This window comes from Podarcis tiliguerta, assembly GCF_965153285.1.
Source record: "Podarcis tiliguerta genome assembly, chromosome: 1".
Lineage (NCBI taxonomy): Eukaryota > Metazoa > Chordata > Lepidosauria > Squamata > Lacertidae > Podarcis > Podarcis tiliguerta.
The window spans coordinates 5,640,450-6,217,165 of NC_139534.1; the positions used below are offsets into that span (position 1 = coordinate 5,640,450).

Consider the following 576,716-nt stretch of genomic DNA (forward strand, 5'->3'; position numbering starts at 1 on the left):
TTATTCTATTAAAGATTTTGAAATAAACCATTAGAAAGAAGGTCATGTAAAGCATTCACATGTAATGCAGCAAAATTAACCGGGGGAAATTGTCTTAACTCTTCAAAAGCAAACATTCCTAAAGGAACTTAAATATAAAATGCACATGTAAAACAACATAGTTAGCAAAAAACTAAATCTTAATCTTGGAACATATCTGCCACTGTTGCTGCCAGCCCTGCCAATGGTCTTCAAGGGCGAGGCAGCTCAGGCGATGGTCAGCAGCCTCGCTTTTGCAGCTGGAGTCAGTCAGGGCACTTGCCCTGCCAGGCCAAAGTGGCACCTTTTGGGACCCAGGCAAAGCTGCAGGTCAGAACTCAAAACTAGTACGAGAGAGACTGAAATCGGCCACAGAATGTTCAACTAGATTTGGAGCACACATGTGCAGAAGGTGCCCTGAGGAGTCCCGCGCATGCCGCCCCCTCCCGCACAGAAGTGGATGCTGTTGCTGTGGAGAAAACAGCAAGAAGCCCTGGGCAGCGCTGCCTTGCCCCTTGGGTGTCCGGGCTCCCTGTCTTTCATTTATACAGCCAGGCTCGATTCAGAGAACACGGCCATTAGCTGAAGGTTTTATAGGGATTGTAAGGTTTTATGGGTTTATCATGGGCGATTTAGCCGAGCAAAGAGTGTGGAAATCAGGCCAGTAGCCAGACATTGTGTTCTTAGGGCTCCTCTTGGTGAAAGGTAGACGCAGAACAGCTGGAACCTAAGCCCAGATAGTCCAGGATGCTGGAAGAAATAGATTAAATAGGAATAAAATATTATCGGGATTGATTCAGATGTGCCTCGGGCTTGCCGATTATCCCAGCGCCTTTGTACACACGTGTGTGTGTGCACGTGTGTGTGTCGCAGAACACTGGGAGGCCGGCAAGGAGCAGCAGGCGATGCGGGGGTTGGGGGGATGCTGCCTCCACCCTCTTCGTTTTCTTTTTTACACACACACACACACACACACACACACACAGAGAGAGAGAGAGAGAGAGAGAGAGAGAGAGAGAGAGAGAGAGAGAGAGAGAGACTTCATTTGCTCCTAGACGGCGCCACTGGCGGGTTGGGCTGGGCTGGGCGTCCCTCGCGCCTTGGGGCTCCGTCGTCCTCGCCTGCAGAGCTGAGCTGCTCCCCGGGAAAGGAGGCGCGCCAGAGCCGCGCGCGCTTGGTTTCGGGGCAGCGGCGCGTCGCTACGGCCTGGAGGTGGCGCCACTTTCACGAGAATCGCTCCCCTCGGCCCGGCGCAGGAAGGCGGCTTCCCCTTGCGCGGAAGTTTCAGAGGCGCGCCCCCGACGGCGCCCGTCCTTTCCCCTGGCACTTGGCACGGCCGCGGACGTCGCGCGCCACCGGGGCTCTTGCTCCGACCGACGGGGGGAACCGCCGCGGGGGCCGCCTGCTCCTTGCGCGCCTTCAAGCGACGCTCCGCGCCCGTCGGCGGAGACGCTGCTGGGAGGCCGAGCTGCCGGGGTGCCTCGCCTGGGCCGGGGCTCGCCTTCAGCATCGCAGTTCAGAGAGACCCGATTCCTGTGTAATGCAATTTGAGACCAATAAGGGTGACTGAACTGCGCCCGTCGGGGCGTTGCTCGAAGAAGGCCGCCCCCGCCCCGCGCTCGGGCTCCGGGCCTCGCTCTGCGCCTGGGAGAAGGTGCCCGTCGGGGAGGGGGGTCCCCGCTGAAATATGCCATTCTCTCGCCGTTTGCTTAGGATCCCGGAGCCTGGTCGTAGCGCAGCTATTTCAGAGCAGGGGCTCGGCTTCCGCCCTCCTGCGCCGCAGCAAAAGTCAAATTAATGCGATCACGATGCCTGCGAAGGAAGGAGCCCAAGAGCGGGCTGCTAGTTAACGCGATGAGATTTCCAGAAAGCCGGGCATAATCTCCCCCCCAAAAGGACACATTTTTCGCGTCGCGTCCCAATTAAATGAGCGAGGCAGCTAAGGCGCAGCCAGCAGCAGGCCGGAGAGGGGCGAGAAGGGGAGGCGAGCGCGAAAGGCGGAGAGGAGCCCCTCGGAAGGGCGCAGAAAGGCCCCGAAGGGGCGGAGAGGGAGAGCCGGAGGTTAGGGGCGGTGGGAAAGGTCACCCCGGGTTTCCTCCCGGAGGCGGCACGTCGGAAAAACCTCGGTGGCTCCCGGAGAATGGGGCTGCGGCGGCGCCTTGGGGGAAGCGGGGGGCGATCCTCCTCCTGCCGAGAAAGGCGCTGCAGGCGGAGGAGACGAGGGAAGGCCTTGGCAAAGAAGCCGCATTGACTCTTGGAAGGCGCGCGCGCTTGAACCGGCGCTCCCGGGGCCCATCCATAAAGCAATCCGAATCAAAAAAGGAGGTGCATCTTTCCGGGGGGGGAGGGAGTCCTAATGAACCTGATTGCATGAACATTTATACCCCCCCCCCCGCCCGGTTTAAAGTGAAATCCAATGCTAATGAGGGGCTTGGGCGCCGCGCGAGGGGCGGGCTTCCCGGCCGGGTGGGGTGTCGCGGGCGGCGGGCAGGATTGGCCAGGCTGCGGCTGCTTCTCTTGATGTCTCAAATGATGGATAATGTGAGAATGGCAAATATACTATTTGTCTAATGGCTCTGCAATTAAATTCCCCCGTAAATGACCCATGCCTCATTTCATCCTAATCTATGGAATTTTGATTGAATTCGTCAGCTCTAATTGAAAAATACTGCACTTTAATGTCTGCCTTGCAGATTCCGAACAAGAGTGGTTTTAATGAGACTGTGGCCCTCTGACCTACGAAGATTTGGAGGCTTTTAGGCAGGATTTTTTAAAGGGGCCGGTTTCTCACCTAGGCGCCCTGCCCTTTCTCCTGCGGGAAGAGCGCGGCCGCCTCGGAAAACTCTCCAGCGGACACCCGGCTCCCTTTAACGCTAAAAAAAAATCGCTTTGCTCAGTTTTACTTCGAATACCATCCGAATTATGGGCCCCCGCCCCGCAGGGCCCGGTTGATTTGCAAGAGTTTGGTTTCCGCCTTTTGTGACCTGCGGGAATCTTTTCCACAGCGGTTTACAAATACAATACGTTGATACCCGAGAGCTGGAACAGATTGCGCCGATCCCCTTTACTGTGGGAAGTGAACCGCGCTTCGCTCCCGAGTCATCATCGGTGGGTAGAAAATCCCAGACCGGGGGTTGCTGCTCATTTTTTCTTCTACTCCTTTCCCCGCATTCTGCCTCACTGCGTCCAGCACTCCAGGGCTGTTGTTCTCGCGCTTCCCCTCCACCCCATATGGCAAAAGGCAAAAATTAAGAAATAAAACCCACCCTTTCACCACAAACGCGAAGAAGGCTGCGCAGGATTTTGCTCTGCAGTCGACAGGGCAGAAACTATTTCCAGCTTTGGGGGAAATAAATGCGCGTCCCACTGCGTGCGATCCACCACTCCAATCTAGCTTGGTTCCGTGCTCTTCAAAAGGCAGCCGGCGAGGAAACCCTCCCTGCTGTTTGGGCTGCACACCTTGCGGACCTTTGCCTGGGCCGTCTGAGCAGAGGGCGCCCCCCCCCCCCCGTTTGCCTGCTCGGCTCCTGATCCACTGGCCTTCGGCTTTATATGCCGCGCTGGCTGCCAAAAGCGGCGCACGGGGAGCTTCTGCGCCCTCAAACCAGCAGCGAGCAAAAAGCATAAGGAGCTCAAGTAGAACGAACAGGGCTTTTTACTTTTTCAATGCCTCCAGATTTCCTTTCTGTATTATATGCGTTTGCTGCTTTTCGACTTTGCAGATCCCAAAGCAGCGCACAAGTCTCAAAATGACCCTGAGATCCGTTAATGCAAACGGATTAACGGAGAAAACCAGCAGGAGCAGGAGCAGTCAAAAGCTAATGTATTTCGCAAGCCAGCAGCAACCGGAATCAGCTGAGAGACTTCTGCGCGGCACCATCGCCAGCATTTCTACCTTGGAAGCCCCCTCCCCTTTCCAGCTTCGCTGTCAGGCTCGGAGGGTCCGAGAAGCCGTCGACTCTGTCATGCGCGAGGTGCCAGCCGACCCGAAGGCGCGGAGCAGAGGCCAAAAAGGCACGGGAGATGTGCAAGAACAACTCCTCTCTTGTATTCAGGAAGGTTATTGAGTTCTGGCTCCTAAAAACAATGCCTAGGCTTTTAGATACAGAGGAAGTAGAGACCAGGGATGGGGGGGAAGGGAGCTTTTTCTTCCGAGCTGTCAAAGTGTCATTTTCTCCCTCAGTGCATCTCAGTGAGGAGGAAAGATTCATGAGCTGAGTTGCCCCTGTCGCTAAACTGTGAAAGACGCAGGAGCCCTGATAAAAGAAAAAGGTTGGCAACCCAAATCCCACATCAGTTAAACAGTTACATGCCCTCTTCACTGGCCAACATTTTATTTTGGGGTGAATTTGAAATCCGTTTGTTTATGCTATTTGTATCTTGCCCATCAACCCAGTCCTCTGGGCTATTTACAGAAGTTATCAATATATAGAATACAATCAAGCAACAGCAATAAGTAAATTTAAATACAAAAATAAATTCAATAAAACCAGCATTAAAGCTCACATTAAAACAATACCAAAGCTGGCTAAACCCAAGGTGGGTGAGAAGGGGCTGATAAAGAGCAGTGCCGAAAGATATGAAATGTTCTAGAAATATAACTAAAATGTTTGGGGAAATAAATAGGTGTCAGGTGAACCTAATTGGCCCCTCCCCACACACCTCTGGTGTCAGGTGAACCTAATTGGCCCCAGTGACCACACACCTCTGTTCACTCAGGGCAGAGAACCTGAAGAAGGGCACCTCACATGGAGATATTAAGCACCAGACGAGCATATACAGGAAGAAGACTGCCATGCAACATATCCTATGTCCCACTGGAGATCAAACTCACTGTGCACACAGGATTGGAGGTTCAGATACTCGTTCATATTTGGCAGATTTGGCATTTTTAAGTGTTTAAGTTGACCTTAAATGAGTGTTGTTGAGATCTGTGCCCATTTGGCAGACACTTCCCTTAGCAGGTATTTGGACTGCCTAATGATACCAAATAAGTGTCCTGGGGATCTTGGGTAAGTGATTGGGTGCAAATGCATGTTCCAACCAATGGATCAGTACTGCATAGGAAATCCCACTTCCGAAGTCAAAAGATTGGCCTCTGGAAGAGATGCCAACCCCTGCATGGGGCTCAGATTGAGTACCGATGCCTCAGCAATCCAATTTCCATTGTCTCAATGGTGGAGACCCTGTATGTTCCTCATGGAAGAGCTATACCATTCTGCAACGAGAACACACACATTTGTCTTTGTTTCTCTCATACAGGACCATAAGATTTCCGCCCAAATGAATCCGTACAATGGGCACCTCTTTTATATCCTGCTATGAATCAGGCAAATCTGTGCCAGCACACCTTGTTTAAATAGGGCAGAGCAAAAACTAGCTCATTAAATAACCCCCTCAAGTCATTCCAAATGGATAATGTTGTCTAGGTATTTCCTCAAATCACTGCCATACTCTAGTGTCACAAATGCCTCCTTAGCAACATCCACCATATTAAAATGGGCAGCTGGCAGCATAGTCCCATTTTCATATCAAGAGCTCAATAAACATCCTCACAGTAAGTCACAAAGCAGATACTGTTTCTTGCTAGATGGCTGGCATGTAAAACCACTGTCTGAAATAGAAAAGGCTCCAGTCATTCTTCTCACACATAAATGAGCAAAGCAGATGGCATTCTCAAGGGACATAGTACCAGACCTCCAAAGCATGCAGGGAAGGACCATATCTCAGTGGGTGCATAGAGCAGAAGAAGGTCCCATATCCAACCCATGGTAACCCCAGTTAAAAGGAACTGATAACTCGTGGTGATAACTCGTGGCCGATTAGGATTGTCTTCCATCAACACCGCCTTAATGGTGTGTCCATAAATGGCTGTGGAGGCCAATTCTGGATCCACATGTCCTTCCACAGGGGGGACATTGAGGTTTGGGGGGGGCAGTTGATCACAGTGAGGATTTGCCAAGTGTGCCTTCCTCTTAGCTCGTTTTTCCCTTTCAGGAATAAATGACCAATGGTTTTACGTCAGCTTCCTGTGCCCTGAGCCCTTCCAGCCAGAGAGAACCATCACTGAATGCATTCTGAAAATCAAGAGTCCTCTGTGTATGAGGTGGGGCTTCATGGGGAGTTATGAGCTTCTTTTTCCTCCATCCTCTCCCTTGCGCGCTTTTGAGCTCAAAGAAGCTCATGAGGACATTAGTGCTATTCAACACCCAGAAAGTGACCTATCAATCATTTAAAATAAGTGATGTGAAGTGTCATTATTGTGTTGTGAAATCAATTTACTTGGTGGTTTTTGCCACTGGTATTGGCAAAACACTAAATCCACTTTTACCACTGTCAGTGAAAGCTGCTTAACTGCCAAGCCCTTTTATGAAGAAAGGCACGGCCTCTGTTCATTTCTCTGGGACAACAAGCATCCAGCAAATGCCATTTTGCCCAGTGCAAAATATGTTGACAATCAAGAATAACAGGAGTCTTACTTGGTGGGCGACATGTTGATGTCAATAACAGATCTATTGTACAGAACAGCCCTTTTGATGGGAACCATTAAAAATTCATTGTCCTTTGTTTTGCCCTTTGGCTACTCATAATCCCATTTCTTACACAATTAAGTAGGGATTACATTTCATTATACTTTTCCTGGTTGCACAATGAGATGTATAAAAATTATGCTGTAAACGTGCATATCTTCAACCTACAAATTCCCTGTCTCAAACATAAAAGAGCCATTCAGAAAGATACTGTACTGTTTATTTTATTTAGAATATTTTAAGGCTACCCACTAGAGCCAAGCCCTCACAAGGCAGCTTTTATTATATAAATATATATATAAATATGAAAACACACTAAGAACAAAACTACCTGAAAGCATCAGAAAACAGTATAAAAGCAGCATAGCAGAACCACAACAGAATAATAGCAAAAACAGAAATAGCAATGAACAATATCTGACTCAGCACAATTTCATTTGAAATTAATAAAATAATTCAGTACCAGATCAAACAATAGTCAGCCAGTGCTAATTAACAAGTATGCTTTTCACTTATATTCCTAAAATTAGCTTCAAAATAGAGCTCCAGCCAAAGAGAACAGAAGCCTGGGGGCTGGTGTTTAAACGTTCACAGAACAGCCCAAGGCCCAGGTATCAATTAGGAGCCGCAGCTGGAACTCCTAGGGCTAGTTTATCTACCCATCTCAGTTTCTGGGATTAGCAGGACAGACATGAATGGTGACAGAAGGATTTCCATTCTTATGGCTGTGAAATATCAAATGGAAACAAAAGTAAGCCAGCTTCTGCAGATTCATCCAGCCAGGACAAGGTATATGAGCTGTGTAGATGCTTCACGATTTTTATTTCTTTAATCTCATTAACAGAAGCCAAAAAGGAACTCAGTGTCTTACGGTACACAACATGGGGGCTTCACATTCCATGGCAATCCCGCACTTTGAGCACTCTGGCAAGTTGGGTTACCTCTCTTGGAAGGGACAGAGCTGGAGAGAGGGGCAGGCAGTTTAGGCTGGCAGGGAAGTCATCCTTGTACGGTCATGTATATGCCATACAGTCAATTTATTGTACCTTCACACACAGTTACTTCTAATTTCTTGCACTTTCTTCTCACATATTCCTTTCTGTTGTCTTCTCAGAAGTCAAGGTGCTATATTTTGTGCCCGGGAAGATGTGCTTCTGTTTTATTGCTATCCAGCATCCACAAAGTTTTAAGTAACTTGACTGTAATAGCTCTGAAAATAGTCATAATGCTGTGAAATTAGTTGACTGGACTGGAGTTAGCAAAACACTAAATGCACTTTTATCACTCTTCAGGCTAACCAGAGTCGTGGAGGCCTCCTGGAAATGGATGGTGACATGATTCATGATGTATGACACATATTCTTCCCTATTCTAGCATCATTTTGTGAACATTGATTTATTGGTTGTGATCGTTGTCCTTAATTATTCTTATGACTAGGAGGCCATGTAGTTGCCTACTGCATGCCTCCAACAGCAACCCTCTAGCGTCTAGCCCTTTTCTGAAATTGTCTCATCTCCGCATCGACCTTCTCCTCACTCTCACACAGCAGAGCAACAATACCCTACCAGTTAAGGTACAATTTGCAAACAATTGTGCTTGTTAAAAAGTATTTGGGGGCTTTTTACTCTCCCATCTCCTCCTCTGTTGGAGCATACATTTAGCCTTAAAAAAAGAAGGTGGAACAGGGAACAGCCAACACACACACACACACACACAGAGAGAGAGAGAGAGAGAGAGAGAGAGAGAGTGTTCCTGTTGCCCTCCCTTGTAGTACTTCAGCCATATTTTCAACTCTGTCTAACGTATGTGTCAAACACACCAAAATGCTCCTCTAAATTACTTGTGCATATTCACCTAGATCAGACTGTGGCCTGCCCTGAAATCTATGGATAAAGGGCAGTATACAAATATAAATAATCCAGATGCTGCTGGACTACAGCTCCCCTCATTGCCATTGGTCATCCTGGCTGGGGCTGGTGGGAGTTGGAGATACTGTTGAATACTGTATCTGGAAAACCACAGATTCCCAACCACCGATTAAGGCAATTCACTCTGATGGCTTTTCGTTCATTCTGGGGTTTGGGACTGTCCTGCCTAACTGATAAAAGCAGCACTAGTTTGCCACGATAAATCTTGTCAGTCTTTAACGTGCCTCAAGGATCTCTTGCTCTTGATGCAACTGGTTAGCACGGCTACCTCTCTGGAATTTCTCAGGAAAGTCCTGTAATTCTTGCAGTATTTGTAAAAGTAGAATGTCACATGACTAAGATTCTATAGCTTTTCCTCCAGTAGCTCGTAGGTCTCCTCCAGGTTATAACCTAGGGCTAAAATGTTTTCTCTTTGAAATACTAATCTTCCATGTTATGAGAGTTTTTTTTCAATATTAGGGGAATCTTTCAGTGATGCAGTCCACAGTGATGTGTGCACATTGTAAAGTGGCATTCCCAGGAGAACTATACTGCCACCATTTGATTTTGCTGAATGAGCTTGCTTTTTTGGGCTTGCTGCCTGTACTCTCGCATCTGGCCTCTGGTTTTCTTAAGCACCTCTGAAGGGAGGCTTTATGACCACCCCCACTAACCTTTGGCCACGCTCCTCTCCCTCCCCCCCCCCCAAATCCACCTCCCCAATGGATCATCCTGTTTGCCTCCCAGCAGGTGTCCCAAGAAATAGATCAAAATCAAAAATAGCATGGACTGGCTGGGCTGGAAGCACAATGGAGAGCCTTGAGCGGCTGTTTTCCAGGGAGAGCAGTTGGACAGACTGTTGCATTAAACATGCATGTGCAGTTGTGCACACAGATATATCTATGTGCACAGTCTGCTCAGTTGTTACTATCTAGTTGATAGGGGCTAAGAATAGGGTTGAGACAGTGCCTGCAGCCTGCTTCACTGAGGTCAAGGCAAACCTATCTATGAACTCCAAAAGAGCAAGAGATTTACATACTGCAAGCAAATATTTCCCTAAGGAATAATTTGAAACATCTAATGTCCCACGCAGCTTTAAAGGCAGTGAATGCAGTGCTCATGCATTTGCTAGAGGAAAAAGCCCTGTCCACAGGGAACATCTAGGCATCCATGTATTGAATCCAGCTTTGTTTCAGATTTGCTAAAATTTTAACTCATCACTAGGTAATGTTGTTCAGAAATCCGCACAGTTGGTGCGAACTTAACATTAAAAAAATAGATGGAGAACACCTGGAGCAAAGCACCTCTTTTTCCTTTTGTATAAAGGAGCATTATTAAAGTATGTTAGCATGTTTTTAAGCTCAGCTAACATAAAATATTAGAATGAAAGTAAATATAACAAAACAAAGCATGTATCAAAATATAAAACCAATCAAATTTAAATTCATTTCAAAACAGTTTCAAACGTAATCTATGAAATCCAGTGAGTAATTGTGAATCCTTCTTGATTTCTTTTGGCAGAAATGCTGAGACCTTTAGACTCCATCTGCATTTGACCTTGTTGCATATGTGTTGGTTCAGTCACACTAACCTCTGTTTTATCTTCCAAAAAATAAGAACCTACAGCCTTTATTCTGAGTAATCAATTAGTAAAAGAGAAAAGTCAGGCAGAAGGGCAGTAATCAAGACTTAAGAAAATCATTAAGTTGCTCTTGTTGGTGGGGAAATTTTCATATAAAAAATCTCAGCATGCTGGCATACATAGTCACATAAGACAGATATGAAGGTCTAAATATATAATGTCCTGGTTTTTATTAATTTATACTGTAGTGCTTTAACTGGAGAGAGCTGTTTTATGTTTCATGCTCAAGCGAATAAGGCTGTTGCCTAAGAGTGAGCAGCATTTATTAAACGAAAAAGGCATTGTAACAGACAGGCAGTAATGCCATTATCTTAGTCAAATATTGCAGAAAATACATCATATGAAGAACACAGGACTTGGGACACAATTACCACTCATAAGAGCTTTAAAAAAAAAGCTCTGCAGGGTCAGATCAAGGGTCCCCAGGGGGCAACCAGGTGCCTATATATCCAACAGTACCCCAGTAAGCAATAATCAGAGGCTTGCTTATTTGTTTATTTATTTATTTGGTTTGATTTATAACCCACACTTTGCCTACCAACACACCAAGCGCATATTGTTTCTGAACCCAGAGGTTGTAGACCTACCCTTTCAAAGTCATAGAACCCCTTGGCCAAGCTTTCCCCCCCAAGTCAGACATATTTCCAGCCTCGGAGAGGAGTTCAGGAGAGAGGTTTAGGCAGGAGAATGCTTTCCATTCATTTACCCAGAGCAGATGTGAACCTAACTGGCTGTAATTTCTTGTATCACCTTTTAAAAACTGTGATCACATTGACCATCTGTTAATGTCCAAACTAGCCCACTAATTCACCCCACCTTTAAACTCAGGTCTAACTTTTAAACTCCCATAATCAAAAATAAAACAGCATCCTTAGCAGTACAATAAATTTTAATAATTATTTTAAACCACTTAGAGACTTAAATAAATGAAAGTCAAAATGAAATAGGACAGTTCTCAGTCAAAGAACACCATTCCTTTAACCACAGAGCATGTTGTAAGTGAAGAGGCAGCTGAAGCCCTCATTTCCAAATTTCCTTTGAGCAATTGTGGCACTATTGAAAGAACACTCAGTTCCCAACTTGTTTGCTTTTTTTGTTTTGTTTTAAAGTTATCTTCTTGGCCTATTGCTGCTACCTCTGATGGCAAAGGTCTCTTATAATGCCAGAGTCTTAGTGGAAATGGTGAGTTTAGCAGGATAGCAGTGCAGAAGGTGAAGTAATTATATTTCAAACTTACCTTGTCATCCTTTCAGTGAGTGTGTGCTAGTTCTTGTCACAGATGAAGCAATAAGCCACCTGTTCTTCTTGGCTTTTCTGCTAATCCAAAGAGAGATAACCTGCATCCCCCCACCACAGACAATTGACCATCATCCTTGACCATTGGTCATGCTGGCTAGAATTGATAGAAGTTAAACTCAACAACATCTGTAGGGCCACAGGTTCCTCATCCCAGTACTGAAGCAGGTTGTCGTCAACAAAAGCTTATGCCACAACATACTTGCTAGTCTTTAAAGTGCCACAGGACTGCTTTGCTGTATTTGCTGTAACATACTAACACAGTTACCCCTCTGGAAATTCTTAAATTATATACTTATTTCTTCACTGTCTCCTGTCTTCAGGGTTGAAAGTGATTGATTGATTGATTGATTGATTGATTGACTGACTGATTGATAATCTGCATTGTGTTGCCTGCAGCAAGAGTTTTGTGGTCAACACATTGAAGACTAACAGATTTGCTGTGGCATAAGCACTCATGGGTTGATGAAGCCCACTTCATCAATACTCAAAGTGTTATCCACAACTGGCAGATATTTATTTATTTATTCAGTGCATGAAAGCGGACAGGGGATCTGTCGAGGTCAAATGGTAATGCCCACGGAAGTCGGTATATAAATGTTATTATATTGTATACAAGATAAGATTGTGCAGCTGCTGAAAGGGATTCTAATCCATGGACCCTAAAATTAATCTCTCTCTGCTTTTAAGGTAGCCCAGGTCTCTTGTTTTTGCTGCAAAGAACTAACACAGCCACCTTCTGGAGTTTGCATTGCTCTTTAAAAATATCCCACAACCATCTCTGTCATGTATTTTCTGTCATTAATGTCATTAGTGATCAGAACTGTGAACAGTTTTCAAAATGTGATGTGAACATACCAGATAGAACATTGTGAAATGTTTTCTTGTACAGACTTGTTTGTTTGGCGCATGGTGTTGGGACATACGGTACTTGAAGGGTGGGATATATATATATATATATATATATATATATATGTATCTTTATCTATCCTTTACATTTTGCTTCAGTGCCAGCACAGGAAGCTTATTATTTCTAGGGCATGGCAAGGAATGATTTGTTAATTCTTACTCAACATCATGTAGAACTCATTGTCTCCTGATATGCTTCATCTTGCATTTGCTGCCAACCTAGAATTTCATGTGCCATTTTATCATCAAACTTTCTCATGCTACGAGGCAGCATAAATAGTTAGGTATAACTCGGGCTAGCTGGATGAGGTCCTTTTCTGCTGTGATTCTTGATAAGTATCAGATTTATCATCATTTCAACATGTTATCTGTTCAAGGCGTTCTGTCTCTCTAATAATATAGTTTCACATAATAATTCTATTAAACAGTTATTACTGCAGTCAGTGCACAGAACCTCTGGGAGGAATAGCAGCCTGGGCTGGACCGAACTTTCTGCATCTCCTTTGAATCACAGCACAGAAGAAACAGCTAAGGGGCTTTCAAAACAGCCACACAAAAGCTCTTTGGAGTTGCACAGACAGGGCTGCAAGCTGGTACCGAGCTAAAACGTAACAAAACCACCCTGGACCAGGCTGTAGAAGCCAAAAGGCCTCATCACTCCCAGTGATATGGAAAGTTCTTCCCAGTCTGATGCTCACGAATTGTCTATCTGAGGGACTTATCCCACAACTCTCAAAGGATGGCTACCACAGATTTCCAAAGCAGCTAAATTCTGCTAAATTTCACAGCCCAGCAAACATGCTGCCCTAGGCAATTCTGAAAAAAGGAGGCATAAACAGTGGGAGAGCTACATTTATGTACTTATTTTGCAAACCTGTCCATTCCTTTGCCTAAATAGGAGTGAAGCAGAGAGGACATGAACCTCTAATCTAGAGGCTCTGGAAAGCTATATGAACCCCTCTCTCATCCAGAGGATCTAGTAAGCTATGCAGATGTTCTTGGGTCATAGATCACAGATGTTGACCCTAGCGGCATTTTCATCCCAGATATATGTGGCCAGTTTTTATCTTAAGGGTTGGAAACCACAACACTTAAGAGAACAAGTGGGTTTGTTGCAATTTCTGTTTCAGTTCAGTTCACATGCAGCTCCAATAGCTTTCATCGATTTGCTAACTCCCTGCTTCAACAATTAATATTTATGGTACCATATTTATGGTATGGTAAATGTGCTGAAGAAGTTAAATATCAGAGAAGACACTATAGCTAATTTTTAGCTTGGCTGCAGTTTTAATCCATCATAGTGGTCTTAATCCAAAATTCTCCCACACTGCAGCATCAACAGGTAGAAATGGGTGAGAGGAGTTGAGAATTTGCTATGGCAGTTAATCAAAAAGGGGTGAAGAAAGAACGGGTGCCATCAAAGATTTGCCACAGGTTGATAAATATGTGGTGGCCATGCAGTCCCCTGGAGGAAATACCTAAGAAGAACAGCTGCGGGTACCGATTGAATAGATTTTAAAAAAAACAACAACCAAACACTGCAGATGTTGTGTAAGTAAACTGCAGAGCACTGAAGGAGGGGGATCACGACACGTGGAGATGTGCGATAAAAAGGCAGCTTCTTTCTGCAACACGCTCCCTTCGCGCAGCGCCTGAAGTTCCAGACCCAAAGCAGAAACCTCACCGACAAGGGCTGCCCCCCTAAACACACGTCCTTTAGTTTCATTGCATTGAGTCTCCTGCGCGCTACTTAGAAACGACTGGAAACTAAGCCGTGTATAAATTGTCGAAATGAAATAATAAAAGTAATTCTCTTTGCACTCTTCAGCGGGTAAACATGTAAACGTGTTCAGGATCTGGGGATTTCTCTCCTTTAAATATGTACAAAATTTAAAGTGCTACTATTTGCTGAAGGATCTTCTGTGGTTTACAAGGACGACAGGCAAAGCCTAGGCGGAAGCAGGCCTCTTCACGTTTCCTTCTTAAGGTTAAGGGAGAAATGCGCGCTCGTTGCTGGGAGTTGGGTTTGGGCGGCTGCAGGTTTGCTCTTCAGTTGGGGAAGGTGAGTACAGTAGTATTTCAATGGCTGTTCTCCATTCTACGCTGGGAAGACCAGGCAGAGGGAGGAGACGACATGCCTCGCGTGGATCAGGGCCAGCCCGCTTGCAGGCGCCTTTCCATGGAATGAGGTTTCCTCCTCACTCGGGATTTAGGCCGGGTCTATCGCGAACTCAGCGGGAACCCCACCCAAGCGGAGCCCGGGCGGCGGCAGCTCCTGCCCGCCTCGCCTCCTGCGGCTCTTCTGGCCCGGGGCGCTCCTCCGCGGGCCAAGGAGAGGGGCTCCGTGCCAGGCGAGCTACAGGCTCTGACCCGCTCGGAGGCCCCGGGAGCGCCGGCGAGAGGAACCTTCGGCCCTCCGCCAGTTGCTGAGCTACAACTCCTACCCGCAGGCCCAGCAAGCGAGAGGGGCTGGGAGTTGTAGTTCATAGCATCCTAGAGCCGTGGAGGTGGAAGGAACCCCGAGGGTCGCCTCGGCCAACCCCCTGAAGCATCTGGCGTGCCAAAGGCTCCTTCCCGCCGGATCTAGTCGGCGGCCCCGTCTCCAGCAGAAGCCCAAGAGCAGCGAGGCAGGAGCCGCGGCTCCTGGGATCCGGGGCCGCCTCGGCCTCTCTGCAGGCCTTCCTCGGCCTGCCCTCCTTCGCGCGGCCGCCCAGCAAGCCCCGCCCCGCGGCGGGGAGAGAGGGCGAGAGGGGCTCCGGCTGCTCCGCCCGCGCGCTTCCTAGGCGGCCTTGGGAGAGGAGACGCTGCTCTTTCCTCCCGGTCTTTCCCTCTCCAGACGCTTCTTCCCGGGAAGCCGGGCAGTCGGCGCTCCTCGGGGCTGGCGGGCTTTGCTGGGCGCGGGGCTGCCGGGAGAGCAGCGCTTCGACGGAGCCCGGCTTCTTCTCTCCCCATTTTCCTCCCCCCACCCCGAAAGGCTCCGTCCCGAGCATTTCTGATCAGCTGCCTGCCCAGCCGAGCTTCCAGAGCCCCGCGCCCGGCTGCGGGAGGCGACTAAAATAAGGCCGGGCGGCATAAGCCCCGTCCCGCCCGCCCCCTCGGAATGGCAGCGCCCATCCACTTGGCGGGGAGCTCGACCTGGCCAGGGAGGCCGCCTCGCGGGCCCGTCTCCTGCAGCGGAGCCCCCGAGCGGGCCAAGGGTCGCGTGGGCCTCCCGGCTCCGAGTCGCGGGCCTCGTGGAGACCGGGTTGCGTGGTTCCCTCGTCGGGGACTCGGCTCTGCGGGCGCCGGCGCGGCCCTCCAGCCTTCCTCGGGCACAGAGGAGGCCGGCGCCCCGGTCCCTGATCAGAAGAAGAAGAAGAAGAGTTTGGATTTGATATCCCGCCTTTCACTCCCTTTAAGGAGTCTCAAAGCGGCTAACATTCTCCTTTCCCTTCCTCCCCCACAACAAACACTCTGTGAGGTGAGTGGGGCTGAGAGACTGTGACTGGCCCAAGGTCACCCAGCAGCTGCATGTGGAGGAGCGGAGACGCGAACCCGGTTACCCAGATTACGTGACTACCGCTCTTAACCACTACACCACACTGGCTCTCAGCGCGGAAGCGCGGAAGGCGGGCGCAGCTGGCGACTCGGCGGGGCGCTCCCGAAGGGAGCCCCGATGGCACCTTTTCCTCCGCCCGCCCGCCCAGTTTTCCTCTTTCCGCAGCGTCGTCCCCAAGAAAGGACTTTTCTCCCGATCCCGATCCCTCCTGCCTTGCCACTCGCCCGCCGGCTCCGAGAAGTTGCACCCGCCGTTGGGTTGGTGTTTTTTGGCGTGGCGGAGGGGGCTCCCGGCGACCGTGAGAGAAGGGGAGATTTTCTTCCGGGCACGTTGCTCTCGATTAAAGCGCAAACTGCTCCTCCCCCTCCTATGGATTCGTTACACATCGGGGAGGGAAACCCCCAGTTTTATATCCTCGGTCCTGTAAATGTGGGTGCAAGAGCCAGGCTATCTTCAAACGAAAACGTATATACACATAATAGATTTTCCCCACCCTTTTAAAATTTTTGGATGGCTTTATAAATTAATTTCTAAAAATATTAGAATTGGAAGTCATGTTTAAGGCAATAAAGAGGGGAAAAGCCGGTGGGACATGGGACGAATCAGGCAGAGTGATCCATTACTCCACTCGAAATGGTCACTCCCTAATCTGTTATCCGACAACTCCACCCCAGCCATTAGTGAAACGCCAAGAGAAAATCCAGACTCAAATTTAAGAGAGGGGGGTTGTTGTCAAGGAGTCAAAGGCAAAGCCTGCGCATAATCTGAATCCCAAATGAGCAAATATAAATGACGAAGGGGGAGGGGAGACCGAGTTTTAAAACATCCCCGCACTTAAAGAGCCAGTGTTCTCTCTCCCTCCTTTTGAAAAAAGCGTGACCCGGAGGTCTTAAAATTCTTATTTTATAACGTCAAATGTTCAAAAAGCAGATATGGAACTCAGAACATTTATGTTAAAGCACCTTAAAAGAGATCTTCCTGAATTGCCAAGTGCCCGATTCCAACTTGCAAACAAGAAAGGAAAGGGAAAAGAGCCATTCCAACAACAGAGAGGCACTTCTATTCAGCTCGGAAAAGAAAAAGAATCGGTGAAAAAGTTTATTTTCCTTGCTCATTCCGCCCCCCTCTTCCTCCGCCCCCGGGTCTTTAGGAAAAGCCACTGGCTGTCCACATTTTTTTTAAAAAGGCAAAGTGTTCCAAGCTAGAAGAATGCGAGTCAGTTCCCCTTTCTTATTTTTTATTATTCGCTTTAATAAACCACTTGATCTTTGCTTGAGAATCTCCATTAATTGAATGGGTTTGCCTTTTTGCCAGGTTCCTTTATCATTATTTATGGGCTCTAAATTGTTTAAAAGTTCCCTTGACGTTCAATTTACAAGTTTGGAGCCTTTTTTTTCCTCCGCCCTGTCCTGCCTTTTGTCCTCAAGAAAGACATCGTGTTGGAAGGGCTTTGAAAAGCCAAACATGAGAGGCCCGCCCGTGAAAAGGGAGCAGGCTCCGTCCCTTTTAATTCCGCCCGGCGAGTGAATAACTCGCGAACATAATTGCAGGAGCCGCTTTCAAAGGAGGGGCTGCCTTCACTTTAAGGCCCACATGGAGTCTATTTGGGGCATTTCGGAATTTTCTTTCTTTCTGCACCCCCCTCCATCCTCCATTTATAAAAGCGTGAATAAAATAGTTGCCTTTTTAGAAAAAAAAAGAAAAGAAGAAGGTTCAGTGCCTTTTGCTCCTTGCAAATTGGTGTATCTGATGGTGGGGGGAGGTTTTTTTAAAAAATAAAAACAAAAAACCCCACAAGAACCCCTTTGTGACACCCACCCTGGTCACTTTCAGACAAACTTGGATGGGGGAAGGCGGCTTTTCTCGCCCAGGTTTTCCTCAAAGGAAAGTTTGCCGGGACCACTGAGATAGCAGCCAAAAGCTGCCTGGGTGATGGAAGGAGCCGTCCATTCGAAAGAGCCAGAAAATTACGGCTAATTAATAATACCAGAGGAGCCCCCCCTCCCTCTTCTCCTCAGGGAAGGGCCCCATTCAGTCTCGACTGGGCGGGGGGACCATCTACTCCCCCATCCCCGCCCCGCGGAGCCGCGCCCGGCCGCCCCGTCGCAGGAGCGGAGATCGCCCGCTGCACCTGCCGGGGGCCGAGGAGGGGCCCGCGGGGTCCAGGGCCGGGGGAAAAGTTTGCCCTCCGGGAGCCAAAAGGCGGCTGCTGCTTGTGGCAGGCTCCACATTGCGAGCGCAAAGCCGGCGAGCCCGTCGTCTCAAGAGCCAGGAAAGAGCCGCCGACTCGCCCGCGCTGCTGCTGCTGCTGCCAGACGGTCCGTCCTGCCCGGGCCACCCGCCTCCCGTCGCGGCTGCTTGGGAGGCTGCAGGGCGCTTTTATGAGCTGCAGTCGTCCGACGTTAAACGCACTGCAGAGAGTTCTTAAGGAGCCGGGGATCGATTTTGGTTAATCGCGGCTAACCGCGTCTGGGACCCTGTTTTACAAGCAGCTCGCAGCTCCGCTCGTTTTCTAAGCAGTTAAACATCGGATGACAGAAGCCCCAGCCCGACTCTCCCCATCTCTCTAGATGTCTGTCTTGCAGTCCCGCCGCCCGCCCAGAAAAGGAGCGAGGACGCCCCGTCCGAGGCAGGGAGGGGGGCAAGACCCCCGCCTATCTCGAGGCGCCTCTCGCCAAATGCATTTCTCGTTTCCCCGGCGCGCTGAACCTCCGGGTGGAAAGAGGTTTTCACCCCACTGCGAAAGCGGGAGGAGGGGGCTTGGGAGGGGTCCCACTCGTGCTCTAAGGCAGGCATCCTCAAACTCGGCCCTCCAGCTGTTTTGGGACTACAACTCCCATCATCCCTGACCACTGCTCCTGTTAGCTAGGGATGATGGGAGTTGTAGTCCCAAAACAGCTGGAGGGACGAGTTTGGGGATGCCTGCTCCAAGGGGAAGCGGGCGGCCCCCCTCCCTGCGCCCCCCAGCTACTCCTCTTTCTTGTCCTCCTTCCGCGCCCGGTTAGGCCCCAAGGTGACCGGCTGGAGAAAAGAGGCGTATTTGGGGTGGGGCTGCTGGGGTGTGGGGCGCGGGTGCGCAGCGCCTCCGGAGGGCCACTTGCGAGCCGTCGCCCAGCTTGGTCTCGCGGGCCAACTGAGTTTGCCAAGGGCCTGAGTTGGGAGAAGGCATTTACTCCCCAGCGATGTTGTGGAGTCAAGAGACTGAAGGGGAAAGGGGGAGGGGGATAAAGAAAGGGTTGGATCTACAAAGGGTTCGATCGATACATTCATAAATATCGATCGGTCTTTATTTTCCAATTAACTACGCATGTAAAGAAATTCCTATTACCCGCCTAACGGGCCCCATTTCTCCCTGATCGTTATCTTGTTAGCGCCTCCAAAAGAGATTTCTGCCCATTTGCCGTCGTTAAATCTCCACTGCAAAAGCACGATCTGCTTCGATGGCTCGTCTCTGCTTCAAGGTCCCTCTCCCTCCGTCGTGGGGGCCGCTCGCGGTTGCTTAGCTCCTTGACGCGCCGCCCGACTTCTTCGCTCCCTAAAGGTCATTCACACGACTCATTTTACACGCGCGGATCCTTCACCTCTTCTACCTACCCCCCCCCCAAAGGTTGAAAGGGAGCAAGAGGGCCAAGGAAGATCAGTTGCGGTTCCTAAGCTGGAGAGGCGAAAACAGCCGGCCAGCCTGTTCCCACAAGGTGTGTATCAAGGCGTGACTGCGTGGTTTCAAAACGTGACGAGAGTTTTTGAGGACACGACCAGCAGCTAACTTCGAGGGGTCATCCCCGCCATCACTCAAGGGGATAAACGGGAAAGAAACCCCAAAAGAGCACCCGAACCCTCAAACCCCACCGTTGCTGCAGAGCTCCGTCCTGGCCAAGTGACCCGGAAGGTGCCGGGATCGTGGGCAGCCCCGCAGACGCGCGCGGAGTCCCCTTGTCCTGGTGCCCCAGCCCCCTGGCCGCGCGCCTCTGGCTGGCAGGGAGCTTCCCACCGAGGTAGCCTCCGCGCCCCGATTCCGGGACCGTCGCGCTCCTGGCGGCTCCCTTCTGGCGGACGGGAGGAGGAGGAGGAGGGGGCGCGGAGGGGCGGGGCCACCAGCAGCCCGTCTCTCGCTGCTTCTCCCCACACTGCGCCACACACACACACACACACACACGCACACACGCACGCCGCGCGCGCTTTCCCCCTTGCATCTCCGCGGCCAATGGCGAGAGGCGCAGGCGTCCACGTGGGGCCGGGAAGGGTCCAAGGCTGGCAAAATGTGAATGAGAAAGAAGAGCGCGATTCAAAGGTTCTGCCGGCGCCCGGGAGGGAGCGACGGAGCGCGCGAGACGGAGATCGGCGCACGGGGCTCGCCCAGGAACCCAGGCGGGGGAGCCAGTCCCGCAGCCCGGCAGCCGCACCGAGCCAAGTGCAGCCAGGGAGCGCCGCCCGGCCCCCGGATCCCCAGCAGCGCGCCGGACTGGAGCAGGGCCCCGCGCCCCGATGCCGCCCGGCCCCGGCCAGGCACAGTCCGCGTTGAGCCTCCTGCGCCGCCGCCGCCGCCGCGGCTCCGCTCGCCCGCCCTCGCCGGCATCCCCGCAGGCGCCCCGCCGCCCCGTCCAGCTTCCCGCCTGACGCGCCCGCCGGCCCCGCAGCGCCTCTATGAGTGCAGCCTTTCCGCCGTCGCTCATGATGATGCCGCGCCCTCTGGGAAGCAGCACTGCCTTCAGCATAGACTCGCTCATCGGCAGTCCGCCGCAGCCCAGCCCGGGCCACTTCGTCTACACGGGCTACCCCATGTTCATGCCCTACCGGCCCGTGGTGCTGCCGCCGCCCCCGCCGCCGCCCCCGGCCGCGCTGCCCCAGCCGGCGCTGCCGCCCTCGCACGGGCACCACCACGCGCAGATGCCCAGCCTGCCCGCCAGCTTCTGCTCCAGCCTGGCGCAGGGCATGGCGCTCACGTCCACGCTCATGGCCACGCTGCCGGGCACCTTTTCCGCCTCGGCGCAGCACCAGGAGGCGGCCAGGAAGTTCGCCCCGCCGGCGCTCCAGGGCACCTTCGACAAGGCGGACGGCCTGCAGGCCGAGGCCGAAGACGGCAAGGCGTTCCTGGCCAAGGAGGGCTCGCTGTTGGCCTTCTCGGCCTCCGAAGCGGTGCAGGCGTCCCTCGGTAAGTCAAACGGGCGGCGGCGCGGGGAGGGGGTTCCGTGGCGCGACCCCCACTCCCCACGCGCGGATCCTGGGCTTGGGTTTGTTGCAACGGCCACACCAGGTGGTTGTCGTCCAAAGGTTAGCTGGTGATCTCGCCTTCCCCCGGTCAAATTTAATCCACATTTATCCTTTCTGGGGCGGGAATCGGATCAATTAAACAACACCCTGTTGCCGAGGTTCCGTTTCGGAGCGTCGCTTTTTGGAAGCTTCCTGAAGTTGAAAGGACACCCTGGGCAGAGTTAGGCCGTCTGGGTGGGGAGCAGCCCGGGCGCAGAGGAGGGCCGGGTCTTCTTCCAAGGAGACTCGGAGAATTCAGTCGCCGAGTCACACACTGGAAATTGAAGTGGCCCCATTTGTACGGATTGGTTAAAATGTTTCAGCCTTTCCGTCCCGTTTCTCCAGCCCAGGAACGGCTAGTGCAGGCCCCGAAATGCTCCCTTCTCGGGCTGCTTCTCTGCTGCTGCTCCAGCTCTTGGTGGCGTTTTTGCTGCTCCTTTTAAATCACTTCGGAAGCGACCAGGAAGGGGTCTGAGCGGGGTAATGCCGCAGCCTTGTCAAAGGAAAAGCCAAACGTGGAGGCCCAGTAAAGCAAGCACTTGACTGGCCTGAGTGACTGTTTTCCCAGGAGTTGGAGGGAGAGAGGCGAGAAGGGCGGGGAGGAAGCGCCCCTCCCCGGGGACAACCTTGCCGAGCCGTCGAAGGGCCTTGAGGGAGGGAGGGAGGGACCGCCGGCTTGGAGATGCTTCAAGTTATTTCCGGCGGCGCTGCCCGCTTCAAAACTAAGCCGCCCTTCTTGGGCTGGGAAAGAGCGGCGTCTCGGCCCGGCAGGCCTCGACTCTGCTTCGCCAAGGGGCCATTTGCAGAGAGCGCCGTCGGGCGATGGTTGCCCGGCGGCGTTCACCCCGACACGGCTTATCTCGGCGAACCCCGCGGCCATTTCTCGGTGGAGAGAGTCCGCTTGGCGGCTGGGGTGCAGCGGCCTGCGCCTCCCCGGAGCTGAGGCCGCGGCAGATTCGGGGACCCAAGGGAAGGAAAGTTTCTTCCGGAGGCAGGCCGGGGCTCTCTCTCGCCGCCCCCGCTCCCCGCTGCCGCCCTGCTTGTTTCCAACATCCCCGGGCGAGGGAAGGGGCGGCGGGCGGGGAGAGGGAGAGGCGCAAGGAGTAACGCGCGGTGCTCTTTCTGGCTTCCCCGCAGGGCCCGTCCGAGGCGCGTCGGGGAAGGAGGACGCCAAGGCGGCGGAGGAGGAGGCCAAGGGCAAGGAAGAGAGCTTCTCCATGGACAGCGACCTCGACTACAGCTCCGACGACAACCTGCCCGGCCCGGCGGCGCACAAGGAGGACGACTCGGGCCACGGGCTGGAGGAGGGCGGCCCCAGCTCGGCCAGCGCCAACAGCACCACGTCGACGGGCAAGAACCGGCGGCGGCGGACGGCCTTCACCAGCGAGCAGCTGCTGGAGCTGGAGAAGGAGTTTCACTGCAAGAAGTACCTCTCGCTGACGGAGCGCTCGCAGATCGCGCACGCGCTCAAGCTCAGCGAGGTGCAGGTCAAGATCTGGTTCCAGAACCGGCGCGCCAAGTGGAAACGGGTGAAAGCCGGCAACGCCAACTCCAAGACCGGGGAGCCCTCGCGGAACCCCAAGATCGTCGTGCCCATCCCCGTCCACGTCAGCAGGTTCGCCATCAGGAGTCAACACCAGCAGCTGGAGCAGGCCCGGCCCTGAGCGAGGGGGAGGGGAAAGAGAGAGACCGAGAGAGGGAGGGAAAGGCCACCTTCTTCCTCGGCCCCCTCCCCGCTAAAGGTCGGAGGAAAACAAACCAGCAAGCAAACAGACGCGCGCCTCCCCTGCAACTCCGGGGAGAGCCCTCCCTCCGGCTCTCTTTCTCTCGGTCCCTCCACCGCCAAACTGAAGACGAACTTTCCGGCGAGGCGCAGGCTGTGCCTTGGCGCGGTCGGGTTCCGGAGCGGGAGTCTCGCAAGCCAGGAAAAGACGATGTACCTATTTATTAGACTGCCCGAACTTTGTATATAAAGCGCTGGATCTCGGCTGCGGGATTTTGACTGAGACAGGACCAAAGGGGCGGCGGCGTCGAGTCTTACATTCCAGAACTGCGGACTTTTGGGCGGGGAAGGGAGATGTTCCCCCGCCCCGTTTCTTTCGGGAGAGAAAATAAGACGAAAAGGACCGGTTTAATTTTTGCTGCTGCTGCTTTTTTTCTCCCTCCCTCCCTCCCCTTCTTTTTTTCTTTTTGGTTGCGGCGGAAGGCTGAGCGAATGAGGCATTCTTCAGGTGGATCCCCCCCCCCCCATTGATTCCCCCATTTTATTTAAAGTTCTGGCCTTCTCTCGACTTGGTTGCCTTGCCTAGGCCATGTTCCTTTCCTATTTCAAATGCACGACCTTTTTATTTTTGGTTGTTGTTCTATTGTGTTGCATTAATTTATTTCAAATGTAGTTTACGCTTTTTTCTTAAGTTATGAAAACGAAATGAAACACAGTAATGTTATAAATAAAAACCTGGAAAAAAGAAAAGGAAGAAAAAGGGGGAAATGTTCAGAGTGACCCTGCTGTCCTTCCTTCTGCGCGTCTGGCGAGGCTTCTTGGCGCGCGAGGGCCAGCAAGGCGCTTTCCCCGTAGCGGGGAGGAGAGGGCGCCCCAAAAAGCCGGAGCTGCCGCCGGATCAGACGCCAGCGGGGAGGTCTCAGTGCAGCCAAAATCACAGGCGGGGGGGGGGCCCCTCCAGATTAATAACCCGCCTCACCCCAGGATTCGTTCCCACTGCAGGGGACGGGTTGGAAGAGCCGCGGGTGCCGTGGGCAGGAGGACGCGATATTCCGGCTTCCGTGGAAGGGGGGCACCCACCCTTTCAGTTGTCGGGTGAGGGAGCCCTTCCCGCCCCTCCAAATAAGAACTGCAGGTGCGCCTACCCCAGCTCCGCGCAGCCGTCCGCGGACAGCTCCGCTTTCATTCCGGGCTGCGAGGGGATGGGAAAGGGCTCCGCAGACCCAAATCCATGGGAATGGGCTGGGGCGCGGGGGTGGCTGGCTTGCCGGGAAGAAAGGGAGGTGGGCTGGGTGGGCTTCCGAAGCGGGAGCCAAGCGGGGCGGCCCGCCACCCTCCCTGCTTCGCTCCCACTTGGCCTGCTCGCTCTGTCCACACGAAGGACGCTGCGCTGCTTTCTGCCTCAGCAGATGCGCGGAGAAAGAGGCGCCTCCGTGTTCTGACGAGGCTGCAAAGGGATGCGCCCAAGCTCAGGATCTGCGGCGGGAGGGCAGAGAGGAGCGGGGAAGGCGGGTGTGAGAAGGCGGCTTGGGTGCGGGGAGAAGCCGGAAGAATTGCCCCGACTCGCCTGCGGGAAAGCGCCTTGGAAACGGGACTGAGGCCCCCTGGTCCACCATGCGCCAGTCAAGACGCGTGAAAATGAAAGCTGAATGGGAGAGCGGGCAAAGGAGGCCGAGATGCCAAGCGCCCCTTCCTTCCCGGGACGGAGAGAGCAGCGCAGGGTCCGGCCTGGGCTCGAAGGAGGCCGGTCGCACAGGGACAGAAATCTATCACTTTCACTACCTCGTTTTGTAAGGTGTGGAATTTCGTTTGCACAGCCTGGAAATGCAGCTCTGCAAAGGCGCCTCGTCGCGAGTTCTGCTCCTGTAAGATGCTCTTGGCGTGGAAATTTCATCACCATCCTCAAGTTTCCAACTAAGTAGCCAGATCTGCATGTTTTGCATTAACATTTTTTAAAAAACGAGGCGGTTATGTTCTGGGTTTCTGAAGTGCGATGTCCGAGAGGTCGGGGCTCCCGACTTCCCAGGCGAGCGTCCGCGGCTGAGCTGCACGGGAATTCGCCTTCAGAGGGAAATAATTTGCTTCTGCCGAGCTGAAGTCGGCGTTAGTCTTTCCTTGCCGGCGTCTGGAGCGGCTTTGATGGCGGGCGCCGAGGTGCCGCCCTGGAGCGAAAGAGAGCCAGGATCCCAGGCGGCCGAGTCGACACGTGTGCCGTATCCGCACAAGCCCAGCTCTCCATGGATGCGAACTCTGGTTACCCAGAAGCAGGCAACTCTGTATGGATGCTGCCTCTTTCTGCATAATCAGAGGAATCATGTACACACATATATGCATATACATGCTACACACACCAAAATAACTTTTAAGTTGGAGGAACGGGCTGTCAAAGCTTTAAAGGCGCATATGGGAAAGGGCAGGGGTCAACTTTTACATTCTAGCCCAAGCACCTGCGTTTTGTGGGGAAAGGAAAGGAAAAGCTATATTCCGGCACACAGACGGATCTTTTCGCCTCTTTTTGCAGCTCTTTGGCGCTGAAGCAGCCGCCACCCAAAGACCCGTTTGCCCCGCTGCGAAAGAGCTGCTCGCTCCCCCGCAACACAACGGCGAGGAAATGGGAAGACCAGGGGGTGGTGGGAGAGCGAGCAAGAGGAAGGCGCAGGAGCCGGAGCAGGCGGCAGAGGACCGCCGACTTCTCGCCCCCCCTCAGACAATAATCTGAAGCGACCGGGCAGAGGCGGGGGGGGGGGCGCGTGTTGTGCTGCATCCAGGCAGGGTCAGGAAAAGCCCCGGAGTGGGAGCCACCAAGGCAGAGGCAGAAGCCAAGAAGATAAACAAGCGAGGGGGGTTGATAGCTGTCATCATCACCATCCTGGCTTTCATTTGGCTGCCTAATGAGTCAGATCACAGGCAGAGAGAAAAATTGTCAATCGCCCAGGCTCTAATGAATTTTTTTGCAAATTGTAATCAAGCCAGGCCGTCTCAGCTCGCTGATTAATGAGACCCAAGAGGCTTGGCCGGCACCTCAGCTTTTTATTCCATCCCATCCTCCCCGCACTAAATTAACAGCAACTTGTCTGCGCTTCAAATTAACTCTCAATGATTAATTCTGATGGGGGGGCCTGAAGAATAGCTCGCGCTAATAGACACTGGCCTCTGATGCTGTTTGAAATTAATACACTCCCCCCCACCTTGGGCTGCCTGCTTTAATCCAGAGCTGGGCTTTGACATCCCTATATTTGTTGTTACAATAAATTTCACTTACATCTGCACATCAAATCATTACAAAGCCCTCGCGGCCCCGTCCCAGCAAGAGCCCCGAGGGCCAAGCTGGAAAAGAGCCGGGACCGCCCCGCTCTCAGCCAGCAAACCCAACACGAGAGCCGCTTCTTTTAACATTTGATTAGAAATACTCGGGTTCGGGTCTCCTTTCTCGCTTTAAAAATAACAAGCAAGCCAGCAACCAACAACCGTCTTTTTACTCTACAGCTAATTGTTGTGCCATTTAACGCAGCTCTGCGGCAGGAGAACGAATTCGTTTTTAAACCACAAAGAGCAGGATTCAGAATGTTCTGTTTCGGGAAAGGGAAAAGGAACGAAATCTCCCTTTTGGGAAAATAAACAAACAAATAAATAAATCTTATTCAGGTTTTTAGGATGCGCCGAGAACTGCGGCCCCGGAAGAGAAACTGGATGGCGCTGGGCAAAGGTGCCTCTGGACAAGGGAAGGCGGAGGGCGAGCAAGGACACCATTTCCCCGACCCTGGCAGAAAGTAAAGGAAAGTTTGGTCTTCCCAGAAAGAGAGGGCAAAACCAGCCGCCAGCCTGATTCTCTCTCGCAGCAGCCGGCGCCGGGATGAAGGGTTTGGAGGGGAGTCCGACTCTGCTGCCCTTCGACTCGAGGGCCAGCTGGGGTCTCCTCGAAAGGACCGAGGGAAAGAGGGCTTCCCCCCTCCGCGCCAACCCCGCTCCGGCTCCGGGGCTCTTCTCCCAGCTCCCGGGATCAGGCCTCCCCGCTGCGCATCTCTGGGGCTTCCTGGCTGGGGATGCGCACCAGGCTGCGCTCCGACTCCTGCTATCCGCAGAACAGCCAGGCCTGTCTCTCTCTCTCCTCCTTCCCACCCCGCGGCCCCCCAAGGATCAGAGCTGGACTCTTCCCTCTTGATACTGTTTGTATTGACTTAATTGGTTTAATTATTTCGGCTGGGATTGGCGAGCCGCAGACAGCGCCGCATCCTTGGAAGCGCCCCTTCGGTGCCCCGGGGACCCGCGCCGGGATCTCCAGGAGGAAAGGCGGCAGGTCGCTCAGTGAGGGTCTCAAGGGGGTGGGGGCGGGGAGGCGGTTTTCCTTTCCTTTCCCTCTTGCAGGCACCAAACATTAAAAACCATTTAAAAAACGAAATGGCGTTTTCAGCTGAAGGCCAGCCTGTAAACTGGGCCACCGAAGGATGCATTGCATCCGGCGAACCCTCCCAAGCCGGGCGCTGGGAAGTAGGCAAGCTTCCCGGCTCCACAGAGCTCTGGTCCCGCGCAGACCTGAAGCCGGAGTCAGCTGCGACGTTTTCACGCGCACCCTCTTTCCCATGGGTAGGCAAGCTAAGGCCCGGGGGCGGATCCGGCCCAATCGCCTTCTCAATCTGGCCCGCGGACGGTCCAGGAATCAGCATGTTTTTACACGAGTAGAATGTGTCCTTTTATTTAAAATGCATCTCTGGGTTATTTGTGGGGCATAGGAATTCGTTCATTTCTCCCCCCCCCCTCAATATATAGTCCAGCCCCCCACAAAGTCTGAGGGACCGTGGACCGGCCCCCTGCTGAAAAAGTTTGCTGACCCCTGCCTTTTCTTAGACAAGAAGAGGGAAGCAACTGCTTCTTCAATGCGAAGAACTGGGGAGGCAACAGTGGCGTAGCGTGGTGGGGGTGCAGGGGGGGGGGCCGGCCGCACCGGGCGCAACATCTGGGGGTTAGGGTTAGGGGGCGCAAATCCACGGGTTGGGGGGCGCAAATTACTTGCCTTGCCCCGGGTCTGACAACCCACGCTACGCCACTGGGAGGCAAGCATCCTCCTCTTGGCCAGGGGAAGGTCCAAGGAGTCCAAGGACGAGGACAAGACCCTCCCCCAGCCAGGACGGAGAGCAGGACCGAGCAGACGCCTGGAAGACGAGGGAGGGGACGTGTGTCTGTGGGGGCGGGCGGGTTAGAGATCCGGGCCAACCGACAGCGAGGAGGAGACTTAGATCGAACCCGAATGTTTGCGTCCGCACTGAAGTCCTTTAAACGGCAGTTTGGAAATCGGGCGAGTGGAAGCCGCGAAAGCCTTTGCTTCCTACGCCCCTGTTGCACAAAACACGGAGGAGGCAGCGCAATCCTAAAGGCATTCGCATCCCCGCGGCTGGAAATCCGCTGCCTCCAGCGCTTTTGCAACCAGCCAGCTTGTTTGCGCCGATCTCTGCTGGTTTTTAATGCCCGGTTCCAGACTAGAAAATCCAAAAAGGAATAAAAGGTAACCAGTTCAGTGTGTGGAACACAAGCTATATCCGAGCATCATCACCTGTTTTCGAAAGGTGTGTGAGAAAGGATAGCTAGAAATGCAGGTGTTTAATTTCCAATGCGGTAGCCCTGGGAGCCTCTTCCAGCAAAAAAGTGGTATAAGCTTTCCTGGACTACACAGCAGAAACGGAGTAGAGTCCACTAAAAATGCCATAATAAACGGGCTACTTTTTGTGGTTGCACAAGACTCTTCGGATGCTTTTTTTTTTTTTTTTTGCAGATATACTGTATAATAAACTTCCTGGTTCTCATTATCTAGCAAACTCCATTGAACACCTGAGTAAGAACTTCCCGCTTGCTTGCAACTTCTGTGAGCTGCTTCGCACGGTAGTCGGGCCTATGGAGAGAGAAGCTCCCATTTTCTGAAACCTAGCAGTGAAAACCAGCTATTAGAGGCATCTCCTGTACCAGCAGCCAGCTATGTAGGTAGCCTAAAATGTGGAGCAACTTTCCTATGTGTGCCTTAACAGCAAGCAAGAGCCCTAGCCAGATCAAAAACCCCGCCAGATCAATCTTCATATGCAGCCCTTATGGTGTAAACATGAGAAATATGAGCGGGGTAACTGAACATGAATGCAAATCACACTGTCACAGTAATAAACTACCTGAAACATTGACACACAAAAGCAACACCATATGTATGAAGACAACCTGTATGAATTATAAATTACATCATAAAAATTGATTGCCTATTTTAACCATTCAGAAACACACAGACACACACACACCCCAAACTGCTGTTGACTGTCTTCATGCTCCCCTCAGAAGGTCACCTCAGCCTCCCTGCCTGCAGATGATCTCAGGTATTTTGCAAAGCCAATGCACATTTTGGCTTCTGCCATGGGCCCATTTTTCATGCAATTGAGGAATTATGATTCAGATTTAAACAGGTACGGTGAATCAAGAATTCTTAACTATATGAATAATTCTTAAGTATATAATACACACACACACACACACACACACACACACACAGAGCTATCCCCCTGTACTATTTAATTTCATTGGAACCTGTTCATTGGTGTAACCCAGGACAAGCTTTTGAGTGAAACAGATTCCTGTCACTTTTACACATTGAGGACGATTTTATAATGCAATTAATAGCATCACCTAGTCGCTACTGTTTTTTTTTTTGTTTTTTTTTTAAAGTTCAGCAGCCGAGAGTGAGTTTGCTCCTAGCTCAACCAACTGGTGATGGCTGCTTCCTATTCGTGCCACACTTCCAAGGTGCAACGTGCTCATTCTGCTCTTCTTTGATTCCATTTCATGAGTGAGCTTACTAAGGTTTCCACCTCAGCCCAAGGCTGAGCAGGGAGCTTTCCAGACCTGCAAGATCAAGGGTCACTCCACTAGACCATCTTGATAGTCGTGTCGCTTAGGTAGGTTGGAAAAGTTGTCAACCTGTTTGGAGTCTCGTGCTGAAGAATACTGGCTCAGTATGAAAATGGTTGTTGTTTAATTCTTCTGTCCAATGAATTACTAGAGCAGCTCACCGCTGTTTACCCTCCCTCCCTTTGAATCTTCTGTTGTTGAAATTTTAGACGGCAAGCTCCTGCGAGGGGAAGTGAGGCTATGCTTTGCTGCTCACATTATTCTGAAATCTTTGCTGCTTATGTTACTCTGTAAAGTACTATCTACAGCAATAGGGCGATGCTTAAGACTACCAGGTGCCTAAGGTGCCTAAGCACTGGGAAGCAACTTTGCTTTAAATTGTTGTAACCCACTTTGCAACCTGCTGGTGAAGGGCAGCTAATACATTTAATACTGCAATAATAATAACAGCAACAATAAATAAAATAAAAATATAACTTTAACACAAACGTTTTACATTTTAATTTTACAGTAACTGATCTAGTTAAAAATAGAACTTTATGTTTTCTATGTCCAAAAGCTCTTATATTTTACAAATCCCAAAAGACATCAGGCTCGATCCAGAACTGAATTCCAACTGAAATCAAGGGGAAATATGAACATTTTCTCACATTAATTCCAGCTGGGCTGAAGTGCAATGAATGTATTCTGGATTCAACCCATAATTTACTCATCAATTCTAGAAAAAGTGTTGGCTGGAGCTGACAGGAGCTCTGCGGGGCGAGGGGAGGAAAGAGCGATCCTGGAGCGGGGGGGGGGGCGGGGGGGCGGTTGCGTTTCCCTCTCTCGGGTCGAGTCCTGAAGGTGTCACTTCACAAAATAAGGTGTCTTTGTTTTCCAAAGGGAAAGCAAGTACTCATAAGATGCATCCCACCACCACCATTTTTAATTAAAGAAAATAAAGCAAATGCTACACTCAAAACCTGATTAAAACTGAAATGCATGATATTGTCTTCTAATAGTAGTATAGTTATTCAAGGACAGACGAATAACTCGCTTGCTCAAACATTTGTTTCCCTTTTATTCAAAGCAGCCTCCTCTCTGACATGCCCCCAAGATGGGGTTTATATTCCAAAGTTTATCAGGGACAACCGTAGCTCTTCAGTGCCTTCATTTTTGCACCACCTCGTAAGTTCTCTGTAAAGCACTTAGCTTGACGCAGCCTACAACCCTCTGAGCACCTTCAACGAACTATGTCCATGGTTTGTCATGCCAGCAGCTAAGCCATAGGACGTGCCACACAAATCACGCTGCTCCAAAACCAGCTTCCTCGCCCAGCGCCCTTCCACGGAAGAGAGAGAGGTCTTCCTCCCCATCCCGCTTTTTTCCAAAGAAAGGGGACAGTCCCGCTTGATTTTTCCTCTCGGCAGCGTGCAAGAGGGAGGCAGAGCTCTTCTGGCCTCTCCCCACCCCCTCCCGGGAGAATGCTGGCCTTTGAAATGGGGAAATGCTGCAGCCCCATGCAGAAGCCGAGGGGGAGAGAATGGAGCTGCCTGCACCGTGGCTGCTCTTTTTTCCTGCTGCGCGCAGGCCATAGAGAACTCTAATCTATTTATTTCAAGCCACTTCATCCCCTCTCATGCTTTTGTCATGGCTCCAGCCCCCGGCTTTGTGGTATGGCCGCCAATCTTTTAAAAAGCCCCTTCCCCTCTCGTTTGGGGTCTCTGTGGCTGCCTGAATTACAATGGATAAAACAAGATTACACCGGCCTGATCCTATTAAATCCTGCCAACTGATCTGCATTGACCTCTGCTCAGTTCACTCTCCAAACTTTCTGAAAACTTTGCTCCCGTCATTTCTGCATGCAGAGGCAGGAAAATAAACATCACAAAACTGGTCAAAGCCAGCCAAGACAGCAGCTGAGAAATTGATTTTTTTTAATGGTTGTGTAATAATATTAAATTCTGTTCTAATAATTTATCCCCAGCCTTTATTTTTTTCCAATTTTTTAAATTAATTTTCCAAATTTATAACAAATACAAAACATATAAAAAGAAAAACAAACACAAAAAAATTCTTCCCATTCATATACAAATTAATTTCCATTATTAAATGACTTCCTCGGATCCTTCCTAACTGATGTTCATCAAATCTCCTTTTAGCAATTTTCCAATATTCACTTTCCAATACAATTAAATAGTTCAGATTACTACTTCCTTTCTTTTCATCATAATCTCAATCCATAGTATTATACAATTCAACATACTTTAATCCTAAAACAATTTAATACTTGCAAGTATTTCCACTTATGTTATATTATAATATTTAGCTAGATATTCCTTAAATTTCTTCCAATCTTATTGATGTTCCTCCTCTTTCTGATTGTGGATTCTTCCAGTAAGGTTGGCCAGCTCCAAAAAGTCCAGCATCTTCATCTGCCAATCTTCCACTGTTAGTATTTCTTGTGATTTCCAATTTTTGGCTAGTAAAATTCTTGCTGCAGTTGTGGCATACAAAAACAGTCTAATGTCTTTTTTGTGCAATTCCATTCCTATTATCCCAAGTAGAAAGGCTTCTGGTTTCTTAATAAATGTATATTTCAACATTTTTTGCAGTTCATTATATATCTTTTACCAGAAGTCTTTCACCTTTGGACACGTCCACCACATGTGGTAGAAGGTACCTTCTTTTTCTTTACATTTCCAACATAAATTATCACTCATATGATAGATCTTTGCTAATTTTACTAGGGTTAAGTACCATCTATATATCATTTTCATAATATTTTCCTTTAATGCAGTACATGCAGTAAACTTAACCCCTTTCTTCCACAACGTTCCCAGTCTTCCATCATTATATTATGACCAAAATCTCTTGCCCAATCTATCTTCACAGATTTCACTTGTTCATCCTTTGTATGCCACTCCAACAATAAATTATACATCTTAGACAGATTTTTGACATTAGTATCTAACAACTCCGTTTCCAGTTTGGTTTTTTCCTTTGCAAAACCATTTTTCTTATCCAACTTAAATAATTCATTGATCTGGTAATATTGAAGCCAATCCATTTTGTCTTTAATTTGATCAAATGATCTTAATTTAAATCCTTCATCATCCTCTAGCAAAAGATCAGAGTATCTCAACCATTTACTTTCCATGTTCAACTTTTTTGGGGCCTTAGCTTCTATTGGTGAGAGCCATCTGGGAGTTTTCCTTTTTAAGAGATCTTTATATCTTATCCAAACATTATATAATGACTTTCTGATTACATGTTTTTTGAAACCTTTATGGGCCTTTATCTTACCATACCATAAATACCGGTAAGCATGCCAACCAAATACATTGTCAAACCTCTCCAAGTCAAGAACATCAGCATTGTCTAATTGTATCCATTCTTTAACCCAGCAAAGAGCTGCAGCTTCAAAGTATATTTTCAGGTCAGGCAGGGAAAACCCCCCTCTTTCTTTTGAATCTGTAAGTAATTTATATTTAATTCTGGGTCGTCGTCCCCTGCCAGATAAATTTAGACAAAGCTTTCTGCCATTCTTTAAAACATTTCACATTATCAATAATTGGTAGGACTTGAAATAAAAACAACATCTTTGGCAATACATTCATCTTAACCACTGATATTTGGCCTATTAATGACAATTATTATGCAACCTTTATTTGTTTGTTTGTTTCCTCTTTTTTTTCCTGACTAGCTTATTGGACAGGATAGAAAGAAAACAGCAAGCAAGTGTGGCTTGGATAATAAACCCAGTTCTCAGCAGGATTACTCAGAACTGATTCCCTCCATGGAAGTTGTCCTAGCTGCTGCTCTCATGTATGAATCTGCATTTCAAATCTCCCGCTGGGTAGCATAATATGGTTGCTGGCCCAAGTCGCTGGCCCCCCAAAAGCTGGCCCAAGTCAAATTCAAAAGGGTAGTAATGCTTGAATTCAGGTAGGATGTTCAGGTTAAGGAGCTGCGAAAAATGTAATTTTCCCTTCACTATGACTTTCTTTGTCACAGCTCTGCTCTGATGGGAGCAACCAGCTGGTGTTGCTCCGCCTTCTGTGTACTTCAAGAAAACCTGAGTCCCTAGACCCTAGTAACTCCCTTTTTTTGAGGGGGGGGGGAATTCCTCTCTCCACAGCTAAACTTTTCTCATCCCTGTCACTGGAAGTTGCCCTCATAGCCCCCGGGGTCAAGGCCCAAACTGGACTGGATTCTGGATTTTGCTACTGATTACTATGAAATGTCTACATGCCACATCTATTGGACGATAAGGACTCTCCCCTCTGCTTTTTTTTTCTTTAGGAAAACCATATATGTTTACTATAACAACTCAAACTGACATTTCAGAATGTCCACATTTGTTTCCCAGCCCACAGTCAGGCACAGAGGGAACATTTGCAAGGGAAGATTAAATAAAACCATAAAACACTTTTGTTTGGCACCGTCTTGGGGATGCATAAATTGAACTCTGTTACAATTTGCAACTTACAAATCTGAATTGCAAACAAAATGGGCAAGTGCCATTTGAGATGAGGAAAACTTGATTTCATTAAGAAGTGCATCATATGTGCAGTCTCATAAGCAATAGCATGGTATCTTATTTCAGTGTTGCTCAGAAGTTTAATTCAGCCTATGTGACCTAACCTGATAATGTGGTATCACCTAATGTGTTTACCACAACCACACAGGGCAGCCACCACCAACTTGTACTGGGTGGGGCTGATGACACTCAAAACATACGGAGCATACCAGGCTGGTGAAAGATATGGAAGCTGTGGGAATGTTCAGGGACGCAGGAGAGGATATATTGTTTATTAATATCCTTCCTAACTTGTGCTAGCAAGTTCTATAACTTAGCAGAGTTTTAACATTCCCCTTTAAACGCACAGCAGGTAGCTGGTTGCAAGCTTGTTTAAGCTTTTCAATAGATTCCTGGTAATATCCCTTATTTCCCTCTTAAAAGAATAAACACGCCACAATCTTGTTTAAAGTATATAAAAGTAGTTTACTCACATTCTGTTCACAGTTGGATCCCAGAAGGCATATGTACATATGGATCTACCCCATATTGGGGGGGGGGGGGTTAATCCCAGTGGCTGCAGACTGGCAGTCACTGCAGTTCAGACAATGAAAGGAAGATGGAAAAGAAGGGAGGAGGGCTGCATGCCTTGTGCTTTTGTTACCTGCACAGGTAAGGTCACACCCACCTCTAGTCACATGCAAAAGGAAGGATGCTCCAGCCCAGGAGGAAACAGGAAGTTTTTGACTGGCTGAACCAAACATCCCCTTGCATGTCCACTCTAGGAAAACAAGGAATGTTGTACTTGACTGCTACTTATGTATCGCATCCCACAGAAGCCTGTTTTCAAGGCAGCAAAATGTTGGCCTTGAGGGAGTTGATCTTTTCCTGAAACTTAAGCCAGAAAAGAGTCCTGTGGCGAGAACAGGGCACCCAGAGTTCATGGCCTAAGGAGCACATGAGAGCACAGTTCTGCTGGGTCTGCCTGATGCCATCTGGTCCAGCATTCTGTTCTCACAGTGGCTACCCAGGTGCCCATGGGAAGCCTGCAAGCAGGACCTGAGCGCAAGAACACTCTCCCCACTATGGTTTCCATTAACTAATATTCAGAGACCTACTGCCTCAGACAGTGGGGGGGGGGGCAGAGCCATCATTTGTTGTAGCTACTGATGTACGTCTAACCCTCCTTTAAGGTCATGCAAGTTGCTGGTCATCACTATCAACCTGTGGGAATGAGTTCTATAGTTTAACTATACACTGGATGAAGAAATACTTCCATTGATCTGTCCTGAATCTTCTGAAATTCAGTTCCATTAGATGGTCCTGAGGTTCTTGCATCATGAGAAACGGTGAAAATACATTTAGTGCAGAGAGGGGGTAATAATAATAATAATAATAATAATAATAATAATAATAATAATAAACTTCATGGGATACATCCCACCTGCCCAGCCCTAAACAACCCCATGGAGATGATGTTAGAGACTTGGACCAATTTCCTCTCTTGCTCTTGGACCATCCCCCCCCCCCTTCAAATGATGCCCTAATATTCTGTGTCCTTGCTTTCAACCACAGACTAAACTGATCATCAAGATGTGTGAGTCTAACTTCAAGTTTCTTTATATCCTTTATATCCCCATCTCCAGAAATGAGATTCAGCTAAACACCAAGAAATTGTTGGGATTTACTTGTGAGTAGAAGGCAGGCACCTGAGCAGGGATGAAACAACCCTTCCCGCCCCCCCCCCCCATGGCACAGCAGGCATGGAAATCATTTGTTGCTCATAAAGCTTGGAATTCAGACTCTAAAGATAACCTCTAACTGCAGTCGGTGGTCTGGGCCTGGATAGGCCAGCCTCTTTGTGACTGTGAGAGCAACTCTCGAAGCACGATTCCTCTGCCAATACAGGCCCAAAGTGGCCTGGGAAAAGCAATTCAGTCAATAACACCAGGAGATGATGGCCAAGCAGAAAGACATTAGGCTGGGGGGGGGGAATGAAGATGCACCGGGTGGAGGAAGGGTCAATGGCACTCAGTCATACCGACAGACCCTTGTCTGATGAACAGACAACAAATTAGGCAGGGAAGAAATGTACAGTATTCATGTTTGAAGGTAGATTTATGAACTAAAGGATTTCCCACATGATAACCAAAAGCTTGTTTTGTGTGATACCCGTTACTGGGGGACTTTTCAGTGAAAATGATGCAACAGCTTATTCTCATGTAAAAGAATATTTTGTTACTGATAAGTCACTTACAGGACTTGTCAGGAAAGGTAAGAAATAGCCTTGTTACAGATGAGGGAATTGTGCTCCTGACCTGAAGAATTCTGCCTAAATTTGCATTCCCATACAAAGTTGTGCCCTTGGGCATGGGAGAGAGGCCCTGTGGAGCCTCCAGAAAGGGAGTTTGATCAACTTGGAAAACAGAGGGCCAAAAGAAACGCTTCACAAATTGGCATGGCTACATAGAGGGATGTGAAGGCCGAACCCCGTAGACAGCAGTATTTTTAAGTGTAGCCATTGCAACTGAGCATTATGTACTTTTGAACAAACACCGGTTCTTTAAACAAACAAAAAGGTGATGAACTCTCTTTGGTTCCACAAAATTTCTAGCAAGTTTCATGGCTCAACATTTGCAGTGCAGTGATAAGTTACCATGAGAGAAGGATAGCGGCATAGCTCCTGAAGAGAAATTGTTAATCTGAAATTTATAAAGGACTTTCCCTAATGAATAATAGTTGAGATCAATCCATCTTCCTGTCTCATTTTGCAGAGTAACATTTGTAAAGTAAGGTGATCTCAATTAGTCCCTCTAATCACTCTCCCCTTTCAGGAAGAAGACTACAGAGGTTTCCTAGCAGGCTGGCTAAACAACAAGTACGCCTCCAAACATATTTCTTCTTCTTTTTGTGGTGGTGGTGGTAAGAAGTCTGGCCTGCCTAGATTAGTGACTGGTTCGTTCCTCCTGCATTTCAAATGTGTGTTGCCATCCACTACTGAAATCTCCCAACATGCTGCAGTTTGCACCTGCCTCATTAAAATGAGCACATTCCAAAGACTTGTGCATTCTTTGCCTGGAGCACGGAGTTCATTCTGGCTTTTGATGAATTTAGTCACAGAACTGATCCCATGTTGTAGAAATTAGAGAAATAATACAATTAAAAGTTGAAATGAATGTGCAAAGGACTGAGCAAGACAGTGAAGGTTGTGTTGCACTCTTTCCCACCGTAGGACAGGCTGTGAGGCATCCTTTGTATTATTTACACATGGATATGGCTGTCACCACCCACATTATGTATGCAAATTTAGGTCTTGGCATGAATTAAATGGTTAGTAACTGGGTTGCTCTGTGGGATGACCCTTGCCAGTCTGGGTTTTGTCCTAGTTTTGGGATCAAATCTGTCTTCGTTGCTGTGATGAATGAACTTTATTGGGAGAGGAACAGCAGGACTACATCCTTCTTATGCAACTCTGGTGGTGCCGGCCTGGCCATGAGGCAGACTGAAGTAGCCACCTCAGGTGGGGGAATCCCATGGGGCTGAGCCCCCTGTGGGAGCCCTGCCCACTCTTGCTGTCAGTGGGGTCATATGGCAGGGGCTGTGCAACCCCAGTAAGAGATGTTTTGGAGGGAGGGTGGCAATGGCAGGGGCAGCACCCTCCTCAGGCGGCAAAACAGGATGGGCCTGCCCCCCGGACTATGGTGTCTTCCTAGATCGACTGGGGGGTTGGTGGCACTGTTCTTCAGTGGGTCTGCTCCTAACTGCAGGGCCAGTTCCAGACAGTAGCACTATTGGACCCCAATGGCACTATTTTGTCCCCAGTGCTTTTTAGCATATATATGAAGCCACTGAGAGGCCGTTATTAGGCGATTTTCAGTATGACTTCTTCAGTGTGCTGATCACTCACCAATATTTTTTCTGAATCAGTGTAAGTCCTGAGCCTGGATTGGATGCAGTCCTGCCTGGATATAGTGTTGGGCTAGATGGGGGCTGGTAAGCTGAGTCTGAAGCTTGGTAAGTCAGAAGTTCAGTGGGTGGGTGGCTTGCAGGTCGAGGAAACTGACCACTGGCCTGTTCCACCTGGACAGGGTTGCACTCCCTTTGAAGCAGCAGGGTTATAGCCGGGTGGGAACTTATTCATCTTTATCACTGAAGAGACTCAAGTGACTTCATTGGTTAGGACCAGCATCTATGAGCTTTGGTGTCAAGGAGCTGTCAAGTGAACCCAGGTTGTCCACAGGGCAGGAAGGTATGGGAGGCCTGGAATGCATTTAGCTTTTTATTAGCAGAAAAACAACAACACAGCAGTGTTTTCTGGCTCCAGCTGAGACGTTGCTGAAACTGACTACTGGCCTCGTCCTCCCCCCTCTAGCCTCTCACTCTGGATGCCTCCCAAGTAGACAAAGACTGGGTCAAGGACTCCTCCTCTGGCCCTGCCTGGCCCTCTGCTCAGCAATTGCAGGATCTCCTTGACTGGGGTGTCAGAGGGGGAGGAGAGGCAGAAAGGCTGGAACTGTCCTGCTGCTGGGGAGCAAGGGCAACCTCTGACTCCTCTCTCTCTGAGTCTGTGCTCACACTGTGACTCTCAGCCTCTAACCCTGTCCTGAAAGGGCCTCCTTCTCCTGAACCACCTTGATTGCTCAAATGCCACAGCACCTCCCAGCTCATCCCTTCCCCAGACTGCTCCTCAGTGTCGCATCACCAGGACCCAGGATCTAAATTGTCATCTTCTGTGCCCTCCCTGGGGGGGGCTCTTGGGGGGGGGGCTCCCACCATGCTTCCTCATCCAGCCAGTCCCTGACACCTGCCTTGTATGCTGGTGGAGATCTGTCCACAGTGATCTATACATTGGCAATCTCAAGACTTGATCATTGCAAGTTTCGCAGTGGGGCTGCTTTTGAGGTTGGCCTGCAAACTGCAGTTGGTGCAAAATGCTGTTGTGAGGTTTCTGTCTGGAGCTGACCATTGTCAACATGCTTTGTTGAAGCAGCGGCACTGGTTGCTTCCAGGCCAGGTTCGAATCCTTTTTAAACCTTCACCCAGGTGACTGTGCTAATAATCCCAATGGCAACTTGGGCACATCTAAGAAAATATCCATACCTATTTAAGAAACTGTGCATTGAGGAATAAGTTTAAAGTGTTTTATTAAGAGGGTATGAGAAAAACTTGACTGCAAGACTAAGAAACCCAGACTTGGCCTAAAAGGCCACAACGGATGCTTGCTTCTGGTCAATCAACAAGTAGACCATGGCTGGCAGCTGGATTTCCATGTTCTTTTATGCATTGCACCTCCTCAGTGTGAACGGATCATCCTCTTTCCTAACAATGTTGCCACTAGAATATCATATGTTCAGGAATGATTAGTTAAAATATAAAAATAAAACAATCATTTCAGCATTTAGAATGATTCTCAAGGGAATGCTAGGAAACGACCAGAAAGAGAAAGCAGTGAGCGGTGGAAGGAACAGAAGAGGGAGACGTTGGAGGAACACCACATATTCATGAAAGGAGGAACATACCTTCACTGAAACTGGGAATAGTGTGTCAGTGTAACCTCCCACACTGGATTGCCATGAGGATAACATGGAAGGGGAGGGAGGTCTGTGTCTGTGTGTGTCTCTCTGTGTGTGTGTTGGATAAAAATACATTTCTGGCAGAGATCAAAGTACTGATTTTCATAGGTGTAGCCAGGATTTTTGTTAGGATGTAGGTTGCAGTGAGATATCGCGAGAGCCTTGCAGAATCTCACAGGCTCTGCATGAGATCTTACTGCTGCCGCTTCTCCTCACGTCCACCCCCTCATCCCTTCTGCCACAGAAGCCAGGAGAAGTGGTGGAAGCATTGGCTTCCAGGTTCCAACAAGATATGGCTAGAACCCGGAAGCCACCACCCCTTCTTCCATCGCAGCTGCACAACCTTGGTCAGTGAGGTTTCAGTGGGGGACAGCAGTACCTTACTGTTTCGCCTCAGGTGGCAAAATGGGATGGGCTGCCCATGGTTTGGTTCATTCATACTTAACAATCTAGCCAAGGAATTTCTGCTGTGAAATCCTCTTCTTATGCCCCTAGTAAAGAGAATAACTAAAATGTGAATTATTTTGTTTCATTTCAGTTTTGTTTCAAACCCGAAATTATAATCCTGATACAAGTTATCTCAAGTTCTTTTTTAATCACTATCTAGCCTCCAGATCAGGACCGTATTTCTTGTATGGTCAAACTGTTGGCTTACAGACATTTAAACAGATTCACAATAATATTCTATAACACATTATCATCCTGTGTAAAAGTACTGTATCAATCCTATTCAATGCCCTCAACCAGGGGTGGCCAAAGTGGTTCCTTCCAGAGACTACAACTTGCAACATCCCCACCCATTGGGCATGCTGGACACCACAGTATATCAAATAATTGCTCTGGATCTAGGAACCAATCTTGGCTGCACCAACTTAAAAAAGACTGCTCTAAGGGTCACATTCTTATCAGTATCTCTAAATTTAAACTTTACTGGATTGAACTTTGGCCAACTGGTCACTTGGTCAAGGGCCTCAAAAGTTTCTCTCTCAGGGATCTATACAAGGAGGTGGGACTTCTTCAGCAAACCATGCTGTGAGTCATCAGCAGGTAATGTTCTTAGCACCATTTGGTGCATGTTTGCTGGTTGTCAAAAGGCGTGAGGGTGGCTGAGTCAAGAGCTCTGCTTTCACTTCATTCTCTACCTTCACCAGAGGGTCCAGGTCTGTGGTCCACCCTTGCAAACTTTGCCATGACACCCTGGGAACCAGTCTGCTTGTTCCTCTGCCATGCCTTTTCTATTTTTTAAAACAGTGGTTAGACTGTATATTTGGCCTATAAAACACAATGTTTAAATGGCAACACCATGAACTGTGAATCCCTCCTGGGAGAGAACTTCACCTCCAATGTGATTTCCTGGGTCATCGTAACTTTTATTTTGGGCTACAAGAACGCATTGACTGCACTGCTGCTACTGCTCACCCCAGATCCCATTTCGTTTCAGTCTCCTTTGGGTCCCTTCTGACTCTACAATTCTGTGATTCTATATGCTGGCAGTGAGGGATGGATCAATGGTGACAGGACTTTCACAGATAGATGCATTCAGCACAGGGGCTTAAACTTTAGGGGTGCGTTGCACACTTCAAAACTACTAGCTTATACACACACTAAGTAGAAGAATTGAAGCATTGCCACCCTACCCCACCCCACTCACCACCCCCTCCCCTCTTTCCCCTTTCTCTTCCTAACATTGTGTGTTGTTTAGTCGTTTAGTCGTGTCCGACTCTTCGTGACCCCCTGGACCAGAGCACGCCAGGCACTTCTGTCTTCCACTGCCTCCTGCAGTTTGGTCAGACTCATGTTTGTAGCTTCGAGAACACCGTCCAACCATCTCATCTACTGTCGTCCCCTTCTCCTTGTGCCCTCCATCTTTCCCAATATCAGGGTCTTTTCCAGGGAGTCTTCTCTTCTCATGAGGTGGCCAAAGTAACATTGTATACAACACTAATGTCTCACAACAAATTATACTGTAAAAAATGTAACTTGGAAAAAATAGACAATGCATGCATTTTTGTAAATTAAGAAATATTTAATAAAAATATATATTTTAAAAAAACTACTAGCTTATTTTCTCACATTTTACTTCACTAGCTAATTTTCACTTCACCAGCTAGATCTCTGTTATTAGATTATTGAGTATCATATCCAAAGAAAAAAAGGCATTTTCTGGATCCTCGAGTCTAACTTTATTAGTCCAGTATTACTCCCTCCTCCCACCAAAAAACTCCCCCTGGCCTTGAAAATACAATGATGTGGAAATTTGAGGAGAGGGCTGTTTGTTTAAAAACATAATTTAATTCAGTAATATTAACCAGATGTTGCAGTACTAGAACTCCAATAATCCCTGGCCATTGGTCATGCTGGATGGTGATGGTGGGGGATGAAGTTCAACAATGTTTGGGGGGCCACAGGTTCCCCACCCACTATAACAGTCGGGAAGACAGTAATCTTCAGGTGCCACATTGCGGACAACAGCAGAAAGACAGTCAATGAAGCTATAGTGGTACCTCTGGTTACGTACTTAATTCGTTCTGGAGGTCCATTCTTAACCTGAAACTGTTCTTAACCTGAAGCACCACTTTAGCTAATGGGGCCTCCTGCTGCTGCCACACGATTTCTGTTCTCATCCTGAAGCAAAGTTCTTAACCCGAGGTATTATTTCTGGATTAGCAGAGTCTGTAACCTGAAGCGTATGTAACCTGAAGCGTTTGTAACCCGAGGTACCACTGTATTCATAATCTGTGCAGCAAATTGATCAGTGAGTGAAACAAATTGTTTTTCTTTAAACCAATGAGCAAGATTTTATGCTCCTCCTCGAAGCATTAAGGATCAGGCTGTGCAGTGTATTCTGATCCCTTTGCACAGAGCCCCTCCTCCCTTTAATAGGTGTCAGATGAAAAATGACAAAAGGTGAATGGTGAAACCAGATGGGCATAAGTGAAGGGCTCTGAATGGGAGTCAATAGTAGTAGATTCCAGGAAAGACCAGACCTTTGGCCACTCAACTAGGGAAGAGACTTGCCAAGAGCTCCCCTTCAGTCCCCTGCCCTGATTTGCTCTTTTGTGGGTCTGGTCAAAACATAGAGAGGCACCGCACAGCACAGCCAAGAGGTGGGTCTCTAGAAGTAATTGCTATCTCACCCTAAAAACAAGGGGCTCTCCTATTTCCAACAGCAGCACTGCTTCCATTTGTCTTCGTTTCTTTCTTTCTTTTGACTCTGCTGCCTTGTAGCATACATTTTCTTTTCTTCCTGGGGATCTGTGAGTGCCACCAGCTGAGAATGTTTGCAAGGGTATGTGGAGGTGGGATTTGGGGCAGGAGAGAGCTGTTGAAATGAAAGGCATCTCTCAATCTGCTTTGCCAGCCCTCAGTAAACAGCCTTTAGAGAGTTTGCAACAAAGGGAGAGGAGAGTGAGGAAGCACAACCTGTATCTCTCACCCAGATCTGTCACACAGAGATTACAAATCTTTCTACTGCACTGAAATGAGCACTTGATCGGGTCAACTCCAAAGGATATTCCTTCCTTTCCTTTAACTTAGCCAAATCAGGATGATGGAAAATGGGTTTCCGTATGAGGATACGAAAGAGAGAATAACAGTAAGAACAACAATGTATAAAATATATCAACTAGGCAGGGTGTAAGAATAATTAAAAAATGCAGACCCTGCTGTCAGGTTCACAATCTAGTTAAAGAGAGGAATTAAAATGCTTATAACTTCACTTTTCCTGAAACCTGCAGGGGAAGATGTTGGAGGTTAAAATTGCAGGAGAAAGTCTGGGTGCATGAAGCTTAAATTTGTCAGCAAGTGCGTGAGGTGATAATGTGGAATATGTTGACTGCTTACATGGCATGGGCATGTAAATTACCTTACAATTTCTATGATTTTTGACCTAGAGTGAATGTGCAAGCATTTTAGTGACCGTTTTCTGATCTTCCCTATTTTTTAAAAAAGGAAATTGGTCAAATTACATGCTCATTCACCACAGCCCTATAATGTGCAGTGCATTTTAAAGTGATGAAAAATGGACTTCACATATATGATCTCAATAATTTTTAAAGCAGTAACATTCAATTTAATATTAGCTACAATTTGTTGATAATCTTGTCCAAATACTGACTGTGGAGTCAAACTAATAGGTATTACAATATATATGTTAATGAAAAAAAATGCATTCATCAACATTTACAGTAAGTGCTTATATATTTGACAGAAGCTGTACAAGTGTAAAATTCAGCTATCAACATAAATGGAAAGGAGAGGCCACAAACGGGTGACATGCTTTGCACGAACAAGGTTGCAGGCTCAATCCTTGGGATGTCCAGTTGAAAAGCATCTAAGTTGCACTTAGAAAGACACTGACGATAGCCAATACTGGGCTCTATCACTCAATGAATTTTACAAGTATTTATTTATTTAGGGGGGAAACGTTCTGTACCTTTAGTAACGAGAGAAATCTCAGCAGTTGCCTTTGTGGAAAGATGTGAAAGAACAACAACTACAGGCAAACAAGGGTATTTTCTTATATTTATTAGAAAGAGACATATCCAATGTAGCAGTCTCTCTCTCTGCATTACTTTACAACATTTTTAAAATTCAGAATACTGTACAGCTGACACACTAAAAAGGGATGGAGAAAGCGAGAGGGAAACATAATACAAATTGATATTTAATCGAACAAGATCATATGAAACAACAAGCAAAGTGAAATGTATCAATATGTTTAATAATCATACAAACAATATAAATAAAGTTTCATGGAGTCATTGCAAAACAAATTTGCTGAATGAGGTAATAATAAAAAAATCTTTAAAAACCCAACTTTTTAAAATTTCCACACTGCTGTGTCATCATTTATACATTATTTACAGAAAGAAAGAAACTAAAACCAGCCATTGGCTAAGTATTGGCTGCCTCAAGTCGTGAATTCGCCCACTCCCCTTCCTCCCATGCCAGTAGGAATTACATAACTGATGCTACAAAAGGAAACGTAGGTAGTTTGGGAAAATGGGATCAAATAACATTTGATGCACTATGAGAGCTAAATCACCACCACAAATTTTGGGACAATGTATCTTCTATAGAAAAAATCCTGCAACCATGCTCCCCACCCCCATTGTTCAGCCTGGACACTGAGGTCCTAGAGCTATATTGTGGGTCTGATGCTAGAGCAAAGTCTTGAATCTCAAAAGCATGTAAACATGTGCTTTAAGTTCCAGAGAAGCCAATAAGCATTATGTCAATGTCAGGAAAGCATGTTCACACCTTTTGTGAATTTGAAGAAAACATAACAAAAGACGAAGCTCTGGCAAGAAATCTGAATGCTTTATAAAATCACCCGTTCATTCAATATTTCTTATTCTACCTCTCTTACAATAATAAAACAGCTTAGAAACAACAAAGGTGAAAAATCAGCTACATTGTATCAGTGAAGGATATATATATATTTTTAAGGAGACGAGGAACATCCCAAAAACAGTAGCCCAATAATCCCCAGAGGGCAGGACAGAGGCTGGAGATTTGGAACCGGAGACGGCAACCCCCTGGCTCCCCTTCATCACCGTAAACCTGGATCAGAGCAGATAAGGATGGTTCAGGCAGTTACCGACAAGGTGCACAAACCAGGACATGTATTTCTGAAAAGGTGCTTGGCAACCCTCCCCCCTCCCTATAACTCTTAAGACACAGCACATATTCTGAGCCCCCTGCAGCAGCATTGCAGTAAAAACAAAACCCATTAGGAGACATTCTTTAAGTCACATCTAGCCCAGCCTGTGGGTGGCGCTGTGGGTAAAAGCCTCAGCACCTAGGGCTTGCCGATCGAAAGGTTGGCGGTTCGAATCCCCGTGGTGGGGTGCGCTCCCGTTGTTCGGTCCCAGCGCCTGCCAACCTAGCAGTTCGAAAGCACCCCCGGGTGCAAGTAGATAAATAGGGACCACTTACCAGCGGGAAGGTAAACGGCGTTTCCGTGTGCGGCTCTGGCTCGCCAGAGCAGCGATGTCACGCTGGCCACGTGACCCGGAAGTGTCTCTGGACAGCGCTGGCCCCCGGCCTCTTGAGTGAGATGGGCGCACAACCCTAGAGTCTGTCAAGACTGGCCCGTACGGGCAGGGGTACCTTTACCTTGACCTTAGCCCAGCCTGTACAATCCTGCTCCTATGCAGGACTGGCATGTATTAACCATCTCTTTATTTATCCACACAGCACCCATATTTCTGTGGAACTATTTACATTAGACAATTTATACTTGTGAAGACGGAGTGATGCTCTGCAAGTCAGGTTGTTTTTCCTGCAACAGCATTGCTTAAATCCACTCACTGCTCCCCCCCCCCCCCGGTAAAATGTTGTAGACATTGCTTTCACAGCTGCTTCCAGAAGCACAAAGCCCCTCCTCTTCCCCGATGGGAGGTGTTGTGAGCGTGAACCGTTCCCGTGTCAGCAGGGGGGCATGTTTGGCCCCCTGCACCATCTCCCCGGCTGCCACCCCGCCCTGCAGCGGGCCAGCCAATAGGGTTGGCCTGGGGACGGGGTTTAGCTGCATTCAAGCGGCCGCGGCAGCCTCCCAGCCTCATTCTGCTTCCTGGAAGACGTCGGATCACCCGCCTGCCCGCCCTTTAGGCTAGGTTTGTGCTCTTGACCTTGCTATGGACCTTGGTTGGTCGCCCTGTTTGCCCAGGGGGCTGGTAGGAGTTTTTGTCCGTTTGGCTAGATTGGCACCAGCCTCTTGGTTTTCCACCTCCCTCGTAGCAATTCATCACAACTTTTCCGGTTTTGGCGGTTAGGCATTGGAATATGTGTTGGGGGGCAGGGTGTGGCCATCACCTACCCCACCCCATTCTGGGTATTCCATTAAAGGAATCTGGTGGTCATGGATCCTGTCCGATGCCCTGCTGGTGGCTAGGGCCATGGCACAACCCCCAGTGACATCAGGGGAAGCTTCCAGTTGTATTTGCATCAACAAGCTCCTCCCACTGGTTGCTAACCTTCAAATGACCCCCCGCTGCATGGGTGGGGTTGGATATAGGTTGTTTGATCAATGCCTAAGCCAATACCGCTCACATGCTGTAACCAATAAAAGTTGCGGCCTTTTTCAGCCCATTAACCTAAAATACTTGTGTCTGTGTCCATTATTTCTCCACTAAGCGGGTTAGGGTCCTCGACTCACAAACGTCTTTCACTGTATGCTTCCTGAAAATGTTGTGGAGGGTGCTTGGGAGCCAGAAGCAAAGTATGCAAGAATCAGGGTCCGAACATAGCTTCTTGTCCTCCAGAATGGATCTTGTGGAATGGCTGACTTCTGGGAAGGATACTAGATAACAATTACAGGTTCAATGTTTTGGTAGCACTGAATTGTTTTTAGCTTTTGTCTCCTTTGTGGGTTCTGTGGTTTTGAATTGCGAGGCATGAGTAGGAAAAAGGGTATCTTGTAGAGAAGGAATGAATGTTGAAACTGCCTGAGAGAGATACCAATGAAAAATCCTTTACATGCAACAACAAAATATACATTTAGCTGCATTTAACACTCCTGTGGTATTTTATTTCTTTGTGACTGTATTTTCCATTGAAGGGGAAAATAACTGGAGAAAATAAAGCACAGAACTGAATTTGTGCTGAGAAGACCAGAAGAAATACTTTTGTAACGTTGTCTAGTAACCTGAGCCAAGAGAAGCCTCACAGGCACAAACTACAGTCTTTGTGCAACAATGCTTGAGTTGGCCGCCTTATTCCATTGGTTTTCTGTTTCCATGTATTCAGCTCTGTAAGTATTTAAAAGAAATAAAAGAGCCACGGGAATTTCGCAGCATGAGTCCACATTTGTGGCTTTGAAGATGTTCAGGCAGATACTAGTTTTAATGTGACTTCCATAAGACTACTTATTTGACACTAGCAATCGGCTGATGCCTTCCCTTCATCACTGCCATGTTCATCAGAACCTGGGGTTGCAGACTCTCTGGTCTTTTAGGGGAGGCGCTGTGACACCCTCCTTTGTTGGGCAAGGGACAATTTCCCAAGCTTTCTTCCTGACAGTTTACTAAAATAAGGCTTGACAAAATACAATTTAGTGGTACAAAAACTAAGTACTTTCTGTTGACCTCATTTGGGGTACTCTTGGGCATTACCACAATGAAGGGGCTGGTGTGTCATGTGATATTATAGCTCATATCCAATTGTCCAGAGTGTCAGTAGTTCTCATGAACAATTGGATGCCCCGTCCCAGTGGTAGTTTTTTAACACATTTTGAAAATCAGATCCCAGACAATATATTTTTAAATGCTAACCGCTTTAACAGCAATGCACTTTCATTTATCCCCCCCATTAAACTATTTTTAAAGACCTGTTTAAGTGAAAGATCAGCATGGTAGCTCACTGCATTCCACCATGCATATGTGAAATTATACCTGTTTGTTTGTTTTAAGGGAGAATATTTGAAGTGATACCTTTAAGAAGTGCATAGAAAATGTGACAGATTCTACAAGCCCAGAGTGTTAACCTTTCATGTAGCTAAAGCATAGGCGTAATTGTGTTTGGACTAACACAGCTTTCCTTGACCTACTGGCAGTGTCAGCTCTTTAAGAGATTGTGTAGCAATTTGAAGTTCTCTGAATGCATATCTCCTAAGCATCTCTGTTAGGAACCCTCAAGTCTCCATCCCCATCTTAGCCTCCTTTTGGAAAGAAAGGGAAGCTTATATTTATATTTTTGCATCAGTTTCATGGTCTAGGGAACCTTTGATCTAATATTTTTATTAGCATATGTATTTTAATGCTATCCATAACCACTTCTTCTTTTCCCTTCCCCTAGGAGTATACACATTAAGATGTGAACACTCCGTACATTTACATGTGCAGTTTGTTCATAATAGTATAAAAACTGTAAGGCGTAAAAAGGATTTTTTTTGAGCTTTGGTGTAAGCCAAACAGCGGTAGGTGATCTCAGGCCAATGTGACCTCCAGTGATTTCTCTTTTGCTAGCATTTGCACAGGACGGCAAGTATGTTTGCTATAGAGAATAGTCACATTTTGAACCAATGCCGGGATCCTCTGCTCACAGGGGATAAGCAGAACAAGATGCACTGAACTCACAGATATACAAATACTATATATATTAACCCACATATTTTCAAATTCAGAAGGAACATGCAGTAATATACAAGAGGGGGAAGATGAGAAGAAATTGCAACTTTCCTTAACTGACAGTTAAGCACATCAGTACAATTCACCTCTACCAAACTGAGCATTTGGATTTCATTCCCTTTTCTGAAGAGCTTGACGGCATAAATCAGAAGCAAGCACAGAGTTTGTCAGGTCTGAAGCTCCTATGATGGTATGTGTCAAATCAGTTGTAGCTAATCTGTCCAGGGAGAATACTGGCTTCATTACACTTGTATAGTTGAGTTCTTCCAGCATTACTGCTGTTTAATAGAACATGATTAGTCATCACGGAGAAAAAAGCATATTAGCTGAGGAGGTAGTTACATGGCACGCTTCGGTGATTGCTTGGATGTGATTGCAATATTCTTAGAAGCATCATATTATCTCAGACATGTTCTTTCAAGCCCTTGGAGCCCTCCTTTCTAAATTCACTGTCATAATTTAGTATCTGTTTAATTTTTCAGTCCAAAGAGAGGAAATCAGTTGCTGAGTATTATTTGACTGCAGCCTCCTTGGTGTAAAAACAAAATGGAAAAAATAAATAAGAATAGCTATGAGATGCAAAAAGGATTAATGAATACCGCTAAGGAAAAAATATTTCAAGCTCATTTATGAGAATAACTACATAAAGGGCTAATTTTTTTCCATTGTGAGAAATACATTGTGTCACTTTCACCAATATAAATGTGTTGAGTTTCACCCTAAATTATTTAGATTGTGTATTGTGTCTTTGGGGGGGGGGGTTGGGTTACTGCTTTCGGTTTGATTTTGTATGTTGTGCTCTTGTTTGTGAACCGCCCTGAGACCTCCGGGGATAGGGCAGTGTATAAACTGAAATCATCATCATCACACAAGTAATGGCATTGCTGGAGAATTAAAATTCTGTTTAACTTGTCTCTTCTGCTTCTTCATCTCTTTAACTAAAGGCATAGATTTCCATTGAAGATTGCATCATGGAAGAATAAACTTATCATAAAATGGGGGAAGGACTTTAAAAGACTGGATTCCTTATATTATCTAAAATTAATATTCCCTTAAATCCCTTAAAACCGATACTGGACAGCATGATGTAGCAATGAGGTCTGTGGGCCACACTGACCTCCATTTGGAGGGCAAGTTTGCTTTAACCTATTAAAAGTGATTAGGAAAATTAAATGTGGACATAATAAATGTCAAGCACAGATTTTGCTCATGGGAGTTATAACTACTGTTTTGTAAATCCATGTTTATTCATTTTAGCTGTAACTCTTTGAGAGTGCTCATGTAAAGGACCAAAAATGTGATCATTTGTTTTTGTTTTGCTTTTTGTGAAGAAAACAATTACAATTACATTTGCCAAATTTCATCATCAAACCTCTGCCATTTTTCTTTCTTTCAACAGAAAGGGTGTGGGAATGAGGTCATGTGCCCTTTTGCTTCAGTAGTCCAAGATTGTTTTGGTTTATACTACTTTATGATGATTTGTACAGTGATTAGAAGGTTTGTACTATAAATATATTTTGGCACAAACAATTGTGTGAAGTAATTAATTTTTAAACTACAACTCTTATTCTTTTGAATAGCGCTTAACAAATGGTTAATCTTTATAATGATTTGTTCTCCCAAGCACTCTGGCTCCCAAGCACCCTCCACAACATTTTCAGGAAGCATACAGTGAAATACGTTTGTGCTTCTGGAAGACAATGGTCTGCTTTTCCAAACCGTATTTCCCAACACCTTTTCTGTTAACATGTGCCAGCATCTTAGACAGATATGCTTTTCATCAAAGGAAAAAATATTTCTTTGTCTGGAGTGTTTTCAAGATCTGTTACTACAATCTGTGATCCCTTAGATCCTAAATATCTGCACATTATTTCACATCAATTATAGGTTATAAATTAACAGAAGTATTTTTGCCTTACACAAAAAAAAAATCAATGCATACTTATGAACATTTAAAAATTCGAATAGAACCTTTTACATACACATAACCAAAAGACACAATACACAATCTAAATAACTGATAACTGATTTGACACATACCATCATAGGAGCTTCAGACCTGACAAACTTTGTGCTTGATTCTGATTTATGCTGTCAAGCTCTTCAGAAAAGGGAATGAAATCCAAAAGTTCAGTTTGGTAGAGGTGAATTGTATGAATGTTAAACATGTTCACATTAATGAAGCTCCCTCATCTGCTAATTCCTCTGGGTTCTACCTACAGCCACCTGTCCTTTCTGGGGGGGGAAGGATCATAGTATTTCACTGCTCCACCTGGACTACTGTGACGTTAACATATGAGAGTGCTGGAGGTGAAATAGTTAAACAGGTTACCCAATCAGAACCCAGGGGGTGGAGTCAGAGGGACTATAAAACCAGCTCTGGGAGGGGTGAAGAGGAGAGTTCGTTGGGAGGTTGGCTGGAGTGGGAGTGAACTGGGATAGAGTCTGTGGGTAGGTGGAGTTAGTGTAGCGAAATAAGCTGAGTCAGGAACAGTTAGGAGCTAGGAAGACAAGGAAATATCTGAGAGGTGGTTTAGTGAGTTGAGAGCAGGTAGCGGAAGTTATAGGTCTGGATAGGCACCCCATGATTGTAATTGACCGAGACCGTTTATGAAACCACATGCTTGTTAAACTGCAATAAATAAACAGAAGTTTATGTTCCAATTTAACCCTGACTGGACTCAGTATTGTACCAGGTAGGGCCTGGGGGGTGGCAGTGAGAAATAAAGTGGTGGCACAGGGAACAATAGACGGTGAAACGTCCGGGGACCCCGTGTGATCCCCACAACTACTTCTCCATCGAAGACACGGGTATCTCCACACTACTTTCAGAGTATAAGTCTTCCAGAAATCAATGCTGGTGGCATTAAGCAATGTCTACAACATTTCACCTGTTGTTTCCCTCCAGTAACTCTCATGCAGTACTTGCCTTGAGAGCCTTGCCTCGAGACACCCAGTCAATGGTCCCATGTCATGTGCTATTGTCAGGGAACTGCCATCAGAGCTGGAGGCGGAGAGGAGGCTCCAGAGGGATGGCGGAGAGGGTCCCAGTAGGGAGAGAGGTAGCCCATCCGCTGGGGAAGGAAATCAGCGTAACACCAGTGGAGAAGGGGGGCAGATGGGGGAATCGGAGAGGTGGCTCCAGGACTCTTTGCTGGAGACCAGCGGAGAGGGCACGGGTACTCCGCTGCCCACACCCACTTTGCGCAGAAGACTTCCGCACAGGCAGAGTAGGAGGAGACTGGGCGTCAAACAGCTTCTATGCTGGAAGTGGTTCAAGAAACGCCCACTGACGGATTCTGCCAGTGACTGAGGCAGCCACGGAACTTGAGGCTGTCCAGACAAAAGGGTTCAACCAGGCAACCTAGCCAGGAGTAACGGCAACTTACGCACGAGCAACCCCTAGAACCATTACAGCTATCATTAGTGAATCCATGACCTCTCTTTGTCTTCCCCTCCCATCTACAGTTTCATCCTTTGAGTTCTTTTTATTAAAACAAAAGTCCTCTTTTCTCCTTCTTGTCTTTTTACAGTAGCCAGGCAATTCCCGCCCTCTCTGGAGAAACTGAGAACTGAGGAGAAAAGAAGGGCTCTTTTACAGACTCATGGGCTTCAGCTGTGAATGTCTGCAACATTTCACCGGGGAGGGGGAGGGGGGAGCAGTGACTGGATTTAAGCAATGCTGTTGCAGGAAAAACAACCTGACTTGCGGAGCATCACTCCGTTAATGAATTAAACACTTCATTTCATTGTGTGCACCTGCATTTATCGTGTGTCACTTCTTGCACACGCACAACCCCTTGTGGTCTTTCACAAATGCAAAGGATAAACATTGGGCATTCATCACGCTGGAGAAAATGGCTCAGAAAAGTCAGAACAAAGTTTGAATATAATTGGTGGCACCTTTAAGGCACCACAAGACTTTGTTGTTTTTGCACAATTCATCAAATATGGCTTTATATACTGCAAATACCTCTATGCAATTTTACAGCATAAATCAGGTTTCCATAGATAGATGTTCATGTATACAATAATGTACATCTATGTGCCTATTTTATATGCACAAATCTGAAAGTACATGAAGTGGGTCTTCACAAGTATAAATTGTCTAATGTAAATAGTTCCACAGAAAAATGGGTGCTGCGTGGATAACGAAAGAGATGTAGATAGTACTATATATATACGAGTGTCTGGTTAATACAAGCCAGTCCTGACAGGAGCAGGATTGTACAGGGTGAGCTAGATGTGACATAAAGAATGTCTCCTAATGGGTTTTGTTTTTACTGTAATGCTGCTGCAGGGGGCTCAGAATATGATAGAGCTACTGTGGGGAGGGCAGTACTTAACTATTTTCCCATAGGCCATTTTCCCAATCATAATATCTCTCCCCATCTGCTTTTCTCTCTGAGGGGGAAAAAGATACGTGAGCAAAGTATCTAAGCAGCCAAAAGTATTTAGCAGGCAAATGATCAGTGGGGAAAGAGTTAAAACACCCTTTTCCTGTCGCTTCTCTAAATCTGGGGACACACCCCATACCATAGTTACATTAAAGTGAAAATAGAAAGCATTGGGAGACACACCACATCTTTCCCACTGTATCTGGTTTGGCCTAAATAAAACTAGATGCTTTGAGCATCATGGAGAATCCGTGAAAAGGGTGAGTGCATGGTTTTCCTCTTTAAAAATAACTAAATATATCATTATAATCCTGTACTCATAACAAACATGTCACACTTCACTTATGCCGCATGCAAATACGGCATAGCCAGATCTGTTGTCCCTGTGATTTAATATATTTTGATTCAATGCATGGCACTTTTACCCAAGAAGGTGGCAGGGAATGAAACGCAAGAGGAACACTGAGCTTATGAGGCAGGAGTTGTTCTTTCAGTATCAACTGAAGTTCTGATTTTAGCATTGTGACTTTCAGCCAGACAGCGGCATTTGACTCTAGGAATGACAAGCTGCTCTTCTGCAGTCAGGTGTTTTGAATAAATAAATTTGAATTTCAGGTTTTAATTCCACTTGTATAGCATTTGTATACAAGTGGAATTTGTATACAAGTGGAATTTGCTCAGTGTTGCTGAGGAGCACACAGAGCAGGGAGTTTGATGGTTGAGGTAATTGTTCTCTTAAACTTCCCCCTACTCTTCTTTCATGTATTCTAGTTTCTTCAGGTGTGAAAATAACTTTTGTTTGGGTGCGGTTGATACATATTAGGGTGAAGTAGTTATTTAGAGCACTCAATTCATATCTGAAGTTTTTGTGTTGGTAGTTAAATTACCGTATTTTTTGCTCTATAAGACTCACCTTTTCCCTCCTAAAAAGTAAGGGGAAATGTGTGTGCGTCTTATGGAGCGAATGCAGGCTGCGCAGCTATCCTAGAAGCCAGAACAGCAAGAGGGATTGCTGCTTTCACTGCGCTGCGATCCCTCTCGCTGTTCTGGCTTCTGAGATTCAGAATACTTTTTTTCTTGTTTTCCTCCTCCAAAAACTAGGTGCGTCTTGTGGTCTGGTGCGTCTTATAGAGCGAAAAATACGGTACATGCTTTCCTTTTTCTCATCTGGTTAACATTGGGAGAAAGAAAAGGATGCCCACCATCATCTGAAAATACTGGCTCTTGTTTTCTGACATTACCAATATGTTATGAGTACAAGATTATTACGATATATTTAGTTATTAGGAGACGGCAACCCCCTGGCTCCCCTTCAACACCATAAACCTGGATTAGAGCAGATGACGATGGTTCAGGCAGTTACTGACAAAGGGCACAAACCAGGACATACCGTATGTTCCGGCGCATCAGGCGACTGGGTGTATAAGACGACACCCCAACTTTTGCTGTTAAATTATAGAGTTTGGCCGCCCGCCAAGTGCCGCCAGGGGCAGAGCACGCACCCCTGCGCTGCCTCTGCTGTAGCAGCAGCAGCAGCTGAAGGCAGGCAGAATGAAACCGAAACCCGCCACCTGGAGGGAGGGAGGCCCGGCCCAGCTCTCTCCCTCCCTCTGGGAAAAGGCCATGAGCGGCCGTCACAGCCTCCACTGCCCTCACCTGTGGGGATGCCCAGCTCCTTGGAGCCCCGGCCGAAGCCGCGCACCACCTCGCCATGACAGGCTCTTCATGGTGCTCACGAGCCAAGCGAAGCTCCATGCGGCCACAGCGGAGGCCGGATCCAGCTCCCACGACGACAGCAGCAGCAGCAGGCGGGCGAGAGCCGCGCTTGGAAGGACTTTCCGGGGTGAGGCGGCCAACGAACAGGCGCTGTGCCGGTACGGAGGAGGCAGGGCCTCACGCTGCGTCACAGGAGGCTGCGTCCCCTTAGTGTTCTTCCGTGATAAATTGGGAGTAGGCATAATAGGAACAACAGCAGTGCAAGGATGCCCACCATCATCTGAAAATACTGGCTCTTGTTTTCTGAAATTACTAATATGTTATGAGTACAGGATTACTACAATATATTTAGTTATTAGGAGACCCACAGCAACCCCCTGGCTCCCCTTCAACACCATAAACCTGGATTAGAGCAGGTGAGGATGGTTCAGGCAGTTACTGACAAGGGGTACAAACCAGGACATACTGTATGTTCCAGTGCATTAGGCGACTGGGCGTATAAGGCGACCCCCCAACTTTTGCTGTTAAATTATAGAGTTTGGTCGCCTGCCAAGCGCCGCCAGGGGCAGAGCAAGCACCCCTGCGCTGCCTCTGCTGTCGCAGCAGCAGCAGCCCAAGGCAAGGCGTTTGGTGGGCGGAACGAAACCGAAACCCGCCACCTGGAGGGAGGCCCAGCCCGGCTCCCTCTCTCCCTCTGAGAAAAGGCTGCAAGCAGCTGCCTCAGCCTCCACCTACACCACCCTCACCTGTGGGGATGCCCAGCTCCTTGGAGCCCCGGCTGAAGTCGCGCACCACCTCGCCACACAGGCTCTTCATGGCGCCCGCAAGATGAGCGAAGCCCCGCGCGGCCATGGCAGAGGCCGCGCTCGGAAGGACTTTCTGTGGTGAGGTGGCCAACGAACACACACTGTGCCAGTACGGAAGAGGCAGGGCCTCGCACTGCGTCACAGGAGGCTGCGTCCCCTTAGTGTTCTTCCGTGATAAATTGGGATAAAGTGGGGCTTTGCTCGGCTTGCGGGCAAAGTGGGGCTTCACTCGGCTCGCTGGCGCCCCACTTTATCCCAATTTATCACGGAAGAACGCTAAGGGGACGCAGGCTCTAATGCATCTTCCGTACTGGCACAGTATGTGTTCGTTGGCTGCCTCACCATGGAAAGTCCTTCCGAGCGTGGAGCTAACCCGCCCGCCTGCTGCTGCCCTCATGGGAGCTGGATCCGGCCTCTGCCGTGGCCATGCGGTACTTCACTCAGCTCGCCATGAAGAGCCTGCCGTGGCGAGGTGGTGCGTGGCTTCGGCCAGGGCTCCAAAGAGCCCTGGGCATCCCCACAGGTGAGGGTGGTGGAGGCCGAGGCGGCCGCTCGCAGCCTTTTCCCAGAGGCAAAAGCGCCTGGCGGTGCTTGGCAGGCGAACAAACTCTATAATTTAACAGCAAAAGTTGGGGGGGTCATCTTATACGCCCAGTTGCCTAATGCGCCGGAACATACGGTATGTCCTGGTTTGTGCCCCTTGTCAGTAACTGCCTGAACCATCCTCATCTGCTCTAATCGGTTTTGCACTGCTGCTGTTCCTATTATGGCAATCCCCATTTATAATGGGTGAACACTTAGGACAAAGCGCTCATCTGGGCAGCCGTACTGCAGGAGAATCTCAATGCACTCTTGGCTGGTGGCTTGCCTGGCATAGGCCAAAGCACCGTTTCCATGGGCATCGCGGGCCATAACGTCAGCACCGTACTGTGGAAAGAACATGCAGCATTTAGGAGCAGTAGCCGGCAGAAACGCCTGAAATAAATAATTCTCATTACCTAGTTTTAAATCTGAACAGCTTTCTGTTGTGTATCCAGCTACCATAGCCAAAGTCAGCAGGACTCGTTCCTCACTCATGGAGAAGTGAGCGTCATGCACGCTGCCCCTAGATGCGCTCCTCAACTTTCAAGGAAGAGCATTTTTAAATTAAGCAAGCTCTTTTAAACTATATTCACATTTTAAGGGATATACACTGTACACTGATTCTGAGCTGCCGGCATTCATAATACTTTTGCACCAGGTTGGAATATGTACATGTTAGGGGAATGTACCGTATTTTTTGCACCATAAAACTCACTTTTTTCCTCCTAGAAAGTAAGGGGAAATGTCTGTGCGTGTTATGGAGGGAATGCCTACAGGTGGCATGCCTATGGATTTTCCTCCTCTAAAAACTACGTGTGTGCAATGGTCGGGTGCGTGTTATAGAGCGAAAAATACGGTACATATTGTAAATTATGCATAATAACTGCAGAATGTACAAAATTAATATATATACACAATCCCCAAGGCTTGTAGATGGATTCAGAAACGTGCAGTTTCCTCTTCTTCTTCTAAAATTTTTTGATTCTTGCAATAATACAACAAAACAGTGATATAAACAAAACAAAAAAATTAAAATAAACCAACGTTGGCATTTTAACATTACCTTCTATATACATATATTAAAATATTGTTCTTCATTTTCATTTTCACCCTCTTATGGTAATTCCCTGTGACTTCACTCCACCTGTGTTTGGCATCATTAAATTTAATACAGTATCTTAAAATTGAGCAATATATTAATACTATTAATTGCTGCCGTCATTTCTAACTGAATTCTAATTGAAATTTTGATTCTTCTTTTTGGAATCCATTTTTTGTCTGCTTTAAATATATCATTTAATTGATAATATTGTAACCAGCTCGTACAATGGTGAGAAATTTCTTCATAAGATTTCGATTCGAACTGTCCTTGTTCTTCTTTTAATAATTGTTTATATGTTGCCCAATTTGTATCCATATTTTTCTTTTTTATCGAAATTGCCTCTAATGGTGCGGCCCACCATGGAATCTTTGGCTCGAATAAATTTTGATACTTCCTCCAAATTTTAAATAAAGAATTTCTGATTATATAATTTGAAAATCATTGATGTACATTTGTCTTATTATAAACTAAACAGGTGTGCCATCTGTACCTGTTGTTGAATCCCTCTAAGTCCAATATGTCCGTATTTCCCTCTATTTCATCCATTTAATATTGTTTTCTATTTCATAATTTAGTAAAGCTGATAACTGATTTTGCAAAAGTTTAATTTTTTGGCTTGCACTCACATTCTTTGGATGTTTGGCTAATATTTTTTCATTCTCTTCTATTTCATTTCTAATTTGACCCATTTCCCCTTCTCTGCTTCTTCTTTGTATCATATTTTGTTGGATATAAAGTTCTCTTATATAGGCCTTGCTTGAGTCCCGTATCACCCTGATGTCTGTTTAATGTGCCATGTTTATTCGGATAAATTCCTTAAGAAGTTGTGCTTTGTTCAAAAATTTTTCATCATTTAGAATTTTTTCATTCATTCTCCATCTTTTATTATTTGCCTGTTATTTTTTAATTCTAACGTAATTGAATTGTGGTCTGTTATTGATTTGGGTTATATTTCTATTTTTTTTAATCTTCAAAATTAAATTAATTGATGTCCATATTCCATCTATTCTTCCTACTGATTGTCTAGCCTCTGAATAATGTGTGTATTTTTTTTCCTTTGGATGTCTGGGTCCACGCATCTCCACGCATCTTTTAAATTTAGGTTGTCCACCATTTGAAAAAATGTGTGTGGGAGTCTTCCCTCTTTCTCTCTGCTGCCCGATTTCTGTTCTCATCCTGAAGCAAAGTTCTTAACCCGAGGTACTATTTCTGGGTTAACAGAGTCTGTAACCTGAAGCGTATGTAACCTGAGGTACCACTGTAATGTGTTTTATTCCCATTTGGGGCATAAATTCCTATCACAAATATTTTTTCTTTTCCATTCCTTAACTGTATTCCCAATAATCTACCTTCTTCATCCTTAAAGATTTGTTTTGCCTCTATTTTAGGGTTTGTATACATTACAATTCCCCTTTTCTTTTTGTCTGAGAAGGTGAATTCTGTTCCAAGTTTTTAATTGATCAATACTCTTCTATGTTTTCTAGCCACATGAGTCTCCTGCAAGCAGATTACATGCAGAGTTTCCTCTTCATGGGTGGATTATGTGCATATTCTCCATGTGGCCTGGTGAATGTGCAGAATGGCCAGTTGTTTTGCCCATTAACTGTTCCACTTATATTTCCCCTAATGCATATATACCACCACAACACTCCAAACACTTGTATCAAATCAAACACATAAGCTGTACTATATGGCCTGGATAAACCAAAGTGACAATTCAAACATACCCATTAATGCAGGGCTACTCTCTCAAATTCATGTGGCACATACTCACCCAAATTAACAGTTGCACCAGCACTACACTTCCTTTCCGGCATGCTATATGTAAGGCTGAACGCCCATCTCCATCTCCACAGGTTTCATTGACTTCTTCTCGTGTCCCATGAGCAAGAAGCAGGATGACTGTTCGCAAATCTTCCTCCGCAGTTGCTCTTAGCAGGTACTGGCCTAAGGAAAACTCTGAGCACTGCAGTGGAGCAAGGAAGAGCTTCTGCTCATATTTTGCTCGGATCCAGTGCTCTTTTTCTTCCCTAGGGAAGCAAACAAACATATCATTCAATATTAGATCATGCATCTCCTACAGATCCATCCTTGTGTTAAGTTTCTTCTAACACATGCCTAGAAACCAGAGGCCTTTCTTCTTGGAATAACAGGTTTGGAATTGCCCAAGAAAGATGTTAAATTATTTTTGTATGCCACAACTGCTGCTCGTATTTTGTTACCTAAAAAGTGGAAAACCCAAGAATTACCAACAATAGAAGAATGGCAGATGAAGACGATGGATTTTTCGGAGGTAGCTGACCTAACCAGAAGAGTCTGCGACCAGAAGAAGGAGTATCAGGAAGAATGGAATAAATTTAATGATTATTTAGTTAAATTTGTTAAATTAAATTAACTGGAAATAGCTTGCACGTACTTAATGGGCTTAGGATTTTATTTATGTTAAGTGATGAAGTAATATGTTTAATTCTATAAGGTGTAGGATGTTAATGTTTAAGTTAAATTTCATAAAAATTGGGATTTGGAAAACCGTTAAAAGGACATGCAGTGGAAGGGGAAGTGAGGAAGTCACTTAACAAAGTTAATAACTGTAATTTTCAATAAGGCTATGATTTAGGTTTGTTTTGTTTGTTTGTCTTGTGTGTTTGTTTTTTTATAATATTGTGAAAACCAATAAAATTTTTTTTGGGGGGAAATAACACATGCCTAGTTTTGCAGATAATCTGGACAATCTAATAGTTGGGTTGAAATGAGGGCATTTTTAATGTTAGCAGTTTTTTTATTTAAAAAAACCCCAGACACTTGAAATTCTGGTTTTTATTTTCTTTTGGATAAAATTAGCAAGAGAACAGTTGTATACTGTGGAAATAAGCTATTTATTCCACTTTCTAGGATATCTGGGCCACAAGTAAGAAAGACAGAATGGTAAGAATGTAGATTTATGGTTCAAATACACCACAATGCTAATATATGCCATGTAATTCACCAGAGGTCAGGAGAAAATGCCAACTCTACATATAGGAAAGAACAGTAAATACAGATGCATCCTCTGAATTCCACAAATGCTCCCACAAGCCATTCTCCTAGATCAGCCCTCCCCAACCAGGTGCCCTCCAAATGGTGGAATCCAGCTCCCATCATGCACAACGAGTATGGCCATTGGTCGGCGATCATGGGAGTATTACAAAACGTATGGGCAACTCCAGGTTGGAGGAGGCAGTCCTAGATTATACAAACACAATGTGGCAAGTTTAATGCATTTGACTGGGGGCCCTTTCATACCCTATACAGGGGTGTAGCTTGCTGTGGGGAAAGAAAATGGATTTCTTTTGCTGGGCATACACTTGCTGGGAAGCAGCACTTTTGCAGTTGCCAATGATGGCATGTTGGCAGAACAGAGTATCTTTATGTATGATAGTATGCACTGTCTATATGGTCACACACCATTGTACATCCTTGAAGATAAAACACTGATTGAATGGGAGAAAGAAATGGGCACTGTTGGTCGCTCAGACTCCTACAACTTATCACATATATGGATTCCAATATTCAGGGGAGAGTGCCATTGTTTCTGTACACCAGGAGTGTACAAGAGGCAAATGCCATTGAACTTGGGGCGGGCGGGGGGAACCTGGAGGCTTGCAAAACTACAAAAAGTCTTTACAAAGCTATCCTGACAGGGAACCAGGAAATGGGCTCAGTGAAGAATGAGCATACCCAGTGACCACAGAATTCTGGAAAATCAGCAGAGGGGTAACAGAATGGAGTATCTGGTTCCTGCCAACGTTACAGTAGACTTGCAGAAACTGATCCCAAATAAAGTTACTTTTGAAGACATCCTTGTTCATTGTGGTAATCTCTTTAAACAGAAAGCCACTTCAGCCCAAAGTAAGGAAGTGTGGTCATGCCTTGGCTTTAGTTCTTCAAGTACAAAAATAAACAGTCCTTTGAGGTTTTGCAGCTATGCTTACCCTTCTTCTAGTAATGTAGTGTCAGGTTAGCTTTAATCTGTTTTCAAATGCTTATGTAAACAGGTCATTTACAAAGTAAATCTGGATTAGTTTTGCATCACTTCATGGCGAGCAAGGATGACCTTAACATAACCTCTCTGAATACTTTTACGCAAACCTTCCCACATAATGTGCTTCACAAAGGTAAGAGACTTCATATATAAAGGACATTCCCCCACCCTCACATATCTGAAGCAGGATGCTACCAAATAGCTGTGAAAAACTTTTATTTCTTTTTGTGAACATTATTTTTATTGTTTTTTTCCAAACTTTAAAAATAAAAAATAGACTAGGTACCATTTCAGTATATTTTGGAATACTTGCAGTTCAATCTTATGCATGTCTAACGCAGAAGTAAGCCTCTCTCATTTCAACAGAGCTCACTTCCACATAAATGAGTACACAATTGCTGCCTTGGTCTGCAAGCAACAAAATTAATTAACGATGTCTGTGTGTGAGTAGAACAGACTTCTGCTTGTATAACAGGGACTTCATTTTCCTCTCTCTACTCTGAAAATTTGCTCAAGGGGGTTGGGGGACCATTCAGTGCACATTTGGGGGCTGCAGAGGGATGAGACAGGAAGGTGAAGCCCCATGGAATGGGCAGAAGTCCACTTACACAATGCTGGAAAAACCTAGACAGCATCTTAAAAAGCAGAGACATCACCTTGCTGACAAAGGTCCATATAGTTCAAGCTATGGTTTTCCCAGTAGTGATGTATGGAAGTGAGAGCTGGACCATAAAGAAGGCTGATCGCCGAAGAATTGATGCTTTTGAATTATGGTGCTGGGGGAGACTCTTGAGAGTCCCATGGACTGCAAGAAGACCAAACCTATCCATTCTGAAGGAAATCAGCCCTGAGTGCTCACCGGAAGGACAGATCGTGACGCTGAGGCTCCAATACTTTGGCCACCTCATGAGAAGAGAAGACTCCCTGGAAAAGACCCTGATGTTGGGAAAGATGGAGGTCACAAGGAGAAGGGGATGACAGAGGACGAGATGGTTGGACAGTGTTCTCAAAGCTACTAAAGTGAGTTTGACCAAACTGCGGGAGGCAGTGGAAGACAGGAGTGCCTGGCGTGCTCTGGTCCATGGGGTCACGCAGAGTCGGACACGACTAAATGACTAAACAACAACAACAACAACAAGCAAAAAACTCTTGGGGCACTTTTACAAAAAGAAGTTATAACCAGGATGTATAAAAACAGACCTAAGGTATTTGTTAAAACTTTAATAGAACAAAATATGGTTCTGAAAACAATAGTGCAAAGAACCCCCCCAAAAGAATTAAAAATCTAAAAAGTCTAGGAAAATACAAAAGTCTTCATCTAATCCAAAAATACTATAATTTATGTACCAGGTGAGCCTCTCTGGGTGGGGAATCTCACAATTGGAGCACTACAGCTGTAAAGCCCCTTGCAGAGCTCATCTGCATCCCATAAGTACGAGGGTCCTAGGCCGTGAAGGGCTTTAAAGGTCAAAAGCAGCACCTTAAATCTGACCCTGTACTCCACCGGGAGCCAGTGCAGCTTGAAAAGCACTGGGTGAATATGCTCCCATGGCAGAGACCCCGTGAGGAGCCTCATTGCAGCATCCTGTTCCCGCTGGAGTTTCTGGGACAGCTTCAAGGGCAGCCCCGCATAGAGCGAATTACAGTAGTCAAGCCTGGAGGTGACCGTCGCATGGATCACTGTGGCCAGGTCGGGGCGGGAAAGGTAAGGGACCAACTGCTTGATGCGGCGAAGGTACAAAGAAGAGCAGTAGTGTAGGGGTTGCAACTTTTTATGCTGAGGTTCACATTCTCTGGGGGATAATCCATCAAGGGCTGCAGGCCAGTAATGGGCAGAGCTAGAGCTGAAAATTGGTCAACCTAGAGAGAATAATGGTAGTCAATATAGAAAGAATTATTTGGAGTTGGGGTGGGAACTCACAAGGCAAACATTAAGATGACTAAATCAAGACTTGGACAGCACTGGACTATATAGTGGTTTGGAATGGTGGGTGTGTTGTTTACTGTATTCACTTTCTTTCATTGGATGACTTAAGCTGATGCCAGATTCAATGTACCTGGCTAAGACTAGAAATCACTTCAAAGAGCACAAACACTAAACTGTTGGTCTGGTATCACAGACTGTTGCTGGGATCCACAGCTTATTTTGGTTCAGATTTCTTTTTCCCCAAGGAAGGCCAGCCCAAGAGCAGAGTTGTCAGCACTAGATCACTTAACCTCATTCCAATCCCCTTGAGGACCACTGTTCGCATACCCTGTTAGCTAATGAACTAAAAAATGAATTATTAGAGCAGTATGCAATAAGCAGAAAGGAGGCGGCACAGTACTTCATTTTAGCCAGTGCTGACATACCTTTAAATAAATCAGTTGTATGAGAGTGAGGGGAAATGAGAGGAAGAGCAACTAATCAGCAAAGAGATAGTGAACCTCTCCCTGGAAGTGAAAGATACGTGCAACTGAACATCTGCTCTAAATGTTTTTCTTTCTTTTATGCAAAACTTCTCTTTCACTAAAGCATCTTGTTAAAATCACAGTAGCCAACACCTGCCCCCACCTAGCTAGTTGTCAACCTAGTTAGTTGTCTTATTTGATTGCAATTGAAATTTTATAATCTATTTCCCTGGGATCAAAAAACGGGTTAAGACTAACACACTAAAATATTAAGCAGTGCTCTGATACAACCCTGGGAAATCCAAGAACATATCAATTGGTAGGACAAGGACTTTCTTTCAGTAACTTGATTCAAAATACATTTCAAAATACTGGAATAACACTGTTCCAAGTTATCGGTGATTCAAATAAGGAACCATTAACACTAAATATAGAAGTAGAAAAAAGTAGAAATATAGTTAATAAGACCAGACAATACTTAGTAAAAATCAAATCTCTTTTCCTTTCAACCTGTTACTGTTAGAAATTTAAAGCCTTGTTTATAACAAAGCCTTGATATAACTGGATGCAAATAATCACGCTGCCTCCTCCTCTATGCCAGAGAAGTGATGATGCATTAAAGCCTGACGAAACAGCACCATCAATTTCCTGGCTTTAATATGCATCTCTACCATCAATGAACTCTAAGCATCTTTTAATGCAAATAATGGAAGCAGAGCCCTGCTTCCGACTCTGCATATGGGCTACTCAAAAATAGCACAAAAGCCTTTCGTTTATTTAGCTCCTTGAAGATAACATCCAATTACTTAAATTACTCTGCCATTTGCGCCATATCATTGTCATCTGAAAACAAATAAACCAGAAAACTTGGTGGAGATGAAGTGAAGGGGGAAGAAAAATGGAGAGGAGGCAAACAGCAGATACATTTCTGACAACCATTTTGTTTCACAAACTTGACTGTGCTTTGCCATCACAGCATGGCAGAGCATAAATATTCAGTTATGAGTTCATGCCCTGGACATATCAAATCATATTTCCAATGCAATATTACACTTTTTTTTAAAAAAAAGTGAAGATTCTATATTTATTCACTTGACATCTACTCAGGTATGCTGCTTTGAATGTTCACTGTCTCTCTTAACTTTCCCTTATGTCCTTTTCAATTCTTTCCTAACATTGTCCTTGGACAAATTTTATGCAGTGATAGAAATGTAAAATTCAAACCACTTTTACTCTGTATCTGTGTGATACAGCAATACTGGAATTGTCACATAATAAATAAGGAGCTTTGGAGGCTTATTGCAAAAAATTGCCATCCGAGATCTAATGTCCATTAGGACTTAGATTCACGATCTTTCGAGCAGTTGGGTTTTTCACACAACTCTCCATAAAAAGCTTTTTTCAACACATGGTACCTAAATATACATTTCACACACTAGGCAGAAGAAACCACTAAATGTTGGGAGGTAGTGATGATTACAGATTCTTGAGAAGTGCAGCTGCATACATCTTCAATGCATTGCCACTGTACATTTTTAGGGCAGTACTACATGTTATTTTTGACCAAAATGGTTTCCTGGGGTTGCTTTTTCTCCCTGTCCTTTTCTGCAATGTTTAGAAAAACTCCCGTGTTGTTGCATTTCTGTGTTGTAGTTTTCCTTCATCCTGCCAGTGCAAGACGGGGAGCCAAGGCAGGAAACACATGTGATTAAGAATTCCCATGTGTTAGAATGGGAATATGCTCTTGGTGGCATCTCTTTGCCATGTCTCAATGTGCAATTCATGTGTATATTTAACAAAGTACCTAAAAATGTAAAGTGTACCTAAGTGAACACTACGCTTTAATGCTGTGCTAAAAACATCCAGTCACTCCATACATCAATTTATGATGCTGGGTAGGAAGCTTTACAACCAACTTTGCAAAACCACTATAATTAAAAGTTCTTTTCATGCAAATTACACACAGAAATATGAACAAAATATTAAAACATGCAGATTCCTGGATTTCCATTGCTCTGATACAACAGAACAGAAATACTTACGACAAGCTAAGCAGTACCCTAAAAACAAAGGAAAATAATTGGCCTTATTTGCTAGCCACTGATAAATGGACAAAAATATGTCTTGTCCTACCACAAACTCTCAATCTGTCCCCTTTAGTATCCTAAAATGTCTTAATTTAGTAATCTAGGCAGCACGTCAACACAACTTGATGAAATGCCTCATAATCCAGACCCTTATTTTACTGCAATACTTCTGGCTCCTAGAAAAATGTACAGGAGAAATATGCTGGCAGAAAGTTTGTGGGGTTTAGTAGACAGATGGCTTGGAAGAGCAAGTAAGGAAGAGGGCATGTGTGGTTGCACGGTGGTACAGCGGGAAGAGGGGAAGGCAAATTCAGTTTTGTAGTAATGACTGAAATGGACCAGGGTGAGAGAGGAAGAGAGAGAAAAGAGCTAGCTGCAAGGAATTTCCCAAAACTGTCTTCCTGCCTCAAGCAAAGCAGGAACTGGAAGGGACGCATGGAAGAAGGGCTGGGAACAATATGCTGAGTAAACAGAGGGGCTTCCTCTGTCTCTGCAGGAGAAGCCCCAAGCCTTTGGCAAAGTGAGTGCTTAGCAGTTGGCTGCTTCCTTTGCATGCATTCCTTCCCTCTTTGCCTGCGTTGCTAAGGGGAAAGGAGCCCAGGCCCTCAAGGGATACAAGTTCCTTGCAAACCAGAGGGATGCAGACAGCAAACAAAGACCAATGGATGCCGATTCTCTAATTACTGAAAGCTTGTAGGGAAACCCGCCACTAAACAGTGCCTGCTGACAAAATATAAGAATTTATGTGCACTGAGAAGTGGAAGAAAAGGAATAAATTTCTTTGTGCCTCCCGGTCAATACTATATGTGTTTTCAAACCTGCAGGGTGTTTTATGAGACTTAAAAACAAACAATAATCATTAATTAAATAAAACCAACCTATTAAGCTTATTAGGTCTTTCAAGTTACACTTCAGGTGACATGACAGGTAAAATAAATTACATACAAAGCATGCAGAAAGGATGTTGCTAAAAAGCATTAATATTGCAGGACTGTTCCTCTTGGTACAAGTATGGGGAGCAATTATATTTAAGTTTGTTTGCTACAGCTGTGCCTATCTAGAAGATTAGAAATTACACATTTTCAAAAATTGCTTGCTGGAGGTAAGAAGCTTAATAAATTAAGTTTATTTAATTAGCTACACCCAGAAGTCATAGGTCAGATAAAACTGTCTTTATTTTCATCTTACTTTTTGATACATACTGCAAGCTATGCTTTAAGACAGTTTCAGAGTCAATGGATTTCGGGAACATGCCTGAAACTCAAGATATAGAAGAAATCTCAACAAGAAACAGCTTATCTTGTTGCTAATCTTGATGCTAATCTTACTGCAGAACTTGAATGAAAAGTGACACAGTATCCCAGAGCTTTCCAAACTTTTCATGTTGGTGACACACTTTTTAGACACGCATCATTTCGCAACACAGTAATTCAGTTTTACTAGCAAACCGGATGTTAAACCAACCCCTTTCCAGCCCCAGGAGGTGTATAGGGGAGCGTTCGCACGACACACCTACACACTGCAGCCAACACACTAACGTGTCACAACACACAGTTTGGAAAGTTCTGCAGAGTCAAGTTTACATAAATCAGACTTGCAGTTTAATCTCAAAGTCATTTAATCTAACTGCCTGATTTATGGAACAGAAGTCTAAAAGAGTAACTCAAGAAAAGTATCTGTCATTTTATAATAATCTCAATAACAAGTTCCAGGGCCCAAGTGCAGTAGGAGGAAACTCCAGTAAAGCTGAATGGTTAAAGCAAGACTAATGTCTCAAAGTGATACCTGGTTCACACAATACAATTATTTTCTTAAACAGATATAATTCCACACGGGAAAACTGTATGAGCATGATCCCACTGCATTCAATAAGAAAAAAAATGGTATATAATCCTCCCACTGAACTTAAAAGGACACAGAGGAGTTCTACTTTGCATGGATTGTGCTCTACAACAACAAACAACAACAACACTTTATTACGGTCGTAGACCAGCATAAGGAGGGAGGGGTACAATCTTTTAAAGTCACTTAAAAAAACACACTAAAAGAAGTTAGAATAGAAAGATAGATGGATGGATGGATAGATGATAGAGTCAAAGACCTAGAAAAATAATTCTGTTTTCAGCCTATACTGTGTGTGTGTGTCGGGGGGGAGGGAGGAGAGAATGGGCTTCCCCCATAACTTCATACCCTCTATTCAATCTGATCTAATGGTCTCTTGCTTTAAAAAGTCACCCACAGAGGATGGTTCCTACCCTCTAGTTTTACCTTTGTGGCATCTTCAGTCTAATGGAGATTAAGAGCCCAAAGTGGCCAGAGTTGAGGTAGGAAGGGATCCCGCCTTATGCCAAGAAAGATTTGAAAAGAATTTGGGGATTTTAAAGCATGCCTCTCCGTTGAGATAGGCAGGGGAGTGGGCCAGGCAATAATGAGGCAAGTAAGTGGGGACTCAAGGAGTGCCATTCTGCCCTGTCCAGCTGCCCAAATCAATTGTCTCCTTCGGCCTCAAGACTGGCCTGCCCCTGTTGGCATCACTGCTATTTAGCCAGTTGTGGGGAAAGAGATGTTATGGTTAAACACAGAGCACATGATGTTTTCATACTAAGAAATAGAAATATTTTTTTTAACTGAATGACCTTTACTGCACGTCAGAGAAGTTGTTGTGACTCAAAACTGCCAAAAAAGCATACACTACCCAAGAAACATTTCTATGAGAAATCCCATGTTAATAAATATTTTGATTTTAGAGACACTTTCACTCCATTATGTTAAATACAACCCAAATTATGCAAGCTCAACTGTCCCTGGAAAAGGAAAAAAGTGAGCCTAAATAGCATAATTTTAAAAAAGAAAGCTGAAATATCAAAAACATAAGCTACCCATTATCTCTTTCTTATCTGCATAAATATGTACCTAGTAAGCTAAGCAGTAGAAAAACAACTGACACTCGTATATTTAAACACATAAATCTCCATACATCCCTGCTAGGTGAAAGATAGACAGAGAGAGGTAGTCAAGTGAGGTACTCAGGCTCCTTGTAATGTGGCATATCACAGGGATGTACATCAGCAATGTACTTTACAGCAGTTCTTTCTGTGAAGCAGCTATCACACTGCATTAAGAATACCATAACAGTCGCTGATGTGATCTGCTTTGGAACATAGCGTATCATAAACATATGAAAGAAAAGAAATGGAGCCTTTCCTCTTCTCATAATACTATACAGAAGTATCCCAAGTGCAACTGTATCAAAGCCTTTTAAATAACAAGGCTGAAAATCTAGGTTCCACGCAGCTTCCACCTTATGTGAATTATAACTTTTGATATATTTTTTAATGACAGTTGTAGACTAAACTAAAGAGGTTGCATGGGATTAATTAGGACAAACTGGAAAGCAAAGTAAAGGTTCATGTTTCTGGCTAATATTAGTTAGAAGAGGTCTAAGAAAAATTCATGGACGATGTAAAATGAAAACATGTATAGGATTGGAATAAAGGATAGTTTATATGGTTTTTGCTAACCTGAAGAATTAAATTGGTTGTGGTGAAAACTGGTCAAAACAAAATGTTAGTTCTTACTTTTTTAAAAGGGAGATCTGATTTAGTTTTGATGTCTAACTTGAAATACATTAATTGCCAGAGGATAAGTGCTGCCCCCTACACTCAAATAAAGGATTCTGATATTTCTGGCTAAACATACTTATTTGGAAATAAGTCTTACTGTTCTTCATGGAACTTACTTTCGTGTAAATGTACTTTCTGAGATTTGAAAACAGTGTGCTTGGGGAGAGAAAAGAGGATGTTATGGTTTAATTGCCTATAAACTCACTTAGAATTGGTTGATAGAAACTATTCCTAGTGATTCAAACAAAAGGAAAGGCTACAATGATGACATTTTATCAAGTATTTCCAATGAGGACTTTACAGGAATTTAAACTGTGGTGATACTTTTCTACTAGCAAAATCCATGACACTTTTTTTTTTTTTTGTTATTTTCCCTACTGCACAGTCTCTTCAGGGCACCATTTGGAAATCATTTAAAAAGATAAAATACTTCTAATCTGTTACCAATTAGAAGAAACATGTGAATATTATTTTCTAATTTGAGACTCGACTGCGTCTCAAAACCACAGAGAAGTAATTGAAATAATTACATCTCCTTCTGAATATTTCTATTATGCTCTTGAAACAAGAGGGTGTGCACTTATTTGCCTGATGTGCCCGAGGGCTGAATGTATCAATAAGTACATCAAAGCCCTGCCACATGAACTGGCACAAAATCATAATTCCTACAAAGTGCATACATTGGTTTATGGCAGCTGCAGCCTCAGGGCTGCCAAACTGATTAGCTAATTCCTAATGGTCTTTGTGCAAACTTGTGGGACCGAGTTGGATGAATGGGAGAAAGAAGAAGAAAAGTAAAATAGGTAAACATTCAACCTTTTAGTTTGTCCTATGAAAAGGAGTAATTTTCAGGGGCCCATTGCCCCTGAAAATTACAACTCAATGAGCTCTCTAATAGCATTACAGGGTTTTCACTATTTTACCCCCACGGATCCAGTGGTACTGTGACTTAAATAAATCCTGAAAACTGGTAATTTTTTTAGTGGTAGGAAAGAGAAGATACACCATTGGAAGAGTAGAATATGTCAATAAAATTAGAATGCATTATACCTATATCTGTATCTGTTAGGCATCTTTAGTTAATCAAAGACAGCACTGCCAATTAGGTTCTTATTTTAAAAGGCCATATTTCAATTTCATAACTCTGAGCTATCCTTAAGACACTCATTACAACATTTTCATTCTTATCATCCAGAAAGTTCTGCAGAAAAAAATACAGCTGTTGACTTTCACATGCAGTTGCCATTCATCTGCAAGCAATTCAGTCTGCTTGGGTCTGAGCTTGAAATGGCAAATAAATTTGACTAAAATATTAATTTTGTGTGGAACCAGTTTTATTACAGACTTCAAACTCAGACATTTTAAGACATTCACAAAGCACCAGTGCATTGCTTGGTAAAATTACACCATGTAACATCCAAAATTCTATTGATACATTAAATTAATAGTCTCCTTCCAATGCTCTCTTTTTCTACAACTGCAGTTCTAGACACTAATTAGAAGCTTCCTTCAACATGAAGAACTAACTATGGACATGTTACCTGTTTCAAAATTCTGTATATTAGACACTTCTTTTATGTAGATTTGTTCTTATTAATTACATCACATCATATTCTACTCTAGCTTTGTCAGACGGGATCAATTTAATGAGTTAAGATTCCTACTTTGATATTCAAACCAATACTTTGTTTGCTTCAAAGCCATATTTGTAAGGATCCAAAAGGAGCATTTAATTTGAAGAGTTCCCACCTCCAGCTGTCAGGTTCTTCAGCTTGGTGTAGTTAAAGACAGGAGCCCTGGTTTTAAGCAGCATAACTGTGATCATTACGTGGAGTGTGGAATATGGTCTCTAATGCAGAATGAAAAGAAAAAGGTACAAAAGGCAAGCTTTCTGGCCTTTACAGTTATTGTGAAGGCCTGAAAAATGTGCTGGCAGTTTCTGTGCACTGAAAATAAAGTATAGCTGGGAATGTCAGTGGTCAATGATAAAGGGCACACAACAATGGAATTTAGTGGAGACAGTAAAGTTTTGGAAAATTCCTGTGATACAACTGAACACACAGTATCATCCTTTACCCCCGTCCCACAACTAGATTGGTCAAAAAAGGTGTAGGATGCTGATTGTATGGTATAATATCAACATAGTGTGGATTATGGATCACAACAGAAGTGACGTAAGTGCCACCCACAGATTCTATTGGCTCCCTTCAGCATTCCGGTCCATCATCTCACTGGTCTTCATGCAGGCTTGCAAATTAGTCCCAAAGATACTGTGGGATGTGATCCATGGGTAGCAGTCAAGTACAACATTCCTTGTAATGCTAGAGTGGACATGCAAGGGAATGTTTGGTCCAGCCAGTTGAAACTTCCTGTTCCTCCTAGCCTGGAGCATCCTTCCTCTTGCATGTGACCAGAGGTGGGCGTGACCTACCTGTCCAGGTAACAAAAGGACGAGTCACGGAGCACTCCCTCCCTTTTTTCTCTTTCTCCTTTTGCCTGCTTCCAGCTACGACTGCTCTGTTGCCTTTCAGCCAACAGCAGCACAGGGATTATCCCCCAAATGGGGTAAATCCACATGTTGCTATTTGTAACTTTAAGTCTTTAAGCCTGCCTTCAGGATTGATACTGTGTACTGCCTGAATGTGAGTAAACTTACTTTTTGTTGACTATGAATAGGATTGTGCTGTCCTTATTCATTTAAGAGGGATTCAAGGGAACTTACCAGGAACGTACAATTCAACCTGAGGCAGATTGAATTGCATAATAGTACGAGTTTCTTCTGTGCATGAGAAGGAGAATGTAACTCTGCTACATAAGGAACTTGCTAGAGCAAGTTAGGAAGGATATTAATAAACAATATATCCTCTCCTGCCACCCTCAACATTCCCACAGCTACTCTCCTACTTTTTACCCATAAAGGGGGTTGGTGGAAGAAGGATAGAGCATGCCATCCCTCATTTGTTCTGCAGCAGATTTGTGGAGGCACAGGAGGTGTGTAATGGTGAGAAGGGGAAAGTTCCAATGCAGTAGAGGGGATCCTTGTGCTGGCTTCCAATAGCACAACAATGTAGTTGAGTCATAGGACTCCAGACATTCTTATAGCCTGGTGTCCAAACAACTCGCTCTTTGACTTCACTCATTGGCTAAAAACACCGAAAGATGGGAGCAGCCAGGCTGGCTCATCTCATCCCACAAAAGTAACATAAAGTAGATCTGCTCATTTTTCTTCTTAACTTAACTTTCTAGGAGGGCTGGAGAAACTTACTCAACCCCCCCCTCAATGAAAACTCAAGAGTCTGGGCTCCTTGCTGGCTGTTAGCCTGGGGCCTCAGTACCTACTGCACCCATCTCTGGGCCAATTTGGAGCAGGTGACTCTGTCCCTTCACCACCAGCTTGTGTTTGTATGGGAGATATGAAGGGATGAGTGTCATATCCTTCACAGAAATGCAGTGGGCTGGCAGTGATGGATCACTTTGTTCTTCCTCCAACACTTGATTTTTTTGCTGGCCATGGGGGTTCTCCTCCTCCCTGGTTAGAATGGAAGCCAAGTCCCTCCTCTGCTAGCCTGCTTGGATAGAATTTCACACTAGGTGAATAGTTAAGAAAAAGTCTGCCTCAAAGATCTCTTCTACAAATACTTTCTCATTAGTCCCATATTTCTTTCTCCAGGTCCACCATAAAATAAATTGAACACAAAATTCTAAATGTTACTAAAGCCCATTAAGACTGTGCAAATTGTGAAGAATGCTAATTAAGTAGGCTTCTGCAAGAGCTGTCCATTTTTCATAATTTATTCAGCTACAAATTCTGCTTTTGTGGATGCAGAATCTGAGTGTTTTGGTTTAATCAGCAAAACTGTTGATCCCTGCTTAAGATACAACATTATGCATTACAATGTGGTACATCCATAAATGAAGCTCAGGTTTCATGATGGGTTATACACTATGTGACCAGATAAAAAGAAATGACACCCTTTAGTGAAAAGTCATATACCACCTCTCTAGTCTAAGTTGTGAATTCTGTGGGCAAGCCAAGATATATAGTAAAATGTCACCACACAGAGGTAGACTTATTCTGGCAATGGCTCAGAATTACTACACCTGAAACTAGGGAAATTAATGAGCTTTGAAGCAGCATTCACTCTCTAGGATTGTCTCTAACAGTCTTTGTGATCTTACTGACAAAAGTGTCAAGCAGACATGCTGTTAATCTAACTACAAGTGACTCAGGCATATTTCTGTTCAAATTACTTATCATTTGTATGAGAATGTAAGCACGTGTGATCTGATTGAGCTAAATTTTACATGATTTGCTCCAGTCAACTCTACAGCACCATTTTGAGTACTGATATGTTGGTAGAAAGTTTCATCAGCAAGGAAACATAACACAGTCTTCCAGCCCTACATGTTATTGCACCATTGACAATTTCAGTTATACAGAGCCCCTTGAATAGTCACATGGTTAAGATGGTGCACTGATCAGAAATACTGTAATACTTGTATAAAGCATAAATTAGTTAAATATAATGAGGAGCAAATGGAGGAGAAACATAATGAATACAATCTGTAAATAGCTTTGAGATTTTTCTTAAAAATACAAAGCAGCATATAAATCAATCAATCAATCAATCAATCAATCATATAGCATCTAACAAAATGAGCTACTCAACCAAAAAGTCACTGGTTCCAATCTTGCCATTGCAGTCAAACTATTTGGAGCCTTGGGCTTTAGCTTAGGTATTCCTGGTCTGGGTTTAACACTATGTTCACGACAGCACACTGGTTCTCAATGGAAAGTTATTTTAATGTACAAAGGAGGCTGGCGGAATTATTCCCATTAAAAAATTATTTACATGTAAATGTTGATTTATAAAAAAAAGGAATGGAGGTAACTTGCATCTTATATGAGAGTTCAGTTCCGGGGGTCTACGTGTAAATGTAAAGATGCATAAAGCCAGAAGCCTCAGGAATCAGGCCCCCTCAAGGTGGAGGGCTGCTTGCTCGGCTTTGGGAAGGCAGCACGAGGGCTCTGGTAGCATCCTAATGCCCTCCTTCTGCTGAGCAAGTGCTTACTGGGCTTTGAGAAGGTGGAGGCAGGGATCTAGGACCCTGCCAGAGCCCTCATGCCACCCTCCCAAAGCCTAAGATCTCAGTTGTGCATGGATTTTTTTTTTTTTGGGGGGGGAAAATAAATAGTGGGTGTCCTCCACTCTCCATTTATTTATTTATTCCCTCTGCACAAAAATCTGTGATCATGTAAGAGAAACAAGCATAAGATGTGAGATACTTGTACAAGATTGTTAAAGGTTGCAAAGTGGACTTTGCTTTACTGATAGTCGCTAAAAAATTAAGAATTTCTATGTCTGTAACAACTGATAGTGCTACGAAGTCCAAGGAGGACTGAGAGTCATTATAGGAGAATGCAAGGAAACTGTCATTTCTCACAGGCAGTTAGTTAGGAGGCCCAGGATGTCAGCTGCATGGGATTGCTAATCTCTGTCTTTCGTGAACATAAATTTTGCACTTACTTTGGCTGAAATATTAAATCTGAACAAGGCCATAGAATTTTCTAACCTTCTTTTAATATTTTATTTCCCTTGCGACAAACTCGATCCTTCATTCCTGTATCATTTAATTCTGTAGAGTCTTATCTCTGCAAACAAACTCGATCATAAGATGTCTGTAGCCTTAGAGTGCTCACCTACATTTTATTTTTTAACCTCTTAAACAACAGTGGAATGTACTTTGTCCCCTGATGAGCACCGTAATGAGAACCAACTGTCAATCACAGCTCCATTAGTGTGGACAGACTTTCACTTCCTGAAACAATTTATTAGATTCCCAGAAGCAAATAGGACTTCTTCCCTTTCAGCTCTGTTATAGCAGCGTTATTCAGGAGGAGTGGGTGTTTCTTCTGTTCCTGCTGGGTGCCTTTGTCTCTTCAGTTTACTCATGAAAACAGTTTCCTGAGTTTACCCACCTCTTCTGTCTTGGGTCTGCTTAGTATTTGCCAACACTTTTTCTTCCTCTGCTCAGTTCACCGACGCCATACAAAACTTACCAGCTGTTTGCACTTTTGCAAAAAGTGCTGTTACGCATTCTCAAGAAGAATGCAATGTATTCTATGGCAATTCAGTAACAGAGTTACAAAGGCATCTTCTTTTGTATCTAAAAATTGACTTAATAATTTGGGCAGTATTTACTGGAATGTTAACAATTGCATGCAAACCACTATGAGTTTATTTACAAAGAAAGCATAAGCTACATATTTCAAATACATAAAAAGGGATTGTAAACAATTTGCCTGAGAACATTGTATAATACATTTTCACCTTTCAGTCCCTACTTTGCCTTAAGTTTATGTTAAATGGCTTTAGTTAGGGAGAATACCTGGCAAGATAAGGCGTATTTTAAAATGAAAGTAAACTGTCTGTCAGGACTGTAGGCATGTTTTGTTTATAATCATTACATAAAACTACCCTCAGCAAGGTGGACTAAGTATCAGGATCCGGCATTCAAATTTTGTGACTTGAAATGTAACTCTTTAGGAATTATAATCATTTCAAAGATCAGTTATTTGCAATTCACTTTTTATGTATGTCACACCATGACTCATGGTTGAGAAACAGGATGCCCATTTTGTACCAACTGCAGCAACTGAATTAAGCTTCAGTTTGTTCACCCTTATCCATTCCAACACCTCCATCAGACACTGATTTAAAATTCCCACTGCTTCTCTGCCAGGGATCCTCAAAAGGACATGCAGAAAAAGGCAGCCCACCTCTTAAGGGCATCTGCTGAAGCCCTGCTCCATGCTCCTTGCACCCTTGACACACGGTGTTGGAGCACAAAGGACAGAACTGTTTTCCATGATAGTATAATGAAAAAGCTGCACCGCCTCTGCTTTCTGCCCCCAGCTCCTTCCAATGTCCTGATGCCATGCCATTTTGGCCACCCCCCTTCTCCCTCCGAAGTTGGTGCCTCTGGTTGCCACCTTACCTAAGGCACAGCCACCATACAAACATAGGGTGAAAATTATGAAGTGGGTCCCCAAAAGCATGTCTGGGCTAAAGGTGGGTCCCCAATCTGAAAAGGCTGAAGACTATTGGTCTACCTCCGGCAATGTCCTTTATAATCCTGAATAGAGCTAATGAGGGCTTATTTGCCATTTGGAAAACTATTTATAAAGTATTTGATTTTCAGAAAATGCAATTCCTTCTCTAAGGTCTTTAAATGGCCAGTTTCTGCTTCAGAACATCCCACTGAGCAAATTAAAGTCAGATGAAGATTATATAAAACAATATATTTCTTCTAACACTGGTCTTAAAGAATAAAATATACTGCACAACTGCACTTGAGCATTAACAGTATGCCCTTTTAGTATAAATCAGTTTAACTTTTAGCCTGGGAAGAAAAATCGAAACAAGAGGACAGTTAGGGCTAGCCTGATTCTCTAGTCAACAGTAAATTGGAGGACTCGTTAGTGTCAGAGAGATCCAATCAGGATGAAATTATGCAGTCATGTAAGAAATAATATCTATTAGGCTAATTTAATCAACGAATACTTTACAGATGAATTAGAATGCAGAATCCAATTATTTTAAACATTTGGGCTGTCAGCTACTGTGTTTAAGAAGGGGGAAAATACATTGAAGGTGTATAGAAATCTGCAAAACGGGAGATTGTGATAGCAGAAATTTCTATACTTAAGCAACCAGAATGAGTCTACTGTACTTTAAATATTTCTTAGAGTCTGTACATATCTATATTTTAGATAATTACTTATTTCTTTTTCAGTCCAGGTTATATGAAGCTGCGGACTCTCTCAGGCCTATATAATTTATCCTTGGCACCTAGCCATTGGAGGGAAATACTTCTGTTGTTGTTGCTGTTGTTGGTTGATTACTTTAATGGTCAGATGTGTACTTTAAAGGCTACTCACCACAGGGTATCCCAACTGTAGAAATTAGTTTCACCTGATGCCATAATCAAAATGGCTAATAAAACAGTATATGTGAGCTCTATGTATGTGCCACTTCAAGTATCCCAATGAGAAGGTATTCAAGTAACAAAGAAGGCTTATCAACTAATGTCAATACCAGTTTCTCAGAGGATGAATTTTCCGATATCAAATTTCTAAGATGAAGCAACAAAGGGTAGCTTTGGGGTTCTAGTGAGAATTTATGAAAACCCTTTCAAAATATATATGCTAGTCATATATATAGGAGGTGAGGGGTGCTGGTCTGGGACCCTAGGATATAACAATTAGTTGGCTATCCCCAGTCCCCACCCCCGTGGGTAACCAGAAGCAGTGGTGACAGCAACTATTGGATAGCCAGACTTGGCTGGCAGCATTGCAGGGCTGTTCTCTCTCTCGTTCAGAGAGTTCTGCTTCCCCTCTGGGCTTCCTTGGAGATCACAGGCTTAAGTGTGTGAATAGAGCGGGAAGGGATGATAGCAGGCCCGTGAAGAGTGGGGGGAGCAGCTGGGTACAGGGGCCCCTGCCAGGGGCCTCCCGGACTTACGTTGTTATGCCAAGAACACCCTGTGCATCCCAGCTGGTTGGGGACTTAATGAGCCCATGTCAGTCTGTATGCACTGCAAGGCTTCAATAGTAAAATCTGGACCTGTACTAGCATGCAGCGTGAGATCAGATTAAGTATCAGCACTGCAACAAGATTCCTGGCCTGGGCCTCGTGAAAACTCTGCATGGGCCTGGCTGAGAGTTATTCTGGACACCCACCCCCAAGTCATGAGGGTTGCAGGGATATGATGACTTTGGGAGGAGCAAGCACATCTGTACCACCTCCTGAGTGGCTTATGGACATTCTTATTCCTCTTTTGCCCCTTATGAGATCTCCTATGAGGGAACTGTTGGGATACTGCCAGGGAGACAAAGTCCATCATGACTCCATGTCGCCTCCGGATGTCCATCGATCTCCCGTAGACACGCAGTATCATTCAATTAGCGACACGAGGTTCCAGAAATAGCTCGCCACATTCCAGAGCTGGTGCACGCTCTTATCAGCAGAGTTCGCACAACGAAAGATGCACTCAGGAGAGCATATTTACAAATTTATTCAGCGTTGGTCAGAACAAAGAAAACATGACTGCCTGCTTCGGTGTCTCAAGCACAGAGAGAGAAACGAAAGCAATAGACAAAACATAAACTTCCTGTGAACAGGAAATACGCAGACTCTGTGACTCATAACGCCTGCTCCCTTTTTAGGTGGAACGGAAATATCCTAACAGGAACAAGATCTGGTAGCAAAATGCCTTCTCTCCTCCCCTAAACTATGGGCCATGGGTGCATTTCTGATCTCTTGAACCACCTGTGCCTTAATCCATTTCAAGAGTGGAAGCTTAGTTTGGCTCCCCTGTGAGGCTGAGAGAGCAAAGGATGGATTTACTGTCCATGTCTCTTGTCCAACCAGGTCTATCACTCCTGCTCTGGAAGACAGAGCATGGAGATCTTCTAGAGGTTTCTCCCCTGCCAGCGAGAACACTCCTTCCATCCCTGCCCCCGATAGTGCATTCAGGAGAAGGTTAAGGGAGGGAAGGGAGAAGAACCAAGGAAAAAGGCCAGAGAGTAGCAGGAAGGGGACAAGCACTGTTCCCTGACTGGTGGGTGTTGAGTGGGGAGGTTTTTGTCCCCAGGCCTTTGCTATCCATTCTATGTCATGCTGACATGGTGGAGTGGGAGAAGAAGAGGAGACATGCATATGGGCTGGGGAGGGGTTTCCAACACAGTTCGGCGGCCAATCAGAAAAGACGGGTGGGGGTGGAGAGGTAATTGCTGAAACTCAACCCACCCCAAAAAACTAGAATTGTCACCTACATGAATTCCCCAGCCCATCTGAGGGTCACTGGATAAAGGGGGGAAGTACAGGAAAATAATACCCTCCCAAAGAACCTTTCTCAATCCCTGCTTCCTGATCATGAAGCAGAGCTGGTCAGGAGCTGAGGAGCTGAGTTTCAACTTGGCCCTCTCTCTTACTGGTAAGAGGGCAACTCGTGACAGTTCTTCAAAATAGCAGTTTCAAAAGTGATGGTTGCTGCTGATGCATTATTTTGGAATAACCTTTCCTCTTTGAGGAAATGCTGCAATGTATCAAGCAGCCCAACCTTGCCTGAATATTTAGAAAAAGCGATTGCTCCCTTAAAGATCAAGTGGGCAGCAGCCCCTCAACAGGAACTGGTGTATGAGCCACCGCCACATGCCTAATTAATGACCCTGCCGGTCGCAGCTGGAAGAGCTGAGCTGGGGGTGATTAATTAAATTAGCTGGCAGAGGAAATTACAGTGGAAAAGCCAAAGTTTGATTGCTCCATAATTAACCACAGTGCAAATAATATCTGCATCTATAACTTCCAGCAATGAGATCAGAAGCCAATTGAATTTGGCACTGATTGAAGCTGTAAATATCCTGTGGTGAAAAATGATAGGTTTATTCTGAAGGGAAAACTTACAGAAATGGACATCTATGGGATGCAGCAAGTTACAGTCAAGGAGACTTCACAAGGACCAGTCACGTATTTAGTGATCTGCTTTCCCCAGCTATTTAGCTTTCAGACAATTTTTTGCATTTATTTTTATGCTGATTTGCATAGCACAATAAATAAAATCTAAAAGAGGATGTTACTTGAATAATCTGTTCCTAAAATTCCTTTCTAATAGAGCCACTAAACCCAAATGTGCTGTTTCTGGTGTTTCAAATGCAACTGTTTCCCTTGATATGCTGCTTTATAGCATGCCAACCCATTAGATAATTTTCCAAATAAAGAACCTAAAAGTCATAGATCCTACTACAGTTCTACCAACTGACAAATTGTTGATGGCCAAAACCGAGGCAACATTAAACGAGTCTTTGCTTTGGCACTGGTGACTATGGAAAATTTCCCCTGTGAAGCAAACACCAGTTTCAGAAAAGGGAGTAAAAGGTTACATTCCCCCTCCATTGCCTACTACGATCATACCAGCTGATGAAATTTGCATATATATATTTTTAAAAATTGCACCTTAGATGCAAATACATATTTAATGCCACTTCCAGTCTGGACCTGAGCAGGGCATAAGGAGGAGAGGGTGAGGAAGAAAAAAACACTTTTGTGGGTTGGGGGCTAGCCCAGGCTGTAACCCTATTATCATGGGTTTGAGGGGAAATTGTAGATCATGCTTAAGGCTATTTATTAAAACATGTTTCTCTGCAATTATGTACTCACTGCCCAGATCTTGTGATATTTACTGAAGTGAATGAGAAGCAAGCAGCCTCCGGAACAGAGACCCTTCTTGAGGAAGGCCTTCTGGCAAGAGAGGGGCTGCACCTTGCAGCGGCTGGCAATAATGTGCTTGCTAAGTGTCTCAGGAACCTTGTCAGGGGATCTTTAAACTAAATCCTGAGGGGGCGGGAGACAATACTACAGATGGCAGGGGAACACCTGGCACTGGGGACAATACTGTAGTTTCACTGATGCTCAGCAGAAGGAGGAGAAATGCTATTGGGTGGCAGAGAGAAGGCGGAATTGCTCAACACCTACTTTGCTTCTGTCGTCACCCAAAAGGAAAGTGATGCCCAACCTGGTGATAACAGAATAAATGATGCAAAGAGAGAGCTGCAGCCCAAGATAGGAAAAGAGGTGGTAAGGCAGGCTTCCTCAGCCTCGGCCCTCCAGATGTTTTGAGACTACTATTTCCATCATCCCTGACCACTGGTCCTGCTAGCTAGGGATCATGGGAGTTGTAGGCCAAAAACATCTGGAGGGCCAAGGTTGAGGAAGCCTGTAGTAAGGGAACACCTAGCTACTTTAAATGAATTCAGATCTCCAGGGCCTGAGGAGCTTCACCGAAGAGTACTAAAGGAGTTTGAGGAGGTAAACTCAGAGCCTGTCTATAATCTTTGAGAATTCTTGGAGAACAGGTGAGGTCTCTAAAAACTGCAGGTGGGCACACGTTGTCCCCATCTTCAAAAAGGGGGGAAATAAGACCCAGGTAACTACTGACTGGTGAGCCTGACATCAATACCTGGAAAGGTCCCAGAACAGGTAATTTTAAAGTGCTCATAGGATGTCTGTGACCACTTAGAAAAGGATGTGGTGATTACTAAGATCCAACATGGGATTCTCAAAAACAAGTCATACCACACAAATCTCATTTCTTTTTTGATAGAAATACAAGGCTTGGTGGATTGAGGGGTGTTGTGGATGCAGTGTATCTCAGTTTCAGTAAGGCTTTTGAAAGGTCACCCATGATATTCTTGTAGAGAAGCTGGTGAAATGTGGGATGGATGATGTAACTGTTAGATGGTTGACTGAGTGCTCATTATTGGTTCTTCATCATCCTGGAAAAAAGTTACAAGTGGGGTGCTGGAGGGTTCTATCCTGGGCCTGTTGTTTTTCAATACATTTATAAATGACTTGGATGAAGGAACTGAGGGGATGCTCATTCAATTTGCAAATGACACCAAACAGAATTGTGATTCAAGATGACCTTAACAGACTGGAGAACTGGTCCAAAACTAACAAAATGAATTTCAGTAGGGACAAATGTAAGGTTCCACATTTAGGCAGGAAGAACCAGCTGCACAAATATAGGATGAGGAACACCTGTACTGCCAGTAGTACACATGAAAAGATCTAGGAGTCTTAGTACACCACAAGCTGAACACGAGTCAACAGGGTGATGCAACAGCAAAAAAAAAGCTAATGCTATTCTAGGCTGTATCAACAAAAATCAAGTGCCCTTATTAAAACAACTAACTGTACCACTCTATTTTGTCTTGGTTAGACCACACCTGGAATACTGTGCCCAGTTCTGGGCACCAGAATTTAAGAAGGATATTGACAATCTGGAATATGTGCAGAGGAGGGCAACTTCCAGATCAAGGGTCTGGAAACTAAATCTTATTAGTTGTGGTGGAAGGAGCTGGGCATGTTTACTCTGGAAAAGAGGAGACTGAGAGGAGATATGAGAGCCATTTTCAAATATATAAAGGGCTGTCACATGGAAGATGGAGCAAGCTTGTTTTCTCCTGCTCTGGAGGCTAGGACCCAAACCAATGGTTCAAGTTACAAGAAAGGAGATTCTGACTAAACATCAGGAATAACTTTCTGACACTGGAGCTAGATCCACAAATATATTGAAGAGCATTGGAAGTAGTCAATTATCTGAGGTTCTGACCCCACCAGCAGAAGCCTGCCCCCCCCGCAATGTCCTATTTACGAGGTATTTTTACCCATGATTTCCCAAGAAAAACTCAACAACTTTGATTTCCTAAAAGAAGCTCAACAACTAACAAAAATGTTGGCTATGCCCATGCTTTCCTACTCTACAATTCTATGACTCTCTAAAACAGGGGGAGTGTGCTTGTGCAGTTAGAGCAGAACTCATAGAGTTTGAGAGACAGGAGAGATTTGCTCTGTCACCTACTCTCAAAATTTCCTTGTGCACGGAAGGGACGGCTTGTGGGAGAGACAAATCACTGTAAACATTCAGAGGCAACTGTCCCAGAGACAGTGAGAGGCAGTGTTGCTGCTTAGATTTAAGGCCCAAATGGAGTGTGAGTAAATGTCTATATGTCACCCCCTTTTCTTACAAATGTAAATAAACAGAATAGCATCTTTATCAGGACCAACCAAAAAGTTATAAAATTGTCAGGAAACTTTGAAGGATTTTTATTCATGTTCAGAATTATGTTTGGGAGAAAAAACTGTAAAGGGGGAAATATGGTGCCTCTCACAATGTAGGTTATAGTATAATTTCAGAAATGCAATTTCAGAATTTCATTGCCCAGATCAGATGTGAGTATGAATTCAGCCACCTTATTCCACGGAGAGACTGCTGGTTGTTTAAACTTATCTGAATCTGGGTATGTATGCAAGTTTGCACAACTGCACATGCATGGGTTTTCTTGCTGTACACCTGGTGCGCCTGGGGTTTGAATTGCCCATTGTCATAAAACTGAGTATGGTGCACTCTGGCAAAATAGTCACCCCTATTATTATTTTTAGCCTGCAGCTTATTTAGGGCTCTTTAACCTAAGTTATCTGGGAAGGTTTCCAGTAGCTGTTTAAGCCAGGCTGGGGAACCTCTGGCCCTTCAGGCCAGGCCACACCTCTCACTGGCTCTGCTGTGGGCCCTCCTCAGTGCTTTTTCTTGTTCTGAATGGGTCTTTGAACTGCGGTAATGCCTCTTGTTTGCCTAGATGAGGATGCAAAGCTATGTGTGTATGCATAGACACACCTGAGTTTTGTGTACTGTACAATGTTAAGAGGTGCACCTATTGCTCCATATGACCCCCAGTAGGTTTCCAGTGAGGTAATGTGGTCCGTGGCCTGAAACAGGATTTCTACCCCTGCGGGAGGGGCAGTCAGAGGGAAGAGCAGAGGGTCAGAATTCACATGGTGAGCTGATTGGACGCTGCCTGGAATGTTTGAACAGATCATCACTTTGATAAAATATATTTCTTCTTAGGCAGAACACTAAGAAAATGTATTTCATGTCATTGAAATGGTTGCACTGGTGGTAGAGGAGAAGAAGAAAACGAATGGGTGGCTGGGAGACATATAGGAAAAAGTGCAGATTAATGTGAAGTGGAGATGGGAGGGGGGAGAATAATTTGGGGGAAGAGAGAGAAAAAGGAATAAACTGGCAGAAGTAATAACTTGGGGGTGAAGAATGTGACAGAGCAATGGAAAGTGTGTTTGTGTGTGCGAATGAGGGAGGAGCAATGAATTCTATGTGGAACAGAACAAATGACTTTGTAATTTATATGTGAGAGTTGCAATAGCGATTTATAAAATTATTAATGTTTAGAGTGGTAGAGAGAAGTTTTCTATCCTGATCTCATAACACCAGAATGCATTATCATCCTATGAAAGAAAGTACTTCACATGGTACATAATTAGGTTCTGGAACTCACTACAGTGGTACCTCGGGTTACATACGCTTCAGGTTACAGAGGCTCAGGTTACAGACTCCGCTAATCCAGAAATAGTATCTCGGGTTAAGAACTTTGCTTCAGGATGAGAACAGAAATCATGCTCCGGCGGCAGCAGGAGGCCCCATTAGCTTCAGGTGGTGCTTCAGGTTAAGAACAGTTTCAGGTTAAGAACGGACCTCCGGAACGAATTAAGTACTTAACCCGAGGTACCACTGTATTACAAATTGTAGTGATTGTCAGTGGTCCTTTATGTTTTTGAAAACTTATGAAGTACATGAGGAAGTGGGAAAGGTGCATGGATTCAAAATCAAATACTAGCTTGGAACAAACATACCGTATTTTTCGCTCTATTGGACGCACCGGACCATAGGACGCACCGGACTATAGGAGGGGGAGAACAGGGAAAAAATATTTTTTCCTTGTTCTCCCCCTGTAAAACAAGGTGTGTTCAAGGTGCATTCACCGGAGCCTATGGAGCTGTTCCGTCTCGCTGTTCTGCCCTCCGTCTCGCTGTTCTGGCTTGGGGACAGCCTCGCTAGCCTCTGCAGGAGAGCGGGGTGAACGCACCCCGCTTTCCTGGAGAGGCTTTGCGCGCAGCCGTCCCCAAGCCAGAACAGCGAGACGGAGCCCTCCATCTCGCTGTTCTGGCTTGGGGACAGCCTCGCTAGCCTCTGCAGGAGAGCGGGGTGAACGCACCCCGCTTTCCTGGAGAGGCTTTGCGCCCAGCCGCCCCAAGCCAGAACAGCGAGACGGAGCCCTCCGTCTCGCTGTTCTGGCTTGGGGACAGCCTCGCTAGCCTCTGCAGGAGAGCGGGGTGAACGCACCCCGCTTTCCTGGAGAGGCTTTGCGCCCAGCCGCCCCAAGCCAGAACAGCGAGACGGAGCCCTCCGTCTAGCTGTTCTGGCTTGGGGACAGCCTCGCTAGCCTCTGCAGGAGAGCGGGGTGAACGCACCCCGTTTTCCTGGAGAGGCTTTGCGCGCAGCCGCCCCAAGCCAGAACAGCGAGACGGAGCCCTCCGTCTCGCTGTTCTGGCTTGGGGACAGCCTCGCTAGCCTCTGCAGGAGAGCGGGGTGAACGCACCCCTCTTTCCTGGAGAGGCTTTGCGCCCAGCCGCCCCAAGCCAGAACAGTGAGACGGAGCCCTCCGTCTCGCTGTTCTGGCTTGGGGACAGCCTCGCTAGCCTCTGCAGGAGAGCGGGGTGAACGCACCCCGCTTTCCTGGAGAGGCTTTGCGCCCAGCCGCCCCAAGCCAGAACAGCGAGACGGAGCCCTCCGTCTCGCTGTTCTGGCTTGGGGACAGCCTCGCTAGCCTCTGCAGGAGAGCGGGGTGAACGCACCCCGCTTTCCTGGAGAGGCTTTGCGCCCAGCCGCCCCAAGCCAGAACAGCGAGACGGAGCCCTCCGTCTCGCTGTTCTGGCTTGGGGACAGCCTCGCTAGCCTCTGCAGGAGAGCGGGGTGAACGCACCCCGCTTTCCTGGAGAGGCTTTGCGCCCAGCCGCCCCAAGCCAGAACAGCGAGACGGAGCCCTCCGTCTCGCTGTTCTGGCTTGGGGACAGCCTTGCTAGCCTCTGCAGGAGAGCGGGGTGAACGCACCCCGCTTTCCTGGAGAGGCTTTGCGCGCAGCCGCCTCAAGCCAGAACAGCGAGACGGAGCCCTCCGTCTCGCTGTTCTGGCTTGGGGACAGCCTTGCTAGCCTCTGCAGGAGAGCGGGGTGAACGCACCCCGCTTTCCTGGAGAGGCTTTGCGCCCAGCCGCCCCAAGCCAGAACAGCGAGACGGAGCCCTCCGTCTCGCTGTTCTGGCTTGGGGACAGCCTTGCTAGCCTCTGCAGGAGAGCGGGGTGAACGCACCCCGCTTTCCTGGAGAGGCTTTGCGCGCAGCCGCCCCAAGCCAGAACAGCGAGACGGAGCCCTCCGTCTCGCTGTTCTGGCTTGGGGACAGCCTTGCTAGCCTCTGCAGGAGAGCGGGGTGAACACACCCCACTTTCCTGGAGAGGCTTTGCGCCCATCCGTCCGCAAGCTAGAACAGCAAGACGGAGCCCTCCGCAGCGCTCCGTCTCCCTGTTCTGCCTTTCAGCTTAGCGGCGCAGCCTGCATTAGCTCTATAGGACGCACACACATTTCCCCTTAATTTTTGGAGGGGAAAAAGTGCGTCCTATAGAGCGAAAAATACGGTATGTGTGGGATGCCTACAGATCCCATTGCTACCATTATACAATAATTGTTAGGAAACAACTGAGGCTAAGTCACTTTGTGAAAAGGATCCCCTTTGTTGTAAGTTAGAGGGGTGATTCCTGGTGATGTTTCAGCTTTCCGTTATACTATCTGAAAAATATCTCCAACTCAGCAATTTGCCTTTTAGCACAACCCTTTGTTCTCTTCCCCTGTAATTAGCTCCTCAGACACTTTAACAAAAACTGTGCTGGATGTCTCTTTAATATCTCCCTGCAACCTGAAACAAACAATTGGGGCACTGGCCAAAGAGAGTTTAAAATCAGACTAATTTACTGAACCTCCAAAAACCCAAGAAATCATAAACTGGCAAGCCTGACATATACAAAGCTTTATTGCTTCCAGTAGGGGATTTGGAGAGGATATCTGGTGCTTTACTGAATGTGCTTTTGGGTGCTAGCAAGAAATTATGCATCCTAATTAAGAAGCATGTTTTTTCCTGCTCCTGTTCATCTGTTTTAAAATCCTCCACTGACTTTAATTAAACCTGCCGTGGAGGAATGATTTCAATAAAGCCAGAAAATATTCAAAGCATAATGCTTGCTATACTGGTCAGCTAAGTTTACACAGGTCCATTCAAGCCCTGTAGAGGTTTTTCAGCAGAGGTTGGATGGCCACCTGTCATGGATGCTTTAGCCGAGATTCCTGCATGGCGTGGGTGGACTAGAGGACTATGAAGGTCCCTTCCAACTTTACAGATCTATAATTCTATTATGGTTCTGGGGTTTCACACTGCTGTGACCTCGTAAGTGACCAGATCAGAACAGCATGATTGACCAGCACCGGAATTATTTCATTACTTATATTTCATTATGACTGCAGTTATTAGTGGTATATTATATTTGCACAGGACAGAATAAACAGATGGAGGTCCTCAGCCTTCTGACACCACAACAAGCCTAGGAGAAACCTTCTTTGCACTATTGTCAGTACTGAGATGCAACAGATACCTCCCATTCTCCATTCCTCAGGGAAAATGGGAGAAACATGCTCCTGGATCCACCCCCCCCCCCAGGGTCCAGTCCACAGCCCAGACTATTTTATTTAAAATATTTATATTTTATCACTCACTCAAATTCAAAGATCAATAAAATAATACAAGTGAAACCAAGCAGCTAAAAATGGAAACACAATTTTCAACAGCAACAACAACAACAGTAATAAATATTGGCAGCACAATGGAATACAGCACTGGCCAATCAAGAACTCAACTAGCAATTTTCAACAGCAACAAATCTGAAATAAAAGATTACAAAATAAAACTGTTTTTGAAAAACAGCTGGGAGAAAGTTGTGGATTTTTCTTGAAAGGCAGTACTAGAGCATCAGGGCTAAAACCAAGCAAGTCCTACTCCTAATGAGGTTCATCTAGCCTCCACATATCAGAAGATGCTAAGTGCTCAGAGGGGGTGGTCTTGTTCTCAGAGATCATCAGGACCCAAACTGTTCAGGGCTTTAAAGGCTTCAAAGGCAAAACAAGCAGTTAGAATTGGGTCCAGAAATTAACCGGCAACTAGTGCAAAACAGTTGATACGTGAAAACTGTCCCACAACTGGTAATATAATAATAATAAGGGGCACCTTATTCTGCGTTAGTTGGAAGTTTCTGAACTGTCTTCAAAGGCAGGTCTACAAAGAACATGTTATAGTGCTCTAATCTAATCTGGAAGTTATCAAAGAATGATACTGGCCAAGCCTTCAAACAGTGAGTGAATCCTGAGTATCATCCAAAATTTGACAAGATTCTGGGGCCAGAGGCTGGGCGGGAGGTGGGGTTAGCTGGGTTTTTTGCCCTGGTTTAAGCCTCCAGAGGGGCGCCACTGAGGGTCCAAGTCTCTCTCTCTCTCTGTGTGTATGTACACAAAAAGGCATGGGAGGTGCCAAACTAGGTCTTTGACCTGGGTGAAATAAAGGCTAGTTTCAACCCTGTCTGGAGTGTGTCTTCACCATTTTTCCAGCCTAAATCCAGACTGCAGAGAGCTAATCCAAAAACTTCTATTCCTGCAGCTGGTGGGCTCCTTTCCTCCCTGCCGCTGATTTACGGTCATTTGTCCTTATTTCGAACACATTTATTTGTGGATAATGGAGGTTAGGGAAGATTTTGCTCTGTATTTTCAAAGCATAGTGTTTCTCACCCCCTTCCCTCTCAGTTCCTTTCTCTCTCACACACAGTTCGAATTTTGCTAAATACCATATTATATTCCAATTTCTTTCATCCTCACTTGTGCAGATTTTTTTAAAAATAGAACTTGCATTCTGGGTAGGGTTGCAGTATCCAAAAATGTAGAGAAAAACTTTAAATGAGCAAATGGTGGGCTCCCCCCCCATTGTCTCTTTCACCAAATGAAATCCGCTCTCAATCCAAACCTTTTACATCCTTGTAGATGGGTTGTTTTCACAGTTTCTTATCTCATCGTCTCTAGCATCTGTAGTTTACTCCAATTAGAATCTACCGTATTTTTCGCTCTATAAGACGTACCAGACCACAAGATGCACCTAGTTTTTGGAGGAGGAAAACAAGAAAAAAAATATTCTGAATCTTAGAAGCCAGAACAGCAAGAGGGATCGCTGCGCAGTGAAAGCAGCAATCCCTCTTGCTGTTCTGGCTTCTGGGATAGCTGTACAGCCTGCATTCACTCCATAAGACACACACACATTTCCCCTTGCTTTTTAGGAGGGGGAAAAGTGAGTCTTATAGAGCAAAAAATACGGTAATTAGCAGGATGACCTGTCCTTCCAAGAATGGGACTGGGTGAGGGTCAGGGCAGCTGGAGTGCTCCATGCCCCCAGTGCCTTTGCCTGCCCTCGCATTCCATGGGGAATCGAGTGCCAGACCGCCAGGCAAACTGCGGATGGGAGCCTGGTTCCTCTTTCCACCAAAGAGGAATGCACCTAATTCATTATCTGGTTATCTCCATCTGTGTCTTCTGTGGTGATGGGGGAGACTCCATTCCTGGTGCATCGGAAACAGGAAGCCCCCTATATAGGTGTATGGGAAGGCATTCTCTCTTCCCCAATCCCCTGATATATGGGATATGTTTTATGTGTCATTATGCAGGGGACAAATACAATGGTGAAATGCTCAACTCCAAGTCCCTGCTTTGGCTCAGGGACTTGCAATTTATACTCAGTGATTGTAATTTATACCCAAAGTGTAATTATTTCACAGTATTCAGCCAGATGCTTCCAGGAAGCAGGACCTAAGTGCAACAGCTTCTCCTTACTTGTGAATCCCAGCAACTGGCAATCAGAGGAAAACTGTCTCAAACAGTGGAGACAGACAGAACGTTGCCATCATGGCAAGTAGCCACTGATAGCTTTATCCTACTGCTGATGGCCTTATCCTCCAATAATATCGCAATAACGCTGCAGGTCTCTATTTCCCCCCAGGCTTTTCCAAGTCTCAGTCAATAGATGATTGCTACTTTACCCCCTCCTCCACAACATCCTATGCCCAGCTACTGCTTGATAAACTACTCTCTGCTCCTAGAATGCACCCCAAGATTATAACCCCAGTTACTTAAATCTTAGAACCCCAAACAGAGAGAAGGCTTTCTGCAAAATCTGATTTGCCAGATGAATATACTACTCTTCCACAGCATCAACATGTACTTTTTTTTTTTAAAGAGACCAAACTGCACCACAGCTGCAACATTCCTATCACCAAGGTCCATCTGCCACCCACTCAACATCCCAGTCTGTAACACGGGGACTAGAAATACCATTAATTAAGAGCACAATGCCTCTGAGATACCTACTGAGATTCTGCTCTGCACTAAGGGAATTTATGGTGACAGTGCTGATGGCAATGAAGCCTCCCAACTTACCATTTGCTTAGCTTTTCTGAACCCAAAGAGAAGCAAAGCAAAGAAGGACTTAAGGGGGGGGGGAGAATAAGAAATAGACCAGTTGGAGGAGACTGTGATGGAAGAACAACCGGGAGATGTGCTGCTGAGGTGAGGAAAGCTGATGTTTACATACTAATTCGAAGCAGGAACCAAACCTTTGGCCTTTATACTTGCATGGAAATATATTCAGCGAATGTAAATTTGGCTGGTACAGCAGTCAATCTTGTAACAACTACTTTAACAGGTGATGAATGTCTTTCACACGTGGGTCCAAAATATGTGAACATCACATTTTGTGGCATGTAATTCTTGCCTGTGTATGTAGAAGTATATGTGGCAGGCTTTAAAAAAAAAACATTGCTTAATTAAGGTCACCTAAGAATGCTCAGTTTGTTTGACCTAACTGCGGGAGGCAGTGGAAGACAGAGTCGGACACGACTAAACGACTAAACAACAACAACAACAAGAATGCTCAAGAAGGTGCAAAACTTTCATGTGAAAGTACTCCATACTGGGATGCCTGAAATAATTCCTGAAGTGAAATGCAGTATCTAGAAGATTCTGGTTTACTGGAAAGCAATGGATTGGTTATCATAATGGCACTTGCCAATCATATTTGAAGTGAGCTTTTTGCAATTTGCAGATTTACGCATGTAGCTTAATATTTACTAATAAGCAATTAACTGTAATGTACTCAAAGATGAGTTAATGAGGATAGCTCAGTCATGTGCAAGAGTGAATTACAACACTCTGAGAGAATTAAGAAGTCTCCTTAACCAACAGAACTTGCTAAAATATCCTATGTAAAATGTGTGTCCCCTAGCAGCTGTTTGGTCTGTGGAAGCACAGCTGCCTAAACTTTATTGGCACTAAATGTCATTCTTGCACACAAATTGGATGCCTGGAAAACCCGAAGGCAAATCTTGGTCCGTTAGTGCTATCATATACAATCATGTTCCCCAATAAGATGTGAAAACTGAAATGGAAAGCGTCAACAAACCCTGGCCACAGCAAGGACTGGGGCATGCCCACTGACAAGCGTGCCACCATGACAAAAATTTACTCTGAGTTGTAATTAGTGGCACTGTCATTTTCGGTTGCTCCTGCCAATTAATTTAGCCTGTCAAATAGAAAAACAGCAACATTCACATGATAATTTATAAATGGGGAGATGAGTCTAGCAAAGCTGTAGCTGCAGCCAGCAGAATTCCCTCAGAGCACTTAAAAAATAAAATAAAGGGAATGGGGGTGTGCATGGGGGTGGGCGGGAAGAAAGTTAAACTGTCCTTGTTATAATTGTTAACGCTGATCGCTCAAGTAGAAGACGGGCTGATTAAAACTCCAAACGAGCCTCTAGCTCGCTTATATCTCAGAGTCCGGAATGATAGAATCAGAGGAGTTTATTCATACCATTAAACCCCAGAGAACTTAATTGAAAGAAGAGCACAGCCCGGACCTTGACAAGCGGGAGGTCACAGTAATTGCTGCCGGACATATTTAACATTAAGATAATCAGGCCATTAATTACCCTTTGGATCATTAAATCAGCCAGTTGCAAAATGAAATTTCTGCCTCTATTACTCACTTGAGAGACCACAGGGGTGGCTTTTAATTTATCAGTGAGCTTGAGATACAAAGGACCAGGCATGGGGAAGGAGAAAAGGGGGAGAGGACCGGGGGGGGGGGTTGCTTCAGCAGAGGCAGGAATATCAATCCGCCATGCTTGGTGATTGTGGCAAATTAACTAGGTAAGATAACCTCAGCTTCTAAAAGGCAGAAGCTGGGGGTATGTAAATAGATGAGGGCAGACAGGGAGATCAGAAGCTGCACACCACTTAGCAGGATAATAAAGGAAATCATCCTTGATTATCAGTGCTAATTTGGACACTGCCGGTAGCTTGTTATGCGTGTTCTGAGTAGCATTTAATTAATTCAATTGCTTGTTAATGAGGGAAGTGACATGTGGGGAGCAGATGCCACCCAACTGCAGATGGGTTCTGGTCAGCCCATCACAATAAAGTCTTTTTTTAAAGCCCCCCCCCCCCCCCGAAAGGTGTCAAGCATGGAAGCACATTCAAAAGGGGCATAACACTGACCTCACCAGGAAAAGAGATGGTAAGAAATAATAAAGCCTGACAACAGTGAATATACAGGTACTGATGTTCCCAGAGGCTCTATCTGTAATGGTACTTACATCCTTATATCAGAAATTCAACACTGATATGACTACACCATCATTGTATGATCAGATTTAATAAGGCAAAGAAAGGTTGCAATGCAGTTGTTTACATCTGAGCTACAAGCAGTTTTGATAGGCCATCCCTTGGCACGATTCTCAATAGGAGTAGCTATAACTTCCATTCCAGACCAGCCTGGCATTAGTAGCTCAGAATTTTGTGGGGTGGGGCACTGTTGCTCAGCAAAACCCCCAAGTTTCTGTTGGACAGACAGGAGGATGCAGAGCATCCGGCCCCTTGGCTGGCATTGCCACGAACGACAATCAGCATCATATACGGCCTTATTGCGGTGTGGAATCATCTTCCCAACCACCTAGCAAGTATCTGCCTAGCCTGGCTCTTGGAATGGGCAGGGCAACAGTCAGTCTTGCTGTAATGACAGTTGCCTGCCAGTCAGCCCCAGCCTTGTTCAGCATAGTGGTTGTTGTGCTTCAGGTACTCAGAGCAGAATGGAGACAGATGCATTTAATGTTTGCTTCTGTGGTCAACCTGCCAGCTATGGTCTTTCCTTGCCTGAGCCCTGGCTGTCCACTTGGCTATCACAGCCTGAGCCTGGCTGGGAATCAGTACTTTGCTACAGTGGTGCCTCGCAAGACGAAATTAATTCATTCTGCGAGTTTTTTCGTCTTGTGAATTTTTCATCTTGCGAAGCACGGTTTCCCATAGGAAATGCATTGACGGTTTCCCATAGGAATGCATTGACGGTTTTAAGAAAAAGGTGCAAGACGTTTTCGTCTTGCGAAGCAAGCCCATAGGGAAATTTGTCTTGCGAAGCAACTCAAAAAACTCTTTCGTCTTGTGAGTTTTTCGTCTTGCGAGGCATTCGTCTTGCGAGGTACCACTGTACCTATATTTACAGCCCTGCCACTCACATCAGCACAAGAATTCAGCAGCCAGCCAGTGGTATAGTGGCTAATTTTGAAGTGTAGGAGCTCAATGTGATGGCCCCCACAGGCACATCCCATGGACACAGTTGTACTGACCCATATATAAAGAGACATACAGAACCCCCCCCCAAAAAAACCCCCCAAACAGACACACTTAGCATAATACCAATTATTTTCAGAATCAGCTGACACTTGCAGATGTTTGGAGAACCAACTTACCTTGGAGGACACATTAAGCATTAATAAAAGACCTTCAGCTAGCTGCAGTGCAAACTTTAGCTTTCAACTTGAAATGCAAAGTGTTGCAAATAACTGTCAAGTGAATGTTTGGACCAAGGGGTCATCAATATATGGGCGACACCCAGCTCTATCACTTATTTTCATCTGAAAAATTCCAGGGAGACTGTGGAGACAGTTTTGGAGTGGATGGAAGTGCTGTGACTGGGGAAGTCAGCTGACTGAGATGGAGGGGTACAACTGGTTCTAGATGGAAAACAAAGCTGATAGATAGGGGATTCTCCTGGGCTCAGCACTGTCTGTGGAGATGAGGATCCTTCATCAATTTAGGCTGATAGGCCAGTTAGGACTATCACAAGACTATGCCTCAGTAATTCATGCATTAGTCACTCTCAGATTAGGCTCCTTCCATATGCTCTTTGTGGGACTGACTTCGAAAATGATGCCCACCTGCTGCTGAAGTTGGTGAGCATGAGAGACAGGGGCTTCCCATGGTGCTTCACAGACTGTGTCACTTCCTCCCAAACCTGCAGGGAGTCAACCTTGCAGTTTTGACGCTGCAGACTTCAAAGGGGGTTTAAAAAACCCACCTTTCCCAGGACCACTTTCGCTTGAATAAGGATAATTTGCTGAGGACACTAATTCAGGAAACTACAAATGAATGGGTAATTTGTAAGGTGCAATATTAATGTTATTTATCTGACTGACTTTAACTGTGTAAGTTGTTCTTTACTAATGTTTAATGCTGTTGTCTTTTTATAGCTTAAATTGCTGGTTACACTGTGTTTTTATGACAGTATGAGCCATCTTGAGTGCCCAATGCCTGAAAAAGCAAGACAATATAGTTTTATGAATAAATAAAAATAAACAAATATTCTGGGTCCACTGAGCATGTTCAGTCTTTATTGGGCTACATTTGTGTTTTCCCTCTTTTTGCTTTTTGAGGGGTGTGTGGACTGACTTGTGTTCAGGCTCAGCTACATGAAAACCTTGACTTTCTTCATGAATGGATGACAACCACTTCTGTTCATGTGGGGCGGGGGGGGGGGTTGGCTGTTGCTGATGTCAATTTTCTGTATCTTCATTTTGGATCTTACGATTGACGTAGAAATTGTTCGATCTGGTTGCACACATTTTGATGTTTTGTTTATTGTTTGACTACTTTGGTTATGTTTGTAGTTACATATTTTTTAAAATATGCTGTAAGTCACCTTCTGCATGGTTTTAACTGTGGAAAGGCAGCATACAAATAGAAGCTATTTTCAATAAATCAATCAATCAATTTAAGTACGAACTAGGAAGTAACCTACCTGGACACTGAAATTCTTCTTTCTACACACCCACGCCCACCTTTGTCCAGCCACTCTGTTCTGCTTCTACCCCAGCCAGTATTCTGTGGTCACTGAGTCTTTAATGGGCTGATACCAGAGTTCTCATTTCCCTTACCACTCAGTACAAAAATAACTCAGTACAAAACTCCCAAATTGTTGACATACTTATAATAAACCTCTAGTTATAAACTTATCACTAGAGACCACAAAGTTATGTTGCAATTTACAAAAAATGGCAACATATAGAACAAAAAAAGAGGAAAGATAAGACATGGAGCTCTTCAATTTCCTATCACGATATTGACATGATTTGCTACCGGTTCTTTTTTGGGCAACCTCTAGATATGCGTATAAGTCTGCTGAAGCCTGAGTGTTCCACAAGAGGAACCCAACTTAGATCACATTCCTGTACTGCTGTGACTTGTAGGACATCCCGCAATCTGGACAGAGCCCGTGTGTTGGCAGCACATTTGTACACACAAAGCATATCCTATGATGAACACTGAGGAAAAATAACTAATGAGGTAGTTCCAGATCAGCATCAAGATACAGGCAAACATTTTATTAATTCCCGTTTTAAAGATGGACAGTCTTTTTATGTTATTCAAAAGAGATACTTTCTTTTATCAAGCAGAATTCTGTCCCTGTGTGGCTGTTCAGACACCACTGCCATTTCACTGTCACACCAGTCAAAATCAATGCTTTAGGTGCCTGCTTAAATGGTATCAATAGCAACTGGATGGAGGGAAAGTCTTGATTTGAACCCCAATTCATTTAATTATAGCATTGATCAAATCTAATTTGACCCACATTACGAAGGGAGGGTTTAAGGACAGATGCCCCCAAGACATCAAATTTAATATTGAATACACTGGGAAAAAATGTCAGCTGTTGCACAATCCATACCAAAAGATTTCCCCTTTTTCTCCCTTTCCTGGGAGTAATTAAAAGATGCTTTTCTTGACTAATGATCCCCTGTTTAGAAATAGGAAGTCGATATTCCTCCTGCAGCAGTCAGCTTCAATTTGTCACACTGCTCCAGAAGTTTGAGAAGCGGTTCTCAGGGTTGTTTGGTAATTGCTGGAGCCAATTACAAGCTTTTTAAAGCTGACCTAATCAGTGGTCCACTGAAAACAATCAGAAGCCAGCTGGTCTTGTTTCTACAGTAGTTTCAAAAGCTCCCCTCCTGCTCTGCAACTTTATAAACTTTTTTTGTGCTTGGTATAGTCACACAAATCACAGACCACAAATGTTAACTTGCAAGCTGTAGCTGCTCACCAAGATTTTCCTCCGAATCATATGAAACCTCTGCTTAAAGTTCATTGCAGCTTCCACTGCACTCCTGGTTATGAAGAATGATCTGTTTCTAACTGCCAGATTTTAAAGTTAGGTATGATGTTAATGTTGAGATTGCCTGAAATATTTGAATTTTCATAGTAATTTAAAAATTACAAGAGTGGAAGTATTTCCTATACTAAGACTTGAAATTTACCCTATTTGATAGTATTAAATGGTGGAGAATCAAAATACTTTTTTTTCTTATTGGTATTATTTACATAGCACTATCAATGTACATTGCTCTTTATGAAATTCTGCACAAAGACGCTTACAACCCCAAATTCAGTACAGGAGCAAGAGGTACCATATTTTTCGCCCTATAGGACGCACTTTTCCCCCTCCAAAAATGAAGGGGAAATCTGGGTGCGTCCTATGGGGCGAATGCAGGCTTTTGCTGAAGCTTGGAGAGCGAGAGGGGTCGGTGTGCACCAACCCCTCTCGCTCTCCAGGCTTCAGCAAGCTATCAGCAAGCCTGGGGAGCCCGTGGGAGTTCCCGCAGGGCTCCCTAGGCTGCGGATAGCAGCCTGCTGCCCGGGGCACCCTGAAGCAGAGCGCCTCGCCGCCGGGCAGATATCTGCAGCCGAGGGAGCCCCACGGGAGGTCCCGCAGGCCTCTCTAGGCTGCGAATAGCAGCCTGCTTCCTGGAGCGCGGGGTGCGCTGAAAGCAGAGCACCCGGTGCTTCAGGAAGACATCCGCAGCCTAGGCAGTCCTGCGGGAGTTCCCGCAGGGTTCCCTAGGCTGCGGATAGCAGCCTGCTGCGCGGGGCGCGCTGAAGTAGAGCACCCCGCGCTTCGGGCAGCCCCACAAGCTCGGGGGACAGTGGGGAGGCGCAGCGCCGCCATCCTGCTGTTCCCCGACCTGGTTTGGATTCCCTGATCTGGTTTTGGGGGGAAAATAAAGGGAATTTCCCCCCCTTTATTTCCCCCCCCCCAAAAAACCTAGGTGCGTCCTATGGGCCGGTGCGTCCTATGGGACGAAAAATACGGTAAGTGTAAGCAGGGCAAACAAGGTAAGAGGATGAATTTATTTCAGTCATACTTAGGCTTAGGATATGGGCACAATGCTTTAGGTTACAAAGTCTTCTCTACTCTACTGAGGGTACAAAATTTCACTTAATTATATAAGTCTCTGAAGCCGCTCAGATTGAGACCAGGTGCGTGGGCTGGACAGAACCAGAGTGTAACCTTGGGGGGAGGGCTAGCAGTGTGCATGCTGGTGGCAGTCAGAGCATTCCTCTGCTCCTCCCCAAATATCTATGGCCCATGCGTAAAAAAGTGCACTACCATATAACAGAGTTTGGGTGGGTTAGGAGTAATCTATCTGAAAGAGTATCAGTACATGAAAGGCAGTTGCCATGACTACAGTATACAGAAACTGAATGTAACAGATTTGGCCTATTTTTACCTGTACTAATTTTGGCCAAAATTTGGATGTGGGGGGCATGAAATTTAGTGTATTTAGGAATGCAACAAATATATGTTAATTACAGTGTCTTGATGCAAACTTCTCCAATTTACAGCTATGGATGTATTTTGAACAGAACACCTGGTTTCTAAACCGTTATCATGGTCCCATGAACAAAGAAGGCTAGGCAAGAAGAGTGATTTGTGTTGTGTGGTTCAATCAGTGTAAGAATGGGACGAAGGCACAGTAGTTTGCTCATTGGAGATAAGAGTCCGCTCTGAAACTGCAAGCTGGCTAACACTTATTTGGGAGGTGATGAAAACTTAGGGTATCAACCAACATGCAAATCAATATGTGAACCCATTTAGATTTATTTTTTTTTGGCAAAAATTACATATGTAAATGTATGTGATGCCACTTTTCTGCAAGGTGGCTATATGCATGAAATGGTAGGACAGTTCTTCATATGTCCCTGGTGCTTATTAGTATCCTACACATACTAATGCTACTACAAAATCATTTATTTATCACAACCAATCTGCAAGAGTGATGTGGAAGGTTACTGGCTTGGGAGAGCTGTTTGGCTTCCTTAACTCAGCTTCTAGCAATTAAGAAAATTAATCATTTGACATAGAACTCTACCTATGGATTAACTACAGTCTGTAAACTTCAGTTTAGATAGACATAATGCTGGAAATCATTCAACTACTTTTAAAAAAAGTAATAATTTTTGGTACATTAAAAAAGTATGCCCTTTCTGGCTACCAGTGCCCAGAGGCAATCATAAGGATGCAAAACAGGCAAGAAATACTTTATGGTTTTGCTGACACCTTGTGTTTGAAACAACAATATTAAAGCAAACATCATACATTTATGCAACATGGTACTTTTTTTGTTTGAAAAAGGAGAAAACAAGAGGGCAGGTGTATTACAAACTAGTAGAAAACTAAATATTCCTCAAATGGAAAGTTATAATGCACAACCTTTAATTGTCTGTTTTGTATAAGAAGGATGTACATTGTCAGATAACAAAATTACTTCATGAACCTATGCTGCAAATTAGTAGCAAGAAGTATGAAATCCAGATATGATTTGTCTCATTGAAATACCGGCAACTGAGATTTATGAGGACAGGTAAGCATATATAGTTTCAATGGGTTATGGGCAGATCAAACTTTCTCTGGATTTTAGCTTAACTTCAGTATCAACTTTTTTACCATTTTAGCTTAACTTCAGTATAAACTTTTTTTACTATTTATGTCTATACAAATGTCTGCATATATAGTAATGAAATAATGAATCAAAGATGGCACCAGAATTCATTCTTTATATTTACAGATTAATGTAATGGCACTGTTGACATTATGATACAAATAGCTATATTTGTTCTGTAATAGCAAAAGACACACCAGGGTTTTTATTTTTACAAAGTTATGGAGCAGAAACCAAAGAAAGAACATTTAACACCCCCATACTCCTATTTAGGAAGAAAGCACTCAGGTATTTGAAGTTCTCCTACAGTGTTTGTTGCCTGAAAGGTAATGGGCAATAAAAATGAGTCTGAATTCTCTCTTTTCTTTTCTTGTTCCCCTTTGGGTTTGGGTTTTTATTTAGATTTGTTTATTTATCTTTGATAAAAAATATATTGGATATTTAATATTAACCTTTGTGTATTTTCTTTCCAACTTAATATTAACCTTTATATATTTTCTTTCAAACTTTAATAAAATCTAATGGGGTGAAAGAGGCTGAAATACACTTATGAAGACAGCTTTTTTATTACTTAAAGTATTATGTTGTATTATGTTTCCTGAGCCAGTATTCTTCAAATAAAGGCAGTAATTAATGATTCACAGAAACTTAAAACTCTTATATATTCATCTAGAATTGTATTCTATTATTACTATTAGCCACAACAACCAGTGTTATCTTTAAAGGCAGCAATGAAAACAGCCTTCCTTGTTTATTTATTTGCATAAAATCAATGTAATTAATGGAAATATTAGAAAAATATGAAATTGGCTCTTAAACAGTCTGTTCAGATGACACCATCAAAGAGACCTGTACAAATGGTGAATGGGGGGGGGGGTAGTGTTGTACTTACAGGTCGCCTTCCTTATGCTTTGCTGACTATACTTAGGGTATTTGTGAATTACAATGTTTATCTGGAGAAAGAACTCTGATATCGCAACCCCAAATCTGCTTACAAGCACCAGTCTGGGGGTAGGCAAGTATTGCTCCCAACAACAGTGATTCACTTAATGTATACAGTAGTGAATTGCAGTCTGTTCTTTTAAAAATTACAACAATGTACTGTATTTTTTGCTCTATAAGACTCACTTTTCCCTCCTAAAAAGGGGAAATGTGTGTGCGTCTTATGGAGCGAATGCAGGCTGCGCAACTATCCCAGAAGCCAGAACAGCAAACGGGATTGCTGCTTTCACTGCACAGCGATCCCTCTTGCTGTTCTGGCTTCTGAGATTCAGAATATTTTTTTTCTTGTTTTCCTCCTCCAAAAACTAATTGCGTCTTGTGGTCTGGTGCGTCTTATAGAGCGAAAAATACGGTATATAGTAAGCACACACAAACACAGGCAAAGGACGACCTCGCTTGCATCCTTCAGGGTAAACACTAGATAGCTAGAATCTCTCCCTGGCAGGACTAGTTAACTAGTTACACCACTCTGAGCTTCCTGGAGAAGGAACGATCATATACAGATCCAGTGCTCTTTAGGCATTAGCTCCCATTTAAGACTGCAGCCAACGAGAGCAGCGCAGAAGTACTTTTAAAAGATAAACATTGGGTTAGATATCTTTCACATACTTTTTTAACGCCTGCACGCATACTGAAGCAGCTTACCTTGAGGAGTCTGGAGAGGGTTTTGCACGTCCCTGGGTATTTCCTTCCCACACGCTATTGGCTAACTCGTTCCCAATGGAGGACATTACTTTGATGAGTTCAATAGGCCAATCATCCAAGTCCAGTGAGCGCACACGCGACACGTGTGTGCCAAGGTTTCGGTGTATCCCTGAGCATTCAATACACATGAGTGCTCCCAGATTTAAGCTTGCCCAGTCAGGATCTATAGGAAAAGAAAACAAAGCAACACAATGAATATACATTCTAAGAGCTTTTCCCACCTATGGCAAGGTTACCAGTAATCAACTCTTATTTGAAGCTTTAACCGAACCCCTGAGTGATGCTGATGAGTCTGGACCCCATATCTAATTCTTAGCCAATTAAAGGAACTTTTAGCTCATGGTTCTTGGGGAATAAAATCTTGAGAATTATTATAGCAAATGTTTTTCTACCAACACAAGCATGGTACAGGTTAGAAGCAAGTAATTTAAAGATTTTACATGAAGGTACAAGTGCAACCTATTTAGCTATCATGGGGTAAATATGGTGGCAAAATGGAGAAGATGACAGGAAATAAGATGATTATACAACTCAGGACAAAGAGACAGCAATCAAAGAGCAGCTCTAAAAGTCCAAGATAAAAACCAAGCCCGCCTAAAACAGGTGTAGGGAGACTTTGGCCCCTAAGAATCTGAATTACAACTTCCATCAGCCCCTACAAGCATGGCCAGGGCCACTGTGGTCCAGTGACATCTGGCGAACCAAAGGTTCCTCACATCTGTACTACCATGTACTACTAAATGCAGCTACTCTCCTAATAATCACCGTCATCATTTGCAGATTCATTATTTCATATTTAACACATGCTAGTATGATGAGAAAAGATGAACAAGGCATTCCATACAACAGCTAAAAAGCAACCATTCTGATTTATGAAATTTCAAGGAAATATGTGCTGCTTTTGATTTTAGAGAAATCTTGGATTGCATTGAAAATGCAATGCCTACCAACACCAGTTGAGGCATGGGAAAAGCACAATTAGCAGTGCTTATAATTCTGAGTAGTATTTCAGATAGCCAGATGGTCCACATCAAGAAGGGTGATACGGTAGGAAGGTAGACTCTCCTTCCTTGGAGGTTATTAAGCAGATCTGTCATGGATGCTTTAGCTGATATTTCTGCATGGCAGGGGGTTGGACTAGATGATCCTTGGATCCCCTTTGCGAATCTATGATCCTTGAAAATTTGGAATTGACTCATGCTCTTGCTAGTAAACACTCACACCACACTTGGATAGGAGACTTATTTAAATTGAAGCTTGTATCCAAAGTGGACTGTAACAGTCATGTGATAGAATTCTTAACAACTGGCTTCCAAGTTTAAGCTGCAAAGGATGGTACTCTGCTGATCTCATAAACACGAGCAAGGAAGGATAATAACTAAACAATATATCCTCTCCTAGTGTCTAAATCCATTCCTACAAAGCCTGCCCACACTCAAAAGGAAATTAGGGTCAAGCCTTTCCCATAATGACAATGATGTTCAAAGAAGTTAAGGGGACAAACATGACATCTGACCTCTCCCTTGCGTGTCTGGCCTGTTTTACATACTAAAAAAAGACAGGTGTGTCCAATTTTAATGCAGGATGTGCATAGGGGGAGCTGGCCCCCTCACCTCTTCATTCAGGCTGCTCCAGGGGAAACTCTCATGTCCAGGCCATACCTCAGGCTAAAACTTAGATCCCATCACCTTCCACTCAGAAAACTGAGTTATCTGAAGGACCAACTAGGCCTATATCAATTTAGCCGCAAAAGCCCATAGCAAGTGCCAGATGCCGACACATTAGCTTGGGAAGAGTCAAATCAGCTGAGTTAAAAAGCAAGTGGCTGCCCACTGACTCCCAAGCCAGGCTCAAGGTTTTACATATACATATATTTGTGAATCTCATGCTAATATTAAAATAGGCATTGTACGTTTTCTAATATCACATGCTTTTTCCTTTTTGTCTGGAAAGAATGACGTTAAAATCCCCTAAAATTCCTAAGAGCCATTATTTCCCCTCTTATCTAGAGCATAACAGTAGCATGTTAAGTTGAAAAGGAATGAGAAACTGAAGAAAAAAACTCTCTCCTCAAAAGTGTTCCAGGTCAGTACTTACAAAAAAAATTGAGGTCTTAATCTAACCAGCAGCATGTGTTAATTAGGATTTAATAGGAATACACCACACAAATCAAATTCCATAATGAACACTAACTAGTGAAAAGAACACTGAATACAATACCAAGAGGGCAAGAACTAGAACAGGTGTTCATGTAACACTGAAGCAAAGAGACTACAAGCTTTATGAAGCCCAGGATAATGTTCCTTGTGGAAAAAAAGTACTCACTTTGTGCCCCACAGTCCACACAGCGAGAATTGCCTCTGATGTTTCTTATTGACTGAAGGGCCATGGCCTCATTCTGACTTGTCAGTCGGGACTGTGTATATTTAAAGAAACACACATACAGGAAATAAGAACTCAAAGAAAAGACAGAGACAACATTTCTGTCAGCTGGTGAAAAAGAGAGTTCAGAAATGGGTTGAATGAACATGATCATGGAATTTGATGCTTTTGGTTAGCTTCTCAGAAGTTGATCCTTTAGCATCTTTAAGTACTGTAATTCTGTGTCTGGCAAGCACAGCTCACAGTTTTCATCCATGTTTCTGACAGCTCAAGCTTTTATTGAACCACTGGGGCATAGAGCGTACAGGGCATCAGGAATCCAAAGGCAGTTGTCAGTGGTAAAGCAAGCTCAGAACTGAAGTGTGTCATTAACACCACAGATGATCACAGGACAGTCCATTCTTATAAATTCTGTTAAATTAAATTAATTCCTGTACCACTTTTGTTTCATGGTTATTGATTGTTAGGAAGATTTGGGAACAGAAGCAATGGTGAACAGAGCATTCTGCCATCAAAAGATCAGAATTGATCTTATGGCTTGCGTTACGGACTTCTCTCCACAGTGGCCTGCCAGTGACCTCTACTTTGACCCAGAAAGATAATCTCTATAGAAAGTGACTTTCAGTTTCTATACCAGCTGAGTCCTGAGCAAATTCAACTAGCTGTATCATGAACTTCCAGCTATAGATTTCAATGGAAGCCATACAACACTTTACGTAAGCTGGTATCTAGATATGCCATTATCAGGGATGTGTCTTGGTGGTTTCCTCAATCTCTTTCTTTAGAAAGTTTAATTTTGCATAATTGTTCAAGTTAGCTTATTCTACATTATGAATGTAAAACATGTACGAGCCATTATGGAATGAAGGTACTACTGTATTTCCCTTTTCAATTTAATCTACTTGTTGTTTAAAAGCCATAAGACTTAAAAGTTTTATTCATACATTGAACATGTAATCATCCCTAATTACAGAGAAGGAAACCCCCCCACTAAGCTTTCTATGCCAAAGTCAAAAGAACAAAAAATTGTGAACATGTATCTTGAAACGTAAGTCCCAATCCAGCTAAATTTAGTAATGACAAATCCCCATTGAAACGAAGAAATTAGTTGTGACCAACTTGTCCCACAGCTTTCAAGAGGATTAAGTCATGACTTACTTTAGCTAGATCACAGTTGTAGACAAATGTTGAAATGGGACATTGTGCACAATACTATCCTGAAGATACACAATACTATTCCTGCAGTATTAAACATAAAGCGTCATACATTTTCTAGTCCTAGAGAAACACAACAGCTTCCAGGAAAAATTGCAAAGTAACAAAGTAGGAAAAAAACTACTACTTTGCAGTACTGTACTCAAAATACTGAAAGCAAGATTTAGATCAATTTAAAAGCAGCAACTATTCATTCCAAATGAGTTATTTTAATGTGAAATTATATAGAAAACTGAAAAAATAAAACAATAAATAAGTTACTATTAAAAATCTAAATGCAAAGCAAGGCAAAACATTCCAGACAGAATAATGCTGCAGGAATTTCTCCTTTAAAACATTATAGAGGGTTTAAATGTTGATGACAGATATCCTTTTCCTCTGATCAATGTTGTTTATCTTACCTTATTCTTGCTGCTCTCACATGACTGCAGGCTGGCCAGAATTTGACTCTCTATAGCTTGGACCCAAGCATCTCTTTCTTCATATGTTGTAGCTTCAAAGTGCCAAGTCTGACCAGTAAGAGACACAATGATAAATTCAAAGTTATCTTCTTGTTCTGAAAGAGAAAATGGAGGGAGAGAATGATGGGTTAAAACTTATATTTAAAAGAATAAATTAAAACATGATTTTAAGAAAAGAACAGATGCAGCCGACAAAGGGTGCACATAACTCTGTCCCTCATATGGAAAATGAAAAGAGAGGCTGACCACAGCACACCTGGACACACATCACAGTGAAATGCCAGGAAAGCAGGGTAAGAGTTTTCTCTCCCCAAATTTTCTACTTTTCACTTGAAAAAATAGGGAAAGTCCTAAAAAGAATCTGAAAGAAATTTGGGGAGCAGATTTGGGATCAAAAATAAAAGATACAATTCAGCAAGTGTTATACGGCGGAAGTCTCCTATTAAGGTTATATAGGAGGGTAAAGGAGTCAATGATACCTTAGTGGTACTAAGGTGGTTCCCAGTGGAACGCCCGATGGAATTGGCAAAAAGGAACATTGATTTTTGTAATGTGTGCTGGAGAGGATGTTAGAGGGTGGACACTTTTTTCATATGTGGTAGATCTGCCCAGTAGTGCAATATTGTGGGTAAAAATCCTTCAAAAAATCTCTTCTGTTGTCTGTCAAATTCTTCCATTCAACCTGAATTCCACTCAGAGGATATGTACCATGTAAGTCACAAAGCCCTAATATTGTTTGTTGGCTGAAGAATGAAATTGCTCATCACTGAAATCATTGCTCTACCTTTACTTTAGACCAGAGCTTCCCAAACTTTTCAAGTAGGTGACACACTTTTTGGATAGGCATCATTTTGTGACACAGTAATTCAGTTTTACTAGCAAACCACAGGTTAAACTAACCCTTTCCAGCCCCAGGAGGAGCACAGGAAGTGTTTGTGTGACACACCTATACACTACAGCCTACACACTATCGTGTCACAACACACAGCTTGGAAAGCTCTGCTTGAGACAGCTGGAGAAACAAAATTTCAAAATAATCAACTTCCCTTTTGGTCAGACCATCTGCCTAGATATGGAGTTTTGCTTTTGTTGCTGTTTGAATCTTTTTGCATTCTTTTACTCTAGAATCTTCTTCTCAGATGTTCCTTTGTACTTATTAATGCTGGCTATCACAACCAGTTTTACATTCACTTAATCACTCATTTGTATTTACCCCAAGCTTCTAAGTCCTATTTTATCTTCTCTTGCTGTTTATTGGTAGGTTTATATTGAAAATGAACTTTCAACCTAAGTTTAAAAGATGAGGAAAGCAGAAAAAACCCCTGACATGTCTAGTTTGTCAAAGTAACCAAAATTGATCTGTTATAGGATGTTTATTTCTTCTATGATGATGGTTGTAAATGTTTTGAAGCTCAACTTTAGCACATTGTCACCATTACCACACAGTTGTTTTTTAAAGAGTTTTGAACTCATATTGAGTTAGGTAAAGGTAAAGGGACCCCTGACCATTAGGTCCAGTCGTGACCGACTCTGGGCTTGCGGCGCTCATCTCACTTTATTGGCTGAGGGAGCCGGTGTACAGCTTCCGGATCATGTGGCCAGCATGACTAAGCCGCTTCTGGCGAACCAGAGCAGCGCATGGAAACACCATTTACCTTCCCACCAGAGCGGTACCTATTTATCTACTTGCACTTTGACGTGCTTTCGAACTGCTAGGTTGGCAGGAACAGGGACTGAACAATGGGAGCTCACCCTGTCATGGGGATTCGAACCACCAACCTTCTGATCGGCAAGCCCTAGGCTCTGCGGTTTAACCAACAGCGCCACCTGCGTCCCTATATTGAGTTAGTTCAGATAAATGTTAACAATTCAAGCATTCTAATCTCCTGCCCCTTCCCGTATGATACAGTAAAAACAACAAAAGGCTCATTTTCTAACACTGTAATCTTTTCAATATTTCATGGATGAAAATAGTTTGAATGGATGGGATTAGGGGCAGAGTCTGGCAGCCCAGGGACTGGGAAAGTGGTAGGGACAACACAGTCCACACTTAAAACTATGCCGCAACTAGAAAGTGGAAACCAAAAGGGAATACAAGCAGCTGGATCCAGATAACTCCTACTGGTAGTCAGAGAAGCAAGCAAACAAACACCCATATGCACTTTATTGCATTTATACAATTGAGAGGACTTTGGAGACCATGAAGGAGACCATGGTCAATGCTACCAAAAGCTGCTGAGAGGTCAAGGAGAATTAACAGGGACACATTTTCCCTGTCTCTTTGCTGACAGAGGTCATCATACAGGAGGATCAAAGCAGTTACTGTACCAAAACCAGGCCTAAACCCTGATTTAAAAGGCTCTAGAAAATGTTTTCTCAAAAAGTGCCTGGATCTGGGTGACAACCACCTGCTCAAGAACTTTGCCTAAGTAGGGGAGATTAACAAGTGGCCAGTAGCTACTTAGATTTTCTGAATCCAGGGAGGGGTTTTTTCTTCCTTCAAGCAGGCAGGGACCACCCTTCTCACAAGAAGGCATTAATCACCTCCCTGGCCCAACCAGCTGTTCTCTCCCTGCCAGAGACGTAGCGTGGGCAGGGGCACACAAAGTGCTCCTTTCTCAGGTTTAAATTTGACAGCCTGACCTCTTCACCTGCTGCTTGGGATGGAGAGGGGGAGGATGGGTTTCAGGAAGCAGCTTGGGTGCCTGGTGTGGGGGCATGTCCTGCAGCCGGGGGCGGGCCTCTCTGCCCATGGGGTGGGGCGAGCCTCTCCACTGCTTGGAGCCTCTCTGCCGCCTCCCCCTCGGCTGTAGGGCGGCTGAGGCAGAGGCAGACGCAAGTCCCACACTGCCGTTTCAGGCAGCGCGGAACCTGCAGGCGCCTAAGCCACCACGTCACTCCTAAAAAGTTTCGTGAGCCCATTTAAAAAAAAAAACTCATTTAGTCTCACCCCCTCAGTGATGGCACCCGGGGCAGACCACACCCCCCGCACCCCCCTTCGTCCACCACTGAAGCAGTGTAGAAGCGACTCTAGGGGAGGGCGGCCAAAGCACTGGCAGCACACATTCCAATGGCAGGTGGGGGCACCAGAATTTGATGTTGCACAGAGTGCCCCTCTACCAGGGAGACCTTATGGCTGCTGCACCCAGGAAGTGCCTGGTCACTCACCTGCATGGTCCAGTAATGCGCACAATGGCCCTCCCCCCTCCCTTTGGCCTGTGGTGAAGGGCAAGGGCAAGGCAGGCTGTGACTGAAGCCATTAGTGTCCCTCAGCATCACGGATCCTTCTCTGCAAGCCCTCCTCCCTCGGGAGGTTCAGAGGTGGCAGTGCCCTGCGGGGTCCTTCTGTGAGACGGTTGCCCACTTGCCCCTGCACAGGGAGGCTGGCCTTCACCACATCCCTTCAGGTGCAGGAAAACATGGCGCTCTCCTCCTGGGCTCATGAACAGCTCGCCTTTTAAAATGTGTGTGGGAGAGTGGGAGAGATTCTATAAAATGTCTACACCACTTGATTGTTAAAAAAGCTCAAAGCGGTTTACAAAAAAGATCAAAAATATAAATAACGAATGGTTTAGTTCTGTGAATGGCAAGGGATGAGGTCCGGAGCATGTTGTAAAAATATAAGCGGTGCCCCTGAAAGCAAGGTGGCTTTGAGTGGAAATACTGACAGCCACATCAGTCTAGCTTTCCCCTGCTTATTCCTTCCCTTCCTTTGTCTATGGAACAACCACCACTCCCCACAGGAGCATCTCTGCTGAGGAGCGGCACATGCACAGTCAGTCACTTAAGCCAAGCCACGCAGGCAAAGTTCCAGCTGTCCCCCTCCCCCTTTCTTGCCAATACATTATTTTTGTTTGCATGTGCAGGCTGCCTGGCTGTTATTCATAGTTGAGTTCTAGAGACATACAAAGGGTCAACAGCCAAGGTAGGCCAATAATATTATTTCCCAGTTTGGGGTGGGAGTGGTTGGGTGAGTAGAAGAAGAGCTTGGATTTGATATCCCACTTTATCTCTACCCTAAGGAGTCTCAAAGCTGCTAACAATCTCCTTTCCCTTCCTCCCCCACAACAAACACTCTGTGAGGTGAGGCTGAGAGACTTCAGTGTGTCTCTGGCCCAAGGTCACCCAGCAGCTGCATGTGGAGGAACGGGGAAGCGAACCCGGTTCACCAGATTACGAGTCTACCGATCTTAACCACTACACCACACTGGCTCTCAGAGGTTGGATGGCCACCTGTCATGGATGCTTTAGTTGAGAGTCCAGAGGTTGGTCAGGACTTTAACAGGAGCATGAGTCATATCATCTAGAAAATCCTCCAGAGCTATCTGGAAAGCCATTGGATCCATCAGGTTTGGAAGGTGGAGCATCCTAATAGTCTCCCATCTCTACAGAGGGGGAAAGGTGCTGAAAGAGCAATTCTCAACAGGAAGTGATCAGACCATGACAAGGGACTGAGATCAATATCCCCCACTTTCAGATCACCCTCTTCCTACCCAGCTGAGAAAATAAAGTCTAGAGTGCAACCTGCCACATGTGTTGTGCCAGCCATGAAATCCTGAGCCACCTCAGAGCCAGTCACCTAGGCATGGATGTGGAAGTCCCCCAGAAACAGCAGTCTGGGAATCCTCAACACTGCCTCCCAAACCAGCTCTTTCAGCTCAGGCAGGGAGACTGCTGGGCAGTGAGGTGGGCGGTAAACTAGCAGAATCCCTGATCTGTCCCGATTGCCCAATGCCAAGAACACACATTCCAGATCCCCCCTTAGCTGGACAGAAAGCCTGGAAATAAAGAGAGGGAGAATCTCTATAGACCACAAGTCCCCTCCCTGACTTGAAAGTCTGGCCTAATGCTGCACCAAGCACCCAGATGGGCACAGCTGGGTGAGACCAACTCTGCCCTGCTCACCCATCCAGGTCTCAGTGATACATGCCAGATCAGTCTCCTCACCCATAATCAGATCATGGATGAGGGAGGTCTAATTCAGATCCACCTGGCATTCAGCAACAGCAGCTGCAGATCCAAGGACTGGCTGACAGGACAGCTGCAATTCTCCAGGTTGGAGGAGGAGTTGGCACACGTCACAGTCACTGTGCTGTGTGCCCCTTACCCAGCCTGCCCCACCTCTCATGCCACACTTCCCCCTACTCTGAACCACTGCAATTGGCCCCCCCGGCTCTCCCCAGCTCCTCTCCTCCCAGATACACCTCCCTCAATAAAAATCACTACCAACAACAACCCCCACACAAAGTTAAAACAGTTGCCTGTGGTGCAGTCAGGAGATGTTGATTGGCTGCAGGTGCAGAGGCCACAAGACTACTGCTGCTCTCAGCTGCTGGGAAGGAAAGGATCTCTGGATCAGGGCTGTTTGATCATCATCTGTTCACTGAGGGCAACTGCTGATTAGCAGGTGTTCTGCATGGTAGAACACCTGCTTTGCATACAGAAGGGCACAGGCTCAATAGCCTTTTTCTTTAGTTTGGCCCAGTTAGCTGCAGTCCGTCACTGTTGACAGCACTGAGTTAGATGGACCAATGGCATAAGGCAGCTTCCTATGTAGTCACCAGAGATAAGGAGTTAGGTAGCATTTTTGAATATCCATAGCAAGACATTTCTTACAGGGATTTTTGGCTACTACAGACTCTGAATGCAGTTCAGACATATCCTGAGGAAGTTATCTCTGTTCACAAAAGGTCTGATGGAAAGATGGTTATACTCTCAAAAGCTGGTTTCAGAACTAAATGGTTAACTTTTAAACCCAACAGTATTGCAGTTCATGCAGTTTAAATCCCTGTGAGCCCAATCACAACATTTTATTAAACAGTTTCCTAAGTTTAACTGTTATGCATGGAAAGGTCCACTATAATAGTATTTTAGCACCATCAACCTGTCAAAACCAACTTGCCCAATTATCCCAAACTGCATTAACAACAGTGAATATTACTCTAATTGTGTCCAGTTTCTATGCAGACGAAGTCCCACGTGGCTAATTTTGTTATCTTCAGGGACAAGCAACTTGGCCATCAAACTGATTTCAAAAAGAATCCTACTCTTAACACAGATCCAGGTTGTTGCCATGCCATTCTTTACTTTATTTTTCCTCTAAAAGGTTAGTGGGCCAATTAATCATCATCCCTCCCCCCGGGAATTTAGCATACAGAGGGTTAACGGGCAGGAAGCAGGAAGTTTTCTATATTTGAAGGATAGCAAAAAGTAAATAACTACTTTGGGGGTATTTTGATATTAAATGGTGAAGGCACTCAAGAAAGCACTCAGTGGAGTTGTTTGCTCCAGTATAAATAAAAATTTAACAACATTTATCTATCCAACTTATAATAGTAGTTTTATTAACTGATTTCCAAAATGCTAATACCTATTTTTCAGAGGATAATACGCTTTTGAATTATGTATCTACTACGTAGAATTTGAGCACTGGACAACGCAAATGGATTCTCCATGCCCTCACTAGGGCCAAAAGACTGATGTTGCTGCATTGGAAAGATAAATGTACGGCTCCGTTAATTCAATGGATTGAAGACCTGACTACTCTTGCCACCTATGAGCAGATTGCTTATAAAGGTAGACTTTGCATGGACAAGTATAATGAAATTTGGAACTCATTTATACAAAACACAGTATGTTAAAAATTGTAATTGATAACTGCTAACAATATAGTGATATACTATATGATTTTTCTTTTATTTTTCTTCATTTTTTAATAGCACTTTTATGTAAATAATAATAAAAAAACACATTTCTCAAAGTAAAAAAAGAATTCGTAAAATAGCATATATTTGAGCTTTCAGAAGTTGAAATTAGTCATTAGTAACACTTGTGTATCATGGGAACTAGCAGAGAGATAAGAAACAGCTCTAACAGTCAGCTTTCAGAAATGGTAAGATAACTTGTATGAGTTTATTTTTATTTATTCTTTGTTAATAAAAAAAAGATTTGGTCAAGGAATATCCAAGGCCAGGGACATATTACAACTCTATGTGAATGTCTCTGCCCACAGCCTGTCTCAAGAGTCCTCTCCTCTTGTTTCTTCATGTTCCTTGCTCCCTTCCCAAGCAACACCACAACACTCCTTGTCTATAAGCCTTAGGTGGGGTTCTCTCTCTGGCCCCTTCTTTCAGCACAATCTACCTCCTCTGCCTGCATTTCCTTATCATCATCATCATCATCATCATCATCTCTTCCCTGTTTCTCCTCCAATACTAACTCTGAACCACCTATCTCCAACATCTTCTTCTGGGCTATTTTGTCACCATGAAATTGTGTCTTTCCTGGATTCTTAAAGTCAGGGGTGTGGAACTTCAGTCATGGGACCAAGTAATGGGACCAAATGGGCCCCAGTTTCCCTCCTGTATTGTCACGGACAGGCTGGATACAGAGGAGTGGTGGGAGGAACCAGAACCCTCAAGGGAAGAAGGCTCAGAGCCAGGGGATTGGTGGTGGGATGGCAATTAGAGGTCAGAGGGAGAAGAGGGAAGAGACTGGGAAGAGGTGGTGTGTGTTGGAAGCTGAAGAGGCAACAGGGTTTAGTGAGCAGGAAGAGGCTGTAACAGAGAGCAGTCCAGAATCAGAGGCAGAAGCAAAAGCTGAAATAAGGGGGGGGGGGGGAGGGAAGCCAAAAGGCAGAGATTTGTCAGGTTTGTGAAAAAGCACAGGTATCTCCCTTTCCTGCTGTGACAAGCTCCCCTCCCCCCTGGTCTCCCAGAACCCACAGTTGTATGAAGAGGGCAGAACTAAGAGACAAGGCAAAGAAGTCTCAGGTTGCTTGGGAAGGGCCTGGGGGAGGAGGGGACTTAGGGAGCTGTAGAAGGAGACCTGCAGCGCTTGCAATTGCTTCACTGGGGCAAGACCTCTGGGAAGAGTTGCTGTGCTCAGGCCTGAGCTGTTTTGTTTCTCTGATTTTTTAAAAGAGAAACTCACTGACACCTTGTGAGTTATTGAAAACTGAAAGTATGCTATGGAGTGCCACAGGTCACCATTTTCTCCCCATTGCTGTTTAACATCTACATGAAGCAACTGGAAGCAGCAATTAGGAGACTTGGGGCAAAGGCTCTACTTCTCCACAACATCTGAATTGTGGGAGGTCATACAGGCCCTAGATTGGTGCCTGCATGCAGTAGTGGGCTGACTGAGAGAAAACAAACTCATCTTGAATCTTCACAAGATGTAGGCTCTGTGGTTGAGTGGTTATTGTATCTGACTGTATCGGTCAATTGCCTGTTCCGGATGGGAATGCACTCCTGCAAAGGAGCAGGCACACAGTCTAGGGGTGCTCCTGGGTCCAGTTTTGTCAATGGAGGCCCAAGCAGCCTCAGTGATTAGAACCACTGGTATGATAGTTGCAACCATTTCTGGATCCGGATAGTTTGTCCACAGTCGTTCAGACACTGTGGGAAATTCAAGGTTGAATTACGACAATGCACTCTATGTGTGGCTTCTCTTGTGGTTGATTTGGAAACTGCAGTTAAGTTCAGAATGCTGCCGCATTGAGAGTTTGTCAGCTTTTGGTCAAAGTTCTGCAGTGGCTACTGATTGATTAGCAGGCCATGCTCAAGGTGCTGCCATCAGTACATGCAAGTCCTTAATGTCTTGAGACCAGTTCACAAGGGATAGTCTTACCCCATGCACCTATTTGATTACTTTGATCTGCAGAACCTGAACTTTGCAAGTGCTTTTCGTTTGTTCCACATTGAAAGATGTAATTCCTTTAGTGTGGCATTATCTCTGACCTGGAATTCTATGCCCATTGGTGTAAGGAGGTGCCCTCGCTGTATTGTTTGACTGCTGAAAACCTTTGTTTTAGCAAGCTTACCCAATCACGTGTCAGTTATATTTGTTTTGAATGTTTTATTGATTTTTATCTTTGCTTTTAATAATCATTTTATGCACATTTGTTTTTAATTGGTTGGTGGAAATTAGTCACGCTTTATATATAATGGAATTAGCACACTGCTAGGATATATTTTCCAGCAAATATTTTAAACATTTTCTAATTAAATAAATATTTTGGTGGCAAACAAGGTAATATACTTTCACTTCTCAAAATGATAACTAGGAAATAATAATATTATCAAGATGAAATGAAACACTATGTAGACACAACAAATGAAAGAGCAAAATACAGAAATATTCAGTGAAGCACTTTGGGGGTGAAAGCAGTGAACATGTGCAGTTCTGTTTAAACTGCGAAAAACAATCCTTATTTACTATTCCCAGGCAGTGGATATTTATGACTAATTTGGTCCCAGTTTTACTTCTAAAAGCCATTTGAAAGGTAGCAAATATTGTCTCAGAGCTTACAGCTTTGTTATTTTAAAAGGTGACAATTTAATCTTTACAATGGAAAATAAACCAATATTATAGTAAAATTGCTCCCTAACAAGTGGCTGTAAAAAAGCACTTTTGTGTCCCAGATACATTTTATCTGGTGGTAAGTAAGGCAACTGCCTGAGATAGAGTAGTAATTGTGAAAAAAAGAGATTGTGATATAAATCACCAAAGGTTAATGATCAGAATGTGAACACAGGGACTTGTTTACAGAAATAGCATGCAATTTAAAATTTACAAGAGATTTAATGCTGTCTCTTCTCAATCACTAAAACCAACAGCCCAGAAAACAGTGACATTAAGAAAAATATTATAGTTATAATCATTCCAAAATAAGTCAATTAGTGTAAGGGCATGCGCTTGTGATTACTTGACCCATTTGGTTTGCACTTAAGTGAAAAAAAATTCCCCCCATTACAAGAAGATTACTGAATTGTGACCTATTTTGCATTCAGCATCACCGTTTATACGGTCCCTGAGATGGTGGATGAAGATCCCCCCCCCTTTGGTTTCCAAGTAATTTTGACCTTTGACCTTTGTAAAAAAAAAAAGGAAAAAAAGAAGGCAGTTTATAATTGCATTGTTCAAATGAAGGTGAAGGAAAGAAATTCAATCTGCTATTATACAAAAGCCATGATGGCTGCCTTCACTGAAAACAGCAATGTAAGTCAATTTGTGAACTTTGGCACCAGGCGACCTTTAGAAATACAACAATATACAGAATTTACAAGCAAGAGTAGCACATGCAAATGGTTTGGCTCTGTCTCGCTTTTGGATTAGAGCTGCAGAAAGCATTATGGAGAATGCTTTCACAAAACAAATTAAGACTGTTACTTAAATGTCACAGCACACTATTGTATTTGGCTACAGATCATTACACCTGATACCAACACTTTAAAAAACTGTAATAACTTGGGAAATATTACATTGAGTGCCCACATGTATAAAGGGAAAATAAAAAAAAAATGAAGAAAATGGGTTCTTGAAGTAATTTAAACATCACTACTCCACGACTAGAGGGAAAGGTCAAAATTTAAGTAAACTGAAAGGAACATGAATGGCAAAATAAAACACACAAACAGAAAGATGAAAAGACCAAAGGAATGGCTCTGCATACACAACATGAAAGCACACGTGCTTTGGGCAAATTTTATTGCTATCCCAGGATTTGGGGGAAAGGGAGAGGCAATGAAGATACTGCTGGGAGAGGGAGTATTTCCTCTACATGATGGTGCTTTGATTTTGTTACCTTCAGTGTTGGTGCTGCTGCTGCTGTATATATTTCGCAGGCTACCAACACGATTTAGTTTCCACGCTTTGCGTTTGGCTGCATCCAGAGAGCAGAGAGGGGAGAGAGAAAAAAAGAGAAGAGTAAAAGGAAGAACAGAAAAAAATGAAAAAAATGGGAGGGGGAAAAAGGTTGAAGCAGCATATGTAGTAAAATACAAGCAAAAGCCTATGTGGGAAACAGCTGCACACATGTTGCCCAGAGTAAAGCTTTTAAACATCTTGCTTTTCAAGCAGAAAGAAGATTCTTATCAAAACTTCTTAAGAACTTTAAACCAGAATACTTTATCATCAAAATGTAAAAGCTAAATAAATAGAAAAGGTATTCTCCTCTAAGACAAATGGTATAACCACGGGATGGGATCCGTTCTGGAGCCCCGTTCGCATCCTGAAGCGAACGCAACTCGCGTCTGCGTGGGTTGTGTTTCGCCGCTTCCGCGTAAGACGTCATTTTGACCGTCTGCACATGCACGCGCGGCAAAACCCGGAAGTAACATGATCCTTTACTTCCTGGTCGCCGCAGAGCGCAACCCGAAAATACTTAACTTGAAGCACATTTATCCCAAGGTATGACTGTAATTCACAGTAGTCAGTGCCACACTAGAAACTCAACTTTTCCAAAATAACGAATTCGATTGCATAAATCCTGATATTTGGAACCATAAAACCTTTACTCCAGGTGACAGAGCAATACATTTAGATAAGCCAAACGGCCACAGATATGTTTTTATTTGCCTACATGTTATTAACTTAACGATTGTTTTAACTTACACTGATGTTGTCCGTATGCAAATTTTACTCTTTTTCAGACACAAAAAGTATAAATTCTTGTTTGAAGGGCAAGGTTTAAGTGATGCTGTTGATGACTAGTTACTCCTTTTGGTTTCCAAAGGACTTTTAGTATTATTTGGGTTAGTATCATTTATTACTTATTTAATTTCCTTCTTTGAGGGAGTTTAGGCTTCCTACATGTTTATTTAAAAGATTTGTATGCCATGCTTCAGTACTGCCACACTTACAGGGGCTAACAAACCAACACTACATGTTCTGACCACAAGCCCCATTATCTCTACAGCAATATTTTGAGGCAGGCGGGAATGGGAGATAGTGACTTTGCTCAGTCATAAGGCCAGAGCATGGTTCAACATTATGAGAATAAGCCTCAGTGAATGCTGGCCTTGTGGGCTCTTCATTTCCACTGTCATCTCCTGGTGCAGCCTTGAGGATGGGTTTGGAAGCTTTCACTTCTGTTTTAGATTAAGTGCACCTTATTACATCCTCAGAAGCAAACACAATGGATTATGCCTCAGCAGGGTGGGAGGCGGGGCAGAGGGACACATGAGATGTGCATCGATTTCCTTCACTACTGTCATCATTTTAGTTCTCAAAATGTGTGACATCATGTGCTTGTGTGACTGGAACTGGGTGGGAGGAGGAGGTAGGGGGAAGGCACGTGGGGGAAGGTCATGATCCAGAGTTGAGAGATGAAGTACATCAAGGTCCTTGTTTCCTCTACTATGCCCATTTGTAATCAGGATTTGAAGAAGCCAGAAAACTTGCACTCAGATCTGGTGCTGCTGTTGGTGACTTACAGGTCTGTCCAAAAATAAGCCAGTTATCAAAATTGTGGGTGACAGGGGCATGACAGAGACCAGGGTAGGTGAATTAGAAGGTTGACTCAAGTTTTGCTCTCCTGTACTCGGTACAGCACCAGTTCAGATCTGTGGAGCAGAGTTGGGGTAGTCATGTGAATTTGATCCCTCTCACCAGAAGGCCAATCTACTCTGTGACCTGTTTTGAGTATTTGTTCTTGGTGCTGGGCCATCGTGGCAGACTGGAGATGGTGTTTGTGTGCTCCCTGCTGGTTGTACAACACTGCCCTGGCTGAACTGTTGGACATGGTGTTGGAGAACCCCTCCAGTGTTCATTGAGTGACTTCAACATCCAGGCTGAGGTGGCCTCCAGTGTGATACTTTGGGACTTCATTATATCTATGGCAATTATGGGGTTATCCCAGTTGATCAGTGCTCCAAGTAATTTGGCTGAACATACCCTTGACCCGCTCTTTGTAACGGAGTTGGCTGGCTTGATTCCATTAAGTACCAATGAGTACTGAGCTCATTGTCAAGAACAGATCATACCCTGGTGAGGTTTTGTATAGCTGTGGCAGTACCACCCATGGGTGGAGGGATTGGGATGATCCACCCCTGAAAACTAACAGAATCTGGATGCCTTACCCTGGATGATTTTCTGTTGACATGGATGGTGCACCTGTCAAGATTTGGTTTTGCCAGGGCATGGTGAGATGTGTAGGGCCACTTGGTGGAACTATGGCTAGAGTGCAAGAGGAGGAAATCCCGATGTGAATCTGACTGAAGACATGTGATCATGCACTATTATGTCTATAATGTGGTAATGATGGCAGCAAGGAAAGATGTTTTTTTACATTGGAATGAAGGAGGACCATAGCTTAGTGCTGGTGCACAAGTGTTGAATGCAGAAGGCCCCAGGTAAAATTCCTGGAATTTCCAGTAAAAGAATCTGGGAGAGACTACTGCCAGTCAGAGTAGATGATAGTGTGCCAGTAAACATGTTTAAATTGCAATTTTTAAACCAATCACAAGAAAGGAAAAAGGAGAAAACCCCACCCATATATCCCCAAAATGTAGGGGAACAATAGAAGGAGAGGAGAGAGAGGAAAGTGAGTTGTGTTATTTCAAGCACATGAAATGGAAGAAGCAATGTACACTAAATATGCTCTTTATGCTCTTCTGGGAGGAGCACAGAGAGAATAAGTTCTATGGTGCATCTAACAGCGAAACCAAACGTATTGGTCTCTACGGCCACAGCAGGTCCTGGAAGTATACAATGGTTTGCCTTGGACGGCACATTCTTCCACTGTCTCCAGAGACAAGATGGATGCTAACAACAACACATGCTCATGTTAACTTAAACAGTACAAATATCCATCCTATGTGAAAGGTGCTATTTTCTGTCTTAAGCGTCGGAGTACAAGAAGTTTATTAAAATATGCACATCTTTAAAGCACAGTGAGGATTCCAATACTAAACTGTTTCCAAAACATCACCTCAGAATACTTTATAATTGGGGGCCCAACACCATACAGTGGTGCCTCGCAAGACGAAAAGAATCCGTTCCGGGAGTCTTTTCGTCTTGCGGTTTTTTCGTCTTGCGAAGCAAGCCCATTGACGGAGTAGCGCTATTAGCGCTATTGGCTAAAAAAGGGCTAAAAACGGCTTTTTTAGGGGGGGGGATTAGCGGTTTTGCTGCTAAAATGCTTTTAGCAGCTTAGCGATTCAGAATAAGGGGTTTTGGAGCAAAAAAAAAAAAAAAAAATCGATTTTTTTGGTCATTTTTCGTCTTGCGAAGCAAGCCCATAGGGAAATTTGTCTTGCGAAGCGCCTCTGCAGACGGAAAAACCTTTCGTCTTGCGGGTTTTCCGTCTTGCGAGGCATTCGTCTTGCGGGGCAGCACTGTATTAATAATGCTTGCCCCACACTGCTAGCAATTCAAAGAGGGGTATAACACTTTTGATGGAGCCTCTTTGGCAGGGGCTAGACAGACCAAGACTGATTTAGAATAAGACAGCTTTATATATTTGCATGCTGCACCTCTAAGGGACAAGCCACAAATTATGCAGGGGATCTGTAATCACACGTCAACTATGGCAATCCCAAATTGGGTCCAGGATTGGTGGGCAGTGTTGGCCATTGGGACTGGTGGGGCAGAACACTGGTGGAGCCGGAGCCCAAGCGAGGTGGAACTGACTCATTCACCATTATGGATCAGCCTCTACTGGGAAGGGCAAAACACTGATCAAAATCAGTTTTCACTGAGGGAAGAAACCAGGACTTATATTGTGCTCTCTGCCAAAGTATGGCTAAAGCAGCAGACTTGAGGTGGGAGAGTTCAACTGTGGACACAGCAAGAAGAGGAAAGGGTTTAACACCATCACTATCCCACCCCCACCCCCCACAGCAAGGCTGTCGCTCTGATCTAGTTCAGGATTCCTACAGCTCTTTTTAAAAATAACATGGATCAAGATCCTGCAACATGTAAATTTGTACAATATCTTATCTGTCAACCGAAGTACAGCATTATTCATTCAGATTCATAACAGCAAAGTACTGTCTCGTGTCTGAATAAACAGTCCAGTCGGTCTTCCTGTGTCCTGAGGTGGTCTAAAAGTGCAATGTTCATTCTGATAGACCAGGGGTAGGCAACCTAAGGCCCGTGGGCAGGATGCGGCCCAATCGCCTTCTCAATCTGGCGCATGGATGGTCCAGGAATGTACTTTTACTTAAAATGCATCTCTGGGTTATTTATGGGGCATAGAATTTGTTTTGTTTTGCAAAACATGGTCTGAGGGACGGTGGACTGGCCCATGGCTTAAAAAAGGTTGCTGACCCCGTGATAGACTTTTTGAGTACACTTTCCAAAGCCCTGGCAATGAGTTTTGAAACACGGAATCTAGGTCCGGCCATGGAGGAAGAAATCTGGTGATAAAACAACCTAAAATATGTTGCAGTACAATTGAATTTTGTAACTTTAATATGCAAGTATGCATAAATATAAATTAAACTCAAGTTCCACCTGCCTACTGAGATTTTACCACGTATTTCAAGCTTACCTCTGTAGAATGAGGACAGAAATACTGTCAAATACTGTCACCCTTTTCTAAACAAAAACTGGGATTATCAGAATACAGTGGTACCTCAGTTTAAGAACAGCCCTGTTTACGAACTATTCGATTTACGAACTCTGCAAAACCGGAAGTAGTGTCCCGGTTTGTGAACTTTACCTCGGTCTAAGAATGGAAGCTGAACAGTGGAAGGGCACCAGTGGCGAGAGGCCTCATTAGGGAAAGCACGCCTTGGTTTAAGAACGGTTTTGATTTAAGAACGGACTTCCGGAATGGACTAAGTTAGTAAACCAAGGTACCACTGTACTGGAATCTGTACTGAGCAATGCATATTCTGTACTATTTAACACACACACAGGCCCAACTAGATGCAACATCTATGTACATATGCTAATACTGATTTAAATGATAGCTGTGAAAATCCGTTTGTATACTGCTGTTAATATAACCAGCACAAAATGCAACACTGCAGCTGGCTCATTCAAAAGTTATAATAGGAAAATTAGGAAAATTCTAACCCTTATCTGAATACCTTGCATAAAATTCTCCTGAGACAAATGCTGAAGTTTGCTGGACAACCCCTTTCCCTGTAGGTGTTTATCAAAATGAGGACCTGCAATCTGCCCACAATCAATAAAATAGTAATTAACTAGAAAACGAACATCTATACTGTATATCCCATGATATTAAATGTCCTGTGACTGCTTTCCTACCAATAATATGCCATGCTATATTTAATGACAGCAAGGGGGGAAAGTTAAACTGCATACCTGAATTCTGTAGCTGCTTTCCTTGTTTGTTTTTTAAAGAAAGAACTTATGCTGAGAAGGCTTAATAGCAGTTAATCTTGTCTACATATAAAAATTAAGACAGAGATTTTTAAAGTATTACAGCTTTTCTCTTAGAAAAGATTTGGGAAACCTCAGTAGGAATTATGCAGTGTGGGGTCTAAATTCACCTGTTGAAAACTTTTATTCCTGAAAATTTACATATAAATAGGTAACGTCTAGGCACAGCACCCTGCTGCCAAGGAGAAAATCTGCAGTACATAAAACCCCTTTCCCAACTGGCTCCATCTTCTATAGTTTTTCATGTTTCAATCACATATTAAAGGATTGGTATCAATATAAAAGAACTAAATCTTCAGCTTTATTCTCTGTTAGCCTGTTGATGAAATAATCAACTTTGATGTGTCAAGTGTCATTCCTTTTTCTTTTAAAAAATGAATATTTAGCAGACAAAATATGTTTCTGAAATTTGCAACATCAATTACCCTGGCAGTTATCTGCAGTGCTATGCGCTCTTGGCTAGCACCACATGTTCCCACCAGAAAAAGTCAAAGGCAACCTTCAAAAGGTTGAGTTATGGGAGCAACTCAAATGGTCTTTGCTCAGAAAGTCACATGACAATTAGGAGACTGTCTTTATTTTGACATGTTATTTCCAAGTAGCAGTAATCATGAACTCATTAATAATCGCTCATGTTAATGCTATTAGGCATTTGTATGTCTGCATCTGAAACATCAAACCAAAATAAATTTTATGTTTAATAACTGCATAGAATCTAGTTACTGTTTTATAACTAGTTCAATATAGGCTTCCATATGTATGAAAAAATACACTATTACATGCTACAAGTTCAGTTTCCATTTATTTCTAAATTAATTCAATTCTGAACATTGTAGTCCTAATTTTTCAATTAAAAAAAGCTTTCCTAATTTAGACATGTAAAATACATGAATGGTGCTAAAGCATATCCACACTGAACTGCGATAGGAACAATTTAGCAACGTTTTGTCAAAAGAGACTTGTCCAGTAAAGTAAGATTAGCATGTAAGACTCTTGCAGCTAGCTACCTCACTGGTTAGTTGAGACTGATGCGTCTCTTTGCAACATAGTCCTCTTCCCTCCCAGCTCCATGGCCACCAGCTGTTCCCTTTCTGTCCCTGGAGCCACACGGCAAGTTCCCATGCCCAGGCTCTTTGGCTGCTCACGACACTAGGGCCTTCTCCCTTGCAGTATATTTTCAAAGCACATGGCTTTGTCATGCCTGATGCGAAGCCTTGTTCCAATCCTCCATTTGTAGAGCACAGCAAGGAGGAGGACGGGAACAAAACTAAAATGAATCATTTTATGGTTCCCTCATTTCCCCCCAACACAGGATTCTATGGTCTGGTTCTCACAAAAACCAGATAAAATGGTGAACTTCCATTACACCAATTTAGACTGCAGGCTCTTTCAAACAAAAAAGTCCCTGCGCCTTATAAAATAGCATGCCAGGGAGAAGGAAAGCTAGAGGCCTTCCTCTACTATCTGGTTTCCTACATGCAGGCATGACAGGCCCAAGAGGCGAACCACAAAATGGCAACCTCCCCTCTGCCAGGGTGAGTGAAGATCTACATAGGGAAAAGCAGGGTTGGGGTGGAAACAAATCTACCTTACCCAACAGTTGAAGGGGGAATCAAAGGCTGTGGCCGGTGGTGGACAGGGCCCACTCTGAATCATGCTGGATGGGTGGAGATCGCAGAAGGCAGCCCCTGCCTTTTTGTCCCTAGGGGTGTGGAGGTGGCATTGCACAGCAGCCTCTCAGCAAAGAGGAGGCACTGCTGATGGTCTCCCCCACACTCCTAGGGGTGGGAGGAGTCCAGCAGCTCCTCCTATTCACCAAGAGACCACTGTAGAGGCAGCACTGGCAGGCCTGCCAAGGAGGTAGCAGATCTGGCCTCCAATGAGTGTACCACAGCAGTTGCTGCTACTGTGACAGCAGCAATGGGTGAGGCATTCTTTGGAGATCAAATCTGCTGCCCTTGGGGATCCTGCCACCCAAGGTGGTTGCCTCACCTTGCCTCATGGGTGGGCCGGCCCTATGTGCAGGGGTTGGCTGGGGCTTTAAATGAATTATTCAGTTATGCAAAGCAGCAGTACCACCTTCAAGGAAGACAGTCCTGCTACTGCATCTGCTTACAAGACCTATACCTATATCTTACACTTAACTCCACGTTTCTGTTCCTTAGACCACTAAGTCACTCTTATTCTCAGTCTTCTCTCCTCAGCTGTCTTCCCACTCAGCTTCTTAGGTCTCAACCTGAGGACAAAGCTCCTTTCTCTTTCCTGCCAGTAGTACAAAGGATTACATGGGCTGTTGGGTTCTGATTGAAGACTAAAGTTGCAAAACTGCTCCTTTCTTCCTGCACAAGATTTGTAATCGTAACTGCCAAAACACTATCATTATTTCTTAAAAGCTTAATATTGTCAGCCTCACTCTTAACTATTTTAAGTGAATGGGCTCTTTAAAAATGCTACTAACTGTTCACTACAAGAAAATATGCCTGTTCAATATTCTGAACTGGGTTGCCAGTATAGCCGAAACAATTAAAAAGTTAGTTGCACAAGAAAAATTCTTATGTATATTCACTGCTAGTTATATGGAAAATAACTGTGATTTACTTGATGTAAAGAAGGGTAATTTATATTGCATGTTCTTGTAGTTAAAACATTTCATATTGATTGGACAATTCATTTCCTTTACTGTTTGTACCTTTTTATCTGAAGAACAGGACACTCTTCTAATAATCAGTAGTACTAGCAAGAGTGATATGTGGTCCAGAGCAGACTTGCTTACATCACACGTCCTGCTGGATAAGGGGCTGATTGTAGTAAACCAGAGCTGTCAATCAAGCAGCTGCCTATGTCAGCTTTTATAATGTGTTTGTGAGAGGAGGATCTTTGGATTGGTACCTGGAGGTATGATCTTATGAGCCCCAATATATGGACACTAAAGAATGACTTCTGTTTACATTTTCTAAGACTATACCACATGGGATTATTTAAATATAGGATGTGGTATATGTATTTTGGAAAATGAAGCAAGAGCTCTACTGCACTCGTACGGCTCCTGACTGAGGCCAAGGCGAGGACAGGTACTCTGCTCCCCACGGTTCAGTTATTCCTCCTTCCTGAACATGACAGTTTTCAATACTAAATAGGCACAAGGCTTATAGATGGTTTCCATATGTTTCATAACAGGTCCACAACATTGTACAAAACTGTTACAAAATGGATCAAATAAATTGCTTACCTTTTTTTTCATTTAAACCAGGAAACCCTTTACTGAGTTCAGGCCAGCAGAAAATCACAAGTGCCCAACATTTATATAGACAAAATAAATAAATAAAAATTGTCCAGTAGCACCTTAGAGACCTACTAAGTTTGTTCTTGGTATAAGCTTTCGTGTGCATGCACACTTCTTCAGATACACTGAAACAGAAGTCACCAGACCCTTATATATAGTGGGAGGGTGGGGTGGGGTTTTCTCAGAAGGGAAAAACCCCACTCCACCCTCCTACCCTTCTGAGAAAAACTGCACCCCACTATATATAAGGGTCTGGTGACTTCTGTTTCAGTGTATCTGAAGAAGTGTGCATGTACCCAGAACAAACTTAGTTGGTCTCTAAGGTAGTACCGGACAATTTTTTAATTTATTTCGTCTGCGTCAGACTAACACGGCTACCTACCTGAATTTATGTAGACAGTGAGACACTAAATTATGAAGAGCTGAGAGCCTTTTTGGGAAGAAGCTGCTCTATGTAAGAATTAGAAGTTGGTAGGATTTTGCTTGACTATAAAGTATGGTTTTATTTATCTGCTCTATTCTGCAGCATTTAGTGTACTAAATACAATTTTGGGCACTACACTTTTGAGAATGATATTGAAAAAAAGTGAAGCGTGTCCAAAGGAGTGCAACTAGAATGGTGAAGGGACTGGAAACCAAATCCTGCGAAGAACAGCTAAAAGAGCTGGCATGTTTAGCCTGGAGAAGACAATGAAAGGGGAATACAACAGCAGCCTTCACATATCTGAAGATGGAACAGATATGTCCTCTGTTGTTCCAGAAGTCAAAGAGCCAAGCCAACAGTCCAGATTGTCTGAAGGCTGCATTTGCATTTTACAATCAAGGAATATCTCCACAACTTCCTGTTTCAACTTCACCTTTCAGATCAGGATGAAATTCTGTATCTTTGTTAGTAAAAGAAGACTGCAAGATACGATGTCCAGAGGCAGCATATACGGTATTAGACCAGGAGTTGGTTGGGGGAGATCCTGCCATATGGAATCTCCAAACAGACAAAAAATTAATCTGGATTTTTAGTGCTCATTTTTAGATGGGGCAAGTATGATTTGCAGTCTATATTTTAAACCAGAGGTTCTGCCTTAATGGTTTTAAAGGGCAAAGAACATGCAATGCAAAAGAACTAGGTTTGCTTCCACGCTAGGCTTCTTTACCAATATTGAAGCTTTGCTTTCCACCGTTAATGAGAAGTAGAGTTATAAGAGGTTTCACACAAGCACTTAATATAGTGCTATATTTTCAAGCCATGCCATCTCCATGGCCAAGATCCTCCTATAATGTTTACACATTTAGCAAAGATTCCAAGCAATGTTAATTAAAAGTTTTTGGGGAAACCCTAAGGATTTGGGGGGGGGGGACGGACCTTGAAAACAGCCCAAGGGAGATAGAGCATGATCTGTAGCCATGAAATGCTTGACTAACTTGGATACCTCACTTGAAAACAAGGCAAGAGAGAAAATGGAATGAAGTATCCTGAACCGTTGTTTCAGATCTGACTTGCTCATCATTCCCCAAGTCATGAGCAAACAGAGAACATGAAATGAGCAGTGCTTTGTTAAAGATTCAGGCACCTTTAAAAGCTCCAGTAGTGCTTTGTCTACACACAGTAGGTAGGGCTGATGCTGCAATTCTGTTATTACCAAAAATCATATATCAGATCTAAAAAAACAGAGGAAGGTAACATAGAAAACACTACAATGCAATAAGCTGCAACATTATTATCAGGATACTCCAGAACTACAGTTAATAAACAATGGCAGTTCCAGAGCAATGGACTAGTATGGAAGGAACCAAACACTTGCCAAAGATTATATATCAAGGTATTGATTCCCAACAGTCCACCACTTACAAAGGAGACACTCAAAGCAGCTTATAGAAAACACAATAGAAAACAAACTGTAACATTAAGAAATAAAGTCAAGTTCATTAAAAAAACAAAGGTAGTAATGGAAAGCAAATTGGGAAGTTTTTTTAAAAAAATATCATTTGAACAAATCTAAGATCAGTTTACATGAAGCATTGAAAGAAATGTTCTAATTACACCTGAAAGGAATTTACTGCTTCAAAGATACCTCAGAATTTGTGTTCAAACTTTTCATGACATGACTATTCATGTGATTTTTCCATTTAAAATTTAGGATTTTCAGGAATATCAACAATTTTATTATTTTAGCACTCTTCATTAGTACATATGATTCAGAAACCACAATGTCTGGCATATTCTTCTGTATTTAATATTTAATCTATATTTAAAATAACTATTCCTTGCAGTTTGCTAGCAAAACAAAAATATTCTACAATCCCTTATCATTAACAAAACTTGTTAGTGTCATCACTGATCTCAATTTGACGGCGTCCTTTGGTGATTAGATAAATAGTTCTCAGATAGCTGATTAAAAAATGATGTAGCCGTTAGGTTGTGTGTCTAAGCCTTGTCAGCCATGTTGGGTGTTAAAGTGTGCATGAATTACATCCCTGGAGTGTGCTGAACAGAGCTGATTAAAAGAGGAACGCCACAGCCCTCAGCATCAATTATGAGAAATAATAGGATCTTTCACCTAGACTGGATAAAAGGGGCTGTGATCAAGCCAGAATGCCACTCATATCTGGGAAATATCACCACAAAATAAATAACCCAGTTCATTCATACTATTTTCCTTTCTGAAGAAGGTTTCAATGCAGTAAGAAAATCTAAGGTCACACATACACAAGACCACATTTCAATGTTATTGTATTAGGTACATTTCTATAAATAAAGCAAGTTTCACATAAATACGAGGCTGTTCAGAGAGGAATAATTTAAGATCACAGCACTAACAAGGGCAATCATTATTAAAATAATAACCGTGTCCTTTTGTCTTAAGAGTATTCTTACTATGCTTCTATAAATTAGAGAATAATTTCTCAGGAGTTATAGCTATGTAGAGATTCTTTTGTACAATTCAGCAATACATTGTACAAAACAGGTACATCTTCTTATATATAGTATAAGGGCAACAGCAGCGAACCAGTTCACATGTAATGGTAAGCCAAACTATGACTTAGCATGAACACATGAACTCCTGCTGCTACTGCAAACTTTGCGCTTAGCATGTTGGATGGACTAGGGGTAAAACTAGGCTTAAAAAAGACCCCGTTTGGCAGCCTCCCCCCCCCCCCATGTATTTGCTCACATGCACACACAGGCTGCAAGATTCAATGATTCCCCTCTGGAGGCTTCATCCAGGGCAACCCCCCCCCCCCCAGTAGGTACGGCACTGGTCTGGACCCATATTTGTGGTTTGTCTCATTCCAGACAAACCACAAAATGTAAAGTAAGGCTTCCTCTTGATTTGCAGCTCATGGATTGTCTGAAGTGAGACAGACCATGAGCCCAGGTTCAGACTACATGCTAGAACAAACCATGAGTTGGCTACAGGAACTCAGCAGCAGCAGAACAAAGCAGCTGCACTCTCCTCTCTAAGCATGTTCATGCTACAACATGGTTTGGTTTCGCATTATGTGCAAACTGGGACATTGTGTGGGAATGAGTTGTTTAGAAACAGACATATTCAGTGAATCAAATACTGACTACAACAAGCTCCAGGAACTCAATCCCCCCACCCCCAGTAACACACAACAGCTATGGGAATGTCAGAAGTGATTAAATAAATTCAAGAGTTATCCAGGCAGCAATATAGCATGTTTTCTGACTGCTTTTTAAATGTAAAGCTTTTAAACATGCATACCCACTTAAAATACATTACTAAACTCCAAATGCAACTTCATTCTTACATATCCGTGTTTTAAAGAGATGGTATTTTGGCATCTTAGTAAAGAAAACCAAGGGAAAAGGTGGGCAGAGGGGAGCAGAGTGAGTTGGCTTGCCCAAGTCATGGCTGGAGCCCTCCTGACTTACCATATTTACTCAAATGTAATGTGCACTTTTTTGGCCAAATTATGTTGCAAAAATTAGGGTGCACATTAGACTTGATGGCACCAGCAAATACGATTTTGGTTTCAAGGTTTTGAAAATTGAGGTGTGCGCATTAGATTCACGTAAATATATTATTTATTTTTGTGGTGGTGATGGAAGACATTTTGTTGTAAGGACAAATTTTATTTAGATAAAACTCTTCACTTAAATTTGAGTATCATATTGCTGTTTCAATAATTTGGTGCCCAGGTTCCCCATATATGTATACTTAAAATGGGGGGGGGGGGGTAAAAATAATACAGCCTAATTAGGTAAGAAGTTTTTAAGGCATTCTACTTATTCCCACCCCACCCCCATAAATCTCAACTTAATTCAATGTATTAACATTACATATTTCTAGGTTAGTATTAAAACGTCAAAGTGGACATATTAAAACAAGAGAAATATAAAAAGGTGTTTGTTCTGTAATTTGGATTTCTATTTTTTTCCATAAAACTAAATGCTATACTACTAGACTGACAAACCCATCCAATGCAGTTGGATTGTTCATTTCAGGGCTTTCTCTACAGTGGAGCACTGCAGATCCTTTATAAATACAGAAAACTCTTTAGCCATCTAAAATGTCTCTTTATGGTAGCTTTAAATTATACTATCAAATTTCAAAGGCAATGATCAGCTAAGGAAACTAATTAAAGGTATAATTATTTAATGATGAGTAGACATGCCATCTAAAAAGGCCCATAATTACTTGACTGTGATCACTGGACCACCAGTTTCAAAAACTGGAAAATAAGAGCATATTGCATTTGCTCTGTTGCATTTATCCTGTAAGTTTCTAAGGTTAGCTTTTCTAAGTGGACACCCTTGACAAGTTACCTCATCTGTTATGAGCTTACATCATAGGAGAGGAAGTGTAGGATGGGCTCAGATCTGCTGCTATTAGGACAGATCAAAATCCTAAAATGGATTCAGGCTTCTGAAAAACCTAAGCATTTCCAAGCTTGCCTTATTCGGAACAGTTGCTGGTCAAACAGTTGTCCTTCTGCTTAAAGGCATACACAGATACCATCAGCCTTTTGGACCCGTCAACTTATTTTTATATTAACTTAGGAACTGAGAATGCATTTGTGGTGTTGATCTTGTTGAGATTGAAATCTCTCCCTAGGCACTGACAGGGTAAAAATACTCTATTGCATGTGTTAGAACTCCACAAAGCCTAGATATAGTTTACCATTTGAGGCTGGTGACACCATTGCAAGTCCTCCTTAGAAGAAGAAGAAGAAGAAGAGTTTGGATTTGATATCCCGCCTTTCACTCCCTTTAAGGAGTCTCAAAGCGGCTAACATTCTCCTTTCCCTTCCTCCCCCACAACAAACACTCTGTGAGGTGAGTGGGGCTGAGAGACTTCAGAGAAGTGTGACTGGCCCAAGGTCAGCTGCATGTGGAGGAGCGGAGATGCGAACCCGGTTCCCCAGATTACGAGACTACCGCTCTTAACCACTACACCACCCTGGCTCTTAGATTTGTGGAACTGTTCATTCTAGGTAGTAGTCATGGGACAGAGCGAGTTGATATTGCTCACCTGGCTTCTCAACACAGAACTCACTGCCAGTAACCATTACTTTCTCCGTGGGGTTCTGCAGGGCTCCCTTCCCTTCACCTCCTACCATCACTTAACATAGGGCAGGCATAGGCAAACTAGGCCCTCCAGATGTTTTGGGGCTACAACTCCCATCACCCCTAGCTAACAGGACCAGTGATCAGGGATGATGGGAGTTGTAGTCCCAAAACATCTGGAGGGCCGTTTGCCAATGCCTCACGTAGGGCGTAGGGAAAGATGACAAAAGGAAATGAAGGCAGACACCAGTGACAAGAAATAATATCTCCTGATATGATCTAGGGTCACAGGGCTTAGCAGCTGATTGTGTTGGCAAAACTGCATGTAAGTGAGCAAACTAAATCAGGAAAGGACAATTAATGTTAGGCAATAGACTTTGTGACCTAGGGAGGATAATAGCTAATACTCTAGTATTTGCAGGTTTTAGCATTAAATTACATGACCAGATTAAATTGTTGAAAGCATGTAAAGCAACTTAATTCACTGTCAAACACCAAATGTCACAAGCCATAAGCACAGCATCACAGAAAGTTTAGTTTCTTGTGTTAAACACGACAGCATTAAGTAACTGACTAGCAGGTTTACCTGCACTTCATTTGGACAGATAGATATTAAAATCTCCCTTTGTATCAGAATCTAGTGTCAAACCATTTCCTTGCCACCAAAAGCTGCAAGTTGTTAACTAAATGGCTAAATGACAATGGCTGTTACTAATCGCTTATTGAATAATGAAACTGACACAACTGATAAAAGGTTTCAATCCTGGGGGGAAATGATTTATAGTATTTCACTCTACTGGCACTGTTATTTGTATGACGAATGATTGGACAGACGCCAGTTAATCTCCCTGCACCTCCAACTCAGAGGTGGCAGCTTCTCCCAGAGCATCCAAATAATCAAGAACAGCTAACAATACAGCTATGATGTTGTGAGGGGCTGAAGACTGGTATTTTATCAAGGCTGATCCCCAGATCAATTTATGCAATGGATTTTGGGTGGAAGGAGAGAGAGTATGGAAAGAAATAGGAATATCATAAAAACTATAAGCTGCAGTTTGCAGCATGTTAGCTAAAAGGCCATGCTCTTCGTAGCAAAGAAATGAAATCATCAATACTAGTAGCGCATTAATGATTTTAGAAAGCTCAGTATAGTTTATAGATTTCCTTGATGGCAACATCAGAACTGCAGCATCATACTGTCCTGTCAAGGTTGTTTGTTACGTTGTAATGCAATATTACATTCCTTGCCTGTGTGCCACAAATTCCATCTTGCATGTGGAAGAGCAAAAGGATGCAGCTTCCTTTGAAACATGATGAATAAGAAATGGAGTTTTATATTTATAAGGAGCCCATTTACAGCAACCTCTTGGTTGGTTCTATATGCCCCCAAAATGGCTGAAGTCACTCATTCAGATAAAAGAGCAATGTGCTAAAAGGTGCACCAGCATAATTTATAAACCACCTCAACCTTAAATTTTCAAAAACCTATTTCCTCCTAAAGGAAAAAACAAACAAACAGAAAAGTTTTACCAGTGTTTAGAAAACCAGTGTTCTTCCAAGAAAAAGAAAAAAACCGCACCCTAAACCAGAGTTCACCAACCTTTCTTGACAATTTCAAATTTGAGAGCATTCTGGGGTTGTCAGTAACAAAATGAGCCAATGCTAAACCAAACCATAGGTTGCCCTATTAAACACAAAGAAGCTTATTTTTCAGTAGATATGTATACAATTGTACAGTAGGTTAATTATACAATGAATTCTTAAGGAGTGCTCAGACTTCTACTCATGTTCAGCAGGAGACATGCCTAAGCCTCTTTGCAAAGTTTTCATATTTTGCAGTTGCCATTTGGGAAGGGGATTGATTAACACCCACCTAGTATTTGCAGAGTATCTGCTCTCAGACCACTGGAACAGATGCATCCTAGCTGCTAGGGGAAAAGGAAGGGCAAACTATGGAGAGTCCAAGGACTACTAGAAAATCAGACAAGCAGGAAAGGTGCACTAAGGAAGAGTGGGGGGAAGAAGCAGTAGGGTTATTGTTGTTTTAAAAAAGCATTCTTACAGCTCTTACTTCACTCATCAGCTAATAACACTGACAGGTGAGAGCAGCCAGGCTGGCTCATTTCACAGAAACTGCTTAGGAGGCTTCTTGCACATTTTGCTTCATAACTTTCTTCTTAGAAGTAGAGGCTTACAGTGGTACCTCAGGTTAAGTACTTAATTTGTTTCGGAGGTCCGTACTTAACCTGAAACTGTTCTTAATCTGAAGCACCACTTTAGCTAATGGGGCCTCCCGCTGCTGCCGCGCCGCCAGAGCCCGATTTCTGTTCTCATCCTGAAGCAAAGTTCTTAACCTGAAGCACTATTTCTGGGTTAGCGGAGTCTGTAACCTGAAGTGTATGTAACCTGAGGTACCACTGTACTTTTATTTAAATAATAATAATAATAATAATAATAATAATAATAATAGAAACTCAGGGGTGACAAAGAAGACTGTGAACAGGCACCATGGCACCCACAGGCACCAGTTGGTTTAAGAACGGGTTCAATTTAAGAACAGACTTCCATAACGGATTAAGTTCATAAACCAAGGTACCACTGTACTTCAGTTCAACTTGCTACTGGAAAAAACTCTTGGGATATTTACTTGTAAAATGAACATGGAATACTTTTCAAATGTTGTTTACTTTTACTCAAGTCAAAACTAAAATCAAATAAACATTCTAAACCAGGTCTCAAACAATTTAGCACAGTCACTTTTTTCTAGAAACTCATGACATTGAAAAATGGTTACTCAGCATTCCTATAGCACTTGATTGTTCAAAACACTTCACATACATTCACTTTCTACAAGGTAGGGGCTTACCAAAGGCCACTTTAGCAAACTGCTCTGTACGAATTGATGCCTGCTCCAATAGTGTGAAATCAGCCATACTACATGACTTTCACAGCACAGACAGATCTTAAGACATTCTGTGCCCACGTCTCAGAAATTCTCAAAAGCTTCAAGGGTCTGTAAAAGCCCTTTAAAAAGCTTGGGAGAATAAGTCTTCTAGAGAGATGGAGGAGACCTAGAGAAATATAAAATATAAAGTAGGAAAAAAACAGAGCACAAGGGAAAAACATAAAAGTGTATGAAAATAAACACCATTGTGCTCTACTGGTCCTACTTAGGGAACATCTCCCTTCATGGAGTGAAAATAAACAGAGCAAGGCTGTGCCTTTGCTACCTGCGCATCACACCATTTAAGGAAAGATTCATGGAGATCCAAAGAAGCACCACAGATTTCGGAATCAACTGTTGTTTTCAGATGACCTTCAAAATGCAGCCCTGTGTTTTGTCCAGCCATACAGTCATTAATTTGGGAAGGTACTCTGAGAGCTCACTGGAAGGACGTGAAGTTGAGGCTCCAATACTTTGGCCACCTCATGAGAAGAGAAGACTCCCTGGAAAAGACCCTGATGTTGGGAAAGATGGAGGGCACAAGGAGAAGGGGACGACAGAGGACGAGATGGGTAGACAGTGTTGTCGAAGCTACAAACATGAATCTGACCAAACTGCGGGTGGCAGTGGAAGACAGGAGTGCCTGGCGTGCTCTGGTCCATGGGGTCACGAAGAGTCGGACACGACTGAACAACAACAAACGCATGAATGATGACGGCAACTTCCCTGCTCTCCAAGAAGTGTTACAGGGAGAGCTTGAGAAGTCATTGGTAAAAAACAATGGTAGGCACTTAGCTGTTTCTACTATCAAGCTCCACAGGATAACTGGTAGGTTTGGTACCCTTCTCAAGTGGTGTACCTGATCTTTCAGAGAGATAATCACCTCCTTCAGGTTCACCTGGAGCTCCTACTACTAGTGCTTCTTAGATTCAGTTTCAGTGTATTCATCTTCAACCAGTCTATCGTTCTTAGTTAAGGGATCAAAAGGTCAACCATTACAAACTGATCAGATAAGCTGGATATCAACAGCACTGATAACACTATATTCTATGTATAATAAAAGAGCCCTGGATAGTTGCCAAGCTCAGTTGTATCCTCAGCCCTCCCTCAGCATCCAAGTCTGATACTGGCTCAACAGATTCACTGGAAGGTAGTTTTATTTCTTTAAAATATTTGGTGCTAGGCTTCTGTGAGCACTATTACTATATCAAGGAATTTTCATTGATTTTGTTGTGGCCAACATCAAGGGAAACCCAGCCAGATGGGTGGAGTATACATAATAAATTATTATTATTATTATTATCATTATTATTATTATAAGGGCCACAATATATATATATGACCAAAATCTCAAAATATCGGAACGACTCAAAAGCAGTAACATCTGAATCCTATTATTAGAGGATTAGAAAATTAAGAGGTCAGCTCAGCAGATACCAGCAAATCCTTCGTTATATTAAAAATTACAGTTGATTAATTTGTTAAATCTAAAAACTGATGGTCCAAAGTTCAAGTTGTATGTTTGGGAGCAACCGAGAAGAAATATTTTAAATATTACTAAACATTACACCATTAAATATAAATTAGATAGAAACAAGGGAAGGCTAAAAAATTGACTAGGAGTTCAGATACTCTAAATGGCTAATATGTCCATTTTTCACCTGAAGCCCTCTCCAATGCAGTTTTGCTATTAAGCAAAACCTAAAGAAAGGTAATCAATTCTAACTAAAAAGCACTTATCCTGGAATGACTACGCATAAGGCACTTCAAACCGCTGGCTGGCTGCCAAAACCCAGACAACCGCTATCAATGTTTCTGACTATCACAAGAGCACAAGGGGCCATGCATAATTGACTAGAAGATGGGCTAAAACTGTGCCCAATCAGTATGTGATCAAAAACGCGTGGAATATTCAGCGCCACTTGATTACATGGAGGCACGTCCTTTCACTCTCCTCATGAAATCTCTTCAAGGTCCAGAGTACTGTAATAAGATCATTACTGTCAAGCGGTACGAATCGCAGGCAATGAGTCTTGGGATAGGAAGTCATACTTCACAAGCTTCTCTGGTCCCCCTTTTTTTTTTATTTTACTGCGTATTGAGGCAGCAAGGCGATGAGGTGACAGATAATGATCACATCACTGTGTGGCAACTAAAAAGGCACTTTTAAGAAAAAACAGAAATCATCTTAAATCATCTTAAGAGAAACTCAATTTCATTTTGCTTGCTTTCTTAAAAATTAAACAGAATTAAGTTGTGCTCAGTATTTTTATCATCTGATTTTTTGCCATTAAATTAATCATCTGATAAGCTTTGCTATATGAAAACCTATTAACTCACAGGCAAAAGGCCAATTTTCTACTTACAAAGAATCTTTCATTACTTTGGAAAGGGAAGACTAGTAAACTCAAGTTGCCTTTCTACTTAATTCAATTCTTTCATATACGTGCTGAATTTAGCACATAGCTCTTATAAGCAAGCCAGACCTATGGTGGGAAAGGTAGGAGGACTTGCAGTACAGACTAGCTGGCTAGCCAAGGGTCTAAATGCAGGCCAAAAATAGAAGACTATATAGGAAGTATGTGGGCGACTAATTCTGACAACCAGGAATTCAAAGAAAACTTTATTAGAATCTAACAATAGACTTTTTTCTGTCTTTCTTTTTTGCAGAAGACTGAGTGATTGGGAGCTTGAAATAAACATTGGTATGGATTTTCTGAATGTCCCTCTGTACAACAGCACTACTACTTATTTCTCCCTCCACCAAGCTCTTTGCTTAGTAAAGGAAGCTACTATTCCAAGTAGAAGCAGCAAGTACATACAAGCAGTCAGTCTGCTTCAAGATTTTTCCTGGAATTAAGGCACAAGAATATCAGAACTATTTTTAGATACTCAACAAAAATAATGGAACACGCTCCCTTGGAAGGTGGTGGACTTGAAAGCTTTGAAGTTTGCCGTCTGTCATGTGGAGATTCCTGTATTGCGGGGGTTAGGCTAGATGGCCCTTGGGGTCCCTTCCAACACACACATACATTTTCTACAACTCCAGATTATGAACTGCATGCATAAAGATTTGATTAAGCAAGTTACAAACTAAACATGGACCAGATAAGAAATGCGCTATAAAGCCAATTTTCAATAAAAGCAGCACACTGTAACAACAGATTAGAAATTAATAAGCTATATATGCTGTGTGTCACAGTAACTGTTAACTGATGCAAAATGAGTAGCTCTTGAAGCAGCTGTTTCGTTTTAGGTAAATAATAATAACTTTGCACATTTTAAAGGTGTTGCTTGTGAAGGGAGTCTGAATGGATTCTCCTTCACAAAGTAGATCTACAAATTAAAGCTGAAATAGACCTAAAAAAGCATATGAAGTGAATCCAAAGGCAGTCTGTGCACTGTGGGAAGCAGCAGCTCTGACGTGGCAGAAATGGGAGGGTGGGATGCCTTGTGTCTCCAAAGTCAGCCACCAGGCTGAAGGCACTGTAGTGCAGATACCACTCCTGACACCAGACCTGAATTGTGGCATAGATCATCCAGCTCTGTTGATGTAGAAGTGACTTGATGCACTGTGAAGTTTGAATGGGATGGCTGCATGGAGACAGCTACTGAGGCAAGACCACTGGGAATTCTGCCTATGAAGGAAATGGCTTTTATTGTACTGTATGTGTGCCATACATACAGACGCGGGTGGCGCTGTGGGTTAAACCACAGAGCCTAGGACTTGCCAATCAGAAGGTCGGTGGTTCGAATCCCCGCGACGGGGTGAGCTCCCGTTGCTCGGTCCCTGCTCCTGCCAACCTAGCAGTTCGAAAGCACGTCAAAGTGCAAGTAGATAAATAGGTACCGCTCCAGCGGGAAGGTAAACGGCGTTTCCGTGCGCTGCTCTGGTTCGCCAGAAGCGGCTTAGTCATGCTGGCCACATGACCCGGAAGCTGTACGCCGGCTCCTCGGCCAGTAAAGCGAGATGAGCACCGCAACCCCAGAGTCGGCCACGACTGGACCTAATGGTCAGGGGTCCCTTTACCTTTATGTGTGCCAAATGAAACAAATTCCCAGTAATACTTTGTGTACCTAACTGCTTTCAAAACTTAAACTTAAGGGTAGTTTATCTGATGGTAACAAATGATAAATCAAAGGAGCGGGGGTGGGAACCTTGCTACTGCAATACAAATCAGTTTCAGATGCAACACATATCCAGAATTCTACACCCGATAGGTAATAAGCAAACAGATAAAACACCTTGAACAACCACTCAAAAACACCCTGAATGAACCCTCTGCAATATTCTTAACTGCCATATACTAAGAACTAGATGGGGAATCATTACTGCAGTCTTTGAAAACCTGTGGTGCTTTCTTACAGCACCAGTAAACTCCCCCACACTAATGCAATGCCAGCAGGCTACCTGTATCCAACAGAACAGAGAGTTAAGCTTTATTCTATAGTTTCCTGCTTCAGGCTTGCTAGCTATGCAAGTGTGAGCAATATAAATCACTTCATTCCAGTACCGTACTTGCCCTTCCAAGAATCTGCTTTCCTGTTGGCTACCACGATATTCTTCCTTCCTACTGGGAAGGAGGTGCTACTTGCATCCTCTCCTGACCCTGAAGTTAACAAGAATTGAAAGACCAGAAGAAAGCTTTCAACTTGTTTAGTCTGCAATGAAGTGGGTTAAAACAATAGATGAGTTTCTCTTCCCTTGTCTTCCACTCCTCAGCATCAACATAGCGGCCTTTCAACAGCAATCCTTTTATGTCAGATAGGCTGTGACAACCGGCACTGACAGTTTCCCAACTAGTGACCTTTGTGCCTTGCTGAAAGGTGAAACGCTGTGGATTCAATTTTGGTTTTATGAATTTTTGTTTCCAAGGAGTACTATGATAGGCCACTTTTATATCTCCTAAAAGACGGTAAATGAAATGTTCAGTTACAGGGGTTGGTCTGCGGGTCATTCCCACAACTTAAAGAATAACCCTAGGTTTAACATTGTGGTTAAACCCCTGTTTTGGATGTTATGCTAAGCCAAGGATCATGGCTTGGTGTTCCTGATCCTGCTCAGGAAGGAGCAAAGCAGGAGCTATCTGTGCATTGATGCTAAACCATTATAAACACTGCTGTTGTGTGAGTACAAACTCTTTTTGTTGTTCTGTATGCTTGTTGCTTTGTTCCTCTTGAGCAAAAGTATTACTTGCAGCAAATGAATTCTGGACATGGCCCAGGAGGAAGGAGTGGAATCATTGCATAACAGTGCCCCCAGCTCCTCTAGATGGTCCAGAAGGATGTCATGGCCAGTGGTGTTAAAGGCCGCTGAAAGATCCAGCAGAACTAATAAATAGCTTTCACCTTTGTCCCTAGTCTGCCAGAGATCATCGACCAGCGCAACCAAAGCAGTTTCAGTCCCATGATGAGGCCTGAATCCCAACTGGAAGGGATCCAAATGGTCTGCATCCTCCAGGCGTGCCTGGAGTTGTTCAGCAACCACCTGCTCAGTCACCTTGCCTGAGAATGGAAGATTTGAGACTGAGCGATAGTTGGCCGTATTGGCTGGGTCCAAAGATGTTTTTTTAAGAAGTGGTTTAATAACTGCCTCTTTCAGCAGGTCACCACCCCACAGAGCCCATCGCCCAGCCCTTCCTGGCTCACTTTTATAAGCCAGGATGGGCAAAGATCAAGGAGACAGGTGGTCAGTTTCACTTGTCCAAGCAGCCTGTCCACATCCTCGGAGGTAACAGATTAGAACTGATCCCATGCAACTTGACCAGGCAGGACTTGACTCTAGCACTCTCCCACCTCAGCTCTGCTTCCATGGTGGAGTCTATGTCTTTATGAATCTCAGAGAATTTATCTGAAAAAAACTTTGCAAAATCATTGCAAGTGATCTCGGGGCCCCGATGGCAAAGGTGGTTCCATTAAGCTTGCGAATCAGCTGAAAGAGTCTTTTGCTGCTGTTTTTCTGCAGATGCAATAGAGGCAATGAGGAAAGAATGGCTGGCTTATCTGAAGTGTAGATTTCTGAATAAGGGATACTGGGGACAGCGGATTTGGCATTTCCTCAGGCAGGAGCAAAGACTTGTGGGAGACAGGCACATCGTCCTCAGTTTTTCGGATTCACCAGGCAGTAATGTTCACCAAAGCACCCGAAATAAGAATAGCAGCCTGCCTCCTGGCTCATAAATCAATAAAATAGAAGCAACAAAGTCAATAGCACCCCTTTTAAAGGAAAAAAAAATGAGTGCGACTGCAAACCATCATAGGGAGGGTTCCACTGTCCCCAGAGTCCCCAATTCATAAATCTACACTTCAGGTAATCATTCTATTTATTTCATGGGATGCTGGGAACAGTGGATTGGGACATACCACAGCACTTCCCAGTAACTGGGTGGCTCCACACTGCTGACACACCGATTACAAAACTTGGTGAACACTGTATGCCCAAAAGCCATCTCCGTTGAAGACATTAGGTCTAATTTATAACGCCTAGTGAAAATGGAAGGAGACGACCAAGTGGCTGCCCTACAAATCTCTATTAAAGGGGCAGTAGCCATAAAGGCAGCAGAAATGGAGGCTGACCTAGTGGAATGAGTGGAATTATGAGATGGTTGGGGCAATTTCATAGTATCATAAGCTAAGGAAATGCACGCCCTAATCCATCTAGCTACGGTAGCTGAAGTGACCCATTCCTCCTAAGAGGAAGGATGAAAGATACAAGCAAAGAATTCCTCTTTCTAATGACTCGAGTCCAGTGTATATACACTTTTAAGGCTCTGTGGACATCCAAGGAGTGCAAGCCTTTCCCAATGGATGTTTTGGATCAGGACAAGTCAGAAGAAAGTTCCTGTTGAATGTGGAATTTTGTAAGAACTTTTGGTAGAAAGGAGGGGTCTGTACACAAGACCACCTTATCCCTATGGAAGATGCATAAATGCTTGCTACCGACAAGGCTGACAGTTATAAAACCCTTCTCGCTGAAGTTATCGCAACCACAAATAGGACTTTAAAGAAAGGTTATTTAATGAGATTTGGCATAGCGGTTCAAATGGAGGCCATTGCAGCGCCGACAGAACAGAATTGTAAGTTCCTTGGCGAAAACAATGAGCTACCGGAGGATGCTGTAATGCAGTTCCTTCGTGGAAACTTTTGATTAGCAGATTTTGTGACAACGAAGCACAACCAGCAGAAGCTAAAATCAAAGAAATGGTGGAAATGTGATGTTTTAAATCATTTGGTCAAAGGCCATTTATCAGACCATGTTGGAGCCAAGAAACTGGACTCTCAAAGGCAGGATTGGGAATTGGTAGGTTTTGGAGCCATTCCCAATGTAGGGGGAGGCGGGGCACATTGAGGCAAGGGGCACATTGATACACCAACAATATTTCAATATTGAGAAATGTTATTCGTGTTGTGACATCACTAAAACGTGTCTATACATGTGTGAGTACGACAGTTGGAACTGCAGTGCCCGCCAGTTTGCTGTTGGCGTTTGATGAGAGTAGGTGTGTTTTTAGCACAGCCAACTAAAAAATTATGTGAAAAAGTTTTCCAACGCTGTTTTATGTCATTTAGTTAAGATTTAAATGTACCAAAGGTAAGTTATCCCACTCAGTAATCAGGATTACACGTGATTTCTAAATAGGTTCAGTGGTTTTATTAATAATTGTTAGTTTTCTGAAAATGTCTGTTGGGGCACTTTGATATACTAAGACGCGGAGCACACTGATACGTATAAAAGTGCCCCGCTAGTGTACAATAGTGCCCCAATATACAAGTTTGCATGAAATCTCAAAACTGATTTCCTACTCAGGAAATTTGAAAAGAAAAAACTGTTGTTTACTACATGGCCAAAGTCATTTCTAAATATAATACAGTGGTACCTGGGGTTACATATGCTTCAGGTTATATATGCTTCAGGTTACAGACTCCGCTAACCCAGAAATAGTGCTTCAGGTTAAGAACTTTGCTTCAGGATGAGAACAGAAATTGTGCAGTGGCAGTGCGGCGGCAGCAGGAGGCCCCATTAGCTAAAGTGGTGCTTCAGGTTAAGAACAGTTTCAGGTTAAGTATGAACCTCCGGAACGAATTAAGTACTTAACTCGAGGTACCACTGTATGACCGATTATCAAGTGTCACATCTCAGGAAAAAAACAGGATCTTGAATGTTTCTCTTCCCCATTGTAGAAGATAAGGCAAGCGCTGATTTCAAGGATATTGTTTTGCAGTTGCCAAAACCAAATTTCTCAAAGGGCACATCTCGAACACCATCTCTTTATACTTTTTCTTTTGACTTGAGCGGATATGATGGGCAATAGAAGTTAAATGTTAAGTAATCATCTTAATTTTTATTAGCATTTTGTTAAATTACTATTTTTTTGTCTAATGTGAGTTCTTATACTTTTTAAAAGTTTTTCCAAAGTTTGTTTAAATGTATAGGTGTTTGTGGAAAGAGTAATATAAGTTTTTGTGTTTTGTTCAGAAAACCTGCCATAAAGTCTATGATATGTGTGAAACACTGTTAGTTTCAATACGTAATTTAGATTTTAAATAACAAATTGTAAGGCTGATTATGATCTCTCACAATAATTTTTCCCCCATTAATTTTTTGTAAATAATTACCATTCTCATACAATTTATGCTTTGTATCAAAGTGCCCCATCCACTGTATCAAATAAATGAAATTAATGAAATTGTTCTGAACGCAGCCACACAGGGCAAACTGAGTAGCATTCACTTCCAATGCCACAAAAGTGGACTATGGGAAGAGGCACAAAAATACGTCTCTCCAATGCCGTCACAAGCGGACTAGGAGGAAATAGACTGCAAGCCACAGACTAGTAAGTGTAAATAATAAACAATTGAATCACTCCTTAACTAGGAGGTTCAGAAGCAGTCTACCAGTGCCTGCTCACTCCGTCGCCGCGACTGCGAACCAGGAGGAGAATATACTGTTGAGGAATAATAAACCCCAGCTCCTTCTGCCGTACCATGGACCAGGAGAGCAGTCAATATGAAGCCTTATGAAGCCTGAAATGATACAGGAAATAAAGGCTAAAGACCCCAAAATGAGGTGGTGATATGGAGCCAGCGGCTACTGAAAGTGAGCCGCGGTTGTGAAGAGCTTCGGGTAGAATCTCCCTCCATTTATCTTTAAATCTGATCAATAAACTGGCGCATGGCAAAACGAAGCCACAGCGTGAAAAAAAAGAGCACATTTAGCGACTCTGTAAGAGAGCAATATACAGGGACACTCTGCAAGAGAGTAAACTAAATAAACTAAAAACAAGAAGAACTTAGGTTGCTAAGGCAAACAAACGGGTGGACAAAATATTTTTTGGAACACACACACACATTTGTAAGACTCAAAGTACGTTGCTATAACTAAGGAAAACTAGGGAAAATAAAGCAACAATAAAATGAGATCAAAAACTGAAAACTTATCAATCTGCTGAGTGAGGCAGGAGAAAAAACTGAGGAGGATGTGCCTGCCTCCCACAAGCCTTTGCTCCTGCCTGAGGTCATGTGAGAGGAAATACCCAATCCACTGTTGCCAGCATCCCATGAAATAAATGGTCCTCTTTGCCGTCACTCTCGCCACATGGTAGGCTTGACGTTTAGCTCTTACCCGTGTCTGGGCTAATTCAGAATGAGTTTGAGAGAGACGAATGCAGTTATTTTGTTCCTCTTCTGGTTTTGCTGCTTCCATTGTCCTTTGAGCTAAGCCAGGGGTTAGTTCAGTGTTATGTCTGAGCATATTTTACATACAAAACTAGAACAAACTAGTGAAGGATCCCGCTCCACAAACTCGAGGGAGGCCCACCTGACAAAGAGGCCCACAGCGACAAAACATCAAGCTAGTAGAAAAGTCAAGCAGTCTTGACTACTAACTGGTAATACACATTGAAGCATCACTGTAAGACTGATAAAAGCACAATGTGCTAGGAGTTAACCCTATGATAATTTATAGCTCAGGAGTTAAATCCTAGAGATTATAAAATGGTAGAAACCTGGTTTTCGGTTCTCCCTTATCAAGAAAACTTCAAGAAACCTAGAAATCCCAACTTTAGAGAAATGGTAAAAGAAAAGCCTACTAATATATTGTTGTTTAGTTGATTAGCTAGTTAGGGATAATAAAAAGGACAACCTAGATTGTGGATCATGCTCAGTGCATATGCTTTCCTATGTTAAAAATGTTGAGAGGATATTTTAAGTGGAAAAATACTTGGCCAAATGTTAAGCTTTCAGTTCAGTTTAAAATTAATTGAAGACTAGTTCAGTTTATCACAGCTAGAGTTTTAAGTGACAACTTAAAACCTCAGGGTAACTTGCACTTTTAAAAACCTCAATATTTCCCCTCAATTTCTTTATTCCACCAAGGGTTGTAGTTTTTTTTAAAGGTGAAAAATTGACATAGCTGAAAGTTTCAGTATTTGATTTATATACAAATAAGGAATAAGGAAGGAATTTTCACGGGGAGTTATTGCCCAGTTAACTCAACACCCACCGCCTATTCCCAAAGTGCTATACTGATCAAAATCCAGTCACCTTTCAAATTCCAACTCTTTGGAATCTGAGCCAAACTGCCTGATCTCATTGCCTGCATTAGCAGCTAGGGAAAGCTAGCAAGGCATATACATATGGAACTGCACAGCAATGAAGCAGGTGACAAAATATTAAGCTATTAGGCAAGTTAAGCAATTGTGTGAGTTAAGCCCTTTGACCTAGCAAATACCAAGCTCATAAGTACATTAACTCCATAAATTACAAAAAGACACATGCAAAAGTCAGCAAGGGGGTGAGGGCATTCCAGTGCGTTGCACCAATTGTTGCAGGTATGGCCATCTGCCTGCTGAACAGAAACGACATTGTGCAATGAGCTCCTGGTCCTCAGAACATTGTCAAGCTTAGACAAATGGGATGGAATCTACTTAAGTCAAGATGGAAGCAGACTGTTGCCACTTTTAGCATTAAAAGTGGGGCTGAGCAGTTTTAAAACCGATTCCTGAGGGAAAGCTGACAGGAGCTGAGGAGGGTCCAGTTTAAAATCAATCTTCCTCCAAAGATGAAAGAAGGTAAAAAAAATGTATGCTTGTTTAAATGGGAGAAGTAGGTATTGAGAATGCAGGGACACATACTAGCAATTTATAGAGAATCCAAAGCACCGTAGACTAAAAAACAAGTGCCAAAGACATTTGGAGAGCTACACTAATGTTTATATACTATTGCTAGAAGCCCCCAAATCAATTTGGGGAACTGAAGTGCTTGGTCTTGGAGGACCACACAGATATAGTGCATATAATGGAAACCTGCTGGAATGAAGGGAACCAGTGGGACACAGTTGTATCTCTGGATACAAACTCCATAGGAAGGATAGAGAAGGGTTTACTGGAGGTAGTGTTGCTCATAAAGTCCATAAGCCTAATGAATGAAATTAAATGGAAGAAATACCAAAAGGGGCTGACTCCTCCACGGAATTATTGCTGGTGGTGATACCAGGTGCCAAGAGTTATTTAATACTGTGAATCCCCCAGACCAAAATGTTCAGGATGATATTGAGATGGACAATGAAATCCAAGAGGCATCCAAAAGAACAACTGTAGCAATAGGTGACTTCAATTACCCTCACGCAGACAGGTAAGTGTGTGCCCCAAATACCAGAAAGAGGAAACTTTTCTAGATATCCTAAATGACTGTGAGAGAGAGCAGTTGCTCATGGAACTGACCCACACTCTTAAGTTACCCAAGAAAGCTGTTCCCACCAACAAAATCATGACACAAGCAAATTCCTGATTAATTTTTTGGATAAAGTTAGCTTGCAGTAACATGAATAAAACTCACAGGAAAACATAAAAACAAAAATTACTTAACAGGAAAAATATGGCATGACACAAAAGTATTTCCTGGAATAAAATCACGAGATTTCAACATAATCCTGCTCTCAGTTGTTAGGTAAAGTAGGTATAGGGCTGCAGATGAAACTGGTCAACTACATTTACAAGATGGTTAGTCTCTAAAAAATGGTAGGAAAGATTTACTTTTTACTATCATTAAGACATTATAGCAAGCAAGCAGTAAAAACCACCCCTCCAAAAAAACCCCAAACCTAAGTCCAAGCCCACATGAAAACTACTTCAGATGTGTCAAAACTGAGTGTTGAAAATATAAAATAGATACCTTCGGCACTGCCTGAGATACCATCAGCTTTAAAATTGCTTGTGCTTTTCTTCCTGCGATGCTTTTTTCTGTTTGCATGAGGAGAAGGAGGAGGGTCCGGCTTAGTACTTGTGGTGCTAGATATACTTGGACTGGAGCACACAGAATCTCCCAAGCCGGTATCTGTAAATCAGAACAGGGAACAAAAATAAAACAAGAGGTAAGGTACATCTCTTTTTCTCAACAAAAAGCAGAAACCAAGCATTTGTATATTTGATTTTTTTTAAAAAAAACACTGATTACAGCCAGTTTTTAAAAAAATCAAAATTTTCACTCAAAACTTCTTAATGTTCAGAAGATGACACTGAGATAGCTCAGTCAGGAGACCAGGAGACTCTCAGGGTTGTGGGTTTGAGTCCCATGTTGGGCTAAAGATTCCTGCATTACAGGGAGGTTGGACTAGATTATCCTTGTGGTCCTTTACAACTCTACAATTCTATGATGATAGGTATTTCCCCCCATTGTATGGGCAAAATGAATTTCAATATGGACATATGTATGGTTCCACACTAAGGCAGGAATAATCAGCTGCACAAATATACTGGATTGCCAGCAAAACATGTGAAAAAGATACAATACAATAGCCCATAGTGTGCATTAAACCATGTTTTAATTGTGCCTCCTCCCTCTTGCACTGGTCCCTGTGTGGCTTTTCCCCACTGCCTATCCATCCATCCCAATGACTTGAACAAGCCATAGTATGGGCTTGATGTGTCATCCAAATCAAATAACAATAATAAGTTTATTATTTACACCCCGCCCATCTGGTTGGGTTGCCCCAGCCACTCTGCTTGGTTTGTTTCAAACAAATGGTTAGTTTCAGAGAACACAGTAAGCTGTAGTGTGGCTTGTTTGAACTGCACAGATGTTGTAGGTGTGGAAAACACCATGGGGAAACCCTGCATGGCAGGGGGAGAGCCATTTGCTGTGGCTCATTGGGATGTGTGCAAAGTCCACTGGGTCTATCTAGTTCATAGGCACTGGCTTTCCAGGACGCCAGGCAGCCGTCTTTCCCTAGCCCTGTCTAAGCGTGTCAGGCGTTGAAGCCAGGGCCTTCGATATACAAAGCATGTGTTCTACCACTAAATTGTGGCTCTTCCTCAAAGTCACTATTTTTTCTCCTTTTGCTTCTCTGAACATTGGGCATCCTTCTTCCCTTCTCGTGTTTGGATACAGCTACCTATATCAATGCCTTCACTACTTAAAAGCGGATGAAACAGGGGCATGGAAGCTCCCACCTGTCTGGCAAAGACCTGTTAGGCCTGATATTATCCAGAGGAACAATCTGAATCCTGACTGCCTGAGAATTGGCACTTCACCTGCATTTGTTCTAAAAAAACATAATGTGGAACACTATTTCACACCAAATCAATCTCTTAACTGACCAAATAAATACTCTTTTACAAGCCATTTTCTCCTTTCCTCTGCTTGACATTCATAATATTGCTTTGTGTCATATTTTGATATTGCTACATTTTTAATTTATGTATTTATATATCAGGTGCCGAGAGAAGAAAAGTGATATTAAACTCCATTTAAGATATAGTGAACTGAAATGATGCTTCAATTGAACACAGAACCCTTCCTGTTATTAAAACGGAAGAGGTGGGTACTATCTTCTTTTGCTATTCCTGCATTAGCCTCATTTAATTCATCGACAAGCACAGGTTCATGTAGAGGAATCTGTTTAAGCCTGATCACTCCTTATATCCTACAGCAGCAACACAAAACTTCACTAGCGAAGGGCCGACTGAAAAATGAACTTGCTGCTGCAAGTCTTTATGATGTACAATGCTTTTCAGATAATAGTGTGCTGTTCCTGGGTCAAACAGCTCTAAAGTGAAGAGAGCCTGAGGTATTTGCTTCCCTCCTCATCTGGAAAAAGAAATGTGAATCTGGGGTGCAGAACTAGGCTTTCATTGTTTCTCTATTAACACAGAGCATTCTAGTTTCCAGTATTCTAGGTTACTTTGCATTTGTCTGCTTTAAAATATGAGCCACTAAAGTCCACTAGGCTTACATGCACGCTTTTCCCATTTCCGACTACTATGCTTCCTTGACAAGGAATTTATTCTTCAAACTGAAAAGTGACCTCTTGAAAATTGTAAAGGAGTTCTAGCTTCAACTCACTGCATACAATTTTATACCCCTGACTGAATACAAATAACACATTTTATTTGGTATCAATTACTGAATGTGAGAACAGATGACCACGGCTGCTACTATTAAATATAAGAAGCATACCAAATTAAAAAGAAACAAGCGCCTCATTACTCCACAGCCTAACCAGCTTTGACAGAAGCACTAGAACTCATAAAACGCACTGAGCTGAGATGGGCTGTTCTCTAGCCATCCTGTATGTTCAATTTCAGCCATTAGTTCTTCCTAATCGAGCATCAATGTTCAATGCATACCCTCAAAAATATATATAACACTAGTAATAACAATAATAATAACAATCTGTGCAACATTTGAGCTTCAGTACTTGATGTATGAGTCAAAGAAGCAGTTTCACTTTTCACTCGGGAAGCTGGCAAGCATGACTAGAGGGAGAATAAAATAACATTCAGTTCGCATAAATATCAAACAGGCTTCTTGAGACTGATGGGCCAGGAATGTATTCTTAGCCATCATTCTGGCAGACAGGCCCAAGGACACTCATAACTTATTTTACAATCATTTAGTTTCAGCTCAAGTGGAAAACGTGACAACTTATCTCTGCTGACAAGATGCCATATCAAACCTTACAATTAACTTTCATATGATTATCTGCCCAGCCCATCATTAGCTCAGCAGCTACTAATGGCAGCTACAGGCAGCTTTTCTGATGATGGTCATCAGTTTCAGGATTTATAGCTACATTATGCTCACTAGCAATTTTTTAAAAAACAAAAAAATTAGGCTGCCTGGGCTAAGATTTATAAGGGTTCAGGAATATAGACTCCCAAACAAAACAGGAACAAGACAAAAATATACCAAACAATTATTTCTCTGCTGCCCTTCATTTCCAGAGGGTTTTCTGTGACCATTCAGAAATGAAGTATTGCCATCCTTCTCTCATTCTCAGATTTGTAACCAGTCACACGTACTGGTTCCTTCTGTTCGTGAGCAGACACCAGGAGACACGTGAAATTAGAGGAGTGTAAACCTCTGAAGAAACAAAGCAAAATTGGAAATTCATGCAAAAATGTATGATAAAAGCCATTTTTTGAAAATGAGCAGCAGAATACTGACAGAAATAGAGAATGTTGAGCCTTCTAGTTGTGCCTTTGGTTATCAGTATCTCCATACAAGCTTAAAGCCAAAATATGTGTCCTTAATTATGACGTGCAGCGTAAACAGTTTGACTGAGATTACAAACCAACTCTGCTCACAACTGAGGTAGACTGACTCTGACTGAAATCTGAACACAGAGATAAAATGGCTGCTCTTATAGGGAGCTTGAGTCAACAGTTAGCAGTGAAGTCTGAATAACTTTAGTAGGCCCAAATGATTGTACAGTCCCAGCACTTCCCAGCCTGCTTTGCTGCTTCTGCTCTCATGCGTCTTTGTCACATGACAAATTATAATTCCACTATTTGTTGTACAACTAGTAGCAAATAACTTGTGCATCAAACCCCATTAGGGAATCAGATATGATTGTTACTGCTATATTTTAGATAGCAAGGGCAATGGGCATTGCGGCGAGGCTTGTCATACAAAGAGCAGAGGCGTATACTTCATCCTTAGATATCTTAGCATCTTAGCAAGGGTGATGGACATATTACTAGCCAAAATGAGTTAGGACAACCAACTTCTATGGTTAAATGTGAATCTGGCACAGGAAGACTTATCACAAATTCATTGTGCCATGGTTTCTTAAAAGGATATTTTCCCTGCATGTAAGAACCTCTCTAGGGGAGCTACAACACATGTGAGTTTTACAACGTTATACTATTTAATCCAAAATTGTCCCCAAACAATAAAATTTCAACCACCACATTTTTAATTTTTAGAACAGGCGTTATGGGCAGATCTGTACAGCCAACTGGATATACCAAACACAAGTTTATCAGCTCCAGCTGCATCTGTTAAAAAGCAGGCTAAAAACAAGGTCATCATCAATAAAGCATAACAACGTTGTGATCTAAGAAAGTGACAAACTGCAGCTTCCATGTTGGAGCCCACTATGCTATATAGATCAGTGGTCTTGTTCAAATGGCTTTTACATTTTAAGCATATTATCATGTAGATATTTTAAACAGTGGAACAGTTACACAAACATTTTAAAGCAAGGTTCTCGACACTGAATTCACTGAACTCTTACACCCCAATACAGTGGTGCCTCGCAAGATGAAATTAATTCGTTCTGCGAGTTTTTTCGTTCTACGAGTTTTTTTGTCTTGCGAAGCACCAATGTGTATTGACGGTTTCCCATAGGAATGCATTGGCGGTTTTAAAAAAAAAGGCGCAAGACGTTTCGTCTTGCGAAGCAAGCCCATAGGGAAATCCGTCTTGCGAAGCAGCTCAGAAAACGAAAAACTCTTTCGTCTTGCAAGTTTTTCGTCTTCCGAGGTACCACTGTACTGGTTTGTTTTAGGCTTAGAAGATTAAATGGGATCAATTTCCTAAGCCAGAAAACACCACAAACACAGATCTCTGGACCTATTTCCTTGACCGCAACATTTGAGGAAATGCACATGTGCAGCCAGAGACAACCTGCAATTTTTTTAGTGCAACTGATCACCCACCAGAATGGGCAAGGTGATTTCCGATTTAAAGTTGGATGGGTGATTCATTGCAATGGGCTTCACTTTTACAGACAAAACCCTGAGTTGTGGGCAGCAGGAAGGGTGGGGCTAGCAGAGTACACAACAGTAGGGCCAGAACCCGAACCCAAACCCCCAGCTCCACTGTCCCTCCATACCCTCTTAATTTTTTTGAGAGAATTATGCCCTAATAGGGCATTTTTTAATTTGCACATGGAACCCTATATGTCTTGACACTGATCCTTGGAATACAGTACAAGGGCGTGGGTGTGCATATTTCAATAAACTCCTAACAAAACTGCTCTCCTCACTCCCCAACTTGTCTCCAGATATTTACATAGCTACCAAGGCAGCACCTCTTTAAATTCCTCCTGCAGCCTCAAAGTTTGGAAGCTAGTGCCATCTTTCTACAATTCCCTCTAAAGAGCAAATGCATGGCTAATGAATCATCACTGCCAATAGGATACCTGCCCGTGATCCTATTTGATATTTCTATCTTGCTTTTCTTCTACTGAACAGCACAGAAATAAAAATAACCAAGACAAAATCAAAGACCACTATCAGATCCATCATAAAATCATGTGAACCACAAAAAGATGGGGCAATTTAAATTATGAATAGAACTTTAAAAAGCAGGCCTTAATACATGTACTCTTGTGTATCACCCAGGCCTAAATAATGGCTTAATTGTCTCCTTGAACAACTTCTGGTAAAGTGATACTAAAGCTACTTTATCTTCATAACTGGGAATGAGATTTAGCTTCTGTACCATTTTTATAAGTGTCTAATTTGCTAGAGGAAGTAAAGACCAAAACTACTATGGATTTAAACCAAGTAGAACCAAAGATGTTCCTCATCTCAGTTATCTATTCATGCGGAACTTTAGGATTTTGTTTCAGTTCATGTGAGATATAGTGTGGTGGTGGAGTAATCAGTGGTTTGCAGGAAAGACATTTAATATTTTCTGGTTCTCATGCAAGTATTCATAACCTTTACTACACGAACCCTGCTAAGAGATTCACATGCAGTGTGTCGTTTCCTATCTTAGTGCAGGCTGTAGGTAGCAAGCCTATGATTATCAAGTTAAGTATCAATTCCAACCAATTATGGGGTCTGGCCACCACTTGACAAGAGAGATTTTCCTCCATTGGCAGGAAGCCCCCATCTCTCTGCTTCACCTGAGCTTTAATATTCAAAGATCTATTTGGACACAGCATCAGATTTAGTATGCAGGCTTCCTTCTACTTTTTGAAGTGTTGCATTCTGCAAGTTAAGGGATGCATCGTGACCTTGCACCCCGAGCTCTGTGGTCAAAACTAGAAAGACACCAAGTAGGCAAACAATAACTACTAATTCTTAGTAAATAAAAAGAAAGATTCGCTATGGATAAGGAAAACAATTTACTAAATGCATATCTGGAAATGTTTTGTAGCTTGTAAATCCGCCAATTAAACTTTAATAAAGTAACACCACATACATACAACAAAGCTATTTTACCACAGAATCGTAGTTGGAAGGGATGCCAAGGGTCATCTAGTCCAGCATTTCCCAACCTTGGGCCTCCAGCTGTTTTTGGACTACAACTCCCATAATCCTCAGCTAGCAAGACCAGTGGTCAGGGATGATGGGAATTGTAGTTTGAAAACAGCTGGAGGCCCAAGGTTGGGAAACACTGATTAGTCCAACCCCCTGCAATGCAGGAATCTCAGGTGAAGCATACATAAGAGATGGCCATCCAAGCTCTGCTTAACAACCTCCAAGGAAGGAGAGTCCACCACCTCCCAAGGGAGTCTGTTTCACTGTTTAACAGCTCTTAATGTCAGAAAGTCTTTCCATATGTTTAGTTGGAATCTCCTTTCTTGTAACTTGAATCCATTGGATCAAGTCCTAGCCTCCCGAGCAGGAAAAAACAAGCTTACTCCATTTTCTATGTGACACATTTTTGCCCCCAGTTTGAATTTCTGCTAGAGTAAATATTGATTTAATGATTCCTGGTGAGTCTGGTTAAAGATTGGAATTTTTTGGATTGGAACTCACCATCCCTAGCTAACAGGACCAGTGGTCAGAGATGATGGGAATTGCAGTCCCAAACATCTGGAGGGCCAGAGTTTGCTTATGCCTGTGTTAGAGGGCAGTTCCCTAGACCAGATGGCTGGGAGGTGCAGTGGCGTAGCGTGGGTTGTCAGCACCCGGGGCAAGGCAAGTAATTTGCGCCCCCTAATCCGGGGCAAGGCAAGTAATTTGCGCCCCCCCCCCGCTGCACTGTCCCTCCCCCAGATAGTCCCTCGCTCTCTTTCTGCACCGCACCGTACGTCTGGCACCCTCCCCTCCACAGTGGGCGGCGACCCGGCAGCTCGGATCAGTACTGCAGTGAGAGAGAGTGAGTGAGCCAGGTAGGGGCAGAGAGCTGCGAGTGCGAGCGCGCCCCCCCCCCCCAGATGTTGCGCCCGGTGCAGCCGGCCCCCCCTGCACCCCCCACGCTACGCCACTGGGGAGGTGGCCTTTTCTTGATGGGGTTACACTGCTTCCGAAGGAGCATCCACACCTTGCGGGTACTCCTGGATCCTCTGCTGTCGCTCAGGTGGCCTTGGTGGTGTGGAGTGCAACCTCTCCCCATATAAATAATCCCGGATTCTGCATTCATCATTGGAGGTCTTTCTTAATGTGCCTCCTCCACAAGAGGTCCAGAGGATGGCAACACGAGAACTGGCCTTTTCTGTGGTGGCTCCCCATTTGTGGAATGCTCTCCCCAGGGAAGTTTGCCTGGCACCTTCAATAGATATTTTTATGCATCAGGCAAAAACGTTTCTCTTCAACCATGCCTTTGGCTGATTAATATCCTATAGCCTTTGGAATGTGTCTGTGGCAAGGGGGTGGGTATTGTTTTGTTGTTTTGGTTTAATGATTTACTTACATTTTATCTTGTATTTTATTCTATGAACCACTTGAGATCTTTTGAAGAAGGGATATATATATCAATGCAATAAATTAAATTAAATTGAAATCATAGAGCATATGTTGTTGTTGTTTAGTCATTCAGTTGTGTCCGACTCATCGTGACCCCATGGACCAGAGCACGCCAGGCACTCCTGTCTTCCACTGCTAATGCAGGCAGTGAGATCAGGCAGTTTGGCTCAGATTCCAAAGAGTTGGAATTTGAAAGGTGACTGGATTTTGATCAGTATAGCACTTTGGGAATAGGCGGTGGGTGTTGAGTTAACTGGGTAATAACTCCCTGTGAAAATTCCTTCCTTCTTTCTTGTGGAAAATTCTTTTTTATTTTTAAAGAATTATAACTTATTTGTATCTAAATCAAATACTGAAACTTTCAGCTATGTCAATTTTTCACCTTTAAAAAAAACTACAACCCTTGGTGGAATAAAGAAATTGAGGGGAAATATTGAGGTTTTTAAAAGTGCAAGTTACCCTGAGGTTTTAAGTTGTAACTTAAAACTCTAGCTGTGATAAACTGAACTAGTCTTCAATTAATTTTAAACTGAACTGAAAGCTTAACATTTGGCCAAGTATTTTTCCACTTAAAATATCCTCTCAACATTTTTAACATAGGAAAGCATATGCACTGAGCATGATCCAGAATCTGTTGTTGTTTAGTCATTTAGTCGTGTCTGACTCTTCGTGACCCCATGGACCAGAGCACGCCAGGCACTTCTGTCTTCCACTGCCTCCCGCAGTTTGGTCAGACTCATGTTGGTAGCTTCGAGAACACCGTCCAACCATCTCGTCCTCTGCCATCCCCTTCTCCTTGTGCCCTCTATCTTTCCCAACGTCAGGGTCTTTTCCAGGGAGTCTTCTCTTCTCATGAGGTGGCCAAAGTACTGGAGCCTCAGCTTCAGGATCTGTCCTTCCAGTGAGCACTTAGGGCTGATTTCCTTAAGAATGGAGAGGTTTGATCTTCTTGCAGTCCATGGGACTCTCAAGAGTCTCCTCCAGCACCATAATTCAAAAGCGTCAATTCTTCGGCGATCAGCCTTCTTTATGGTCCAGCTCTCACTTCCACACATCACTACTGGGAAAACCATAGCTTTTACTATACGGACCTTTGTTGGCAAGGTGATGTCTCTACTTTTTAAAAGTAGAGCATATACCCTGCAATAAATCTATTATGCATCATAGTGATTTCAGTGTTATTATCATATTCCATCAGCACAAAATAAAGATAGTCTTAACTCCAAAAGGGATTAATTTCAATATTCAAACTCTCCTCCCCATCCCTAATCCCTGTAACCTTCCCCAAAAGACTAACTCCTACACCTAGGGTTGAGAGTGGAATTGTCTGTCTCTTCCTTCGGGAGCCAAATGCTCTTGCACTAAGCTGAAATTGGGAGACGAAAACATTAATACCCTCCCCACAGAAGTAGAAAATGTTTTACAATGTTATATTGCAATCAAAAACAAAACAATAGGCCAATTATTGCCCGTTTTGGTTATAGAGCCTGTAGCTCCCTGTCAAACTTTTATAGTTGGTAGCTGAAGTGGGGCCTCAAGCAGAGAAGAAGCAATCTCTGTGTTGTTTTTGCTGTTGTGGGTTTTGGGTTTTTTTAAAGGTGTCATCTTGTTTTTCCTGTCCTTCTACTCCACGTTTGCTGGCAGTCTCCTTCTTTGAGTTCTGTGTCTTCTTCTCCACTGCCTACTTCTCAGTTGTTTGTCTTCATTTGATTGCAGTCCCAGTTGATTTAATGTATTTTTGATTGCAGTTGTATGGAAGAAACTTTAGGTAGATTATGAGGCATTTGAATGGCTCACCCCATTGGTACCTTATTGGCTGCTACACACGAGTGCTGTGGTGTAAATGTCAAGTTCACGTCTGCATTGCAGCGTTTCTGTGAAGAGATCCTGGTAGACGTTTAAACTGAATTTTCTATTATGATTTTTTCCAATGTTCTAAAATTTTGAAATAAGTAATTTTTAATTATGTAGGAGCTAAGGTGAACAATAATGTTTATTGGAGTAAAAGTTATACAATTCTAGCTTAGGACGCATAATATTAGCCATATGTCAAGAAGACTGTTGTTGTTTAGTCGTTCAGTCGTGTCCGACTCTTTGTGACCCCATGGACCAGAGCACGCCAGGCACTCCTGTCTTCCACTGCCTCCCGCAGTTTGGTCAGACTCATGTTTGTAGCTTCGAGAACACTGTCCAACCATCTCGTCCTCTGTCGTCCCCTTCTCCTTGTGCCCTCCATGTTTCCCAACATCAGGGTCTTTTCCAGGGAGTCTTCTCTTCTCATGAGGTGGCCAAAGTATTGGAGCCTCAGCTTCAGGATCTGTCCTTCCAGTGAGCACTCAGGGCTGATTTCCTTAAGAATGGATCAGTTTGATCTTCTTGCAGTCCATGGGACTCTCAAGAGTCTCCTCCAGCACCATAATTCAAAAGCATCAATTCTTCGGTGATCAGCCTTCTTTATGGTCCAGCTCTCACTTCCATACATCACTACTGGGAAAACCATGGCTTTAACTATACAGACCTTTGTTGGTAAGGTGATGTCTCTGCTTTTTAAGGTGAAAGGCCTATGAAGACCATATTCAGGCCAAAATAAAATACCATCATCCTTAAACAACAACAACAACAGTCATAAAAATCACTCCAGTGAGGACTACTGCACTTCTAAAAGTGGTGTCAACTCAGACAGTGGTCTTTAATTTTTCACAAATGACAATATACAAATTGAAGAATGAAGGTATTTTACCATCTGTCTTATCTGTCAAAATCCAACAGTTTGAGTTATGAAGAACTATCTTGTAGTTAAAGTCAGACAAACAGACAGCTTATAAAAAAATAGCAATGTAATGTTCTCAGATTTCTGGAGATAACAGTGTCAGACTCATCTCACTTTGTAAGTACTAAGTTTGGTGCTGTTTCAACTGCACAGCAACCTTTCATCTGAAAGGCCAGATCTCTCTTGGATGTGTTCATGAAGGCCAGATATAGAGAACATTCACAATCTCAAGGCTTAAGAAGCAATAATCACCTTGGTAAGAATAGTATCTCCTATGTTCAAGGAAGAGAAAGTGTAAGGAGAGCAAAAATGTTTTACTGCTCATATCTTGGTGATTAACCTGGAGCATACAAAATAAAACGACGGTATAGGACCAGTGTCTCTCACCATATTTTTATTCTTCAACATGATTTCATGGAATACACACAAATGCATAAAGCCTGTGGTATCATGTGCTCTAAGCCACCATGTGCATGGTAAAAAAATAAAAAAAATCTATGCACACTGATTTTTTTTTATTTTTACATGCACCCCCTTGCCCAAGTTGAGCAGTCAGCCAGGACCTTCTGAAGTGGTTCAGAGCTCAGCACTGGTGCCAGGACACCAGCAAAAGCTGTGCCAATGGGTTTGCTCTCTGCATCCCCAACAAATAACTTTGGAGTGCTGGGTTCCTGCAGTATTCAACATGGTTGTACACAGGGCCAGCCCATCCATGAGGCAAGGTGAGGCAACTGCTTCAGGCGGCAGGATTCAGTAGGGCAGCAGATCCTAATGAAGATTTTTCCTCCTACCTTGTTCCTGATGTAGATCTTCCCTCGCCCCTTCTTTCCTTGAGGGGCAGGGAGATGCCATTCTGGGATCCTCCTCAGTGGCCAAATGTTTTGGGTCAGCCTTGGATGTATAGCAGGGAAGCAGAAGCAAGCCAGCGTGATTCCTTGTGATGTGTGGCTGCTGACTGGAGAGAAGATGCCCAAGGCATTTAAAAAATATTCATTGCCTTTATTCTCCAGGATTTTGAAGCTGGAAGTGGAGGTGAAGAACAGAGGCATGGGACTGGGCGATACTGCTTAAAGAATACTGCCCATGCAGAGAGCATAGCTGTCAAGTGCCCCTTATTTGAAGGGACAGTCCCTTATTCCAGTGCCATGCTGTCCCTTATTGATGGATGTCCCTTAAATGTCCCTTAAATGATGTCCCTTAAAATTTCAAAGGAAGCAGCTCCTCTCCCTCCCTCCCTGCCGGCCAGGGAGGAGGGAGGCTCCAACTATGTTGCTTGGCTGTGTTGCTCACCCAATAAGAAGTCTAAGGACGACTGGGGGGTGGAGCTTGCATCCTTGTGTGTGGCTAGTTAATGCAAGCTAAGGGGGCTTTGGAATGCTGGACGCCATTTTGTTGCACGTGCTGCTGCAAACTTTGCAGTACAAAGCCAGGCCGGGGAGCCATCTTAAGTTGAGGCTGATTAGGCCTTGTGGTGCATGTGATTCAGATTCTATTCAGTTGAACCTCTGGTTATAAAGTTGGTTGGACAGAGTTCTCGAAGCTACCAGCATGAGTTTGACCAGACTGCAGGAGGACAGGAAGACTGGAGTGCCTGGAACAGGTGAGGCTGCAGGTCCCTTATTTTCAAATCTGTAAGTTGACAGCTATGGCAGAGAGGGATGGCCACACACCACCCAAAACGCTCTTGAATGGTGTAGCAAAGGTGTCACTGGAAAATCAGTGTGAAGCCTCAGCAAGGATGTGGTCAGGTTTAAAACCTGAAGGAATGGAGTTTGTGTCAGTCCAAGTGGTCTGGAAACAGACAAATTGTCAAAACTAAGGATGGATCAAATGGATCTGATGAAGAGAGTGTCCTTATAGAAGAGACAAGCTGCACAGCTCAAGGAGCAATCCTTGAGAGGCCTTTATAGGGTTTTATACGAGCCAGTGTCATATAGTAGTCAGAGGACTGGAAGAAGGCATGAGTAGCATTCTCTACAGGGGAAGAACACACTACAATTTTTTAAGTAGGTCCTACTTGTACTGTACCGGTACATTGACACTTACACTAGGGGCCAAACTTGTGGAAACCTTTTGGGAAATGTGTATTTCTGAGGTTTGATGGCTCATAACACCACTTTTCTTTGGAGTAATAGCATAAAATTATATATCAGTGGAAATATATTTTAATGAAGAATGTAATGCAATGAAGTTTGTTCAGTTATATGTATTCTATCAAAAGTTACAGCCAAATAACCAGAAAAAGGAAGCACAACTTGCTTAGGTTTATATGCAGGAGCTTTCCTTCATTTGAATGTAGCCAATGAGCATGAGTGTTTAGAGAGCGAATCAGGTGTCATCTTGTTTTGGCAATGACCCCGTCAGCTCACAGTAGGATTCAGCTAGATGTTATGTATTGGAGCTGAGAGGAGGACATTAGTTATTGCTATCAAGTTGGTTGGTTTTTTTGTGTTCTTTCAATTAGTGAGCTTGTAAAACGCAATAAAATTAAAGAAATGGTGCAGAGTTGACTGGGCACCCAGAAAGCGATGTAAAATAGTACTATTAAGTGAACAAGGCTACAGTTTTGAAGAAAAATCAGTGGAAACTTAAGCCAAGGTGGCATTTCTAAATTTTTGAAGAGGTATAAGGAGACTCAGTCACTACAAAATCAGACTGGTAAAGGCAGGAAAGGTGCACAACAGCAAGTGACGATAGAAGAATTGAGAAACTGTGCCTACGTGACAGAAGAAAATCATTTGGGTGTATACAGGATAACATGGCGCAATGTACAGTGGTACCTCGGGTTACAGAGACTTCAGCTTACAGACTCGGCTAACCCAGAAATAGTATCTTGGGTTAAGAACTTTGCTTCAGGATGAGAACAGAAATTGCGCGGCGGCAGCAGGACGCCCCATTAGCCAAAGTGGTACCTCAGATTAAGAACAGTTTCAGCTAAGAACAGACCTCCAGAACTAATTAAGTTCTTAACCTGAGGTACCGCTGTAATGTGAAGTTGAGTGCAAGGACTGTTCGGCGCAGACTGCAGAAATATGGTTTAAATGCTACAATTGTTGTAATAAATAATCCTTCATAAAAGTTATTGCATTACATTCTTCATTAAATTATCTTTCCATTGATATATAATTTTATGGCATTGCTCCCCAAAAAAGTCATGTTATGAGCTATCAAACCTCGGAAATAATTTTTCCCCAAAAGGTTTCAATATTTGGCCACTAGTGTATGCATGTATTAGACAGACATGCTTGTAACACTCATGCAGGAAGCGTGACAGAGTTTAGGAATATAATCCGAGTAAATTACGATCATATCCTAGTATATGGTAGAGCCACATTGACCCCTTCTGGTTTCTAAGAATTTGGCATAAACCATCAGTTTAGTACAGTATTCAGTTATTTCTTCAAAACAAAAAAGTTTGAGCATTTATAAACATGAAAACAGTCTTGCTTCTTATCTTTTTTTTCTACTCTAGAGAGGAGCAAAAAATTCCGAACAGGAGTACTCCACCATTTTGCACAAATTGTTGCAAGCAGAATCAACACAGGCAAAACCTACTCCCTGCTTCTTAATTGTGCTCAAACCCAAACCCTCCTCCATGACAATGCCTGCTTGGGGAAAGACAGAGGTGAGCTTTTGGAGGCGAGATGCTCTCAAAAGCTGCGCTGCGTAAAGCTGCTACTGGGGAACAAATGCTCCACAACCAGTTCTTCTAACCTCCCAGACTAGCTTGATTTCTTCATCCACATGGTTGCATACCACACTGTTCTGGTGAAGTTTAAAAAGAAGGAAACCACACATGATGTGGTTATTCTTCATACCAGTGCTGCAAGTTGAGATGATGCCGATAAGGGAAAAAACACATCTTATAACCCTTCTGCCACTGAGATTCCTCATTGCCGGGGCTTCAGTTGAGGTTCCTGCATTGCAGGGGGTTGGACTAGATGACCCTTGGGACCCCTTCCAACTCTATGATTCTACATTGTTTCTGCATTTTATTTATTTCAAGATATCTAGACTGCCCTTCATCCAAACAGATTTCAAGCTGGTGTATAAAGGATATAAATAAGCCAATTCATCAACAAAACATCAACATTCATAATGGAATGTCTAAAATGAGAGACAGCAATAATATTGTAAAACAATCATGCAGACTAAATATGTCTGTTTAAATGCCCTGTCAAATAAAACCCGGCACCAAAAATATTGTATGGTTGGGGCCTAATGCCGTTTGAGGAGGGCATTCCAGAGTCAGGGCACCACCACGTTAACATCATGGAAGCACAGCGCAAGGTGTGACAAGAGACAGGGGAGTAATGCACACAACTTTCCATTTTAAGCCTACTTCCAGAAACAATGTGTGAACTACAATGCAGCACTATATGAACTAAAACACAGCTACCCTTCAAAATTCACGTTTCTCCAAATTTACAATGCAATTTTCTAACTAAATGTGTACAAAATTGAGGAAAGTGCACAAAATGCATGTATTAGCAAAAAAGCCATAAAAATTTGCTTGCTAAAATGTGCAAAAATCTACAATTAGGACACATATGCACTAAAATATTGATGAATTTTTAATGAAAATTTACAAACCGTTGTGGAAATGTGGAGAATGGAACTTAGGAGTGGAAAAACGAGACGCCACAGATTAACTGATTTGTCCATCTCAAGATGTGACCAAGTGGAAATAGCAATCCAGCAGCTCAGATATGAACATGCTGCTACATTCATTTTCATTCTGAATGGTAAATGTAAACATGTGGGGGAGATCAGTTTAAGATTGGCGCTGCTGGGGAGCAGGGCCTAGAAGAAACAATGCCTAGGAAGAGAGGGGTATTCCAAAAGCCAAAGGCATTTGGTTCAAGCAATCACACTGATGCAGGAACAACAATGGTAATCAACGTATTTCCAGAGGCCAAGTGACCCTACTGCTGCACGGGAGTGTGAAGTTAAAGATAAACTTCACAGCAAATGATTAAAACAGAAGTGCATGCCACCAAATCAGATACAACATGACCTATCAGCCAATAGTTATTGCAGAGATAATTGTTCCAAATCAATCAATAACACCAAGTCACTTCATCACCGACTACAGAAACCACTTTCTTGCACGGGGCTTATAAGCCCATGTCCATGGTCTCACTGCCACCATTAGAGTGATAAACAGTTTAAACTGCACCAGGGTCTGATGTGTAGATCAACTGAGGCCCCATAAAGAATCTGCACAAGAGATTCTTCGACAGGGATTTACTACCTCCAGATTTTATTCTCTCGCTGCTAAGATTACTTCTGTCAAACACTGAGAAGAGAGAAGTAAACAGAAAAGGGATTTTTCATGCTGTATTGTTCCGAAAACAGTTTTAGAAAGGAACTCAAAGCTTAATGTGCTATTGGATTAAGCTATGCTAAGGAGCACCTGGCACTGAACTAAAAGGGGACCCAGTTGCATGATTTTCTCACTACGAAGCGCCCAGCAATTTGAATCATGCAACGAAACTGTCTAGATATTCTCTGAGGACAGTCACAGACTTCATGTTACTAGTGCCAAATTATATTAGACATTTAATTTTAAACCTTGGGTACTTAAATGTAAAACCTTACAACTGTAATAGTCATAAAGCAGTGGGGCATTCCATTCCTTAGAATGAATTTTTCTACACCCCCCCTTTAATTTAACCAGCACCTCCTGTTTTGTAGCTCTACTCTCTATAAAGTAATTTATCTAATTAGGGGATGTTCACAGTTGCTCAAAAGACGGAAGCTGCAGGGAACCAAAGATCTTGATAGGAAAACCTTGAAAACTTATCCAGAGCTACCAAAATTCAATTTAATATGAAAAAGTGTAGAGAAATAATGAATCCCAATATGTTTTTTTGCCTAAAATAAAACCATGTGGCAGGCACGCTCTCCAGCATATTGGCATTTGAACTGAAAAAGATACTTAGCTTCTGCAGCTTACACATAAAAACCTTTTATTGAGCATAGGCGAAAAGGCTGAAATTAAAAAGATTCTTTCTTTCGTCAACAAAATGGGCACAACCATGAGATCAATTAAAAAATGACATGGATGGAACTGTTGGTTACCTCCTTATGACCTTCCCACCCAGTCAGACCCTAACACATTCCCATCCTGTGAAACAATCCTAGAAGCTAAAAGTGTCTACAGAAATGTGATCTTAGTACAGTGGTGCCCCGCAAGACGAATGCCTCGCAAGACGGAAAACCCGCAAGATGAAAGGGTTTTCCGTTTTCAGAGGCGCTTCGCAAGACGAATTTCCCTATGGGCTTGCTTCGCAAGACGAAAATTGACGAAATTTTTTGAGGTTTTTTTCCGCCCCAAAGCCCTTTTTCTGAAGCGCTAAGCTGCTAAAAGCATTTTAGCAGCTAAACCGCTAATCCCTTAAGCCTTTAATAGGCGTTAATAGCCCTTAAACTGCCAATAGCGCTAATAGCGCTAATCCGCTAATGGGCTTGCTTCGCAAGACGAAAAAACCGCAAGACGAAAAGACTCACGGAATGGATTCTTTTCGTCTTGCGAGGCACCACTGTATTGCTTTGAATAGTCCAGCCTTCACCAATATGGTGCCCTCCAGTTGGGTTTGTCTATAACTCTCATTAGCCCCAGTCAGCATGGCCAGGGCACTGGGCACCACAGATTCCACTGGCATGTCCCAAAGCAATACGGAGCCTACAATTTACACACTTTGTCACTGATGGGGAGTGCAACCTTGTCCAGAACAGGCTGATCACCAGGGCCCTGGATCTAGAGGCCACTAACCAACTGCATTCCTGCCTGCCTTGTCTGGGCTGAGGTTCTGTCCCCCCCCCCATCCATTTACATCCACGTTGATGGTTTTCAAAGGAAAGCAAAAACCAAAGAAAAATGCATATAGCCCAAGCTCAAAAACCAAATGCTAGAAAAGTGAAATTTATCAAATTTTATAACCACCAAAATTTAAAAACCAATAGACTGGTACATGGAAAATAAAAAAGTGAATGTTTATATATGGTAAACATCAAGGTATAGCATGTTTCAATCAAACATAGGTCTTCTTCGGTGGTATAACAAAGTCAAACACAAGTTACTTCTGCAAATAGGCTGATAATCTTAGAACTCAGTTTCATGTGAGACAATACCTTCTGTAAATTCTGAAAGGGGGCATGTATAAAGCAGAGGGCAGCTGTTGCAACCTAAGACTCTGCAGAGAACACCAGAGAAGATGGTGGTTTCATTAACATATGTTGGTTATGCAAGAAAGATCCAGGATGTAATTCACAAACATTGACATTTGCTCAGAAAGATACCTATATATCAGGGTGACCCCTTGCTTGCATAAAACTGCAAACAGAACCTAAGAGATGTGCTGGTTCCTAGCTCATGCAGGCCTAAGGCATTGCCTTTGGACAGAATATTAGAAGGGGAAGAGATGAACAGTAAGAATGCAATCCTAAACACAATTACAAACAAGAAGACAGTAAATAGTTACTATCAAGTAAACACGTTTGCAGTTGTGTGCGCAAATACATCAAGGACAGGCCCCATTGAACAACAAACATAACAGGACTGAGCAATCATGTTAAATTAAAAATTCTTTCTTTCTTTTTTAACCAAACACCTAGCAACTGTATCCATGTTGGTGTAAGTACAGAAGTTTACACCACAACTCTGTATGCACTTACTTTACATTTTTTAAAAAAGAATAATACTTTATTTAGAATTCAACAATAAGAAAGGAAAAAACTCAGTAATTGCTACATCAATTCATTAAATTAACCAATTTTAATTATATAAATAGTAATTGAAAAATTACACATCACTTTTAACTTACTGAATTTTTCATATTACACTTTTATCTCTTTATCTCTTTCTTAACAGATCAAAGAGAGAAAGACCAAGAAAGGAGGCACAAAAAAGAAAAAGGAAGAGGAAGAAGAAGGGGGGGGGGTAGAGGAAAAGAAAAACAAAACAAAACAAACACATTTGACTTCCGATTAGACTCATTGTGTTATTATTTCTACTATTTTTTCACACACAGTTCCAAATTATTGTATTGCTTTCTTTGTTTTTGTCAGTTATCAAAAGACATTATATTTGTTGTTTTACAAGGATCATTCTATTTCTGCCAGGAGATATTTGTTATTGTAATGTTTTTCCAGATACTCTTTAAAGATTTTCCATTCTTTCTGTACTTTCTGTTTTGGATAACCTCTAATTCTCCCTGTCTTCATGGCCATCTGTAAATATTCTATCATTTGGACCTGCCACTCATTTATTGTAGTTGTTTTGTCACTTTTCCAGTTTCTTGCAATTAAGATCCTGGCTGCTACTGTTGTGTACATAAAAAGTGATCTAATTTCTTTTTTGATTTCTGGTGACATAATTCCCAGGAGGAAGGTTTCAGGTTTTTTTCTTAAATGAAAACTTACATATTTTATTAAATAAAATAATAATAAAAAAATTCATTGTAGATGTTATTCCAAAATTCTTTAATGGCTGTGCATTCCCACCACATGTGCATATATGACCCTATACCATCTTTACACCTCAAGCAAATTGGTGGTCTGTTTTTTATACATCTTTGCGAGTTCTTCTTTATTTTTACTTCTGTGGTATTTGGAATTTCGTGTTGTATTAAATACTGCTCTATCTCATCTATGTTCTGTATCTCTTATATAAATTTTCATAATATTTCACAAAGCTCTGAATTATCATCTGTGGTCTTCTAATACTTCTATCTTCAATCTGTTGATTAATTTTTTGTTCCGCCTTTTTTTCAACTGCCAAGCTAGGAGCTTGCTTGGTTTATTGGCAAATTCAAAATTGCATTGTTTCCAAGTTCTTAAATTCCATTCCATTTCTTGTTCTATCATAGTTGTGTAATCTGATTGTAATAATCTAATTTCTTGTTTTAGATTAGATTAGATTTAGGGACGTGGGTGGCGCTGTGGGCTAAAGCCTCAGCGCCTAGGGCTTGCCGATCGAAAGGTCAGCGGTTCGAATCCCCGCGGTGGGGTGCGCTCCCGTTGTTCGGTCCCAGCGCCTGCCAACCTAGCAGTTTGAAAGCACACTCGGGTGCAAGTAGATAAACAGGGACTGCTTACTAGCGGGAAGGTAAACGGCGTTTCCGTGTGCGGCTCTGACTCGCCAGAGCAGCAATGTCACGCTGGCCACGTGACCCGGAAGTGTCTTCGGACAGCGCTGGCCCCCAGCCTCTTTGAGTGAGATGGGCGCACAACCCTAGAGTCTGTCAAGACTGGCCCGTACGGGCAGGGGTACCTTTACCTTTAATTTCTTGTTTTACCTTTTCATTCTTTGGGTCCTTGTTAAGTTGTTCTTCTTTCTTATTTAATTCTTCTACCTTTTTAATTCTTTTACCTTTTTTCCTTCTCTTTTCTTCCTAGAAATAGAGTTTTGCTGAATAAAGTAGCCCCTGATCACTACCTTACCTGTGTCCCAGACCACAGTTCTGTCTATACCTTTATCCCAATTGAATTCAAAAAATTCCTCTATCTTTTTTTTTTTTTTTGCTCCTTGTATTTTATTTCCATCGTTTAATAAGGATTCATTTAGTCTCCATCTTTTTCTTCCAGTTTTCCCAATTCCTTTTAAACTTAGAAATACTGGTTTGTGGTCCGATATAGTATTTGGTAGAATCTGTGTCTTATCTATTCTCCCAAGTAGCTCTTTAGATAGCCAAACAGCAACTATTCTACTGGCGGATTTGTTTGGTTCTGAAAAATAAGTATAATCCCTTTCTGTTAGATGTTTAAATCTCCATGCGTCTTTTATGTCCATATTTTCTACCAATTAAAAAAAAACCTGCATGGCAGTTTTCCTTCTTTCCCTCCTCTCTTTCCTGGTGTCCACCTCAGGCTTTGTTACCCCATTTAAATCTCCCATGAGGATCATTTTTTCTTCTGTGTATTCCAGCAACCTTTTTTCTAAGTCTTTGAATAATTCTGCTTTCTTTTCATTGGGATATATTCCAACTAGGATAATTACTTCCCCTTGGTTTTTAATTCTAATTATTGTTATTCTTCCATTAGAGTCTTTGCATAACAATTCTAGTTCTAGTTCAAGGCTTGGTTTAACATAAATTACTATTCCTCTTTTTTTAACTTGATCTGAGGAGATAAATGCGGATCATAACTTTGGATTTATCAAGGTTTTTCTATGATTTTTATTTACGTGTTTCTCATAAACATATGATATCAAGTCTTTTTTCATCAATATATGTTCTATCTTATGTCTCTTTTTCTTTTCATTTAATCCATTTACATTCCATGATAGTAATGTTAGATTCATATTTTATTCGTTAAAACAAAGTGATTACAATAAGAATTTTTTTGTGTGCAGCAAGTTTTTTTGAGCTTTTATTCACTTTCAGAGTTTTGCTCTGGAACCACAGATTTGGGGCTGGAGTCACCATCTGTTCTTTGTCTTTCTCCTCCCAACTCCTTCCAATATTTCCTCCAGAAAATATTGGCATCCTCAATTGTTTCTATTTTTCTCCTTTTCCCTTTAACACTGAAGGAAATTCCTTCCGGAAATCCCACTTAAAGAATATAGATTTCGCTTTGAGCGCTTTGGTTAGAAACTGGAATTTATCTCTTTTTTTTAATAGACGGGGCAGGATTTCTTTTAAGATTATAGTTTCATTTCCATCGATTATTTTTTTTTTTTGGCCTCTTATTTGTAGAATTTGATTTTTTAGTTTGCTCGAAGTGAACGTAATTAAACAATCTCCTAGCCATTTATTTACCTTAGCTTTTTTTGAATTTACTCTAAATACATTCTCGGTATTTTTTATTTCCTCTTCTTCCATGTCTAACCAAGTGGCCAGTTCATTAATAATTGTTGTTTGTATGTTTTCCTCTGGGATTTCTGGGACCCCTCATAGGCTGAGAGTTTTTTCTCTAGTTTGCATTTGTAAAATAGCAATTGCATCCCATGTTGCCTCTTTGGTTATTTTGAATTCTTCATTTTCCTTTTTAGTCCTTTCCCATTCTTTCTTATTCTCTCTAAATTCTTTTGAAGTTTGTGCATAGATTTTGTTAGTTCATTATTTTTCCTGTTAGATCATTTACCTGTTTTTTCAATTCTGCAATCGATTTTGTATTTTCCTCAATTTCCCCTCCATCCTGTCTAATTTATCATTGATTCCTTTAACCTTCTCACTCAACTCTGTCCTTAATTCTCCTATGTCATTTTTCAGACTCCAAATTAATTCTTTTAAATCCATCTCAGAATCCAATCCAGAGTTCCTCCTTCTGTGTTGATTGTGCGAAGAAGGTTTTCTTGATGAGGACATATTTACCCTTATTCTTCTGTTTTCAATTTGAATGTTTTATTATTTTGATATTTCTATACTTTTTTTGGGGGGGGAGGGTTGGGGTTAGGGTTAGGATTTAAAAAGAAGAAAAGAGGGGGGCGGGATTGAGTATTTCTTAATTCAAAATTTCCTTTTTGAGTTAGGTCCCTTAATTTCAAAGGTATTCCTCAATTCGTTATTTCCTTATTGCCACCTTCTTAATACCTTTTAACATTCTTAAATTATGGAGGTTTGTATTAAGATATTTCTCTTAATGCGTCTTAATAACTATTTTCCCTTCATCACAGTCCACCCAATCTTTTTTCAAATTATCGGAATTAAAAAATCTAATCAAAATTATTTCAAATTAACAGGATTAATAATTGAGCTAAAAAAATTACACTTATGGACGCTTAATTATAATATAATCAATTCTTTTCCGTCCCCCAGTAAATTATATAATTCACTTTAATATTCCCAAACCCCAATTCCCACACAGATTTGATCTCTTTTACTGGTATTTTATGAATTCATCACTTTTTAAATCTCTTTTTTCTATTGCCCTCTAAATTCCTATCCAAAAATTACATAAATTCATTATATACAATATAAACAGTTGTCACCTTTCTTGTAACAAATTTATCTTATTATTGTTATCCCTTTACGTTATTACCACTTAGTTCATTTAGTTGGTTTTCTTGTTGTCTTCTGTCAAAGGCTATTCACATTTAGTTCCTCTTATTCTTTTGTTACTGCTGCTCAGTCTCATTTAAAGCCTTTGTTTTTCTCTCTCTCTATCCCTCCTTTCTTTTCCTTTTTTGTTTTTTATTGGTTGCAATTATATTTTCCGCCACTTGGTGCCACTATTTTCTCTTTTCCAAAGGCTCTTTTCCTTCTTGTTTCATTTCACCTCTTTTATTCAGTCTCCTTCTGTGGTTTCCGGTTTCTTCATTTAGTCCTTTAAGCAGCCCATCCCTCCTCTGAACCACGCCACGCCATCATTGCCAGAGGAACAGGTCCAAAAGCCAACAAGCAAATGCCCACACAAAGTAATCAAAATAGAACACAAACGAACCGATCGGCAAGTCCTAGGCTCTGTAGTTTAGCCCACAGCGCCACCCATAGTTCAAGAGTAGACAAGTCTAAAAAGCCCAGGATACAAATTTCCACGGTGCTCTAGTGGCTTGATAGGAGGCTTTGTTTGGTCAGAATCAAGTACAGTGGTACCTCGGGTTACATACGCTTCAGGTTACAGACTCCGCTAACCCAGAAATAGTACCTCGGGTTAAGAACTTTGCTTCAGGATGAGAACAGAAATTGTGCGGTGGCGGTGCAGCAGCAGCAGGAGGCCCCATTAGCTAAAGTGGTACCTCAGGTTAAGAACAGTTTCAGGTTAAGAATGGACCTCCAGAACAAATTAAGTTCTTAACCCGAGGTACCACTGTACTGTCATACCTTGGACGTTCAATGGAATCCATTCCGGAAGTCTGTCTGACTTTCAAAATGTTTGAAAACCAAAGCACGGCTTCTGCAGCCAATTGGAAACCCTGTCGGATGTTCGGCTTCCAAAAATAGTTTGCAAAGTGGAACAGTCACATCCTGGTTTGCGATGTTCGGGAGCTAAAACGTTCGAGAACTAAGCTGTTCAACTTCCGAGGTTCGACTGCATTCACTTCCAGCGTTAACATTAAATACATTACTTCTGGTAAATGAGCCCCCATAGCCACTAGAGCCGTGCAAATTTGTGTCCCAGGCTTTTTAGACTTGTCTACCTATGTACTATCTGAACTCAAAGGTTGCCTTGGTTGCCAGATGTGATTCCCCCCCCCCCCCAGCTCTCCTAACCCACTAATGTGCAGAAATAGGCCCTGTGGTACAACTCTCCTGGCAATATGTGCATGGCACCTTTAAAGAAAAATCCCACCCCTCTTCCATAGGGCAGAGAAGTGTGTAAATTGGCTGTGTTTCCGTAGACTAATAGAGTGTAAAGCAGGAGTGGGGAAAAACTTAATCTGGCTACAGGGGCCAGTCATCTGTCAATCACCCTGACATCACACAACATCAGGTGATTAAACTTTGACCCCGTACCATGCAAAGGAAGATTCAAGCGCACCTTTCTTCCTTTGCAGCCCCAGCTATAATTCAAGTTCTGGCTGAAAAGGAAGACTATTTGCAGCTGTGGCTCAGGAAAATTCTTCCTTTGCAGCTGGAGCCACAGGCCGAATTCAAGCTGTGGCTGCAAAGGAAAAATTGGAAGTGTGCTCTAAGTGTGCTCCATTTCCAACAGCAATTCAAAAAGCGCTGAAATCGACCAGCATCCTTGTTGGTTTGGCTTCATGGTTTTACTTTGTCCCATGCCTGTTGTGATAGAAGATGGGTTTGGTTTGGGAATGACAAAGAGACTTGGCAAGTCTAATGAGGCCATGGGCCAAAGCTTGCACTGCTGGTGCAAAGATCCGTGTCATCAAACTCATTTTGAATAAGGTGCTTTACCATGACACTTATCTCTCTGTGGAGAGCATTTTATGAATCTATATAAAACTGTTAAAATAAAAAATTCTCCCACTGTCTTACCACTACTAATGGCTGAGTTTGCAGCAACTGCCACCTCACTCCACTGGTCGGCACTGGAGACTGAATAGGAACGCTGATGCATCCCATCAGGGCGACTGTTGAAGGAAACCAGACTGATGCCGCTTGCCATCTGAGACACAGAAGTACTAGTAGTCACATTTCCTAGAAACAAAAGGATTGAAAGTTACTGAAAGTGAAAAACAAATTTTACATTCAGGATAACAGAGAGTGGGAACAAAGAAACAATAATCTTTGGCATAATGCTGATTGATGTTGTCATTATTAGCTATCTTCCAAAGTCTCCCATACAGAGAGAGTCACACACGGCCCCGCTAGTAAAATCTCTCTGTATATTCCCTTTGTTTTAAATCAAGTTGGGAATTAAAAGTATGAACCTGTATTTGGCTATGATGAAAACTCCAAACCAAACAGAGTTTATGAGAGAAGGCATAATGATAAAACTGGAAGCCTCAAATGTCAGTCTCAAAGTTGTTTTTAAATGCATGCTAAGTGATTGTATAATTCACTTGAAATGTTTGAAATCATTATTTTATTAGATGGAGTTATCCAAGTCATGCTACTGCAGAGAGTTAGAATTAGGCAATTTACTCATCTTTGTCTTCATCAAAGATTGGGTTGTTGTAAGAAATTTTGAAGACAGGAGAACAGCAGTGGTACACCAGTGATTAGTGATAACAGTGAACAACTCTTCTCATTGTGACACTTTTGTGGGTGAGCTGAGAGTTTGTTTGAACCTTGGGTGAGAGGGAATGTCAGAAGGATAATGAATTGATATTGATTTATATATGTGTCATGGACTGGTTGGATGCAGAGGAAACCTTCAAGGGAAGACAATATATTAGTAATTCTGAATTAATATAACATTTTAATATGTAACTGCATTTTTGCTGTCCGTTGTTGTTTTGGTTTCCTGTAAACCGCTTAGAGATATTTTTATAATATTAAGCAGTATAGAAATAAAATAAAATAAACTGAATGGAAGTGGGACATGGCCTGGTTCCCATGTTCCACTAAGTCAAACGATAGCTTAGAATGAACATGGAGGTTTCCAGAGAATGGCTCACAGAGTCTTTGCTCCTCCCCAGCCCTTTTTGCTGCCATGCTGCATAGCTGGGTTGGCTGAACCAACGCTCGCGGTCAAGCTATTTCCATGAGCTACAATCAAGCTACTAGTTCGAGATTAGTCTGGAGAGTTTTTAACCACGAGCCCATATTCAGACAACTGCAAAGCTAAAGCTAAACATGCTTAGCTCAATGAGGCAGCAAAAGGGAACAGAGAGGGGGCTGCTAAGCCAAGTTATGCCTTAGCACGAGATGTGAACCAAGCCTATATAATCTTGCGATTTCTGTATGTTGGTAGAGAAAAAGAAGGGTAAAGCTAAATTAACAGTGGCTATGGCAGCTTGCAAGGGAGCAGATGAAAAAAGAAGGGACTCTATTGAACTCAGACCACTCACCTCTCTCTCTCTCTCTCTCTCTCTCTCTCACACACACACACACACACAGAGTTAACGTCTCACATTAAAATTACAGAATTCCCAATATGGCTTGCCCTGCATAGGACAAACCTTATTCCTGTTACTACTATGTAAAGCTCCCAAATTTATATTTTAAACATTTTGACTCAATCAAAAATACCAGCTATGCTATTATAATCACAGCACTGTAATGTGTTAATGGTAACTGCTGCTTCTATCACATATTCATCACAAAGCTCTTGCAAAGTAGTCCTCCAGGAAGCAAGGTCCCACTCTCAACTTCAATAAGGATTTTTTAACATGACCATATTTAACATATTTATGCAATACTCATGCAAAGACGATACTGAAAAATGTCCAAGAACATAACAGATTGGCCAGCCAGAGCATGAATTCAGTCACTTATTAGGATTCTGCATCTCATGAGAGAGATCTTATTGTGAAGAGGTTCTTGTAAAGCTTTAACGTCAAAATCTTACATGCAAGGGCTAGCAGCACTTCAGCATCTGCCTCACTTTCAGTTTATTAGAATTAACATAAAATACATGGTCAACTACCTGGTTTATTCAGAGTTCTGAAAGACTGCCTCTACAAATGTATCATATACGCATCATCTGGCTGCTTTAGTTGATTAGCAGGGGGCAGTTAAATTACTATGCTAATCCATGTATTCTCAGCACTGGTTCCTTGATATGGATATGTGTATATGCTTACTGAGAAACCTTGATTAGTTCAAGCTTCAGTGTGTCAAAAGCTCCAGATTCTTTCCAAAGAATAATTTTAGCTGTATTCGCATCTGTAAAATGTAGGAGCTGATTTGAAAATGTACTTACCTCTAACATATGCTATTTTTCTTTAACTATTTGCATTTCAAAGTGACTATTGCATTTATATATGAATGACTACCAGTATGTTGCCAAAAATGGGCTCAAATGAGCAAGGATGATGCTGGTTTTCTATTGAAGAACAATGTTTTTCATCTTCTGTAACATTACAAAGGAAAAAACCCTTCAGTTATAGGAACCTTTATTACATTTAAAATACTCAACTGATATTCTAAAATATTTTACTATGGGGAAAAATTATCCAAAACATTATTCTACAATGGTAAGAAACAATGACTGACATCAACATTACAATCCAAGATAACTTAATTCCTGGTATAAAGAGTACAAACACCATATTTTTGACAGCAAATAAATTATCATGTATAAGATACATATTAGGAACAGAATTTATATTTTATTAATTAAGAAAGGGCAAACAACAGATGGTGTAAATTACAGTGGAACCTTGGTTCTCGAATGCCTTGGTACTCGAACATTTCGGCTCCTGAACTCCAAGACTTGGAAGTAAGTGTTCCGGTTTTTGAACGCTTTTTGGAAGCCGAATGTCCAATCTGGTTGTCAGCTATTGTTTCTAGGACGCCTGCCCTGCGCCAATTGGAAGCCATGCCTTGGTTTTTGAACATTTCAGAAGTCAAACAGACTTCCGGAACGGATTAAGTCCAAGAACCAACGTACCACTGTACTTTGTTTATACAACCATTCAGCAATGGTTTTAGGGCAGTTTACAAAACCTACCGTAGTTTTTCTGATCTTTCCTTTGTAGTATGCAGCCCTCACAGCTGAACTACAGATTACACTGGAGCAGCAGAGTCTCATTCTGCTTGCAAATGTATTGAAGCAGGGTGGGGGGGGGGACTGGAGGGGGGCAGATATGCCTTCCCCTGTGGGGAGAGAGAAGAGGGAGATTTTAAGCAGCAAAATGACCTGAGAGGGAATGGCGAAGCAGCCTCTGCCAATAATTAATGCTCCAATCAAGACTGCAGCCTTCCATGGCTGTTTTTCTTTTAAAACAACCACACATAAAAGGACAAGGACACACAACTGTATGCAATGTATAGTTTTGTCCAGAACAGGGTTGCCTAACCTATGGCTGTCTCTACAGTTTGCTGGGTTCTATCTCGCATCTGTCCTTGCAGGGACGATGGAGCTGTAGTCCCACAGTACCTGGAGGGCCAGAAGCTAGTTGCATGACTTAGTTGCGTGACTTAGAGCAAAACAAAATGAGCACAATCTGGCCCAAATTAAGGAAGATTGAGTCTCATTCAAATCAACAGAAGTGCACGTAACTAAATTCCTCCCATTTAAATCAATGGGACCTGCCCCCTCTTAACGTCCTAGTGCATATTTTGGAGGTACATTGCTAGATATATTTTTGGGTCAGTGTTACTACTTATTCAATATATGGGAAGGAATATATGGAAAGTACCGCTCCGGAGGGAAGATAAACAGCGTTTTCATGCACTGCTCTGGTTCGCCAGAAGCGGCTTTGTCATGCTGGCCACATGACCCGTAAGCTGTACGCCGGCTCCCTTGGTCAATAAAGCAAGATGAGCGCCGCAACCCCAGAGTCAGACACGACGAATGGTCAGGGGTCCCTTTACCTTTACTAATATTCAAGACTTGTATCCTATTCAGAAGTTTTTGGTGTTATTTATGTAGGCTAATTCTCCAGTTAACATAGGGATACACCCACCCATAACCACCCTTGCAAGTCCTTTCTAATATGTTTTATTAGCAATTTATTTTTCTGGGTGGTCCTGCCACTTGACAGCTGGCCAATAAGCTTTCATAGATTTGTAGAGCTGGAAGGGATTCCAAGCGTCATCTAGTTCAACCCCCAGCAAAGCAGAATTCTCAACTAACGCATGCATGACAGATGGTCGTCCACCCTCTGCTCCAAGGAAGGAGGGACCGCCACTTCCCAAGGGAGCCCGTTCCACTATCAAACAGATTCACCATCAGGAAGATGTTGAGTCAGAATCTCCTTTCTTGTAGCATGAAGCCATTGGTTTGGATCCTAGCCTCTGGAGCAGGAGACAACAAGCTTGCTCCATCTTCCATGTAACATCCCATTAGATATTTGAAGACGGCTAGCATATCTCCTCTCGGTTTTCTCTTTTCCAGGCTAAATATACCCAGCTCCTTCAATCGTTCCTCATAAGGCTTGGTTTCTAGACCCTTGATCCTCTTGGCTGCCCTCCTCTGCACACACTCCAGTTTGTCAACATCCTCCTTAAATTGTGGTGCCCAGAACTGCACACAGTACTCCAGGTGTGGTGTGGTCTGACCAAGGCAGAATAGAGTGGGACTATGACTTCCCTTGATCTGGACACTATACCTCTGTTGATGCAACCTAGAATAGCATTAACTTTTTTTTGCTGTTGCATCACACTGATGACTCATGTTAAGCTTGTGGTCTGCTAGGACCCCACAATCTTTAAAAATGTACAGACTAGCTCTGGGTTTCAACTCCACAGAGTGAAATTCTAAATTATTATTCTTCAGGAGTTTTTTTCCTTTTCTTTAGAGAGTCTTTAATATTCAATATAGATTCACAATTCCTTTAATAAAGGAAAAACACAGAGTGGCTCCAGATATCTAGGGTGCTCCAGAAGCAATTGCAAATCTTAGCCTCTATAAAGGGGGGGGGGGACTCCTGAAGAGGAAGAATTTGTATATAAAATGAAATATAAAAGTTAAGGAACATAACGGCATAAGATAAAACAGAACATAAAAATCTAAGCAGAAAACACAAATAGAGTATATATCTGAATTTAGGAAGCCAGAGTAATCATTAAGATGGACAAATGATTTTGCATGCAGGACAGCAGGTTCCCATATTTCATTAACTGAAGAAAACATGGTTTGACATTTTAGCAATACAGTGGGTACCTCAGGTTACATACGCTTCAGGTTACAGACTCCACTAATCCAGAAATAGTGCTTCAGGTTAAGAACTTTGCTTCAGGATGAGAACAGAAATCGTGCTCTGGCAGCGCAGCAGCAGCGGGAGGCCCCATTAGCTAAAGTGGTGCTTCAGGTTAAGAACAGTTTCAGGTTACCATATTTTTCGCCCTATAGGACGTGCCGGCCCATAGGACGCACCTAGATTTTTTTGGGGGGGGGAATAAAGGGGAAAAAATTACCCCCCCCCCACCTAGGCGCGGGGCTGGGGCGGGGGAAGCCTGAACTTCCCCCGACCCCAGAACGGGTCCCAGAGCAATGCCGAAGCTGCGCACAGCTTCGGCATCGCTCTGGGAGCTTGCGCAACCTTCGGGAGCTTGGCGTGGCTTCGCGCCGGGCTGCGGAGGGTTGCGCAGAGCCCGGGAGCACAGGCAGCTCTGTGCAACCTTCGGGAGCCCGGCGTGGCTTCGCGCCAGGCTCCCTAGGGCTGCGCAGAGCTTTCTGAAGCCTGGAGAGGGAGAGGGGTCGGTGCGCACCGACCCCTATCGCTCACCAGACTTCAGCAAAAGCCTGTATTCGCCCCATAGGACGCACACACATTTCCCCTTCATTTTTGGAGGGGGGAAAGTGCATCCTATAGGGCGAAAAATACGGTAAGTATGGACCTCTGGAACGAATTAAGTACTTAACCTGAGGTACCACTGTACTGGCCATGTTTGCACAAACAAATCCTGCCTTGACATGCCAGAATATACAGTAGTCCCTTGGGTCCTGCTTTATTCCTTCTTTGGTACAAGCAGGAAAACAAACAGGAAGCTGGTGTTAGCCATAGCTTCTTCCTGTTACGTGCAAACCAGGAATGATTTCAAAACAAGCCAGGACTCAGATGCTGCCTGGAGAACAGTTTGCCTTCTCTTCATCCACACAAGTGAATATGAAGGAAAATTGCAGGAAGCTTGTTCTTAAGTCTTTCTTGTTCCATCAGCCCATCTTTCACCAAGTTTAGCAGCATGATTGTCTTAAAAATAGAGCAAAAGGGTCTACTGAAACAGTTAAAGTAGTTCGAGACAGTGGGTAACCCTATATTGTGCTGATTTAGAGAAAGTTATGCAGTACAAGCAATACATTGGGCGACAACCTAAGCACAAGTGGAGAGAGACTGAATGGATATGGTCCAATCATAGGCTACAGCTCATAGAAGTGTCTACAACAGGCTGGTGACAAAACCAATACTTGAATCTGTGCAGCAATGCTATTCCAAGTATTAGAGAGACTGCTTCCTCTATGCCCCATACAATAATAATGCTGAGTTCTCAGAGTCTGTTGTCTGTCAGGTATCTCAAATATAAGGTAAAGGTAAATGACCCCTGGACAGTTAAGTCCAGTCAAAGGCGACTGTGGGGTGCAGTGCTCATCTCGCTTCAGGCCGAGGGAGCCAGCATTTGTCCACAGACAGTTTTCCGGGTCATGTGGCCAGCATGTGGCGCAACGGGACACTGTGATGAGTGCCAGAATGCATGAAAACGCTATTTAGCTCCCCACCACAGCAGTACCTATTTATCTACTTGCACTGGCATGCTTTCAAGCTGCTAGGTTGGCAGAAGCTGAAACAGAGCAATGGGAGCTCACTCCGTCACACGGATTCAAACCACCGACCTCCAGATCGGCAAGCCCAAGAGGCTCAGTGGTTTAGTTGAGAAACCACATTGGGAGCAAAATTTTAACACGGTGCATTCAGGGGGCAGGGGAGATGGGACAACACATTATATCCTAAAAAATTATTTACTGGTCAGACAATGACACATTTTTTTGTTTTGGCAAGGTGTGCAGATGTGGTTGCACCCATTTCAATTTAGTTTCCAACTCCCATTTAGGAATCACCTGTGCGAGGAGAGGGCAGGGTGAGGGCACACCTCTTTGTTTCCCAGCACCATCAAGAACAGTCTGCTTCTGGATTGTCTAGGATGAGAACTGCGGCCTGCTTTTTTGTCCTATAGCATTTGTACCACAAGGATGTGCAAGGTTCCATCTTAAAGCACGAGGCATAACATACTGTTTAACTCCTGCAAAAGGTTGTTGAGAGAACTAAACCAAAATATCATTGGTATGCTAACACACAGCTCTCTCTCCTTTCCTGCTGCTGATGTGCAAAGTCTGAATAGGAGTAAAGAATTAAAAAGTTTATGTGTCCATAATAGACTGGGGTAAAGGTGTAACATGACCCCACATAAACTAGTTTATAAGGAAATAATGCTGGGCTTCTCTAGGTACACATATTTGTAAATTAAAAGGGGGGAAAGTTTTAAACCCTTATGCGTCTTGACCAGGACTAGTGAGCTTCCAGAATGTACAGCATGCTAAGGTGTTAACAGAGAGATTAAAAAGGCAAGCGGAGGTAGGAAAGAAGAGAAATTTGACCTGCTAAAGCCCGCAACAACTCATAGTAAGTAGCTGGCGCGGGGGTCGGGGGGAGAGATACCTGCTGTGAGATTTGCACAGAGACCTAAGCAGGAGCACTCCTCTTACAGGGTGGTGATACACTGCAACATTTGGTGGCAGGTTTCAGCTGTTATCAAATATTCAGTTCACCTGTGCTCATAATGAAAGATGTGATACAAAATAAAGATGAGAAAATGGATTTAGCAGCTAAATATAAGATGCTCAAGCATTTTCCTTTATCCTAGGCTTTGAGATCTATACACAATTCTCAATTGCTCTTTTTACAAGCCTTCAGAGAAAAAGGAATGTCATTTAGCAATCTTTATTTTCTTTGGGTCTTCTTCAAAACCTCTCAATGTAATGCTGGCATGATAATTCCGTAGCAGATTATGAGTGGCGTCTCCTCAGGAATCATGTGTCATGCTTTCAAGAACGCATCAAAAATGTTTCTAAGGTAACATGAGATACTTGCTACTTTTCCCTCAGCAAAGTATGACCTGTCTTGGAGTTAAGACAGACACTTTACTACATGTGCCTAATTAAAGCCGAATCCAGCAGAACTCACTCAGAGTAAGTTAATGAGACAAATATAGTCTTGCTAAATATTTTTAGCAGCAATAGGGCTAGCTAGCGTTATCTTAAATTTAAGTGACTGACAAAGCCTATTAAATGTAGATAGACTAAATATGGATGTCCTGGCTGATGATGTGCAAGGTAATGCATCTGAGAATACATCACCTTTAAACACTCTGCCCAATGTGTTTCCGCCTCGCACCAAGACTGCCTCACCTCATTGTCATATAACCCAACTAATCAGATCAAAATCAAAGAAAGGAGAATGTCAGAGTTCTGAAATATTTTCACCCAACAGGATAACAGTATCAAACACTACCACCCTGAAAATCTTTCCTTTCGAGGTAAAAATGCCAGCAAGTCTGTAATAAAAATTATTCAAATAAAACCATTTTAACAGAACTTGCTAATTGTACAAAAACAGCAATGCCAAGTACAGCACCATCAAAACATACATGAATAAATTAAGCATCATGGCACTCAATAGGAATCTGGCAATTAAATATAAAAGTGGTATTGACTTCTAAGCTTACTACCAGCATGGTTTCAATGTCACAAATTTGTGGAAAATATTTTGCCCTAATTCTGCAAAAAAAAAATAAAAAATTAAAATAAGTGTATTCACTGTTGAAATAAATGTTAAACTTGGAACAAATCTATAGCTCTTGCATTTTTTCTAACTGCCTTATGAACAAGTCATGAAAATATGAAATATCCATTAATGTTTTAGAATAGAAATCATTAGAGTTCTCAAAAAATGGGCAATTCCCTCCAAAATCCTTTATAAAAGGAATTTTTTGTTTTGTATAGACACTTAAAAAATAAGCAACATGTTACAGAAAATTTATGAGTACTGTATATGAACAATGCCAAGCTATAAAGGGGCAATAACCTACAAATTAGAGCAAACCATTGTCATTAAACTATTGAGTCTCTTTAAAACTGAAAGGAAGAGAAACTTTCAGAAAGAGACACACAAAGATTTTGATCCTATATTATTATTATTATTTATTTATTACTATTATTATTATATTTTAAAGCTATTACATCTAACAGCAGCCTAGTAAATGCATGTCTGCAGTGTGAGCAGTTTTGATAAACAGCCTCTGCGGGCCACACAACGGGGATAATGTATCCTTAAGTACTGCCAATGAGCTGCCATTCTGCACAGCCAATTACTTCTGTGCGTCTGTCACTCAAAGGAAAAATGACTGAACCCATTAGATCAAACCTTTGTCACTGTTCCTAATGCACTCTTAGGCCTCATTAATCTGAGGGAGCAGCAACACAGCCGCCGGTGCCTCATTGCCTCCCCCACAACAGGACCACGTGAAGCCTCTCATCTCTCCCCCAAGTGCACCACGTTAATCAAGCTCTCCTTATTACCCCAGTCCCTGTCACGGCGGAGAGCGCTCTCTCTCTTAAATGCTCTCATTATAGCCCATCTTTAGAGCTGGCTGAGTGGAAAAAAAGAGAGAGAGAGAAACAGAAGAGGAAAAAGCAAGTCCGATCACATTAATATTCATGACAATAATTAGTATTCTAGGTCACTGAATATTCATGCTATTAGTTTGGATTTTTATGGGTTTGCTGGATGTCCTGATTGCTGGAGTGTGGAGGAAAACAGCATGGTGGGGACTTTAGATGTCAATGGCAGTTCAATACTGAGAATAGGTATGCGAATTCTCCCCTCCTTTTGGGGGCTAAATCAGCTCTTTCAACTCTCCTGATGGCTTTAGTATTTGAAAAATCACTAGAGGGAAGGGGGTGTGTGGATGAAAATGCTTGGTTTTCTTGAAAAGGTTTTAACATTCAAACGGTTGCTATTGCAAAATATAACCACCAGAGCCCAACATAATAACTTCAGTGGAACAGGATGAATCACTAATCTTAGCTACAAGGCACACCAAGACATGAGACACACAAACCAGACGATCATGAACAAAAGTGAGCAGGCTAGGGAGGGAGGGTATTACTGGCCCCTACATTTGGCTACCCAAATGATCAGGACACTTCACTGGCGACTGCTCTGGGGGTCATACCATTCAGCCCTAGACACGCAAGTGACTTCAAACACACATAGTACTTACTACACCATTCCAAACCTTAGCACACTTAGGTTATAATTTAATTTCAGCGTTAATGTTTTAACATTTGTGTTTTAAACAGCCCTGACTTTAAAAATGCTGCCTTCTGTGACCGCCTCCCCTTCTCATTCAGTCAAATTATAACCCCATGAATAATAAAAAGAAATCAAGGCATTAACTGCATATTTTTTCTATGGCCTTAAACAGGGACAAGGAAAGTGAAAGCAACACTCAGAGCAGGGACTGTGTTTGCAAGTGTCAGTAGAAGTTTACTACACAAGTAACATACATTTATAGCATTTTTACCCCACTCTTCAGCCAAATGCTTACATAAAATCAGACAGTCCCTGCTTGCAGGTTTACAATCTAATAAATATGACACATAGGGGAAAAGGGGCAGTGCAAAAAGAGGAAAAAAACTCCAGTCTTAAGACTTTGTGTCTGAGAACAGTTGTTCTTCTAATGACCAGCTGGTGCCTGGTGGAGCTGGTCTTTCAGCAGAGCTGGTCTTTCAGCAGAGTCCTGCTTCTCATCTATCCTATTGAGGCAACCTAATGGAAAATATTTCAGTGAAATAATGTTTTAGTGGTAAACTGCAGCTGCATGCCTGCTCCACACTTCTGGGCTTTAGTTGTTGGCTACCTGGAAAACCCAATCTATGCATTCTTGCACTGTGCAAAACACAGCACTAGAAGCATTCAAGAAGCCCTCAAAAACACAGTGACAGTCATTCCCCCTTCCTCTGAAGGAGATGTAGGAAATCTCTTCCAGTAGCCCCCACCCAAAGCATTCAATCCCAGCGCCCTTTCGCTGATCTTTCATGCTGTACAGAATCCTTCAAGATCAAGCCTCCACAAATCCCCTTGCCAGCTTGCTGCAGCAAGGAGGATATCTTTTTAACACAATATGACACAAACTCACTTCCTTCTCCTTGCTCAAAGCTCAGATACACATCCCTGTAGAGGTATCTCTGCAGTGTGGAGGGAGAATCCAGGATAATGTGAAAAGGACTGTTTCGTCAGGTCCCGTAAGAGGAGGAAGGAGGGATTCTGGGAGCAAGAAGCAAAGTAGAATCCGGAGTTGGAGAGGAGGAGGCTGGGGCTGAGTGTCTTCAAATACCTTTCACAATCAAGGAAGTGGTTGCTTTAGCATGGAGGATACTTCCTTATATGAATTCTCCCCTTCCCTAAATTCTCTGGTGGCCTTAGGGCAGGGGAAAGCTCAGGGTTGACCACTAATTAAAGTTGGTTTTCAAGTCAAGCAAAGCACTGTGGATCCACTGTTCAAGACTCACATTTTCCAGGACACAAAGCAGTTGGCAGGAACAGCAGGAGAAACTAATCCAGGGCAGATCTTTTCCCTCTGCCTGTTCCCATTTACAGAAAGTAAAAATTCCACACTTTTAAGAAGGTTAGTCTCACTTAAATTGTTCTTTTTTTAAAAAAAAAGAAATGTCTGAAGGCAGACCATTACAGCTTAATCTGATTCTCAGCACTTTACCATAAAATAAGCCTACTAATGGCCACCGCATAGCTTCCTTGATGATCAAGATTAATAAGATATGAAATTCTCATTTATGAGGCTCAAACTTCATATTTTTGCAACATGTCCAAAGTGTCACACATAGTTAACAGATAATAATGGTTAGAAGTATTAATGATTGCTAATAACAGCTGTACCATTAACACATACAGGATATTCCAGTGGTGTTAAATATAATTAATACATAATAAAATAGAGATTTCTGTAGTGTGCAAATCATAAAACAACCATAATACAGCACAGCATACCATTTTTAAGACATGAAACAACACATGGTCTTTTTAGGGGAAGTGCTCTGAGGTCACGAAGTCGGACACGACTAAACGACTAAACAACAACAACATATCAAAATGATTCTGCAATAAGCTTTCTCTACTTGGCCAGTCAAAAAATTATCAGCTGCATTTGGCTAACTATTGCAATAAGAACTGAAGCCAGAATAGGAAGAACTCTTGTCACTGGATGCAGCCAATTTGTTGGCCTCCATCCAGATTATTAAGAACATAAGATGAGCATCTACTGGATCAGGACAATGGTCCTTCTAGCCCAGCATCTTGTTCACCTAGTGGCCAACCAGACGCCAATGGGAAACTCGTACGCAGGATTCGAGCGCTAGAGTGGCCCTCTCCCCTTGTCCAGTCCTCATTTAAAGTCATCTAGACTGGTGGCTATCACTAAGGGAGTGAGTTGCACAGTTTAATTACGTGCTGCGTGAAGTAATTTATTTGATCTGTCCTGAATCTTCCAACCTTCAGCTTCACTGAATGTCCACAAATTCTAATGTTTTGAGAGGGGGAGAAAATGTCTTTATACACTTTCTCCATACCAGGTATAATTTTATAGACCTCTTACTCACTTTTTTAAAAAAACTTAGAATTTCCAAATGTTGCAACCTTTCTTCACAGAGGAGTTCTTCCATTCCCTTGATAATTTTGGTCACCATTTTCTGAATGTTTCCCAACTCTCTCTCTCTTTTTAGAGGCAACCAGAGCTATACACAGTGTTCCAGATATGGGCACACTATAGATCTGTATAGCAGCACTATGTTGTATTATCAGTTCCTTTCCTAATGATCCCTTACATGTAATTTGACCTTTTCACAGCGCCACACACTGGGTCGACATCAGCATTTAGTTATCTACCATGACCCCAAGGCCTCATTCCTGGTCTGTCATCCCCAGATCACAACCCATGAGCACACCTGTGAAATTAGGAATTTTTTTTGCCCCAACATGCATCACTTCACACTTGCTTACAATGAATTGCATTTGCCATTTTACCACCCATTCGCTCAGTTTAGAAAGGAGCTCTTCACAATCTCCTTTTGTTTTAATGGCCCTGAACAATTTAGTATCATCAGCAAACTAGGCCACCTCACTGCTCACCCCTAACTCTATATTGCTAAAAAGCACAGGTCCGGATACAATCCTTGGGAGACTCCACTTGCCACACCTCTGTCCATTTATTCAGACTCTCTGCTTCTTGCTATTTAACCAATTCCTGGCCCATAAGTTATCTCCTCTTATTCACTGACTGCTAAAGCTTACTTAGGAGTCTTTGGTGAGATACTTTGTCAAAAGCTTTTTGGAAGTCCAAGCATACTATGTGAAATGGATCACCTATGCTTGCTGACACTCTCAAAGAACTCTTAATATGTTCATGAGTCAGGATTCGGCCTTGCAAAAGCCATGTTGGCTCTGCTTCAGTAAGATAACTTCTATATGCTTGGTTACTTTATATTTAACAATACTTTACACTAATTTTCCAAGGACAGATGTTAAACTAGCTGGCTTGTAATTTCCAGGACCTCCCTTGGACCCCTTTTGAAAAGGTATGGAGACTGATGTGATGAACAAGCTACAGTGCAGCTTTTGAACTGTTGGGGGCGGGGAGTCGACAGGAGCTGAGGAGGTTCCAATTCAGATCAGAATGCCCTTTTTAAAACTAAAAGGGCAGGATTTGTGTTATGTATAACATATACTTTTTATATCTACTTTAAAATATGAAGGTTTTAGTTTAATTTCCTGTGGCCCCCAAGCTTCCCTGCTAAGGTAGAGCATTAGTTTTTCTATAAATTTCCTACCTCTAGAAGTTAATTCCTGAGTTGCAAATTCTTACGTCATTTGGATCTTACAGAATTTCGATCCTAGAAGAGTGACCTTACTGTGCCCTTGCCTTGTGCTGTTTTGATTAAATAATTAAATAAATGGGTGTTACTTACCTTCTCCGCCCAAGTCAGCTTAACTCACCTTGGTGCTTTTGTTATCTTGGGCTGAGATGCTTCATCAGCTGAGGTTCCCTCTAGCTTATGGAGCGAGCTTCCCTTGCTAACTGGCTCTAAATTTATATTTCTGGCTGGTTCCTCCTGGCTACTGTAGTAGCCAATGAGGTCAAGAGGTGTGGCTCAAATTCAGTTAGCCCCCGGGAATGGGGAGTGAACAATGAGTGTTGATTGAATGGGAGGTGGATAATGGCTGGTGAGTCAACTGCCTTGGAGTGTGGCCCTTCTTTCCTTCTGTCAAACGTTAATTCATAATATCTATGACCTCCCCAAGCTGTGATGGGAAGGAGAGTTGAGTAGCAGCATTTTAATGATGATACCAAACTCCAAATTTCTAAACAACCCGCCCATGTGGTTGCATATAGATGTAAACAGCATGGAAGATAAAATGCAACACTGTGGGATATCATAAGACAAAGGCCACAGCATTAAGCATGAATCTCCTGGCACTATCTGGCATTCCATTCAACTCCTGCCCATTTAGAGGATCCAGACAGATAACCTGACTGATGATATGTGTACCATTAAGATCCAGCAGAACCCACAGGGACACAATTCCCTTTTCTATCAAAAGGCGGCACAGTAACACAGTGCTGCCTCAAGGTCTGATCTACATGATGGGTTACAGCTGAAACAGAATGAGCTAATTTAAAATTAAAGAAGAAATGATTATTTGGAAAAAAAATAGTTCTTTTTCATATTCATGCTCAATGATCATGGATTCATCAGTAGCTATCAAGCAGGTTGTTGATTCATTGTTTAGACTCAACATATCAATGTTCAAAATTGTAACTTGGATCTTCAATTTTCCCACGAGTAAAATGTTCCAGCTTGGTTGATACTACAGTAATGTCAAATTTTATTTAAAAAAGCATTCTTGTCTGAGAATGATAGTAGACACAAGGTAAACAGCGATCCAATGCTTCTTCCTCATTTGACCCACAACTATTTAGTGTTCTTTCACATAGCAGCTGACCACACAATTCCACAGATTACATTGTCTGAAAGCATGCTGGCCTGAAGGCTCCTTTGAGCTTACAAGGGTCTGGTGAAGCATTTCCACGAAGCAGGCCCTTTTGCAATAATGGAACCTATTGTATTGCTACTGTGCATTTGAACATTTAACATTCAAATCCTATTCCTATCTGCAATTTAGCTGAGTTGACTAGCTCAATTGTGCCACAGAGGCCTCTGAAAAATTATATTGATTTTTATGTTGGCATGCCAATTATCCTTTGCAGAATTTTGAACTATGAGACTTGTTCTTGTCGATACAATTTGGGAACTCTGTCATTCATACAAGCCTATCAGTAGCTGGTATGAACTGTGTGAATTTCTGCTGTGGCAACTAATGAAAATTGCCCTGTCTCAACTCTAATGTGTGAAGCTGGGGTATTAAAAAGTAAATGTAAGATATTATGAAATATCTTTTGGGCTGCCTCTGAAATATGAATTTCTACCAATCCTTATACTTCTAGTCCACAAAGTAGCTGTTTGTTATTGTGTATTTTAATAATATATTGATTTTATAGTTGTAGGATGCTTCGAAGTCATTTTTACATATAAACAGCATATACATATTAATTTATATAAGTAATAATAATAAAATAATAATTTAACATTAGTAATATACTTCCCCCACATATTCTGTTTAGTATCCAAAAAGTCTTAATGCAATAGATTTTACAAACATGGTCTTTGTTTCTTGAATTTAAAATAATAACTGGCTCTATGGATAATAGTTAAATAACTGGCAACTACGTACAGTGGCTATTGTTTATCATCTGCTATATATTCAGTTTTCATGGCAGACCTGCACAGAGCAGTTGTAAAGAAATGAAAATGCAAGGCAAAAAATTAGTTTGTTTCAATTTAAAAAAAACCCATTTGGATCTTACAAAATGACTGGCTCTCTCTTCAAATCTGGGGTTATGTTATAACAGGTTTCACTTGTGGATGAAATGACAGAAGCTATCTTTAAGTATAGAAATCAGATTGATGAGCTGCATTTTCATTTTTCTCTCCTGTCTGGGCTCAGCTACTCTCCCTGCAGTGCAGCTCCAATGTTACACCTTTTCTGGTACATAAGGTATTACTTGAAAATATGTTCAGGGAGAGGGGTGGGGGAACCAGAGAGAGAGAGTTAACAAAACATTTGCTCCCAGTATGTTTCTGAGCACAATTCAAAGTGTTGGCGCTGACCTTCAAAGCCCTAATGGCCTCAGCCCAGTATGCCTGAACGAGCGTTTCCACCCCCATTGTTCTGCCTGGACACTGAGGTCCAGGTCCAAGGGCCTTCTGGCGGTTCCCTCACTGCAAGAAATGAAGCTACAGGGAACCAGGCAGAGGGCCTTCTCAATGGTGGTGCCCTGTGGAACATCCTCCCACCAGATGTCAATGAAATAAACAACCATCTGACTTTTAGAAGACATCTGAAGGCATGGGAAGTTTTCGATGTTTGAACGCTTTTATATTATTATTATTATTATTATTATTATTATTATTATTACCATCACCACCACCACCATCATTAATTGTGTTGGGAGCTACCCAGAGTAGCTGGGGAAATTCAGCCAGATGGGCGGGGTATAAATAAGAATAAGGAGAAGAAACAGATTAGATTTCAATGTCATATAAGCATAGTGGGAGCTAAGTCAAATTTGTTCTTGCTCTAAACTACAAGGACTTGCATCTGGTAAATTTTAGAATGACTTGGATTAAAACATGAGCAACAACTGTAAGATGCTGCTAACTTACATTCACTTTCATTTCTCCCTATATTTTGGTAAACTACTCAAAACAGGTCATCAAACTGCCTTCTTGCAATTCCTACCCCATGCCATATGAAAAAGCAAATCCCCCCCCCCCCTCATTGATAAAGATGGATTCATTACAGTGCCTTTTGAAAACAGGCCAACTGGAGAAACCCCTGAGAAACTTGGAAGCAATTTTCACTAATTCCACCCACAAAATTTGGGTCCACCTTTTCCCTTCATGTGTTCTCGTAGCTCAGAAATGGGGAACCTTCAGAAGTTGCCAGACTTTAACCCCCAACCTTCCTGATCACTGGCCATGCTGGCCGGGGCTCATGACAGTTGGAATCCCAACAAGATATGGAGGGTCACAGGTGTAACCCCTGTATTATGCTAAAAAGTTTTCTGTAAAGACTCTTTTAAGCATTTATTCTTTTTAAGAAAAAAGCGTGTTTTAGAAGTTAATTGATGCAAAGCTGCTTTATATGATGCACTCCATACTAATTCTTGCATCATAGAGCACACATTTCACAGGCAAAATCCAGACCAGCAGGGACCCAATCCTTTCCCATTCTTGCATCACATGTCCATGTCCTTTCAAACTGCAATTTCTGCACGTGGGAACCATTCCCCAAACACACTGTGCCTGCATTTGGTACTCAGAAAAACCAGTCCCTGCCTACAAATTTAAACATATGATGAACTGGCCACCACAGTATTTTGTTTTGAAGCACACTAGTTTTGACGTTAGAAATTATAAGAATCCCCCCCTCCCAGTGAACTATGCGAGTAGAAACAGCAAGATAAACATTTGTTTGGGATTCAAAATATTGTTGGTTTGTGGAAAGTGACTCAAGTGGCAGCTTCAGCCTTCAAGTGGTTGTTTATTATCTGTGGTCCTAATGTTCCTGCTGTATTGTATGGCATTGAGTGATGGTGCTAGGATGTGACGGTGTAGGAAGATAGCAGGTATAGTTGGAGTGGAGGAGCTGACTGTTATCTGGGGTGGAGACCCACATGTTTGGTCACTGTCCTGTTTCAGCACTCCCACTCCTCTGGAAGCTACTGCTACTTTATCATTTGAGCTGTCTAGTTTGAAGGTGCTGTCACTGAATGCCAGGTTAGCCTGTATCAAGATCATGTTTGTCCATGACTTGACTGTGGATGAAAGGCTTGCCTTATTGCGACTTGGATAGGTGAGCTAGGTTAAGGTTACCAGATTTTTTTCAATGAATCTGGGGACACTTTTCAACTTCAATGGATTTTGTATGGGAACGGATTTGTAAATCCGGGGACTGTCTTCGAGAAATGGGGATGTCTGGTAACTTTAATGATAGGTGGCCCTGACCTAACTCCGTTGTGCCCATCTGGGTTCTCGGTTCAGCACCAGACTAGACCAAGGGGCTGAGGGCAGCAAGTGCTATTGTTCATACAAGCGCCACCTCAACAGAAAACCACTTGATCTTGGAATTGATTTAGAAGGTCTGCACCTGGTATTGGGCCAGAGGCAGACTGGGGATGCTGCTGGTCTATCAACCACCCTCATGCCTTCCAGCATCTCTAACCAAGCTAGTTTCTGGCATGGTGTTGGAGGACCCCTGTTGCTGGGCTGGCTTGGCACTTCATGGCCTCCATGAAAACCATTAGGCAGTCTCAAACAGTCTTTAGCCCAACACACTGGGCAGGGGATAAAAGAAGTATATGCTGCTGCCAACGCAAGTAGACTGGTGCAGTCTTAAGATATCAGCTTCCAACACAAAACACTGAAACAGGTATCAGGTGTTCTAAACACGTCCTAGAAGTAAAGACCCATTGACCTTATGGTAAAGGTGAGGGAAACACAACCTGTGTTTTAACACTCACAAGCTCAAATTTTATCTGGTAGCCACTCTTGTCCTGATTATTTGCTCTATCAGTCCCCCGATCATTGCATCATCAAATCAAGACTTAGATAGTTGACATGTTTTTTGTCCCGAGACGGCACTGTTTCCTGCCACTGGCGGATGTGGCCACCCCACACTCTTACACTATACACAACACCTACTCTCACATGCAGGCAGACACACACACACACACACATGCAGAGAGATCCCAGTGCAAAGCCATGGGGAGGTATTTTGTTCCCTCTTGATCATTTCAAAAGGGCACAGGTTTCTTTCCCTGCCACAGACTCCACCTCCTCTAGCAAAATGGGTCTTGGGGGTTGAAAAAGTTGCTTGTAGGGTCAGAAATGTTGCCTGGGGTGCAGACGTTGCTAACTACCAACTCCTTAGTAGTTCTGCATTCTGCACACCAGTTAGAATACCTTGGGAGGTACACTGACACAATGCCTGGAATGTACAACTTCAGGTGGCAGTTGGGGTCACACAACAGAGTGATCCTCCATACAAAAAACCAGCAACACTTAAATCATAGAACTGCAATGGACTGTAGCCGTGTTGCTTTAAAACTTACCTGAATTTGGTGAGATCTGTAAACTGCTTATGTCTTTGGACAAGCCGTTTGTTTTCGGAGTGGAGATGGGTACACATGCTGACGTAGCTCGAGGTGGCCTCTTCCCTGGGACTTTAACTGTGGTCCTCAGAAGATCAATTTCTTTTCCATGAACATTCTGCATATAATCCTGCATGAAAGGAACACGAAGGTATGTATTTTAATGTGGGAGAGAGGATGGATGTGATTTTGAGATGGTAGGATCCAAAGACCTTACATGACTAGTTCCGTATGCCCAATAGGGCTTTGGGTGTTGATTTATTAAAACAGCAGTGCACTGTTCTATATGCAAAACTACTGTTGAACTTCAGAGAACTTCTGAAAGCAGACTATACATAGCATAGGAGACGCTAGGCTGTTAAACAGGAAGGTATATAATTCCCACTGGGGAAAGCTCAAACCCGTGGGTACATGTAAAGCAGCTCTTTGGAGCCTATATATGAAAGACAGCAAACAAGTAATATTTTTGTTATACATGACACACATGGACATGCAAAAGCATAGACAGAGAGTGGGAAACTGTATTAGCTTATTCAACAGAACAGTTTTCAGATGCCTGCCTAAAATGAGTATTTTAAATTATCTACCCCATGGTGTAACAGCCTTGATTGATGATACAGACCTTATTTATTTAAAAAACTTGTATTTTTTAAAGACAAATTAAAGCGACTTATGACAATAAAATGCAGATGAATGTGAAAAAGCTCCATCAATGTAGGAGTCACGCAGAACACAATTAACAGACCTAATTTTTAACAGGCATAAAGGCATAAAAGGCACCAATGAAAGAATTAGCCCAGAATTAGATGCATGGTATGAGGCAAAGCCACTCCAATGGGGTACAAAGTAGGGGAAATCACTCTTATGCATCTATGCTTTTCACTGACAGTACTACTTATATTCCAAAATCTAACTGCAAAGAAAGGAAAAATGGATGAAAAAAAAGCTGGGTAAATAGTGTAGCCGTATGATTGTTTTTAAAGGTTATTACTGAGAGAGAAGAATGAAAGACATTGACAGTTCAGAAGCTAGTCTTGACAAATCGCATACAGTATCATTGCAAAAAGCGTACATTACCTTTTGAAGTCAATACTAGCCCCCACTTTCAAATTTCTATAACATACATGTTAAGTGCCCATGGCTCAACTTGAGACAAGAACAATAATTTAAAATCTTAATTAATCCTTGATTGTATATTCCATGTAAATGAAATAAAATGCTTTCAAAATGTATCCTAAACTTTTAGACCAGGGATAGTGAACTTTATTATTATCTCCCAACATATCATGACATTGTGCTCGATGGAGCGGTTTTAAACCCAGTGTTTTTACCTCCTGCAGATTCTACAAAATCAGTAGGTGCCTGGGCCCCCCATAATAATTGTTTGTGGGGCTGGCTCCAGTAGTTCTCTGTCCGTTTTATCAGTCTCATGTTATGAACCCCTCACCTTTTCCAGGTACAATATAGTATGGCTTCTAGTATATAAGCCACAAATACATTTTAGGCAGTGGCGGCAGAGGGGAGTGTTTCAGGGGGAGATGTCAATACTGTTTTTCAATGAAACTGTGACGCTAACATCACTGTACGAAATGTCATCTTAAACCATTCCTTAATGTTTCAACACTGTGTAATGCAACAGTCCCTTTCACTGTATATAAAGTACATAACAGTAATTGTTTCACAGACTAGGAAACTGGCAAAGTGCTGTTTCCTTCCAGCAAGATCTCAACACTTTTCCATCGCAAATTTTGCTGCCCTGGAGAAATAAAAGGTTACAAAGAAGCATAGCCACTTCAGAATAGTGATTTATTGTATGATCGCATTAGGAAAAGATGAAGATGACCCTGTCATCTGGAATATGCTGTGTTAAAGAGAAGATAGCAAGCCTGATTTTGATATGCAAATATTACAAAGAAAACTCCCCTAGACGTTAGTTGTAGAAAATGCTGATCGCAGAAAAAAAAAAAGATGGGGGGACAGGAGGGGGAAAGAACCTTTAACAAGACGCGAGGGTAATTCAAAGCCAAGTACTTTTAAACAGCACTTAACAAGTCCCCAGAGCCCACTCCATAGTGGCCCACCCCAGAAGTGCTATCTTCTGCCCCTCAACAGCTTGAAAAAGTAGTAATTGCAAATCCATTTACATTTTGCCTCTCAAGTTTTCCACGTTCATAATTCAGCAGCATACAAAAAGCACCAGAGCCAGGAGGGTCTCCTCCCGAAAGGTGTTCATATCAAGGTAACTGAGCGTCTGAATGCCCTGCACCCCATGGCTCTTGCACCTCTGCCATCGCTTGTTTTTTACATTCCACTCCTAATTATGTTGCATCTATTGCCATACACTTAATTAGCTGCATTAATGTGATTTCTTTTCACATAGTCAAGCAATTAAGAGCTATGATTGAGTTTCATTCAATTAGCCTCAACAAACATGCTAATTGATGTCCCAGATGCAAATGAGGTGCAATGAGAGAAACCTGCTAGCAATTGAGTGCCATGTCAGAGACCCACAGCTCTCAGCTTGCTGACAGAAGCACAGCTTAGCACGGGTACCACCTTCTGTGGAGCTGTTTTCAAGGGGATTTGGGCAGTCAGTTTGTGTGGGGAAGGTCGTGGCATATTCCATTAGGACTTCGGTACACCAAACGGATTCCTACAGAAATAATAAGATGCAACAACACATCCAATCTGTTCTGAATATCTGCACAGCAATTGCTGTAAAGCAGCATAGTGCATCCAAAAATACACTTTACTTCTGCTACCTAGATGCAAGCATTTCTGTTAAACTGAGATCTGCACACAATCTCTTGTGCTAGTAAAATACAACATACGTAATTGCCTACAGTTATCATTAACTGGCAACTTCATCTTAGTCAGCTGTGGGCAATGTGGTAGTTGAAGTTAAACTCAAAACACATTAATCAATCAATAAATTCCTACAATACACCCACTATATTGATAGTCATTGCTTTTCTTTCTGAGGAGACCCTTGGCATTTGTGCAAACAGAGCAGTGCTGGTGTGATAATTTGACTACACTAGTGCTCACTGCACATAAGGCTGTACAACATGTTGTAAAGGTGGTGTCTCCCCTTCACATTAACACCCAGGCACAGTCGGCTTGATATTTACATTTTTTATTACATATGTGCAAGAAACAGCTATAGTTCAGGGTTATGCATCTGAATCCGTTGAGTCAGATTCGGGGAGTGGTTTCCTTCGATTCTCCCGCCAACAAAGGAGGCGGGAAAATCGCATGAGACATCTTTGACCCTTATGTTTCATTTCCCTCCTTGTCTGTGCTGATTTGAAAGCCCCCTCCCTCCCAGAGTCTGAGCTCCCTTCCCAAGCCTCTGGGCGGTGAAGGGCTCTGCAACATCCGCCCGCTCTTCCACTTCCTCTGTCTCTGGGCGGCTGAAGGGCACCACAGCATCCCTGAGCCCCTGCTCCGCCTCTTCTGTCACTTCCTCCTCTGAATTCTCCCTGACACATGTGTTGAAATAGACTTTTGCTTATAAATGACTAAGAGGAAGTTAGCAAACATTTTGCAATTTTAAAATAAAAAGTAACTGCACAATCCAAGTTAGGGACTACTGTCAGAGATTACAACTATCTTCAATTTTTGCTGAACTTTCTTTTTATAATAATTAAAATTATCCCATCCCACTTCGAGACATCACCTTGCCAACAAAGGTCCGTATAGTAAAAGCTATGGATTTCCCAGTAGTGATGTATGGAAGTGAGAGCTGGACCATAAAGAAGGCTGATCGCTGAAGAATTGATGCTTTTGAATTATGGTGCTGGAGGAGACTCTTGAGAGTACCATGGACTGCAAGAAGATCAAACCTATCCATTCTGAAGGAAATCAGCCCTGAGTGCTCACTGGAAGGACAGATCCTGAAGCTGAGGCTCCAATACTTTGGCCACCTCATGAGAAGAGAAGACTCCCTGGAAAAGACTCTGATGTTGGGAAAGATGGAGGGCACAAGGAGAAGGGGACGACAGAGGACGAGATGGTGGGACAGTGTTCTCGAAGCTACAAACATGAATCTGACCAAACTGCAGGAGGCAGTGGAAGACAGAAGTGCCTGGCGTGCTCTGGTCCATGGGGCCACGAAGAGTCAGACACGACTGAACGACTAAACAACAACAACAACATACCACTTCTATTGGGGCATTTTGAAGAGGACTGTGGCTTGGAGACCCTTTATTAGCTTCATGAGAAAATAAGAGGAGCCTAGATCAGGCCAGTGGCTTCCTGTTCTCACCAGATGCCCATGGGAAGCCTGAATGCCGGACTCTCCCCACTTGTATTTCCCAGCAACTGAGAGTGGAGCAGCCATTCATAGCCCTTTCCTCCACGAATCTTATTTTGAAGGCATCGAAGTCTGTGGCCATCAACACCTCTTTATGGGCTGTGTGAGGTACTTTTTTGGTCTGCAGTAAAACTTCCAACGTCCAGTTTTATGTCCACAAGTTCTAGCGTTGAGATAGAAAGTAAAGCTTTCTGCATACCATGCAAAAAAGTGACTCCTCTAAATCACCTTTTCTCTTAAAATAAAAAGTCCTAAACTCACGTAGATGAGTTGCACTATCCTCTTACTAGTGAAACTCTACAATTATATGGTTCTATGAGTCCATCATGTATGCTTCCTGAGTCATGTTAGGTGAAATCGGAAACAGATCCATTCTGGGGTAAGATTCCTCTTTATTAGAAAAGAAGGTGTTGTCTCTCTTTATCAGTTGCATGCCATTAACAGACATTTGGAGCTGCAAAGTCTGCAATCCTGGCTTGGTTGTGCTGCTGTTTGCAAGGGAGTGTGTGTCCCCTCCAGGGTGAGTGAGACCCCAGCTGAATCAGCATAACACCATAACCATATAAAAGACCCCCTTCCCTTTGTTTATGGGATTCAAAGGCATAACATGAAGCACTCTGCAGCAATTGGGAAGCTACACTAATTTTAAAGCCATGGACTACACTGAAGCTAGTTGCACCTAAATAAGATCATACATATGTTATTTTCTACTGCATTGTTAGTGTTGTGAGCCATTTTTATCATTGCTTTTGGAAAAGAAGCATGCAGATGCTAAATTAAGATTAGATTAAAAATTAAAACAAATAGATTGTTTCAGAAGGCTGCTTGATTAGAACTAGGGGTGTAGGAATTCCTGAATCTCAACCGCCCCCCCCCCCGGTTGCCCCATTAGGAAAAGGGTATCTGCCTGCAGAATCGTCGTATTTCAAAATAATCCAAATGTTTGACATCTAGAGCTTCTGCTTTAGTTTTTGACATATCAAAAGCAAAATACCCACCACCCACATTACTACACATGATATTGTTTCTCGCTAAACAGCAGTAAATAAGGCGGCTGCCATGCACTTTTATCAGATTATCCACACACTCTCTTGTTAAGCATTATTTATGGGCTGTGTGAAGCCAGGAAATATAGGAAGGGTGACATTGACCAGAGTTAATTTCATGGGCAAAAGAAAGACTGTAGCTCAGTGGCAGAGTATCTGCCTTGCATGTAGAAGGCTCCCGGTTCAGTTCTTGGAATCTCCAGGCAAGAGGAGCCTCCTGGCTGGAATCCTGGAGAGCTGCTGGCAGTCATTCTAGACAGGACTGAGCTAGATGGGTCAATGGTCTAATTCTGTATCAAGGTCTATGGTCCCAATGATCAATGTTTAACCAGAATCGAAAGGGAGAAATACATGACATATGAGGGGCAAAGGAAAGTACCAGTAGAAGTTAATAAATGTGACGTGGAGACAGATTCTACTGTTTCTTTAAAAAAAAAAAATCAAATATCCCTGGTATTCATGCAGTACAAGTTCTTAAAGGTTTTAGAATGCACTCTTTTCTACAAATATAATATTAAACTAAGATTTGAAAAGTACATCTTTGGTTGGGGATCAGTCTGTACTTCATCTCCATGTATGATAGTACATTTATAGTGGTGCAGAGGTGATATAAAATCCGAAATTATTAATGGCAAAGCTTTACTTAGACTTTACTAAGAACACTGCAGAATCAGGGCTTGACTGAGCAGTTCAGAAACCATAGACCATATGCATGAATTGTTATGCTCAAAAGGTCTTATGGGACATGCAGAATAGGTTTTCTGATTTCTAACTAGATCTGGCATGGGACCTATTTACCTTGCACTGTTTCATACTGTGCCCTGCTGGAGAGTTTAGAAATCACACAGGGCCAATGATTTTCTCTACTTTTATTTAGCTTACTTGATGAAAAATCTCATTCTTTTAAAAAAGACTCAATGACAACAATTCTTTATAATATATGTGGGCATAATAGAGTACACTAACTGTAACAACCCTATCCAAAGTCTGCTAACCTAATCATCCCTTATTTTATTTATCACCACTGTTCAATGCCTCCTTATTCCAATCAAAGTAAGCAAAACACATCAATCTTTTACCATTCTGATAATTAGCAATATTAATTTCTGCAGAAATCAAGTGAGTTAAGTTAAATTCTTTGTCTTGAATATGCTCGTCATACTTCTATCCAATTAACTGTGTGAAATGCCTTTGTGCTTTTGTTTCCCTATCAATAACTAATTTAATTCAGTCTTAGTAGACTGAAAATTTATTTAATTCACACAAACCATACTTTACAGGAAAACAACAAATTACAGCAAATTACAAATCTTATTTCAAAACGCTATTTTATAACTGAAAAAGATCATTGAAAACTGGTTAACAACCTGCAAATCTATTTAGATTGCTAAGTATTGTTTGAGAGTATTGTATGTACTGACTGGCAAATGCTGATGACTCTACTTTTTTGTGTACAGAGGGAAGTCAGACATTTTTATTGCAAAATGCCGTCTGGAAAAGATGCAAAATAAAATAGCTAAAATGCAGAGGAAAAATAAAGGGAGGGGAACAAAGACCCCCTTCCCTTTGCTTATGGGGTTCAAAGGCATAACATGTAGCACCCTGCAGCAAATGGGAAGCTACACTAATTTTAAAGCCATAAAATGCTATAAAGTGCCCTGCAGGGCAGGACTACACTGAAGCTAGTTGCACCTAAATAAGATATGGTTCATTTACTTCGAAGCTTAGCCTAATGTAATCATCAGTGGATTTCTAGCCTAGAGTTGTAACAGGCAAGTAGCCGACACTGCAGAGGCGACACTCCCAGCCACTGAGGAGGCTTCAGTTAGATTGCTGTTGATTAGAAAATTTTTCAGTTTTGACAAGCACTTAATGAACATAAATCGCACCTTGATTGGTTTCCACTGGGGCCACAGGCACACCTGGGGGGGAAAGAGATCATCTCCTCCTACGAAAGACCTTAGGAAATCTACAATTGTGTTATAAGCTTAGCCAAAAACACGTATTTATAAAATACTGCTGGATGTAGCCACATCGCTATGCATACTGTTCTTATATGTTCAGTACTACTGGATAACACGCAGTGATACTTTCAGTCTAAATTCAGAAATACAGGGTTACTTCCAAGTGCCGGGAGATGATCTTCTTAAAATGAAATTATGTTTGCCTTTGAAATGTTCCTAGCAAACTTTCTACTCCACTGGGAAAAGACACAGAAAGTTTAATACATTGTCATTTAGTGTGAAAAGAGAATGATTTCTATAAAAATACCAAAATCTGTGCAAATAAAGAAAGCATAAATGGAGGCTTAATATTGCACAGAAAATAAACTATGCATTATGGCTCTCCAATAACACTACTGAAAGCTACATTTATCAACCATTCCCTTTATCAAAGCAAACTCTGAAATGGCACTTATGTATCTTATCAAACGCCCCCCCCCCCATTAATACTCAACTAATCAAAGTATGTTTTTAATTCTAATTTTCACATTGATTAGAACTGCGTTTTCCTTTAAAAAAATAATGGATACTTTGACAGTCAACCTCTATCCACACCCTTCACAATGTTAGAAGATGAGCAATTAGATAGGCCTGAGATGGTATGTTTGATGTTGTTGGGTCCAGTGATGGCGTTGTCTGGGTGTATGTGGCAGCAATGTTGGCATCTTGGTTTATTGCAGGCGCTGGTACCAGTGTCCATGTTAAGTCTGCTTGCTGTATTATTGTGGGTGAGGAGTTGTTTAAGATTGGGTGGCTGTCTGTAGGCAATGAAAGGTTATGGAAACAGTTCAGGATCACAGTACCTCAGTGACCGCCTCTCCCCATATAAACCGTCTCGGACTCTGCATTCATCATCTGAGGCTCTTCTTTGTGTGCCTCCTCCATATGAGTTCCAGAGAATGGGCCTTTTCTGTACTGGCTCCCTGTTTGTGGAATGCTCTCCCTAGTGAGGTTTGCCTGGTGCCTTCATTATATATCTTTAGACACCAGGCAAAAGCCTTCCACTTCCTTCAAAAATTAACTACCGTATTTTTCTCTCTATAAGACACAAGACGCACCTAGTTTTTGGAGGAGGAAAACAAGAAAAAAAAAAAATCTGAATCTCAGAAGCCAGAACAGCAAGAGGGATCGCTACGCAGTGAGAGCAGCAATCCCTCTTGCTGTTTTGGCTTCTGGGATAGCTGCGCAGCCTGCATTCGCTCCATAAGGCACACACACATTTCCCCTTACCTTTTAGGAGGGAAAAAGTTGAGTCTTATAGAGCAAAAAATACAGTAACCTTGAATTAACTAACCACTGTAATTTGTGTGGGTCTGATTCCTGGTTTTGAAACATCATTTGATAACTGTGAAATGCATGCACACTTACATGTAAACTTGGATGATAGGTCAGTACGCCATTATCAGAGAGAGTAACATATTTCTTCTTCCACTCTTTATTTAAAGATCTGCAACTTCGCTTCAGCAGCATGCCCTATTAAGAAGAAAGAGGTAATATGAAACACACTGTTAGACACACACACACAAGTATATATATGTTCATATCCTATAAAGTTTTACAGCATTTGTTATTGCACTAACTACTTTGATATGGCTCCTTCATTCACATACTAGTAAGTACATTCTTTTAAAATAACATTATCAGTATACATTCACCATCATCCATACCCACCCCGCTGGCAGCGTCATATCTTATACATTTTAACCAGTTGGGGATACAAACCAGGAGGAAGACAATAAAGAGTGGTCCCAATATTGATCTTTGGAGGGACCCCACTTCTTATATCCATCCATGGTGAGAACTGTCCATTTATTCCTATTCTCTGCTTCCTGTTCTTTAATGATCAATTCATGGGAACCCTTCTTAACGGTTCTGTGTGGCACCTTTAAGACTAATCAAGTCAAGCTACAATTCTGTACATATCTATTAGGGAACAATCTCTATTGAATTCAGTGAGACTTATTTCTGAATAATATGTGGTTATTGTGCTATGAACCCAAATCAGAAATTGTGACAGACGTAGCCCCTTCTGAACCATGATAACACATAGGTGCTAAATTTATACAACTTCAATGTTTAAGTGCCCACTTTTTCGTTGAAAGGAGGGCAAGGAGAAAACCAGAAGAGCTTAGCCATGCTTAAATGATCAGCTAGCAGTTCCATGAAGTTGAGCACTCACCACTGTGGACATTAGTCTGGAGAGAGTAACCTTCTGGCATGAAGACATCACACTGACCTCCTCTGACTCAAATGACTCTAATAGCAGAAGCCCTAGTGCAACCAAAGTCTTCCCTGCTCTATCTGCTGGAGAAGGCTAGAATCCTATAAATGAAGAGGCATCTCTCTGTGAAAGGAGAGCCAGCCACTGAGAAGCTGCAGCTCATACATAAGGTTCAGACCAAGAGTAACTGCTGCTCAAGTAACATCTGAGCTATTTTCTCATATTCCATTCATGAGTCATAGAATCATAAAATCATAGAACTGTCGAGTTGGAAAGGACTCTAAGGATCATCTAGTCCAACATTTGACCAATATTTGACCTATGAAGTCTTAAATAGATCTGGACCACAATACCTCAAGGACTGCCTCTGCCCTTAGGAACCACCCATAGGAACGCAGTGATCATCATCTGAGGCCCTTCTTTGTGTGCCTCCTCTGTGAAAGGTCCAGTGGGTGGCAGCAGGGAGGCTCACCTGACAGCTTCATTACATAAGTTTAGGCGCCAGGCAAAAATGTTTCTCTTCAACCAGGTGTTCGGCTGTGGGTTATTGGTTTGCTTTTTATTATGTACTTTGTATTCTCAATTTGTATTTTTCTGTTGTGAACTGCCCTGAGATGTTCAAATGGAGGGCAGTATACAAATTTAAACAATAACAATATCCCTTGTCCCAGGTGCTTCCCTGCTTTCAGCTTCACAAGACTTTTAGCAGAGACATTCTTGCCAAACGCTGTGAAGTGCAACATGTATCTTCCCAAAAGTCCTTCCTAAAGACAGCACCATGGTCCAAAAAGCCAAAGCTTTCCTGACGACACCACCTATGCAGCTAGTATTTTCCTCTCTCTTCCTGGGCCACAACCTTCAACAGGAAGGAGCGATGAAAAAACCCACCTATGCCCCAAAGCCCTTCAGCTTCTTGTGCAGAGTCTCATAGTCCCTTGCTATACGTCAAAGGCTGAGGCTGGCACCATTGTTTGTCTGAATCAGAAGGAAGGGGTTGTGGTCAGCGGGCTTTATATGAATCTGCATTCTCAGGCAGGAAGCAGGTCACTGAAATGCCCTTGGTTCTACGTACACCATGAGACAGCACTCCAGGCCCCCCCCCCCACTCAAAGCATCCTAGCAAACACCCCTGTTTACAAGTCCTGGTCACAAGCTCCCAATCAGTTGTCCAGAGTGCCCCAGTCTTGCTTTGCCTTTGTTGAGGTCAGTGCTTACATCAGAACATAGATGAATCTACTTCATCTGATGATATAAATGAAATGTATCATCTTTAATGCTTGGTGATAATATAAAAGAAAAAATAAAGCTTGCAAGATGTCAGTATTTCCACTAGTGTGCTCCTAAGTGATTTAATATACCCTATATTCTCCCCACCATTTCCAGCTGAGGACAATAGTGACTAAGCACTGTTGACAGGACATATTTTATCTAGCTGTGCTTGCAGAAAGGTGACTTATGTGAAGGCCACAAAACTAACCTTTAGAATGCTGTAAATGTTTTAAAGCGAAGTTTTAGTATGAAAAAGCAGTTTATTATCAATTTGTAGAAGTTCTATTTCTCAAATAGTGCTAGTCATCATGCTGATGAGTAAGTGATCACAAACACCCAACACGTTTCTTACTGGGCAGATTAGCCTCCACTGTTACTTTAACTGGCTGATGTGATGACGACAATCAGTGGTCGCACAACAGAAGCCGCATCTGTTCAAATAATGGCTGCTATGACTGTCTTTAAATAATGTAAAACAGGCTTTAAAACAATCACGTGATCCCTAATTTGCAGAAATAGTCATGTTGCAACTCTTTGCTTAAAAGGAGGGGCATTTTAGTTAAGAGAAAAATGATATCATATCATATATCATATCATATCTCATCCCATCCTTCCTCCCAAGGGAGCCCAGGACAGCATTTACTGAATACTAGTGCACCACTCCTAAACCTGTGTAAATTCTATACACATGCAGTCTTTGTATAACATCACTGCATTGTAACATCTTGAGTTGGGAGATGGCTCAAACACAAGTGGAGGAAAAACTAGGCTGAATGCTGGTGAAAACTGGTGAAGGCTCATCATCGAGCCTACCTAGTGGCAGTGAAGGCAGCAAAGAAGGCCTACTTTGCTGCCTCCATTGCATCCTCACTATGGCGTACCTGCTTGCCTTGACCAGGATCTTGACTCCGCTGTTATAGTAGACAAATCTCAAGGGTTGTCCAGAGCACTCTCTATCTAGTCTAGTCGTGTTGGATGAGTTGTAGATAGTAAGACTTGAGGATGTGGACAAGGTGCTTTGATTGGACAGGGCAACCACTTGTGCTCTGGACCCTTGCCCCTCTTGGCTTTTTAAAACTAGCCAGGAGGGAACTATTAATGGCTCCTTGCGAGAGGGGTGGTCCCTGCCTGATTGAAGGAGGCAGTGGTAAAACCCCTCCTCAAGAACCCCTCCCTGGACTTGGAAAATAACTACTGGCCGGTTGCTAATCTCTCCTCCTGCAGTGATGCCCTTTTAAATGTGTGTGTCGGGGGGGGGGATTATTGGTTTGTTGTTGTTCTTATTTCTACTATGTATTTTATTGTTTTTCTACTGTAATTTTATGTTGTGAAACTGCCTGAGTTCTGTGGATGAAGAGCGGTAAGCAAGCAAGCAAATTAACAAACCAAACTTTGAAATGGTACACACGCACATGTGATCCAATACCAACCCAGTAAAATAAAGGCTGTAAGAGTTAACAACCCTTTATGAAATTCTCTAACATGTTTGAAAAGAAACGGGTGTCTTCCACAAGTCACAGAATGGTGAGATTCTTGTAGTATTACTTTTGAGCCTTTTTCTCCCACAGTTGAGATACAGTGATTGCCTCATATTCATAGAAACTGTGGTCTCTAGCACAATTAAAAGGATGCCTGGATGGTTAAGTCCAGTTGAATTCGACTATGGGGTGCAACGCTCATCTTCACTTTCAGGCCAAGTAGCCAGCATTTGTCATGTGGCCGGCATGACTTAACTGCTTCTGGTGCAATGGGACACCGTGATGAGGGCCAGAGCACATGGAAACGCTGTTTACCTTCCTGCCGCAGCGGTACCTATTTATCTACTTGCATTGGTATGCTATCAAACTGCTAGGACCCTCGTACCTACGGGACCGCCTCTCCTGGTATGCCCCACAGAGAAACCTGCGCTCGTCAAATAAAAACATCCTGAAGGTCCCAGGCCTCAGAGAGGTTAGGCTGGCCTCAACTAGAGCCAGGGCTTTCTCGGCTGCGGCTCCAATCTGGTGGAACGCTCTGTCACAAGAGACTAGGGCCCTGCGGGACCTGACATCTTTCCGCAGAGCCTGCAAGACAGAGTTGTTCCACCAGGCCTTTGGTCAGGGCCCAGCCTGACTCCCTCCTCTGGCAACCTGCACAGAATTTTGCTTAACGGTTGCCATTAATTTGACTTTAATTAATTTTTATAATGGAATGTTTTTAGAATGTTTGATTATTTAATTGTTGTTAGCCGCCCTGAGCCCGGCTTCGGCTGGGGAGGGCGGGATATAAATAAAATTTATTATTATTATTATTATTATTATTATTATTATTAGGTTGGCAGGAGTGGGACAAAGTGACATGAGCTCACCCCGTTGTGCAGATTCAAACAGATGACCTTACAATCAGCAAGTTTAAGAGGCTCGATGGTTTAAACCACAGTGCCACCCATGTCCTTTTCCACTATGCATGTCTGCAAATAATGCCAGATTTACAGAAGCTGCCTCAGTTTCTGCTTTGATCCTGCAATGCCCCGCTTTTCCTTAGGACACCCCAATTTCCGTTTGAGAAATGTTGGAAGGTATGCAACATTCCAAGTGTCCTAAATACATCATGTGCAAAGGAGCTTTGGATCTGAGCCTGAGCAGGGGACCCCACTGCAGCAGAAAGAGTGGGAAAGAAAGGTCCACTGTGTGCAAGCAAAATGCCACCCACGGTTCTTGAGATGCAAGCCATTATTTCAGCAACTCCATTATATTCACTAAAATTGTGGACAAACCATGTTGTGAGGAAGAGGACTGCCAAGTTGTGTAATTTATGTGTTTCATCTCATGTAGTTCCACAGTAGATACACATATTTGATTGTTTACTTAAGTCAAGAGTGTGTTGCTATTGTACTCTAAAAAGACAATAACTTTGATCAGCAGGCAAAGATATGCACCAGTTAATCAAAATACCTGCCAACTTAATTTCAGTACTGCTGATCCAAATATGTAAAGTAATATATAATGCCACACTCCCTCTAACAGCAATCTCATACAGTGATACCAACAGGATTAGAGCCACAATGGGGTCAACAGGAAAACAAAGGGAGGTATCAGCATAATCAGGAGAACCTGGAGGCTTGCAGTACAAGTCAACTTTACAAAGCAAGCTACCACCTGAGAGGGGAATAAAATAAAATAAAATCCCAAAACAGCCCAATGTGGATTGAGCATGTTAAGTGCCTAAGGAATGTTAAGTATCTGTTGGAAAAAATGAAAGGAAAAGTGGAAAGGGAGGGGAAGGAATATGGTATCCTGAGGGAAGAGATGACTGGCTACTGGAATCCTGAACAGGATTCTACAGAATTTTGTTGCCGATTGCAGTTCTCCCTACCAAAAATTCAGATTTTTTTAAAGCCAAAGCTTGCTTGTTCAATTGTGTTAGGTTTAGCACATCTCTCACATGACACAGCAAGCTGGCAGTTTAACTCCTTTAGCTTTATTTGGCAATTACAAGCTTACAGCAAGCAGAGCCTCCCACAGCTCATTCGTCACTATCGGAGTCAGTTGACTCGACTGGCCTCCGGCCCCTTCCAAGGCCAGATATGTGCTGAGCCCGCCCCCTGCTTTCCAGCTGGTCTTTCTTTGCTGTAATCACTTGCTCCGCCTCCTACTTCTGGGAAACTCGGGTGCAGCCAATTCCTCCTCCTCTGGAGTTGAATCCAACCCCCTACTACCACCTGCCTCCTGCATCTCGGTGTTGCTTTGAGAAGTGACAGGCAGCCTTTTGTTTTCCTCTGCCTCTTCCTCCCCCTCTGCCATGTCTCTGATAAATTGTGTCTTCCAAATACTAGGTATAGACAGGCCAGAAAATACTTTTATTTCCAAAAAATCTTCAGTTAGCTGTAAGTAAACCCTCGGCTCTTATAAAAACAGACTTTTTATTCAGGGAATTCAGATTATATAGCTAGCTAGCTACTGAAATACATTGTAATTCTACGCGGGAACATATTCATTAGCAATATTAGGGGACAAGTCTTAAAATGTGATTTCTTTACCAGGGTTTAAAAAAATTTCTTACAATAATTGTGAATGCAATTATGTTCACACCATATACCCGTGCACACTGTTGTTTGCTTACTATTTCAGTAACTTTCTCCAGAAAAACTCTGAATCTAACAACAGATGTGTGACTTTCAAGCTCTTTACTTACTGTTTCAACTCATTTCCCAGTTGTTTGAAAGACATGTTTATTGGGCATAAGTAAGAGCAACTTACTTTCTTTTGAACACCTTTCTATGAATACTTATTCTGTGTCTAGTCCCAGGAGGTCATTGTAAGCCAAAAGCAATGTTAAGAATACAATGTTTAAATAACTCACATTAAATAACAACATAATGAATTTAAGTCTTATCTTAAATCTATCACTAAGTGGCTCACTATAGCCCAAAGCTGTGATAATCACCAATCATAAATTTATATTAAAGCTCTATTCAATAGCAATTATTTACCAACAAATATTTATTGATTCATTTGCTGTTAAGGTCTGAGTTCCTAAATGAGCCAATCAACCTCAGATACTGGCCTTCAAGGCACAGAACTATGGTCCAGACCACTGCCATTCTCAGCTTCAAGACTGTTATGGTAACAATGTGCAGTTAACGAGTAGAACCCCACCTGGGATCAATTAAAAGTAGTGGTTGGCCAATCAGGGAAGTGATATACTACACACATGTCCTCTAGTAAGGGTGTGCAATGACTACATGATTTACCTTATCTGTATCTGTAGCATCTGGAAGCAACCCAAATTTTCACTGTGATTCAATTTGTTACTCAGGTCCAAATTTGATCTGTTAAATCCGAAGCTCTATTTTATCTTTGTTGGTGCATCTAAAAACAGCTAAAAACTCCTCTCTTTTTACATAAGTGGATGGAATATGTAGGCAAATGAGCCTTTCCAAAGTGCATTAGGTTAACTGAATTTCAGGCAGATACATTCAGTGGTTTTTGTGCAGGAAATCTGTAAAGTTTTCTTTTATAAAAAAACCACACATTTCTGCTAAAAATTGGATGCAAATTGCAGGCACGGATCACCATTCTGAGGGGATAAAATCTGCCTAGTTTCAGAAAGATTGGTGCAGTGGTTCTTCTGCAAGGGCAGACTTTATCATTTTGGAGTAGGAAAATAGAAACCACATTCCTTCTCCTAAGAGGGCAATCAGCTTGAAAACTGGGTACATAAAAGAGGTTCCCCTGCCAAAGTTCATATAAATAGGTCCAGGAGCTAAAAAAAAAAGGGGGGGGGGGAACCAGTTTTTTCTTGCCCCCTTCCTGGAAGTAGCCTCCGTGAAGGAAAAGACTGCTATGGTTTTCAAATGTTTGTTAGGAGAAATAACAGTTGAGAAAGAAACAGGCGACCCAGATCACAGTAAAAACTCGGAGAAAGGTGACCCATATCAATAACAACTCTGTTTATTTGCTTCAACTTTCCTCCTCCAAATCACTGTGATTAAAAGACAGACCTGTCCGTCAAAAGATTCCCCCACCTCTCCACCCCATCCCGTCTTGAGCTCTGGGCATTTCCCCAGTCAGCTTGGGGGTTTTTCCCCTTTAAAAAGTGAGGAAAGGGGAGAGAGACAGTTGCATGCTTAACATTTTGGAAAAACCAAGGTCCCAGTGTTACTCAGAAGCTAGCAAAGTTCTTGACCTATTCAAATTATGCCACTGAATGTGCTTTATGAAATGGCTGGCTATGCACTTCATATGTGTATGAATTTACATGGATGTACAATATGGGAAGCATATATCCCCACTTATAGATTCAACTTCTAGAGAACTCAAAGGATTTTTTCCCTGGTACCTAGACCCCATTGATTTTGGTGGTAGAATGAAGGAGACACGGTGCTATGGTGGGCAAAGTCCAGTTCATTGATGGAGATGCGAACTGTCCCCTCCTCAGTCATCAGACTGATAATTTGATGACCAGAGAGGAGATGATGGTGACACCTACGACTGGTGCTGGCCTCCAGAGGGTTGGCCAAGGGTGAATATGGCCCTTAGAGAAAAAAAAGGTTAGCTGCAGAGACCAAAGGTTGGGAGTTGAACCCTAAAACATAACTGAAGAAAATTACAGTAATAAGAAAAATATATATGAATGGGGCACCCCAAAAGGAAAAAAGTAGGCACAAAACGAGGGAGTTTTATTTTACTAGGGAGAGAAAACAGGGACTCTTTCTAGAAAATATAGAGTATTCCAATACTACTAGAAGAAGCCACCTGGACCCTGAGATCATCTTCTGAGTCCCTTCTATGTGTGCCTCCTCTATGAGAGGTCTGGAGGATTGCAACACAAGAATAGGCCTTTTCTGCAGTGGCTCCCCATTTGTGGAATGCTCTCCCCAGGGAGGTTCAGCTGGTGCCTTCACTATACACAGGCGCAAGGCAAAAATGTTCCTCTTTAATTAGGCCCTTGGCTGATTGACATACTGTAGAATGCTCTTTTAAAGTGTGTTGGGGAGAGGGGATTATTGGGTTGTTGTTGTTTTTTATGTTTTTAATCTTGTGATTTTATCTTGTGAAATACCCTGAGACCTGTGGAAATAGGGCGGTATACAAATTTAATGAAGAAGAAGGAAAAGGATGAAGAAAGCAGTAGCCAAGTAAATTACTAAACTTTATAATAAGAATGTAAAAGGCTTCTTGGACACTGTGCTGTGGGGGTTGGGAATGGGGAGGCAGTGGGTGAGATCTAGGGTTAAGATAGAAACAGAAGGTTTGGTGTTTGTACCCAAAGGCTTTCCTCAAGCACCAGAAAAACTTGGAATGTATATGGTATTTCCCCTCAAAATTACTTAAGGTGCCCCTCCAGGTGTTTTGTTAGACTATAACAATCCCAGTCTGCATAAAGGTAAAGGTACCCCTGCCCGTCAGGGCCAGTCGTGACCGACTCTAGGGTTGCATCTTGCTCAAGAGGCCCGGAGCCGGCGCTGTCCGAAGACACTTCTGGGTCACATGGCCAGCGTGACGAAGCTGCATCTGGCGAACCAGCACCAGTGCCGCACACGGAAACGCCGTTTACCTTCCCGCTAGAAAGCGGTCCCTATTTATCTACTTGCACTTAGGGGTGCTTTCGAACTGCTAGGTGGGCAGGAGCTGGGACCGAACGATGGGAGCTCACCCCGTCGCGGGGATTCGAACTGCCGACCTTTCGATCAGCAAGTCATAGGCTCTGTGGTTTAACCCACAGCGCCACCCGCGTCCCTTCCAGTCTGCATAGTCAATGACAAAACACATTGGCACACACTATCCTGCTGCTGCATCCTCTCAGTCAAGTTTATAAGGAAAGACAAGCCAGAGCTCCAACTGATGAGGAGGTGGCCTCAAATGGTGCCCTTTTTTCTTGTTGGTCACCTACTCAAGTGGCACACACTGCCCACCTTCCAGGTTTACATGTATTGGTTATGTGGTGCTTTGCCAATTGATGCCAGATTTATTCTTCATTCTTGAGATGAGGCAGTGAATAAATGCACCAGGCCCATGGGGTCATCTGGAGTTTTGGAGTACATTGCCAGCAATATGCTGATGACACACAGCTCTACGTCTCCTGTTTACATCTGCAGGTGAGGCAGTGGAAGTGCTGGACCATGGCAGATGAAACTGATGGACTATATGGAAATGGCGGAAATGACCAGCAGAATCCGAGACCAGGGAGAAGAGTCGATGGAAGAAGATTGGAAAAAATTTAAAGTATATTTACAAAAATACTGTAAAATTAATGAATGTTAGAAGTATATTGGAATGAAGTTACACGGTATTAGCAGAAGGGTTATTAAGAATGATATGAATTTAACGCGTTAAATTGGGAAATTGAAAATTAAATTGTATTATGATAAATTAAAGATTAAATTGAAGAAGAGGGAAAGGATTTGTTCAATTAGATAACTTGAACTAGAATACAAAAAAGGGAGGTGCGAGGAAGTCGAGGAAATAAGCTAATGAAAGATGTGGATATAAAATTTGGATGTGTGTTTTTACTTTTGTTTCTTTTTTATGTTGTATTGCTTTTATTCCAGTTTCTATTGTGGATGTATTGTTTGTTGAATTTATGTATTTTTTTTTCCTTTTGTTTATTTTTTATTGTCTTTCTTGTTATAAGTATAAAATACCCAATAAAAATCTTAGATATAAAAATGGAAGTGCTGGACCAGTGTCTTGCCTCGGTAATGGCCTGCATGAGCGCCAGCAAACTGAAGCTCAATCCAAATAAGACTGAGGTACTGTTAGAGGGCAGTTCCCTAGACCAGGTGGCTGGGAGGTGGCCTGCTCTTGATGGGGTTCCACTCCCTCTGAAGGAGCATCCACACCTTGCAGGTATTCCTGGATCCTTTGCGGTTACTTGAGGCTCAGGTTGCCTCAGTGGCCCAGAGTGCCTTCTATCAGCTTCATCTGGTGGCCCAGCTGCACCCCTGTCTGGACAGGGACAGCCTAACTACTGTTTTGTAGGCTCTGGTAACCTCTAAGTTAGATTAGAGGTATACATGGGGCTGCCTCTAAAAAGGGTTCAGAAACTTCACCTGGTGCAGAATTCAGAGGCCAGGTTTCTTACCGGGGCAATATGGTTTGACCACATAATGCCAATTCTGGCCTGACTGCACTGGCTGCCAATTGGTTTCCAGGCCCAATTCCAAGTGCTGGGTTTAACCTATAACTTTAAACAGCTCAGGACCTCAATACCTGAAGGACCGACCTTCCTCCATATGTACCACCGATGGGAACCCTGTGACCCTCATCTGAGGCCCTTCTTTTTCTGCCTCCTCCGCAAGAGATCCAGCAACATGAGAAGAGGCCTTTTCTATGGTGGCTCCTTCTATGTGGAATGCTCTTCCCATGAAGGCTTGCCTGGTGTCTTCATTACATATCCTTAGGTGCCAGGCAAAAACATTCTGCTTCTCCCAGGCCTTTGGCAAATTAAACAATCTGCAGCCTTTTAAACTGTGGCAGGGGCTATTGCTTTTGTTTGTCATTGTGGTATGTATTTTTGTGTTTTTATTTTGTGAGCCGCCCTATGATCTTAAATGTATTGAAATTATCATACAGCATATGCTCTAAAATACTTCAGCAGTTATACTCAGTTCAGCATCAGGCTAGTCAACATTCTTTGCTTTGCAGCACAGAGTTCCCTTTGCCTTCTGCAGTGTTTCTCCTCCTACCCACAACAAAGACACCGTTCTGCTAATAAGCAGCAGATTTAATAGCCCCTTGGTACAAGTAGTTGTTTATCTCTCAACATCAGAGAAAGTCCAAATTTCCTAAGAAGAAAGTAGTTAACTTTAGCGATGGAGCATTTATTTAGTGCTGAATAAACCCAGCAGTGGAACTGGGATGTCTTTGGGTATAGAAATCAGCAGCTCTTTAGCCCAGTTTAAACAATTTTATGCACCAACACAATTGACTACAATGGATATGAAAACAGCATGGCCTATTATACTACATTCTATAAAATTCAGTAACTGTATAAATCTAATACATTTGATTTATTTTGCAGGGGAGAAAATATGAATATTCTTTCACAAAGGCAAAATATGAGCATATGTTGAATACTTATACTTGTATCCAAAATCTGAGTTAACCAGCTTCAGCCCTCAGTTGTTTCACCTTGCATCATGTTTTCTAGCCAGATATAAAAAAGTGGTATAGATTGGGGGGGGGGGGTGGAGGGAAGAGAGCCCCACAACGCTTTAAAAACAGAAGTAAACTTTCCATTCTCATCGAAACTGTTTCCATAGGAACATCAGGAACAACACTTAATAGAAGCTTCTCTTTTTTAAAAAATCCATGTTTGGTACTGGGCCCCCTCCCCCAGACAAGCTATTTCACAAATGGATGATTTTTGCAGCTCGCTCTGTAGATCCTTCCATGAAGTAGTGAAAAAGAATATAGGATCCTTAACCAGTTCCCTTGTGGCCCCCTCCTTTTTTGTTGGTAATATTTCTGTCATTCTACCAGGGTGTACGGTACAAAGGGTTACACTTTAATTGAGCTGTCAGCATCTCCAACAATCCTATAAAACTTCGATTATGCACGGCAGGGTTAGTGACACACTTGTTATTGTGGATGCCCTATTTGCTAAACCTAACCACCCCACCTCACAGGTCACATAACCCAAGCGACCTTCCTGTCATTAGCTGCGTCTATTCCTACCTCACTGCTGTGAAAATCACACAAGTGAAGGCTTCAAAGCCCTTACCAGGACTGAATTCGACCAGGAGCTAATCACCCACAAATCCAGCTCAAATGGCAATAATTGGCTAAACTGCTCACCTCTCCAGAGCTCAGCAGTAATTTGGGATAATAAAGAAAAGAATTATTCAGCTAACTGCCCTGAAATGTATGTTTTGTGACCGACACACTTCACATTTTAATAATGATGGACACAAAATCCAATTTAATATAACATCTACTGAATAACAAAACCTGGAACACTGAGAGAAAAACGAAAGCTTTTTTTAAAAAAAACCGTGGCCCATATTATTTCACAAAAAGGGTTCACACTTCATGTTGTGGACCAAAAAGGGCTTTGTGAGCAATCCTTAAACCCTGAACTATATGAGTTTTTTGAAATAAGAGAACGTCCCAAGTTAAAAATAATATGTATCTGTTCCTCATACCTGTGCAAGGTGGATTGTGTGTGTGTGTGTGTGTGTGTGTGTGCTTTTAGGCTGTTGAGTACCTTCTTGAATTTTCTAGTTACTCTCTGGTTTACTTTATCTTTCTTTCCTTTCACCTGGCCCTCTCCTGTTAGGGGAGGGGCCACAGATCTATGGCTGAGCACATCCTTTTGCATGCCACAGGTGCCACCTTCAGCAGACCTTTCTCTGTCTAAGACCCTGAATAGCCTCTAATGCAAAGTGCAGACAATACTGGGCTCTATGTAACCAAGATCTGACTCAATATCAAGCAGTGTCATCTGCTTGTATAACACAGACCCCTTATAAGGATGCCCTTAGTTAGTGCTGCTTACTCAGACCCCAAAACATCTCAGCAGAGATGCAAGACTTGACCTCAATGAGGCACAAGTATCACTCTGGAATGGAGAAATGAGATGGGCCATCAACAGGATGATTTCTGAATGCCCTCTCTATTTCTGTGTAGCTCCCTTTACTCCCTGGTGTACCAGGAAATTGTGACTGATAAAATAGCCTGGGTGAAGACTAGAGTGCAAATGGTAGAAATCTTGTGCCGAAGCCGACTGAACACTGAGCTATCTAGCCAACTGAGCTATGGTTTGCCTACCATGAAGAAGGCCTACTTTGCTGCCTCAGTCACATCTTCTGCTAGTGGTTCAGAGGTTATTGGTCCCAGGGGGAGTTTCCCTGGACCCCTTGGAGGCTTGCTGTGATGAGTTTATGAGGGTAAAATTGCTTGGCTTCGTAGTGATCTTGACACCACAGTTGGTGCAGAACCAAACACCATATCTGGTCAGGTTTTATGGCATCAATTTCTTCTGTTGAGGCTTGAAGACACTGACACAGTGCTAGCAGTTATGTGTCCAGCCACATGCTTCCTTGATCCCTGTCCCTCTTGGTTAATAAAATCTAGTCAGTAGGGCGTGTCTGGGTGGGCTCAGGGTGTGGTGAAAGGGCCATTAAGGGATGAGTGGTGCCCATTGCTTTGAAAGAGGTGGTGCTATGTTCACTCCTTTAAAAGCCTAGTCTGGCAATTGAGAGTGGTGTGCCACAGCAGCTGCAGGCTTTCTTGGATGAATTGATTATCTAGACCCATTTCTGAAGGCAACCATGTATCAGGAATTTTTTTATGACTAATGTTTTACCATTTTTTATGTGCTGTAAGACGCCCCGAGTAGCTGGGGAAACCCAGCCAGATTGGGGGGGGGGGAATATTATTATTATTATTATTATTATTATTATTATTATTATTATTATACTCTTGATTCAGACCTGGCTTCAGGAACAAATCAGACTTCATTGCCCTGATGGATGAGGGCAAGGGGAGTGCAATCTTACTTACTTTGCTTGATCTCTCAGCATCTTTTGATGCCATTGGCCATGTTATCCTCCTGAACTTATATGAGATGGGTGTCAGGGCTACTATTTTATGGTGGCTCAGTTCCTGCATGCAGAGTCCAGAAAGTCCTACATGCAGGGTCCAGGATGTTTATCAGCCCCATGGCATTTAGGTTATGGAGTGCCACACAGCACTATATGAAGCCTTGGGATCTGTCATTAGGGAATATGGAGCAAAGTGTCATCCATATGCCAATGACATCCCACTCTATTTCTCCATAACATCTGAAGTAGAAGTGGCCATGAAGGCTCTGGCCAGGGTCTGGCAGCAGTTGTGGGCTGGATGAGGACAGCTAGATTTTGAACTAGGGTGCCCTTGCCAACACCATGTAAGATCTCTGCGGAGGGAGTTGTACTCACTGTCAAAATGCAACCAGGCACAGTTCAAACACCTATTTTAGTATTTAGCACCCTAAACAATTGGGGGCCAGGATTCCCAAGAGACCACCATGCCCACTATATCAGTAACTGTGTCCTCAGATGGGACACTGCTGAGAGAGTACCATATACCCTGGAGGTGCACCTAGTATGTACTAGGAACTGGGCTTTTAGTGTTACAGCTGCAGCTCTCTGCAATAAATTACCATATTTTAAATTTTTTATTATAATTATTTTTTATTAAATTTTCATATATCCAATATTACATCATAACAAATAACATAATTTCCAATTCTCAGAGAAGTGTGACTAGCCCAAGGTCACCCAGCAGCTGCATGTGGAGGAGCGGGGAAGCGAACCTGGTTCACCAGATTACAAGACTACCGCTCTTAACCACTACACCACACTTCATATTTCTTGCATATTTCCTTTTCACTCATTTTTTTATATTTAAACTTATTTGTATAAATTTTGCTGATTACCAGATTTAATCCGACAGGCACCAAGTGTGATGATGCTTAGGTGTCCACTGAATACATTTTTGTTTAGGAAGGCTTTCCCTGGGGTGTAACCCAATCATATATGGAAGATCTTGTATCTAATGAAATTGTCTTGTTGTTTTTACAGTTTATATGGATGGTTTTATTGCTGAGTTTGTTGAACTGATTTTTTTTGTTGTGCTTGTGTTTCAGTGTTTTATTCTGTTTTTACCATGTACACCACTTCAATGGCTTTAAGCTGTGCAGCAGTCCATACATTTGATTATTATTATTATTATTATTATTATTATTATTTGCCTGTGTATGGTAAGTTGTGGCTTATGGCTTACTGTGTGATGCAAACATGAACTCCCCTATGAGGAACATTATGGAATTTGAGAGTTTTTTCAGTTTAAGGAAATATCGGTATATAAAATTATGAACGGGATGGAGAAAGTGGATAGAGGAAGGCTTTTCTCATAGCACTCATGAATATCCAATGAAGATGAATGTTGGAAGATTCAGGGCGGATAAAAGAAAGGACTTCTACAGGCAGCACATAGTGAAAGCATGGAACTTGCTCCCACAGGAGGAAGGGATTGCCACCCACTTGGGTGGCTTTAAAAGACTAGCCAAATTCATGGAGGACAAGGCTACCAATGGCTACTAGCCACGAAGCCTCTCCTCTGCCTCCACTGTTGGAGGCAGTATGGCTCAGAACGACATCTGCTGGAAACTGCCCACAGGAGAGTGCTCTTGGGCTCAGGTCATGCTTTGGGGCTTCTCATGGGCATCTAATGGGCCACTGGGAGAAAAGGAAGCAGGACTAGATGGAACACTGGCTTGATCCAGAAGGACTATTCTTATGTTCTTAAAATAAACATTCAGTGAGTTTTTCCAAAATGGAGCCAGCACAGTGTAGTGATTAGAGTGTTGGACCAAGGCTGGGAAAGCCAAGATTCAAATCCCAACTCAGAGATAAACCTCACCGAGTGACCTTGGGCCAGTCACAAACTCTCCGTTTGGCCTTCTACACAATGCCGTTGTGCAAATAAACTAGTGGGAGACCATGTATCAAGTTCTCTGGAGGAAACGCAACATACAAATATAACAAACAAACAAACATCCATTCTCTTACTTTAGCAAGGATTAAATTTTGGCAAATAGCTGGAATGTTTGATGATTTGGTATGGCAACAGCAGAGTGCTTCAGGAGTATTTAAAATACTATGAAACTAGAACCTAGTTTTTACAGACAGAATATGAGGTGATAAACCTCTGTCTGGACTGTACAATTTCAAGCTAAATGCTATTCTATATAAATTCCATTCTTACTGAAAACTACACATCAAGGAGGTGGGTTCCAGGGTAGCTTAATTTCTGATGTGCAAGGTTTCTATGTGGTGGGTTAAAAAAAATTGTATAGAGGAGCATTCAGTTATGCGGATCCCAAGACACACATTTACCTGTTCATCTTAATTATGCCTATGCTATCTGAAACTATGTGGGAACCCAGCTTATGAACAAACATGGTCTTACAAGTCTGATGTAGGTATAAAAGAAAAATGTAAATGTGTTATCACACACACCAGATAAAGCCATTTTCTCTGTACTGATGCTGAATGAAACCAGATCTTTTCTATATGATTAGAGACATGGGATGCACTAAATGTGCTGATTCTTTGAGTTTATGGCAATGGTTGCACTGCAATTTGTTCTAAAGATTCATCCACGCCTACTTGCCTGACCTACAGCTTTTTGAGTACAGTGGTACCTCGGTTTAAGCCTGTTTACTAACGATTCAGTTTAAGAACTCCGCAAAACCGGAAGTAGTGTCCCAGTTTACGAACTCTACCTTAGTCAAACAACGGAAGCCGAATGATGGAAGGGCACCGGTGGTGGGAGGCTTCATTAGGGAAAGCGCCCCTCGGTTTAAGAACGGTTTCAGTTTAAGAACGGACTTCTGGGATAGATTAAGTTCGTAAACCGAGGTACCACTGTATTTATATGAATTCACAATGCACGTCTGATAAACCTGAGGCTGGCCATTGATTTAAATGACTACTTGCTTAGTATCTACCTAAAAATAACTAGAATGCAAGTTAGGTAATGAAAGCTAACACACAAAAAGAGCTGCCATGGGGGGAAAAATCAGGATTATTAGTTGGGTATACATTTTATCTTCCATATCATGAAATAGTCTGTGGCCTTTGGGCCACTATGAACAAGTGCTAAGGTTGCCACATGGCCAGCATTAAGTTGGCCTGATTGGCTTTTCTTCCTCCTACCTAATTTCTATTTTAAACTCACCCTTGATATTAGGCAATGATGAAATGTTGAATTTGCATACATTTAAATGCATTAACATGCAAATGAATGATGACCTTTTATTCCGCTGAGGAAGTTGCCAACTATGAACTACTGTAATTCCAGGAGGACGACATTCTACTGCACTGGATATGGGTAATCAGGAGAATGTATTCATTTCTCTTGAGTGTAGTCTTGCAAGTGTCAATTCTATCAATGAGTCTATCACACTACTGCTCTAGTATACTTCAGAGTAAACTCTGATTTTTTTAAAAAAATGGTACTGAAAAATGACTATATGCCACCTTCAAGTCTCAAGGATTCATAATAAAAATCTATTTAAATCTGTTGTAAAACTATTTGTTTTTATGATATTAGAGCTATTAGCGCCATTATAGATAGACATTTTTACATTAATTACAAATACAATCATAGATTTTTAATACAGCAGATTGGATTCCAAGATATTAGAAAAACATTTTAATTTTAGTTTTTACAGTTTATCTTAAACAACTGTTTTTCTGACCTAGGTTGGAAACACAAGAGTTAAAAAGAAGACACCTTTTTTCTCATGGTCCAACTATTATAGACTTTGTCCTGTAGAAAGGATGTTATTTTCCCCTCAAGGCAGAGAATCTGCTTTATGGATGAAAATTTCGAAGCCTGCTGAATTATACTGCCAATCCACAAAATCTATCCATTGGTATTCATTTGATTACTAATTTTTTAAAAAGCACATATTTTATATTTCATAGATACTATCCCGAAGTCCAAGACATTTCAGTGGCAACTTGTTCCAGAAATTAATTTCAAGATATCATTTAGCACAGTATTTTTCTGTAAAAGAAGCACAAGACTTGAGAAAGTCTTATCCTGAAGAAAGATCATTACTGGCCGCTGGGAACCTAGTAGGGTTCTAGTTAGTTCTGGTTAGCTAAGCACCACAGCAAGAACCGACAGAAGAGATAGCGACAGAAGAGATAGAAGAAGCAGTGACCTAGAAAATTACTTATGCCATGTAGACAGAGGTAGAGAGGGCAGCCTATCCAATGGCACAGTCAAAGAAATAGGGAAGAAATCTCAGGTTAAGTTGGTTAAATAGAAAGCCAACCGTAAACTACTGTGGATGTAGTCCTGACATCGAAATCTGTGGAATGATAGGCAGTCTGAGGATGCTTGGAGGAAAAGCTATCACCATCTTTCTATATATTATGAACATTGTTCTTTAATGTATAGATTAATATAATATTCTAAATATTAGTCTAATATAATAACTTTAGACATATATCTATAAAATTAAATGATCTGAACACAAGACAATATGCCGTCCAGATTTCAATCTCATTATGCTTGTAGATATTATGCTGTTAATTAAAACACGGGTTTTCAAAACACTATGGTCATACAGATGAGTAATGTAAACATACTGAATCAGAAAATGTAATTTTATATAAACAGCCATGTTATAGTGGCATAAAATTAGTATGCCAGATGGTGGCATCTAAATATTATTTGCTATTTTCTTCAATAACTTCACAAATGTGATATCACATCTGTACCAGAAATAATCAGTTGTACGCTGGATGACATATAGGGGCTCTTAAGACTGTGGGAAATAAATATACCCAATTCCTGGTCCTTCAAGTTCTCTATGCATAACTGGTAATAAGCATTAGAAACAAACACTTAAGTCGTTGAGCTGTAATGCTGATCCAAAATAACACTATAAAATTAGTGGCTGCCATTACCTGATTAATTTGTTCTATCTTACAGCACCCTTCCATAAATTGCTGCTCTACTTATGTTTTGGACCACAACTCTCACTAGTTCCAGCCAGCAAGGTAATCCAAATATCTAGAGAGCACCATCTCATTTGGGGGAGGGAAATGGCACCTAGACATTCTGTTGTGGCAACCATAACCTAGATTTAAGGTGTCATTTGGCGATTAGCTTATACAGTGGTACCTCGGGTAACGTACTTAATTCATTCCGGAGATCCATTCTTAACCTGAAACTGTTCTTAACCTGAAGCACCCCTTTAGCTAAAGGGGCCTCCTGCTGCTGCCACACGATTTCTGTTCTCATCCTAAAGCAAAGTTCTTAACCCGAGGTACTATTTCTGGGTTAGCAGAGTCTGTAACCTGAAGCGCATGTAACCTGAAGCGTATTTAACCCGAGGTACCACAGTATATCTGAGTTTTGAACATTGCCACAAAAGGAAGTTGGTAATTAGAGAAAGGTATTGTCAGCAACAGAAAAATACATTTTTCACCTCCTAGATTTTGAAAATCTATTATCTCCCTTGATATATACAGTGGTGCCTTGCAAGATGAAATTAATTCGTTCCGTGAGTCTCTTCGTCTAGCGGTTTTTTCGTCTTGCGAAGCAACCCTATAAGCGGCTTAGCGGATTAGCGCTATTAGCGGCTATTAGCGGCTTAACGGATTAGCTGCTAAAAGGCTATTAGCGGTTTAGCGGCTTAGAAAAAGGGGGTGGGGAGTGAAAAAAAATCTCAAGACTCGCAAGACATTTTCGTCTTGCGAAGCAAGCCCATAGGGAAATTCGTCCTGCGAAGCGCATCGAAAAACGGAAAACCCTTTCGTCTTGCGGGTTTTCCGTCTTGCGAGGCATTCGCCTTGTGGGGCACCACTGTATTTTGATAATTTTTTAGTTGTACTAGGAATTTGGTTTTAGGTCTCTCTGCTACAATTATTTTTGATATTATCTTATCTTTGTAAGCCACCCAGAGAATTACCGGTATGTTACTGGGCAACCAATATAAAGACTTTAAGTAAATAAATATATTAAACTAGGGACAGATATCCCAGGAGGGCTGTTGGGTAAAATGGTATTTGAGAGGAGGCCCACCTCCCAGGCTATTTGTTTGCCTTCTCCCTCGGGATCCTTTCTACACTGCTGCCAAGAGGGAAAGGGCAAAATGCAAGAAGAGCTTCTTATTTTCCTTTCCCTTGCCCTTGCTCACATGCTCAGAGTGGACAGATGAATGGGCAGAGTAAGGGCTTTGGGAGTTGGCAGAAGGCCCTTTGCTGGGCCTTGGCGGGGCATTACCAAGTTTTAGCTCCTTCTGCTTTCTAATTGCTCTCTACGCTACTACTTCTTACCACTGTATTCTTTTTATATAGCTTTTTAAATAGGTCGACCCTTAATCAGTTTGTAGAGGTCTAATTGTAAAGTTGCAAAGCTTGTAGGTATCAATACAAATGACAACTACTTTCTATTTAAAACAAAAACAAAACAATATTGGTTTCATAGAATCATAGAGTTGGAAGAGACCACAAGGGCCATCGAGTCCAACCCCCTGCCAAGCAGGAAACACCATCAGAGCACTCCTGACATATGGTTGTCAAGCCTCTGCTTAAAGACCTCCAAAGAAGGAGACTCCACCACACTCCTTGGCAGCAAATTCCACTGTCGAACAGCTCTTACTGTCAGGAAGTTCTTCCTAATGTTTAGGTGGAATCTTCTTTACCTAACTCCACCCAAGAACGTAATTAATTAAGAAACATATAAGACACTGTTCTTTACTCGATTGTAATGTTCCACTATCCATTATGAGACTCCACAAACTTCTCAGTTCTCACATCTGACCTCCTGTCAACAGAAGAGCTCAGGTTATGGCATTACATGTTCTGACAGCAGCAAACACTAAATTAAGACCATTTGTAGGCAGCAAGCCCTGTCTTCATAGAAAATTTTACCTGAAAGCAAACTTCCAAAGATATGTAGATAAATAGAATGATGGAGCTGAAAACCTGGATGTACATGCTGTTGGTGGTTACCCTATGCTTTAACTAATTCTATTCCCAAAAACGTCAGATTATATTTTTTGTCATCAGGGTACAAGAGGTGTGCTTTGTCAAATGTACAGCAAAGGCTTCAGCAACCTGTTTATATTTGATTAATAACTGATCACAATTAACAAAAGCAAACCTAATTTCTTGCTCGTCGAAATTCTAAAGTCAGGAGCAGGAAATGAATACATGGCATCATTGCCTCCAATACTTCATTTTTGTCTCATGATCTGGAAGCAGTTTAGTCATGCTGGCCTCATGACCCGGAGAAGCTGTCTGCGGACAAACGCTGGCTCCCTCAAGCCTGAAAGAGGAGATGAGCACTGCACCCAAACTTGAACTCAGTTGGACTTAACCATCCAGGGGTCCTTTACCTTTGTTCATACAAATATAGTATTAAAATATGACACCTTTTATTCACACTATTACCATTTTAGGCACAGTGCATTGAAGCTTTTAAAGTCTGAAGCTAAATTAGGAACAGTCAAAGAGTTGCAAAGGATCTCAAAAGTCAATCCCCCGCCAAAACAGGAAATCCACTGCCACAACATCCCTGACAGGTGACCACCAAGTCTCTGTTTACAAACTCTAAAGGAGAATACACCACCTTCTGAGACAATCCGCCCCACTGTTTAATAGCTCATACCATCAGTTCATACCCCTCAAAAAAACCGTGGGGGTCAATTCAGGGCACCCTCCACACTATGTCCACCATGTCCAACAGGTATCAGATGTTCCTGGTAGATTCTGGTTGATCTCTGGCCCCTCAGCGATCTCCTTACAAAAAAGCAAAAAAGCCCACAACTTTGGCTTCCTAAAAAAAGCTCAAGCTCTACAACTTTGGGTAGATCACTGCCAGTTTTTTTTATACTGTGAGTAGATCACAGATCACAGAGTTGGATGTCCCTGATCTACGTGAGAACCTTCAAATATCTTTAGATGGTTACCATATTGCCTCTTAATAGTATATTTGCCAGGCTAATGAAACTGAACTACTTCAATTTTTCTTCATAGGACTTGATCTCTAGACTTTTCACCATTTTCAGCCCAAGTTCTTCTTCTAAAAATGTGATGTCTAGAACTTACCGTAACTGGACCACAGCAAAATAGAGTCATACCATTACTTCATGTCATCTGGAACCTATACTTTTTTTGGTGCAACCTAAAAATACATTAGGCTTTTTTGATCTACACTGCACTGCTAACTCATGTGTAGCTTTTGGTCTACTAAAATCCCTAGATTATTTACACGTCAAACCAAATGCCAACTGGCCTGTATTTGTGCCACTGATTCTTCCTACCTAAATGCAGAACCTGACATTATTTCTGCTGAAATTAATTTTGTTAGTTTTCCTTCATTTTTCTGTGCTGTCAGGATTGAACAGTAGGCAGAAAAGGACCCAATTTCTTGGCCACTATGAGCTTCTGGCAAAGCAAAAATCATGCCTCACTTAGAAACAAAATGCAAGAAGTTGGTTCCACTGAACGTCCATTTTAGTTTATTGGACATTCTCATACAGTTATGACTAGATAGCAGCTAGACAATCTTTTAATTAGTGAAGTAAGAGCATGTGCTGTCTTCAATTCTAGATACACATGCATGCTACCATGAGTTTGAGCTGGGTCAAGGATTATTATTATTTTGCACTTAATGGGTTCTCCCCATCATATATGTCTTTCTTTGATTTTGTAACATAAGTAGAGAGAGGAGTTACAACCTCAAAGAAGGACAAATATAACTAAAACAAGAACAAGGATAATATAATAAAAGTAAACAATACAGGACACTTAACAGTTTTAATCACCAAAAACAGAAAGATAAAATACTCTTCACATTCAGTCTATAAAGCCTGTACAACATTAATTGCAATTTAGGATGGGACCCAGGCCTTGGGCCACAGCAGTCTAACAACCGATATAATAAAACTGACAGGCATTTCACTGTCTCATATGGGTAAGTAAGAGAAAACAAATACAGGAGAGGGAAGGGGGGAAATCAATGCCGCTCTCAAGAATTAATATGTTGTCGCCTAAAGTCCTCTTGATTCAAAAGTTATTTAAACCTCTCCCACTACATCTGATCAAAGTGACAGCTGTGTTAGTAACCATGTAGCCACAATAACTGTCCTTCAATATTATATTTGTAAGAACAACAGTCCCCAAGATCAGTCACTGTTTCCTGCAAAAGGCAGGCAACACAGGATTAAGGATGTTCATTGTTTCAAAAAATGACAAGAGGCATAATGCAAGAACTCTTCACCTGCTTCATACATTTGTCCTTCAAAAAACGCATGTTGGTAAAACAAGCTTTTTACAAATTGCATGGGTGTGTGTGGCATTTAGTCGACATTTAATATGTTCATACTTAAAAAAATAAGTGGATGACCATGAAAAAGGTCTGCTTTTATCCCACTTCAACTTTTGACATATATTAAAAATGTGCTATTAAAGTTGCATATGTGTGTGTGCACATATTATACACAAACTGTGTATATGAAGTTTAAAAAATCCCCATCCAAGGTACCCAGAGTGTAGCTAATGGGATTTGACGCTGGCTTTAATTTTAATGAAGAAAGTTGCCAGTAGCAACAAAACTGTCAGTAGCAGCCAAGCACCATTAATAAAGGCCCAGACAACATTAGTGGCACGGCAACAGTACAAAAGGTTCCTCCCTGGTTCATGCTGTGCTAAATTGGCTGCCCAATTTTTCTTAAGTGTCCACACTATTTAGAAGACAATTTATTAATTTTTGTCATCCATTGTCAGTTGACAGGTCATCATTTTATATCTAGAACTTTAGACAAAAATTAATTGAAAAGACTGATAGTATTTATGAGGGGTATTATTTGTCAATTATGGCTTCTGTTGTTTGATACCACATTAACTTCAGCTTTCTCTGTGCTTAGGTGTGATCAGAAAATTTTTCATCATTTGAATGTAAGTTCCAGGGGGATAAATAAATCCTTTTCCATATGTAACACTCAAATCTTAATATAACTCCAAAAATGTATGTTAACATTGTAATAGAAGCACAATATGGACAACCTTGAATTTAAGATAGCAATCACCAGCAAGAAACGTGCATATAATGTCTTATCTAGAGAAACATTTTAGTCATCAAAATTTACAGATTTGTTATATGTCAAAACATCTAATTAGTATGTATAATAAGTCACTATGTACATCACTCTTCTACCTTTCCATTTAAATGCATTTAAAAATACTATGTTCTCTAGAGTTAAGTGTTTGCATTCATAAATATTACTTCTAATTTGATGTCAAGTTAGCACTCAGTATGTTGTGACTATCAGATCAAACCATCATACCTTCTTTCCAGACTGAGAAATCACTGAATACCCATTCAATGTAACATAGCATTTTGAAGTTAAGCTTCTGCCTGAAGGTACAGCAAATATGAGTGGAGTCCCTAAGATGGTTGGATGGTGCCTTTTATGTCTCCTTCCAGCAACTCTTGTAGCCAAGCTAGTGCCACATGCATGGCTCTGCTTTCCTTTGGATTACATCAGCGAGGCCAAGAGCGGGGTCTTGTCGTCTGGGCAGCCCAGGACCTCCATCCACCCTGCCCAGGCTTGTGCCCTGGGGAGGTCACCTCAGTGCTGCTAATGCAGTGCTTTGACTTCACCCCCAGAGGCACACTCCATTGTCTCTCAAGACAGACGGATGCCAGCAACCAGAATAATGAGTCCATGGGCAACTTCAAGCACTTTGTACCTTTTCATAGTCTCACTTTTTGAGCTCATACCAAATGCTGCACAGAACAGTCCATATCTAGTTAGGCAGTCCCACAATGAAAGAAACTTGAACTGCAAACACACAGCCACACATAACATATACAACTTTTCTGGGTCTTAAGAGTAAGACATGCCCACATTATTGGGAATACAACAGAAAGGCAACCACCAGACCAGACCTTTCCAGAGTAGCAAATGCAAAGCTTTTGAGAGAACATTCTTCAGTTTGTTGTTTAGTATGACTGCCTACACATATTTACACTAGTGGACTGGAGACCCAAAACAACCGTGGACCGATAAATATAGGACATCCTTATCCCTCAAAGAGTTCCCCCACGAGAAAAATATCTACCAGAGAACTCCCAACATTCGGAATACTGGATGTGCAATAGTATACAGAGACTTTCAGAAAACCATTACAGGCAAACTGCTTTCAAATGCTTTGCTAAGTGTGGTAAAATAGGAAAAAAGCTATCAATTTCAGCTGATGAGACAGATCATGTTTGTAACAACAAGGTTTCAAATCAGACATACAACTGCGAATAAAGGAGCAAGTATTATTAGTTCTACTCACAGGAATGCTACAGTAGCATAGAAATAAATAAAAAATAAACTAGTATAAATTTAAGCACGATGGCACTATGTTTACTCAAATACTCGGATATTTTAAAGAGAAAGCATGTAGGAAGCACACTGGGTCAAATCAGCACTGACGCATGGTGAATTAATCAATAAAAAAGATAAGCCATTTTAATAGTGTGGGTTAAGTTCATAGTCCACATTAAAATCAGATAAAGAAGTCTCAGCTTAGAAAAACAAGCTACACATTTAGAGCAATAGAGGAAAGGGGATAATTGTGTTTTGTTTTCCAATGCATGGTAATGTTATAGAAAATGGCAGTTACCTCTAAAGTTATCCTGCTCTGCAAATGATATTCCATATTCTGTTGTATAGAAAAGTATGGAAGAGACCTCAAGGGTCCTCTAGTCCAACTCCTTGCAAGGCCAGGCAGAAATCACAGCTAAAGGATCCCTGACAGATGGCCATTCAATCTCTGTTTAAAAACCTCCAAGGAAGTCAAGTCCACCATCTTTTTAGAATAGCTCTTATCCGTCAGAAAGTTCTTCCTAATGTTAAGTCTTCATTTCCTTTCTTGAAACTTGAATCCATTGGTTTGAGGTCTACCCTCTGGAGCATCAGAAAACAACCTTGCTCCATCATCCATGTGACAGACCTTCAGATATTTGACAATGGCTACCCTTGTAGCCTTATTAGACTTTCCCAATTGGTGGGCTCTGCATTGCTCCCAAACAGGAGGAAGGAAGTCAAATGACACCGAGGGTTGGTTCAGAGAAAGAGTTATTTATTTCTGCTCTCCGGAACAGCAGAAAGGCACCAGCGTGGTGTGTCCACAGCAAGTCCAAAGAAAAGAGAAATTTCATGCAGTATATATGTCCTCCAGGCACCCTCTCCCTCCTTCCCCAGGAAGCCAACCACGTCAGCCTATACACGCAGGTTGACATCACATATGTTCCTGCTCCGGTATTCTTAACCATAAAAGGGTATTCCTTCCTGTACTTCTGACCATAAAAGGCTATTCCTGTTCCTACTCTTATCTTGGAGCAAGAGGTCACCAACTCCAAGAACACACTCTGGCACTGTTCCCAGACTAGGTCTGTGTGTCAGAGTGTGTCCAGGATGTAAGATAAGACCTAGACGTGTCATCCCTGTTCTACTGGAACAGTCAAGGCCATCCTTGCCGTCATGAACTGATAAAGGAGAGGGCTCTGAGCACTTGTTTATTCAGCCGGGTTTTTGTTTATACATTGACTCAGAGCTCAAGTTAATAGATCTTAGCTAAGGAAAAATAGGGATTTTGGTGCCCGTTTCAAACTGCCTGCATAGTCAGTTTTGGGTTTGGGAAACCCATTCCTTGATTCTATCACCTCTGTATTCTCTTATGCAGGCTAAACAGACCCAACTCCCCCCACTGTTCCCCATAAGGCTTGGTTCCTGGACTCTAGAAGCAAATAATTTTTTAAAACCTGATTGTGAAAGGCTTTGCTCAAAGGGCAAGATCCACTTCATTCCCTGGATCAGGTGGCAAATGCAGAACAGCGCAATTCCTACGGCCTTATTGTTCAGTTCAACACTTTTTCCTTCCTGACTTCCCTTCTTCAGGGTCTGTCTGGATGGGAACTCCTCTCTGCTTGACACTGTTACTCTGTTTATATGCTGCAAGTCACAAGTCACTGTTTCAAGTTGCTATTCTTGAAATCAAGGCGTAACTGGAGAAGCAAGTGCAAATATCAGGGTGCCTGTCTCAGCTATGCAAATGTCATGGAGTGCAACTAGACACTCTCCTTGAGAATTTCCAGCAAGGTAAACAAGAAAAAAACAGCAAAAAGTTTTGTGGCATCTTAAGACTAAGAAATTTATTACAGTGCAATGTTTTGTGGACTAGAATCCGCTTCATCATGGCAGATGAAGGTGATGGATTATATGGAATTGGCGGAAATGACTGGCAGAATCCGAAACCAGGGAGAAGAGTTGGTGGAGGAAGATTATTTACAGAAATATTATAAGATTAATGAATGTTAGAATGATGTTGGATTGAGGTTAAGGGGTTTTTAGTAACAACGGTACGAAGGAATATGCAAAAACGGAATGTTAACAGGTGAAAATTTAAAGGTATAATATATCAAGATAAGGATAAAGTAAAGAGGAAAAGGATTTGCTGAATAAATAAATTGAACTGGAATACAAAGAGGGGAGGTGTGGGGAGGTCCGGGAAACAAGCAAATGCAAGATATGTTATGAAAAATTGAATTGTTTTTAACTGTTTTTCTTTATTATTTTTGTACTTTTCTTTTTTCTTTCTGTAACGTTATGGAAAATTTTAATAAAATATTATATATATAAAAAAATAGAATCCGCTTCATCAGTGTTACGAAGTGTTATCCTTTATTCTGCATGCATTTGAAGAAGCAGACCGTAGTGCAAAAAAGCTTTACAGTCAAACCTCGGTTCCTGAACACCTCCGTTATCGTACATTTTGGCTCCTGAATGCCCAAAACCCAGAAGTAAATGCTCGGGTTTTTGAAAGTTTTTCAGAACCCAAATGTCTGATGCGGCTTCCACTTGAGTGGAAGAAGAACCACTGGTCCTGTTAGCTAGGGATGATGGGAGTTGCAGGCAAAAACATCTGGAGGGCCAAAGGTTGCCTATGCCTGCTCTAGGAGCATACACAAGGTTGCAGAGGAGAAGATGCAAGGAGGTATCAGATCTTATCTTAGTCAGCTCTATCATTCACTGTGTTATTTTTATGCTGCTTGGCATACAATAAAATGGGGATTTTAATTTGTTCAGGGTATCCAAAACAAAACATACTCCTGCTCCCCAAATTGGTCTAATCCTGCTGTAAATAAATGGAACTAAAACATTCCAATACGGTCAATAATAGTACTAATGAGCTCGCCGAGCAAGTGGAGAGAAACTACAGTAGGCAGGCAGTGGTACTGATAATAATAGTTATAAAAAGGATACTGAGTATACATCCATGTTCCTCAGCAGAGACAGAAAGCATGAAAAACTTAGGCTCAAACCCCCTTTTTTACAGCATATCTCTAACCAAATTCTTCTACATTTCTCCTGTCCTAGACAAGAGCTCATTGGGTCTCTTGACAAACAAGGTTCACATCATTTGAACTGAGCCTACTCAGTTGATTATCCTAAAGGCCACAGCTGACCTTAATCAAACTAAATCTGCTGGCCAATTTATCTGGCTCACATCTATCCCCCAAAGGCAGGAAGGAAATTTTTCCCCCAGATCAGAACCAGAGATTCAACTACACGTAATAAAGATGGCTTCTACTTGCTGTTTTATACTTAAGCAAGTATGAAAACACATATGGCACAGGGCCATATAAACAGTTCCATTTCCCTTTACAGTGGCACCTCAGGTTACATACGCTTCAGGTTACATACGCTTCAGGTTACAGACTCCACTAACCCATAAATAGTACCTTGGGTTAAGAACTTTGCTTCAGGATGAGAACAGAAATCGTGCGGCAGCGACACAGCGGCAGCGGGAGGCCCCATTAGCTGAAGTGGTGCTTTAGGTTAAGACCAGTTTCAGGTTAAGAACGGACCTCCGGAACAAATTAAGTTCTTAACCTGAGGTACCACTGTATAATAAAAGGAAGCAGGACACCAATCCTGGATGCCACCACTGTGTAATTTAAGAAGAAAGCGTGTGTGCTCCCCACACCGGGAAGTATTTGTGCATTTTGTACTCCTATGTCTTCACCTAAGTTCAAACTATCAAGTGAAAACCTTCCTGAAGACACTTCAAAACAATATTTTTTACATTTATAATATCCAGCACTATTTTTCTAGAAAAAGAGGTGCTGGATCCCATCATGAATGCCTCCCTCGTTCTATTAGAATGGCAATAGTGCCCATCTGAGAGGTGCCGGAACTGAATTCTGGTGAATTCCCACCAAAATAAAGCCCTCATAATACCATAAAAGTTAGGGAGGAAAAACAAAGCATTGCAAAACATGCTGAAAGAAACAGAAAAATGCCTATTCAAAAGCAAAATGACTGTGATGAACATACATTTAAGAAAATAACAATTGCTCTCACTATAAACAATTCTGCTGCAATAACTTCAACACTATGACACAACCATCAACAATAAGTGACTAGGACCTTTAATGTCTTCTTTTGACACTACAACACAACCATCTACTGTGACACCACAGCACAGTTCAACATCTTACAAGACCAGTTCTCAGGCCTTCTTTCCCAAGTTACTATTCTGAGTACAGGAGAACTGGGCCCAAACAAACAAAATGAAATTCAGTGGAGACAAATGTCAGGTTCTACACTTGGGCAAGAAGAACCAGCTACACAAATAAAAGATGGGGGGAAACCTGGCTTGCCAGTAGTACATGTGAAAATGATCTAAGGGTCTTAACAGACGACAAGCTGAACATGAGTCAGGAGTGATGCAACAGCAAAAAAGCTAATGCTATTCTACTGTCCTGCTCCAGGATAATTATTGGTGCCACTGTCCTGCTCCAGGTTAATTATTGGTGGTTCTACTGTCCTGCTCCAGGATAATTATTGGTGCCACTGCACAGTGGCGCCCGCCCTGTGGAACGCCCTCCCACCAGATGTCAAAGAGAACAACAACTACCAGACTTTTAGAAGACATCTGAAGGCAGCCCTGTTTAGGGAAGCTTTTAATGTTTGATGTATCACAATATTTTAATATTCTTTTGGAAGCCGCCCAGAGTGGCTGGGGAAACCCAGCCAGATGGGCGGGGTATAAATAATAAATTATTATTATTATTATTATTATTATTATTATTATTATTATTCTGCTTAGTCACACTGCACCTGGAGTCCTGTGCCCAGTTCTGGACACCATAAGTTAAGAAGGATATTGATGAATTGGAATGTATGCAGAGGAGGGTAACTAATGTGATCATGGCCTTATGAGGAATGGTTGAAGGAGCTCGGTACATTTAGCTTGTATAAGAAGAGACTGAGAGGAGATATGATAGCCAACTTCAAATATCTCAAGGGATGCTACATGGAAGATGGAGCATGCTTGTTTTCTCCTGCTCTGGAGGGCAGGACTCAAATCAATGGATTCCAGTTACAAGAAAGGAGATTCATGGATGCTTTAGTTGAGATTCCTTCCTTGCGGGGGGTTGGAGTAGATGACCCCTGGGGTGCCTTCCAACTCCACAATTCTATGAAGTGGAGGCAAACTTTGTTAACATAAACATAAGCGCATTAAGAATTTATTTTTTTAAAAAAACCCTTAATATTGCCAACATTTAGAGAACCTTTATGGAGGTGAAACTTAGGCATGCTGAACCAATATCATAACTAAACATCTAGATACTGCAAGATTCGACACACATTCAAACACATGAACACTCCATTTTGATACCGTGAGGAATCAACCTAGCTAGCTTGCCCCAGAATAAAGAGGAGATAAGGACACCCAAAGAAATAGTGGAAAAATCCCATTTATTTTATCTGTATTGTTATAATCAAGCGCATGGCAGAGGAAATTAAGGCTCCTTTGTAAGAACACTAAGTTTCTGGGAAAAGGCAACATTTCTACTACATCTACCTTTTTAACCTCTTTGTTGCAAAGTGTCAGCAGTATATCAGGCCAGGAGAGTGACTAACAGACAGAAGAGGCTCCACAAGCTATCAGTGGACAAATCTGAAATTCACCTCTATGTTAACTCCTACCGCTAATTCATCATCCAAGCATGAGACAGCTAGGTTGATTGTGAGCCACACACTACAATAAGGGCCTCAGCTGACCACCAAAAGCTGCAAAAGGCAGGGAGGGCTTTGATGGGCAAAAGCCCAGAGAAGGCCTAAGATAAGTGCTGGCTGTCAGAACAAGGACAAAGAAGGGCAGGCCCCGAGGAGAGAAGGAGATAAAAAAAAATCTCGACAACTGCTTTATCTGATGAGGGTTATGGCTAATTAATTATAAACTCAATTACCTAACCCTTACTTCAGCAGTCTCTATTCATTAAGAGATAAAAACTTGACTGACTGCTAACTTTTGCATACACACACATACACAGAGAGAGAGAGAGACAGAATGCTTATTTGCTCAATTTAGCACACAATTTCTTAAAAAAGATCTCCAGGCCTGTCAACTTTTTCTTCTCTAGGTAGAACATTTCTCCCCCCACCGCCATCACCCAAAGCACCCTCTGTTGCACAATGGGAGGGCATTGCTTCCATGCTGGGCGCTGGCATTTAAAAGCAAAAACCCAGACATTAAACAATAGACATTAGGTACATCAAAGTTCCTTTTTCCAGCTGTGTTTCCATTTGACAGGGCTTCTGATCTGTTTCACATTTTAAATTGAACTTTTAATTTTGGGTGCCAGAAGTTGTGCTGTTAGTTCTGTGGAACTCAACGAAAGTTAACTGGCCAAATCAGCTGCACGTAAGAAATGAACACAGAAGAGATTAATTAGCTCTACCTTTGTTAATATTGCAATTGTGGTTTTACATACAATGTTGTCATATTGTATTGTATTCCCAAGCAATCATATTGTTGTGGTATCTGGAATACCTTCCTGTATTTTTGCCTATTTGCCTTCTATTTGACAAAAAGTAGCTATTAAAAGTACTGAATGATCAATCTTTTCTGTTCAGAAAAGGATTCTGAATCTTGTTTCAAAGACTGCAAACTAGGGTTGTTTTTTTAACCCATTTGAATAACAGATCATTATCTTATTGTATCATATTGCTTAGAAAGGTGGAGGGGGGAGTATAGAGCAAGTACCCTCTTTGCAATATTGTGATATGGCCTCTTGTTTTTTTACCCTAATTTACTTAATACATCAAAATTTCCCTGGAAAATGTTTCCCATGCATTGAAGACACCCCACGCTACAGTTCACTCTACAGCCATATGTTTACTTGCAATATGATTTTATTTCGGAGGCAGCTTCTGTTGAAACAATCCAGATATACTATCCAGTTTATTAACATTACAGATTGACCAGCCTCATTATTTGAGCAACATTCACTCCTCATTATAAACTGTTTCATATCTTTCTATGATTTTGACACACATGTCCCCATTTAGGCCACATTATCCTGAAGTTTGAAATAGTAGAACTATTGTACCAAAAGGATAAGGCTGACTAGAAACAACCTGATGTAACATAATTAGCTGTTTTGCCTCTTCTCCCACCTCTCGTTTCAGTACCTTCTTCTTTATACTATGTCTTGGAAATATCTCAGGCGTTCAGACCTGTGGCAACATGTCACTATTGGAAAAGTGTGAAGCTTCATGTTTTAAGCTCAGGCTTTCTAGGGATACACACTAATAGAATCAGAATTGCAGAGTTGGAAGGGACCTTGAGGGTCATCTAGGCCAATCTCCTGAGATGCAGGAATCTCAGCTAAACCATACATGACAAATGGCCATCCAACCTCTGCTTGAAAATTCCAAGAAAGGAGAGTCCACCACTCCAGCTGAATTTGTAAAGAAGGAGTACTGGACATGCAATTCTCTTATTTGATTTTTCACTTGAGATCTGCACTAGGTGTGCTATTCCCTGTGCCAAATTAAAATTCCACGTTGAAGCTGCAAGCTAATATTCTTTGCAGTGGATATTTTAAAGAATGTTACTTTTGCTTCACAACCACTTTTATTTTATTACTTGCATTTTACTCAAAACAAGAAACAGTTTTTTGACATCTTAAATACTAACAAATGTATTATGATACAATATTTTGAGGACCACAGTCCCACTTCATCAGATGCATCAAATGTTATCCTCAGTAGGTAAGTACAGGTATAAAGGGAAGGGGGGAGTATAAAACAGGGGAGCCAAATGATACACAAACTAGTTGTTAATCTAGTCCTAAACTATAGGACTCTGAGTGGAAGTTACTCTTGTGGGTTGCCGCCTGATCCATTTAACTAGAGATGCCAGGAGGTAAACTAGGGCTTTTGGTGTACAAAGCAGTGAGCTGTGGCCCCTCCTGCACACTGTCTAGAAGTGTGAGAAATGTCACCTGTGACAATTCAATTACAGCTTAAATATATGCAAAATAAGATCTAGGGACAGTGCTGGCATCTGGGTTTGTTGCAGGGTGTGGTTTGTGTCTGTCAGGTGGTCAGTTCTTGTATGTTATGTAGCTGTGTTGGGTTAGGAGGCCATCTGTAATAAGGGCAAGTAGACTAGCAGAGTGATAGAAGCATCAGAGTGCATGACAGGCTTCAGAATATTGATGGTATGTTGGAGTGGTTTTAGTAGATGTGGAAGGTAACCACATATGGAGTTCTGTCAGTTTCTCAGAAGATTGCTTATGTTAAGTGTGTCTGTTCTCAATTTGCCACCAATGATGACCCAAGGTTTTAGTGTTGCAAGTCTACACATCATGCATCATTTTACAGGCACTGATCACATCCACCTTCCCCGCAAACATAACCTTTCTTTCAGGGACATGATCATTAGGGAGGCCCTTTTTGGCACTACACTGTCTTTTTTGAGATGCAGCAACCAGAACTGTACAAAGTATTCCAAACATGTTCACACCATAGATGTGCATGATGACACTTACACTGAACTGTATTTGCAATTATTCCTGTTGTTTAGTTGGAATCACCTTTCCTGTAACTTGAATCCATTGGTTCGAGTCCTATCATTAATTTATTTATTTAATTTTATTTAATTTCTATACCACCCCCCTACACCCAAAGGTCTCAGGGCGGTTCACATAAAATATCAAATACATAAAATCAAAACAAAAACAACCCAATAAAAAAACTCCCAAAGAGCCAGCATTTTAAAAAGGGTATACTGTAGGATGTAGATCAAGTCAGGCAAAGGCCTGGTTGAAAAGGAATGTTTTTGCCTGGCGCCTCAAGGTATATAGTGAAGGCGCCAGGCAAACTTCCCTGGGGAGAACATTACACAGAAGGGGAGCCACTGCAGAGAAGGCCCATTCTCGTGTTGCCACCCTCCTGACCTCTCAAGGAGGCACACAAAGAAGGGCCTCAGAGGATGATCTTAGGGTCCGGGTAGGTTCATATGGAAAGAGGTGGTCCTTGAGGTATTGCAGTCCTGAGCCATTTAAGGCTTTGTAGGTCAAAACCAGCACTTTGAATTGGGCCTGGAAACTAATTGGTAGCCAGTACAGTTGGACCAAGATCGGTGTAATATGCTCAAACTGTCTTGTGAGCAACCTGGCCACTGAATTCTGCACCAGCTGAAGTCTCTGAACCGTCTTCAAAGGCAGCGCTATATATAACACATTACAGTAATCTAACCTTGAAGTTACCAGAGCATAGACAACAGTTGTTAGGCTATCCCTGTCCAGATAGGGGCATAGCTGGGCCACCAGCCGAAGCTGATGGAAGGCACTCTGGGCCACTGAGGTGACCTGAGCCTCAAGCGACAGCAAAGAATCCAGGAGTACCCCCTACCCTCTAGAGCAGGAGAAAAATGTCTTCCATGTGATTCATGTTAAGCTTGTGGTCTACAAAGACCCCCAGATCCTCTTCACATGTACTACTGGCAAGCCAGGTGTGTCCCCCCCCACACTGTACCTTCCAAAGTCACCTTGGAGTGCCACTAAATACCCCCACAAACACCCCTGTTTATGAGCTACCAGAAGCTGCAGTCAGCGAAGAACTCCACCCACAACATTTCCTCGTTCCATCTGGCTTCCTCTCAGCAGTAGCCCCTCGGCCTCAGACCATGTGCTCCAGCAGAACACACAGCCAAACCCACAAAGAGACTCACAATCAAACAGCATTGGTGCTCTGCTGCTGTAAATGACTACTGGACTTTGAAAAGCTGGTACCACTGGATCAAGTGCATCAGTTGTAAGGATTAATGTTGCTCCTCTCACACCAAGACACAGCAAGCCGACAGTTTTATAGTTTCTTGGATTTATTGGGTAATTGCACAGTAGCTCACTCCTAGCCCCTACGATCAATCATCTCCAGAAGAGTCAGATAGCTCCAGTGTCTGGCTCCTCCCCTTCCAGCAGAGTAACGTCCTACGCTGCCCCCACCTCCTGCGTGGCCGACATTGGTCCTGGAGTCTGCTCATGCGCCGACTGCGAGGAGATTCTGGGAGGGCTTGTTCCTTCCCTTCTCCTTCACCCTCTCGAGCCGACCCCCCCTTCAACTCATCCTGCCTCATGGGAATCCGTGTTATCCATGTCTGGCATTCCTGAGGGGGGAGAGCTACCGTTACTCTCCCTGTGTAAATCCGTCTGCCCCCCTTCTCCCTCTGAGGTTTCGCTGGCACTGGGAGGATCCACTTGGAGAAGGCATGTTCCTGACATCACCCCCCTCTAAGTCCTCCCTCCTCCTCTTTGCCTGCTGTGAAAGGCTCCCTCATTTCCGGTCTCCCCCATCCTGCACTCTTCTTCTTCTTGTTCCTCACTTTGGCTAGCCTCCTCCCTCCACTCTCTAGGTTTGGGCTTGTGTGGGTAATGGCGATGGAACTCTCCGCAATGCAGGGGGATTGACATGCCACTGTTGACTTGAGCCAACAGTGTGACGCGGCAGCTAAAAAAGCCAATGCAATTCTGGGCTGCATCAATAGGAGTACAGCATCTAGATCAAGGGAAGTAATAGTGCCACTCTATTCTGCTCTGGTCAGATCTCACCTGGAGCACTGTGTCCAGTTCTGGGCACCACAGTTCAAGAAGGACACTGACAAACTGGAACGTGTCCAGAGGAGGGCAACCAAAATGGTCAAAGGCCTGGAAACGATGCCTTATGAGGAACGGCTAAGGGAGCTGGGCATGTTTAGCCTGGAGAAGAGGAGGTTAAGGGGTGATATGATAGCCGTGTTCAAATATATAAAAGGATGTCACATAGAGGAGGGAGAAAGGTTGTTTTCTGCTGCTCCAGAGAAGCGGACACGGAGCAATGGATCCAAACTACAAGAAAGAAGATTCCACCTAAACATTAGGAAGAACTTCCTGACAGTAAGAGCTGTTCGACAGTGGAATTTGCTGCCAAGGAGTGTGGTGGAGTCTCCTTCTTTGGAGGTCTTTAAGCAGAGGCTTGACAACCATATGTCAGGAGTGCTCTGATGGTGTTTCCTGCTTGGCAGGAGGTTGGACTCAATGGCCCTTGTGGTCTCTTCCAACTCTATGATTCTATGATTCTTTCTCCCAGGAACTTTCCTCAGGTCCATAACCCTTCCAGGACACCAAATACTGCAACTTTCTCCTGAAAAATCTAGTGTCCATTATCTCCTCCACCTCATATTCCTCTTGATTCTTGACCAGTACGGGAGGAGGGGGTGCTTGCCTAGGCCTCTGATATCGGTGGGCTGGAGTGACTGGTGACAGGAGAGCCCTATGGGACACTGGATGGATCTTCATCGAAGTTGGCAGTCGGAGCCAGAACGACACAGTGTTAATTTGCCCCACTACCTCAAATGGCCCCACCTTCCGTGGAATGATGGAATGCAATTCTGAGGATTGTTTTTCAAACAGTAGATAGTACTGATTGTTAAACTTGAATCCTGCCCCCTGTATGTCAATGTTTTATTTGTTCTTCTTTGCTTTTAATTGACGTTCTTGGATTTAGATTTTTTCTTATAAATAAAATAAACAACCAACTCATTGAAAAATAGCAGTGTACGATAAAAGCATGAAAACGTCATAAAATACAGTACTAAATAAATATGTGGTAACATGGAACAATCTGGACGATATAAGGTAATCTTGTTCTTGGCTGTTTAGGGCTTTATACACCACCAGTAAGACCTTAAACTAGCTTAGTAATGTACTGGCAGCAAGTGCCAAACCTTTCAGCACTAGGGTAATATGCTGATGAGGAACTGTTATGACTAGAAATTCATCTTCAGCATTCTACATTGATGGTTTTATGACAGATTTTCTGTACTATTTGTGTTTTTTAATTGCTGTGCACTGCTTCAGAGATAGTTTATGTACTAAATGGTATGCAAATGGTTTTAAATAAACAAACTAGTTACTAGGTTTTGAGAGCACCTTTGGTTTCCAAACCTTATCATTGGAACCTAGCTGTTTTCATTATGTCTAACACTATAACTTCAGTTCAACCTCACAGATACAGCCGATTGGGGAGCCACCATAGAAAAAGCCTGTTCTCTTGTTGCCACCCTTCAAACTTTTCGGGGGGGGGGGCATAGAGAAGGGCTTCAGAGGACAAGCACAGGTTCCAATTTGAATAGATGAAAGCAATCCTTAAGGTATTAAGGTCCTGAGCCGGGCAAAGCTTTATAGTTCAATACCAGCACTCTGAATTGGGCCTGGAAACTGATTGGGGGCCAGTGCAGCTGTGCCAGAATTGGTGTTATATGCTCAAACTGTCTTGTTCTGGTGAGCAATCTGGCCATTGCATTTCGCACCAGCAAAAGTTTCCGAATAATCTTCAGAAGCAGCTCCGCGAATAATGCAATACAGTAATTCAAACTATTACTTCATAGAGTCCTATTTCTCAGAAAATTGATGTTTCACTTGTAATCTACGGTCAAACCTCGGTTGTCAAACGTAATCTGTTCCCGAAGACCGTTTGACTTCCGAAACGTTTGACAACCAAGGCGAGGCTTCCGATTGGCTGCAAGAGCCAAAAAACCGGAACATTTACTTCCGGGTTTTCAGCGTTTGGGAGCCAAAATATTTGGAAATGGAGTTGTCTGAGAATTGAGGTTTGACTGTATTATGAATCTGGACCCAAAATGTGCTACTACAAAACAAATGAGTTTCAGGTTATAGGAGAGGAAGCTCCATAAAAATTCTCCTAAAATGTGACCTGATCTAAAGTGGTAGGTCATGTGTGTTTGTTTGTTTAAAGACTGGTTTGGGAGAACTAGACCATTAAAGCCTCATCAACTGTTGGAATTTGTCCTTTTCATCCAATGGAAATAGTTGCAACTTTCTTAAGGAAAATGTGGCCTAGAAAAGTGGACCTTGTCCTTTTCTGAGGAAATCTGAAAGCAGTCTTTAGTATTCAGTGGCATAATTAGGACTGCAGTTAATTTCATTAAATTCTCTTGCTGCTAAATGAAGCAGATTATGAGACATCTTTTATTGCAAGGCGTGAAATTACAGCCTGTCAGCTGCCAATGGCAGAGTAAAACTAATGAATTACAGGGTAAATAACACCAGAATTAACCAGCCAATTTAACATAGCACAGAACAAAGTCATTTTTACTTAGAGCTCTGACTAATAGTATTACTATGCTACCTGTTCAGTTAGAGTGAAAAGTAAGAGCTTCAAAAATATTCAGGAATTTTACATGCACAGATGAAAGAATGATTCCAAATAAATAGTAACATATAATGACATACAAAAGTCATCAAGTAAACTTTATGGCTCTTTCAGCCAATAAAAAAACACAACCCGTCCCTGAGATTTCTGGTATACAAGGATGTGTTGTCATAGGCTACGTACCTAATAAAGCCCTATATACTCCGAACTAAGGAAAGGTTCTTCCATGCTGCCCAGAAGATTGTGATCTGCACAGCACTTTCTTTGGGGTCACATTGCAATTACAGAACTCCCTTACTGGGGAAATGGGTTTGTGGCCCCTATGTAATCATCACTTAGACTGAGCCTGAAAGCACTCCTGTTCACTCAGGTGTTTAGCACCTAAGGGTGGGGGGTATGTTCAGCAGCTTGGAAACTGGTCTGTATATGCACAATGAAAATGTATTTTCAATTGTTTTACATCGTTATCGTGTTTTTAATTTTAATTTTGTTGTGCTACAGTGGTGCCTCGCAAGATGAAATTAATTCGTTCCGCGAGTCTCTTCGTCTAGCGGTTTTTTCGTCTTGCGAAGCAACCCTATTAGCGGCTTAGTGGATTAGCGTTATTAGCGGTTTAGCGACTATTAAAGGCTATTAAAGGCTTAGCGGCTTAGCTGCTAAAAGGCTATTAGCAGTTTAGCGGCTTAGAAAAAGGGGGTGGGGAGCAAAAAAAAATCTCAAGACTCGCAAGACATTTTCGTCTTGCGAAGCAAGCCCATAGGGAAATTCGTCCTGCGAAGCACATCGAAAAATGGAAAACCCTTTCGTCTAGCGGGTTTTCCGTCTTGCGAGGCATTCGTCTTGTGGGGCACCACTGTATTTATGTATTGTATGACCACACTGGGCTCCTTTGGATAAAGGGATAAACAATGAATAAATAAAAATCGTATCTTCATTCTTCAGCAGCAATTCATACAGCTTCTCATGGCATAATGCAATAAAAGATTTCACTGACCAACTATTTAACAATGGGTGTGTCTACAAAGAATTCAGGGAGCAAATGTAGTGGAAATGCTGGCAACGTTATTGTTGTTGTCATTAAATAATTGTTTTCAAATTACTTTTATTTGTAGGAAACAGAAATTACTTTCTTTATAAGGAAACTAAAAGATGCCACTGAAAAAGGAGAACAGAGAATTTGTTTTGGCATAATAGATGTAAGTATGTGGTAATCCTACAATTTTAAGAAAGGGTGCCCTCCAGGATTCATCACAATGGAAATGGTTCAAATTTACTTCTAAGATAATTTTGCTTGTTTCCTCGTGTTGCCACACAGGCAGAAATATTTAAGCAAGCTGCTTCAGTTACTGAAGCTGATTGTTGGGTCATTCCACGCCAAATCACCTGATTTTAATACTTGACTGTGCTCTCATGTCTCAGATTTTGTTCAAAAAATTTTTGTGTGTGCACTTACCTATGAGATAAGATTTTTTTGGTCCAAAATTAGGCACAGGAGAATTTTTTTTTTAAATTCAATTTTCGCATGATTTAGGTGAAATGATTTTTCTGCATCAGTTTAGAAAAAATCTTTCCCACTTATTTTTCAACCAATTGGGCTTATTTTATTATCAAAATAAAGCTAATTTTGGTCTCTTTCAAAATAAGGTATAAAAATGGTATTAAGTGCCACAGAAAAGGGTCAACGACCATTCAAAGTGAATTTTAGTCTTTCTCTACCTTGGTAGGTTCGATAAGTAGTGCGCAGACCACAACTAACACATGTACAGTGGTACCTCGGTTTAAGAACAGCCCTGTTTACGAACTATTCGGTTTATGAACTGCGAGAAACCAGAAGTAGTGTCCAGGTTTGCGAACTTTACCTCAGTCTAAGAACGGAAGCCAAATGGTAGAAGGGCACTGAAAGCAGGAGGCCTCATTAGGGAAAGCGAGCCTTGGTTTAAGAACGGTTTCGGTTTAAGAACGGACTTCCGGAACGGATTAAGTTGGTAAACATAGGTACCACTGTATCATACTTTTTGTAGAATGGGCTAACCATGAACTTGTTATGTTTTAAAAATAAGAAGGGTGTTTTGTGGTTATAAATTTTTTTTTTTAAATCAAGTTTTATTATTTACTTAATAAAAACAAAATATGTCTTGGAACCCTCGTTCATTTTATTGTGTAAAACACTTGTGAAATAATATGCTCAAAGCTATTTTGTTTCCCATGCATGTCATATGGTCAATGATGCTGTTTTGGCCACTGTATGCAATATCTGACGCAGAAATTGCATTAGCCTAAATCGTGTGAAAATTGACATTTTTAAAAAATTTCCCTGCGCTCAATTTTGGACCAAAAAACCTTTAAAAAATAATTTGAGGTTATCTCCTAGGTATCTACACATAATTATTTTTTTGAACAAGATCTGAGACGTGAGAGCACATGGCACCAGGTGATTTGGCGTGGAATGACCCTGTTCCTAAACAAGAGATTTGTGCTTTTGAAACACGCTGAACTGTAATAAATCCTCTTAGCTGGCACTTTAGGGAACAGGTTACTCCTTTTTGCATTCTTGTTGCAGAATGTGTCACCTCTACATTCCTGCCATGTAATCTGGTAATTATAGTGATAAGAGATATCATGAAAAAGCAAATTTAGGGAGAATCAAAGAAAACCACCTTATGTGTATTAGAAGTCTGTGTTTTAATGTAGCAACTAAGAGTACAGTTACTGGATTCTTTAAACTACTAAAACTCTCCAATCGGTGTACAAAACAATACCATTTATGCCTCTCCCTGCCCCCCACTCCCAGGTTTCCTTCCTAAAATGGATTATGCAAAATCATCAACAGGGAAGACTTTTAAAACAGGTGGAGATTCTGCAAGGACAACTTTTTGCCAGCCTGATAGAAGAGCAAGAGGCTCTGTGACTTCCTTCCAGTATGCTTCTCCAATGACCCATTTACTGGATGGCTCACAAAAAAAATAAAAATCAAAGATAAAACACAACACAATAAAAACAACATAAAAGTATCAAAGTACTTCATAACATGGATTGCAATAAAACAGAAATCATCAGTTGAGAAACCCTGGTTTTAAAAGCACAACTTTATTAAAAGGCCTGGGGTTGGGGTTTGAGGGAAATCCACCCAGTGCCAAAATACCATAAAGATAACACCAGTCAACCTTGCTGGGGAAGCCAGATGCCACCACCCAGAAGGCCCTATTTCTATTAGCCACCTGCCTCACCTCATAGGAGGGGGCAGGGGGGAGAATCAACAACTTTGTCCATCACAGCTCTTTTTCTTGTTTCTTCAGCCAGTCATGAATCTGTGTAAGCGCCCATGTCTGTTACATACCCCTCGGTTAAAGATACAGTGGTAGCTCGGTCCTCAAACGCCTTGGTTCCCAAACACCAAAACCCAGACATGTTCCGGGTTTTGAACGTTTTCTGGAAGCCCAATGTCCAATGCGGTTGTCGGCTATCGTTTCCGTGGCGCTTGCACCAATCAGAAGCTGCGCCTTAGTTTTTTAACATTTCTGAAGTCAAACGGACTACTTCCGGAACAGATTGTTTGGCGCTTTCGTTTTTGCTATTTATTTTGTGTGGGGTTTTTAAAGGCTTTTTCAGTTAATTTGTTTTGGGGACTCTGAAACCCAGTTCAGCTACTGATTGTGTGACTACAGAAATGGATTAAAGTCCCACATCCAAATAATGATTATCATCAGTGCAGGTAAGAAAAAAATTTAAATATTGTCTCATTTATTTTATAGTGCAGTACATTGATTATTGCTTTCATTTTATGGATCAATGGCCTTGTTAGATTGTAAAATTCATGTTAAATTTTTGTTTTAGGAGTTGTTTTTAAAAGTCTGGAACGGATTAATCCGCTTTGCATTACATTCTATGGGAAAATGCACCTTGGTTTTGGAACGCTTTTGTTTTGGAACTGACTTCCGGAACGGATTAAGTTTGAGAACCAAGGTACCACTGTACTATAATGAATTGTTTGAAACCATTTGTGATAAACTACTGAATTGGTTTAGACCAATTTATCAGCCACATGTATTAGAAAACAGTATAAACATCAGAAGACTGGGAACTGTCCGAAGTATATTATTTGCACATTGTGAGAGAAACTAAAAAAATGCCAAAGTCGGGGACTAGGAAAGAATGTCAAAGTGCCACTGAGTCAATGCAGTATGTATTTGTCTCATTCTATGGTGCTTTTAAATTTTAGCCTCATTTCATTCTTGTCGATGCTTTTGGTCTTCTTACTTAATTTCTCTCCCAATTGACATTTACAGTTCTTCCAAGTGGAATAGAATATGATTTCATCCATTTCTGTTAATCTACTTGCTCTCTTTTCTTGGATCATTACAGTCAAGTTAAATGGCAAATGAACCCTGTACTAATCTTCCTAGTATTCAGCTATCTATTTTCTCAGTCCTTTACCTCTTGTTCATCATAAGGCTCTTAGTAGTTACTACTGGGACTGTGTCCTGCTTGCGGGTTTTCCAACAGGCATCTGATTGGTCATTGTGTTCAAAAGAACTTCCTTCCAGGTAACTATGCATAGGATTGTGGTCTAATATAGTTTTTAGTGAATAAAGCATGTTTTAGCTACCGTATTTTTCGCCCTATAGGATGCACTTTTCCCCCTCCAAAAATGAAGGGGAAATGTGTGTGCGTCCTATGGGGCAAATGCAGGCTTTCGCTGAAGCCTGGAGAGCGAGAGGGGTCAGTGCGCACCGAGCCCTCTCGCTCTCCAGACTTCGCGCAGCTCTCCGCAAGGCACGGGAGCCCGGTGCTGGGCTCCCGTGGCTTGCGGAGAGTTGCCTGTATGCCAAAGGCTGAGCTCAGTAGTCAAGAATTACAGTAGTCAAGCCTGGAGATGACCGTCACATGGATCACTGTGGCCAGGTCGGGGCGGGAAAGGTAAGGGACCAACTGCTTGATGCAGCGAAGGTGGAAAAATGTCGCCTTGGCTGTTGCTGTAACTTGCGCCTCCATGGAAAGGGAGGCGTCAAGGATTACACCCAAACTCTTAGGCAGTGGCACTAATTGGGCCCCCGCAAGAGAAGGGAGTTGGTCCCTCATCCCCATGCCATCCTGACCTAGCCATAGGACCTCTGTCTTTGAAGGATTTAGTTTCAATCGGCTCCCACGAAACCATCCAGCTACAGCTTCCAAGCATCTGGTCAGTGTGTTCGGGGCCAAGTCGGTGTGGCCATCCATCAGCAGATAGAGCTGAGTGTCTTCAGCATATTGGTGACAGCCCAGCCCAAAGCTCCAGATAATCTGGGCAAGGGGGCGCATAAAGATGTTAAAAAGCATCGGGGAGAGAATTGCGCCCTGTGGCACTCCACACACCAAGGAGTGGCGTGACGACATTTCCCTCCCTAGTGCCACCCTCTGTCCCCGACCAGAGATAAAAGAGCACAACCAGTTATGGGCTATGCCCTGTATCCCCACGTCTGTGAGGCGGTGGTCCAGAAGATCATGATCGACCATGTCAAAGGCTGCTGACAAATCTAAAAGGATCAGCAGTCCTGACCCACCTCGATCCAGTTGTCATCTGTTAGGGCAACCAGAGCCGTCTCCGTCCCAAAACCAGGACGAAAACCGGACTGAAATGGATCTAATGCCGATGTGTCCTCCAGAAACCTACCAAGCTGTTCAGCAACCACTCTCTCAATTACCTTACCCAGGTATGGAAGATTTGAAACTGGGCGGTAATTGGATAGGTCTAAGGGATCTGATGAAGTTTTCTTTAAGAGTGGACACACCACTGCTTCCTTCAGTTCCCCTGGGAATGTCCCCATGTCAAGGGACAAATTGATAATTTCAACCAGGGGGGTCCGTGCAACATCTGGACACTCCCTAATCAGCCAAGACGGGCACGGATCAAGGAGGCAGGTATAGAGACATAAAGGCCCTGAGAAAAACTGGGAAAACCAGTTCTCCCTCACTTTAGGGGGAAAAGGGTCCCTTTCCCCTGCCTTGACTTTTCTGTTTTTCTGGGTCTTCCCATCTCTAATTCCAACTCCATAAAAAGGGCAATGGTGACTACCTGAGAGGGGCTGGAACTGAGTTCAGCCTGTTCCAGATGAAAAACGCCCTGCTTATATGCACCATACAAGCTCCTTTTCTCACAATTTTGCTTTGAAAATCATTATTTCAACAAGCAACTGGTACACATTTGTGCAGTTACTTAAACTGCATGGAAATATTTAGACTGTCACAAGTTTACATTGTTGAAGAAGAAGCTAAGGGCCTTTAAATACTTGCTGTTCAGTTTACTCTTTTGATTGCTTTCCTACTATGTAAATCAATTTGTTAATGTTCCCTACAAAATGCATGAGCCGGTTACACTGACAAACACACAAAGCTCATTCGTAATTAGCTGTTAATTAGTAAGAAGGAACAGATGCTGTTAGAGTTTCAGCAGGCGTATAGGTTCTGTAAACAATGCTTATAAATCTAAATGAATTTATTAGCCACAATGCAAGTGTCAACGTGTAGTTGGCAACCATACAAATATGGCAGAATTCCCTTAACATCTCTACAACATATTAATAATCCTTGTGTCAACAAAAGTCTACGAAGCAATCTGACTTGCTAACTGTCATCACTATTCTACTTAATCTCATTTTGCAAATCACTTCATCTCCCTGCTAATTCCCTCCATACACTACGTGATGAAAGAACCCTGGCATCAACATTTTCAGATTGTACACACTGTTTCTTTTTAATGCCCGAAGCAAAGGAATTTGTGAGGAATTCCCAAGTGCATTTGACAAGTACACTGTATTAATTGCCACAGAGCTAACATGCAATAAATGTGTAACACTGATGCAAAAAGGAAGACGCTAAAGAATCCTAAGCGGTTCCCTACAACGCTTCTTTTGGAATCTGCATGTTGCATCAATATACATTAAATAAATTGAATCCTATAGGTTATTGGGCATTATACAAATATTGTAAATAAATACATAAAACCAAAACCATTTCTAAAAGTCTCTCACACATGGCAAACCAGCAACATTTTTTTCCACATCAGAAATGTTATTTTAATCTTGTGTATTTGAAAGTCGACATCTAACGATATTGCAGAGAATTACTTTAATACTGTTGTGCAATGGTAAGATCCAGATCATTCAGTATGTGGGCTGTGTATTCTTGTTGAATAATCAGTGGAAGGAGAACATATAGGACAAAAATTTGGACGACTACTTTCACATGGCTGAGTGTACAACCTTAAATATAGGTAATTTAGAAGAACTGGAAGGGGGGAAAAAATCCCTCATTCTCATCTGCACCAGAGAAGCTGCATTGTCTCCCTATAAATTTCATTATACCAACAACAATTTTTTCAAATTAGATCAAATCTGACCTTAAAGGCGACCTTATATCAGACTCATATCAGAGTGACTGGAGCCACAGGCACTTGGTGACAAGCACATGAAGAAGAAAAAAGAACTAATCTTCAAAGTTTCAAACTTTAAAAAACACGTTTAACTGCACTTATGATTCAGACCACTACTTTTGCGTGCACCACCACAGCTTATGAAATAATGGCTTAACATATTGTTCGTATCAACAAACAGTGGAATTATGGACAGCCTTCATATGCAGATTCAACATTGTATGCAGTTATCCCTGGCGCTAGCCACTCTGATATAAGGGCACATTTGATCTAATTGGAAAAATATTTCAAGAGCTCTGGGAATAGTCACTGTTAACTGAATGCAACAACAAAAAAGGGAAAAGAGCATGCATACCCAAGGGAATTACCAAATCAATTAACAACTAATTCAGGAACTAATTTCTGTATTGCCTCTTAGCATAAAAATGTATCTTTAATTTCTCCTGCAATAAGCATCACCATGATAGTCCTAACACACACTGGCGCTCTAAATGAGTTTACATGTATCTCTTTTTGATTGGCTATATAACATTATTTCTTCACAGTTCAATGCAACTGTAGTCAAGTGCTCAGAAATATTTAATTATACTAGTAGCTTTCCATTAACAATTTAAATAACTATAGTGAAGACAACACTATAATAATCAGCAATCAAATAATTACCACAGTACTCTTGATACTCCAGTTACTTGAAAAAAACCTGTGAAATTATTCAGAAAAAAAACATTTAGCTAAATTATTTTTTGCACTTCAAAAAGCATCCAGAGATATTCTAGTTTGTGCCAAGATAAAAGGCTGACATGTAGAAATAAGAGAAATTACCCCCAATTCCCAAATGCTAATATTGACGCTATGTGTGTTTGGGTATGTACTAGTAATAAAAGAAAGAGGGAGAAACTAATAACTATTCACCTGAACAGCTAATAGGGTTCTCATTTTCAGCCAGCAAAAAAAAAAAAAGCTGGGAAAATGCACATCTTCAGAGACTATGCCCAATATCAAAGGCTTTTAGCCACATGTAAAACTGGAGGCATCTCACCATTCTGTGTTGTCTCCAGCTATCTTAGAAGCAAATGCAGGAAGGATTTTGATTCCGCAATCATCCATTTTTGGGCACTATGCAGGAAAGCACTGTGTACTCTTAGTTCAATATATTCATTAACTAGGGCTCAAAAAGAAAGCACGGGCATCTTAAGACAGATTTTAAGAGCTAAAACATCCTTTTCTTGTATGGATGACTGTAAAGTGGAAACATTGATTTGTTCCACATGGATTAACTTAATTAAATCTGCACACAACTCTTCATAGGTTTTCCCTAACTCCCTAAGATTTAGTGATCTATAATCCTCTTTAAATGGTAGTATAATGCTAGTTAGTTGGTACAAGCATCAACACTCTGATTCTCCTCTTCAGTATTCATTCATTTAACCCCTCTTCAGCCAAAGAACCTGCTTATATAACACAAAACACACACAAGATGGTATAAATACAAGATGGGGAATACCTGGCTTGCCAGTGGTACACGTGAAAAGGATCCAGGGATTAGTCAACAGTGTGATGCAGCAGCAAACAAAGCTAATACTATTCTAGGCTGCATCAACAGAAGGATAGTGTCCAGATCAAGGGAAGTAATCACACCACTCTATTTTGCCTTCGTCAGACCACGCCTGGAATTCTGTGTCCAGCTCTGAGTGCTACAATTTAAAGAGGATATTGACAAACTGGAGTGAGTGCAGAGGAAGGGGACCAAGATGATCAAGGGTCTGGAAACCAAGCCTTGTGAGCAACTGCTGAGGGAGTTTGGTATATTTAGCCTAGAAAAGAGGAGACGGAGAGGAGATATGGTAGTCTTCTTTAAATATCTAAAAGGGTTTCATATGGAGCAGAGAACAAGCTTGTTTTCTCCTGCTCTGGAGGGTAGGACTCAAATCAATGGATTCCAGTTACAAGAAAGGAGATGGCGACTAAACACCAGGAAGAGCGTTCTGACAGTAAGAGCTGTTCATCGTGGAACGGTCTCCCTTGGGAGGTAGTGAACTCTCCTTCCCTGGAGGTTTTTAAGTAGAAGTTTAATGGCCACTCTGTCATGGGTTCTTCAGTTGAGCTTCCTGCTTTGCAGGGTTTTGGTCTAGATGGCCTTCAGGATCCATTTCAACTCTTCAATTCTACGATTCTATGAAATGTAGCCCTGCTCCCCTATGGGAAAATGGCTGCTTCTAGATGTAATGTGCTATTTTAAAATACTCTCTTCCATGCAAGAAGTGAGGTTCCAGGGAACCAGGCAGAGGGCCTTCTCGGTAGTTGTGCCCACCCTTGGAACACCCTCCCATCAGATGTCAAGGAAATAAACAACTATCTGACTTTTAGAAGACATCTGAAGGAAGCCCTGTTTAGGGAAGTTTTCAATGTTTGATGTTTTATCGCGTTATTAATATTCTGTTGGGAGCTGCCCAGAGTGTACCCACAGATGTACCCACACACATGTATCCACAGATGGGTGGGGTATTAATAATAATAATAATAATAATAATAATAATAATAATAATAATAATAATAATATTTTAGAGCAAAAATTGCATTACATCTGGTGTTTCTGCTACTGCTGCTGTAGGAACACTATTTCTGCTTAGCCCTCCCCCTTATGGGATGCCACTCTGGGAGACCACTGACTTTGGGTGAATTAATGTTTTAAAAAGGTTGAAAAGAACATGGTGCACAGTTAGTACCAGACCACAAATTTATCTGAGCCATACACAAAATTTTCACCCACCCTAAAAAAGGCCTCATAAATTATGCAGGGTGGGGAGATAGAGGGTTGATTAGTGTCCTTTCACTTTTTCTGATCCTTTCAAGTCCTTAAAAATGCAAAAGACTTAAAATAATTTAAAGGATGCATATTTGTATTTATAACCTGCTTGCTGGTCTCGCACATGGCACTGTGACAACATGATAATGAACTAGTTGGATCTTCTGCCTGATCCAGCAGGCTCTTCTGTATGGCATGTGTGTATATTATGGCAGAATTGAATTTTTGTGGACTGAGAAAGGCTCTCCACACACTGCTTTCTGTCTGGGATCTACTGACAGTTCTTCTATGCATTCTGGTGACCGAGGCTTAACTCATTGGCCTAAGCCCGGCATGTCCAAGACATAGATCCTGGGACTGATATGGGTCGATTACAAGCTCCTCCTCCTTCTGAAGCCAGCTTGCCTTCGGGGGGGGGGGGTAGAGCTCTGGTGGTGGGGTGAGGGGGACATGGTGGAGGGGGGGAGGCAGGAAACGCCCACTAGTTCAAATGCAACAAAAGGAATGAGAAAGGAGCCCCCCTCCCCAACAGCCAGGAAGGCAAAGAACAAAACACATGGGGGAAAGCCCCCTTAGCGCTTCATGAGTTTGAGTGAGGGAAAGACTTTAACTCAGGCTTCCTCAGCCTTGGCCCTCCAGATGTTTTGAGAAGACAATTCCCATCATCCCTGACCACTCGTCCTGCTAGCTAGGGATCATGGGAGTTGTAGGTCGGAAACATCTGGAGGGCCGAGTTTGAGGAAGTCTGCTTTAACGCAACAGTAGGGGAAAGAGAGGTGGAGTAAGGGCTTGGGGATGCTGACACAAAGTCAGCTACAATTTAAAACAACAGTAGGGGAAAGACGGAAAGGCCCGGCGCACTCTGACTGGCTCCTCAGATCTGTGTAAACTAATATAAAAATATAGTTTGACTTTTCTCACTTGTTTAGTTACTTGTCCATCTAACAAGTATTTGGATCTGTCATCCAAACATAACTACGGTGAAATAAAGATCCATTCATTCATTCATTTAACTTAAATGACTTTTGGAGGGTGGTAGATCACTGCCAGTTTTTGATATTGGATTGTAGATCACACCCTACTCAAAGTTGGACATGCCTGGCCTAAGCCAATGCAATAAGCCAAACCATTGCATTAGCACAAATGAACAAACATACAGGCTCCTGGGACATATGACCTCAATGATGATGGATCTCCCTCAACTTCAGGTTAGCCTCATGCTCAGCTCATTCCATCCAGCTTGGAATTGGTTGAGGTTTCTCCAGTGGTTACACTTGGTATCCAAACCAGCAGTGAGTGCACAGGCAACTCAGACTTTAACTTTTACATGGAAGATGGATTGTTGTTTTTTCATTCAAATAATTATACAAAAGGGCAAGTGTCTCATTTATATTCAACGTGACTAGCCTCATGGTTCCCCTCATTTTCTAGTTTCTGAATGGTGGAGAAAGCAGATTTGGGTGAGGCCTTGGATGAAACTGTTGGCAATAAAATCTGGCACACTAAAGCCATTTTCTCTTTATATTTGAGAGAATTCAATAAAAACAGTTCATGCATGTTGACATCCATGTGTCTTGCTAGACAATGGAAGAGTGTGCCTTCAGGCCATTGGGCACAAATATTCTGGGCACAAAAGCTTAAGAAATTGGAATGGTTATTGGCTGTTCACTGGTCATAGACCAGCTAGACTGATTGTAAAACAGGGACAGAAGGAGGTTTCTGTTATTAGACACCTCTTCTCAGTCTCCACAGTGAGCAATGGATCAATGACTATAACATACGGTAGGTGTGAACAGAATTGTGAAATACTGCTAAACCATTCATTTCAAAAGAAACCTTCTCTTTGGCAATTAAATCTACTTCTATTTGAACTTTTGGGACAATTTTGCATTCATACACTGAACTGGATAGCACTGTGGTCAATGCTCCACATTGTTCAACATCGCTTGTACCTGACACAAAACCTAAACACTATTAATGATTAAATCAAGTTTCATCTCCTCTATTGTTGGTTCCATGATTAACTGTTCTGAGTTGCAACTGTTTGTCTAAAATTTGTTATTTTGTCTTGGCCTATGAAACAGTATATTCACTATATTGTTGTTCACTGTGTTCATAACCGTTGCAATGCTACAATTATATGAAAAGCTTTTTCAGCAGATTAGAACTTTCACTGATTTAGTAAAAATATAGATATAGAAAGGTAGCAAAAGTTAAAGGGGAAAATATTGGTATCATAGGACGTGACCAAACACAGAAGTATGCCACTATGCTTTCCTATTTTTAAACATCACAGTTAACTTATACATGCACTAACTTATACTTATTATTATTAGAATTATTAGAATTTATATATTGCCCTATACTCAGAGGTTTCAGGGCAGTTCACATTATATTTCTACATAGATATTGGAAATCTTATTGAAAAATGGAGTCAGAACCTCATAGTTTATCCTGAGTAATACTATGAGATAATTCTATTTTTTCTCTCTCAGTATTTCATACATTTTACATCACTTTACAGTGGTACCTCACAAGACGAATGCCTCGGAAGACGAAAAACTCGCAAGACGAAATAGTTTTTCGTTTTTTGAGTTGCTTCGCAAGACGAATTTCCCTATGGGCTTGCTTCGCAAGACGAAAACGTCTTGTGCCTTTTTTTTAAAACCGTCAATGCATTCCTATGGGAAACCGTCAATGCACAGTGGTGCTTCGCAAGACGAAAAAATTCACAAGACAAAAAAACTCGCAGAACGAATTAATTTCGTCTTGTGAGGCACTACTGTACTATAACCAGTGGAACTATAACACCATATCCCCAGGCAGATGCACTCCCGTAAGTGTCATTTCAGTGTCCCCACCCCCCAAACTCTATCGTTCTTCCTTCCTTCCTTTTGTGATTACTGAATTGGATATGTTTAGCCTGGAAAAGATGAGACTGAGAGGAGATGAACTAGCAATCTTCAAATATCTAAAGGGCTATCACATGGGAGATGGAGCAAGCTTGTTTCATCCTGCACCAGAGGCCAGGACCGAAACCAATGGATTCAAGTTACAAGAAAGGAGATTCCAATTAAACATCAGGAAGAACTTTCTGACAGTAAGAGCTGTTTGACAGTGGAACAGACTCCCTTGGGAGGTGGTGGATTCTCCTTCGTGGGGGGTTTTGAAGCAGAGGTTGGCCATCTGTGATGAATGCTTTAGTTGAGAATCCTGCACTGCAGGGGGTTGGTCTAGATGACCCTTGGGGTCCCTTCCAACTCAACAATTCTATATGACTCTATGATTCTATATCCAGCCAAACACATATTCTCAGAACAGCTACTTGCCGTGGGGTGGGATATTTTGCTGAATTTTTCGGGCACATTTGACATTATTTTAGTCTACATGCATTGCATAACACCCATGCATTGCAAACCAAGAGTTTGCAGAATGTCTGTACAGTATCCAAATTGTGTGAAGAACCTGTTCCCTGCTCCGGACATTTTAAAGCGCCCCTGGATATTTTTCCACACAAGCTAATGCACCTCTATATAATAAAAGAATAAAATATAAGCTAAGCAACCCACATTTTCAGAATGCGGAACAGAATAGCCTAGTGGGAGCCAAGAGTCAAGGTGGCAGGAAATATATCCAGACTTTGATGTCACAAATCCAAGTAAAGTCAATCTGCTTAAATTACTATCACAATATTCCAACATATTTGCAAGACCTGAGATGTCAAGTGTTTATCTAGGTATCACATGCTGTCAAGCTAAGAATAATAAGTAGAATGCAGTAGTGCATGAATGAGAGCATTTTAGCAGAAGGGTGGAGTGCTAACATTAATTTTTAAAATTATAAATGCAGGAATTAAACTGAAATGTGTAAAGCCAAGCATTCCAGTATCTATTTTAAGCAAGCACAGGAGTAAAATCTGATGGTGATATATAGTATCTTTTACTACTTTAAACCACTTCCATTTCTATTAAGTGACACTCCTCCATCCTCTGAAGCCACATCTACAAGGAGGTTGAGGTTTCCTCTGTCGAAATATTAAGTTAATCCATGAAACCTGCTGTAAAACATGTCTTCTTCACAGTGATCACAGGTTTCAGGTCTGACACTTGCCTGAAGCACTGTGGGATTCTCCTCCATGTGAAGAGGACTAATGAAATCATCCTGACTGCCTGTAGGTAGATGTGGCTCTGCTTTCAAAACCTATTTCAAATATATTTTGACTGAACCTTGTTGAAACATCTTAATAACAGTTGTCTAAAGCCAACAAAACATTTTATTCCCAATGTTAGCAACAATGACGCAATCTGCCTCAAAAAAATTGCAGAATGAACAAATGTTTATTTATCTATTTATTCCTTGCTCTTTGTTAATCTTGTAACTGCCTTACAGTTTCCATTTATGTTCTTTTTTTAAGCTATTACTTTCGCAAAGTGGGTAACACCAACCTAAAACAAAAATTGAAAATAACAAATCGTAACAAAAAATGTATGAAAAACATCATTGGGGGACCATATAAAGGTGTATGATGAAATCCAAATTTTAACTTCTCTTCCAAAAGGCTAAGGAATTTAATGCATCTAATGAAGGGAATTCCACAAAAACAGGAGCCAGCTCTGAGGAGCCTTCATGGCAGCCCTGGTGTTTAGGCCTCCTTGCAAGATCTCAATTACTGTTGGAAGGAAAGAAAACTAATATAACACTTGAATGAAAAGGAGATAGTAAAGGACCCCAATTCTGCCTACTCATAAGTTTACTGTTTCTTCCTAATATTAAAGGGGGAAACATGCAAAAATGCCTGTGCCACTTCTCCTCATTCTGCTTCTTTCTTTTTTATATATAATAATTTTTATTAATTTACAACAAAAACAAATCATACAATAATTTCACATCCAATTTTTCACAAAACCTTTCTTTTCTGGACTTCCTTCAGCTTTTCCGTAAATCTTTCGTAGTCATTATTAATTTACGCATTTCTTAGGTTTGTATTGTCATTATTTGAACCTTTCTTTTTCTATTCCCTTTTAACAATACTTCTCGCGTTTCACAGTGCTTTTTAAAATCCCTCTAGCGTTATTTGACCATCACTTATACTCTCCAGATATTCCACAAATTGTCCCCAGTCTTCTGTGAACATTTGGTCTCTTAAGTATCTAATCTTCCCAGTCATTTTATCCAACTCAGCATAGTCTAGCAGCTTCCTTCTCCATTCTTCCATTGTCGGTATTTCCTGTTGTTTCCATTTCTGAGCCAGTAACACCCTTGCAGCTGTCACTGCATATTGAAAGAACTTACTATCCTTTCTCTTTATCTCTTTTCCCAAAATGCCTAACAGAAAGGCCTCTGGCTTCTTCATAAATGTATATTTTAATATCTTTTTTAATTCATTGTATATCATTTCCCAGAAGCCTTTCACTTTCTTACATTCCCACCACATCATTCTGCTTCTTTTATTAGGTTGCAAGGACTTGATATAATCCATCTACTCTAACCTTGAGGGTACCAGGGTCCAGGAGCTGTCCAGAGGGCGGTCATTTGAGCCAAACCCTCCTCACCAGCAAGCCCCTAGTTGGAAGGGATGCATTCAGCCCTGGCTGCTGTGCCAGCAGCAGCCACCAGCGCACCAATCCAGCTGCCTCCTACTGGACAACCAGAAAGGGTTTGATGGGCAGCAGCACAGTAAGTGTGCTCTTGAATAGCAAGAGGAGGCAAGCTCAGCTGTCCTGCACAGTGGCTGCTTGTGCACCTGCCATCCCATCACCCAACATGTTATTTCAGGAGCAGGGAATCATTCACCACATGACACCAACTGGATCCTCCTCCAGCCCTGTCTCAAAGCAGCAAGGCTTGAATTGGGAAACAAATTTAAACAGCACTGAATACAAGGTGCACTTGCAAAGGAATGACAGAGAGCCATTTAAATTTGGCACTGTTTAAAGTTGGCTATCAATGCAAGCCATGATATTTTCGACAGACTCTGAATCCACTCGCAACCTCCTTTTATTTAATTCATATTAAACATCTGAAACAATAAAATATATGATTATCAAATCAAGAAAATATCGAGACATTTGTCAATCCTATCTTAGCAAGAGATACAGTCCTTATACCCATAATTTAAGTTGACAAACTTGAGCTGAAAGTGAGTCAGTCACTTGCTATTAGATTTTACTATTCTTGTATAAACAACTCTTGCTCAGGCATTGCTGCTCTCTAGCCAGTTACCTTTGGGGAATGCTTGTTAGCTGACACATTTCTGATGGTTTTAGAGAGATTCACTTCTCGTTCTGTTTTGCATTGGAGGTGAACGGCTGCTGCCCTCATTAGATTTGTTGTCTAACAACTGATTATTCAAAGTTTACTGAAAATCTAGAAGGTATTCTGTTGATTAAGTCATATATGTTTATTATTTAAATGGTGTATTTTTTCAGTAATATAGATACTGGAGACATAGAGCCAGAGCATTAAAGGCCAGTTCTTACTATTTATTTATGCCCCAATTTAGAAAGAAAAAAGGGAAATAGCACACAGCTGCCATCCCAAAAACAGACCTCCCATCTGCCACCCACGATTTGCATGTCACCTTCTCCAGGCTCATTTGTACTTCATTAACTGCCATTGACTTAACAAGATTTATGCAAATGACACCATAGGAGATTGCTAACTCCCACTGCAATCAAGCGATTATGTACGTACAATTCTCCACAGCAATGAAAAATTAATACACGACAAGCCCACTCACTGCTGAGCTGTGCCTCTTGCTTTTATGTTTCTTGTTGTGCACTTTTTGCTTTAATATGTCCTACTGACAGAGATTTGGCAGAAAATGGAAAGCAAGCTTACAAACATGATTCTTGGAAGCTGAAAACAGTTTATATAATCTAGTGCGGGTGGACTCATTTTCTATGAGATCCTACACAGCAAAATCATAAACTGTATACAAACATAAAATATGGGACACAATACAGCAGCAGAAGTGATTTAAATCATTATTTAAGTCACCATGAAAAGAAATACTTTGAATATGTATTTAAAACAAGTTTCACATTTCGAATTAATTTTTCCCCAACAAGCGTACATTCAAACAAATTTGCTATAGCAATCAAAACATATCCAAAACTAAACAGACACTTTATATAATTTTGGGATACAATACAATACTGTTGCTCATCCAGCTTTATGTGCACTGCTAAATTATGTCTGCTTATAGTTAAGAAGGACTTGCTTGCATATCTGTACACGTAAAGTTAAAGGGACCCCTGACCGTTAGGTCTAGTCGCAGACGACTCTGGGGCTGCAGCACTCATCTTGCTTTACTGGCAGAGGGAGCCGGCGTTTGTCCGCAGACAGCTTCCGGGTCATGTGGCCAGCAGGACTAAGCCACTTATGGCGAACCAGAGCAGCGCAAGGAAACGCCATTTACCTGTACACACACAAGAATACTAAGCAAGATCCCTAACCCTGAAGGTCAAGGCTGCAATTTTATTATATTTGCAGGTAGTTCCCAACAGACGAAGCGGGATTGAGGATCAGGTTATAAGTATCCAGAATTTTTCACAAGCAAGGGTTTGTATTTACTGGGAAAAACAATGTTTCTCCATGAGATGGGAAGTAAATTATGGTTACCAGATGTCCCCGTTTCCCGGGGAGAGTCCCCGGATTTCATTTAATGTCCCCGGATTTATATTTTAAGTGTTGCAGATTTATTTGTAGGGAATGAATGTCGTGTGATTGGTTCAATGGCACAAGACATATCATATGGGGACTTCCAGCGAGGCAAAATGGCGGGCGCCATGGCAGCAAGCAGCTCCTGAAGCCAGCCAGAGCCAACTGCACTACCAGGCTAGCTCTGAGCTGCTGAGACTGCTGCTGCCACTGCCACTGCCAAGGGGGAACTAGGGACGCCCAGCGCGTCAACTGGGGGAACTGCTGACACCCCCCCCCCGTGACCCAAATCGAGCAGGGAACGAGAGTGCCTGGCCACGCAGCTGACTGCCCAGCGGCGCTCCAGGGCCAGGAAAACCCAGGAGCCAAAGAAGGGAGAAGAAGAAGGAAGAGAGAGAAAGAGGAAGGAGAAAAAAGAGGGGAGCCCTGACCTTGGCGCACCACTGCCGCCGCCTCTGAGGAGGAGAAATAGGAGAGCACCAGGAGGGCAAGGACACGTGGCAGAGCCCAGGCCGAACCTAAGCCTACTCCACGGCAGCTAGCACTCGAAGATAGCAGGCGGGGGCCCAGAGGAAGGCTGCGCGACAGAGGAGACCACAGAAGAGAAGATATTACTTCTTAATTATTATTATTTTAAATATCTTTTTAAAAATAACTTTTTTTCTCTTTTCAAAAAAAAAGTGTCCCCGGATTCTATGAAAAAAATCTGGTAACCTTAAAATAAATGGCACAGCTGTAAATATTCATACCTTGAGAAACTGTACTGCATAGTTCAGGTAGTTGGAGGGCATAAAAATAGAAGTATAAGATTATCCATATGGGTTCTGTGTTTGATCTTGACAGACACTTTTCAAATCTCATTCTGACCTGGCCTTTACATGACAACAAGATTCTCCCCCACCTCCCAAAAGTGAATAAGAATTATGAATAAGAAAAAACGTGTTTAAAGTTTGGACTATAAGAGTATTACCTCCTCCATCAAGCTAAAGCCAACCTGAAGCAGAATTCACCCCTGGAGGGCAAGCATGGGGAGCCTCTGGCCTTTGAGACAAATTAAGCCCTCTAGGAGTCCCCATTTGGCCCATGAAGCCATTTCCCCCAGCCATACAAACCTGTAATTCATCTGATGTGATATGACATCAGATGCATGTCAAGGAAAGCGGCAGCTGCAGAGTAACAATTGTGAGCCCAATTGCGTGCCTTAGAGCGAGCACCTGATTGTTCCTTTGCAAATTGTGGTTTATATTTGGTGCCATTTACAATTGGCACCAAACGCAAGCTGTGCTGCCAGGGTCAGATTCAGCTGGGAGCTCCCAAATGAAGCAGCAGCACAACCTGCTTTTGTTGCCAAATTTAAATGACAATGAAGGTTAGCCACACTTATGAAGGAAAAATTAGGAGCACCGCTTCAAGTGTGGGCTAGATAAACTTGACATCAAATGACCCCACCCACCTTTGAAATGTGGCCTGTGTGGAGATTGGCCACAAGTAGTTCTGAAAAGGGTTCTTCATCCCTGCGCTAGGGTAGACTTGGTCCCTGCAATGCACACAGCAATACACTGGAGGTAGAGCGGACCCTCTACAACAGTGCCTCCCAGGCACTAACAATGCCTACTAAGGCACCATGTGGAAATTAAAATTAGATTAGTTAAACTTAATTAAAAAATAAAGTAGGTATCAAAACATACCTGCAGGAAGGGAATTATTTTAGTGATATAGTTATCTATTTTTACATTTATATCCTACCTTTCCTCTGAGGACACACTTTGCCCCACCCCCATTATATCCTCGCAACAACCCTGTGAGGTTAGGCTGAGACACTGTGGCTGGCCCAACATCACCCAGTGAACTTAATGGCTAAGGGGGAATTTGAACCTGGTCTCTCAGGACCTAGTCCAATACTGTAACCATCACACTTTGACAAGATGAATAAGCAATCAAGTTTCAACCCCAATCCTTCACTAGTTTTCAAGCTACAGATCAGCTAATCTCTAGTCAAAGAGGGCCCATGGTAGAAAGTGCGGTCTTGAATCAACATTGCCAGAACATCATACCTGAACTTTGTGAATGCTTCTCTCATTCCGCCAAACAAGCTCTAATGAACTGCCCCAGAGACAGCATCAAAGCATGGTGGAACCATATCGAAGAGGCAATCTACAACAGAGCTATGTCCTCCTTTGGCAAAAGAGAGCAACAGATCCCCGACTGGTTTGAGGCCTGCATAAAGGGCGTGAAGCCTGTTATCGCTGCAAAGGGTAAGGCTCTTGTGGGTTACGCGTGTGCCCTGCATAAAGATACTTGCTACACTGAGAAAGGCAAGGAGTGATGCCCAAAGGATTGGGCAGTTTTGAGAACAAGGATTCGTGCCCCAACTCTAGCATTGTGACCCTACAAAAACAAAGGTGATCACCATGACTGTAAAAACTACCGTGAGATATCCCTGCTGAGTACTGTGGGGAAAGCTTTTACCTGTGTAGTTCTCAACATATACCAGTCACCTGCTGACAGGGTCTATCCTAGGTCACAGTGCAACTTTAGAGCTCAGAGGCCAACATGAGTTTCTCACCTGACCAGCTTCAGGAGAAATGCAGAGAGCAGAGACCCCCCCTTGTACATCACCTGACAAAGGCCTTTGACCTCATCAGCCAAAATGGACTTTTCACACAGCTCAACAAGATAGGATGCAAACCTAAGCTTCATAAGATGATTGTGTCCTTCAGCAAGAACATATGCGGAACAGTTGAGTATGACAGTTCATCCTTGGGACATCTTCCCTATAAAGTGCAGTGCGAAACAGGGCTGTGTTCACATCCAAACTTTCTTTGGCACATTCTTCTCCCTGTTGCTTTCACGTGCCTTCAGCTCGACCGAAGGTGATGTGTACTGTCATTTGAGGAGCAACAGGGTCTGTTCAATCTGGAATGTCACTGGGCCAAGACAAGCATGGCGGGTCCTTATCCAAGAGGTAGTGTGTGCAGATGACACAGCCTTGCAACACACTTTCTACCCAAGTCTTTCTACCCAAGTCTGCAGAAATTTCGGCCTAACCACCAGACAGCCAAAGATCAACATCCTGAGTCAGGATGATTTCGACAGCACTCCACACATCAGCACTGTTAATCACACATTTGAGGTGGTAGACGATTTTGTCTACCTGGGTTGCACCATAATCAGCAACCTCTTCGTGAACACTAAGCTGCACAATTGTATTGGCAAGACAGCTACATTTTATTGGCTTGGCTCTTGAAAAGGGCATGTGAGAATGTGATGATAACATCCAATACCAATATGAAGGTCTACCAGGCTTGCATATTCAGCATGCTGCTTTATGGAAGTGAGCTGTGGCCAACTTACAACTGCCAAGAACAATGCCTCAAGGCCTTCCACATGCACCGGAAGATTTTGAGTATCGCATTTCAAAATAAGAGTTTCAAACAAAGATGTACTCTCCCAAGCCCACATTTCTAGCATGTGACATCTCAGTGACATCTATGCTGGCGTGGTCATGTCCAAAGAATGGAGGATGGCAGGATCTCCAAGGACATGCTCTGCCTGTTGGCAGACCAACTGTGTTACAAAGATGTCTACAAATGTAACAAGAAGGCTGGCAACATCCTGCCATGTGGGAATCCCAGACAGACGACCCCAGTGCCTGGAGACAGACAGACAGGTTATGCATCTGTAATGACTAGAGGAGGAATGACTGTTGGGAGGAGTGCAGAGAGAAGGAAAATCATGGTGCAGCTGCAGCAGAACAACCAGTTGCCTTCATCTGCCCCAGCTGCAACAAAACATGTCTCTTCTGCATAAAATCACATAAAACCTTCCAACAGTTTGACTTCACTCCCAAAGGCTTACTCCTCCATTGTCTCCCATGACAAGACAGAGGGCAACAACCAAATTTCGGGAGCTTTTATGGAACACTCAATTCTGCCTTGAATATATACCCCAATCAACTTTCAAACTGCATCCAGCCATTGGCTCAAATCAGACAATGTCTCAGATTAGAAAATTACACAAACTGTGACGAGCGCTATTTTGTTTTCAAACCATCAATTGAAATTAAGATTTAGTTTTTATGTACAACACTTGCCTGGATAAAAAGATGGTCACAGCCCTATCACAGTAGACTTTACTGCAACATCCACCTCTCCTGATACTTTTTTAAAAGAGAAAATGCTGTGGCTTTAGACAGGTAACCAGATTGGTTAGTAGCATAAAGTCTTGTCTACTGCCCACTTACACTAAATCTATCTCACTGACATATATGACTATTCTCTGCAGTGTGTGGGTAGACTCCTAGAACCCTGACCCACAAATACTTGTGTGTCTGGAATTTTGAAAAATATGTTTCCAGCCCTGGCTATACAGAACTGTTAACATTCTGGTACTGGGAAGAAGCTGCCGTTTATTTAGTCAAGGTTATGCTATATAACATTACAGTAAGAGTAATTTTGTTCATGAAATTTCATGTACTAGTTGTAACTTACTGAAAAGCATTGGAGCAGTTTTATAGCTGACTTGATGTTAAATTATTTTTTGTGCATCTGCAGCTAGACAGAGGGGTGGAAACAGGGAACACAAAGATTCACAACAATTTCAAACATAGCCCTCTTATTTGGCAGCACTGCTGCAGGAAAGCATATTTTAATGATCGTATTTTGTGAGGAATATGTTTATACGAACACTCCTATATGTACCAGTAATTATATATGTCTTCACAAACGTGAATCACATTTCTTTTCAATTTACATAGTCACATGTAATCATTCTATTCACAGCCCTAGATAAATTAAAACCACATACGTTTTTCTTGGTCAAGTAATTAAAAATGTTGAGATCCGCATATATAACCACGAAGGCAGCAAACTTAAAAATATTTGAAATATATCAACTAACAAAAACCACACATTGTAGAAGATTTAATAGGGACAGGTAGCAAGTAGAAGAGTGTGCAGCATTTGGTGGTGGCTTAGCAGGAAGAATATCTTGGTCTCACGGCAAACAGCTCAATGGCAACTCAGTTCAGCAGCACATCTTTTTCTTTTCAGCATCAGCATATATGATGAACATGCTTTGTGGGAGTCAAATTAATAATGGGGCAGGTTATTAAATGTCCAGAGTTGGCACTACCCAACCTTTATTTGAGAGATATTATGGACCTGCATTATAAACACCTTATTGGACAATTATTGGTAGCAGCAGGACTAATGATAGCCAGATATTGGAAACTGTTGAAGGATGCCATGCTGTCTTCATGGTACAATAAAATCTGACAACTATCGTTAGCAAAGAAGCTAGTCAATAGAACAGAACAGAACAGAATAGTACCAATAAAATAAAATAAAAAATAGTGAAGGGAATGAAAACACAAAACACCTCTTCAATAACTAAGGTAAAGGTACCCCTGCCCGTACGGGCCAGTCTTGACAGACTCTAGGGTTGTGCGCTCATCTCACTCTAGAGGCCGGGGGCCAGCGCTGTCCGCAGACACTTCCGGGTCACGTGGCCAGCGTGACAAGCTGCATCTGGCGAGCCAGCGCAGCACACGGAACGCCGTTTACCTTCCCGCTAATAAGCGGTCCCTATTTATCTACTTGCATCGGGGGTGCTTTCGAACTGCTACGTTGACAGGCGCTGGGAGCAAGTGACGGGAGCGCACCCCGACGCGGGGATTCGAACCGCCAACCTTTCGATCGGCAAGTCCTAGGCGCTGAGGCTTTAACCCACAGCACCACCCGCGTCCCTTTCAATAACTAGTACCCCTTTATTATGTACACAGCAGCAGGGGGTTGACAGGACCCCCGTCACATTATAGATAGAGTGTGTGTGTGTGTGTGTGTGTTTATGTATCTCCACTGTTATTAGATGTTATGAAAACCAAGTATGAGTAAATGCCCAAGGAAAGAAAAGTGTTTCACAACATGAAATTTCTGCAATTTTACTTTGATTTTGTTGAAATATAGTGCTTGCTATGGAAACAAAATACTCCAACAAAATAAAACAGCAACAGAGGATAATGTGGTGTGGCGCTGTGGGTAAAAGCTTCAGCGCCTAGGGCTTGCCGATTGAAAGGTCGGTGGTTCGAATCCCCGCGGTGGGGTGCGCTCCCGTTGCTCGGTCCCAGCGCCTGCCAACCTAGCAGTTCGAAAGCACCCCCGGGTGCAAGTAGATAAATAGGGACCGCTTACTGGCGGGAAGGTAAACGGCGTTTCCGTGTGCTGCGCTGGCTCGCCAGATGCGGCTTTGTCACGCTGGCCACGTGACCCGGAAGTGTCTCCGGACAGCGCTGGCCCTTGGCCTCTTTGAGTGAGATGGGCGCACAACCCTAGAGTCTGGCAAGACTGGCCCGTACGGGCAGGGGTACCTTTACCTTTACCTTATGGGGAAAAAATACTCCAACAAAATAAAACAGCAACAGAGGATAAATAAGATTGTAATAAATAATACAGTTTGGATTGGCAACAAAATGCTGCCCTTGGGAGAGCAAGCTCTTTACTCAGAATCTCAACAACTCCATTCCATTCTCCTCCCAGCAGGTTTCCCTTCCATCTCTAGCACGAAACAGTGACAGTCTTCACTGGGCTGTCTTAGAATTTCTGCCTAAGGAATGTTTGGACTTCTGCAAGCCTTAGTGGAAGGGTGTCCCAAGCACCCTCAGAGCTCACTCTTGGGCAAGGGGGATACAGTTTTGATTGTGTGAGCAACAGCACTCATGGACTGAACATCAGGAGTAGTATGGAAATGATAGTAAAAAAAGATGACAAGGCCAGCAGTACCAAAAAGCACAATTTAGAAAACACATAGCAGACAGAAACATTTGTAGTAACAACTACAATAATCAAATGTCGGTATAGATGTCCTCAAGTTAAGCAGAAGAGGCTCTGCTTTGTCCCAGCCCAGCCATGTGAGATTCAATAAGCAGCTACTGGGAATTATTTGCCCGGAAATTCTTGCCTGCTGAGCTATCTCCTTTCCTTCAGTTAAAACCGCTGAAACTTTCCTACTTTGGAAAGCATTCATTTTTTCTCAGAAACAATTGAGCTCTAGCTAGTGGTGGGCTGGTCTTACTGTGTCTAGATGTAGCCTGGAGTTCCCCGCTGCTGTTTTACAACTGATAGTTTATTATCTGGTTTTCATACTAATTGTTTTGCTATATGAAATTTTAAAATGTGTGAGTTATGAGAGATTACTGGCCCAGAAGCAGACGTTTTAGAAATAAAAACAAGTTTTCACTCCAAACCTTCTTTTTAGAGCAGGGGTCCTCAAACTCTTTAAACAGGGGACCAGCTCACTGTCCCTCAGACACTGTTGGGGGCTGGACAGGGAAGGGAACAGAAGGGAGGTGGGTGGCAGCGAGAGGAATACGGCACGAGAAGGAAGGGCTCTCACCTTCGGCTGTCACGCACCCGCCCGGGCCCCAGCCGTGCACCCAGCAGCGAGGGAAGAGAACCCAAACATGCCATACCCCCGACTGTATCTTCTGCTGCTGCTGCTTCGCCGCCGCCGCTACAGCAGCCCTCGCTTGAGTCCGTGCTGCTTCCTTCACCTCAAACCTAGCCAGCCAGCCAGCCAGAGCCCAGCACAGGCTGGTGTTCCTCCCAGCTCGCCTCTCGCCCCGCCTCCACTCCCTCACCCCTGCCAACCCGCGCCGGGCCTGGGGGGCCCAAGCGCCGCCTACCCACCCAGCGATGTTGTTTCTCGATCTTGCTCTCACTGGAGCCGCTGCTGCAGTGGCTGTTGGCTTCCCCTTGTGCTGCTTGGCGGGCCGAAAAGGTTCCTCTTGCTGCATCTGCAGCAATTGCCAGGTGGGGCGGGTTCAGGACCCTGGCGGGCCGGATCTGGCCCGCGAGCCGTAGTTTGAGGACCCCTGTTTTAGAGGATGATAGCCATGCTGAAGGATTGTTGGGCCAATCTGAGCACAAAGCTCTTGCCAGGGATGAAAAGAACAGTGCTTGACTCCCTAATTTTGGGTTTCCCAATATACTGGGAAAGGGCAATATTCACAACAAAGGCAACCTTGACATAGAAATGTGGCATTTCAGTCACTCTTTATAGGAGACACTGGTACTGATTTTGGCAACAGTGTCAAACAGCTGACCATTGTTCCAGCATTTGGGCTATTAGTTGTTCTCTAAGCTGGACTTGAAAAATCCTGCCATCTCCAAGCCATACTCAGAATTTAAATCACTACTACATATATTGCAAGCCTGGTATTCAATAAACCACATTTTTGCGCCCCTAAGGGGAAAATAGAAATATGGGGATTACTAAGCACTTTCTGGCCTTAGTGTAAACACAAGTAACATAGCAACTTTTATCCAGGTCCAACTTCACAGACCCCAATGAAACTTTAAAATTATCCTCCAACACATGAGTTTAGGGGCAGATGATGGGGGGGGGGTGTGTTTAGCCTTTGATAAATCTTCAACCATTTTCAATATTTTAATTTCTAGCCTTTCCCACATGTGTCCTGAGAAAAATTGAGTCTAAGAAGGCTAATTTGTAAAAATCCCTATAAAAATTATATTCTGAAATATTTTGCTATCACATTATTATTATTATTAAAAATAGTTTTTAGTAACAACATTAGTGGCACACAGAATATTTGCATTTTTCTACTATCAAGATGCAAAGCCAAGGTAGGCAGCCTGTGACCCTCCAGATTTTGCTGGGCTACAACTCCCATCATTCTCAACCACTGACCTCACTGGCTGGGGCTGGTGGAAGCTGTAGTCCCACAACATGTGGAGGGCCACAAGTTATTACAGGTTGAATCACCTAAATTATCAAGGAAACATGGCAAATGTTTATGAGAAGGCACACTACCTAACTTCTTTGCCACGGGAAACTTTCCGAGCAAGTTAATGTGGAGCAAGGACATTGACTTCAACGGTCAAGTTATCAAAGCCAGAAAAACCTCAGAATACCCAAGTATCATAAATATGTTGAAGTGATGTACAGGCCAAAAATTATGAGTCCTAAGTTTAGTAACAGATATGTGCTCTCGCTCTCTCTCTCTCTCTCTCTCTCTCTCTACACACACACACACACACACACACACACAAACAAATTACTCAAGTGAACCTGCACTAGTCAAACAAACCAAAACAAATCCTCAATTTCAAATCCTGTAGTGTAACGAGGAAGTTTAATTAAGGCCACATACTATGACTGTAAATGTTCTCCTATATAACAAGGTCTAAATGAAGTTACAATTCCTTCATTAGCAAATTACAAACAAGAGTGCACAGCTGACACACCAGCTATGATTATCGCAACTAATTGCCTAGTTGTTGCAAACCAGCCTGGAAGAGCGTTCAGATGTCCTTCTGCAATAGCAAATGAGGGCCACATCAGGCTATTTCTGTGATCACAAGGGGCTCTTGTACAGCGATCTGATTTACCCTTGTCGACTGGCAGCAAACGGCCCAATCAAAGCCCTCTCTACAAAGGCAGGCTTTGAAGCCAGCTCAGCCTAGAAGCACGCTCCATATGCAGGCCAGCAGACTGCACTTCATTAGGCCTGTTGTCACATTTTCCCTCTTCTTATTCTAATGATCCTATTTTAATACACATAGGAACCTCTCCTAATTGATGTCAAGTGAGTGACTTCAACATTCATCACCACAGCACATCAAACAAATCTTGGCACACAGGCCCAGCATCATGGTGTTTAAGACCTGAGGTGTGTCTCCAACTACAGGAAAACGTGTGTGTGCGTAGGCCTGTGTGCATACACACACATACGCACACACACAAAAGAATATACCTGTTTAATTGGGATTGCACGACCGCTTCCGATACTATCTGCTCTGCTCTCCAATCCTTTCTTCTCTTTGTCTGGGTCGCTCCCTTTCCGAGACTGCAAGGTAAAAGCAAAGTTAACACTGTTATTAATAACACCAATTCACATATTTTCCCATATTCACATTTGAAATTTAAAAAGTTGTTTTAACACACCAGAAGATAGATCAGAAGACATAATTAAAATATTACCTACATATTAATATTTAAGCTTTTAAATGGCTCAGCAGCAACTCCTGTGAATTCAATGCAGACACAAGAAAAGCTAACAGGAAATTGTCTGCCTTTCTACATAGGCAACTCCTTATACAAGTGTATATACTTAATTATCATCTGATGGGATTTTAAAAGGCTATTAACTACTCAGCAGTGTAATTTTACGGATTACCTTGATTGGAATTAAATTTCATTAAATTTCCTCTTTTACTACTTTCGAATGATAGCATCAAAGTCAAACCAACAATGCTTGGAAAACCAAGCTGCTTTGACAAGCATAAAAGTGGCAAATGCTAATCATTCTTATCTGCATACCTCTCTCACTATAAAGATCAATGGATAAGATACAATAAAGCTTTCCTTTAAAAACAAACGGCTACTTTATCTTAGTTAATTTAAAAACAGAACAAAAACAAAACGTAAGTACTGTGTATTTTAAAGCATTTCACAGGGGTAAGAATCATCTTGCTTGCTTTTACACAGCTGTGGGACAAATACACACAATCTTATTTAAATAGAACTTCCTACCCTCCTCCTTTATTGTGAGATAAGTAAATCTACATGTGACAGATTTATTTTATTATGAGCAAGACCTAAAAGTCATCCCCCTTAATAACTATGCTGACAAGTGACAACTTCACTCCATTACTTTTCAGTGGGAACATTACTCACGCAATATTGAAAATGGGGAAACATTTTCATGCGCTTTTCAAATCATAGATGATATATGAAGTGAACATACTGGTGATGTCCAGGGCCACAACTGAATGCTAATAAAAGCCAAGTGATGTGAAATCATGCTGCTTATCTACAATGCATTACTGAGTTGTCTAAAACGTTTAAATTTGGAATGCAAATTAAAATAAGGAGATCAGTCACAACTACTTTTTGTATCTTAAGGAATGGATGAAGAAAACTAAAATTTCAGACCACAGAATTTCAAAGAATAACCGTCATGGAATTAAGTGCATGAGTGAAAAACAAAATATGTATAAGTTCAGGGAACAGGAGAAGTATACAGTGTTTTGATATAAGTTCATAGTATTTGGGTGGCCTAAAAGGGGGTAGCTTGCATTCTCCCAACCTGACTCACTTGTACGGCTAGCCAGGTAGAGCAGGTAAGGGGAACATGTGGTCCTTCAGGATTGCTGGATTGCAGCTTCCCACATCCATTACTGTGTTGACCATTCTGTCTGTGACAGATCAGAGTTGGAGTCCAACACCATGTGGTGAACCTCATACTCCCTGTTGCTGAGTTATGGCCTCAGTAAAAGCTATTGAGTTTACCACACCCTCAACTACATGCCAAAGTCCCCGCTTCTCTCAAGTTCGAGAGCAGGCTAATTTTTTTCTTCCATATTTGCATGCTTCTCACAGCTTTTCCTCAGTCCTTCTGGATATCCTTCCCTAAATCCATAATAGATGGCTAGGAACAGCTCCTGTTTGTACATTTTTGGCTGAGGAATTTTGCTTGTGAACCACTTTAAACATTTTAACAGAAATATGTTTTATTATTTAAAAAATAAAATTAGTCCTATCAGGCCCCAAAAACCCGCTTTAGCCTGCTCTAGTTTTCTCCAACACCGTATATCTTATTTAGCCCACATTCAAGATCTTTTAGCACTTTTAGAATATCTATCCTACTAATAGATCCTGTAATTTCACATATTTGAGGGCAAGTAGATTCCACTACCCCTGTTTTCAACTACATATGGCTCACATTCAAAACCAGGAAATATGTATGAACACATTCTTAATGGACTACTGCTAATTTTTATTTTTTAAAAAAACTGGGAAAGAACAATTTGTTTATAATAGTTTTATCTAAAGACACAACCATACCATATATAATATATAATATTCTGCATATAATGAGATGCAGAAATCCATTGCTCAGTGAAGCGAAATTTTCATTAAAATGACCTGCGCTTTTGTTTACTAAACAAATAAGCCTTACTTGGAGATGGGTACTCATTTGGCTTACAGTAAATATTATTTATCTTCCAAGGGTAATTAAGATTAGGTGGCTTGGTCAACAATGACCTATATCTGCATACTTTGAACAATAGACCTAAAAAAATACCTGATATCATAAAAAGCTGCACACAAATTAAATTTCTTCAGAGGAATCACACTACTGATTATATAGCCACAATAATATGCGGGATTTCTTATGTATTATAAAACTAATTTCACAAAATATGATAAACCTTGCAGCTGCTCAGACTGAGTTGCTCCTTCAGTCCACAAAAGTGTGTCATGCAACAATCTGAGCATCTGGAAAGGAAGTTTTAGTCTTAGAAAGTTTTATTCATTACAGAAATGGCCACTGCTACCATCCTTTAATTCAAGTGAAAGAGTATGAAATATAGCATCATTTCTGATGAACACTAATGTATCAGCATCCTTGTAGAAACAATATTTTTAAAGATCAATTTGTTGCAAGTTTCTATCTAATTTCTAGCATATTTGTTGTTTTGTTATGGGGCACTTGCAACACAGCATAATCTATCATGGGTTTTCTATGTGGAGAATACCTTCTGTAAATGAAACTAACAACTAGCTAGTTAGTATTATCAGTTTTTACATTATCTGATCAATCATGATGTGTTTCTCTTCTTGGAACTACAAAAATCCCATTTTCAATTTTATAGTTGTATGTAAAAATATTAGAGCATCCAATTCTTTCTGCAGTACTGTACTTAAAATAAACAAGTAAACGAATCTACCTCTGCCAGCCAGTTTTACTTCCAATGGATAGAGGTTTATTAGTAGTGGCTTTATGAATTAAATTTAGAACCAGTGAAGTAAGTTTTTGTTCTTTGTACTGTTTATTCCTCGTGAAAAGCCGTACGAATGGGCTGGATCTAGAAATGTCCCTGCATGAAAAGAGGCTCCCACTAGCAGAAGGAATGGCAAAGCAGAGGCGATAGTCACCGGTTTACCCATCCCCTGGCAACATCTCCCAGCCCTCCTGGGGGCTTTGGTGACAGTGGGGAAATGGGAGACAATGGCCATCCCAGCTTCTTCCAGCAAAGTTTCCCCTGTCTGGAACAGTGCTCTTGGGAAGACTAGATACAACTCTGTGTGCTTAACCCTTCCATTTTAATCCATTGCCTTCAATATTAAAATATGTACATCCTCACATCAGGATCCTAAACAAAATATGAGCAGAAGAAGAAGCTGTAATTTCTGCATACAAATCCAAATGGTCTTTCTAGAGACCATTTCAAGTTCGCCTGTTCTACAGCCTGTTCCTTGGCTGACACTGACATCTAGTGGAGGAAAACATTATCTAACAATCTCACAACACAGCAGAGTCACATCACCATTAAGCTAATGTGTGCACATTCCAGTACATTCCACTTTTTCTAGAAAGCCTAACATTGTAGTATTTATTAATTCATTAAAAATAGTCATCTCCCACCCTATATCCCTTGATCTTGGGTCAGGGCACATATTCTGTAAAACAGCAGTGAATATAACAACATAAAATCACAATCAACATTGAAACCGACTGTTTATCTGTTAGATTTATTTCTAACCCACCTTTTGTCCAGACTGACCACAGGACAGTTTACAGTACCAATCCATGATATACAACAACTCATAAAATTAAACAAAATCTACAACAAGAAATTCTAAAATTAGAATTAAACTAAAATATACAGCAGACTACTAGGCAGATCCCATTCCAAGCTATTATTAGCACAACTCAAACACCACCAGCACATACAATTTGTCACCAAAAATAATACCACCTTGGTGCCTGTAGATATTATGAATCATAGAATCATAGAGTTGGAAGAGACCACAAGGGCCATCGAGTCCCACCCCCTGCCAAGCAGGAAACACCATCAGAGCACTCCTGACATATGGTTGTCAAGCCTCTGCTTAAAGACCTCCAAAGAAGGAGACTCCACCACACTCCTTGGCAGCAAATTCCATTGTCAAACAGCTCTTACTGTCGGGAAGTTCTTCCTAATGTTTAGGTGGAATCTTCTTTCTTGTAGTTTGTATCCATTGCTCCGTGTCCGCTTCTCTGGAGCAGCAGAAAACAACCTTTCTCCCTCCTCTATGTGACATGAGGGGAGGGTGCTATAGCAGAAAAGGCCACCTGCTGCTGGATCCTCACATAATGTATAGTTCCCAAAGGGTAGATGCAGAGAGGAGCCCCCCACCCATAACACCTGCCACTGGGTCAGTCCTGACCATAAGGAGCAAACAAAATAAGTTCATTGCTGAAGTGTTTCAAGATTATTCTGTCTTTATTACTATACTGCTTAAAGGAATAGACACAGCATGAAAAAGGAATTCAAGATAAGCTCAAAACTTATTTTCTTTATTCAAAACTGCATACCAATTTTCAACGGAAGGGCTCAAGGCGTCTTCCAAGCTAAAAAATCCATTAAACCATAATCAACCAACAACAACCAACCTACAAAAAGCAGCAGACAGTTAACCACAAAGGAGTCAACAAACAAATCAATCACAAACAGCAGCGTAGCAAGTAAATCAAAAGCTTATCAAAAAGAAAATGTTTCTGGCAAAGAGAGAAATACTGGCAAATCAGCCAAGCAAACCAACTAGGACAGAGTTCCACATTCTGGGCACCACAGCAGAAAAGACTCTCTAACATACTCCTGCCCACTGTACCTGAAACGTCCATGGAGCACAAGGAGAGCAAGTGCAACTGTGCCTGCATGAACAGTCCTCAGGCGGCAAGCCATGAGTAGGTGCCATGGTGCCATGGAAAAGGTTGCTGGACATGCAGCAGAGGGCCTGTCGGCTCCTGCCTGGGAAAGCAGACGAGTGGAATCAGGAGCAGGACAGCAGTATTGACGCCTTACTTTTGTCATAGTTTGTACTAGAGAAGAAAGAGCATTTTGAGAAACCCTTCACTATCCCAGGGAAGCCTAATGCCCCTGAACCCTATCCATAGCTTACCCATGTCCCTACTTCAAGAGCTAGGTTCTCTATTGTTCTGCTAAAGAATCAAAACAAATGCCTAGTTGGTCAGCATAGATAACACTAGAGAAGTAAATCAAGGAGCAATGATGAATTAACATAGACAAGCATTTTGTCTCCTGGTTCACTTACCGTAAAAAGATTGGACCGGCGCTTGGACTGTTTACGAACAGGAGTTGGAGTATTTGTGGTAGGTGGAACATCAATCCGTAGCTCCTTCTGGCTGGTGCTTGGAGTAGATGGGACAGAGGAGGAATAATCACTTAAACTCCCTCCTCCGTTGCTGGTCTGCAATGATTAAAATCCATTTTACAGGAAGAAAGCCAATTGCTACTTCACAAGTTTAATTTCATCTTTAGCAGGCAGAATAGGTTTTAAAAAATAAAAATAAAAAATTACCACAATCTCTCTTACTCTTGGAACTTAACTGGAAGAGAAATTGGAATACAGTGGTACCTCGGGTTACAGACGCTTCAGGTTACAGATGCTTCAGGTTACAGATGCTTCAAGTTACAGACTCCGCTAACCCAGAAATAGTACCTTGGGTTAAGAACTGTAAAGATAACCTCTCCTTTCTATTAGCTGAATATTGTCCATATTGTTTCTGATGCATAGCACTATACACCGTTTACAAATCAGTCATACTGTCCAAAATTTGTGGTGCTATGTCTATAATGGACTGGAGCTGAGCTCACAGAATCCTAGAACCACTAGCCAGTTTGCACTGGAAATGGAGTGGGGTGGGGATAGAGGATTTCAAGCCAAACTGAGCAATCTCAAGTAACCCCCCCCCCCAAAACACACACACACACACACACACACACACACAATAAAATTTAGCATTTCCAAAGTACATTTTTCTTGATCATTCAGCGTATCACCCATATCTGATTCTTTAGATGAAGGAAAAACAACATTCTAGGTGGCTTCAACTAAGGACCAATCCAAAGATGACCAAAGCTGTTACAAAATTTGTTCTGCTGTCAAGCTGATCTTAATTCACAGGATTTTTCAACAGAATCTATTTCAGAGTTCCATTCATCTAGCAGCAACTATATCCCCAAACTAAATTCAATAACTAGAGTATAGCCTTTTGCTCTTGTCCTCCTTTTATAAAAGGACACACACAAATACTACAGTAACAGCTTTGCTATTCAAAAGCCCCCACAGCCACCTTGTTTGCAAGGCTGAAAAGGCACACAGTCCTTCCAAAGCACTTCTCTTAAGCTGATCAATCTGAATGCAATAAGAACATAAGAACATGAAGAGCCTGCTGGACGGGGCCAATGGCCCATCTAGTCCAGCACCCCCTATTCTCACAGTGGCTAACCAAAACCAAGCAGGATAGAAGCACAAGAGCCCTCTTCCCTTCTGTGGCTTCTAGCAACTGGTATTCAGAAGAACTGCTGCCTCCAATTGCAGAGGCAAAGCCATCCAGGCTAGTAGCTTTCAATAGCCCTCTCCTCCATGAATTGGTTTAATCTTCTTTGAAGCCATCCAAGCTGGCGCTCATCTCTGCCTCGTGTGGGAATGAGCCACCATCACATGCACTTGTGGCATGGAGAAAGTCAACTGTGAAATAAACTTCAGTGCCAGATGGATTAATAGTGGATGCACAATGTAATGGTTCTAGGGGTTGCTCATGCGTAAGCCGGTGCAAACACCTGGCTGGGTTGCCTGAGTGAACCTTTTCTGTCCGGACAGCCACTCACCCGTGGCTGTCTCAATCGCTGGCAGAATCCGTCAGTGGGCGTTTCTTAAACTTGTTCCAGCAAAGAAGCTCTTTGACGCCTAGTCTCCTCCTACTCTCTCTGCACGAAAGCCTTCTGCGCAAGGAGGGCGTAGGCAGCGGAGGACCTCTACTCTCCCCGCTGGTCCCCGGCAAGAAGTCATGGGACCGCCTCGCCGCTTCCCCCATCTGCCCCCCTTCTCAACTGGTGCTACGCTGATTCTCTTCCCCAGAAGATGGGCTGCCTCTCCCAATCCCGGGACGCTCTCCGGAATCCCTCTGGATTTTGCTCTTTCCCTCTGGCACTGATGGCAGTTCCCTGACACACAAGAACAAAGGAAAAGGAGCAGCTGAGTAACTGTCTACCATTCCTGAAGGTTGCATTAAGGTGTACCACCACCCCACCCTGGTCTGCAACCCATGAACTTCCCCACCTTTCGAGAGAATACAGCACTTTATTTCAGTAAATTTGCCCATCCCTGCCTTAACTAAACAGGTAGAACTGCTGAGGTTAAGATGAAATTATTAGTATAAGGGGGGAAATGGAGTATAGCTAGACCTGCGAGCAGAAGACCAAGTAAGCACCTACTTTGATTTGATTAAAACCATTTTGAAATGAGAAGGTAGATTATAAAAACATATTCAGTGTCAACAGAGTGGGAAAGTAGAAAATTTAGCCTTACAGCAAAATCCCATTCTGAGGTTCTGGGATGGGCAGTCTAGTTCAGGGATGGCACCTCCTCTTACGTTATCAGGAAGCATCCTTTTGCCAATGACACCCTGGGGAAGGGATTTCCCACAGCTCTGAATCTGGGAACACCCTTAAACTCAAGCAGAATAGATATAAGGCTAACTAAGAAAATATCAGGGGGCTAGGACAGGGGGATGAGAAAGTAACTCACACAACTATTAGCATTAAAAAGATAAAAGCAATATGGAAAGGAAAGAGGGAAGATAATCCCAGAGGATTCAAATATTTAAGCTTGATATAAAAGAGATGATAGCAAAAATGGACAAAAACTTAAACTTAAACGGCAATGGATAGCAAAAATGAGCAGAATGCTAAATTAATAAAAGAACTTTCTGAACAAATAAAAGATCTAACAATCAAACATAAACACACATATAAATCAGTCCAGGACCTCAAGAGCAGAATCAACAAGCAGGAAGACATTTCTAAGAAATTAGTGAATGAAAATAAAGAGCCGAGGAAAAATCAAGAAACAACTAATGAAGAAATAAAGGATCTAGTGACATTACATGAAACTACTTTGGACCAGATAGCTCTGGTGGAGATGCACCAGAGAGAGATCGTTTTACGCTTCAAAGGTCTCCCAGAGGCACAAGAAGAAAGGATTGACCAAAAGTTGACTCAAGAATTAGCAATCTTGCCGGGCGTACAACAAAATGCGTTGTGGATGGATATAGACAAAGAATTCCGAATAAGATCTGAGAGTACAAAATCGTTTAAAGGTCCAGGAGACTGCCTGGTGTTTTTCAATTCAAGACTTTTAAAAGATAAGGTATTATTAAAGAGAAGACAAGCAAAGTTGTTGATGTTCAGATACAGTAGCCCCAGCTGAGGTCTTGGTCTTGGGAGGGCATATCATAGTAATCAAGAGACATAATGGTTACTGAGTTGACAACGTTAAAAAGTTGTGGGACAGAATGCAGTCTGAGTTGTGAGAAAATGACGTTGTTTAGAAGTGTTGTTGTTATTGCTCCTGCCGCTGAGGCATCTTGTCCATTATCTTATCCTCATCCAAGTACAAGATCACCAAACTATAGGGTCTCATCTCCTTCATGTTGTGCTTCTCAAGCATCGCTTGAGATAAGAAACTAGAAACGAAAATCCAGAAGACATAAGCTAAGCAAATAATATATTGGGAACCCCAGAAACTTCAAACATATCTGTCACATTGGATGAGGTCCCAAACTGGCTTTGCTACCAGCTTAGATCCTGAAGATCTTTGCTAAGATATCTGCTAAGGCTGGCATAACGCAGGACCATCTGAAGGACAGGAGAAAATTAAAGAAGATTTTTGAAGCAATTGAGAAATGTGGGGATGCAGAAGCAGTATTGAAAGAGACAAAGGCAAAAGGCTTATTGAAAAAATCCCTTGGCCATCCTCTGCTTTATTCTGTGGTGCCCACAGAGCTGGGTTCAACTTGCAGCCCAAACAATAAACTAGACTCCCATAGTCTAGGAATGAAGGATGGATTTAAGATGCACTAGCAGTGCCTTCCTCCATATAAAAATCAAGTAAGTTGTCCCATAATGTTGATCTCCCTTCAGTTGTCATATTCCCAGCACTTTGCATCTCTCCTTCCAAAAGGGAATCTCAACACAATTTGATCCAAAATCTGAAGGATGTGCAGTTGAAAAGGTCAGAGAGTGACAATCAATTAACTCATTTCACTGAAGATGTTCTAATGAGTCGGTTCAGAAAAGGGAAACAATTGAAACCAGGGGCTCAGAATCCAACACCTCCCATTGATGAAGAAACAGTTGCTGCTGTTGAGGATGTTGTTCAGAAGTGACACGTGGCAATACACCTTTCAGATACCAAAGAATCTGACTTGGAGAATGATGGTGAATGGGATGATTAGAATAAGAAATTAAACATGTTAACTACTACTTGATCTTTTAATACTTGATTGTATAATACAAATATTTTCTAGGATACGTGGAGAATATGATATACTTTAACCAACAACCTGAAGAGATCTGAAGAGTACAGTCTAATGGGCAAGTACAAGGTGATAAGAGTAAGCTCACCTCCTAAATCTTCTGTTTGACTCTGTAAATGAGTCTGATAAGAGAACAAGTGTATTGCATTTCCCTTGGTCAATTATTATCTAGGGTATTGCCCGCAGGTCTAGAGACATCTGAATGAAGAGAAATATCTGCCCACTCTGTGGTTGTCCAGAGTTACAAATACAGATTTGATGGAAGATCACAGGAACTATTCCTACTGAGACAGCACACTACTGCATTTGTGCCCCTGGGGCAAAGTTTGGCAGGTTTCTTTGGACTTCTGCAATGCATACCTTTGCTGATGAGTTGTCTCCACTCTTTGAACACTCACAGCACCAATCATGGGATTCAAAGCTCCAGTCACTTTGTCTCTGACCATATCCACTGAACCTGTGTGCTTTGGTCATTAGCCCTTCATTCAAGGAGGCTTCATAGTAACTAGGGGACGTGCCTGCGAGGAAAAATCTCTCTTACATGGGGCCTTGGTTCAGTCATTAGTATAATTCCTGGTAGATGGAGCTGCTGAGTTATCCAGGCCTGAGACAGGAAACATAACATCTCTGAAGAGGCTTGTTTGCAGAACCTCATCCACAGAATCACATCCTGGCAGGACATCTGATAGTGGTGCTCCTCATTAGGCTGGTGTGAAAATACATCAGCACTGTGATGATTAGCTACTGAATCTTTTGTTGCCTGTCCAGGAACAGAAGCACTCTCTCCACATGCCATGTTCCCAACTAGATGTTTTCTTTGCAGAATAATAAGCAGAAACACTTTTCTTTGTTGCTAATTAAGTCATGCAACTGAATGCATGAGGAAAAGTACACATTCTTAAGTCCCTGTTGAAAGCTGAGTGAACTAATCAGTAGATCATCCAGATACCATGGAAGAGATTGGTATGAAGAAATTTTCCGTGTGATGGGCAAAACAGTATATAGAGAACTATTTGAGGTCTAGAATCATTCACAAGGTGTATTCCTTCTGGACACTACATAGAATACTGAGTAAGTCCTGAATGGAAGAGTATGAGTTGTAATATTATTTTCTTGAGAACACTGATTTTCAACACATATTAATTATAGGAAAGAATAAGTTTGTTTCTGGTTGGACATTTGACTCTTGGAATAGGCACAAGCCTCTTTTTGGGGACTGTCTTCTACAGCAGATATAAATAAAAACTAGCAAAAAACAAAAAGGTACACATTGGAGGGAAAAATATTCAGTATGTACCCAACAAATTTGCACAGTGAGGATACCACATGGCATTTCACCCTAGCCACTAATTACATGCAGTAGTCTTTAGATACAAAAAAGCCACACAGGCTGACAGAGCAGTGGCAATGTATTTAAAATTCTTACTGTGTTTAATCCTTATGCATCTGATGCAAGGACCTCTAGGCAGCCCATTGATCTTTGATAAGATTAATGGAAGGTCAACGCAAGGCTGCTATTAGGGCATCTATAAAAAATATTTTCCATAACTTCACATGGCCATGTATAATACCTAAGACTAAAACAGACAAAATACTGGAAATCCATGGCAGGAACTATTGCCTCAATATTAATCCGTGCCCTACATGCTACTTTCCTGTAAGTTTTCCCTAACAGGCAAACAGAAATTTGGGGGAAGTTTTAGTTTAGGAAAGGTTCACTGGACGTAAAGGACTAACCCCTTCTTCCAGCACCAGAGTCTCAAGTCAATTTGTGCTGTCCCACCCCAACAGCTGCTTTTGAAAGACAGAAGTTGGACCGGCAACAAAATTCTGTAGTAAGGAGTTTAAGGTTTCAGCCAGCCAGCCTAACCGCTTTCATTCCACTCCCACTCCCAGAGTTTTCCGGTATAACAGCTTTCCAAACTGAGCATGCTCTAAATTTCTCCCACTCCATAGTTTTTTCCCTGCAAATGTTGGGGCATCTCTGAGTCCACTGATACATCCTTCTTATGTGCAAGCAGTGCCATTTTGGATACATAAGGATGCATACTATGAAAATGAGTTTTGTTTTAGTAGAAAAGGTTAAAAGAGGTATACGTTCTGATTATAAATTTCCAATAAATTTCCAATATCTTGGCAAACTTGTCCAAAATCCACATAATACTATGTGTGTCCCATCTTCCTCTGGCAAACATGAGAAACTGCAAAGAAGTATGAGGAAATAGCTATTTCGCATTGTGTTTCAGAAATGCTCTAAGCACATTAAAAAGTGTAATATAAATACTGATAAGCCCCAACTCGTCTCCTCCACTCAGAGTACCTCAGAGGTACAGCACAAGTGCTGGGACAATCCTCCGTATCCTTCCAGAGCTTGAACAATGGCTGAGCTCCATCCTTCTTCCTAAGCTTAAAGGTGCAAAGGGGAAACACCTGCAGTTGTGCTGGGCTTTTGTAGTGTTTGAAGCACCTATCAAGCCAATCCAGCATGGACAAGATCCAGCCAGAGCCCCATTCGCATGCTGAAGCGAACGCAACTTGCATCTGTGGGTCGCAATTTGCCGCTTCCGCGCATGGCGTGATGTCATTTTGACCGTCTGCGCATGTGCAAGCGGCGAAACCCGGAAGTAACGCATTCCATTACTTCCGGGTCGCCGCAGAGCATAACCCGAAAGCGCTCAACCTGAAGCAACCTCAACCCCAGGTATGACTGTACCTCCAAGGCAATCTCTAAACTTGATTGTGAACCACCTCTTAAAGTATCACACATTTGGCCAAGATCAGACAACAAAGACACATGGAAATACATAGTTTAAACTTTACATAGTTTAGAAGCAATTTCCAGGCTCTATTTAAGTGGCCTTTTTTAGAAGGTCATGGAGCATATTTAGGTTGGGGGTTCTTTAGCTCTTTAACTGTGGTTGCACATTATGAACTTTCAAAGCTAAATACAATATAAATTAAGGTAACAGAAGGGCACAGCAACTCAAAGAAAGCTATCCAAAGAACAATTGAAAATACTTTCTGCCTGAGGTTGTCAGAACCCATATTCTATTCCTAGGTGTAACAGTGCTGCCTTGGGATATGAAGAATCGGAGTCAAATGCAAGAACACTGTTTACCAATGCCAATTCACGTTGCCCAGTTTGTATCTACCACTAAAAGGGATGCAAATAATTACATTCTATTTCATACCTGGCTGATATGTACTGCCGAAACCTGGACTGAACATACAGATGAGTGGCTTGGAGAGTTTGGTAGGGATTTGCAAGGGCCTATCGAAAGTTGCTGTTTTTTCCTTGTTGCAACAATCTTCTGTGCAACTGTAAAGACAAAATTAAAAGAATTTGATTACATAGAAACCCTGTGATGAAGCATTTTGCCCCTCTGTTCAGAGTCCTGCTTCCATTAAAGAGCAATTTCATGATCTGACCAACAACATAACCTGGCAGTCCTGCAGCTGATGCACATAGAAACTACAGAGGAGTGGAAGCTGATGGTAAAAGTGCTTATTTGTCTGTTGTTGCTGTTGTTATTCGTAATATATAGGCTATTGGTGTACACCACAAATCTCTTGAAACCAAGATGTGTTTTCAATCACAATAAATATTTTAAAAGTTAAATCAATTTCTTCTGGATTCCACATGAATGCATTTGCAATGAGAACAGTTAAGTGAATCATTTGTTTTCAAGAGGGAAGCTAGAACACCGCAGATAGAATGTCACAGTGTTAGAATTATTCTGAATGAAACACAGCCTCCACCTCCAAGAAAAAGAAAAAGGAGGGGGCAGCTTTTGACGCAGGGTGTATTTGTTTTTGTAACTTCTCCTGGAGTAGATCAGCACAAAGTTTTAAAAAGGAAGGCCAAACTGAGGGATATTTCAGCCTCAGTTTTCACTAAGTAGTCTACTCTCAAGGTCCCAATGCAGGTTATGCTCCCAATGTTTTAGACTACTTCCAACCTGGTCACCATGGCCATACGGAATGGGGCTGATGGAAGTTTCATTTAAAATGTTTGGAGGGGAAGGCTGTCCCAAAGCTTGGATGATGGTAGTATCTTCAAAAAAGCAGAGCTATCACACCAGTGAAGACTGATAAGATGTTACCAAAGTGTTCTACCTCCCAGAGATTTGCCCCACATGCCATTCCACCAAGTGGTAGCTTGGGACCAGCACAACTGAGCAAGCTGGGTGAATCAGGGTATCTGCAGGGTAGGGCTCTACCCCACCCAGGGGCGTAGCGTGGGGGGTGCAGGGGGGGCTGGCCGCACCGGCCGCAACATCGGGGGGGGGGGGGCGCACTCGCAGCTCTCTGCCCCTACCTGGCTCACTCACTCTCTCTCACTGCAGTGCTGGCTGTGCGAATCCGATCCGAGCCGCCGGGTCGCCGCCCACTGTGGAGGGGAGGGTGCCAGGCGTGCAGTGCGGTGCGGAGAGAGAGCAAGGGACTATCTGGGGGAGGGACAGTGCAGCGCCCCCCCCCGCAAATTACTTGCCTTGCCCCGGGTGCTGACAACCCACGCTACGCCACTGACACCACCAAACACCTGATTCGCCCAGGAGCGGGGCAGCAAAAATAACTTACTGACTGGTGAATCAGGGGGTCTGCAGGGTAGCGTGGCAGCAAAAGATGCATCTATCCCACCAAACATGTGATCCGCTCGGCAGTGTGTCTTTTGTTGCTGCACTACCAGACAATTCAGGTGCTTGGTGGATGCAGCAAAGCAGCAACAGTTGTGCACATTGACTGCTGCTGTGTCCAGCTTACCAGCTGACTGCAGCTAGACAGGTGGAGTTGCTAAGCACCAAGGGTGGCGCCTGGACATCTCCACCCAGTCACAAAAGGCCAGTTGTCAGTAGCAAAATGCGACTGGCGCACAGCTAATTTCAAATGCCGTTCACAAGGGGTCTAAACACACATGGATCTAATCCTCAGACCCATCTGCCCATCTGGGTCATGTATTAAGACTAGGTCACATGTCATTTCAAGTTTCACCTCTGATTTTAAACTGGAGATTCAGTTCTTGACTTATATAAAACTCTTGGTGTATTGAAACAAATTTATCTTCATTTATGTTGCAATTATCTCTTAGGGCAGTTAATTTGATGGAAATTAAACTATTGTTTAATTGCTCCTATTAATCGAGAGATTTAAAGAACCACAGTAATAAATAGTTACCTTCAAGACAGAACAAAGTCAAAGCTACTCATGTTGATTCTAAAAGGTAAAATAATTCTAAGCAGAATGAGAACAGAGCAGGCTCAAAATGGTCTTTTCAAAAAAGGAGGGTGCTGCAGAGCAGTATATCAAGTTTTCCAGTGAAATAGCTTTCACTCTATATTTCAGAGATTCAGAAATTTGTAATCAATCTTCCACAACCTGATTAAAATCAGTATTTTGTTTCCTCTGAAGGAAATGCTATTATGGGGACATGAAGCCCCGCACACATCCAATGTGATTTAAGTTGTGCCTAGTGCACTACTGGAATGAGCCCCACAACAATTTTAAATGGAGCAATGCAGCTCTCGGCCTGAAAAAAAAGGTTCCCCATTGTTGTATTAGAGGAAATTATTTCTGTTAATCACAACAGACCGGGACAAAAACAACAACCTATTGTTAGCCTACTAAAGTGAGAAGTAACCTCCTGAATATCTATTACCACATACATATTCCTGAATAATCCACTTCACCTAGTGTGTTTTTTTAAATGCTTTTCGGGTTTTTCAATGAATTATTAGAACTGGCTTCCTTAGGACGCTTCAGGGGCACAGATATAAAGCCACATATTTAGAACTGGCAGGGAGTCCCTGGTGCTGTCTACCAAAGAATATGGTGGTTTTTATGTGGATAGGGTAATCTGTGAGTTTTACAGTATGTGCACGTGTGCAGTATGTGTGCGTATTACACACAGAGTAATATTGTGTTTTATTGTTGTTACCTGCCCTGAGACCTTAGGGTGAAGGGTGGATAACTAATAACACACAAACACACATACACCTCAGAGCTCCTACCTGACCTGGGGAACATTAGCCCTGAATCAGTGATTTGGGGGTGGGGGGTGCTAATGTTTAATTGTGGTTTATCTGGTCCACCTTCTTGATTCAACATGGCAACTGCCATCCAAACATGAATGAAGACCACCTCATCCATCTTGATAACCCTTGTTCAGAGGCATACAAATTAGAACAGGTTAGAATGGTTATGGCCAAAATCAGACAAAATCCCACTTAAGCCACATTCTGGTCTACCATATTGATTCAAAATTGTGGGTAGCATCCCCACATTGACAAAAACTGCTTCCCTCACCTCTGGAAATCTCATGCAGAGTTTGAAATTGGTGCCATTTGGACCCACCACACAAAAAAATGTGTGAAGACAAGCCTAAGTCACATTTTGGACCACCGTTGATTCAAAATGGTGACCAGTAGTCCAACACTGAAGAAAACCACAGACCCCCTCACCCCAGGAACAATCATGCAGAGTTTGAAATCAGTCAAGTTTGTACCCATCACTCCAAAAATCAGGCAGTCACATATCGTACTGCCATCTTGATTCAAAATGGTGGCTGCATTGCCCACATCAACAAAAACTGCCACCCCACCTCAGAAACCCTCATACCAAGTTTGATGATGGTATCAAGAGGTGGCCAGACCTACTGAGAATAAATGGTAAAAAAAGTTTTTTCCAGAATATATAATAGATTTCTTTATTTTCCTAATCTAAAACTCATCCCTGATAGAATTTGGACCAATTTACATATGTACACCAAGACAGAAAGGTACAACAAGATACTTCACAACACTGAAGACCTGTCTATATTAGAGTCACCACATATATGGTGTTTAGAACTCACAGAAGGCCTCAGTCCTTCCATATATGTTCATAATCTTGCCACAGCTGCACATCCTCCTAAGGTACAACTACAGTGCTGAATAGGACAGTATGAGAGGCTGCAAATGAAGCCTGGCTGGAGAGTAAGACATCACCCTGCAGAATCTGAAGCAGTGGTGTACTGGCTTCCTTTAGGCTTTCCGTCCCCACTGAAGGCCCTCTTTGACCTATTAGTCAGAAGAATGGCCTCCTCCATTAAGATTAAGAGATCACTTTCAATTCCTACCTGTGTATCAACACAAAAGGAGCCAATCCAGAGGACTTGTGAGGGACTTCACTGTACTTTATTTGTTGCACTTTGGCCTATGAGACCTTTTATAGGAGGCAAATATTCAGTTGTATCACCATATCAACTGATTTGCAATGACAGGTGTGTTTTCTACCCAGCCCTGCAGAAGCCCAGCTGTACTTATACACAATCGGGCATTTCTTCACCAAATTGAAGAAGCAACTTATCTTTTACAGCTATTGTGTGTTTTAAATTTTTTTTAAATGTAACCAGCAATCCATGATGTTTCAAATATCAACTAAATACGATTTGATCTCCTAAATTATCACAGACAAATTCACAGTACAACACTGTTAGCCATAAAAATCACTGACATTACTTTGTAGTTTCATTTCAGTGTTTAATAACATTAAACTAATGTGTTTTATACTTGGCAAAAAATTGTTAGAGTTATTACAATTAGGGAAGGGTATGGCTTACATTAACCTGGCATAGGACTGCTTCCTTTTGAATAGGCAAAAACTTAGATTTCTGCCAGTTCTCTTTTGCATTCATAGTTTCAAGAAAAACCTAGATTTCATGTCAGAACTTTCTCATATACATTCCCCTTCATTAACGTTTTTTCACATTGGCTCTCACTAGCATGCATCAAACACCATTAATCTTAGGATTTTGAAAAAAAGCTAATAAAACCATGAACAACAGAGTAAGCTTAGTATTATGTAGGCATAATTAGGTCAAATGTGAATTTACAATTTGGATATCACCCTTTGCATGCAAACTATTCCATATCCTGGATCTATTAATCATCCATCGAAATTGCTAAAAATGTGGGCTCAATGAGCCTTCTGTATTTTATGAGAAAATTACTCAACTGATCTACCCTATTAGGAAAGATGGGAGGATGGTAGATACAAGCTGATGTAGAGCTCACAAACAAGGCTATAATATACACCACTACATATACATGTCAGCAATTTTGGCTTTCTGTCTTACCCCATGGTAATCACTGAAACTGTCAAACCTTGAATAAATGAGATGTTGCCTGTTAGGGTTAATATAAACTCCTTAAGATAGGAACATGTGTACTCTGTATCCACGGGGCCTTTTAAAGGACTCACCCTGTATATCACTAGTGTCAAAGTAGAGAAGTGATTGGCCAAAGTATTCAGAAGTGATTGGCCAAGAAAAACAATCTTGACCATGCTGTTTCGTTTTGCATCAGAACTTGGTCTGTGCCACTGAAACCTGCCACCCAACAGTTTCCTTGCCTGAGCTGATGGAGGCTGTCTCAAGAAAGATGTCTGAGACCTCAAGGCTGATGGCCTAGGGCAGTGGTGGCAAACCTATGGCACGTGTGCCAGAGGGGGCACTCAGAGCCCTCTCTGTGGGCACACGCACCGTTGCCCCAGCACAGAGTTCGCCAGAGTTCATTACTAGAAAGCCAGAGGGACACAGGGCCGGGCTGCTCCTCTCCCCCTCTCCACGTGCACCTGAGGACATTTCTCATATCACCCGCCCCTCTGCCCAGCCTAGCTGCTCCCGCTCTGTTCCGGGCCCCTCAACTGAGTCAGGCAGAGCCAGCCGAGCGCAGCACGCAAGCTGCTCCTCACATGCCAAGCAGTGAGGTGGAAGCAGCCGAGCACTGAGGCAGAGATGATAGCGTTGGGTGATAACGCCAAGGCCGGTGCCTCTCCCCCCCAACGCAGCGTCGCCCGGGATTCATCACTCTGGTCTCCCGTCACGCTGATGTGGCCCATATCCAAGGACATGAGCACATGACAAGCAGAGTTGAAACAGAAGCTTAGCCTTGAGGAGTAACATCTAAGCCTAATTTAATGCAAATGAAATCAAATGTAACAGAAGAAAGAAAAACATGGCTTCTCCCTCTGTTTTTCTTCCTCAGAGAAAGAGCTGCAAAAGCAAAAGCTGTAAAAACGGAACAGCGTATCTCTATTTCCGCTCACAAGACTCCAATAATCAGTGCTGGAATGTAAACAGACATGTGACATGTAAGAATCCCACACATCTGCAGCACAGGAGGAATGGAATTTCCAACAGTGAACAGGCTCTTTCTTTTCCCCCACCCCTCTCCTCCCTGCTCTCCATGTGATTCAGCAGCCACTCCCAGTCACCAGTCTAGCTGCCGCATTCTGGTTAAATTGCAGTTTCCGGGTCACCTTCACAGGTAGCCCCTCGTAGAGTGCATTGCCGTAGTCCAAATGGGAGATAACTAGAGCATGCATCACTCTGGTGAGACAGTCTGCAGGCAGATAGGGTCTCAGCCTGCCTACCAGATGGAGTTGGTAGACAGCTGTCCTGGACACAGAATTGACCTGTACCTCCATGGACAGCTGTGAGTCCAAAATGACTCCCAGGCTGCGCACCTGGTCCTTCAGGGGCACAGTTGCCCCATTCAGGACCAGCGAGTCCTCCACATCCACCCACCCCCTGTTCCCCAAGAACAGTACTTCTGTCTTGTCAGGATTCAACCTCAATCTGTTAGCCACCATCTATCCTCCAACTGCCTCCAGGCACTTACACAGGACATTCACCACCATCACTGGTTCTGATTTAAAAGAGAGGTAGAGCTGGGTATCATCTGCATGCTGATGAACAGCCCAAACCCCCTGATGACCTCTCCCCGTGGCTTCATACAGATTATTAAAAAGCATGGGGGAGAGGACAGAACCCTGAGGCACCCCACAAGTGAGAGCCCAGGGGTCTGAACACTGATCCCCCACCATCACTTTCTGGACACGGCCAAGGAGGAAGGAGCAGAAACACTGTATAACAGTGCCCCCAGCTCCCACCTCCTCTAGACGGTCCAGAAGGATGTCATGGTATCAAAGGCCGCTGAGAGATCCAGTGGGAACAAGGAAACAGCTTTCACCTTTGTCCCTAGCCCGCCAGAGATCATCGACCAGCGAGAAGTGTCCATGCACATGAAAGCTCATACCAATAACAAATTTAGTTGGTCTCTAAGGTGCTACTGGAAGGATTTTTTTGTTTTGTTTTGTTTTGTTTTGACTACGGCAGACCAACACGGCTACCTACCTTTAACAGGAAGCCCAAGACAGTTTCAGTCCCATGATGAGGCCTGAATCCCGACTGGAGGGGATCCAAATGGTCTGCATCCTCCAGGCGTGCCTGGAGTTGTTCAGCAACCACTCACTCAATCACCATGCCCGAGACTGGAAGATTTGAGACTTGGCGATAGTTGGCCATATCGGCCGGGTCCAAAGATGGTTTTTTTTAAGAAGCATTTTAATGACTGCCTCTTTCAGCAGGTCTGGGAAGTCTCCCTCACAGAGGGAAGCATTCACCACCCCGCAGAGCCCATCCCAACTTGCTTTACAGGATGGAGACAGGTAGTCGGTTTCACACATCCAAGCAACCTGTTCACATGCTTGGAGGTAACAGATTGGAATTGATCCCACGCAACTTGTTCAAGGTATCTCTCCCAGCCAGCCTGCAGCTAGCCTGCCCAAGATGGATCCCAGTCTTCCTTCTCCTTTTCTCCCCAGCATACCTTGCTCAACACTCCCTTTTCCTGTCACCTCAAACACACAGTTACCCTGGCAACCTTCCAAACCCACAGTCTCTGTTCACACCTCAAGGCAAGGGGGAAGGACTGCTGTCTGGCCTTGTCAATGGCTCTCAATGGCCCTGTATTGTTTCTTAATGGCACCACTCTGGCCAGGTCGTTTTGCATAGGCTTGCTCAGGAATTCCTCTGCAGCTTGTATTTTCCCTTCATATTCCAATTAATGAAAATCCTAGCTTTTATATTAATTTCTAGTGTTGAGGGGGGTCCTCTCCAAATCTATAACTGCATATTGAAAAGCGGTCACATATAGTCACTTCCATTGCTTAAATCAGCTTACTTCATAACTCTGCGCATTAAAGAGTTAACATCTTCAGTCTTAGGTCTGAGTAATGCTGATCCAGCAATTTTGCTTATTTTATTGAGTGTGTCTTACTGCAACTCTAAATGGTCTTAAACCAATGTGTTGGGTTTACTGTGTTTACTGAACACAAAAGCAGGGGCTCAAGCAATGAGTATTTTTTATATATTTTGCTATTGTTGCACTGACCCCTAGTGGCCACTTGCTGAGCCTACAAAGTTCATTCTAAACTGAAACTACTGATAACATTCACAGGTGATGTAGATTGGGTGGTGGTGGTTTTACAAGCAAACTTCAAAGCGAACTCTAGCTTTCTAAATGCATGTTGTGCACATTGAAATGTTAACTTTATAGAGAAAGTTAATCTAAGAAAATCCAATCTCTAAATAGTATCAACTTGAACTGTGATGTATCTGTCTTGCATTTTCCAAAGGCAATACCTTGATTTTCGAGCATCTCAGAAACCGAATGTTTCGGTTTTCAAATGCTGAAAACCTGGAAGTGAACATTGCAGTTTTCTCGGAAGTCGAACGGCTTCCGAGGTGCGTTACTCCATTTTCTCAATGGAATTTGCCGACCACCCATTGTGCCTTGTTTTTCAAACGTTTCGGAAGTCTTCCAGAACGGTTTACGTTCAACAACCAAGGTACCACTGTATAGCTCTTTCCATCACTGCTTAGCAACAGGAAACAAAAAGCCACATTGGTTCAAACCCATTTCTACATAGATGCCCAACCCTGACTCTTAATTATCATTTAATTTATTGCCTGCCCTTCATCCCAAGGGCCCAGGGCAGATTACAATTTAAAATACAACTTTAAAATTCATTTGAAAACTCGCCATTAGGGAAAAAAACCAGTCACAAAAATGGGGTGGGTATAGCCCAGTCGCTCATAATTAACCTCATACTTGTTGCCACAAGAGAATAGCATACACCAATACACAAGAAGATGTCCTATATTCCCAGAACTGCCCCACAGGAAAATTACCCACACCCACTGTTGGGTGCTTTTCATGGATGTTAGAATACAAGAGGCAGCATCCGAGTAAACAGTTCCATTAGCACAAGGACTTTTAACTGTGCAATGGAACTTCCCTGCCTTTTAGCACTGGCATATAACTACTTGTCTACGGTGCCTCTCCCCAAATGCCTTGGAACTTGTGCTTTAGCCTCTCAAAACTGCTGTCTCAATGCCTAGTTCTACCCTGTCCGCATTTGAACCATCATCCATTTTTCACATTCATCCTGGGTGCTCCTGTCAGCTTCCCATTCACCCCCACAATCTGTTCAAAAGGTTGTTCTGCCACCTATTTAATTTTAAACAACTCTTGATACTTAATGTACTGCAAAACACTCCACAGTGGACCTCATCTCACTCCTTTGCATATAAAAGGGCTCCTACCATTTGCAGAAGGGCCACAGATCCTACAGAAGCTCCCATAAGCTAACAGAAGAGGGAAGAAAGGTAAATTTCAACAATTCCCCCCACCTTCCAGGTTATTCAAGGTCTCCCAACGCTGGAGCAGATTTCTGGGGAGCATGCTGGGTGGCAGAGAGGGGTATCCAGTGAAAATTATCTCTCCATCCCCCTCTTCTGCCGGGGAGGGGGCGACTCCCGTGGTCAGAGCTCCACTCAAAATATAACAGATTCGAGTCCCCTGTCATGCCTGGGTTAAGCACAAGACACAACCTCCCTAAGCAAAGCATGAATGGGCTGCATGCAGCCTCTACTTCAGCTGCTGTAGTGACAGGCATGTGTGATAAGGGAAAACCCATTGGGCATGCCCAGCTCTTGTGTGGATTGTTCTGTAAACCTCACAAAACATAATCCTCTGCCCCATAGGGATTGTAACTTGTCAGAAGTGGGAGGGAAGGGGGGGCGATGACTCAATGCTCAATTTTTAATCTGAAGTTCTAAGTACTAAGCATAGCACTGTAAACCACCACAGGGTGAGCAAGCTTTCTTAATCAAGACTGCAACTCTGCTTTTCATTAATACTGCACTGCAAGCATCTAGTATTTAAGCAAGCTGTGTAGTTAAAGATGGACAGTCTATTAATGAGAAATCAGGGCAGCATGTCACTTCAGATTCCTAGCTATGGCCATAAGCATTCTTCTATAAAGGTCACAGCTGCACATTGCTGAAACAAATTATAGGCACCAGGGGAATTACTCCTTGGTATAGCATGACAAGAGTGTGTATTGTAGAGGATTATGCACATCACAATTTGCATCAACACTATATATTTACTGACGTTTGCTTAAGATACAAATGCAAGATTAAATAAAGAAAAATAAATACAAAAAACCACCTCCAAATCAAGGCAATACAATAAACCAAAGAGATTAAGGCTGGACCATGGTATACGAGACACAACCCAAGAGAACAAAACAGCTAAAGTAATTAATCTGAGGAGCAGAAATTATCATGCTGAGAGATAAACATTAGCAAATCACGAAAATAGGAAGGCAACAACATTCTATGGTTTTTGGGAGCATCATATCCTTTTATCAAAAAGGAAGATATCAGATACAACACAAAAAGGTAAAACCAGACTTGTAAACTTCTGGGATGTATCCACCTGAGCGTTAAAGAATTCAAATGTGAAAATGCTTATCTGTGGTGTTAAAAAACCCCAAACATACTTCACATATAGGCTCATGGAGTTTGAATTGGTGGTGGCCGACCAGGAAAGAGATCTATAACCATGGTGATTAATAAAAATGTTCACCCTGTGCTACAGCTGTGAGAAAGGTAAACACCACACTGGGGATAATTAGGAAAATGAGTGAAAATAAAACTGCCAATATCAGAAAGCCATTCTGCAAACCTTTAGTGCAACCACATTTGGAATACTGTGCAAGTTCAAGTTGCCTCACCCACAAAAAGCATATTGGAGAATGGGAAAGTATTTAGAAAAGGGCAACCAAAATGATAATCCTTACGTGGAAAAATTACAATATTTGTGGAGTGTAAAAGGTGACAAGATAGAGGGGTATAAAATTATGTATGGTGTCAAGAAAGAAGACGGATGCCACCCCCATAATACTAGAACCATGGGCCATTGAATATCGGAAGATTCAGGACAAGCAAAACAAGGTGCATCTTCACAAAGAAGTTAAATTATGGATTTCACTCCCACTAGATGTAGTCATTAGAATCACAGAATCGTAGAATTGGAAGTACTGTGACTCCAGTGGTCATCAAGTCCAACCCCCTGCAAAGCAGGAATCTCAGTTAAGGCATTCATGACAGATGAAGATCCAACCTCTGCTGAAAAACCTCCAAGGAGAGTCCACCACCTCCCCAGGGAGATCGTTCCACTGTTGAATAGCATTGCAGGGGGTAGATTAGATTACCCTTGGGGTCCTCGCACCAAGTTGAATTGTTTTAAAGGGTGAGTGCACAAACCCATGGAAGATTACTATTTTTTTTAAAAAATAATATTTATTAGAAGTTTCAACGTTACAGAAAAAGAAAAGGCACAAGAAAAAGAAGAGAGAAGGAAAAAAAAAAAGAAAAATCAATACATAAAAAGAACAAAAAACACAATACATCAAAACACAAAAAAAAAACAATTACAAACACATCCAATATTTATCCTTATCTTTCATTAACTTATTTCCTCGACCTCCTCACACCTCCCTTTTTTGTATTCCAGTTATTAACTATATCAGCAAATCCTTTCCCTCTTTCACTGCTTTCTGTCATTTAATTATCTTAATTTATTTTAACATTATCTTACCATCAAAACCTTAAAGTTTATTTGTACTTAACTCCTTATAATGTTTCTACTAAAGTCATGTAATTTCATTCCAACATTTCCTAACAATCATTAATTTTACAATATTTCTCTGAATAGATTTTTTAATTTTTTTCCAATCTTCTTCCACCGTCTCTTCTCCCTGGTCTCGGATTCTGTCAGTCCTTTCTATCAGTTCTATATAGCCCATCAACCTGGTGATCTTCTATCCGAGGTTCTTAACTCTTTTCCATGTCCCTTCTGCAGAAAACCCATGGAAGACTAAATCTATAAAAAGCTGCTTGCCATGATGGCTGAGTCCTACCTCCCATATTGGAGGTAGAATGCTATACCAACTACTGGAGAGCACAAATGGAGAGAATGATGCGGTGCTTAGGCCCTCCTTGTGGACTTCCCATGGGCATCTGGTTGACACGGTAAGAAAAGGATGTTGGACTAAATGGGGTCTTTAACTAACCTAGCACACTTCTTCTTATGGTCTTAGTTTTGTCCATACTGGTGCTGACCATCACTTCTGATCTCTGCAAGATGGCGAACGGAGCACAGATCTGATCGCTCCGACAGATCTGAGCCCCGCGGAATGTCAGGGGGAAACGCCAAGGTGAGGCGTACCCCCAAAAAAGTCTTCAGAGGGTTCTCAAGACGTTGAGAGGTCCAGCAGATTGCAAAGAGCTCTCCCACAATTCCCAGGCCCCTGCGCTGAAAGGTTCGGGAGAGTGGGGAAAAGAAGCGGGTTTGAGTGCAGTTTGGCAGCAACATGTCTCCACGGGAGCAAAGCCTTAATGCTATGGCCACCAGCAGAGATTTCCTACAACTAACATTCAAGCTGATGGGAAGGTAAGAAGATTACTATTTAAATTAAGATTAATTCGGCACCAGACGAAGGATTAAAAAAGAAGTCCGGTCTTCGTCTTCTGGGTAATTAACGATACAAGGGGGGAAAATTGCAAGTGGAAAACTATTATCTTATTTGATATTTACGGTGTGGGCCTGCTGATGGGAGAATTCAAGGCAATTGAAACCCATTCTTTATTGTTTGACATTGCTACGGGATTTTAAAGCTGGCCACAACTTGGTATTTGTGTATGGAAAAAGGAAGGTTGTGCCATGACTCTGACAACAACTGAGAGCCCTTACGCCTTCCAAAGCTTTTTGTCAGTTGCGGGGAGGAAAGGTTAAGGCAACTGAAATCTACTCTACTTGGCTTGTTACTGATACTGGAGTATAAAAGTGGAAACTGGATTTTGAACTGCAGCCACTGAACTCAGCAGAGGAGATTTGGATTAAGACAAGTACTTATGAACCAGATGGCCCTGTTCTTGCCGCTGCTTGTCCACCAGGTTTCTCTTACATACAGCAACCCAGGTCATGTGGCCAGGCAGGGGGGGTTACAGTGATTTTTAGTAAGTCATTAACTTGAACCAGGCATCCTATTGGGAAGACCCAGTTTTCTGAGTGCATGTTCCAAAGGTTGGGCAATACAGGACTCCTTTTGGTGTACCGACCTCCCCGCTGCACCAAGGATTCCCTGCCTGAGCTGCTTTAGAACATGGTAGATGTTCTCCTGGAGACACCTAGTTTGGTTGTCCTGGGGGATTTTAAGATCCACGTCAACATGACCTTACAAGGGGCAGCTCGGGACTTTGTGGAAAGCATGGCCTCCATGGGGCTGTCCCTGAATAAATTTGGCTCAACTCATAGTCGCGGACACGTCTTAGACTTGGTATTCACCACTATGGATGTGGGTGATCTGACACTAAGTAAAAGCGAAACAAAGGAAGTGCCATGGTCGGATCACTGCCTGGTGCAACGGAACTTCTCTGTGAACCTTCCCATCCACAGGGAGGGGGGACCAATTTGGATGGTCCCCCCCCCCACTTAAAGGAGCCAAATGGTTTCCAGAGTGGTAGGGGGTGTTTTATCCCATGTTGATGGCCTTTCAGCTGATTCCCTGGTGGACCGCTGGAATGTGGCATTAACCAGGGCTATCGACTGTCTGACTCCAAAGCGCCCTCTCCGATTGCACAGGGTCCGGACATGGTTTTCCCCAGAGCTGAGAGCGATGAAACAATCACTGAGACGGCTAGACAGGACATGGATTAGAGCTCAACGTTGAGCCTACCAAGTGGCGATAGCAATCACCGCCTCTATTGCATCTGCAGAAAACAGCAGCAGGAGACTCTTTCAGGTGGTTTGCAATTAAATGGAACCACCTGTGCCATCGGGGCCCGGTAAGGGCCCCAAGATCTCCTGCAATGATTTTTGCAAAGTTTTTTTGCAAATAAAGCGCTCAGATTCGGAAAGAGGTAGATGCCACAGTGGGAGCAGGGCCAGGGCGGGAGAGTGCCAGAGTCTCATCTAGTCAAGTTGTATGGGATCAATTCCAATCTGTTGCCTCCGAGGATGTGGACAGGCTGCTTGGATGAGTGAAACCGACCTCCTGCCTCCTTGATCCTTGCCCATACTGGCTAATAAGCGTGAGCTGGGAAGGGCTGGGTGATGGGCTCTGTGGGGTGGTGAATGCCTCCCTCTTTGAGGGGGCATTCCCAGACCCTTCTGGACTGTCTACAGGGGCTGGGAGCTGGGGGCACTGTTATACAGTGGTTCTGCTCCTTCCTCCTGGGCTGTGTCCAGCAAGTGGGGATGAGTGTTCAGACCCCTGGGCTCTCACTGTGGGGTGCCTTAGGGCTCCGTCCTCTCCTTCATGCTTTTTAACATCTACATGAAGCCACTGGGAGAGATCATCCAGGGGTTTGAGCTGGGTGTTTATCAGTATGTGAATGATACCCAGCTCTATTGAAACCAGTGAGGGTGGTAAAGGTCCTGTGTGAATGTCTGGAGGTGGTTAGAGGATGGATGGTGGCTAACAAATTGAGGTTGTATCCTGACAAGACACAAGTACTGTTTCTGGGGAACAGGGTGTGGGTGGGTGTGGAGGACTCCCTGGTCCTGAATTGGGTAACTGTGCCTCTGAAGGACCAGATGCGCAGCCTGATACAGCCGGCCATGGAGGTGCAGGTCAATTCTGTGTCCAGCTCAGCTGTCTTCCAGCTCCATCTGGTTCACAGGCTGAGACCCTACCTGTCCACGGACTGTCTTGCCAAAGTGGTGCATGCTCTGGTTATCTCCCACTTGGACTACTTCTAAGTGGGGCTACCTTTGAAGGTGACCTGGAAACTGCAATTTAACCAGAATGCGGCAGCTAGACTGGTGACTGGGAGCGGCCGCCGAGACCTTGTAACACTGGTCCTGAATGACTCCCAGTACGTTTCCAGGCACAATTCAAAGTGTTAGTGTTGACCTTTAAAGCCCTAAACTTGGCCCAGTATACCTGAAGGAGTGTCTCCACCCCCATCGTTCAGCCCGGACACTGAGGTCCAGCACTGAAGGCCTTCTGGCGGTACCCTCATTGCAAGAAGTGAAGTTACAGGGAACCAGGCAGAGTGGCACCCGCCCTGTGGAACGCCCTCCCATCAGATGTCAAGGGAATAAACAACTACCAGACTTTTAGAAGACATCTGAAGGCAGCCCTGTTTAGGGAAGCTTTTAATCATTCTATTTTAATATTCTGCTGGAAGCCGCCCAGAGTGGCTGGGGAAACCCAGCTAGATGGGCAAGGAATAAATAAATAATTTTTTTATTATATTATTATTACTCTGTTGCGGGAATATAAGAAAGACTTATCTTGGCTGGAGGGATCTACAGAGCACTAAACTCAGTTTCCTGTATATAAATCGGAATTTTAAGGAGGGGAAAAAACTGGCAAGAGAGGTTGATATACCTATTTATAAGGATCTTCAAGTGCTGCAACTCTTCATTCTACCCTGAGACATTTTAGAAAATTGGATACTGAATTTAGTACTCTTTCTCTCTCCTGGACAATAAGTGGTAATTCTTCTGGATATATTGTTTCTGTCTCTTTTTTAAGGTAGATATTTGTTATATATGAATATCAACTTAAAATTTGGATTTTATGTTAAATTGCATATGTGTATAAAGTTCGTGGGTTGAAAGAACAGGGGTAGTGGGAAAGCACAGAAACTGTTATTGTTTACTGGGAGCTTACATGGAATGGTCTTGAAACTGATAAGGTGGTGGTGAAAACTGGCTGTTTTGAGAACAACGGAAAGATGAAAATATGACAATGATTAAACAGAGTTGAGTCTGGATAGAAGGGCTCAAGTACAGGACCCGGGGGATATATCTCAATGTGAATTGAAATTTATGAAAGAGATGGGGGAAATTGTGGCTAAAATAACAGATGAGTTTATAACACGAAAGAATCAAAGCATTAAAAGAGTGACAGAACCAACTGAAATAATAGTCTTGCACAACAGACAAGACAGTCTGGAAAGGGGCATCCTTTGTCAAATCAGAAATAATAATCTTAAAAATTGATTGTTAATGGGCTAAAGTGGAAAATTTAAAGTTAAACTGTGTTATAGAACAAAAATTGAGAAAGAGGGAAAGGATTTGCTGAACCAGCTAATTTGAACTAGAATACAAAAAAGGGAGGCGTGAGGAAGTCAAGGAAACAAGCATATGAAAGATAAAGAAATGAAATTTGGATGTGTTTTTAAATGTTTTAGTCTTTTTCTTGTTGTTTTGCTGTATTGTTTTTTCTTTCTAGTTTTGATGTATTATTTGTTAAATTTTTTATTGTTTTTTCCTTTCTTTTTTACCCTTTTTCTTCTTTGTAACTATTAAACATTTAATAAATATTATTTAAAAAAAAACAAAAGCAGAAATAATAATCTTGTACAGGGAGAACTGAGGAAAGGATGCTCCTAGGCAAAAGTTGCGAGAGGAAGCCTGAAAACTGGGAAAAGATGACTGATATGAAGAAAGCCCATTTGGAAGTTTTGTGGTGTAGGCAGAAAACACTTGAGGAGGTTGTGGTGGAGAAAACGAGGCAGAAAGTACAAGGAACGGCAAGCTGGATTTGGAACTTGCCTCAACTGACAGAAGTCTGCTGATGAAATTCAAGTACGCCAAAGGAAAAAGAATGGGAAATTGTCTTGGAAACTATTATTGTTTATGTGAAAAATATTGTAGATATTGGTACATTAGCAGGCTTTGATTAAATGCTTACAATTAGCAGAGATGTGTTAGTAAGTTTTGATTAACTATGTGTAATTATTACAAAATTGGGTAAATGGATATGGAAACGTAAGAGAATTTTGTTTATATAAAGAACCAGAAGACGGGATGGAGGAAAGTCTAGAGATTCCTGGAATCTCGAATAAAAGGTTGTGAAAAGATATTGCTATACATGGGGATTGGGGGTAAAAAAAATTATTTTTTATTGATGTTAATGTGGACTTAAATTGTGAAAAACAGTAAAAAATTATTTAACATACTAATGCTGACTATGAATAAATCTCATTAAAATATGAAAACTTAGTTGAGGGGTGGCTTACAGTAGTGAAAATTTGATATTGATGGTATATATTCAACAGGCTTGAATGTCCAAGCAATCTTGTCTACCTTCTTTGGTACAGCTATAAAACCTATTCTCCTTTAAACCTGCTTTTGCTTTTCACAGCACATAATCCAAGTTCAGTTCAGAAGCTTAATTGCTTCACCTCTCATTACTGTGACATGGCTGCAGACATACTGCCCTTAGTCATTTGACTAATTAAATTACATCAAAATATCGCACAAAGAAGCTATGACCTCTTTTTAATACAGCATATTGGCCATGACATAGTAAGGAGGGCAAAACCAAAACCACAAAAGTCCTGAAAATTTACATTATCACAATAGAAGTAATTTGTAGGCAAAACTGTTTGGGAGCAGCCTTCAGTTGGCATACAGTTTGAATTAATTATAAAATACGAATTACCAAATTTATGCACTTGCTTCAAGTTTTCACTATACAAGATTAAAACCTTTGACAGTACAAAATCATGCTGTATAGGTCATACTGTTTTACGTGCGTCCCTTAATGCCCTTATAAAGGTTAGCATACCACACAAGGTCAAGCAAGTAATATAACAATATTCTTTCCCAGCAATGAACATGTTGAAATGAATTATATTGGTCACACGGAACACATGACAACACACAGACAAAAGCAAGAACAATCCTTCTTCATTAATGGCACATCAAACTAATTCTAACAGGCTGAAATCATTAATGAAGTATCCTGAGGCAGAACAAAGTAATTACTACACTGTCCTATCAAAATAATTAGAGATTTTCAGATGTTCCTGATAAAAATTGTCTTTAATAAGATTCAATATTATGTAGTAATATGCACTGAACACATACTTCTGGTCTCTCTGAGCACTGGCATCATTGTATACAATAATCTCTCAACAACTTTGCCCCGTACCCCCCAAAAAAACAAAAAAAGCGGGGCATTACTTATTTCCTAAAAAAAGCTCAACAGCTTTGACCTGAACCCCAAAAATGGGGTAGATTACGGAAAGTTTTTAATTCTGCGAGTAGATCGCAGTCTCTTGGGAGTTGGCCATCCCTGCCCTATACAGTTTAGGATTAGTGGAAGTCAATAACTGCTTGCTCTGAGTTGACCCTGCCAATGCACTAAGTCAGGGGTGTCAAACTCAAATTCATCGGGGGCCGCATCAGCAGTTTGGTCACCCTCAAAGGGCCGGATGACACCCCCTTTATGCACAAGGAGGAAGATGGTAGCTAAAATATAAGTCATTCTCTTTGAAGGCATGCAGGCATAGATGGAAGGGGGTATTAGTTCTCCGCAAAGGTCGAGGACCCCAACATACACTCATGTAAGAAAACTTTTAGGTGCAGCTGCCCCCCATTGAGAGGAACAAGCGTCCTTTCACTATGTACAGCCTCCCTTGATTTCCCACAGCCCCACATAAAGGCAAACCACTCTTTAACATTCAAGTGTGTGTGATTAAAAGAAGCAATTTGCTATCATTCCCCTCCACACACACACTTTGTAAATATGGGGAACAGATAAATGACGTCTAAGGGTTAGGTTTCATCCTTTATTCCCCAAGGAGGAGGGACGTAAATACTTAAAATAGGGAGGCGTCTTTTCTCTCTGTATGTTTTATTTCTTTTCTTTTCCCTTTTTGGCAGGCGATAGAGCAAGTAGGTCTTAGGGAGTAGGTGGGGTCGGGCTTGACTTCCACACCTGCGAAGGCAAACGGAGGGAGATAACGGGGTGAGACGTGGGGGGGGGGGGGAGTGGAGAAGAAGATATGAGATTGGAGGGAAAGAAACCTTGCAGCCCAACAAAAGCAGATAAACGTGCTAAGCCTCCATCTTGCCCACAAAGACGACTCCTCTTCCTCCTCTTGTGTGTGTGTTGCTGCTGCTGTGACACGGCTACTACTTACCCCTCAGAGAATCGGTTGATTAAACGCACATTTCTATGCCACGGAATTCATAAAATCTGTACGGTGGCGGTACCAAAGAATGTAAAAGGAAGGAAAGAGTCTCTCTCTCTCTCCTCCCCCCCCCCCCACTTCCTCTCCTGGGCACGCAGCTGGGCGAGCTCCGGTCCACCTCCCAGGTGGCGTAAAGGTTCATCTGGACCGGGCACCCCCCTGCCATCGCCTGACCTGGGAGCCCCCGAGCCGCCTGCCCCGGGGCCAGAGAGCCTCCTCCGGGGCCGAGAGCGGCCGGCTGAGACAACGAAGGCGCCGCCGCTGCCGGAGGAGGCGCCAGCTGCTGCTGCTGTAGCACCGCCGGCGGCGGCAGAGGCTGCCCTGAAAGGCTCTGTGCAGCCGGGGACGCCGAAGAAGCTGAGGCGCTGGATGCTGGCTGGTGCAGCGAAGGCGTGAGCGAGCCCCGCTGGCCGCCGAGCGCCCCTCTCTCCGCCATAGCTGAGGAGGAGGACGACGAGAGTCTCCCTCAATCCCCGCCAGCGCCTCAGCTGCCGCCTTCTTTCCCCTTCAGCTGCGCAAGAATAAAAGGTGAAGGCCAGCGGCGGCTACACGGGCCACATGACAAGGTCTGGCGGGCCAGATTTGGCCCACGGGCCTTGTGTTTGACACCCGTGCACTAAGTCTTCTGACACTTGTCTAGCACTAATTTTGGTTCTTTGCAGCATGCGTGAAGACCTTTTTTTTATTTGCCCAAACCTTTTAGAAGGCAGCCCTGTTTCTGAAGGCAGTCCTGTTTAGGGAAGTTTGTAGTGACTGACGTTTTAATGTATTTTTAATATTTGGTTGGAAGCCGCCCAGAGTGGCCGTGGAAACCCAGCCAGATGGGCGGGGTATGTATGTATAAATAAATAAAGATCATCATCATCATCATTACATTTTTTAACACAGAGAGTTGCTAGCGCTCTGTTTTATGAAATAATTTGATTAAATGACAGCTTTAAATTTCTTATTTTAATTGTTAGGTGATCTGTGCACCCCTAGTCACTATAGAAAAAAAAGTTATCCTGAACACATGTTTATGTATATCCTGGTCCATCTTGGTAAAGTTATTTGCAAACATACTTGACATACATAAGTAAAAATTATTTCTCCAGTCTGTGTCTAAAAGATCCATGGCTTTTCAACCTCCATCATGAGCTTCATGGACTTCCAAAAATGGAAGTTTTCATAAACTGAAAGAAGCTTCTCGACTCTCATATGTTATCAAGTTGGTGGTGGTGGTTGCTACTGCTACTGATGCTGTTGTAAATAATAATAATAATAATAATAATAATAATAATTATTATTATTATTCAGTTTATTACCTTCCTGTCACCATCAGGTCCCAGAGTGAATTACAACAATTTAACATTCACTATTTAAATTTTTTAAAATTATCGTCAAAGGAATAGGGTGGGTCTTGAAAACATATCTCAGCTATCAAAGACCAGAATAAGAGGTGTATCTTCAGCATATAACAGAAACTGTATAAAAAGGTGTCAAATGCATGATGAGTGCATGTCTGTTTTTCTATCACTTATCTGTTTATTCCACTTGATGCCTAAGAAGCAGAGAAAGTTCTGCTGTCCAAAGGGGGTGTTAAATGTTAATTACAGAACACTTGTAGTTTGAACTAAATCCTGCAACTTCTAGCAGCACTTCTGCAACTTCTAGGACAACCATCATCATTATCTGTAGCAGGATAAATGGATGTAAGAAATATAAAACTATTTTTTTAATCACTCATTCTGAAAGGGTGAATGTGGCAGAAGAATTTCTCTGTTTTCCAAAATGAGTTAATATTTCACAAAATGTTACAAATCAAGATAAACTCAGATAAAGTGGCAGAAAGACGGTGGAAGACCCTGAGTAAGAGGCAGGGAAGTGGAGAATCTCCCAGGGTGAAAGGAAAGCTCCCAGGTGAGGGTTGGGAGGGTCTGTCATTTTCTGAGAAGGAAGTGAGCAGGGATGAATCAAGAGCTTACTCTGAGCAAGGAGAGATAGATGCACTTGCATAGTTCCTGCCCTTCAGATATCCTGCTGCTGACTTTTCCCACTCCTATTTTTTAGGATGCTGTTAGTAGGTATGTATTACCGTATTTTTCGCCCTATAGCATGCACTTTTTCCCCTCCAAAAATGAAGGGGAAATGTGTGTGAGTCCTATGGGGCGAATGCAGGCTTTTGCTGAAGCCTGGAGAGCGAGAGGGGTCGGTGCGCACCGACCCCTCTCGCTCTCCAGGCTTCAGGAAGATATCCGCAAGTCTTGCAAGCCCGGCGGGAGGTCCTGCGGGCTCGCAAGGCTTGTGGGCAGCGGCCTGCAGCCCAAAAGCTCGGGGGACAGCGGGGAGGCGTAGCGCCGCCACCCCGCTATTCCCCGACATGATCTGGAGGCTGGCGGGGGAGAGAAGCAAGCTTGCTTCTCCCCCCCGCCAGCCCCACAAACTCGGGGGACAGCGGGGCAAGCCGCTGCCCCACGGAGGCTAGAGAGGCTGTCCCTGAAGGCAGAAGAGGGAGACGGAGCGCTCTGTCTCCCTCTTCTAAGCTTGGGGATGGCTGCGCAAACCTGGGGGGGGGGGGGAATAAAATTTTGTTCCTTGATTTCCCCCCCCAAAAAACTAGGTGCGTCCTATGGGCCGGTGCGTCCAATAGGGTGAAAAATACGGTATGTTTCACCACTACACCAGTGATTGTAGATTCCACAGTGGTTGTAGAGATGGTTGCTGGGGTGATATTGTGCATATGACATTGCTACTCAGAATTTGTGTATTATGTGTTGTTGTGCATTATAACCATAGAAATATCTTAACTTTTTGTATTGTATGGATTTTATGTTATGACATAAATTGTTTATTATGTCCTACATTGTAAACTGTTTTTTTTTTTACTAAGGACAGTATAGAATTGTTTATTATGTCCTACATTGTAAACTGTTTTTTTTTTTTTTTACTAAGGACAGCATAGAAATTTTAATATAAATTATGTTATCTCTGCTTTGACAAAGTATGACCAATAGCGTTTCAGTGCCTAATTCATGTCCAAAGCCAGAAGAGCTCTGTATGTGGAAGGGGAGGGGGGGGAGAGAGACAGGACAGTGAATATTACGTGTATTGGAGAGGAATTTCCACAAGAGGGAGCCAAAAGTTCCATTTCAATCCTAGAGCATTTTTTAGGAAAGTGTACTGCTTTCAATATAAAAATAATTGCTGACAATTCTGTGAATGTTATTTCATACTGGGAGATGTCTTTCTATCCACTTTTCACTTGTCCAGATTATTTCCCAAGTCCAATGCATGAGGCATGTGTGCAGGACAGGTGCTGCTATAAAACTGCTTTACCAGACAGATCCCATGCTGTACCTATCATCTGTTGACCCAGTCATCTGGAACAGTGGTGGCAGGTAAATGCCAAAGTCTGTGATGCTGCAGTGGGAGTGCACTGTATGTTGTATGTTGCACATACCTGCATTTTTGTGGGTGTGCCTGTGCATGCTTTGGAATATATACTTTGTCCTCTATGCAGTGAATAATCAGCACCACCCCAAGGTCTTTTTCAAGCAGGGAAAAGTACCTCTGAATGTGTGTAGAATGCATTTGCTTCGTCGCATAACCAACTTAGACGCTTCAGGGTTCATAGAATCATAGGATTGTAGAGTTGGAAGGGACTCTGAGGGTCATCTAGTCTAAACTCCTGCATTGAAGGAATCCTGCCCACAGCCATCCCTGGGTGGGCTCTAACCACCAACTTTCTGGTTAACAGCCAGACTTACTGCACCACTAGGGCATCCTAACTATCAAAACGTAAAGAAAAAGAGCCATACTGCTTGGAATTAGTATAGTACAATAACTCACTCTCTCTCTCTTTGCCTTTCTTTAACTAGCCTGATGATAAGTTGGCAAGAGTGGTTGAGTAGTAAATATTTTCAGGGAATACAAAAATCTAGCTTGCAAGATTATGTTTCTGAAGAATATCAAAAACCATACAAAAGTAGTAAAATAATGTGTTATCAGGATGAAAATTCATAATGTGGTATGTGAGCTTTTGGGTTACACAGAGCTCTTCTTCAGGCTGGACGCAAGTAAAAATGAGGAAAACAGCTGTTTCTGGAAGGCAGGAAAGTGTTTAGATTTAAGAGTGGCCATATAAAAGTTTTTTCAGTCTAATTTATTTAACATCTTTCAGTCTGGGGAGCACTTCAAAACAAGCATCATAATAAAATGATGTAAGTAGCAAAATTCACTTTTGAAATAATGTAAGACTTTAGTACACAAAGGCAGGATCCGAGAAGCAAATTATGAGGGTGTTATTGATGCATGTGCTCTGGATTCCCACTTTGGAAATACAGTGGTACCTTGGTTCTTGATCTTAATCTGTTCCGAGAGTCCGTTCAACTCCTAAAACCATTTGAAAACCAAGATGTGGCTTCTGATTGGCTGCAGGAGCTTCCTGCACTCAAGCGGAAGCTGTGACAGACGTACAGCTTCCAAAAAAAGATTTGCAAACTGGAACACTTACTTCTGGGTTTGTGCTGATTTGTTCGGCAACTAAGCCATTCAGGAACCAAGGTTTGTCTGTACAAAAACAGATAATTGGCTTCTCATCAACAAGTATGTTCCCAAAGGGGCTATTATTCAGAGGCACACTGTGTCTGATAGTGGAGGCATTAACAAGCCAGCATGGATGATACCCATTAATAGTCTCATCCTTCATGAATTCATCCAATCCCCTTTTAAAGCCATCCATGTTATGAAAAAGGTAATAAAAACTTTTCACCATGCCCTGCATAAACTTCCATCATGTAACTTCTTACTTGCCTTTTCTCTAAACTGGAAAGTCCCATATGCTGCGACCACTCTTCATACGGGAGTCGCTCCATCCCACTGATCATTTTGGTTGTCCTTTTCTAAACCTACTCTATTTGAGGTGAGATGACCAGGACTGTACACAGCATTCCAAATGCGGTTACATCACAGTTTTATATAACAACATTATGATATTGGCAGTTGTAATAGTAATAATAATTTTACTATTTATACCCCACCCATCTGGCTGGGTTTCCCCAGTCCCTCTAGGTGGCTCCCAGCAGAATAGTAAAAACATGATAAAACATCAAACATTAAAAGCTTCCTGATACAGGGCTGCCTTCAGATGTCTTCTAAAAGTCTGATAGCTGTTTATTTCCTTGACATCTGAAGGGAGGGCGTTCCAGAGGGTGGGCGCCACTACTGAAAATGCCCTCTGCCTGGTTCCCTGTAACCTCACTTCTCACAGTGAGGGAACCAAAAGAAGGCCCTAGGAGCTGGACCACATTGTCCGGGCTGAACAATGGGGTGGAGATGCTCCTTCAGGTATATAGGACCAAGGCTCTTTAGGGCTTTAAAGGCGAGCACCAACACCCTGTACTCAGAAATGTACTGGGAACCAATGCAGGTCTCTCAGGACCGGTGTTATATGGTCCTGGCGGCCACTCCCGGTCACCGGTCTAGCTGCCGCATTCTGGATTAATTGCAGTCAGCTTCAAAGGTAGTCCCACATAGAGCAGTAGTCCAAGCAGGAGATAACCAGAGCATGCACCACTCTGGCGAGACAGTACACAGGCAGGTAGGGTCTCAGCCAGAGTACCAGATGGAGCTGCCCTGGACACAGAATTGACCTGCACCTCCATGGACAGCTGTGAGTCCAAAAGGATTCCCAGGCTGTGCATCTGGTCCTTCACGGGCACAGTTACCCAATTCAGGCCCAGGGAACCCCCACATTCCACCCACGCCATCCCTCCAAAACAGTACTTCTATCTTGTCAGGATTCAACCTCAATCTGTTAGCCACCATCCATCCTCCAACCGCCTCAAGACACTCACAAAGGACATTCACTGCCTTCACTGGTTCTGATTTAAAGGAGAGGTAGAGCTGGGTATCATCCACATACTGATGAATATCCAGCCCAAACCCTCTGATGGTATCTCCCAGAGGCTTCATATAGATGTTGAAAATCACGGAGAAGAGGACGGAGCCCTGAGGCACCCCACAAGTGAGCGCCCAGGGGTCTGAACACTCACTCCCCAACACCACTTTCTGGACACAGCCCAGAAGAAAGGAGCGGAACCACTGTATAACAGTGCCCCCAGCTCCCAACTCCTCTAGACAGTCTAGAAGGATGTCATGGTCAGTGGTGTCCAAGGCCGCTGAGAGATCCAGCAGGACCAAAGCTTTCACCTTTGTCTCTAGCCTGCTGGAGATCATCAACCAACGCAACCAAGGCAGTTTCAGTCCCATAATGAGGCCTGAATCCCGACTGGAAGGGATCCAAATGGTCCGCATCCTCCAGGCATGCCTGGAGTTGTTCAGCTCAATAACCTTGCCCAAGAATGGAAGTTCTATTTCCTATCCATTTCCTAATGATCCCTAGCATGGCATTCATCTTTTTCAAAGCTGCCACATCCTGGACGAACATCTTCAGCAAGCTATCCACGAAACCCACTAGGTATCTTTCCTGGTTACTCACCACCAGTTCGGACCCAATGGAGATATATGCCTTTTGCCTCAATGTACCAAACTTTATTCTTGCTAACCATAAATTGCACAACAGACTTGGCTCCCTCTCTGTTCACCCCTAACTCTAGATTCTTTATGAAGAAGTTGAAAAGCACTACTTCCCATACCAATCCTTGTGAGACTCCACTGTCTACAATCCTCCTTTGGGAAAACTGTCCACTTATTCCTACTCTCTATTTCCTGTTTCTTAACCAGTTACCGATCCACAACAGGACCTCTGATCTTATTTCAGGACTGCTAAGCTTATACAGGAGTGTTTGGTGAGTGGGCAATAGTTTGACCTTAAGTCAATATCCCTGACAGTGTTTTGAGCAGGGGTTGGCAACGTGTGGCCCATGGGCTGGATGCAGCCCATGAAGACTGTTTTACTGGCCCATGAGCTGCCCCTGAACCGAGCCGCCCGCTCAGTGAGTCCCCCATGCACTGCGCTAAACCGGTGCAGCACGGTGCGGAGACTCAAGCGGTACCAAAAATTGCGTCTGTACCCACGCAGATCATGTCTGCGCATGTCCAGATGCCGAAAATTGCTTCTGTGCAGGCACGATTTTGGGCGTCTGGGCATGCACAGAAACAATTTTCAGCGTCGCAGACATGTGCAGACGCGATTTCCGGCATCACACTGCGCCAATCCGGCCCACGGACAATCTCTGTGGGAGTGATCCGGCCCATGGCCAGTAAGCCTTGCCTACCCCTGGTCCAGAGAACTGAGACACATGAGAGTTGGATGGAGTAACACCTGATAAATGATTCTTAAGCACTCAACATATTACATTTCATATATAGTACTCTACAATATAGTTAATGTGCTTGATTTCAAAACTTGTAAAAAGCTATGGGTGGCAACAGGGCTGGACCACCCATGATGTGGGATGAAGCAGCTCCCTTGGGCAGAAGAAGTGGCACTGGAATTGGCACTAGTTTCTGGTAAGAGAAAGATCTCACTGGAAATACCCACTTCATAGGCATCACCATGCATCCGAGGTAAGAGAGGCAGTGGCGGCAGCACGTTCCTGTTTCACCTCAGGTGGCAAAACAGGATGCGCTGCTCCTGGGTTGGACAGCATCTGCATCAATAGTAAGCATTGTCCTGAAAGAAGTGAGCCAGAGGCACCAGTGAAGCATGCAAGCTATACCACTGCAGTCTGTGGGCACATGACTAAGTGCTCTTCCATACAAAATAATCCTCACCACATAGAAAACTAGATGTCAGAGAAAAATGGTCTCCCTTGACCTTCTCTTTGACTTCTAGATGTTGTTTTTACGTGCAGGGAAAATGTTTGCATGGCATATCATTCAACCATGAAAGCCACCACAGTCTGAAGTGGTAGAGCCCAGACACATGTTTATAGATCTACAGCATGACTCAAGATCTATTTTTTACACAACTTGATTCAATTAATAAAAAAAATCCTTCCAGTAGCACCTTAGAGACCAACTAAGTTAGTTATTGGTATGAGCTTTCGTGTGCATGCACACTTCTTCAGATACACTGAAACAGAAGTCACCAGACCCTTATATATAGTGAGAGGGTGAGGAGGGTAAGATAAATTTGAATTAGGTACTTCATGATACTATGTAGGAAAAATTATTTACCATCCTGAAAGACTCTCTCCACATTCAGCCCATAGGTAGCACAGGTTTCATAGTAGGTAGATCTTTTCAAATCATTCGACAGTTTCCGCGCTCTACCATCATCAATGACACGAGGGTTACTGGAACTTATAGCATCTACAAAGAAAACAGTAGGGTGATTTTTTCATCAAATACAAAAACAAGATACAAAATTTTAAACAGACTTTTCTGAGAGTACTCTTTAGACCAGTTTCACGTTTACTTTAAAATTATTTTTGAATTCCTATTCTGAGGTGTAGTAATTATGGAATTAAATGCATAAGCACCTAGCATTTGGACCAGTGTCTTGAGTCATGCACACTAGGATGCTTAAACATTATTTTGTTCGTATTTATCAGAACAACCTTAAACTATTCCCATGTACCATTTTAAAAGAGCTACTGTCTGTGGCCACCACATTCATTTCTTCCTTTCAACCCCATGTGTTTCTCATAATTGGACAGAATTCAATAGAGTTGGTAAATAAACTGGGACTTTTGTGGGCAGAAAAAAAGTCTGCATCCCCATAGAAATGTAGAATAATTTAGAACTGTGACCTTCAAGGACATCATACACCAAAAGTGTGAATATTACAGCTAGATTACAAGTAAGTGGAATACTTGATCTGATTTCAAAAGCTCATCAATCACAATTTGTTTTATTATTACCATGGGGGGAGGGTATAAATACACATATTTCATAAATTAAAGCAAGGGGTTTCAACATTGTTATTAGACAGCAAACAGCCTGCATAGTGCAGGGGGAGAAATACTCTCAAGAGGCGCCTTTGTACATTATCAGCAGAAGCCACAGAGGAGGCTCGAGATCAAAGAGGTATCCCTAGAAGGAAAAATCTATAATTCCCATCCTGCTGGGAGATATCAATGCTCCCCACATGGAGGCAGCTTTGGCATTACTCCAAGAATATCAAGAAGAATTACGGGTCATGTGGGTCTTCTGAGTTTTTGTAGCAATATGCAAAGCTAACCTTGCTGTCTTTTGGGAATCTTGTGTCCAAATCAACTGGATGCTTAAAAGAAGAAAAACATTGTAGAAACTAGGGGTGCTCGTCAGATTTGAACAAATTCCTAGTCAAGGTGCCTAGAGGGATTTTAGGTTTATTCAAACTGAGGTAAAGTGAGATCCGTACAAAGCTGAATCAGTTGAAGCAGAGATGATTCAGATTTTTTTTAAAAAAATCTGCAGATAAGCACGTACTAAAATAAAATGAAATTTAAAATGTTTCCTGGGTATTTTAAAAATAAACACTTAATGAATCCACACAGAAGTCCCTCTACCTATTTGTCTTTAATTTTACAGGAACTATCGCAGGAACTATCCACTCCTAGGAGAGGGCCTACTATTCCTGCAAATTTCACCCATTTCTGCCAAAAGTAAACAATTTATAGCTGTTCTTTGATCACCCAGTAATGAATGGGGGGAGGACCTATGAAGCACAGCAGAGTGAGGTGGACTGCTTCCTGAGGAGCTGATTGGAGGTTTGAACCAAGTCTTGTGGTTGGGGCACATCCATATTAGAAACTCACACTACGGCTTCATGAATTTCCTTGTCAGTGTGCATTTTTTGGAGAGAAAAATTGATCTGATCTGTAGAGATCTTCCCTATTCTAATTGATTCAGGAGGGTTCTGGAAGCTTCTCTGTGTGATACAAGCTAATGCAAACTGGAGGTTTCCAGCCAACAGGCAAGTTTTTATTCTGCCTAAAAACAGGCAGAAGGTTCCTGATGTTTGGGTTATTCCTTTGGAGAATCTGAACAGCTGATTTGGACTGGTTCTGTCATCTCTTTCAGACAAGGTCATGCTGACTATAATAACAGGTCAGAAAGAGCCTGAGTTTTACTTTTCTATCTCTCTTTCCCTTTGATGTGGTGTTCTGTACATAATATGCTTAAGTTTTAAGGTTTTAGTCTTATTATAAGTTACTATAAGTTTAGGTTAAGTCTGCTGCAACTGGATTTCTTATGGACAGTGCCAATCTTGAATGTATGGATTTGTGACCACTATGCTCATTTACCTCCAGTAGCAGTAGTAAACTCTGCTGCATGAAATACAATTGCCTCTTGTCTATTTTTTGGGAATCCTGCAACGTGTTTAAGTTTTTACTCTGCTAACTATACGTTGAAGTTTTGCTCTGGATCAATATTGAGTAGAATTCTTGTCACTCCTCTCTCATGAAGGCTGTGCTTGGGAACTTCACTTTTCAGAACAGACTTATTCATATTTGAAGAAAGGAGACATCAATAGCCTTGCAAAACTCTAGAAATTTCGCTTTTTGCTGGGCAGAACTGGAAGTTGTTGAAGCTCTTATGACAACAAACACAAAGTCATTTCTCATCCTCTGATCCCAGATTCAATTTATTTGCTACCCTCCCTACATGCTAATAAGATCTTGCCTAAACAAAATGCAATTTTTCAAATCCAGTCAAGAGGCTGGCTGAACGTTTTCCCTAAAAAATATTTATGATACTACTATTCAGGATTATGGACTCAACTACATTAGTCAAAAAACAGTGTTTTGAACATGCAACACCAGATGGCGCTAGAGAGTAAATAAAATTTCTATGAGATTTTCCATAGCATTTTCCCCCCTTGTTCGTAGATCCATTGATAGTAAAATGACAGACTGCAGCACGTATTTGTGTGTGTACTTTGAATCCATTCCCAATCTTTACAATGCAGCAAGCTAGAATAATTGATTTTGGTTTCACATAATCCTTTTGCTTTTGAGGCTAAGTGTAGGTCGTTTACGGAATGAAATTATCCAAGATGAAGCATTCCTATATAGGAGCCCCATCTGCTTCTATGTCATAAAGGGTATCAACTGGAAGAGCTCATTTTTCCTCAGATGGTTCCTCTGCGGGGTTTTAGATATAACTCAAACTTATAGCTGAGATGAACCAAGAAGAAATTAGACAAAGGATCCAGTTGCAATTTTAAAAGAATCTATATTTTCATTAACTATCTAGTGAAGATTTTATTAATTCAACTATTTCATCTGAATAGAACCACTGTTATGTAAATATTTGGCACAACCATTTTAATCAACTAAATTGTAATCTACACATTATTAATCTAAACCAGTCATGTCCAAAGTCTGGGGCCCGTGTTCCTGTTTAATATGGCCCCACAGGTAATTTGGCAAAATCTATCTGTTGTGGCCCCCAGTGAAGCCCCGAGTGCCTCTCAGGACCCCTGGGACTGTCATGGGACTGCATGTCCTCAGTCTGTGTTCTCACAATCTCTTGGACGCCACAGGATTTGGTGCGTTCCTTTTCCCTGCGCTGTGTCTTCACCACACACAGCCACAAAAGCAAGCAATTCATCTTTGCTGCAACTGAAGAGAACCTGCACTTTCCATCTCTATTCAGGACGGGGGACAATAGACAATAGTGCAGAAGAGTGCATAAAGCTAAAAGTAAAAAGATCAAAGTTTATTACATGAGGCTACAAGACACTGCCTCCAGAAACTACCCCTCACTTGTGACCCACCAGCATTTAGCACTGTACATTACAGCGTAACTTCATTTGGAAGAGAGCTCTGGCAAATTCTTGTTGGCACTGGAACTGTGCTCACATGATCTCTTCCCCTTCTGGCCAATTTCTAAAATGGCGACTGTAAATAAGAGAAGGAAAGTTGACAGTGAGGGCCGCCGCTTCCAGGACAGGTGGAAAGTGGAATATTTCTTCAATGAAATACGGAATCACTGTGTATGTCTGATATATCAAGAGACTGTGGCTGTTTATAAGGAATTTAATGTCAAGAGAAACTACCAGTGAAGACATAGCACATACGACAAGCTAACAGGGCATGAACACAGTGAAAAGTGTAAGCAACTTGAAGCGGTTTTAATGTCAGAACAGAGATTTTTCACAAGAGCCCGTTAGTCAAATGAAAATGCCACTAGGGCGAGCTATGAGGTGGCAACATTAATTGCTAAAAATTGCAGATCTTTTGCTGAGGGTGAATTTATCAAAGAATGTGTTATGAAAATGGTTGAGAATATCCGTCCTGAGAGGAAGCAAGGGTTTGCCTGGCTCGTAACACTGTAGCACGGAGAACTGAAGATATTTCATCAGATATTAAAGAGACCATTGATGTCCAAAAGAGTGGAGTTTGACTTCTTTTCAATAGCCTGTGATGAAAGCACAGACCTATCTGACACAGCTCAGCTGCTGATTTTTATGAAAGGGGTGGACGATGAAATGAATGTGACTGAAGAGTTGTTACTTGACCTCCAGAGCCTTATGGACCAAACAAGACGAAAATATTTGTTTGTTTCTGTTAGTTCCGCCATAGATGACATGAAAATGCCTTGGAACAAAGTTACTGGGATTATTACTGATGAGGCACCTGCCATGGCTGGTGAACGAAGTGGATTATCATCCCTAATCTGTAACAAGGTGATTGAAGAAGGAGGCAAAGCTATTAAACTCCATTGTATCATTCATCAACAAGTTCTCTATGCTAATAATCTCAGATATGATCATGTTATGAAACCAGTGCTAAAGACTATTAATTTTATTCGCTCTAAAGCCCTGTGCAACCTCCAGCTGAATACGAAGGTGTTTTGTATCACAATCATGTAAGGTGGCTCAGTCGGGGGTCGGGTTTTACTCTCTCAGAAAGGAAATTGGAGAATTCTTGGAAACAAAGGGACAACCGATACAAGAATTATCTAATCCTATTTGGCTGGCTGTTTGGGGTTTTTAGATGACATAACAAATGGATCTCTGTGACCGGGAGTGACGGATGGATAAGTAAATCTTTTGATGAATCACCACTAGGAGAATGTATGGGTGGAACGAAGGGGGGGGGGTGGAGGAAAAAACTCTTTTTTTCTTTGCACGATGTGATATTAATAACCCTCTACCCCAGAAAGAAATAAGATCATCGCGTTTTAATAATCATAAGCAGGATTTTAAGAACTGTGTGGGATGGATTACAATAGGAGGGAAGTTTGGTGAACGGTGAGAAAGAGGAAAATTTTTATGACGCAGTTAAAAAATGGCGTCTCGCCAAGACAGGCTTGCCGGAGAAAGAAGAACAGGGGGAGGAGAATCAGGATCGTTCTAAAGAGAAGGAATGTTGGAATGCAAGTCTGACCTGACAGAGCCCCCTGATTTATTTGATTTATTGGGCTAGCCTGAGAAAAAATAAAGGACAGACCGAAGATTAACTTTGTTTATGGAAGCGTTGAACAGAGGCTGTCCCTAAACGATATGGTCTTTGAAGAGCACAAAACCCACACAGAGATGCCAGTTTTTCAACCTGTTTGTGAAAATCATCAGAGATTGCAAAGAAAGGAATATATGATAACAACAAGAAGAGAAAGAAAGTAATAAAGGACTATCCGGATCGAACCGGATGGAACTGTCTAATTAAAGCAGTAAAATAAATGATGCCTGGAGTTATCCGGAATTTTGGACTCGTGTGGAGCTTGATGTATGGGTACCCTGAACAAAATTTAAAATATGGCTGTATAATTTGGAACTAATGTGATTTGAATAATGTGATTGGCCTGTTAATAAAAATTATTTTAAAAAAATAAATAGATGACATAGCAAAGCATCTGAATGTACTGAACACGAGTCTTCAGGGGAAAGATGCAGCTGTGAATCAGCTTTATTCACACCTCAAGGCCTTTGGAACAAAACTGCAACTTTTCCAAAGGCAATAGTCACAAACACAGCCCAATACCATACATTTTTCAGCGTTGCAGGAAATAATGAACAGTTTTGCACAAGACAGTAGAAGTGCACAAACAATCAGGTATGCAGCAGACATCATATCTCTGGCTGGGGAGTTTAAACAGCGCTTTCAGGATTTTGCTGCTATTGAAAAGGAGACCAGCCTTTTCTCCTTCCTCTCCCTTCTCTGTTGACCCCAATGATGCTCCAGATCAGCTGCAGCTCGAGTTCATTGAGCTGCATTGTGACAGCGAGTTCTACCGCCAACTGGAAAAGAGCTGGTTTCAAGAGATTCGAACATTGGCTAAGAAAATGCTGAGCTTGTTTGGCTCAACATATTTGTGTGAGAAGACATTCTCTGCTATGAACTTTAACAAGAACCGCGTGACGACAAGACTAAGTGACTCTCACCTGCATGACATTTTGCGAATCAAAACCACTGCCTTTGAACCAGACCTAGCCTATTTGCTGCAGTCCAGATCTCAGCTTCACCCTTCACATTAGTACAGGAAAGTTGTTGTTTTTTTCAATTGAGATGAATACATTGTAAAATCTCAGTTAATGTCAGTTGGTTTAATCAGGTATAAATATATTTGGACACAACATGTATACCTGGTGTTATGTTCTTGTTCATATTTTTTGAACTTAAAAGTTGACAGACAACCTTTATTACCAATAATATGTAATGTACTTTATAATGTTCCTGACATATATTTCAGCTTCCTGGATTTTTTTTTTCATCTGGCCTTCAGATATGAAAGGCAGAGTGATTTAACACCTGTTTAGATTTGTCATCCATGTGATGAAATGAAAGGTATGCCATTTGCAATAAACTTTGCATAAAATTGTTAATTTGCATTTAATTTTAATGGTTCAAAGTATGTCAGGCAAAATAGTTGGCCCTCACGCATGTTCACTTCATCAAATCTGGCTCTCTTTGAAAAACGTTTGGACACCCCGATCTAAACTAAGAATGTACTTTTTATGAGCTCATTAAGATTCTAAAGACAACTCTATAAACAAGGAGCTTTCAAAATCTATTGTCTAAATGCAACAAGGTAAAGATTAAAAAGTTGCCTGGTATTGCTCACTCTTGCTTTAGCCTAAAGGTCAAGCAGATCAAAAGAAACTGAAAGAACCAGGTTGCACAATATTTTTGGTATTTCTCAAAGCTGCTCTAAAGCAGCAAAGAGCATGTCAAAATGTAAGATTTTTGTCCCACTGAGCCACTATTCTGGCACTCCATGAACTGACAAGGGTATATTCATTTTCCCCCTGCTGGGCAGCACATTCCCTCACACCAAGTTCAGCCTAAAAATCAACGTAAAAGAATCAAGAATAATCACTACTCAAAACTTAATATTTAGTGTATTGGAGTATCTTTAGATACGCCCTGAAAGAGTGTGGAAAAATCACCTTCATTGTCAAATGCTATAAACAAGAAATGGACACTCGGGTCCTGTTCCACTTGTGAGCTTCCCAATGGTCGGTCACTGTCTGAAACTGAAGGTTCAGTCAAGAACGTACAGTGGTGCCTCACAAGACGAAAAGAATCCGTTCCGCGAGTCTCTTCGTCTTGCATTTTTTTTGTCTTGCGAAGCAAGCCCATTAGCGGATTAGCGCTATTAGCGCTATTAGCGGTTTAGCGGCTATTAAAGGCTTAAGGGATTAGCGGATTAGCTGCTAAAAGGCTATTAGCGGGTATTAAAGGTTTAAGGGATTAGCGGATTAGCTGCTAAAAGGCTATTAGCGGCTTAGATCAGCTGATAAGCAGCTTAGATCAGCTGTTAAGCGGCTTAGCGAACAGCTGTTAAGCGGCTTAGGGGCTTGGGAAAAAGGGGGGGGGACGCCAGGAATCGCAAGACATTTTCGTCTTGCGAAGCAAGCCCATAGCAAATTCGTTTTGCGAAGCACATCCAAAACGGAAAACCCTTTCGTCTAGCGGGTTTTCCGTCTTGCGAGGCATTCATGTTGCGGGGCACCACTGTACTCTGCTTGAACAGAGAGGGGGAGATGCCTATAACCCATTTGAAGTTCCTCTCGCCTCCCCCAAAATCAATTCCAGAGAGACTATGCAGGCTTAGAAGGGGTAACTGCCGTAAAAGTACAAGGAAAAGTACAAGAAAGCACAGTAGGATTTGGGGATCAAAGCCATTAGGATGCACTAAATAGAATCTTGCTCTAATCTGGCACCTGAACTGAAATCTTCAAGGCCTATAGAAATCCAATTTGCCATCAAATTTCAGAATAAAAATAAATGACAAAACAAAATACATCCTGTATATTACACTGGCCAATCTCAAATAGCATTTGCTTTATTGAGGCTTTAAGCAAGGATGCAAATTAAATCACATCCAAGAGAGTTAAGTTAATAATCATGCAACTAATGAGAGTTCTTCTTATATGCTTAAAAATAGTGGCCAAAAGCTTCTATGCAGATTTACTATGGTGACAGGGGGTAAGAAAAATCCAACATACGATGCTATTGTAAACACATAATCGCATAGTACCATAATGCAGAAATGCCAAATGCAAATATAATTATAAATTAGCTTTCTTGTATATATTTTATTCAACTAAATGGTACTGGAAATTTGAACCTCTTGGATTTGCATATATCAAAAAAAACCCTGCTTATCTTGATGTTCCAGACCTGGTAAACATATTGTTTTGCCTAAAGTCCTAAACAGGCAAAGGAAGAATGAGGCTCCTCATGAGGCCAGAGGAACATCGCCCGGCTAATGTTTTATTGATTGATTGATTTAATATGCTGTAAACTGCTTTGAGATTTTTGTTAAAACTATAAAGCGGTATATAAATAAATAAATAAATAAATAAATAAATGAAGAAGAAGAAGAAATGCTCCCAGTCCTCAGAAATTAAACATCACTGACCAGACATAAAACATATTCTAAATAAGTAATAATAATAATAATTTATTATTTGTACCCCGCCCATCTGGATGGGTTTCCCCAGCCACTCTGGGCGGCTTCCAACAAAGATTAAAAATACATTAAAATGTCACACATTAAAAACTTCCCTGAACAGGGCTGCCTTCAGATGTCTTCTGAATGTCAGGTATTTGTTTATCTTTTTGACATCTGATGGGAGGGTGTTCCACAGGGTGGGCGCCACTACCAAGTAGGCCCTCTGCCTGGTTCCCTGTAGCTTTGCTTCTCGGAGTGAGGGAACTGCCAGAAGGCCCTCGGCGCTGGACCTCAGCGTCCGGGCAGAACGATGGGGGTGGAGACGCTCCTTCAGTTATACTGGGCCGAGGCCGTTTAGGACTTTAAAGATCAGCACCAACACTTTGAATTGTGCCTGGAAACGTACTGGGAGTCAATGTAGATCTTTCAGGACTGGTGTTACGTGGTCTCGGTGGCCGCTCCCAGTCACCAGTCTAGCTGCTGCGTTCTGAATTAGTTGTGGTTTCCGGGTCACCTTCAAAGGTGTAGAGCGCATTGCAGTAGTCCAAGTGGGAGATAACCAGAGCATGCACCACTCTGGCACAACAGTCCGTGGACAGGCAGGGTCTCAGCCTGTGAACCAGATGGAGCTGGAAGACAGCTGTCCGGGACACAGAATTGACCTGTGCCTCCATGGACAGCTGTGAGTCCAAAATGACTCCCAGGCTTCACACCTGGTCCTTCAGGGGCACAGCTACCCCATTCAGGACCAGGGAGTCCTCCACACCAGCCCGTCCCCTGTCCCCCAAGGACAGTACTTCTGTCTTGTCAGGATTCAACCTCAATCCATTAGCCGCCATCCATCCTCCAACCGCCTCCAGGCATAAGGGTGTTTATCTTATCTTAGAACACTATTAGAAATCTTCTAGGTACTATTGGTAAACAGATCAACAAAGTTCTCTCAAAAGACTTACTTATAAAAATAAAAGAACAAGGGCCAAACAATTAAATGAAGTATTTTTCAAGGAAAGATATATGGCACATGAGACAACACTTACCCTGAGTACCCACAAGTACCATTGGGATTTCATTAGTGTTGCGATAGTTTGCCATACGGCTATAGTGGTGGTACACGGTTTGGAAGCTAATTTCATCCTCTAGGCTGAAGACAAATATAACAGCATCTACCCACGAGGCAAACTGCAGGAAAAGAACATGGATAAACAATTCTTGTTGATATTTTTAAAAACACCAGACTCTTAACATGAGAGATATTTAGCAGGCAGCACTTCTTTACATCTATATCCCATCTTTCATCCAAGGAGCTCAAGATAGTGCCCATGGTTCTTCTCCCCATTTGTATCATCACAACAACCTGGTGAAGCAGGTCAGGCTTAAATATGGTGTCTAGCCCAAAGTCACCCAATGAGCTGAATGGGATTTGAACCGTTTTCTAGGGTTGCCATATTTCCAAAAGTAAAAAACCAGGACACCCCAAAATTGTTGAGCTTTTTATACGCGATTTTTTTGGTGAAAACTCCTCATGTAACCGTTAGCTAAAAGCCTGTAATTCTGCATGATAATCCCAGTTAGGTTTCTCAGAACAGCGCTTGGGGGTCTTGAGCAGCCAATCCCGTGCCACATACACACGGACCCAGCGCTGCTTATCTTGGCACAGCTGAAGGCGAAGTGCAATGCCTGGTGGGAAGAGAGTAAGCCATAGGAACCCTCAAGGAACAGAGGCCATAGTAACGTGGACACCATTTTCAATCGAAGGGAGTCAGACAGGAAGGGTGACCAGGTGCACCCACTGCCCTGCCATCTGGAAACAAGTGTCGTCTCGTTTTCTGCTCTGACCAAGTTCATCCGTCCTCAGAGATCTCATCTGGTCAGGACTTGCTTCTAATTGCACAAAGGTGAATGAGAACAAAGGTGCAGTTTTTTTGTTTACTTGCTGAAGATCCAGGACAAACCACCACCTTCTGGAAATCCCCCCCCCCCCGATGTCACTTCTGCCTTTGAAATCCTGGTAATGTCTGGGAAAATCCAGGTGTATGGCAGCCCTACCTTTTCCCCCCAGGTCCTAGGTCAACACTCTCACCAATACATCACTGAAACCAAGAGGTGACCAAAATAGTCAATGGGTTATTCCTTACAATCTAACCTGTCATCAGGTTATTATTCCCCAATAAAATGTATATTTTTGTAAACATTTAGTGACAAAACACTTTTATGAATGTTAGCAAAGGATGCATCTCACCTCTGAATTGGGCTCTGAAACTAACTGGCAGCCAGTGCAGTCAGGCTAGAATTGGCATTATATGCTAAAGCCATCTTGCCTCAGTGAGCAAGCTGGCCACTGAATTCTGCACAAGCTAGTTTCTGAACCATCTTCAGAGGCAGCCCCATATATAACGTGTTGAGATAAACTAACCTAGATGTTACCAGAGCATAAATAAAAGAAGTTAGGCTATCTTTGTCCAGATGGGGCTTCAACAGAAATACCAGTCATATCAGCCAGAAAATCCCCCAGACCCATCTGGAAGCCGATTGGATCAATCAGCCTTTGAGGGTGGACCATCCTCATAGGTCCCCCGCCTCTGCAGAGGGAAAACGGTGCTGGAATTTCAACAGGAAGTGATATGACCACAACAAGAGACTAATGTCAAGATCACCCTCTTCCTGCCCAGTTGAGAAAATAAGGTCCAAAGTGCAGCCTGCCACATGCATTGGTGCCAGGGACAAGTTGGGACAGCCCCATGGCAATCAGGGCAGCCATGAAGTCTTGAGCCACCCTAGAGCCAGTTGCCTCGGCATGGATGTGGAAGTCCCCCCAAACCAGCAGTCTAGGAGTCCTCAACTCCACTTCTGTCAATGCAGGCAGGGAGACTACTGGGCACCAAGGTGAGAGGTAAACCAGTAGAATCCCTAATGTGTCCTGACTGCCCAACGCCAGGGGCACATACTCTGATCCCCCCCTCTCAACTGGATAGAGAGCCTGGAGAGATATATGGCATTTCCACAGACCACTGCAACTGCCCTGACCCTCACCTCTGCCCTGATACTGTACCATGTACCCAGGTAGGCATGGCTGGGTGAAAGCAACTGCATCCTGCTTACCCACCCAGGTCTCAGTGATGCAGAACCAACCTGGCATTCAGCAGCAGATGCAGCAGCCACAGACCTAAGGGCTGGCTGATAGGAGAAGCACAGTTCCTTTGGTTGGAGCAGGGGCTGGCACATGGTACAGGCACAATCGCACTTCACCAACTTCCCCACTGCCTCCCCTCCTGGTAAGCTGCAGTGGTGCTGGTGATGGGAGCACAGCTAAGTGCTGCCCTGTCCCGCTGATGTTGGATCTCAGTCCATATGTATGTACAGTAAGAAACAAGGATACCACTTGCAAGGGAGAATACATAGTCTAATAATAATAATAATAATAATAATAATAATAATAATAATAATAATAATTTTTATTTATACCCCGCCTTCCCCAGCCAAGGCCGGGCTCAGAGCGGCTTACAAGCAATAATAAAAACAAATTGAATGATTACAACTTAAAAACAAAATTAAAATACAACATTAAAATATGGAAACATTAAAACATTAAAATGTAGCCTCATCGCAGGAGGAGAAGGAAAGGAAAAAAGAAAGAGAGGGAGGGAGGGAGGGAATCAAATTGGCTCCAAGCCAAAGGCCAGGCGGAACAACTCTGTCTTACAGGCCCTGCAGAAAGAAATCGGATCCTGCAGGGCCCTGGTCTCATGAGGCAGAGTGTTCAATCAGGCTGGAGCCAGAGTTGAAAAGGCCCTGGCTCTGGTTGAAGCCAATCTAACTTCCTTAGGGCCTGGGACCATGAGGGTGTTGTTATTTATGGACCTTGAGGCTCTCCGTGGGGCATACTGGGAGAGGCGGTCCCATAGGTACGAGGGTCCTAGGCCGTGAAGGGCTTTAAAGGTCAAAAGCAGCACCTTAAATCTGACCCTGTACTCCACCGGGAGCCAGTGCAGCTTGAAAAGCACTGGGTGAATATGCTCCCATGGCAGAGACCCCGTGAGGAGCCTCGCTGCAGCATTCTGCACCCTCTGGAGTTTCTGGGTCAGCTTCGAGGGCAGCCCCACGTAGAGTGAATTACAGTAGTCAAGCCTGGAGATAAATCTGAGGAAGGGGATGTTAAAAAGCATCGGGGAGAGAATTGCGCCCTGCGGCACTCCACACACCAAGGAATGGCGCAATGACATTTCTCTCCCTAGTGCCACCCTCTGTCCCCGACCAGAGATAAAAGAGCACAACCAGTTACGGCTATGCCCTGTATCCCCACGTCTGCGAGGCGGTGGTCCAGAAGATCATGATCGACCATGTCAAAGGCTGCTGACAAATCTAAAAGGATCAGCAGTCCTGACCCGCCTCGATCCAGTTGTCTACGGAGATCATGTATGTAATCCTTTCAACTGTATCCACCACCACTAGTCAATCCACAACAGAGGACTATCTAAACACATATACACTTGCAGTCTATGCCACTTTGGGAGCAAAAACAGTGTAGCAGCTTTAACTCTGAATGTGGAAACTCAGATTGAAACCCCCAAGCTCCATCTCTTGGCCTACTCTACCTCACAAGAGCTTCCTTTTGATACAGTGGAGAAGGAAATCTTGTATACAGTCATACCTTGGTTCTCGAACGTAATCCGTTCCAGAAGTCTGTTTGACTTCCAGAAACGTTTGAAAACCAAGGTGTGGCTTCCAATTGGCTGCAGGAGCTTCCTGCACTCAATCGGAAGCCACAGAAGCCACGTCGGACCTTTGGCTTCCAAAAAACATTCGCAAACCAGAACACTTACTGCCGAGTTTGCAGCGTTCAGGAGAACCAAGGTATGACTGTACTTCCTCAGCAAATCAGAAGAGTGAAACAGAAATGTGCTACTAGAATAATGCCAGGACAGCATGTCATGTTATGTTATGCCGAACACACGTGCTCTAGAACCATATGATTGTGAGCATTAACACAAAGGCATGGATCCTAAGTTAACTTAAGAAAATTCAAGGGAGGGAATTTTCCTGTTGCCAATGTCCCTTTGGAGTGGCTTTTTGGTGGCACGGGTACTTGCAGGATGGAAGTGTTCCCTCCCGGTACTTCTAAGCCAACTGGTTTGGTTCTAGCACTACACAACAACCCTTTGTTTTAGAAGAGGAAACAGTGTTACACTTTGATGTTGAACACACTTATATTAAGATGGCAATTGATAGTTCAGTGGTGATCACAATAGTTCCAGATTACAGGATTCAAATGAACCAGAGTAAATTATTACTGTAGGAGGAATAGCGAAGCAAGGCAGCCAGGGTTAAACCCTCATTTTGATAAAACTGAAAGTATCTGCCAAAAAAATGAAGGGGAAGGGGGGTTGTTCCAAAATAAAGGAACAATCAACAAACATGGTATTAATTTTCTGATCAATCCATACCCTAAGGTTCTAGCCATACATGGCCTCCACTTAGGAGGCCCAACATTTCAAGATCAGAATAAAACACTGCTCTACTCGGTAAATGTGTAGAAGACTTTATTAAACATCCTGTTCCTTTCATGCATGTTGCATGCTTTATATGTGCATATTAATCTAGTATGACTGAACGACTTTAGTCAAAAGTTTGTTATATACAGCTACAGTGGTACCTCGGGTTACAAACACTTTGGGCTACAGACTCTGCTAACCCAGAAGTAGTACCTTTGGTTCAGAACTTCGTCCCAGGATGAGAACAGAAATCGTGCTCCGACAGCACAGCAACAGCGGGAAGCTCCACTAGCTGGAACGAATTAAGTTTGTAACCAGAGGTACCACTGTATTCACCGAAACATGCTATACAGTGGTACCTTGGGTCAAGTACTTAATTCATTCTGGAGGTCCATTCTTAACCTGAAACTGTTCTTAACCTGAAGCACCACTTTAGCTAATGGGGCCTCCCGCTGCTGCCGCACCGCCGGAGCACGATTTCTGTTCTCATCTTGAAGCAAAGTTCTTAACCTGAAGCACTATTTCTGGGTTAGCAGAGTCTGTAACCTGAAGCATATGTAACCTGAAGCGTATGTAACCTGAGGTACCACTGTAGTGGTGTTGGAAATAAACTTAAGTCAAAGATAAAATTAAAAGATAAACACTAATTTATTAATTTATTGAGAAATAATAGAATTAGAAAAATATTTCACATTTGGCAAGTAGCGTTATTTTCAGATCAAAGACATTACCATAGAAAGTTATTTTATCCCGAATATTCTCTGTCATTGAAAAAAATTGATATCTTTATGACATAATTACAGTATACAGTGGTACCTCAGGATACATACACTTCAGGTTACATACGCTTCAGGTTACACACTCCGCTAACTCTGAAATAGTGCTTCAGGTTAAGAATTTTGCTTCGGGATGAGAACAGAAATTGTGCTCTGGCGACGCGGCAACAGCCCTATTAGCTAAAGTGGTGCTTCAGGTTAAGAACAGTTTCAGGTTAAGAACAGACCTCTGGAACGAATTAAATGCTTAACCTGAGGTACCACTGTATTTAAGATAGATCAGGAATAGATTCATGTCCCAAGAAATAACACTATCCCATAAATTAACCAATACTATACATTCAAAGTTGAAATTTCCATTAAGTACAGTCATGAATGTATTTCATTTTTAGATATAGAATAATGCATACAGATCACAAATAAATGGTTAGCAGTTACATCAAATCCAGAGGAAGAAATTTCTCTACCATGATAAATTTAGGAATTATGCCAGATCTTTTGATCAAATCCCTGTTAACCCTGTAATATTATTTCACTGGCTTATCTGAGAGCAACCACTGTTGATAGGAAGGTGTTACTGAAGGGGAAAAGGTAAGGAAGAACAAACAACAGCTAGTTTCCACCCTCAACTTTAACCCATTCTCTTTCAAAAATTACTGCTAGGAGCCAGATCCAGTCCTAGCTCTGACCAATACTAGTGATCAGGGGAATCACTGAACCCGATCTCAAAACACCAGAGCTCCTAAGATCTGAAACTGGAGCACTCCCAGGTGCTTTCCACCAGACTCCATGAACTATGCTAGCCTGCCAGTCCAGTGGATCTCCTGTGACTGTTGTACCACCACTCTCTCCACCAGCTTACCCAAGAAGCTTGTATTTGTGACTGGACAATAGCTGCTATAAATCCCAGGGTCCAGGGTAGCTTCTTCAGGAGTAGACATGCTACCAATTGTTTAAAATCAGTAGGCACAGCTTAGTAGGAGCTCTCCATGGTGCTGCAACAGCCCACTGCACTCTTCCACAGGATCAGTACAGAATATTGTTTTTTAAAAAGCAACAACAACCGAACATATGCTGGACTGGGTAATATACCAGATGGTACCAACCCCCTACTGTAAGTATTTGGACTCATGTCAAATAATTCAAGTGACCTTTTAGAATGTACACCATTCTGTTATTAGAAGTGTGATAGCAAATACTGATATGCAGTGGCTGATTTCAGATATCAAGGATTTAGGACAGGGATGGGGGATTTTCCCCAACCCATGCCAAACTATTTATCAATTGGCATCACAGGGTGACCTCAGCTCACGGGTGAAGAGGCAGGTTTCAGTCCTATTGACCCCTGAAGCCAGCAGGACTGTAGACTGTGTTATCAGATGATGTGCTGAGGGTACAGTCTTTAACACAACTCAAACCATAAATACCCAGCTCACACAAAGAACTACTCTTGGTTAATTACATTTCCTAATCACCTTGCTTACAAAGAAACTTCTCAATGCCCCCCCCCCCCAAGTGTTTTGATTTGGTTTTTTTACTGAAGCAACAATAGATATGCACAAATCGATCGTGACACCCATGCCTTGACAAGGCTGGTATCCACCACAGTATAACTAGTTACTTTTAGTATATTTCTGCAGTTGCAGTGAATAATTATAGTCAACATCCAGTAAACTGGATGTTTACTGTGTGAGTGTTTTTATTGCACTGCTATGTAGAATCTCAGTTTTTGTGTATTAAAATGCCATTCTGTTATAAACTGGATTTTTTCACATCCTGTTTCTTGACATATGTGTCTGGCATTTTACAAGCTTAACATATATTTTGGTACGGAATTACAATACTGCTTTTTGTCCTTATTTGTAGGTCCTTGTCATTTATTTATTTAGCCACCCTTTATCTGAAGGTGACATGGCAGTTTAAAATATAAATACAAAAACAAAAAAATACATTAACAACAAACAAAAACAATGACCACTCCCACACACACAGTTTGAAAGGCAACAGGTTGTTTAACCAGTCAAAGGCCTGAGAGAAGAGGAATGATTTTGCCTGGTACTTAAAGATATGTAACAAAGGCATCAGTTGAAGTCCCCTTGAACTAGCAGTCTGGGAATTCTCAACACCACCTCCGAAACCACTTCTCTCAGCTCAGACAGGGAGACTGCTAGGCAGCAAGATAGGCGGTAAACCAACAAAATCTGTAATCTGACCCAATTGCCCAGTGCCAAAAACACATACTCTAGATCCATTCCCTCAACTGGAAAGAGAGAAAGAGAGAGAGAGACGAACTGACCTCTGCTCACTCACCCAGGTCTCAGTGATATACATCAGATCATGGATGAGTCTTATTCAGAGCTGAACAGGCATTCAACAACAGCTGCCTCAGGTTCAAAGGCTGGCTGATAAAACAACTGCAATTCCTCAGATTGGAGGAAGGGCTGGCACAAGGCAGTCACTAACAGCCTGTGTGATGTGCCCTTTACACAGCCTGCCCCACCTCTCAACTCATAGCTCCTCCTAACCCCAAACCACTGTAATCCCCTCACAGCCTACATAGCTCCTTTCCTCCAAGACACATCTCCCTTTCCTCAACAAAAACAAATAGCTACAAAAACCCACACAAATTATGAACAGTTAAAACAGCTAAAACAATGGCCCTATTATGAACTTTCACATATTGTTTGAGATTTAGAGCTTGGTAGATCAGAGGAATGCTGCGGATGCAGTGTATCTTGATTTAAGTATGGCGTTTGACTAAGTCCCCCGTGATCTTATTGTGGAGAAGCTGGTAAATTGTGGACTGGATAGCTGTTAGGTAGATTTGTAGCTGGTTGACTGACCAAACCCAAATAGTGCTCACTAACAGTGCTTCCTCATCCTGGAGTAAAGTGACAAGTGGTTCCTTCCTGGGCCCATTGTTGTTCAACATCCTTATAAACAACTTGGATAAAGGAGTGGAGGGGATGCTCATCAAATTTGCAGATTACACCAAACTGGGAGCGAAGGCCAATGTCACAGAAGGCAGAATCGGGGTTCAATATTACTTTAACAGATTGAAGAGCTGAGCCAAAACTAACAAAATGAAATTCAATAGGAACCAATGCAAGGTTCTACACTTAGGCAGAAAAAAACCATCTGCACAAATATAAAATGGGGGACACCTGGCTTACCAGTAATACATGTGAAAAGGATTTAGGGGTTGTAGACCACAAGCTGCAAATGAGACAACAGTGTGATGCAGCGGCAAAAAAAAAGCTAATGCTATTGTAGGCTGCATCAACAGAAGTATGGCGTTCTGATCAAGTGAAGTAACAGTGCCACTCTATTCCGCCTTGGTCAGGGCACACCTGGAATACTGTGTCCAATTCTGGGCACAATATTGACAAACTGGAATGTATGCAAAGGAGGGCGACCAAGATGATCGAGCGTCTGGAAACCAAGTCTCATGAGGAACCGATGAGGGAGTTGGGTATGTTTAGCCTGGAAAAGAGGAGACTGAGAGGAGATATTATAGCCATCTTCAAATATCTAAAGGGCTATCACATGGAAGATGGAGCAAGCTTGTTTTCTCCTGCTCTAGAGGGTAGGACTTGAACCAATGGATTCAAGTTACAAGGACTGAACATCAGAAATAACTTTCTGACAGGAAGAGCTGTTCATCAGTGGAACGGTCTCCCTTTGGAGGCGGTGGATGTTTTAAAGCAGAGATAGGGTGGCCATCTGTCATAGATTCCTGCATTACAGGAGATTGGATTAGACCCTTGGGGTACCAACTCTACAATTCTATGATATCTTAAGCTGCTTAAATAGGGTCAATGCCAAAATATGGGACATGATGCATACTCATTCTCTCTCATGTTTATTGGGTATTTAATGTGTATGCTATTATGACACGTTTGTGTCTGTGCACACCTGAAAATCCACTTGAAAAGAGCTGAACAACAAAAAGAGAGTGCAGAAGCAGAGCACAAACAGGCCCAGGGGGAAGCATTGTGATGGGTACGAAAATCATATAACATCTGCTCTTCAGATCATTAATCTGCAGAGCAGAAGGTTGAACATATCCAAACCTATAGTATTGCTAGACTGGTTCTGCTGCTGGAGGTTATGCTCCTACTGGCAAATTCAGGGGCTTTTTAGTGGGAAACAGGCTATGAGGGCTGGTTCTGGTGTAGCTTATGAAAGAACTTTTTTTTTATTTTGACAGCACTAAGCAAGCACTGATTCCACCAGTTTACACTCTGGCATAACGGTGTGGCATTTGTCACCAATTTTTCATTCTGTTAATATCACTTAAACACTGTGCTCACCTGTGCCTCAGGAGGACCACCTTCATCTCTAATCAGCAGCAGGTAACTCTGTCCATCAACTACTATCTCCTTCTTGAATCTCCCACCTGTCACACAAAACAACTAGTTACAGAACAGTTACAAACACAGAATAATACAGGCTTTTCTTGAGGAAAACTACTCCTACTTATCTGAAACATGTTGTGGCATTACAGCTATTAATATTTTACTGAATGCTACAGAGAAGATAACAAAGAAAGACATGTTCCAGTGTGCATTTATAGTTCAGTTTGAATAAAACATTCTACCCCATTCAAAATAACTGAGGCATACAATCCAACTTTTAGTTTGGCTCTCTGGTTTCAAAAAAAATGAGTAATAACTAAATTTCAAAAATATGAACAATCCAGCTGTGTGAGCACTCTCTTCATACATCTGCGTTCAGCTGCTTGAGCTTTTAGTTTTCATCAAGAGAAGCCTAGTTCTACAAAGCAAAACACACATTATGAAAATGATATCTCACTATTACAGGAAAAAACTATACTACTACAACATGTGTTAGACAAAAAAAGAAAATTTACTATAACAGTATCTGTTGTTGGTTTCAGTTAGAAAATGACTAAGTATATGAATTTTTAATCTGCACAAAGAATTTATTTTGGAAGGATAGTATTTAGCACATGAACAGAAGGGGGCAGGGGAACCACACACACAGCTGTACCTCAAGCTTAAACATCCAGTGGTAACTCCTCTGAAATCAAATAATATTTTAAGCACCATCCTTTCTCTCACATGACAGAGTGAAGATAATGCGAAAGCATGTTCAGACTTTCTAGTGTAATAGACTAAGAAGGGATTACCCAATTTGGCCCGCTGAAAGTCTCAGTATGGATTTAAACAATGCCTCAGAAAGTGAAGGCACTTGTGCTACACTGGAAACCCATGTGACCTTCATATGTTGAAGGAACAGGGAATTAGTCTGTAAATACATAGTTTGGGCTATGTTGACCAGGGATGAAGAGGGTACCGGTAACCGACAACTCAGAAGTAACTATCATTAACCTTAGTGAGACACACTGCCAGCTAAGGGTTTATAGGATTGTATCCTTAGGTTCATAGCATTTAAATCACTTTTCCATTTAGATATTAAGTATTTTGCGTGTTTCCTTAAATATTCCTTAAATATATATATTTTTTAAGTAGAAAACCATTATTGCCGCAGTATCACATACCAGTTATGTTCCCATCCAATCCATGACTTAGTGTGAACATATATGCTCCCAGGAATAACACCACAGTTGCTTTGCTCTTCTCCAGTTCTTTTAGCTCTCTGCAGTGCAGCAGCTAAGTAAACATTTGGCTTAGGGTCAGCCAAACCTGGGCTCATGATTAAGCTCTCTGCTCCTTAACCATGAGCTATGACCAAGTACAAACTTTCCTAAAGCTCTTGGTTACTGAGGTGAGATCCATGAGACCAGTTTGGAATGACATGCTAAACCAACCCTTGGCTCAGCTGTTGCATCACTTTGGAGGAGCAAAATACTGAAAGCTCTTCTATGGCACATAGCATGTGTCTGCCGTCCTTGGTAAGCCATACTTCAGCATACCATATACAGCCATACCTCGGGTTGAATACACTTCAGGTTGAGCGCTTTCGAGTTATGCTCCGCTGTGACCCGGAAGTAACGGAACACATTACTTCCAGGTTTCGCCACTCGCGCATGCGCAAATGGTCAAAATGGCGTCACACGCATGCGTGGAAGTGGCGAATCGCGACCCGCGCAGACGCTGGTTGCGTTCGCTTCAGGATGTGAACGGGGCTCCGGAACAGATCCCGTTCACATCCTGAGGTACCACTGTAGTAAGTAGCAAGTTAAAAATAATACCTGAATTGTAGAACTGAATTCACTGCAAAAAAATCCAAAAGCAGCTTATTTTACTCTTATAAGAACAGTTCACTTTAAACGAAAAAAATAAACAAAAATAAAAACCAATTAAGCTTATAGTGTCTTCCTAGATTTGTACGTAGCAAGTGGAATTGAAGAGCTTTGATCAAACATGAATGCAGCAATCAATGCTATCTGTAACTCATGTATATATGTATAAATTAGTGTTTGGGTAAAATGTGGTAAAATGTGTTCTCATGGCCATGTTCTTTAGAAGTGAAATAATTTAATGCAATGGGGTGCATCCAATTGTAAACCACTTTGATGCAACAAAGACATATGTGAGTGGTGTGGGGGAGTGATTTTTGCAAATTCTTCCTTTCTCTACAACTCATCATGCCACATCCCACATTATTCCAAAGGGTTACCCAACTTTCTAGGCAGATGTGTAGGTGTGTGCATAGGAGTCTGAAGAGGAAAACTGTGAAAATCATTTCCCCACCCTTTCCACCAATTAATGCCTTCACTGGAACAGTAGGACAGAGGGACACAACTGGACACAACCCAATAAAATTACTTTTCTATAAAAGAAATGAAATGTACTGTGCAAATTCTGTTGTGCTGGGGCACAACATGATTTGCCCTTTGCCTCCTTGCTTGAGCAACTAAAAAGCTCTCTAAACATTAACATGAACTTGGTTCCTTAACTTTCACTCAGGAAGAGCTTCTGTTCATGGGAGGAAGCACAACTCATCTAGTCAAAGAGCAAAAAGTTAGGATCTGTGACTCAAGAGTTGAGAGCTTAATTTGAGATTAATAATCCTTTTTTGCATTCTAACAAACTGTAACTCATGCCTCTAGTGAAGTTCCATCTATTTTATAGAACACTGAAGGTCATACCCAACACTGCATGCACTGTGTTCCATTTGCACAATGTGACTTCACCTTTCTACATGCCCTCAAAATCTGCTCCAAAGTGTTCAACACTCTGGAACAGAATTTGAAGGTGTGCAGGGGGTATAGCAGTGGGGAGGGCAGGTGTGTGTCTTCCTTGCTAGCAGAACAGCAGTGTTGGATACAAATCTGAATGATTTCTACCACCAGGTTATGCCGATATATAGCTCCAAAATCAAATATCTCCTTTTCTTCTTCTTCTTCTTCTTCTTCTTCTCGTTCTTCTTCTTCTTCTTCTTCTACATGGACTCTCGTTACAATATTCAGTCATCGTCCTAAATTGGGTGTTGTAATTTTTTACTATTATTTTGGTGACAAAAGGATAAAAACAATTACTGGAAACAGCTCTCAATGTAAAAGGCAAATCTCATGTGATGACAAACACAAGAGGTGCACTGACTCAGTAAGAAATGGCACATACAGATAGCCAAATCTTGCAAGCACCAAATGGGTTTGTTTATATTATCTTCATTTACTCCATCTCACAAATTTCTATTTTATTTATTTAACATAATTAAGGTAAAGGGACCCCTGACCATTAGGTCCAGTCGTGACCGACTCTGGGGTTGTGGCGCTCATCTCGCTTTATTGGCCAAGGGAGCCGGCGTACAGCATGACTAAGCCGCTTCTGGCGAACCAGAGCAGCGCACAGAAACGCCGTTTACCTTCCCGCTGGAGCGGTACCTATTTATCTACTTGCACTTTGACGTGCTTTCGAACTGCTAGGTGGGCAGGAGCAGGGACCGAGCAACGGGAGCTCACCCCGTTGCGGGGATTCGAACCGCCAACCTTCTGATCAGCAAGTCCTAGCCTCTGTGGTTTAACCCACAGCGCCACCCATGTCCCTATTTAACATAATTATATCCCACTAAATCATAAATAATACCTCTACACCATTTATAAGCGGGTTTTAAAGGCTTCTTGTCAACTTGACACAAAAATAAAAATTCAAAGTAAGACTTTTGTGTTATTATTCAGATATATTAGTTGTAGCTGCACAGGCACACACCCACTCCATGTACAGTAAGTAGTAACAGGTTTTATTATGTGGTTGTCTGCAACTTTATAACACAGGACACACGAGTTTCTTCGACTTGAAGGGCAATATTGTTTCTCTGATATGAAATGCATACCAGTTAGCATAACATAAGCTCTAAAGATATGATCTCTGTATCTAATTACATCAAATGTTTTCCAGTACAAATGAGCTGTTTCCTTTTAAATCAATTCTTGGATGCTGAAGCATTTCACACAAAAGGATTTATAAAGAGGTCATGATGCCCATAGCTGTCAATGTTTCCCTTTTTTTAAGGGAAATCCCCTTATTCCGAATAGGATTCCTCGCAAGAAAAGGGAAAAGTTGACAGCTATTATGATGCCAAAACATGAAAATTAAAACAGGTCTGTACTTTTACACAGGTATTATTGCCAATTAGTTTCCTAATGATTATGTGACTGAAAAAATTGTTTACTACTGTAGTACCTCGGGTTAAGTACTTAATTCGTTCCTGAGGTCCGTTCATAACCTGAAACTGTTCTTAACCTGAAGCACCACTTTAGCTAATGGGGCTTCCTGCTGCTGCTGCGCCGCCGGAGCACGATTTCTGTTCTCATCCTGAAGTTCTTAACCAGAGGTACTATTTCTGGTTTAGTGGAGTCTGTAACCTGAAGCGTATGTAACCCGAGGTACCACTGTATTTATTATTCATTCATTGATACTACTTTTTATAACAACAGTCTCATAAAGTGTTATACAATCACTAAAGTACATCAGTGTCAATCAATTAAAATACAATAGTAAAACTATTAAATCAGATTGCAATAAAACATTTGCAACACTAAGCCAACCCATGACTTTGCACAAACATGCTGGTTTCTGGGGAGGTCACATCCACTTTGTTCCTCCTTGGACCTTTCAGCTTAGCTTGATGTTGCACTGCAGCTAAGCTTACCACTAGTATCATAGTTGAGCTCTCTCCTCATGAACGACAATCTGTTGTCATGATTTGTTATTGGCTATCAACTGTGGTTAAAGAGGAGAGTGTAACCACAATCCTGGGTTCAGTCAACATGCGAAACCAAACATTGACTTAGCTGCCATACTCAGCTGAGCTAAAAGGACCAGGGAGGAGGAGATCAGGTGTGAGTTCATCTCTGGAAGCCAGAGTGGTCATGCCATCCCAATAAGCATAGTTTAGCTTACCATGATATGCAAAACAGGACACAGACTAACATAGGTCAAAACTAGCATTAGATATGTGCCTCAACCATTCTAATCCAACTGCCAACATCACATTTAATCCCCAAAGGCCACTCTAAAACAACTATGTCTTTAGGGCTATTTTTTAAAAAAAGTGAGTGACAGAATTTGATTGCAATTAAATTCCATAAATGGTGGCCACCTCAGAAGGGTGCTGTTCCTTGTGCCCAAAAGTTTTTACCAGCAATCATCTCAACAGGCTTCAGATATAGATATTAGGATATGGGTAGGCTGAAATAGGTGCAAGTGGTCCCTAAAGTAACTTGGTCCGATATTGTTCAGGGATTTAAAAGTTATCACCAGAACTTTGAATTGAGCCAAGAAACACACTGGCAACCAGTATAAGTGGCAAAATATCAGTGTGAGATCTGATCTGATCACCTTGCTCCAGACAAAAGCCAGGGAGCTGCAGAGTGTGGCAGTGCTAGCTTCCAAGGCATCTTCAAAGGCAGCCCTGGGCAGAGCTCTTTGCTGATGTCCAGTGTGTGAGTAACCATGGCAAGGTCCAACATCTCCAGGTAGGGTCACAGCTGGTGTACCACTGAAGTTGGTTGAATACAGCTCTGGGCACTGCAACCACATGAACTTATTGTTGGCCTTTCGCAGTGTAGTAACGCTGCAGAGAGCTTGCTGGGGAGACCATGCATTAGAAAAAGTAAAGGACTCAAAAATAACTTAAACAAGGTTTTAATAAGAAAAACAAAAACTCCTTTTACACTAAAAACATCTACAAACAAACCAGACCCAACCACCAACCCATCCCCAGGGGTGAATGGCAGAGCTAGGTGCTGCTCCTTATATACTGCAGCCTATTCCCAACACAGCTTAATCAATGCAACTCAGCAGCACCTGCTATGCTTCACAGCTGTAAAGCTGGATCTCGTCAGTTTGCTCTGGCCCTTGCTCTGGCCCCTTAAAGGTATACACATCGGGTGAAACAATAATGAACCTTTAAATTTAAAGAAACAGTTCAACACTTATCAGTTAGAGAAGAGTCCAGAAACATACCCAAGCTGTGAGCCTGGTCAGTGTTCAAACTCCCATTGTTCCAGGCACTTTTTGTGACAGGGAATTTCATTAGCACAAGTAGTTTCTGAGCTCTGGGCCTAAGATTTCAGATTAAAACTGCAGAGTAAAAGGAAAGATGGACCTTTTTCTGCCTCCCCACTTCCAGCTACTCTCTGAAGACTGGAGAAGAGACCCTCTTAAGAATATTAAGAGGGTGCGCAGGGGAAGGACTAGAACATGTGAAAATTGAACATAATATTTTAGCTGCAGTTCATTCATTTTCAGCTTTGTTTTCTTGTTATAAAAAAATGCACCTAGACACTCCCTTGTTGCACCCATAAGCTAGGTTTAAGGTGCCATTTAGCTCCTAGTTTTCATATCTCAGTTTCTAACAGATCCTTCAGGGCAAGTGCAACCCATCAAAGATCCCCACCTGAATCTTCTATCTTAATTCTATCTTACATAATTAAACTTCAGCTTCTTTAGTCTCATCCAACCCAGAAAAGCCTCTAGACATCAATTTAGAAGTTCAACACTCCTCCTGGAACTACCAGACGGAAAGGAAGGTAGGGCAAAATATCATCCAAATCATGGTGACACTTTAGCCCAGATCACTTCATGCTGATGTCAAATAGCATGGGGCATAAAATGAAACCTTGAGGCACCCCATGTACCATTAACAATGGAGTAGAACGGGATTATCATAAGAGAAAGAGGAGTATGCAGCCCTGTTTATTTTCTAAGACATCTTGGAAAATTTCAATACCACTGACCATATCTTCCCTCTTGGCAGGCTTTCTACGGAGGAGAGGGGGAATATCATATTGTGGCTGTTCAGTTTTGGCTTGGGTGGGAGATTCCAGAAGATAGTACTGGGGGACTACTACACAGGTGAGACAGTGGAATTACTGAATTAGTGCTTGGGCTTTTTAACAGACTAGATGATAGCCAATAAACCTAGGGATAGGGAACCTGCGGCCCTCCAGATGTTGGACTCCAGATTGGACTCCAACTCCCATCAGACCCAACAAGCATAGTCAATGGTCAGGGAAGATGGGAATTATATTCCAACAACATCTGAAAGGTCACAGGTTCCCCACTCCTACCCTAAAGCTTCACAGTCTAGGGGATTCTCCTGGGGTGTAACTGCATACCTGTGGGTAGTCTCCATGCAACAGAGCAACTTTCATAACTTGCAGCACTATCTGGAGAGATAGCTTAGATTCAGTTATTCATATTCTGGTAATTTCCACATTGGACTCCTATAATGCATTATAAATGAGGATGCTTGTTTAAACTGGCATTTTGTCACCCACCCTCAGTGGTGACACCCGGTACGAACCGCCCCTACCACACACCCCTTCCTCCGCACCTGGCTGAGGATTTTATGCTGCTTATTTAAAGTATTTTACAACTTTTAGGTTTTCTTTCATACGTTTTTTTTTTGTTTGTTTGTTTAGATTTCTTCTATAACCCATCTTTGGAATCATAGGGTTTTTCAAGGATGTAGTAGAAATTAGCATTGGACCTAAGTTGTCTGACCATTTGGGATGGCAGTGAAATCTTTTCATTTGTTGGGAAGGGTGGTGAGCCAATCATTATGAGAGCAGCTATTAAGAAGGTTTCCTCTTTCTTTCCTCTAATGAAAAAATGAACTGGCAATAGAGCTCCCAGTACGTTTCCGAGCACAATTCAAAGTGTTGGTGCTGACCTTCAAAGCCCTAAACGGCCTCAGACCAGTATACCTGAAGGAGCGTCTCCACCCCCACCATTCTGCCCGGGCACTGAGGTCCAGCTCCGAGGGCCTTCTGGCAGTTCCCTCACTGCGAGAAGTGAAGTTACAGGGAACCAGGCAGAGGACCTTCTTGGTAGTGGTGCCCGCCCTGTGGAACGCCCTCCCATCAGATGTCAAGGAAATAAACAACTATCTGACTTTTAGAAGACATGTGAAGGCAGCCCCGTTTAGGGAAGTTTTTAATGTTTGATGTTTTATCACATTTTTAATATTGGCCCAGAGTGTATCACAGAATGGTTCAATGGGAATGATGTGGCATCATGACAGCATGATTCCCAGGAACATGGCTGGTAGACTATGCTCCTGGGAACAATGCTAATTATTTCTTTAAATACTTTACTGGTCCTGTGGTAGCCCTTATATACAATTCCTGCATTCTTAAAATTGCTACTCAGTATTAGAATGATCAGATTAAACAGGCAGATACCAGTCTATAACACTCCCATCACCAAAAGTAAACATACAGCAATTTCCAATAATCAGTAGAGTGGCTATGCTGCTAAATCACTCAAGCCTTGTCATAATCATAACACAAATTCCCTACCCAACTCCCAAGTTAGGTATTTTTTTTCTCACAGAAATATTCAGAAACATCCAAGTATGCAGAAGCAAAAGGTAGTCTACACACGCAAGAACCGATATAGTTTGTTTGTTTAAAGTGCAAGACAGATCTAAGTTACAATTCAGACTTTAGTTGCTTAGAAACTGGGAATAAGATTGCTTCTTTACCCCAGAATGAATGACCATACATTTGTAGCATTGGGGAGGGACCAATTTAACATGCAGTCTTCATCTTAGAACTGAGTCTACAAGCTGGCCTTACCTAGCTTAATCTTTGTATGGGGGAGTGGTATTTTTCCTTGTTCCCCTGCCGCAAGCCCTAATTTGTGCCTTACCTGGTTGGTCCTAGCAAAGGTATGACCAAACTACAGATATTAGATATATGTAAATATACATACTTTCAATTATATTCAGCTACTACAAATCATTCTCATTTTTACAATGCATTGGAGACATCATAAAAAAAAGCTTTATAGGGATCTGAAAGCTAACACAATTACATTTAGGCACCTTCATTTTTCATACACAGAGATCACCTCCATATTGGAAAAATGATGTGCAAGGCATTATCACATTATGAAGTGTTGGCAACAGATAAACCTTTTCTCTGCCTATGTATTTTTGCCAGCCTTCCTCAACCTGGGGCCCTCCCGATGGGTTGGAATATAACTCCGATAGCCAACATGGAAGAGAGTAATCTTTTAGGAGACATATATTGTTTGACAAGTCTATCTATGTTAAGAGACATTAGATAAGCCCTCAGATGCATACAATTGGCTTACAAAACACACTTTCTTTTTATATACTGTCTTCATGACCCAACTATTTTTATTTTTTTATCCTTTTAAGGTTAAAAAGTGAGGACAGATCAGGGAGAATCATAACAGCATTTCAATTTCTCCTAAAGAAATTGAAAAACAATCAACTAACTAGTTGTGGGGAAAGGTGTAGAAATAAGAGTGACATGTTAGCTAATAACTACAGATTCCCGCCTCAATTTCTGCCCTGCTTTAAGACCAGTAAAAAAGCAAACAGATAGCACAACTAAGGAACAACCTATCTTCTGGGGATGAAGGCATTAGTTCAAAACGGATAGCAAAAAAGCTGCATAATGTCTGGCTTATTCTGTGACTCCACCTACTTTGCTCCGTATTATGCATTCATATTTTCTGCTAGCAGTGGGAAGGACTATACCCCATGACATGCACACTTTTACCAGCAAGCTCAACCTATGGTGCTATATGCCATAAACATGTCCCTTAGTACATGATTTTTAAAAATTGTGAGCTTTATCCAGTACCGTGCCACACAGTATTGCAGTCAGCAAGAGTAAATATGTTTTACTCAGTGATTCTCCTGTATCCCATTTCCCAAAAGTTAATCAGAGATCATGAATTGGGGGGAGTTTAGGGGTTCTACATCTAACTCATATGCAATATGTTTTCCTCAGTGGCTTTTGAGCAAATATTTTTGGCACTTTCATTAAGAAAGCAAAAGTGAACAGCAAGTGACACATATAGTGCTCTGACCTTGGAACAATTATCCAGATAAGAATCTCAGTATTGACACAGCATAATCACTCTGCAGTTATCTATATTTAAACAGGCAAAGCTCTCTTTCAATTAAAATGGGGGGCGGGGGGCTTTAAGAGTCTCTCAAAAAAACCCATACTACCACCAGCTCAGATCTGCTATGCAGCTTAACTGAGGGCAGGTACAAAGCGTTCTTCTTGTGGCTTCTTATACAGCGCTACTACTTGCTCTATGGATGCAAAACCACACTGAGGCATCTCTGGCAGACTGTAAACACTGGAGTAGCACTCTCTCATACTTTAGCCTTGACTTGTGAAGTCAGTGAATCAACAATGAATGTAGCATGGACTTAACTGTTCTCCCGCCCTGTCCTATTAACAAAGCAAGATTTGGGAGATTTTGGGGTTAGAAGGCTCTGAGTCAAAATCAAATGCCTTTTGTGGGTTCCCTTTGTAACTATTGTTAGCATACAGAAGTTAAGAGCACCTTAGGAAATGTTAATTCCAAACAGATGTTGTTACAGACACATGACTCTACGTATGACTATTACTAAGACATCTACAGCAAGTGACAGTGGGATGCATTTGTAACTTAAAATCAAAGGGAAACAAAATGGCACACAAAACAGGGGGAAACTCGTACAAAAGCTTTGCTTCCTCTCTTCAAAACAAGTGCTGCTATGAAGAGGACATATAGTTACCTGCATCCATATCTGCAAAGAATGGAACAGCCAGTAAGGAAAAGAAGGAACCAGAAATTCAGTGTCTCAGTTGCATTTTAAAGTTCATAAGGAGAATAAAAATATCAGGATATTAATTTTTGTGAGTGTTACCTTAATTAGATGCTACTATTATTCATACAATTTCAAACCTAAACCCACTTTGTTCAACTGAAATCAACTAATTAGCCATAATCAGAGTTTTAACAACTTTTTTATTTTTATAGCTGTTTCTAAAAATTGAGCGGAACAATAAAGTGAACAAGTGACATGCAAATTATATTCTCAACCTCTTCAGTAAGGCAAAGGACTAAAATATGAGTTGGTACTGATGTCCTCACAAATAGTTTAAGAGGCAAATTATGAAATCAGATTAAGAATATTGCCCACATGAATAATTCACAACTAAAACCAGAGTAGTTGTGATGGGGAATGGGAAGCATTCTGCTAGCATTTAGACTTCTTGCAGTTGGGTACGCTTTGTGAAACAAGGTAAGCTAGCTATTACCAGCTTGCTCCTTTTAAGAGTATGTGGAGGCAAGTATGCAAAATTCCAATTTCATTCATTCATTCATTGAATTTATATACCACCCTATACCTGGAGGTTTTCAATTTCTAACACAATACCCTTGTATGCTAATATCACACAAAATACTGTTGCTAACAGACAGCATAAAGGTTTAATAAAAGCATGCTTCCAATGGTCTATCAGTCATTGTACCTTCTGGTGATTCCTCCTGGACATACGTCCCAGTCAGATATCGATGTACAAGGGCAGATTTACCACTAGCTAAGTTGCCCACAATTCCCTGTGGAGATAAAAGGTGAAAGGTTTTTTTACTTTAACTTCAAATTATTACAAGTGGAGATGTCACTTGACAAATTTGCAAATGGAAATGAATTACTTTTCAAATAACATCCTTTCAAATAACATCAGAAGCAGGAAGCATAATCAGGCAAGGGAAAAGGTACTAAGCTAAACTTATGTTTACTATTCTGAATTAAAGCAGTAAATGTCCTCTGTGCACTAATAGGGAAAACCACTTATCTCACTTCAGAATTAGATGGGCCCTTCTGAGCCTGTGGGGGACTCCTCAGAAAGACCTCTCACCCGACCTCATAGCAATAGTCTGTGGGGCCAGGAAGATTGCAGGGGCCAGGAGGCAACATGCACCTGCCCATAGGTGTGGAGGAAGACAAACAGGGGCAGTCATGGTCTCATGCCGTTTACCTTCCTGGCTCAGCAGTACCTATTTATCTACTTGCACTGGTGTGCTTTCGAACTGCTAGGTTGGCAGGAGCTGGGACAGAGCTCACCCTGTTGCATGGTTTTGAACCATCAACCTTCCGATCAGCAAGCCCAAGAGGCTCAGTGGTTTAGACCATAGTACCACCCGCGTCCCTGCGCTTCCGTGCGCTCTGGCACTCATCATGATGTCCTGTTGCACCAGAAGCGGTTTAGTTATGATCCGGTTTCCACATGACCCAGAAACCTGTCTGTGGATAAATGCCAGCTCCCTTGGCCTGAAGGCAAGATAAGCGCCGCACCCCATAGTGACCTTTGACTGGACTTAATTGTCCAGGGGTCCTTTACCTTTTACCACGGCCTCACAATGCACTGCAGGCTTCCTGGATACCACAATACTTGAGGAAGGAAAAGCCTCACAGTGGTGAGGAGTTCCTGGCCATAACAGGATTTGGAAAACACAAGTATTTCAATGACTGGGATTTCCTCACTAAAATAAGATTTGGACAGGCATGACTTGGGAGAGTCTTGCTTTTATTCACTTATTTAATTTGTATACCGCTGTGACGGACAGCTGAGCCAGACCAGCGTCTGGTGCCTCGGAATTCCACCAAAGGGATGGAGCCCCTCTCTGATTGGCTACCAAGACAGCCAGCCAGAAGGGGGTGGAGCTAGCACTTTGGAAGGGAAAATAAAAGGAGACGTTTCTGAGGCAGAGAGTTGGATAAGGGCTGGATTTGAGATGGGAGAAAAGGACAGGATTTGTCTGATTTGAATTGAGCATCTGCTCTCAGGAGACTATAGCATGAGGAAGGAGCCTCACAACATAGAAAGGAAGACAGGGTGAAAGTCTGGGGAAGATAGACGGAAGTTACTGGGAGGGCTGAGTGAGCCAGGAGAGGCAGAAGCTGTGGGAAAGTGGACTCCCTGGGTCTCATCCATAGCTGGCAACTGTCCCTTATTTGGCGGGACAGTCCCTTATCCCAGCACTGTGTCCCGTTGCTGTCCCTTATTGATGATGTCCCTTAAACTTCCCGGGTTTCAAAGGAAGCATCCCCTCTCCCTCCCTCCCTGCTGGCCAGGGAGGAGGGAGGCTCCAACTGTGTTGCTTGGCTGCCTGGCCCACCCCCCTCTCACCAGCCTCGGCCCCCGGGAGCCCCTCATCGCCAGGACTGAGGAGCCTTGAGAGGAGAGCGAGGGCAACCATAGAGAAAGCAGTTCAGAGAGAGGAGGAGGAGGAGGAGGCACGGGAAGGTGTTCCAAGGGCTAACCATAGAGGGGGAAAGCGGAGGGAGGACCATAGATTTGTAGTGGTAGACTAGCATAGATGGTCTGATTTGTGGGTTTACTGCGGGCGCTATTTTCCCCCCCTTCCTCCCGCCCCGCCTGATGGAACTGAGAGCTGCAGATGGAGCACAAGAGAAAAGATACAGAACTGCAGCAGCATCTTCGTAGCTTGGACTTTGTTTTGTGTGAAAAGTGGTTGCTGCTTGTAGTTATTTAATTGCAGTGTTTCATCGGCTGGTGTCTTGAGCAGCAACCTCTGGAAACAAAGGGCTAAAAACCGGCGCCGCTCTCCCAAATTATCTGGTCCCTTTTAACCAGTATTTCAGCTGGTTGACTAAAATCCATTATTTTGGCTGCTGGTCCCTTATTTTTGAGGCTGCCAGTCCCTTATTTTCAAATCTGTAAATTGAACAGCTATGGCCTCATTCCTGTCAGGAGGGGTGAGGGGATTCCCTGGGTCTGTTATGCTAATTGGAAGACCTCAGGAGGGGGATTGTTAAGAGAGCAGGTAACTGACAGAAAGTGGCCCTTGCTCATGAACCAAAGGAATAAATGGTGAAGGAACCTGTGCTGTTTTAAAAGCATTAACCTGCCATAACTAAGCAAAAGAGAGAAGTAACAGAGACTGAAATGTAACAACTGATTACTGAGTAACTGAAGTTTAAGAAAGCTGTCCATATACTGTGTTTAAGCCTGTGACATTTTTATTTACCGTATTTTTCGCTCTATAAGATGCACCAGATCATAAGACGCACCTAGTTTTTGGAGGAGGAAAACAAGAAAAAAAATATTCTGAATCTCAGAAGCCAGAACAGCAAGAGGGATCTCTGCGCAGTGAAAGCAGCAATCCCTCTTGCTGTTCTGGCTTCTGGGATAGCTGCGCAGCCTGCATTCACACCATAAGACGCACACACATTTCCCCTTACTTTTTAGGAAGGAAAAAGTGAGTCTTATAGAGCAAAAAATATGGTAGTTTAAGTAATAACTTAACTTCTACCTGAAAGAACACACCTCCTGACCCAACTTTGTTTCACCAAACCCCTTTTTGTGTGAATAAAACTTGTTTATCAACTCCTGCCTGAGACTCTCTGAATCAAAGTTTCCCTCTCACAAGTTAGCCTGTGTTAATTGTACAAATTGGTTTAACTGGTGTACTGTGCGGTGGGTCTGCTATATGTAATTGGGTGCAGTTAGCAGGGTGAGTCTGCTACAACCACCCTCCATCCATATGTAGATCTCAGGGCGCTTCACAACATAAAAAATACAAGATTAAAAAATACAAGTACAAAATACATAATCAAAACAAGAACCAAAACAAACCAATAACACCCCCACCCTCTCCCACAACACATTTAAAAGATGTAAGCAGCCAAAGGTCTGATTACAGAGGAAAGTTTTTGCCTGGCGCCTAAAGATATGTGATGAAGGTGCCGGGCGAGCCTCCCTCGGGAGAGCATTCCACAAATGGGGAGCCACTGCAGAAAAGACCCATTCTGTACCAGCTGAATTTCCTGACCAATCTTCAGAAGAAGCTTCCCTTGAACAGTTCCTGGAAAGCTGACAAAGCAAAAAGAGGAAGAAATCCACCTCAACCTGGTATTTCTCCTTTTAGCCTAGGACCCCTGCTAGCTCCAATTAGCTTCCACCTTCAAGTACCACTTCAGAGTAACTTGTTCACCTCCGTGCGTTCCTAACACCCTTAGTGCATTTGCGGAATTCTGCATTTAAGCATTTCTCTTATTCAACACGATGACAAAAGTGTAACATTGTAGACTCACTCTTTGAAATACCTCTATACTTTTTCTACAGCATCTTATTCCCATTTTCCTATTTTTGCAATGCAATATTCTGCACTGAAGAAACTATCATTTTAATGCCATGTTAAATCATGGTTTAGAAGCTCTAGCTTCTGCATTTGTTCATGCTTGGATCCAGAACTGTGGTTAACATCCAGCGTTAGCTGAAACAAAACAAAATAAATGAAACAAAATAAAAAAATTCCTTCCATTAGCACCTTAGAGACCAACTAAGTTAGTTATTGGTATGCACACTTCTTCAGATAACAAGCCAGTTTCAAAAACAGACTGAAGTTGGCTTGTTTTAATTTAGCTATTTAAATTAACCTATTAACTATATAAATTAAACACTCTGCAAAACGGTGGTTGTGCAAGACAGAAAGACTATAGTTTCATTTCCATTAATAGGCTACTAGGTATAATTAACTACAGTTAACGGATGCTGCAATGGTACTTATAATTAGCTCCTTTTTCTATTCTTATACATAATAGCTCAGGGTGTGTCTCAGACATTATAAAAGCAGCTTCCTCAAACAGTTACTTCTGGAACACAGAACAAACCCTTCAATTAGTACTAAGATTAACTGAAGCAATCAAAACCCAACTGCAGTTGAGCCACTAAAAAGAGTAACAATGCAGTTATATTCAGTATGTGTACACAAAAACAGATGGCAAAAATAACTATATTATAATTAAAATTTAAAAACAAATAATACCAAAGTAGAAACAATAATTAGAGAAATAAGCACGCTGTTTGGAGACAATATGCTTTACCTTGTTCTGCTCCCTCAGGCCACACATAAGGAATAAGAATCTTATAGTACTTCAATCTGAAAGGAGCCTTGACTCATCCCAACTAACATATACCAAAACCTTGGTTTTCGAACAGCTTAGTTCTCGAACATTTTGGCTCTCGAACGCCGTAAACCCAAATGAGAAATACCAGGTTGAGGTGGATTTTGGAAGCCGAACATCCGGTGGGGCTTCCACGGCTTCCGATTGGCTGCAGGAGCTTCCTGAAGCCAATCAGAAGCCGTGCTTTGGTTTCCGAACATTTTGGAAGTCAAACAGACTTCCGGAACGGATTCCGTTTGACTTCCAAGGTACGACTGTATATTACACTAAATAGAATACTTCAGAAAATAAGAAAAACATTCTTATTCAACCATGTTTTAATGCTGAGCTAAACCATGGCTTAGCAGTACATGCATGAACTAGAACAAGCTAGAGCAAAGCCTCAGGCTTGTGAACTTCCACCTCCCCTCTCCTGCACATCAGAGAGGACAACTTTGCCAGTACAGTGGTGCCCCGCAAGACGAATGCCTCGCAAGACGGAAAACCCGCTAGACGAAAGGGTTTTCCGTTTTTCGATGCGCTTCGCAGGACGAATTTCCCTATGGGCTTGCTTCGCAAGACGAGAATGTCTTGCGAGTCTTGAGATTTTTTTTCGCTCCCCACCCCCTTTTTCTAAGCTGCTAAACCGCTAATAGCCTTTTAGCAGCTAATCCGCTAATCCCTTAAGCCTTTAATAGCCGCTAATAGCCGCTAATAGCCGCTAAACCGCTAATAGCGCTAATCCGCTAATAGAGTTGCTTCGCAAGACGAAAAAACTGCTAGACGAAGAGACTTGCAGAACGAATTAATTTTGTCAGGCACCACTGTATTTAGTTTCACATTTACTGTTTATTGTGCTGTATGACCAGAATGGGTTTATCAATCATTTTCATTTGTAAAAGGCCTGCTTCATAATCAATGATTTTAAATAAAATTGACTATAGTTTGTAATAACCCACAACCTCCAGCTTTCACAACACAAAAAAGCAAATATTATTTTAAAGAGAAAGCAAAGACTAGCAAGATCTTTCACCTGGCCACAAGGAAGAGAAAAGGCCACTTCCAGCTTTTTGACAAGAGTGCTACACCATCTTCAAAAGGGGGGAGGAGGATAAGACCCAAAAAACAACAGGCTGGTGAGCTTGACGTTGATACCAGCAAAGGTCCCAGTATCAGTGCCAAGTAGTCAACCCAAACATAAACATATTTTTCTCCTGAGTTAGCTTTAGAACCTCCTGAGAAAGCTTTAGAACCTGACATGGTACAGAGCCATTCAGAGTAGGAGTTCAACTAAATGAGTGAAAGAAACAAATCTTTCATCTGCAGTGTCAACATGCATTAAACCAAATAACTTAAGAAACAAACTAAAAGTAGTGTACTGAAATGTTACTTACCACTTTGAGTTCTGGCACAGATCGACTTAGTGTCCACTCCTGGCTATTTACAAAGGCATCTGTAAAATTGAACATTTTTTAATAAAGCATTTTAACCATACATCAGTACTAAATAATTGTTACAGGTGACTTAACTTATTTTCATGTTATTATCTATTGCCTGGGCCCAAAGTGAGAGCAGAGCTCTGCTGCATAATGGGGATTTCCCACCCACCCGCATCCCCACTGGAGCCCCTGCACCTGTCAAAACTGTTTTTGAGATTTGGGGGACTTTCCCTGAAAAGATGAGGCATGAGTGGCCTGCAGCAGAAAGGGGGGGTCAGCAGAATTGGATGGGCAAATTGTACAAGAAAAAAGGCACTTCTACCCATGCAAATAATCTTTGATTCCCATCAAGTTATATTTTAATAAGAAAACCCTTCTATTTCATAGCTCTGTTCAGTGACAGCTCATTTCTGAAAAACAGATAGCTCTGTGATGCATGTCATTTTCTGTGCTAAGCACACTTAACTGTAAGATTATGGTGATAGTCATGTATGCTTTGCCCATTAATTTAGAATCTTAACAGCTTAAGTTTATGCACCTAAGGCTTTGCCATTTATTAATATTATGCAGGCAAAATATAGTAATGTGCATCACTGCAGCTAAAGCAATACCTTTCACTTTCGGTAAAGATATGCCAAGTTGACATGAATGAGGAGGATAGACAGCAGCATTACATGGAAGTAACTGCCGTATCCAGCCCTGTAATCAGCAAGAGTGACTAGTGTACCCTCCTAATTTTATTAGCCTGCTTATCCTCTAGGCCAATAATGAACATATACATGCTTAGAACTGGATGTGCCATTAACCATACAGTGGCAAAGTCAATACACTTTCACAATCAGATGCATCAAGTTGTAGCTAATACAAATTCTCAAGCTTATTCTACCTAGACATCCTTATTCTATTTTTTGCAGTTCTTCTGGAATAGCAACAGAAGTCCAAAATATGTATGGTGTTTAATCCTAAGTACTACTCTCCGTTGCCATTTTGCACCCATTACTTATACCAGAATGAATCATAGGTGATATCTACTCTGAGGTACCTCATACAGGAACATGTTTCCTTATTTTAAAATAAGGAAGGAAATGCCAAAATTAGAAACCACTTAACGGCCAGCATGGCACAGTAACATTATTTGCCCTGTTGTTGTTTAGTCGTGTCCAACTCTTCGTGACCCCCTGGACCAGAGCACGCCAGGCACTCCTGTCTTCCACTGCCTCTCGCAGTTTAGTCAAACTCATGCCCTAACATGCATATAGATATAGGTCTCTAGACACATAAACTATTCCTTTCATGTTAACACCCAATTTAAAAAATAAATAAATTAAATCATGGTTTTTAAGACACAATTTGCTTCCTTAAAATAGTAAGTGCATGGCTATTCAATTAATTAGAAATGTCTGTCTTGTTTTCACATTTCCATATTTCACATATACATTAAGAATGTACACTTCTGTTTCATAACTTTTTTCTTCTTTTTAAAAACAATTCTATGTGCAGCTATTTTGCCACCCAATGGGGACAGCATCTGTTCCATTTTGATTTTTTTGTGGTTTTTTTTGTAAAGTAAAGGCATGTGCTTAGGAAGATTTGGGTTGAAAAGTATTACCAAGTACAGTGGTTCCTCGGTTTAAGAACAGCCCTGTTTATGAACTATTTGGTATACGAACTCCGCAAAACCAGAAGTAGTGTTCCGGTTAGCGAACTTTACCTCGGTCTACGAACGTAATCTGAACAGTGGAAGGGCACCGGCGGCGGGAGGCCTCATTAGGGAAAGCACGCCTCGGTTTAAGAACGGACCTCCGGAACGAAGTAAGTTTGTAAACCGAGGTACCACTGTATATAACTACTACTACTACTACAAGGTAGTCCATTAGCACTACTATTTCCTGCCCCACCTCCCAAAGGAGCCCAAGGGCCCATGTTCAAGTTTTTGGGCAGCCCAAAGTCAAAGCATCAAGAACAAGGCTGAATTATTCAAAAGATCTACATGTTGAAGCATAGATCTTCAACAGAAAAGTGTCTTAAGTGCTTTACGCTAAGGTTTTTAAGATATACGTATCCTGAGATACCCTTCAAGACTCCCAACATCCATTCAAGAAGCACAGGAGATTACCGAGATTAGTTAAGAAGTTTGAGCATCAGTTGCCTTGACCTTCTAGACACTGGCTTCTGGAACACACATTTAATGAACTGGTTTAACCTTGCATGGGCTTGGAAACCTTAGCAATCTGCCTCCCTACCAGTGATGTGAGCTGGAAAATCTTCTACAGTTGTACCTCGGAAGTCAAACAGAATCTGTTCTGGAAGTCCATTCGACTTCCAAAGTGCGGCTTCTGATTGGCTGCAGCTTTTTGCAGCCAATCGGAAGCTGCATTGGACATTCGACTTACAAAAGAATGTTCAAAAACTGGAACACTCCTGGTTTTCAATTCTTCGGGAGCTGAAACCTTTGACTCCCATGGTGTTTGGGAGCTGAGGTACAACTGTATTACCAAAAGGGGATAGTTTGGTAAAATTAATATAAAAAAGGAATAAAACAGTCAATTGCAACTGTGAATCTTTCAAACTTAACTTTTTCAAATTACTCTCCCCTAAGAACTTTGCATGTGTATAAATGCATCCATGCTTAAAGTTAATAAGCCTTAAATAAAATAATAATAATAATAATAATAATAATAATAATAATAATAATAAATTGTCTTTATATACCTCCCTCCCCAGCCAAAGCCGGGCTCACAGCAGCTAACAACAGTAAAATGATACAACATTCTAAAATCATTTCATTATAAAATCAATTCAAATCAGATTAATGGCAACCACTGGGCTAGAGTTCTGTGAGGATTGCCAAAGGAGGGGGTCAGGCTGTGCCCTGGCCAAGGGCCTGGTGGAACAGCTCTGTCTTGCAGGCCCTGCAGAAAGATGTCAAGTCCCGCAGGGCCCTAGTCTCTTGTGACAGAGCGTTCCACCAGATAGTGGTGTGTGTTTTAATTTACACAATGCATGTTATAGCCCTTAGATGTTTTCTGTCTCAGATCATCTTGTAAATGGTGGTCAAAATACCTAAATAAAAAGTTGTGAATGCTAACAAAATACTTTTGTGCCATCACTAAAATTACTAAGGCCACCATCTGGCATACAGTTGAATTATTGCAAGCATTAATCTCTCCCCTATTTAATTCAGACCATGACCTTAATACTAGTTTAGTTCTTAATCATCTGGCTATTTCAGTACATCTGGCATCTTCTTTGCCTCTGACCTGAAACCGTCTAATATTTTTAACCCACTTCCATCAACACATGACAGTATTTAACATAAAAGCGTGCACTGAAGAGAGAAAAATATTATATATGGCTTTAAATAGAAAACTCCTGATAGGAAAGTATAGAAACAAACGAATAGGATTCTAGTAGTGGCATATATGGCTGCTAACTACAAAATACAATGATGCAATTGCTTCCAGACAGCTATTATCTGGAAAAATAAGGAAGAAGTAAATAGTCCTCAGATCACAGCATCATGGAATCTAGTAAGAGTAATGATTCTGAAGTGATCCACATCTGATCTGCATATTATTCCTGGCTCCTCTCCCCATCTTTAAAAGTGCAGGCAGTTTGTTCCTAGCTCTGCAGAAGTCAGGGAAGTGCATTCACTGACCCCCTGCTGTACTTGAAGAAAGTAGCATCTGGCAAGCCTGCATTGCTCTCCTGTCTTCCCAATGCCGCAGGTCACTGCCACTTACCGTATTTTTCGCTCTATAAGACGCACCAGACCACAAGACGCACCTAGTTTTTGGAGGAGGAAAACAAGAAAAAAAATATTCTGAATCGCAGAAGCCAGAACAGCAAGAGGGATCGCTGCACAGTGAAAGCAGCAATCCCTCTTGCTCTTCTGGCTTCTGGGATAGCTGCACAGCCTGCATTCGCTCCATAAGACGCACACACATTTCCCCTTACTTTTTAGGAGGGGAAAAGTGAGTCTTATAGAGCAAAAAATACGGTACCTAGAGATGGGAAGGCTCAGGGCGGGGAACAGAAAATTTAAGGGAGGAAATGGTTTTTCCTTCTTTCCCTGTTTTACCCCCTTCCATGTCTTTTTTGCATTCCCCCCCCCCAAAAAAAATATTGAAATAACTATTTCTTGCAGGCATCTCCACCAAACAGTTTGTGGCAAAGGCCCCTGTCTAGCGGGTAGCATCTGACTAGAACCAGGGAGCCTGAATCCTCATTCAGTTGTGAAACCCATTAAGTGACTGTGGGTCAGTCATATACTCAGTCTAACCTACCTCAGAGAATATTTTGCTCAGGACAGTATATTTATTTTTTACATGGTTTTTATTATGTTGTAAACCATTTTGGTGGGTTTTTATGAATAACAGTATATAAATTGCTCGGTCCCTGCTTCTGCCCACCTAGCAGTTCAAAAGCACATCAAAGTGCAAGTGGATAAATAGGAACTGCTCCGGCGGGAAGGTAAACGGCATTTCCATGCACTGCTCTGGTTCGCCAGAAGCGGCTTAGTCATGCTGGCTACATGACCCGGAAGCTGTCTGCAGACAAACGCCAGCTCCCTCGGCCTATAGAGCGAGATGAGCGTGCAACCCCAGAGTCGATCACGACTGGACCTAATGGTCAGGGGTACCTTTACCTTTTAGTAGTAGTAGTACACTCACAATCAGTAACATTTGCAAAGAACTCTCAGTAAGGATTTATGTATACTTATTTAAGAAATGCGTATGCCAACTTTCAGAGTCAAGCTCTCCCAAGATAGCTTACAAAAAGTAAATACACTAAAACAATCCACTTTCAAATATTTCCATTTTAATCGCATCATGACCTAAAAGTTCTAATTTTGATACAATCCTTTATTCTATAGCATCCATGTCTTGAATGTAATTTACATCAGTGAAGAATTAAGTGTTAACTGCCTCCTGAATGCCTTCTCTTGCATAACTTTGGTATGGTCCAGCAACAACCTTGATTAAAAAAACACTACTTCTGCAAAATCTGGTAGAATTAAACTAGACAGTTTCTTAAAAGCTTCATAATGTATCCAAATACTGTATCAATATGTCCAACTGATACATACCTTAAAACCACCACAAAAGCATGCAAAAGGACCATTGTTCATGAAATGAAGTCATTTTAACTCTGATCTTTGTAGCTACAGTATCTAGGTACAGTGGTACCTCGGGTTAAGAACTTAATTCATTCCGGAGGTCCATTCTTAACCTGAAACTGTTCTTAACCTGAAGCACCACTTTAGCTAATGGGGCCTCCCGCTGCCGCTGCGCCGCCGGAGCGCGATTTCTGTTCTCATCCTGAAGCAAAGTTCTTAACCCAAGGTACTATTTCTGGGTTAGCAGAGTCTGTAACCTGAAGCGTATGTAACCCGAGGTACCACTGTATAGACATTACAAGTTCTACATCATGGTCTAACAGTGAAAGGCACATATACATATACATATACATATACATCATATACATATATATATAGTCCAGTAACACCTTAGAGACCAACTAAGTTTGTTCTTGGTATGAGTTTTTCATGTGCATGCACACTTCTTCACATACAAGGCAACCGTTCTAAGCAACTACAACATGTTATTAACAGGAACATTTAATGCAGTATGATATGGAGATAAAAGGTATTAATGTATTTAAGTCTAGCTGGAACTGCATTAGGCTGATGTCCCTTTGGACTTCATAGTGCAATCTCTTGAACTCCCAAGTGGAGAGGGCACTGACACTCCTAATAGTTCCTTCTCACAATATCGCAAGGTGGTTAAAGAATGAGGCTCAAAAAGGAGAATTATTTAACATGAAATAGAATCCTCTCTTTAAGAATGAGTGTTGTGTTAGATTTCATATCCAATATGAAATTGAAGAGTGAATGAGGGGGTATAGTTTTTCAAAATGCTACCATAGTTAAAGGATTTGATCTGCTAAGTAGAATTGCCTAATTACTTCTCAGCAGAGTGACAGATGTGTAATTAGTATTCAAGATTATCCACTCATTCCCCATCAACTGTGAATGTGACAGTTGGTTATGGCAATGCTTTGAGTAAAATGTACTCAATAAATACATTAAGCAGAGGATAAATAAAGTTGCGATGTGAAAGGTTGAAAAGGTACAAATGTTTACTCAAGGCAGACTAAAAAGCAACACGAACTGTTGACAAGGGAGAAGAAGTTTGGATTTCCTGACCAATCTAAAAACCAAGGAGTAAACAACAGGAGGTATGGCCATGGTTTACAGGAATCGGTGTCACAAGTTCTCTTGTCTTGCTCCCTATATAAAGATCTCAGGGATGAGACCATTACACCGCTCCATCCCGGGCCACTCTTGTGAAGCCAAATTGTTCTCACTTCTAGTCCACCAGAACAGCTCGGCAACAGAGAAGGTTGCCAAATTTATCGAGAGAGCAATGAGACTGAGAGCTGTTATCTGAATGACACCAGTGTCGTCACCCGGATTCCTCGCCTAGGATCTTATGATTATTATCATTATGTTTTATTATTATTATTTTATTACCTCTGCCAAGTTTTAAGTACTGAGATTATTAATTTACCTAGGGTTTTAATAAGTCACAAGATTTTATGGTAACCATATTTGTAATGTATTTTTGTTGGTGTTTGTCCTTTGATGCTATGGCCTGTCGGCTACGCAAATAAAGTCTACTTGACTTGACTTTACAGGAATTCTCTCTCTTTTGTTTTGTTCCATTCCATCAGTCATCTCTCATGAAAAATGGCAAACAGAAGCTAGTCCTAGTATAACGTGGATGGCAAAGATCAAGAAGTATTGCTTCTAAAGCAGGGTGGGGACCTTTTGGCTCCATGAGTTAGTATCTTAGTGGGACCTAGCCTTGCAGACCAAACTGCAGGAGGCAATGATGGCCACAAACCTGGATGGTTTTAAGAGGACTGGACAAATTCATGGAGGAGAAAACCAACAATGACTACTAGCCAAGATGGTTATGTTCTGCCTCCATGGTTAGAGTTACACTTCTGAATACCAACTGCTGGAAGCCACAAAAAAGGGAGAGCTTCTCCTATGCATCTGGCTGGCCACTGTGAGAACAGGATGTGACAGGTGTGCCACTGACCTGATCCAGGAGGCTCTTATGTTCTTAGCCCTCCCCACCTGTCAATCCACCTGTCATCACAATAACATCAGGTGTTGCACACTTCAAAGTCCCAAAGAAGAAACTGGTCATTGAACAACTACAAGCCAATCTGGAGGATGTGGACCATTAGAATCCCTTCCAATCAGGATTCAGGCTTCATCATGGGACTGAAACCTTCTTGATCACACTGGTTGATGATCTGGCGAGCTAGGAACAGAGGTGAAAGCTGTTTCCTAGTTCTGCTGGTTCTCTCAGTGGCTTCTGATATCAATCATGGTATCGTTCTGGACCATCTAGGAGGGTTGTGAGTTCAGAGAACTGTTATACAGTGGTTCTGCTCCTTCCTCCTGGGCCATCGCCAAAAAGTGGTGTTGGGGGGTGAGTGTTCAGACCCCTCGGCACTCACTTATGGGATGCCTCAGGTCTCCATCCTCTCCTCCATGCTTTGCATCATCTACATGAAGTCGCTGGGGGAGATCACCAGGGGTTTGGACTGGGTGTTCAACATTATGCAGATGATATCCAGTTCTACCTCTTGTTTAAATTGGAAGCAGTGAAGGCAGTGAACGTCCTCTGTGAGTGTCTGGAAGCTCCTCCACTTCTTCAGTGGGGTGGCAGTTATAATAATTATAATTAAAATAGTAATTATTTTATTGTTTATACCCCACTCATCTGGCTGGGCTTCCCCAGGCACTCTGGGCGGCTTCCAGCAAAATATATATATATATATATTAAAAAAAAATGTCAGACATGAAAATGGGTTGAGGTTCAAACCTGACAAGTACAGTTTCTGGGGGACAGGCAGGTTGCGGGGGAGCTCCCTAGTCCTCAACCGGGTAACTAAAGAAGCAGGTGTGCAGCCATGGGGTCATTTTGGACTCACAGGTGTCCATGGAAGTGCAGGATATTTCTGTGTCCGGGGCAGCTGTCAACCAGCTCCATCTGGTACGATGGCTGAGAACTGGATGCACTCTGTCTGGTAGTGGTATCCACCTTGTGAAATGCCCTCCCATTGGATGTTAAACAGATAAGCAACTATATGACTTTTAGAAAACATCTGAAGGCAGCCCTGTACAGTTTCTGATGTTGAGGTTTTATTATGCTTTTGAAATTTTGTTGGGAGCTGCCCAGAATGGCTGGAGCAACCCAGTCAGCTGGGTGGCATGTAAATAATAACATTATTATCGTTATGATTCAGGATGCCTTCCCTTCCAAATTGCAATCACAAGTGCACTTTAAGACTCCTGATTGTACACCAGCATCCTCTACCAGGCCACAGCTTTGGGAAACCAACCTTTTGGACCAAATTAGAACTCCATCCCTCTCTAGAGTCTTCCCACATGGCCTATGTGACAGTCAATCAAACATCCCCTGACAAAGCTACTCAATAGCCCATATTCAAATTTGCAGGATGGGATTTCACTTAAACATGTCTTCTTTGCCTCCTTTACCTCCCCAGTGAAGATGCAAGGCTCTCTCTTAACTGTGATGTCAATAATTAAAAGGACCACTTCCCATGGGCTGGCTCTGTTCATCCCTTGTCCCACTGCCAGCCAACTGCACTCCAAGAAGAAAACCATTTGGGGGGTACACAGGGGGACACATATAAAGGAAAGTTCCACTGCATAAGTGGCAGTCCTTGTGCACATGGTACCACTTTGTTGGATACAACCCAACTTGAATTTGTACTCAAGTCTCTCCTATCCAAGTTCTAATTCTTCTACTCCACCATTTATTGGGAAAGTCACTTTTTAATCTACTTGGCATAATTAGTGAAATGAAATGCCACTGTCCATTTCTTGAAGGGAAAGCGTGATGTGCATTACATAAATAAAAGCAATGAATGAAATAATCATACTGGAGTAAATTTAAGTTAAAATGCAGGGAATAATTAATAACATGTTGATAATTTCCCACTGAGTTGCGGCTTTCACATCCCCCAACACTGCTCCCATTTAAAAGAGATATTTAATTCCATAGCCCTTTCCTCTGTTTTCATTATATTTACTGACAGAGCTACTCCCTTTATTACATTTCATCTAAAAAACAGAGCCTAGTTCATTCCAATGTGGAGATTCTAAAGTGCAAATCTATACTCCGTTTCCAGGAAATAAGCCACACTGATGGAACACAGTGGAACTTATAACACAGGCCTATGTCTGTTTATCTAGATGTAAATGAAACATCAATACTGTATCACATGTACTACATACAGTGCCTCCCGTTTTTTCTTCCTATGTCTAGGGCTATGCACCTGCACTGCAATAGGTCACTACTCTCAACAAAGATCGCCACCTTCATCTTTGCCGGCTTAAATATTTGATGAGCTAAAGGTGCTTTGCTGTAGCTTCTAGCGTAATGGGATGCAGAAGAGAGTACCAACCAGTGTTCTCTGTATACTTCACAAACATTCACTGAGCCATTCAGAAGAACTCAGCAGTTTTATGAATGTCACTAATTTAGCATATCACCTGCAACCAGTTCCATTTTGTCCTAATATTGCATTGTGTTACTAGGACCCTACTTGCCTTTGAGAACAAGTGTTCATCCCAATACAATTTATACAACGTATAAAATAGGCTTTTAAAGCACCTTGCACTGTTTGCGCATACGCACTTAGTATTCCTCACACTGGCATAAAATTTAACATTATTCCAACAAGTTAAAAGAACCTACAGTGCCCTTTAGGAGTGTCCTACTGAACTACCACCACCAACAACAACAGCAACATTAACAGCAACAAGGAGAGCAGGATTCTACCAAAAAATGTGTGAGGGTGGGGGAGAGAAAAGAAGAGCATTACTTGACGAAGACAAAGGGTGTGCATGCTACTGTGAGGATTCACTGACCTAGTAACCTATATAAAGAAACCAAGAGGCTCTTCTCCTGCTCTCCAATAGAAAGACCCAAAACTGAGAAGCCAAGCTCAACGACTAGTGCAGATTTATGGAACGGTGCAGGAATACCCAGGCGAGAAAGGGCATCCCTTTCGGGTCAGCCAAACCCAAGGCGCGCCTTTCGCCCGAAGCGCCCCGGGCGAGTGCCGCCCGCCCCCTTGGCCAAGCCCCCGTCCCCGCCCAACCCAGGAGGCACCTCTGCTCAGGGGCTCCGCGAGGCTCTCGGTGCTGGACTGCGCGCGGGCGCCGGCGCTTCTCTGGAGGCTGCTGCTGCTGCCCGCCCGGGCCCGGGGAGACCTGCCCAGGGGGCTCCCGAAGGGCGAAAAGACCCCGCTGAAGAAGCGCAGCAGGCGGCGCTCGGGCGAAGAGGCGACGCTGCCGGCCGAACTCTCCCAGGCCCCCAGCCGCTCCGAAAGCATCTGCAGCTGCTCGCCGGCCGGGCTCTTCGGGCCCCCGCCCGCCTCGGCCCCAGCCCGCGGGGGGCGCCTGCCGGCGCTCAGCGACCTTCCCGCGCCGCCGCCGCCGGCAGGCAGAGAGAGGCAGCCGGAGCTGCTGTGGCGCTTGGTCCGCGCCAAGGCGCGCAGCCGCAGCGCCTCCCCGCCGCTCCAGTGCCGGAAACTGCAGCTCCGGCGCAGCGGAGCCGCCGCCGCCGGCCGCGCGGGGCCCAGGCCGCCGGGGGCCGCTTCCTCGGCGGGCGAGTGTCTCGGGATCTCCGCGGGGCCGGCCTCCTGCTGCTGCTGCGAGCCCCGCAGGGGACGCCGACCACCCCCCTCGGGCGCCGAGTCCTTCTTCCCGCGCGCCTCTGCCGGCGGCCACCTGAAGCCCAGCCCGGCTCGCCTGGTCACCTTCAGGCGGCCCAGCTCCAGCTGCCCGGTGCTGAGGGCCCGCGAGCTGCGGAAAGCGTGCCCGGCGGCAGCCCCGGCGCTCTCCTGCTGCTGCTGCTCCTGGAGGAAGCCATCGCGGGGCACGGCGGCCGAGCCGAGAGGCTCCTTCTTCACCAGGGTCACCGAGATGCGGTAGACCGTTTTCCGCTGGGGGGTCCCCCGCTCCGCGGCGCCGGGGGAGGAAGGGGCGGAGGTCGGGTCGCTGCTGTCCAGGAGGTACATCTCCAGTCCCGCCGCGGGGGGCTAACCGAGGCCAGGTCCTTTGTCCCTGCCTCTCCTCCGGCGGCGATCTCCTCCGCCTGCAGTCACTTCGGGAGGCACGGCAGCTCCGGCTGCCCTTCCCTCCTCCGGCTCGGCTGCTGCCTGGGGAGGTAACGGCATCGCTCCATGTCGACAGCGCCTGCCTATGAAACAGCCGCCCCACGGAGCCTCCCTTTCTCTCCTGCCTCCCGGCCACGCGCGCCCACCATCACCACCCCAAATCCAAGCCGGGGCGGTCGGGAGGGAGCGAGCTTTCCTCCCGCAGATCTCTGGAAGCAGCGCCGGAGAGGATTAGCGAGGGGAGGAGCAGCAGCCGCCCTCCTCGGTTTTATTGTTTACAGAAGATTGCCCGCTCGCATATTGTGCCCTTTTTGCAGAGCAAATCCGATTATATCTCGTCCGCTTAATATACGAAATGAAGCGCCGGCCCTGTATTATCCTTGCAATCTACTGTCGCCCAAAAGGAAGAACGATGCTGAAAATAATAATAATAATTCCCCGTTGCCACCAATCGCTGGATGCCTCAGCGTAATCCGACTCCTAGACAAACACGTTCCTCGCCTGCAATCAGCATACTGTACTACAGTCTCCCAGTATCGGAAAGCAGCAGATATCCTAAAGAGCTTCGTCTCAAGAAACGGGGAGAAAAGGCAAATTCCGGAGTGGAACACAGCTTCTCTGCGGAATGAGTTAGCTTGCAAATACCGGAACATAAAAGTAGCCCAAGAGACTGAGGGCAGGAATTACTTACTGTAAGGGCAAGAATTACAAAGCTCATACCTAGAACAAACTTAGCTGGTCTCTAAGGTGCTACTAGACTTAATTTTTTTAAAATTATTTTGTAAGGGCCGGGTTTGTTTTGTCAGTTCCATACCAGTCAAACAAAACCAGGTTTTGTGAAACCAAAAAGCTAGCAATCTGCTTTTAATCTTAATAATAAAGCTACTGAACTACCACAGCAAATAAAACTCAAATTTCTTCAGAATGTTTCTGAAACTAGCTTAAATAAAAGTGTTACATAAAACAATCCTAAATATATTTACTCAAAAATTCTGAATTTAGTAGTACTTATTCCCTAGTTAAGTGTGCTCAGGTCTGAAGCCTTTGATTGCTGCTGAATTATACTCCTTTACTAACAAAATAAAAAAATTCCTTCCAGTAGCACCTTAATTTTGTTTCGACTACTTGCCTGTAACTAGATCCTTTACTAACAGTCTTGCAGGAAAGGGGTACCAGTTTCTGGATGGCCCTGATCATAGGCATACCCAAGGGGGAGCTGGGAGAGGCAGCTCCCCCATCAATGAAAATAAATAAAAATACATAGCAAACTGGGGTTCTGCCCCCCCGGCCTTCCCCCCAAAAAACCCTGGCTATGCCCATGGCCCTGATAATTTACAGTCCCAACTCAGTGCACAGATTGCATTCTTTGTTCTATTTTGTTCATCTGAAATATTGTGTTAAGAGTCACAAAGAAAGATAGTTAGTTTTTCTGTTTTAAAAAGAGTATTAATAGAAATACAGTGGTACCTCGGGTTACATACGCTTCAGGTTACAGACTCCGCTAATCCAGAAATAGTACCTCAGGTTAAGAACTTTGCTTCAGGATGAGAACAGAAATCGTGCTGCGGTGGCGGCGTAGCGGCAGCAGGAGGCCCCATTAGCTAAAGTGGTGCTTCAGGTTAAGAACAGTTTCAGGTTAAGAACAGACCTCTGGAACCAATTAAGTACTTAACCCGAGGTACCACTGTATCCATGAGGAACTTTAGGAGGATGCCAATTTTAATTAACCACTTTATGCTTTTTTAAAAAGCCACATTCAATGTTTTCACTCAGTATCTCAAACATCAGCCTCCGAAACAAACTTAGTTGGTCTCTAAGGCGCTACTGGACATTATATATATATATAATTTTATATATATATACACACACACACACACACACACACATATATATATATATATATATAAGATAATCAGCCTCCCAATTTCGCAAGGGAAGCCGAGCTATCACAGTAATAGATATTGGGGGGTCCTCAAGAAACTTGATTTTGTGCACACCTGCCTTTTTCAGGTGTTATTAACATTACTTGACTAATTTGAGCCATACACTTGCATATTTAAGCAAGAAATATAAGGCCTATTTATCTACTCCAGCATTTTATTACCAAAGCAGGACATGATCCTCTTCCACTCCTGTTCCTCAGCAACTAGTAATACTGTCCCTGGTACTGGAAGTAATACAAGTTTTGTTTTTTTGTCTTTGGACCCAACAATGATAATTTGAGGCAATGTAATTTTTCATCAGCTTTAGTTATCCAATCAGCAGCATTAAGACTTTCAAGTAAAAATGCAGTGTTCAAAGATTTCAGTCTATTCAGAGGTATGATTCTCTTTCTCTATATGCACACACCCCTTTCAAGAGTTACATACACTAGTGTTTAGAGAGCCAATCAGGTGTCATCTGGTTTTGGCAATGATGGCTCATAAACCCACCTTTTTTGGAGTAATACCATAAAATTATATATCAATGGAAAGATAATTTAATAAAGAATGTAATGCAATAATTTTTATGAAGGATTTTTTTATTACAACAACATTCATAAAGAAAAAACATGGAACACAAAGAAAAAATGAGATATACAAAAATTCTCACCATGTCAGTTAATACTTAGTTGGGTAACCTTTAGCCTTCCCATGGAGTGAACCAAGTTTTTTAGTTCTGCAGCTGTAATAATGTGAAACTAAGATTGAATTATTGCCTCTATTAATTGGGTTTTATTGCTAGGTTGCTTCTGACTAACAAGCTTCTTTAGTCGGCTCCATTTTGACTGGGTTAATGTCTGGGCTATGTATTTTGGGGCATTTATATTCCCACTGACACAATTTCTGCCCACACCTTTTGCTGTCATACAACCCCAGATCATAACTCTAACTGGGTGTTTCATGGTAGGTGCAAGGCAAGTAGAATGTAAATCTTCTCCGATACTCGCCCTCATGTATTACAAGCAAGGAGATTTGGGTCTCATCACTCCAAATAACACTGTCCCATTGTTCCACTGTCCAGTTAGCGTGGGTTTTAGCCCAGTTTAATCTTTTCAACCTTTGTTTGAGTGGTAACAATGGCTTTTCCCTTGGAATTTTAGCATTTAGACCATATTCCTGCAGTCTGAGCCAAACAGTCCTTGCACTCAACTTCACATTACATTGTGCCATGTCATCTTGTATACATCCAGGTGATTTTCTTTTGTCACGTTGGCACAGTTTCTCAATTCTTCTATCTTCACTTGCTGTTGTGCACCTTTCCTGCCTTTACCAGTCTGATTTTGTAGTGACTGAGTCTCCTTATACCTCTTCAAAAATTTAGAAATGCCACCTTTGGTTAAGTTTCCACTGATGTTTCTTCTAATTTCTTCATAACTGTAGCCTTGTTCACTTAAAATTACTATTTTACATCACTTTCTGGGTGACCAGTCAACTCTTTGCACCATTTCTTTAATTTTATTACGTTTTACAAGCTCACTAAATGAAAGAACAAAAAACCCCAACCTACTTGATAGCAATCATATGACACACTGACAAATGTCCTCCTTATTTACGTTGCAATAAATAATCTTTCATAAAAATTATCGCATTACATTCTTCACTAAATTATCTTTCCATTGATATATAATTTTGTAGTATTACTCCAAAAAAAGTGGTGTTATGAGGGGTATTGTCAAAACAAGATGACACCTGATTGGCTCTCAACCCTCCTTTTTCTGGTTATTTGCCTATAACTTCTGATAGAATACAGATAATTGAATAAACCTTGTTGCATTACATTCCTCATTATCTTTCCATTGATATACAGTATCTGCAAGAATACTTAGAATCATAGAATCATGGAGTTGGAATAGACCACAAGGGCCATCGAGTCCAACCCCCTGCCAAGCAGGAAACACCACCAGAGCACTCCTGACATATGGTTGTCAAGCCTCTGCTTAAAGACCTCTAAAGAAGGAGACTCCACCACACTCCTTGGCAGCAAATCCCACTGTCGAACAGCTCTTACTGTCAGGAAGTTCTTGACAGTGGAATCTTCTTTCTTGTAGTTTGGATCCGTTGCTCCGTGTCCGCTTCTCTGGAGCAGCAGAAAACAACCTTTCTCCCTCCTCTATATGACATCCTTTTATATATTTGAACATGGCTATCATATCACCCCTTAACCTCCTCTTCTCCAGGCTAAACATGCCCAGCTCCCTTAGCCGTTCCTCATAAGGCATTGTTTCCAGGCCTTTGACCATTTTGGTTGCCCTCCTCTGGACACGTTCCAGTTTGCCAGTGTCCTTCTTGAACTGTGGTGCCCAGAACTGGACACAGTACTCCAGGTGAGGTCTGACCAGAGCAGAATACAGTGGCACTATTACTTCCCTTGATCTAGATGCTATACTCCTATTGATGCAGCCCAGAATTGCATTGGCTTTTTTAGCTGCCGCGTCACACTGTTGGCTCATGTCAAGTTTGTGGTCAACCAAGACTCCTAGATCCTTTTCACATGTACTGCTCTCAAGCCAGGTGTCACCCATCTTGTATTTGTGCCTCTCATTTTTTTTGCCCAAGTGCAATACTTTACATTTTTCCCTGTTAAAATTCATCTTGTTTGTTTTTGCCCAGTTCTCTAATCCGTCAAGGTCATTTTGAAGTGTGATCCTGTCCTCTGGGGTGTTAGCCACCCCTCCCAGTTTGGTGTCATCTGCAAATTTGATCAGGATGCCCTTGAGTCCATCATCCAAGTCGTTGATAAAGATGCTGAATAAGACCGGGCCCAAGACAGAACCCTGTGGCACCCCACTAGTCACTCTTCTCCAGGATGAAGAGGAACCATTGATGAGCACCCTTTGGGTCCGGTCAGTCAGCCAGTTACAAATCCACTGAGTGGTAGCATAGTCAAGACCGCATTTTACCAGCTTCTTTACAAGAATATCATGGGGCATGATATTTGCCAGACAGTTTGACCTGGATCCTTGTTTACCTTCGAGAATCATAAAGCTGTAGAGTTGGAAGGGACCCTGAGGGTCATCTAGTCCAAGTCCTGCGATGCAGGAACAGCCCTTACTGTCAGAAAGTTCTTCTTGATGTTTAGTCAGATTCTCCTTTCTTGTAACTTGAAGCCATTGGTACAGGTCCTACCCTCCAGAGCAGGAGAAAACAAGCTTGCTCCATCCTCCAAGGATATTGACAAGCTGGAACATGTGCAACCAAGGTGATAAATGGTCTGAAAACCAAGCCTTACAAGGAGCATTTGAAGGAGATGGGTATGTTTAGCCTGGAAAAGAGGAGACTGAGGGGAGATAAGATATAAATATCTTAAGGAGTGTCACTTGGAAGAGGGAACAAGCTTCTTTTCTCCTGCTCCAGAGGTTAGGTCCCAGACCAGTGGATTCAAATTACAAAAAAGGAAATTCCTACTAAATATCAGGAAGAACATTTTGACAGTAAGAGCAGTTTGACATTGGAACAAACTCCCTCAGAAGGTTGTGGACTCTCCTTCATTGGAGGTTTTTAAGCAGAGGTTGAATGGCCATCTGCCACAGATGCTTTAGTGGAGAGACTTGCAGAGGGTTGGACTAGATGATCCTCAAGAGCCTTTCCAACTCTACAACAGTCTCCTCTTCTCCAAGCTAAACATACCAAACTCCCTCAACCATTCTTCATAAAGCTTAGTTTCCAGACCCTTGATCATCTTGGTTGATGTCCTGCACACATTCCAGCTTGTCAATATCTTTCTTAAATTGTGGTGCTCAGAACCGGACACAGCACTCCAGGTGTGGTCTGATCAAGGAAGAATAGAGCCGTACTATTACTTCCCCTTAACTGGAGCCAAGAGTCCATGAGAAAGAGAATAGCACATGAAATTAAGAGAGGAGAAATCATTCGGGGCAACTTTGCATGGAAGCACCAGCCTAGCATCTGTAGATTAGAAATATGTAGATTTCATGTTTGTTCACATGAAATTTCTTCTGTGTAGGTTAGTAACATTTGTGGGCTTGTTTAAAAGGCTGTTTTAGAGGTCACCACTCTATTAATTTACAAGATTGTAAATTAAATTAGCCAGATGCCTACCAATCACAGCAAAAAACGAACAAAAGAAAAACTTCAACACCATTTATCTGTATAACAAATAAATTCTATTCTGTACACAAACGTGCTCAATACGCAGTGTAATTCAGGTATTCTGGCTGATTCAGTTGAAAGGATGATAAGATTCTCTAGATATTTTCCATTTAAAGAAAACACACTGATAGAATCAGATGGTGTTCAAGATAGCCAGAAGCAAGCCAAATGTAGGTCACTTCTTGAAGTCTGAAAGGAATGTGCTGTTTGTGTGTGTGCACTCAGACTTGTATGTATATGCATTATTCTTAGACTTGGCTTGTTTTTATCTTCAGGCTCATACATTTCTAGTTCTTGAAACCATGCACCATTTACTCAACTGAAACAATTGGATCTTGCATCTGGCTTTCATTTTATGCCTAAACTATGTAATCTCTGTAACTAGCTACCAGTGTAACAACCACAACATGTGTACAACCCTCATTTTATACATACACACATGGCATATGATTGCATGAGTGAAAGGTTACTTGTGCAACCAGTATTTTCCCTTTCCATAAACGTATTTTTTTACCCAGAATCAAGCTACCAGCATTTTATCCCAGATAAGTGAGTTGTAGCCTTAAACACACTTTTTTTGTCTGTACTAAATTTTAAACACACTCATTCAAAATTTTAACATATAAAAATACAAGGAAAAACATCAAATACTGATTAGATATACATCAAGATTCAGACTGTCAAAACCATTCACCAAGGTAATTGTTTTATTTTATTTATATCTCATCCTTCACTGAACAGCACAATAATGGTTTATTGTGACATCCAAATGAAACCAGTATGTGAGAGAGATAGAGACTGAAATTTTTAGAGATTATAATGTAGACATTCCAATTCCATAAAAGGTGGGGGGAACAGGCTAAACAAAGTGTTGTGCTGTATCAATGTAAGGTTGAAGAAGGGATGTGTGTGCACACTTTAAGTTAACACTCAGTTAACTCCTGGGCATAATATTCAGAATGACTGAGAAGAACACATATACTATTTTCTATACATCATTAAATGAATATCCCTTGCTTCAAGTCCATGTGTCAGGAAAACCTAGCTATTCATGTATCCCGAAATCAGTATTAAGTGCTCATGTAAAACAAATAATTATAAAAATCTCTAAAATAAAGTGTCTAAGGAGAGGAACATTTGGTCCTTGATCATGAACAGTACTGTATTGTGCTTGGCTAGATTATTTTATACCTGGATCTAAAATTGCTTGTATGCAAGTTGTTTTATATTGCAATGATATAGCTAATCTACAGTAATACATCTGATAACTCTGAATTAGGCCACCTTATTAGCTATCAACTCCTTAAAGTTATTTAGGGAGAACAGATTTCTGCAGCATGTAGAACACAAGTCCAATTCCAGATATAGCAGATGGCCAAGATATACCTCAGAGAAAACAGAGCTACAACATATGTTATTTATAGTTAACTGAGGTATTTTCAGGACTCAAATGTTGTTGGCAGCAGAATATTTGCACAATTAGACAAAAATATTTTTATCTGCATAAAACTTGTCAATCACTAGGTTGTTTTCTGACTAGAAGCTTTGTTCTAGTTGCCTTGGAAGTCTCAGCCAAACAATTGGAAGTAACATCCATTTGAACACAAGGTATCTACAACTGGAACTGTACTAACATTTAATAGACTTTGTCCTGACAAAAATTCAATTTCAGCACATACATCCATCCCCGTTTTGGACAGGGATGAGAGGCACAACAGAATTTCCAAACAGCTTGTCAAGGAACAATGGGGAGTAGGTGTTAATGCTCCAGTTTGGTGTTCTTCACCTGCCCTGTCCCCAACGTCACAAATGGGCATGGTTGAGGAAATAGTCTTGTGAATCAAATTAGGCCTAATTTGGCCCAGTGGCTGGAGGTTCCCAACCCAAAAACCAATGTGTTAAACATACTGGTTCATTAAAATCAGCACATAACAAAATAGTCTTCTGTCAGTTGATCCTGAACACATATTCAACCATTTAAATCCTGTCTCCAGTTATCCAATCTTCTGATTTTTGCCCATAAGATTTGTGTGACAATAAGAAGAAGAGTTTGGATTTGATAACCTGCTTTATCACTACCCGAAGGAGTCTCAAAGCGGCTAACATTCTCCTTTCCCTTCCTCCCGCACAACAAACACTCTGTAAGGTGAGTGGGGCTGAGAGACTTCAAATAAGTGTGACTAGCCCAAGGTCACGCAGCAGCTGCATGTGGAAGAGCGGGGAAGTGAACCCGGTTCACCAGATTATGAGTCCACCACTCTTAACCACTACACAATTAACTTTTAAAAACACAACTAGTTTACAGAAGCAAAAACAGGGCTACTTCTCTGGAATTCCCATGTTTGTACACAGACTAGAGAATCACAAGAGAACCCAACATATATTGACAGCTGAGGCAGCTCAGTCAGTAGAGCATGAGACTCTTTATCTCAGGGTTATTAGTTTGCGCAAAAGAGTCCTGCATTGCAGGGGGTTGGAACAGATTACCCTTGGGGGTCCCTTCCAACTCTATGATTCTAATCAGCTTATTAGCTGTGTTGGAAACCAACAGGTTGATATGTTTGGTGTTTGTTACCTGACCCATCGTGGTGTAGTGGTTAAGAGTGGTGGACTCATAATCTGGTGAATCGGGTTCGCTTCCCCGCTCCTCCACATGCAGCTATTGGGTGCCCTTGGGCCAGTCACACTTCTCTGAAGTCTCTCAGCCTCACTCACCTCACAGAGTGTTTGTTGTGGGGGAGGAAGGGAAAGGAGATTGTGAGCCACTTTGAGACTCCTTAAGGGGAGTGAAAGGTGAGGTATCATGTCCAAACGTTTCTTCTTCTTTCATGAGAGTTGAAAATTTAGAAATTCTATGGACTCTCTCCCATTTCATTCTTAACGGCTAATGAGATTGTGTCAGTTTTACCCAATAGGAAGCATAAAGTATTACATGTATCTGAAAGAAGCTAAGCAATCCAGGTTTGCCCATGAGAACTCATTATAAGCAGCAAGACCCCAACTGACATGAATTATTTACTGTGATCTTACACTTATAATTATGCACATGCATTAAACACAAAAACGTGCATCTGTGCCCCACTTTAAAATCCACATGGAAATCAAACTACTGAAAATAAGTGAAACGGAACAAGCAATGTGTAACACCAGGGACACAAGCTAACTGGTACTCTAAATGCTCCCCCAGCACCCAAATGAACATGTAAAATTTCCATGCCTTTGCACCAGTTAGATTTGGATACCCCCTGTTTGCGCACACACACACAATTTATGAAGGATTTATTGCAGCTCTTAACTGATGCAAGTGATTTTTAAAAACCTCTATTATTAATAATAATATATCATGTTAACAAACAATTGTTTGTCTTGTGGCACCTTAAAGACTAACCAATTTATTATGCCACAAGCTCTCTTGGGCTAGTCCGCTATTTCATCAGCTATATGAACTGTTAACCTCAGTTGGTAGGTTTGCAATTATGTTTACATATGCATACACACACAGGATGGTGTAGAGAAAAATGTGTGAACATCAGGATTAAATGGCAATGCAATGCAAAAGGTAAAGTCTGTAACAACAACAATTCAGTTAACCTTAAATATATGCAAAATAAGCACAGGGACCATTCATAGCAACATCGTCATACTTTACTTGCAACCTTAATCAATACCTTTAGAGAAAAAGAAGCCACAAAGAAATAACAAATAACTGTATCCTTCCTTTCCATCAGATGCCATTGTAGCATTGTTAATTAATTTATTTTTTAATCCCTCTGTACCTAATATCATAAATTTTATCAGAGTGGACAGCAATAGTAAAATGCATTATGACGAGAAACACATAATTAGAAGATACAACTGCTAATCTCTCTCACATCTGCCACTGAAAAGCCCTTACTTCAAATGCCTGGAAGAAGAGGAAAGTCTTCAGCTGGTAACAAAAGATGGAGAGAGTCAGCACCAACCTAACTTTGGCGGGGAGGCTGTTCCAAAGCCAGGGTGCCTTCACTGAGAAGGCACTTTGGGGGGTTGTAACTCCACTGACCGCTGACTCCGCTAAAGATAGATGTATCAGAAGGTTCTTCCCAAGTCACTTGAAGACTAGGCACACTTCTACAAGCAGAAATCCTCTGGATCCCACCCTAATGACATATTTACATCCTTATAGCATCACTCTTTATGTTTATTTTCATGTACTTTTCTCGTAACATGCCCAGGCTACTATTCTTCTGTAGAACATTATATTGAGTGTCATTAAACATCCGATTCATGCTATCAATCCAGCATGTATTCAATACTAATTAACTAGTTGTATCACTTGCAAGATCACTGCAGATGGTGACAGCAGCCACGAAATTAAAAGACGCCTGCTTCTTGGGAGGAAGGCAATGGCAAACCTAGACAGCGTCTTAAAAAGCAGAGACATCACCTTGCCAACAAAGGTCCATATAGTAAAAGGTATGGTTTTCCCAGTAGTGATGTATGGAAGTGAAAGGTAAAGGTAAAGGTAAAGGTACCCCTGCCCGTACGGGCCAGTCTTGACAGACTCTAGGGTTGTGCGCCCATCTCACTCAAAGAGGCCAAGGGCCAGCGCTGTCCGAAGACACTTCCGGGTCACGTGGCCAGCGTGACATTGCTGCTCTGGCGAGCCAGAGCCGCACACGGAAAAGCCGTTTACCTTCCCGCTAGTAAGCGGTCCCTATTTATCTACTTGCACCCGGGGGTGCTTTCGAACTGCTAGGTTGGCAGGCGCTGGGACCGAACAGCGGGAGCGCACCCTGCCGCGGGGATTCGAACCGCCGACCTTTCGATCGGCAAGCCCTAGGCACTGAGGCTTTAACCCACAGCGCCACCCGCGTCCCTATGGAAGTGAAAGCTGGACCATAAAAAGGCTGATCGCCGAAGAATTGATGCTTTTGACTTATGGTGCTGGAGGAGACTCTTGAGAGTCCCATGGACTGTAAGAAGATCAAACCTATCCATTCTGAAGGAAATCAACCCTGAGTGCTCACTGGAAGGACAGATCCTGAAGCTGAGACTCCAATACTTTGGCCACCTCATGAGCAGAGAAGACTCCCTAGAAAAGACCCTGATGTTGGGAAAGATGGAGGGCACAAGGAGAAGGGGACGACAGAGGACGAGATGGTTGGATAGTGTTCTAGAAGCTACCAGCATGAATTTGACTAAACTGCGGGAGGCAGTGGAAGACAGAAGTGCCTGGCGTGCTCTGGTCCATGGGGTCACGAAGAGTCGGACACGACTAAACGACTAAACAACAACATCACTTGCAAGAATCATAGCTAAAGAACCCTTTAGGAGGGAATTCGTATGCTGCAGAAGCCAAATTGCCTTTTTCTGCTCCACTCTCAAACATCTAGGGGAGGGAACTGCACTCTGCCCCTTGGGCCCAAATGGTCCGCCCACTGCCTCCCCCCCAGCTGTAGGGTAGCTGAGTGGGAGGAGGCAGGCAGACTCCAGAGGCCCCACAGTGCACCCCGTCCCTATGAGCGGTTCACTCTGCCCCAAGCGCCGGAGCAGATTCCTTATTTGTTATCTGTGTGTCAGTAATAAAGAACTTGGTATTATGTCACAGTAGCATCAGTGAATAAAAATCTATTTGAAGTTGTAGCAGAGTACAATTGGTTATCTAGAGTTAAAATCTTGGCTTCAGATATGTATTTCTCCTCTTTTTCGCCAGACTATTACAATGTTTGGACAAATGCACAGCATTTCTGTCATCTAGTAGTATAGCAGATACACTGTTTAAAATGCACCTTTTACCTCAAGGTCAAAGAACTAGTCCCCAAACCCTTCACATTTTTTTAAAAAGGCATAACTGAAATACATCTAACCATATGATTCATCAATATCTACTGAGCAGCAAGAACATTTTAAGAATGTGGTAGTCTCATTTCACAGCAACCAAAGAGAAACAAGCCAAGAGTGTGTGATGTGTGTACAGCAATGCAAGGAACAGGGAGGTACTCTGATGTGATGGAAGAATGGGAAAACTTCAAGAGGCTTTGGGGAAGGTTCTTAAAGTGGCTGGAAGAAGTTTCCTGTCCCTCCCCACATGCTTCAGCCGCATTTATGCCTGAAAAGCCTTTCCAGAGTATAAGGGGGCCCTTCCTGAACAATGTGTGGTGGGGCAAAAGGGGATGGGAATTGCACAAAATCACGCAGAGTTTGGGGGTGATTTCCCCCTCCCACAGTAGCCCCTGCAAACCAACCCACTTTGTCAGGAGGACCTCCCAACCCTCAAAAGGCACAGATGACTGCAGCGGGCAGGAAGAAGGGATGGGAAACATTCTTTCCACGAACTTCCTGAAAGTAGATTCTGTAGAATTCTATCAGTTATATTTCATCTGCACAATCTGAATGAATTTCAGGAGCCGAAATGGTTTTATTGTGCAGCCTGAGCAGGAGCAGTGAACACTGCTATAGTTAATTGTTGTCACTTGTGTTCACCCCCCCGCCCCCGCACAGCCCTGCTCACAGTTGTGAGGATGATTCTTACATTATGAATGGTCCGTGTCACCATTAAGACAAAAAGATAAGAATAGGCCAATATATATGTAGACTGTCCCTGGATAAAGTTTACTTTTCTTCTTTCAGTTCTCATAGTTCTTAACCTAGCTCAAGGTTGTCATCTGAACTAGCCAAATGTTTAACTGATAATTCTTGATTTAACACCACAAACATAAATGGGGTCAGCCCCTGAAATAGTGGCCAAAATAGTCATTTGAATAATTAATATTTACAAATACGGGCATTCGTGTGTATGTGTGAGTAAAATATGGTGCTAGAATTTGAACTTAAATGTTTGCGGGAGGAGGCAAAGCGGCACTTGGAAGGCGGCATTCAGCGATCTCACGGGGGGGGGGGCAGGGCCGGACGCAAAGCAGTAAAGGGAAGGGAGCTGCCAGCAATCTCACTTGCGTGCTGGGTGGGGAGGCACCAAGACTTCTCAAAGTGCTCACAATCTACCAATCCCCAATCACAAAATGCACCTGGCATGCATCGGAGTACCTTCCTGTTCATTTACTCCACATTCTCTTGGCTTTTAAAAGTGCTGCCCCTCTCTATATAGGGTCAGAACGACTGGAAGGGGTAGTATTTTATTTGATAAAACAAATTTATTTAAAAAGCTTTCTTCTTGGTTAGATGGCAAGAATTGATTTCTGAGAAGAATTGGTAGACAGGTGGGGGGTGTTTGTGTAATCACACTAAAATCAGAAAGGAATTTTGCGCAATATATGCTGGCACTATCTAAATGGCAAAATAAATACAAAAAATACTACAGTGGTACCTCGGGTTAAGTACTTAATTCGTTCTGGAGGTCTGTTCTTAACCTGAAACTGTTCTTAACCTGAAGCACCACTTTAGTTAATGGGGCCTCCTGCTGCCGATGCGCCACCGCCGTGCAATTTCTGTTCTCAGCAAAGTTCTTAACCCGAGGTACTATTTCTGGGTTAGCGGAGTCTGTAACCTGAAGCGTATGTAACCTGAAGCGTATGTAACCCGAGGTACCACTGTATTCTTGTGGCATCTTAACTGCCAGGCTGCAGTTTATTCATTAGAAACTACATTTTCAATAGTCAACTGAATAAATCCCGAGTTCACCTAGTAATATCTAAAAATACTCACACTTTTTTTTAAAAAAAAAATCTGACTTGGGAACAAGCCTGGCTAGAAGTGCATGTAAGCATTATGTCTTGGTTGACCTTGACAAAAGTGTTTGCTCCACCTGTGCTGAGTTCAGAAACAATGATTGCAGAAATTCTAGCTGCTTGTTTTCCTCCTGGCCTACATGCATTACTGCCTATGTGCAGAAATGATATCCTCCTGGCTTAGAAAATCTTCATGATAAACTTTATGTAGCTTAACATAATGTTGTATAAAAATAAAGCAAATGGTTCGGCTTCATATATTTTGTGTGTCTTGTACAAGTTTAGACTTCCAGCATTCAAGAAGTGAGAAACTATATACTTAGCCCCGCAGATAATTAGTTGTCATGGGGCAATTGCTTGCTCTCTCCTCTGCTGCTGCTGCTACATCTCCTTCTCCTCATGCTGGTTTTCACAGTGGTTTGTGTTGCAGGGTAGGGGGTGTATGTATGACAGACGTTCATCTAGAATATCAAGTGAGTGTACATGATATGGTAGACATTGCTTTGGAATTATTGCAGTATTGATTATTGTAACGGTTAGAGTATTGCAATGGTGATTGCCTTTCTCTCTTTTTTGCAGCCAAGGAAAAATAGTATTTTTTGATATCTGAATCTATTGCCTCACATCAGTACACTCTGGAATAATTTTCTTACACTTAGCACTCAGGTGTGCTGTGAATATTATTTTGCATTCAACGTGAATGTTAACAATGGTAACAACTGTGTTTCATATTTAATACAATTGGCCTTTTAACAATTTGAGATTGGTTATTTCTCTAATACATAACAATTTATTAATAATAATTTATATGCCTCTAATTTACATGCTGTGTATGGAGTATTTTAAACAATGAACTTAATCTGCATTTATTTGTTCTGTTTGTCTATTCTGGAGTAATCTCAAAGGCTTTAGCCACTAGTGAGCTGCTGCAGCAGCTGTTGCAGTTTTCTGTCACAAGGCCTATTAACAGTCAGTGCTGCACTTTAATATACTAATATTTGTGTGCATCAATATATTAAATAGTAAACTCTCTTCGGGGATAGTTCAGTATAATATGTAGAAATTCATAAAGCCTAAAGTTTAAAAATAATAAATACATTCTGGGTGTATTTTAAAGCTGTTGCTTTATTTATTTTATTTTGTATCTGAATTTGCAATCATTTTCAAAGCACATGGTGCTTTCCTTTTCCTGAAATGCTCATCTTGAACTATTCAATGTTGATTCCTATTTTAATAATGTGGTTTTGTTTTACTTTTGAAAAATTACATGCCTGTCAGCAATCTCGGGGATAGCAAAATGGAAACAGCTCCTCTCCAACTCTGTCTAGTCTATAGCACAGGGGCCACATGTACTTTTGACTGTATTTTTGCTGCCCCCAGTGCCTCGTGAATCTGTCCCATTCTTCCATCACATCAGAGCAGTGTTAGAAACTGGGACTGAAAAGCTGTTTGCCACATTGCTTCTGGAACCTACGTTATGGGTGCCACAACAGTGTCTAGTCACATTTTTTTCAATTCAGTGACACTTTCTACTTATATTTTCAAAACACATGAACTAATACACAGTTTACATCAGTGACACATTTTAAATAGCAATTTCTCTCTCTCTCTCTCTCTCTCTATGCCTTTTTCATTTTTCCATTCACACATCATGTTTACTCCACATAGGTTAAGAAGTCTGTACATAAATATTCTATCATTATTATCAAGCTCTTCAGTTAAGGAAAAAAGTGGGAAATGTTAGTGAATTAATAATAAGATCATTTCTCTACTTTTTCACACTTTGCATCTTGTACACCAAAATAATGTAATCAAATTAGGGAGAAGTTTGAAAATAATAATTACCTACAGAGAAGCTGGCACTTGGCATCATTTATCTTCAGAAGTAATGCCTTTACCCTTTCCAAAGTGTGGGCTATCACAGGGCAGCCTTTGCAATTTGTGCTATAACAATATCTATGTGATTCTGGAGTTCACAGTGTGAATTACACACACGAAAAGGCATTCCATTTAATGCAGAAAAACCTTTCCTCACTCAGAAAGCTATTTCTGCTTTATCTTCAGGATGAGATCTTCCACTTTCGAAAACCAGCTCACTAGTTCAAGGATGGAGAACTACAGTATTTGATAAAAGATCAAAGATGCCGTCAATCCAAAGCAAAGGACAGGCCCCCGTAACTGTGGCATCATTTACCCCAAGATAATCTACAAAAATGCCTTTTCCCAAAACTGCCTAATAAAAGTAGATAACGTTTTTTTAAAGTTACCAGGAACATAATAGTTTGAGACACTGGAAAGTAGACTGCAATTCTATACTTGCTTTTGAAGATATTGTGATGTTGAAATGTTTAAGTCAGATACCTGCTATATTCAGGTAGTTTAAATTGTCGCCAGCCAGTAATTTACAGGACAAGATAGCTAGCCTTTATTCTCTACTGTTAACTTCCTGAAGAGTCTGCAACTAGCCACCAATGAACAGTACAGTGGTACCTTGGGTTACATACACTTACATACACTTCAGGTTACAGACGCTTTAGGTTACAGACTCCGCTAACCCAGAAATAACCTCAGGTTAAGAACTTTGCTTCAGGATGAGAACAGAAATCGTGCTCTGGCGGCGAGGCGGCAGCAGGAGGCCCCATTAGCTAAAGTGGTGCTTCAGGTTAAGAACAGTTTCTGGTTAAGAACAGACCTCCGGAATGAATTCAGTTCTTATCCCAAGATACCACTGTATAGTGAGCTAAACTACACTGATAACTGCCAATACAGTACCTAATATTAAAACACTTTCAACAGATAAATTTCAAAGCATTTCCAGACACAAAATATTATGGCCTATTACCGCTATCCAATATCAGTTCAACGTAAATGTTATTTCCTTAATTTACAAATGGATAAACACCCTGACCCCTACAGCTCCCTTCAGTTCAACAGCAATCACTATAACATGCCTCCATATAATTACCACATATTTCTCCCCAAAGAAGCAAAAAACAACCATATACTTTCTTGCAAATTCAGGTTTGAAACACTAAGCAAAGCAAAAAGATGAAGTGCTACATTTTTCACATCAGAAAGATTACAACCTACCATATATTCTTATATCACATGTAGCAAATGTAAAAAAGGCAGACTTAAGAATGTGAAAGCTCAAAGTTGTACATATATGTGTTTGTGACTAGGCACTGTGATAGAAAGATGGTGAAGTGGTTGTATTGCAGCATTCCAAACTGATGCATGAAAATCATATACTAAAACACAAAAACATATGCAGCTAAGCAAAGATTTGAGAAGGAATCCTGATCCAAAGGAACAGGCGGAACATTACAGTCAGCAAGCACTAAATTTACCAACTTCTAAATATAAGTAATCAGGGACGTGGGTGGCGCTGTGGGTAAAACCTCAGCGCCTAGGACTTGCTGATCGCATGGTCGGCGGTTTGAATAACCGCGGCGGGGTGAGCTCCCGTCATTTGGTCCCAGCACCTGCCCACCTAGCAATTCGAAAGCACCCTTAAGTGCAAGTAGATAAATAGGTACTGCTTTATAGCGGGAAGGTAAACGGCGTTTCCGTGTGCTGCTCTGGTGCCGGTTCGCCAGAGCAGCTTCGTCATGCTGGCCACGTGAGCCGGAAGTGTCTGCGGACAGCGCTGGCTCCCGGCCTCTAGAGTGAGATGAGCGCACAACCCTAGAGTCTGTCAAGACTGGCCCGTACGGGCAGGGGTACCTTTACCTTTACCTTTAAATATAAGTAATAATACACACTAGTTGAACTTCAGAGGTGCTTTCTGTTATACCTGAACAGTAAGAATATGCAAATAAACTTTATCCGATAACCCTTAAGAGAGGAAATGGTCAGATAAAAGCAAGAGATCATGTGACGGGACGGGGGGAGTAGTAAAGAGGAAATTAGTTTAGATTAACTAAAATGCATTAAAATTTACAAGAATACTTCAATCCAAGCCACATACCATACAAATCAGGACAAATACCATACAGAATATAAACCACTCCTTAACAATAATGCACTGACATAGCCAGCAAGAGGGAGCTTAATGATTCTAAGAATATTTGGTTTAATTGAACCACTTGCTCATGAGACAGCAAGTAGATATCACCTGCTCAGTCTAAAGGATTAGATTAAGCTTCTGCAATATGGCTATGCAAGTAACTCTTCAAAGCCTCTGCCCTCTTCTCCTTTATAATAGGAGAGAGCAACAAAAACATGTTAGTGTTAGAGGTATCTTGCATTCCTGCTCATTTAAAAAGCAACAACTAAATATTATTTATTTATATTATGCTTATATGCTAAAATGATATACTAGAAATCCAAACAACCAAAAAAGGCATTGGAACAGCCACACTTTCCAATACTCATCAAACTATAAGGCTCTTTTATATAGTCCAATAACTCCTTTCCAGCTGGTCTTTTTGCAACCTGACCAGGACCAAAGACATCCTACAGGCTTTGCAGAGCAATACGAATTCTCTAGGGACTTGCTAACTAGGCTGCACAGTAAGACAGGCAAGCAACAGCCTGCCTCAAGAGGCTGTAGTGTGCAGGCTCATGTCTGATATGCAACATCAAAACACCACATGTGTACTTTGCACTTCCAAGAAGCAGCTGCATTTCTAAAGCAGAACTATTTATTTATTTCCAAGGTGCTCCTTCCTTAAGACCCTCCCCTGAAAACTTTTTAAAAAAATGTTCTGTTAAGTATTTCTTCGCAATATTTTACAGGTCCGTCAAACAAATGTGATAGAACAGTTAGGGAATCAGTCTAGCTTATCAGATCAGCCTTATGCAGACCACACAGCAAGACACTCCATGGCATTCTATTAAAAAGGCAGGGGGAACTCACAGCAAATAAAATAGCTTTTCCAGTCTCTGACTGGAAAGCACCTGACCCCTCACTGCAGTTCTGTGCCTGAGAACTGAGAACTGAAATATGGAAGCCCTGGCACCTCTAATCTTTCTTCACCTTAGGGCCAACCCCTATCTGTCTCAGTACGGTGACGGCACCGACATACAGGTGAAACTCGAAAAATTAGAATATCGTGGAAAAGTTCATTTATTTCAGTAATTCAACTTAAAAGGTGAAACTAATATATGAGATAGACTCATGACATGCAACGGGAGATATGCCAAGCCTTTATTTGTTATAATTGTGATGATTATGGCATACAGCTGATGAAAACCCCAAATTAACCATCTCAGAAAATTAGAATATTATGAAAAGGTGCAGTAGCTATTCAATCCATAACACCTGCAATCGATTCCTGAGCCTTTAAATTGTCTCTTAGTCTCTTTCAGTAGGAAGCACAATCATGCAGAAGGCTGCTGACCTGACAGTCGTGCAGAAAGCCATCATTGAGACCCTCCATAAGGAGGGAAAGCCTCAAAAGGTAACTGCAGAAGTAGTTGGATGTTCCCAAAGTGCTGCATTGAAGCACATGAATGGAAAGTTATGCGGAAAGGAAAAGTGTGGAAGAAAAAGGTGCACAAGCAGCAGGGTTGACTGCATCCCGGAGAGGATTGTCAGGAAAAGGCCATTCAAAAGTGTTGGGGACTTTCAAAATGAGGCTGGAGCCACCACACACAGACGGATCCTGGAGATGGGCTTCAAATGTCATATTCCTGTTGTCAAGCCACTCCTGAACAAGAAACAACGTCAGAAGCATGTTACCTGGGCTAAAGAAAAAAAGAACTGATCTGTTGCTCAGTGGTCCCAAGTCCTCTTTTCTGATGAGAGCAACCTTTGCATCTCATTTGGAAACCAAGGACCCAGAGTCTGGAGGAAGAATGGGGAGGCACACAATGCCAGATGCTTGAAGTCCAGTGTGAAGTTTCCACAGTCTGTGTTGATTTGGGGAGCCATGTCATCAGCTGGTGTTGGTCCACTGTGCTTCATTAAGTCCAGGGTCAATGCAGCCGTCTACCGGGAGATTTTGGAGCACTTCATGCTTCCGCAGACGAGCTTTATGGGGATGCTGACTTCATTTTCCAGCAGGACTTGGCACCTGTCCACACTGCCAAAAGTACCAAAACCTGGTTCAACGCCCATGGGATTACTGTGCTTGATTGGCCAGCAAACTTGCCTGACCTGAACCCCATAGAGAATCTATGGGGCACTGCCAAGAGAAAGATGAGAGACATGAGACCGAGCAATGCAGAAGAGCTGAAGGCTGCTATTCAAGCATCCTGGTCTTCCATAACCCCTCAGCAGTGCCACAGGCTGATAGCATCCATGCCAGGCCACACTGAGGCAGTAATTGATACAAAAGGGGCCCAAACCAAGTACGGAGTACATATGCATGCTTCTACTTCTCAGAGGTCCAATATTCCTCTATTTGCAATCTTTGTTTTGCTGATTTCATTTAATATTCTAATTTTTTGAGATTGTTAATTTGGGGTTTTCATCAGCTGTACGCCATGATCATCGCAATTATAACAAATAAAAGCTTGACATATCTCCCTTTGCATGTCATGAGTCTCTCTCATATATTAGTTTCACCTAGTTGAATTACTGAAATAAATGCACTTTCCCACGATATTCTAATTTTTCGAGTTTCACCTGCACCTTACACAGTTATTGCAAGAACCACGACAACTTGAATGCTTTTGCACACACTAAGAGTGCTATACATTTTTGTTGTCCTTGTATTGCCATAAAAGCAAGGGAGAGGCCAGTGGGCAGTGGCGTAGCGTGGGGGTGCAGGGGGGGCCGGCCGCACCGGGCGCAACATCTGGGGGTTAGGGTTAGGGGGCACAAATCCACGGGTTAGGGGGCGCAAATTACTTGCCTTGCCCCGGGTGCTGACAACCCACGCTACGCCACTGCCAGTGGGCCATCTCGCGACTCATCGCTCAGAAACAAGTTTCGCTACACTCAACGGGGCTTGCTCCGCAAGGAACTACCAGGGTGCGCAGGATTGCAATCGTCACAGGCGGAGGGAGAGGCTAACACTCCGGTGAGCGCAGAAGGGCTCGCTTCCGAATCAGGGCAGAAGGGGGGGGGGGAGAGAGAGAGAGAGATAAACACCACCAGCAGCAGCTGCAACTCCAGCCGCGTCACCCACCTTCGATGGCGATGACGTGCTCCCGGAGCTGGCCCTGCAGCGCCGGCTCCTCCACCCGTTCCAGAAGGTCGTAGATGGAGTAGATGTTGGGGTGCACCGACTCGAAGCGCTGGATCTCCGCCCGGATGGCCGCCGAGTTGGCCAGTTGCTGTTGCTGCTGGAGGTGCTGGTAGTTCATGGCGGGGGGGCGGCGGAGCGGCGACGGAGCGTCCCCGCCGCAGAGCGACCACCCTCAAGGCAGGCGGGCAGGCGCCCGCCCGCCCGCCCCTCACTCGCCGAGCCGCGCTCTTGTCAGCTCGCCTTCTGTCAGGAAAGGGCCGGGCGCGGAGGCCCCCGGAACACACGCAGGAACAAGGAACGCCTCACACACACACACGCCGGAAAGAGAAGCGCACAAGAAACGCACGAAAGGCGGCGGCGGCGGCGACGCCGGGCCTCAGGCAACCGCCGCTCGCAAAACCCCGACGCCCGGACTGCCTCCGAACGCGCCGCCCACCGCCGCCGAACCGGCCAACGTCCGCGCCAGCCCCGCCCCCCGCGCCGACGCTCCCCAACCGTCGCTCTCCTCGCCGCCGCCGCTCTCCTCCCCTCAGAGACGCGTCAACACTCCCTCACATCTATAGATCCCGCATATATAGTTCTAGGCCCAAGCCCCGTCCCGGGGGGGGGGGCGGGGGGAGAAGAATCAGGAAAGGGCCCGTTGCTTCCTGGGAAGCGTAGTTTTCAGGGGATCTTCCAGGGTTAAAAAAGAAAACCCTCTCCTCTTTTCGGTTTTGACATCGCGCCAACTTCAGTCAAATAATAGTAAATGCCGCGGTATTCCGCCCCGACACGCAACGCGCATACACACGCGCACATTCCCCGCCTTCTCCCGCGGCCGCCTGAGAGGAGAGCTCTTCCCCTCAGGTCGCGGGTCACGGGGGGTTGGCGAAGGAGCGCTTCCCTGCGGTGCCCACCCGGCCTCGGTGCCCTTTCCCTGGCAAGGAGAAACAAACGAAACCCGAGGAAATAGAGCGATTGGTGGCGCTTTCGCGGCGCTTTAAACCCCAGCAGCCTGTCTTCAAAGTCATAATAATTGTCTTATTTATCTGCCGCCCATCTGACCGGGTTAGCCCAGCCCCTCTGGGCAGCTTCCAACAAATTAAAACACAATACAATATCCAGCGTTAAAATTCTTCCGTGCCTTCAGATGAAATATTTGTGCCCAACTTATTATTTGTGTGCTCCTTTATTAAATTTCTAGACTACCCTTCATCACAATATAAAAACACAAAAATACATACCGTAATAACCAAACACAAACAATTACCTCCACCAGCACCCACAGTTTAAAAGACCATATTATTCAAAAGTTCATTTTCATTTTCATATTCATTATTCATATTCATTATTCAAAAGTGGAATGTTTTTCCTGGAGCCTAAGATGTGTAATGAAGGCGCCAGGCGAGCCTGAGGAGAGCAGCATTCCACAAGGGGGGAGCCGCTGCAAAAAAGGCCTTTCTCATGTTGCCCCCCTCTGGCCCTCTCATGAAGAAAGGCCTCCAATGAGGATATCAGGATCCAGGTCAGTTCATATGGGGAGAGGTGGTCCTTGAGGTACTGTGGTGCTCTTTCTTGGGGGTGGGGGGCGGGGGGGACTCCCTGAGCCTAAATGGGGTAACTGTGCCCCTAAAGAACCAGGTGTGCAGCCTGGGGGTCATTTGGAACTCACAGATGTCCATAGAGGCACAGGTCAATTCTGTGTCCAGGGCAGCTGTCTACCAGCTCTATCTGGTACACTGGCTGAGACCCTACCTGCCTGCGCACTGTCTCACCAGAGTGGTACATATTCTGGTTATCTCTCGCTTGGACTACTGCCATGCGCTCTACGTGGGGCTATCTTTTAAGGTTACTTGGAAACTACAATTAATCCAGAATGCAGCTGCCAGACTGGTGACTGGGAGCAGCCGCTGGGACCATATAACACCAGTCCTAAAGGATCTACATTAGCTTCCAGTTTGTTTCCAAACACAATTCAAAGTGTTGATCTTTAAAGCCCTAAATGGATTTGGACCTGCATACCTAAAGGAGTGTCTCCATTCCCATCACTCAGCAAGACACTGAGATCCAGCTCCAAGGGCCCTCTAGAAGTTCCCTCACTGTGAGAAGTGAGGTTACAGGCAAGCAGGCAGAGGGTCTTCTCGGTAGTGGCTCCCGCCCTGTGGAATTCCCATCAGATGTCAAGGAGATAAACAACTATCTGACTTTTAGAAGACATCTGAAGGCAACCCTGTATAGGGAAGGCTTTTAATGTTTGATGTCTTATTGTGTTTTAATGTTTGGAAACCATGCAGAGTGGCTAGGGCAACCCAGTCAGATGGGTGGCATATAAATAAATCATCATCAGATTATTATTTTTTACTACCTCATATGTTGGTGAATCCTCTCCAAAAACTCTTTATTTGTCAGGCTTCCTTAGGGGGAAAGGCTCACAGGTAATCTGTAGATGTGTGAGAGAAAGAGATACTTGGCCATAGCTTGCACTCAAGTGGCAAACCTGTCTGGCCTGTATCAGTTCAGTCTGCAGATGATGGGCTCACAACATGAGGGAAGGGAATTGTTCCATATATAGAAACTAGCAAGGATTCTGTCCTGATTAAAAATAGCAAGTGAATATGATCCAATGACCATAGGGCTGCATGGTCCTTCTACCTTACAGCATTTCCCCCACTTATGTTCCCCAGTAATTGGTATTCAGAGGCAAAACCTCTCCTATTCTGGAGATAAGACACAACTAGCAGGACTAGTGTCCACTGATAGCTTTATCATGCATGAATTGGTCTAAAATCCTTTTAACACTTTCCAATGTGGTGGCTATTACTGCATATTGTGTGAGCAGATTCCATCATTTTACTACACACTGTATGAAGGAGTACTTGCTTTTGTCTGAATTTTCCAACATTCAACTTCATTGGATAAGCTAAAGTTCTAGTACTAGAACAGAGGAAAATACACTTTCTCCCTTCTATATCTCCCAATATATTTTTGTGTCACCTCAACTGACTGCCGTCCATCATTATTTTAAAACAGATAGTTGATTGGTTGGTATGCCCCAGAAACACAATTTTATTTCTAGGATTGCTTATTTGTGTAGCTTTAAAAATCAATAAAATCTCCTTTTAAAAAAATCTATGGGGAGATAAGAATGCTTGGGATACTGTTTATGTCCTGTCTTTTCCTGGAACAGGATCAATGAAGCCTTCATTATTTCTTCTATGCTGGTATTTACTTCCTGTGGAACCTTTGGCAGGCAGCCTTTTCTGACAGTTGAACAATTGCTGCCTGTGAAATGATAATGGCCTGGCAAGAGCAGGAGTATGATGCACAAGAGGAAAATATTTTTGCTACTGAGAAAGATTTGTTAATGTATTCATGGGTATTTTTAGCTTAGACGGCCCTCTTGCCAATTCCCCAATTCCCCCCCCCCCACACCAGAATTAGATATCTAATTCTGCAGTTTGCCATAACCATCTTTGTAACTTGCAACAAAAATCCTAGTAAGTCTGTGCAAAGCAGAGCAGCCCAAATCCCATGGGAGGTTACAGTAAAATAGGTCACTGAGAACACATTAGAACTGGAACTGTTGGATTCAGTTGAAGTAAAGGGGATTAACAGGCAAATGGGAGTTCTGAAAAAACATCAAAACAATGGTATGCATATTTCCCCAAAGATGCATGCATATTTCTTAAACACTCCCCGCCCCCCATTTTGATGTATCACCTCATCTCTAAAGGATGGAAGGGGGGGGGGGCACTTGAATGAAAGCTGTAAACTTTCTCTTTACTCATTAGACTAGGAAAGGCTGTTCAATATTGCTTTAGTGGTATGAAATATACGTCTGTTCAAAAGTCTGCTCATTCTATGCACATGAGTGCTTTTGCATACAATCCCATTCGTATTCTGATAGCAAAACACACACCCTGGTACTGGAGACTGCCCTCTTTTATATGATTAATTGATCCTTAGAGAAGAAATCCGGGATTTTTCTTCATATATCGTTTTTCTTCAGAATTCCAGCATGATATTGAAGAGTAATTGACAAAAAGCTAATTTTAAGTTGTCTCCAAAATGTGGGATAAAATATAGATATGACAATTTCTATCATGGACTCTAGCAACTTGGATAAAATATGGATAATGTTGACATGAGATATGTTACATTTATATCCCATGTTTCCTTCAAGGACCTCAAGGTGGTGTACAAGGTTCCCCCACTCCCCATTCTATCTTCACAAGAATCCTATAAGGTAGTTTCGGCCAAGAGCCATGAGTTGTTAGGTTCAAAAAGCCACTTCCTTATGTTGATAGTACCTGGAGCATGCCTTAGTGAGAAGCTATAGAAGCTGCATTTCCTCTTCTATAAATAAATAAAATAATAATAGAATAATAATTATTATTATTCTACTGTTATGATTGACTTGTTGCTTTAGAAAAGCATTCTGAAGCATGAATTGCTTTCCAAGCTCTTTGTTGGACTGATGCATAAAATACCATCGGAGGCAGGGATGGTCATCATGTCTTGAATAATCCAATGCAAAATTTAGGAGCATTGTTAAGAAATGTCTCAGAGAAATATGGGAGATATAAAATCAAGTATAGGAGAAAAAAATTACCGAACTAACATGCTAGCTGTTACACTGTCTTACCATAGATGCAAATGGCTGGAGAACACATTGCTGCCAAAACTTGCCAATAGCCTAGCAATTTAAATCAAAATTCAAGGAACTAATAAGCCACCATTTAAATTAGTTCAGCAATGAATTTGACAAAGGCTATTTAATGTTAGCTCATAGCTGAGCTTTACAGCCTAATTCCAAATTCCTTTCCTCACCTTCAAACCCAGGAGTCTCTCTGTCTTAACTTCCTGAAGAAAACCTGGATTTGTAAGCAGGAGATAATATTTTAGACAAAATATTGCATCAGCACAGTACCATGAAATAGTTGTGTGATAGGTGTCAATATTTGTACTTCACATTTAATGTTAGACTAAGCGTTTACCCATAGTGTTACAGATTTGGAGGGCGGCTAAACTCTAGAAATTAATAAATGGTAGGATTTTGAGTATTTGGGATGTAAAGGGAAAATACAAGCTGCAGAGGAATTCCTGAGCTAGCCTATGAAAAACGACTTGGCCAAGCTAGGGCCATTAAGAAACAATACAGGGCCACTGACAAGGCAAGAGAGCCGTCCTTGCTCCTTGCCCTGAGGTGTGAACAGAGACTGGGGGTTTGGAAGGTTTCCAGGGAAACTGTGTTTGAGGTGACAGGAAAAGAGAGTTTTTGGAGCAAGGTGTTATGGGAAGAAGAAGGGAGAGGAAAAGACTGGGATCCATCTTGGGCAGGATGGCTGTAGGCTGTGCACTGCTGTGGGCGACAAGTCCCTCTTGAAATGACCATGCTGTAAGATCTGTAGTCCCTCTATGTAGACTAAAGGTGTAAATAGGTGAACAAACTATATTTCTTTTTTAAAAAAATTTTTAAATAAAGTTTTTTATTGATACAACAAGAAAAAAGAAAAAATACCAAATTACACACAAGAATAACCATAGACACATAATTTTCTTAGCAAACAATAAAACATCTATTGGTCTGAACACTAAAGACCCAACCTCCCATCTATTCCATATTTCAAATTCATATTACTTGTTGCCAATACACACTTTTATCATAATTAAACTTATTCTTAATAAATCTAATTTCTTATATCTACGTTGCAACTATTACTGAAGTTCCTCGAATGCTGCAACAGAATTTAAACTACTATATTTATTTTTCAGATATTCTTTGAAAACCTCCCATTTTGAAACAAATTCCTGTTTCGATTTATTCTTTATTTTTTCTGATAAACCATCTAATTCGGTATATTCTGTCAGCTTTTGGATCCAATCTTGTATAGAGGGGATTTCATTACTCTTCCATTTTGCTGTGATCAAAACTCTTGCTACCACCGTCGCATATAAAAAGATACCCTTCCTCTTTTGTGGAATATCCAAATTTGTTATTCCCAGGAGGTAGGCCTCTGGTTTTTTATTGAAAGAGATCTTTAGCATTTTTTGCAGTTCTGCATGGATACTCTCCCAGAATACCTGTATTTTCCTACATATCCACCACATATGGTAGAATGTTCCTGAGTTCCCACATCTCCAACAATTACTTGACACATTTTTATACATTTTTGAAAATTTCCATGGTGTTAGATACCATCGATGTTGCATTTTTTGAAAGTTCTCTCTAATCGTGTAACAATTTGTGAATTTCCAATTGATCTTCCATAAATTTTCCCATTGGGCCATGGCTATTGAATGGCCAAAATCCTGGGACCACCAGTGAACAAATTATATTTCTTAAGGCTACGACAGTCTCTGCTGTGTCTCAATTCTCCAAAGGAACACAGACCCTGGGTGAGTGCCTAGAACCCCCAGAAATCTTGCAGGAAGTGGGGTGGCACACGCCTTTTGTAACACCAGTTACCTTTTGTCTCACTCTTTTCAGGCAAGGGCCCACGCTTAAAAGCTCTGCACTCATTCCATGCAAAACCCCACTCTTTAGCGCTCAATTGGAGCAAACATCTATTCGGGTTTTCTGAGGAGTGCTGTTTGCTCCATTTTTGCTTTGAAGAGTGGGTCTCACAGTGAAAGCTCCAGAGCAAAAAAAAAAAAAAAGGGGGGGGGTTGCTTGGACACAGAGCTTCAAAGCATGAACCATGCCTGGAAAGAACAGAGCAAAAATAAGTGTGGATAAACCCTAAACTTACTTCTCTAAACTTTGCCTCATTTAAACCTTACAATATTTATATTTGGTGACAGGGAAGAAAGCTCATCACCTCATATATCTCCATTAAGGCCTAGATTTTTCTGTGTATAAATTTGTTATGCTCTCAATAAAGATATGGCTGCGCGGGTGAGTTGTAGACTTTGAAATAAAAAATAATCCTAAAGGAACAAGATATCAAAGAGCATTTGGAACAAAATGGCTGAGGGGTGGGGAATGAAACACTTGTGGTTTGACTAGAAATTCAAGGAATGCTTAGTAGTCTTTATTCATCCAAGATTGCTTGTTCTAAGGGAGGGTGTAAATAGAAGTAAGGACTATAAATGCAGGAACTAAGTATTTCAAGTGGTACATCAACATGGTATGATTTGGGTATGTCAACATTGTTCCCTAGAGGATCCCAATACCTTCTCGGAAAAGTGTTCATTTCTCAAGTAACAAGCAACTCTTGGACACTTCACTGACAAGTGAGGTCAAATGTACCCTGACAATATGGCGTGGGGGGGGGGACCTCATAAAAAATTTGTGTTGCTAATCTACCACTTCATGTTCCAGGTAGTTATTAACAACAACGAGGTGTTGTGCCATGTGGTGTTTCAGGGCCTCTCTCTTTAATTAAGTGAAAAAATTGCCCATAGTAGAACTTCATCCACGTACGGTTCAATTCTGAGGCAACTGGGAAGAATTATTAAACATTCATGCTTCAATAATCTTCAGAGGTCTTGTACACCTTGATTTAAAAAAAAATGGAAAAGGTTGCACAATAGTGTACAGTAACTTTAGACAACCCTACTGAGTAATGCTCCAGTTTGGGCAAGTCTTTTCAACTGCTTAGTCCTGATAAGACTGAAGTTTGTTATCTCAGCTCGCTGCTGGGACTTGGTTAAAGTTTTTGTTTATTTGTTTGTTTACACTGCCTTTCATAAAAAGTATCAAGACAGTTAATAACAATAGGCTGTATTCAAATACATTTTACACAGCATAGATCTACAGTGGTACCTCGGGTTACAAACACTTCCGGTTATAAACTCCGCTAACCCGGAAGTAGTACCTCGGGTTACAAACATTGCCTCAGGATGAGAACAGAAATCGCGCGGCAGCGGGAGGCCCCATTAGCTAAAGTGATACCTCAGGTTAAGAACAGTTTCAGGTTAAGAACGGACCTCTGGAACGAATTAAGTTCGTAACCCGAGGTACCACTGTATTGAAATTAATTTCAGTAGGTTTACTCTGAGTAAAACATAGCTGAATACCCCCACCCCACCACAAATCATAAAAAATACAATAAAACAATAAGTACAGTAGTGTATTCAGAGCCAGGGCAAATACAGCAATCTGGCATAAATAGTCTGGGAAAACAAGTAGACTGTTCATATTCTAGAGGCCAATGTGTGAGAGAGATGATAAATGCTGTTCTGTGTATCCTTATCTAATGGCATTTAAAGATTAAATGAAATACTGATGGCACCTCTGAGTTTAAGTGCTAGTGTGAAAAGTAGCTAGTCATTTCCTGCAGTTGTCCTGAACTGTAGTTGTTGATTTACCATCCTCAAATGTCCATCTCATATTGAGAAAGAAGTTTCATCAAGCATAGCTTGCAGTAATCAGTCATACAAGAGGTCAGTAAAAGATTTGTGATCAGCTGTATAGAGTAAGAAATGTTAAACAGAATTGAAGAATAATAGAATCGTAGAGCTGGAAGGGGTCGCAAGGGTCATCTAGTCCAGCCCCCTGCAATGCAGGAATTTCAACTAGATCATACATGGCCGTCCAACCTCTGTTTAAAAACCTCCAAGGAAGGAGAGTCCACCAACTCACGTGGGAGTCTGTTCCACTGTCAAACAGATCTTACAATCAGAAAGTTCTTCCAGATGTTTAGTTGGAATCCCCTTTCTTGTAACTTGAAGCCATTAATTCACATTCTACCCTCCAGAGCAGGAGAAAACAAGCTTGCTCCACCCAAAGCCTTCATAAGCAGTGGCATAGTGTGGGGGGTGCAGGGGGGGCCGGCCGCACCGGGCGCAACATCTGGGGGGGGGCGCTCGCACTCGCAGCTCTCTGCCCCTACCTGGCTCACTCACTCTCTCTCACTGCAGTGCTGGCTGTGCGAATCCGATCCGAGCTGCCGGGTCGCCGCCCACTGTGGAGGGAAGGGTGCCAGGCGTGCGGTGCAGTGCGGGGAGAGAGCGAGGGACTATCTGGGGGAGGGACAGTGCAGGCGGGGGGGGGGTGCAAATTACCTGCCTTGCCCCGGGTTAGGGGGCGCAAATTACTTGCCTTGCCCTGGGTGCTGACAACCCACGCTACCCCACTGTTCATAAGGAGGCCCAAAGCGTTCATAAGGAGGACAGTACATATCCCGAGGTTCCACTGTAGAATGTTTTATCTTTAAAGTGTACTTTAGAAGATGCTGTCACATTGTAAACTGAGCCTTAACGCTTCAAAGCTGCTGTTGTATTAAAGAAGGATTGTTAAATAAAAGAACCCTGCACTACCAACCTCCTCCTGCCGCGTTTTTCTGCCCTCCCAGCTGTGTACCAGCCAAGTAAGAATTTCATGCTGAACTGTGTCTAAACAGGGGACAAGGGGAAAAACAAAGAGGAGTGCTGGGCAAAAAGCCTCAGTGGGCATGCAGCGTGCAGCAGGTGAGGCAATGATGAATCTGAATCCAGCACATGTGCAATACCTGATCGTAGTTGCTCAGTTAAACAGAAGAATGAAATTAGTGCAATGGAAGTTGGGAAAAAAGGTGGTGAAAATACAAGGCAAAAATAGAACAGAATTTTAAGTTTCATATATACCGTATTTTTTGCTCTATAAGACTCACTTTTTCCCTCCTAAAAAGTAAGAGGAAATGTGTGTGCGTCTTATGGAGCGAATACAGGCTGCGCAGCTATCCCAGAAGCCAGAACAGCAAGAGGGATTGCTGCTTTCACTGCGCAGTGATCCCTCTTGCTGTTCTGGCTTCTGAGATTCATAATATTTTTTTTCTTGTTTTCCTCCTCCAAAAACTAGGTGCGTCTTGTGGTCTGGTGCGTCTTATAGAGCGAAAAATACGGTATATAGTATCAGTTTATCAGTTCACCTGAGAAGTGCCTTCTAACCATTTCTATGTCATAGAATCGTAGAGTTGGAAGGGACCCAAGGGCCATCTAGTCCAACCCCCTACAATGCAGGAATCTCAGCTATAGCACCCATGACAGAAGGCCATCCAACCTCTGCTTAAAAACCTCCAAGGAAGAAAAGACCACAACTTCCCAATGGAGACAGTTCCACTGATGAACAGCTCTCAGTTCTTCCATGTGTTTAGTTGAAATCTCCCTTCTTGTAACTTGAAGCCATTGGTTCATGTCCTATCCCCCAGAGCAGGAGAAAAGAAGCTTGTTCCCTCTTCCATGTGACAGCCCTTCAGATATTTGTAAAAGTCAATGGCTATCATATATCCTCTCAGTCTCCTGTTTTCCAGGCTAAACATACCCAGCTCTTTCAAATGCACCTCGTAAGGCTTAGTTTCCATATTCTTGATCATCTTAGTCATACTGGATTTTTTCAAACAGGGTGTAGTAATAAACAGTTGGGCATTTTTAATTTCATGAGAGTTGTACACTGGAGCTTTGACCTCTGTAGATGTGTTTAGGATTACAGCCTTGATACATGTATTTAAAAACAAAACTATTTCCTGTCATGTTTGGGTGCAATGATACCTTCTGCCAAGGGATAATGGGTGCAACAATGGAGATCCATTATCAGACCTTCTCTTTTTTTCCTCTTCAAAGTGTCTCAATGCAATTTTCAATCAATCAATCAATCAATCAATCAATCAATATGCTGTCTCCCATGCAAGGGGGTGTGCAGAAACAAAAATACAATGCAGTAACAGAATTCAGACTATAACTGCAATCTTTAGGTCAACGGCCTACTGGTGTTAATGGCCAGAAAATAGCATTTTGATTGGAGCAGTGATGTTGATGGGGGAGGCCCATATAATTGTTATTAGACCCACTGGGGAAAAATACAGACATTCAAGTAATGGGGAAACATTATGTTATATTGGTATTTATTTATATGCTGCTTTGGGGGCAAAGGTCTTTGGGCATTTCCTGTGAAACATTGTATTTAAAGCAGCTGAGTTATTAAATCTGCATTCACAGCACTTTGTTCTCAATTAATACATGTAATTAAATTCAAATGAGATAGGAGCAGCAGAAAGCCATCAGATGGAGGGTTTAGTTATGTTTCTGATAACCTCACCACCCTTTATACCATTACACTGACTTTATTAAGCGCTCTCATTTAAAAAATCAATATTTTATGCCCCTGTTCAATTTTGCTGAGTTCTACTCCACCAGTCGATTTCATGGCTGGTTTTTATTACTGCAGCACTGGAAGTGTGTGTTTCTGTTTGTGTACACAGTAAATGGTCAGCCCAAGACATTTTAGCACCTGCGGCAAAGCACAAAATGGCACTCTAAATCAGGAACAAGGGGGTGGACTAAAGATCTACATCAGGATCTGCTGCCCCTGTGGATCCTGCTGCCTGAGGCAGTAGCCTCAGCTTGCCTCATGGGTGGGCCAGTCCTGACAGTATGAGGACAAACTGGTATAAGTGACATGGAATTTCCGCACAACCATTGCCATTTGGACATCAACGTGGAATCCGGCACCGTTCCAGTGTTTCTCCAAGGCAGTGAACAATATTGAATCACTTCACCTGATACACACCAAACCCTTTTGTCCGGTGGAAGTGCTCACAAACTGTAGTGTGAGAACTGAAGTAAATGGAAATGGAACTCTGCTATGATGTTGTTCCCTTGTCACATAATTGCCATTTCTTGGCCTCCTACACAAGGCAAAAATGAACTAACCCTTTTAATAGTGTCACAAGCTTTGCAAATGAGGCTTTGATACAATGGATGAATATGAAGATGCAAGACAATTGCTTTTCTGTTTCCATGCAAAGTGAGCTTTTAAGGACGTATCTCTCCCACAACATGCAATACTCTGTTCGCTACTATTAGTTTAAAGCCATACTGAAATAACTTGGAATGTTTCGGTCGCTCACTTCTCACAGCGGCTTCCTTGCTTTTCCTTCAACAAGCATTCATCTTGTTTGTACAATGTGATGTCTGGGAGCAATCATGGAAACAATGCAACTAGCATTACCATTTCAGGAATTTTTTATTCCTCTTTCTGCTAGCTTCTTTCCTCAAATAAATTTGATTGCTTCCTCAGTAAAGAAATAACTTAACTTGAGCCAAGAGAGGGCAACTTGTTAGCCACAAAGGGCTGATATGAAGAATGATGAAACTAGGAGCTATGAGATTCCCAAATGTTGGTTCAGAGCAGTGTATAGCTCTGTCCCTTATTCACAACCTGACTGGGGACTTTTGCCGTGTTATCTGGCTTGCCATGACTGGTGAAAGAGCTTTGATCCAGTATGACAATTCCTACCACCTTCTTCTACTTGCTATATTATTATAACATTTTTTTTGTGGGGGGGATCAACATGGATTGCTATTTTATGACAAATGAAAAAATTAAATTTGTTCTATATTTCTTCCTCTTATATATTGAATGTCTGTATTGCTTTTGCACAGCACTAGTTATTGTGTTTTAATCCTTTTGTTTTAAATGTGATGCATTGTAATCTATTTGAGGCTGTTTCCACCACTGTTGTGAGTAAATAATTACTTAATATTATATAGATAGTTATGGCTGAGAACTAGGGTGGTGGACAAGTTTTCTGGACCACTGATGACTGATGCTGTGCTTTTGCTTGATGAGTTTGGAATTATTCCATGTCAGGACTTTACCTGCGACCAATATCCAGTATAAATTGAGCCTCCAAATTGTCAAGTGAAGTGAGAGATGAGACAGCTTGAACATGTGACTTGCAGTCTGACTCTGTGTACATAGCATATATTTGAAGCACATTCGAAGCACCATCTTTTCCTCAAAGAATTCTGGATACTATAGTCTACCTTTCACAGAGATACAATTCCTAGCAACCCTTCAGAAACTACAGTGTCCAGAATTCCTTGAGGGAAAGAATGTGCTTTGAATGTGCCTTAAAAGTACAGTGCATACTGAGTCTCAAATTTCTGTAACAGCAGAAGATTAGAAAGAAACATTGATTATCCTTTTGGTTTGTTTTTAAGTTGGTCTTCTGTAGTGGAGAAGTGATTGCTGCCTCACAGGAAACAATTCAAATCTCCAGAATATAAGTGAAGCTGTGAGTGTCAGCCCAGAAACAAAAGACATGAGAACATGACCTTTTTAGCTCAGGTCTTATTTCTTACTATATAACATTTTTGTAATGCTACAGTTTGCCTGTAGGTGGCCCTGCAAACTGCAGCATAACAGCAAGTGGAGCAAGCGAGCAAAGCAGTGGCCCAGGCAGGCCTTCCTATATTCCCACCCCACCCGCTCCCCTGTTCACTTGCAGGCAGGCACAAGCGGGCAAGGGAAGCCCGGGGCTGAGTTAATGTGAGGTACTTGGCTGTGAGTCTTGTTTCCTGCCTAGCAACCCTTTCCTGCCTGGCCAGGGTGGGGGTGGGGTCGTGACTGACTCCAGCTACAAAAACTGAGTTTGCTGAACAGACTCTTGGTGTTGTTGTGGGTGTGGGGTTGTTGCTGTTGGGGTTTTGTATATTTGTTTTAGATTTTGTTGTGATTTATGTGGAAATTATTCCGTTTGGTTGTGGATTTTTTAAATGTTTAATTTATTGTAAAAGTAGCAATACATTGGTACCTCGGGTTAAGTACTTAATTCGTACCAGAGGTCCGTTCTTAACCTGAAACTGTTCTTAACCTGAAGCACCACTTTAGCTAATGGGGCCGCCGCGCCATTGGAGCCCGATTTCTGTACTTATCCTGAAGCAAAGTTCTTAACCTGAAGCACTATTTCTGGGTTAGCGGAGTGTGTAACCCGAAGCGTATGTAACCCAAGGTACCACTGTAGTTATGTTGTAGTTATGTATTATTTTTCATATTGTAAGCTGCCTTGAGCGTCATTTGATCTGTGAAAAGGTGGCATACAAATAAAATTGTGTGTGAGAGTGTGAATGGGCAGGTCCTCCAGCCCTGGCAAGCCTTTGCATTCTTGATTTGTTGTTTCAAAATGCACACTTCCTTCTGCCAGCAGTGGTGGTGTGAGGTGAAGGGGAGAAAGGCTCCTCTCCAGCCTGCTTTACTCTGGGACTGGCAGCAGCAGTTGACAGAGAGGTTGTAGAAGGGGGGTAAACTGTTGAGGGAGAGGGGAGTCTGTGGCAAACTGCGAGGGCCTGCAGGGTGTGTGTGTGTGTTGAAGGTGCTGTGAGGAAATGAGGGCTTGGTAGAGCTGTGTGACTATCAGGTGTAATAGTAACAACAACAACAACATTATTTACACCCCGCCCAACTGGCTGGGTTTCCCCAGCCACTCTGGGCAGCTTAAAGGTAAAGGGACCCCTGACCATTAGGTCCAGTCATGACTGATTCTGGGGTTGCGGCGCTCATCTCGCTTTATTGGCTGAGGGAGCCGGCATACAGCTTCCGGGTCATGTGGCCAGCATGACTAAGCCGCTTCTGGCGAACCAGAGCAGCGCACGGAAACACCATTAACCTTCCTGCCAGAGCAGTACCTATTTATCTACTTGACGTGCTTTTGAACTGCTAGGTGGGCAACTTACAGCACATATAAAACATAGTAGAACGTTTAAAACCTCCTGATACAGGGCTGCCTTCAGGTGTCTTCTAAAAGTTATGTACAGTGGTACCTCGCAAGACGAATGCCTCGCAAGACGAATGCCTCGCAAGACGAAAGAGTTTTTTGTTTTTTTGAGTTGCTTCGCAAGACGAATTTCCCTATGGGCTTGCTTCGCAAGACGAAAATGTCTTGCGTCTTTTTCTTAAAACCGTCAATGCATTCCTATGGGAAACCGTCAATACATTTCCTATGGGAAACGGTGCTTCGCAAGACGAAAAATTCACAAGACGAAAAAACTCGCAGAACGAATTAATTTTGTCTTGCGAGGCACCACTGTAGTTCTTTATCTCCTTGGCAACTGTGTTCCACAAGGAAGGTGCCACTACCAAGAAGGCCCTCTGCCTGGTTCCCTGTAACTTCGCTTCTCGCAGTGAGAGAATCAGCAGAAGACCCTCGGAGGAGGACCTCAGTGTGGAGGTGGAAACACTCCTTCATGTATACACTGAGGCTGTGTTGGCAAAAACCAAATTGCAACCTTGGAGGTAGGGCAAGGCTGCAACAGCTGCCGTCTGAGAACCTGAGGATTTGCTGGCTGCTACAGGAGTGCCTTTTTGCATCTAGCCTGCTGAGCTTGCATATTTGTAACAGAACTGATATTAGCAAAGGTGCCATAAGTTGATAGGGTTCTCTAAGCCAAATGAAAATGAAATTAGAAGTTCTGTGGGTAATGCCGAAAAGTATTACACCAATAAAATCACAGCACACTTCCTTCTTAAAATGCCTTTTATGGTGTACTATTTCATCTTTAACTGGCCATCTCTTCTGCAGTTCCCAAAGATGCTATTGTAAATGGATAATGATAATTAGATTTGTATCATGTTTCACATGTAATGGGAGGGATTTAAAAGGCTGGTGAATTGAAAAGGTGATATTACTAACAGAAGCTGACTGCTTCAAGTCCATTGTCCCACATGAGATGTAAAATAATGTTAACTAATACATTGTTGTCGGCTTTATTAAACAAGGAAGATATGAAACCACCCACCAGTTCATTGTAGTAATTTTAAATTTCACTTTATATAAATAAGATTGTGGACCATGTCAAGCCAATCTAAACATAAAATAATGTCTTTGTTATATTCCCAGTACAGCATCTGAATCCCAGAGGATTAATTTTAATAGGGAAGGAGGCTTTTTCATACAGTTGTTGCTATAGAGACAAACCCCTTGCTTAGCAATCATGTAAATAGTACACTCAAACCATCTTAATTAGTCAAGGACTTTAGTGGCAATATGTGAAAAGTACAAAAGCATTATTTAAAACCGAAGATACATTGGTTTATATAACTTGTATTAATTAAGTTGTCTTCAGTAACCCTTATAACAGGCATGGCTGCATGGGTATTTTTTTAAAAAAGTGGCCCTGGGGAGGTTGGAAAATACGTCAAGCAAAGAGGCAAGCTGACCTCAGGCTCCAAGTCCTCAACTAGCACAACAGAGCAGAAAATCTTCCTACTGTGTACCGTATTTTTTGCTCTATAACACGCACCAGACCATAACACGCAAGTAGTTTCTAGAGGAGGAAAACAAGAAAAAAACTATTCTAAACGAAATAGTGGATATATGATTTTTGTGGTTCATGCTGTGGCCACAGACATGTGCTCCGACAGTGAGTTTGGAGTAGCCCAATGCAAAAATCCTGAGGATCCATGTGGATCCATGCTTTGTAACCACGGAGGAGGGAAGGAAGGGGAACCATGGATCCTCTGCTCACGACTACAGCAGATCCCCCCCACCACCACCCGCAGGCATTCGCTCCATAACACGCACAGACATTTCCCCTTACTTTCTAGGAGGAAAAAAGTGAGTGTTATGGTGCAAAAAATACGGTAATTGGAACTGGAGCAGCACAGTCAGAATGATAGGCTAGGGACACTAGGATGCTCTCTCATCCCCCTGTCTGCACTGTGGAGATGATCAGAGCTTTTTTGTGTGACAGTACTCACCAGAACAGAGTACTGGCACAGCTTTTCCATCAGCCCATTTTGTGCTGACACGAACAGTACTTTTATCAAGATATGAGTAACAGCATCTCATTTTTTAACCCAAGAAAGGTACTAGAGATGATAAAACTGACCCATCCCGCAGGGTTGCTTGTTTATTAATTCATTGGTATTTGTTTGTTTATTTATATTTGCATCCACCCTTCATCTAAGACTTTCAGCTCAATTTTGGGCAGAAATACTACTACTGCTACTACAGTACCTCGGGTTACAGACACTTCAGGTTACAGACGCTTCAGGTTACAGACTCTGTTAACCCAGAAATAGTACCTCGTGTTAAGAACTTTGCTTCAGGATGAGAACAGAAATCGTGCTCCGGTGGTGCGGCGGCAGCAGGAGGCCTCATTAGCTAAAGTGGTGTCTCAGGTTAAGAACAGTTTCAGGTTAAGAATAGACCTCCGGAACGAATTAAGTTCATAACCCGAGGTACCACTGTATTACTAATTTATTATTTATACCCCGCCCATCTGGCTGGGTTTCCCCAGTCACTCTGGGCGGCTTCCAACAAAATATTAAAAATACAATACAACATCAGACATTAAAAACTTCCCTAAACAGGGCTGCCTTCAGATGTCTTCTAAAAGTCAGATAGTTGTTTATTATTATTATTATTTTGCAAAAAAATTATTAGTTTTTACAATATCAATGACAAACAGAAACATAAAACAAACAAATCATAAATCATAACCTTATTGAAAATAACAGTTATTTACTTTGTAAAATGACTCCTCGTTTCCCCTTAGTTGAATTTCATTGCATATCCTTATAACGGTTTTCCAAATCCCAATTTTAATACCCTTTAAATTAAACATTAATATCTTTAAATCTTCTCCTTCTTGTATTAAACATATTCTTTTATCAATTAACATAGATACAATCCTAAGCCCTTTAAGTATCTGGACTCTATTTCCAGTTATTTTAGCTTAACAAATTTAACTAAATAATCATTAAATTTCTTCCATTCTTCGTGGTGTTCCTCCTTCTGGTCACGGACTCTTCCGGTTAGATCAGCTAGCTCTGAAAAATCCATCATCTTCATCTGCCATTCTTCTACTGTTGGTAGTTCTTGGGTTTTCCACTTTTTAGCTAACAAAATACGAGCAGCAGTTGTGGCATACAAAAATAGATTAACATCTTTCTTGGGCAATTCCGAACCTGTTATTCCAAGAAGAAAGGCCTCTGGTTTCTTTATAAATGTATATTTCAACATTTTTTCCAATTCATTATAAATCTTTTCCCAGAAGTTTTTCACCTTGGAGCAGGTCCACCACATATGAAAAAAATGTTCCTTCCTTTTCTTTACATTTCCAACATGTATTATCACAATTATGATACATCTTTGCTAATTTTACAGGGGTCAAATACCATCTATACATCATTTTCATAATATTTTCCTTTAACAAAGTACATGCGGTGAACTTCACCCCTTTCTTCCACAATCTTTCCCAGTCCTCAAACATTATGTTATGTCCTAAATCTCTTGCCCAATCTATCATCACCGATTTGGTGCCCCATGATATTCTTGTAAAGAAGCTGGTAAAATGCGGTCTTGACTATGCTACCACTCAGTGGATTTGTAACTGGCTGACTGACCGAACCCAAAGGGTGCTCATCAATGGTTCCTCTTCATCCTGGAGAAGAGTGACTAGTGGGGTGCCACAGGGTTCTGTCTTGGGCCCGGTCTTATTCAACATCTTTATCAACAACTTGGATGATGGACTCAAGGGCATCCTGATCAAATTTGCAGATGACACCAAACTGGAAGGGGTGGCTAACACCCCAGAGGACAGGATCACACTTCAAAACGACCTTGACAGATTAGAGAACTGGGCAAAAACAAACAAGATGAATTTTAACAGGGAGAAATGTAAAGTATTGCACTTGGGCAAAAAAAATGAGAGGCACAAATACAAGATGGGTGACACCTGGCTTGAGAGCAGTACATGTGAAAAGGATCTAGGAGTCTTGGTTGACCACAAACTTGACATGAGCCAACAGTGTGACGCGGCAGCTAAAAAAGCCAATGCAATTCTGGGCTGCATCAATAGGAGTATAGCATCTAGATCAAGGGAAGTAATAGTGCCACTGTATTCTGCTCTGGTCAGACCTCACCTGGAGTACTGTGTTCAGTTCTGGGCACCACAGTTCAAGAAGGACACTGAGAAACTGGAATGTGTCCAGAGGAGGGCAACCAAAATGGTCAAAGGCCTGGAAACGATTCCTTATGACGAACGGCTAAGGGAGCTGGGCATGTTTAGCCTGGAGAAGAGGAGATTAAGGGGTGGTATGATAGCCATGTTCAAATATATAAAAGGATGTCACATAGAGGAGAGAGAAAGGTTGTTTTCTGCTGCTCCAGAGAAGCGGACACGGAGCAATGGATCCAAACTACAAGAAAGAAGATTCCGTCTAAACATTAGGAAGAACTTCCTGACAGTAAGAGCTGTTCGATAGTGGAATTTGCTGCCAAAGAGTGTGGTGGAGTCTCCTTCTTTAGAGGTCTTTAAGCAGAGGCTTGACAACCATATGTCAGGAGTGCTCTGATGGTGTTTCCTGCTTGGCAGGGGGTTGGTCTCGATGGCCCTTGTGGTCTATTCCAACTCTATGATTCTATGATTCTATGATTTAACTTGTTCATCTTTCGTATGCCAGTCCAGCAAAAGCTTGTACATTTTAGATAAGTTTTTACCTTCAGTATCTAACAACCCCATCTCCAACTTAGATTTTTCCAAGGCAAAACCATTTTTCTTATCCAGTTTATACAATTCGTTAATCTGGTGGTAACGTAGCCAATTTAGCTTATCCTTAATTGAGATAGTTGTTTATTATTACTACAGGTGCAGTTAAGGACTGATCCCAAATGGCAGCTGCATTCTGCACCAACACTATGGAAGAGGCCACTGCGCCTCTCATGGCCCAGGCATCTGTTTTCAGGGCCCAGTACAAACTTGCAACATGGTTCTTCTCCCACCTACACACTGCAACCCCCTCCCATAGGTTGGAAAGAAAAGGTTGCATTTAAAGTCTAAAATTACCTTTCTGATATTTCTGAAATTATGCCACAGCCCATGCTGGGGCATCTTTCTCTTAGGTAAAGGTAAAGGTACCCCTGCCCGTACGGGCCAGTCTTGACAGACTCTAGGGTTGTGCGCCCATCTCACTCAAAGAGGCCAGGGGCCAGCGCTGTCCAGAGACACTTCCGGGTCACGTGGCCAGCGTGACATCGCTGCTCTGGCGAGCCAGAGCCGCACACGGAAACGCCGTTTACCTTCCCGCTAGTAAGCGGTCCCTATTTATCTACTTGCACCCGGGAGTGCTTTCAAACTGCTAGGTTGGCAGGCGCTGGGACCGAACGACGGGAGCGCACCCTGCCACGGGGATTCGAACCGCCGACCTTTCGATCGGCAAGCCCTAGGCGCTGAGGCTTTTACCCACAGCGCCACCCGCGTCCCATCTTTCTCTTAGCATGCCTCCAAATGCCTCACCATTTATTTTTTCCTGAAGAAGCATTCCACAAACCTTGCAAATGATTTTGTAACTTTCAGGTAGGTCGCACTGAATGTATTCATATTCTCGAACATTTCCCAAGAAGAAATCGGGACATTTATTGCCAGGTCCCCCCCCTCCACATGCATAATAACAACAACGCTGCTTCGCTCTTGCCCCCCCTACAGAAGCCCTGCACACTTACTTGGAAGTAAGCCTCATTGCTGAGTAGGATGGCGTTCCCTCCTAAGCCTGTGGAGTCCATAGAGATAAAAAAGTTTTCACAGAGACAGTAAAGTGTAGAGTGAAATGCAGTGGCGTAGCGTGGGTTGTCAGCACCCGGGGCAAGGCAAGTAATTTGCGCACCCTAACCCGTGGATTTGCGCCCCCTAACCCGTGGATTTGCGCCCCCTAACCCGTGGATTTGCGCCCCCTAACCCTAACCCCCAGATGTTGCGCCCGGTGCGGCCGGCCCCCCCTGCACCCCCCACACTACGCCACTGGTGAAATGCAATTCGGGACATTGGGGAAAAGGTACAAATCCGTGACAGCTCATGATTTTCTGTGATTGTCCCAGCCAAATTGTAGCACTTGGAGGGTATGTGTATTACCCTGTCAATGTTTAATAGTGGATCAATGTGATGGCATCCAGAATTTTGGGTAGGGATGTAATTTATATGTGGATGACATCCATCTCTATCTCTCTGTTATCTGACTCTGGAGAGATAATTACAATTCAGATCAGGTGCCTGGAAGACATTTAAATGAATGAGGCTGAACAAACTTGGATAAAATCCTATGTACACTTACATTGAAGTAAGCCCCCCTGAGCATAGTGGGATTTATTTATAGTAAATCTTCTCAGGATTGTGCTGTAAGAATGTAAACATCTCTGAAATGCTTCCTTCTTTCTTTCCCCCTACCAGAGCTCAAGCTACCAGTGTGAATTTACTGAAACACAGTAAAAAATATTCTGGGTTTGGAGTTTTTAATCATAGGAGAAAGCAATAATATTTTAAGGATTTTTTTGGTATTGAAATGTTAAATCTTTTCACAGTCATTTTCTGTAAATGTAAAGGTAAAAGGTAAAAGGTAAGCTTTTTTCTGTGTAGAATATCACCCCCCCCCCAACACACCTACACTCAAAAGAATGGTGGTCTGTTGCTTCCTAATGGCTGTTCGGCATCACCTCAGTTCCACATGAGAAGATTATAATTCCCAAGTTGTTTTCTGAGTTTGCCTGAATTTTTCATTTTCTGCAGTTCAGGCTTTTCAACATTGTTTTTATTTAAATATTTTGCAAGACCAGGCTGGTAATGAGAATGTACAGCACAATAGACTGATTGTTTTTGTAACAACAGCACATTGTATTCATTCCATTCCATGTGCAATAACAAAAGTACAGTAATCGCCTATCAGGCAATAAGATGGAAAAGCACAGTAAGAGAATAGCAAAATAAATGAGATTGCTGCTTTAACCATGTCTACTCAGATGTAAGCTTTATTGAACTAAGTGGGGCTTGCTCCCAGTTCTGTGAGGTTAAGCTAGCAACCTGTTAACTGTAAAGGTAACAATAAAACTTAGACTCACTACACCATTTTTGAAACTCACGTGGCTCAGCAGTATAAATAGATGCATTTGCACTTGGTCAGTCTATGCCTGTCAACCAGGCCTCAGGAACATTAACAATGCAATTCTATTCAATTGTACTCAAATGCCAACTCCCAGGTAAACAAGTCTAGGATTACAGTTTAAAAGCATTTTCCTGGCTGACTGAACTTCATAATGGAAATGTCCCACACCCTCCTAGGAACATCACAGGAGTTTGCCTTCCACAGAGTCAGATCATTGGTTCATCAAACACAGCATTGTGCTCACTGAGTAGCAGGATCTCTTCTGGGTTTCAGACGGGGGCATTCCTGGCTCTATCTGGAGATGCTGGCTGGGGACCCAGGTATCAGGGTCGCTGGGACGCAGTCATGATGGCTGACTACTGTTGGACTCTGAAGAGAGACCTCCCTGCTCCTGAGCATCCCAGGAGTTCCAAGAAATGGAAGTTCAAGCCCTGAAGTTTGAAAAATGGTAAGTAACATGCAATTTACGTGTACCGTATTTTTCGCCCTATAGGACACACTTTTTCCCCTCCAAAAATGAAGGGGAAATGTGTGTGCGTCCTATGGGGCGAATGCAGGCTTTCGCTGAAGCTTAGAGAGTGAGAGGGGCCGGTGCGCACCGACCCCTCTTGCTCTCCAGGCTTCAGGAAGCTATCAGCAAGCCTGGGGAGCCCGCGGGAGTTCCCCGGAGTGCGGGGGGCGCTGAAGCAGAATGCCCCGCACTTCGGGCAGATATCCGCAGCCTAGGGAGCCCTGCGGGAGTTCCCGCAAGGCTCCCTAGGCTGCGGATAGCAGCCTGCCGCCCGGAGCACTGGGTGCTCTGAAGCAGAGCGCCCCACACTTCGAGAAGATATCTGCAGCCTAGGGAGCCCTGTGGGAGTTCCCGCAGGGCTCCCTAGGCTGCGGATAGCAGTCTGGCGCCCAGAGCGCGGGGCGCGCTGAAGCAGAGCGCCCCGCGCTTTGGGCAGATATCCTTTTCTCCTCTAAAAACTACGGTAGGTGCATTTTTAAAAGCTCGGGCTTCCCCCACGGCTGGGGGGGGATAATTTTTTTTTATTCCCCCCCCAAAAAAAATTAGGTGCGTCCTATGGGCCGGTGCATCCTATAGGGCAAAAAATACGGTACTTACCTTTATCAATGCCCACCATTCAGTTTACAGTAATCAATGTTTCTATCAGGTAATCAATATATGTTGTTGGAAAAACATTTTTTTCTCTTAAAAACATATTTAGGATGATATGTGTTGACAAAAATCAGCTGATAATGCCACAAAAATGTAAACAATTTTTTCACAAGATCTGATTTTTTTCAAATCAACATAGCACAAAAACCTGACCTGATGGAGAGAAACGGATGCCATTTCCTGACTCAGCAGTGCAAAAATACCCTAAATCAATTGTAGAAATCTAGACAACATTTGAAAAGTAAAAAAATTGTTGCCCAGTGATATGACTCCTGTTTAAACACCTGAAAAAGATAAGCCATTTTGCTTTCCCCCATGTTTGAATGTTTAAGAACTCCCATCATAGAAGTAATATGCCAGGGTTCAGCAGGGTGTTCCACTTGAACCATTTCACCAGCTCCTCACTTCCTTGACCATGTGCTAGGTTACTAAATACTACCTCTAGTAGTAGTAGTAGTAGTAGTAGTAGTAGTAATAATAATTTATTTATACCCCGCCCATCTGGCTGGGCCTCCCCAGCCACCCTGGGCAGCTTCCAACAGAATATTAATAATAATATTAAAAGCGATAAAACATCAAAATTAAAAACTTCCCTAAACAGGGCTGCCTTCAGATGTCTTCTAAAAGTCATTCCCTTGGCGCTGGACCTCGGTGTCCGGGCAGAACGATGGGGGTGGAGACGCTCCTTCAGGTATACTGGGCTGAGGCTGTCTAGGACTTTAAAGGTCAGCACCAACACTTTGAATTGTGCTTGGAAACGTACTGGGAGGCAATGTAGACCAGTGTTATGTGGTCTCGGCAGCCGCTCCCAGTCACCAGTCTGGCAGCTGCATTCTGGATTAGTTGTAGTTTCCGGGTCACCTTCAAAGGTAGCCCCACATACAGCGCATTTCAGTAGTCCAAGTGGGAATTAACCAGAGCATGCTCCACTTTGGCCAGACAGTTTGCGGGCAGGTAGGGTCTCAGCTTACGTACCAGGTGGAGCTGGTAGACAGCTGCCCTGAACATAAAATTGACCTGCATCTGCATGGACAGCTGTGAGTCCAAAATGATTCACAGGCCTTGCACCTGGGGTACAGGGGTACAGTCACCCCATTCAGGACCAGCGAGTCCCCCATACCCACCTGCCCCCTGCCCCCCAAAAGCAGTACTTCTGTCTTGTCAGGATTCAACCTCAATCTGTTAGCTGCCATCCATCCTCCAACTGCCTCCAGGCACTCACACAGGACATTCATCACCTTCACTGGTTCTGATTTAAAAGAGAGGTAGAGCTGGGTATCATCCGCATACTGATGAACACCCAGCCGAAACCCTCTGATGATCTCTCCCAGCGGCTTCATATAGATTTCAAAAAGCATGGGGGAGAGGACGGAGCACTGAGGCACCCCACAAGTGAGAGCCCAGGGGTCTGAACTCTCACCCCCCAACACCACTTTCTGGACACAGCCCAGAAGGAAGGAGCGGAACCACTGTATAACAGTGCCCCCAGCTCCCAGCTCCTCTAGATGGTCCAGAAGGATGTCATGGTTGATGGTATCAAAGATAGTAGACTATCTTTATGATTCCATACAGCCATATAGCACAGTTCAGTGCTGAGTTCAAGTACAAGTTTACTTACCTGCAATGTCTTCAGTGAAAAATGCTGCAACCAATTTCCATTGTCTTTGGAAGGATGGATGAATTGATGGATGGTCACTTGTTTTCTAATTCAAAAGCACATGTTGCAAAGTGGTCATTTGAAAGTGACTTGGACATTTAAACAAATACTTCCCAATGCAAGGTTTGTTTGTGCTGGCCGTCTGGGTACATGGGCCCTCATGATTTCAGTACAGTTTTTAAGTTGCAACATCTGTGTTTGTATATCATCTGGTTGTTCCAGGTAAAGATGAAAAGTTGGTTACTGATATCCATCTGACCAGTTGGTGGCAGTATTTCCTTGCACTTGGATGGTGACTCCTTTTAGCAGCATTCTGGATGACAGAAGGTGGGCTGTTGCATCCTTATATTCTCCATGATAGTTTAAGTTGTTCGCTCATTTGCTGGAGATTAAATCTTCAGCTTTTGACACAGATGCTGAATACCCAAGGAATTTTTATGAAATATTTGTCATCCTTTTGCACACTTCTCTGATTTGGGTAATACTGGAGAGGATTGGCCATCACAGAGGTTGATGTCCACTAGGTCTTGTTTTGCACAAATGGAGGACTCCTTTGCACTGGACTCCTTCAGTGCAAGAAGCAGCCCAAAGTGATATCTAGGTCAGTCCTAAACCTGCCACTTTCGTGCCCACATTATGAAAGCTTAATTGAGGGGCGTAATTGCAAATGCAGCAATATAGCTTTTAGGGATGTTGAAATAAATTGAATAGGGCCACTTGGAAAAGTGAGCACCCCTCTCAGGCAGAGCCTACTTGGCTTGAAAGTTGTGCCTGCCTTTGCTTATTACACCGCCCCACCCCAGGGGCCCTGAAATTTACCTGATGTGCTGCCTTGCAGGGGATTGGACTCAGTGGCCCTCACGATCCCTTCTAACTCTACAATTCTATGAAAAAGGAAGACCACTGAAGCAGGATTCAACCTCAATCTCTTAGCCTCCATGCATCCTCCAAGTGCTTCCAGGCACTCACACAAGACCTTCACCACCTTCACTGGTTCTGATTTGAAAGAGAGGAAGAGCTGGGTATCATCCACATACTGATGAACACCCAGTCCAAACCCCTGGTGATCTCTCCCCGTGGCTTCATATAGATGATAAAAAGCATGGGGGAGAGGATGAAACCCTGAGGCACCCCACAAGTGAGAGCCCAGGGGTCTGAACACTCACGCCCCAACACCACTTTCTGGACACGGCCCAGAAATACCTCAAAGGTCCTTGTAAAGGTCAACACAAGCAAATTTAGTTGCCAGGTGTAATCTATTCAAATTCCTGAATGAGGGGCATGCAGAGAACGGTCAGACAGAGGGCAGAAAATTCAGTCACAGCCCACTAGGATGACTTTCTTTAAAATGGGCAGAAACTCTGGGAGAAAGACAGGAATTGCTCATCTCAAGCTCCTGCCCCCTTCCCTACTAGAAGTACTATTAAAACCTCAGATATTTGTTTTTTGTTTTTAAATTCTTTTTATTAAGTTCTTTTTTAAGACAAAACCATACAAAATAAAAAAAACAAGAACACACAAACAAACAATAAATACAAAGAGAAAAAAGAGAAAGTGAGAAGAAAGAGAAAACAACATATCACAAATAAACCACGATCAATTCATAGCCACACATTGATTGACTTCCCTTCATCTCAGTTTGGGCTATATAACCACACTATCTTTCTGCGGTATCGTATTTCACCCTCTATCTATACATCGCAAGTTTTATGTTACACCTACTGTGATTTTGATATTTCCTAAATTTGTTTGTATAATCATTAATAAATTTTTCACTTTTTTGATGCCTGATTTTTTGTGTCATCTTTGCTAATTCAATATACTCGAATAATTTGATTTGCCATTCTCTAACCGTTGGGATGTTAGAGGTTTTCCAGTTTTGCGCTAGCAATATCCTGGCTGCTACTGTTGAGTATTGGAACATTATTTGGTCTTTTTGGAACATTATTTGGCCCTGAACTCCCAGACCCCGGGGGTGCCGACTGTGAACAAGGGAGCCCGGGCCAGAAGGCCTGCTGAACCATGGCATCCATACTCCTAGGACGACCCCTAGGGATAGCTGGCACTGGGATCCTGGAAGGCTAAAACTGGGAGAGCAAGGCCCCAGAAGGATCATAAGCCTAGCTTCACTCACATCTGAAGGACCATGGGCCTCAAAAACAGTGGAAGACGTGGAGGGGCCAGGCTGAGAATCAGGCTGCCTCCCAAACTGCTGAGCCAATGACTCAAGCTCCATATTAAACCTTGTCATGGCAACAGGGTCTGAACCAATATCAGCCATGATTTCACCCAAGCGATCCAGCGTAAGCTGAGGAACTGCAGGCGCAGTGACTGAGATGGGCCTCTAATCACCTTTTTTGAAGGGAGATCAGGACTAGGATTCCTCTTAATAGGCATCTCGATCCCTTCTTTACTGCGCAGGGGGAGTACTAAACAAAGACACAATAATAAAGAGCACTCAGGCAATCAAAATGGCGCTCCCGCCAAAACAAAATGGTGCTCCTGCCAAACTAGCTGGGGCTAAAATGGCGACTGGGCCAAGGGGGGCGGGGTTTTGCAGCCCTGGGGAAATTCCCCACCAGCCTTTATGCAAAACGGGCAATGAAACTCACCGATCCAACAGAGAGGGAATTCTCAAACAATACAAAAGCGATCGGCTGTACAGAACAATCCACCAATGAAACTCATAAATCGCCCCAACACTGCATAAATTCAAAGTGCTAGAAGCTGCAGCTGCAGCTGGATCCGAGACTAAAAGTCGCTACACAAGAAATCATCAAGACAATCCGTCGAAGCTAATTCACTCTCTCTTGGCTACACAGAGGACACGCTGCTAGCTTGTTCCGAATCCACGCACCGAAAGAGGAAGCTCTGGGTCACGTGCATGGGTATATATAGGTCCCTCGATCCGTTTGGACTGCGCCCCATTGGCCAGATTGAACCCAACATCGAGGGACATACCAATCGGGTGTTGTGGCTGACCAATCCTACCCACCCACAACAGAGGAGATCAGTCTCTAGGTCTCACTGCAACATGTGCCCTCTTTTAGGGAGGACATGATTTGATAGACCTTTAAAATATACCATTCTAAATTCTTTCCTGATCAAACCCAAAGAGCGCTCAATAACAGTTCCTCATCACCCTGGAAAAAAGTGACAAGTGGGGTGCCAGGGGCTTCTGTCCTGGACCCGCTGATGTTCAACATCTTTATAAACAACATGAATGAAGGAATTGAAGGAATGCTAATCAAATTTTCAGGTGACAACAAGGGGGGGCAGGCAGACGCCAATGCTGCAGAAGACAGAATATGGATTCAAAATGACCTTAGCAGATTGGAGAACTGGGTCCAAAATAACAAAATGAATTTCAATAGGGACAATAGGAACAGGTTCTACACTTAGGCAGGAAGAACCAAATGAACAAATATAAGATGGGGGAACACCTGGCGTGCAAGTGAAAAGGATCTGGGGGTCTTAGCAGACCACAAGCTTAACATGAGTCAGCAGTGTGATGTAGCAGTAAAAAAAAAACAAAAAAAAAAAACTTACACAATTTTAGGCTGCAACAACAGAAATATAGTGCCCAAATCAAGGGAAGGAATCACACCACTCTATTTTGCCTTGGTCAGACCACACCTGGAATACTGTGTCCAGTTCTGGGAGCCAATTTTTTAGAATGATATTGACAAGCAGAATGTGTGCAGAGGAGGGCAACCAAGATGATCAAGGGTCTTATCTTTGAGGGAGCTGAGTATGTTTAACCTGGAGAAGAGGAGTATGAGAGGAGATAGGATAGCCATCCTTTAATTTCTAAAGGGCTGTGCCATGGAGGATGGACCAAAGCTTGTTTTCTCCTGCTCTGGAGAGGAGGACCAGAACCAATGGCTTCAAGGAGATTCCAACTAAACATTAGCAAGAATTTTCTGACAGTAATAACTGTTCAACGGTGGAACAGACTTCCTTGGAACATGGTGGATTCTCCTTCCTTGGAGGTTTTTAAGCAGAGGTTAGATGGCCATCTGTCAGGAATGTTTTAGCTGAGATTTCTGCATTGCTGGGGGTTGGACTAGATGACCCTTAGGGTCCCTTCCGGCTCTACATTTCTATGATTCTATAAAGAACTGAGAAAATTATTGATGGCTTGGGAGAATGGTGCTACGTGATTAAAGTAGCAAAGTAAGGCAGACAGCAGGGTGGAGAAAGGCTTATTGAATATTTTACAGTCATTTGTATTTGACCTCAAAGGTCCAAAACTTATTTTTAGGTTTCTAATCACCTTTCAAGTGATGGAAAATTGCTGGCCTTATGTTTCTGCATTGCTGTGTTGTAGCACAAGCACTTTTCCAAAGGTGATTGGACTCATTTTTAATGTGTGATAATGGAGAGCCAATTTAGAAAATCAATATGAAATGGCATGCTAAAAAAAGAGGGTTGGTAGGCAATGTGGTAATATTTGTTTACCATAAATCCACATTGAAAGTTGAGAAACATTCTTCTCAAATCGTGTCTCATCAATGTTGTGACCCAGTGGAACATGTACACACACGTACCACTTCCTGATCTGAGACAAAATATCTTGTACCTGAAGCATTCCTGAGACACACCACCTTGCTAAACTTCCAAACTTGTCTTGAAAATTCCCAAGGAAGGACATTCAGTAGTTTCGTATAATAGTCAACTCGTTTTGGTGGTGAATTTCTGCTTCTACTGTTAGAAAGTTCTTCCTTATTTTTGATGTCAGTGAATTTTTTCTTGGTTCCAACCCCTCCCCCCGAGAAATCCCAGTATATGAAATGAATAAATGACACCATTTGGAATATTTTAATATAGTCAACTTTCTTAACCCTTAATCTAGGCTTTTCTCACTGAGTTTCCCTTTAAAACCTTTTGCTTCCGTTTTGAACTGAGATGTTCACCACTGTATCCAGAGAAGGTTGTTGAAGAAGAAGAAGAAGAAGAAGAATTCATTATTTATATCCCGCCCATCTGGCTGGGTTTCCCCAGCCACTCTGGGCGGCTTCCAACAAAAGATTAAAAGTACATTAAAACACCAGTCATTAAAACTTCCCTAAACAGGGCTGCCTTCAGATGTCTTCTAAACATCATATAGTTGTTTACCTCCTTGACATCTGATGGGAGAACATTCCACAGGGCGGGCGCCACCACTGAGAAGGCCCTCTGCCTGGTTCCCTGTAACTTCGCTTCTTGCCGTGAGGGAACCACCAGAAGGCCCTCAGCGCTGGATCTCAGTGTCCGGGCTGAACGATGGGGGTGGAGACGCTCCTTCAGGTATACTGGGCTGAGGCCATTTAGGGCTTTCAAGGTCCACACCAACACTGCTGAGGTACTACGTCTCTGATCTCAGAAACAAGATTACTACAATTCAGAATTGTGTTGTGTCTTTCCCCACACTCAATATCACAGCTGAGGGCATTCTTCATACTAAAAACCTGCAGCAGGGCCATGACATGCATGTTATATTTTTGTGTGTTTTTATATTGTAAACTGCCCTGTGATCCTCAGGTGAAGGGTGGTATATAAATTTAATAATTTAAATAAATAAATAAGAGGTGAGTCGAGGCAGCTGCCTCCGGCAGTGGAAGCCCACCAGCGGAAAATCAGAGCCAACAGTGGTGGAGGTTTCTGGCAAGATCTTGTGCACTCTGTGAGTTCTTGTCGTCGCTGCCATTGTGGCTGCCACTTTGTGGGTGCGGCCACACAACTCAAGTAAGGGAAGCTTGGGGTGGGGGACAGTATTTTTCCTATTTTACGTTAGGCGGTGAAACTGGATGTGCAGCGCCGTAGCCTGCAGAAACATCAGTCTTCAATAACCCAAGCTTCACCAGGAAATTATCTGTCCATGAGAAATGAGTCAAGGCATATTCCTCACCCACAATTCTCTTTCTTTATGCACCATAGAGAACACCAAGCCTACTGTATGAACAGCAGCATGTTGTGATATGTATTTGGAACAGGCGCACAATGGTTATGGCAATTAGGAGCTCCTGAGCTGCACCTGATAAGGCAGCCTCACCAGGGTTGTTGAAGTCCATTGAAGGCAACATCATGAATGTCTACTGTCAGGGAACTGCCATCGGAGCGGGAGGCTCCCGGACAATGGTGGAGAGGGTCCTAGTAGGAGGAGGGATAGCCCATCCGCTGGGGAAGGTAATCAGCGTAACACCAGTGGAGAAGGGCAGGAGATGGGGGAATCGGAGAGGTGGCTCCAGGACTCTTCGCAGGAGACCAGCGGAGAGGGTACGAGCGCTCCGTTGCTCACACCCACCTTGCGCAGAAAACTTTCGCGCAGGCAACGGGGGAGGAGACTGGGTGTCAAACAGCTTCTATGCTGGAAGTGGTTTAAGAAACGTCCACTGACAGATTCTGCCAGCGACTGAGGCAGCCACGGAACTTGAGGCTGTCCTGACAGAAAGGGTTCAACCATGCAACCTAGCCAGGAGTAAAGGCAACTTACGCACGAGCAACCCCTAGAACCATTACATCTACTAATAATGAATGATGAGTACATAGATGTTCCAGGTTCAGAGGCAATATGCTACTGAGGAGAAGTTGCTGAGCAGCAGCAAGGACAACCTGAGATGTTATGACTGCCCTCCTGTCTTGCTCATGGGCTTCCTGTAGGCATTGGTGGGTCAATGTGGGAAACAGGATGTGAACTAGGTGGACCATTAGTCTGAGCCATGGCCACTTTTTATATTTAACAACGACAACAAATAAACTACATTGTTTTCTTCACATTACGTAACAGAAAAAAACTAAGTAAAAATTAAATCTAATGAGAAGAGCTCTATTGGCTTGGACCAAAAGCCTAACCACAGACCCTACGAGTACCCCCATTTTCCAGGGACAGTCCTAGGTCTACAGAAGCCATCCTGGCTTCTGATTTCATGCTTTTCCTTAGGACATTCCTATTTTCATCAGAGAAATAATAGACTCATAGAATCAGATGTTGGAGGGTATGGGGTTATCCAACCCCCAAGCTGGCTGAAGGGAAGTTTTTTATACATGTGGAAGCCGCTCAGAGTGGTTGGGGCAACCCAGTCAGATGGGTGGGGTATAAATAGTAAAATAATAATAATAATAATAATAATAATAATAATAATAATAATAATAATAATAATGCCATCCCTATTTCATCAGAGAAATGTTGGAGGGCATGTAACCAGTCTCACATCCTATTTCCCTGGTGGACAGCCAGATGACCATTGGAAGTTCATGAGCAGCACATGAAGACATTTATCTAATCCCATTTGAAGGCTGCCTAAATTGGTTACCATCAGCACATGAGGTACGGTAATTCCACAGTTTAACTATGTGATGTGTGAAACGGTGTTTCAGTTTGTCTCTCCCCCCACTCGGCTCCACTGGATACCCCCAGGGTCCACTGTAAGCATCTATCAAGGTTTATTTATTTTTAAAGTTACAACTTTTTAAATTGCATTGAGACCTGATAATTTAGCTTTTCTAAGCATTTTGAGATATTAATCATTCATCAGATCAATCCAATTCTAATTTAGAGTTCTTACTATTGTACTGTAAAAATCTATCAAGGTGTTTCATCCTTTTACAATATTTATTTCTCTCACACTAACCGAATACATCAGCTTAATATCCAAGACCATCTCCTGACTTCCCACTTAATAACCAATGGCGCCTCTGTTCTTTTACTGGGCCGTGAGGACCCTTGCCACCATGAATAATAATATATTCACTCCGTTTCTTGTTCTTCACACCAAGCTTGAGAGCACCTCAGTCAATTGAGTCAAAACTAGCCCCTGTGCTATCCCCAGTTTCCAGCACCAAGTGTCCCCATGGGTCAAAGGGCACACAGGTTGCCCGGCAAAGGGAACGGAATCCTTTTTGCAATCCCTGCTTCCCTGTATGCCTTCTCTCCACGCCCCGCCCTTAAAATAATTTTTATTGATTTTCTTTTCTCATAACAAATATCCAATATCATTTTCCAATTTCCCCCTACCTGTGACTTCCCCCAACTTCCATTTCTGGTTTATTACATCAAATGTTACATTCTGCTGTCTGTACATAATACAGTGGTGCCCCGCAAGACGAAATTAATTCGTTCCGCGAGTCTCTTCGTCTAGAGGTTTTTTCGTCTTGCGAAGCAACCCTATTAGCGGATTAACAGATTAGCGCTATTAGCGGTTTAGGGGCTATTAGCGGTTATTAAAGGCTTAAGGGATTAGTGGATTGGCTGCTAAAAGGCTATTAGCGGTTTCATAGAATCATAGAATCATAGAGTTGGAAGAGACCACAAGGGCCATCGAGTCCAACCCCCTGCCAAGCAGGGGGTTTAGCGGCTTAGAAAAAGGGGGTGGGGAGCGGAAAAAAATCTCAAGACTCGCAAGACATTTTCGTCTTGCGAAGCAAGCCCCAAAGGGAAATTTGTCCTGCGAAGCGCATCAAAAAACAGAAAACCCTTTCGTCTAGCAGGTTTTCCGTCTTGCGAGGCATTCGTCTTGCGGGGTACCACTGTACTATGTAATCACCTGTTATACTTCTTGTTCTCTGTAAATAAAATTGCAAATGTTTATTTAAATCCTGCCAACGAGTCCATTTTTTTTTTGTTTCTGCAAATACTGTAAGTTGTAAAAGGTTCCCTTTCTTTTCCAAAGTCACTATTGTCCTTTTCACACATTTTATCCGTTAACTTGGTAACTCTGCATAGTTCATCAGCTTTTCTTGCCATTGTTTTTTTGATGGTATTTCTCCAGTCTTCCAATTCTGTGCTATTAAAATTCTTGCTGCTGTTGTAGTATACATTTTTCAGGCAAAATTTCTACAATCTCTGCTGCAGGTACCCAACTGCGTCCCCAACTCCGTACTTCTGCTAGAAGCTGGTGAATGCCCAATGTCAACTAAAGTGTAGTGGGCTGCCTAAAACATTGGCTCAGGATTTCAGTGTTTGATCTAGGGAAGGGTTTGTACCAACACCTGAACAATGAGGAATTTGTCAGCAAATGGCAGAAAACCATGGCTAAAAAAGACACCTCTATTGGTCTGTCACCCCCCCCCCAACTGTATTACCTGGGTTATGAAGGCGTCCAAAAGATGTTAAAGCAAAGATTGTGGGATAATGCACACAGTGACTTGCGATCTCGATCACACACAGTCTGTAGTCCTCTGGCAGTAGGAGTACAATATGGGTATGTCTTTAAGTTAACATCTTACATTAAAAACCTGACAGTACCTAACTATCGATGGCTTTTCACCAAAGCCAGACTAAATGTCTTTCCTTCTGCAGTGTTGGATGGCAGGTTGAGAGGAGTTCCCTACCAGGACAGACTTTGCTCGTGTGCTCAAGACATCGATTCCATAAAACATATTTTGTTGCATTGTGCAAAATATGAGCAAGCCAGGGCTGAACTGATACTACCCTTGCTGGTACATTTCCCAGGAAAATCAGAGGCTCACTATGTCAGGTTCCTATTGGAAGACTGGACAAATGCTAGAACATTAGCAGTGGCAAAGTTTCTGTTGGTGGTTGCAAGAACAAATGATCCCTATATTCTGAACAATATATTCTGGAGGTAGGCTGTATGAATTGTGTATTGCTTTGTAATGATTTGTTGGGTCTCTGGACCGTAATAAAGATTGATGATGTTGACATAAATAATGTCCAATTTTCTTGTCCTAAAATACCCAACAGAAAGGCTTCTGGTGTTTTTTTTAACAAAGGTTATTTTAAACATTTTTTTTCAGTTCATTGTATATCATTTCCCAATTCTTTTTTTATGATCTTGCAATCCCACCACATATGGTAAAATGTACCTTCCCCGTCTTTACATCTCTGCATGCCTTCTTGTTGTTGATGCTGCACTTATTTGGCCAGAAGCAGGGCGCCACCTCATCTCACCTGGTCTCCACGGTGCAGCAGTCTGACACCCTAGCCCAAGATCAAATCATGAATCATAGCAATTTTATTTGAAGCCAATCTAGAATGAAAGAGCAACAGCCTACAACTGGTAGGAGATGATGGGATACCTTGAATATGATGAGTTGGAAGAAGAGCTAGGTCCCTTCTCCTATCCTGCTCCCATTTATTACCAAGGACAGACCTCTCCAGTTCCTCATTCGTGGGCAAATAAAGGCATCCTGCTTCTGTAAATCGCTTTGTGGTTTGTAGGGATATCGCGGAGTGGGCAGTGGGGTCCGGAGGGAGCACACTCCGCACCAGCAGGCAGCCACAGTTTGCCTGCACGCGTGACCCTGGGGTGCAGGGCACATCCCCCCCAGACAAGCCACAGCTGTGTGAACATCGTTCCCTCTGTCTGACCTTTTGCGGTCTCAGCCGTCAGCGGTGTCCTGTCTGTAACCTTTGTCCCTGAGACCTTTTGTCTCCTTCGTCATACACTGTGCAAGGGGAAAATGACGCGGTGGAAACAGGTGCCAAAATAACTTTGTATCACCCCACGATCTCAGGACCAAGATGTGTAAAGGTCACAGCCCAAAATGTATCTGCCTAGCTTGCATATTTGTCTCAATAAAAGGAGGCTCCACAGGACTGGCCGGCAGCTTGCATGCAGCTCACCTGTGCGCAGCTCACTGATGATCAACTCCTGTCTTGTTTTTAAATTTTATGAAATAAATAAATAAAATAAATACTGATCTATCTGTAAAGGGAGTTTCTCATTAAGTCCCAGTAACTCTGAGTAGGGCTTTTTGTTTTCTTGCCCCTCTTTTTTGTTTTGCTTTTTTGGTCAAACTGCACCTACCTATCTTTGGGAAACAATTGACAAGCTTCATAGCTGGATGAAAAGGTCTTTGCTTTCAATGTTGATTTTGTATTGTTAAAATTTTTTTCTTTTTTCTACTTAAAAAACCCCCCCTTTTTAAAAGCTGATTCATGTGTTTATAAATCACCTTGGGATACGTGTGAATGCCAAAATAAATTAAACACCCTTAAATCACTTAGGAAAAGCTATTTGCCAGCTTTACTAAAAACCCCTAAACTTAAGCAAACTGTTCAGATTTCTGACTAGATTTATTAAAATAGAAAAAGGGAAGGTACAGGGTGCTGCCATGTTACATACTGTGGTCATCAAGCATGATAAACCTGTTTAGATGGATCAGCAGGGGAGCAGGTTTCATGGGGAAGGAGATAAGGTGACAGATAAGTTAGTTGTGGTTCCTGCTTTGCAAGGGGCTGGAATACCCTTGGGAGTATCTTCCAACTCAACATTTCTATGATTCTATGAGGACTGAGGATAATTAACAAAGGGCTCCCTGCTGCAGCCCTTTGTGCCCCAGCTTTAGTCTGCAACTGGGAAGAAAAAAATAGCAGAAATCGGCACCTTCTCTGCTCGGTACACCTGATGCATTAGAGAACCAACACACGCAGTGGCATAGCGTGGGTTGTCAGCACCCGGGGCAAGGCAAGTAATTTGCGCCCCCTAACCCGGGGCAAGGCAAGTAATTTGCGCCCCCCCCCGCTGCACTGTCCCTCCCCCAGATAGTCCCTCGCTCTCTCTCCACACCGCACCGCACGCCTGGCACCCTCCCCTCCACAGTGGGCGGCGACCCGGCGGCTCGGATCGGATTCGCACAGCCAGCACTGCAGTGAGAGAGAGTGAGTGAGCCAGGTAGGGGCAGAGAGCTGCGAGTGTGAGCGCGCCCCCCCCAGATGTTGCGCCCGGTGCGGCCGGCCCCCCTACACCCCCCACGCTACGCCACTGAACACAAGGGTTAAAAGGAGTTTCTGTGACTACGCATCAATAGCTAAAACTTTTAAAGAAAATGTAAAACCAGTATTAAAATATTATGTACTAATGTATAGTTGGTGGTGCTGTGGTCTAAAGCACAGAGCCTAGGGCTTGCCAATCAGGTCGGTGGTTCTAATCCCCGCGACGGGGTGAGCTTCTGTTGCTCAGTCCCTGCTCCTGCTCACCTAGCAGTTTGAAAGCACGCCAGTACAAGTAGATAAATAGGTACTGCTCCGACGGGAAGGTAAACAGCGTTTCCGTGTGCTGCTCTGGTTCGCCAGAAGCGGCTTAGGCATGCTGGCCACATGACCTGGAAGCTGTCTGCGGACAAACGCCGGCTCGGCTCCCTCGGCCTATAGAGCGAGATGAGCGCACAACCCCAGAGTCGTCTGCAGCTGGACCTAACGGTACCTTTTTATAGTTGCAAAATAATAGCAATAATGAAGTAATTGTTGGAGCTGCAACCTTTTTTGACCTGTTACAAAAATAGCTACTTTCACTTATTAAAAATTTCACAGCTGAGCTTAGTCGCATAGCATTTTGAAACAACAGATAGCACTTAACCTAAAAATATCAAGCTTCTGTACATTTATGACCTAAGATGTTTGAAATGGATTTAATTACTTAAGAGGCTATATAATGGATAATGGATCTCATCAAAAAAGACGCCTGCTGATGGAGTCAAAGGAAGTTCATAGGAATCCATGTTCAGTCACAAACAAGAATGACTAATACTGTAGAGTGCATTTTCCATGTGGTTGAATAACATTTGCTTATTTTTAGATCAAATAACTAATATTTGTATAATTCTACTTGCATGATTTTACCCACAGTGCTCTTGATTTTTCTTTGAGCAGAACTTTGGCTCGGAGTAAATCTTTTGGAGTGTAGCGTCAGAAAAGGTAGAGTGTCGATGAATGCACACTGCCAGTAAATTCCTGCTGAGTGTTTTACTCATATTCAGCTGAGCACAAGTAGAGATATTGCATATATAAAATATACATGCTTTATGTAAATTCTAAATTCCACTCCAAATGTCAAAGCAGTGAAGCACACATGAACAACCCCAAAAAATCAACAACCCACAAAACTAATCGAAATATCTTGAGCCTAAGACTTTGAGAGTTAATTCTAATATTAAGCTTTGTAGAGTTACTGTCAATCACCTATTAAGAGTCTCCCCCCCCCAAATACATTTTTTTAAATGAGATGCTTCTCCAGTCAGTAGCAGGTTGCTGCCTTTTCATATCTGATTTTTTTTAACAGCTTGATCAATATTGAGCAGGTGAGATGCCAGCTTGCAGTCATGCAATCTTATTAATTTTCCTTAAGGAATATTTTATATTTGTGGGGATTGCAATTTTACTGGAAACAGCAAATATTATAGCAGATTTCCACTTTTTAGATGTATGAAAAGCAAATACTTTCCATTCTTATCAACATTGTTTGCAAATATTCTCCTGCCATTAGTACTTATTACCAACGTGATTTGTTGCAAACTCCTTATCCCCCCACCTTACTTCAGCTCCTCCCACTTTTGAAAGGTGGAATGACACAAATGACCAGGCAGAGCAGTGGATAGTGGAAGTCTGTCAAAATCTTCCTGCTGCACACACTACTTTTCCAAGGCTGAGGAGCTGTTGCAGAGTGCTCTAATATTATTAAATAGGTATGTAATATTGTACTTTGCCTTCAGCTTCTTAGTAGTTATCCTTAGTTACTGCTGGTCATTCTTATCTTAGTAGTTATCCTTAGTTACTGCTGAATATTTCCTTTAATATCTGTGTTAATAAGCTTTTGTAGCCTGTTGTGTGCATCCATTTATGTTTAGTTAGGAACAAAACATTATAGTTACTAAATACTGGCAAATATTAGGGGAAAATATGTACTTCTCTGTCTGAGGAGTGCTGCTGAGATACATTTATTTTCAGAGTATATCTGGCATTTTATAGTGATACTACTCAGCCGTATAAATCCTTGTAAACAGCTCTGGCATGGGCTTGAGGTTGCCACTATGTTCATTCACAAAACTTTTCCAGCTGTCTATAATACATTTGTCTTTAAATAATTCATGTGGATAGTGAAATTATTTAAATCCTTTTGAGCTTTGAATGAATAATGAATCATCTTCACATCCAGCTTAACCGAAGTAGTGTCCACAGTTTCTTTTTCTTTTTTGGGTGTTAAGGCTATTAAATAAACCAGGTGGTGAAGCTAGTAATTATGACAGAGACAGACCAACAAATAATGTATGGAGACTTTTTCTAGAATAGTCATACTATGAAACTTACATTATGGTGGTAATTTTAAAAATAAAATGATGGAATAATTTGCTTTCCTGACTATGAGTGCAAATCCATTGTGTCAAGTCTATTGATTGTGGTCAGAATTCAGGATTATTTATGACTTAGGTGCGGGCAAATACAACTGGCTCTTTGGAATTTGTATTTTCCAAATGACCTATTTGCTCACTTGCTGAAATTGAATCTAAATCTTGGGACTGGAATTTCATTAGAAGCATAGAAGCAATATTTTACATGTATTTCTTAAATCCAAATGTGTTAAGCAGCCCTAAGCTCAAAATGCCCTGTAGATTTGAAAATTCTGGTAATCTTTTTGGAAGCCCATCCAAATTATTTGTATTCAGCTCCTGGATTGGGACCCTCTACACAGGATTAAGGCCTGACCTAAGGTGAGATGCAGTAGCAGCACTACTACCAGGTAAATTTATGACAAAAAGAAAAATATATAACTTGGGCCACATGTAGGTCCTGGGTCAAAAAAGGGTGGGCTCTACACCCACCTAGAATGATTTGTTACCGTTTTTGGGGGTGGGGTGTGTGATTTCAGTTGGTTGAAATATGAAGGGTGAATATTTCTTTCTGTTATTCAATAGCGTGCCTGTGCTTTCATCACTGAAATGTTCACTGCTGTGAGATATTGTTGTGTGGGTGCTAGTGCAGCTTATACCTATTATAGCAAAGAGTTCTCCCTATTTTGAAATTCAGTAGTTCTCATATGAAGGCATCCCTACTGCTTGCCTTGGAGTCGTATCCTGATTTCTTCTTCTTTCCTCTGCAAGTAGACAGTCTGTCATTAAAAAATAATAATCAAACACCTTGCGATTTTATCCAAATAAATATTAATCAATTTTTTTTTGTTTGCTTATTTGTTTAAACTGTCCTTTGCTGAAAACTAGCAGAACCATGTTCATTCATTCATTCATTCATTCATTCATAAGCTTTCTTTGCCTGCTCTTCATGAAATGATTGCAGGGTGAGTTACAGTATTATTTAAAACAGAAACAACAACCCAGGAAAAATGAGATCAAGTGAAATAATCCAGAATAAAAAACATAAAAGCACAAACAGTTACAGGAGTGAACTTGCAACCTGGGCAAACAAGTTTTAATCTGGTGCCAGAATGTCAATACAGTAAGTGCTGCCTTGCAGCAGGAGGGGATTCCTCAAGCAGGTGCCATCACTGAGGTGACCCTGTCCCATGTGACCGGCCAATATACTTCCCCTGGTAACGGGACAGAAAGAAAGGCCTCCCCAACATTCGGGTCCTAGGCAGGCTGATACAGTTCTTCTAGAATCAGTACTGCAGGGAATATTGCACATCTGATCAAAATGACGGATGTCTGTACTGACTCAGTTATAGAAAGTAGACCTGCTGTGAGTATACATCCTAAGTTACTGTAAAGCTCTTCAACCGTTCTAGCAGCTTTAATATATACTTATGTTATCAATGTATCCCCTGTGACACTGGCCCTTAGGAATCCCACCCATACAGAAAAGACCTCCCCCCTTCTCTCTGCTTCAACACCATCAACAGTGTTCTGTAGCAAATCCTCCAGGCGACACTAGTGTTGCTATGGAAATGCTCATCTGAACCCCCCTTTGCAGTAATTCCGAGTGAAATCCATTGTAGAGCATAATTGACTGCTACGCAGGAGATAGTCAAGTTGCAGTGCCATGTTTTGATGGATTTTTAGTGCTGTAGCCAAGTAGAAAGGACTGGTGCCATCAACTGGAAGATGCTTGTGTGAGCCAAATCTCAGAGGGTTCTGCTAGGGATATGGAGCACACAGGACAAATTGGTACATAATTACAATAGGTTGACACCCCCCCCCCATGGCGTTGCTATGAAACGTAGTGATTTCACAGTGATGGCACCCAACGGTATCATTTCATGTACATTGGTAAGTGCTGTTGTTAAAATGCTTGAGAATGGAAATAGCTGAGACGTTTCAAGGGTGTCCTTTTTTGGTGTGTACAAATAGTTCCAGAAAAGGAGAGAGGCAGAGAGGTTTTTGTGGTCTCTGTTGATAGCTGAAGAGAAGTGAGATGCAGTGTTTTGATGCATCAGACTATCAAAGCAGTCTGACAAAGAGAGGTGAGATTGGAGTAGGACTTGAAGGAAATGAAGTTATTCAATATTTAAAAGGTGGTCTGTTCACATCATGAAATGTCTGTTTTGCTTTTGAGCAAAATACTGCGTGTTGTAGTGAGGCAGAAAGAAGACTAAATACTTCAAAAAGTCTATTACTGAATGGATAGATTTATAGTGAGCAGTGTTAGTTCTGAGGACATGGCATGTTGGATAAACCCAGAAACAAGGGCATACCTCAAGACCAAATTAAATAATTATTTTAGGGGTATCATTAATTGATGCTGACTTTATGAAATCAGACACCCATGTGTCCCTATTTTCCAGGGACATCCTGAATTTAATAAAGCCATCCGTTTTTTATTTGATCCCAGAAGGTCCCGCTTTTCCTTAGGACGTCCCTATTTTCATTGAAGAAATGTTGGAAACCCACAGTAAACTGTTCAAACCCAGTACAGATCAGTTCTAAGTACAGTGGGACCTCAGGTGAAGAACTTAATCATTCCGGAGGTCCATTCTTAACCTGAAACTGTTCTTAACCTGAGGTACCACTTTAGCTAATGGGGCCTCCTGCTGCCACCACACGATTTCTGTTCTCATCCTGAAGCAAAGTTCTTAAGCAAAGGTACTCTTTCTGGGTTAGTGGAGTCTGTAACCTGAAGCATCTGTAACCCAAGGTAAAGGTAAAGTTAAAGGTAAAGGGACCCCTGACCATTAGGTCCAGCCACGGATGACTCTGGGGTTGTGGCGCTCATCTCGCTTTACTGGCCAAGGGAGCCAGCGTACAGCTTCCAGGTCATGTGGCCAGCATGACTAAGCCGTTTCTGGCGAACCAGATCAGCGCACGGAAACGCCATTTGCCTTCCCACCAGAGTGGTACCTATTTATCTACCTGCACTTTGACGTGCTTTCAAACTGCTAGGTTGGCAGGAACAGGGACCGAGCAATGGAGCTCACCCCGTCATGGGGTTTTGAACTGCTGACCTTCTGATCAGCAAGTCCTAGGCTCTGTGGTTTAACCCACAGCGCCACCCACATCCCTGTAACTCGGGGTACTACTGTATAAAGCAGAGGTGAAGGTGCACACACAGAGGAAAATCTGAAACCTTGCCCCACCAGTCCATTTTCCTCCCACAACCTTTCTCCCCAGGTTCTTTTTTCCCCCCTCCCCCCTCTAGTCAGCTGTGACTCCAGTTCTGGGGGCCATGATGGGAGAAAGAAGAGCAGGCAGCCGAGGTCCAGCAGTCTCTCCTCCAAAAGGTCCATTCCCTGCTTCCACTTTGCATATGAAGGGGGCAGATCCTCGCACAGAGCTCCTGCCATCACATGTGTTTTGAGTCTCAAGCACACTTTGTCACTGAACTAGAATATTGTTTATCCTTTCCAGATCCATTTACATTTTCCTGCTCCTGGTGGGTTTCCACTGAAAAAAATGCTTTCACATTTTTCAAATGTACAATTAGTTTTTTTTATTGCATTATTTATCCATCAGATATTCTACCTGAGACCCTGCATTTCAATATCATTCATAGCAAAATGGTATAAAGAGAAGTACCCAATCAGAAAAAAATGCAAAATGCCCAGGTAGCAGACAGGAATGTGAGGAAATGATCTTTAGGGATGGTCCTTGCCAACTGAGAAAGAAGCATGGAGAGAAATTCAAGAAAGGGGAGGGAAGCAGGTCGTACATGAAATAGAGGGAAGCAAAGTGGAAGCAGCACTCAGACCCCTCCTTGCCCCTTCTCATTACAATGCTGAATAAGCAGTGGAAACCCCCCCCCAATTCTAGTATGTGCTGGCTGTTTTTTGTAGGGAGTGGGGCTCCCTCAAATCTATCATCTATCTATCATCTATCTATCTATCTATCTATTTATCATCTATCTATCTATATCTATCTATCATCTATCTATCTATATCTATCTATATCTATCTATCATCTATCATCTATCAATCATCTATCATCTATCTATATCTATCTATATCTATCTATCTATCTATCAATCATCTATCTATATCTATCTATATCTATCTATCTACTATCTATCATCTATCTATCATCTATCTATCTATATCTATCTATCTATCTATCTATCTATCTATCTATCTATCTATATCTATCTATCTATCTATCTATCATCTATCATCTATCTATCTATCTATCATCTACCTATATCTATCTATCTATCTATCTATCTATCTATCTATCTATCTATCTATCATCTATCATCTATCATCTATCATCTATCATCTATCATCTATCATCTATCTATATCTATTTATATCTATATCTATCTATCTATCTATCTATCTATATCTTTCTATCTCTGGAAATGTAATGATATGATGCTGTTTAACTGAAATATGAATAGCAAAACCTAGAGTTTATATAACAACTATGAGTGCACAAAGAATAATAATAATAATAATAATAATAATAATGTGTATGTGTGTATTATTACGCTTAGGGGAAGTGAGGTTCAGAAAGTGTAGCTTGCCTAAGGCTGTCTAGTGAATTCACGAGTAAGGGGAGGTCTGAACCATAGTCTTCCTAATTTGCTGCCTTTAGCTACTCTACTATATCCTCATAGGGGATGTTAACTTTACTCATTGTTTTAAAATGCATTTCCTCACACACTCAAGGCCAATTCAACAAACCCAAATGCTAATATCAACAGTTGCAGTGGTATGTGTTCATAGAATTGTAGAGTTGGAAGGGACCCCACGGTCATCTAGACCAACCCCCTGCAATGCGGGAATCTCAGCTAAAGCATCCATGACAGATGGACACCCAACCTCTGCTTATAAACCTCCAGAGAAGGAGAGCCTTCCATCTTCTGAGGGAGTCAATTTTGCTGCTCTTTCTAGCAGACAGTTCTTCCTGGTGTTTAGTTGGAATCTCATTCCTTACAACTTGAATTCATTGGTTTGGCTCCTAGCCTCCATAGCAGGAGAAAACAAACTTGCTCCCTCTTCCATTTGACAGTCATGTTGCTAACACTTGGTTAAATATTCCCCTTCTGTGTAATTCGTAGTACCTTTTCTTCTTCTCCTTTTTATGGGTGTCTGCATAACCCTCTTCATCAGAGAGAAACCTTCACTTTATAGTTTTCAGTGAATGCTGAACATGCTTCTCTCCCCCCTGGCCTTTGATGCCTGAAGTGTGTTTTTAGGACCCACCTGATACCTGTGGCTGCAATTTGTTTAAACTGCTTTCAATACAGTGGTGCCTCGCAAGACGAAATTAATTCGTTCTGCAAGTTTTTTCGTCTTGTGAATTTTTCGTCTTGCGAAGCACGGTTTCCCATAGGAAATGCATTGACGGTTTCCCATAGGAATGCATTGACGGTTTTAAGAAAAAGGCGCAAGACGTTTTCGTCTTGCAAAGCAAGCCCATAGGGAAATTCGTCTTGCGAAGCAACTCAAAAAACCAAAAACTCTTTCGTCTTGCGAGTTTTTTGTCTTGCGAGGCATTCGTCTTGCGAGGTACCACTGTACTGAATTTTACCTTGTTACCCTAGGACCTGCTGTTGAAGGGCAGGTAATAAATTTAATCACCTCCATCATGTTGGCTTTTTCGCAGTAAAGTAACGCTGCAGAGAGCTTGCTGGGGAGACCATGCATTAGGGGGAAAAAGGGACTCAAAAATAACTTAAACAAGGTTTTAATAAGAAAAACAAAAACTCCTTATACACCAAATACATCTACAAACAAACACGACCCAACCACCAACCCATCCCCAGGGTAAAAGGCAGAGCTAGGTGCTGCCCCTTATATACTGCAGCCAATTCCCGACACAGCTTAATCAATGCAACTCAGCAGCACCTGCTATGCTTCACAGCTGTGAAGCTGGATCTCATTATTCTGCTCTGGCCCTTGCTCTGGCCCCTTAAAGGTATACACATCGGGTGAAACAATGATGAACCGTTAGATTTAAAGAAACAGTTCAACACATCACTGTCCTATCAAATAAAATAGACCTCAGTGGTGAGGTTACTGTATTCAGTAGGGGATGTCTGAATAGTGCTGACATGTTTGCAGAGCATTGGACAGAAAAACGAATGAACCACAATGTGTCCCAACTACATTGGGTCTTTTAGGCTGTAATATGCTGCTGTGCTCAGAGATCACTAATCATTTCTGTCCGCGAAGGAAGCTATGGACAGTCTGAAGTAGCAGAACCTTTATTGAAAATAAAATGAAGAGACCATTATACTAAAGGAAACACTTCTATAAGAAATGGGTGGGACCCTAGAGGATAAGGTAGTGGCTGAAAACCTTTGTGGATGGCATGCAGAGAATCCACACATCATGGTACATTCTCCAAACCTTTATGTGGAACTCACTGTCATGATTATTAAAAAGAAAACTAATAGCAAATGAAATCACATTAAGCTAATTTTTGAAAATGGCTGTTTGAATCCCAAAATTCCATTTAAAATGTAAGAGATATCACTTTGGTTCTCCCCTTGCGCAGATGGTGTTACTCAGATTTTGAAGATACCATGAGAAGTCGAAGGAATGGTACCTTGGAGAGCTCAAAAAGTCTTTATTCCAGCATTTCTCGTAGCACAGATCTATCATACAGCGAGAATGTAAGTAGAAGGATTCTATTCAACTTATATTTGTAAAATCCTCCTAGGCTCATTAGCTGATTGATGCAAAATGTGACTGTGCTGTGTACGGAGAAAGCATATACTTGATGATGAACTTTCTTTGTTTATTAGTGGTCAGATTCTGGGATTTACAGAGCTTGTCTACTTTTAAATTTACTATGAGTATTGTGTAAAAGCTGACACCGAATAGTTCAAGATACTGTAGGCAAGTAATCAGCTACAGCTGAGACAAAAGTCCAGAGTTGACCTCATGCTTAGACATCATTGTACGTGTAGAGCAGGTATCATCTTATGCTCTTGTTACCATTTTTTTGGTGTAACATGTGACTGTCCATTGGTTTCAGTGTGTCTACTCTGATGCTCTGACTATGAATTAGTTGGATTGCTCCCTTTATGTTTTGATTTTCCCTTTGCGAAACTCAGCAAATTTCAAGTTTTGAACAATGAACCTTTAATTAACAGAGGTTTCTAGGCAAGATGGACAAGGTTTGGTTTAGTTGTGTTAGTCGTGGAGGGTGAAGTAGGGTCTGTCATATCCCATTCTTAGTAGCAGGTTGCTTGTGGGAAGAGTTTGCAGAGATTTGAAAAGGGTCAGATTGTCATTACAATTCTGCTCTGATGACCTTTTGCTCTTTGTGAAGTAAAAATAGCTCTACCTTTGCTAATTACCTTTGTGGAGACAATGTAAGTATGTATTTCAAAGAATGTATTACGCACAATGGTAATTCGTTGTTTGAGGAGTGTGCAATTGGATTTCACTCAACTCTTTTACATCTTGCTCCCATAGGACCTGGTGCACTTCATTCAAGAAAACTTTAAGAAGAGAGAGTGTGTCTTTTTCACTAAAGATACCAAGTCAATGTAAGCAAATGTTTATTGCCAAATTCTGAACAAGCTCCAGTGTAAACATTTACATAAAGCTACTCATTGAACACATTTGTAAGAAATGAATCCCAACTGTTTCTGATTCTAGCACTTGCTATGTCTACTGGCAAGAATCAGACCCTGCCAAAAAACCAGATCTTTTGAAAAAGACTGAAGACCCCATTCTGATAAGCCACAACAACAACAACAACAATTTATTTATATCCTGCTCATCTGGCTGGGTTTCCCCAGCCACTCTGGGCGGCTTTCAACAAAATATTAAAAATACATTAAAACATCATTTATTAAAAATTTCCCTAAACAGGGCTGCCTTCAAATGTCTTCTAAACGTCAGATAGTCAGAACCTCTGCCTGGTTCCCTGTAACCTCACTTCTTGCAATAAGGGAACCGCCAGAAGGCCGTTGGCACTGGACCTCAGTGTCCGGGCTGAATGATGGGGGTGGAGATGCTCCTTTGGGTATACTAGGCTAAGGCCATTTAGGGCTTTAAAGGTCAGCACTAACACTTTGAATTGTGCTCGGAAATGTACTGGGGGCCAATATAGGTCTTTCAAGACCGGTGTTATGTGATCTTGGCGGCCACCCCCAGTCACCAGTCTGGCAGCTGGATTAGTTGTAATTTCTGAGTCACCTTCAAAGGTAGCCCCACGTAGAGCGCATTGCAGTAGTCCAAGTGGGAGATAACTAGAGCATGCACCACTCTGGCGAGACAGTCCATGGGCAGGTAGGGTTTCAGTCTGCCTACCAGATGTAGCTGGTAGACAGCTGCCCTGGATACAGAATTGACCTGTGCCTCCATGGACAGCTGTGAGTCCAAAATGACTCCCAGGGTGCACACCTGGTCCTTCAGAGGCACAGTTGCCCCATTCAGGACCAGGGAGTCCTCCACCCACCCCCTGTCACCCCAAAACAGTACTTCTGACTTGTCAGGATTCAACCTCAATCCGTTAGCCACCATCCATCCTCCAACCGCCTCCAGGCCACTCACACAGGACCTTCACTGCCTTCACTGGTTCTGATTTAAAAGAGAGGTAGAGCTGTGTATTATCCGTATACTGATGAACACCCAACCCAAACCCCCTGGTGATTTCTCCCAGTGGCTTCATGTAGATATTAAAAAGCATGGGGGAGAGGACGAGCCCTGTGGCACCCCACAAGTGAGGGCCCAGGGGTCTGAACACTCATCCCCCAACACCACTTTCTGGACACAGCCCAGGAGGAAGGAGCAGAACCACTGTATAACAGTGCCCCCAGCTCCCAGCTTTAGATCAGGGGTAGTCAACCTACAGCCCTCCAAGTATTGCTGGACTTAAACTCCCATCAAGGATGTTTGGAGTTTCAGCCCCACAAGAGCATCTGGGGGGCCACAGACCAATGACCTTTCCTTCTTTAATTGGCCAGCAGTCCTTGACTTCTTATGTCCTTATCATTTAGATTTTTGAATTATTTCCGATCGCTTTGTTATGCTCCCTGTCAAAATGGAAACAAACAAAAACTTTGATGGTTAATTGTTATTTCTCTTCCCCAATATGCATTTCTTGATAGTGACAATCTATGTAAATGTGGGTACGCGAAATCACAGCATGTAGAAGGGACTCAGATGAGCAACCATGAAAAATGGAATTATAAGAAGCACACTAAAGAATTCCCAACGGATGCCTTTGGCGATATTGAGTTTGAAAATTTGGGCAAAACAGGAAAAGTAAGTCAATTAAATGTCCTCTTCGTTTTTCTATAGGATTTTTGGTTGTCATATTTTCTAAAGGATTAATTTCAAAAGACGAGAATGTTTTGGGGCTGCGAGTCTTATCTATTCTTTCTATCTAATTCTCTTGAGTCTGTGATTCTATAAAATATATTAAGTCCCCAAAAAGTACTCAGTCTTTCAGAATAAAATTGCCAGGAAACTTATTATCTTTTTCCATTTGGATACATTCAGAGGGGAGTTTGTAGGTGCTGGGATAACTGTTGGCACCAAAGAAAGAATAGACTAGATGTTTAGAACTAAGATTGAAGACTGAGGCAAAATCTCTGTTTGCATGCACACTCACACAGTGGACGCATGAAGGGATAAATGTAAACCTTTGAAGAGCTCTTAGAATGAATTGAGTTCAATGGGACTTACTGTCTGGTAAGTGGGGTTAGGATTGCAGGCTTAGGCATTCATCATAAGTCACCAACAGGAAGGATAAAAGAAGACATCCAAGGTGAATAGGGCTGGTGCATCGATTAAGAATCCTTAAAATGAAATGCTGCACATCACAGAACCTTGCAAAAGTTGGTGCCTTTTATGCAGTCAGCATCTTATTTACACCAGCTCTTGGCTGAAGAGCGTAAAGCAGACATGGCAGCATCCTGAGCGCCATGCGAGTGAGAAGAGAAGGTCTTGACAAAATGAGGCATCTGCCTTTTGGCTTAAGTGGAATCTTTTTCTTATTGTAAATATGATTTTCCTCCCTTTTAAGTATATTCGCCTCTCGTGTGACACAGACTCGGAAACACTCTACGACCTCATGACCCAGCACTGGCACCTGAAAACACCCAACCTCATCATCTCTGTCACGGGCGGAGCAAAAAACTTTGCTTTAAAGCCACGTATGCGTAAGATAGTCAGCAGGCTGATCTATATTGCACAATCTAAAGGTAAAACAACCAAGCCTTTCCTCCCAAAACACTTGCTTTATCGTAAGCAAAAATTAAAAATGAGCCTCAAGGCGTGGTGGAAAGGAGGGACAGTGTCTGAAGCATAACCTGCTCTCAGTTTTGCATGCTCATTGCCACCCCAGCCTTTAGGAATTAATGGAATCAATTTCAGGCATTGCAGAAACTGACCACTGATCCTTCCCTTCCCCCTCTATCCTCTCACTCTGGATCCCTCCCAAGTAGATGAAGGCCGCATGGAGAGGGTGGGCTCCTACTTTGGGCCTCTCTGGCCCATTTCTCAACAATGTGCAGGACTCTTCTTGACTGGGACTGTCCTGCTGGGCAAGAAGGGCAACCTCTGTGCTCATGCTGTGGCTCTCAGCCTCTAACCCTGTCCTGGAAGGGCCTCCTTCTCCTGACCCACCTTGATCGCTCAAATGCCACAGCACCTCCCAGCTCATCCCTTCCCCAGACTGTTCCTCAGTGTCCCACCACCACAATCCAGGGTCTAAATTGTCACCTCCTTTGTCCTCCCTGGGGGGCTCTTGGGCATGTGGCTCCCACTACTCTTCCTCATCCAGCCACTCCTAGCTCTGCGTTCCTTTGCGTTCCACACTAGTGAGGCCAAGAGGGGGGTCTTGACAAACATGGCCAGGACACCCACTTGTCATCATTCTTTGGCTCTGTCTAGCAGATTCCAAATGCTGTTTTAAAACAGTTGCTTTAAATTACTTTCTGTTGACCCCAAGCGCTCAGAAAAATCTGTCAAACTCTTCCTACAATTTCTATTTTTCAGTTAGGTATTTTTATTTATTTACTCGATTGGGGAGCAGCTGCCCCTCTGCCCTCCGGCTACAGTCATGTTATAGTGATACACACACACACAATTCAGGGTATGGGAAGCTTCCTTAAATGTTGTAAAATCTATGAAACAGTTTACACATCCAACGTGACCCTGTTTGGCCTGGCTTTGCACTCTCAAACTACAGGGGCCTGGATATTCACTGGGGGAACGCACTATGGATTGATGAAGTATATTGGGGAAGTGGTGAGAGATAACACTATCAGCAGGAGTTCCGAAGAGAATGTCGTTGCTATTGGAATAGCTGCTTGGGGCATGGTTTCTAACCGCGAGAGTCTGATTAGAAACTGCAGTGCTGAGGTACTGAACTTGATTAACATCCTGCAGTTATGTTACATCTTTCCCAGATTCCAACTCGTATATGTAACCCTATAAATGTAGCTTGTTGCTGTATAAATGAGGTGTTGGCTTCTTTACTTAAAGCACACCCTTGTGTGCACTGATATCCTGGCTTATTTATTTGAAGCTTAAACAGTCCTGCATTTTGATGTATTGCTGATGAAATGGCTGAAAGTGCATTCCAACCTTAATGCATAATTCAGAAGGCAATTTAGTTAATTTTGTCTCTAGGAATTTGGAGAACTCTGGGTAGATGTATACTTAGAAGAGAAGGGTGTAAAGTTTTAAACTGCCAGGGCAGCAGTGGGCTTAGAAAGGGCACAGGTTCTTGGAGGTGGGTCAGGCTAGGCAATGCAAAAATGAGAGAGGAAAGAGCAATGCGGGTGATGACCATGATTCACAAGAGGCTGTTTACAAAGAGTGTGGAAATAGGTTGTAAATTTGCTATATGTACGGAGGAGTATTTCAAAGTTCTAAGAGGTAAAATAATAGGTGGCTAGAGGTATCCTGTTGCGCAACAACTGTAATCAGTTGGTGGAAGCAGCTTAATTTTTATTAATGTGGCTGTCTTTTCCAGATGTATTATTCCGCACCCTATATCATGGATGACCTCAAGAGGGACCCACTGTACTGTCTGGATAATAACCATACACATCTAATTCTGGTTGATAACGGAACTAATGGATACCCTGGCATAGAGGCCAAGCTACGAACCCAGTTAGAAAAATATATTTCAGAACGCATTATGCCAGGTCAGTTTCTAAGGAGCACGAGGGTTGGTGCAATGCATTAAAGGAATATCTGAGGGCGAATGAACTGGTTGTAATTGTGAATTGTTTTAATTTGGGTTTCTTTCTTTCCTTGTTTAAATAACTTTTTATTGAGTTTTATAAACAAGGATAATAAGGGTAATAAATACTACAAATAAGTAGAACAAGTCTTCTCATGCCATTTGTATGTCACAAAAATAGCATCATAAATTTGCAGTAATTTCTGCGACCTGGGTTCATTATTAGTGGTCAATTTATAGGTTCTTGGTTTGTGAATTGGTTTAAACAAAAACAATAACAAAGGGCAAACAGGCTAGAAGAGACAACATTCAACACCTAGTCAGGAGTGCTTTATTTGGTTTTATGGTAAAATACCTTCAAAGAAGTTATGCTTGAAAGGAAGTCTAAGAATATATTAAGTAAGTAAATAAATTAAAGTATCTTAGTAAAAGATTTTTTGCTGATTAAATCTATTAACCCAAAGCATTAATTTTATACTGTTTCTGGATGGAAATCACGGGAAATATTACTATTACTATTTATAAGGCTTAGTCAGTTTACATAACAAAACACAGAATAGCTTAAGGTAACCTGAGGTTGCTGCCTGGAGGAGCTTACAGAGGAAGAATAATGAAGAGAGGATAAGCAAGGTAAACAAGGCAAATATCCAAAACGTAACAGGAACTTTAAAAACCGTTACAAAGTGGTGAGTACAATTTCAATTCCCGCCCCCAACTTTATCTGCACAACTGTATGCTAAGCAGAACCCAAATTAAAGTAATAGCCAAACAAAAAAACAAACAAACAAAAAGGACGGGAGAGTGAAAATGTTGATTAACAAAGAGGACTGTAGCCATTCCTTAAAATGCTGAGAAGAGTGAATCTAGGGTCCAAAATAGATTCAGCAAAATATTCTAGTGCTATATAAAGAGAGGTTAATTAAATTATGGAATGGTCAGGCACATTTTAATGAATGCCTGCTCTCAGAATGGAATACACAAAGTCTGGTCAAAGGACAATTCTGAGAATTATAAACTGTGCAAGGTAAAACAGAGAAGTGTTCTTCTGGAAATGCATACAACTGTTTATTACTGCATTTGTGTTTCAGATTCTAATTATGGTGGGAAGATTCCAATTGTGTGTTTTGCCCAAGGAGGTGGAATAGAAACGTTGAAAGTAAGTATGTGTCCCCCCCCCCCGCCCAATCTCCCTCTGTCTTCTACATCTTAGGTTAGGTGTGCATGGAGGGTAGCATTTTGGTGTTTCATTCATATACAGTGGAACCTCGAGTTGCGGATGTAATCTGTGACGGAGACACGTCCACAACCCACAATGTTCGCATCCTGAAGCGCCGCATCTGCGCAGGCACTGGCGCGATTTGGCACTTCTGCACATCTGTGAGTGGCGCAACCCGGAAATAACCCCTTTCTGGTACTTCCGGGTTCCCCGCGGTCCGCAACCCAAAAACACTTAACCTGAAGCATCCGTAACATGAGGTATGACGGTAGATGCAAGGACTGTGTGCTTAGGTTTCAGTAATATCCTGAGTGTTCTTGGCAATGGTTTCTGTTTTAAAAGGAATATATATATGTGTGTGTGTGTGTGTGTGTGTGTGTGTGTGTGTATCTCTAAGTTTCTTGAGCAAGCAAGCTTTTTCAATATCAACAGAAGGAGGCAAAAAGATCTCAATGGTTAATTCTAATTTTTCTTTCTTTCTTGGGTCAAACCCTGGTGTGTATGTGTGAGAGAGAGCATAAATGGTTGCTTATAGCCATTGTAAGAATTACTGGGTGGATTGATTGATTGATTTATATTCTAGTGCATTGTTAACTCAGGGGACTATTTTGTGATCTCTAGACAACTAGCTCAAAGTCATAGATCCCTTGACTTCAAAATATTCTTAAATGGGTCCCTTGTGCATCTATTCATGTGCTTGTGTACCTCCCTGCTAACTGTGCACCAGTTAGAGACTCCAAAAGAGAAGCAGAAGAGTTGTGTTATTAAAGAGATGAAAAACAGGAGTAGCTCTGAGGCCAGAGTCTGAGGCACAGACCTGAACTCGTGGAGGGCCAAAGTGTGCGCTGACACAAATGCCATAAATCCCACTCTTCATATGTCATGCCACCAAGCAAGCATGTAAAAAGAATATATGTCAGTCAAATAGATATTACTTATAGTAACTCTAGTATAGACTATAACTGACTTTTAGTAGCATGAAGCAGATGAGGTAGTGATTATTCTCCCCCCCCCCATCCAATTTCTGTTCCTAAGACTGAAGCTGGCAACTTCTCCACTCTCTCATCACAATGCGGAGACTAAAGCCTGCTCTTGACTGATCCCTTTATCAGGCAGCAAATCCAATTGATTTTTATAGAATTTACAATTCGTCTTCACCGAACTTTGCTCTGAAGGACCTTTACTAAGGGGCTAAAGGTAAAGGTATCCCTGACCATTAGGTCCCGTCACAGATGATTCTGGGGTTGCGCGCTCATCTTGCTCTATAGGCTGAGGGAGCTGGCGTTTGTCCGCAGACAGCTTCCAGGTCATGTGGCCAGTATGACTAAGCCGCTTCTGGCGAAACAGAGCAGTGCACAGAAACGCAGTTTATTACTAAGGGGGAAGTCCCACCAAACACAGTGGAGCTAACTTCCAACTAAATATGCACGTGATCATGCTGCTGTCCACCCTTCTTGTGACGGAGGGAACTCTGCTTGAGCAGAAAAGCTAGCTTTCAGTAGTTAAATATCCAATAAATTACCGTATGTTAAGGCTTGCAAGTGGATGAATTCCTAATTAGGTAATTTGTTTAATTTGATATTGTTTTGGCATTTGAAATATGTATTATTCTTATTTTGATTTCTTGAATATTCGTTTTGCGCAGTCAGTTATTTTAGGACCTTCAGTATAAAATATCAGGAGTCTCGTGTAATGTTTAAAATGGTTATAAAATGAGTTCATGCTTGCTAATTATATTAATAGCAGCCTATCTTACATTGTTTCATTAAGTTACATTAAATCAGTTTGCATTACTAGATCATGAATCCGAATAAATGGTTGTCAACTTCACCTCTACTATAAGTGTCTTTATTTTTCTTTTATTATTCTTCTGTCTTTATTTAATGGCTGGTATCTTCAAAGTTGTCTCTAAGTTCCATTTGTGGCAGTACTGCAGTAGACTCTATGCACCAAAAATTTCCAAGAATGATCCCTGAGAAATATCCTTGCTTATTAGCTCCAAATTTCAACATGTGGCAGGCTCCTACAGCTAGTCCTTATTTGAAATATTCTCATTATTTATCTGAGACGTTTTCAGGTTCCTTATGTTGCATCTTTGTGTTTCTGTTATTTGCTAGACCTCCTCCTCTTCGAATATTTCTGGTCCCATTAGCATTCCTTGTTATCTAAAGTGTAATGAACATTTATGTGGTTTTGAGTCTGGACCACAGATTCAATTTTTGTTAACCACACACACACAAACACACACGTTCCAAAGCATTTTCTATTCACTATTCACCTGCAATGTGGTTAAATGTTGGTTGCATCCACTCAGAGATATTGTCTGCAAAATAGGATTGTGCTGTACCAGACATGCTGCATTAATAATATTCTGAAAGCAAATACACCTAATAGCTTTGTGGAGCATGAGTATCTGTCTCATCATCCTAAAACAATTACTAATCCCATTGACTTGGTTGGCAACTGCCTCAGTGCTAATACTGATCAAGTATTAAAACCCTAACCACAACATATACTAAGTATTGTTGAATGATTGTATAAACATACATTTTGGTTGTTATAACTAGATTTCTAACAATAAAAGTTATCACCAGGTAAAATAAACCACCACTGATGGTGCATATTTGTAATTCATTTCTTGTATCAGCTGAAAAATAACTCTTGCTTAATCTAATTTACCATCAGCAATTGCTTTAGATATTTTAATGGCTGCTCACTATTTCTTGTCCTCAAGATAATTGAGGTATGGCCAGGAGACGTCACAGCTACAGGAGGGTGAACACATTATCACACCCTGTCATATTCAAAACTTCCATTCTTTAAAGAACCCTGTAAATATTAAGGTGCTTCCCAGTGAAAACCTGTCTACCCAGGTGTACAGGAAGTTGAACAGAGAAGTTGTTGCAGATATTAATATTGTGCAGTTTGAAGTTACTGGAAGCATAAGAGCTGACTTCTTTTGAAATAAATAATTGTCCAGATCCATAAAAATATTATTCAAACTTTTACTGGCAGAACTCTTTAAAATAAATCAGAATACATCAAATCATATATACAAAATATCCATACAATGTCCTGTGCTGTCCAACACAGGATCAGCATCTTAGAAAACATGAACTAATCCATACAGACCTAAAAGCGCTCTCTCTCTCTCTCTCTCTCTCTCTCTCTCTCTCTCTCTCCAGCCTGCATTCCAGCCTCCAGATTGTTTGCTCTCCCTTCAGGAGAGCTTCAATTTACATCTTCACACCATTGAGTTTAGGAGAAAAGACTCAAAGGCAATTACCTTCATTATGGAGATTTTTCAACTCAATACCTCTCACATGATCTAAAGTTACAACACTCACATGATAGCTACTAGAGAAACTGCAATCAGTTAGTAGTTAATCATTAACTTAGCAAGAGCTCCAAGTGCTCTCCTTGCTTTCGATATAGCCCCATGGAAGATCCCCATGTTAAACCTTTTTACCAAAAAACATTTAGCCATTTCTAATTTCTGTGTCAATTAAACCATTATACTTAACAGAAGTACAGTGGTACCTCGGGTTAAGTACTTAATTCATTCTGGAGGTCTGTTCTTAACCTGAAACTGTTCTCAACCAGAGGTACCACTTTAGCTAATGGGGCCTCCTGCTGCTGCCGCGCTGCCAGAGCACGATTTCCGTTCTCATCCTGAAGCAAAGTTCTTAACCTGAAGCACTATTTCTGGGTTAGCAGAGTCTGTAACCTGAAGTGTATGTAACCTGAAGCATATGTAACCTGAGGTACTACTGTACCTCAAATAAGATGGCTAGCTCAGTGTTGCAGTTGTCGATGCTGAGCACAATATTCTGGAATATCAATGGCCAACATGGGGATTTGCATAATCCCTGAGTGATGTGCATGTCAAGAGTGACAATTTGTTGTGCCTCTCTTGCAAATGAAAAGGAATTATGGCTGGCAGAATGGAGGCGCCTTTGGAGATCTACCCCTTTCACTGGTCTGGAGAGAAGGACTGTTACAGCAAGATGACTGTTTTCCCCCCTGAATTCATCCTAATGGTTTATTCCATAGGCTATTAACACCGCAGTCAAGAGCAAAATTCCCTGTGTGGTGGTGGAAGGGTCTGGTCAGATTGCAGATGTGATTGCAAGCTTAGCAGAGGCAGAAGGTTCGCTTACGTCCTCATCTGTCAAAGAGAAATTACTCAGATACTTGCCTCGAACTCTTTCTAGACTCACAGAAGAGGAGACTGAAAACTGGATCAAATGGGTAAGTTTATCCAAGTTTACCCTGTGTACACTTTGGTTTTCTTTAGAGACTCAACCAAATGTCAGCCTTCAGTGGATGGTTTTTGGGAGAGACTTATTGGCTAGCTGCTAAGCTCTGGGAATTTTAGCAAAACATTTTATTTGCATTAAAAGGGAATTGTTAGTGGTTGTTGTTGTTGATGATTTATTTATTTATACCCCGCCTTTTTCCCCGATGGGACTCAAGGCAGCTTACAGAGTAAAAACAAGAATCACTAAAAACATAGAAAAGAACTATCATTTAAAAAACAAACTGTAATAGAATTAAAACTATATACATATATAAAATCTGTTTAAAACATACAAACAATTAAAATAAAAACAGTATGGTACCAGCCCTTTCATTAAAAGCAGTCAATTCCCAAAAGTCTGTTGGAACAAGAAGGTTTTCACCTCAGCAGCCACTGAGATCTTAACACACAATCTGCAGGTATAATAGCTCAATAAAGTCAGATTTACTTCTGCGTAACTGAAGAGGAAGAAGCAGAGGAGGACCAGATCTGTCCCAAAAGCTTTTATTCTTAAGAGTTTAGCAGGGAAGTATGAAAGAAGAGCTTGTGTGCTTAAGCAGTTTTGGGGGGCTTACACTGTCTGCCTTGCCAGTACTCTCTCCTGCTGTCACAGGCAGCTGAGCCAGACCAGAGTCTGGTGACACAGTCACTCAGAATTTCACCAGAGGGCTGGACCGTTCTAAGAGAAGATGGATGGTGGATGGATGGATAGCTTTGCCAATCAGTTACAAAAGAGCCTCGGTCCAGTATATCTGAAGGAGCGTCTCCACCCCCATCGTTCTACCTGGACACTGAGGTCCAGCACCGAGAGCATTCTGGCAGTTCCCTCACTGCGAGAAGCCAGGTTACAGGGAACCAGGCAGAGGGCCTTCTCGGTAGTGGCGCCCTCCCGTAGAATGCCCTCCCACCAGATGTCAAAGAGAACAACAGCTACCAGACTTTTAGAAGACATCTGAAGGCAGCCCTGTTTAGGGAAGCTTTTAGTGTTGGATGGATTGCAGTATTTTAATATTTTTTTGGAAGCTGCCCAGAGTGGCTGGGGAAGCCCAGCCAGATGGGCAGGGTATAAATAATAAATTATTATTATTATTATTATTATTATTATTATTATTATTATTATTAGTGTAGTTGTTGCTTTTTCTTTTCGGATTGTTTAAGCACAATATATTTATGAGGGCTTATTTAGGCAGATATAGTAGGTAAGCTGGGCACTGTACTGTATATTTATTTTAAATTCATTTTCACACAAGGCAGAAAAGCTTCTCCAAAGCTGATCTAACCCAAGTGTTCTGGTGTCGTATCTAGGATCTGTGCAGTTTGGCTTGGTGTCAGTTGAGGTGGCCACAGAAATGTTCCAGAACCTAAAATTACCCCACAACACCATTCTAGTTCTCTAACTAGGAGGTGGAGCAAGGGTGGTCCTTTCAATGGATGGTGTGCAGGTTACATCCATCTCTGGATTTTTGTTCCGTTTCAAGCACAAGGAAAAACTGAGTGCATGGAAAATCTTATATTTTATTTTTTTAGAATGGCACTAAGCCCTAGTGAAGGAGTAATTTAGTTCTTTGGGGGGGGGGGGCAGGAGGAAATGGCTTTCTCAGTTAATGGTCCAGTGTTTCATCAGTGTTTCTTTTTTGGTCCATCACCTGTTACCTATAATAATCTTAGAAGACAGTAATGGCTTCTCAGGACTGCTAATGAAGCTCTCTTATGTTTTGTGCTCACAGTTTTGTTTTGCTACTATAGATTTTTAAAAGCGTTGTTACATTTTGCTCCTTCATGGATATTTGCTAGAATTCAGGCAATTTTTTTTACCTTAATCTCTTGTAACAGTAGTTGGTTCCCACTTTGAATGTTGACCTATTCCTGGAAATACAGTGGTGCCCCGCAAGACGAATGCCTCGCAAGACGGAAAACCCGCTAGACGAAAGGGTTTTCTGTTTTGGAGGTGCTTCGCAGGACAAATTTGCTATGGGCTTGCTTCGCAAGACGAATATGTCTTGCGATTCCTGGGGGGTTTTTTCCACTCCCCACCCCCTTTTTCTAAGGCACTAAGCTGCTAATAGCCTTTTAGCAGCTAATCTGCTAATCCCTTAAGCCTTTAATAGCCGCTAAACCGCTAATAGCACTAATCCGCTAATGGGCTTGCTTCAGAAGACGAAAAAAACCGGTAGACGAATAGACTCACGGAACGGATTCTTTTCGTCTTGCGAGGCACCACTGTACTAGCATTGTAGGATGGGTCAGAAAGAAGATTTTACATAATTATGGCATTCCATTACATGCTAGTCAGTTGTTGCGCCATAACACTATGGTTCAAGCTTCCCCACTTAGGAAGTTCCAGGTTTTTCCTCTTCTTAGTTCTTTCTCTTTCCTCACAGCAAAGCTGGATCTTTGTGACTCCATCTTTATCAGGACACTGTCTACCTCTAGTCTCTCTCCTCTATCTCTGCAGCAGTATATAATATTTATTTAATTATGCATGTATGTATGTATGTATGTATGTAATCCTGACCACATGTGGGTAAACTTGCCAGTATGTCCATTGACCCAATCCTTCCTATGTTTTTCTGTAGTGGCATTTCAAGCCACAGAACTGCTGCTGTGAGTTGTTTGTCCATTAGACACAGAAAAATATGCAATATTAAAATTGTTACGAAGACTAGCAGAATGATTCCTCCCTGCTCCACTTCTCTCCAACAGTGGATAGTAAGAGAGCATACCTGTTGTGTAATAAGTTCTAGTTAAACTTGACAGGATATTCTGTAGTCAAAAGAGAGTAATTTGATTATGAAGATCCTCAGGATAGAGTAAACCATGACTTTCCTTGTGCAGATTAAAGAAGTACTTGAAAATCCTCATCTGTTAACTGTGATCAAAATAGAAGAAGCAGGAGATGAAATTGTGAGCAATGCAATTTCATTTGCTCTTTATAAAGGTATGCTGTTGCTGGTTTTGTCTCTTAATATTATTCAGTTGCTTACATTGCATTATTAATAAATTTTGGAAGCCATCTAGAATGTTTGGGGTGGAAGCTCATAAAATTGATTAATTAACCAATTCATTAAACAACCAAATTTATTTTTTAAAAACACATATTGCTTGATTAATAGTTTCTGCTTTCTCATTACCTTAAAAACCATGTACTTTGCAACCCATCAGTCATGAATTGTACACAAATTTGAGCAATATCCCTATTTTCCCTTTTGAAAAAAAGTTTGCTAGAATAGCACTGAGTCAGTGGCATAGCGTGGGTTGTCAGCACCCGGGGCAAGGCAAGTAATTTGCGCCCCCTAACCCGGAGCAGGGTCCCCATAGATGACCCCTCGCGAGTGCGAGCGCCCCCCCCAGATGTTGCGCCCGGTGCGGCCGGCCCCCCTGCACCCCCCACGCTACGCCACTGCACTGAGTGGCAATTTCTCTTTCCCTGGTATGGAACCATCAGGATTTTCAGATCCGCACTGGATCTGAATTTGGAAGATTTAAATGTGCATTGGGCAATTGCTGGTGGTGTTCAGTAAAAGCTTCCATTTCCATTGAACTGAAACAATCATGAATATCATAGAAAATACAAGTGAGTGTGATCAGACACTGTAATGGATAAAGAGTAGTAGGTGGTTTATAGATTTGAACTTCTCCATAGTTTTCTATGTTTTGAAGCAAACTGGAATGGAAACTCAGAGTACAACCTCAAACATCTAAAGGAGCCTTGGTGCTGTCTTGGAATTTGCAGCGGTTAAAGGAGCTATTTTGTTTCTTTGTTCTGCTATCAAATGAATGCTGCTAATTGTGAGAATACATGCATGATGCTTCTTGTATGAATTTTCAGAAGTACAGCCATGTAAGCCTGTTGCAGCAAAATCAACCGTTTTATAATGCCTTAATTCTTTTTTTAATGTTTCATATTTATTTGATTTGGATATATGAACAATTTATAATAAAACATTAACAGTTATGAGCTGTATCTTAAACTCTAACGAATGAACTAGAGTTCACTTTATCAGATGGGGGAATGTTTACTGAGCAATAGAGCAGGGGTCGGCAAGGTTTACTGGCCATGGGCCGGATCACGCCCATGGAGATTGTCCATGGGCCAGACTGGCACAGCGCAATGCTGGAAATCGCACCTGCGCATGTCCGCGGCGCCGGAAATTGCTTCTGCGCATGCCCAGACGCTGGAATCGCGATTTTCGGTGTCTGGACATGCGCAGACATGATTTCTGCTATCTGCGCTTGTGCAGACACCATTTCTGGCGCCACTCGGCGAGTCCCCATGCCGCGCTGTGCTGGTTTAGCGCCATGTGAACTTGCCAAGCGGGTGGCTCAGTTTGCGAGTGGCTCGTGGGCCAGTAAAACGGACTTGGTGGGCTGAATTTTGCCCATGGACCGCACGTTGCCAAACTCTGGAAATAGAGGATGTGGGGAAAGTAAATAGCGAGGACTGAAGAAAATGAAATGTAAAAAAAATGCTAATATAAACATAAAAATATGTATTCACAAATACTTTCTGATCCATCATACAATCATGAAAACATGTCGAGTATTTTATTTTAAAATATGATTACCACAGTTTTGGGAGCAGGGCAGGATTCTGCATAATAAGAACTGCAATATCTGAGCAGAATTCTCTCCCTTTTTTACATGATTGCTGGCAACAGTATTTCTGTTTCTTTTCAGAATAAAGCACATTCATATAGAAAGAGATCTTCCTTTTGGTTAATGGGCAGGCTTGAGAGAGATCTTAAGGAGTGGGGGGATGTCATCTCCACCCCTCAGCATTTCCTCATCCCACCCCAAGACTCAAATGAGAACTGGAAACAAACCAGAGAGTTGTTTTAATATTAATCAACCACCAACTTCTCTCTGCACTTGTAGCTTTCAGCACAAATGAACAAGATAAAGATAACTGGAATGGGCAACTCAAACTGCTTTTGGAATGGAACCAGCTGGACCTGGCGAGTGAAGAGATCTTTACCAATGATCGACGCTGGGAGGTACGTAGAGCAGCTTGTGTTGCTTTCGCCTTGAAAAAGCCACCAGGCAGGCATGGACAAGGCTGACACTCTAGGACAGAAAGGCTGGTGCCTGTTTAATGGCAGGAAAACTTGGAAAGGCAATCCGTTTTGTTGCAGTCAATCAATGTGCCCATTGGTTTTCCCCCCATAATAGGGTGGACCACAGGGTCCTATCAATTACTCCTAGATGCACACTAACATGAGAGCCTACTCTGTAAACTTCTCCAAGCTTTAAATGGAGATAATTTTCTGAAGCTCCATACGGAAATTATCTTCACTGTGTGTGGACAATATGAAGCTACAGCCTAGTGTCTCAGGAGGAATATTTTATTCTCTTGAGAATATTAAGGCTACCATAAGAAATTAATCACAATTTGTGTAGCGGAAGAGAAGCCCAAGGGGCTAGAGAAAGACTTCTGCTTTCAAACTGGGTCAACATTTTGCTGTCTTTTGTTCCTTGCTAGTCTGCAGACCTCCAGGACGTCATGTTCACAGCCCTGATAAAAGACAGGCCAAAATTTGTCCGTCTCTTTCTGGAAAATGGCTTAAATCTGAGGAAGTTTCTTACGAACGATGTTCTAACGGATCTGTACACCAACAACTTCAGCAGTCTGGTGTTTAAGAATCTACAGATTGCTAAGAACTCCTACAACGATGCCCTCCTTACATTTGTGTGGAAGATGGTGGAGGATTTCAGAAAAGGTGTCAAAAAAGAGGACAAGAGCAGCAAGGAGGACATTGAGATACAGCTGCTGGTATGTAGCTCAGACGCGCATATAGCAGAGTACAGGGCCCTAAACGGCCTCGGCCCAGTATACCTGAAGGAGCGTCTCAACCCCCATCGTTCTGCCCGGATGCTGAGGTCAAGTGCCGAGGGCCTTCTGGCGGTTCCCTCATTGCGAGAGGCCAAGTTACAGGGAACCAGGCAGAGGGCCTTCTCGGTAGTGGCGCCCGCCCTGTGGAACGCCCTCCCATCAGATGTCAAAGCGATAAATAACTACCTGACATTTAGAAGACATCTTAAGGCAGACCTGTTCAGGGAAGATTTTAATCTGTGATATTTTACTGTATTTTTTGTTTCTATGGAAGCCGCCCAGAGTGGCTGGGGAGGCCCAGCCAGATGGGCGGGGTACAAATAATAAATTATTATTACAGTGGTGCCCCGCAAGACGAATGCCTCGCAAGACGGAAAACCCGCTAGACGAAAGGGTTTTCCGTTTTGGAGGTGCTTCGCAGGACGAATTTCTCTATGGGCTTGCTTCGCAAGACGAAAATGTCTTGCGATTCCTGCGGTTTTTCCCCCGCTCCCCACCCCCTTTTTCTAAGGCACTAAGCTGCTAATAGCCTTTTAGCAGCTAATCCGCTAATCCCTTAAGCCTTTAATAGCCGCTAATAGCCGCTAAACCGCTAATAGCGCTAATCCGCTAATGGGTTTGCTTTGCAAGACGAAAAAACCGCTAGACGAAGAGACTCACGGAACGGATTCTTTTCGTCTTGCGAGGCACCACTGTATTATTATTATTACAGCTGTTAACACTTTGAGCCAGCTACAACAAAAGGGTGGTATTCAGCTAAGTTTTACTCAGATTAAATAGATCTACTCTGAGTAACAATTGAATACCACCCAAAGGGATTCAGAAAAGAGTCAATACCAAAGTTTCCTTTTTCAGCAACTTTAGCTTTATTCTTGTTTTTATATGCTTTCAGGATGCCTCCCTTATCTCAAGGCACCCCTTGCAGGTTCTGTTTATTTGGGCAGTCCTTCAAAACAAAAAGGAGCTATCCAAAGTGATCTGGGAACAGGTATGCTACACTTCCAGCATGGCTTTTGTCCATTATGCTTACATGTGAGTTTGACCTAGAGCTTGTTCAGTTAGAAAATATGTACTCCTTAATTAATATTGAAGCCTCCCTGTGGGTGGAAATGGCAGTTTCCCTGCTTTTGAAATACATGAGAACTGTGATTGGAAAGTGGTGGCATTTTGCACTTGAATAATTTAATATAATATAAGATGAAACGTGCTCACTTTTAAACATCTAAAGGGAGATGAGAAAGAAGAGGGAAACAGTAATTGGGTGTGAGAATACGACAAAGAATGGTGGATGTAAACTTCAGGTGGGTGAATTTGGGTGAAACCTCTGGAACACTTTCTAAAGTCAGCTCAGAAAAAAAATTGTGTAGGGAAATAGTGGAGCCTCATTTCTTGGAGGTTTGTAAGAAAAGACTGGTGAGGCTTTTGACAGAGGTATGTTTGTTTTTAATTAGTTTTTATTAAAGTTTTTGTGATTTGAAACAAATAAGCAAGAAAAAGTATGTATAGCATCTCCACTTTCAATTCCTAGAGTCATTTTTCATAGAGTTTGTTTGCATTCAGTATAATAATAATAATAATAATAAATAATAATAATAATAATTTATTTATACCCCGCCCTTCCTGGTTCAAAAACCGGGTTCAGGGAGGCTAACAACAAATTTAAAACACTTAATTATAAAAGCAGCATAAAATACAGTATAAAAACAAGAATAGCAATAAAAATCAAAAATCAATTTAGGGGAAATAAGCATCAGATAGAGTTTGTTTGCATTCAGTAAGATGCTCTTTTTATAGACACTGGTGGAAAAGAGGGAGAGGGTTGGAGGGATAATGATATTTTCACTCTATTGTATAGTGTTTGTGCGGGGGGGGGGTGTTCAGCATGTTGTGGGTAGGTCCTTTATTTATATTTTATTTATATTTTATAATTGTTTTTATTGGCATTGTAAGAGATTGGATGGTGCTGGGCATGGCTGATTGCATTCGGTTGGTTGCAGTATGGTTTGTTTGTATGTGTGTGGGGCGGTGGTTTGTTGTGTCCGGTTAGCCATCTTGATTTGTACACTGTTTGGGGGGGCCCAGTTGCGTGAGTGGCAGGGGTTGGAGCAGATTGATCAGTCAGGAAAGATTGTTCAGCCAACTCCAACACCCTACTTTAAGGCAGATGGCCTTGAGGTTTTAGCTTCCAGTTTAAGCAGCAAGATGTTTGACGCTACTTTCCAAATTTGAGAATTGTAAGATGAAACAGAACTGCAGCACCCACATGGTTTCTCAGATACAGCTTCAGGGAACAGAGCACTATTAAATTATGCAGTTGCCTTGCTGTTTTGGGATATGAACTGATGTTACTGGAATTGTGTCACAGTTACAGTAACTCATAAGTAATGCTGTTTTGTAACCTGGCAATTCTTTCTCTTTGCAGACCAGAGGCTGCACTCTGGCAGCATTAGGGGCGAGCAAGCTCCTGAAAAGCCTGGCTAAGGTAAAGAATGATATCAATGCTGCTGGGGAATCAGAGGAGCTGGCAAATGAATATGAGACAAGAGCTGTTGGTAGGTTTTGATCTAAAAGGCTCAAACTCAAGAGTGGAGCTAATGCAAATATTTGCTACAAAAATCATAACGGGAAAGCAGTAAATCAGCAAAGTTAAACTTTCAGATTTAGCTTTGAACTCCAAGCAATGCATTGCGAATTTTAGTAAATATTGACAAGGATTTTTCTCTGATTAAGCACATCAACTTAGCCCATCTCAGCTAAGTCCAATAATTTTCACAACCATTCCTCCATGGTAGGTAATGATGTATCTTCCCATTTATGTGCATAAAAAAATCTCACCGTTGCCATCATGTATTGAAATAATTTCCATAGTCTTTTTTTCTAATTGTATATGCATAAGTCCCACAGGAAGAGCTCAAAAGACTGGTCATGCTTCTGATTCTCTGTCCATTTATACTTTTTAGAGTTGTTCACAGAATGTTACAGCAGTGATGAAGATCTGGCTGAACAGCTTCTTATCTATTCCTGTGAAGCCTGGGGCGGAAGCAATTGTCTGGAACTTGCTGTGGAAGCAAAGGACCAACAATTCATTGCCCAGCCAGGAGTCCAGGTATAATCGCCGAGATGCAAACAGATGGTCAGTTTTATTCAGTGAAACAGAAATGGTTAAGCCAGCATTTATAAACCCATTTACATGGGAGTAAGACCTATTGAGCGAGGGACGCGGGTGGCGCTGTGGGTTAAAGCCTCAGCGCCTAGGGCTTGCTGATCAAGAGGTCGGCAGTTCGAATCCCCGCGGCGGGGTGCGCTCCCGTTGTTCGGTCCCAGCACCTGCCAACCTAGCAGTTCGAAAGCACTTTCGGGTGCAAGTAGATAAATAGGAACCGCTTACTAGCGGGAAGGTAAACGGCGTTTCCGTGTGCGGCTCTGGCTCGCCAGAGCAGCGATGTCACGCTGGCCATGTGACCCGGAAGTGTCTCCGGACAGCGCTGGCTCCCGGCTTATAGAGTGAGATGGGCGCACAACCCTAGAGTCTGTCAAGACTGGCCCGTACGGGCAGGGGTACTTTTACCTTTAAGACCTATTGAATTCTGTGGCACTTACTTCTGAGCAAGTAGTCTGTAACTTCTTATATGATGCTATTTCCCGATGAATTATTATTTCAGTATGCTGATGATACCCAACTCTGCGTCTCTTTTAAATACCTCTCTTTTAAATGTCCTGTGTGAGTGTCTGGAGGTGGTTGGAGGATGGATGACGGCAAACAGATTGAGGTTGAATCCTGACAAGACAGAAGTTCTGTTTTGGGGGGACAGGGGGCGGGTGGGTGGGGCTCCCTGTCCCCCCAAAACAGAACTTGTCCTGAATGGGGTAACTGTGCCCCTGAAGAACCAGGTGCGCAGTCTGGGAGTCATTTTGGATGCAAAGCTGTCCATGGAGGCGCAGGTCAAATCTGTGTCCAGGGCTGCTGTCTGTCAGCTCCACCTGGTATGCAGGCTGAGACCCTACCTGACTGTGGACTGTCTTGCCAGAGGGGTGTATGCTCTGGTTATCTCCTGCTTGGACTACTGCAATGCGCTCTACATGGGGCTGCCTTTGAAGGTGACCCAGAAACTACAACCAATCCAAAATGAGGCAGCTAGACTGGTGACTGGGAGTGGCCACTGAGACTACATAACACTGAAAGACCTACATTGGCTCCCAGTATGTTTCTGGGCACAAGTGTTAGTGCTGACCTTTAAAGCCCTAAAAGGCCTCAGCCCAGTATATCTGAAGCAGCGTCTCCATTCCCACTGCGAGAAGCAAAGTTACAGGGAACCAGGCAGAGGGCCTTCTTGGTAGTGGCACCTGCTCTGTGGAATGTCCTCCCACCAGATATCAAGAGAATAAACAACCTTCTGACCTTTAAAATACATCTGAAGGCAGCCCTGTTTAGGGAAGCTTTTAATGACTGATGTTTTATATTTTTTTGGAAGTTACCTAACAAAAGAAGTCACCCTAGATGGGTGGGGTATAAATATTATTATTATTTTATTTATTATATTTCTGTCTTTCAGAATTTTCTTTCGAAACAATGGTATGGGGAGATCTCTAGAGACACCAAGAACTGGAAGATCATCTTGTGCCTTTTCCTTTTCCCTTTAATAGGCTGTGGTTTCATCTCTTTCAGGTAAATTACTTTTAGTTAATAAAGCTATGATGGGTTTCCTCTCCAAAAATACAATTGCTGCCATGTTTTGTAGTAAGTACGCAGGCTTCAGGTTTGCTTCCACTGCAGAGAAATCTCCACATATGCAAAGGGGTGGTTGTAGTTCCTGGGACAGTTGTACCCTAAAAGGCACCCTAAAAATACTTACATAAATAAACATGTAATCGCTGTTAATGTCAGAATGATGTAGCAAGTGGCTGTGCAGCTGCCTAGGCATCCATTGGATAGATGGGCATCAGAATAACTTGGTAGTGTTATTGCATTGTCTAGATTGGTCTTGTTTGATAGTATCCAGTGCTTTTTAAAGGGGTACTCAAGGGTACGCAATATTGGCACCTCTTTTTGTTGTTAAAAAGTGTGACACTTGCTGTAACAACTTCAAGGTGAGTACCGGCACCTATTTTTTTAGGGGGGGGGGGATATCCCAATGGTATCCCATTGTTGTTACTGTGTGCCTCCACTCAGCAGCAGGCTCGTTTTCTGCTTGGTTATCGTGTTCTAAGCTGTTCCTTTCTCTTTCGCAGGAAAAAGCCAACTGAGAGGAGCAAAAAGATGTTCTGGTATTATGCTTGGTTCTTCACTTCACCCTTTGTTGTCTTTTCTTGGACTGTCATCTTCTACATCGCCTTCCTCTTGCTCTTTGCCTATGTCCTGCTCATGGATTTCCAGAAGGAACCCACCATGCTGGAGCTGATCCTCTACGTGCTGGTCTTCATCCTGCTTTGTGATGAAGTGAGACAAGTAGGGAGTTCTTGGAAATCAACAGGAGTTTTTATTTCCAGGAGATTATTCCAGTTGCAGAAAAAAGAAGAGGCTCCAGCCCTATTCAGGTCTTCTGCTTCTGAGTTTAATCAACACATGTATCAGGAGAGAGAGGATGAACATGCTAGTTTCCTCTGTCACTGCTACCAGTGAGCTGAAGGGAGAACTATTGCAGTGGGGGAATCCTTCACTGCATGTCTTGCCTCCCCATGCTTCAACGATTGTCACTCCAGTTTGTGGAGGTTGATGCTAAGTACACCTTTCATCACTTTCCCCTCTTGCAGGTTGATTTAACACAGAATTAGTACACTTGAATGGGGCTCCAGTGGAGTTGAAATCTAACGTTTTCTTGATTTTCCATGAAGGTCCTACTAGAGCATTTGGAATTATATCCAGGCCATTATTACTTAACCTGAGTTCATGGATTAATTTATAGTATCTCTGCTGAGGTTGCAATTTGCCTCTGCTTCCGTTGTACCCTAGTCCATGAGGCTATACAGAATTTGTGGCTGGATTCAGATCCTTGTTCAGAGCCACTTAGTGTTAACCATGGGGAAGATCAGTGTCCATAAAATGCTTAACTAAAGTTAAAGCCAGCCTGTAGGACTGGAAAAAATCTGAACAGACAAGGAGTATGAATTCTACAATGTGGCCCCTTCCTTTAGCCCCATGACTTTGTCATGTCACAAGGTTTGTCCTCGAGATCTAGACTAAAAGAAATATCTGAAACGGTGAACACACTGTCACAGAGTTACCATATTTTTCGCTCTATAAGACGCACCAGACCATAAGACGCACCTAGTTTTTGGAGGAAGAAAACAAGAAAAAAAATATTCTGAATCTCAGAAGCCAGAACAACAAGAGGGATCACTGCGCAGCGAAAGCAGCGATCCCTCTTGCTGTTCTGGCTTCTGGGATAGCTGCGCAGCCTGCATTCGCTCCATAAGACGCAGACACATTTCCCCTTACTTTTTAGGAGGGAAAAAGTGAGTCTTATAGAGCAAAAAATACGGTAATTCCTGAGTCTGTGGAGCAGACAGGCATGGAAGGAGTAACTTCACAGCATCCTCTTACTTCCACATATCTAGTTTTGTAAAACAGAGGAGACAAGCAGGCTGGAGCTCACTAAGCAAAGCAGCCATGTTGCGTTTGAGCAGTCTTGTAATACAGCTGTTTCTATGGAAATACTAGGTAGTGTGGCTTGAAGGATTCTTGGTTTATTAGCATCCTACTCCTGCCATGGTTCAAAGCTTGAACTTTTGACAGCATTTTCATTTCAAATATATGTTGATCAGTCAAAACAATATAGGTTCAGTATATTGGATTTTCTTTCCTTTTTAAAAAAAAAATAAAGCATGATTTTACTTATTTTACTAATGAGCTTATGGGCCAAAACGAGGCATAGGCAAATTCCAGCCCTCCAGATGTTTAGGACTACAATTCCCAACATCCCTGACCACTGGTCCTGTTAGCTAGGGATGATGGGAATTGTAGTCCCAAACATCTGGAGGGCCGGAGTTTGCCTGGCCAAAACAGAAACAGAAATGGCTCTAATTGTATTAGAGAAATGGTTGTCTGATTGCTCCATTGCATGGCCAAATGAGTTTTCAATTTTCAGACAATCCATTGTAATACCTAGTCCCAGCCCCTGAGAGGAACTACTGGAGTGTGCAGGGCCAGATTTAGGTTTGATGAGGCCCTAAGCTACTGAAGGTAATGGGGCCCTTTATATGCCCAGCTGTCCTTTCTCAAATTGTCACTGTTTTTTGTGTTGAATATATGCTATATTGTAATTTATGGACCTAATAGGTATCTAAAGCCCTTTGCACATGCAGAATGTAGGCACCCTATATATAAAAACGAGCAAACCTAGATTTTGATGTTAACGGAGAAAATTAATGATTTGCAGATGAGAAGGTAACTGCTAAGACTGAATATTTGAAGTAAGGCAGCTATAAAAAACTGAACTCAGTCTTTTCCTAATGCATTAAGAGTGTGTTAGAAGCATCTTTGAGGTACTGAGAGCAAAACAAGTTGTAAATGTTTCTATATGCCAATAGATGTCACTGTTTCATAATAAAACTTGAGCTAGGACTAGATATATTTATACTGGGGTGTTTTTGCACAGTTTAAGAAACATTTTCATTTCAGTTCCTAATATATGATAGCATTCCTGAGCTTAGATGTGTGTTTACAGCAGCCACACATCCATCTGATGTGTATTTTTGCACAAGTACAGATTCTGTGTGTAATTTTGCAGCTGTATATTCCCAGATCCCTGAAACATCTCTGGGTTGCATAAATATTTGCACACAGCCTGTCATGGGCCTGCTTGGCAATCTCGTTGCCTTGCTTCCCAGCTGATACTCCCAGTTGCCATCCACAAAGTCATACTAGGCTCATGGGTCACAAGGTGGGGAAATGAGCTCACGAAAAGGCTATGCAAATCAGTATTCATAGGAAAACATTTGACAATGTTAGATAGGAAAGAAGCAAATGAGATGAATGAAAGCTGCCAGGAGTATTTCTAAAAAGAAGGAACATCGTTGAGCTGGTGGATCTGACACAAGGGATCTGGCACATTCTAGTGCAGTTGGATCCGTGATGGTCTTATTCAAGGCATGGTCATTATTATTTTTTAAAGGGGGTTGCAATGAGATTGTATTAAAGACGGTACATAAAAACAGTATGATATATAGGGGAAATCTGTGCTTAGTTGAGGAGTCTAGAGAAGCATCTTAATCAATGTCCTTACTGTTTGGCATCTTATGTATTGTCCTTTTGTTTGTATTTAATTGTTTTAATTATACTAATCATCATCATCAACCTTTATTACGGTCCAGAGACCCAACAAATCATTACAAAGCAGTACACAATTCATACAGCCTACCTCCAGGTTAATCAAGCATTTTGTTCAGAATATAGGGATCATTGGTTCTTGCAACCACCGATAAAAACTTTGCCACTGCTAATGTTCTAGCATTTGTCCGTCTTCCAGTAGGAACCTGACATAGTGAGCCTCTGATTTTCCCACGAAAGGTACCAGCAAGGGTAGTATCAGTTCAGCCCTGGCTTGCTCATATTTTGCACAATGCAACAAAATATGTTTTATGGAATCGATGTCTTGAGCACACAAGCAAAGTCTGTCCTGGTAGGGAACTCCTCTCAACCTGCCATCCAACACTGCAGAAGGAAAGACGTTTAGTCTGGCTTTGGTGAAAAGCCTTCGATAGTTTGGTACTGTCAGGTTTTTAATGTAAGATGTTTACTTAAAGACATACCCATATTGTACTCCTACTGCCAGCGGACTACAGACTTAATTATACTAAAAATGTTGCAGCTATAAGATATTATTAGCTAGTTTGCTTTGCACACTTACTTGGGAGAAAGTCCTGCTGAACAAAATGGGGTTTACTTCTGCATAAGCAGGCATGGGATTAGGCAGCAAGGTATGTTATTTATGTCTGCTTTTATATCCCACCTTTATTCCAAGGACCTCTCCATATTATCCTCACAACAACCCTGTGAGGTAGGTAAGGCAGAGAAGCAGCGACTGGCCCAGGGAGCTTCAGGGCTGAGTGGGGATGAGAGCCCTGCCTGGCCTCCCAGCTCTCAGTCCAGCACTGCACTCCCTCTTCTTCTATTAGCTTCTTGAGTCACGATTTCTCAATGAGCAATGTTAATTTAGATAGTAAGGCTATGCATTGTAAATAAGGTTGGTTTGTGGTATTGTTACGTTAAGGCAGGAGTAGCCAACGTGGTGCCCTCCGGGCTGTGACTCCCATAATCTCTGACGATTGGAGTCCAACCACTTCTAACAGCTGACTCTGCTCTGTGGGATTCTGAACTCCTGCCTTTGTTTGGTGACTTTTGTCTTCTTTTTCCTCTTTAGTGGTATATGAACGGTAGTAAGTACTTTTCCGACTTGTGGAATGTTATGGACACCCTTGGGATTTTTTACTTCATAATAGGAATTGTGTTCAGGTGAGTTGTAACAGGTCAGGCCATGACTGCACCTGGGTTTGTTTTCTGCAAAGCTACTAGACCAGTGGTCAGGGAGGATGCAGTGGCGTAGCGTGGGGGGGTGCAGGGGGGCCCGGCCGCACCGGGCGCAACATCTGGGGGTTAGGGTTAGGGGGCTCAAATTCACGGGTTAGGGGGCGCATATTACTTGCCTTGCCCCGGGTGCTGACAACCCACGCTACGCCACTGGGAGGATGGGAATTATAGTCCATCAACAGTTGGGATACAAGATGGAGAGAGGCTGCACTAGACAAACATGCTATGATAATGATATAAGGTGATGCTTCCTGTGGTGAAGCTGAGGCATTTTGGGGAAATGGGGTGGGAAGATGTCACCCTGTCACAACATCTGATCTGACAGAAAACAAATTGTGCCCAAGTTGATATTATTAAGTGGGAACACTGAAAATTTTTGTCTATCTGTTTCTTTGCACAGGCTCCATTCTTCAAATGAGGCATCCTGGTATTCCGGCAGAGTAATTTTTTGCCTGGATTACATTATTTTCACTCTAAGACTCATCCATATTTTCACTGTAAGCAGGAATCTAGGACCCAAGATCATTATGCTTCAGAGAATGGTAAGGACTATGGATTGATTCAATATGAAATGTAATTGTTGTGTGACTCAAGCCTGAATCTCCCAGAGGTCTCTCTCTGTAAATAAAAGTTTAACCAGAGAACGACTATCTGGTTTGGGCCTACAGTTTCCATTCTGTCATCTGTGTGCTGATAGATTGATTCATGATTAATCCTCTGCAAGGGACATCAGTGCAGGAACTCTGCAGTGCCTGTCAGTCAAACCTCTGTGACAAATCTTCAGCAGCAGCCCTGAATTACAAGACAGAACATCCCTTATAGGGCTCAGATCTGAGGCCAGCAATACTTTGCTGCTCTACAGCCAATTGCTGTGCTACAGAGAGCTGGAGGTTGTGTCACCTATTAAGTAGTGGGTTGACAAAGCAGACGACACAGAGATTTCTCCAAGTGGTTCTTTATAGTAAGCTGGAACTGAACTGAACAGCAAACAGCTCAGCCAGCCTGCTTTTATAGGCACCCGGCTGTCAACATTGTAACAACAACAACCCAGGGTTTCCCACCTAAACTAAGTGACGTGGACCTGAGTGAAAACTATATATAGTACATGATACCCCTGGTGGCCAGGGTGATAACCATAGCTGTCAACCTTCCCTTTTTTTGCGGGAAATTCCCTTATTCCAGCGCCATTTCCTGCTGCTTCCCGCTGCTATCCCGGATTGTTAGATATCCTGTAGACTGTCCCCGGGACAGGTGAGGCTGCTGATCCCTTATTTTCAAACCTGAAAGTTGACAGTTATGGTGATAACTTCAATACATAACATCACCAAACCCCATCCTAGCTGGCAATTGGTTTCTTGTCATGAGAGGTGGGTCTGTGTGCATGTGACACATCTGCAGATACTTTTTGCAAAATCTTGCCATCATTGATCTTATACCTTCATTGAACAAGGAAAGAAATGTGTCTTATGGTTTGGCAGCACTTACACAAGTGTTTTGGGCTGAAACTTCATTCTCACATTACTATATGTAGCAGAACAGGCATCGGTGCTGAACACAAATCCTTCCCAAAGCCAGGAAGACATGTACACTCGGGGGTGTAGCACCTAGGAGGTCCAGGGCCCTGGGCACACAATTTTGAGTGGGCGCTGGCTTTTGCCATGATTCCTGTCCCGCCCAGGCGCATCCTGCTGGGTCCTGTCCTTGCCTCCCTGTCCTTCCCTGCCTGCTGCCAGGGGTCTCTGGGCTCCGGAGCCCAGCCTGGCCTCACTGCTGCAGCCCCAGCCCCATTGCTGAATGGCCACCCGGCCAGAGATCACTGCTCCTTGCTCAGTGCACTCCCTGGATGGTGAGCGTGCGCAGATGGAGGGAGGTGGACAAGGGGCGACTGCAGCATTGCCACTCTTCTCTGCCGGTGTTGGGGGGGGGCTGCATTAGCCAGCTGAGCTGCCCCTTGCATGGGCAGCAGCGATGCAGCACGGCCCTACTTGGCTCTGGTGCAGGAGAGGGGTTGCTCCAGTGCCATTGGTGGCCGGCTGGGCTGGCATGGCAGGCTCCCTTCACCCTCCACACCCTGCCCCAGATGCAGGCACATCACGCTACACTGTTGTGTAAACTACACTAGGGGTTAGGAGCCACTGCAGATGTTGAATCATTTCCCATTTGTTATTCCACATGCTAGTTTTCATCTGATATGGGGACTTCTCCTCTTTGGAGGAGCTACTTCTGTGATCTAGTGAAAGTATATATTGTGATTAAAAATAAAATAAAAACCCCACCTAATCTAAGTAGCCACTGCAAGCTCTCATGAGCACTCATTTCCATGGTTATATACTCAAGTGAATAGAGTGCTTACTTGGGCAATTATGTGCTGGACTTAGCTGGCTACAGCAGCATCTGCCCTGGCTGTATCCTCTAGGGCAGAGCTGGTGGGTGGGTGTGGAGTCTGGTGCCTTCCAGGTGTTGTTGGACTCCAAGTGGCACTGTGGGTAAAAGCCTCAGCGCCTAGGGCTTGCCAATCGAAAGGTTGGCGGTTCGAATCCCCGCGGCGGGGTGCGCCTGCCAACCTAGCAGTTCGAAAGCACCCCCGGGTGCAAGTAGATAAATAGGGACCGCTTACTAGTGGGAAGGTAAACGGCGTTCCGTGTGCGGCTCTGGCTCGCCAGAGTAGCGATGTCACGCTGGCCACGTGACCCGGAAGTGTCTCCGGACAGCGCTGGCCCCCGGCCTCTTGAGTAAGATGGGCGCACAACCCTAGAGTCTGTCAAGACTGGCCCGTACGGGCAGGGGTACCTTTACCTTTACCTTTACCTTACTAGCCATCATGGCCCATTGGCCAGGGACTGTGGCCCAATATCTGGAAGGTCACAGCTTCTGCATCCCTGCCTTGGAAGCATGCACATTGCTCTGATTTCAAATAAACAACATGATTTCAAAATAAACAACAAGGAGTGCATGGCCTCTGCAAAGCAGCCAAGCGAGATTTCCTCATAAATACACAGTGAGAAGCAAGAGACAGTTGCCTGAGTTTTGTTTCCCCCTTAGCCTTATGTGTGGAATGACTTAAGAGAATCATCCTGACTTGTGTTTTAAATGTTCCCTTTCACAGCTGATTGATGTCTTTTTCTTCCTGTTCCTCTTTGCGGTGTGGATGGTGGCTTTTGGTGTAGCCAGACAAGGGATCCTGCGGAAGAATGAACACCGCTGGGAATGGATATTTCGATCTGTTGTCTATGAGCCTTACCTTGTAATGTTTGGCCACTATCCTACAGATATTGATGGTATCCATCTTAAGATACAATCCCAATGAGCAATGGGTCAGAGTAATAAGGAGATAGGAGCACAGTCCTTAAGGAGCCCAAAGCTCATCACCCCCCCCCTTCTGTTTTAGTGGGAAATATGTGCTGCTAGAATTCAGGTAGCTCTTTTAGTATCACAGAGGCTTACTGAAATCAGTCTGGTGTTCACAGATGATTAGGGCACTAGAGCAGGCACACGTGGTCTTGTAAAGTGGACTTATGTTCAGTTCAGGTCATGATCCATCCAAATTGAATCGGCCCACACCACCTGCACAATCCATACTGGGACTATGCCAGTCACTTCCCTTGTAGGGCCAGAAGGAAGACTGGAGTGGCAAAAGTCTGCATGCTGAATAAAATCTCATTCAGAGTTGTATTGTGAGTATGTTACAATGGGATGCAGTTTAGTACTAAATTGTGCAGCCAGCCACATGGGGATTCTGTTTTCTGGGCACATCTTTGCTCAGCAGGTATTCACTTCTGCACAGTAATCTCTACAATGTACAATTTTCACAAAGTTATCTGTGTAGGATTCTAGCTTTATGCACTCCTATTAGGCAACTAGATTAGCTCAGCAAAATCCAGCAGAGACAAAGGTGCCGGTAGCACTAAAGAATGTGCTGACCACACATGTCATGAGTTTGGTGTCATAATCTTAACAAGAGCTTTGGAATTTCAGGAGTCTTTTCTGTTCCTTTCATGATAGGTACCACATTGGAGAGTGATCAGTGTACTGTCACTGGGAATGAATCGAAGCCTCTGTGTGTAGAAGTGGATTCCAACAATGTTCCCCGATTCCCAGAGTGGATCACCATTCCACTAGTGTGCATCTACATGCTGTCCACCAATATTCTCCTGGTTAACTTATTAATAGCCATGTTTGGGTATGTAGACTGATGTGCTGGGTGTAACGCCACAGGGTGTGGCTGATGGTTTTTCGATCTTCTTAACATGAGTTCTGGGACGCGGGTGGCGCTGTGGTCTAAACCACAGAGCCTAGGACTTGCCGATCAGAAGGTCGGCGGTTCGAATCCCTGCGACGGGGTGAGCTCCCGTTGCTCGGTCCCTGCTCCTGCCAACCTAACAGTTTGAAAGCACATCAAAGTGCAAGTAGAGAAATAGGTACCGCTCTGGTGGGAAGGTAAACGGCATTTCCGTGCGCTGCTCTGGTTCGCCACAAGTGGTTTAGTCATGCTGGCCACATGACCCGGAAGCTGTACGCCGGCTCCCTTGGCCAATAAAGCAAGATGAGTGCTGCAACCCCAGAGTCGTCTGCCACTGGACCTAATGGTCAGGGGTCCCTTTACCTTTACCTTACAATTTTTGGGGTGGGGATCTGGTTCCTAGGACTTTTAGGAGACTCTGCCCCCTGCAAACTCATAACACTAGTGTGAACTCCCCTCCAGCTTGGAAATCTTGAGGCTTTCATAGTCCCTGTAATTGATCCATTATCACCAACCCTTACTGAAAAGTGAAGTATGTGCTGATTTTGACATATTAGATAAGGAGCAAACGTAGATATGGAACTAATAACCCCCTGTGTTAATCTATCCATTAGTTATACTGTTGGATCGGTTCAAGAGAACAATGACCAAGTATGGAAGTTCCAGCGCTACTTTCTGATTCAAGAGTACTGCAGCCGCTTAACTATACCATTTCCTTTTGTCATCTTTGCCTATATCTACATGGTGATGAGGAAACTTTTAAAATGCTGCTGTAAAAATGAATGTAAACAGCCATCAATTTGTTGTAAGTAATGCAGTATTTTGCACAGTAACTATTTATGAGAGGAAGGGTAGGAGTCACAGAAGTGTATGAAGGCTTCTCAGACAATTGTTTGTCCAATGCTGCACTTTCATTTTGAGAGTTACTACATTTGAAAGTTACTACATTTGTCCCAGGTGGCGCTGTGGGTTAAACCACCGAGCCTAGGACTTGCAGATCAGAAGGTCAGCAGTTCGAATCCCCGTGACGGGGTGAGGTCCCGTTGCTCGGTCCCTGCTCCTGCCAACCTAGCAGTTTGAAAGCACGTCAAAGTGCAAGTAGATAAATAGGTACCGCTATGGCGGGAAGGTAAACGGCGTTTCCGTGTGCTGCTCTTGTTTGCCAGAAGTGGCTTAGTCATGCTGGCCACATGACCCGGAAGCTGTACGCTGGCTCCCTCGGCCAATAAAGCAAGATGAGCGCCGCAACCCCAGAGTCGGTCACGACTGGACCTAATGGTCAGGGGTCCCTTTACCTTTACCTTTTTACATTTGAAAGGTTCCCCATGTAAAAATGGCCCTTCATTGGAACGAAGTATGAGGTGCTAAAGAGAAAACTAGCTAAAGAGAAAGCTGGTTTCCAATACAGTGGTACCTTGGTTCTCAAACGCCTTGGTACTCAAACACATTGGTTCCCAAATGCCAAAAACCCAGAAGTAAGTGTTCCGGTTTTCAAACGTATTTCAGAAACTGAATGTCCGATTCCGCTGTCAGCTATTGTTTCCAGGGCACATGCCCCAATCAGAAGCTGAGAACATTTCGGAAGTCAAACAGGCTTCTGGAACCGATTAAGTTTGGCACATTTGTTTTTGCTATTTATTTTGCGTTTTTCTTTTTGAGGCTTTTTCAGTTCATTTGTTTTTGTGACTGTGTGGAACCCAGTTCAGCTACTGATAGATTGATTGTGTGACTGCGGAAATGGATAAAAGCCCCCCATCCATACAATGACTATCATCAGTGCAGGTAAGAAAAAAAAAATATTTTTATCATCTACAATACTGTCTTATTTATTTTATAGTCCAGTACATAGATTATTGCTTTCATTTTATGGATCAATGGTATCGTTAGATAGTAAAATTCATGTTAAATTGCTGCTTTAGGGGTTGCAATACTTTCTATGGGAAAGTATACCTTGGTTTTGGAATGTTTTGGTTTTGGAACGGACTTCTGGAATGGATTGAATTTGAGAGCTAAGGTACCACTGTACAGGGTTAAGCTAAGACACACCTGAACTCAGTAGGACTTTTTTCTGGTCTTTCTTCTGAATTGGGCTGTAATAGCATCAGATCTTCTGAAACAAACTGAGGTTACTGTTTTAGCTGCATTCAATAGCTCTTTGTCTGCTTTGTCAATAAATATGCCCATGTCCCAATTTTGTGTGGATTTTATATCTTGAAGGTTCAAAAAATGAAGATAATGAAACACTGGCATGGGAAGCTGTCATGAAAGAAAATTATCTAGTAAAAATCAATATCAAGGCTAATGACTCATCAGAAGAGTATGTTTTCTTGCTTTCTTTGTCTTTCCCATCTAATCAAGCTTCAGAGCCTATATTTTATTCTGAAACCCATACTGGAGACCTTGCAGAGCTTCATGTTCTTAAAGACTTCTTCAACTGATTCATATATATATTGGCTTTCCATTTAAGAATGAACGGTTAGAAGAGTTCTGGAGCTAATAATACAAGCCAACTTGTAAAGATTCCAAAATATGGCGATAGATGTTAACTGTGTCCAACATTTTAAACATAGCATAGGTAATTAACCCCAAAGCCACCAGCGCATGATGAAAGTATATTTTAAGTAACAGCACTAGAACAGAACAAAACTAAATTTGAAATGAGTAGCTTTAGTTTTTATTTTAAACTCTATCTCATTTATGTATAATGTAGGACTTCAACCTGATTAAAGAAATTTTAATCAATTAATTGTACAAGGCTATTAACTGATTAAATTTACAAATAGGTAAAACAAGAAGCACGGGTACTTTGTTTTTTAGATAATGCGCACATGTATTTTGTGGCAACATCTTAGAAGAAGCATCCTTGGTGTGCAGAGAGGGAGTAAGGACTCTCCTAAGGATTACATTAGGGACGCGGATGGCACTGTGGTCTAAACCACTGAGCCCAGGGCTTGCCGATCAGAAGGTTGGCGGTTCGAATCCCCGCGATGGGGTGAGCCCCGTTGCTCGGTCCCAGCTCCTGCCCACCTAGCAGTTCGAAAACACATCAAAGTGCAAGTAGATAAATAGGTACCGCTGTGGCGGCAAGGTAAACGGCGTTTCCGTGCGCTGCTCTGGTTCGCCAGAAGCGGCTTAGTCATGCTGGCCACATGACCCGGAAGCTGTACGCCGGCTCCCTCGGCCAATAAAGCAAGATGAGCGTTGCAACCCCAGAGTCGGTCACGACTGGACCTAATGATCAAGGGTCCCTTTACCTTTAAGGATTACATTATAGGTTGCATGGCTACATCCGTAGGCGACAACTCCTAGGGCTTTGGGGGCTTTGGGCCCCAGGAAAATATTTGAGGGGGCTGCTCCCCAGTTGATGGGCCTTGCTAGTCAAATGGTGTGCATGCACCACGTCATGTGATTGATTATGCGGGGATTATGATTGGGTCCCCACCCCACAAATATTTTATTGAGGTTGGCACCCCTGGCTAGATTTTTGTCTCTAGTTAAGACATCCATAAATCAAAGCTTCATTCCTGATGGTTGTGTTTCCTTTCACAGAATGGCCCAACGATTTAGACAACTGGATATGAAGGTACATTATTATTATTAATAATAATAGTAGTATGGGGAAAACTTATTGTTTTGTTTATTTGCTGTTGAAAACTACTGTATTTATGCAAATCTAATGCACCATTGAATCTAACGCACACCTCAATTTTCAGAACCTTGAAACCAAAAAAGTATTTGCTGGTGAATGTAAATGCGGTATCAAATCTAATGCACACCCTAATTTCCCCAACGTAATTTGGCCAAAAAAGGTGCACATTACATTTCAGTAAATATGGTAATAAAAATAATAACAGTAATGGCAGTAATATGCAGCCTTCCAGTATAAACCCATGAAGATCTCAAATGAATTAGGTATTTACAAATGATTTAGAAATTTTTGTGGATGAGTCAAGAATTAAAGTACGTCCTTATAAGAAAAGCACAGATAGAAATTCCTTGTTACATTATAGATCTAATCATCCCAAACATCTCCGTGATAACCTTCCCTTAGGTCGGTTTCTAAGACTAAAACGCAATTCATCGGACCCAAAAGACTTTAAAGTCCATTCTAATTTGCTTTCTGCATCCTTAATACAACAAGGTTATCCAAACTCTGCAATAACATCTGCCATTCAAAAAACACAATTAAGAAAGAGATCGACCCTTCTTACATCTTGCTCACATGTAAAGACTAGATCTTCACGTATTTATGCTTCCCTAGAATGCAAGCATATGACCTTTGAAATTGAGAAAATTATTAGACACAATTGGCATATTCTTAAGGACATCCCTGGGTGTGAGAATATTCCCCTTTTTGCCAAACGACACATTAGTCATTTAAAGATATATTGGTGCATATGGATTTAGACTCTGTGAAAGGATTCTGTGGAACTGCAACAACCTTTTGTGTGGATTGTTGGACTCTATGAACAGCTAGGTGGAATAGACATTTTCACATATATGGACCTTATTCATAAACTGATTAGAGAATGAACTGATCCACTGGGTCTTCTACTTTATTCGTTGAACTTTATGAGCTACTTCTGTTGAAATCAACAATTCAATACAATGAATAATATATATTATTTTTTCAAACGTACAGCTGGTTACGTCTTGTGTGTTTATTGAATGTTTCGCATAACCAGAGGTTTGTTGTTGTTTTCCTAAAAATCACTGCAACCCCCACCCTCCCTCCCTGCCCACATGACCTGGGTTGCTGTGCGTAAGAGAAACCTGGTGGACAAGCAGCGGCAAAAACAGGCCCATCTCCTTCATCCAACCAGGTCTCTGTCACATATGCCAGGTCAAGTCCTCCATCCCCGATCAAGTTGTGGAAGACAGCCGTCTTGTGAATCATTGACCTGGCATTGCACAGCAGCACCTTCAGGTCATGTGGGTCTCCCTTCTTGAATCCAGTATCCATCCACTCAAGACCAGACCCAGAGGCAGGAAAAGTCTTCAAACAACGACTAAACCTGCCTCCTCAGTAATGACATGGTCTGGTCTTAGCGTAACTCCTCTTCCTACACGTGATCACTGAGATCGGGTGTCCCAGTGCATCCCGCCCACTGTGGAACCTGCCCCAGCCATTCTGTTGGCTGGGGTCCACTCCCTGGCAGCCTTGACCCTCTCCCCTTAAGAACCAAATACAAACTTTATAAAACAATAGAAACTAATTTAAAAAACAGCAGCAATTCAGTTATATTAAAAATTAAATCAACCCCTAGCCCCTACTAAACATTAATCCCTCTCCCAACAGAGCAAAAACCAAACGATAAACCAAAATTTAAAACACCGCAAATTAAAACTATTTAAAATCATTTAAATGCAGTCACTGGACTAGGGCAGGGGGGGGGGCCTGGGCCCCGTTACACAGGCCAGGCGGAAAGGGCCTTTCAGGGAGCGGCCTTCAGCACTCACAGCCCTGCTGTTGGTGTCACAACAAAGGGTTGTGTCAACCATATTCCTTTGTTGAATGAACACCTACCATAGCATGCTTGTTGTGAGGATTAATAAGGTAATATAAGTGAAGCAATTTGAACAGTTTATATGTGCTGTCTAAATAACAAGTGTTATTGTTATTAATTATTGTAAACTGACCTGCAGTCCTCAGGTGAAGGGTGATTAAGAAATTTGGGAAATAACAACAACAACAACAATCCAACATAAGGAGTAGATTTTAAGCTCTTATGGTGGCCCTGCTCTTAAAAAGTGATGCATCTGTGTGTGTGGGGGGGGGGTGGCAGTTGTGGGAAGCAACGGCAGGTCTTGCCATCTGTCTTCCACTAAAGAAATAGGAGCGAGACAGGACAGTGTCATTCCTCACTTGAATTCAGAGGACAACTGCAAAAATGTAAGCTTCATTTTGGTGCACTCAGATTGCATGACCAGCAAGTTATTTTATGGTGTATGCCTGCAAACTAGAAAGCACAATGGTGCCCCGCAAGACGAATGCCTCGCAAGACGGAAAACCCGCTAGACGAAAGGGTTTTCCATTTTTCAATGCGCTTCTCAGGACGAATTTCTCTATGGGCTTGCTTCGCAAGACGAAAATGTCTTGCGATTCTTGCGATTTTTTTTCGCACCCCACCCCCTTTTTCTAAGGTACTAAGCTGCTAATAGCCTTTTAGCAGCTAATCCGCTAATCCCTTAAACCTTTAATAGCCGCTAATAGCCGCTAAACCGCTAATAGCGCTAATCCGCTAATGGGCTTGCTTCGCAAGACGAAAAAACCGCTAGACGAAGAGACTCGCGGAACGGATTCTTTTCGTCTTGCGAGGCACCACTGTATTAGCTGAGTTACTGGAATCTGCTACTTAGTTGGGTTAGTTTAAGGCTGAGCTTATAGACAGTTCTACGCAGTCTCTTCTGCTAGTCAGGAGACAGATCCTGCGCTTGAATTGTAACAATGATTGCTATTGCCTTATAATTCCAGGCGCTTGTTACCCTCTCATGAGATGCTTTTCGTTTGTTTGTTTTTAATTTGAAGCTGAATGATCTGAAAGGTCTTCTGAAAGATTTTGCAAACAAACTCAGATGAAAGCTTCCTGGATTGAAGAGGAAACTTCTCCCAGCAGCGGAAGCTTGCGCAGAAGCGGAACGTTACTGAAGAAGCAACAGCTTAAGTGCTAAATCTGGTACAAAAGGGAAGAAGGAGACTTCATTACATTCCACCTTCCTGTTTTGATCAAGAAAATTAACTCTTCAATACAATCATTAGTTGTTATATGTAACTTACAGTACTGAAGCTTTCTGAGCCTAGTTGTTGATTATAGACAAATATTTGTCTAAGCTTAAGCTTGCAGAAATTATCACACCATCCCCTGATTACTTCTGAACAATTGCTGGAGTCCAGAGCAGCTACAGATGACCCACCACCCCTGGAGTTAGATAATTGTCTAAGTAAGGGCACATTCAAGCTTGAGGTCTTTCTGACTTCCTGTAATCCTAACACTCTTTGAACTTTTGTCTGTGGCCAGATACATCATTTGGAATGACACTGCTCACTGCTGAGTAACCATAATTCACATACTCCTTGTCTCTGGGTGTGCAGAGCTAAACTTCAAGGTCTGAGGAGGAACTTTCAGGGAAGCCAGAGCTCCAAAATTAAGTTTACAAGTGCAGTGGTACCTCGGGTTAAGTACTTACCGTAATTCGTTCCGGAGGTCTGTACTTAACCTGAAACTGTTCTTAACCTGAAGCACCACTTTAGCGGAGTCTGTAACCTGAAGCGTATGTAACCTTAAGTGTATGTAACCTGAGGTACCACTGTAGTGATGTGATGTCGCTCAGTTTTGAAACTGGTGGTTTAGAAACAACTAGTTAAGAAATGGCTGGGTTTCCATCATAGAATCATAGAGATGGAATAGACCACAAGGGCCATTGAGTCCAACCCCCCTGCCAAGCAGGAAACACCATCAGAGCACTCCTGACATGTGGTTGTCAAGCCTCTGCTTAAAGACCTCCAAAGAAGGAGACTCCACCACACTCCTTGGCAGCAAATTCCACTGTCGAACAGCTCTTACTGTCAGGAAGTTCTTCCTAATGTTTAGGTGGAATCTTCTTTCTTGTAGTTTGGAGATGGATTGCTCCATGTCCGCTTCTCTGGAGCAGCAGAAAACAACCTTTCTCCCTCCTCGATGTGACATCCTTTTATATATTTGAACTTGGCTATCATATCACCCCTTAACCTCCTCTCTTCCAGGCTAAACATGCCCAGCTCCCTTAGCCATTCCTCATAAGGCATCGTTTCCAGGCCTTTGACCATTTTGGTGGCCCTCTTCTGGATATGTTCCAGTTTGTCAGTGTCCTTCTTGAACTGTGGTGCCCAGAACTGGACAAAGTACTCCAGGTGAGGTCTGACCAGAGCAGAATACAGTGGCACTATTACTTCCCTTGATCTAGATGCTATACTCCTATTGATGCAGCCCAGAATTGCATTGGCTTTTTTAGCTGCCGCGTCACACTGTTGGCTCATGTCAAGTTTGTGGTCAACCAAGACTCCTAGATCCTTTTCACATGTACTGCTCTCAAGCCAGGTGTCACCCATCTTGTATTTGTGCCTCTCATTTTTTTGCCCAAGTGCAATACTTTGATTGGATGTTGATTGGATCCCTTCGGAACTTGAAATATGGGTACCCCCCACAAAAATTTAAAATTCGGCTGTGTAATTTGGAATTTATGTAATTTGGTTTGATTTGATGTGATTGGTCGGTTAATAAAAAATTATTCATAGAATAAGACCATGACCACTCTGCCTCACAAGGCTGTTGGGCTTCTGGAACATAGAGGAGAACGAGCAGGACTCTTCTGGAAGATATCAGTGATTCTGCTAAGGTGGTCCAAGTTATGCTGGAGCCAAGTTCTTCAGGACATTGTATGTTAATATAAAAAGCTGGAATCTGACCTGGTAGCATATGGGCAGCCAGCACAGGTTGTTTAGCAGAGGTGTTACATGTTGTCTGCCATCTGCCCCCATCAACAATCTACCCACTGCATTCTGCATTAGCCGGAGCTTCCAGAGCCAAGTCCCACATAAAACCACAGTGGTAGTCAAGATTTCTGGCACTGAGGTTACAATAGCTAGTAGTAGACAAGAAAAACTGGGGAAAACAATTTAAAAATTGCCTTGTGTGCAGAAGAAGTTGGGCAACAAAATAAACTGTTTAGTTTTCTTATGTTTGTCTCTATAGAAGATGTATCTACTGCATATAATCATGTTTTGATGTAGTCTGTGAAAGTGGTATATCACCATGTTTAGTAGGTTAGAATGGATTTTTAAAAATCTTAAATTAACAGCTGCTTTCTGTCATCATTTGCCTAACTGGTAAGTGTACTTTTGGCAATAAAGAGTTAATTCCATGCCTGTTAGCACCATGACACTTTATTACAAGTTCCTGCTAAGAAATTGTGGCAGAGGCAAGTTTTTTCAGCCCAGGAGCTCACCAAGCATTCTCATATGAGTATTATTAAAAGGTATATAGAGGATGGTTAATGGGACATCTGAATTTATGATTGGTTGGAATATAGGTGGCTTGAACCATTAACCTACTAACACATTTTTAATCAATAAAATAAAACATTGCATTTTAGATGTTCTTCAAAGAAAAAGTTAGAATTGGTACTGAAAAAGCAATACTGTATTATGTTTCACTGGGGAAGGGTAATGTTTGTGTGTGTGTGTGTGTGTGTGTGTGTGTGTGTGTGTAGGATTTATCTGTACCTAATCTAGGTTTATGTTAGGCCATTGCCTGTATGCATTTTTGCCTTTCAGGATAAAACTAATGAACTAGCCACTAGGTGGCGGAATTGGCAAGAGAGATTTCAGAATGCTCATTGCGCTTGGAACAACGTAACGAGTAACTACGGAACAATCCTAATTTATGGTGGTGTTAATAATAGAACCAGAAAGTGTCCCTCTTTTAAAAATGAAACACACACACACAGCATTTTCCTAGCTTCCATGACATCAGAGAAAAGCGGGATGATTCAGAAGCTTGAAAAAAATCAAATGTAAAGAAACTTGGGCTGGAAATATAACTCAATGTTATTTATTTATTTATTTATTTCATAAAATTCACACACTGCTTGATTGTAAAGAAAACCCTTAAAGTAATTTACAAAAAGATAAAACAATAAAATCAAGAAAAAATACAATACTTTAAAATATACAACAAGTTAAAATATAAAAACAGATTAATCTCAGCTCCAAAGTGTAGATGCTGCTACAGAAAATGATTGAGTTCTTACGGATGTGGAGGGGGGGTATTATTTGGCACTTGTTTTTTGTTTAACCCATCCGTTTTATTGAGGGGAAAAAATAATATCTGAAGAGAAGGTTGCTCGCTTTTCCATGTTGGATGCAGCTCGTGTTTTGCGGACTCACAGAAGTGCTAGATTTTGGAATGTTTTGGGAAGATGTAGGTCTTCGGTCGGAAAGGCCAATAAATATGTGATGGTGGCCTTTGGGACTTGCTGGAGGGGAAACCCACTTCGGCACGCTGGATAGCTTTTCTGTCTTAGCACAAGATCCTTGCATGAGAAGCAAGAGCTGGAATCCAGAGTGTCGTCGTCCCCAGCTCTAAAAATGCAGGCTAGCACAAGCATCTCTCAGACAACATCTTGGGCAACATCATGCAATGTCTTCTGTTAACTCTTAAAGAGCAGTTCATAGCACAGCAACACCACCAGCACTTTCCCCACAAGTACAGGGTGGGGCAATTTTTGTGGCACCAAGTGCTGGGGGGGCTGCATGGTGGCAGGTGGGGCTTTTTTCAGCTGGTACTCACCAGAACTCAGTTCTGGCACCTCTCGGATGGGCTTCATTGCCATTATAAGGGAACAAGAGAGGCATTCTTGGAGAGTTCCAGCACCTCTTTTTATAGAAAATAGTGTGGCACTGTGGGTTAGACCACAGAGCCTAGGACTTGCCGATCAGAAGGTTGGTGGTTTGAATCCCCGCGACGGGGTGAGCTCCCGTTGCTCGGTCCCTGCTCCTGCCAACCTAGCAGCTCAAAAGCGCATCAAAGTGCAAGTAGATAAATAGGTACCGCTCCGGTGGGAAGGTAAACGGCGTTTCCGTGCGCTGCTGTGGTACGCCAGAAGCGGCTTAGTCATGCTGGCTACATGACCTGGAAGCTGTAGGCCGGCTCCCTTGGCCAATAAAGCGAGATGAGCGCCGCAACCCCAGAGTCATCCGCGACTGGACCTAATGATCAGGGGTCCCTTTACCTAACACTGGTGGTATGTTTGCATGTACACAAACAAACACACACACACACACACACACACACACACTCCATCCCCCTCTGATATCCACTTTAACCTCCCTCTTCACTTCTGATAGAGGTTAAAGACATACATAAACACACACTGAACTTTCTCTTTTCCTTCCTCAGCATTTCTGATGCAATAAGATCTGCCTACAGAAATCTTGACTACATGGTGCATGCTAGAGAAGAAGGTGAAAGTGCTCCCGGTGTGGAAAAGATCAATGTCTCTGTGCAGTTATTGGCATCAGAAATGCCGGGGAGGAACTAAAAGCTTCTCACAAGCTCTTAAAAAGAATACTGCTCCCCAGTTAGCTAGAAAAGGAGCTGAACTGTGCTGCACAATGCTTTACTTGCATCTAGAAAACTTACTTTGATTGCTAGAACATGGTTCACAAAACATCAGTGCTGGTGGATCTACCCAAAGCAGCAGAGCCCAGGCAGGAATGGACAGCAGACCTCCAAACAAGACTCAAGGAGGATTAAGCCTAAAATCTACAGTAGTTTAATACCTGTATTAGCACCCACAAAGTTAAGATTGCCAATTTCAAACATCGGGATAGAAAAATTGTTGAGCTTTCTAATCTTGCCCAAAATTGTTGAGCTTTTTGGTAAAAAAAAAAAAAACTTTTAAAAGATGTTTTTGAGGTATTTTTAAAGGAAAATTGTATGGCAAGCCTACACAAAGTAGCAAGCAAGCTATTGACATTTTCAAAATCGAGAGTCACCTGCCTAAAGTGAGAGAGCTGGTGGGTTTGGGTTTGGGATGCTGTCAAACACCTTTTTCTGGTGACACACATTGGCTCAGATGATGCCATGATCTATCCATTTAGCCTCCTGCTGAATTTGGCTGGCCACTCCTTTTACAGACCTCGATCTTCTGCCTTTTAATACCAAACAGCTAAGAAAGATGATACCTAACAAATGAAAAATCTGTGGGAAAACCAACCTCATATAACCAACATGCTTAAGTCTAATTAATAAATAATAAAGCAGCAGGGATATTTTTCTCAAAAAATTAAGCAGCAAAACAGACATCAGATGATGTTCTCAAAGTTCCCTGAAAGAGGATTGTCTTGCTGCATACCAAACCCATATGCCAAAAAATGGGGGGAAATGTGTTTTAGTATTATGGGTTAACTTGTTACTAGCTGAGTCAATCATGCTTTGATTTACTTATCAATCTCCAAATCCAGGGGTGTCAACTTGAATAAAATATGGGAGGGACCAGGTAAGCCCCACCCCACATAATGAATCACAAGATATGTTACACACACAGCATTTGAATGGCAATGCCCATCAATTTTGGGGAGGCCTGGGCCCCTCAGATATTTTATGGGGGGCGGCAAAGGGACTTTGGCCCCCGGAAGTTGGCTGTAGTAAACATCTTGGTGGCATTGTGGCCTGACTCACATGTCACATTAAAACAAATTCTGGTTTAAAGTGAATGAGGACATGGGGCTTCTCCATTGCTCCTGGTGCCGCAGTGTGAACGGAACAATTGAACTTGAACTTAAGATTTGTTCCTTGCCAAACAAACCATGTTTAGTAACCAAGGTTTGTTCTTGGCTTTGGAAAGAAACAAACCAGGAGCCAAAGTTTGCACTATGCAGCAAGTCAGAGGAGCACCATGGAGGCATTTGAGGAAGAGCCATCAGCATACAATTCATTTACACAGCTTGTTTTAAACTGTGGCTGAACTTGTCACAAGCTGGGCCAATGAGTTCTGAAAATTAAGCGAAATCATTGGATTATCATTTTGGGATAATCAATTAAGGAGCCAACACCACAGAATGTCAGCTGTCTCCAAATAAAATAAAATGTATTTGTTCGGAAGCAGATTGTATCTGGTTCCCTTCCTTTGGCTATGCCTAATAAATTGGGGAGGGTTGTGGGTGGCGCTGTGGGTTAAGCCACAGAGCCCAGGGCTTGACTATCAGAAGATTGGTGGTTTGAATTCCCGCGACAGGGTGAGCTCCCGTTGCTCTGTCCCTGCTCCTGCCCACCTAGCAGTTCGAAAGCACCTCTAAGTGCAAGTAGATAAATAGGTACCACTCCGGCGGGAAGGTAAACAGCGTTTCCGTGCGCTGCTCTGGTTCGCCAGAAGCGGCTTAGTCATGCTGCCACATGACCTGGAAGCTGTACGCTGGCTCCCTTGGCCAATAAAGCAAGATGAGCACCGCAACCCCAGAGTCGGTCACGACCGGACCTAATGGTCAGGGGTCTCTTTACCTTTACCTTTACGTAATAAATCGGGAAAGAGAAACCAGCCACTGCTCTTTCCACATCAGATTTCTGCAGATACAGACTTGTTTCCTTGCAGATAAAAATGGCCCTGGAGGTTTGCAAGCTGGGATAAGACTCCTAACTAATGTCTGATTGTTCAACTTTAAAAGCAATAAAATATACATTATGACACAGGTTAAACTCATTAATGCAGTACAGGAAATACAGTACAGTGGTACCTTGGGTTACATACGCTTCAGGTTACATACTCTGCTAACCCAGAAATAATACCTCGGGTTAAGAACTTTGCTTCAGGATGAGAACAGAAATTGTGCTCTGGCGGCACGGCAGCAGCAGGAGGCCCCATTAGCTAAAGTGGTGCTTCAGGTTAAGAACAGTTTCAGGTTAAGAACCCCGGAACGAATTAAGTACTTAACCCGAGGTACCACTGTACCACAATCCAGCTTCTGATTACCCCCTGCCCCCAATTTTCTCCCTAGCTCCTGTCCTTAAGTTAACACGGGTGCATTTTTTTTAAAAAAAAAACTATTGTCATGTTCTACCACGTAATGGGGCTGCCACTGAGGACTCTTTGGAAGCTATTTGATTCCAGATCCCATGCAAAGGTCACCACTAGTAGTCACCTGGTGTTGGTAGACAGAGAGACAATACTGACATCCAACTGTGGGGGATGAGGTGGAGAGGTTAGGCTGTATGCCTGAGCTCTTCTAATTCTTGGATCCAGCAAGAGTTAAAATCTAATGGAGGAGTCAATTGACCAGGCCAGCTTCTTGGTGAGTTATTGGTGGTATCAAAGGAAGAGGCTCTGTACCAGGGGGCAAGTTGGTGCCCCCTCCCTTACCTCACTGCTGGTGACAACAGGGGCAGAGTTGTTTGTGTATGAGCTGGGCTAGAAGCAGGCAGCAGCCCAGAGAGACAAAGTCATGCTAGATTTCTGCTTGAATCCAAGGATGGGCACAGCAAGACCTCCTGGAGTGTTAATGCTGTGAGTCCCTTCGCAGGTTGTAGGATATAAATAAACCATATATCATAAAGACACCACAGTCTCTGCTGTCCCTCATTCTGAGGAAACCAAACCCTAAGTGCCTGGAACCCCTGGAATCAAGCCTGAAGAAGAGTTCTGGTCAATGTGAAAGTATCTTTTCCTTGCTTCCTGTCTTTGAATTGGTCATGATAAATATATTACTCTATTGCTAACTCTTGGTTTTGTTATTTATAATGGAACAAGATGGCCAGCTCAGTTTCTGTCTGTCTCAGGACAGCAATTTAGCCATCCAGGAGAGAAGCCCTAGAACTGGTGGAAGTAGCCTTCTACCATCTAATGGTGGGACTTAGTCTATGTGGGAAGCAACAGGCACGCTAACCACTGTGCAACACTACCAAACCAGTGTGCTACCTATTAACTAGTGGCTGGGGAAACCCAACCAGATGGGTGGGGTATTATTATTATTATTAATTTATAATTATTAATTTAGTTTAGTAAAATCAGTTTCCACCTTTGCTAATGTGTGTTCTTTTTTCTGCCCTCTGCTACAAATAAATGCTCATAACTGCTGGTCTTTGCATTTTCAGAGAGAGCAGCCATTGTTACTCTTTCCCACAAGCCTTTAGAGTGACCAGGGATCCCCCCCCCACCCGATGTATTGCAAAGCCAAGCCAAGCCAACCTGAACCAGTAGGCAGAATGGGCCTAATCCAGCACAATTCGATATACACTGGCTAGGAAAACCCAAAGCCAATTCTCCCCTCATTTAGCACAAAAGAGTCTGGGGCAAGGGAGACCTGTTTCCCACTCCCACAGCATTTCTGAGTGCTGCTCTTGCCTCCCTCTGTTCTCTAGTGGGTAGCAGGTTTGTATGTTTGGGGAAGCATTAGCCGGTGCTATTCTGTGGGCTGAGTTAGTTGGTGTTGCTAGAGAGATGCTCAATAGAGAGAGAAATGCTCCCTTTTGAGTTTGTGGCTGTGGCAGAAGGTTTTCAAAAATCCAGAGGTTGGTATATCTGGTTTTGGACTCAATAACACTCTTTCCTGAATTCATTGTATCTGTACATTTGAGGAACTCCTCTTTAGAGACGATGCTTCAAGGATGTATAGTGAGGTCTGCATTTGACTTCTTCCTTTACGAGGTGAAGCAGAAAGAGATGTAATTAAGAAGCAGTACAAAAATGCAGTTAGTCAAGATTTAGATGATGGAGGGTTGTCTGAAGAAGAATGCAGTACAAGGTTTTAAATCTAGGGAATTTTGAGCATGTGCAGGCATGTCTGGGGAATCTTATCTGTTTGGAAGCACAAGCTCTTAAAAGCCCGTGAAAAGCGTGACATACATGAGAATTCTTTTGCATCAGGGACATTTTCAGGTGTGAGGATGCTGAGGAGAAGATCCAGCCTTGCAAGCTTCTCCCTCTGATGTTAATGCAGCCCAAGCAGTCATATAAGCACGTGAGCCATTGTAGATTGCCTGATCTGCTTCTTGCTTCCTCGGTAGTTTTTCAATTATTTTAATCTGTCACAAGGCTGCAGGCTGACTTTGCATAAGAGCAGTTGTGGGGTTTAATGCTAAATCCGACTGCAGCTGTGGCAGACTGCATGCAAAGCTCAGAGCAGATGGGCTCCTGCTACTGGAGGAAGTCTCAACCACCAGACAAACTTGTTGATACTTGTGACTTAGCAGCTCCCCCCCCCCAAAAAAAACCCCTCAATGACTCATACTTTCTGGAAAGAAGGAAAACTAATGTTCTTAATGCCTCACTAACATTCACAGTGTTAGACCACAGAACTAATCACAACATTCAGCTCATCCTAATATTCAGTTTGCCACTTTCATTTTGTCTTATACTGAGAGCTATGCCTGTTATCAGTAAGCTTCATAAAATATAATAATCCATACATGGAAATGTTCGCTCATTTAGAAGAATTTGTTAAAGAAAATACAGATCACTTCATAACTCTAGTGAAGAAATTGAATCATCTGGAACTGTTTCTCATGAATCACATGATTTATTTCTCAAATGCATAGCTGCTTTAGTTTCTTGATCCAACAGCTGTACACATTAACAATAAAGAGTTCATTGCATCACAGAAACGTTACCATAATGTCTGTAGGCTTTCTTGGATTGTGGTAATCTCATGGTACTTTGGTAAGGGTATGAATTGTGTTGGTTAAGAGATCTTTATAAAGTCTTCCTTTGTTCTTCCTTCCAAACAAAGGGCCAGTACCTTTTTGACCTGTCTTCTGCTGTCTCCTTTTGCATCCCTTGACTACCTGACTCGGTGACCACAGCCTATGTGATCTTTGAGGCATACGCGGCGATATGTTACCTCTGCAAAAGGCAGTGATTTGTAGTGGTTGGAACTACTGCCTCTGCCTCTCAGCCTCATCCCCAGTCCCTCCACAACATAAAGGGGACTAGGACTGTCCCAGGACTGGAGAAGCAGCAATTGTCAGAGCAAGAACTCCTTCTGTATTCATTTTGTTCAACCCCACATTGGAATTTGTACCATTCAGCTTTCACATTTTGGTTAGAAGCTGTTGCCAGTTTTCAGAGACAGATTCTCCCTTTCCACATTTTTAGCTGAAATATTGTACCTTGAGGCTATCAAGGTACAGCAAAACAACAGCAACCCCCCCCCCCATCTTTCAAACGGGGTATATAAAGCAACACTGGACACAGAACTTTAGAGTAGGAATCTGTGCCTAGAAATGTCACACAAAAGAAAGTCTGCATGAGCCCTGAATTGGAGCAGACATCAATCGCGTCATCCAATTTAGCACTAAAGAGCTGTTTTGCTTGGGGGAAGCAGAAAGCTACTCAGACCCATGCTTGGAAAGAACGGCAGGGCCAGCTTGAGACATTTAGGCATCTGAGGTGGACCCTAAAATGGCCCACCGCCAGGGAAGAAGGGTTGAGGGAAGATCTACATCAGGAGCAAGGGGGAGAGAGATAGACCAGTGTTTACAAAAATGCATATCCATAGGTGCTGGCTCCCTGGGGCCCTGGGCGCCTGAGTACTCACAAAATTCCCCAGGAAGGGGCGGGGCACCCACAAATTTTGGTGCCAGGGCCATTCACCCTGCATGGCACCCAGAGCCCCAGGCACCCATGGTCGCAGGGCCAAGCTGGCATTCCTGTCGTATCTTAGTTAAAAGTGTGCATATTAATGAAAATAACATTAAAAATGCTTTCTTCCAGGTCATCAGATGAAAGATAATATAAGGAACATAACTGATATCATAGAGTACCTGGAGGTAAGAAATGAAAATCAAGCAGCCTTGATGTTTATTGATCCTGAAAAGGTATTTGATAATATTTCTTGGTTATTAATGTATAAGGTTTTAGAAGAGATGAAATTTGGGGAAAGGTTTAGAAGAGGATTAGGCGCAATTTACTCAGAGCAACAAGCAAGTTTAATTGTGAATAGCGTTATTACTGAGAAATGCAAAATTCTAAAAGGGACAAGACAAGGATACTCCTTGTCACCATTATTGTTTATCTTAGTATTAGAGATTCTGGTGAGAAATATAACAGCAGAAGAAACCATCAGAGGAATAAAAGTAGGAAATAAAGCATATAAACTGAAAGCATTCGTGGATAACCTTGTGATAACAGTTGAAGACCCTATAAACGCATTACTGAAAGTAATAGGAAAAATACAGGAATTTGAACAAGTATCAGGTTTTGAATTGAATAAAAATAAGAATAAGCTTTTAGTGAAGAATGTTTCAGAGCAAGATAAAAAAGAGATACAGCAGAAAACAGAGATAATTATATATAAAAAGTTAAATATTTGGGAATATGGTTGGCAGACAAGAATATTAATATATTTAAAGATAATAATGAAAAATTATGAAAATAAATATAAAGGAATTTAGAAATGTGGGGAAGGATGAGTTTGTCATTATTAGGTAGAATTTCTGTGATTAAGATGAATGTATTGCCAAAAATGTTGTTTTTATTTCAGAATATTCCAGTGTAGCAAATGTTAACATTGTTTTTGATGTGAGCCAAGCCAGGTCCATTGGTGACCAAAGGCTAGAAATTAATTTATTATTCTGTTAATAATACAGTGAAGTCTATTTTTCATGGATTAACTGCACCTAATTCATTTTGAAGGCTTTGTATGCCTTTGACAAATCTACCTTGACTTTCTGTTTTGACATGCCAATCTATCAAGTGACTGCTGGGAGAGGCGAGTACTTGCTGTCAAAGCAGGTAAAAAAGACGTCTTCTACCTGGTGAAAACTAACTCCAGTGATTTCAGATTCCTTTCAGCTGACCAGGAAGGCCCTATCCTGGGGAGTTTATTTTGGGCCCCTTAAAAACTGATCTGCAGAGGTATACTGGTAGCTCCTTTCCCTATGCATAATTTTTGTAAATTTCTATCATGGCTTATTATTATTAGAATAACTTCATCCATGACCCTTTCTAAAACAAAGAAGCATCACTCTGGTTAAAGGAACCAAAATTTGGATGCCTATGATAAAAACAGAGTCTTCCCCCTTCCTTTCCTCCTTGTATGCACCCCCAAAATGTGCTCTGGAGGGTCTCCCAATCCTCTGGATCAAGTTTTGAAGGTGCTGGAGGGGGACAAAGTGCTTCTGGGGGGTTGGCATGCTTGCAAACTCCCTTCTGCTTGGTTGTGGAGGAGGTTTGTGCAAAAAGCATGTAGAGGTTGGGAGTAGGGCCAGTGCCCCATTAAGTCACGGGCAAGGCTGAGGTGCACATTCCTGCCCCCCCAGGGACTATCACCTTCCCATGCCAAGGTGGAATGGCTGAAGGTGGCTTGCTGAAGGCAGTGCATGGCTGGACCCATCATGATACAAGTCTGTAGGGATATCGCGGAGTGGGCAGTGGGGTCCTGAGGGAGCACACTCCCCACCAGGAGGCAGCCACAGTCTGCCTGCACGCGTGACCCTGGGGTGCAGGGCACATCCCCCGCCCCAGACAAGCCACAGCTGTCTGAACATCATTCCCTCTGAAGGACTGACAGAATCCGAGACCAGGGAGAAGAGACGGTGGAAGAAGATTGGGAATTTTTTTTTTTTTAAATCTATTTAGAAAAATATGGTAAAATTAATGAATGTTGGGAAATGTTGGAATGAAATTACATGACTTTAGCAGAAATATTATAAGGAGTTAAGTATAAATAAACTTTAAGGTTTTGAAGATAAGATAAGGTAAAAATAAATTAAGATAACAAAAAGATAGAAAGCAGTGAAAGATGGAAAGGATTTGCTGATATAATTAATACCTGGAATACAAAAAAGGGAGGTGTGAGGAGGTCGAGGAAATAAGTTAATGAAAGATAAGGATTTTGATATATTGTGTTTTTTTGATGTATTGTTTTTTTGTGTGTGTGTTTTGATGTATTGTGAGGTTTTTTGCTTTTTTTCCTATGTAATTTTTTATTCTTTTTTTCCCTCTTCGCTTTTCTCTTTTTTTTCCTTTTTGTGTAACTTTTAAACTTCTAATAAACATTATTTTTTTAAAAAATGAACATCATTCCCTCTGTCTGACCTTTTGCGGTCTCAGCAGTCAGCAGTGTCCTGTCTGTAACCTTTGTCCCTGAGACCTTTTGTCTCCTTCGTCATACACTGTGCAAGGGGAAAATGACGCGGTGGAAACAGGTGCCAAAATAACTTTGTATCACCCCACGATCTCAGGACCAAGATGTGTAAAGGTCACAGCCCAAAATGTATCTGCCTAGCTTGCATATTTGTCTCAATAAAAGGAGGCTCCACAGGACTGGCCGGCAGCTTGCAAGCAGCTCACCTGTGCGCAGCTCACCTGATGACCAACCCCCAGTCTTGTGCCTTCACTTCAAAGTCTGAGAGAGACAACAAGTGCGAAACTGATACCACAATTCCAATTCTAGCTCTTCCGCTACCAAAAAAAAGATGATGCCTGTTCGTTTTACTTTCACAAGACCATTCCAGAGAGCACTTTGCTCAGCTGGCCCTTTCAATCAGAGTATGAGGAAAGTGGGTGGCAGCTTTCAGGGATGCAGATCCTCTCAAACATGGAACAAGTGACCCATTAAACTGGAGCATATTGAAATGGGAGTAAAGTGAAATCCTGTAACTTCTTTGGAAGCGATTTATCATCTCCATTTTGTCAGACAACTGACGAAAGAGAATGGAGGTCGGCATTAATGATTTAACATGCATCCTACTAGTCCTTTATGCCTCACAGAGGAAACTTTAACTGAACTGTGCTGATATACAGCTGGGATATTGGGTGAAGAGTGCCTTTATAGTTATTTTGGTAAACAAATTTAAAATCTACCAATTTAATGTGATTGTATGTGTACTAGTGTGTGTGTGTGTGTGTGTGTGCGTGCAAGATATCAAATGTACAAATGGAAAAATAGACAGAATGTTCCATCTGTATAGCAAAGGACCAGCTCAAGACCTCTGGAATGTAAATTGGTTCCTATTAGCATGAATCTGTGTTGAAATGTATCGCAAATTCAAGAGAGCATCAGTAAGGGCCATGAAATGCTGACCTGTGATCCACCATCCATTTTGTGTTTGATAGTGCACTCTAAGGATGGCATAACATTTACCCAAGATCCCACATCAAAGCAAGAAGGAAAAACCAGGGCATCCTGAAACTCGTTACATGTAAGGTTGTATTCAGTGCTGTGTGAGTGAGACTCCCTTATGCAGTGGGACTGCCCCCTTCCATTCCTCCTTCTACACACACCCAAAATATGCTCTGGAGCAGCCATGTCATCTATGGGGGGCCCAGGGGGACTGAGGCCTCCCCAAATTTACAATGAGGGGACCGGGCCCCCTCAATATTCCACAGTCGGGCGGGCCCCATTGAGCCCTCCCACAGCTGTAACAGGATCCGTTGGGTCCTCCTGTGGCTGTGGCACAGTGTGGTGTAGTGGTTAAGAGTGGTAGTCTCGTAATCTGGTGAACCGGGTTCGCATCTCCACTCCTCCACGTGCAGCTGCTGGGTGACCTTGGGCTAGTCACACTTCTCTGAAGTCTCTCAGCCCCACTCACCTCACATAATGTTTGTTGTGGGGAAGGAAGGGAAAGGAGAATGTTAGCCGCTTTGAGACTCCTTAAAGGGAGTGAAAGGCAGGATATCAAATCCAAACTCTTCTTCTTCTTCCTGCAAGAGCACGACAGGCCCCATCGAACCTCCTCCCACTGTGTGTTGTCATGTACGCACCGGGGCCCCCAATGTTGGGTGGAACCTGGCACACCTGCTGTGAAGGGTCTTCCAATCCTCTGGGGCAAATTCTGAGGGTGCTGGAGGGGGGCTTCAGAGATAACGAGAGGAAGGGGAAGATCCGTTGCAAAAGTGGATGTGTGTTATGAAAGTGGAACAGCAGCGTTAGATACTGCCCATACTTAATAATAATAATAATAATAATAATAATAATAATAATAATAATAATTTATTATTTATACCCCGCCCATCTGGCTGGGTTTCCCCAACCACTCTGGGCGGCTTCCAACAAAATATTAAAATACAATAGTGCATCAAACATTAAAAACTTCCCTAAACAGGGTTGCCTTCAGATGCCTTCTAAAAGTCTGGTAGTTGTTTATTCCCTTGACATCTGTTGGGAGGGTGTTCCACAGGGCGGGCGCCACTACCGAAAAGGCCCTCTGCCTGGTTCCCTGTAACATGGTTTCTTGCAGCGAGGGGGTGGAGATGCTCCTTCATATATACTGAGCCGAGGCCATTTGGGGCTTTGAGGGCAACACCAACACTTTGAATTGTGCCTGGAAACATACTGAGAGCCAATGTAGGTCTTTGAAGACCTGTGTTATGGGGTCTTGGCAGCTGCTCCCAGTCACCAGTCTGGCTGACGTGTTCTGGATTAGTTGTAGTTTCTGGGTCACCTTCAAAGGTAGCCCCACATAGTTAGCTTGATCACAGAAAGACTCTCCTACCCTACGGCTCCCCATACATCCCTGTGGCCAGTTCCTAAGATCATCTGAGGAGGCATTGCACGCTATACAACAGTTGGTGCACCTCTTTAAGCAGAATCCCCTGGATTGCAAAGCTTTTTATCCCGTGAGCAGGACTCACCCATTTGCCTTCTTCCTTTGCTAACTCAACAGCCCATTCTTAGAGGACCATTACCTTACCAGAAACCTAGGCTGGCTATTCCATTGAATCTGTGCTGGATCCATGAATTAGAAGAGGGCCCAGGGCATACAGCCTGCCCCTCCCAAACCCATAACACAACCATCTCTATGTTGGGATACTGCCAGGGAGACAAAGTCCATCATGACTCCATGTCGTCTCCGGACGTCCATTGATCTCCCGTAGACACGCAGTATCAGCAATTAGCGACACGAGCTCCAGAAATAACATCCCACATTCCAAAGCCTATGCACGCTCTATCAGCAGATAATGCACACAGCGAAAGATGCAATCAGGAGAGCATTATTTACAAGTTTATTTCTGCGTTGATCAGAACAAAGAAAAACATGACTGCCTGCTTCAGAGTTCCCCGGCAGAGAGAGGGAAACGAAAGCAAAGACACAACATAAACATCCTGTGAAACAGGAAAATACGCAGGCTGTGACACAAACATCCTGCTCCCTTTTAAGGTGGAATGGAAATATCCTAACACTCTATAGTTAATCACAGTGTTATAACATACCACCCAACATTTCTCTGAGGAAAATATGGACATCTTATTCCACCACCACCACCACCATTTTATTATTTATACCCCACCCATCTGACTGGGGTCCCCCAGGCACTCTAGTTGACTTCCATTATATATAACAAAACAAAACAAAACATTAAACATTAGAAAACTTCCCTATGCATGGCTGCCTTCTGATGTCTTTTAAAGGTTGTATAGTTATTTGTCTCCTAGAGTTGGGGGTCACATTACTACATACCTTCCGATGAAAATAGGGACATCCTAAGGAAAAGCAAGGGACGCGGGTGGCGCTGTGGGTAAAACCTCAGTGCCTAGGACTTGCCGATCGCATGGTCGGCGGTTCGAATCCCCGCGGCGGGGTGAGCTCCCGTCGTTCGGTCCCAGCTCCTGCCCACCTAGCAGTTCGAAAGCACTCTCGGGTACAAGTAGATAAATAGGTACCACTTTATAGCGGGAAGGTAAACGGCGTTTCCATGTGTGGCGCTGGTGCTGGTTCGCCAGAGCAGCTTCATCACGCTGGCCACATGACCCGGAAGTGTCTCCGGACAGCGCTGGCTCCCGGCCTCTAGAGTGAGATGAGCGCACAACCCTAGAGTCTGTCAAGACTGGCCCGTACGGGCAGGGGTACCTTTACCTTTACCTTTAAGGAAAAGCAGGACATTGCTTCCAGGATCAAATCAGAAACCAGGACAGCTTTTGTAAATCCGGAACTGTTATACAGTAATGTGACTAAATGGTATGAGCCTGAAACTCTTTCCAGCAATATCTATGGTATTCTACTGAAAGTTGCAAAATAGCCCTTTAGTTTTGCTTGAGATGTGATTCAAACTGATGAAGCAGAAACAGAATCCTATAGCCATTCCATTAAAGGTCCCTGAGCTAGACGTATACTTAAATACTGCAACAAATGGAGAGCTGAAGGAAAGGTTGAATGTAGCTCAGGTGAATTCTGTTGCCCCTGCAACCTTCTGGACTGTAGTTCCACTTAAATCAAATGCCAACATGCACACAAAGCTTCTGAATATATTCCTCTATCAAACTTTATGTATTTGCTGTTTAAAAAACATATATTCTGCCCTTCCGCAAGTACAGTGGTACCTCGGGTTACAAACACCTTGGGTTACAAACACTTCGGGTTATAAGCTCCGCTAACCCGGAAGTAGTACCTCGGGTTGAGAACTTTGCTTCAGGATGAGAACAGAAATCATATGGCAGTGGCGCTGCAGCAGTAGGAGGCCCCATTAGCTAAAGTGGTGCTTCAGGTTAAGAACAGTTTCAGGTTAAGAATGGACCTCTGGAACGAATTAAGTTCTTAACCCGAGGTACCACTGTAATGGAATTAAGTCAGCTTACAAAGACAAACATACAATATCTAAAGCATATAACAATTAGCACTAGCAGATATTTATTTATTTATTATACTAAATTAGTAAATTAATTAGTAAATTAGTAAATTAGGAGAAGGGGACGACAGAGGACGAGATGGTTGGATAGTGTTCTCGAAGCTACCAGCATGAGTTTGACCAAACTGCGGGAGGCAGTGGAAGACAGGAGTGCCTGGTGTGCTCTGGTCCATTGGGTCATGAAGAGTCGGACACGACTAAACGACTAAACAACAACAACAAAATTAGTATATTGCTTGACTGTAATAATTTTTGTGAGCAGTTTACAAAAAATTAAAAACATTAAAAATATCAATAAAAATAGGCATTTAACAACATTCCCAAAAACATTAAAGACAACAGTGAACAAAAAGACTAAAACATATGCCAACATACAATTTATGTCTAAACGAAAATGTTTTAAGCAGACATTGAAAAAGTACAGTGGTGGCGCTGCTGAAATTTGAGGCCCTGGGGTCTGCCACTGGCCTCAGCCGCATGGCCCCAGTAAGCATGAGTCAAGGGGGCGGGCAGGGAAGGGCAGCTGTCCCCTAAATCAATAAAAATAAATAAAAATACATACTGAGGTTCTCTCCCCCCCCCCCCGCAACAAAAAACTCGTCTACGCCATGCCAGTAAGCAAGGCTTCAGGGAAAGGGGGCACTTTCCTGTTTTTTCTTAGGCTGTGAGACAGGATGGACTACTCCTGGTAAAATCCATTCATTCTGAGGGACTTTCCACAATGAGAAGTAGCAGCAGAGAGCTTCAGTTACTTTCCTTTAACTAAGGCAGGGAGAAGGGGGGAAACTTTGCTGACATTTCAAGAAGAAGTGGAGCTGCGGTCAGGACCCTAGCAATCTAGTGACGCCTTGCTAGAGAATGACCAAATGGAAACAATGCACTGGGACACCGTTGGAGGGAGAAGGTTGGTCCCACTGACCAGTAATTTTGCCACCTCCTACTGCAAAGGTAAGCTTCCATCCCCCACCCCCAATATGAGTAGTTTTCAGCCTCCAGCTGCACAATTGGCTGGAAATTCCCTGCACTTTCTGTCGGGCCCAAATAGTCCTGCAAAAGTGTATGTGTGGAAGAAGACTGGAAGAAATTTAAAGATTATTTACAGAAATATTATAAGATTAATGAATGTTAAAATGACATCAGATTGAATTTAAAAGGTTATTAGTATAAAAGTCGTAAAATTTTAAGATTTAATGATTTAAGATTTTAAGGAGATTAAATTATATTAAGATGTTAAAACTAAGACAAGGATTAATTGAGACAGAGGATAGGGATTTGCTGATCAATTAGGTGTTTTGGAATACAGTGAAGGGAGGTTTGGGGAAGTCGGGAAATAAGGAAATGAAAGAAATATTATAAAGATGAAACTGTTTTTGTTTTTATCAATGTTTTTTCTTGTTGATGTGTTTTGTATTATGTTGTTGTTTTTGTGTTTTTGTAATGTGTATTTTTTGCTTTTTGCTTTTTTAGTTCTGTTCTGTTTTATTTTTTGTGTAAAACTCCAATAAAAATATTTTTTTAAAAAACAACAAAAGTGTATGTGTGGATTTCATGCATTTTAAATCAGTAGTCCCACAGAAGGATAGTACCATTGGTGATAGCCTAACAAGGTTTGTCAGCAGGTACAAATACTTGTAGGAGAAAACAGCCGAAATAGTCGCAAGCAAATGTTTCAACAAAGATCGAACCACAGATTCCTGCAGCCTACACCAGCCTGGTGCTCTCATAATGCTGTTAGACTGCCAGAGATGACAGAATAAGTTGTAGTCTAAAGATCTGGAGGGCACCAGCTTGGGGAAATCTGGGCCATGCAAAGGGGTGCTGTTGCCGCTGCAAAAATCTGTTAACGGCACTGTTAGTCTTTTCTTGTGCAAAACCCATCTCCTCTGCACCAGTTCTTAGGATGATTTTCTCTCAGCAGAGTGACTGCATGGTAAATCTGTTAAAATATTAATGCAATAGTCTGAACTCCTCTCCTGAAATACACAGCACAGCGAGGTCACTTGTCTGTGGATCATTGAATCAATATGTTGCTAAATTACTCTGCAAATGGAATCACTGGCTGCTTATAGAAGACGTGCAGCAGAGCACATATGAGACTAAGAGTGAAACCTAGGTGCTTTTTAAAGTGCGTCATGCAATTTGTTGGCAGCTGGTTGCTCTTTTGCTGGAAGAAGGTTTGGCATAGCAAGAGGCTCTCTAGATCTCTATGCCCAACTACCATACCGACAGACAGACTCCTCAACTGACTGTTTTTCCTTTAGTGGGTCAGGCATGGGGTCCATCTGAGAATGAACAAAGTTCAGCTGAGCATAAGCTGTCCCTCCCTCTCTCCCTCTGCACAGCATGCAGGGTAAAGAAAGAGCACACCCACTGAGCATTCCTGCCCCACCTCCAATACACATCCACAGACAACAGAGAACCTCTAAGTTAGATTACTGCAACGCGTATACATAGTACAGTGGTGCCTCGCAAGACGAAATTAATTCGTTCCGCGAGTTCTTTCGTTGAGCGAGTTTTTTCGTCTTGCGAAGCACCACTGCAGTTAAACACTAACAACGGCGGGGAGGGGCGGGGAGAAGCAGGGCAGCTGCCACAGCCGGTAGCTCGGACTCACCGCGCGTTGTAGCCACCGTGCGACGCGGCTGCTGGAGGGCGGCGGGGCTCAGGAGCGCGACTCCGGCTGCAACGCTGGCTGCTGGCGGCAACGGCTCTCAGAGGAGCGCGCGAGGGCGGTGGGCAGTGGCGCGAGGCAGCCAGAAGGTGGAAGGGAGCCGGAGGAGCGGGGAAGCGAGCGTGCGACCGTTGCCATGACAGGAGAGGCAGGGCTGTTTTGTCTAGCGAAGCAAGCCCTTTGGAAAATCCGTCTTGCGAATCACCTCAGAAAACGAAAAACCCTTTTGTCTAGCGAGTTTTTCGTCTTCCGAGGCATTCGTCTTGCAGGGTACCACTGTATTGCCTCTGAAGACAATTCAGAAACTTCAGCTGGTGCAGAATTTGGCAGCCAGGTTGCTCACTGCGGCAAGACAGTTTGAACATATTACACCAATCCTGGCCTGACTGCGCTGGCTGCCAGTTAGTTTCCAGCCTCAATTCCTGAGCCTTAAACAGCTCCAATATCTCAAGGACCGTCTCTCCCCATAGAAACCAACTTGGACTCTAAAGCCCTTCTTTGTGTGTCTCCTCTGTGAGAGATCCAGAGGGTGGCCATATTTTCATGGGCTTTTTTGCCGTGGCTCCCCGTCCCCTGGGAGAGTCCTCTGGTAACTTCCTTACACATCTTTAGGCGCCAAGCAAAAATGTTCCTCTTCAACAAGGCCTCTGGCTGATTAATAGTCCTTTTACCTGTAGGGAGGTTGTTGGTTTGGTTTGGTTTGTTCTTGCTCTTGTTTTAATTATGTATTTTGTGGTTTTATTCTGTATTTTATGTTGTGAACCACCCTGAGATCTCCAGATGAAGGGTGGTATACAAATTTAATTAACAACAACAACAACATATATTGATTAATTTGGTTTAGAGGGTGCGCTTGTTCTGGAAACTCTAGAATTCCTAGGTTTGAGATACTGGGTGATGTGTGCCACCCTATAAGACATGTTCTCTCAAGGATTACATCCCTGGCAGCTGATTGACAGAAAGGAGAAGGAACCAGCATCAAGGGCGTTGGCATTCCAGTGTAATGGGAAGGCAGGGCAGCTGGTAGAATTTGCTGGACAAGGAATACGCTGGATCAGTGGATTGGGCCCTTGGTGTCCAGAGCATTTAGAACAGGGGTAGGAACCCTGTGGCTCACCAGATGTTGTTAGGTCAACTATTCATCTTCAGAGGAGAACTATTTATACAAAAGAAATGTTGGAAGAATTTTTGTAATATTAATTCCACTGATTACCTTATACAGAGAGCAAATGTAAGTGAAATTTATAAATACTGTACTAGACAAGGGGTCACTTAATGGGGGGGGGGGCTTGAATGTTACAAGTATGCACTGGGCCCAGAGGTTTGAGCACTGGACACATGCATGCAAAATATTTTTTTTAAGAAGTAAAGTCTGTACTGAGAATTACCTTTAAAATTAACTATGCATACTGTGGACCCTCACAAAATATCTTTTTTGGAATTCACTAAGATGTGGCGGCTCTTGTAATTAGATACAGATAGTGGCTGACAAGACGGGTGGATGGGTGGGGGAGACTTCTACATTTCTTTGTTCCCAAAGTCAATTATTCTTCCAAATCCTTTTGAGCTGAAAGAGAATAACATCACAAAGTTAAAACTGACAACATTTCCAGCGGTGTATTCTGTGCGGCCATTGTAAGTGCTTCTGTGAACAGGGGGGTGCTGTGATTACAGGTGACACAGAGCTCCCAGAGGTACATTTGACTTTCATATACTGAGGCCATTGCAGAAGATTACCAAAGTCTGTCAGGGCAAGTAATTCCAAGAGACTGTGGGAAAAGAGATAGCGTGTGTGTGTTTTTGTGTGATGTATAAATTGGAGGAAGGACAGGAATGGCTTGGACACGGCTCCAAACCTACAATTGGCAACAGAAAAATGAGGCTTCTAGATTCTCTGTAATTCAAAGTCCGGGCCCCTACCATTATGCAGAGTGAGGCATCTGCCTCCGTGGGCATATGCTTGGGGAAACAGCGGTAGCTCCCTGACTGCTCTTCAGGAGCCCCCCAGTCATCCCACACAGAGCTCTGTGTGCCTCATGGTTTGCCCTGGTCCTGCAAACCAGCCCTGCTGCCCAGATGTGTATCACTTTCACAGAGACATCCTTTGCTAAGCAAATGAAATCCTTTCACTCAACTCTGTGCAATCCTGAGCAGCCTTCGCTACATTTGCATTTCTCCTACATTTTGATAAATTTGCTGGGAGCAGAACTAAAATAAGAAATAATAAGAATTACCGAAGGGCTCTCCGAAGCCACTTATACGGTCTACAGGTGATCCTCTGCCACATAACATCTCCAGTTTCCGATACTGGAGAGTTGAGTGGTTTGGATTTTTTTCTGGACACACTACGTAATCCTAGCCATTAGCAAACTTCAGTGTCACACAGTTTGAGAACCAGAATCACTTTTCAAGTGAGAGTGAGAAATGTTCCTGGCACTTAAACCCATCTTTCTCTCACAGGCTCTCCTGTGGGATTTTTATTTATTTATTCTGACACATCAATATTTTGCTCTGAATTTGATGTGGGATCTTTCCCTTCTAAAGACGTTTATACTGTACAGTGGTGTAATGGTTCTAGGGGTTGCTCGTGCGTAAATCGGCTCCACACCTGGCTGGGTTGCCTGAGTGAACCCTTTCTGTCTGGACAGCCACTCGCCCGTGGCTGTCTCAATCGCTGGCAGAATCCGTCAGTGGGCGTTTCTTGAACTTCTTCCAGCATAAAAGTTATTTGACGCCTAGTCTTCACCTACTCTCCCTGCGCGGAAGCCTTCTGCGCAGGGAGGGTGTGGGCATCGGAGGACCCGTGCTCTCCCCGCTGGTCCTCGGTGAGGAGTCTTGGAGCCACCTCGCCAATTCCCCCATCTGCCCCCCTCCTCCACTGGTGCTACGCTGATTTCCTTCCCCAGAAGATGTGCTGCTTCTCTCCCTCCCGGGACGCTCTCCGGAATCCCTCTGGAGCCCTCCCTCTCCTTCTGGCTCCGATGGCAGTTCCCTGACAAGTGGTTTCCATTTGTCCTTGCTGCTTCCCCTCTCTCCTTATCCAGGAGCTGGATGTGCTGGTCTGGAATTAGAAGAGACAGACATTCTGTCCAAAGAGAATTTGCTCTAAGAAATGTGAAGAGTCCAAGCCAATTACAGTAATGAGATGAAGAGGGTGGGGTGGACACTAGACCAGAAGAGAGGTAATTTGACTCACCATCACTATCAGTGGGTTTGAAGGCAGGCAGAGCCGTTAGAAGAAAGTGTATTGCTTGGCTCAGAGCTTTGCTTCCATGAAAGCTGTGGCATTACTTTTGTTTCAACAAAAATAAATGTGACCCCACTGTCTGAGACAATGTACTATACCTAATAGTGTTCAGGCTGTTTTGTTGTTTTTCATGTCCCATTTCCCTACTTGTGTTTTGAAATGCTGAAGGGGCTGCAGCAGGAGAAACACGTATCGTTCTGGTGGGTTGTGGACCTTAACCAATGGATGAGAGTTACAAGAAAGGAGATTCAGACTAAAGATCAGGAAGAACTTTCTTAAACAGAGGTTGGATGGCCATCTGGCATGGATGCTTCAGTTGCATTGCAGGGAGGTGGACTAGGAACCTTGATGGGGTTGATTCTTGCTTAATTGTGTTGATTCCCAATCCTCCTAGCTCACTCCTTGGAAGCACCACTTCTTCCAAAGCCTAGAATGAAAATGAGTCTCTACGGTTCCCTTCATAGCAGATTGCAGCACATTTGCTGTTTCTGAAGTCAAACAGGTGGGAAGGGTTTATTCATGGCTATGCAAGCTTTTTTTCTGAGGCAGTAGTTCACATAAGTCATATCTCCTTAAAATGTCCTGTGAGAAGCGTCTTAAGCCTTAAGTGACATTTCAAAGAGTTCTGTGGCCAAATAGTATAGGAATATTTGAGGCTGACGTACAGACTCTCTCAGACCATTGGGCAAGGGTGATTCCAGACTGTTGCTATTTTCAGGTGGAATTCAAACACCTACTGGGAAATTCAGGTTATGCATTTAAAATTACTTTGGTGCTCTTGTGCAACAAACCTTCCTGCCCCGAGCCCAGTCTGCAAAAACCCTTATACTTTTAGCAATTAGGAAGTGATGGGTAAAATGCATTGGAAAGTGTTGGATGATAATTGCTTGATGCAATGCTGCATAACTTGCCCACCTTAATAGTTACCGACTGATGATGTACAAGAAACATTAAGAAACCATTGATCAAAGCAAGGACTCAGTTCAATATTAACCCCATGTCTCTGCCTTCTTAACATAAAATCTTTATTTTGATAATGTTGTTCATGGACAGCTACTGAAGCTGTAGAGCTGCAAGCCTTGTCAATAACCTTGACCAAGGCTGAAGCAATAGAATATATCTGATAGATGAAGAGTAGCAATGTTGTGGTTGCTTAGCAACTCCTCAACCCTCTTTTCTCAGAGTGAGGGGTGAAGAAGACCGTGAGAGCCGCACAGGAGAGGGTAGGAAAGGGGAAGAAAGAGAAAGGAAGCTATATCTGCTAGGAAGGGGATGTTGCGCCAAGCCATAGAAACATGGGTCTCTTGGGTTTTACGCAGAGGCAATTCTCAGGCCTCAAAAACATGAAATCGTGTGGATTTCATAAGTCTGTAAGATTCATTCTAGCATATTGTTGTTGTTTAGTCGTTCAGTCGTGTCCGACTCTTCGTGACCCCATGGACCAGAGCACGCCAGGCACTCCTGTCTTCCACTGCCTCCCGCAGCTTGGTCAGACTCATGTTTGTAGCTTCGAGAACACTGTCCAACCATCTAGCATATTATTTATGAACTATTCTGCTACTCAGAGTAGCTTTATCGACCTCTGTTGTCCATAACCTGAGCCGGAGCAGTGTCCAGTGGTACCTCTGGATGCGAACGGGATCCGTTCCCGAGCCATGTTCACATCCTGAAGCGAGCGCAACCCGGGTCTGCGCATGCACGGGTCGCAATCCGCCGCTTCCGTGCATGTGCGTCACGTCATTTTGAGCGTCTGCGCATGCGTGAGTGGCAAAACCCAGAAGTAACACGTTCCGTTACTTCCGGGTCACCGTGGAGTGTAACCTGAAGATGCTCAACCTGAAGCATATTTAACCCAAGGTATGACTGTATGTGAAATAAAACAAAAGTTCATGATTGAATACCTACACTGTACATAATTGGGTTCTGCAGGACTATGGCTGCCTTATTTCATGGCTGCCTGTATGTGCGCATTTCTTAAAGATTGCAGAATTGTGAGAGATAGCAGCCCCACCATCCCAGCCAATTTAAAAGAGGCAGTATTAGCCTGCTCCTGAAGAAATCTCACTTGCAGCCAAAAAAAATTGTTAATAATGGCAGGCTGGTTGTGAACATCCCCTTACTGGGCAGTGAAGTGTTTGAGCAGGTGGTCCCCAGACCGTGCCATTCTCTCTTGAGTGATACTCTTAATAGCTTGCCCTGGCCCAGCTGGGCTCTGGGCTACCAGGGCAGCCAACTACTGTTGTGGTACTTCTTAGTGGAGTGGCAGAGTCAAGTTCAAGTGAGGCAGAGTGATGGCATAGTCAGGGCACTGGCAGAAGGGGCAATGTTGCTTTAACAAGGTGCAAAAGGCTTCTCAAGGGCATCCTGATCAAATTTGCAGATGACACCAAACTGGGAGGGGTGGCTAACACCCTAGAGGACAGGATCACACTTCAAAACAACCTTGACAGATTAGAGAACTGGGCCAAAACAAACAAGATGAACTTTAACAGGGAGAAATGTAAAGTATTGCACTTGGGCAAAAAAAATGAGAGGCACAAATACAAGATGGGTGACACCTGGCTTGAGAGCAGTACATGTGAAAAGGATCTAGGAGTCTTGGTTGACCACAAACTTGACATGAGCCAACAGTGTGACGCGGCAGCTAAAAAAGCCAATGCAATTCTGGGCTGCATCAATAGGAGTATAGCATCTAGATCAAGGGAAGTAATAGTGCCACTGTATTCTGCTCTGGTCAGACCTCACCTGGAGTACTGTGTCCAGTTCTGGGCACCACAGTTCAAGAAGGACACTGAGAAACTGGAACGTGTCCAGAGGAGGGCAACCAAAATGGTCAAAGGCCTGGAAACGATGCCTTATGAGGAACGGCTAAGGGAGCTGGGCATGTTTAGCCTGGAGAAGAGGAGGTTAAGGGGTGATATGATAGCCATGTTCAAATATATAAAAGGATGTCATATAGAGGAGGGAGAAAGGTTGTTTTCTGCTGCTCCAGAGAAGCGGACATGGAGCAATGGATCCAAACTACAAGAAAGAAGATTCCACCTAAACATTAGGAAGAACTTCCTGACAGTAAGAGCTGTTTGACAGTGGAATTTGCTGCCAAGGAGTGTGGTGGAGTCTCCTTCTTTGGAGGTCTTTAAGCAGAGGCTTGACAACCATATGTCAGGAGTGCTCTGATGGTGTTTCCTGCTTGGCAGGGGGTTGGACTCGATGGCCCTTGTGTCTCTTCCAACTCTATGATTCTATGATTCTGAAAACTGCCTAGTTCTCCTGCTTGTACCACCCCTCTGAGGTGATGTCTGTACTGTCGTCTTATTCCATACCCCCCTCCCCACACACCATGCTGCCCCTCCTCTGACTGTTGCTGCCCCACCCATTGCCACTTTACTCTCGCCAGCTCTATCTCATCTTCTGCCACTGTTTGGCCTTGGCCACCTAAGCCTTCTCGAAGCCTCCTCTGCCTCACTGTGGCCGCCAGAAGTGCTGCGCCTGCTTCTGGGAGTATGTGGTGGTGGTAGCAGCAAAGGCCATTGTGGAAGCCACCATGGCTGCTGCAGCCACCACAGAAATGGAGGTCAGGGGGCAGAAGTGGGGCACCTGGGATTTCAAACATAAGTCAGGATGGCTTCTGTAAATCCAGGATGTCCCAGTCAAAGCAGGACTGTTGAGTGGTATGTTATTCTACAGTGCCATGAATGAATGTAATCCTTGGCAGCTGAATATGAAGAGTCTAACAAAGTCACTGGGCAGGGGAGACCCCACATCTAGAGTTTCCACCAAGCTTGAGGGCAGATCAATTAAAAATAATAATTAATTCAGATTACATTTGTTGACTGCCCAGAGAATGTGGCTGAAATGGATAGAAATATAACAAGCAAACAAAAACCAAGCAAACAGCACCTGAGTCACCAGTGCTTATGCCACAATGCATCTTTAAGGCACCACAAGAATTCTTTCTGTTGCTTTCAGTTCATTACAATGCACATCTCTGTTCTCACACAGCTCCATATAGAATACTCTGTCCCACAAAGCAGGCATCAGAATTAAAAGGATATAAAAGGAGGGGAAGTATTACTATGATTTTCATATGTGCCAACCCTAAAATTTATTGTGGTGATAAACTAGAGTTAAAGCTGTGGTTCTCAGTCTTGGTTGTGAATAAATACAGGGATTTGGCTTACACCACTGCTGAGCTAGCTCTATTTTAAAGAAGAAGAGAGAATTACATTTTTAGAAACAGCTGAAATTGCTTGTTCCTGAACCAGAGGCTGATTCTTCAGGCCTGATCATCTAAACTTGGCCGTGTTTCCTGAGTACCACTTAGCAATCTTGGTGCCAATTGCTGAGATGTCGTCATTGTCATTTCTTAGGACCATGTTTCTTTCCAAGAAGAAGCCCAAAGTTAAAGATTGCCTGTTTTTGTTTTGCCTTTCTTATTGATTACCTGGATCAGCAACCCAGAGGAAGGTTGCTCTTAAGTCTTTAAATCTGTAACTGTATACTCACTTGTACAGAGAAATCAATGGGACTTACTTCTGAGTAGACATTTATAGGCTCATACTGTTTGCCCCGTGATCCAGCAGAGTTACAGATGCACAGCGTACTGTCACCAGTGCCTGGGACACAACACTCCTAACCAGTCAGCAGCCACGCAAGGTCCTGCAGGTGGTGCTGAGGCTTCTGGCCTTCGTTGCAGTGCTGGTAAGGATACTGAGCTCCCTCTCCCCATCAACTGCAGCCCACAATGACCTCAAGCATGTGCTAAATGAAGGCAGCTGATTCTCAGTGGTTAATCTGGCAACACTAGACTGCAGATAAACTCAGACCCTGATAAGGTAGTTACCAGAGCAAAAGAAAGCATATTGTTGTATAAAACAGAAGTGTTCCAGAGTCTCACAATAACTATTCACAAAACTATTATGCTCACATAAGTGACCTCATTTGCTTTTAATAATTGACTAATTCAGTTAGTCTGTGAACAGATAACATTTTATTCAACAATCAATGTAGGCTGGGTGCTTGTTAGTTCTATGTAGTCCACCCACAGTCTAGAGCTATTGCATATATTCGTTGTCCCTGACAAGTGCTTATTGAGAAACTGGTTTCGTTTTGAAAATAAAGGCTCATAGCTGGCTGAATCTGCATCACCCACAGTTCTGGGCACCACAGTTCAAGAAGGACACTGACAAACTGGAACGTGTCCAGAGGAGGGCAACCAAAATGGTCAAAGGCCTGGAAACGGTGCCTTATGAGGAACGGCTAAGGGAGCTGGGCATGTTTAGCCTGGAGAAGAGGAGGTTAAGGGGTGATATGATAGCCATGTTCAAATATATAAAAGGATGTCACATAGAGGAGGGAGAAAGGTTGTTTTCTGCTGCTCCAGAGAAGCGGACACGGAGCAATGGATCCAAACTACAAGAAAGAAGATTCCACCTAAACATTAGGAAGAACTTCCTGACAGTAAGAGCTGTTTGACAGTGGAATTTGCTGCCAAGGAGTGTGGTGGAGTCTCCTTCTTTGGAGGTCTTTAAGCAGAGGCTTGACAACCATATGTCAGGAGTGCTCTGATGGTGTTTCCTGCTTGGCAGGGGGTTGGACTCGATGGCCCTTGTGGTCTCTTCCAACTCTATGATTCTATGATTCTACATGGGGTGTCCATTTGAAAATAGATGCAGGTGGTCTCAGCAATGGAGTGTGTGCAGTGAAATAGGAAGGGGGGTGGGCCACCCCGGCCGTCATCCCTGAAGGAGTGACAAAACGGCTATGGGCTATGTGACACAGTGGCTTGGGCACCTGCAAGCTCCATGCTGCCCAGAATGACAGCATAGGGTTTGCATCTGCCCATTGCCTCTCTCTTAGCCACCCTGCAGCTGGGGGGGGGGCAGTGGTGAGGCTCGATGCAGCATGCTCTGCCCCACCTCATCCCACCCAGTGGGTGGCTTGCCCTGCCCCTGGGTGGAGGGTGCATGCGACACTCTGGGCGCCTGAGCTACACCAGCTACAGAATGCAAACAACAAAGCATAGCAAACAGGTCTGCAACCAACTCCCCCTCTAAGAAGGCTTCAGCTGGGCAATTTGGAATGGGCAGCAAGCAGAGGGGTGCTGTGGGTGCCATGGTTCTGGGCCCAATTTTGAGAGGGGGCGCAAACAGGTGCCCCCACAGCAGGCTCCTTCATTGGAGCCTGACTCTGCACCAGAAGGAGCTGCGTCTCAGCTGCTGCGCTTGTGCCTGGCGAAGCTCCGTGGGGTCTGGGTCAGGCCTGACCTGGGGAAGGAGACCAGGTGAGTGGGCAGCAGCGCTGCTGTCCACCCTCCTCAGCCGCTGCAGCAACTCTACCACCAAGTCACTTTTGCCCCGGCAGCGGAAAGCAGGAGAGTCGGCAACAGTGCTGTTGCCTTGGCTGCGAGGCACCACCTGCCAGGCTGCAGCAGCTCCGCTGCCAAGTCAGACCAGAGCAGGAGGAGAGTGGGCAGCAGCTGTGGGGGCACCTGTTTTCCCCGCCCCTCTCCTAACCCTGAACCTGCGGTGGGCGCCCTCTGTGCCCTGCCTCCTTGGGGGTGTGCCCCATGTGCCCGCCCCGGGCAGCATGGGCATATGTGCCGTGCTGTCCACACTTGTCCTATGACTTTGTATCACATACCCAGCTTACAAGTGCTCCTTCCTCCATTCACCTGGGGCTTGTGATGGTAAGAAAAGGCCAGGGTAATCTATTCAAGAGAAGGGTTTTCAAGGGCATATCAGGTAACTACACCCACGATCATAGATGGCAGGGTCTGCAACCAAACTGCTGGAGAACAGTGTTTCTCTAAGATTTGTGCTTGGGTGGCGCTGTGGGTTAAAGCCTCAGTGCCTAGGACTTGCCGATCGAAAGGTCGGCGGTTCAAATCCCTGTGGCGGGGTGCGCTCCCGTCGTTCGGTCCCAGCACCTGCCAACCTAGCAGTTCAAAAGCACCCCCGGGTGCAAGTAGATAAATAGGGACCGCTTACCAGCGGGAAGGTAAACGGCGTTTCCGTGTGCTGCTCTGGTGCTGGTTCGCCAGAGCAGCTTCGTCACGCTGGCCACGTGACCCGGAAGTGTCTGCGGACAGCGCTGGCTCCCGGCCTCTAGAGTGAGATGGGCGCACAACCCTAGAGTCTGGCAAGACTGGCCCGAACGGGCAGGGGTACCTTTACCTTTACCTTACTCCCCATTTTAACCAAACTGCAGGAGGCAGTGGAAGACAGGAGTGCCTGGCGTGCTCTGCTCCATGGGTCAATGGGCCCATGGGTCCATGGGTCACAAAGAGTCGGACACGACTAAAAGACTAAACAACAGCACTTCCCATTTTAAATTTGATTAAATTAGTCTTTTGTCTGCCCCATTGTATCAGGAAACATTCTGTCCTTAAGGTACCAGGAGCGGCCTTACTCCTTATCTTGTTTACCACATACCAGAGTGTGTGCATAAGAAGAAGAGGCCCCCTTTTCTTCACGTGCTGCAAGGTGATACTTAAAAAGAGTCTTTGTTCTGCCTCTAATACATATGCAATTAGAGTTGCCCATATAAGGATCTCATTAGTAGAATGTGTAATTCTAGGATTGGACAGAAGCTTATGCATATTCATGCCTTAAGAACTGTCTATCAGAGAGTGCCCGCTCTGTAAGCACGGCTCAGAATTTGAAACTGATTCCTCTGCGTCAACTTTACTGGCCAATAAAGACAATAAACCCCTTTCTTCTCCTCAACGTGCGTGGGTTTTCATTTCAGCCTGTCAATTTGCAACCCTTTGGACATGCAACTTTATGTTTTTTGCCCAGCATAACATGTTCAAATATTAATACCATCTGTGGGGTGACATACATGCTGAAAACCTCTTTGTGAATGTGATTGGAGAAGTCATAACAGCAGACAGGTATGTGCGCCAGTGAATTTTAACTGCTCAGGTGTTGAATCATTGTGTTTTTTTACACATGAGTGTCCAGCATACACCCAGCCAAGGAGGAAAAACCTGCAAGAGTTAATTATTTACTGACAAAAGAATGCACTTGCAGCAGCTCCTAAGTGGCATCAAATACACACATACATCTGGCAACTACGTAGCTGGCATTAACTTTTCCAGGTTCATGCCTGGTGGAGCAGTTGAAGCAATAGTAGGACCATTACCAGTGTGGTGTAGTGGTTAAGAGCGGTAGTCTCGTAATCTGGGGAACCGGGTTCGCGTCTCCGCTCCTCCACATGCAGCTGCTGGGTGACCATGGGCCAGTCACACTTCTTTGAAGTCTCTCAGCCCCACTCACCTCACAGTGTTTGTTGTGCGAGAGGAAGGGAAAGGAGAATGTTAGCCGCTTTGAGACTCCATCGGGTAGTGATATCAAATCCAAACTCTTCTTCTCTTCTTCATTACCCCACCCTCCACCCCTGGGATTATGGACCCTTGTCTGACGGGGTGCGCACATGTTAGCATGAGATTTCTCCTGCATGGAAGTCATTGCTGTGCTTCCTTCTTCAAGCTCCTCCCAGTTCTAAGAGACAGTGGGGCCTGCCCCTCACCTGAACAGCCTCTTCCTCTGCTTCTGACATGTTCTGCACCAGCACCTCTGTCTCTGACTGAAGTTCTCTGGCTAGTTCATCATTGCTATCACCCATTTAAGAAGCACCACCCATGCAGAATGAGGCAAAGCCCAAAGTGTTGTGTCTATGCCAGATCCATTTCATGATCCAGACCAGGATCCTAGAATGCTTCAGAGCGGCCAGTGATAAATTGGTCCACACCAGGACCTCCAGTAGGTAGACAAGGGGAAAGGGATTTATGGAAGGAAGAACACCAGTATGCATGTGGATGCAATTCTGAAATAAACACCTCCAAGTGAGCATATTCAGCACACAGGTTCTTATTTCTTATAGACCCCGCACCCACATCCAACAGTCATGTCACGAGTTAAAATTCAGTGTCTCCCATTATTATTTGTTATGGAGTACATGCAAAATATAGTTCCCATAATTCCTTTGGGGAGGAGACCATGGCATATTTGCATGTGTATATGGCAGCCAGTGGTGTAGCGTGGGTTGTCAGCACCCGGGGCAAGGCAAGTAATTTGTGCCCCCCCCCCGCTGCACTGTCCCTCCCCCAGATAGTCCCTCGCTCTCTCTCCGCACTGCACCGCACGCCTGGCACCCTCCCCTCCACAGTGGGCGGCGACCCGGCGGCTCGGATCGGATTCGCACAGCCAGCACTGCAGTGAGAGACAGTGAGTGAGCCAGGGAGGGGCAGAGAGCTGCAGAGAGCCCCCCCCCCCCGATGTTGCGCCCGGTGCGGCCAGCCCCCCCTGCACCCCCACGCTACGCCACTGATGGCAGCTGTTCAGTGCTCAGACTGAGCTTCAGACAAGTGTTCAGAAGGCAAAAACAACCCCACCCTTGGCTAGTTTAAAGCTGCAGAATGGTTTAAAATTATGGAATGCTCCAAACTTAGTAGCAAAATAGATGGCATTATTCTCTGATTTTTGGATCAAAAAGATACGTGATCCTAGCTTTTATTTATACCACTAAACAGTTACAGAACAAAATTATAGGGAATATATAGAAAACTTTTCTGCCCTGGTAGCCACTGACGATCTATAACAGGCTTCCTCAAACCTGGCCCTCCAGATTTTTTTGGCCTACAACTCCCATGATCCCTAGCTAGCAGGGCCAGTGGTCAGGGATGATGGGAATTGTAGTCTCAAAACATCTGGACGGCCGAGTTGAGGAAGCCTGGTCTATATCTGCATATGAAAACCTGTATCAGAAAGGCAATATCATTAGTGTTTGCTGAGAATGGGGAGCACATATTTTGTTCCTGTGGGCAAAAAAGAAACAAGAGCAAAATGAAAGGGCAAAGGGGAAAATAAACCAATTTGACAAAATATATGCCTGAGCTTAGTATCCTGATGACAGTTGCCTATGAGATGAGTTTTCATGAAATGGGCGGTTTGTGGTTTCTCCTTCTCTGGCTTAAAATTATGATGGCCGTGGGGAATGAGCACAAAGTACACATTTGCAAAACAGTACTTGCTTGTTCATACAGTGCTGTGACTTCAATGGGAGAAAGGGAGGCTGGCAGGGATAAATGTTAAGTTAAAGGAACTTGAAATTCAAGCCTCCAATTACAGATGCCCCAAAGGTTTGGTCTTCTCCTAAGCAATTCTGGCTTTCGTAATGGCGTTTGTTTCTAAGTGTGCAATGTGGATGCGAGGCCACGTGGATCTGAGCAATGCAATGCTTATGGTGAGTGATTTCCCGGGTGATCCTGTGTATGATTCAGGTGATAGGAAGATGAAGCTGCCAGTCTAGTTGCTGTTGCCCTAAAACGGTTAGCAGGACTTCTGCATTCTGAGGCGGGAATTCTCCTTCCTTCTGTAGTATACCTGAAGGAGCGTCTCCACCCCCATCGCTCTACCCGGACACTGAGGTCCAGCACCGAGAGCCTTCTGGCGGTTCCCTCACTGCGAGAAGCCAAGTTACAGGGAACCAGGCAGAGGGCCTTCTCGGTAGTGGCGCCCTCCCTGTGGAACGCCCTCCCACCAGATGTCAAAGAGAACAACAACTACCAGACTTTTAGAAGACATCTGAAGGCAGCCCTGTTTAGGGAAGCTTTTAATGTTTGATGTATCACAGTATTTTAATATTCTTTTGGAAGCCGCCCAGAGTGGCTGGGGAAACCCAGCCAGATGGGCGGGGTATAAATAATTAATTATTATTATTATTATTATTATTATTATTATTATTATTATTATTATTATATAGTAGCAACCTGAGAACCAGCAAAAGATTAAGGAATCCTCTCCCAAAGCTATTAACACTGGGGGAGTGAGGGTGTAATTCTTAGATCTCTGCCAAGCATGGAACTAAATGATTACAGTGGTACCTCGGGTTACATACGCTTCAGGTTACATACGCTTCAGGTTACAGACTCCGCTAACCCAGAAATAGTACATCAGGTTAAGAACTTTGCTTCAGGATGAGAACAGAAATCGTGCTCTGGCGGCGCGGCGGCAGCAGGAGGCCCCATTAGCTAAAGTGGTGCTTCAGGTTAAGAACAGTTTCAGGTTAAGTACGGACCTCCGGAACGAATTAAGTACAGTGGTACCCCGCAAGACGAATGCCTCGCAAGACGGAAAACCCGCTAGACGAAAGGGTTTTCCGTTTTTCGATGCGCTTCGCAGGACGAATTTCCCTATGGGCTTGCTTCGCAAGACGAAAATGTCTTGCGAGTCTTGAGATTTTTTTCCACTCCCCACACCCTTTTTCTAAGCCGCTAAACTGCTAATAGCCTTTTAGCAGCTAATCTGCTAATCCCTTAAGCCTTTAATAGCCGCTAATAGCCGCTAAACCGCTAATAGCGCTAATCCGCTAATCCGCTAATACGGTTGCTTCGCAAGACGAAAAAACCGCTAGACGAAGAGACTCGCGGAACGAATTAATTTCGTCTTGCGAGGCACCACTGTACTTAACCCGAGGTACTACTGTATTTAATATTCACACCATGCAACCAGTTCTGGAAATGTGCTCTTATTGTTTGGCATGGCAGATTGATAGCTTCATATGGCTATATCCTGAAACATTCTCTAACCATTTTAGACCAGGGAATGGAAAGCAGAATGGAAAGCAAAGATCTGGTTCAGGAGGTTGGTTTGAGTGACTCACTACAGGCATTACCCATATGCTCCAAGATGCTTTATTCTTTCATTCTTTCATACAACAATATTAGGTCAGCTATTATGGGCAGTTGAATGTTTCTAGGTCATTATCTCCTGTTGCTTCTTTATGTTAATCCACTATCCTCTTTCTGTTTGGAATACCTTCTTGATGAAAACAATGTACGTTCAGTTGAAAGCCTGCCCTTTACAATGACCCTTTCGGCTTTAAGTAAATATTGCTGGAGTGGTAGTCTGTTTCAGCATCCTTTGCTCTTGACAGTGCCTTGGAAAGGTAATCCATTAATGGGAATGCAGAAGATTGTGAGCTGCCTTCTTGTCAGTATGGGTAGATGACATTCCTAAAATATTTAACCAGCCTGACCTCTCATCTATCTTCACCAGGCCATTAAGTGCCAAAGGTAAGAGGCCAATTTGATGCTGGTTTCTTTTGCAATGTTGTGTATTGTTAGTTGCTTAACTGCACAAAGCTGATGTTTAAGTCAACTGCCACTGTCTTTGTAAATATGTTCATTTACTGAAAGTTCAGTCCTCTGTGTGTGTGATTAGTTTCATATTTACTCTGGTCATTCTGCTGCCTTTACACCTTTTGCATATGATAAAAGAACCTGGCATGAATTTTGTTGTTTTCTTTTTGAGTGTGTAATCGAGTACAGTGGTACCTTGGGTTAAGAACTTAATTCCTTCTGGAGGTCCATTCTTAACTGTTCTTAACCTGAGGTACCACTTTAGCTAATGGGGCCTCCTGCTGCCACTGTGCTGCCGGAGCACGATTTCTGTTCTCATCCTGAAGCAAAGTTCTTAACCCAAGGTACTATTTCTGGGTTAGCAGAGTCTGTAACCTGAAGGGTCTGTAACCTGAAGCATCTGTAACCCGAGGTACCACTGTATCTACAAGTGGTAACCCACCCCCCATTGCACTAAGCCATGGGTAGGCAAACTAAGGCCCAGGGGCCGGATCCAGCCCAATCGCCTTCTAAATCCAGCCCACGGACAGTCTGCGAATCAGCGTGTTTTTACTTGAATAGAATGTGTCCTTTTATTTAAAATGCATCTCTGGGTTATTTGTGGGGCATAGGCATCCGTTCATATTTTTTTTCAAAATATAGTCCGGCCCCCCACAAGGTCTGAGGGACAGTGGACCAGCCCCCTGCTGAAAAGGTTTGCTGACCCCTGCACTAAGCCATTGCTTACAATACTCTATTCCATGCTCAGTGCAGAATAGAGATGGAACTGTCATCAATTTTGCTGAAGGAGCAGATGCTAAAGTCTTCTCAACCTCATTTCACAGAATAGGGTACAGTGGCATAGCGTGGGGGTTGCAGGGGGGGCCGGCCGCACCGGCCGCAACATCTGGGGGGGGCGCTCGCACTCGCAGCTCTCTGCCCCTACCTGGCTCACTCATTCTCTCTCACTGCAGTGCTGGCTGTGCGAATCCGATCCGAGCCGCCGGGTCGCTGCCCACTGTGGAGGGGGGGGGCCAGGCGTGCGGTGCGGTGCGGAGAGAGAGCGAGGGACTATGTGGGGGAGGGACAGTGCAGCGGGGGGGGGGCGCAAATTACTTGCCTTGCCCCAGGTTAAAGGTAAAGGTACCCCTGCCCGTACGGGCCAGTCTTGACAGACTCTAGGGTTGTGCGCCCATCTCACTCAAAGAGGCCAAGGGCCAGCGCTGTCCGAAGACACTTCCGGGTCACGTGGCCAGCGTGACATCGCTGCTCTGGCGAGCCAGAGCCGCACACGGAAACGCCGTTTACCTTCCCGCTAGTAAGCGGTCCCTATTTATCTACTTGCACCCAGGGGTGCTTTCGAACTGCTAGGTTGGCAGGCGCTGGGACCGAACAGCGGGAGCGCACCCCGCCGCGGGGATTCGAACCGCCGACCTTTCGATTGGCAAGCCCTAGGCACTGAGGCTTTTACCCACAGCGCCACCCATGTCCCACGTCCCGGGTTAGGGGGCGCAAATTACTTGCCTTCCCCGGGTGCTGACAACCCACGCTACGCCACTGATAGGGTAGTCCATATTATTGCTGAGTAGTGGTGGTCAATTATTGTCTCAGCCAGAAGTTAAAATAACTTTCCTGCCAGATTCTCTTGGGATGAGTGGGGATATAGCAGATTCTCTCTTGGGAGGGGGAAGGGATAAATAATACAGCAAAGCTTTGATTTGTTGTTTTTCTTCTGAATAGTTTCAGAATTGTTTGTGAAAATTACCATTTGAATTGGTTTGCTTGTTTGGGTATTTGTAAATTTGCAGTGCTCAGCATGTAAGCTTTTGAAGTAATCAATAATTCAAAACCCTAGTAAAAAATAAAATTAAAAGCTACAACATAGTCAACAACAACAGAACGTAAATGTGAGCAGATAAAACATTAACATCACAAGATCACATCCTGAAGGTGATTCACACGAAACACATACACATATAAAATGCAAAAACAACGGGGCTGATGGTCACTGAGGGTCAACACTTCTGTTCCAGGTCTGCATGCTAGAAGACAGCTCATGTGAAACTCAAGAGAGAAATCAATGTCTTGTGTGAAATGGTCTACAATGGATGCAATGTAGACTTGCCTCAAGCCCTTGCTACTCTGCTGATTCTAACAACAGGCCAGAATCTCCATTAACACAAAACCATCTGAAAATATTGTTGCCATGCCAATAGATGTTTCCATGCCAAGGGATACACAGAACATGAGTTTTCGAGGGGAGTCATTTGATATGCAATTTGTTCTGTGAGTGGTGGTAAGTCAGAGTGGAATCATTCTTGGTCTAATGCTGCTTTTCATAAATTCTCATGCATTGTTGTCATTATTATTATTATTATTATTATTATTTCATATTCTGCCCTTTCTCCTAATAGAGCCCAAAGCATACTATTAAATATGCAAATAAAACATATTTAGAACATATTTTGTTGTTGTTTAGTCATTCAGTTGTGTCCGACTCTTCGTGACCCCATGGACCAGGGCACGCCAGGCACTCCTGTCTTCCACTGCCTCCCGCAGTTTGGTCAGACTCATGTTTGTAGCTTCGAGAACGCTGTCCAACCATCTCGTCCTCTGTTGTCCCCTTCTCCTTGTGCCCTCCATCTTTCCCAACATCAGGGTCTTTTCCAGGGAGTCTTCTCTTCTCATGAGGTGGCCAAAGTATTGCAGCCTCAGCTTCAGGATCTGTCCTTCCAGTGAGCACTCAGGGCTGATTTCCTTAAGAATGGATAGGTTTGATCTTCTTGCAGTCCATGGGACTCTCAAGAGTCTCCTCCAGCACCATAATTCAAAAGCGTCAATTATTTGGCGATCAGCCTTCTTTATGGTCCAGCTCTCACTTCCATACATCACTACTGGAGAACATATTTAGAACATATAAAAAACATATAAAAATGAGACCCAATGAAATGTTAAAAGCATGTATAACCAAATCATGTGTCTGAATAAGTTTCATGGAACAGAAAAGTTTTGTTTCTAAAAAAAAGTACAGTAACGGTGCCTGCCTAATGCCAATAAGCAGAGTGTTTCGCAGTACAGGTGCTGCCACACCAAAGGAATGGCTCCTTACAAATGCAGAATGGACATTGCATGACACATGTACAAGAGAAAATTCTGCAGATCAATGTGATCAAATCAGCGCAGATGGTGTAACATAACTTCTTAAACATGTTAGAAGCTTAACGCTGGTGAGGCATAAGTATCAGTTAATATCAGCTACAAATATTTACAGAATGTCTTTGTGACCAAAGCTACTCTTTGACCTCTAGAGGGGGGAAAGATTACACAACAGATCAACTACCAAGAGATCAGTTGGTGGCTCTCAGTTATGTAACTGTAAAGAAGTTGCGTAGTACTCTATGAAGTAGCAGAAAACGACTCAGTAAGCTATCTATAGTGTGATAGGATTAGTGGGTGATGCTGGTGGGTCCCAATCAAATATATGGTTTTGTATCTGAAAGATAAGATTTTGTGGTAGAAAGCACTGCTAAACTGATCAAACCAGTCTCTGTGCTAAGGCAATGGGCTTGGCTAAGTCTATTGGGCATCCATTTACATAACTAAAGAGTTGATCAAGTACTAATGTGTTACCATGACAATGACTGGCTGCTGGCACTCTTCAAGGAAGTGGTAAGTTTCTCCCTTGCTCCATCTGGCTGGATGCAACACCATCATAGGGGCTGGAGAGCAATATTCCAAGAGCTCATTTTTGTCTCGTCTGGTCTAAAACTGGAAGCTGGAAACTTCCACTTTCCCTCCCTGTGCTGAATCTAAAGCTATGGCATTGGGGGCCCTTGCAGAAGCCTAATGGGGAAACAAGATCTGTTGGCATGTTAAGGCCATGAATTCTTCCATTTTATGGTGTGTGTGTGTGCGTGCACATGTGCGTGCGTGCACAGAAACGAAACCATATACAGGCAATTAACCACTTGTACGAGATCTACTTGACCTTGGCTATGCGCATGCACGGTGCCGGGAACCCAGTAGTGGAACCCAGAAGTGGGGAGCACCCTGAAGAGTCACCGTGACTCTGGAGAGCGTTTCCTTGTGAGCCATGAGAAAAGTGAGCCACTTACATAAGGGTGCTCCCTACTTAGATTTCACTTAGAATCATAGAATCATAGAGTTGGAAGAGACCACAAGGGCCATCGAGTCCAACCCCCTGCCAAGCAGGAAACACCATCAGAGCACTCCTGACATATGGTTGTCAAGCCTCTGCTTAAAGACCTCCAAAGAAGGAGACTCCACCACACTCCTTGGCAGCAAATTCCACTGTCGAACAGCTCTTATGTGCAAGGGCCCGGAATGTCACCCCCGCACAAGTATACACCACAGTCTCCAGTGACCTTCATTGCAGTAAGACTCTTGCAGTTCTTGTGACTGGGTTACACGTCCACTAGTACAAAACCATTAGGACTTGGCTGTGGAATTTAGTCACACCAGATATGCCTGGAGCTTTGCCCATGCCCCATGGCATTGAGCTCTAGAGATGTTAAATGAATAGAACTTTGTAATCAAGCCCTGTGGCTGGAGGTGTGCAATGCAATTCATTCTGATGAAAAGTCAGGAGTAAAAACCCACTTGCCAGTCAACGTCAGTTCTTATCTTTCTGAGGCCGCATGATAAAGGGAGGCTTTTATTAGTTGTTTCTCTGTAGCTAAACCTGATTATGCTTTGTTTCTCTACTGTAGGACACATGACTATAAAAGAGGGGAGGCACATCATATGCCATGTCAGCTGAAATTCACTACCGATATTGAGGACATCTTAATCTTTTCCCCAGAAAGTGTCTATACAAAGGAAGCTTAATCCATAAACAATACAAGCAAGTATTTTCTGTTTTGACAAGACACCTTAATTTGCTTATATTTAACAGGGGGATGGAAATTTCCTTCATGGATCACTGCCTTGTCGTGGCAAAGGGGCTTGAATAACTCAGAGAAGCTATGAGCTATGCCGTGCAGGGCCACCCAAGATGGACAGGTCATAGTGGAAAGTTTTGACTAAACGTGATCCACCTGGAGCAGGAACCGGCAATCCACTCCAGTATTTTGCCAAGAAAACCCCATGGACAAAGACAACAGGCATATAAAAGTTATGACACTGGAAGATGAGCCCCTCAGGTCGGAAGGCGTCTAACATGCTACTGAGGAAGAGTAGAGGACAAGTACAAGTAGATTCAGAGCTGATGAAGCGTCTGGGCCAAAGCCGAAAGGATGCTCAGTTGCGGATATGCCTGGAAACAAAAGGAAAGTCCAATGCTGTAAAGAAAAATATTGCATAGGAACCTGGAATGTAAGAGCCGTGAACCTTGGTAAGCTGGATGTGGTCAAAAATGAGATAGCAAGAATAAATATTGACATTCTGGGCTTCAGTGAACTAAAATGGACAGGAATAGGTGAATTCAGTTCGTATGATCATCATATCTACTACTGTGGGCAAGAATCCTATAAAAGAAATGGAGTGGCCCTCATAGTCAACAAAAGAATGGCAAAAGCTGTACTGGGATGCAATCTCAAAATGACAGAATGATCTCAATACGAATCTAAGGCAGACCTTTTAACATCACATTAATCCAAGTTTATGCACCTGAAATTGACCAATTCTATGAAGACTTACAACACCTTCTAGAAATGACACCAAAGAAGGATGTTCTTCTCATTATAGGGGATTGGAATGCTAAAGTAGGGAGTCAAGAGATAAAAGGAACAACTGGCAAGTTTGGCCTGAGTTCAAAACGAAGTAGGGCAAAGGCTAATAGAGTTCTGTCAAGAAAACAAGCTGGTCATCACAAACTCTTTTCCAACAACACAAGAGACTACACATGGACCCAGGGACCAGATGGGCAGCATCGAAATCAGATTGATTATATTCTCTGCAGCCAAAGATGGAGAAGCTCTATACAGTCAGCAAAAACAAGACCTGGAGCTGACTGTGGCTCAGATTATCAGCTTCTTATAGCAAAATTCAAGCTTAAACTGAAGAAAGTAGGAAAAACCACTGGGCCAGTAAGACACAGTCTAAACAAAATCCATTATGAATACACAGTGGAAGTGAGGAACAGGTTTAAGGATTTAGATTTGGTGGACAGAGTACCTGAAGAACTATGGATGGAGGCTCATAACATTATACAGGAGACAGCAATGAAAACCATCCCAATGAAATGGAAATGCAAGAAAGCAAAGTGGCTGTCCAATGAGGCCTTACAAATAGCGGGGGAGAGAAGGCAAGCAAAATGTGAGAGAGATAGTGAAAGATACAGGAAATTGAATGCAGATTTCCAAAAAATAGCAAGGAGAGACAAGAGGGCCTTCTTAAACGAGCAATGCAAAGAAATAGAGGAAAACAACCAGAGATCTGTTCAAGAAAATTAGAGATATGAAAGGAACATTTAATGCAAAGATTACCATAATGAAGGACAAAAGTGGTAAGGACCAAACAGAAGCAGAAGACATCAAGAAGAGGTGGCAAGAATACACAGAGGAATTATACCAGAAAGATATGGATGTCTCGTACACCCCAGGTAGTGTGGTTGCTTACCTTGATCCAGACATCCTGGAGAGTGAAGTCAAATGGGCCTTAGAAAGCACTGCTAATAAGAAGGCCAGCGGAAGTGATGGTATTCCAGCTGAACTATTTTAAATTTTAAAAGATGATGCTGTTAAGGTGCGACACTCAATATGCCAGCAAGTTTGAAAAACTCAGCAGTGGCCAGAGGATTGGAGAAGATCAGTCTACATCCCAATCCCAAAGAAGGGCAATGCCAAAGAATGCTCCAACTACCGCACAATTGCACTCATTTCACACGCTAGCAAAGTTATGCTAAAAATTCTACAAGGAAGGCTCAAGCAGTATGTGGACTGAGAACTCCCAGAAGTGCAAGCTGGATTTCGAAGGGGCAGAGGAACCAGAGACCAAATTACAAACATGCACTGGATTATGGAGAAAGCTAGAGAATTCCAGAAAAACATCTACTTCTGCTTCATTGACTACGGAAAAGCATTTGACTGTGTCGACCACAGCGAACTATAGCAAGTTCTTAAAGAAATGGGAGTGCCTTATCACCTTATCTGTCTCCTAAGAAATCTCTATGTGGGACCAGAAGCTACAGTTAGAACTGGATATGGAACAACCGTTTGGTTCAAAATTGGGAAAGGAGTATGACAAGGCTGTATATTGTCACCCTGCTTATTTAACTTATATGCAGAATTCATCATGCGAAAGGCTGGGCTGGATGAATCCCAAGCCGGAATTAAGATTGCCGGAAGAAATATCAACAACCTCAGATATACAGATGACACAGCCTTGATGGCAGAAAGTGAGGTGGAATTGAAGAACCTTTTAATGAGAGTGAAAGAGGAGAGCACAAAATATGGTCTGAAGCTCAACATCAAAAAAACGAAGATCATGGCCACTGGTCCCATCACCTCCTGGCAAACAGAAGGGGAAGAAATGGAGGCAGTGAGAGATTTTACTTTCTTGGGCTCCATGATCACTGCAGATGGTGACAGGCTGCATGCTCACAGGAAGGACAGATCCTGAAGCTGAGGCTCCAATACTTTGGCCACTTCATGAGAAGAGAAGACTCCCTGGAAAAGACCCTGATGTTGGGAAAGATGGAGGGCACAAGGAGAAGGGGACAACAGAGGATGAGATGGTTGGACAGTGTTCTCAAAGCTACCATCATGAGTTTGCCCAAACTGCGGGAGGCAGTGGAAGACAGGAGTGCCTGGCGTGCTCTGGTCCATGGGGTCACAAAGAGTCGGACACGACTAAATGACTAAACAACAACAACAGGAAAAATACAACTGTAATCAAAGTATTCTTTCAACTGCTTCTGATACTGGTGTTACCAAGATGGTTTTAGGATGAAAAATAAGGAATTACTACTACCTTTCAACATTAAAACAATTATAATAAAATACATGAATACCCCCACAGGGGTGTGTCTGGGTAGGGATAGAAAAATATTTGTGTATCCCATTTTTTGTATGGTTGCTAAAGGCACAGCTGCTTGGCCATAAATGAGGCAGTAAAGCTCCTCCATCCACCACTTCAGAAGTGGTGATATGATAGCCATGTTCAAATATATAAAAGGATGTCACATAGAGGAGGGAGAAAGGTTGTTTTCTGCTGCTCCAGAGAAGCGGACACGGAGCAATGGATCCAAACTACAAGAAAGAAGATTCCACCTAAACATTAGGAAGAACTTCCTGACAGTAAGAGCCGTTCGGCAGTGGAATTTGCTGCCAAGGAGTGTGGTGGAGTCTCCTTCTTTGGAGGTCTTTAAGCAGAGGCTTGACAACCATATGTCAGGAGTGCTCTGATGGTGTTTCCTGCTTGGCAGGGGGTTGGACTCGATGGCCCTTGTGGTCTCTTCCAACTCTATGATTCTATGATTCTATGATTTTCCTCCCCATGAATGGCTAAGTAAGTGATACTCCAGTGACTGCCAGAGTGTCAGGAGAAGCAAAGAGGACATGTTTCAGAACAGAACCTCTCTCTTCTCCACAGATGTAATCTGTCCACAAACCAACACATTCTCTTTGCAGAAGCCAAAATGCAGAAGTTTAGGGCTGGATTACAGCAAAGGTTTCTAAAATATGTAGCAAATAATTTACAGAGAGTACTGCAAAATGTAGCCCAATTAATGTTTTAATGCTGGCTGATAGAGGGGAAAAAAGAGTATTGAAAGCTAAAAGCATTCTGGGGTGTGAGGACCAGACCAGGAGCTGATGGCTTCGTTTAGCCCTGGAACTGAAAGGGAGGATAGCTCTGCAGGCAATGGAATGAAATCAGGCAGTGACAGTGCAGGGGTCATGCCAGACACCATCCAAAGCAAGCAGGACTAGGAGCCTGGTGCTGGTCCCTTTAAGCTCCAAATTCATCTAATTGTAGTTGCTGAAAGCAACAGTAACAGCAGCAGCAGCTGTTTCACAACAGTAAGCCCTGGGCAAAATGCATGAGCCTGAGCTGTTCAGATATGCTGATGAAAGTTGCAATTGTATTTTTAGCATTGATATCTAATGGGGGGCTGGAAAATGACAAATAATTTAACACCATCATCACTGGCAGCTGGTCGAATGCAAAGCATAATGATAGACAGAGCATGGAACAATTTGACACGAGGTGCCTATGGTCCGTCTTCCCTTTCAGTGTTCAGTACTTCAAGGACAGTAAAGTAGACTCTAAACAAAGAAATAGTGAAAAGCAATGGAAGAAGATTATTGAGGGAATGAATTTTTATCATTGAGAAGGTATGAAGGAATTCCATGGAATGGACCCTTTGAGTGCATTCCCAAAATTACTCCAGCTCCATTACCTCATAATTGTCACTGGTACAGGTCAGAATCAACATACCTAAACATCTCATGTGGGATGTGATTCATGAGAGGCAGTCAAGTACAGCATTCCTTCAAATGCTAGAGAAGACATGCGAGGGAATGTTTGGTCCAGCCAGTTGAACCTTCCTGTTCCTTCTGGCTGGAGCATCCTTCTTTTTGCATGTGATAGAAGGTGGGCGTGGCCTAACCTGACCAGCTTTTAGCTAGGACTGCTCTACTAGCTCTCAGCTAGCCAAAGCACTGGGATTATTCCCCCATATGAGGTAGATCCACATGTACATATTTGTAACTAAGTCTGCCTTCAGGAATCCAACTGTGAACTGATGTAAGTAAACTTCTTTTATTGACTTTGAATAAGATTGCGGCGTCTTTATTATTTTAAGAGGGATTCAAGGGAACTTACCAGGAACGTACAATTCAATCTGAAGACAGACTGAATTGTATAATAGTGAGAGGCTCATACGAGCCTGCAACCAGTTATCTGCTGTGCATCTGAAAAGGGGGATGTAACTGCTAAGTAAAGGAACTTGCTAATGCAAGTTAGTAAGGATATTAATAAACAATATATCCTCTCCTGCCATCCTGAACATTCCCACATTTCTAACATAGAGAGAAAAGAGTTGGTTATAACACACACAGTCCCCGATCCTTAAATGAAATAAATAAAATGGCCTGTACATATGTTACCAGCATGGAGCAGCTCCTTCCTCGTTGGCTCCCATACTACACTAGCAACATTTGGATGAAGTAGTAACATGGGACAAGTGGAGAAAGAGGCCACCCAAAACAAAGAACTTGGGACTGTGATCTGAGTGGAAGCTAGAGCTGCAACCAGGCAAGTTGGAGGATAGGGTTGCACGACCTGAACCTTGCATCTGTAGCAGCAATAGATGGCAGGGTCCATGGGGATGTGCTCAGTGGCAGAGTATGTGCTTTGCATGCAGAATGCCCCGGGTTCACTGCCCAGTTAAAAGGATCAGCTTAGCAGGGTGATGTGACAAACTCTCTGCCTGAGACCCTGGAGAGCTGCTGCCAGAGCAGATTTACGAAGTGGTCTGGTGTCAGGCAGCAGGCAGTTTCCAATGCTGCCATGGACAAAAATAGCAGCTGAGACACAAAGGATGCACATCATCAACTGTTCCAGAGAATTTTTCATTCTCATGTATATTATATCAATTCGAAAAAAGATTGGTTAATGAAGAAATTACACATCTTTGTACTTACGAGGCTATGTTGAACTAATTGGCTGATGAAGAACTGAACGAAACAGTAGTTGCTATCCGGAAACACTGTTCAGCTGAGTTCAGAGTTGGACCTCAGAATTGGACATTTGCCAATTAGACAAAGCTTGATCTCCGCCCGATAAATAATGTTTTGCATTATTTCATAAACTTTTCTATGCTGTAATTGTTTCTGGTCATTGTGTTGCTTTCGATATTGCTGGTTAATAAGCCAGCCAACCGCTTAGCTGTCTGCTTGTTGTGCTTGTTGAGAGGCTAGGCTGCAGCGCATCAAAAAGGGTGATGTGGCTGAAATACCCCTTTCATTTACAACTCCTTATATCTTTTCTTCAAATCTTTTATTCCAGAGCAGAAGACAAAAGACAAAGTGGCTTTGTGGTAAGACCAGGGGTCCTCAAGGTTTATCTTGCCTGGGCTGAATCCGTCCCGCGGAGATCCCTCTGTGGGCCGGATCACGTGCCCCCCGCGATTTTCGGCATCGGCATCTGCACAGACGCAATTTCCGGGGCCGCAGAAGCGACTCCCCGCGACACACTGTGCCGGTTTAGTGCAGTGCGCGAGTGGGCAGCTCGGTTTGGGGGCAGCTCGGGGGCTGGTCAAACGACCTCCGTGGGTTGGTGACCCCTGGGTAAGGCCTTGGCTCAACACCAGCTTGCCCCACTTTTTAATCAATGGCATTTTAAAACTAATTGCCAGCTAGGCAGTGTGCTTCAATGTGCACCGCTCCTTCCCCCCAAGGAGCAGGATGAGAAGAGACAAATCACATGTGACAAATGTTAGTCCCTTTGCTTAATGCAGCGCTACAGAGCTGCTCAGCCTGAGGCATGGGAACTCCCCGTGGGCTCCTGGATGGGTTTCAAGGAGAGTCATGGCAACTCTCCTGCCTTCCCCCCTTTTAACTCCATTTGTCACCCTTTCACTTAAAAGGGACATCTGTGGAGCATTCCACTGCATAGACTCAAAAGTAAATGTTACAAGGAAGTTACTGCTATTTTGGTCTCCACTCAGAATGAAAGAAACCAAGCAGGTAAGCCAACTTCTGCTGGATAGGCAAAGAAAGGGCATGCAAACTTTTGACTTAACTCTCTTGTGTTAATCTTAACAGAACTAGATAGAAGGCGATCCACATTGCCTACCAGAAAGTGCTAGCGATCAAATACGAATCTAAATTTTCTCTGGCCTGTGAATTTCATGGCCACAAAATCCATGGCTGGTGAAAGCACTTTTGGCAAAGTTGCGCTCTTGCCAAGGCCCAGAGTCCCAGACCAGTTTACAACGCAACTAAACTGAAAAAGCTGCTGTCTCCAGTGGCGTAGCGTGGGTTGTCAGCACCCGGGGCAAGGCAAAGTAATTTGCGCCCCCTAACCCGGGGCAAGGCAAGTAATTTGCGCCCCCCCCTGCTGCACTGTCCCTCCCCCAGATAGTCCCTCACTCTCTCTCTGCACCGCACCGCACGCCTGGCACCCTCCCCTCCACAGTGGGCGGCGACCTGGTGGCTCGGATCGGATTCGCACAGCCAGCAGTGCAGTGAGAGAGAGTGAGTGAGCCAGGTAGGGGCAGAGAGCTGCGAGTGTGAGCGTGCCCCCCCCCAGATGTTGCGGCCGGTGCGGCCGGCCCCCCCTGCACTGACGCTACGCCACTGGCTGTCTCTGAAGCACAGTGGATTCTGGGCCATGCTCTTACTTTGGGTGGAAGTCACACATGGAGAGAAGTAACACTGCCAGTTTCCCAAGACGAATGCACAGCATGCTGATGAACCCTAGGAACAGAAGTTGTGCACTGTTTAGAAAAACACCCTCCTCCCCACCTATCTCTGGGGTCACTGGCATGTTGCACTCAGAGTAGATGGCAGCGCTAAGTCTGGAGAGGCATAATGGAGAGGCACCTTCATTGGGACCTCTGTTCTTCTCTAAATATTTCGGAAATGGGAAGAAGATGGTGGATGCCAAAGCACCACCAATCATGGGGACCCCACCCCCATCCTGCCGTGCCTTTCAAAGCTGCACTTAGCAAGGCTTAGAGGTGTAAGGGGAAAACAGGCAGATCGTTGCATTCCTTTGTGGCTCTGTTTTCTGTGATGGAAATTCCACTTTGACAGGCAGCTATGTAATGATAAGCAACTTAGCCACACTTCACATCCAGAGGCAGAAGCAAGTTGAGGGTTCAGAAAAAAACCTTTCTGTCATCAGCTGCCTCAGCCCCAAGCTAAGTACTGTAATTCCCTTCAGTTTCTGTTTCCTGGTTGTTCTCAGGTAAACTATTGATCACAACCAGGTCAGAGAGCAAGCATTCCATGCCAGAGCCTGTAACTCATAGTCCTTCAACAACTTTGGCTGATATCTTTAAAAAAGCTCAACAACTGTGTGTGATGGCCTGGGACTCGGGCTCGGACTCGGAACCAAAGGAATCTCGGTCCACACCAGATCCTCCAAGTTAGTTCAGGTCAGGATCAGTAGGTGCTTTTGCCTCCATCTTGGACACATGTAAAAAGGATTCTGTTTGTCATGAGTTTGCTTAGCTTACAATTGGATTCTGCACGCCACTGCAACATATTTACCGAACTTCAACAGCAAGTAACACTAATTCATCAGTATGAGTTCATGCTAGCCACCCTTAAAGCATGTGTTGTTGGATTATGAATTCTGGTTTGCTGAGGCAAGGCAAAGCACAACCCCAGGTTTGGATCTAATGTGGAACTATTCCATTTTCTAAGGTTAGCACTTCTAAGGAAGGCACTTTTTAATGAGGGTTCAGTAATTTGTTGTGCAGATGTACAAGGGCGGCAGCAAAATTGTGTTTGTGTGAAATTGCTTTGAGCATGTAACACCAATTCTGGCACAACTGCACTGGCTCTCAATTACCGTATTTTTTGCTCTATAAGACTCACTTTTTCCCTCCTAAAAAGTAAGGGGGAATGTGTGTGTGTCTTATGGAGCGAATGCAGGCTGTACAGCTATCCCAGAAGCCAGAAAAGCAAGAGGGATTGCTGCTTTCACTGTGCAGCGATCCCTCTTGCTGTTCTGGCTTCTAAGATTCAGAATATTTTTTTTCTTGTTTTCCTCCTCCAAAAACTAGGTGCGTCTTGTGGTCTGGTGCGTCTTATAGAGCGAAAAATACGGTAGTTTCCGGGCCCAGTTCAAAGTGCTGGCGTTGACCTATAAAGCTTTACCCAGCTCAGGGTCTCAGTACCTTAGGGATTGCCTCTCCCTATGCAAACTGACCCAGACCCTTCGCTTGTCCTCTGAGGCCCTTCTCTATCCCCCCCCCCCCAAAGTTTGGAGGGTGACAACAAGAGAATGGACCTTTTCTGTGGTGGCTCCCCGATTGTGGAATGCTTTCCCCAGAGAAGTTTGCCTGGCACCATCATGACATGTCTTTAGGCGCCAGGCAAAAGCATTCCTCTTTACCCAGGCCAATGCTATTAAATAATCAATGGCCTGTAAAAATGTGGGAGAAAGGACTGTTATAATGACTATATTATTATTAGGCTGTTTGTTGGTATGTGTCGACAGCTGTTCGACAGTGGAATTTGCTGCCAAGGAGTGTGGTGGAGTCTCCTTCTTTGGAGGTCTTTAAGCAGAGGCTTGACAACCATATGTCAGGAGTGCTCTGATGGTGTTTCCTGCTTGGCAGGGGGTTGGACTCGATGACCCTTGTGGTCTCTTCCAACTCTATGATTCTATGATGTGTCAGGGATCAAGCTGGGGAGTACTACTCTGATGAGGAGTGGCTCAGAACCAGGATCCTGGGGCTCCACAGGCGCAGGAGAGTAGTATCGACCTGGAGCGATGGTTTGCTGAGGGGCACAGTTTGGAGGAAGGGAGTTGGGCAGAACTGGGAGGCGAACAACCAGAAGAGGCAGAATGGGAGGAGAGAGAGTTAACCGAATCTCCCTCACTGGAAGGCATACAGCCTCTTAGTCCCAGGGCTAGGAGACTGGATAAGGTAACTTTGCAGAACAGTTATTGGTTGAGAGATTGGGTAAATAAGAGACGGGAAGACGGAAGTGGGAGGAACTTAACTGGGAGCACCTGCACTGCAAAAATGGTTGTTTGTTCTTTTGCTGCATTCATTAAACATTTCTGTTGCTGGTAAGAAACTGCTTTATCTTGCATTGCTTATCTATGGTCAAAGTGAGAAGGAAGCCGCCCCAAAGCCTGACAGTATGCTTTTTATTATGTTTTTATCATTGATGTTCTGCAATGTGTTTTTAATGTTGTACACTTCCCTGGGATATTTTGATAAAGGGTGATATATAAATTGAAATGGTGATGATTTTGGCAGGATTTTGGCAGGATGATCATGAACCATAAGGCTCAGGGTCCCTGCAGGAGACATTTACTCTTATACAGTATTAGTTTGTTCCTGCCCACCACCCCTTCGCCATGGAAGAGTCTATCACAGTGGTGCTCAAAGGCTCCCAGGGTGGCAAGAGAGGGTGGCAGGAAGATTCAAGGACCATCAATATATTTCGAGATTGATTCATGTTCTTATGTAGCTGCATTATTTTATCTGGGTTTCCCATTATAAAGTAGTTGTTCTGTGTTATAAAACAAACACTGCTAGGGGTTGCTTCTTTTTGTTTTCCAAAGCATTTCATATCAATAAAAAATTCAGTATTGCGCAAGGACATTTTTGTTCTGAAAGTGTGGGCCAGAGAAAAAAGTCTGAGAACCACTGAATAAACTGAAGATCCTCAACAAAGGATGCTGAGAAATGACTTCTGCAAGAGAAGCTCCAATCTCGGTTTTTAAAAAGAGAGCAAACCTTATTTCATCAAGATAGCAGTAGCTGCTTGACTGACCTTTTTATATGGATCAGAAATATGATACCCTTGCTTCAGCCACTGGTACTTAAAGGACTTTGACTACTTTATTTTTAGGTACTGCACAACTCTCACCTTTAGCCAGGTGCTTGAAGGTGAAGAAGAAACACTCCCTCCCTTTTAAAATTTGACTTTCCTTTTAAGAAGTGGGCAGAAGCTACACAGTGGATAGGGCCAGTGGCGTAGCGTGGGTTGTCAGCACCCGGGGCAAGGCAAGTAATTTGCCCCCCCCCCGCTGCACTGTCCCTCCCCCAGATAGTCCCTCGCTCTCTCTCCGCACCGCACCGCACGCCTGGCCCCCTCCCCTCCACAGTGGGCGGCGACCCGGCGGCTCGGATCAGATTCGCACAGCCAGCACTGCAGTGAGAGAGAGTGAGTGAGCCAGGTAGGGGCAGAGAGCTGCGAGTGCGAGTGCCCCCCCCAGATGTTGCGCCCGGTGCGGCCGGCCCCCCTGCACCCCCCACGCTACGCCACTGGATAGGGCACAGTCTACCTCCTTCACAGCTAAAGTGGAGAATGGGGTCAGCCATGTTCCCTTCGCCACCTCACTTATCTATGCCTTTCCCCAGACTATCTCACTGGGCCAGGCTGTGTTGTGGGAAGAACTGCACCCAGGGAGAGAGTGCAGGGAGCCAAGGCAGAGCAAGGAGAACGTTCTGCATCTTTTCCTGGGCAGACATGTAAGGTCACACTGTAAGATAAGCAGACGGGAGGTTTGATGAGAGAGAATGGTCTAAGGGTGCCTAGTGACTTCATGACAGAGATAACATTTAAAGCAGAATTTTCCTTATGTATAACTTACAATGTCTACTCAGAAGTAAGACCTATTAAATTCAATGAGACTTACTCCGAGGTAAATTGAGTTAGGATTGCAGCCTCCGCCTCTCAGAAATGGAACGTGTCCAGAGAAGGGCAACCAAAATGGTCAAAGGCCTGGAAACGATGCCTTATGAGGAACGGCTAAGGGAGCTGGGCATGTTTAGCCTGGAGAAGAGGAGGTTAAGGGGTGATACGATAGCCATGTTCTAATATATAAAAGGATGTCACATAGAGGAGGGAGAAAGGTTGTTTTCTGCTGCTCCAGAGAAGCGGACACGGAGCAATGGATCCAAACTACAAGAAAGAAGATTCCACCTAAACATTAGGAAGAACTTCCTGACAGTAAGAGCAGTTCGACAGTGGAATTTGCTGCCAAGGAGTGTGGTGGAGTCTCCTTCTTTGGAGGTCTTTAAGCAGAGGCTTGACAACCATATGTCAGGAGTGCTCTGATGGTGTTTCCTGCTTGGCAGGGGGTTGGACTCGATGGCCCTTGTGGTCTCTTCCAACTCTATGATTCTATGAAATTATACTACCTACATCTGATTGCATAGCAGTTTGAACAAAGAGCACCAAATACCGAGCCCTTTCCTGACTATATATTAAGTTGGGGTGTACAGGCTGTTTGGGAAGGGGTAGCAGCTCTGGTAGGGGACACACTGTGCTCCTTCTGGGGTGGTTTGTCCACCTTTGGTCCCCCCTCTCCTCTCACCAGTGGCTCCTAGAAGCTGTGTCAGGGACTTCCTCTGTATGCGAAGACAGGCTCTGGCAGATTGAGTGGACCAGATCAACAGAGGGTCCAACAGTTAAGAAGGCAGTTTCTGCATGTGCTGTAGAGCAGGCATAGGCAAACTCAGCCCTCCAGATGTTTTGGGACTACAGTTCCCATCATCCCTGAACACTGGTCCTGTTAGCTAGGGCTGATGGGAGTTGTAGTCCCAAAACAACTGAAGGGCCGAGTTTGCCTATGTCTGCTATAGAGGGAAGTGAGGGGCAGATGGGGCTCATCAACCTAGGAAGGCTTCCCATCTAGGAGGAGGAAAACTCTGATCCTAAACCTCTGCTGCCTTGTGGGACATCTTTGGAAGAAGAAAAGGCTAAGGTGCAAAGCCTACACAAATCTGGAGCAGAGTCCCTATGGCAGTTGGATGGTGCCTTGTACCCTCCTTCCAGCAATTCCAGCCCAGCTGGTGCCAGACTTATTGCTCTGCTTTCCTTTGGACCACATCAGTGAAGCCAAAGAGAGGGTCTTGTCATCTGGGCAGCGAAGGATCTCCATACACATTGCCCAGGTTTGTGCCTCAGGAAGGTCGCTTTGGTGCTGCTAACACAGCAGTTTGACTTCACCCCGGAGGTGCACTCAATTGTCTCTCAAGACAGACGGATGCCAAAAAAATTATTAAGTTATTTATTTGCTTTCATTTGTAACCCTCTCCTACTGCAAGTTCTCAGTATGCAGAATGCACACAAGTCTTATCTGTAGCTATCAGAAGCCACTGAAAAATAAATGCATCTTCCAGGATTTGTAATATGCAGCAGATAATTCCACTTCAGAAAGCAGCTTCCTACATTCAGGGGTGGAGGAAAGAGGGTGCGGTCTGCCCCAGGTGTCACCACTGAGGGGGGTGACAAAATGCTGGGCGGCACTCACTGCGGGGCCTGCAGTGCGCCTGAGCCATACGTCTCTCCTGGGAGAGACGTGGTGGTTTGGGCATGCGCAGGCTCTGCACTGCCCAAACGGTCCACCCTCTGCCTCCCCTGTAGCGTTCCCAAAGCAAGGAAGGATTGGACTCTGATTAATAAAATACACACGAGGCTTGACCAGCAAGACACTGGGAGGAGTGCGTAGTATAATCCCTCTCCACCCCTTGGCCCAGGTCGTTTTATTCACAAAAGAACTTTTTACACAGTGTTCGTGAGAACCAATGAGATTTCCTCTGAGCATTTCAAAACAAAGTAAGATCAGAAGAAATTCTTTCAACTACAAAGACTACTCTGAGCATGCAGACATATCTGAGAGTAAATAAAACAGGACTAGAGGAATGCATTCAGCAAACCCGGAGGTCATAAACAAGCAGTAAAGGAAGGAAGGATGGGTAGTATTTACCATCTCTTTGTGAACTCTCTTCCTGAACTCTCTTCCTGGCCCTAAAATCTATCTAAAGATTAACAAACTACATCAAAGTAACCCATTAACTCTATGGCCTAGGATGCCTGGTGCTGCAACCGGCAAATGGTCTGTGCCCTAGAATGCTTATACGGGCAGTAGAGAAAAATGGCAGAGATGCAGAGGCTTGTGGGATTTGATCAGAAATGATTGTCAATGAATCAAACCCAGTCAATGAAATGCTTTCATCGCGGACACAGTGGCTTGATGCATATTTTATAATTCCTCATAGTAATCCCATCCGATCACTACACTCCCCCACCCAGCTGTAGGGTGGCTGAGAGGCAGGAGACAGGCAGAATCTGGAGGTCCCACAGTGCACCCCACCCTTGCCCCCCCCATGGACGACTCGGTCTGCCCCAGGCGCCCGAGCGGCTTCCTCCACCACTGACTATATTCTGGCCTGTTATGCCTATTCCTCTCTAGGATTGTGCTCCAGGAACCACCATCCTGTGGGGCTGTTGATTGGACAATAGCTCGTTTTCTTGTAGTCATGATCACGTGAGCAGTGCTTCTCTGTATCTTCTGCCCAGTCCTTAGCCCTCAGCTTTAGCAAAGCTTCCCCCCTTTAAACCAAAGTATGTCCACCTATCAATCAATTTTGCCTTGTACAAGTGCATCTACCCTTCTGTCCTACTCATAATAATTTCTGAAGGTTTCCCCCTTCCCTCTTTATTTATATACCGAAGAAAGGTAGTTATGTGCATAGGAGAACATACAGGTACCTGTATGTACACTTAGCTCTGATATTTTTACAATCTGTCAGCCAGACCCAACAAGAAAGGCAGAAGGAACAAAACCCAGAAACATTAGGAAGTCATCTTTGAGAATTCCTGGAGAACAGGCGAAGTCCCGGCAGACTGGAGGAGGGCAAATGTTGTCCCTATTTTCAAAAAGGGGAAAAGAGAGGACCCAAATAATTACCGCCCAGTCAGTCTAACATCAATACCAGGGAAGATTCTGGAGCAGATCATTAAGCAAACAATCTGTGAGCACCTAGAAAGGAATGCTGTGATCACCAATAGTCAGCATGGATTTCTGAAAAATAAGTCATGTCAGACTAACCTGATCTCATTTTTTGACAGAATTACAAGCCTGGTAGATGAAGGGAACGCAGTGGATGTAGTCTACCTTGATTTCAGCAAGGCATTTGACAAGGTGCCCCATGATATTCTTGTAAAGAAGCTGGTAAAATGCGGTCTTGACTATGCTACCACTCAGTGGATTTGTAACTGGCTGACTGACCGGACCCAAAGGGTGCTCATCAATGGTTCCTCTTCATCCTGGAGAAGAGTGACTAGCGGGGTGCCACAGGGTTCTGTCTTGGGCCCGGTCTTATTCAACATCTTTATCAACGACTTGGAGGATGGACTCAAGGGCATCCTGATCAAATTTGCAGATGACACCAAACTGGGAGGGGTGGCTAACACCCCAGAAGACAGGATCACACTTCAAAACGACCTTGACAGATTAGAGAACTGGGCCAAAACAAACAAGATGAATTTTAACAGGGAGAAATGTAAAGTATTGCACTTGGGCAAAAAAAAATGAGAGGCACAAATACAAGATGGGTGACACCTGGCTTGAGAGCAGTACATGTGAAAAGGATCTAGGAGTCTTGGTTGACCACAAACTTAACATGAGCCAACAGTGTGACGCGGCAGCTAAAAAAGCCAATGCAATTCTGGGCTGCATCAATAGGAGTATAGCATCTAGATCAAGGGAAGTTATAGTGCCACTGTATTCTGCTCTGGTCAGACCTCACCTGGAGTACTGTGTCCAGTTCTGGGCACCACAGTTCAAGAAGGACACTGACAAACTAGAACGTGTACAGAGGAGGGCAACCAAAATGGTCAAAGGCCTGGAAACAATGCCTTATGAGGATCGGCTAAGGGAGCTGGGCATGTTTAGCCTGGAGAAGAGGAGGTTAAGGGGTGATATGATAGCCATGTTCAAATATATAAAAGGATGTCACATAGAGGAGGGAGAAAGGTTGTTTTCTGCTGCTCCAGAGAAGCGGACACGGAGCAATGGATACAAACTACAAGAAAGAAGATTCCACCTAAACATTAGGAAGAACTTCCTGACAGTAAGAGCTGTTCGACAGTGGAATTTGCTGCCAAGGAGTGTGGTGGAGTCTCCTTCTTTGGAGGTCTTTAAGCAGAGGCTTGACAACCATATGTCAGGAGTGCTCTGATGGTGTTTCCTGCTTGGCAGGGGGTTGGACTCGATGACCCTTGTGGTCTCTTCCAACTCTATGATTCTATGATTCTATGATTCTATGTGAAACATTGAATGGGAACATCTGGAGGCAAAATGGGAAACAAAAGCAAAAATCCAAGGAGTACAATTCAGGCTCCCTCCCAGCCCAGCCCCACCCCCAATTTCAGTTCACTGAAGTTCAGTTCACTTGCACATGCTCAGCAATGTCTGCCTGAAATGTCCATACCCTCTAACATTTCCCTGATCAAAATAGGGACATCCTAAGGAAAAGCAGGACATTCCAGGATCAAATCAGAAACTGGGACATCTTCTGTAAATCCGGGACTGTCCCTGGAAAATAGAGGTACCTCAGCTTAATCGTGACTTCTGTTTTCAAATCAGGTGGAAACTGGTTTGGGGAAAAGCACATCTCATGAAGCAACAGAATACTGATGGATTGTGGGAAATGTCTTATAGTAGGAGCGACACTGGAGCCAGAGCAAACAGTAATGTGTACACAGCCCTAGAGGCTTGAAGTTTATTGAGGGTTCCCACTGTTCCCCACATCAACCAAATTACTCATATTGACTCAGCTCTTTGGCTTCTTAGAATCTTATGAGAGGATTTTAAGAATAGGGAGGAAGTAATTATTTGGATAAGGGCCGTGGGTGGTGCTGTGGTCTAAACTACTGAGCCTAGGGCTTGCCGATCGGAAGGTCGGCGGTTCGAATCCCCACAACGGGGTGAACTCCCATTGTTTGGTCCCAGCTCCTGCCAGCCTAACAGTTTGAAAGCACACCAGTGCAAGTAGATAAATAGGTACTGCTCCAGCGGGAAGGTAAACGGCGTTTCTGTGCGCTGCTCTGGTTTCGCCAGAAACGGCTTAGTCATGCTGGCCACATGACCTGGAAAAACTGTCAGCGGACAAACATCGGCTCCCTCAGCCAGTAAAGCGGGATGAGTGCCGCAACCCCAGAGTTATTCGCGACTGGACTTAACTGTCAGGGGTCCTTTACCTTTAATGATTTGGATAAGGAAACGATCAACCAGCAAGGAAGAGTAAAATGAAACTTTATAACTGCCATGCATTCAGGGCCAGCCCAAGACATTTTGGCACCTGAGGCAAACGACAAAATGGTGACCCCTCCCCACCGAGAAAGAAGGGATGAGTGAAGATGTACATCAGGAACAGGGTGGGTGATCAAATGAACCTTACCCGATGGTTGAAATGGGAATCAAAGGCCACCCCAGAGCAGAAAGGGGCCCACTCTGAACCACGCCCCAAAGGGGTCTCATGGGCCCTGCCATTTCCTCCCTACCAATGAGTGCCCCCTATTTGCAGAGAGGCCACTGTGGAGGAGATTTTTTTGGGGGGGGGGCTGCCAAGGAGGCAGCAGCTCCCACCTCCAAGGAGCACATGCAGTCCAAGGCATACAGCCTCATCTTGCCTCATGGGTGGGCCCTTCACCCATTTCTGTTTCCGTGTCAGCAAAATCTACACATTACTCTGGCAATGCATTACTTTTGCGTCATAAAAAGGACCTCAAACCATCCTGTCAGAAACACTCATCTGGACATTCTGCTATGGAGCGGTTAGTTTCTTAAGCAAACAAAGCTAATCTCAGCTCTGACGTACTAGCAAACAAGATTTTTGAGATTAACAGAAATGCCTCCAGAGAGTTTACCCCTCCTTCTTTAAAATGCCCTTTCTGGTTACTGGGACATGCAGCTGAGCTTCCCATGAGCAGATGTCACTAGAGAATGAAAACAAAACCACCTCTGAGATTAAAGGCCTGACCTCTTAAACTTGTAGATAACAAGAGCAACCTTCTCAGGAAAAGCTCATGCCTGTAAGAAACAAGGGGGATATGGCATGAGCTTTGCTTCCTAAATATGAATAACAATAATAATTTTATTATTTATACCCCTCCAATCTGGCTGGGTTTCCCCAGCCACTCTGGGTGGCTTGCAGCATATATAAAAACTTCCTGATACAGGGCTGCTTTCAGATGTCTTCTAAAAGTTATGTAGTTCTTTAATAATGTTGCAATGGTGGGGGAAGGGAGGCTTTCCTGAACCAATCCCACAAAAGATCACTGGCTTCAGGAATTGTGTGGCATTGCTGATGGTCTCATGGACGCCACAGACATAGGCCAGACCATGCCAACTTGGTGCTGTAATAAACAAAAATCTGCCCTTATTCCCTTATGGGGAACACAAGAGTCCTTAAGAGTCCTTTGTAGGTTCTCCATCGGTCGGAGAAAATAACAGAGGCCAACCAGAGAATATTGAGAAGCAAAGCAGCTAGTAAGCCTGATCTTTATTGATCTGTTGCAACAGGGCGCTCGGAGGACCCAAAACAAAGGTGTGCCTGCCCTTATATAGACATTTTAAATTCCCTGCCCTGGAGCTCAAGACCACCCCTCCATACATCATACGTACATCCCAAAGAGGTGTAGCCCAAGACCACCCCCCACAAACATCATACCTACATCACAGAAAAGGCAGTCCACAACAGAAATTTGAGTGTTGTTGTTTTTCCTCTCTGGCAGGTTTTCTGATACTGCCTTACCTGATTGCCTTTCCTGGTAGTCTGCCCATTCCTTTGAAATGGTGATTACGATTACCCACTTCCTGAGACAATGGGAAAGTCCCCTCACCCCCTTGCAGGGAAAACATTTGGTCAGTGTGGGAGTCAAAATGGTTTCAGGGAGTCAAAATGGTTTCAGGAAGGTCTTCCTGTGCTGCTTCAGACATTGGTACATTTATTAACATTTATTATATATATAAGACCTTAATTTTTTTTTTATTTCAGTGCCCTCCAGATGTTTTGGACTAAATTTGTCCCCATCCCCAGCTGGCATACATCATTAGGCTGAGGGAGGGGGCTGCATCAGGCAGCTGGTTCTGCGTGTCTTGAAAGGGCAGCAAATAATCAATTTATTTCATTATTATTGCATTTTATTATTATATTATTGCATTTTATTATTATATTTATATTTCATTATTATTTCATTATTATTGCATTCAGACTGCTGCATTCTGAATCCTATTGTTCTAGGACCAATCAGACTGCTGCATTTTGGATCCTATTGTTCTAGGACCAATCAGACTGCTGCATTTAGGATCCTATTCAACTCAGTACATAACATCCCCCACAACGAACACTCTGTGAGGTAAGTGGGGCTGAGAGACTTCAGAGAAGTGTGACTGGCCCAAGGTCACCCAGCAGCTGCATGTGGAGGAGCGGAGACGTGAACCCGGTTCACCAGATTACGAGTCCAGCGCTCTTAACCACTACACCACACTGGCCTCCTCTTGCCCAGCCACAAGCTCTCACTCAACAGGTGCTTGCACAAGGCTAGCTGCAAATATGAATTGCCTACCTGAGTGGACTCAGAAGACGTCTGTGGTGGTGGAGGCTTTGTGGTTTGGTATATGTGCATTCTTCATTCTTATCCTGTTAACGGGTTTTCCCTAGTGGTTTGTAGGACCTTCCCAAATTTCCTGTTTTTGTACTGAGCCCCCACAGAATGGTACATCAGGTGGAATGCTGCTGCCAATCTATGCCAGTGGTGATTCAGGGCAGCTAATGGCTTTCTCCATTTACCTTTGTTGGCTTAAGGTAAAGGGTAAAGGGACCCCTGACCATTAGGTCCAGTCGTGGCCGACTCTGGGGTTGCGGCGTTCATCTCGCTTTATTGGCCGAGGGAGCCGGCGTACAGCGTGGCTGAAAATGTCCTCTGTAGGACAGTCCATAGCCAGTCAGTATAGGCAAACTCTGGAAAGTTGCTACCAGTCAATGTAGATAATCCTGGACCAGATGGACCAATGGTCTGACTCTGTATGAAGGCAGCTTGCTATGTTCCAATGTTCCAACTGCTGTGTAATAAGTTATTGTTTCCTATTTTCTTATAGTGATGGGCTGGCATTGGTTGTAAGAGCACAGGGGAGCAAATCCTGTTACAATATTGCCACTGTAATGGGAAATAAGTGGGTGGATAGAGTTCATTCTGCTATGTCTTTAACCAAGCTAGAAATCCCAAGTGATTTTTTCTTCTTCTTCTACAGTAATGCTTTGTCATTAGGGACCTTCTGTTCATAAAATCAATGGAACATGTGCCTTTTGAGAAGCTCTGCTTGAACACGCCAGTGTTGTTTCCAGAGTTTAGGGGCATTTCCCAGTTAAATACCATCTCAATAAATAAATCCTGCAGGAAAAACAACTCCTTTGGTCCCCACAGCCAATGATTATTTCAGTAGCTGGCAGCATCTGGTGTGAAATACTGTCTCTTTCTGACCACTACTTCAAAAAATTATGTGCAGCGCCCTGAATGATTTGCTTAAATCCTGCCTGGGGTTTGCATTAATTATGCATGCTATGAAGCTCTCACATAATCCTTCCAAGGCAGAAATATTTTTTTTTTTAGATTAGTCTTCTCATGTATGGTGTTAAAATTAGCTGGCCAGCTCATCCCACTCAAATCTAGCAAGTTTTAGAAAAATTAAAATGTGACCTTAATAGCATAGTTCTTTATGAGAAATTTTAGTAGCTGAGGAAAGAGTGTTCATTTGGCACCTAAAACCGGAATGACTTTCATGGCTGGCACAAGCCAGCTTAAATTGGAATAAAAACTTGTAAAGCTCACAGAATCTCCTTTAAACATCACACATCCCCTGCTGGCCTTTGCACATTTCAAAATTACAACGATAGGCATGTTTGCTCGTTTTTGGACAATGTATCAATGTAACATCAGAAGCTGACCCAGACATAATGTGTCCGAGGAAACTAATGGTGAACAGATAATTAAATTTTGGATTCCTGAACCAAACTCTGATGCAGGGACATCTTGAGCGACAAGAGTCTTTCATACGTGTCCACGCATCTTTGTGCCCTTGGCTGATGGTGTCTTAAACAGAATTCTCCATCAAGGGAATGTAGGAAACTCAAGGCCACACTCCCAGTGGCGTAGCGTGGGTTGTCAGCACCCGGGGCAAGGCAAGTAATTTGCCCCCCCCCCCGCTGCACTGTCCCTCCCCCAGATAGTCCCTCGCTCTCTCTCCACACCGCACCGCACACCTGTCACCGCCCCCCCTCCACAGTGGGCGGCGACCCGGCGGTTCGGATCGGATTCGCACAGCCAGCACTCCAGTGAGAGAGAGTGAGTGAGCCAGGTAGGGGCAGAGAGCTGCGAGTGCGAGCGCCCCCCCCCGATGTTGCGCCCGGTGCGGCCGGCCCCCCCTGCACCCCCCACGCTACGCCACTGCGCACTCCTTGTTACGCTCTTCTGTCCAAAGGCCTACTCCTCAACTGTAATGCCCTAAGCAAACCAACACAGAGCCACTGCTTGCTTGCTTGCTTTTTTGGTGAGAAGTGATATAGACACAGGAGCAGAATGGTGAAAAGAGGGGAGGGAATTTGTGTAGGGGGTAACAATACCACTCCTTGAAGAACAGAACCATAGGCTAATGCTGGCTGCCCAGTCTCAGACATAAGAAAGAGTCGGCTACTTCAGACCTAGTCAGGCCAATGGTCTATCTAGCCCAAACTTATGGTTTCAAGTTACAAGAAATGAGATTCTGACTAAACATCAGGAAGAACTTTCTGACAGCAAGAGCTGTTTTGACAGTGGAATGGTTTCCCTCGGAAGGTTGATAACTCTCCTTCTTTGCGGGGTTTTAAGCAGAGGTTGGATGGCCATCTGTCATGGATGCCTGAGCTGAGATTTCTGCATTGCAGGGCATTGGACTAGACGAATCAGGGTCCCTACTGTTACCGGAAAAATCCGAGGGCTCCCTTGGACAAAAAGTAAAGACACCAACCAGAGTAAATTGGAGCAAATCAGCAGCCTGTAGGCTTGGCCTTTATTGTACTGTTGCAACAGGGTGCTCCCCTCACTTGCAGGAGAGAGGAAAGACACAGAAAAATGGTGTGCAAGACCTTATAAAAACTTTTGAAATTCCCATCCTCTAGGTCAAGCCCACCCCCAGAAACATCATGCATACATTACAGAAAGGAGGGGTTGAGGGAGGAGTTGTGGTGGTAACCTGAGTGTCCTGTCACCTAGCTGGTTCCCTTCTACCCCTCCTCATGAGTCATTTTCTGAAGGCAAAAGGTAGTCGCAGTTTCCTGCCCCCTGAGGGAAGATCTGATCATTGTCCTTTGTTCCAGTCCATGCACATGAAGCTCTGCCACTGTATACCATGTCCCCATAATTGAGAAAGCTTTTTTTTAACAGATTATTAAGGAAAAGTCAAAAGAAAGGGAACAGGGAGACTGGGAAGGCTGAGCCCCAAGCTCTTACGCTGGAGGATGTCCTCTTCCCCTGGGACAAGTTACCCGTGGGACTCCAGCACTGCAGTATGTTCCCTCTTCCTCTCCATGTTGCAAGGATTTTTGCTGAGGCTTGCTGTCCTCTCCCTTCCATCAGCTGCAGGCATCATCTTGCTTTCCTGCCTGGGCTGGGGGGAACTTCTGATAACAATTTCATTTCATGATACCCATGGCTGTGGTTTTCAACCTTTTTGAGTCCACAGCTCCCTTGACCAACCACAATCGTTCTGAGGCTCCCCTGTGGGATCCACTTACACTGGGGCTCTGTTACAGGACGCGTGTCAGTGGGGATTTCCCAGTTCCACCCTGCCCCTTGGGGACACCATTTGGGGTGTGAATGTAAGTGGGAATGCATATGTCAACCCAAGCAATGACACTGCTCTCCAGGGACAAGCTGATGTACTCCACATGGCAGCCCCAGCCTGCCTTTCCAAAATTAGTGTGCGCATTCCGGGGGTGGGGGGTGGAGAGGGCAAAACAAGATTAAGATCAGAAGCAGAAATATATTGTTATCGCAGGGAAGGGAAGCGAGAAACACACAGTACGGGACAAGCAGACATGACACTTTCTTGCAACATTCTCCCTGTCCCCATAAAGCTGGGTGGCTGTTAAGGATGAGAGGGGTTGCCTGAAGGGGAGAGGTAGAGAAGGAGGGAGGAATGTTGGACATAGAAGACACTCCTCACTTTCAGATTTATTTTTAAATACCTCCTTATAGAGCACACACACATCCAGGCACACATACCACCAAGCTACTTTGCTTTTTTCTTGCATTTCTCAAGTCCTCAGTGTAAAACTAAGGAACTGTTAGTTCCTGAAGCTGGGGAGGATTTTTGTTTGTGTGTGTGTGGTGGGGGAGATTTTAAGAATTTAAATAGTCATGCAAAAGTGTTCCCCATACTGTTTTAGTTCAGGAAGATAATGGGCTGCAAGTTAAAGCTGCCGGCTTTTCCTGAATGTTCCTCACAGAGAAAGAGAGAGAGATAATGCAGGAAGATATGGACTGCAAGTTAATGAAAGGATGCTCCCCCTCTTCCAGGGCTCCTCTGAATGTTCCTCAAGTCACCCCAGGGTACAACTGCACACTGGTTGAAAATCAATGCTCTCCTCCTGCCTCTCTAATCACTGTTAAGTCAGGGGGTGGTAGCATACCTGGGGCAGCAGTTGTGGGATCCACAGGGTTTCATCCCAGACAGGTGGCTCATTGGACACTGCTTGGCCCGTTGAAACAGCATGCTCTCAGGCGCTTAGGGAGGGAGCTGGGTTGTGGGACCAGGACTCCCTGCCCTAATGGCATATAATGCCCCATTCTATTACAAGAGGAACACAAACGACCACCTTCATGTTACCAGTTTTTTGTGTTTTGCAAGAAAGCCAGGATTTGTGAAGCTCAACCACTGGTAGGAAAATGTTAGGGTCATGTTTTCTATACCACCACAACTACCTGTCGGTAAGTACCTGAAGTGATTAATTGTCACCTGACATGGCTCTAATTTTGCTGTACTCTGGAAAAAGCCGTACTCTGGATCTTATTTAATCAGATTCCTTGGACATTTTTGCAGATGCTAAAAGGCTGAGTTTTGTGGACACACTTTGTAATTACCTTCTAAAATAAATTGACTTGCACAGTTGTAGTTTTTTAAAATATTTGCAAAGGAAGGAACTACAAAGGAAGCAGGCACATCAACATTTCTCCCCTTGTCAGTGTGGTGTAGTGGTTAAGAGTGGTGGACTCGTAATCTGGTGAACCAGGTTCGCTTCCCTGCTCCTCCACACGCAGCTGCTGGGTGACCTTGGGCTAGTCACACTTCTCTGAAGTCTCTCAGCCTCACTCACCTCACAGAGTGTTTGTTGTGGGTGAGGGAGGGGGAAAGGAGGTTGTTAGCCGCTTTGAGACTCCTTCGGGTAGTGATAAAGCGGGATATCAAATCTAAATCCAAACTCTTCTTCCTTGACATTTGAAGATTACCTGGGTATGTTACAGTTTTTAAGCAAGACAAAAGCTTATTGGGTTAGATGGAGTCCTTTGCTTTTAGCACATTGAAAACTTTTGCTTGCCGCTCTTGTGATTGGAGATTCTATGCTCTGCCTTTTGTTGTCTCAAGGTGTTGCTTGCCATCTTTCCCCAGCCCTCTGTTATCCTGGATGAATTTTCCAACTCTGAAACGTGTTAAGTCTTTTGGAAAAGAACAACAACCTAGCAAATAGTCTTTAGCCCCTTAAATAACACCAGTTGTGGAGCAGCATTAGCCCTGAGTGGGGTGCAGCCAGGGAGAGATGTCTGTTTCTAGTCTATGCCACTTTCACATGTTTTTACACTTAGGTAATTCATTTCCATTGATCTGCAATTTCCCCAGTAGGCATCACTTAACTCAAGGCAGCATACTTCTGAGGAAACATGCATTGGGCAATAAAGTCTTAACACAATACTCTTCATGTTAGTGACTCACTTTTAAACTTCTATCATTTCCTTTCACCAGTTGTCAACGCCGCTGATTTAATTCTACTCAATCTTCTGAGTAGGTGACTTGGCTCTTCAATTTTTTATTCCTTTCTTATATTCTTTCCTTCATCAATTACTGAATTTTTAAAAATGTATTTCTCTTTCTTCTTGTATCTGTGTCTGCCTGGTTGGTTGGTTGATTATAAGTTGCTTTGGATTGCCCTGGGCAAGAAATAGTTACCACCACCACTAACAATAATAACAATAATAATAGCAAAAAATGATTTCTGCCAAATGGGCTCACATAGAAGGAGGGATCCATTCTGATTGTGGGGGACACATTTTCTGACTTCCAGTCAGAGGAATGAAGCATCGTGTCTTCCGTTAGTCCATTCACCCACCTCCACGGAATACTTGCCTGTTTGCCTAAAGCAAGGCTGGTTTTATTTAACAGAAACATTGCTGAAAGGTCCCCATTCTCATATTTTATCACCTTGCAATATTCCTAATTACTATTTCCCCCCTGGAGTCTTTTACCTGCAACAGGTCAAAGTAATAGAAATTCAAGTAATAGTTTCTCCCTTAAGACCCACTTACCTGGGATTAAGTTTCACTGAAGGCCATGGGACTTACTTCTGAGAAGACATAATATATAGCAGGCATAGGGCCAATTTAGGCCCACCGGGAGTTTGAGCAAAGGAACTCCTGAGCAAAGCTGATCCATGCCAAAACCCAGGAGTTCCCTGAGTGAAGCCAGCCATTTGCAGTAGGATTAGCAGTCAGTGCCCACCAGCTAATTGACTGGTTACCAGCACCTTTTGATCTTCTGTAGTCCATCTTGCATTCAAGTCAGGCTGCAGAGAAAGGAAGGAGAGAAGAGAGAGTGCTCCAACAACTCATCGTTTCCTTTGGCTTTGGGTCACTTGGTGTCATGGTGACAAGCAGGTGACTGACCACAGTGGCCTTGGAAAGGTGGAGGAGATGAGGTGACCTGCCAGACCAATTCTACTCCCCACCCCTAATGCACTATAAGTCTGTTATATCTTACTGCACCCGCAAATGTGATCAACTTCATATACACTGTACTGATAAACTTAACTATGGTGTAGATAATTCAGGACTCATTTCACTTGTCCACCAGAGTTTAAAGCTTAAAGCTCCTTGTGACTTCCCTGAGTCAAGGGTTTCCTTCAATTTCCTCTTTTAATTCTGTTTAATGAGGCTCTCTGTAATCTTCCTAACACCTTTGTCCATCAGCCATCTATTTGTCTCTGTTGTCAGTTCAATCTGTTTGGGGGTTTGATTTGGATTTCAGTGGCATTAACAAGGAACAGGCAAAGGAAAAAAATACAGTATAAGAGCGGTTTTTCTTGTATCTTCTCACAAATTATTAACATTCTTTACAAGCCTCTTCATGTTTTGGATGAGCAGATTATGTGCTGTAGAAACAGCAGTGTGTTGCCTACTTCCTTCCAGAATGAACATAACACTCAGTCAAAAGGAGATGGTTACAGCAGGATTTATTTAGAGTGGTATTTTTGGTTCTGATGATCCAAATGAGCAGAAATCCTTGGTTCAACAAGGAAAAATGACAGAGAATAAAGAAGGAGAGGATCACATCAGCATTGCCCACCCATGTTTTCTGGGTTGTACCTAGGTAAAGGTAAAGGGACCCCTGACCATTAGGTCCAGTTGCAGACGACTCGGGTTGGGCACTCATCTCGCTCTATTGGCCGAGGGAGCTGGCATACAGCTTCCGGGTCATGTGGCCAGCATGACTAAGCCTCTTCTGGCGAAACCAGAGCAGCGCATGGAAACGCCGTTTACCTTCCCGCCGGAGCGGTACCTATTTATCTACTTGCACTTTGACGTGCTTTCGAACTGCTAGGTTGGCAGGAGCAGGGACCGAGCAATGGGAGCTCATTCCGTCGTGGGGATTCGAACCGCCAACCTTTTGATCAGCAAGCCCTGGGCTCTGTGGTTTAACCCACAGCGCCACCCGTGTCCCGCTTGGGTTGTGCCTAACAGACACTTTAATGTAATTGGACAGAGTGGCCTTAGCATAAATTCACATCAGCACAGTAGCTCAAAAGGCAATAATCCAAAGTACACCCTATAACCCAGAGACAAACGCAGCCTTCAGCCTATTGCTGCCCTATGCTTATTTATCTAGGTACCCCTCAATGGGCCTGTTATCCCATAGATGATGATGTAAACTTTGCATTTCCCCAACCTGCACAACCCTTGCTTCCAAGCTCATTGTACTGCTTCAAGGAAACTCAGGACATAGCCAGAGATATTCCAATATACCCTCCCCATTCACTGTGGAGAACCTAGTGATAGTTACTCAGCTACTTGATCCTGTTCCAACCTGCTGGTCCCATCTCCAAAGTCCCACTTTTGCCTGGCCACCCTGAGACAGCGCCAACTACTACTTCATCTGCTTCCTCAGAAACTAGAAGGCTTAATTCTGTTCTTCCACTGCACAGGTAAAGGTAAAGGACCAGTCAAATGTGACTATGGGGTTGTGGCGCTCATCTTGCTTTTCAGGCTGAGGGAGTTGGTGTTTGTCCACAGACAGCTTTCTGGGTCATGTGGCCAGCAGGACTAAACCGCTTCTGATGCAACGGGGCACCATGACAGAAGCCACAGGCCACGGAAACACCATTTACCTTCCCTCCACAGTGGTACCTATTTATCTACTTGCACTGGCGTGCTTTTGAACTGATGGAACGCCCTCCCACCAGATGTCAAAGAGAACAACAACTACCAGACTTTTAGAAGACATCTGAAGGCATTAAGGCTTTAATTCTTATGAAGAATTAAAGAAAATGTTCAAGCAGACATTTGTAAAAAACAAAACAAAAACAAAACAAAAAACACCCAGAAACCTACCTTCTAGGCATTTTGTCAACAGATATCCCAGGTGATAAGAAAAGGATATTTTTACATGCAACAACAGCAGCGAGAATGTTGGTTGCCAGAGACTGCAAAGGATAGAAAATCCCAATGAAGGAGGAATGGCAGATAAAAATGTTTGAGTATTTGGAACTTGCAAAAATGACAGAAACAATCAGGAACTAAACAAACCAAAAATGTATAAAGGAGTGGAAATGTTATAGAGGGTATTTAAAGAAACATTTTCCCCAAATAAAATCTTTAGTATGCCTGGATTATTTTTTTGCAAATTGCAGGATTGATAAATATTGTACAGTATTGGACATAACAAAGATGGTAAAGGTGATAAAGGATGCAATAAAAAGGGGGGAGAAAGGGGGGGAAGACCTGCATTGAGGTAGACGGAAGTCACCTTTAAAAAGTAAAAGACTAACTAATCTAGATTTAAGATCCTGAAGACATATAGAGTTGAAACTTTTTCCAAGTATGGGTGTTTGTTCATGATTTCTTTATGTATTTTGTGTATCTTGTGTTGCTTCAAAGATGAATGGAATACTTGTAAAATCTAATGAAATCAATAAAAAGCATTACACACAAACACAAAAAGAAATTTCACGTTGCAATTCTTTAGGCTGGGGACTTCTGCAACTGCTGAGAAATCTTGTGTCCCGCCCCCCCCCAGCAGCCTTACAAGGGCATTTTAGGTGCTGTGTTTTTTTACTTTTTTGAGGTGATGGTGGGGAATAACCTGTATTGCAGTCTCCTTAACCCAATAAAGATCTTGTTAATCTGAAATCCACACCACCATTTGCAGAGATACAATGTTTCAGATGTTTCAGAAGACAGGTGGTTGGTTTTCTTGTGCTTCCTGACCTTAAGAAGCAGCCTAGTTCCTCTGGCACACTTGAACCTCTCCTAATAAACATTCTTTCACTGGAACTGAGCAAGCCTTCTTTCCTATTGTGCTGCGTAACTGCCAGATGAAATGATGACAGTAAGAATTAATAAGCAGTTTCACTTCCCTAAATTCATTGTTGTGTTTACTGAGTTGCCTTGGACGGGCAAACATTTATCGGGAACAAATAATAAAAAAGACATTTCAGTCGAAACACATTCATTCAATGCAACCCTTCAGGATTACAAAAAGAAACTTTATAGCAAAGGGGAGGGGTAGGGTAGATATGTAGCTGCCAAAAATTAATGTTGTGAGGTGTTGCTAACTTTATTTAGCATTGGAAATGGCGCATTCCCTAGACAAGACATGGGATTCAGGGTGGTGTCTGCTGGAACAGATCATGCCAAAATGGTGTAAAGAAAACAATAAAAATTCACTTGGGAAAAAAACAAAATGGTGTGCACAAGGCAAGATTAAAGGTGATTCGGCCCCTTGGTGTAGCTTGCAAAATAGGGCCCCCATTCCCCCAAAATAAGTCATGAAATAAGGCACCAGAAAATAAGTGTTGTGGTATCTTAAAGACTAACAAAGTTACCATGACATAAGCTTCTGTTGTCTCCAAAAAATACTCTGAGCATGTGGAGTTTTACAGCTCCCAGCAAAACACAAACAAAAAACATCTTGCCAACTTTAATCAGGAACAATAAACTCTGAGCATCTCACACCCCGCCAAGTGTCTCTATTTTCCAGGAACAGACCCAGATTTACAGAAGCTGTCCCATTTTCTGATTTGATCCCGGAATGTTCCACTTTTCCTAAAGATATCCCTATTTTCATCCGAGAAATGTTGGAGGGTATGGAGTTATGCGACCCCCAAGGAGATAAGTAACTATACAACCTTTAGAAGACATCTGAAGGCAGCCCTGGATAGGGAAGTTGTGTAATGTTTAATAATATTTTAATATATGATGGAAGCCACTCAGGCAACCCAGTCAGATGGGCGGGGTATAAATAATAAAATTATTATTATGGTTGTTGTTATTGTTATTATCGTTGTTGTTCTTGTTGAATGGGATGACCCTATTTTCACCAGAGAAATGTTGGGTATAAGCTTCTCATTTAAAACCATCTTAACTCGTCATTGTTTTTGTTCACTTTCTTGGACCCGTCACCAACTCTCTGTCTGACAAGGCTGTTGTGAAGATACAGGAATCATAAAGTAAAGGTAAAGGGACCCCTGACAGTTAAGTCCAGTCACGAACGACTCTGGGGTTGTGGCGCTCATCTCGCTTTACTGGCCGAGGGAGCCGACGTTTGTCCGCAGAGTTTTCCGGGTCATGTGGCCAGCATGACTAAGCTGCTTCTGGGGAAACCAGAGCAGCGCACGGAAACGCCGTTTACCTTCCCGCCGGAGCGGTACCTATTTATCTACTTGCACTTTGATGTGCTTTTGAACTGCTAGGTTGGCAGGAGCAGGGACCGAGCAACGGGAGCTCACCCCGTCATGAGGATTTGAACCACCGACCTTCTGATTGGCAAGCCCTGGGCTCAGTGGTTTAGACCACAGCACCACCCACGTCCCATAGGAGTCATAAAATGCACTGCAAAAAGGGGCTTAGTGCTTGTATCAGTGATAGGCATTTAACTAGAGTGCTGTTTTTTGGCCTTATAAAGGGCAATGTTTACTTTTTTATTTAAAAAATGAAGCTCAAGCCCTCTTTTTTGCAGTGCATTTTATGACTGTATATATGACTATAATCTATAATCTACTGTGCAGAGCTGGAGGAGCCATGCAGAATCCACTTCTTTCTAATTGTTGCAGCACTTTCTGTGAGTGCAGAATTGGCAGCCTTTTGAAATCTGTTTTTTCTCAGAATTGTCTGCAGCATATTTGGTGATCTGCAAAATGCATTACAAAGTACGTGGTTTTCCACCCATTTTGTTTAAGCATACATGCCTATATGCAGTGCAACAGAATAAGCCACAGAAAGCTGTGGTGCCAGTAAAGCATGTGAGCGCTTGGATTTTAAAAAACCTTCCAGGTCTCTAGCATACCTCAGATCCATAGCATGTCCTAAAGGAAGGAATTTTTGTTTTAGTTTGTGCCACTCCTTGCTCTTGCCTGCCTGCTTATGAGCTGGCAAATTCCTTGTTCCCACAGGGCACCTAGAAGCTCATTGCTTAAGACTGAAGAGGAAATCTGCCAAAAATGCTATCAGACACAGAACATGATCAGACCTGTCATCATGACTATTTATTAGCATGAAGGTAGGTATGAATCAGACCAGATTTTGTGAACTGCCTTTGAGTGATCCTTGGCAGAACTGCACTGAAATAAATCAGCCACAAATTTGGGACATTGCATTTTCATTAGTCAACAAGGCAGTGGGGGGAAATAAAATGATCACAGAAGCTATAATGCACGATCAAACCACATTCCCCATATAAAACTGGGGGCTTTCTCAGCAGGGACGCTCATACCCTTCCTAGAGAAATAGACCAGGGGAGTTTTCTTGGGCCATTTTCTCATGTAGAACTTTGCAGGTGTCCAGCTGAGCCACTTAAAAACCCCCATTTTAGTGTATTCTGCTCCATCTATTGTTTATTTCCTTTGGTAATCTTTGTTGGCTGTTGGGTAATTTCTGTTTCGTTTTAAGGATATTTTATTGTTAGCAGTGATTAGTTATTTCAGTTCAACAGGCAATGTATAACCTCCCAAATAAATAAAATCATAATAACACAGCATATCTAGGGCATTTTCAAATGTTCTACAGGATTCAAATACATTATCTTCTTGTACTTTTTCCAACATCCTGGCAAGGTAGGCCAGTATTACTATTGCCATGTTACCAGTGGGAGGCCCAACTGAGCAAACGCACACGAAAGCTTGTGCCAACAACAAACTTAGTTGGTCTCTAAGGTGCTACTGGAAGAATTATTTCTTTCGATTTTCCTCATGTTATTTCTCCTCTAGCCCTTATTTATCTTATTTATAGATCCCCTCCTTTTCCTGAAATGGTTCTGCTTGAAATCAAGGATGCATCATCTAAAGGCGATCTAACTAATGTTGTTCTCTAAAGTGGGTCTTTAATTTCTCACATGAGCCCCATTCCTGTATGCTGTATTCTGAAAGGCCCATCAGTGAGCCAGGAAATGAACAAAGAGTAACTGTTCCATGTGTTTGTCCATCCAATTGATAATTAACCACTGTTGACCTTAATCATCGGCATTGTCTTCTATTATACTGAAAGGGACTTATCTGCCTCCGAGATGGCAGGTTTACAAGTCTTTTGAGGATAAGATCCAATTCAGAATGTGGGTCCTGGAAACTGAGGGGTGCTACCTAGCCTGGCAAAACCTGGTGGCACACAATTATGGGATGGGACAGCTTCTGGCAGGCCAGAAGAAGAGCCCAACTGTCTGGTCACGGCCTGATGAAAATAGCTAAAGGTCTCAAGAAGCCAAGCATAAAACAGCCTGCCCCTTTGATTCTGGTCCCTGGACTCTGCCCACTGGAGACCCTGAGGTGGAGAAAACTAAAAAAAAACCCTGAAACTTCTTGTCGCATTGCATTGGCTACCTCTGCCCAAAGCTAAGAAGCAACCAAAACCAAAATTCATGTGGCAAAGTGATTATAATAAATGCAGTTGTAATGAAGCAAATCATTCTATGTGGGATAATTGAGCAATGAAGGTTTCCCCCTCACTATAGTGTATCTTGGTATTAGCTGGATGATCCATTTAAACAGGATGCTTTCTTGAGAACAAAATCCCATTTAAAAGGCAAAAGGGATTTAGCTTAGTAAGAAAGCAAAGATAAGAAGGGCATTAGGTTTGCTCAGGATATCTCTCATTTGAAAGCATAAAAGCAAATCCAAGTCAGACAGTACACAGAATAGGGAAGAGGTTAGTCCTTTTCAAGGCAATGAAGAAAGCGACCAGACAAGAGTCACATTCCCAAATCATGTGACACTTTTAAAGGCTTGACTATAGCATTTTGGGCCACTTTGCATTTCCTTTCCGTTCCCCATTATAACACACACACACACACACACACACACACACACACCAAACAGTGGTCCAGTTTTCATGCTTTCCTCCACACCTACAGAACTTGGGTCTTTCATCCCTTTGAAATGTGTGCACACTTTTTTTTACAGAATGCTTTCTAGAAGCAAAGCTTTATTGATCTTACTGCCGTGTGAAATCATTACAAAGTTCTGTACATTGAAACCTAAATAAATAAGATAAATTAAGTGACTAAACAACACATGAAAGGGTCAAATGACTTTCAGGCATGACCATTCACTTGAATGAAACCAGGTGTGAAACCATTCTTATGAAAATGCCAAACTTTATCTTTCATAATTAAATAAGGCTAGGATTTTAGAGAATGTAGTCAAACCTGGGTTCCCAAACTCCTCTTTTGGAACGTTTCGGCTCCCGAACACCGAAAACCCAGAAGTAAGTGTTCCGGTTTTTGAACTTTTTTGGAAGCCGAACGTCCAACGCTGCTTCTGCTTGAGTGCAAGAAGCTCCTGCAGCCAATCAGAAGTTGCGCCTCGGTTGTCAAACATTTCGGAAGCCAAACGAGCTTCTGGAACAGATTGCATTCGACAACTGAGGTTTGACTGTACAGTGGTACCTCGGGTTACAGACGCTTCAGGTTACAGACTCCGCTAACCCAGAAATAATACCTTGGGTTAAGAACTTTGCTTCAGGATGAGAACAGAAATCGTGCAGCGGCAGCGGGAGGCCCCATTAGCTAAAGTGGTGCTTCAGGTTAAGAACAGTTTCAGGTTAAGAACTGCCCTCCGGAACGAATTAAGTTCTTAACCTGAGTTACCACTGTATTGAACTTTTTGTTTATGCTACATAGATGTTCTGATAAAAAAATCAGTCTTAATGGGTTAAGGACTACTAAACTTAATAAGTTTTATTAGGAAACGAAATGTCCAAAAGTAAATTAAGAAAACTGTATAAAATTGGAAACTTATTAATTTTATTTTAAATATTTCTGTAACTTCACATATTGGTTTTGATTATTTAAATTGAATATAGAGCATTGCTCTCCCTGTTCAGTAAGCCAGGGAGTATTATTGTCTGTAGAAGATGCTCATTTGCTTATGTTAAAAATTCAAATGCTTCTTACATTATTTCACCTTTATTTATATGTGTTTAAGGTTTTAAAATACTGTTTTAATCTGGTCTTTGTGACTCTTGGTTTTCAGATAGAAAACATCCACTCTTTGTTGGTTCCTCGCATCTGAGACTGAGCTTTACATTAATTCATCAGACTGCAAGCTCTTGCTAGGTCTACACGCTCCATCTCAAGTTGTAGTCAACTCAATTATAAACAGTAATGAGATTGTGAAGTCTGATCATCCTGTTACTATCAGTTAAACAGCAAAATGTCTTAAAACAGCATTATTTTATTAGCAAATTGCACGATAGTATGGGATTTCTTATGATCAAGCTCCATTTGTGTGATTTATCGCAAGTTTCTTCTTTAAGAAAAATAACATCAGAGCTCCATTGCATATTTGCATGCAAGTTGAGGTGCAATTGGTGCCTGCTTTGAAATATTTTGTTGCCTAACAGTACAGAGAAAATTAACTAAACAAGAATTCAAGTGAAGGCTGCTTTACACATTGTAAAATGTATGGACAGTATCAAACTGAGCCCATCAGTGCAAAGATTGATGCTTGTGCAACAGAACTGCCCCACTTGTCTCTAGATCTGCACCCTGCATCCTTGTCCAAATTTGCTTCAGAGGATTGAGGAAAATCCCAGAGCAGATTGGGAAAGGAGTGCGGGAGGAGGCAAGGGAGGAAATTGCTCAGGTGTAAAACCTTGCACCAATGGACTGAGTTAGATACTACCCAGTATCTGTGTAAGAATTAACATGCAACCTGTCATAACTGCACATGTGGGTTCCATTGCATATAGACATGAGCGGGCGAGCAAAGGTGAGGCAGAGGTTTCCTGGCTCATATAAAGCATCCGTGTTGCAGAAACCTGTTTGTGCCCTCAAAGTCAGAAGAACTGTCTGAAGGTTCTGCAGATTATTTAGTATGTGCAAGCAGCTCCAATGGAGTCCCTTCCATGTTTCCAGAACTCCTTACCTTTCCTAATGAGGATTACTTTTCTCCCCCGCCCCATTGAATGAATAATTTCACATCTGTATCATAAAACCAGAGACAGCAAGCCCGGAAAGAGATAACATGAAATGAATATATAACATTGGTCAGAGAAGTTTTTTGCTAGAATACTTTAATCGGTGCATGGTGAAGAAAACATCTGAAATGTGACTAGCATCTTGTAACATCTGTTAAAAATCTGCCAACATTATTTGAAGAGGACAAAATAACTGGGAGTGGGAAGAATTTGTTCTCAAAGGAGGGTCAAATATAAAGCTTTAATGGCAAGGTGTTTTTGCCGTCTTAGTTCTCAGGGCCTTTGCCTTTGATCAGGCTATTTACTGAAGAACACCCCTGTCATGACTGTGTTTGGCTAGAGGAAAGACTGTGCTGGCTATTCATAACAAGAAAACAACTGGCAGTAGAAAGCAGCCTGCATGCTAGGGGCACCAACTGGGCATCCAAACTCCCATTTACTGGTCTCAGTTTTAAGGAAGGAAGTGCCTGACAGTGCAATCCTACATTCGTCTACTCAGAAATGAGTCCCTCAAAGTTTAGTAGGACTTACTCCCAGGTAAATGTCTATAGGATTTCTGCCTAAGAGGTGCATATGCTTCCACCAGGCCAGGAATATGTTTAAATGCTTTGCTTCAAACACAGTATAGGTACCTTATGGGTCGCAGAAAATGTGTAAGACCTTTCAGGCTTGTTGTTTTCACCAAACAGAAGTGTTTAAATGTTGATGGGTGTTATCCATCCACATCCTTTCCATTCTGCCGGATGAAGATCTCTGTATAACTCGCAAGTCTGCATATTCCTGTGCCAACTGAAGTTGGTCCAACAGAGAGATTGGCATATCTAATACTATGTATTGCTGAACTGGGGTGATAAAGGCCTAAGCACCAGTCACTTAGCACCTGTATAACTTGGTCTGCAGGAGCAGATTATGTGATAACTTAGCTTTTAGCGATTGTTTCTAAGGCTTGTAAGAAACATTTTGTGCCAATGACAAAATAACCCATGCTCACTGGCTTTTATGGCACAGTGGAGTTTGATCTGAGCAGTATTTTCTAATTCCTAAACAGTGTTTACAAAATTACAGCATTTGGCTTTTAATATTGTTTCAAAATAAATATATTCTCTCTGTGTCTCTCTCAGTTATGAGGTAACAAATGTGCTTGAGAGAGCTGTGAGTGGAAGAAGATAAAAACAATTTAAAAAAAAACAACAACCACAGTTCTATGGTGTTCTAAAACAATGGGACCAGCCCGCTCTGTAGATCAATGAACAAGTTTCTATGCATGTAACTAGAATTCTCCAGGCATGTACGTAATACTTGACTGCAGAGGTTACCAGCTAACATTTTATCTAACAGGGCTCCTGTACCCTAAACAGTTGCACAATAGGCAAACATTCAGCAGGTAAAACTTTTTCTAACATGACAACAGTGGGAACAAACCCAAGAACTTGGCTTTCTGAATATTTACCTAATATGCAGCTGTAAAAAGGTTCAGAAGCCCTGCAAGAAAAAAAGTTGGCGATTCCTACATGGATTCCTACAAAGACCTTTCAAGTAAGCTTGCTGTGAAAGGGGGAAATCAATTTATTAGATCCCCCTCCTCCTCTTCCTTTGGCAATTTAGGCTTCTTCTGTTGCTGTTTCTGGAAGGGACATTTTAAAGCAGAAAACAGATAATCATAGCTCCAGAAGTAAGCTAAAATCAGTGAACCACAGGCATAACTCTCTCATGTGGCATGTAAGCTTTCTTTTTTACAGGCTTTTTAATACACGAAGGGGCTTGTCACACAAAGCCTTTATAATAACCATTCTAGGAAAGATGATCAAACTCCCTTCCCAACTTCTCATGAATCTGTTTTCCTGACAGTCTTACTGCATCATCTCTGGCTGTGCAACCTGATCCTAGGCATGTTCACTCAGAAGTCCATGTTCAATGGTCCTTGCTCCCAAGTAAGTGTGCATACCTGAGTCTATGCATGTTTGCTCAGATGTAAATACCACTGAACTAAATGAACTTGCTCTGAGGTTAAGTACAGTGGTACCTCTAGTTACGGACTCGATCTGTTCTGGGGTGCTGTTCGCACCCAGAAAAGTCTGCAACTAGAGTGCCGCTTCTGCGCATGTGCGAGGTGCACAAAGCGCTTCTGTGCATGTGCATGCGGCAAAACCTGGAAGTATACACTTCCGGGTTTGCCACATTCGTATCCTGAAAAAATGCAGCCGGAGACTGACATAACAAGAGGTACAACTGTATGACTATAGCTGCAGCCCTACAGTGCCTGTTTAGAAGTGAGTCCCATGGAATTCCAAGGGTCTGCAATCCTGTTACCTGCAATACCGTGGAGAAAATCCCATTTATTTCATGGGTCTTACTTCTGTACGGATAGGATGGCACTGTTAGTTTTGCAGGATGAGAACCCATGTAAACAATACCAATTTCTCCTGGACTGCAGAAATCCATAGGAATCCTACGAGGGGGGAGTATTCTTGCCATTTTCTTTATGCTTAGCAGCACAACTAACCATGGATTGAAAAAGAAAAAATGGCCAGGATTCATCTAACCAGTCTCTTGTTTGGGAGCCCTGCACAGGTTCTCACACTAGAGGAATTGGGGTTTTCCCCTTCCCCCTCCCTGCAAATCTACTCCAGAGGATTGAGAGAACCCCCTCAGAACAGTGAAGGGAGGATCCGGCAAACTCAAATGCTTACACTGATGGAACTCAGAATTCCATCCCATTGAGGTGACTTGTCAGCCCGGGGGCAGTTATCTCGCTTACACAAAATATTTGTTCTCTTCAGAATATCCACTTGGTATGGAATCCTCCTTTGTACTTCATTAGCTTAGTCAAAGTGTATTTGGGCTTCCTCTCACAAACCAATGCTTCTCATTGCTGCCGTGAGCTGGGCCTCTGCTTCATGAAAATCATCAGAATGATGCACTAATAGATTGAAAGGCCAGTCAGAGTACTTAAGTCTGATTGGATTTAGTGAAGAAGGGGTGGGATGTCTGCAGTCAAATGTTACAGTAAGAAAGTATGATTGAGGAAATGTTTTCCTGGTTATTGCTACAGTGTATAGACTGGTTATGAAAAGATAATAAAATCTGTTAGCATAATGCTTAGAACACAGCACCAGGCAGCAGCCGCAGGTCACAAAGGATCCGGGCAGCTCAAGATTTTACAATTCAAGTGCATCAACACACAATCAACATACAGAATTCTCTTTTAACACAGCAGTACATGGGTGTTGCGTTCTGAACGAAGCCTAAAGGGCTGTCCTCCTTGCCCGCCCCCCCCGCCCCCTCCCCGCTTTCAGGCACTGCTGCACACCCTCACACCCAACTGAAATGGCAGGGACACTTTTTCTCGGAACACACGTCACTCCAGGAAGTAGCACCGCATCATGTGGACTGTGGTAATAAGAACCCGACACAATGCCAGACCATAAATACCTTGGAGATGTCCATCTTAAGACTGAAAACAGTTCCCACAAAGGCTGGCTTCAATGAGCCAGTGAAGCAATATACACTGACGATGGACTTTCATCAGTTTTTCTCCTCCCGGCCACAGCATCTTTCCCCTATCAAGCAATATTTCTTAAGTCTCGTTCTTCATGCACACATCACCTTGGGCTTCCACTGAGATCCTGAGATGGCAGCACAAACTCTAATCCAGATGAAACAGGGTCCGGCCCTGTGCTATCCAGCCTTCTGGCTTTCATCTCCCCAAGTCCCATTACATATATCCATATCTAAAAAGACACCTTCCAGAGGAATTTAAACAAGGGTATGCGTTGTGCAGGTTAGTCCACAGGGACGGAAGCAGCTGATAAAACCATGTGGTCCTCGCCTGTCTTCTAGTCCTGCTAGAATGGGAAAACTCAGGCGAGGCTCCCTCCTCTGCCTTCGGGCTCATGGCGGCTTCGCAGCGGGAGGGGGAAGCGGGCATGCGCAGATCTGACCTGCATCCCGAGTGCCAGCCAACACGAAAACGATACCCTGCCTCTTAATGGGGAAGCAAACGGAAGGGGTCTGGGACAGCATGGAGAGGTGGACGGGCCCAGGCATTCATCTGATGCTCCGTGTCAAGGGACGTGTCAAGCCAGGAGATCAAGCTCCGCCCGGGTTTCCTGCTCTACCGTTGCTTTTTCTTCTGCTTGAGGGACTTTCTGCGCTTGAGGATCATCTCGTAGAGTTTGTCCATGCCTTCGGTGAGCCCCTCGCCGATGATGGCGCAGGCGGGCTGGACGTGGTAGGTGGTGGCCGGGGTCAGCTCGTGCAGCGCCAGCTGCTTCTCGATCTCCGCCACCGGCAGCGACTTGGGCAGGTCCTGCTTGTTGGCGATCACCAGCAAGGGGGTGCCCTGGTTCTCGGCGAACTTGGTGACTTTGTGCAGCTCCGTCTTGGCTTCCTCCAGCCGGTCCACGTCCACCGAGTCCACCACGTAGATGATGCCGTCGGTGCAGCGGCTGTAAGACTTCCAGAGCGGGCGCAGCTTCTCCTGGCCGCCCACGTCCCAGAAGTGGCAGCTGATGCCCTTGGCCGAGCCGTTGCTCAGCTTGATCTTCTCCGTGTTGAAGCCGATGGTGGGCACCGTGTTGACGAACTCGTTGAATTTCAGCCGGTACAGCACCGTGGTTTTGCCCGCCGAGTCCAAGCCCAGCATGACGATGTGCAGCGACTGGAAGGCGGAGATGTTGGAGGAGATGTTGCCCATGGCGCCGCGGACGGAGCACCGCTGAAAGAGCCTCCCGCGCCGGGCGCAGCTTCCTCCCGGATCTGGCGGGGAGGCGATCCCGGCCTCGCTCCGGCGGCGGCGGCGCCTTCTCACCACGCGCCCGGCTCCGAGCGGCCGCCGGCGGCGCTCATGATCCCGCAGCCCTGCCGAGCGCCGAACAAAGGCGGCTCGCCGGCGAGACCTTCCACCCGCGAGGAAGGCGGAGAGACTCGGGGCTCCGGCGGCGGCGGCGGCGGCTCAGCTGCGCCTCCCGGCCCATTCATTCATTTTCCAGGCGGGAAGCAGCGGCGGCGGCGCCCTCCTCCTCTTCCTCCTGGCTTCTGCCCACCAATCTCCCGAGGGAAGAGGCCTCCTTCCCCGCTCCGCTTCCCCGACGAGGCGCCCGGGAGGAAGCCCCGACCGCGCGCGCTCCCAGCGGCTCCTTGCCAGCCTCCAGCCCCGCAACTGCAGTTCAATCCATCAAAGCCCTCCGTCCCGCCCTCCCCGCCTCCGTAGCGCGCAGTCCCACGCCCAGCCGGAGGAGAGCGGCGAAGGGAGGGGCGGCACAAGCGCGCGCGCCCCCGCGACAGCCTCCCAACCCCGCGCCCGCCGCTCCCCGGCTTCCTCTTCCCTCGGGCTCCCCGCCCCTTCGCCTCGCCGAATGGGCCTTTCTCCTTCCCTTCCCCATCCGAGGAGAAGGTGGCCGGCCTGCGTCTGGGCTGTACCACTTTCCGACGGGAGGTGAGCGCTTCCCGAATGGAGCCACCGTCGTATCCGAAGTAGATGGAACAAAACCCTGTGACTAAGGAGGAAGCGTGGATAGTGATATGAGGGAGGGCTGTTAGCATCATAAGGGGACTCAAGGCTGCTTACAACTAAAATCGAAGCGGCTGAAAACATACAGAAAGAAACGCAGTAACCGAAACACAGTTAAACATTAGTGGAATAATAATAATAATATAATAATAATAATTTATTATTTGTACCCCGCCCATCTGGCTGGGTTTCCCCAGCCACTCTGGGCGGCTTCCAACAAAGATGAAAAATACACTAAAATGTCACATATTAAAAACTTCCCTGAACAGGGCTGCCTTCAGATGTCTTCTGAATGTCAGGTAGTTGTTCTTCTCTTTGACATCTGTTGGGAGGGTGTTCACAGGGCGGGCGCCACCACCGAGAAGGCCCTCTGCCTGGTTCCCTTTAACGGCTTCTCGCAGTGAGGGAACCGCCAGAAGGCCCTCAGAGCTGGACCTCAGTGTCCGGGCAGAACGATGGAGGTGGAGACGCTCCTTCAGATATACTGGACCGAGGCCATACACATGAAAGAACACATAAAATCATTACAATAAAAACTGCAAGGCAGTCACTTCCCAAAAGCCCCTTGGGACAAGAAAGTCCTCAGCTTCCCGTTGAAGGAGAACAAGAAGGAAGCCCGTCTAGCCTCTCTAGAGAGGAAGGTCCAAAGTGGTGGGACCAAGAGAAGGGCCTACCCAAAAGATCTCCAAGCCCAGGCAGGTTTGCATGAGAGAATGCAGTCTCTCAATAGGCTCCTTCTTCCTGATAGCTAGGTAAATATGTCCACAAATTTCATGTGAGCCTCCAGAGAAACATCAAATCATCCGAAGTGGTTATGGGGCAGGGTAGCTACTTCAGGGGGGTATTTTGCTTTTTGGGGTATACAGTGGTATCTCTGGTTCGTCCCTTTTCATCTTCACAGTGGTGGAGCCATAGAGTGCCTCTCCTGCTGCGGACCTGACGAAAATCCTTCTGAAGCATTTGCTTGGGCCAGCCCATGACATTTTGGCCCTTGAGGCAAACCACAAATGGTGCTGCTCTCCCCCCCCCCACACACCCCGGCTTACGGAGAAGGCGTGAGTGAAGGGAACAAGGGAGGGAGGAGACCAGCAGTGAGTCCTATTCACCAAGAGGCTACTGTAGAGGCAGCATGGGGGGGGGGGCTGTCAAGGGGACAGCAGATCCAGTCTCCAAGGTGCGTGCTGCTGCGCTCTGTCGCTGTCACTGCAGCAGCAGCAGTGAGCAATTCCTTGGAGCCCAGACAAGCTCTGCCCCATAGAATTGATCAACTGACACGGTACCCCCCACTATTTGAATGGCAATGCTCATTAACATGTGGTGCGGTCCCCTCAAATATTTTATTGGGAGGCCCACAGGGACATTGAGCCCTAGGAGTTGGCTTCTATGATGTGCTGCCCCTATTGATCCTGCCACCTGAGGCAGTTGCCTTGCCTTGTGGGTGGGCTGGCCCTACCCACCCATTGGACTGGCTCCGAGTCTCTAAAGCAAGGCAAAAGAACACAGTGCAGTGCTGAGAGGCCGTTCACCAGTACTCAAATACCATTCCCTGATGAGCCCTTTAGCCAGGCAACCACGGCTATGCCCTGCAGCAGTTCCAGAGATTGCAGCAGGTGCGAAATGTGCTGCCATCACTGTGCGAATTGGTGGGTTGCCCATGCTGCTGTTGGGTCATCAAGTTCATACACGCTCCCCGGCTTCCTCTTCCCTCGGGCTCCCTGCCCACCAATCTCCCGCCCCTTCGCCTCGCCGAAAGGGCCCTTCCAAAGAAGGTTTGGTCTGAGGGCATGGAGGAAGGAAATGCCCTTTAGAAGCCAATTTGCTCACAGAAATGACAGAGGTGGAGAGAGCAAATGTAGCAACTGCTTGCTGGGGGGTGATATTTGCTTCAGAACAGACAAGGACAGGTTCCTGCCAGACTTCTTCCATCATTCAGTCTTCCCACACCTGTCATCACATCTCCTGCTGCTTCCCAGTGTGGGAAGGCAGGGACCTTGAGGATAACCTTCAGGGGCCACTATAAAAAGGTAAAGGTACCCCTGCCCGTACGGGCCAGTCTTGACAGACTCTAGGGTTGTGCGCCCATCTCACTTAAGAGGCCGGGGGCCAGCGCTGTCCGGAGACACTTCCGGGTCACGTGGCCAGCGTGACAAGCTGCATCTGGAGAGCCAGTGCAGCACACGGAAACGCCGTTTACCTTCCCGCCAGTAAGTGGTCCCTAATTATCTACTTGCACCCGGGAGTGCTTTCGAACTGCTAGGTTGGCAGGTGCTGGGACCAAGCAACGGGAGCGCACCCTGCCGCGGGGATTTGAACCGCCGACCTTTCGATCGGCAAGCCCTAGGCGCTGAGGCTTTTACCCACAGCGCCACCCGCGTCCCTATACCAACTATACCAATAGTATATTCTCTCTCATACATAACTGATACACAACACGCAACCATTCATTCTCTGTTTCATAGAGATGCAGAGAGAAACTCTTGCTCTTATAGGGTAAAGGATTGTGTTCTGAATCTACCAAAGAGCAACTTATTTGTAAAGCTCAGTTGGTTTATCCAGAGGGTTTCATTGCAAAGAAAGACTGGATATTTCCCCATATTTCTAAAACCAGTTTGGAGTCAAGTTTCAGGTTCCATATTAAAATATATAGGTGAGCTTCAAGGAAACAGTACAAAGGATAATGATTAGCAGATCCTTCAAATACTTCTGAATGGCTAGGACATTCTTGAACAAGGAATGTACACACCCCATACTGACTAACCATCAAAACAGTTCAGAAGTTCAGGAAAACATTATCTTGCCAAATGCAAGGTTGTTCTTTTAAAATGAGATTCAGAAGTAATACAAAAAACAAGTGAATGAGAAGATTAAAGATTTTATTCTAAACAGCAAGCAATCTATACATACCAAGCAAGCACCTCAATCTGCCACTTGGAAGCCCTCAAGAAGAGGCAAAGTGACTCCCCAGGTAGCCTCAGTTTGCACAGCCCCATGGCTGGATCAGTCGGTGCACAAGCTTCTCATAAACTATGACAAAAATTATTTGATTTATAGATAGCTAGCCTGCTAGCCTGTGTGGCTTGCCTAACTGGCTATGTACAGATTACAGTTTATCTTCCAGATGGATTGCCCATGCACAGTTCTGTATCAGTAGCAATTTCTATATTCAGGGATTTTCCAGAAAATGCCTCGGTTGCACACCCATCACAACACCATCTGTAAGCCGAGACGAAAGGCTCCTGGAAGTCAAAGAGCAACCTTTTGTAACAAACAGCTGTCCCTTTGTCTTAAAGCAAACTTTGCTAACAACACGCAAGAGACCTTGGTTGCTAGAGCATTTAGTGCTGCTGAGGGATTGCTCTTTTTGGCCTTTGAATGGAAGTAGGCTTACCTGTGCACATCCAGGCATCTGGCTGGCCACAGTGAGACCAGTATGCTGGTGGGCCGCTGTCCGGATCCAGGAGGCAATCTCTTTTGTTTTTAATTGTCACATCCAGAATAGATTACTGAAATAAACTTTAAATAGGCCTGCCTTTCAAGATTATTTGATGCACTCAGCTGATGCAAAATTAGGCAGCTGACTTCCTTTGGGGACTAGGTGGTCAGAACATTTTATGCTTATAATGTACTAGTTGTGCAGGTTGTCAGTGCCCTTCCAGCTCAATTCAAAGTGCTGGTTCTGATCTTCAAAGCCCTGGGCAGTTTGGGAGCAGGTTAGTGGAGATCACCTATACCCATACCAAACTGCCTGTACCTTGAGATCTTGCCTAAAGGCCCACCCAAAAAGGCACGCACAATTGAGCCATTTCTGCAGTGACTTTCTTCTGAGATGAGGCAGGCCTCATCATCATCAACGTTTACTAGATCCTTGAAAACTGTTTTCCTCTTGAGAACCTTTGGGAGTTAATGTACATTGTTGTTCAATGCTGGGCCTTGGTTTTTAAATTGATTTATAGTTGGCTATTGGCTTTATTTTTAGAATAGTCATGGAATGAATATTTTTTGTTGTTGTTTAGTTGTTTAGTCGTGTCCGACTCTTCGTGACCCCATGGACCAGAGCACGCCAGGCACTTCTGTCCTCCACTGCCTCCCGCAGTTTGATCAAACTCATGCTGGTAGCTTCAAGAACACCATCCAACCATCTCGTCCTCTGTCGTCCCCTTCTCCTTGTGCCCTCCATCTTTCCCAACATCAGGGTCTTTTCCAGGGAGTCTTCTCTTCTCATGAGGTGGCCAAAGTATTGGAGCCTCAGCTTCACGATCTGTCCTTCCAGTGAGAACTCAGGTCTGATTTCCTTAAGAATGGATAGGTTTGATCTTCTTGCAGTCCATGGGACTCTCAAGAGTCTCCTCCAGCACCATAATTCAAAAATATTTTACATATTGTAATAATGTTGTGATTTTAAGTATTGTTGTAAGCTGCTTTGAGGAGAAACTTTCTCGAAAGGTGGGGTATTAATTTATGGTTTAATTGTATTGAGCTGTATGTAACCCGTCGTGGGAGTCAAGACTGCATGGCAAAGGGTATAAATGCCTCTAAATAAATTCATAGGGAAAATCCATAAAGGGATCGTTTTGTCAGGGAAGCATTTTCCTTTGCCAGATGGAATAATCCCCCTCTCCTTTGTGCTGTTCCAGGGGGCTCTCCTGACACACACACACCGAGCCAGTTGTGGAGGAGAGGCAGAAAGAAAGCCGCCTTGCTCATGCAGACATCCTTCTGCTGACAGGACTTGAATCCTGCCCATTTAAAGGTCACACACAACCACTCCAAGCAGCAAACAATAAAATGGAGTAGCCTTGTAGATATACAACTTTCAGCAAAAAGTACAGTAACCTTTAAAATCCTCAAAAGGATCTGCAATGTTTCTGAAACATTGCAAAATTAATGAATGTTAGAATGATGCTGGATTGAAGTTAAGTGGGTTTTTTAGCAACAATGTTAACGGGTGATAATTTAAAGCTATAATATATTAAGATAAAAGAGTAAGATAAAATTAAAGAGGGAAAGGATTTGCTGAATTAACCAACTGAATTGGAATACAAGAAGGGGAGGTGTGAGGAGGTCAGAGAAACAAGTAAATGAAAGATAAGATATGGAAAGACTGATTTGTTTTTAACTGTTTTTATTTTGTATTTTCTCTTTCTTTTTCTCTTTCTCTATTTTTTCTAATTTTTGTAATATGTTGAAATGTCAATAAATATCTTTAAAAATAATAATCCTCAAAAGGATTTTGCTTGTCCATATTACACAGGCTGAGGCATCGTTTGTGTTTTATTACTCCAAAGCAACACAAATTACTTCTGCAAAAACACAGCCAGACAGAGTGGAACAATCTGTTAGCAATATTGTGTGGGCTCCCTGTAAAAACCCAGTGACCAGATAAAGGAACTACTGTGGAAGGAACCCAGAGTAGTTGGTGTGAGGGAGGTTGGAGGAGCTCCCGGTAGGTGATGGCATCTCACAGATGTATGTATAGCTGCAGGGTTAAGACCTCAGATTCCTCCCACCCCCCTGCTGCCACCTTGTCCTGCCCTCTCCCCACCTAATGAGTGTGGTGATGCCAGCAGCAGAAAGACACCACTGTTTCCCCCCTTCATCGCCGCCATGCTGGCAAGAGTTATAGACCAAAGCACCTGGAGGGCACCAGGTCAATGGTGGCCTATCTAGATACAGTGGTACCTCGAGTTACATACACTTCAGGTTACAGATTCTGCTAACCCAGAGATAGTACCTCGGGTTAAGACCTATGCTTCAGGATGAGAACAGAAATCATGCTCCGGTGGCACGGCAGCAGCAGGAGGCCCCATTAGCTAAAGTGGTGCTTCAAGTTAAGAACAGTTTCAGGTTAAGTACAGAATGAATTAAGTACGTAACCAGAGGTACCGCTGTATTGGTTGAGGAGTTTTAACTGGCTTGGGACTTCTTAACCTCCTTTCAACCAGTGCTTTTTTTCTAAAAAAATGTTTAGGGGTACTCCCATTTTCCCACTCATATTGAAATACTGCCCCTCAATGAGGCCAAACTTAGATTCACAAAATTTTTAGGGGTATGCGTACCCCTGCATCCTCCCCCCAGGGAAAAAAACCACTGCTTTCAACTCATTTCACTCTGCTTAAGCTGTGGATAAACCTGAGAGATTTTGGCAACAGAGCTGTTATTTTAGGAGAACAACATGCACCATAAGAACTCCTATGAGGGTTATGAGCAACAAGAACTATTATCTTGCTCCACTGTGTTTCATGAGCCATAGAATGTCACCCACTGGGCTGCTAGTTGTCATTACTGCAAAGTGGTGAAATGTTCTACCCTGAATTCAGCTATATTACAGAAGAGAGATTGAAAGGGACATAGTTTCCACTCCACTGCTGCAAGAGCAAATGTAAGACATTTCCTCAAAATAGTGTGGCTTGCGCAGAGCTTCCCATCAAAATCCTCTAAGGTGTAACAGGATCTACTGGTGAGTCAACAAAGAGTATGTATGGCATTGTACTATTATGCCTAGTGGATAACTGTGGGCTGCTATATGTATGAAGGCTCAAGTCTAAGGCACTACAAGAACATGAGCAGGCCATGCTATCATTGCATCCTGGGATTTTGGGACCCCAAGAAGGAGTGTGGCCCATATGACTCACCCTTGTAGTCCTGGAACACAGCAAACTAAAGTTCAGCATTACTGTCAGGTTTCAAACAGTTGGTGGTGGTGGTTGTTAGTGTAAGATAAGGTAAAGGTAAAGGGACCCCTGACCATTAGGTCCAGTTGTGACTGACTCTGGGGTTGCGGCGCTCATCTCGCTTTACTGGCCGAGGGAGCCAGCGTACAGCTTCCGGGTCATGTGGCCAGCATGACTAAGCCGCTTCTGACGAACCAGAGCAGCGCATGGAAATGCCGTTTACCTTCCCGCAGGAGCAGTACCTATTTATCTACTTGCACTTTTAAGTGCTTTCGAACTGCTAGGTGGGCAGGAGCTGGGACCGAGCAATGGGAGCTCATCCCGTCACAGGGATTCAAACCGCCGACCTTCTGATCGGCAAGTCCTAGGCTCTGTGGTTTAACCCACATCCCTTAGCAACCTGCAAAATCTTGGATTTCTGGGATGGTATTGCTTGCCTTTCAGCTACTTTGTGGCAAAGATCTAGAATAAGCCTTTCCTCCATCCCACCCTCCTGGCAGCTTCTCAACAACTGTCCCCAGCTGTATCAGAAATGCACCCCATAATAAGACTCATATATGGCTGAATGTAGGGTCCAATTTAAAAGAGGACCAGAGCTTAAAGCCAATTTGCTCCTCTGTGTAGGAACTGGAATTAAAAGTATTGCTAGTTTAAAGAGCATTGTGTGTGATGATACATATGTCAATCCTTGTATACCCATGCAGTGTGCTTAGTTTGGGAAGCCAGAGCCAATATGGCATCCTAATGCCCATTTGTGCACATGTGTAGGATCACACACACCCTCCGCTCCAGGCATAGAAGGATAAATATTCACCATGTATTATGTAATGGTTTGATGACCTTAATGCCCTTGCAGATTGGAAGATGGAAGTTGTATTTCCTAAGAAGTAGATAGAGGCCACCAGGGCTTTGGTGGGTAAAAGGTAGTTCCCAGAGCACTCCTAAACGGCCTGCTTGTTCTTTCAGAAGGAATAGGACCTAATCTGGACAAGACAAAATCCCACCCACCCAGGAAGAATGGCAGATGAAGCTGATGGACTACATGGAATTGGCGGAAATGACTGGCAGAATCCGAGACCAGGGAGAAGAGTCGGTGGAAGAAGATTGGAAAAAATTCAAAGTATATTTACAGAAATACTGCAAAATTAATGAATGTTAGAAGAATGCTGGCATGAAGTTATATGGTTTTAGCAGAAATGTTATAAAGAATTAAGCAAAAACTGATTGTTAATGGGCCAAAGTGGAAAATATAAAGTTAGATTGTGTTAAGATAAATTATAGAACAAAAAATTGAGAAAGATGGAAAGGATTTGCTGAAATAGCTAATTGAACTAGAATACAAAAAAGGGAGGTGTGAGGAGGTCGATGAAACAAGTAAATGAAAGGTAAAGATATGAAAATATTGGATGTGTTTTTAAATGTTTTTGTTTTACTTGTTGTTTTGATGTTTTTTTGTTTTTGTTTTTTCGATGTATTGTTTGTTAAATTTCTTATTGTTTTTTTCCCCTTTTTCTGAAACTATTAAACTTTTAATAAATATTATTTAAAAAATAAATAAATCCCAAGTTATCAGATCTGGGAACCACCTGTAACCGCCCCTAATTAAGTATAGCAGACCCACCACACCATATGCCAATTAAACAAATTTCTGCAATTTACCACAGGCTAACTTGTGGGTGTCTTGTGTGCTTCAGGGAATCTCAGTCAGGAGTTGTTCAAACAAGAAAAGTTTTATTTACAAAAAAGACTTGGTGTAACAAAGTTGGGTCAGGAGATGTGTTCTTTCAGGTAGAAGTTAAGTTATTACTTAAACTGAGTATAAAAATGTCACAGGCATAGTATATGTGTTTCAGTTACTCAGAAATCAGTTGTGACACTTCAGTTTCTGTTACTTATCTCTGGGTCCTTTTGCTTAGTTATGGCAGCTTCACACAGCAAAGCTTCCTTCACAATTGACTCATTTGTTTCATGAGCAAGGGCCACTTTCTGTCAGTTACCTGCTCTCTTAGCAATCCCACTCCTGAGGTATCTGAATTAGTATAACAGACCAAGGGATTCTCTCACCCCTCTTAACTGGTTTTCCTAGAAGAACTCTTTTAAAGCCATCCAAGTTGGTGAGGATTGCTGCAAATTCCATAGTTCAACTATGTACTTGTGTAAAGTACAGTGGTGCCTCGCAAGACGAAAAGAATCCGTTCCGCGAGTCTCTTCGTCTTGCGGTTTTTTTCGTCTTGCGAAGCAAGCGGATTAGCGCTATTAGCGCTATTAGCGGTTTAGCGGCTATTAAAGGCTATTAAAGGCTTAAGGGATTAGCGGATTAGCTGCTAAAAGGCTATTAGCGGCTATTAAAGGTTTAAGGGATTAGCGGATTAGCTGCTAAAAGGCTATTAGCGGCTTAGATCAGCTGATAAGCGGCTTAGATCAGCTGTTCAGCGGCTTAGCGAACAGCTGTTAAGCGGCTTAGGGGCTTGGGAAAAAGGGGGGGAGGGGGAAAAGACCCCAGGAATCGCAAGGCATTTTCGTCTTGCGAAGCAAGCCCATAGCAAATTCGTCCTGCGAAGCACCTCCAAAACGGAAAACCCTTTCGTCTAGCGGGTTTTCCGTCTTGCGAGGCATTTGTCTTGCGGGGCACCACTGTACTTTATTTATTTCAGTAGTTGCTTGTCAGGCCATTTTCAGCTACTAGGGCTCTTTTCCATGCGTATAATGAGGAGGTGGGTGGCAGCAGGCCCTATTCCTGCCACCCGCATGTGCGATTCTGCCTGTGCACATGAGAGTCTTTCAGTGCACAGGGCTGGTTCATTGTACACCTGGAGTAGAGCCTTAATGCATGGAATGAGAATGTATGAGCGTTAAGCATATGAACGAGTGAACAAGAAAAGTCACTGAAACAGAAAGAATCTCAAGGTTCATAAGATCCTATTATGTGTCATGTATTACTTTTTGCATTCATAAATGGATTTGTGATTAGCACAAAATCCAGGCGGATAAAATCAGTTACATATGGCAAGCACATGCCTGCACTATGACTTTTGCTAACAAAATAAATGCAAATACCAGTTTGGTAATCAATGTGTGTATGTGTGTGTGATGCTTAGGAATAGGTTTCTGAGTAGCTTCCACTGAAGGACAGTGTACACTTTTGTCTGATGGTTGGGGAAAGTGTGTGTGTGTGTGTGTGTGTGTGTGTAAGCCCCTTACTAATATTTATATGTATACACTGCATTTGTTTTAGATTTTGTGACTGGAAAATTTAAAATTATTGTAAGCTGCCTTGAAGATGCAGGGAGGTGGAGTAAATCTGTTTTAAATAAACTTAAAGGTACTATTAATGTTACACGAAGCTTTGCCTTGCCTTTCAAAAGCAGCACAGCTAACTTTGCATTTTATATTGCCAGAGTCTTATACACAGTTTTCACAACTGAAAACAAACTGAAAACACAGTGCTAATATGCCATGGGAATCATCAAAGGTGCTTTTAAAAAGAGCATTTCTCCTCCCAGTTAGAAGATGCCAAACTTTCCACTAGTCAACTACGGTACAGTATATACATTTACAAAGTGAAAGCATTTGGCAGGTTGAGGCTGTGCCAATATCAGTGTAACACCACAGCGCCCTCTGCTGAGCCTCCTGTGTAAGCAGCAGGATTTCCCGTTTTTCCAAAGGACGTGTCTTAATTCCCTCCCCATTATGTAAAATGTCAAATAGGAAGCACAAAGGGAAGGGTGATAGAACACCCCCCCCCCCCCGATCACCATGTTTCTGAAGAGCAAACATTGCCCTACAATCAAATTAGAATGGATTAGCATTTTTATAGTGTTGGAACACCTGCTGCTAGATAATTGAGGAGCCCACAGGGTGTTAAGAAACATTGTGTATATCTTTTCCCCCAGTTTCAGGAACTCTTGTTTCAGAATCTATTCAGATTAGTAAAACAATTCCTAGAATCACCCCAAATACCTGTGCAATCTGCAATGGATAAATGGTTAAAATGCTGCACCTTTTAAAATGGTGGAAATATTGCATCTTTCCCAACCGTGAAACTGCAATACAGAACCAAACAAAGAATCATAGAATCATAGAGTTGGAAGAGACCACAAGGGCCATCGAGTCCAACCCCCTGCCAAGCAGGAAACACCATCAGAGCACTCCTGACATATGGTTGTCAAGCCTCTGCTTAAAGACCTCCAAAGAAGGAGACTCCACCACGCTCCTTGGCAGCAAATTCCACTGTCGAGCAGCTCTTACTGTCAGGAAGTTCTTCCTAATGTTTAGGTGGAATCTTCTTTCTTGTAGTTTGGATCCATTGCTCCATGTCCGCTTCTCTGGAGCAGCAGAAAACAACCTTTCTCCCTCCTCTATGTGACATCCTTTTATATATTTGAACATAGCTATCATATCACCCCTTAACCTCCTCTTCTCCAGGCTAAACATGCCCAGCTCCCTTAGCCGTTCCTCATAAAGCATCGTTTCCAGGCCTTTGACCATTTTGGTTGCCCTCGTCTGGACACGTTCCAGTTTGTCAGTGTCCTTCTTGAACTGTGGTGCCCAGAACTGGACACAGTACTCCAGGTGAGGTCTGACCAGAGCAGAAAAAATAGAATAACAATAAAATCATATAGCTGGGAGAAAACTTTGAATTCACAAGGCCTGAAAGCGAGATGAATGTCGCACCCCATAGTCGCCTTTGACTGAACTTAATCGTCCGCATTCCTTTACCTTTTTACCTTTATTATGGCAGAAATACACCCAGTAAATGATGTAGGAATTAAAATCAGATGTGTGGATTTTCACAAATAAGTAAAATGTATTAGAAATTCAGGAATTTATTCAGAAATATCTCTAGTTCAGTCAGGCAGCATCCAAAGCATATTTTTCATTTATGCATTGCTGTAGGCAATGCTAGGTATCATATCAACTATTTGTAATGTTTTTTTCTGTAAAATATGCTTGCTTGTGGGGTGACCTAGTAAAAGATTGGAAGCCAAAGGAAGCAAATAAAGACATGGTAAAAACAACTCAGGAAATGTCACTCATCTGTAAGTGATTAATACTTTACTGGATAATAAACACAGAAATAACCTTCCGGCTTAGCTGCAGCATGGAAGTCGGGGATAACACTTTGAGCTACAGATTTATGGGGACACATAATTCTTTTCTGAAGCTGGATATTTCTGCTGCTTGACGGCTAAGCAGAGAAGGTTGAATTGCACATTAGCATTTAAATGTGTATGTACAAGCGCACACACACATGTTTGCCCACATGGATCCAGCAGACATTGCTTCCTCATTCCATAGAGAATGCTGCCATAGTAACAGCATGTTGATCATCTCCCTCTATCCCCCCCCCCCCCAATCAGTCTGGTACTCTCAAGTACGTTATTTTCCTAGTGAAATGCAAAATTACTAGTGAAATGCAAAATTACTAGTGAAATGCAAAATTACAGCAAATGTGCATGCAACAGATGCAGATGAGATTGGCTGTGGCTGGAATAGCTCTATAGTGTCGGCTCTTTGTGATTGCAAATTACATTTCATATTGATGGTTAATCTGCATTCAATTAACACCGTTCCTTATAGGAAATAAGCATTTGGAAAGTGCGGTTTTCTAACACAGGCAATATTTCAAGTGGCATTTACTTTAGGATGCAAAATTGCTTTGTTGAGGCCCCTTTGCCTGCTCCCATTGTTGTCGTTTAGTCGTGTCTGACGCTACCAGGTGAGAGAGATGAAAGGGAGAAATTTGTGCTTGTTGTTTAGTCTTTTAGTCGTGTCCGACTCTTCGTGACCCCCTGGACCAGAGCACGCCAGGCACTTCTGTCTTCCACTGCCTCCTGCAGTTTGGTCAGACTCATGCTGGAAGCTTCGAGAACACTGTCCAACCATCTCGTCCTCTGTCGTCCCCTTCTCCTTATGCCCTCAATCTTTCCCAACATCAGGGTCTTTCCCAGGGAGTCTTCTCTTCTCATGAGGTGGCCAAAGTATTGGAGCCTCAGCTTCACGATCTATCCTTCCAGTGAGCACTCAGGGCTGATTTCCTTCAGAACGGATAGTTTTGATCTTCTTGCAGTCCATGGGACTCTCAAGAGTCTCCTCCAGCACCATAATTCAAAAGCATCAATTCTTCGGCGATCAACCTTCTTTGTGGTCCAGCTCTCACTTCCATACATCACTACTGGGAAAACCATAGCTTTAACTATATTGTTATGTACTGAGTTGAATAGGATCCAAACTGCAGCAGTCTGATTGGTCCTAGAACAATAGGATCCAAATCGCAGCAGTCTGATTGGTCCTGGAACAATAGGATTCAGAATGCATCAGTCTGATTGGTCCTAGAACAATGCAGCAGTCTGATTGGTTGGCAGGAACCACCCAATCATGCTCCAGATATAAGTGAATCCACAACCTGATTGGCTTACAGTAGAATTCCAGAATTAGCCAATCATGTGCAGCCCATTGTGTAAATAATGTATATAAAGCAGATACTTTGAGGGGACTTTCATTCATTCCTCCTCACCACTATGAGCTGAATAAAGAGCATGAAATCACTTTGCGACTCTGAGTATATTTCATATATGGACCTTTGTTGGCTAGGTGATGTCTCTGCTTTTTAAGATGCTGTCTAGGTTTGCCATCGCCTTTCTCCCAAGGAGCAGGCGTCTTTTAATTTCGTGACTGCTGTCACCATCTGCAGTGATCATGGAGCCCAAGAAAATAAAATCTCTCACTGCCTCCATTTCTTCCCCTTCTATTTGCCAGGAGGTGATGGGACCAGTGGACTGACTTCAAGATATTACAGATCTTTGAAAGAATGGTTAATACAACCTTTAAAGGAAGTCTGCAATGAAATATTGGAGGGGGAAAAGGCACCAGAGTCATGGAAAGAGGCCTATATTACACTTATACCAAAAACAGAGACTGAAAAGACACAACTTAAGAACTACAGCCCCATATCACTGCTTAATGTGGATTACAAAATTTTTGCAGATATATTGGCTAAAAGACTAAAAAAAGTATTAGTAGAAGTAATTCATAAAGATCAAGCGGGCTTTCTCGCCGGCAGACACTTGTCTGACAATACGAGGAACATAATTAATATTATTGAAAAACTACAGGTGAAGATAAACACTAAAGCAGTTTTGATATTTGTGGATGTGGAGAAAGCCTTTGACAACATTTCTGGGAGTTTTATGAAAAAGAATTTACAGGGTGTGGGGGTGGGTGAAGGTTTTGGAAATGGTATAGGTGCAATTTATGCAGAACAGAAGGCCAAACTAATTGTGAATAATGTGGTGACCTCCAGAACGAATTAAGTACTTAACCCGAGGTACCACTGTATATATTTTGTGGTTTTGTGTAATAAGGTAGGCCATTATTCTTTTTCTACTCTTATTGTTTTAGATGGTGGATGGAGGACAAGAGAATAAGAGAACAAGGCTAGAGACAGGATCTTAACCATCTCCATCTACAGCTGAGTCTTTTGACATTCCTCTATGCTAGTTTAGCTCTTAATCTCCAATTGCCCTCCTCCCATTCCTGTGGGTGGTAGATTCTAATCTATGCAAATGATTGTGTTTAGGAACCACCAAGAAGGTGGTTAGTTGTGGATAAATGGATGTGTGTCTACAATGCTTGAAACTAGCTCGATCATTGGATCTGCTTTCCCACAGGCTGAAAAGCACAAGGGCTTTAAATTATTTTCTTTGGCATCCATTTGCTGTGGGAATGAGTCTGCATGTACATTTATCCTTTACATTAATCAGTTCGTTCACGCAGGTCCTAAAACACTCTGCGGGTATTTCTCTAATGCTGTTGACCTCTGCCTCCATTAATAGGGATATTGTTAAAGACACTTTAGGTATGCCAGATTGTTAGGCTTTTGAAATTCTCAGTCCCATTGCTCAGTCTGACACTGACTCCAAATACCTTGCAATTGCTTGCAGCTATGTTTTTCCTGCATTGCTATGGCAACATCAAAGGCTTCAGAAGGGACAGGCAGATTTCATAGCACAAAGGGGATTTTGCACTTTGGAGAGTCATGTGGTGAAGTACTCTGAAGAACTGAAGAATGAGCAAAGCATGTTTCTAGACAGGGGTTTCCTGCCTTGGATATTCCATAATTTGTGACAATTGCCTTTGTCGTCTTAGACTGGCCTTATTGTATACCTTTCTGACTGGTGCTACTCTAGATGGAAACCAGGAGCCTTGGGCTAGTGGAGTATGCAACCACTCTTTCCTTTCTGGTTTGCTGCCAGTCTCTTCCCTCTGTGCACTACAGCAGATTAGGTTTAATGCAGGAAGCTCTATCCTTGTTCCTTTGGACATCTCATCTGATTATCTATGATCCAAAGTGGACCTGGGAGGGGCAGATGCATTTGCCCACGGGGCCTGGATTCAGAGGTGCACTAGTGCAATAATAAAGTAATTTTAGCAGTGACACTGTTCTATGAACCAGTGGCGTAGCGTGGGTTGTCAGCACCCGGGGCAAGGCAAGTAATTTGCCCCCCCCCCGCTGCACTGTCCCTCCCCCAGATAGTCCCTCGCTCTCTCTCTGCACCGCACCGCACGCCTGGCACCCTCCCCTCCACAGTGGGCGGCGACCCGGCGGCTCGGATCGGATTCGCACAGCAAGCACTGCAGTGAGAGAGAGTGAGTGAGCCAGGTAGGGGCAGAGAGCTGCGAGTGCGAGCGCGCCCCCTCCCAGATGTTGCGCCCGGTGCGGCCGGCCCCCCCTGCACCCCCCACGCTACGCCACTGCTATGAACTGTTGTGAACTCAGAGCTAGAAGAGGATAGTCTGTGATTGTGCTTTGCACAAACAGTAACAAAATTCTGGATTTCAGTTCTTGGTTTCCCCACTTCTCACATAAGGATCTTGTGCTAAATGGAGAAAGTCTTTCTGCGTGAGGAAGAAGCTTCCACTTACAGAAGGGCACCTCTGAATGCATCTTACATTTAAGCGCATGTAAGGCTTTGGTTGGGATGCGGGTGGTGCTGTGGGTTAAACCACAAAGCCTAAGACTTGCTGATCAGAAGGTCAGTGGTTCGAATCCCCGCGACGGGGTGAGTTCCCATTGTTCGGTCCCTGCTCCTGCCCACCTAGCAGTTTGAAAGCACGTCAAAGTGCAAGTAGATAAATAGGTACCGCTCCGGCAGGAAGGTAAACGGCATTTCCGTGCACTGCTCTGGTTCGCCAGAAGCGGCTTAGTCATGCTGGCCACATGACCCGGAAGCTGTACGCCGGCTCCCTTGGCCAGCAAAGCGAGATGAGCACCGCAACCCCAGAGTCAGCCACGACTGGACCTAATGGTTAGAGGGAGACGGCATACAGCTTCCGGGTCATGTGGCCAGCATAACTAAGCTGCTTCTGGCAAACCAGAGCAGTGCACGGAAACGCCGTTTACCTTCCCGCCAGAGTGGTACCTATTCATCTACTTGCACTTTTTGGTCTGCTTTCGAACTGCTAGGTTGCCAGGAGCAGGGACCGAGCAATGGGAGCTCACCGCATCGCGGTGATTCGAACCGTCAGCCTTCTGATCGGCAAGCCCTAGGCTCTGTGGTTTAACCCACAGCGCCACCCACGTCCCTGCTGTGTTGTATACTGGGGACAATTTACATCCTAATTGTGGTGGCCACAGCAAACCCTACACTTGGGCAACTTCAAAAGTTTGTCCTGGTGTTCTGCTTTCACTTCTACACAGATGCTTCTATTTCCTGGGTTAACTCCAGAAAGGACGGTGACTTCCGCATTCCACCATGGTTCCCTCACACCCTTGGTGGTAAAAGCATAGAATCATAGATTCCGAGAATTGTAAAGTTTAAAGGGACCCTGAGGGTCATCCAACCCCCTACTTGAGGAATCTCAAGTAGATCATACATGACAGATGGCCATCCAACATCGGCTTAAAAACCTCCACAACCTTCTGAGACTGTCCCACTGTCATACGGCTTTTCCCAGCTGTCCCTGGCATGGGGAGCTATAAGAACTAATGAGTTCATATCAAAGCTCTCTTCCTTCATCTCAGGATGTCAAAAACCAAGTTGCCCGCAGAGCTGATTGTAGCAAACGGGGTGTGGGTGGGTGGGTGTTTCTGTTCATGCCCTGTCTGTGGCAGACACAAATAATATTCCTAAGGTGATGTGACAATTAGGTCGTGAGAGAGGCCAGCTTCTCCTTTCTTCCCTGATTTTTCACTGTACAAGGCAGAGAGGAAAACTAGACAGGACAAGAGCAATTACATTTGTTTAATCATGTACATGCCACATGTGACTTGGCTGTGGGTGCGTGTCTACTGTTAACATCAAAAGGTGCAAGGGAACTGATTCCTCTCAAACACTCCTGTGCTCCCAAGGTCAGTGGCCTCAACTTTCCCCCAACCCATCCCCAACAGGAAGTGGGCTGGGCTGGGAGACAGATATTTTATTTGCATCAGCCACCAGCCTGAAGTTTATGCATAAAGAGCAAATGTTAAAAACACACAACTCACATAGACCTATTTTCTTGCCATGTTGAGCTTTAAAGATAAACAATTAGATAAATGCTGTAGCACTTTCTATGGAGAGTGGGGTGGTAAGGCAAGGGAGGCAGTGGCGTAGCGTGGGGGTGCAGGGGGGCCCCAGCCGCACCGGGCGCAACATCTGGGGGGGCGCGCTCGCACTCGCAGCTCTCTGCCCCTACCTGGCTCACTCACTCTCTCTCACTGCAGTGCTGGCTGTGCGAATCCGATCCGAGCCGCCGGGTCGCCGCCCACTGTGGAGGGGGGGTGCCAGGCATGCGGTGCGGTGCAGAGAGAGAGCGAGGGACTATCTGGGGGAGGGACAGTGCGGGGGGGGGGCGCAAATTACTTGCCTTGCCCCGGGTGCTGACAACCCACGCTACACCACTGAAGGGAGGAGCAAGTGTTCAGTTCCCCTCACCTAATATTTTATGCTGAAATATTAAATCTTCACCCAGCCCCTGATTTATATGTAAAAGGAGCAGACTCATTAACAAACATGGCTGCTTGCCATGCCAACTGGTGTCCATTTTCTTCTTTGTTAAAAGTACCTTTTCTGCAACTTCTTTTAAGACGTCACCACTTCATACTATGTTGAGAGCAGGCCTGGCCCATCCCTGAGGCAAGGCAAGGCAGCCACCTCAGGCGACAGGATCCCCATGGGAAGCAGATCCAGCCTCCAAGGAATGGATCACCCACTGCTGCCTTAGTGCTGGCAAGAGCTGTGGCTCCTTTGAGGCCAGATCTGCCACTTCCTTGGCAGTCCTCCTCATGCCACTTCTACAGTGGCCTCTTGGCAAATAGGCATAGCTGTCAACTTACAGATTTGAAAATAAGGGGCCAGCAGCCTTGAAAATAAGGGGCCAGCAGCCTTGAAAATAAGGGACCTGCAGCCTCACCTGTTCCAGGCACTCAATTCCTGTCCTCCTGGAGTCTGGTCAAACTCATGCTGGTAGCTTCGAGAACACTGTCCAACCAACTTTGTAACCAGAGGTTCAACTGACTAGAATCTGAATCACATGCACCACAAGGCCTATGCAGCCTCAACTTAAGATGGCTCCCTGGCCTGGCTTTGCACTGCAAAGTTTGCAACAAAATGGCGTCCAGCATTCAAAAACCCCCTCAGCTTGCATTAACTAGCCACACACAAGGCATGCAAGCTCCACCCCCAAGTCGTTCTTAGACTTCTTATTGGGTGAGCAACACAGCTAAGCAACACAGTTGGAGCCTCCCTCCTCCGTGGCTAGCAGGGAGAGGAGCTGCTTCCTTTGAAATTTAAGGGACATCATTTAAGGGACATTAAAGGGACATCCATCAATAAGGGACAGCAGCGGGACATGGCGCTGGAATAAGGGACTGTCCCTTCAAATAAGGGACACTTGACACCTATGCAAATAGGACGTTGCTGCTGGTCTCCTTCAACCCTTGGGGAGGAATGGCAGAGGCTGCCTTTGGGGTTTCCTGGGTTCTGCACGCACCCAGCCGGATTCAGAACAAGCCCCTTTCTGCCCTGTGACTGTCTTTGATTCCCATTTCAACTGTTGAGTAAGGTTAATAAATACTCCCCCTGCCAATATAGATCTTCACTCACCCCTTATTCCCTAGACAGGGGCATTTTGTGCTTCACCTCAAGTGCCAAAATGTCTTGGGTCAGCTCTGGTTGAGAGCTGTTATGGGTATGTTACTCCAATAAGTCCCCACTCGCAGGTGCTTCTCTGGAAGTCAAAATGTATGTTTATGTTTAAAGTTCCTTTGCAAGCCCTTCTGAGGCTAGTGGAGTATGCTGAAACCAGCCGGCATCCATAGCTCCTGGCAAACCCAGATCCAGTCCAGCAGAAAAGAACCGCACTACTGAAGGAATGAACCCAAAGTGTAGGCAGCATGTTTGCAAACCGACTGCTCTGCGCAACAACAGGCACTTTCATCAGGGGAAGCTGGCAACTGGCTTCTCTGGGAGCTGCCAAGTTTTTAAGAATCCCAAACCCACACAGCTACAGGAGGAAGTGAGTAACAAAAGAATGGTGCTAACAATAGAAACACAGCAACCCTCTAGAGCTAGTGTAGTGCACATTGGGTCAAAACAGTCAATTCAATCAAAACAGTCAACACCTTTTAGTAGAATTAAGAACCTTTTCAAAGCTTACAATAAGTTACCGTGTTTTAGTAGACTTAGGGCCACCTATATTCTAGAATGGAAAGGGGGGATGGTGCTTAAACCAAATTGTTTGAATTACTTGGATTTTTCCACATAGCATAAAACAAGGAAGAAAACGAGTAACATCTAGGAGGGTGAAACAGACTGGTGTCAGAGGGGAAAGCAGTTGTACAGAAGAAATCCCACCTTCTGACTACCAGAGCCACTGCTCGTGGCTACCTTTGGCTTCTAAGCTTTGGGGGAACTTTATCCAAAATGTAAAGCACCTAATCCACCTGTGTTTTTACCACCTCTTTGGTGCTTATAGCAGATCCTCCAGATTTTGGCAAGCTTGTGTATTTCATTTTACTGCTGTTGCAAAGTTGTGGAGCAATAAATGAGGATGCCCTCCTGCTTGGGGCTGCTGTGCTGATTTGCTGCCTGGATTGTATGTACCTTCTGTCTAACTGAAAATGAGAGAGTGCGAAAGCACATAGCACAATGCCCTTATGAATAGTAGCCTCTTATAGTCTTATTCTCCAATTGTCTTCCAGGATGCAATCCTGCAATCCCATTTTTGTTTTTCTCATTCTGAAATCTTTGGTATCATCTTTTTTTATATATAATATTTTTATTAAGATTTTCACATAAAAGAAAAGAAAAAGAAAGATACAAAAATAAAAAACAAGTAAAAACAATTCAATTTTCATAGTATTTCTTGCATTTGCTTGTTTCCTGGACTTCCCCACACCTCCCCTCTCTGTATTCCAGTTCAATTGTTTAGTCAGCAAATCCCTTCCCTCTATCTTATCCTTGTCTTTATCTCAATATATTATACCTTTAGTTTTTCATCTTTTTAACCTTCCATTTTTCCATATTCCTTCACCACATTATTACTAATAACCCTTTAACCTCCATCCAACATCATTCTAACATTCATTAATTTTATAATATTTCTGTAAATAGTCTTTAAATTTCTTCCAATCTTCCTCCACCTGCTCTTCTCCCTGGTCTCGTGGTATAATCAACACTAACTCCAGATCACTTATGAATAAGTTAAAAAGCACTGGTCACAGTCCAGATCCTTCAGGGACTCCACTTCATACATTATGAATATTATGTTTTCCTATTCTCTTTCACTGATGAGAAAATAAAATAACAGTTTATTGCTGTTTGTGTGTGTATATCATGAAATCAGCTTCACACTGTTGATTTATTATATTGGGGTAGCTTCCCATTAAGCAGTTAGTTCTTTAACAGGGGGAACTGAGTACCTCCTAGATTTACATATGCCTTTTCATCTCAAATACAAATGTTACTATGCTATAAAAAGCAAAAGAGGTCCATTTTGAATCCAGTTGTAGCTTTCTCATTCGATTTCGATGTGCTTTAAAAATGTTCTCTGCTTCACTTGCGAAAATACTTCTGTGATGCTTCTTGGGAACCCTGAGGCCAGCAACCTGCCAAATGTGATTCCACTTTCAATTTTAACAAGTTGTTGTGCGCAGGAGAAATTCATCACTGTGTTTAATCAGGACTGTCTCAGCTGTCAGGATTTGATGAGAATTCTCACTTGCTGCCTCCAACCTCGTGGTTCCTCCCTTTGGAATGCTAGGAGCTGTAAAGACAGCCAGGACCTTTGAAATGAAGGAAACACAACAGGATTTTTAAAAAAACAACCTAATTATTATCAGTGGGTAAGTCACCTTGTCTTTTCATCAGGCAAGGGAAATATATTCAGAAGAATTCCTCTAAGTCTGTTTAAAAGAAGATATTCATTCTAACTAATGTGTTGAATTTTTTAAGATGGTATGGGGAATATTTTATCCCACTGCCCCACTGGCCCTAAACTATATCTCTAGGATACTGCGTGGTTGCAGTGGTGATGGCTTCCGGGGAGATCTCACAAGATCTTGAGATCTCTGTGAGATCTTGCCAGGAGCCCCGTCTGCACAACCCTGGCTGGGGTGGCCAGGATGCCTGTGGAGGCAGGTTGCCATAGGGTTAGGGTTTGGGTCAGGGTTAGCATTAGGTTTGGGTTAGCATTAGGGTTAGTGTAGGGTTAGGGATAGCCTTGTGGTTTCCTAAGGGGTAGGGCTGGAGATACATTTAAAGCTAGGCCTAGGGCTAGGGCTGCCGCAATGACATGAGGTAGACTCCACCATGGGAGCAGGGCCAGGACGGGAGAGTGCTAGAGTCCTGTCTACTCAAGCTGCATGGGATCAGTTCCAATCCATTACCTCCGAGGATGTGGACAGGCTGTTTGGATGAGTGAAACCGGACACCTGTCTCCTTGATAAATGTGAGCTGGGAAGGGCTGGGTGATGGGCTCTGCAGGGTGGTGAATGCTTTCCTCTGTGAGGGAGCCTTCCCAGACCCACGGAAAGAGGCAATTATTAAACTGCTTCTTAAAAAAACATACAGTGGTACTTCAGGTTATGAACTTAATTCGTTCTGGAAGTCCATTCTTAACCCAAAGCATTCTTAACCCAAGGGGTGCATTCCTTACATAGGCTTCCAGTGGCCCCAGAAGTGGATTCTGTTTGAATCCCGGGCAAAATTCACAACCCAGAACACCTACTTCCAGGTTTGTGCAGTTCGTAACCCGAAGCATTCATAAGCAGGGCTGTTCGTAACCTGAGGCACCACTGTATTTGGACCCAGCCAATATGACCAACTACCGCCCAGTCTCAAATCTTGGGCAAAGTGTTTGAGTGGGTGATTGCTGAACAACGTGTCTATGTGTCTTATTATAATCCTATGCGGGTGGCGGGTCCCAGTGGCGTAGCGTGGGGTGGTGCAGGGGGGGCCAGCCGCACCGGGCGCAACATCTGGGGGGGGGGCGCTCGCACTCGCAGCTCTCTGCCCCTACCTGGCTCATCCACTCTCTCACTGCAGTGCTGGCTGTGTGAATCCGATCCGAGCCGCCGGGTCGCCGCCCACTGTGGAGGGGAGGGTGCCAGGCGTGCGGTGCGGTGCGGAGAGAGAGCGAGGGACTATCTGGGGGAGGGACAGTGCAGGGGGGGGGGCGCAAATTTCTTGCCTTGCCCCGGGTGCGGACAACCCACGCTACGCCACTGGCGGGTCCTCGACTCACAAAGCACCAGCTGGAGAGCGAGGGAGCGCGGAGCTCAGCCCTCTGGCGGCGGCGAATGAGGGAGCCGCCTCCAGCCCAGAGCAGCAGGGCTTGTAGCTGCGGTCGGTGCCCGCAAGGATGGCCCTCCGAGCGGCTGCTTCACCCGCCTGCCTCCTTCCCACAGCGGGGCGGGTGCAAGCAAATCGGATGGCAGGCGCGCGGCTCTTTGGGCTCCCTGGCTCCAGCTGCCCGCCTGCGTTGCCGCGCCAGCCCCGCTCTCAGAAGGAGGCGAGCGGGCGAAGCAGCTGCTCAGAGGGCCATCCTTGCTGGCTCGGCTCTGGAGCAGTGGCTGCTTTTCCCAGCGGCAGCGAAGAGTCGTGGCCGAGCTCACTATCCGGCGCGGCTCTTGCTGGGAGCCGCTTCCGAGGCAGCAGATCCGCTTGTGCTCCGTGGAGCAGGCGCTGGTGCCATTTGTGGCACAGGCAACAAGCTACTCGCAGTCGATGGGTCCGTCCTTTCTGCCGGGATCCCCTCTCCCTGCTTTCCTCCTCACCACCCCCCCATACTGCTTTTATCCGAATGCAATCCGGAGTCGCTCCGAATCGGGGCCGCCTTCCCCTCCCCAGGGCGGACTTGGCGCGCGCAGAAGTCCCGGTTTCTACTTTCACCCGCTTCTTAGCCGGAGTAGAGTTTGTGCTGGGGGTTTGGTGGTGGCGTTTTTTGGGAAGGAGGGTGTTTGCGTAAAGCGTGCTGAAGGTACCGGGAGATGCATGCCTCGCCTGCAAAAACCCTCCCATCTGACGGTCTCCTCCCCAGCGGCGGGGAAACGGGGGTGCGGAGGGAGCTGATCGCCCCCGGCACCACTATTCCGGTAGGGTGCCATCGCGGCGCCCCTGGATGCGCACTGCACACCCACCCACCCCCCGCACGCCAGGCGCTGCGCCCCCACAGGTGGTGCATCACGCCACCAGAACACGCACCACGCCACGTCCCTGTGGGTGGCACATCACACCCTCACGGGCAGCGTCCCATGCCCCGGGGATGCGCGCCATGCCCCCTGGCAGGCGTGCCAGCCACGCCCTCCCTGCTCCGCCCCCGGTAGCAGAGCATGCAGCTTCGCCACTGCTCCTACCCTCCGCCTCTGCCTTCCTCCTTTTCCCCTCCCGGCCAAGAAACTGCAAGGAGCACGAGGGGAAAACCTATTGGAATCCCAGTCCAGCCTTTGTTGTGCTTTGCTTTGTGTTTTCCGCTTTCCTGGGGCCAGACAAGACAAGATGCTTCAGCATGGTGTAGTGGTTAAGAGCGGTGGACTCGAAATCTGGTGAATGGGTTCGTGTCTCCGCTCCTCCACATGCAGCTGCTGGGTGACCTTGGGCCAGTCACACTTCTTTGAAGTCTCCCAGCCCCACTCACCTCACAGAGTGTTTGTTGTGGGGGAGGAAGCGAAAGAAGAATGTTAGCCGCTTTGAGACTTCTTAAGGCAGGCATGGCCAAACTTGACCCTCCAGATGTTTTGGGACTACAACTCCCATCATCTCCAGCTAACAGGACCAGTGGTCAGGGATGATGGGAATTGTAGTCCCGAAACATCTGGAGGGTCAAGTTTGGCCATGCCTGCTAGGGGAGTGAAAGGCGGGATATCAAGTCCAAACTCTTCTTCTTCCTCCTCCTCCTTCTAAGGCAGAGAAGAAACAGCTGGAAGGAGACACAATTGTGGTAGATGAAGCTTCATAACACCTTATAATGCAGGAGGGAGAGAGGGGGCATAGCTGAGCTATGAGAGGAAAATTGCTTGGAAGAGACTGGAGTGGCTGACAGCCACAGAGAGAGGTGATAGTAATTTATTTATTTATTTATTTATTCATTCATTCATTCATTCACCGCACATCTGGCTGGGTTTCCCCAGCCACTCTGGGTGGCTTCCAGAGCTGAGGGCGATGAAACAGTCGTCGAGACAGCTAGAGAGCCGGTGGTGGAAAACACATTCTGAATTGGACCAGACACCCACCGGTTAGAGCCTGACTTGTGAGTCGAGGACCCGCCACACGCTTGAGGATAAGAAAGACACAAGGACACAGTATATTAGGTTAATGGGCTAAAAAAGGCCACAACTTTATTGATTACAGCATGTGAGTGGTATTGGCTTAGGCATTGGATAAAACAACAGAGCGTGATTCCACCCCCCCTCAGGAAGGGGTGAGTCTATCAAGGGTTAACCACCAATAGGAGGAGCCTGTTGATGCAAATACAACTGTAAGCTCCCCCTGAGGAGGCTGTAAGGGTAAGGATTAGGGGTTAGGGGTTGGGGTTAGGGATAGGAGTTACAGATTAGGGGCCAAGATCAAGGGTCAAGGGATTTGGGGTTAGGCTTAGGCATTAGTGGTTAGGGTTAGGTGTTATGATTAGGAGGTAGGGTTAGGGTTAGGTTAGGATTAAGGGATAGCGGGGTTAGGATTAGAGGGTTAGGGGTTAGGGGGTTAGGGTTTGGGGTGGGTTAGGGTTTAAGAATTAGGGCTAAGGATTAGGGTTAGGGTTAGGGTTTAGGGTTAGAGTTAACAATAAAAACAGCAGCAAACAAACCAATGGCAACAACAATACTACTGAGAGGGGCAGAAAGAAAAAAGATTGCACCCTAGATAAGAAGAGCCAGGACCCCCCCCCCCCAAAAAAAGAAGCCCTGTACAGGAACTTTTGTTATGTTTGATGTTTTATTAGGCTTTTAGATTTGTTGGAACTTGGAAGCTGCCCATAGGTGTGGGGCAATCCAGTCAGATGGGCAGGGTACAAATAATAAAATTATTTTTAAATGTTAGTGCAATTTTTCCTCCACCATTCTCTTTTCCTTGAGAGGCCTGAAGCCATCCTGAGAAGCCCAAATTTATTTATTTATTTATTTATTTATTTATTTATTTATCTTTCATTTTCAAATTTTCAAACAATCATCAAGAAAACCCCAGATTTATTAGTTGGGACATGCTCTGGGAGCCCATGGAGCCAGGACCCACGTTAGACAGCCTTTGCACCTGGCAGGCTCCCTTGGGGCGCAAGAGGAGACATGACAACATCACATAGGAAGCTTCAGCGAGGATCGCAGATAAACTGCCTCTGGCACTGGAGGGTCCATCAAGCAGTAGCTGAGACCTGCCCAAAGATCTCTGCCGAATGAGGACAAAGGAAGCCACAGACAAGAACCCCCTTTTCCCGAAGGGGCGCAGGGGGAGTGTGTTGGACTCTGGGCAGGTGACGTGGTCAGCAGCCCAGGCAAGGACCACTGAAAATGGCACAGGTGACTCCCCTGTTTGGGAGACTTCTGCTCCATGACAGATAACCACCTTTAAAAAAAAAAGAAAGAAATAACATCTCTTTTTATATATATATATAATGTTTTATTAAAATTTTCACATAAAGAAAAGGAAAAATACAAAAATAAAAACAAATAAAAACAATTCAATTTTCATAATGTTTCTTGCATTTGCTTATTTCCCGGACCTCCCCACGCCTCCCCTCTCTGTATTCCAGTTCAATTATTTGTTTAGCAAATCCCTTCCCTCTACCATATCCTTATCTTGATCTTTATATATTATACCTTTAGTTTTTCCGTCTATTAACCTTCCACTTTTCCGTATTCCTTCATCCCATTATTACTAATAACCCTTTAATCTCAATCCAACATCATTCTAACATTCATTAATTTTATAATGTTTCTGTAAATAGTCTTTAAATTTCTTCCAGTCTTCTTCCACCAACTTTTTCCCTGGTTTTGGATTCTGCCGGTCAAGAAATAACATCTCAGATGTGGATTAAAAGGGCTGTGCTGGCTTTTCTTGCTGTCAGAGTCCCTGGGGCAAAGAAACATGCCTGACGCCTATAGACTCTGCACCCAACCATTCTATCATTCTTTTTCCTGGTTTTTCTAGCAACATCCTCACCAGGTCCTTTTCTGGAGATGAGATGCGGAAAGAATGGAAACTCTTCCACTGAAGCAGTTCCAGCGCTACTGACTCTCCAGCTTTGGGATTGTCAAAAGAAAACATGAACCGGTTTGAGTCGGGCAGCCACATTCCTTTCCGCAAGGGGGACTCAGGTTGCTTCTGTCGTCTGTGTGCTCAAGGTGTGCTCTAGGAGGGGCCTGTGAGCCAACAGTGACCTCATGGGGGAAGGAGGGGCCGGAGCAGCTGGCCAGGCGTCCCAAGGGTGTGGCTGGCTGAAAATCAGCCAGGCAGCCACTTTGGGGTCTCCCAGAGGGCGGCAAGTGCCAGCGAGGAGGAACAAGCCCAGCGCCAGGTGAGTGTCTGGATACCTGCCCTTAGAACCCACCTGGGCTGCCCTTCTGGGTGCAGGGATAGAAGGGAGGTCTGCCGGGGGAAAGGGCACTGGCTCAGCACCCTGCAAGGACTCCCTGGATGTGAGGCAGTTCCTGGAAGGAGACTCAGCAGGGGAAACCCTATCCTGAAATCTTCATCTTGTTCCGTGTGTGTCAAGGCTGCCAGCATTTCCGTGTGATTTTATTTTCGGGAGTGTTTCTTATTTTATTGTATGGCTTGTTTATCTGATGGACATTTTTCCAGAAAAAGACTGCTCAGAGGCATTTTTCAATATGTTTTAAAAATGACAACAATCTTAAAAAACACAGGTGCGATGGAGCAGAGTGGCTGGAGAAACCCAGACAGATGGGTGGGGTATAAATAATAAATTATTATTATTATAGTACTATTATAATAATAAGGTAAAGGAACCCCTGACCATTAGGTCCAGTCGTGACCGACTCTGTGATTGCGGCGCTCATCTCGCTTTATTGGCCGAGGGAGCCGGCGTACAGCTTCCGGGTCATGTGGCCAGCATGACTAAGCCGCTTCTGGCGAACCAGAGCAGCGCACCGAAACGCCGTTTACCTTCCCACCGGAGTGGTACCTATTTATCTACTTGTACTTCATGCTTTCGAACTGCTACGTTGGCAGGAGCAGGGACCGAGCAACGGGAGCTCACCCCGTCACGGGGATTCAAACCACCGACCTTCTGATCAACAAGTCCTAGGCTCTGTGGTTTAACCCACAGCGCCACCCGCGTCCCTGTATTATAATAATAAACTGCAACAAACCAATTTCATGGTTTACATGCAGCAGCATTTGAAATGACAACAGCAACTTCTAGCTCAGTTGGGAGAACATGAGACACAACCTCCTGGTCATGGGCAAATGACCCCTGCATTGCAGAGGGTTGGACAAGATGACCCTCGTGGTCCTGTCCAACTCTACAAAAAAAATCAACATCTGAACCCCAGTTTGGTCAATACTGCAGGCAGGCTGTCACTGAAGCCAAAGTTTCCTCCCAACTGATTATGGGCTCCTGCTCAGAATAGAGTCAAACCTCCGGTATGTAAGATTTGCATCTTACAAATAAGAAATAGGCACAGAAGGCAAGTTAAAAATGATAGGAGTGATTAACCCTCATTTTTTATATATCCTGATTTCCTCACCTCTCCCCCGCCCACCCCAAAGTTCAACTGGTGCAGTTTTCAGTCTCTTATCTCCCAGCCTTTCAGCACTGGGGGTATTTTAATTCCCCCTAATTCTGTAGGCCCCTGCCCCACACTTCTGGGGCTTCACCAAGGATCTCACCCCACAAATGTCCTGACCCCACAAGCAGCTTATCCATTGACTGATACACGCCAGGGACTCAGCTGTCCTGTCAGGGTCTGCAGCAGCCACATTGACATTTGAAGGTTTAGATTAGCACTGCAGGCAGTTGTCCAAACTGGGTTGCCACATTTTTCCCCCTGGCCCTGCTCCTGTGCATTGTATAGCTACCCCACCCCTTAACAGGTATGGGAAGCCTCTGAATCTCAGGGTTATGGGTTCAAGTTCCATGCTGAACAAGATTCCTGCATTGAAGGCTACACTTCTATGATGCCTGGCAGAGAGGAAATCTGGAGGCTGTAAGTGGAGCTGTGGGTTAAACCACAGAGCCTAGGACTCAGAAGGTTGGTGGTTCGAATCCCCGCGATGAGGTGAGCTCCCGTTGTTCGGTCCCTGCTCCTGCCAACCTAGCAGTTCGAAAGCACGTCAAAGTGCAAGTAGATAAATAGGTACCGCTCTGGTGGGAAGGTAAACGGTGTTTCCATGCACTGCTCTGGTTCTCCAGAAGCGGCTTAGTCATGCTGGCCACATGACCCAGAAGCTGTACGCCGGCTCTCTTGGCCAATAAAGCGAGATGAGCGCCGCAACCCCAGAGTTGGTCACGACTGGACCTAATGGTCAGGGGTCCCTTTACCCTTTACCTTTAAGCCTTCACCTCTGGAGTGTGCGGTTAGGGTTAACATTTTCCCCATTCCCACCCTCCCTTGGACTCACTCTCCCTAAACTGCATAGCAATCACTTTAGACAATCAACACAATCTTAATAATCCCCTTGCCTCGCAGCTTGGAGCAGGAAGCCTCCTGTCCATAGCTGTCAACCTTCCCTTTTTTTGCGGGAAATTCCCTTATTCCAGCACCGTTTCCCACTGCTATCCCAGATTGTTAGATATCCCATAGACTGTCCCCGTGACAGATGAGGCTGCTAGTCCCTTATTTTCAAATCTGAAAGTTGACAGCTATCCTCCTGTCCCCTGGCAAGGGCATTGCTTGTGCGCAGGGAGGAAAGCACCCCCAGTTGAACTTTGACCTGGCTGTGTTGGTGCGCATGAGCAAGCCAGGGAAAAACAGGCGGCTGCTCCCTCCCAGCCTTCCTCTCCCTTCTGCCTGCCACATTCGTTGACACTCTTCTTCCAAGGGGGAGCGGCAGCCAGACAACTGGTTAAAAGCAGGGAGAGAGATGGCAAAATATTGGTTTTGGCCACCTGCCAAACTCCTAAGAAAAGCTCTACAGAGTTGGCTGAGTTTAGGAGGAAATACTGCCCTTCCTGGTCAGAGAGAGGACCTATTTTCCCCGCTGCCTTCAGTCCTAGAATCATAGAGCTGGAAGGGACCTCCAGTGTCATCTAGTCTAACCCTCTGCAAGGCAGGAATCCCCGCACCAAGCATTCAGGACAGATGGCCATCCAAGCTCTGCTTCCAAACCTGCAAGAAAGCATTTCAATGAAAGGCCTGGAAGTGGTGACTTTGAAGGCCTTCGTATGCCAACTTCCCTGTTTCCTTCCTTGAGTTCAGGGACTGTATTTTCCATGGAAGCAGGACTCTCTTTTTTGCACCACTTTTAATGGTTCTGTGAGACACGGAGAAAAAGGAGAAGCAGGACATTAAAAAAAACCAAAAAAACCTGGGATGGCTTTTGTAGTTCTGGAATTGTCCCCGGAAAAGCAGGGTCTGAGAGTTATATTGTCAGGCCATTTGACAAAAGAGCTCCTATTGCCTTAGCTGCTGTTATGTGTGGGGTTTGGGGTATGTGTGAAAGCACTTATCCCCGTGTCTTTGTAATGTCTGTAACAGTGATATATAATTTCTTACATATAAATGAAAAATACAACCAGTGGCATAGCGTGGGTTGTCAGCACCCGGGGCAAGGCAAGTAATTTGCACCCCCTAACCCGTGGATTTGCGCCCCCTAACCCTAACCCCCAGATGTTGCGCCCGGTGCAGCCGGCCCCCCCTGCACCCCCCACGCTACGCCACTGAATACAACTGATGATTTTTCAACCATTTCTCCCCACGCTCTTTCTTCTATAGAGCTGGGGTGATCTGCTGCTAGCCTGAAAGGCATCTCTCCCGTTGATCACCCGGCTGTAACTTCTCGTCCTGCGGCTCCCAGGATCTTCCTGCTGGATTCCCATGGATCGCGGGCTGACTGTCGAAAACCCCTACGCCAGCGTGAGCCTCCCTCGTGCCCAGCTCCCAGGCAGCTTCCTGAAGTATTACCTGGGCGAGGGCTGCACCCCAGACACGGTTCTCTCTGACCCCAGCAGCTGCTACACTTACTCGGCGCAGGAGAAGGAGAGGGAGGCCGCTCCACAGGGGGTGCCACCCAACGCCCCCTGGGGCACGCAGATGATCTCGACGCAGGAATCGTGGGCCCAGCCCTACAACCCCTATGCCAGCCTCAAGATGCCCCACCAGGGCTCTCCACAACCCTTCCACTGGAAGAGCCAGCAGGAGGGCTGCTGCTGCTGCTCCTGTTGCAGAAAATGCTGCCCCTGCTGCTGCAGAAAATGTGCCTGCGTCATCTGCTAACTCTGCCGGCGTTCATTGGGGGTTGCTCCCAGTCTGCTCTCCAGGTGTCTCTCTGCAGGCACACTTGAGGGCGCAGAGTGGGGCAGAAGATCTCCCTGGACCCCTTTTTCTTCTGCGTCTCTGAACTGGAGGTGGGTCAGGTGGGTGGGGAGGCAGGGAGTTGCTGGCTACTTGGGTGCCAGAATTGAGGGCCTTGGGGCCAAAATTGGGCCCTCTAGTGCTTTGTAAGAACACCCATCACCTCAGTCCTTTGGAGGCAGAGGTTGCCAAACCCCAAACCTGTGGACAGGCTGGTCTGGGGCAACTGGTCGCCAGGGTTCCCTTTCGTTATGGGCCAAATCAGCTGCTTCGAGGGGGACTCTGCCTCCCCTTCCGCCTCCTCTCTTCCATCACAGACTCGTTTTTTCCACATACCCATGAGCTTTCTGCTCTGTTCTTCCCTTATCCGAAGCGAAAGGAGCTGCTGTGGTTGCCTTTCTGGGCATGAGGTGACAGAACATTCCTAGGACTCTCACACCAAAGATCGCTTTGTGGGCCAAAGCAGCCATGCCCTTCAGCCTCCATTGGCAGTGCCACTCAGCCTCAGCTCCCCATATGTGGTGCCCGGTCTCTCTCTTCCTCCTCCTCTGCCGCTGCAAAGGCTTCCTAGTGTCCCTTGGAAGTAGGGTGGCCGTCTGTGGGAACTGGCTGCTTTGTGGAGGGCAAGGGGCCACACACCAACTGCCTGGTGTCACAAGGCTGGGAAATATATTCTGTTGCCAAGGAAAAGAATAATAAAGAAACAGAAGACATAATAAAGAAACAGAAGACAAAGGAAAATATATCCACTATTCTTCTTTTTAACTCTTGCACACTGAAAGCACCCTTGAGGAGGCGGGTTCAGGGTGTGTGTGTTCTTCATGTCTTTTCTTTTATTATTGAAAAAGGATGCCTATTTCTGTGGAAGTGGCACTTGAATTCCTGGAAGTGGGGGCTGCCCGCTTTAGCTACTGGCTTGAGCAGGGTCAAGCAAGAATTGCCTTCCATGGGGTGGAGTTGGGGGTGGTGCTTGTGAAGTTCACAAAGGGTGCTCTCTTTCCACCTGGTTGGAAGCTGGTCAGGTTGCACCGGGGGTGGGGTGGGGAGCAGGGCTGCCAACACCCCGCCCCACAAAATAGCCCTGCTGGAGTGAGGCATCTGATCAAGGCCTGTATTTTAAAATGAGCTTAAAAATATATTTGCAAATGTTTGTAGGTTTCATGCCAGGCAAAATCCAGCTGGCTAAGTACTCTGGCAGTATTTATCTTCCTGCTCTCCTGGACAAGGGCCCCCTTGATTTATAGCAGTAGCAGGAGCCACATTTCTCAAAGTTGTAAAAGGGAATTACAGGCTGGGAGCAAAGGTTATACTGACCCTATACACTACAGAATACAATCAAGCTGCAAAAACACTAATTAAGAGTTGGTAAATAGTTGATCAGAAAATAATATCATGTGCCTCCCATCAGATTCTAGCCATATTTTCCCAAGGTTTAAGGTATCCTGAGAAGGTTAAAGGGCAAAGAGCTAATGGAAAAAGCAGCTGGCTGGAAAAGGGGGGTGTAAAATGAAGAGGTTTTCTTTTTACTGAGTTTCTTTTACTTTGCAAAAGGCCTTTTCTTCTAAAAAGCTATCTATGTTATGTATGAGATTTATTGACTTAATGTAATTATGCAAAGGATTTAGAAAGTAAGAAATGTTAGATTCTTATGTTAGATTCTTATTTCATTGATGGTGTGTGAGAATGTGAACTCAAGATCTCTGTTTAAGATAAAATTTAATACCATGAGCCATCTGTTTTAGCCATTTGTTTTGAAGGGGCAGCAGGGGCAAAAGGTGATCTGGTAATTAAGGTCCCTTGTCGAGGCAAATGTAAGATATATGGCTACTTGTCTGCCATTTATGGATAGAGGGAAATATAGCTCTTTGTCTCCCATAAAAGGTAATAGGAAATGGGTGTATCTTTTATGATTGGTTCTAGCAAACAGCCAATAGGAATTTCAACCAGGCTGATTGGACAGAGGCAGCCAAAGGAGGAGCAAGGGGGCTGGGCTGAGGAAATATAAGTGCTGGCCATCAGGGCTGGAGTGGCCAGAGCTTTGGCAACCATATACCACTGTGCCTATCATTTATTTGTCTGACAAATAAATTATTATTTTAATTTCTATATTGCTGCGTTGAATATTTCATTCCAGCTAAGCGTTAACCACAAGCAGGGTGCTACAGGAGGGCTTCCTATGTGATTTCCCCCAACCTCCCTGTACTGAAAGAATGGTTCTCCCTGGACCAGGGTGGGGTGGGGTGGGGTGGGGGCGGCCAGTCTTGGCCCTGCTTACTCACCCCCCCCCCCCCGGTTTCCTAGTTCTCTGGGGAGTTGTGGTCCTTAGGGCACCAACTTGGTGCAGACCCAGAGATGCTTCAGAGCTTCACGAGCTGAAAGCCATTGTGATTGGCTACCCAAGGCAGTCCTACCATCCGCTGTCTGGGTGCATTGGAGGCCAGTTTGCACAACCTAGGTGCCAGTGGCTGCAGATGCCTCTGAGCCCTTTGTGTGTGTAAGCCACAGCGGAGACTCTTCCGTGTTTTTTTTATATATATATAATAATATTTTATTAAGTTTTACAAAAAAAAAAAACATAAAACAGCAATAAACAAACATCCTCACAACAGAAAAGAAACAGAAAAATAAACACTACAACACACAAACACAAAACAGCAAAATACAACAAAGAAAATAAACATATTAAAAACAATTTTTGTCTCTTTGTATTCTTTACATTAACTTATTACTCCGACTTCCCCAGACCTTCCTTCTCTGTATTCCATATCAAATAATCTGTCTGCAAATTCTTTCCCTCTATCATAATTTGATTTCCTGATACTCTTAAAGTCTTGTAAATAGTTACATTTCCTTTAATCTAACAAAAATATTGAATCTTTCTCTATTCACTTTTTAACTAAAAACCATTCAACCTCAATCCGATGTCATCAAACGTTCGTTATCTTATAATGTTTTTGTAGATAGTCTTTTAACTTTCTCCAGTCTTCCTTTACCGTCTCTTCTCCCTGGTCTCTGATTCTGCCGGTCATTTCTGCCAATTCCATATAGTCAGTAACTTTCATCTGCCATTCTTCCAGTGTGGGTAGCTGTTGTGTCTTCCAATACTGTGCGATGAGTATCCTTGCTGCTGCTGTAGCATACATAAAAAATGTCCAGCGGAGACTCTTCCAGGGCATCAGCTGTCTTGAGTTCAGGTTTCACCACAAGGCTCACCAGAGTTATAAACCCAGAGACACATCCGGAATATTGGGAGAGGCTCACGCTCTCCCCAGAGCTGCCCTAGAACCTGGAATCTCCAGCCGGATCTGTTTGATATGAACAAAGCAGCCAGAAAAAGGTTCTGTTTCTTTGCTTACAGCATTTGGTGACCCCCAAAGGGCTCCCCAAGTAGCTCACATACAAAACAAGATGGAAACACCCACTCTCATTCAGACATGTTGGCAGCACCAGCCTAACCGCATGACATGCAGCCCGAGACTGGGCACTGAGGATCCTGGGTCCTCCTGGATCCACTGGGTTCCTGGGTTTCGCAGCAGCTGCGAAAGAGAAGGATAGGCAAGAAGGAGCTGACTTGGCCATTTGGCCATTTCAGGTGCCCCTGCGACGCTGCCCTGACTTGGCAAATTTGTTGTTGTTTAGTCGTTTAGTCATGTCCAACTCTTCGTCCCCTGGCAATTCCTCCAGGGCCCATTTGCTCCACCCCCATTGTTCTGAGGTCCAGCGCCAAGGGCCTTCTAGCGGTTCCCTTATTGAGAGAAGCAAAGCTATGGGGAACCAGGCAGAGGGCCTTCTCGGTGGTGGCGCCCGCCCTGTGGAACGCCCTCCCATCAGATGTGAAAGAGATAAACAACTACCTGACATTCAAAAGACATCTGAAGGCAGCCCTGTTCAGGGAAGTTTTTAATGTGTGACATTTTAATGTATTTTTCATCTTTGTTGGACGCTGCCCAGAGTGGCTGGAGAAATAATAAATTATAATTATTGTTATTGTTGTTGTTGTTGTTACTGCTGAACTGCTGTTTGCCCTGGCTCAGCCTCGCCTCTCCGTCCACACGTTTCCTTGCACTGGCATTTGTGGCCAGTCAGGATTGTGCCCGTTCTGAACAGAGCAGATGCTGCTGGGGACGTAACGCCGCCATGGTGGGTGAGGGCACAGCATGATGCCAAATGCGCCCTCTGGTGTGACGTCCTGAGGGTGAGCAGAGGCAGAAGCCACCGGCGGAAATGGCGCTGCCACCATGCTGGGCCCAGTGGTGCCATCCTAAGGAGACACGCAAAGAGTAGGATCAGGGTTGAAACGGCGGATGTGAAACACACAAGTTTGGTAGGATTGCTACATTTTACAACAGAGCCATTGATTTAAACAGAGTAAAATGAAAAGGCGAAAAGGGAAAACGTAAAATAGAATCCTAGAATAGGTCCCGTCGGTCATCTAGTCTGACCCCGCAATGCAGGAATCTCAGCAAAAGCATCGAAAACAGATGGCCATCCAGCCTCTGCTTCAAAACTTCTCAGGAAGGAGAGACCACAAAATGTGCAGGTTGAATGCTTAAGTTGTGGGGATGGATGGGGTTGGTGCGATGATGTCATCACGCCGGGTACTCGTATGTGGGTGTATCTGCATGTGGGCGGACCCCGCCTGGAGACGGATAGAGGAGCAATCTTTACCCGCATACTAAAGTTTTGCTCATCCATCTTTGCTCTCAGGGAACAGTTATGGACCACAGGTATGAAGTTTACGGCATGTAATGCCTTAAGAGAGAATATTATGAAAATATACAGGTGGTACATGACACCAGTCAAGCTTGCAAAAATCTATCATTTGCCCGATAACAAATGTTGGAAATGTAAAGAAACTGAAGGTACATTCTTTCACCTTTGGTGGATGTGCCCAAGGATTAAGGCTTTTTGGGAGATGATATATAATGAAATGAAAAAGGTATTTAAATATACCTTCCCGAAGAAACCAGAGGCCTTTCTCCTGGGCATGGTTGGCCAATTGGTGTTAAAGAAGGATAGAACTTTCTTTATGTATGTTACAACAGCAGCAAGAATACTCATCTCGAAGTATTGGAAGACACAAGAACTACCCACTGTGGAAGAATGGCAGATGAAGCTGATGGACTATATGGAGTTGGCGGAAATGACCGGCAGAATCCGAAACCAGGGAGAAGAGTTGGTGGAGGAAGATTGAAAGAAATTTAAAGATTATTTACAGAAATACTATAAAATTTATGAATGTTAGAATGATGTTGGATTGATGTTAAAGGGTTATTAGTAATAATGGGATGAAGGAATATGGAAAAATGGAAGGTTAATAGACGAAAAGCTAAAGGTAGAATATATTAAGATCAAGATAATCATATATATTAAGATCAAGATAAGGATAAGGTAGAGGGAAGGGATTTGCTGAATAAATAATTGAACTGGAATGCAGAGAGGGGAGGTATGGGGAGGTCCGGGAAATAAGCGAACGCAAGAAATATTATGAAAACTGAATTGTTTTTATTTGTTTTTGTATTTTTCTTTTTTCTTATGTGAAAATTTTAATAAAATATTATTAAAAAAAAATAAAGTTTTGCTCATCCATCTTTGCTCTCAGGAAGCCAATAAGAGAACAGAAGGAATCCCTTGGTCTTCTGCCAAGTTCCTTCTGTCCTAATGAGAGGGGCCAGCAAATCCTACAAAGCAAATACATTGTTCTCTTATAAAACTGACATACTGGGTTCTCTCAGGGAGTGTGGATGAGTCTTGCCGGAAACCACAGCCCTGACTCAAGCTTTCTTTTAGAAAAGAAGGAGGAGGAGGAGGAAGCCCCTAGCCGTCCCAGAAGGAAAGGGACCACACAAAAGGTTCAGGCACCTTGAGGGATTTTTGGAATCAGCCTGGCCGCCCCTGCCTTTCAGCGTTTTCTGACAATGAATAAAGTCAGAACTGTGACTGGCGTGCAAGGAATTTCCACCGAGTGTCATTTGGACACTAAGCTGTTGTGGGGGGCCTAACTCTAAAGTCCCAAAAAGATGCACTCCCTCCCACCTTCACTTCAGGGCACATTTCTTCCCAGCTGCTCTCTTGTTTTCTAGCACTTGCAGTCTGAAACGTACCAATCGCCTAACCTGGCATAGATTTAAAAATGCCAGTTTAGCTACAGTTTAGCAGTTGGTCCCTTACCTTTCCCGCCCTGACCTGGCCACAGTGATCCATGCAACGGTCACCTCCAGGCTTGACTACTGTAATTCGCTCTACGCGGGGCTGCCCTTGAAGCTGTCCCAGAAACTCCAGCGGGTGCAGAATGCTGCAGCGAGGCTCCTCACGGGGTCTCTGCCATGGGAGCATATTCACCCAGTGCTTTTCCAGCTGCACTGGCTCCTGGTGGAGTACAGGGTCGGATTTAAGGTGCTGCTTTTGACCTTTAAAGCCCTTCACGGCCTAGGACCCTTGTACCTACAGGACCGCCTCACCCGGTATGCCCTACGGTCCATAAATAGCAACACCCTAGTGGTCCCAGGCCCAAAGGAACTTAGATTGGCTTCAACCAGAGCCAGGGCCTTTTCAACTCTGGCCCCGGCCTGGTGGAACGCTCTGCCTCATGAGACCAGGGCCCTGCAGGATCTGATTTCTTTCCGCAGGGCCTGTAAGACAGAGTTGTTCCGCCTGGCCTTTGGCTTGGAGCCAATTTGATTCCCTCCCTCCCTCTCTTTCTTTTTTCTTTTCCTTTCTCCTCCTGTGATGAGGCTACATTTTAATATTTTAATGTTTCAATATTTTAATGTTTTATTTTAATTTTGTTTTTTAAGTTGTAATCATTCAACTTGTTTTTATTATTGCTTGTTAGCTGCCCTGAGCCCGGCCTTGGATGGGGAGGTATTATTATTATTATTATTATTATTATTATTATTACATTTGTGACCAGTGCCTCCATAGAGACAGAAGCATCCAGGATCACACCGGGACTCCTGATGGCAGGTACAGGTGACTACTGCATCCCATCAAGAGCTGGGAGCTGGCAAACTGAACCGAAATCATTCCGGCCCAGCGCAGGACCAGAAAAACCGAATGTCACCAATCTTCTTCTCCTTCCATTGCAGCACTTCTGACAACTGAGCAGGTCGTGGTGAGGGGGCGGGTGGGTGAGGAAGGGGGCAAGTGGGGTCAGTGGGGTGGTGGGAGGGGGGCCCTCAATTTGCTGCCCTCCCAAAATGTCGGGTGTATGCCTGATCAGTGATCTCTGAAACTTTTTCCCATGTGAGGCTTAAATTGGGCACAAACATGAATCCTGCACTAGCTGAGACATTTGTTTTATTTTTCTGCCAAATCCCTCTGTTGAAATAATATGGAACACACAGAGGAGGTGGTGGGGCTAAGAGCAAATGAGCTACTTAATGTTGTGCAAGAAAACTGTGCTCCAGGTGAAGATGCAAACTGTAAATCCCGAGATGGTCCACAAGATGGCAGGAGAGCACCGTGGAGATATAGAAACAAACTTTATTCGCATCTGCCGATGGCCACAGCAACAATAAAACATTACAATATACACAGAAAAAGGAAATTTAGTATATAAGCACAGTTTAGGGGCCTGAATCAACAATCAATTTGCACTATCGAACCCCAAGAATGGATGCAGTACTATCACTCACTTTACCAAGATCAGGATCATAGCTGTCAACATTTCTCTTTTTTTAAGGGAAATTCCATTATTCCGAATAGGATTCCTCGCAAGAAAAGGGAAAAGTTGACAGCTATGATCAGAATGCTCAGCCTAATCACCCAACAGTATCTCCAGAAAATTTACCAGCTTGGCCCCCAGTATTTATAAAGGTAAAGGTAAAGGGACCCCTGACCATTAGGTCCAGTCGTGACCGACTCTGGGGCTACGGCGCTCATCTGGCTTTATTGGCCGAGGAAGCCGGCGTACACCTTCCAGGTCATGTGGCCAGCATGACTAAGCCCCTTTTGGCGAACCAGAGCAGCACACGGAAACGCCATTTACCTTCCCGCCAGAGCGGTACCTATTTATCTACTTGCACTTTGACGTGCTTTCAAACTGTTAGGTTGGCAGGAGCTGGGACCGAGCAATGGAAGCTCACCCCGTCACGGGGATTCGAACCACCAACCTTCTGATTGGCAAGTCCTAGGCTTTGTGGTTTAACCCGCAGCGCCACCCGCGTCCCTTCCAGTATCTATAACTGAGGTCAAAAACCTCATTACACAGCTAAAAAACAATAAAGCCCCGGGCATTGATCATTTGCCCCTGCTTGCGGCAATATTCTCTCATACTGATTCATCCGGCCTACTCCCCGACATATGGGCCACTGTGGTAATCATCCCAATATTCAAAAAGGGCCCTACATCGGATCTGGCTAGCTGTAGACCTATCAGTCTCTTACCTATTATTAGCAAACTAAACGCAAAGCATCTCCATAACAAACTAACCAACTGGATTGACGCCGAGGCTATCCTCGCTGAGGAGCAAGGAGGATTCAGGCAAGGCAGATCTACTATTGAGCACCGTGGAGATTCTTAGACTTGCCCTGATCGAGCAAAGAAGACCTGTGTGAAGAATTAGGTTTTCTACAAGCACATCTCTTGGCTGAATCGAAATATGCACTCCAAAACAGGGCACTGCATGAAATTCTCAATCCTACTGGATTGGAATTGGGCCCACAGTCTGCAGTGCAGGGTGGGATATGAAGACACAGTCGTAGGAATGGGATCCCCAGTGCCATTGCGGAGTACGGATGGAGAGATTCCTTCTTCCATCTTGTGATGTGAATGGGGCAGACATTCCTGATAAAACAAACCACCAGCCCATTCACACTCAGGATTTTTGTGGCAGGATCTCAAACTCCTTGTGAATGAATTGTATGAATTTTTATTTTGCTATCATCTCACACTTTGCCCTGGGGAACTTGGGCCTCCTAGACATTAGTTTTCTATTACTAATGTATCTGTACTGTCAGGGAACTGCCATCGGAGCTGGAGGCGGAGAGAAGGCTCCAGAGGGATGCCGGAGAGGGTCCCAGCAGGGAGAGAGGCAGCCCATCTGCTGGGGAAGGAAATCAGCGTAACACCAGTGGAGAAGGGGGGCAGATGGGGGAGTCGGAGAGGTGGCTCCAGGACTCCTCGCCGGAGACCAGCGGAGAGAGTACGGGTACTCCGCTGCCCACACCCTCCCTGTGCAGAAGACTTCCGCGCAGGGAGAGTAGGAGGAGACTGGGCATCAAACAGCTTTTATGCTGGAAGAGGTTCAAGAAACGCCCACTGACGGATTCTGCCAGCGACTGAGGCAGCCACGAAACTTGAGGCTGTCCAGACAGAAAGGGTTCAACCAGGCAACCTAGCCAGGAGTGGTGGCAACTTACGCACGAGCAACCCCTAGAACCATTACATGTACGTATTATTTGCATACATCTCTGTACACTACCTTCATTTTTTAACGAAATAGCAGTATGCAGGGATTTTTATAAATAGATAGGGTGAGCTATCAGGACTACAGATAACAAATAAATGAATAGATGAGGAGATCTATGATCTGCTGTGCTGCAATGGAACCTTTTCTATTATTATGCAAACTGCTGCTCATGAAACACGAACAGTTTAAGAGCAACACAGCATGCAATGGAACACGCAGTGTTAAGAAATCTCACTACAAGGTAGAAAACCTAATAACTGGATATGACAAAGACCCACAGTTATGGATTTATTGGAAAGCTAAAATGGACATAGGCAGGACATGGGGCCAGAGACGACTTAGCAGTGTTAATACGGAGACCGTGCAATCTTAATGGATGCAGGAGGCAAACAACAAAAATGGCCGGAGAGAACTTGAAGAGGCCTCTATCCAAAGATGGACGTGAGATGCTATAGAAGAATGAGAAACTGCAGACATGGTCCTAAAGTCCTCATTAATCCACATGCTAGATTCCAATTAGTCCCCACATGCTGGACATTTATGCAGAACAACAGAAACTCTGCATATAAAGGCACAGCTAACGTAATGCATAATTTAGCCCTGAATGGCAGTTCTTCTCTTTGCCTATCTCTGCCAGTGCCATCAGGAATGCATCGTTCCTCCCTGGCCGCAATAGCAGGAAGCAAGAGGTACTGGGGAGAGATGAGGAAAGGAGTGTGAAAATTAATCAGTGTAATTGGAGTGTAAATCCCTAGCGTGTGCCTCTGCCACCAGGACTGCAGGGAACTTCTGCAAGCACTTGGTTAGCAGCCTCTGCCTTAAACCTGGTGCATTCCAGCGCATCTGGCTAATAAAAGGGCAGGTAAAACTGGGGAGCTTGAAGGGAGTAGCTCAAAAGAACCCCAGTCAGACTATAAACGCTTGCCTCCAGCTAGGCTTCTCTGGTTCTCCGTTCAACAGTGGGTCCTGAAATATGTGAGGTTCTTTCCTCCTGGGACTTTCGCAACACGGTCAGTCTGAGTAGAAACAATTCAAGAGCTTGACATTGTCTTGAATCCACTAATAAGGTTATTTCAACTCAACCTTCCATAGTCCCCGCTGATGTTTCAGTAGCTATCACAGACCCGAAGCCTTTCTCACAAATGTGTATGGCCACCAGGCAGCGGAGGTTTAGGTTCAGAGTTTTTCTTTTCTTGGATGGGCTACTTTCCCATTTGTCCCTCATTTCCCTCTACAGAATGTGCA

General features: G+C 43.4%; 5 protein-coding genes and 2 long non-coding RNA genes across 18 annotated transcripts; 3 read left to right on the plus strand and 4 right to left on the minus strand.

Annotated features, from left to right (window-relative positions):
* Positions 1–20,459: 20,459 nt before the first annotated feature.
* GBX2 (gastrulation brain homeobox 2) lies at positions 20,460–23,569 on the plus strand. The gene is made up of 2 exons (XM_083418124.1): positions 20,460–20,992; positions 22,228–23,569. The coding sequence occupies exons 1-2, from the start codon at positions 20,485–20,487 to the stop codon at positions 22,752–22,754; spliced, it is 1,035 nt and encodes a 344-aa protein (XP_083274250.1). The 5' UTR covers positions 20,460–20,484; the 3' UTR covers positions 22,755–23,569.
* Positions 23,570–44,278: 20,709 nt separating this feature from the next.
* Positions 44,279–51,883, minus strand: LOC310659573. The gene is made up of 2 exons (XR_014502815.1): positions 45,904–51,883; positions 44,279–45,535 (listed from the first exon to the last, which is right to left on the minus strand). It is a non-coding gene; the product is annotated as an uncharacterized lncRNA (long non-coding RNA).
* A 4,521-nt stretch (positions 51,884–56,404) lies between these two features.
* AGAP1 (ArfGAP with GTPase domain, ankyrin repeat and PH domain 1) lies at positions 56,405–375,698 on the minus strand. Of its 7 annotated transcripts, none has more exons than XM_083400965.1 (19): positions 350,690–352,646; positions 340,422–340,480; positions 334,586–334,673; positions 323,172–323,257; positions 313,631–313,772; positions 303,939–304,073; positions 276,838–276,965; positions 269,359–269,514; positions 264,008–264,100; positions 197,674–197,778; positions 188,903–189,071; positions 169,523–169,684; positions 145,113–145,274; positions 115,636–115,713; positions 104,988–105,142; positions 103,315–103,405; positions 100,930–101,152; positions 59,275–59,530; positions 56,414–56,743 (listed from the first exon to the last, which is right to left on the minus strand). In XM_083400965.1, exons 1-19 carry the CDS (start codon positions 351,597–351,599, stop codon positions 56,597–56,599), a joined length of 3,345 nt encoding a protein of 1,114 aa, XP_083257091.1. In that variant the 5' UTR covers positions 351,600–352,646; the 3' UTR covers positions 56,414–56,596. The 7 variants fall into 7 exon arrangements, 5 of the variants coding, with proteins under 5 accessions (XP_083257093.1, XP_083257091.1, XP_083257092.1 ...); XM_083400968.1 differs by lacking the exon at positions 350,690–352,646 and adding an exon at positions 372,537–375,698 and having other exon boundaries at positions 56,425–56,743; XM_083400967.1 differs by lacking the exon at positions 303,939–304,073 and having other exon boundaries at positions 56,405–56,743; positions 350,690–352,654.
* Positions 157,027–455,195, plus strand: TRPM8 (transient receptor potential cation channel subfamily M member 8). Of its 5 annotated transcripts, none has more exons than XM_083401091.1 (26): positions 157,027–157,236; positions 410,298–410,441; positions 417,639–417,756; positions 418,565–418,638; positions 420,208–420,364; positions 421,128–421,305; positions 422,295–422,467; positions 423,084–423,258; positions 424,385–424,452; positions 428,566–428,763; positions 431,648–431,750; positions 433,688–433,806; positions 434,292–434,582; positions 435,535–435,630; positions 437,065–437,194; positions 437,603–437,748; positions 439,196–439,308; positions 439,872–440,088; positions 444,002–444,093; positions 444,569–444,710; positions 447,275–447,446; positions 448,171–448,348; positions 449,023–449,213; positions 450,626–450,725; positions 451,958–451,991; positions 454,938–455,195. In XM_083401091.1, exons 3-26 carry the CDS (start codon positions 417,667–417,669, stop codon positions 454,986–454,988), a joined length of 3,288 nt encoding a protein of 1,095 aa, XP_083257217.1. In that variant the 5' UTR covers positions 157,027–157,236; positions 410,298–410,441; positions 417,639–417,666; the 3' UTR covers positions 454,989–455,195. The 5 variants fall into 5 exon arrangements, 3 of the variants coding, with proteins under 3 accessions (XP_083257217.1, XP_083257218.1, XP_083257216.1); XM_083401092.1 differs by having other exon boundaries at positions 439,872–440,079; XR_014502469.1 differs by lacking the exons at positions 451,958–451,991; positions 454,938–455,195 and adding an exon at positions 450,068–450,190 and having other exon boundaries at positions 450,626–450,731.
* LOC310659677 lies at positions 327,010–333,913 on the minus strand. Its single transcript, XR_014502928.1, has 2 exons — positions 329,228–333,913; positions 327,010–328,835 (listed from the first exon to the last, which is right to left on the minus strand). It is a non-coding gene; the product is annotated as an uncharacterized lncRNA (long non-coding RNA).
* Positions 455,196–528,662: 73,467 nt separating the features above from the next.
* On the minus strand, positions 528,663–535,223 carry ARL4C (ARF like GTPase 4C). Its single transcript, XM_083445941.1, has one exon. It carries the CDS (start codon positions 534,623–534,625, stop codon positions 534,044–534,046), a length of 582 nt encoding a protein of 193 aa, XP_083302067.1. The 5' UTR covers positions 534,626–535,223; the 3' UTR covers positions 528,663–534,043.
* A 26,672-nt stretch (positions 535,224–561,895) lies between these two features.
* Positions 561,896–570,751, plus strand: CYSRT1 (cysteine rich tail 1). Of its 2 annotated transcripts, XR_014502808.1 has the most exons (4): positions 561,896–562,101; positions 565,481–567,148; positions 568,225–568,579; positions 569,231–570,751. XR_014502808.1 is itself a non-coding variant. In XM_083403234.1 (2 exons), the coding sequence occupies exon 2, from the start codon at positions 565,583–565,585 to the stop codon at positions 565,979–565,981; it is 399 nt and encodes a 132-aa protein (XP_083259360.1). In that variant the 5' UTR covers positions 561,962–562,101; positions 565,481–565,582; the 3' UTR covers positions 565,982–566,746. The 2 variants fall into 2 exon arrangements, 1 of the variants encoding a protein (XP_083259360.1); XM_083403234.1 differs by lacking the exons at positions 568,225–568,579; positions 569,231–570,751 and having other exon boundaries at positions 561,962–562,101; positions 565,481–566,746.
* Positions 570,752–576,716: the final 5,965 nt, after the last annotated feature.

Excerpts from the sequence above, each read along its gene's own strand:
- GBX2 (XM_083418124.1), top strand. The coding sequence starts at position 20,485 with ATGAGTGCAGCCTTTCCGCCGTCGCTCATGATGATGCCGCGCCCTCTG. Across the intron at positions 20,993-22,227 it reads AGCGGTGCAGGCGTCCCTCG|GGCCCGTCCGAGGCGCGTCG; the intron begins GTAAGTCAAACG and ends GCTTCCCCGCAG.
- AGAP1 (XM_083400965.1), bottom strand. The coding sequence starts at position 351,599 with ATGTACCTCCTGGACAGCAGCGACCCGACCTCCGCCCCTTCCTCCCCC. Across the intron at positions 334,674-340,421 it reads CTGTGCCAGAACTCAAAGTG|GGAATTGTGGGCAACTTAGC; the intron begins GTAAGTAACATT and ends TTATCTCCACAG. Across the intron at positions 304,074-313,630 it reads GGTACTTGTGGGTACTCAGG|ATGCTATAAGTTCCAGTAAC; the intron begins GTAAGTGTTGTC and ends TTTTCTTTGTAG.
- TRPM8 (XM_083401090.1), top strand. The coding sequence starts at position 417,667 with ATGAGAAGTCGAAGGAATGGTACCTTGGAGAGCTCAAAAAGTCTTTAT. Across the intron at positions 421,306-422,294 it reads CTATATTGCACAATCTAAAG|GGGCCTGGATATTCACTGGG; the intron begins GTAAAACAACCA and ends CTCAAACTACAG. Across the intron at positions 433,807-434,291 it reads CCAATGATCGACGCTGGGAG|TCTGCAGACCTCCAGGACGT; the intron begins GTACGTAGAGCA and ends GTTCCTTGCTAG.
- ARL4C (XM_083445941.1), bottom strand. The coding sequence starts at position 534,625 with ATGGGCAACATCTCCTCCAACATCTCCGCCTTCCAGTCGCTGCACATC.
- CYSRT1 (XM_083403234.1), top strand. The coding sequence starts at position 565,583 with ATGGATCGCGGGCTGACTGTCGAAAACCCCTACGCCAGCGTGAGCCTC.